General features: G+C 40.7%; 6 protein-coding genes, 1 non-coding gene and 1 pseudogene across 63 annotated transcripts; 2 read left to right on the forward strand and 6 right to left on the reverse strand.

Moving 5' to 3' along the window:
- Positions 1-2,148: 2,148 nt before the first annotated feature.
- Positions 2,149-35,617, reverse strand: LOC143381337 (cytochrome P450 2C18-like). Of its 5 annotated transcripts, none has more exons than XM_076834893.1 (9): positions 35,450-35,617; positions 31,684-31,846; positions 31,376-31,523; positions 27,421-27,553; positions 20,254-20,430; positions 12,098-12,239; positions 9,748-9,935; positions 4,116-4,257; positions 2,149-2,330 (listed from the first exon to the last, which is right to left on the reverse strand). In XM_076834893.1, exons 1-9 carry the CDS (start codon positions 35,615-35,617, stop codon positions 2,149-2,151), a joined length of 1,443 nt encoding a protein of 480 aa, XP_076691008.1. The 5 variants fall into 5 exon arrangements, with proteins under 5 accessions (XP_076691008.1, XP_076691007.1, XP_076691006.1 ...); XM_076834892.1 differs by having other exon boundaries at positions 12,098-12,233; positions 27,421-27,581; positions 31,374-31,523; XM_076834891.1 differs by having other exon boundaries at positions 27,421-27,581; positions 31,374-31,523.
- Positions 35,618-54,010: 18,393 nt separating this feature from the next.
- LOC143380969 (cytochrome P450 2C21-like) lies at positions 54,011-70,577 on the reverse strand. Of its 4 annotated transcripts, none has more exons than XM_076834165.1 (9): positions 70,410-70,577; positions 68,935-69,097; positions 66,869-67,018; positions 63,890-64,050; positions 62,102-62,275; positions 60,849-60,990; positions 58,610-58,797; positions 55,280-55,421; positions 54,011-54,192 (listed from the first exon to the last, which is right to left on the reverse strand). In XM_076834165.1, exons 1-9 carry the CDS (start codon positions 70,575-70,577, stop codon positions 54,011-54,013), a joined length of 1,470 nt encoding a protein of 489 aa, XP_076690280.1. The 4 variants fall into 4 exon arrangements, with proteins under 4 accessions (XP_076690280.1, XP_076690281.1, XP_076690282.1 ...); XM_076834166.1 differs by having other exon boundaries at positions 63,890-64,019; positions 66,868-67,018; XM_076834167.1 differs by lacking the exon at positions 66,869-67,018.
- A 1,583-nt stretch (positions 70,578-72,160) lies between these two features.
- On the forward strand, positions 72,161-76,076 carry LOC143381069 (large ribosomal subunit protein eL30 pseudogene; annotated as a pseudogene).
- A 15,071-nt stretch (positions 76,077-91,147) lies between these two features.
- Positions 91,148-136,287, reverse strand: Pdlim1 (PDZ and LIM domain 1). Its single transcript, XM_076834330.1, has 7 exons — positions 135,999-136,287; positions 120,368-120,519; positions 118,518-118,602; positions 113,796-113,995; positions 98,106-98,257; positions 92,021-92,138; positions 91,148-91,651 (listed from the first exon to the last, which is right to left on the reverse strand). Exons 1-7 carry the CDS (start codon positions 136,092-136,094, stop codon positions 91,465-91,467), a joined length of 990 nt encoding a protein of 329 aa, XP_076690445.1. The 5' UTR covers positions 136,095-136,287; the 3' UTR covers positions 91,148-91,464.
- Positions 136,288-153,322: 17,035 nt separating this feature from the next.
- Sorbs1 (sorbin and SH3 domain containing 1) lies at positions 153,323-386,815 on the reverse strand. Of its 50 annotated transcripts, none has more exons than XM_076834708.1 (34): positions 386,735-386,815; positions 321,395-321,483; positions 272,086-272,140; positions 267,003-267,068; positions 263,749-263,844; positions 261,323-261,442; positions 251,880-251,906; positions 251,655-251,767; positions 245,485-245,862; positions 241,619-241,763; positions 237,474-237,503; positions 232,091-232,263; positions 230,531-230,594; positions 228,581-228,655; positions 228,197-228,259; positions 219,117-219,164; positions 218,867-218,996; positions 216,906-217,020; positions 211,238-211,321; positions 207,077-207,142; positions 206,410-206,511; positions 202,486-202,535; positions 193,004-193,176; positions 190,308-190,393; positions 186,361-186,528; positions 181,991-182,037; positions 178,431-178,545; positions 178,147-178,272; positions 176,267-176,461; positions 174,038-174,808; positions 163,230-163,289; positions 162,472-162,662; positions 159,457-159,569; positions 153,323-156,693 (listed from the first exon to the last, which is right to left on the reverse strand). In XM_076834708.1, the coding sequence occupies exons 3-34, from the start codon at positions 272,093-272,095 to the stop codon at positions 156,626-156,628; spliced, it is 4,068 nt and encodes a 1,355-aa protein (XP_076690823.1). In that variant the 5' UTR covers positions 272,096-272,140; positions 321,395-321,483; positions 386,735-386,815; the 3' UTR covers positions 153,323-156,625. The 50 variants fall into 50 exon arrangements, with proteins under 50 accessions (XP_076690823.1, XP_076690839.1, XP_076690832.1 ...); XM_076834724.1 differs by having other exon boundaries at positions 245,830-245,862; positions 261,314-261,442; XM_076834717.1 differs by having other exon boundaries at positions 162,472-162,530; positions 261,314-261,442.
- Trnaa-agc (transfer RNA alanine (anticodon AGC)) lies at positions 277,578-277,650 on the forward strand. Its single transcript has one exon. It is a non-coding gene; the product is annotated as a tRNA-Ala (tRNA).
- Positions 386,816-420,624: 33,809 nt separating the features above from the next.
- Aldh18a1 (aldehyde dehydrogenase 18 family member A1) lies at positions 420,625-461,539 on the reverse strand. The gene is made up of 18 exons (XM_076834199.2): positions 461,376-461,539; positions 458,486-458,599; positions 450,066-450,280; positions 446,057-446,206; positions 445,862-445,966; positions 442,249-442,401; positions 441,756-441,846; positions 439,057-439,181; positions 437,571-437,715; positions 436,843-436,916; positions 435,210-435,303; positions 432,298-432,518; positions 430,104-430,241; positions 427,680-427,875; positions 427,472-427,593; positions 425,115-425,301; positions 424,113-424,208; positions 420,625-421,598 (listed from the first exon to the last, which is right to left on the reverse strand). The coding sequence occupies exons 2-18, from the start codon at positions 458,568-458,570 to the stop codon at positions 421,417-421,419; spliced, it is 2,379 nt and encodes a 792-aa protein (XP_076690314.1). The 5' UTR covers positions 458,571-458,599; positions 461,376-461,539; the 3' UTR covers positions 420,625-421,416.
- Positions 461,540-470,247: 8,708 nt separating this feature from the next.
- On the reverse strand, positions 470,248-497,797 carry Tctn3 (tectonic family member 3). The gene is made up of 14 exons (XM_076834567.1): positions 497,497-497,797; positions 497,187-497,310; positions 496,774-496,892; positions 492,906-493,033; positions 492,552-492,660; positions 492,347-492,462; positions 491,953-491,988; positions 491,436-491,516; positions 490,377-490,502; positions 489,040-489,147; positions 488,497-488,591; positions 488,065-488,218; positions 484,276-484,413; positions 470,248-470,856 (listed from the first exon to the last, which is right to left on the reverse strand). Exons 1-14 carry the CDS (start codon positions 497,750-497,752, stop codon positions 470,620-470,622), a joined length of 1,827 nt encoding a protein of 608 aa, XP_076690682.1. The 5' UTR covers positions 497,753-497,797; the 3' UTR covers positions 470,248-470,619.
- Between the last annotated feature and the right edge of the window lie 28,652 nt (positions 497,798-526,449).

A 526,449-nucleotide genomic window follows, 5' to 3' on the forward strand; every position in this document is an offset into this window, starting at 1 on the left:
CATGTGAGCCAATTCCTTTAATAAATTCCTTGTCTTCTATTTACCATGCATCTATAATTAGTGTTGCTGAAATCTCAGTCTTTGTTCCTGATGCCAATCTAATAATGAGGACATGATTTAGAGAAAAAGGAAAAAGAAGGTTTATTGCATCGTGATCCAAAAAAGAAGCCCAGGGCACTCCTATCCCAGTGGTTGATTCTGCCCATCAACAGGACATGGGAGCATTTAAAGAGGTGACTCAAAGACTACATTCCATGTGCTCTCTGCTGGCGTTGTAATTCACTTTTTAATTCGGGAGACAGTCATTTCTGAGATGTTCTGGTACCATCCCCAAAGTCTGGATTACTTTATTCCTTTGGTGGGTGTGTACCCAGGAACAGATAACTCTGTTTCCCCTGAGATTAGGGAAAGGGAGAGATTAAGGAGCAGGGAGAGAAGAAGAGAAAGAAACATGTCCATTTCAACAATAAGTTGCAGAGGCAGAGCAGCAAGGATTATATTCAAAGCACAAAGTGGACCATGGTTACACTATCACTTTGATTCTCATTCTATCTATCTATCTATCTATCTATCTATCTATCTATCTATCTATCATCTAATCATCTATCTATCTCTCCTCCTAATACAGGAAATCAATTTCCTGATATTTTGTTATCAATTAGTTGAATGTTGGCTGAATTTAGGTTTCTAGGTTTAAAACAATTTCTCTGAGAATCCTCAAGGCAGCCTGGTGCAGTGGAGCACAGCCTATAATCCCAGTCCCTTGGGAGGTTAAGGCAGGAGGACCACGAGTTCGAAGCCAGCTTCAGCAACTTACTGATGCCCTAGGCAACTCAGCAAGACCCTATCTCTAAATAAAACATTAAAAAGGGCTGTGGATGTGGCTCAGTGTTTAAGCACCCCTAAGTTCAATACCAGGTACCTCCCCCAAAAAATTCTCAAGGCCTATTTCTAGTAATTTCTAGTGTACTGTGCTGCTTTTGAGAAATTGCATTCCTTCCTGAATCTTGATCCTTGTTATGAAGTCTGTTTTCTTTTTCTTTGAAATCTGAAAATATGTTCTCTCCATTAAATATTAACATATATTAACTGTATGTCAATTACCTGCCAATAAAGCTATAAAACAAAAAGATTCTGAACCCAATAATAATTAAAATAAACTGATTAGAAACCTTTATTCTAAAGCCAGATGACTCTGAGGTTCATCTGCTTGTGAGCCTGAACAAGATACTTAACAAAGCCTTGTCTGAATCATCTTGTTAGTAATAGGATATAATAATAATTTCATATGCTGAATAATGACTTCATACCCCAAAACACCTATATTTTAATCCTTGAAACTTATTAACCCATGAATGTGTTAAGTTACATGATTAAGGGACATTATGGATATATTTATGTCAAGGATCATAACATGGATAGATTCTACTGTATTATTACAGGTAGTTCAATGCAATCACCAAGGTTTTTGTTTGTTTGTTTGGGGGATGGGGTTGTGGTTTTGTTGTTGTTGTTGTTGATACCAGTGATTGAACCCAAGGGTATTTAACCACTGAGCCACATCTCTAGCACGTTTAAGACAGGATCACTCTTAGATGTTAAGATCTCCCTAAATTGCTGAGGCTGTCTACATTGCAATCATTCCACCTCAGACTGCCCAGCCAATGGGATTACATGCATGGACCACTTAATCACGCTTTATTCAACTAACTTCTTTCCCCATCCACTCACATTGTCACCCCTTCCCAAATTCTGATAACAATTACTTATCACTAAGAGTGTGACTTTTTTTATGTTACACATAAAAGTGAAACATGTGGCTTGATCTTGCTATGCCTGACTTATTTCACTTCACATGATTACCCCCAGGCTTTCATTGGCTTAACAGTGATGCCATAGTAAAAACTCACAAGACTGTAAAAATAGAGAGTGGCTAATGCAAGTGTTACAGTATGTGAATAGGAAGCATGCATTCATGGAAACTTAGGAAACTCTCTCCAGTGGGGTTGGATGTTCACTGAAATTCAAAGAAATAGAGTGGTGAGAAGCAGGTCAGAGAAGACAAGCCTGTAGAGGAGGAGGTGGAAGAACCCCAAAGAGAAGATTTCCAGATGACAGCACAGCAGCAGCCAGACAGACTGCACTTCTTCAGACAGGAATGAAGCAGATTCGGTATGCAGGTGGCACAGAGATAAATCCATTGTAAACTGGAGTGGTATCAAGATCCTTTGGGTCAGCCACAGATTTCAGGCGAAAGTTCTGTAAAATGGTGGTCAAGAATATAAACAGTTCCATGCGGGCCAGACTTTCTCCTGCACAAATCCGTTTTCCTGAAATAGTCAAAAGAGAGGGTAAATATTCTGTGCAGTTTATTTCTGATTGACACATGAAGAATACAGAGTCACTATGTGATGAATGATTGGGTGGATGGATGGATGGATGGAAGGATGGATAGACAAAGAGTAAATATAGGGTTGGGTTGTAGCTTAGTGGTAGAACACTTGCCTAGCATATGTGAGGCACTGGATTTGATCCTCAGTGTGACATCAAATTAAATAAATAAAATAAAGATATTGTGTTCATCTAAAACTAAGTATTTTTAAGAGAGTAAATATAAAGGATGGCTCATTAGACAAATGGATGGAAACATCTGATATCCACCTAATAATTAATTTATCAACACTCTTCAATCCATCAATATTTATTGACTATCAGCTCTACACTAAGAACTTCTTAACCATGTCCAAATTAAGACTGTTCTTTTGACATTTTATGTTTCCATCAATCTTTTCCCAGAAACACATGCTGATTAATTGTATTCCTTGTTCCCAGTCTGAAGTAACATGATCATTCCTCCCATTTGTCACATCTATCTAGTCTCATCAGCCTTAAACATACAATGTAATTTCAAGCTTTATCTCATGCTGATCTTTTGACTAGGATGTGCTTCATACTTCTCTCAAATCCTAGATCATTTTTCTTTTACATTTTTCATTTTTCTTTTACACGCTTTGTGATTCCTGTAGGCTGTAGGTTCCTGTCCTCTTTGGTTTTACTCAGCACTGAAGCATAGTTAGTTTGAATCATTATTCTCTATTTTTCTAGCCTCCTGATATAGGAGTTCCATTAAGGTAGGGCTCAGTTCTTCTCATAATAGTATCTATAGTACCAGACCTAAAAGCAAGCCTGAAGAGTCAAAGAATAAATTCAGGCAATGATATGCCAGAGACTCAGCACACACTTCAGATATGAAGGGTCTGTATTCCAAGGAGGATCTAGATGTAGGGAGATAAAGTGGTCTGGTGTTCTTAAAGGATAATCTGCACTATTCCCAAGATTTGCTGACCCTCATTTACCAGTCATAAGGCTCTGGTATCCTTGATCAAGAGCAAATATCCTAGTGTCTGGTTTTTGTCTCTTAAAATGCCTTTACCTCTCTTCAGTCCTTTTTCTTGGCCTCTTATGAAGCAGCTCTAATGTTCTTTCTTCTATTTGAATGGTAGTCAATTCATGTTATGCTTCACTGTGTGGTATGAGAGAAAAGGCAGGCAGCATTTTCTCCCTCTGCAATTATGAACAGTCAATCCTTTCTTCTCTCCCACAGGATTAGTCATATTGGATTACAACAATCTATCTCTTCATCTGCTTGACTAACTGGGTTGTGGGATGTTTTGGGTGGCCCATTCTGTGCTGTAGATACTTACCATGCCCAGAGATCAGCAGAGGAATGAGAGGGCCCACATGGAAGATACTCACTAAAATTGTGTAGTTAGATATCTTTCAGAGGGCAAATGAGGACAGTGGAGATGAGTTGAATCTTCTAAGAAGAGTTCTGGGAGTACAGTGTTGTATTTTGAGGCATGACTCAATCTACTTTCTCTGTAGCTTTCTGACTTTGGAAGAACGAGGTCAATTTTCCCAACACCCCAGTAATTAGACCCAGTTATGACTTTGTAGCCTGATCTTGGACAGTGCACGGGCACTGGGAGTGTTGCTCCTGACATGTGCAAAGAACATTTCAACCAGCCCCCAAATAAGCATTGTTAAGTTTAAGTGTTCCCAAGTTTTTCTCCCCTGAATGGGAATACAAACCAATGGAAATAAATTTCTATTACCTGCCGAGAAAGGCATGAAGTAGTCACTCTTCTTGAATTTGCCACTCGCATCCAGGAAATGGCCAGGGTCAAACTTCTCTGGATTGGGGAATTCTTTGCTGTCATGTAGCACAGATGTCAGTGATGTAATTATAGTTGTACCCTGCAATGAACAGACACAGATAAACCAAGTTGTAAAGAAGTCATGGAGCTAGAGGAAATTTTGGACTTTACTTAGTCCAAATATTACGATAAGAAACCCTTGTCCAAAAAAGAGCAGTGATAGTTCCAATTAGGCAACCAAGTAATAAATGCATGAGTTTAATTCCAGTGGCTACAACCTTGCTAAAGTGCCTCCAAAGCATTTGAAGTAGTAAGAACTTGAGTACTTAAGTACCAAACCTTCTGTTCTCTTTATCATCAAACTTGGAGTCTAGTGTCTGCCCCTACTCAATACTTATTTTACCACTTCAGTTTTCACACATCTTGTATAGGATTCTGCTTTAAAATGGGTCTTTGTCAGCTCTTGAAATGTCCAGGATATTGTTTATAAGACCTTTCTAGAAAAATAAAATGTACACCAAAAACTAACTGAATATTTATCATTGTCACAAAATTTGATTCTCCATAGAAATGTGAAATGTTGAAGATGACAAATTAATGCTAAAGTTTTTTAATATTCCATTTTTGTTTTAAATAAGAATGTGAAAAATGTTTATTTTTTTCACATTTTTGGTACATTACAATTATACATAATGGTAGGATTTTTTGTTTTACATTCATGCTTGTATGTAATATAACACTATAATTTGGTCAGTATCATTCCCTAATCACCTTCTTCTTTCCTCACCTCCTAACTCCCCCTGGTCCCTTTTGTCTTCTCCACTGATGATTCTTTATGAATTTTTTCTAACTTCTATAGGTAACAGTAAAAATATGTCCCTTGACTTTCTGAGTTTGACTAATTTGCTTAACATATCGCTCTCATCCTGCATTATGCATATAACTATGTCATATCCAGGAAAAGTCCATCTCTTTTCCTGAATATGACATAGTTTCATTTTTTATGGTTGAACAAAACTCCGTTGTATATATACGTATACCACATTTTCTTTATTAATTTATCTGTTGATTGATATTCAAGATGGTTCCATATATAGACTGTAATGAATTATGCTGCTATGATCATGGCCATGGCAATGCATGTATCACATTAGTATGCTCACTTTAAGTCTTTAGGATAAATGCAGAGGAGTGGTATATTGGATCATGTAATGCTTCCTGAAGATACAAATATTTCTTGAAGATAGAAAGATATATTTTCAAAAAAATTGTACTAGAGAAACACATAGGCTTGGCATGATGGCATATACTTGCAGCCTCAACTGCAAAGGAGGCTAAGGCATCAGGATTGCTTTGAACCCAGGACTTTGGAGCCAGCTTGTGAAATATAGAGAAATCTTGACTCAAGAAAAGGAAAGAAAAGGAATGAATTGCATGACCATTATTTCATACCACAAATAATTAACTTGAAATAAATCACCAATTTAAATGTAGGAGCTAAAACTATTAAAATTCTAGAAAAATATAAAGACAAATTATGCAATCTTGTACTAGCAAATATTTTTTACATAGGAAATAAAGCACAAATTATAAAATGAAATATTGAATTGAGTCTGTCAGTTTAGCATAAAGTTAAGAAATTATGCAATAATCTCGGTCTTAGGTATTTACTTAATAGAAAAGTAAATATAGTCCACCTCAACATTTTTACACAAATGTTCATATTACTTATATTTTAAAAGCCAAAAGCAAGAAAGAACCAAAAATTTCCATCTCACTCAGAGTAGAGAATAAATTCATGGTATTCTTTGTAATGGAAGGAATACTATTCAGTAATAAAGGGGAATGAACTACTAATACATGTAAATGAAAATGAATTTAAAACAGGACCTGCTGCATTAAAAAAAGAGAGAGAAAGAGAGATACATTAAAATTAAAAAGAGAGATATATTAAAAAGACACATTAAAGGGAGACCCGTAGAGTCCAGTGAAAGGATTAAGAGGAGGAGGAGTACAGGAAGACAAAAGAAGGTACTGGGGAATGAAATTGATCAAATTATGTTATGTGCATTATGAATTGGCCACAATGAAATGTACTATTATTCTGTTAAATTATTATATGCCAATAAAAAATTTAAAAAAGAAACTTGGACCTATATAAAGAAGAGTGTTAAGAGAAAGAATGAATGAAGGTAAAATGGGCAGAGATGAAAGACTTGATTCTGTCATATTCAATGCATTTTTTTGTTGTTTTCATATTCTGTCATATTGTTCTGTCATATTCTAGTGTATTTCTAGGGTAGTACTCTTTCACACAAGTGACACTTCTTTCACCCTCTTCCCTTTGTATGCAACTGTGATCCGGATTCTGCATTTTGCTCACTAAGAAATAAGAACTCCTCAATAAAAAAGATGAATATTTTTGATGCAGTCATTATCATTGACTCTTCTACATCTCAGAGGAAGTCATCCTTCTCAGAATTGTCTCATCAACCATTTTATAATTGTGTGTGTGTGTGTGTGTGTGTGTGTGTGTGTGTGTGTTGAGGGGGGCAGTTTTACTGTGCCAACATTTCTGATTCACTCCTTAAGTATGAATTGCAATTGCTCCATTGTCAGACTGATTAACATTTTAGAAAGGCATTATGATGTGTGCACTCTAGATATTTATGATACTTCCAATGGGGTAATGTAGGATAATATCATAGAATCAAATACATGGATATTTTTAGAAAAATAAATGAATATTTCATACAAATATAAGGAGAATATAATAAAAGAGAATATAAATGATTCGTCCAAATTTAATTTAATTTTGGCCACTTAGAGAGACAGCACTAAAATGCATTCTTTTGTTTTCAGGGCTTTTGGTGGTATACAATTTCTTTTTAAATATGTACCTACTTGTGGTGCCTACATGTGTAATGACCAAATTAGGGTAAGTAGCATTTTCATCCCCTTATATTTTTCTTTGGTAACATTTGACCTGCTGTCTTCTGATATTTCAAAAAATACATAGTAAATGGCTATAAACAAATTAAATTAATCTAAATTTCTTATTTGCCCTAATCATATTATAAGCACTGAACAGGCATGAGTAGCTAGTAACTACTGTATTGGGCAACAGAGACAGAACATTTCTGTCATTCAGCAAGTTCTTTGAACAGGGCGCAGACCAGTAATTAGTAAATCACAACCCATCCAAATCTAGTCTGTCATCTGTTCATGTATAGCCTTTTATCTAGTAACTTTTAAATTGAAAAATATATGTATTTTGTGATGTGCAAATTCTAAAAATCACTGTCCATCCATATCGGAATACACATTTTTCACTCACTTACATATCATATATGAGGGCTTTTGTGTAACTATGGCAGAGACAAGAAGTGACAAGAGAGACCCTATTGCCGAAAAGACTAAAATATTTACTATCTAGACCATTACAGAAGAAGTTTGCCAAGTTATCTTAGACCATATGTCCACCTTGCTGAGTGGCTCAATCCTGTGATAGCAGAACTTATTTTTATTATTCACATGGGAGTCATTAAAATAAGCTATGCAGCATCGCAACTTCTGATTGTACCATGCAGAAAGGAGTAGCTCATTCCCTTTAGCACTGGGCCCTCTACATTCAACAGAGGCCAAGTATTCTTTGCTGAAAACATAGTGAACTGGAAAAAAAAGATCCCTTGTCTGAAAACTGTCATCACCAGGTCAAGACCCATTACTTCTCTCTAGAAGATCCTCCATTCCTTTTTCTCCAGAAGACGAAAAAAGTATTTCTAACCTACTAAAATCATAATTCTTTTTTGACCATTTAACACAATTTTTAGTTTTACAATATGTAAATTTCATTAGTAATATGTTCCAGCTTTAAGTGAAATGGAGTAGCTTGGAGCATACTGACCAAAAAGTCTAAATAAATATAGAAACTTTATATTAGACTCAGTGGAAAAGCTGCTGAGGTAAAAATCGGTCCAAGAATGCACAGCTGGAGGAACCTCAGAAGTTGGTTGAGAGCTTTGGTCAATTTTCAAGTGTGTTAATCAACAATTCTGAGTCAGGGTAAGAGGTGTTGTAGCATACTGACTATCTAGTGGAGCGGGGGTAGAAATCTTTCTCAAAGAAGATGAACATCATCTGAAACTGCAGCTTTTCTTACATGACTGTACTTAGAAAAATATTACTGTGTCCAAAGACACAACTAAGAGGCCACAAAAACAAGAGGGTGGGGAATAGAAAGGCAATAAAAATAGTAACAAAGTAGGAAATATGATCTCCCTTATCTATGACACCAAGCTTCTCTTTGACACAAATACAACAAAGAAATTTCAAGAAGAAAAATTGGAGAATAATCTGTCAAAAATGTGAATTAAAATGCTCAGAAGTGATATTGGTGAAATTATATTGTTATATCATGTGCAGGCCTGAATATGTAACAACAAATCCCATCAATATGGACAAAAATAATGCAATAATAAAAATATGGGAAGAAACAAAAGTCTTTAACAAACTGAAACAGAAGATTAAGTTCTGCTATGTGTCTGTACATAAAATATGAATATTTAGTGGAGAAAGACCAAAAAATATGACCATCAACACATGATCAATGGATGCAGATAATCCATTTGATAAACTTGTACATTACTGTCAAACATAAATGATATATTATAAGAAAACACCAAACACAAATAAGAAAAAGGGAAACTTCTGCCAAAATGTGCATAAAACATTACACTCAGTAATATGATGTTAAATCGTCACCTCTTGCTAGAGTCCAAAAAATTAAAAGCTTGCTCAACACACCACTTCTATTCAACCCTGTGCTAGAAATTTCAGCCAGTACAATTACATAAGAAGAAAAATTAAGCTCACTAGAATTGGATATAGTAATAAAACCAACACTAACCAGATAGCAAGGAAATGTACATAAGACATTGCAAATGAATCTAAACACAAATTATTATCAATGATTAACAAAGTTAATAAGAATTCTAGATATAAACTCATCAAAATAAAACTGTAACTATATGTTCTTATGCCAAGAACAGCAAAATGGAAAAGGAATTATTTAAATTGTACAATTCATATTAGCTTTCAAAATGTTAATTACTTAATTAAAAATTCTTTCAAAAAGTGTGGAAACCACTCCATTGAAAATAAAACATTATTGAAAAAAATAAACAAAATCCAAATGAGAACATACACAATATGCAATAACTGAAATATTCTACATATCAAGATGTCAATTCTTTCGAAACTGATCTACCGATTTCATATTATGCTGAAAAATATCCCAGGAGAGTGTTTTAGAAAATTAACAGACTGATTCTGAAATTTGTTTGGAATGTAAACAGCTGAGAGTAGACAAAACAAACTGGAAGGAGCAGAAGAAATTGGGAGAGTTCTCCCTGTTGGATGTCAGGAACAGTTAGGGAGCTTCATAACCTAGTCTTGGCCTAGCAGTGAGTCTAGGTGCTGCATGGGTGAGTTTTGTACTTCTCTCATCTTGTTCTGGCAGAGGATTGGGACCATTCTGCTAAGTTGGGAACTTCAAGAGCACTGAAGTGCAATGTGGGAGAAATAATACCTTGGGAATTAAATAGTTTCTGAATTTAATGTCAGAGGTCACTGCATGGGGAAGATTGGTTGGCAGGAGGTCAATGTATCTCTGGATCTCATGCAGGACAGCCTCTGTATAAGGCATACTGCTCTTGTCCTGCATGCAGGGGCTGCGGTGTCTGCCAATCACATGGTCGATCTCTTCCTGGACTTTAGCTGATAAGATACAAATGAGAACTAATGAAAAAGAGAAAAATAGTACAATTCTTAAATATTTTAGGGTTATATGAAACATTAATGAGTATCCAGGAGGTACTAGAAACATGACTTATATGCAATAAACACTTCTGTACATAAGAAATGATCACCATGATACTATCTATATCTACTTATCAATATCTATCAATAAATACTGCTAAACATAGATAAATACATACATACATATACTATTAGTCATATGCATTTAAGACTCTCCTATAAGCTAGGTATTAAAATATATCTACAAACTTATATAAGCCTCACATATTAGCATACATATCAAATATAATTATAAATGAAAAAAGTTTCAAAATATCAAGTCATCACATAACTAATTAAAGAATTATCACTTCAGAAAGAAAAACAGAAAAAAATATTAATTTTATACCAAAATAACATGACATTATAAAATTAAATTCTACTAATGGATCTATATGATTGCATGTCTATGCGTGAACGTGTGTGTTTTTTTGTGTATGAGTGCATGTGTGGTTTTCAGTGGAACCCTTTCCAATCTCTCATTCCTTAAAGATAGCCATTTTGAATCATTCTAGAAATCTTCTGAATATTCCTATTCCTAAATAATTATCTATTTTCGTTTCTTGATTTATCCAATTTTAGAAAATTTCTAATGATTTTCTGGTAAGGAAGATCAAGATCCATTCCTACTCCATGTAAAATACACACCACAAATAAATGTGCACACCCACATGCCTGAAATTCTTACCCTCTCCACTGCTATATATCTTGATCACAATTTTTGATCTTATCAATATACTGTGTTTATACCATTATGACCACATAAATAATGTTTAATGTTTCATTCATTGCATATGTTTAACTTATATTTGAACAACTTATGCCAATTCCTAATTTTCTGGTTATTATCTTATATATAAATGCTTAGATTGATGTTTCAAACTTCTAGAAATAATTTTCTAAATGTTTAAACTTTAGATTCTCTCTTTTATTTTCTTTATCTTTGATTACACCTGCTTTATACTTAATGTGGACAATTGGTTGTTTCCTAGGCCTAGTGTTCAGGACCCTCCCTCACTCCCTTAAACTCCCATCTTTATACATAAATTCTCTTGATTCCTGAAACCCCTGACTGGCTCTGCCTTGATTGCAAATATTTGGATGGAGCATATGCTCAGTATCTTCCTGTGAAAATGAAAAAGGGGAATAAATTTGTACCAAAGATGGATTTAAAAACATGGGGGGGGGTTGTTGTTATTGTTGTTGTTCTTTTGTGTTAATATGGATTTTTCTTTTGGGTGGTGTTTTTTGGTTGGGTTTGGTTGGGTTTGGTTTGTCCTGGGGATTGACCCAGAGGCCCTCTACATCTAAGCCATACCTAAAGCCTTTTGGTTTTATTTTGAGGCAGACTGGCTCAGGCTAGTCTTGACTTCCACTCAGCTTCCTGCTTCAACCTCCCAATAGTTGGAATATAGTCTTGTGCCACCACACCCGGCTCTTACATTTTCTATTAACACACAAAATAATCGATGCTCTTTGGAACTCTGATGCCCTTCTGATTCATTCTTCTTAACATAAGACCTGGTATATTTCTAAAAGTTTATGTGATTTTTTTAAACTTTATTTTGATGTTCTAAAATTGATTACAGGACCCCTTAGTTTCAGTTTTTCTAAAGAGTAAACCTCTATTCCTATGAGAGGAAAACAGTTAACTGCTCAAAGGGGATGCAGAGGGTACCTGCACATAGAGAGACTCCTATTTTCTGCCTCAATTTTCTCTAATTTGTTTGATATATGGTGCTTCTAAATGCTGAACTTTATGGATATTTTTAGGTACACAGATTGGCTTTTCCACAGTATTACAACTTCTTCTTCTGACATACAGGCTACAGTTTGAAACTCTTGGCCAAGTTGGATTCCTTTCTTCTGCCCTCTATGCTTCAGAAAATTGTTGAAGGTTTGTTGCCTGCTTCCTCTATTCCTCTTCTCACACTTTAGAAGAAGTAATTTGCATTTGTACTCTGGTGACACAGCACATTCAATAAGGAAGCTTCTTTAAGAGAAATAAGGTGGAGGACACTAGCAGTGTCTTGCCAAGTTTCTATTGTAAAATTCACCCTGCTCACCATCTGCAGTCATACCTGTGACCTCTGGGTGCTTCAGAAGGAGCAAGAGTCCATATCTCAGAGTAGTGGTTGTTGTCTCTGTTCCAGCTCCAAACAGATCATTAACAATGTTTATTAAGGCTTCAGTGGTAAATTCAGTCTGTGGATTGCCCTTTTCCTATAAATAATTCAATGCATTTATTTCACATTTAATTTATTTATAATAATTTACAATCATACGGTTATAAAATTAGGCCAACAGAGAATCAAAAGACTACAATATATTAAAAGTTACTGTGTGATATGGTAAACTACAGATAAATTGACTAAATGTCTGTTTGCACCTTGTTGCCTAAAGATTCTATTCACCATCCTTTTTGCAACTAGGAAGGACATGCATCATATTTCTTATCAATAAAATACAAGGGAAAGTCTGTTGATGCCATTTCTCTTTCCTTCTTCCTACATTATATATACATAAAATGATAGACCCATAGTGTAGGCCAGACAGAAATCATTTTGAGATTGCAAGATTTAATCATGAAGATAAAAGCTAGTATATTAAGTACAATGTGTTATTTCATTTTCTGTTGCTATAACAGATTGCCAGAAACTGTGTGATTTACAAAGAAAAGAGATTTATTCTGTCCTGGCACCTCTCAACACTGTTTCATTGGGAAAGTTTTGGAGGGGACAAACCACATGCAACACATAACATATGGTGCAGGAAAATGGAAGGCACCTGAGTCTCTGATGTTTCTCGGCTATGGTACTAAACCTAGTCTAGTCCACCACAAGTCTTCCTTATATGTTAGATGACTAAATACAATTTTTAAATTTCTGGTAATTGGTTTTCCTTTATTTGTACATAAAGATGATAATAATTGATACAAATAGGTAAATTACTGCCACATCATGGTAGATAAAATTATATAAATCAAGAACATGCAATTTTCTTCTTCTGATAAAGAATTTACTTGGAATTAGGATTTCACACACACTCATTAGGAACTGGAAAAATATGCAAAAGATAATATGGCAGCACAGTCTAAAATAAACAAAAGAGAATGAATTGGAAAGAGAATATATTTCATATGTGAGGCAACAGATAACTTAGGAAAAAAAATTATAAGAATAAATTCACCAGGAAATTCACCCTGTTCTTAAGAAACAAATTGAAAAAGACACCACAAACACAAAGACAGAGAATTTAGGTATTAACTGTTCATTGAGAATTAAGGGAAAGAGTAGAGATAATGCAGATTCTGAGGATAAGGGGCTGACTCAATAGAGCTCTCATACATTGGAAACTGAGAAATAGAAAGTACTCTATAAGAACAACTAATTTGGATTTTGGACTGAGGGTATTACTTGCCACAGAGTTGACATCAACAAAGGTTAACTTTAAATATTGACTAAAGATTTGAAAATATAAAATAACCCTCACGCATGAATTACATATATAAAATATGTATTTTTATAACCATTCCATAGGTGAGAATTTATTTAATGGGGCTTATATAAGGTCCAGGTGGACTATAGGATGTTCAATAATATGTAAGCAACATTTAGAGAGACAGCTATCTCAACAGGCATATTTCTTGGATAAGGTAATATTGACTTTATCTAGTTTTCTAAGATTGTCCAAACAAAATTTCAAAGAAGACCCAAACAGGAATATATTGTGCAATAGGCAGTGAAACATTTAGTGTCATTAAAATAGAAGTACTGCAATTAGGGAAAATGGAAGAACAAAGGAACCCTCAAAAGAGTAGCAGCTCCCCAAGTATGAATTAAAACATCAGTTCTACAGAGAAAAACTGAGGTCGGAAGACTGTGGGAAATTTTCATTAAGGCAGCAGACAGGTGAATACCAAAAATAGCAGGTGCTACAGTAGAAAGAGAATTAATAAAACAACAGACAGCCATACCATTCAGTGAGTGGTGGCTCAGTAGGGAAGATGAAGCTACTTTCCCATTAGATACATGAATATCTGCTACTAAGTTTAAGAAAAGCAGACATGATTGTCCAACAAAGTCACATTTGAGCAGAAAATAAACTCAGATGACATGAGCCTATACTTAGAAGTACCCCTCCCCAAGGCCAGGCATGGTGCTGCTGCACACCTGTAATCCCAGCAGCTCTGCAGGCTGAGGCAGGAGGGTCAACAGTTCAAAGCCAGCCTCAGTAAAAGCAAGGCACTAAGCAACTCAGTGAGACCTTGTCTCTAACTAAAATACAAAATGTGGCTTAGTGGTCAAGTTCCCCTAAATTCAATCCCAGATGTGTAGAACTAATTTTTAAAAAATCGTGAATATAGCAGGATACAAGATCAACGTACAAAAATCAATTTCTTTCCTGTATTCCAATAATGAATCTTCTGAGAAAGCATTCAGGAAAACAATTCCATTCAAAATAGCCTCAAAATGGCAACATTACTAGGAATGAATCTAACCAAGAAAGTGCAGATATCTACACTGAAAATCATAGAATACCAAAGAAAGAACTAGAAGAGAAAGAAGATGGGAAAATCACCCATGTTTCTGAATAGGCAGAATTAATATTATTATAATGGCGATAATACCAAAATCACCTATAGATTTAATGCAATCCTGATCAAAATACAAATGATACTCTTCACAGAAATAGGAAAATCAGCCCTAAAAATTTATACAGAGAAACCAAAGACCCAGAATATCTAAAGCAATACTGAGGAATAAGAACAATTCTGGAAGCATCTCAATACCTGATCTCAAATTATACTACAGAATTTTAGTAATGAAATAGCATAGTATTGGCAAAAAAACAAAACAAAAAAAAAAAAAAACAGAATAAAAGACACAAGATGTTTTGCCTCACTTTGTGTCCAGGGATGTAGAATCAGCAAACACAGATTGAACCTCTGCAACAATGAGCCAAAATAAGTGTTTCCTCTTCTAGTTGTTCTTGTCAGATCTGGGGTCACAACAAAGAAAAAGTTAACTAAAATTTAAAAATGGTATTGGAAGTGGGGACATTGCTGTGTCTAACCTTTCTGTGTGGTTAATAAATCTTTGGGATTCATTTGATGGGGGAGGAATTTTGAAGTTTAGAGATGCAAGCTGCAAAAGCGTTAGAATGTTGTAAGTGGAGCTTAAAGAGTGATTCTGGTGGGCACTCAGAAAACCAGAAGGCTGACACAACTGTGGACAGTTAAGACTGGGCTTACTTGGTTTCAAACAAGGGGACTCTTAGAAATTGAACTGGAGGGCATTCATGTTATGTTCCAGCATGTTCTACATTTTTCCAGTACCCTGAGACTATCTGTGAGGCTGAATTTAATAGTCCTAAACTAATTAATCTGGCAGAAGAAATTTCAAGGCAATACAGCATTCAGCCTGTGTCGTAGATCTTTCTAGTGACTTTTAGCCAACTGTACTGTGATAACCAGAGGCAGAAATAAAAGCAGAAAGATTTGAAAAATTGATGTTTGGCCATAAAAATCCAAGTAAAACTGGGATACAGAATTTGTGGTTGTTAAAAACATTACAGCTACTAAATAATGTTATTATTTTAAAAAGGGACAATAGGAAAGATGGTTTAAGGGCCTCTCAGGAATTGGCAAGACCACATCCATTTGAGAGGAGACCATGGCAGCACCATGCTTGCATAAAGATGTTTTATGGAATATCTAGAAAGATGTTTCAATGTGCAGAATGATGCAGATAGAGAGATTGCTGTATCCATGGTCACTGGAAGCTTGGCTGCTGCTCCAGATGTTGGCGTATCTTGGTGTCGACCAATAGAGATGCAACATGCCAGAATCTCTGGAACCCTAGGAAGGCAGGTCTTAGACAAGGGTTTATAAACCATGAATGAATACATTAAAAAATCTGAAATAGCCCAAATACCTAATAATGCATCTCCAAGATTTAGAAAATTTAGAACAACATAATCTCAAATATTATAGAAAGAATGAAATAATTAAGATGCAAGCTGAAATTAATAAGAGAACAAAAAAGTACAAAGGATCAATGAAACAAAGACTTGGTTCTTTGAAAGGATCAAACAAGACTGATAAAACAGCCAAACTAAACAAAAGAGAGAAGATATAAATTAACAAAATTAGACATGAAAAAAGAGCTAGTTCCAGAGAATCTCTGAAATCCAGAGGATTATTTTGGACTGCCTTTAAAACTTCTATTCCAATAAATTGGAAAATCTAGATGAAATGGACAAATTTATATCCAGATGCTACCTGCAATAACTGAACCAAGACATAGAAAACTTAATCATACCAATTACAAACAACAAGACTGAAGCAGTGCTAAAAAATTTTCCAGAAAAAAAAAAACAGAACAGATAGGTTCTCATCTGAATTCCATCAGGCCTTTAAAGAAGAACTAGTGTAGCTCTTCCTCATGATTCCATGAAACAGAAAGTGGGAGTGGGAGGGGGGTAAGTCCCACTTAATTTTATGAAATCTATATCACTGTGAACCCCCCCAAAACAGGTAAAAACACATCATGGAAAGAAAACTAGAAACTAATAAATAAACACAAATGAATAATTTTTTAGTAAAATATTGGCAAATCATGTTTGAAAGCACAATAAGATTATACATCTAAAAAAGAACAAATTCTAAAAACCGTACATGATGATCAAATTTGTTTCATTCCAGGGATTCAAGAATGGGAGGATCAATACCTACAAATCAGTAAACATAATGCATTACATCATAATCACATGGCATTCTCAATAAATCCAGGAAAAGCCAGGGGCAAAATCTAGCACCTATTCATGTTAAAAAATGATGAAGAAAGTAAGAATAGTAAGAACTTCCCTGAATATCATAAGGGAAGTTGAAACTCAAGCCATCATATAGTGAATGGGAAAAAAACTGAAAACATTTTTCTCCACACTCAGGAAAAAGACAAGGATGTCCACTGTCACTTCTTCTACTTAAAAAAGTACTTGATATTTTAGTCAGAGCAATTAGGCAGGCGAAAAAAATAAACATGATACAAATAGGAAAGAAAGAAGTCAAATGTCACTGTTTGCAAATGATATGAGTCTGTATTTGGAAAACCCAAAATAACTTCTCCAGAAGATTTCCAGGTTGTTTCAGAAAACCAGTTAAGAAAAGTAGCAGGCTATAAGATCAAAATATTAAAGATCATCAATAACTGTTACATACAGCAATAATGAATCCACTAAAAAACAAATCAGGATCACAGTTTCATTCATAATAGCCTAAAAAAACTCAAATCCTAAAATCTAACTGAAGAGATGAAAAATCTATGATTAAAATTACAGAACAATGAAGAAAGAAACTGAAGACGTCCTAGGAGGGAGGGAAGAAGACTTCCCATGTTCTTGAATAGACAGAGTTACCTACAGAGTTATATGACCATTTAGATAACCATCTATATGGTTATCAAAATGACCTTATTACCACAGCAATCTATAGATTCAATGAAATCCTGATCAAGATAACAATGCCATTCTTCACAGAACTGGAAGAAAAGGTCCTAAAATTCATTTGGAAAAATAAAAGACCCAGAATAACTTAAGCAATATGGAGCAATAAGAGCAATGCCAGAGGCATCACAATACATAATCTCAAATTATATTATAGTGCTCTGGCAACAAAGACTACCTGATTCTTTCATGTAGATTAATGGGAACGAAATCATAAAGATAAACCCACATGGATACAGTGATCTAATCCTTGACAAGGGCGCCAAACAGATACATTGGGGAAAAGTCATATTTGTTCTGTTTTGTTTTGTTTAAAACTGGATGTCCATATGTAAATGAAGAAGACTACATTCCTCTCTCTCATCCTTCTCATCATCAACTCAAAGTAGATCAAAGACCTAGGAATTAGATAAGAAACACAGCAATTTCTGGGGAAAAAAAAACATAAGGGCAACACTCCAACTGATAGATATAAGCATTGGCTTCTACAATAAGACTCCTAAAAATCAAGAAATAAAATCAAAAATAAATAAATGGAAGGGCAACAAAGGAAATAAGTAAGAGTATGAAGAGACAACCAACAAAATGGGAGAGAAAACTTTGCTAGCTATTCTTCTGGTAGAGGATTAATAAGCAGAATACACAAAGACCTCAAAAAACAACACCAAAAAAAAAACCAAAAATAACTTAAATAATAAGTGCATAAATGAACTAAAAAGACACACTTCTCAAAAGAAGAAATATGAACAGTCAACAAGTATATGAAAAAATAGTCAGCAGTGTTAGCAATTAGGGAAATTCAAAACAATGAGATTTCATCTTATTCCAATTAGCATGGTGGTCATCAAGAACACAAACTATAATTCATGCCTGAAATGATGTGGAGGAAAAAAAACCACTTTTACACTGTTGGTGGAGTTGAAAATTAGTACAAGCACTATGTAAATAATTATGAAGGTTCCTCAAATACTAATACTGGGACCACTGTATGACCCAGCTATGCCAACCCTCAGTAATTATCCTGAAGTATTAAATAAGGAAAAGAAAGTTGGGGAAATCACAAAAGATCAATGGTAAATCAGTAGAGAAGAAGAAAGGGAACAGGAAAAATGAGGAGGTGAGAGAAAAGGAGAAATACTGGAAAATAATATTGGCTAAATGACATTGTTATATTATGTGCACGCATGAATTATGTAACAACAAATCCTGAAATTGTGTACTACTACAATGCAGCAATTAAAAATATACGGAAAAAACAATAATTAGAAGGAAAAACACTTTATACTGTTGGTATGATTCTAAATCAGTACAATCACTATAAAAATTAGTCTGAAGATTCCTTAAAAAAGTAAAAATGGAACCACAAAATGACCAAGTTATACCACTCCTGGTTATTTATCCAAAATAATTAAAGTCACATAATCTAGTAACATATGCAGAACAGTTCACAATAGCCAAGTTATGAAACCCACATAGGAATCCTTCAACAGATAGAGAGATTACAACAACATGGTATGTGACATACAGAGAAGTTTTACTTAATCTTAAAAATAAAATGTCATTTCTATGGAAACTGATGGAACTGGAGGAGATCATTCTAAGTGTGATAAACCAGACTCAGAAACAAGGGTCATGGGTTGGGGATATGCCTCAGTTGGTAAAGTGCTTGTCTCACATGCACAATATCCTGGGTTCAATCCCCAGTGCCACACAAAAAAAAAAAAAAGAAAAAGAAAGTCAATGGTCACATGTTTTCTCTCATATGTGGCATCTAAAGAAAAAATAATGTAAAGGGACCACATCAAAATGGAAAAACAACAAGAACAATAGAGAAGGGGAATAGGGAAGGGAGAAAAGGAAGGAAATGGGAATTTGGGGGGAAAGAACTGGCAAATTTGTTCTGTGTGCATATAGAACTATATCACAATATATCCCACTATTATGAATAATTTTAATATATGAATAAAAACCTTTAAAAAAAGATGACCGTGCAGGAATAGTGACTCAAAAAGATAGTGGAGTAGGAAGTTCCAGGTATAAGTTCTTTCAGAGAAAACCCTATTGACCTAATATAAACTCTCTGAAGCAACTGTTTGGGAACTCTGGAATCTAGTTGAAAAAATAGTATCCAGGAAAATATTTGATAAAGAGAAGTTTTCATAAATCTCAGTGTCTTATGTACCAGCTACTATTCCCCATAAAACAGGACCTACTGCAGGCAGCTGTGAGGACAGCGATCTACATTCCTGTTGCACTTCCTTGGTCTTAGAATGGGCAACAGGAATCCTGTCCTATAATATCAGTGATTGATGTTTTGGTCACTTGGTCTTGATCACTGAGGAACCATTACACATGCAGGCCACTGGATAGTTGCCCATTCTCCTGAACCCTGAGTACAAACAATGATTTCAATTTGCATTTTGTGGCTCCAATTTTATATTTCGCAGCTTGTTTATAATCATTCCCTTTTCATCTGAGATGTGGATTTTGTCTTTCCTCGGGTAGATTATTAATATCTATAGAACAGGATCCATGTATTCCAGCTGTTTAACAATTCAATTTTAATTCTTCTATGATAATTCATGCAAAACCATAAAGGCAATATGTGCTTCAAAAGCCTGTCAAGAATGTCTTGCCTGACCACTTAACTATCACTAGTAATTATAGAATTAATCAGTGAATTGCAAAATGCTGATGCAATTAGATAACTGAGTTGTCATTCATGTTCTACCTCTTCCATTTTAATCAGGAAGCAGTCGATGAAGTCCCGAGGATTGTTCATATCCAGGGATTCTTGATGTTCTTTTATTTTCTCAAAAAAATACTGTTTCAAATCAGTAAGATTCTTAAAAAGTTTTTTATGACTTCCTGAGAAAATATTAATGAGAACAGGAAAATTGTTGCAGACCTACAAAATAAAAATAGGTATTAACTAGAAGCAAGTAATAAAGACATACAAATATTATGCCTAGTCCATCATTGAAACTATAGCTTTAAAAACAAATGAGGTCCACCTTAAAAGAGAAGGTTTTACTGTACATATATAATAATTCCCAAGCTTATAGAAAAATTTGATGGAGAGAACTATGACCAGAGGATTAGAAATAATAACCCTTTTCTATTCTTAAACATCATCTTTAGAGATAAGGGTTTCACTGCAACCTGGAATTCCGGGCAGAGCCCACCCACTCATCCCACACCTGCAGCATGGAGTTCAGGGGCAGAGCCACTGCCCACACACACACACAGAGCCACCCCGTGCTGGGGTTCCTTATTCACCAAAGTGTGGCCCCACAGCCCAACATCAGGAAACATACAGGCTTGAGGCTGCCACCACCCCAAAGCTGGGATATTGCCACTTCTATCAAGAGACAACAATAAGGACCTGGTAAGACATCCCTGTGGCCTGGCTGCACCAGAGGTTTCTCTACTAGGGGTGCTAGCAGTTATTCTGTTGCTGAGGTAACGGGGATACTTGCATAGGGTTGCCTATCTCTTGTTTCTCCTACTAACAGCCAACTTCCTATTTATCCTCTCACTAGTCATATAATCTAATACATTCATATTCTCACATCCTACTTCATAAACATCTCATCCAATCCCCAAGTACCCCTTCCACCATCAGAAACTGTAAACCACTATGCAAACCTATTGACTATACGGTTGAAGATAACCAAACTCATCATTTCTATTTATAGTGACAAAACTGTAAATGTAAAAATAGGAGCTAACTGACATATGGCTGCACGTTGGGTACAGTGAGTGCTATAATATTGATCTCTCCCTTAAAAGTGAAGCACTAGTAATCTGTAGGCACACTATAACACAGTAAGGCAGAAGTTGTAATACCTCAGATCTACACTGCAAGAGAGAAAGACACATAGACATCATGAAAAAACAAGGGAGAAAAGTGCCCCAAACAAACCAAGAAACTATAACAACAGAATCCATATATAGTCAAGTAAGTGAAATGTCAGAAAAGGAGTTCGGAATATGCATAATTAAAATGATTTGGGAATTAAAAAATAACCTAAGTGAGCAGATATAGGCAAAAATCAATCACTCCAACAAAGATATAAGAGAACAAATTCAGATGCCCATCAATCACACCAAAAAGAGATAAAAGAGTAAATACAGGTTGAAAGAGATTACTTCAAGAAAGAGATAGAGATACTGAAAAAAAAAAAAAAACACAGAAATTCTCGAAATGAAAGGAACAGTAAGCCAATTAAAAACTTCAATTGATAGCATCACCAACAGACTAGACCACTTGGAAGACAAGACCTCAGATAATGAAGACAAAATATACAATCTTGAAAATAAAGTTGACCTCACAGTGAAGATGGTAAGAAAACACCAACAGAATATCCGAGAATTATGGGATACTAACAAAAGACCAAATTTAAGATTTATTGGGATAAAGGAAGATTCAGACATTCAAACCAAAGGAATGCACAATCTCTTCAATGAATTAATATCAGAAAATTTCTCAAGCATGAAGAATGAATTGGAAAATCAAATACAAGAGGCCTATAGGACACCAAATGTACAAAATTACAACATATCTACACCAAGACACATTATAATGAAAATGCCTAGCATACAGAATAAGGATAGAATTTTAAAGGCCACAAGAGCAAAAATCAGATTACCTATAAGAGAAGATCAATTCGAATCTCTGCAGATTTTTCAACCCAGACTCTAAAAACTAGAAGATCCTGGAAAAATATATACCAAGCTCTAAAAGATAATGGAAGCCAACCAAGAATCTTATATGCAGCAAAATTAAGCTTCAAATTTGAAGATGAAATAAAAACCTTCCATGATAAATAAAAGCTAAAAGAACTTACAGCAAGAAAGCCTGCACTAGAGAGCATTCTTGGCAAAATATTCAATGAGAAGAAAATGAAAAACAACAATGAAAATCTGCAAAGGGAAGGACTACAATAAAAGAAAAGTCAACCAAATGAGAAACCAAGTAAAGCTAAATACCAAAAATAAACAAAAATGACCAAAAATACAAATAATATCTCAACAATAACCTAAATGGCTTAAACTCACCAATCAAGAGACATAGGCTGGTAGATTAGATACAAAAAAAAAAAAAAAAAAAAAAAAACATGCTGCCTTCAAGAGACTCATCTCATAGGAAAAGATACCCACAGACTGAAGGTAAAAGGTTGGGATAAAATATACCATTCACATGGCCTATGTAGGCAAGCAGGGGTTTTCATCCTCATATAAAATAAAGCAGACTTCAAGCCAAGGTTAATCAAAAGGGATAAAAATGAACATTTCATATGCATTTCATACTTTAAGGGAACCATACATCAACAGGACATACAGTTATAAATATATATGCCCTAAACAATGAAAACTACAAAACGCTAAAGAAAAAAAATTAAAGAAGACCTTAGAAGATGGAAAGATATACCTTGTTCTTTGATAGGCAGAATTAATATTGTCAAAATGACTATACTACCAAAAGCACTATACAGATTCAATGCAATCCCAATCAAAATCCCAATGGCATAACTTATAAAAATAGAGAAAGCAATCATGAAATTCATCTGAAAGAATAAGAGACCCAGAATAGCCAAAGCAATCCTTAGCAAGAAGAATGAAGCTGGTGGCATTACTATTCCTAATAGTAACTAAAATAGCATGGTAATGGCACCAAAATAGACCTGTAGACCAATGGTACAGAATAGAAAAAACAGAGTCTAACCCACATAACTTCAGTTATCTTATATTAGACAAAGGCATCAAAAACATACAATGAAGAAAAGATAGCCTCTTCAACAAATGTTGCTGAAAATCCACATGTAACAAAATGAAATTAAACCTCTCTAACCATGCACAAAACTCAAAGTGAATCAAGAACCTAAGAATTAAACCAGAGACCTTGCACCTAAAGGAAGAAAAAGTAGGCTCAAATCTCCATCATATTGGTTTAGGCCCCAACTTTCTTAATAAAACTCCTGTAGCACAAGAATAAAAACCAAGAATCAATAAATGGGAATTGATTCAAACTAAAAAGCTTCTTCTCAGCAAAAGAAACAATCAGTGAGGTGAATAGAGAGCCTATAGAATGGGAACAAATCTTTATCACAAGCACATCAAATAGAGCACTAATCTCTAGGATATATAAAGCACTCAAAATCCTTAACACCATTAAAAAAAATAACCCAATCAATAAATGGGCCAAGAAACTGAACAGACACTTCTTGAAAGAGGATATACAATCAATTAACAAACACATGAAAACATGTTCAACATCTCTAGCAATTAGAGAAATGCACATCAAAACTACTCTAAGATTTCATCTCACTCTACTCAGAATGGCAGCTATCAAGAATATAAACAACAATAAGTGTTGGCAAGGATGTGGAGAAAAAGGCACACTCATACATTGCTGGTGGGACTGCAAATTGGTGCAGCCAATATGGAGAGCAGTATGGAGATTCCTTGGAAAACTAGGAATGGAACCACCATTTGACCCAGCTATCCCTCTCCTTGGTTTACACCCAAAGGACTTAAAAACAGTATACTATAGGGACAAAGCCATATGAATATTTGTAGCAACACAATTCACAGTAGCTAAATTATGGAACCAACCTAGATGCCCTTCAGTAGATGAATGAATAGGGAAACTTTGGTATAAACACACAGTGGAACATTACTCAGCATTAAAAGAGAATAAAATCATGGCATTTGCAGGTAAATGGATGAAGTTGGAGAATATAATGCTAAGTAAAGCAAGCCAATCCCAAAAAACCAAAGGCCAAATGTTTTCTTTGATATGAGAATGCTGACTCATAATGGCGATGGGGCAGGTAGCATGGGAGGAATGGAGGAACTTTGGATAGGGCAAAGGGGAGGGAGAGAAAGGGAGGAGGCAAGGGGGTAGAAATGAGTTAGACATAATTACCCTAAGTACATGTATAAGACACAAATGGTCTGAAAATATTCTGTGTACAATCAGTTTCTTGAAAAATTGTGCTCTATATGTGTAATATGAAATAAATTGCATTCTGCCATCATGTATAACAAATCAGAATAAATTTTTTAAAAATAAGTTTACATATTCTCCCCCTTTTAAAACCAAATTTTTCCTACAATCTGGCCATAGAGATTGGCATGAATTACCATGATTGATGTGTTGTAGATGAGAACAGAGCTTAAGGGAGTGGGGTAACCGGAGAAAGAATAGAATGCATGGTAATTTTGAATTGTGCTCAGTAAGGGTAGAGGGAAGAGAACAGGAGGAGGAAAAGGGGAAGTGGTGGGGACTGAATTAGACCATATTATTTTCCATGGTTTATAATCATTGTTCTCAGCTTTTCCTTATGTGAAGCAGCCTCATAAATAGAGTACTTACTATAAAATAGGAAAGATATGGAAAATACGATGAAATGCATTTGGGCATTCTATAGATGAAGGTACTGTGCACAAGAGTAGTTAGGAGGTTTCTAAAGATCTCACAATTGACTTTTATAAAGAATGCAGAACCTCTCAGCTAAGCAGAAGGTAAATCTGTTTGTACAGGGTCGTACACCCTGAAATGCAATTATTTAGTTTGTCTAACACTACTACCTTGTCAGGGGGGGATGCCATATGAAGCACTGTTGTGGTTTAGATGAGGGGTGTCCCCCAAGAGTTCCTACATGAGAAAATTCAACAGGGTTTAGAAGTGAAAATATTTATAAGAGCCTTAACATAATCAGTGTATTCATTCACTGATAGGGATCAACTTGGTGGTAACTCTAGGCAGGTAGTGGATGGAGGAACTGGGTCACTGCCAGAGGGTCTTTGGGGTGTATATTGTGTTTATGGTGAATGGGGTCTCTGTTTCCTTGTCCAATGTCCTGAGCTTCTTTTCTCAACCACACCCTTCTCAAGCCCCAAAGAATGGAGCCAGTCATCTATGGACTGAGACATCTAAAATCGTGAGCTCCGAAGAAACTACCATCTCTAAATTGTTCTTTTCAGAGCTTTTGGTCACTGGTGTGAAAAAGCTGACAAAAAAAAAAAAAAAGAATCAAAAAATCTCTACCCAGTTCAGTTTCCTTACAGCATTTATGCTCCTATTCGCCCTCATGAATATCCTTAAATGAAGGTATTGTGTGTGGGGGGGGGGGGTGATTTTTTAATCAGTTCTTTTTAGTTAAACATGACATTAGTATTCATTTTGACATACTTATAAAAGCGTGGAATAAAATTTATTCTATTCCATCCCCAGCACTTCTACTCCTCACTTCCTCCTCCACTGTTTTCTTTCCTCTACTATTCTGATCTTTCTACTGTTTACGTATAGTTTCTTTTAGATTAGTGTCTTGTATGTGTACATGATGGTGAGATTCACTGTGGTATATTTATATTGCATTTATAGGAATGTTAGGACAGATTCATCTCATCGTCTTTCACTATCCCTTCCATCCTCCCTTCCTTTCATTCTCTTTTGTCTACTCCACTGATCTTTCTTCTATTCTTTTTTTTATCTTCCTCTCCGTCTTTTGGATTAGCCTCTGTATATCAGAGAAAACATTTATCCTTTGGTTCTGTGGGACTGGCTTATTTCACTTAGTTTGATATTCTCCAGATCCATTCATTTACCAGAAAGTGCCATAATGACATTCTTCTTTATGCTGAGTAATGTTCCACTATTTATATAAATCACATTTTCTTTAATCATGTATCTGTTGAAGAGCACCTGGGTTGTCTCCACAGATTAGCTATTGTGAATTGTGCTGTAATAAACATTGAAGTGGCTGCATCACTGTAATATGCTGATTTAAAATACTTTAGAGGTATATATTGACGAGTGAGATAATTGAGTCAAATGGTTGTTCCATTCATAGTTTTCTGAGTAATCTCTATACTGCTTTCCAGAGTAATTGCACCAATTTCCAGTCCCATCAACGATGTGTGAATATACATTTCCCCCACATCCTCACCAACATTTATTGTTATTTGTATTCTTGATCATTGCCATTCTGCCTGCAATGAGATGAAATCTCAGTGTAGTTTAAATTTGCCTTTCTCTAAATGCTAGGGATATTAAACATTTTTCCATATATTTGTTGACCATTCATATTTCTTTCTTTCAGAAGTGTCTGTTTAGTTCCTTTGCCCATTTATTGATTGGGTTATTTGGCATTTTGGTGTTGATTTTTATAAGTTCTTTGTATATCCTGGATATCAATGCCCTATCTAAAGAGCAGATGGCAAAGATTTTTATTTTCTTATTTGCACTTTAGGAGTCTTGTTAATGAAGTTAGTTCCTGAACTAACATGTTGTAGTGTGAGCCAACATCTTCTTCTAGCAGGTGCATTTTCTGGTCTAATTCCTAAGTCTTTGATCCACTTTGAGTTGAGTTTTGTGCAAGGTGAGCGATAGGGATTCAATTTCATTCCACCACATATAGATTTCTAGTTTCCCTGACACCATTTGTTAAAAAAAAGTAATTTTTTTCTCCAACATATGTTTTTTGAAAACTTTGTCAAATATCAGATTAACTGTATTTCTTCCAATTAAAGTGATGAAATTTCTAAGTGGTGACTGGAGTGCAGCCCTTGTGAGTGATGAGTCCTCCCTGGGGCCTGATAACCTTAATCTTGCTCAAATGCAGTTACCAAAGTCCTTTATAAAGATTAGGCTTTGGGGGATACTGGGAAACGAACTGGCCAGAGAGCCAGTGGGCTTGCCTGTTATCTCTACATGTGGGCATTTATTTTCCTGTGTATAAAGTAAAGGACTCAAGTCATATTTTCCTGATACTCTGGGTCAGACTGTTGTTTCTAGACTCACTTTACTGCTTGGAGCACTAGAAATTTTTACTTGTCAGAATAAAGATCATATAATTTCTCAAGGAAAGGAGGTGGGATTTTGTCTTACCTGGATCCATGGGGAACTCAGAATCTGCACATTTTCATCTACTTTCCTCATAAACTTTAGAAAATGCTGATCTTTATAATTAAAGCGATTATTGAAAATAACGGAGCAGATCACATTGCAGGGAGCACAGCCCAGGAGAAAAGTAGGATCACAGGGTGAGGCTGAAGAATGGAAACATGAAGAATTAACATTAAAGTATACATACAAATGTGTTTCTCTATGAAATAACAGGGAAAGGTAATTGTAGAAAAGCTAAGCAATATCTGTCTATGAATTCCTTTGATATGAAAAATATTCACCATGCTAAAAATCATCCACTTTTACCTCACACTCGAATTGACTTTTACCTGGTAGCCAGTTTAATAATGGTTTTCCTAATGCTCCAATCAATTCCACTGCCTTTTTAAGCCATCCTAACCCAAAGTGGCACTTATTTTGGAAAACATTTTAAAAGATCACTTAAAAACACCTGTTTATTCAATTTCAGTGCAGAATCATATTTGTCATCAAACCTGTAGATAATTAGGAATTATGTAGAAAGGGAAAGAAGTTAGGGACATTGCTTTTATATCACTGAAAGATTCATGTGTAAAAACTGCAGAGTTAAAGACTAATAGATAGTAACTGTACAAATTTGTATATTTGTGGGGAAAAAATGGATATAAGCAGAAAACCTTCATATTTTAAGAAGAAGAAAGGCAAACATACATAAAAAATTTCTCAATAAAGGTGAGAAAATTTTATTTTAAAGTAAATTCAAGGTGACGCAAAGGTTAAATTTATAAATGTAATCTGTTTATTTCTTCATTAGAGAGAGCGTAAGAGAGAAACACTAAAAGAAAATTTGGCCCTTTAGGAAATATAGCCCATCGTCTTTAAATGCCTCAAAATTTAATCTATTTGGCAATACTGCCCCCCTGTGAACTTCTGGAACATTTCTCTGAGTCATATAGCCACCAGCATAATATATTTTAGTAAATTTGAATGCTGGACATCACTTTAGTCAATGCTGCAATTTTATAGGTAAAGAAATTAACATATGACAAGATTTTCATTTTTTTTAGGAATCTATAAAAATGAAATGACAATTAGGTGATCAGTACATATCATTTGTTAAGAAAAAAAGTATCCAAACTCACAACTATATTTTTAGTTACAGTTTACTTGATAAAACAGGTAAGTTTTAGGGCTGGGGTTGTGGCTGAGTAGTAGAGCACTTGCCTAGCACATGTGAGGCACTGGGTTCGATCCTCAGCAACACATAGAAGTAAATTAAATAAAGTTATTGTGTCCATCTACAACTAAAAATATCCAAAAAACAGGTAAATTTTAGATTTAATTAATTTACTTGATAAAAAAATTAACCAAGGAAGCAAAAGACATATACAATGATAATTACAAAACACTGATGAAAGTAATTGAAGATGATACCAAAAAATGAAGATACCTCCCATGCTCAGAAACTGGAAGATTAACATTGTTAAAAGGATCATGTTATCCAAATTAATTTGCAGGCTTAATTCAATTCCCATGAGATAATATCAAAGATATTCTTCATAGAACTAGAAAAAAACATACCTAAAATCCATGTAGAAGTACAAAAAGAAAAATCTAAATAGTCAATACAATGTTGAGCAAAGGGGAAAAGCTGGAGGCAGGAGGATTCCTGATTTCAAGCCAAACTATAGAGCCACAGTAAGCAAAAGAGCATGGTACTGGCATAAAAACAGACAAAAAGAACAATAGGAGAGAATGGAGATCTTGGGGCGATGAGGGATGTAGTAGTGGGGAACCAAGCATCCACAGTCCACTGATTCTCAACAAAATTCCAAAACTTATGGTGGAGAAAAAAGAGCCTCTTCAATAAATGGAGCATGAAGAAGATTCCAACTTGACCCTTATTTCTCACCTGTACAAACTTCAACTCAAAATGGCTCAGAGACCTTCCTGTAAGAACTGAAACCCTAAACGAACTAGAAGAAAACATAGGGGAAACACCTCAAGATGGATACAGTGATGATTTTTTTCTAGATGGCCCTAAAAGCAAAAACAGGCAAGTAGATTACTTCAAAATGAAAAGCTCATACACAACAGTCAATAGAGTGAAGAGATAGTCTACAGAATGAGAGATAATATTTGCCACTTATTTGTGTCAAAAAGGATTAAAATCTACAATACATAAGGAACAAAAAAAAAAAACCAACAAATCCTAAGTAATACAGTTAAAATGGGCAAATGATCTTAATAGGCACTTCTCAAAAGAAGAAATAAAACTGAGCAATAAATATATTTTTAAATGCCATTTTAATGAACCATTAGGCAAATGCAAATCAAAACTACCATAAGGAATTATTTTGTCACAATTAGAATGGCTGTTGTCAAAACACAAAAACAAAAATAAGAAACCCAAATTACCACCACCAACAACAACAAATAACAAATTTTGGAGAGGTATGCAGAAGAAGGACACCCTATACCTCTTGGTGGGAATGTACATTAAGACACTCATGCTAAGGAAAACAGGATGCAATTTTCTCAAACATAAAGACATCTTCCATATGATTCAGGAGTCCTGCTTCTGATACCCAAATAAAAGAAATGAAATCAATATACAACATAGATTCCTGAAATGTTCAGGATAACTATGACACTATTCATAATAATTAAGATATCATATTAAATTATGTGCTTATCCACAGAATAGTGGATAAAGATGCTCTGTAACATAAACAATGTATTTAAATTCAGTCATAAAGAAGAATGAAATCTTGTATTTTTAATGCAAGAGAGACAGAACTGGGGACCTATGGTAAGTAAGAGGTCAGAAACAGTAAAGTATTGCAAGGTCTCTCTCATGTGTGGAAGCTAAAATTAATGTGAACCTGAAGGTAAAATTGCGATTACTGCAAATGGGGAACAGTGTGCGCTAGCAGTGAGGAGGATAGAGAGAAGGAGAGGATGGCTTTTAACTGTTCATGCTGTACGCTTGTGTATGAGTACCACAGGGACCTCATTAATATGGACTGATTAAATGTCAGTAAAAAATACAATAGGATAATTTAGAAATAAACAAATGAAAAAAAATGATGCAAAGAAAGCATAGAGTATTGGGTAAAAGCAAAGCTTTTGAGTTATCTTCTCCTCCACCAGACTCTATACATATTCTAGGGTTCTAAGCTTTCATAACAAATGTTTACATTATCTATGGAGTTAGAGGGTAATTAGGGAAGCCAGGGAATTTCTAGGTGTGTGTCATTCATTGGTAACGTCTGATTCTTAGTCTTTCCTTTTTTGTTAATTTGGAAGACAAATGTAAAAACACAGCAATCTGGATGCAAGATGAAAATCAAAGATACGGAAAAAAACATCATAGGTCAGTAGAAGTAAGTATATTTGACACTTTCCAGGAGATACGCAAATCAATGAAAAACCAGAGATTAGTATAGTTCCTAGGTACTGTCCTGGGAAGAAACCCTGAGAGAAGACAGACAACAAAAGTGACTGGACAACCACAGTCCAATTAAGTGAAAGTACACATCACTTGCTTCAGCTCCACAGAGTCTAAGGTGGATATATCCATGGTGTCCAATGGACAATGGTGAAGGCCATGGAATGGGAAATTCACAAATGTGCTACGGGGAAACCCTGCTCTTTAACTCTTGAAGAAAAAGGAACTCTACACCTTGTGTCTTCATGATGCAATGATTTGAAAACAGAAATAAAACTTGTCAGCATAGGATTGTATTATCTTTTATGCCCACCATGCATGTCCAGTCATGCCTGTGATTTGGGCAGCACAGATACACAAACTCTGGCTCTCTGCTTCGAATCATACCTCTTCCACATAAGGACTAAAAGGACCCATAACTAAAGATCTGGATGTTGCTGAAATGTATTCACGAGACACAGAAAAGAGCAGCGTGTTAAGGACGATGAAACAATGAATCACTCACACTCGGTTTTCCTCAACTCCTCCACAAGGCAACGGGCTTCCTCTTGAACTCGGTCCTCAATGCTCCTCTTCCCCATCCCAAAATTCCTCAGGGTCATGAGGGAGAAGCGCCTCATCACTTTCCATCTGCTTCCAGTACTAAAAATGATTCCTAAATGAGGGAGAGCAGAATCTAGGAGGATATCCCAGGCAACATACAGAAAATTGATGAGTGAGCCACAGAGATGGTCAACCTCAACCTGGCTTTCTCTTTTTCATTCTTCTCCTCCCCATGACCATTGCTCAGCCACCTCACATGCATGCACACTTACCAAGTCCTTTAGTAACTCTATCACCCACAGGGAAACTGCCTCTTCCAGAAAATACTTCCCCATGATCAATCAGGGCTTCCTTCACAGCTTCATATCCATGCAACACCACAGTGGGTCTCAAACCCAAATACACAGTGAACACAGGGCCATAGATTTTTGACAACTGGAAATAGGAAAGAAAATGCAAACATTAGCTGAAGAAGATCAGCATTTGAACTACATGTTTGGAATGATTCAGACTGTTACAGATTATTCTTATATTTGTTATACTTTATTGTGCCATATTTGTTATACTTTATTGTGCCACAAGAATCTTCAAATATTTCTTAATTTTGCTCACAAATGTGATGTCAACTATGGCTGTCATTATGGATGGTCTATGGTCTGCCATGCCTGAGTCAGACAATTGATATCTACACTACAATTAATCTTCACATCAATGCATTTAGGGAAATAATGTGTCCTATTTTACATGAAAGGAAATGAAGTCAGACATTTGCAGTGCACCATAACTAGTAAACTTAAGACTCAAATTTGAATCTTTACTTGTTCAATTTCTGAAGTTTGAACAATTCGTCAGTCCCCGTTGTTTATCCACTTTGGCACCAAAATGCAGCTGATTTCTTCTGGGTCATTAGCAGTGCTTGTATTATAGAGATTTTGATTGAGTAAGCCCATGATAATTATGTATTGGAAGTCTATATTTTAAAAAGTGCCCCCAGATGATCTTAACACTCATAGGTTGAGGCCACAGGTATCACTAACACAGCAAGAGCGTGAGTACCAGGGAGGCAGCATCAGGCCATTCAGCATAGCAATTTCTCTTACCCAGCAGCAATTCATAGAGTACAGACTGAAGCTTTGTGCAAAATGCACAAGGATTCTGTTGCCATCCAGTGGACCATGATTGCTTAATTCATTCCTTCTTTCCCTTATGCTATTTCTCAACCTATGGTTTTCTTTTTATTAATGGCTTAATAAAAGATAACCTTAATAAAAAGATAAACTTAATAAAAAATAACCTTTTTCTTAATAAAGATAACCTGCCTCTGCTCCAATCTGTTGCTAAGGTAACCTCTCCCAAGAACTGCCACTCCCTATAGGGAGTCATAGAGTTGTTAATTAATGTGTCCTGGGCTGCTCCATCCAGTCCTTCCCTGTCCATCTACTTCTCACCTTTTGACCATCCCACTGAGCATCTCCCCCCCACCCCGCACCCCCCTAGTCACATACACAAGAAGGGGAAGAGAGCCGGAGAACAAAGGAAGCCCAGGACATATAAAAAGGCAAAACACCCCTCACTTCTTGGAAGACCAGGATACCAGCTATGGCCCCCTTCTCCCTCCCAGAAGAAGTCTATGTTTCTTCTTTTTAAATAAACCCTGCTTTATGTGCTTGCCTCTAATGTTATACTTCAACATATGGGGGAGCAGAACTGGTCACCGGCAGTATCATTTGTACCCTTGAACAAACATCTCGCCTTTTCTCTCACATCCCAGCCCCCAGTAACCACCATTCTACTCTTACTCTGAGTTTGAGGTGTATGCTTTGTTTTCTAAGACTCCACATATAAGTGAAATCATGTAGTGAAGGTCTTTCTGTGTGGCTACTTCCCTCCTCATAAAGTTCTCCAGGTTCATTCCATGTTGGGGTAAGTAGCACCACTTCCGCTACAGGAATTTACAATTTGTCAGAACTCCTCAGTGGTTCCTACCCTACACTAGAAGAACAGACGCTGAGAACTACTACCACAAATGAGCTCCTAGCCACATTGTCTGGCAGTTGGATAAGTGAGGAATGCAAAGATGTTTGGGTTAACAATGCCCAAACCTTGACTCTGATGCCCTTGTCCAGTGTCCAGTGAGAGCAACTGAACCAAAGTCACTCATGTGAAGTTGGGGTGACACAAAATACCATGCAGACACGGACCTTTTTATAAGCTTCAGGATGGCTTACCCAGCTCCTGGCCTCAGGGTCCCACAGAGGGGCAAGAGAAAGTCACGAGAGGCTGAAGGGAGAGAGAGAGAGAGAGAGAGAGAGAGAGCGAGAGAGCGCTATTCTGGAGCTGGCTTTTCTTGGGGGACACTGTTTCTTAGAACATTCTATCCAAAAAAGGGAAAGGGGTAGGATTACAAAGGAATAGGTAAGTGTAACTCAACCCCACCCACCGGGTAATACTTACTCCTAGGGCCAGGCCTCATTATCTGAACGGACATAAAGCCCAAGTTATTGCAGGAAGCAATAATTGTTTGGTATCTCTTACTCAGGACTTAAGGGCATGTATTTCCAGAGTAGCTCCTGACACTTGACCCCTGGGTTACAAAGCAAAAAATAAATATAAAAAATAAAAATCCATCCCTACCAACAATTTAGACCCTCATTGGAAAAAGGCCCTTTACTTCTCATTAATATTTTTCCTTTTATTCTCCTCCATGTTCACCCCATTTAAAATATATTGTTTGTTTTATGTTTTAAAATTCAAGAACTCAAAAAAACTTAATAACCCAATCAGCAAATGAGCAAAAAAACTGACTGGCTACTTCACAGAAGAAATACGAATGCTCAACAAATATATGAAAAAATGTTCAACAGCTCCAGCAATTAGAGAAATGCAGATTAAAACTACACTGATATTCCATTTCTCTCCAGTCAGAATGGCAAATAATTAGAATACAAGTAACAATAAATGTTGGTGAGGAAGTGGAGGAAAAGGTTCACTCTTACATTGCTGGTGATACTACAAATTGGTGCATCCACTCTGAAAAGCAGTTTTTTTTTTTTAGAAAACCTGGAATGGAACCACCATTTAACTCAGTTATCACACTCCTCAGTTTATCCCCAAAGCACTTAAAATCAGCATACTACAGTGACACAGCCATATCAATATGTAGAGCAGCTCAACTCACAATAGTCAACCTATGGCCTTTGGTTATTCTGGGATTGGCTTACTTCACTTAGCATGATATTCTCCAACTCTATTTACCCATAAATGCCATAATTTTATTCTTCTTTAAGGCTGGGTAACATTACATTTTGTACACCCAGAGAAATGAAAAGTTGGGCTCTATTTGTGTAAAAACTAAAATTAAATTAATTTTTAAAAAGGATATATGTATAAAACAGAAAGGGGAAGCCATCTCCATTGAAGTGCAAGTCCAAAACCTCTGACACCTTGATGAAACAGACAAAATATCTTCTTCCCAAATTTACAATCCCCCTCCAAAGGGCTCCACAGATAAGAAAGTGTGTGAAATTCTAGAGAATAATGATACAAAACTGATTATTAAAATGTTTAGTAAACTAGAGGAAGACCTAAGGAATGAATTAAGAGAGAAAACTAAGGGGCTGAACGACCATTTCAATAAAGAAATAGAGATATTGAAAAGAAGCTAATCAGAACTCCTGGAAATGAGAGACACACTTAAATGAATAAAAATTCACTCAAAAGCATCATGAACAAATTAAAATGTGCAGAAAATAGAAAATCACAGCAAATTACTATGAAACAATGAAGGGCAAGTGTTCTTCAGACTTTTGACATTAATAGTGCCTTCCAAATATTAAATGTAAGCATTTCCTTTAACCCTGAAGCATTGTTTCATTACACTGTCTCTATCAGTGAAAAATGGAAAATTAATACCCAAAGAGAGTATTTTCTGCACAACAATCTCTTTTAATAATTTGCCTTGTGCATATATTTAATTAAAAATTAAGGATTAATTTATTTATCCTTTACAAGTCACTGGAGAAGCATCAACATACTTACATTGGTTAAGGATTTGCTGATGTTTTTATTATCTATCTGCAGGATATTCCCAAGAATTGGGAGAGGCATGGGTCCTGGTGGGAGTTTCCCTCTCCCAGATCTCTGTCTCCATAATGAGAGGAGAAGCAAACAGGAGAGACACAGCACCAAGGCTACAACTGGATCCATTGAAGCCTTGTCCTTTTACTGAGACAGCTGTGAGCTTACAATCAAAGTAAAGTTTTTATAGTGCTCCCTATTAATCAGCATGTGTTCTATTGACATAAAGTGCTGAGCCAATGAACTGGGTAAGTTCTAATTCCTTCTAAGTGTACACTGGTCACCTGATATGGGTTGAAGCAAACTGTTTACTCTTATCTTCTTTCGAAACTTCTATCTATGACAGCCTAGTTCTGCCACTCTGGAACAGATCAGAGGAATAGGCATTTTAAAAACAGGCAAGAAAATAAACACACAATCACACAGTGCCTGGTGGTTCCAATGTGCCTCTACAATTAAGAAAAGAATATTTGATACAAAACATTGCTCAACATGCTGGATTCTCAGACTAATTGACTGTTTAGAAATTCATGACTTGGGGGAAATAAGGGTATCTCTGACTTCTATATAAAAATATTGAACATGAAATATTTCATCAAACAATAAGATAATTTGGCTTTGAAAATCAAGTCTTTTTAGTATTTTTAAATGCTGACCTAACATCACAAGTGCCTAAGCATAAGCTAGGTAATACAACTTAAACATTTTGAAATACCGAACATACATCATCAGGTAACTAAGTAAATGTACATAGCATTTGCTATTTAACACCCCAAGCCCCTAAATCCTGGGGAGCACAGGGCAGAGATTTTTTTTTTTTTTGACAAATGAGGAAATAGAGACTCTGTGAGCATGGGAGACCTTCATTCACACACCTCACAGGGATCAAAACTGGAATTTGAATGAGCTCTAATGCCCAGATGGTGTCCTATGGCTTTCATCAGAGCTGCCTCCAAAGCCACCCTAGAAAAGTAAAGCAAACACCTCTCTGACTCTGTTCATAGACCAACAAGCTTCCCCTCAAATCAGTACCCATTATTTCACTGCAAGGAAAACTGGGTCATAGATTCTACAAAAGGAAGAGGCACAGAAGGGCTTCTCCCCTCGCTATCAGTACAGAGGTGAAACTTAGTCAGCAGAACCAAGGAAGACACAATCTCAGAGAATTGAAGGGAGAGGCTTGAGAAACTATGGCTCCACCAATCTCTCACCTCTTCCAGATGGGACTGCTTCTGTTGCTTGTGTTCTTGTGGATTTAAGAATCCACAAGACTTGGATTCTTAAAAAAAAAAAAAAAAAAAAAAAGATTTTGTACTGAATCTTTGGTGATATTTCACCTTGCTATGTCACCAATACCCTCTTACTAATCATAAATTAAGGTACTAGGCCAGTGGATCTCTGAAATTACTTCTGTCTCTGTTTGCAATTCTGTTTATAAATTTTAACATGCATTAATTCTACATATTAGCCTGGTTGAGGTAATATCTCATTAAATCCAACTTCCCTTTATTGCTCTTATTCCTTCCCACTATAACCCAGCCTTTAGTAATCACTACTGTAAATTCAAATTGACCCTTTTTTAGATTCAACATATCATGGAACTTGTTTTTCTATGTCTGGCTTATTTCACTTAAAATAATGGCTTGCAGTTCCATCCATTTTGCTGTAATCATGGAATTTCACTCTTCTTTAACAATGAATAGTATCCCATTGTGTACATATACCACATTGTCTCTATCCACTCATTTGTTTATGGGCACCTAAATTGATTCTATATCCTAGCTATTGTGAATAGTGCCACAATAAACATGAACATGCAAGCATTTCTTCGGTATGCTAATATCATTTCCTCTGGCTACATATGTTCAGAAAAGTGATACCCATTGTTACCCTTTGATTATGAGGTGTTCTTCCTCTAAAAGATCCTAGATGGCAAATATTTTATCCCAACCTGTATGCTGACTCTTCACTCTACTGATTATTTACTCTGTTATGTAGGATCATTTTAATTTTATGTAATACATTTGTGCATTTTTGCTTTTGTTTTCTGTGCTTTGGGATCATATGCAAAAAAAAAATCTCTTTATGAATTTCATGCAAAATTTCCCCTATATCTTCTTCCAGCAGTTTTAGAGCTTCCTGCCTTACTTTCATGTCTTTGACACAAAACACTTTGAGTTGATTCTGTGTAGATGAGAGATAGAGTCAACTTTCAGTCCTTTGCATGTGGCTTTATAATTATCACAACTGTATTAAAAGGGTGACCTTCTCCAATATATGGTTTTGGCTTTTTTTTTTTTTTCAGAACCATTTTCCACAGATGCATGAGTTCACTTCCGGGACCTTTATGTTTTTCCGTCGGATAATGTGTCTGTTTTTATGCCAGCACCATGCTAGTGTGCTCACTCTGCCTCTGTCATGTGTCTGGAAACTAGGAATCAGGATGCCTTCAGTTTTTTTCTTTTTGTTCAAGATGATATTGGCTCTTTGGGGCTTTTTTTATGCTTCCTTATAAATTTTCGGTCTATTTTTTTCCATTCACACAAAGAATTCCATTGGTCTTTTCATGAGGATCATATATGATCTGTAAATTTATTTGAATTTTATAACCCTACAAACAGTACTAATTTTCCAGTGCATGAAAATGAGACAGGGGTCTTTACATTTTTGCATGTGTATGTGTGTGTGTGTGTGTGTGTGTGTCTTTAATTTCTTTCTTTTAATTTTTGTAAAGATGTGCAGATCTTTCACTTCCTTGGTCAAATTCTTTTCTAGATATTTAATTTTGTTGTAGGTTTTATGAATGGTATTCCTTTCATGATTTTTTCTCATAACTTATATTATTAGTTACAAAAATTCCACTGATCTTAATATTGAATTGTATCCTGCAAATTTTTTAATCAATTCTAGTCGCTTTTTGGAGGAGTCTTTAAATTTTTCTATTTTTAGATTCATATGATCTGAAAACATGGAAAATTTAAAGTCTCTCCTTCCTGTTTACAGCTTTTATTTCTCTCTATAGTTTATTGCTCTGGCTAAAACTTCTATTTCTATATTTAATAAGAGCAGTGAGAGTGGATTCCTTTGTCTTGTTCTAGATTTAGGGGAAATGCTTTATGGTTTTCCCCATTTATTTTCATGTTGAATGTGTTTTTGCCATATATTGTCTTAATTATGTTAAGGTACAATCCTTCAATAGCGATTTTATTCAGGATTTTTTTATTTTGTTTGTTTTGTTTAAGTTGTTGATAGACCTTATTTTATTTATTTATATGTGGTGCTGAGAATCGAACCTAGAACCTCACACTTGCCAGGCAAGTGTGCTACAACTGAGACACAGCCACAGACCCTGTTCAGGGTTTTTATCATGCAGCGATGTTGAATTTTGTGAAATATATTTTATCCTTCATTGTTTTGATGTGATTATTACATTTATTGATTTGTCTATGTGAAGCCATCTATGCATCCTTTGGAAAAAATCCATCTTCATCATGGTAATGATCTTTTGGATATAGTGTTGGATTTTATTTGCTAGTATATTTTGATAATTTTTCCTGTATATCACACATATTTATCACAGATATAGTTTATTTGCTGTGTTCTTCTGTGGCTTTTGTACCAAAATGATGCTGGACTTGAAGAATAAGTTTGAGTTTCCTCTCTTACAATTGTTTGGAACTTTTTACTAAACACAATGTTGTTAGTTCTGTGAGTTTAGTAAAACTTAGCAATGAAGCCATTCTACCTTGGACCTTTATTTGTTGAGAAATATTTGATTACAGGTTCAATTTCACTATCCATTGAAGTATGTTTGTGTCTTTATGCCTTCATGTATGTCAATTTGTGTAGTTTATGTGTCCATAAACTTATCTATTTCTTCTAAGTTTCCCCTATTTTAAGACATAGTCTCTCGAAAATTTTCTAATATTCTATTTTACTTTTGTAGTATCAGTTGTAATATGTCTTGTATTATTTATGATTTTACTTATTTTTTTCCTTTCTTTTTTCCTTAATCAAGCTAAATATTTGTTGAGTTTGTCCATCTTTTCAAAAACTTTGTTTCATCTTTTTAGGATCTGCTATTTGTTATTTTATTTATTCTTTCTATTAGTTTTAGTTCTCTTTACTACATCCTTGAGATGCATCTCTAGGTTATTTGTTTGATTCTTTAATCTTTTGATGCAGGCAAATATTGCTAATCCTCCTTAATGTTACACTTTCATTTTACCATAACTTTTGATTTGTTATGTGATTCTTTTTTTTCTATAAAAAGAGAAAAGTTCAGGCAAATCCTCTGTAGGAGGAAAGTTGAAACACACTCATCTCAATAGAATAAAGTTCATGATGCAAAGAGATCAATCAGATGTTCTTTAATTTAAATAAGCCAGTGTGTTTCTCTCAGCAATTAGAGTCTGGTTGGTTTGGACTTCATATCTCTGTGAGTAAGAAACAAGTTAGTTTCTGCATGCTCTGAAAAAAAAAAAGAGTTCATTGTGTCCTGGGTTTGTGCAAATTCTAAAGAATAAAAATCAAATTTTGTGACCCCCATTTTAACCAGTATGATGTTGGTCTTCTAGAATGAGTTTGAAACAGAGTAGACTCCCTATCAGTTGTTTGACCAAAAAGAAAAAAAACACACACGTGGTTATTTATTCTGTAGAGTTTGATAGAATTCTATAGTCAAGTGATTCTATCCTGAACTTTTATTTGTTGGGAAATATTTATTGCTTCAATCTCACTGCCAATTATTGATCTGTTTGTGGATTTCATGGCTCATAGTTCAATCTGGTTAGGTAATATGTGTTCAGAAATTTAACCATTTCTATTGTGTTTTCCCTTTATCATCTTATGCTTTTTTATAATGAGCTTTCTGTTTTGTGATATAAATCATAATGTATGTTTTTCATCTATGATTTGATTTGTTCATATCTTCTCTCTTTATTCTTAGTCTGGCTAAGTGTTTGTTGATTTTATCATTAAAATTTTTCATTGACCTTTTTGGAATTTGTAAACCCCTACTTCATTTATATCTACTCTGATCTTTGTTATTTCTTTACTTCTATTAATTTGGGGTGGGTTTAGTGCCCTTTTGCTTTACTGGGTGCCTGAGATGCATCATTGGGTTATATATTTGAAACTGATTTCTTTATGTAGACATTCATTGCTATCACCTTACTTCTTGGCACTGCTTTTGCTATCTCCCATAATTTTGATATTGTATGTGATTGTATCTATAAAAAGAGAATGGGTAAGGCAGGAGGTTCATAGAAGTTAAGAAGAAGAGGAGAGAAATTCATCTCATAGAGAATGAAGCTAATTTATTTTATCAAAAATAAAAAAAGTATTTTTTCCTCATTTCTCAAGGGCTGAGTCACATAGCAAATTACTGCTTCACCTTCACATGGACTAAGTTCATCAAGGCCTGAGTTAAGGCAAATTCTAAAGGTTAAAAAATCAAACTTTTCTGACCCCCTTTTAAGCAATAAATGTTGTAATTACTGTCATGACTGTTTTGAAAGTCAAAGATTAGTATAATCAGGCAGTACTACAACATAAGGCACCTTCATAAACACTGAAATTGTTTGAGCTATATTTCTACTTTGAGGAAACTCTATGACAATAGGGCATATGGTTTACAGTTTCTCCTCTACCAGGTGCAGTGTGTATGCTCTTGACCAAGGCATTTGATCTCTGAGGGTCAGCTTCCCAATTCTAAAATGGGAATAATTCCACTTTCAATAAAGGTAATTTAAGAAAATCAAAAGTGATATAATATGTGAGAAATTGCATGTTAATTTTGAGAATACCTGTACTCATGAGCATTAAACATTATATAACTGGGGTCTTCATAGCAATTTTCCTTACTAAATCGATTATAAAAAACAATGCTTACCAATTTAAAACAAATACAATGATATCTTTACAGGACTCATGTTTATATAGCATTACCATTAGTGATCTAGTAGTGTACATCAATCCAATGATATGCAAATAAAGTCTCATATTTCAATTTACATAATGTTTCTTCTGTCCTGGGAGACTGGTATAATCCCTGCCTCCCATCTGCCTCTAAAGTGCAGGCCTGTCTTCGTGTCTATAATATCATTGGTTGTGGTTCAATATTTTTCATTCCATTACATCTAACAAGCACATAATACACAGCAACAAAACAAGTAGCAACTGGAAATGGTGAGAGTTTGGCAGAGCCCCAGATTCTCAAGCCTCCCTCTTCAATTCTCTGAGATTGTGTCTTCCTTGGTTCTGCTAAGTTTCACCTCTGTATTGACAGAGAGGGGAGAAACCCTTCTGTGCCTCTTCCTTTTGTAGAATCTATGACCCAGTTTTCCTTGCAGTGAAATAATGGGTACTATTTGAGGGGAAGCTTGTTGGTCTACGAACAGAGTCAGTGAGGTGTTTGCTTTACTTTTCTAGGGTGACTTTGGAGGCAGCTCTGATGAAAGCCATAGCACACCATTATGGGCATTGGAGCTCATTCAAATTCCAGTTCTGATCCCTGTGAGGTGTGTGAATGAAGGTCTCCCATGCTCACAGAGTCTCTATTTCCTCATTTGTAAAAAAAAAAAAAAAATCTCTGCCCTGTGCTCCCCAGGATTTAGGGGTTTGAGGTGCTAAATAGCAAATGCTATGTACATTTACTTAGTTACATGATGATGTATGTTTGGTATTTCAAAATGTTAAGTTGTATTACCTAGCTTATGCTTAGGCACTTGTGATGTTAGGTCAGCATTTAAAAATACTAAAAAGACTTGATTTTCAAAGCCAAATTATCTTATTGTTTGATGAAATATTTCATGTTCAATATTTTTCTATAGAAGTCAGAGATACCCTTATTTCCCCCCAAGTCATGAATTTCCAAACAGTCAATCATTCTGAGAATCCAGCATGTTGAGCAGTGTTTTGGATAAAATGCACTTTTATTAATCGTAGCGGCACTTTGGAACCACCAGGCATTGTGTGATTGTGTGTTCATTTTATTGCCTGTTTTTAAAATGCCTATTCCTCTGATCTGTTCCAGAGTGGCTAAACTAGATTGTCATGGATAGAAGTTTGCAAAGGAGAGCAAATCTAGACAACAATATATTTTTGTTCCTACCAGGTTACCAATGCACAATCAGAAGGGATTGGAACTCATCTAGTTGGTTGATTCAGTACTTCATGTCAATAGGACATATTCTGAACTAGCAGGGAACACCACAAAAGTTGTACAGTGATTGCAAGGTCACAACTGTCTCAGTAAAAGGAGAAGGCTTCAATGGATCCAGTTGTGGTCCTGGTGATCAGCCTCTTTCTATACTCTTCTCCTCTTACTATGGAGACAAAGATCTGGGAGCTGGAAACTCTCACCAGGACCCATGCCTCTCCCAATTCTTGGAAATATACTGCAGATCGATGCAAATCCTTAACTAATACAAGTATGTCAATGCTCATGTCTTGTAAAGGTTAATAAATTGACAGTGACCTGTAAAGGGTAAATAAATTAATCCTTAATTTTTAATTAAATATATGCACAAAGAAAATTATCAAAACATATTGTTGCACAGCAAATACTCTAGGTGAATTTTGACATTTCTATTGCATTTTATAGTTTTCCATTGTTAAAGGTAGTATAATAAAACAATGCATCAGGGATAAAGGAAACACTTAAGTTTTATATTATGACAGCAATATTAAAATGTCAAAAGTCTGGAGTACCCCTGCTCTTCATTGTTTCATGGTCATTTGCTGTGATTTTCTATGTTCTGCACATTCTAATATGTTTGTGATGATTTGGGTGAATTTTTATTTGTTTCAGTGTGTCTTTCATTTCCAGGAGTTCTGACTAACTTCTTCTCAATATCTCTATTTCTTTGTTGAAATAGTCTTTCAACACCTTAGTTTTCTTTCTTATTTCATTTTTTAGGTCTTCTTTTCATTTATTGAACATTTTAATAATCAGGTTTTAATAATCAGGTTTAATAATCAGAGTCTTATGGGCATCCTGTATTTGAATTTTCATTTAATTCTTAAGATTTGTATTTTTTTCTGATATTATTTCAGTGGAAAGATAGTAAAGGGGATCCAGAAATTTTGGGCTAGTAGTGGTACTTCTAGAAGTTGTTTCTGAACAGATTCTTAAGAAGTCCCACTGCCAGGGTGCCGCAGTCTGGCTGGGCACTTTAGGATATTTAAAGGCAAAAACCACATCTGGGTTAATGTAGCTGAAGCAAGCAGGGACAGAAGCTGAATTGGCAGATAGTGAGACAGTGCAATGGGTACATTAGTATTTCCCATGAGAATTTCCAGGTTGGCAGAGCAGCAAGCAAGCAGAAGGGAAGTGGGTCAAAATGACCCTAGTTCACTACAATTTAGAGAATGGTTACTAATGTCCAATCGATCTCTGACAAGGTACATTGCCAAAGAAAAATGGGAAACAAAGAGAACAATTTTACATTGTATAAGAATTGCTATTTTGTGTTTCTGAGTATGTTAAGCTAAGTAACTATTAATGGGTAGAGAGGTGGGGCTTTCCCATGAGAAAAGTATTTCTTATATGATATGGAGCCTCAGGGTAAATGGAGTCTGCTTGGTCATTGCCCATATAGCCTGACCCGTAACAGTTAGCACTTGTTTTATTTATTATTTTCCAAATCTAGTGAAATTAATTCTCTTTATTACATTATTGTAATGGCTGGGATCTCCAGAACAGTTTTGAACAGAAGTGGTATGTTGAACTTATTTTTTTTTTTTTGTATCTAGTAGGGGGTGAAGTTTAACATCACACTATTGAGTATAATGTTTTATGTATATTTTGGCAGATGTTCTTTATTAGATGAGGAATGTTTGCTTTGTCTTGTTTTTGTTTGGTATTTTCTTAAAATATGTAATTTTGTTTGTCACAGGGTACAATTTTATCAAATGGATTCTCTGCATCTGTTGATCATATATTGTCATATGCTTTGGTCTCCCTTTTTCATACATATTATTAAGTACACACATAGCAGGAGTTGATCTTCTACAGGTTGTTAAGGACATCTGTATTTATATTTGTGATAGATTATTTTCCAGTTTTGCTTCTTTAAACTTCCTTGTCATATTTCTGATACCAAAGAAATTTGGGCTCATAAGTGAGGGAGCTCATATTACCTCCTTTTGGACTACTTTTATTGCCTTTCTATCCTCTTTCTCCTCTTTTTGTGGCCTCTTAGTTGTGTATTTGAAATGCCTAATAATATTTGCCTAAGTAAAGTTATATAAAAAATACTGCCACTTCAGGAGGTGTTCATCTTCTTCCAGGAAAGAGGTATTCTCTCCACTTCTAGGTAGTGAGAATGCTTTATCACCTCCAGCCTGGACTCAGATTTTTTCACAACAGCTTGCTTGCTGTTCTGCCAACCTGGACTGCAGCCACCAACCAAACTCTGATGTTCCCTCGTTGTGCAATCTTAGAACCATTTGAAAAGAAGAGCCCCCACCCACATTTCTAAAATAGGAGAGACAAATATTGGGAAAATGTAAAATATTCAGTTGATTTTTGCTATATTTTTATTATCCCAGAAAGGTCTTATAAACAATATCCTGGACATTTCAAAAGCCAACAGAGGCCCATTTTAAAGTAGAATCCTATACAAGATGTATGAAAACTGAAGTGATAGAATATTGAGTAGGGGCAGACACAAGCATCCAAGCTTGATGATAAGGAGAACAAAAGGTGTGGTGTACAGGTACTCACTACATCAAAAGCTATTGGGGGCATTTTAGCAAAGTTGTAGCCACTGGCATTAAACTCATGCATTTTATTACTTTTACCTGGAAATACACTGCTCTTCTTTGAACAAGGGTTTCTTATCTATAGATCATAATGTTTGGACTAAGTAAATTCCAGCATTTCCCCTGACTCCATGAATTCTTTAAAAACTTGGTTTATCCATGTCTGTTTATTGCAGGGCACAACCATAATAACATCATTGACATCTGTGCTGCATGATAGCAAAGAATTCCCCAACCCTGAGAAGTTTGACCCTGGCCATTTCCTGGATAAGAGTGGCAAATTCAAAAAAAGTAAGTACTTCATACCTTTCTCAACGGGTAATAGAAATTTATGTCCATTGGTACTTCAGGGGTCAAGACATCTTCACGGGATCAGTTAAAGTTGCACAGTGCTGATTTAGTGGCTGGTAGAAATGATCTTTATACACAATCAGAGCAACACTCCCAGTGCCCATGCACTGTGCAAGACCACGCTACAACATTGTTACTGGGTCTGATTACTAGGGGTTAGGGAAAATTGACCTAGTTCTTCCAAAGTAAGAAAGTTACAGAGAGGGAAGATTGAGTCAGGCCACAAAATACAACACTGCCCTCCCAGAACTCTTCTTAGAAGATTAGATTCATCTACACTGTCCTCATCTGTCCTGTGAAATGTATCTAACCCCACAGCTTTGTTGAGTGTCTTCCAGGTAGTGCCTCTGCTGAGCTCTGGACATTGTAAGTATCCACAGCACAGAATGGGCCACCAAAAGAGTCCCACACCCCAGTTAGCCAAGCAGATGAATAAACAGATTGTTGTAATCCAATATGACTAATCCTGTGGGAGAGAGAAGAAAGGATTGACTGTTCATGATGGCAGAGGGAGAAAATATCTCCTGCCTGTTCTCTCATACCAAACGGTGAGGCACAAAATGGATTGAGTGGCATTCAAATAGAAGAAAGGACATTTGAGCTGCCTCATAAGAGGCAAAGAAACAGGACTGAAGACAGGCAGGCATTTTAACATAGACAATGAACCATAGGAACAGAATATTTGCACTTGGTCAAGAATTCCAGAGCCTCTGACTGGTAGATGAAGGTCAGAAAACCTTGGGAGGGGGCACATTAATCTTTAAGGACACTGAAGCACCTTGATCTTCCTACATCTAGATCTTCCTTGGGATATGGGGCCTTCCACACCTAAAGTGTGTGCTGAGTCTCTGGCATACAGTTGCCTAAATTTATTCTTTGGCTCTTTAGACTTGCTTTTAGGTCAGGCACTATAGATACTAATATGACAAAATCTAAGCTCTGCCATAATGGAATTCATGTTTTAGCAGACTAGAAAAATAAAGAATAATGATTCAAATAATCTGTGCTTCATTGCTGATTGAAGCCAAAGAGAGTGAGAATCTATAGCCTGGAAGAATCACAAAGAGTGTAACAGAAAAAAGACATTTGATCTAGGATCTGAGAGAAGTATGAAGTGCATCCTAGTCAAAAGGAACAGCATAAGATAAAGCTTGAAACTGCATTGTATGTTTAAGGCTGATGGAACTAAACAGATCTGATGAATGGAAGAAAAGATCGTGGCACATCAGACTGGGAACAGGGAATGCAAGTAATGAACGTTTGTTTCTGGGAGAAGATTGATGGAAACATGAAGTGTCAAAACAATGATTTTAATGTGAACACGGTTAATAAAGTTCTTGGAAGAAAGCTGATGTTCAATAAATATTGGTTGAATGAAAAGTGCTGGAAAAATAGTAGGTGGGTATCCAAGGTGTTCATCCTTAGGTCTGTCTAATCATCCAGCCTTTTTATTTGCTACCCATCTGCAGTCATTCATCCAATCATTCATCAAATAGTTATTCAACATTCTTCTTGTTCTAGTTAGAAATATACTCTTCAAGGAATATTTTCCTTCTCTCTCTCTTTCTCTCTCTTTGTTATTTTCAGGAAAATGGAGGTGTGCAGGAGAAGGTCTGGCCCGCATAGAGATGTTTTTATTCCTGACCACCATTTTACAAAATTTTCACCTGAAATCTCTGGTTGACACAAAGGATCTTGATATCATCCCAGTTGTGAACGAATGTATTTCTGTGCCTCCCTCATACCAGATCTGCTTTGTTCCTGTCTGAAGTAGAGCAGTGGGTCTATCATTCTGCTGTGGTGTCACCACTAACCCACCCCCTTCCTCTATCAGGCATGCCTTCTCTGACCTCTACTCATCACATATTTATTTGAAGTCCAGTAAACATCCAATCCCCATTGGACAAACTTCCATTTTCAAAAAAAAATAAATGCTTCCTCTTCATATAATGTAATATTTGCATTAGACACTATTTACTTTAATTTGCTTGTGAGTTATCACTGTGATTTCTCTGTTAAAGCAAGATAAATCTGGGAGAAATTACATGAAGTGAAATAAGTCAGGCACAGCAAGATAAAAACCACATGATTTCACTTGTATATGTAATACTTTTTTTAAAAAATTTACTTTTTATGTGTAGATGGACACAACACAATGCCTTTATTTTATTTTTTTTAATGTGGTGCTGAGGATCGAGCCTGGGTCCCGACCGTGCTAGGCGAGCACTCAACTACTGAGCCACAATCCCAGCCCCTATATGTAATATTAAAAAGTCAAACTTTTAGAGTAATGATAAGCAATGGTTACCAGAACTTGGGAAGGGATGACAGTGAGAGTGGATGGGGAAAGAGAAGTCAGTTAAAGGTACAAAGATTGGGGTAGACAAGAGGAGTGAGTTCTAATAATCTAATAAAGAACACGGTGATTACATGTAACAATTATGGGCTGCATATTTTAAAATTACTAAAAGAAGAGATATTAAATGTCCTCCCCACAAAGAAAGGGCAAGTATTTGAGAAAATGGCCACATTAATTAGCCTGATTTAATCCTCCTTCCATGTATACATGTACCACAGTATCACAATTATCCCATAAATACGTATGGGAACTACATGACAACTAAAAAACATAAGAAATAGAGTAAAATTAGAAGTGCAAATGAAAATTACATTGTATTCCTTTTTAATCCTCTTAATTGGTAAATGAAAATATATTAATTGTCTATAAAAGTGTAGAACAACAGGCAGCCTTAAATCCTGATGGAAGGTCGATTTCTCAATGCTGCCAACTCTAAAATTTATAATCTTCCCTTCACCACCACCTTCCCATCATTTGACTTCTGATTCCCCTCACCCTGCTTTTGGCACTCTGCTCCTTTTCTTTCTTGCTTTCTTTTTTTCTTTTTCTTTTTTTTTTCTTTTTTACTAGTCATCATTACTACCCTAACAAATTACACAAATATAACAACTAACTCAATACAAATTAGAAATCTTAAAGTTTCGGGGTTCAAAGATTTAATGTTATCTCCCCTGGGATAAGAAGATTCTGTCAGCTGGGATGGTTCCTTTTGGAGACTCCAAGGCAGAATCCATTTTTTTTTTATCTTATTCAACTTGCAGAGGCTGCAAGGATCCCCTGGATTGTAAGTCCTTTCTCATGTCAATCCAACCTCAGTCATCATATCTGCTCCTTCCTCATATCCTGTCATCTTTCTTTTATAAAGATCTTGGGATTACATTTATTAGATCCACCTGGATCATTCAGTAGAATCTATCCGTCTCATGATCCTTTTTAATCCTCTTAATTGGTAAACGAAAATAATCACCTCTGCAATGTCAGTTTTATCTTATTGTGGGAGGCCATCCTCCCACGTGATTTGAGTTACCTCCCTGGCTGGGTGAGAGGCGCTTAAATACAGTTGTGTCTGAGCCTTCCCCACCCTTTCCCAGGTCTGAGGGCTTGTCTGTGCAGAGGTGTGCCTGGCCACTGACCTGAAGACCCAATCGTCGTCCTTGACTTGGGATGCTGCCCCCCTTAACCTTCATTGGATGGGATTTTCCCTGGAATTTTTTGTTCCCCAATAAAAGCTGGAGCTAGGAGAAGCCGTCTCAGAGCTGATATTAAAGGTAATGAGAGTCTGTTTCCTTAATGTAAAACTCACTAGCAATTTCTTATGAACCAAACCTTCTTTCATGAAGCCCGTGCTGGACACATGGCAGAGCTTATAAAGTTAAAAAAAATCATGGGTTTCAAGGATCATATATTCACCCTATGACATTATTATTATATCCAATTACTACCCAAATGACTGAGACAAGACTTTGTTAAGTATCTTGTTCAAAATCACATAGGCAGAGACAGGAGGTGAGCCCGAACCAACTAGCTAGAAAATATAGATTTCTAATCAATTGCTTTTAACTTTTATTGGGCTCTTTATCTTAAAGGGTAATTGGAAGATAATTGATATACATTTAATATTTGTTAATGTTAAATAAAGAAAGAAGATATTTCCAGATTTCAAAAGGAAAAAAAAAAAAAGCATGTTTCTTATGAAGGATCAAGATTCAGGAGGAAATACAACTTTCCAAAAGGTATACAGCACACTAGAATTCACTAAAGATAAGGCTTAAGGACTATAAGAAAAGCTAATTACAATCCAGAAACCTATGTCCAGATAACTCTTAGCTAAATAATGACATATCATAAAAATGATTTCCTGTTTTTCAGAGATAACCAAAATGATGATAGATAGATAATAGAAAGGCACTTATTACAGGAACTGTCTCTTTCAAATGACTATGGAAACTGAGAAGTCCCACAGTAGACCATATGCAGTCTGGAGAACCAAGGATACAGGAGCTGTAACTCAGTCCAAATCCAAAGGCTTGAGCACTGACAGAGCTGATGGAGTGATATTCCGTCTGAGGTCAAACACCTATGAAACTGAGGACAACTGATGCAAGTCTAAAAATCCATGTCCTGGAGTTCTATTGTCCAAGGGCAGGAGAAGGTGTCCCTGCTCAAGATGAGAAGGTCAACAGGAATTTGCCTTTCCTCTGCTTTTTTGTTGTCTCCAAATCCTCAGCCTACAGGATGGTGCCCATGCATGTTGGTAGAGGGGAAATTTTCCTTATTAAGCCCACTGGTTCAAATGGTCATTCCTTCTGAAAACACCCTCACAGATATACCCAGAAAGCATGCCTTATCAGGTACCTGGGTTTCCCTTAATCCAGCCAAGTGGACACCCAGAATTAACCATGACATCTCCCATGCACCCTTTTTGGGTGGGTGGGGGGATGTGTTCTGCCAAAAAGAGCAAAATAAGACAAAAGAGAAGCTGAATACACACAAAGGAAGTCCAAGAAGAAGACCAAGGGGAAAACCTCAGACAACAAAAAGGCTGGGCTCATAAGAGGAGAGCTGAGCTCCAGGCCTCCAGAGCAATAAGAGCCCTCAGAAGCTTGGAGAGCTTTCTATTATTATTTTTTAAGTCACATGATTTTTTATGCTTTCATAGTACATTGATATTGGGGTTCACTTTGACATAATCATGCATGGAATGTAATTTGTTCCACGTCAGTTCCCAGTACTTCCCCCTTCCCTCCCATCTTCCCTCCCCAGTTCCCCTTCTTCTACTCTACAGGTCTTCCTCCTATTAGTTCATAGTTTTTATTCTTAATTAGTGCTTTATAGATATACATAAACATGAAATTCACTGTGACATATTCTTATATTTACAGGCCATAATTTGCTCAGTTTCATTCAGTTCCTCCCTTTTCCCATCCCTCCTCCTCTTTCTCCCTTAAATCCCTTCCTCTGCTCCACTGCTCTCCAAAAGATAAAACTGGTAGATGATGTATCAGTAGACTACATAATGGATTTGATTGTGTCACTGTTGATTTTCACAATTCAGAGGGTTTAGAGTTGAATTGATGATAATTATCTAGACTCTTCTAGTGAAATAAACAAATGAAAGAAAAGGCCTTTTCTACATCTAGGGAAAATTATTTCTTAAGTTGTAAAAGAAAAAGAAGAGAAATCACCATAAACATCAGAGCAGGAATCAGGGGAAGAAAATATTAATTATAACTTAAAGGGACCTCAAATTCCAAGGAAGTTTTTTTTAATGAGCTTAATACTCCCTCCCTCTCTCCCCATCCCCCTCCCTCACTCCCTCTCATACAGACATGCCTACTACCTCAACTCAACCTCTCACACATCTACATGTGCACATACTATGCACACACACATGCTTTTATTGCCCCATTATGCAGAACTGTGTTCTCCATGAAATCACATGTGTCTCCTTCCATGTTCACATTTCCTTTCGTGGTGGTAATGGGAGAATCCTCATGAGGAACATGGTATTCAGCTGGAGTAGAATATTCATGCCTAGAGCACTAGAGCATGGTGAGGGTTCAGTGTGACTGGAGAACAGAAACTCTTTTTTAGGAGATTCTGGGGACTGAACTCAGGGGCACTCAACCACTGAACCACATCCCCAGCCCTAGTTTCTATTTTATTTAGAGACATGGTTTCACTGAGTTCTTTGGTGCCTCACATTTGCTGAGGCTGGCTTTGAGCTCACTATCCTCCTGCCTCAGCCTCACCAACCTCTGGCATTACAGGTGTGTACTACCGCACATAACCCAGAAACTCCATCTTTGAAAGAAGGGTCAGAGGTCTGAGTCTTCCCTTAGCTGATGAGATCCATGTTGGCTGGGAGCAAACTGGGGATGCAAGTACTCTTCATGGGAGTCTGTTGTACTGCAGTATTTCCATTCTGTATTCTTATCCATGAAAACAATAATTAAACATAAGTCTCTTTGATCACCAGATTTTTTAAAAAATGTTTGAAAGTGGTACTGAATTAGAAAATTATTAATTTCACAATCAAATTTATAAATATACAGATATAGAAAATTTGGGTTGATCTGATGAACAAAAATCTTCAAAAACTGAAACTACAGAAGATGTCTATGCCTCATATCAGATATAACATGATCACATGTTTGTCTGGAGTTCTTAAATTATTGCTTCACATTGAACATCAAATAATGTCATGATAATCTGAGGCTCGGGATGACTTTCTTTTGTGTAGTCAAGAGTATGTGTTTAAGAAGCATGTTTAGGAGTGGATCAATGTAGTCAGTGATTACAATTATTTAAACCAGAACTCTGGTGTTAAGACTCTTGAACTTTAGGCCTACACTTAATATTAGATATTGACTTTCATACTAACCTTCAGGATTCAACTGAAGTCAAGATATTTATCTTTCCTATTTGATGTTCTCTAAACTCCATTTTTTTCTTGTATCCCTGAGAATCTGGCAAAAATTCCTTTCAAGTTCTAAATTTTCTATGTGACATTTTATAGTCAACATTTCCAGCTTTTACATCCTGATTTCGAATCCACAATCACTTCCAGGATAAAATCACATAAAATATCAGATTTCCCCATTTAGCTATTCCAATCGCTCTGTTATCTTATTCCTACAAAGCTTTACATTTGTCATAAAAAATGTTAATTTACATATGCGTGTATATGTTTGTATGCATGTGTATGTGTAGTCACTGAGGGAACAAGACATGGACAGAAATACAGAAACATAGATAAAGACATTATTTCTAGAAATTTCTGATCATTGCAATGAAATATTGTTTTCAGATGATAGAATTTTCTACTTCAAAAAATTCATGAAAGGAAACCAAAAATTACTAAATCTACCAAAGGATTAGATCCTCATGATTTACAACAACATAGTCCTTAGTTACATGCATAATAGGAAAGTAAACACTTATATAATATTTAATGCACTATGTTTCACCATCTCTGAAGTAAAAGCTCATATACACTATTGTGCCACCATTTACTATCTTGGAAACCATCCTGATGAAGTACAGGAATAAAAGTATAAGTGCACATAGCATTTTTATGTTAACAGTTCAAAAATAATCTAAATATCACATAACTATATAGTTTTGAATAGGGAAATAATTTTGGCAATTATGGAATATCCAAATAATGTAACATTATTAGTTACATTTATTTATACTGCCTATAAAAATATCTATAACAGTATATAAATGTCATCTCCAAATCATAGCTACCTTAAACATATACACACACATATATAAGTATTTCTCTGTGTGTTCAAATATCACCATATATACATATTCCCTTCTCATTTGCCTTAATTTGTCTTATGTCTATTTGTCCATGTGCATGAGAGGGTAGTGTTTAACCACTAGAGGGAAAAAGAAAAGGTATCCTTGGACAAACTGGCAAATTCAGATTTTACTTCATGTTGTTTGTTCCCTCTGACTGGAATGATCTTTCCATGTTTCCTCCCTATATGCATACACATACATATACCTGTACATACATGAATAAACATGTTCACCACACACATGTACATGTACACACATAATTGTAATTTAATAACCATAGAAAAAAGACAAAAAGCATATAGAACAAACTGTCAAGAAATCATTCCCCTAGAGAGTTACATAGAAGTGAGAGATGCATAAATTCTGTATTTTCTTTTAAAATATTTTTTAAATCATAGGATAATTTCTGATTGTTAATTTTTACTAAAATAAACTAATTTATAAGTTTCTTTCTGTTTGGTATACACTGAAGATGCACTGTAGCTTATGATCTCAGGACTGTATTACAACAAGAATTTTATTAGATTTTCAACAGTGAGGTTTCTCTTATGCAGGAAGTTTGAACTGAATTTTGAAGGGTGGGGAAAATTAGAAGACACAGAGCTCATGGATGATATTCCTCCTGTTAGGTTGTACAAAATGATTGACACACCAGCCAGAAAAAAAAAAAAAAAACTTGTTCAGATGAGGCTGTAAGGTTTCTTTCAGAAATTTGGTAACCTTTCCTTTCTTCAGACTGGAATGAAACAGAGTTCATAGGAGGGTGGTATAGAGCCTATCCCAATTGTACTTGGGGTGGTGTCAATGTCTTTTGGATCAATCAGAGGTTTCAAGGTAAAATGCTGTAAAATGCTGGTCAGGATTAAAAATAGTTCCATGCGGGCCAGGCCCTCTCCAACACAAACTCTTTTTCCTAAAAATGACACACAAATCAATTAATCATTTAATTCTATCTCTGAGTTATCACATGAGGAGGCTTAAATAATACAGAATTAATGAATATATTAATCAATGAATAATTAATGCTTGGCTTCTATTCATCCACAAACCTGGTTTCTCTTCTTCCCTTTCTTCCTTTCCTTATGTCTATCTGTTTCCTGGAAACTAGCTTCTAGGGACAGTATTAATCCAGGACCCAATTCCTTAGAATTCATACAACTGGGTGTTAAAGAGCTAGAGTACTTAGTGCTTCAGTCCCACCCTCCCACTTCCTACTTCTAGCAAGGACTGTATTTATTCATCTACCAATACATGCATTTGCAGTTTAGGCATCCACTGATCTTGGCTAAATGTCTATCTAGTTTCCAGGGACACCCTCCTTCCCTTCACCTTCCAACCTGGGATGGAAACATCTTCTTGCTGATGCTAGTCCCTAATAGCACACTTGACCACTTCCCTTGTCCTGTGCACGCCTCCGAAAACAGCCTCCTCATTAGACCCTTCAACTAACATTTTTTGAGTGTTTGCCACCTGTTTTCTAAAAAGACCCTTACAAATTAAGACAAAATACCCAAATGTTATTTCCTCAAAAAAAATTCCCTTACCCTCTAAATGCTCTTCCCCTGCCTCAGAAAGACCAGTCAGGAGTTCATCTCACCATGCTCTCACAGCAGCCTCTAGCACAGCATTGGGCACACTACAGCTTCATTGCCTGTGAATTAGTCTTCCTCTCTCTTGGAGGGAAGATTCTTATTCACTTTCGTATCCCTGGATCTCAGTGTGGGATTGCTACACATAAGGTGCTCAGTAATGTTATTGATTAAACTGACTTCTCAAGGTAACTGAGAAAATTCTTGGTAGAACTGGACTTCTAGGAGCTCTTCAGAATCTCTGCAGGGTCAGGAAGCAGAATCAATGGGCAGAGCCTCCAACCCAATAGAAAAACCTAACAACCTGAACATGCCTCTGGCCTCATAGAAATGGCAATTCGTGCAGGCCAGAGAAGTCTCCCTTCTCCTCACTTGACCCCTGATGCACACATGAAAACAGAGCTTGCTTGCCTGCTGAGAAAGCCATGAAGTGGTCACTCTTCTTAAAGTTGCCACTTTCATCCAGAAAGTGGCCAGGGTCAAACTTCCGTGGGTTGGGAAACTCTTTTTCATCATACAGAAGAGAGGTCAGAGACACCATTATTTCTGTGCCCTTTCAGAAAGAGAAACACATGAATTAGTTTATAAATGAATCATGGAACTTGAAAACAATTAGAAATCCCTCACCTAATCTTCTTATAGATCTTGTAGATGAGGGAGGGGAGTGGGAGGCACAAAAAGGAGAATTTATTTGCTTCAAGTCACATAACAAATGAACAGCCAAGCCAAACAGGTCTTAACCATGTAATGCCCGGTCCAGGGCCCTGTTCACTGCCTGTAAGGCCATTCTCAGCAAGTTGTAGTCTGACACAGCATTTCCTGTGCAGAAAGAAAATCAAGGAAACTCCCTGAAGTACATTGCTCTGGACAAATAAATTGCAATATTGTCTAACAGAGCTGATGTCACTGAAAATCCCGCTTATTTTCTTGAGAACTGACTTGAAGTCTTCTTTGAACCTCAGTGCTAAGGTCTGTAAACAAGTCAGGATGGCACCTGGTATATTGACAGAGAATTGTTAGAGTCTGTAAACAAGTCTGCATGGCGCCTGGCAAAATGCCAGAGGGAGTGGTTTGTGAAGTAACAAAAGCGAGCCATTAAGTGTGGAGATTCCTGATTGGTTGACTGCTGTATCTAGTTTATGCTAATTAAGATAAGCTGTGCAAAATGTATAAATACCTCTGTTATCCTACAATAAACGGCTTCCATTCCTGCTGCATCAACGTATACAAGTTGTTCGTCCACCCCCCCAGCACCTCAGTAGCTTGAATGTCCATATTCTTGAAAAACATTTAATTTCCCATCAAGATGAGAAACTGGTAAGGATGCTGTGATGGTTTAGATATGAGGCACCACAAAAAGTTCATGTGTAAGGCAATGCAAGAAAGTATAGAGGTGAAATGAGTGGGTTATGAGAACATTAACCTAATCAGTACATGGATTAACTGGGTGGTGACTATAGGCAGGTAAAGTATGGCTGAAGGAGGTGGGTCATTGGGGAAATGCCACTGGAATATATATATTTTTCCTTGATCTGCTGATCTTAATCTCACTCTCTGCTTCCTTTCAAGTCCTGAGCTGCCCTCCTCCAATCCACCCGTCTGCCTTGATGTTCTGCCTTACCTTGGGTACAGAGCAATAAAGTCAACCATATAGAGACTGAGACCTCTGAAACCATAAGTCCCCAAATAAACTTTTCCTCCTCTAAAATTGTTCTTGTTGGGTCTTTTGGTCATGGCAACAAAACAGCTGAGTAAAACAGATGTTCTCCTGTTGCTATGTTGATTTAACTGAATTGCAACATATTCTTTTAGAAAGGAGAGAGAATTTCCAACTTCTAGATTCAGTTTATTTTTCAAAGTCAATGGAATCTTTGCCTCTATCTAATCAAGCTATGTTACCACATGTAAGTTGTCTAACATTTCAGTACTACATTTCCATCACTAGTAAAATGCCAACAACCCACCATAGTTTATTGTAATTGTAAAATGGTAAAATAGGATAATATGTGAAAGACATTAGGGAGGACATTGAACTTAGTGTCCTGCTAATGGAAGTGAGGACTCTGCCACTGAGCTACACCCTCAGCCCAAAAACTTTTTACATACATATTGCCACATGTGAAAGTGCTCAGGAAGAAAGATTTTATTACCATTATGATAATGATAAGTTTTCACAATATTTTGGTATCTAAATGTAACCCATAATTAAAGAAAAAAATGTCAATAAAAACAGACCCCATGATATCCTAGAATTATCACACAAGAACTTCTAAATAGATGGATATTATGAATGTGCCCAAGTATTTAAAGAATAATTATAAAGGAATAAATAGTAGCTATTATATCCCTATATAAAAGTAGATATGCTATTAAATTCTATAAGGAAACAACAGTAAGTAAATAAATCACAAAATTACAGATTAACAGTTAATATAAAGACATTTTCAGGCAGACAAAACTATATAATTCTTTATTTTCAGCATTTAGAATTCAAAAAATGTTATTCAACATATTGCCATAAGCCAAGCAAAATCAGGCCTATTATTAAATTGCTAAATTTAATAACATGGCAGCCATCTATGACCTGGATGAACACAGCATCACTGGAACAGAAGATAATTTTCAGTGGGTTGATGAATAAATGATCAATTGGGAAATGTTTACGTGGCTAGACCCAGCCACTTTTTCTGGGAATTTTGAATTTGAGGAAATGGTTGAGAAAAGTTTGAGCAAAAGGGATTAGAGCTTAAGGATAGATCTTTTTTAAGATGTAAGAGATGTGAATAGATAGAAAGGAGCCAGAGGGAGGGAAAATATGAAGATTAAGCAAGAAGGGGCTGGGGATACAGCTCAGTTGGTACAGTGCTTGCCTCGCATGCACAAGTTCAATCCCCAGCACCACAAAAAGAAAAAAAAAAGAAGAGGCAAGAGGAAATTATTATTTAAGGAAGATCTTTGAAAAAGTGAGGAGAAAGGGGCTCCTCAGCAGTTTAGAAGGGTTTACTTTAGATAAAAGGGGACTTGTTTCACAGTGACAGACATGAAAGAGAATTGTGTGGATGCAGCTAAGTGTGTGTATCTAGGGGAAGGGGTTGAGGGACTTCCTCCCAGTGCTCTGATTTCCTCTGTCAGGTGGAAGACCAAGTCACCTGGAATAAAGGAGCTGGTAGAGAGTCGGGGTGTTGAGGAAAGTTCAAGGTTAAAAGAGTCATTGTGGCACCTGGTGACCCAAGATGAGTAAAGTTATAAAACAGGGTTTCTGAGTACCTTTGAGACACATTCAGAATTGGTGAAAATTATACCCATGTATTGTGGGTTCTTGATTGTAAGACCAACTTGCTGGGTTGCAGAGTCTTCTCTGGCAGACTGGGTTCAATAGTTCAAGTCGGGGAGGAGGAAGGAGATTATTGGATCAGGCTCTTTATAAGTAAGTGCATCAGAAAGCAGGGAGAGAGGGAGGGAGACGGGAATGTAAGACATGGGTTAATTGGCAAGAGTAACAAAACAGACCTGGGAGAGCAAGGAAGCAGATTGCACTAACAACCAGGCAGAGGGTGGAGCTATCAGTATACTGAGGTTGCTACCGTTATTCTATTTAGAAAATGTGTCAACAAACGAGAAAGAAAGGAGCACATGGTCAGAGGGTGAGATGCCTGAGTTCCCTTAGAAGTTTAGGCAATTCACATTGGGATCATCGACAGCCAGGTTCCTAAGGAGAAGCATAGATTAATTATCTCTTACCTTTGGAAAAAAGTATTCTCTGAACTTAACGTCCTGAGTCACTGTATGAGGCAGGTTGACGGGAAGGAGGTTAATGTATCTCTGGATCTCATGCAGCACAGCATCCGTGTAGGGCATGCGGCTCCTGTCCTGCATGCAGGGGCTGCGGTCTCTTCCAATCACTCGTTCAATCTCTTCCTGGACTTTAACTGGAGAGGAAGAAATGATAATTTATATGAAATGACAAAGATGTGAAATAACTTTTATTTGATTTCTTAATCATTGAGGTGGAAGATAGGGAAATTATGGATCATTACCTCCATAAGGGAAAAATAGAAGTTTTAACTTCCTGGGCAAGTTAGATGTCAATTAATTACCTAAATATATACACATATAAAACATAATTGTCCAACAAAGTTCAGTTTTCAAACCAGATTCTCTATTTTGTGTAGACTCAAAGATCTGGAATCTTAAAAAGTCATTAAAAACCATGTAGTTTACCACTTTGTGTGTACCAGTTTTTATTATAAATATTATTGTAAATTCCAAGAGGTTAAGAAGTACTCAGTGCAGTAAGTGCTTAATAAAGAGAAGAACAGAATAAGATATTTGGTTGATTAAGCACAAGGGAACAGGAAGAAAATTAACATTTATTTAGAATGTAATATATGACAGACATACTGCACAATTCATTACAGTATAATTCCTCAAAATAGCACTGTGTGTTAGGTATTATTTTGTTTAGTCTAGAAAGAAACCTGGCCAGAGAAGTAAGTGTATTTCCTAAAGACACCCAGGTAATATGTGGTCTTTCCCATATCATCCCTGTGAAACAGATGAGAGACCAGGAACATGGACATGTAGTAAGGAGTCTGAGGCAGCTGCTCACAAGTATAATCAGAACGTTAAGCCACCACTATTAGAGTCTAAAACCCATTTTCCAGAGTATCAATGCCATGTTACCACTTTGGTCAGGTTACACATTTATCTACCACCTGGAGAATGCAACTTTGTAATGGAGCATGTGAAAATTCTGCACTTTAGTAGCTGTAAAGAAGAAAAAAGGAATTTCAGACAAGGAATTTCACTTTCTTGATTTAGGGGGTGAAGTTTTATCTAGAAGAAAGGAGTCATATATATTGGTCAGGAACTACTTACAAAATCAGAATGGCATAGAATGGCACAGTAAGAGTTGTGATGGGAAGAAAGTAAAGGAAAATATATACAAATACGATGCAAAAGAAATCCAAATGGAAGTGATGGGGAAACATGACACAACAACATCTTGTGAAGTACAAACAAGATTTAAAGGTGTGTAAAATAATACATACTGTTTCTGCTCATACTCAGCACAGGTTTTGCAAAAGCTCATGAGAGAGTATATGTCATGTAAAAGAAACACAGGAGCACCACATCTCACAATGCACACTAGTAAAGGAATCTTAAGATTATGCTTCTATTTTCCCTATAAACAATGGGAGGGTAGAAGGACCTAAAACAAAGTGCTGATATCATGGAGGTAAGTCTCATGAGGTTTATTTCTACTGAATGTGTTGCAATGCATGAGATCAAAGTCATGATATAGCAATGAAGGAAATGTCCTCCTACATGAGGATACAACACAAAAGAGGTGGGAAAATGAGAAAGTTGCATTTGCAAGATAAGTTATGTTTGTGGGGAAATTTTTATTTTTCTAAAAAAGCAAAGAAAGGGTTTTTTAAATTGGGGTACAATTATTTTTTAGTTGGAGAGTCAGCCTTTCTGATTGAGAAATATTGTAAGCTTCTTGAGCAAATCCCTACATTGTTAATGCATTTGAGTATAAATATCTTTTGACAAAGGTATATTTATCTGGACATGGAAGACATATCAAAAGAGATTTTTGCAGAGAAAGAAAGAGGCTATCTCTTCGGTTTGGGAGTTGGAGTTTTATCTAGAACGAAGGGGTCATATAAAGTGGTCAGAAACTACTTATAGGATGTCCAGATCCTTTGACAAATGTTACTGCATCTGTCCCAAACCAAATCAAGGATTCTGCACCATAGCAAGAATCCATGGCCCTTCTGATCTGTGTTGTTCAAACATTTCATTCTTTTTCCAGTGATCTAATTTGAATTGAATTCATCCAGTGGTAGGTAAAAGTACAAATGATGAAAGTATTTCTAGTACATTATCTATGCAGGTAAACAGTGGAACAGTTATCAGTGTTGTCTGCCAACACCTACCTGGACTTCATTCTGCCTGTCACCTGTGCTCATACCTGAGACCTCAGGATGCTTCAACAAGAGCAAGAGTCCATATTTCATTGTGGTACTTGTTGTCTCTGTTCCTGCACTAAACAGATCCCAGATGGTGATGATCAGGTTGTCCATGGTAAAGTCAGACTGTTTGTTATGTTTTTCCTAGAAATGATGTGTGAGAGTTTCTTGGTAAATAAAATATCTTCCAGGTAAAATAAAATAATTCAATATAACATAAGTATTTGGTAAATTAAGGCAGACATTAATGCTATAGCTAAAGGTGAAGTGAGAAGAATATTAGAATTCCTTTAAACTGTTAAAATAAAACCAGTTACAAACCTCTAAGTCCTCACTTTCCAACCCACTAGAGTAAATCAATTGCCCCGTAATGTCTTGCAAACATAATTTTTATTATGTCATCCACTGCTACTCCCTGTCAGTTCTAGCATCCACTGTCTGTTTCATCATGTCGAAATCTACCCTTCAGACCTCCAGTGGTACACGCTCCCCAACTTCATCACTATTCTCAATTTCATCAGTCATCATACCCACCACCATTCCTCAGTTAAAGTCAAGTTAAATTAACCTCCTCAAAATTTACACACGCTTAACCACTCAATTATCATTCCTTAGAACTATTTTACCCTCCCTGTTAATCTAAGCCAGAGTTTCCTCAAAACTGTGAAGTCTCCTGCAATCTCTCCAAAGGTAAGCCTCCCCAGATTTCTATCTATTCCTGTGTTCAACTAATTGTTAGGCCTTCCATTCATGGATGGTTTCTTGTTTGTTTGTTTTGTTTTGTTTTTTGGTACTGGGGATTAAACCCAATGGTGTTTTACCACTGAGGTGCACCAAAAGCCTTTTTTATTTTTCAGTTTGAGACAGGATCTTGATAAATTGCTGAGGGCCTCACTAAGATGCTGAGGCTGCCTTGAACTTGTGAGCCTCCTGCCTCAGCCTCCCAAACTGCTGGAATTTCAGGCATGCACCACTACCCCTGGCTCATGGAGGTTATTTTATGAACAGTGACATTATCTTCAGTCTTGAACATGTGACTGTATATGTGTATCAATTCATCCCCAAATAAAGAACAGCCTTTATCATGGTAAATACAAATCCTTTCATGTCATTTCACCACTGAGAATTTTAAAATATCGCAAGACACTCAATGATTTGCATTAACAGAAGGTTGCACAAGTAATGGAAAAACAAAGCTCATCTTTGAGTGACATTACCCACAAGCATGAGATATAAAGACAGAGTCACATTATACCTTTTCCATTTTAATCAGGAAATAGTCAATAAAGTCTTGAGGGTTATTGATGTCCAGAGATTCTTGATGCTCTTTTACTTTCTCCACAATAAACTTTTTTTGGTTAGCAATGTTTTTAAAAAGCTCATTATGACTTCCTGGGAAATAATGTAAACTAGGGAAAAAATTATAGAGCTGAAAGAGGAAAAAAAATCCTTCATTAACTCAAGAAACATTTATAAGCCCTTATTAGATGTCACCCACTTTGCTACGTGCTGAGTACAAATGAGTAAGACCCACTTCCTGCACTAAAACATACATGGAATTTAAAGGAGAGGACACAAATAAAATGTCTGTGGTTATCAAATGTACAGAAAATTAGATTCCAGATGTAGCTCACTGGTTGTTTTGCCAAAGCTACTTTCAGAAATACTTAATACCTCTGGGTGCTAAATGAAGGGGTAGGCTACTTGTTCTCTGAGATTTTTCCCAGATAGAGGACATGATGACCTTATGAATCCACACAGAATTTCAGTTGCTAATGACTGTTCAACACAATCTACTAGAATTTTTTGACAGTGTACCATACCATAGGAAGAAATACATTTTACATCATCAAGCTCTATACTTATAGATTTTTTTAAAAAAGTTTCTCAAATGAATTTTCTAAAATGAATGACTCTAATACTGTATTTTTCTTTCTGTTCTACTTTACTTCATATTATAAATTTCATCTGAACCATTAAACTAACCTCGTATCTTACAAACACGTTACAAATAATAGCTTTATATACATCACTTTAGCCATTTTGAAATAGGGCCGAGGGATGAGGTAGGTATGGGCAATAAATTAGCTAGAAAATTATTTTGTAACTGAAGGAAAACCTAAATCAACACTCTAGCTCCACATACTTATAATCAACTTTAAAAATTATGAATTCTGGAGGTGATATCATTCATCTCCCACTATCCGATGGTTCTGAAACTGAAGCCACTTAACAGGTTAAAACTGTTCTGTGAAAGTTGCCTTTTGCTCTTCTCCCCTGTTCAGTGTCTTAATGATTGAATGATTGACTAATGGGGAATTGTAACAGCAATAATGGCTATATCATTTTGTCATATTTCACCCTGTCTTGAAAACTGTCCCCTTGGAAAGTTGTTCTTTGTCTATTCCCTTGCCCAGCATTATAATTTCTAAACAAAACCATCTTTAAGTGACTGACTGAACTGCTGGAGGCAACTATTGCAAGAAAAAAGAATAAGAAAAATATAGGTTCCAAGACCTTTAATCAGTTCTCTTTCTTTAGTTTTTCAGAATCTGGAACATCTGGTGGTCTTCAGATAACATCAGTGTATGGGCTAAAGATTTGCTAATCCAGCTCTTTAAATAAAAGTGGAATATCATTTAACTTGCAGGAAAATAAAGTGTCTGCCTAAAGAATTCTAAGGACTGGCCTAGGAGATGCAAGTTGGTTATTATCACAAAGATGTTCCAGTAAAAGAGAAAGGAAAACACTCCCAAGGGAGGGAGATGGTTAATGAACCTGCATGTGTGACTCGGCATGTAGCCTTCAAGTCTGTGATCCCCTCTCCTGCTCAGGAAAGTCTTTTTGCACCAGAGTTCTCTATGATGAACTTCATTTTTAAGGTATCACAGCCTCCCACCTCCATCTTCTCAGGGTGGTATCCCTTGAATAAATCAGATTTCCTTCCCATCAACTCTTATCTCCCAAGTATTGACTTTTAAGCAGAGAGCAGATGGACTTGAGTCCAATGATAATTTCACATTTAAATAGAACTGGATCTTACCTGTATCCAGGGAGTGCTTACAAGTCGGAAGTTTTCATGAAAATAGTGAATCAAGGTATGAAATTTCTCATCACCATAGTCAAAACGATTCTGGAAAATGACAGAGGCGATCACATTGCAGGGAACACAGGTCAGAAGGAAGGTAGGATCACATGGAGATCCTAAAAACAATGGAAATTAGAAGTTAGTACACAATTCTCATATAAATCTTAAAAGTATTATTTAAAATAACTTGGAAGGGTGAACTTCCTAGATAGGCCATCATTACTACAAACTCCACATGCCTAAAAATCAATTCATTGTTTTTCCCCAAACAAAAGTGACTAATAAGCTCCAGATTGTTTGTTAATTTCTATTCCCAGGTATCTGACTCCTTTCATTATTTTCCAAATGTTCTAACTCACAAAAAGGAAAATGCATGAAAATCATTTCATGTAGACACTTTCTCATGCTGCCTGTAGAAAACTGAGCAACAAATAATAGAGTAAAGAATAATAAGAAAGAGGAGAGAGTAAGCAGGGCTGGGGTTGTGACTCAGTGGTAGAGCGCTTGATCCTCAGCACCACATGAAATAAATAAATAAAACAAGGTATTGTGTCCATCTACAACTAAAAAGAAAAAAAAATATTAAGTTTAAAAAAAAGAATAAGGGAACTTGAAATTGTATTTAACACAACACTCCTTGGAAATCCAGGTATAATTTTCTTATAGAAGAGAGAGTAATAAGAAATAAATGCAGTCACACTCAGATATTTGAAAAAAATCCACTATAATTTTGAAAGCAGGTTTCCTACATAATAAAGAATATAACTTAACAGACACCAGAATGGCAATATGTAAATCAATGGTTGTGCAACTGATGTGATTCTGCAATCTGTATATGGGGTAAAAATGGGAGCTCATATCCCACTTGAATCAAAGTGTGAAATATGATATATCAAGAACTATGTAATGTTTTGAACAACCTACAATAAAAATTAATTAAAAAAAAAGAATATAACTTCTTCTTTTTTTCTTTTTTTGTACTAAGGAATTAAGCCAGGGGTGCTTAACCACTGAGCCACATCCCCAGCACTTTTTATTTTTTATTTTGAGACAGGGTCTCACTAAGTTGCATAGGGCCTTGCTAAATTGCTGAGGCTGACCTTGAACTTCCAGTCCTCCTGTCTCAGCCTTCTGAGCCACTGGGATTACAGACATGCACTACCATACCCAGCAATCTCCATTTTTTTTTAAATGTTTGATAGTCCATAGCTATTAAGTTTTATTCCTTTGTCTTCCTCTTCTACCCACATCTAGACAAGCGGATTAAAAATCCCAAATGCTCACTCCATTGGCACAAGCAGGAAGTTTAATCCATGCAAGCCCTGCCCTGAACAGGGACCCCATCCTGGCCACAGCTCCAAAACACCATGAAACCCTCAAGCCAATATCACTTACCTTCTTTCTCACACCATTTTCAGAACTGCTTGGGAATCACTGTCTTCCCAGAAAGCACCATGACATAATAATAAAACTTTCATATCCTATCAGCCTGTGTCACAGCATTAGTCTGCACCCTGCCTCTGTGCAGTGACAACACAGCCCTATACCTCCAGAAGGAAACAATTAGCTCAATAGAAAAGTAGAAGTTTCAAGGACACACTGTTTTTTCTCAATCTATAGAAGACATTTCCAACAGTTAGCATCATCCAATGTTGAAATGGGTGTCCCCAAGAGTCTGAGGTCCCCATTAGTAGGTGGAATGAGGCAGAATGCCAGTGACCATAGGTCTGAAAGCTGAGAAAAGGTCATGGTCACCATAGGAAAGTGGAACCCATCAATGTAAATTCTATTTGAAATACAAAGTAAGTCCAGGCATGGTGGTACCCGCCTGTAAATCTCAGCTACTCCAGAGGCTGAAGAAGGAGAATCACAAGTTCAAGGCCAGCTCATGCAACTTAAGGAGACACAATCTCAAAATAAAAGAGTAAAATGGGCTAGGGAATGTAGCTCAGTGATAAAGCACCCCTGCACTAAAAGACAAGAAAGGAAATCCAAATGAAGTACAAAAAAAGTCACTTCCTATTTAATATATATTATAAGCCAAATTACTTTGCTAATTCTATTTCCAAAATTTTATTCTAAGGAAATAGTCAAACATCAACAATGTTTTGTATAAATTTCAGTTTTTGGATTAATAGCACCAAAGACCAGCAATAACTCATCTGACCAAAAGTAGAAGACTGGCTAATTAAATTATGGTACATCGGAAATAAGAGAATCCAGTTAATGTTCTTGAGAGTACTTTAAAATCAAACATATGAGACTATCAACTCGATATATTATATCTAAAAATAAGTTTACAGAACAATATGCACAGTATATGCCCCCTATTCTCATTCCTTTCCTTCCTGCATAATAGGTATCAAACAATGTTCACTGGCACTCTTAATCCATTTCCAAAAATTTATTCTAAGAATGAAACTAGATTTATATAAATAAACACAACAGCGATTCACCATAGGAATAAAGTATTATTAATTTAATAATATGCTTTAAAATATTTAAATAATAAGGTTCCAAAACAATGCATGTTCTCATCTTCTTCCTCTGGACATAGTTAATCACATTTTCCAGTTTATCTCACAAGTGTGACCCTGTTTGTTACTAAGATAGAGCCCATGGAATAGGAGAGAAATTTTCTGTGACACCTCCATGCCTGACCTAAATGTTATTTACTGTTTTCCTTGGTCTTTTCTCCTTTCACTATCAAAGAGATGAATCTTGCTTGACATCGAAAGCCAAAGGGTAATGATATTAAAGACCTGTCAACCTGTCCTAAAAGTGGCTATGCCCCTCACCACTCCACTTCTTACTGTCACCTGCAAAAAGTAAATTTCTGGTTTACTTGATACTCCAAATCCTTATCTAAAATTCTACTTGTAATAGCAATTAGTCTACCTTATTACTGTTAATTATACAAATAATTATACACACCGTTGGTTTTTTTTAATTCATCTATCAGACACAAGGCTTCCTCTTTAATTCGGTCTTCAATGGTTTTCTTCCCCATCCCCATATTCCGCAAAACCGTGAGGGAGAAACGCCGAGTTTGCTTCCATATGTCACCATTGCTGAAAACAATTCCTATCAAAACACAAAGAAAAAGAGCACAGATGAATATACTCCATGGTCCTGAGTTCTACCCGAGTACTCATCTCACTCATCCCAGGAAATGACAGTGACACATAACCAGGAATGTAAATATAGTGGTGGCAGCTTCAGAAATTCCCATGAAGCCCCACCTCACCTGCCACCTTTCTTCACCTAACCTAGCATTTTACTGTCAGGACACTTGATCTTATATATTATTAAGCTCTTCTTCACCCATCAGCTCCTCAAAATCTCAGAACAATTCTGTGAATCAGTGTTCTGTCCCCATTATACTGGAAAGAATGTTGATGATTATGGGAATAAAATGCTTGCTGTTATGATCACACAGTTAATAAATCATAGTGAGTCCAAAACATAGGATTCTTCAGGCATGACTCTTATGACTGTAAGTGAATTTTAGGAGAATCATCAAGAGGTGGCAATTCTCAAGAGAATGTGAGACAACTCTTCTGCATTTTAAGGAATCTCCTGATAATCTATTCCTCACATAAAGGAAATAGTCATGGACAGATAGCTCTTCGAATCTTAATATCCACTTTTACTTGTTTAATCTCTTCCACGTAATGTGGTCTTAGCATCAGTAAGTTCAAAATCAGACTTCCAAATTCAAGACAAGATACAGAGGAGAAGGGGAAGGGGGACAAAATTATAGGCAATTTTCATAGGAAACTCTTAGCACACAATGTAGAGAAGAAAAGGATCATTTATCTGTGTGTTCCAGAACCCAGTGATCCACCAGAAAGATGAATAATTTAAAGTCAGCTCCCAAACTGGACAAGTCAACTATAGACAGTCCCCAATTTAACAGTGTTTTAATCTCTGAATTTTTTTTTACTTTATAATAGTGCAAAATGGACACATATTCAATAGAAATCACACTTAAAATTTTGAATCTTTAATTTTTTCTCAGGCTAGTGACATGCAGTGCTGATCCTTGGTAACACCAGTCGGCCAGGGCTCCCAGTCAGCCTTGCAATCATGGAGGTAGATGGCTGATGCTAGACCATGATGTTAGTGTACAAAATGTATTTTGACTTAGAATATTTTCAGCTTAGATGGGTTTATAGGGATATAACCACATCATAAATCAAGGAGCATCTGTACTTAATTTTTAAAAAAGCTTTTATAATCTCGATCCAATGTATAATTCCTATGCATTTGTCCTTGATCCTTTTATCAGAGTATATCTGTGCTTTATGCTTTGTATTCTATTGGATTTGAATACTTCTTAGGTTTTTTAGAAGAATAAAAGATTAACAACAGATCTGGAAATAGTCCAAATCCACAATGATTCCATGAATATTAACCAGGCTTCAAACAGAGCCTCATAGATCCATGCTTCAGTCCAAGAAGCAAAATATTTGGTGAATAGAATGCTATAGTCATTACCTCCCCTGTTCTCTTTCAGTCGCTTGCTCGTAATATCAACTGGCCATAATTAAATTAAAAGTGTCTTAAGCACAAATTCATAGAGCATTAGTGTCAGATGGTTTACTTTCACTGAATTTAATGTTTCATGAGGACATTATGTCACATTCATAGATTTTGGAAATTAATTAACAACACCTTAGAGAAAATTTATTTATTAGAAATTATTAGAGGTCAGGAAGGAGCAGAGGAGGGTGGATAAAAGAAGGGTGATTTCATCAGTCCAGATTGTATGCATATTTTGAAATACCACACCAAACCCCATTAATATGTATAATTAATGTAGGTTGATTGAAAATTTAATAAAACTTTAAAACAATTTATTCATAGGCTTCATTTAGAATTATGAAATGTGTGTTTCATAAATTTTTTTCAAGTGCTTCTAATTTCTTAATTTCTTCAGCTGTTTGGATTCTTGCAACTTATCAACCCAAGGACATTCCGCCAAAAAACAATCATACCTAATCCTTGGAAAATGTGGTCTATCACTGGGTAACTTCCTCTGCCAGAAAACTCCTCTGCCCGATCAATTAGAGCTTCCTTTACAGCTTCATATCCATATAATACCACAGTGGGCTTCATGCCAAAGTGCACAGTAAACACAGGGCCATAATTTTTTGCTAGCTGGAAAAGAAGCAGGAGATGCAGAAAAGTGAGAATTTCAATACTTAAATGTAAAGAACTGAAAGAAATATTTTTATTTGTACAGTCTCATTAGTACCATTATAAAGGAATTATGAAGGAATTCAACTTTTAGAACCATTAATTTAATAAAAAAATACATTTAAATGGTACTTATCATGATATTATTAGTAAGATTGCTATTGTTATTATTCAGCTCCAATTATGTGACAGAGACTATATTATGCATCTGTTTATACGACTTAATAAACTTTTCCTGCCAAACCTAGAATTGCATCAATTTCAACCTTCCTGATTAAACTTATAATAAAACGATTTATTTCTCCTCCTGATTAAAAAAGTTCCTCCAAATTGCCCCATGTATACATGTTTACACTGCTAATCATCCTTGTTATTCATTCTCAATATCATCCTTTTAGCACCAAAGATCTGTACATTTTACTAATACAGGAAAACTTGGCAAACTTGTCATAGTATCTGCCTACTCTCCAGACTGCAAATTCTATAATGTTACTCTTTTAAAATTTTCATTTACCATTAAAAATCCTCTATATTTATCTACAATGGTACCTAATGCAAAGTAGTCATTAATTATTGCTGAATGTATGATATACTCAGGTAACCCATGCAAAATCATTATTATTTACATCTTAAGGAAATGGAGCTCAAAGCTCAGAAAAATCTTAAAACCTGCCTAAAGCCGTGAATTAACAAATGGGTAAACCAGATGCTGACACAATCTTGATCCAGAACCCAAGGCACAGGAAGAAGGAGCTTCTAGGGCAGTGCTACAGCAACTGAGCTATCTCTGGGGAAAGATAGGTTTCAGATAATTCCTTTGGAGAGGTACCACTATGTAAAGTTGGAGCAGAAAGTTATTGATTTCTTAAGTTGGTAAATGTAATAGGAATTTTCAAAATTCCTGAGCCCTTGGTCACTTCCTTGACTTCAAGTTAATATGTGCTTCAGGAGAATTTATTGTTGGAGCCATGTAAGTCAGTAGATTTTGCTAAAACTGAAAACAGTTTTGTTTCTATTAGAGCTCACCAAAGAATAAATACTAAAATAGAGACCTAGGTCACAATAAAGATAGAGAATTCCTGCTTTTGACAATTTCAACAGTCACCTCATAGATCCTATTTTCCTCTAGTTATATATATTCAAAAAATCATATCCAGGTAGTCAGTGGATACTTCCCTTTAAAACATGGCACCCAGGACCATATTTTATTTAGCTCTAGGGCTATGTTATTGACTCGTTGCAAACACCTGAAAGAAAAATCAATCATACTTACAATGCTTAAGGATCTGTCAACATTCTTAATATCTAACTGTAGAATATTTCCAATGATTGGAAGAGGAGTGGGCCCAGGTGGGAGCTTCCCTTTGGCATGCCTTCGATTCCACAGAGAAAAAAGAATCAAACAAGACAGACAAACCACCAAGACAACCAAGAGAGCCATTGGTAAGCTGCGTAAATGCAACTGGAAGCTTAGACTCCAGTGATTCTATAAATATAGTGGGCTCTTGTCACCAAACTTGTGTGTCCTTTGCACTTTCGGTACATGTTGTTTATCTTCAGTACACTTGGGCCTGCTGGTAGAAATGAGAACAAACATAAGATTCTAAGTACTGATAAATTCCCGTTTAAACTGTCATTCCAACTAAAACAAAGTTGAAAACTATCAGATTTTCAAAGGGTTGGCTTCAGCCTATGAAACTGACAAAAGATTTATAAGAATATCCCACCAGGCACAGTGGGATACACCTATTATCTCAGATAATTCAGAGGCTGAGGCAAGAGGATTACAAGTTCTAGGTCCACCTGGGCAACTTAGCAAGACCCTGTCTCAAAATAAACTTTAAAGGGGAAGGGCCTGGAGCTCAGAGGGCTGGGCTCAATCCCCAGTACCACAAGGCAAAAAAAAAAAAAAAAAAAAATGATATCCCTTCTGTTAAAGTCATCCTCATACAAGCAGAAGAAACAAACATTCTCTCAGTGACTTTTACCAGAGGATACCAGGGTAAAATAGACAATTGATGGGAATCTACCCTGTAATGGAAAGAAACTGCCTGAACACAACAGAGGAAAGCCCCCTGGCTGTACCCCTCCTCGGCTTCCTTGAATATCCATTCCCGTCAAGGTCCTGTAGTCCTAGCCTGCATTGCCTGCTCTTCCCTGGGGAAGAAATAGACTCCAGTTATTCAACCCTGCAAATATTTAAAAGTGTCTAGAAACTTGCAGATATGAAAAAATCTTTAAGACTCACAGAATTTCTTTAAATATTTTTTTCATTAACATGCATTTTTTTGGAAATGTTAAGGATCCAGTATATTTCAAAGCATGTATAGTGTGCACTTTCCCCTCAATGCTCACTATAGACCAAATGAAACAAAGAGTAAAAGCGGATTCTGTATATCTAAAATGAAATTCAAAATAACAATAATGAAAACTACGAAGTTATGAACTTTGGGCAATATTCTAGAAGTTTCTATACTGTTAGCAAACATCAATCATCTATTAATCCAAAATATGTTTTTGAAAGGTTTGAGTAGCTTGATTTCACAGCACTGCTACTTCAATATATAATAAGCATATAATCAACACCATAAAATTAAAGTGGCTTTCAGTGGGTCTTCTGTGCCAGATATTTTCCATCTGATTAGATCATTTAATCTTCAAAAATCACTTTGTGTCCCCATGCAGTGGTATGTACCTATAATCCCAGCTACTCCAGAGGCTGATGCAAGAGGATTGCTAGTCTAAGGCCAACCTAGGCAATTTAGCAAGATATCCTGACTTAAAATAAATATTTTTTCAAATGTTGAGTCTGCAGTTTAGTGGTAGAGTGCTTGCCAGGATCAAAGAAGCCTTTGGTTCAATCCCCAGTACCAAACAAACAAGTCATATTGTAATAGCAATGTTTTGGCCAAGATACACAAAGAATGATCATTTAATTTGAACTAGGAGGATTGCTGACGCATCATATCTGCCAATTATAATTTAAGAAGCAGCCCAAAGAGGAAGAAGACCCCAGAATTGGCCATGAACACACAGAGCCCCATACAGGACACCAAGAATTGCTCGGTCATCTTCTACATTGCTGATGGTGAGCTCTGCTCAGTCCTACATCAGGAAGGGGCAATCTCAGAGAAAGGTAACAGGGAATCCCTGAGAGTCAAGACCTTGCCCCCTAGCTTCAGTACCTTAAAAAAAAAAAAAAAAAAGGCTAATAAGCAGTCACCAGGTGTGTAAGCTTACAGAGGGAAGTGGGGACCTCACTACATCAAAATGCCGTCCTCTAGAAAGACCATCATGTCCATATTTCACAGATAAAAACATGATATAGATTAGATCAGGAGCTAAATGAAATAAAATCAAAATGCCACTCTTCATACCACTTCTGTAAAGGAAATATTTTAACACGTATTTTTATATATTTTTGAGTTACAGTGTGATGTTTTGATTCATGTATACATTGAGTAGTGATCAACTCAGCGTATCTATACCTTAAAGTTATATCATCTCTTTATGGCAAGCATGTTCAAATTTTCTCTAACAATATTGAGATGCATAATGCTTTATTGTTAATTATATTCACCTTTCTCTGCTGTAGAACACCCGAACTTATTCCTCCTACCAGACTAAAACATTGTACACAACGACTGACTTCTCCCCATGCTCCTTTCCTTTTATTCTCCCCAGTCCCTGGAAACTACTATGGACTTCATTTTTGCAGGGGAGGGGTACTGGGGATTGAACTCATCTGTGCTTGACCACTGAGCCACATCCCCAGTCCTATTTTGGATTTTATTTAGGGACAGGTTCTCACTGAGTTGCTTAGTGCTTCATTTTTGCTAAGGCTAGCTTTGAACTTGGGATTCTCCTTCCTCAGCCTCCAGAGCCACTGGGATTACGAATGTGCACCACTGCACCTGGTTCTAATTGACTTCTACGAGCTCAGTTTTTTAGATTTCACTTACAAGTGAGATCATCCTGTGTTTGCCTTTCTGTGCCTGACTTATTTCACTTAACATTCCTTCAGGTTCATCCATGCTGTTGAAAATGGCAAAATTCCATGCTTTTATGGTTGAATAGTGTTCATATATATATATATATTTTTTTCTTTATGCATGCATCCATTGATGGATGTTGATTCCATACCCTGGCTCTTGTAAATAGTACTGCTATAAACATGAGAGTGCAGATATCTTTTTGACATGTTGTTTGTGTTTCCTTTGGGGATATACCCAATAGTGAAATGACTGGATCCTGTCATCCATTTTCAGTTTATTGAAGAACCTCCATACTGCTTTCCACATGGCTGTACTAATTTACATTTCTACCAACAGTGTTCTAACAGTTCTTCTTTCTCCACATCTTTACTAGTATTTGCTATTTTTTCCCTTTTTGATAATGACATTTTTAACTGGGGTGAGGTGTAGTTTTCATTTATATTTGCCTGATGATTAATGATACTGAGGTTTTTCTTCAAATATCTGGTGGTAACTTATATATCTTCTTTTGAGAAATGTCTATTCAAATATTTAGCCCACTTTTTAATTGAGTTGTTTTTTTTTGGTTTGTTTTTGTTTTGTTTTGTTTTTGCTATTTTTTGAGTTCTTTATTCTGGATTTCAACCACTTGTCAGATGTATAGCTTACAAATATCATCTACTGCTCTGTTGATTGTTTCCTCTGCTACACAGAAGCTTTTTACTTCAATGTAATCCATTTGTAAGTTTTTATTTTTGTTGCCTGTGCACTTAGGGTCATCCAAAATTCTTTGCCCAGGACTATGTCCTAAAGCAATTGCCCTGTTTTATTTATTAGATTAGAAAATTTAAGGGCTTACATGTGAGTCTTTTTTTCTTTCTTCTTTCTTTCTTTTTTTTTTTTTTTTTTTTTAACCAGGGATTGACCCAAGGGCACTTAACCACTAAGCCACATCTTCAGCCCTTTATTTTATTTTATTTGTTCTTTTTAGTTATACATGACAGTAGTCCCCAGTCCTTTTTATTTTTTATTTTGAGAGTCTTGCTAGGTTGCTTAGGGCCTCGCTAAGTTGCTGAAGCATGGCTTTGAATTTACAGCCTCCTAAGCCACTGGCATTAAAGGTGTGCACCACTGCACCTGCCTATATTTAAGTCTTTAAGCCATTCTGAGTTGCTATGTGTAACTGGTGACATAGAGGGTCTAGATTCATTTGTTTGCATGTGGATATCTAGTTTTCCTAATTTAGAAACAGTCTTCTGCAATACTACTATTAGATTTTTAAATAAAGTATATAGAATTTTTAAAGTGGTCTTTGTGTCTTGTTGTTGTTTGTTTTTTGTTTGTCTGTTTGTTTTTGTTTTTGTTTTTTGTGGTGGTGCTGGGGATTGAACCCAGGGCATTGTGCATGTAAGGCAAGCACTCTATAAACTTAGGTATAGCCCCAGCCCTAAAGCAGGATTTTAAGGTATTTAAAAACAAAATAAATTGCTTTTCCAAATTAAAAAAAAAAAATCTTTTTTTTGTAGAGTCTGTGAAACTCATGAAGGACTTTGTAATTATTTTATAATCAACCCATCACATATGAGAAAAATGAAAATTATAACCAAGACAATTCACTTCCACTGCTAAGGCAAAGTAAAACTCCCATGCTTATTTTATAACTTGTGAACTCTACATTGGAAAGAATTTCAATTCAAAGACATTTCACAAGTATTAGTTAATTATTATGTACCAACAATCTCTTAGAATCTTAATCCTTATGAAATTAAACAGTTGCCAGATCAATAATTTCCCTATGAACAAATAAAAATGAGAGTTCAAAGAAGTTTGTCTTTTGTAATCTTTGAAACTTTGGAATGACAAAATTCAAAAACATCCAAGAAAATGCGGTTACTAGCTGTTCAACACCATATACTGTCCCAGCACATGTCTGGTTCTGGAAAAAGAGCAGATTTTAAAACAATCACTTATCTATATGTATCTATCAATATAAATACATATACCCATAAAATTATGTATGATTATTATATTAGAGTTATGGTAGAATAAATAGTATATCTATATTACATATATTCTTTACACACACACAAGTCACTGTCTTAAAATCTGTCCCTTTGCCTAAAGAGCTAGCATCCTGGCTCTGCCTAAGTGACATTTCTATGTATGCATCTACATACCTTGTGAGGGTTTAAAAGAACATTTAATTATAAAAAAGTATACTCATGGGGCTGAAGTCATAAATTAGCAGTAGAGCACTTGCCTTGCATGTGTGTGGCACGGGTTCGATTCTCAGCACCACATATAAATAAGTATGTAAAATAAAGGTTCATCAACAACTAAAAAATATTTTTTTTACAAAAATTATACTTGTGATTTAATTTTAAGTAAAAGAGAAAATAGAAAACACTATGTAAAATATATTCTCCTTCCTAAAGATTATATATATAAGTGCACAAAAACATACTGGAAGATTACACATTAAGATTACACATTAATATAACTAGTTATATTTGAATTATATTTGATTACCACTACTAATGTTTTATTTTTGGTTATTTAAATTTCCCATAGCCTTTCTAGCTCTCCAGCCATCTTTGATGGCTGCGCTTGGTTGGGGGCTATCCTTCACCTCAGACAGGAAGATGGTAGCCGAAGAGCAGATTAAAAAAAAAGTCTCTAAAATTAATTAACTTTAGGCTCCAGCTAGTTTTGAAAGGTGGAAAGTATGTGCTGTTGTGTTGAAGACAATCAGTGTTGTCATTCTCACCAACTGTGCAGTTTTAAGGAAATTTGAAAGAGAGTGCTATGCCATGTTGGCCAAAACAGGCATCCATCACTACAGTGGCAATGCTATTGAACTGGGCACAGCATGGGAAAAATACTACAGAGGATGCACACTGTCTGTCATTGATCCAGGTGATTTGGATATCCTTAGAAGTGTGCCAGAACAAACTGGTAAAAAGTAAATCTGCAACATTTTTCTTTAATCAAACTCGTCAGAGCTTGTTTAAAATTCTTTTTCTCCTTTGGTGATTCTAATTTGCTTTTGGAACATGAGAAAAGGTAATTGAGGGCAAACATACAAGTCCACAGTAAGCAACAAGGTCAAGAGTAATTCCCATGGAAGGGGTAAGCCAATGGTGAGGAGGGTGAAGCATTCACTAAGTTAGTTCATGAAATACAAGAGGAAATTTCCTGTCACAATTTGCCCACGATGAGGGTGGTGACCTCAGACTCCCTCACTCGTGCTGTGCTTTTTAAGGATTCAAAGAAAGAAATGCAACATGTTGGCTGGGGCTCTGAGGGACCCCTCCAACTCAGCCTCAGTATTAACTAGTTATATTAAGGCAAATAACTAGAGACCTATTGGCCTATACTCACCGGAATACAAAGTGCCTTTGAAAGAACCTTCCCTGGAAGACTTTAAGAAGCTCAAAGTTCTTCAGCACCTAGAGATGCATATCTATGTGTTATGGGATGAATCATTGTGTCTCCCTAAAACTCATATGTTGAAACCTTAACTCCAAAATAGCAGTATTTGTAAGGCACTGGGAATAATTAGGTTTAGATGTTGTCATGAGGGTACAACTCATAAGATGAGTGACCTTTAAAAAAAAAGTGTTATTATTATTCAGTCTTTAACAAATTGGGCTTACCATCTCTCAAAAAGCAGTTAGGCATATTTGTGTGGTCTACTTTTAATCTATTCTGTTCTGTTGATCTACATACCTATTATTAACACTTCTGCCTTGAAAACTGAGGCAATATTAGATTTCCCCTTACTAATTTTTCAAAATGTTTTAGATATCCTAGTTCCTTTTACTCTCAGATAAATTTTGGAATAATCTTTTCTGTATCTACGAGATTTTGACAGGTATTCCATTAAACCTGCATATCACTTTAGGAGGAATTGACATTTTCTTTGTGGGGTTGTCCAATCCATGAACATGATATGTCCTCCATTATTTAGATTTTTAATTACCATGACCATTTTGTACTTTTCAGCATCCTCAAAGAATCTTAACTCAGCCTGGGCTGTAAGTTTCTTTTATCTCTAGAGAGGGGGAAAGAGAGGGTGGGGTTAGATTAGGAAAGGATTGATGACTGGAGACTTCTAATGCTGCTCTGGTGGTAGGGAATAGGATATTTTGAGATCTGGTTGTTGGTAATCGGATGACAATGATGTTGCTGTGAATCTTGAAAACATTTTGGTTACTTTGGCATCTCTAGCCTAGAAGGGGGAGGAGAGAAGGATTAGGTAATTTAAGAATAACCAACCACATATCAACAGTCTCAGACAAACAGTCCTTGAATAATTAACACATCTACATGTAGAATTGAGCAGAAATTTGACCCAAAGATTAAGGTACAGATTGTTCAGTTTCGTCACTTCCAGAACTGGTGATTTTAAAAGACAACTAAAAGACGTGAAGCTAGAGAGCTTATTTGGATTTTCCCCCAGTTACAAATTGACAACAAAGCATTTAGAATTTACTTCAAAAATCAGTGGCAGTGTTTGCAAGAATTTTTTCCAATTTTACAGAAGTTCTATTGTGAATAAAATGTTATCAAACAACATCACATGCTACACAGAGAAAGTTTTCATGAAAGGAAGAGTCAATTGATGCACCAAACTTCACTGTTGTTTTAAGAAATTTCCACAGCGATCCTAATCTTCGGTAATAATCAGCAGCCATCAACTTTTAAAGAAAACCCTTTGCCAACAAAAAAGATTATGATTTGCCAAAGGTTCAGGGGTTCGTTAGAAGTTTTTAGCAGTAAATTATTTTTTCCACACTTTTTTTTAATGGTACATTAGACCCTTAGAATAAGGACTTGATCTCCTACTTCTACATGTATATAACCAGTTTTCCCAGCACCATTTGTTAAAAAAGGCTCTCTTTTCTCCAAAGTATACTTTTGGCACCTGTGTCAAGGATCCAGATGACTATATGTGTGGGTTTATCTCTGCATCTTCTATTTTTACCATTGTTCTATATATCTGTTTTTATGCCAGTACCATGCAGTTTGGGTTACTATAGCTCTGTAGTATAATTTGAGTCAGGTATTGTGATATGTCTAGCATTACCCTTTTTGGCCTAGAATTGGTTTTGGCTATTTTGGATCTTTCATTCTTTCAAATTAACTTTGGACATTTTTATCTAGTTCTATGGAGAATGTCATTGGAATTTTACAATAAATCTGTATATTGCTTTTGGTAGCATGGCAATTTTAACAATATTGATTCTGCATAGCCATGAACATGGGAAGACTTTCCTGTTGTGTCTTCTTCAATTTCCCTCAGTGTTCTGTAGTTTTCTCTGTAGAGGTCTTTCACTTCCTTGTTTAGGTTTATTTATAAGGTTTTGTTTGTTTGTTTTTTAGTGTTTTTGAGGCTATTGTGAATGGGAGTGTTCTGATTTCTTTCTCGGCAAATTCATTTTTGGTATATTAGAAAGCTATTGAATTTTGTATGTTGATTTTGTAACCTACTACTTTCCTGAACTTGTTTATTAGTTCTAGAAGTCTATCTCATGGAATAATTTGAAAAAAAGTGGCATTAGTTCTTCTTTAAAGGTTTGGTTTAATTCAGTTGAGAACCTGTCAGGTCCTGAGCTTTTCTTTACTGGGAGGTTTTGTGTTACTGTTTGTGTCTCACTACTAATTATTGGTCTGTTTAGGTTTCTGATGTCCTCTTGATTCAGTGTTGGCAGGTTGTATGTGTCTAGAAATGTATCTGTTTCTTCTAGGTTTTCCAATTCATTGGAGTATAAGTTTTCAAAACATTGCCTAATGATCCTCTGGATTTCTGTGATGCTCTAATTTTATTAATTTGGATTTTCTCTTTCTTTTGTTTAGTTTGGCTAAGGGCTTATCAATCTTATTTGTCATTTCAAAAAATCAATTGTTTCACTGATCCTTTGTATTGATTCTTTTATTCTCAATTTTATTGATTTTGGCTCTGATTAATTATTTCCTTCCTTCTACTGTTTTTGGAATTGATTCTTCTTTTTCAAGAATGCTGAGATGCATTATTAGGTTGTTTATTTGGGATTATTCTGACTTTTTATGTAGTTACTCATAAATTTAAACTTCTTTCTTAGTATGTATGACCTTTATAGTGTTCCAAATATTCTGGTATGTTGTACCTCTATCCTCATTTGAGTCTAAGAATTTTGTAATTTCTCCCCTGATTTCTTCTAACACCCATTCATCATTCAAGGTTATTGTTCAGTCTCCATGTGTTCATATAGTTTCTTCGGGTTTTTTGGTATTGAGTACTAATTTCATTCCATTATGATCTGGTAGGATGCAAAGAATTATATCAACATTGTTGTACTTGCCAAGAGTTGCTTTGTGGTCTATAATTAAGTATTCTTAATTAAAACATGTACATTTTTAGGTATAATGCTATTGCACACTTAATATATTGACTCCAATATAGGGCAAATATAACTTTAATGTGCTTTGGAAAAAAAATGTTCATGTGACTCACTTTACTTCAGAGGTCTTAAACTGAATCCACAACGTTTCTGAAGTATGCCCATAGTAGAAAATCATTTTTAAAAACAATAAAGCATGCACTGTAATGCTATCTTTGAGATTGATGTTAACTTGTAAAAGCTCTGAATAAATAAAAATAATATCATATTACTAGAAAATTAACATGTATTCTTCAATCACCGTTCCCTCAAACCTGAATTAATGGTTTCATTCTGTCTCATTTACAAATGGTCTTCCAAATGCCCATTCACACAGCTGCATGATTACACTATTCTGGAACTGAACACTTTCAGCAAGGAGAAAAAAAATCATGAAAAGAGACCACTCTTAAATAAAGCATTATACACGCTAATTACAGCAATCAGCTCAGATCGGCTGTATGCAAATCCTTGAGGTCATTAAGCACTGGTATAGGAAAGAACATGAGAATTCAGAATCATAAAACCCTTTTATACACTGAACTATTAATAACTATGTGCAGGATTAGAGAGAATACAGAGAAAGAGAAAGAAATGCTGTCCAGATAGTTGAAGATTACAGGTAAGAAAAAATTGTACATATTGCTCCAGAAGAAAAACTAAACAAACAAATGAATAGAAGTTACTAAAAGCGAGTTTGTTTTTCACATTTCCAGAATAAGAAATATATATGTTCAGTGAGCATAGGAAAAAAATTTCTTTATCTATTACTAATAATAAAAAGTGAAACAGAAGAGTGAATAGCCTTTTATTTACCAATTTAAGAAAAATTTTTATTATTATCAAATCTTATGTTGATCTAAGACTTTGAATATTGCTGAGAAGATAATCAGTAGTATTGTTTAGATAGTGATTTAATAAATTATTTTTAAAACTTAGAATTTTATATGGCATTGATTTTGCAATGACATCTTAAGGGACTTTTGTCAAATTATCAATAATTTTTATGTATAAAGACATAGCTGCATGAATACTTTTAATAACTCTGTTTTTAAGGTAGTAAAAATTATGTAAATGTCTAATATAAGGTTTTTGGATAAAGGAATTATAAGATTCAAAATTTGGCATTAAAAACAACATTGTAAATGAACACTAATTATGTATAATTTAAGATGATTTTATGTTTTGATGATATCATATTTATAAAATATGTATACCTATATGTATAGAAAACAGTTTAGAAGGCTATATACTAGATATTAACAGCAGTTATCTATTGACAGTAAGTAGACTTTTAGGAGATTCTCATGTATACTTCTTAAGTTTTATAACAATGGGTAACTTGGCAAAAATTAGGTTAGGTGTTCTAATATTGAAATTAATCTTAGTTTCTTATTTGGATATTACTTTATAAACTTTTGACTATAATTTTTTGAATCAATATAAACTATTCCATATAATTTAATGTCATATCCAAAACATAAAACAGACAAGTTAAGAGAACTCTTAACCCCTTCTTGAGGAAAGGTGTTAAAACACTTTTATACCTCATATTGCTACCCTATAAATAAGCTAATGTCTCTTAATTGTCTTTTAAAAATATAGCTTAGTTTACTTCTCAGTGTAGAGAGTAACATAAAAGTTTTATAAAATATTTATATAATTATAAAAGATTAAATGATAGAATTAAATTTACAATTATTTTGTTATTATTTTATAAGTTTGTGAGAGACCATTTTATAAAACTTTAGTTTGGAGAGCATCAGCTTAGTAAAATGTTCTCTTAAACCTTATACTTTGAAGACTTACATATTTAGGAGATAGAGATAAAATTGATATATAAAATTTAGCAATAATTATCAGTTACATTGATGTTTTCAAGTCAATCAAGTTTACCTGTGAAAGAAAACCTTGAAATTTGGAATTTAAGGTGGTATTTAAAAATAATAGTTTTGTCTAATCAAAATGTACAAATCTTAATTTCTTTAAAGTTAGCTCTTTTTTAGATAGTAAAACTTACCAGGCATAAGAAATTAATCTATATTGTTTACATTTGCATATTAATATTTGATCTTGGGGAAAAGTGTTAAATATTTTTAATTGATTTTCCACATATTCATAAACAACTTAGTTACATACAAATTTGTTCTTTACATACCTAAACATTCTTTATCACTTACTTAGACCTTCCTGTATGTAACCATACAAAGATTTTCCCATTCAGAAAAATCTTTTTCTTCCTACCATTAAAGTCTCCAAATATAAAGATTTTTTTTACCCAGAAACATTTTCTTTCTGCCTTCTAGAATTCTCCAATTTTTCTTCCCTCTCGGTAGAAGCATTTCTTTCTTCCCTTCTAGAATTTTTCAGTCTTTCTTTCTCATCTGTAGAATCTTTTTGTTTGTTTGTTTGTTTGTTTGTTTACATTTTGGAACAAACCCTTTAAATCTCTGAATCTAGACAAATTATTATATTTTAATAAGAGAAAATATTTCAATTGAGATGTAGTCAATACTTTTGAACAGTTTCGTGTAACAATGTTTAAGAAGATAGAATTATACCTGTTGGGACTTAATTCTTAGTAACCTCATTTTTAGAAATTTTAAACCCTTTGTTTTTTTATTTACCAATTTATGAAAACACCAATAATGTGTATTACCCCATAAAATTTAAGGAGTTAAGTTTATTTGATGTTATGTCTAATGGTTAACATCTTAACTTTGTAAGTCAATAAGTATCTCCTGTAATGAATATTTATATAATTAATGTCATTTACCCTAAATTTAATAGTCAGGGCATCAGGTAAATGTAAATAATTATATTAGTTATCATTTTTCTGTTGAAGAAAACTGTTAGAAGTAAATAGATATAAGTGTTAGTTATTATAGAAATTAGAAAATATATAGATCATTTAAGCAGCTAGAAAAAGTAGTATTAATAATATTGAAGATATTGTTTATTTTTATGCAATTACCCAATTTGAATTAAATCTTTTCAAATCACATGAATTAAAAATATTTATTTTTAAATTGTGAGTGCACTCACTTATTTTAACTTTGATATCATGTAATGCAGTTATAATGTAAATATAATCACTGTGTATACACATTTATAAATCAGAAAAATAAAAATCTGGAAATTATAAGAATGTTGTGAAATAAAATATTTCAGATTGTCGGCTTTGTCTTCATAATTGTCAGATTAACTTTTAATAATATCCCTAAAAAAAACAAAAAAAAATAATGTATTAGAAATAAGTAGAACATCTCTTGTTAATGTTACAATCCTTTTTGCAACTCTTCCTTAGCAGTATAGCTATTAAGAAAATTCCTCAGAGAAACCTGTTGGTGGGACTGTGAATTATCTTTTATCAACCTGTGAAAGATTAAGTACAGACAGCTGTTGCCAAAAATGCAGGAGTTTTTTCACAGGCAGTTCCTACAGACTCAGTCTCAGGTGCAGTTAATTTCAATCAAATTTATTTTATTGATGCTCATCACACTTCAGGCACACATCCTAAATTCTAAGTCCTAATTGAGTCTACACCCAAGGGTCTCAGATGCTCACCTGTGATGTGTCTTAAATCCAGGTTGCTGGAACTTGACCTGGGCCAAAGGAGTCTGGTACAGGGGGCACAACAGTGACAGAGGCCTCCATCTGTCTATCTGGGTCCTGTTAGTCCTATCGCCCCACCACCACCCCAGAAGTCTGGGTTTTTAAATTCTAGTTCGGTTGTGCTTGCAGCTGATAACTGGGTGAGCTCTGGGATCTACACCCAAGTGTAAGGTCTTACATCACTAACTTAAGTCTATCTAAGTTCTGCAGTTTATTTAACTTTTGCAGTTTACATTACATCATGACCATAATGCTTACCATCCTTATCTAACACACACACTAATTAATATAATCCACAGTCAATAATCCTATAATATTTTCTGGTACTCATATCAGTCAACCCCTGACTCTCCATCAAGCATTGAGCGAAGGGGGAGTCATACATCAACAGAATAAATTACAGCAGGTATTAAAGAGCATTCATGTATGGAAGAATAGTTTTGTGATACGGAATGATCAACAATCCTAATCCAATAGTGCAATATCAGTGGTGTACATATCTGATACAAGCAAGTTCTTGGAGAGAAGGTAAGGTTTGGTTTCCAAGCAATCTGTGTGCCAAAGGTGAAAAGACCCTTTTAGTCAGGAATATCCTGTGCAATTCCTGCAGGGCAGTTGTTCCAGAAGGAACAGGGATGGTACAAAGATAATTAAATATAGGTTCCTTACAAGGGAGAAGGTAATAGCAGATAAGAAAAAAGCATCAATAAATGATCCATCCATCCATTTTGGATATATAACAGTGTACATATAAATTATGTCTAAGCAAATGGCAAAAAAAAACTTAAGGGGTACATATCCAAATCAAATCTGCCAGATAAATCCACACCAAGTTACATAAATCACACAGATTAGTGGGAAAATTAGGAATAAGTCTACCTAGTATCATTCTTGTAGAGACCAACAACTTAGATTATACCAATGAACAAAGAAGGTAGTCTTATGGATTGCAGGGCAATGTGTGCAACAAAGCACATTTCTGGGACATCTCCTATATATCGTCCTTCCGGCGAGAGGCATCTTTTGAAGATTAAGGATCAGTAGGTGGGTGCAGATGTTTTCCTGCAAAGGAAAGAGAAATTCTCAAAGCAAATATAGTGATGAAGAAACCTACAAAGAGGTTATGGATTTCAATGAGGCAGTGCCATGGGTTCCAATGTCTCAAAAGGTATATCTACCAATATGACTACTTTGTCCAGATTATGAATGAATGAGTCCAACCTCTTAAATTGTGCCTGAATGTCAGTATTAGTGGCTTCTAGGGCTTTCTGGTTGTGTTGTAAGATGTCATCCATTTCTGTTATGGACTTCATAATGTTGTTCACAAGTTTATATTCAGCATAATCATCTGGAGTAAACATCTTGCTATCACCTAAAGTATAATTAATTTGGCATGAGATGTTAATATGGCAGAGCAGTGGCTCGAGTTAAAGATGACTTCCAGTAGTCCAGGTATGTATGTCTCATAGGTGACAGGAGAACACAAGTTAGTAACGTATGTAGCTTTACTATAGGTATCAGTCAAAGTGGAGGTTTTTCAATGCACAGTTAAATTGTGACAAAACAAATGGCATAAAACATCACCCAATGGGAAAGTGCCCAGATTAAATCCTAATTTACACAACATACATGAGCCAGGGATAAAAGAGGGTAATAATGTATCTGTAGCTATAAGGAAATGTAACATGGTATCAATAACAATAAACTGAAGTAAAATGTATTCTAGAGAAGTGAATACAGCATGTATGAAGTCTGGGTGCCTTGCTATTGGGACAAACGCTAGCGGAAGCCATGTCCAGCTTCCTCCCAGTGTCATTATTCCCAGTGTCTTTTCCCACGTGTCTGCAACAGCAAAGCCAAATGGGAAATACTACGTAAAACAGAATGAGAGCAACTAGAAGATTACGGATTTCCGTATGGATTTTGGAAAGGGTTCCACCTGCGAAAGCAATAGGTGTGTAGCTATAATAAGTTGAGTACAGTCTCCCAAAGGGTACAGTCTTCATGCCTCTCATGTGGGTTGTGTTTAAGGATAAAGTTTGATCTGTCAACCAAAGTCACAACCTGGTCAAGATCATGCACTGCACTGTCCGTTTTTGCAAAACGCTACTGTATTTCTTGGCTAGAAGCTTCAATAGCCTCCTTGTTCTGTTGCAAAATGTTGTTAAGATCTGCAATAGATTTTGTATGCTATCCAAGGCCTCTTATTTCTTGAAGGAAATCGGGTTAAACAAGGTTCCATTGCCAAAGGTATGGTTTGATTGAAAGGTGAGGGTGAAGATTTCAGAGTAAAAGCCACCATTAAATACAGCATCAAACTTCATAGCATTAGTGGTATAGTGGCATCCAGCTGGTAGGTATAGGGTCTCCTTGTAGTTGCCACTGTGATACCTGTAAATAGCATAGAACATGTGAGAAAAGCACAGTTCCCTAAGTCATTAAAGGCATTAGGGAAGGAAACAGTTGCTAAGGTGGAGGAGAGGACTTTTGTCGTAGGGTCACTGGCAGATATAAGGTGTCTAGGTCAGCTGGTCTACATCATCCTCAGAAATATACCAGGCAAGGTTCTTATATTGTAACCAAAAGAATTTATCTCTAGGTATTACCCAATCATTATCAAGCTTCTGCGGGACCACATGTGTGCAGTCTGTAATAATGACTGAGTCCAACGGGATGTGTATGAGGTGCATCACAGATTGAGTCCTCTGCTGGATTTAGAATGTATATGTAGTTGTTAGTTTCATATCCAATTCCAGTGAGGAATAAATCTTTCATATCTGCAAAAGCTAAGTCCATAAGTTTCCAAATGTAAACATTCATTTTTCGATTTCAGCACCTTTAACATCTTAAGCACCTGTTTGTTCAGTTCTTGTTGTGAAGTCCAGCTGGATTTGAACTGTTTTTCCAACAAAAGTTGTTCTTCAGATGATTTATAGGTGAGGACCATAGCTGCATGCAGAGAACTAGAAACTGCAGGAATGGACTGAGTTTGTGCATCAGAGGCCTGTTTGAGGAAAGAGATTTGGACACGAAGTTCTTCAGTCATAGCTCCAGCAATCAAAGCTCCAATAGCTGAGCCAACAAGGAAGGCCCCAGTGGCCACTAGCTGCAGGGGTCTACGTCCATAGTGTCTCCCTTTGGAAGAAAACTGAAGCAAAAGCAAATAATGTGATTGAATCCTTTCTGAGAGTCCCACGAGGCTCACTGTAACCTTGAATGGTGAAATTTGAGGTTTAATCAGCATTCTCATAGGAACAGAGAGTCGGGAAATAAAAGGTGGGGCTTTTGTTGTAACCGGTTCATAGAATGGTGGAAACAGAACTGCTCTCTTATAATGTGCAATAAAGAATTTATATGTCGAACTGTATCCACCTCCTATCCACCTTTATCAATAATAGAAGGTGCCTTATTATTATGTTTAATATAACAATCTTCAAAGGTTAGGGGGGCCACAAATACCTTATTAAAGTCTAAGTCTGTGTTTAACATGGAGGAAGAATCGTACAATGGTTGATGTGCGGTAAGATCCACCACGCCTCATGTTTTGACTCTGGGTAGGGGCAAAAGCATATAGAAGTAATAAGGTAGTGTCCCGTGTCTATATGCAGTGCTATGCAGAGTTGTTGAAAAAAGCAGGCCAGTGAAGTGCCACCAAATTAATGATCTATCATCAGCTTCTTTAAGTCTATATCTGACTTCAGTGAGGTCAGAAGTAACATAAGCCCAGTATCTCAGATTTTCCTCATGAATTGGGTGGGGGTTCATAATAAAAAATGGTAGTGGTAAGTTGTAAAATGCTCTTTTGGCCACCTTCTATGGCATAAGTGTGGTTCAAAACCTGAGGTACAACATCATATGGTGTTGGGTAATTATGCACAGTTGATGAAGTGTAACTACCCAATATATGACATATACTGAAAATAGGAAAGGTAAATGAACAAGCTCCAGCCATAGTGATATTTTGTACCATCAAGACAGAAACATCAGCAGGGTCAATAACTAACATATGATCCATAAAACCATACTCTACATTAGTCAATCCAGAATCGAATATGTTAGACATTACCATTAAAGAAGCATCAGTTCCACCCTATTCCCAAAGAGGGAAATAGTTCTGTCTGCCAGGGTGGCATAAAAAAGAGTCACCTATCCAAAAGGTAGAGAGAATTCCCAGAGAGGTTTCCCTGTAATAGTTAATGAGAATTCCAGTCATACCTGCCTTTGTTATAGGACATCTTTTTTGATGGGTCAAATGTGATGTCAAAGAATTTGGTATGCATTTCTCCAGACTCAGAGACATTAGCATAAGTGTGCCAGTAGAAAGAAATGTTACCTAGGCCAATATTTACCAAGGAAGTTAAACATAATGTCATTGTTTGCTGCTTTCATAGTTCACATCACATTCCTCTGATTAAAATCACTGAACCTATATGTTGAGTCAGTGGGCATATATGCACACAGCAGACCAATGTAAGCTGAATTAATATGAAAGATGTTAAGTCTGGTGGAATTGTTAATGAATAGCTTCTCTTGATGATAGCTTCTCTTGCAGAGAAACCTGTTTTGTTAGCAGACCATTTATTTAAATCCTTCTGTTGTCTTTGAATTATCAGAGATGATTGTGGTACCAGCTCTGTGATAGGCAGAGGAAATCTGTAAGATTGAGTTCCCAAGGCTGATATCTTTGTCAAACATCCACAGATGGAAAAGATACATTACAAACTTTTTTTATTTCTCTAAGTATTAAATATACCATAGTGAGGCTGATTAGGGAAATCTCCCACACAAAGCACCGAGTGACTCCGGAGTTCAGGGTGTGACTCAAAAAGTTTATCTGGTCACTCTCACCCAAGGGCTCGGGTAAGGCAGGTATGTTTTTTCTGAATCTATATATGTGGTCTGAGTTCTTGGTCCAATAAAAGGTAGGGTGGTCAGTTAATGGAGCAGTGGGAGTGGAAGAAGTGTTGACTATGACTTCTGTCTCATAATCATTCATACTCAAAGAAGTCATCATAAGGGTCAGTAAGCATGGTCTTAGTAAATAGTCAAAAAATGCAGCGGTAAATTTAAAATTCATAGCATGATTACATGTAAATGTCTGTTCATTATCCTCAGATTCCTGTATTCTTGTTATGGTAACATTATTTCCTAGGTGAGATACCTTGACAATTTGATATGCAGGTGCCGATTTCCTGAAAAACATAGGGAAAATAGCAGAGCTGGATCGTACTTGCCTGACTATTTCCATGACATGGCAATGCAGCGGGTTCTCATCATAGATTGATGTTATCTACTGCAGTAGCTTCCCATCAGAGGAGGGGTGACGATTGTTTGGTGGCTTGATAGAAGGGTTCTCAAAAGGAAGAATAGATGCTCTTGTCCAATGCCCTGGAATATGAATATTTTGCCCAAAAGTGTCTAGTATTAAGTGTGTTATTCTGAAGCCAGGGGAGATGGTCCCAATATTTAGGTACCTTTCATAAGTCTACGTGTTCTGCACGCTTGGGAGTATCCGATGATAACTTGAAGTCATCAAACTGAGCATCACTTCCCTCTGGTTCATAAGACTTGATTGCAGTGGGTGTTGGGTCATCTGTAATCATCATCACCCATAGCACAGTCCCAAGTCTAAGCCACAAGGAAAACAGAACATGGCCATATGATGCATGCTGCAATCATGTCAAATGAATTAAGCAAAGTCATCAATGGTCTCAAGGAGGATTCTCACCAGAAGTAGGCATTCTGGGGGATTAAATTTGGAAAGGATGACCACTAAGTCCAGAAACTGTGACCATAAATGAAGGGGGACCCTGCTCATAGGGTTAATTTAGCATCAAAGTTTCCAGCAGGCAAAATGTGTAGCTGGTAAAAAGATGAGTTTCCCAACTAGAGTTGGTATTTCTGCATTCACAAAACGTGTAGTAGCCTGTCAGCAAGATGGCACCATAAACAATCACGAAGGAGGAAACAAAGATAATCAGAAGTCTATAGATATAACAAAGATTCATACCTTTAGCTGTTACTTAATGTATATAGGGGGAGGCATTAAATAAAAGATCACCTTGGTACCTGTGACGTAGGTATTGAGGTTTATCCCAAGGTCAGCTGTCATAGAGGAGAAAAGTCTTTGAAATCCTCTTTCTGGGCAGTCATCCAGACAGAATTCCCAGGTCCTGGAGCAACAATGTCTTGCACTTGTAAACAATGCTGTCTGTCCTAGAACAAACCATACATTTATCAGTCATTTAAGGAAGTTCTGTAGAATCTTTGAGAGGTGGTAGTATAAGTCGGGGGCCAGGGGTCAAGGAATGATATCAAAGGGAGACTGTCTATGTAATCTCAGTCAAGAATTAAGTTCATAAATTGCTATTAGTAGGGTGCAATGTAATGGCAAATCAGTGTAAGAGGACAATTTCATTTTTAGAAGTCCACTGAAGCATTCAATATAACCTGAGGCTATTGGGTCACAAGGGAGACGGACGTCCCATAATATGTCCAATGCATCTGCTAGTTTCTGCACAATTGGTCCAGTGGAATGGGAACCTTGATCAGAGGAAATGAGCTTAGGTGGTCCATATTGTGAACCCCAAGTCCATAAGGTCAACATGGTTGTGGCCTGATCTGATCGCAAGACATAAAGCCACCTTGCCTTTTACAAGCTTAGAAACAGATGTGGTTTCAAGTGAGGACTTGTTAACGGCAAAAGATGGAGAGTAAGAATGGGAGCTTAGACATCAAGTGACTTTTTTTTACCTCGGGATTTTGTGGCACTAGAACTGTTGTCCATTCTTGATTCAGATCTGTGGTCTCAAATCCTAGCATTGCTAACCAAAATCATTATTAGTATTAATCTAATTAGTTCCTGGTATAGTTTGGATCTGAAATGTATCTTTGGGTCTTAAATATAGTCTTTGGGCTCATGTGTTAAAGATCTGGTCCCTACCCACAGTGCCAATAGGTGGTGGAGGAGGTGGGGCCTACCAGGAGGTCTTACATCCCCGAGGGAACACGCTCTTCAAGGGGACAGTAGGATCCTGGACTTCTCCTCTTCTTTTGCTTCCCTGCCCTGACATGAACAGTTCTGCCACATGCTCCCCACCATGACGTGCCGCCATGCTACAGGTAAGCAACAGAACCAGGTGACAGTGGAATGAAACCTCTAAAACTGTGAACAAAAATAAACCTTCCTCTTCATGAGTTGATTGGCTCAGGTATTTAAGAGACCCATCGTCAGTAAAGGTCACCAACCATCACCCTTTAAGTCAATGAAGGGCAGGAACTATCAATACTGTTAAGAGCCAACCGAGCTGCTCTTTGGAGGGAGGGGGTTGGCTGGAGTGCCCTGCCCACTTCTCTCAGCAAACATTTCATCTCGGCTTCAGGAGGGATGAGGGCACCACTGTTAGAGCCAACAGCTTCATCGGGGATTAGTCACCGGGAGATAACCTAGGATGACCTCAGATCTTACTCTAGACCTCTGAACAGCCAGAGTTCTCAGTCTCTCTTGGGATGGGGACATACTGGCCATTTCCCCGAGCTCTTGATGAGACTGCTGCCCATGTTCCCAAAGTTGCTTCCCTTCACAAAGGACAGTGGTTGTGATGGCAACAACCAGCCTGGACATGGATTTACTGAGGAATATTTTAAGGACAACCGGTAAAACTCCCCATCCATGATTTGGGAATCATTCCTTTCCTCAGATAAGCCCTAGAACAGCCAGACATAAAGAAAACATTATTTCATTAAAACAGACTAAGTATCTTATATTACCATCAAAAAAACACATAAGTTGAAGCAAGCTTCGAAGACACACAAGTGCATAGCTTCAGATGCCACGTTCCCCACACCTGGGGGAAAGACTGCCAAATCTGAGAAGTAGGAAACCCAGAACAAGAGGAGAGGCCTTAGAAATCTCATCAGGCAGTGAACAAGATACACGACTGAACGATCAGAGACGGCACGCTGTCTTACAGTCTACAAATTTATTTGTTGAGTAAAAACAAAATTAATGTCAAACATGTTAAATTTGGATTGGTTCAAACTTGACTGATGTCTGTCTGCAGCGGAGAAGAGCCGAGGTGAGGGAGATGCACAGTGATGCCGGCGAGGGGACAATGACAAAACACTCTTCCACAGCAGGCGTCCCACAGCCAGAGTGAGTCAGCCAGCCGTGAAGCGGGGACTCGGCGCTGAAGGAGCAGGGGCAGAACCGGGTCAAGTAAGCACAGAGCTCTGAGCAGGAAGGGGTCCAGAACACTCAGAGGACAGGGTGTGGCGAGGCTGGCTGGAGGTCAGCTGTGGGCGCACGTCTGCTGCGTCACTTGGGGAACACGGTGACCACGTCGTATCCCTCGGGGGGTATGACGCGCTCCCGGGCGTGCTTTTCACAGTAGATTTGATCCTCTACGAAGAAATGGCCCTTCTGCTTCAGGTTCGTGCCACAGTCGGTGCACACGTAGCACTCGGGGTGGCGGTGGTGGTCCCGCAGCTTCACAAACACTCCGCTGTGGAGGCAGGGAGGGAGGGAGGAGAGGGCTCCATTAGTTACAAGCACCTGCAGGTGACACCAGGGCTCTGCACCATCCTACCTGAGCTGGGCTTGGGGCTTCTGATTCCCCGGGGCCAGACATTAATCTGGAAGTCCAGTCCACCTCAACAGAGGGCAGCCCTGCTTTTTTACACATTCAGTACCTAAGGGCTCCACAGCACAGGACAACCTGGGCCACCTGGACCTGGACCTGCTCCATTTTATCCAGGTAGGAGTTGTCTCATTTACACCCAAAACAGGTGTTGCATATCCCATAAGGTTTCCTCATTTTCACGGTTTACCCAACCTGCAAGGCCTCGGTGGACTGCAGGGAGTAGGTACTTACACAATGCCAGTGCCACATTTGTCACACATGGGCAACTTCTGAGCATTTCCAATCGATGCGGCCACTTTGGTGACTGGAGCTTTAACACTTCTGAATCCTGAGGGTTTGTTGGGATCCCCTGAAATGACAAAAGCACTTACATTGGCTGGGAAGTGCAGAGCTGCCTAAGTCTCACTCGGCTCTCTCAGAGCCGCTTAGGCACTGGGGTTGGATGTGACTCTGCTGTGTCGTCCCAGGAAAGTTACTTAACTTCTCAGATCTCCTATTTTCCTTTTCTATAAAATGTTCATTTTCTCCTTCACTGCCATACAAAGAGACTTTTAAAAATACTTGAAACCCATCTACAGTGGCAGGCACCTGGGCACACAAATTACATTGCGAATTAAATACATGCAAACACTGATACAGGAACTTACGAACACCTTTTGTGGATATAATAAATAAGTCAATAAAAGCAATATCTGATAACCAAAATACAGTGTATTTAGATGTGGAAAGAGGGCCTATGTTGCTCAGTGGTAGAATGCTTGCCTAGCACTGTGCAAAAGCGCTTAGTCTGATTCCCAGCACTGCAAAAACAAAAACAAAAAAACCCTTCTAGATGCAGAAAAAAATACCTCCCCCTTCCCCCCCCCCCACACAAAATCATTCCAGTACAGCATGCTACAAGCAGCCAGAGGAAAATCATCTACTACATCTTCTGCAGTCAGCTTGGTGCATATGAAATAAGCACCCAGTTGCTAGATGCTCAAATGCCTACAGCTCATCTCATCATATCTCAGGGAACAGAGCCCTCTATCATGGCAGCTTTGCAGAGTAATAAGCTGTTACTATCACTACTGTTGCTATATACTCAGCTGGCTGGGCTTTCCCATCACTTATTTTTTTTTTTTACTACGATGTGTTCTGGCAGTACCATTATATTCGTCAGCTATTTCCACAGTTTTCTAGACTGCAAACAACTTGAATACCAGAACTTTGTTTTGTATATTTTTTAGTTCCCCACAGAGCCTAGCATGGGGCTTAGCAAACTATCCACAAATAACATGGAAATGAATTGTGAAATGCCATGACAGATGCGATGCAGAACGATACAGTCTTGGCCCTGCATGCTTTGACTAAAGAAGCTAGAGATGCCTCCACACCAGTGGTGGTTCTGAACAGGCACCTATGAGCATCCCAGGCCCCGAGAGAAGCTCCAGAAAATTCATAGATGCATCCTACCCCAAACAAGCTCAATTAGCATCCACAGGTGCAGAAAATACTACCATATACCTGCTATTTTAGGCAAAAGCAACTGTTTTCAAACTTTACTGCATATCAGATTCACCAGGTGTGTTTGTTGAGCCACAGATTGCTGGGTCCCTACCACCAGATTCTGTAGGCCCAGAATGGGGCCTGAGAATTTACATTTCCAATAAGTTCGTAGATGCTGCTGCCGGTTCAGGAACCACTGGACCCAGACCCAAGAGCCACTGGACAAGGGCAGAGGGATAGCTGTCTGGGGGAAGGAGGTGGGAGAGGACCTTCCCATAACCACAACCATGCTAGGCAGTCCTAGGGCTGACAGATAAGGATGCTGCCTCTTCTCTCTACCTACTCAGAAAATGAGTCCCCATATGCTGACCAGTGCTTCTGAACCAAGAATTGAGATATGTTCAAAAAAAGGGTGTTCAGAATGCCTCTGGCTGGTGTGATCACCTGCATATTTTGCCCACAGCTATCCTGCCCCTCCATTCCATGCTTCCCTCTAGTCACTAGTTCTCTGCTGGGAGTGATTTTGTCCCCTAGGTAACAGTTTTGGTTTTCCTAACTGGAGCAGGAAAGCTACTCTCACCCTGGGGCGGGGGGAGAGTCCACGCGGAGGATGGAGCAGCACAGCAACTTGTCCAGTCCTGCAGCGCCACCTGCTGGCTCCGGGGTTTTTTTCCTCTCACTTATACAGCCAACACTGAAATTCAAAGAAATCTCTCTTCTTCCTTACTTCTCAACTAGTTTGCTACTGGACCCCAGGCAACCACAAATATTTCCAAATTTCTCTTTTTCCAGTGAGAACTTCATATCAAATACTTGTAGGGAAAAAACTGAAAATGATCTAAATAAAACACTTTGTTTTTCTATCCACTTCACAGCACAACAATCTTCCATGGCTCCACACTGCCTACAGAATCAAGCTCCTGATCCTTAACCTAGCACTGGTGGTCCTCTGTAAGACTCCAGACATCTAAGGATCCTCCTGGAATCCAGAGTACCAGTCAAAATGAGCCTGCATAAGCATGTGGCCAGCTTACTCCTCTAAGGAAGCTCTGGCCACCACTGTGCTATCAGCCCATGACACCTGGGCATGTTAAGTCTCCCTCCCATAGACAGATGACCAAAGGTGGTATAGACCTACACAATGGAATAGAATTCTGCCTTAAAAAGGAAGGAATTTCTGACACATGCTACAACACAGATGAACTCTGAGGACGTTAATACCAAGTGAAATGGGCCAGCCACAATAAGCCAAACTGTGTGATCCCATTCATGAGGGGTATTTGGAACTGTTAGATTCAGAGACAGCGAGTGGAGGAGGCCAGGGGCTGGGGAAGCAGGGAAAGGGGAGTTATTCTTGATTGAGTACCAAGTTTCAGTTCTGCAAGATGAAGAGTTCTGTGGATGGACGGTGGTGACCATAGCATGACATGAATGCACTTAAAGCCACTGAACTGAACACTTAAACAGAATTATGATGGTAAACTTTACGTTATATATAATCCATCAAAATGAAAAACCATAAAGGCTCCTTTGGCCTGCAGATTTCTGCATTTCTCCAGAGCAAGATGAAGAGGGAGGAACCCAAGGCCCTATTCTCCTGGTACAGCAGGTGAATTTCATCCAAAAGGAGTCTCCCAAGGTTTATCACTTGAGCACCTTGCTGACTGTGCATGGGGCACTTTGCAAGACTCATTTTACCCTCACTTTTTAACAACCCCTTGAGGTCCTTGTTATCAGCCTTACTGGAAGAAGAAACTAGGGCTGAGAGAGACCAGCAACTTGCTGGAGGCCTCATAGCAGCTCAGGCAGATCCCGATGCCAGTGCTTTCTGCCCCCACAGCACTGCTCTTTGAACCAGAGACCTTTCCAAATGACAGTAATCCTCATCAGGTGCTTTAGCCATGTACCCGCCACTGCCCTGGGCTTTGACCATTTCATTCCAAGTAAAAATAGGTATTTGATTTCCCTCCCCCAGGGCCTTCTGCATGTGACAGATGTTTGGACTGGAATTTATCCTGTTGCATTCAGTGAAAAACTAAAGTACACATTCAGAGACAGGAAAATCTACAAGATCTGTTATTTCCTTCTTCCTTTTTAGCTAGATCTTGATTTTCTTTGGGGCAAGAAGGCATATAGCCTAAGGGATACAGATGTAATTCTCAGACTCTTGTGCAACTACGTGTGGCCATGTGACTAGGTCTTGATCAATATAATGTAAATGAAACAGTAGCGGGACTTATGGGAAAGAGAAAGCTGGCTCATCTGAAAGGGGATTACCCAATCACCCCTGTCCCCTTCCTTCCTCCCTGGTGCCTGGAAATGAGCATGATGGATGGAATACCAGCTGCCAATTAGGACCACGAAGTAGCCAGGAAACCATGGAAACCAAGGGTTTGGTTGATGGAGCACAGGATGGAAGGAGCCCAGACCCTAACGAGCATGGAGCTGAGGACCTCCTGCTCAGGTCCTTCTCTATGAGCCCAGGTGAACTCTGCATCCTCTGGTTATGTCCTAGTTTGGGCTGGGCTGACTGACTTCACCCCTCTTGATTCACATCCACCTAGAGGAAAATAAACCGTGCTTCTCATGTTTTGACAAACCTGTCACCCTCAAGGGCTGGAGCCCAAGTCCAAGTCTTTCGTCAGTCAGGCCCTAATACTGGAACTAATACAAAGTCTGGCTCATTTCTTCCCAGCTGCACAAGTTCTCCAAGCAAAGAAGGAGACTGCTGGTAGAACAATATCTTTTAGCATAAAAGAAACATTTTCCTAATTTTCTGTGGGTATACATTACCACTCTCTAAAGAACTCATACCGTGGGGGAGGAAGCCCAGGTGCTGGGTGTGTCTCAGCCGGGAAGCTTCAGCACAAAGGGCCTCCCCAGAAGAAACTGAAACTCTAACAGAAGGGGTTGAGGGGGAGGTTCCCCTTACTCAGGGCACTCAGCTCTGACCCTCCCCAGAGGCCCTGCACAGACAAGTCAGCCCTTGGCAGCCTGGCAGAAGCAGGTTCCCCCAGGAGATTCCCCAAGCACCCCTTCCAGGAGTACCGACTTTGTTCACATGCGGATAGTCTGAGAAGAGGACAAGGGCTTTCAACATCTTAAAAGCCAGAGCTGGAGATGGAGTTCAGTGGTACAGCACTTGCCAGGTATGAATGAGGCCCTGGGTACTGCAAAAAAAATAAAGTGCATGCCAAGCAATGTGGTCTAAGCCAGTGAGATGGCTGACCAGGAACAGGGACAGAGGTTGTAGAGGGCCAGGCATCAAAAGGACCAGGTGTTGTGGTTTGGATCTGAGCTGTCCCCTAAAAGCTCATGCTTAAGACAATGTAAGATCATTTCAGACTTGAAATGATCGGGTTATGGGACCCTCAGCCTAATCAGTGCATTAATCCCCTGATAGGGATTAACTGGGTGGTAACTGTAAGCAGGTAGGGGTGGCTGGAGGAGGTAGGTCCCTGGGTATATGCCCTTGGGGTTTATATTTTGTCTATGGTGAGGGAAGCTGTCTCTCTCTGCTTCCTGATACCATGGCCTAAGCTGCTTTCTTCCATCAAACTCTTGCCCCATGACATTCTGCCTCCCCTCGGGCACAGAGCAATGGAGTCAGCTGTCCTTGGATGGAGACCTCTGAAACTGTGAGGCCCAAATTCCTCCTCTAAAATCATTCTTGCCAGGTCTTTTGATCACAGAAGCAAAAAAAAAAAAAGTGACTAAAATACCAGTAAAGACCAAAAATGAGAATCCAAGAGGTGCTATCTGGGAGCAGGGGAGACAGGAGCTGCCAACATACAGGCCACATGAATGGGAAGGGGAAAAAGATCCCCTGCTGGGCATAGTGATGCATGCCTGCAATCACAGCTATTTGGGAAGCAAAGGCAGGTGGATTCCAAGTTCAAGGCCAGTCTGGGCAACTTAGCAAGATCCTGTCTCAAATTTTTAAGAAAGCTGGGGTATAACTCACTGGTACAGCACTGGCTTGCCAAGTGCCAGGCTCTGGGTATATGTGTGCCCCGGCACCACAGCAGGGGGAAAAAGCATCCCTTCCTTAGCACATCCCCTTGTCACCAATTTCTCACAATATGCTGGTTATTAAATGAAGATGTTATTTCTGCTCTCTGCTTGAACATCACTATAATAAATACACAGGAGATGTATACAATATGAATTGTCTCCGGAGCCCTGCAGAACCACCCCAGGTGGCCCTGGGCGCCTCAGGCACCAGATCTCACCATGGACAAGCTAAAGCTGACTGGCAGCCTCCTAATGAAGTCTCCAACACCATCATAATCACCAGCATCTGCTCTGTGCTGATCATAGTGAGAGGTGTTTTGCACAGCTTATGAGACCTGAGCCTGGAACAGTTCGGAGACCAGCCTAAGGTCACAGGGTGAGAATGTGGCCATACGGGGGACTCTCAGGCCTTCAAGAAGTCATGCACCTAAAACAAAAACAAACCCATGGCTCCAAAGGGAAAATGGGCCCCTCTCCCTACCTCCCCTTTCTCTCCCCCTTAATGAGCTTTCAGCGCTTTAAAAGCCAAGCTGAAGATGGAGTTCAGTGGTACAGTACTTGCCAGGTATGCATGAGGCCCTGGGCATTGCAAAAAAATAAGGTCCATGCCAAGCAATGTGGTCCACACCAAGTCCACGCAGGAGCACGTGCCTACAATTCCAGCTACCTGAGAGGCTGAGGAGGATTATTAGCTCAAGCCTCCAAGCACACTGTGCCTTCTACCTACTCCAGCTGCACTCACCTGGGTTATCAATGACCAAACCTCACACCAGGCCTTGAACAAGAGCCTCTGACCATAGGTAAGGCTGATTACCTTTTTCCTCTGATTCTAGGATTTCCTGCAAAACCAGGAATGACGTGGACTGTTTCGGGGGCTCATTTAACTCCTGTTTCTCCTGAAGCATCTTGTAAACTTCAGATTCTTTGCTGATGGCAAGGCCGCCTGAAGGCTGAGGATGGTCTAAGCTGTAAAGAATGTTTGGAAATTTATTAGGACATATCAGAAGTGAGCAACGACTTCACCAGACACTCCCCGCCCCCAAACAGACACGCCTGATTCAATGGATGGGTAGAAATTATCCCATCTCCCAGCCCAGCTGTAGACCTTCTGCCAATACCACGGGGTGTCCTCGTAGTCAAAGCTGCCTATGGCTTCAATGCAGCAAGAGGCTATTTTTCCTAATGGTTTTAGTAATTCAATTACATTTTGGCTTAATCCAATGGAAGGGGAATGCTTTACTTCTTTTTAAATTACATAAACATTATGTCAAGGGAAAACTTGGAGGAAGGAATGTGTTGACCACAATCTGACCACTAAAATCTCAGCTGAGTCCCCCGAGGAGGGACCACATACATTCCTCTCATAAGCAGAAATCACTGTTCTTTACTCCCGCGGACCTCACAGGCTTTCCCTGTCTCCACCAGCTCCAGCCTCACGTATCACACCGTAACAGTATCTGTCCTGCCTAGTTCACAGGGATGAGGGCGACCATGCAATGAGCACGTTCTTTGCAAACTGTGAAGAGTTTGAGCCCAGGGACTAGGCAAGCCAGGCCTTGCCTCCCGTGCCTTCCTCCTGTCCCTCTGGGTGCCTCAGAACAGGATGAGACAGGCACTGTTGTGAGCGCTCCCCTCGCTCCTCCACCAAAAACACACACACACACACACACACACACACACACACACACACACACACACACACACACCCGCCTCTCTACCCCTGCTCCTTTTTCCAGTGGGAGGAGACCTGTGCTGCCAGGTTTCAAGGAAAGAAGGTAAACAGGAGACTCCAGAGAGTTCTACAGGATGGATTCCTGCAGAGTCTATCCTGAATCTGACCCTCCTCACCGCCCCAGCTCTCCAAGTGTCCAAGCCACACCATGACTTGACTGACCAGCTGCCTAATTTGTCCCTCTGAGGCCAATCTCAGCTGCAGGACAGGCTTGGTTTCAACCAGAGGCCAGTAGGATATTTTAAATAAATGAATCAGACTCCATCATGACATGGTTCTATGTGATCTCATCTGACTTTAAACCAATTACTTATTTTAATAACAAAATACAGGTTTAAGGGGTTGGGGTTGTGGCTCAGTGGTACAGTTCTTGCCTAGCATGTGTGAGGCACTGGGTTCGATCCTCAGCACCACATAAAAATAAACAAAGGCATTCTGTCCATTTACAACTACAAAAAAAAAAAAAAAACAAACAATGATACTTGTCTATTTAAAAAAAATACAAGTTTAATCAAATTCAACTTTTAGAGTAAATGTTCACTACAGAAATAGGAAAAAGGCCCTAAAAGATGTAGCCCGGCTTCCCATTCCAAATGCAGCTCCTGACCCAGCCTCTAGCAGAGCAGCCCTGGGCAGTGCCTAGGCCGGCCAGCTTGTCTTGCACTGCTCTGTCTGGAATGTCTCCCCAGACACCCCCAGAGCATTCAGGATTCCTTCAGATGCACTCCTCAGAGAGGGCTTCCTGACCCAAATTACAACCATCCACCCCACCCCACCACTGTCTACCCGCCACTTATTTCTCACTGTGTATTGTACCTGCATCTCTTTATTCTGTAGTGTCTGTCTCCCCCTAGAAGGTAAGCAGGGACTTGGCCTGTTTTATTGCCCAGGACTTGCTGGACACCTGCCCCAGGGCCAGAGCTCAGCAGGTATCAGGTAAGTGACCAACAATGCCACAGGGCCTGGTGCCTGTCCCCCTCTCTTTCCCCTGGTCCTGAAGGTTCATGGGGGCTCTCCAGGACAGCGGTCCCCAGCTCCTGCCCCATATTACCTCCTTCTCACTTCAGCTGCTTCTTCAGAAGATGACAAAGGGACATGTGGCCAGTAGAACAAAAAGCAAATAAACACCAGATGGATCGGTGGCGGTATAAGTTATTGACGCAAATGGACAGACGTGTACATAAATACCCGTAGTTCCTAAGTAATAATGCTGCAAGCTCTCCAGCCCGCTAGGCAGCCTCCCAGCTTTAAGAATGTGTGCAGGTGCCAATAATTATACAAATTATGTTTATTCACTCACTTCCCACCCACCCATTGTGTAATTAGCTCACACTGGATTTTAAAAAGAAAATCAGGGTCTATGTTCCCATGTAATTTTCCTCCCAGTTACTTCTCCTTCTCTCTCCCCACTTCTCTCTCTCTCTCTCTCCCCTCCTTCTCTCCCTCCTGCTCTCTCTCTTCTCTGACAATCTGTGGGGCAGCCTGGGGAGCCTCTGGGGACACGTTAAGTCCTCAGTTCTGCCAGGGGCCATGACTCACACCTGCAATCCCACCTACTCAGGAGGGAGGCTGAGGTAGGAGAACCACAAGTTCAAGGTCAGCCTCATCAGCTGAGTGTTACAAACTTTAAAAAGGCTGTGGATGTGGTAAAGTGCCACTGGGTTCAAATCCCAGTACTGAAAGGAAAAAGAAAAAGGCCTAGTCGCAGCTGAATGCTGTGTCAGTCGCAGCCATGAAGCCGCAGGTGCTTCCCTAGGACTCCAGTCCTGTTCTGGCAACAGAGAACCAGGCCCCCAAGGAGTGACGCAAGCTCTGCTGCTGCCAGAGAAGGTCAGCATTTAAGCAGAAACGCTGGTCAGCTGGTCACTGCGGAAGGGAAAGCAGCCATCCTGGCTCTCCTGCCCAGGGCAGCTGGTCCCTGCCTTTGTCTCTCCTCCATCTGCAGGAAGTGTGGGAGCCTCCCACGGCAGGCCCGTGGGCCACCCTGACCACTTGCTCCTACCAAGGGTCTTCCTCCCTTGGGCTTACCGATTCAGCCCCATTCCCCGAGTGACATGCCCGACTTTTTAGCTTGGAACTTGCCCTATGGCCAGAGCATTCCATTATTTTTGACGAATCTTTTTTCTATTACTCTTGGAACTATTTTAAAATCAAGAGCAGACCAAGGAATGTTCTTGGGAAGAATTTCTCCTCTTCTTTGGTGTATGTTATGTCTGGAAGCCTCCAAGGAAACATTAAAATGAAAAAAACCCAAACCACAAGGCCATCACATATTCTTCCAGCAAACAACCTTATAAAAATAGTTCTCTAATTAAAAAAAAAATACTATCTTTCCTCGTTGGTTTATCATTTCCTCCATTTTTTTTTTTTTTTTGAGAGAGAGAGAGAATTTTTTAATATTCATTTTTTAGTTTTCGGCAGACACAACATCTTTGTCTGTATGTGGTGCTGAGGATCAAACCCGGGCCGCACACATGCCAGGCGAGCGTGCTACCGCTTGAGCCACATCCCCAGCCCCATTTCCTCCATTTTGATTGTCAAAAACTATAACTTAACTAAATATATTTAAGTATGATTTAAATAATACCCTCCTCCCTCAGATAAGACACAGAATATTTTCTTCTTGGGGATTTACTGATCCCACTATAAACTGAAGAGAAAAAGCACATTCACAGACAAAGTATGACCAATGTTTTCACCATCTTTTCAGTCTTGTAGTGTCCACAGTAGTGCAAGCTACCCATGTCCACGTGTCTGTCCACAACATCCATAAACCCCATGCTTCCTGTGTGTCATGGGTCTAGGGACAGAAGAGGGCAAGGTCACTGGTGGTACTTTCAGACAACATGTGGACATTCCCTTTAGGGTCTATGAGACAAGCAATGCTGATGCCAATGACCATCTCATAACAGTTCCCGGACCCTGGGAGGACGTGTGGGCCTCCGCGTCGGGGAATACCCAGAAAGCCCTGCCTGAAGAGCACCCAGCTCCAGCAGTCATTATATAAGGGGACTTGTGCAGGAGAGCACTCCAGACACATCCTGAGGAACTGGGTTGGCAGGGAGGCAGCCATGGAGGGCTCAGTTCTCAGAGGCCAAGATAACCCCCCCCCAAAAAAAAAAATACTATTTACTCATTTATTCCCAAGTAATAACATCACTGCTGGACAATTTACAAAGCACTTTCAGTATCCATTACCTTACCTGAAACACTGATATGCCTGATTCACACATAGTAATAGCCTAAGACCCAAACTCTTAACATTAGGCATTCTGGAATTAACATGATAACACAATGTTTTAAAAATAATTAGAACAAAATATGCATAAGAAATGCAACCAGCCTCAGCAATTGATCAAGGCCCTAAACCACTTAGTGAGACCCTATCTCAAAATAAAATATAAAAAAGGTTAGGGATGTGGCTCAGTGGTTAAGTGCCTCTGGGTTCAATTCCTAATATCAAAAGAAAAAAAAAATAAATGGAACCCAAAAGTCCCATTTGTGTATATAAAAACAAGAGAGGAAGAAAATTCTTTCTTTGATGCTGAGATTTGGCTATACCCAAAGTGTGTCCCCCAAGAGTTCGTGTGTCATAGGCTTGGTCCTCAGTATGATAATGTTAGAAGCAGACTTTTAAGAGGTCGAACCTAGTAGGGAGCACTGCCCTCAGGTCAACATAGTCTTATGGAACTCAATTTAGGTGAGTTGTGATAAAAGAATGAACCTGTACCTTCTCCACTCTCTGGCTACCTATCTTGCCAGGGGATCTCTCCCTCTTGCCCACATTCTCACCATTATGTTATCTGCCATAAGGTCCTCCCCAGAGCCAAGTCAATCCCAGCACATGCCCTTGAATCTCCAAAGCTGAGGCACAAACCTTTTTTTCTTATAAAGTCTCTAGGCTCAGATACTTTGTTACAGCAATGGAAAACAGACTAATCCATATGGTTTCACAAAATATAATCCACATGACTGAGTCTCAAAGAGAAAAACATTTTCGGGTGAACACTGGTGGGACACATTTTTCTAAACCTACTCTTTTATAGCTTTGATAATAAAATATAGGAGTTTAATCTAACTCAACTCCTTTGGAGTAACTATACATTACATAAAGTTTCCTAGTCCTTGTTTCTCCGAGTCATGCTTGGAGCTGCTGTGCACCAGTTTCCTAAATGCTCAGTATTTTCTAAACCACTATTTCAGGACCTGAACTCAGTGATAGTGTAGCCAGGCTGCCCAGCCTGATGAGGTGATCTTTAGAACATCAGAAGAAACTCCCTTTGAGCTAGCTCACCTCCAGAGGAGGATTTTGGAGGCTGAGTTTAGTCTATGATTTGCAGGCCTGCCTCAGCAAAAGAGCAGCTGGAGCCAGAAGAAAGTCAAAAGATCAAGGACCAAAAAAGCAGCCCATAGCTCTGGACATGGATTTCATTTCAGCCCAGCAACCTTGAAATGAAAGTCAACTCCCTCAAAATAATGAAGTTAACAGAGTGGTGACAAAAAGGGCTTTTTTGTTTTCACATGAGCCCTCACCTGTGGCATCAGCTTCGTAATCTGTATATAAGTCCTAACTAAAACAAGAACGCTCTCAACAAAAAAATTCATTTCAAATATTAAAATATAAGCAGGTAAAAAAGATGGAACATATATATATCATGACAACATTAATCAAGAGAAAGCAGGAGTGGCTCAGTTACTATCTGATTAAGTGGACATCTGAATAAATACATGCACCAGATACAGAAAAGGACATTACACACCCACAAACAGGCCAACCCACTGAGAAGCTAACCACCTTACAATGACAGAGCTTCAAAATATGGAAACATGGATAGAACTAAAAGGAGAACTGGACCAATTCAGAATCATAGCTCCAGAATTCAATACTGCTGTCTCAACAACCAACAGAACTGAGCAGACGTCAGCAAGGACACGGACAAACTCAGTACCATCAGCCAACAGGATCTCATGGGCATTTGAAATCCATTCCCAACAAAAGCAGAATGAAGTCTTTCCAAGGGTCCGCAAACAGACACCAAGACCACATTCTGGGCCATAAAACAAACCTCGACCAATGTTAAAAAACTGAAATTACACCAAGGGTGTTCTCCGACCACAATGAACTCAAACCAGAAACTGAAAGCAGGAAAATCTCTATAAACACTTGAAAATTAAACAGACCTCTAAATAATACATGGGTCAAAAAGGAAGTCTGAAGGAAATCATAAATAAATCAAACTGAATGAAAATGAAAAATAAAACAGTAAACCTGCAGTGCATAGCTGGGGGAGGAGTGGAGAAGGAAACCAATAGCACTAAATAGGGGAAGTCCAATCAGTCTCCGAAGTCATTAAGTCATCCAAGTCATCAATAATCATCATAATAAATAACCTATAATGATAAATAAATTTATAAATAACAAATGATAATAAATAAACTCTAACATTCAGGACCAAGAAAAAGAAGAGCAAAAACTCTAATACCATCAGAGCACACGGAAGGAAAGGAGGTAAAGGCAAGAGCATAAATCAATGAGAGAAAAAAGAAAAAAAATGATAGAGGGAAATATATTCCTTGGAAAGATCAAAAAAACTGGCAAAGTGCTAGCTAAACTGAAGAAGGAAAAAAGGGTGACATGGCATATGTTACCAATATTGGGAATGAAACAGGACATCACGACAAACCCTATAGACACAAAAGAATAGTAAGGCGTACCCTGAACAGACCACCCACACTTAATTTTGGCAATTCAGAAGAAGTGAACCAATTTCTTGAAAACCGCAAACTACCACAACACTCACCCAATGTGAAAACAATAGTTTGAATAACCATATAACCATTAAGGAATTAAGGAAATAACTCTGAAACAGAGTAATCTTTAAATTTCCCAAAAAAAGAAATGGTCTAACTAGAAAATTATACCAAACTTTTAAAGATTAACAATTAATAATAACCAATTTTACACCAACTCTTCTTCTATTTCCCAACTTACTGTATGAAGTATTACGCTGACAAAAATCCAGATGACAACTGTCCTTAAAAAAAAGGAAACCATAGTCAAGTATCCCTCATAAATATAGCCATAAAATTCAACAATATATAAAAAGAATTACATACCATGATCAAGTGGAGTTAATTTCAGGAATTTAAGTCTAGCTTAAAAATCGGTCGGTGCAATCCACCATATTAACAGGCATAAGTAAATAAATAAATGGATCTTATACAGCATAGAAATATTATTTTATACATATCATAGAAAAACTATTTGATAAGATTTAACATCTATTTAAGACAAAAACTCTCAGCAAAACAAATAGAAAAAACTCCATAGCTTGATTAAAAAAACATGTACAGAAATCTATATGTAGCACCATACTTAATGATGAATGTCTTCCCCACAGACTGAGAACAAGACACTGTCACTCAGCATAGTACTATAAGTAGTAGTCATGGAGAAGGCAAGAAAAGGAAACAGAAGGCTTAGATATCAGAGAGAAGATATAAAACTATCTCTACTGGCATACCACATGATTCTCAAGATAGAAAATTACGTGGAATCTACCAAAAACTCTCACAATTAACAAGCTCCCAAGAATGCATCAAAATAAACATACAGGACACAAGATAAACAGAAAAGTCACATGCATGTCTTTATACTGGCAATGAACACATGGACACTGAAATTAAAAATACAATGCCATTTACAACTGCTCAAAAAGTAGATTTACCCTCCTCTACATAGTTGTAAATCTAACAAAACATGTATGAGACTTGCAAAAACTGAAAATACCACAATAATGATGAAAGACATTAAAGAGGATCTAAATAAGTAACATAGGACCATGTTCACGAATTGGAAGACAAGACAAAACTAGAGATGTCAGTTCTCCCCAAATTGATATATAGGATTACTTCGATTTGCCTTTAAAAATCCCATAAGATTTTATAAGATTAAATAGGATTATTCTAAAACTTATGAGCAGGATGTGGTGGTACTTGCCTGTAAACCCAGCTACTCCTCAGGGGGGGAGGCTGCAGAGGAGGATCACAAGTTCAAGGCCAACTTAACAAAACTGGATCTCAAAATTTAAAATAAAATAAAAAGAGCTAGGGATTGCCAGGCGCAGTGGCACACACCTATAATCCCAGCAACTTGGGTGGCTAAAGTAGGAGGTTTGCAAGTTCAAAGCCAGCCTCAGCAATTTAGGGAGGCCCTGTCTCAAAACAAAAAATAAAAAAGACTGGGGATGTGGTTCAGTGATTCAGTGCCCCTAGGTTCAATCTCTATGCCAAAAGGGAAAGACAGCAGGGAGTTCAGTGGTAGACAGCCCCTGGGTTCAATCCCCAGTACTATACGCCAAGATAAAAATTAAACTTAAAAATAAAAATAAAATATATATGAAAAGGAAAAGAACAAGAGTATTTAAAACAATTCTGAAAAGTAAAAATAAAAAGGGAGGAATCAGTCTACCTAATTTCAAGACTTAGTTTATAGCTATAGCAATCAAGACTGTGGTACTGACAAGGGACAAATAGATCAGTGGAGCAACATGGAGAATACAGAAATAGAAACATATAAATGTGACCAACTGTTTTATTTTAATAAAGATGCAAAAGAAGTTTAATGGAGAAAGTACAGCCTTTTGGAAAATGATCCAAGAATAACTATTTGCTGAATCTCATACACCATAAAAAAATTTACTCAAAATGCCTCAAGACTTAAATGTAAAAAGTAAAAGTATGTATTGTTTAGAAAAAAAAAAAAAATAGATGAAAATTTTCAGGCTCTAGGACCAGACAAAGAGTTCTTGACACCAAAAGCATGATCCATAAAAGGACAAACTGATAAAGTGAACTTCCTGAAAAGAAACAACGTGCTTTGTGAAAGATCCTGCACAGAGCTTCAAGGACAAGCTTCAGACTGGGAACAGATGTCTGCAAGCCACCTATCAACCAAGGACTAGAGAACATACCGATGGTAAAGCAGCCCAGGAGAAGACGTTCAATACCACTGACCTCAAAAAGATGCGATCAAAACTGCAATGACATATTACTACACTTCAGAATAGCTAATATGAAAAAAAAAATAGTAGTAACAGCAAATGCGGGGGGGGGGGGGGGACGTGAAAAAACCGGATCATTCCTACATTGCTGGTGTAAATGTAAGATGGTACAGACACAGCAGAACAGCTTGACAGCCTCCTTATGAACCAGCAATTGCACTTCTAGACAATTATCCCAGAAAAATTAAAATGAATGTTTGCACAAAAACGTTTACAGGAACATTTAATTTTATTTATAATAACCAAAAACTAGGCACCACCTATACGTCTTCTAAAAGGTGAATGGGTAAGCAAAGTGTGGGACATGTCTAAAACAGAATATTCAGCAATGTAAAGGAAGAAGCTAGGATGAAACAAACAGGCATAAAATCAAAATGAAAATAGAGAACTTGTTCAAAACTACAGACAATTGGCCTTAACAATCACAAAACGCCACCCTTCAGCAGTGGTCTCTTGTCCTTTCATTATTACGATTGACGTCACTGGTTTGTGGCGATGCCTACTCTTTTGTTTCTGATTTTTGCTATTTCAGTGTTCTCTTTTTTTCTTGGTCTAGCAAAGGTTTGCCCGTTCTATTAGTTTTTGAAAAAAGTCAATTCTTAGTTCTGTGGATTTTCTCTACTAAATCTATTCTCTATTTCAGCTCTAATCTTTAATATTTTCATCATTCCACTTGGGGTTTAATTTGTTCTTTTCCAGCTCCTTAAAGTGTAAAGTTAGGTTTTTGTTCTTCTGTTTTTTTAGTGTAGGCATTTACCACCATAAATGTCCCTCTTGCTACTGCTTTTAATGCCTCCCATTAAGTTGTTTTTTTTTTAATATTTATTTTTTAGTTGTAATTGGACACAATATCTCTATTTTATTTATTTACTTGTATGTGGTGCTGAGGATCAGACCCAGGGACTGGCACAAGCTAGGTGAGCCACAACCCTGGCCCCTCCATTAAGTTTTGATACATTGTTTTTTTTTGTTGTTGTTCTCATTTGTCTCAAGATATTTTCCAGTTTCTCTTGTGATTCTTATGCTATTGGTTATTCAACTATGTTCAATTTCCACATATTTGTGATATTTCTAGATTTATTTTTGGTATTGGTTTCTAGTTTCTCATTTCTTCCTTTGTGGCTGAAAAAGATGTTTGGTTCTACTTCAGTCTTAAGTTCTTTAAGACTTATTTTGGCCTAACCAGTGGTCCATCATAGGAGAATCTTCCACATCCACTGCAGAAGGGAGTAATTGTAAATGACATTGTATTTTTAATGTCAGTGTCCATGTGTTCAATGCCAGAACAAAGAAATGCACTGATTTTTTTATGCATATCTTGTATTCTGTATGTTTACTTTGGGATATTCTTGCTGAATCCATTTACTAGTTCTAAGAGTTGTAGGGGAAATTTCCTTGTATGGCAATCATGTCATATATAAACAGAGACAATTTTAAATAGTCTTCCTTTCTGATCTGTATGTCTTTTGTTTCCTTTTCTTGACTCATTACATTGACTCTAACTTACAGCTGTATGCTGAATAAGAGGGGTAAGCGCACATCCTTGCCCTGTTCTCCATCTTTTGAGGAGACCAATCAATTTCTTCCCATTAAGTAGGATCTCAAAGAGATATTTGCACAGCTATGTTCACAATGGCCAAGGGGTGACAGCAATCTAAATATCCATCAACAGATGAATGGATAAACAAGAAAGAGATACCATTCAACCTTTAAAAAGAGGAAATCAGCCACAGTAGCAACATGGATGAACTTGAGATCGTTATGCTAAGTGAAATAATCCAGTCACAAGTAAAGACAAATACTGCAGGTTTCCACTTATATGAGGTATCTAAAGTCATCGACTTCTTAGAAACAGAAAGCAGAATGGTGGTTTCCAGGGGCCTGGGGGGAAGGAGGGAGGGAGGAGTCCTTCACTGGGTATTCAGTTTCAGTTTTTCAAGATGAGTAAGTTCTAGATATCCGCTGCACCATGTGCATGTCATCAACACTACTGTACTATACACTTAAAAAAGGGCTAAGATAGTAAATTGTATGTCATGTGGTTTTTACCACAAGAACAGAAAAAAAAAAAAGGGACTTCGATACATATAAAAACCTGAACAAATCTCCAGAGAATTACACATAATAATAATAAAAAAAAATCTCAGAAGGTTACATACTTTATGATTCCATTAATATAACATTCCTGAATAACAGAATTATAGAAACGAAGAGCAGATTGCCAGGGGTTGAGCAGGCTGTGGGGAGTGGAGGGAAGTGGGTGTGGCTACAAGAGGCAACAGGAGAAACCCTTGGGGAGATGGAAATGTTCTATCTTTTCACTGTCAACATTCTGGTTTTGATACTATTGTGCTATAGTTTTCAAGATGTTATTATCAAGGAAACCAGGTAAAGGCCATAAGAGATCTTTTTGTATTGTTTCCTACAACTGCCTTATGAATCTATAATTATCTCAGATGAAAAGTTTAATTAAAGAAACCATTTCCCCAAGTGGTAGATGTTAAGTGCTAACTGGAAATGACGTTGAGAGTTTAGTATTTTTTTTTTTTTTAAGGTAGGGGTTGATGAGGTAGGATCAAATACTCCTTCATATCTCACATCCTGAGAAATGAGAACCCTAGGTATGAGTTGTCCCAACCTGGTCATCCCAGTGTTCCCAAAAGGAAAAAAAAAAAAAAAAATGAAGTTCTGGGGAAACCCCCCATATTGAATTTTGGAAGGGAAACCTAGCCTGAATGCTCCCTGTGCATTCAATGGCCGAGTTGTTGGCATTGTGATTAGAAACCAGAGGAGTAATTACAGGCACCAAGATGTGGAGGAGGAACACCCAGACACCCAAGACAATTCTCTGTGGGCTACAGGCAAGGGTTATCTAGAGGGACCAACAGCCACCGTGGTGCTGGAAGTCTCCTGCTCCAGCCCGACATGAGTCAGGGTTAATATAATCCCTGTGATATCATCTGAGTAGAGAACAACGCATCCCTTTATTTCTACTCTACCTGCTTAGAAATCAAGCTCATGAATGTGGAGGGAGTAGTTGAGAAAACAATTTAGAAGAGCTAATATTGTGGGATTACTGAGTTAATTATGGGAGAGCAACCAATTATTTCATGAAGAGACACCCCGCCCCCATTCCATCATCAGGAAGCTGATTAACTCTACTGGATACCCAAACTTACACCTCAGTGCTGGAATAGAAAGAAGTCATAAGTCATCCCCAAACCTCCTCCATAACATTTACCTACCTACTTCCACCTTTGGGGATCCCCTAATACTCAGAAGTGCTGGGGATGAAGCTCCCTATGGGCAGTGAAATCAGAAATAAGTAGCTTTCACTGAGCACTTACCTGCCAGAAGCCAGACACCATGCTAAGTACTTTTTGCACATTTCATTGCATTCTCTAAACAATCCTGTGTGAGGTAGCTAGTATGAGCCTACCTAACAGATCAACAGACAGGGTCTCAGAGAAGTTATATGGTTCGCCCAAAGCCAGGCAGCTGAGAAGAGACAGAGCTGGCATTCAAGGCTTAGGCCCCTCTATCTACTAATGAACCCCAGGCTCCGAATTACCAGATTTTGACCAGAGCCCCTAAAGGCAACTGAAAGGGGGCAGAGGGAAGGGCTAGCTGTCTACCAAACTAAGCAACCATACCTGGTACAGAGTAGGCTAGGTGCTCAATAAGTGACTGTTAAGCTTAACTGCCTAGAGAAAATGGCTGCTGAGGACATCCCCTCAGCTATGTGTGGAGGAAGGAGGGGTGGCAGAGGAACCCCCAGCATGCCCTTCCAGTTGGCAATGCTGATGATATTCTGGCCAGACTAGGACGCAGCTGTGCAAAGACCTACAAGACAGCCAGCCACACACACACACCAGGATGCTTGGAAATGCATGGGACAAAGAAGCCCCAGGGAATGGGTGATGACCTCAGATGCAAACTATGTAGTGAGCCAATTCTGGAACCTCAGCGAATTTCACAGACTAAACAGTGGGGGCGAGCAAGCGCTTGGGACTTGTGCTGACTGAGCCGGCAAGGTTACCCTGTGGCTGCTGGGTTGGCAGAATCATTCTTTGCAGAGAATTTAGACCAGCAGGCCGAGATCCCTACCAGGGCAGCACTGCTGGGCCGACGTGGGCAGCTCCTTTGCTTTGAGCGGCTGGTATCATTTCTGGATTCAGACTCAAAGAGTTGAGAACGGAGCAGAAGCTAAGCCTCCTTTGCTGGGAAAATCTGCAAGGAGACTTTTGATAAAGTCTCAGAGGCTGCAGCAGCCAGAGATGGTGACAGGAGGGGACAGTTTCAAACTTAATTGTTTCAGACAGGGGTGGAGGGAGCAAGCAGGGAGCATGAGAGAAGAAGAAAGAAGACATTAATGAAGGAAAAATAGTCAAGGCCACACTGAAAATATTTTTTAGGCACATATTTCTCCCAGCACATAGCAGCTCTTTCAATTAAGGATGTGTCATTTCCTGGGTTATTAAATCCAGATCATGGAACATTCCACTCTGGGACAGTAAAAAGGGGTCACGTTCTCAGTCTCCCCCAGCACCAAAGCAGTGGCATGTGGGGGGTACAGCCCTCCCTGTTTCCACCGCGCCTCACTATACTGATTAGAAGCTTTCCTTCAGGGTATGTCCATAGAAAGCTGGGGAACATGGCATGGCAATCTTTCTCAGGTACCCCAAGTGTCCGGTGTTCACCCTGAAGGGCATCCTCAACTCAAGCAGGTAAGGCTTTGCTGGCACCAGAATGTGGAGGGAGAACAAGCAGTAGTGGCCATGTTGCCTTGGTTACTACATCAAATACCAGGGTCCATCAATGTGTTCTAAAGTTAAAGTCACACAGCCAAAAACTCTGCAATATGGGCTGGGGTGGTGGCTCAGCGGTAGAGCAGTTGCCTAGCAAGTGTGAGGCACTGGGTTCGATCCTCAGCACCACATAGAATGAATAAATAAATAAATAAAATAAAGGTATTGAGTCCAACAACTGAAAAAATATTTTTTAAAAAAGAAAAAGAAATCCTAAGACCCAGGCAAGGTGTGAACTTTAAAAAAAACAACTCTACAATATAAAATACTGAGAGACTAATAATCATAGTGTCCCCTCAGTGTCAGGCACAAGGACCTACCTACATGCAGTGGGTGCCTCCACTGAGGGTAAAAAGGAGACGACATGCACAGTATGGCCAATATACCCTCAGGAGTCTGGGACCTCTAGGACCTTAACCTCACCATCCCACACTTGAAGAGCTTGGTTTCCAGTTTCACTATCCTAGAAGCAGATTAGTAATAAAGATGAACAGGGGAAAATGTAATGGCAAAGTGGGCTTCAGAATTAATACAAAAATTGAGGATTCCAGGTGGCAAAGATACTCAGAACTCTGACAAGTCTGGACCATACCATATTTTCCAACAAAATTTGAATGTCACCCACATTTAAAAATGAGGAGATTTCAGATAAAAAAGAGGCTTTTCACAACTTGTGTTTTAATAAAATTAATCAACAGAAATGGGAATCCTCAGCTTGCAGGCAGTGCCTGACTGGACCCAAAGAGTGGTGGTCTGTCTGGGCAGGGTGCACACTGTCCAGCTGCCATTATTCGCTTTTCCCCTTGGTTTGCACTTGGAGCTATACCCTTAGCTCTCTCCTCTTTCCTTTGGCATTTGAGTGGCACCTCCTAACCTATTCTAGCCCCTTTCCACCCACAGAAAACTGGTCCCATCTCTTACACTCCATCCTCACACCCAGTTCCTTTGCAATAGATTGTGGTGTTCCCAGATGCATCCTCAGAGTTTGTAATGAAACAGAGATGGGCCCTACTGCTGGGAAGATCCAGGAGACTGTAGACTCAAAGACAGCTGTCAAATGACCTGTGACAGCAGGAGACAATCCCAAGCAGGATGCTTCCTTCCACAGCCCCTTCCATCTATAGCCCCATCTCTTTCCTGGCTACATGTGCCTTTGCCCCCAGATCAAAACCTATTCCTGTGGACAAGCCAGGAATGGCATACCTTTAATCATAGCTACTCTGGAGGCTGTGGGAGGAGGATTGGAAGTTCAAGGCCAGCCTGGGAAACTTAGTAAAAGCCTCTCTCAAAATAAAAATTTTAAAAAGGGCTGGAGGTGTAGCTCAGCAGTACAGTGGAAAGCTCACCTGGCATACACAAGACCCAGGTTCAGTCACTACTAATACTAAAAAATAAAACATTCTGTAGACAACATTTATATCCTCAGACTTCTGTTCATGCTTTCTGGTCCACTATTCCCACAGTGGGAAAATGCCAACACTGCTTCCCACAACTCATGCTCTTTTCCCTTGCTCAGATCAGGTGGGGACACAAGCAGAAATGACACTAGATTCTCTCAAGTAATTCCCCAGCTCAAAATACTGAGGGATTTCTCAGCCAGGTGCAGGGCTAAGGACTTTGATCAGCAGGTGGTGATGATAAGCACAGCAATCAGGACCAGAATACAAACTGGTCTCAATGATGACAAGATTTGTTTGTCCAGACACACATTTTACTTGTTATTTATTTTTATAACAACTCTACACAGCAGGAGGTACTTTTCCCTTTTTTTGAACACAGAGATTCTCTCCCTAGAGTAGTAGTTCAGCCTTCTCTCCCCTGTCTAGATGAACCTGGTGCTGGTGTAAAAAGCTTCTTCCAGGTCAGACCTGGAGAGGAATGAGAGCCTGGGGCCTACTTACGGTCTGCCATTCGTCTCCTCCCCGCTGGCTGCAGTCTTGGACTCCACAGCGTTGTTGAAGCTGGAGATGTTTTCAGAAGAGTAGAGGCCAGCCGGGTTGTTGTACTGGTTTTTAATGATCCTGGGGCCAGTGCTGGAGGCAGGTGAGGCAGTAAAGGGGACTGCACTTCGGTTGTGGGCACTTCCTATGTGCAGGACCTCCTGCGGGCAGGAAGCAGAGGCAAAATCAAGGTGGGTGTCCAAAATGCACTCCTTAATGGGCAGTGCAAGGTGAGGGCCAGGGAGAGGTGTCAGCTGAGCCACAAGGGCCCTGGTTCAAACTTTAGCTGAAGAACTCTGACAGACCCATTGAGATGCTTAGGCGTTGACTGAGGAAGAGGCCCAGATGGGCACCTGTCCCAATTCACACCCTCTGAATCAACTCTGCTTTCTGATTCTTCTCTGAGGCCCAGTCAAACCTGACTTCTGGGTACCTCTGGGGAGGACGCCTCATGCTTTGGGCTGTCCGGATCCAAATCAGAGCTGAAGCACCTTTTAAAGGCACATTCCAGAAGGATTAAGGAATCAAGAGGAGAGGACCATGCAGTGGCTAAGGTCAGTAAGGCAGGAGATGACAGAAGGTAGAGGTCAAATCCCCAGCCCTGAAGAGGCACCATCAGCAAAATAAGTGAGTTACAGAGCCACAGGGGAAGCGGACTAGGCAGGATGGTCTCAGCCCCACAGAAGGGAGCAAAGAGGAGAAGGAACTTTTGTTCCTTGTTGGAGAAAGACAGGCTAAGGAGACAGAAGGTTAAGGGCTACCTGTTACAGGGGCGGCACCTGGTACCTGGCAGAGCTGCAGAAAGAACTGTGAGTTCCTGGTGTTCTCATTCCCTTCTCTTTGTAATTTGAGAACGCACCCTTCACCCCCTACAGCACTGCAGGAAGTCCCTGCTGGGGTGGGAGGAGGTTAATTACAACTACAACCTATAGAGCTTCTTTAGAAACACCCCAAACCACTTTTTAAACTAACGTTCCTTAAAAAAAAAAAAAAAAAAAAAAAAAAAAAAAAAAAAATTACAGGTTTTCTGATAACTCAGTTAGCAAGGTCCTTTCTACCCAAATGTTCTGGGTCAACCCAATGCATGCTCTGTGGCGCCTGATAAACTGAACTGTGCCGTATATTCTGAGTTCCCAAGAAAATCTTCCTGATCTCTGGTCTCTTTCTTAAAACACCCAATCCTAGAACAGCAGCTACCAAAAGATGTCCCAACCCTCTGTCGCTTTGCCTTCCATACTCCCTAACCACTGCCCCCACATTCTCTTTTGTAAATCTCACTGTTGGAGCTGGGAATCAGGCTCTGTGTTAGAGCACTTGCCTAGCACGTGAAGGCTCTGGATTCCATCCCCAGCCCTGTCCCCACCCCACTCCAAAAAAATGTGTTCAATATTTTCTTAGAAAACATTACACATAAAAACTAACAGCTTGCCAGTAGTGGTAGCACATGCCTGTAATCCCAGAGACTCAGAAGATTGAGGCAGGAGGATCTCAAGTTTAAGGCGAGCCTCAGCAACTTAGTGAAACATTGTCTCAAAAATAAAAAAATTAAAAAAGAATGGAGGCCATTTTCTGCTTTGAAAATGAGCCATGCCAGGGTTCCACCAATTGACCCTGCCACTAAATACTGAATAAAGAAAAGCATGCTGGAAAAAAAAGAAAGAAAAAGGAAAGGAGATGTAGGTCAGTGGTAAAACAGTCCTACATCTCCAGTCCCCAGTACCCATCTGCTAATACCCATCCGCCCCCCACCAAAAAAAAAAAAAAATCTAACAGCTTCATTCATTGTGTATCTAATTTAAAATCCAAGATAACATAAAAATATTTTATGATTAAAATTCCTTTTTCACTATTCAGATGGTCCGAATTCATGAGATTTTACTGTATAAATTAAGTTCACCTTGTCCATATCAGACAAAAGCTAAGTTTGCAAAGATAATCACAAGTAGAGACAAACAAGTTAAGGAAAAAAATTCAGCAGTAATCAAGGGATGGTTAAGTAATTTTATGGCACAACTACTCAAAGGAATCACATGAAGTCATTAAAACTGGTTGTGGAGACAGCAACAGATGAGCGGCCTGGGACTCTCGCCCACCTGGACTACAGCACTGTGGACAGATGCATGACCGCATCCAGCATGTCATCCTTCCTCCTCTGTCTAACAGCAAGCTCTGGGAACAGCGCAGGATGCTGAGCACCAAAGAAAGCCCTGTCTTGGCTCAATGTTTTGCAGCCACTTCATGTTGGAAGATGGGCAAGTTACACCTCTCCGAGACCATTTCTCATCTTTAAAATGACAACAAAGCCCTCACAAGGACTTGGTGCCACATATTAGCGTATCAGGCACAGTGCCTGGCACATGGCACGTGTCCAAACAGGGTCCTGTTCCCTTCACCTCGGATAGAAATGTATTTGCAATTAGAATGGAAGTTGTGGAAAATTCGGGTTGGAAATTCTGACTTTTGCTTTATAAAGAATCTTTGAAGAATGTATCTGGTTTGTACATAAAAGGAATATCTCTACCCCCATGTGAATACTGGTCTTTCCAGAAGACAGGCGGATTTAGGGCTTGCCTTTTGGAAGAGATGATGTAATTGTTTGGGCTTTGTATTTATCAGTCTCCAAGGAAACTCAATAATGAGGAAATACAAACTAGGTGTGTAACTATGCTGACCTCAGATAAGCTGGGGTGTTGGTTGGCTTTACATGAACTAACAGATCTCTGTATTGTAGATGAACTCTGCTCCTACTCATTTATTCTTTAGCTCAGCATGGCTAGAGTGGAAGATTTTGGGAAAATGAGAGGTGGGAAGTTTTTTTGTACAAATAAAGAATTACTGGAATCACGAGGAAAATATACTCAAGTTGGATACTTAAATAGTTTAAAACTTTTTGTTAATTTGAAGAGAATTACCCTCCAAATATTAATATAAATAACCAGATCATATGTTTAAGTTCAAGTACAATTCAAATAAAGAGTTTAACTGAAATGTAAATGATTATTTATGTTAAAGCTAGGATTTCAGATATATCAAATCAAAACAAAATTATTCCTTATATGTCATAAAAATATCTGAAACTTAACATATTAAAATTTAACATTTATATTAAATTTAATGAAGTGGCTGAGAAATTAACTGTGGCAGGTTTTAAATTAGTTTATACAACAGCCAGTTTATAGACTGTCATTTATGAGGTTTCCTAACAGGGCTTGAATAGAACAAAATGTGTTTGTGGAAGTTTTGAAATGGGAGATGCAAAATGATCCTTAAAGTAATGGGATTTTTTTAAGTATTTTTATTCTATGAATTGAAAAAAAATTTTAATATTTCTGAAATTTTAATGAGAGCCATTTGGGGAAATACAATACACATTCAACTATTCAGCTTATACACACTAATGTACCATGTGAATTCAATTTTGTACAATTTTTGTTTTATGTATCAAAGATATCTAGCTGCATGTTATCCTTTGATGATATCTCCATTTGCCATAAAAACTAGTGAGCTGTGTATGGTGGTGCACGCCTATAATACCAGCTACTTGGAATGTGAAAGCCAGTGGATCACAAGTACGAGGCCACTTTCAGAAGCTTAGTGAGACTCTGTCTCAATATAAAAAATAAAAAAAGGCTAGAGATATAGCTTAGTGGTAGAACACACCTGGGTTCACTCACTAGTACCAAAAAAATTTTTAAAATAAGAAAATTTTAAAAAGCTAACTAGTGTCCCGAACTTAGAAAAAAAAATTAAATTTCAAATCTCAAACTGGTGTTAAGTGTATAATAATCACAACACCTTCTAAAATTTACAAATGTTATTATCAACTTACTTATTCATTTATCATTAATTATTCATTCATTTACTCAATAGACACATACTTTGTTACAAATATCATGTTAGGTATAAGAAATTTTACAAATTTAGATACTCTAAACATTCTTCTATTTGATTCCCTTACTTCAAAGTAGAGTACCCATTCATTATGGATATTTTAGAATATGCAAATAAGGAAGAAATAAAATCACCTACAAGCTAACTGCTGAGAGACTGATCTACTAACAATGGGATCTCAGGACAACCTACAGCCCTATGAAATTCTATTTGCCTGTCAAATTGTGCAGTGATTTCCTATTTCATTTTCAATAATAACTGTGACTTTGTTTTAGTAATTTTAAAGTCTCACTAGAAGTTTTACTGTAAGGGAAAATAGAGATCTCCATCCCAGGATTCACAGGAGGATACAGGGCAGAGAAGCAGGGTTTACTATACAATTCTCCCTTACTTCTTCCAGGTTCTGCCTCAGGACCTAAACTTACTTTCATCCTTAGGCTGATCTGTTGGTATCTCAAATCCTTAATGAGCTGAGTGACCACCTTGACTTCGAGGTGGTCCTGCCTTACCCACAGGAAGGCTCCACCATTTCCCTAATCACTCTCCTACCCCTGGCTTCCAGCTCAGGCTGAGGTCCCTGCCCTGGGGGTTTCCAGCCCTTTCCTCCCACAGTTCCTTTACGGGAAGAAGTGGACAAGAGCCAGATCCCAGCAGTGACAGTGGAGAGCTCTCCAGGCCATTCTATCCCCAGGCCCCAAGGGCAGGGGAAAAAAAATGGAATATGCTGATAATCTTCAAAAGCCGGAAAGTGGCTAGGAGCAAGAGGAACAGCAAAAATGAGCAAGAGCTTACTTGGGGTTCAGAAGCTAGATTCATCTTGTAGGGATGGCGTTTCCCTTCCTCAGTCACTAGAGGAGACCAGACTTTATGTTCCGATCTGCAACAGATGAACAAAACTGTCATTTCATCCATGCTGAGTAAATAACAGTCTGCCCTCCACATCCGCGGGTCCCACATTCTCACACTGAATCAACTCCACATAGACAGTAAATGAAAAAATAAAATTGCATTTGGACTGAATATGTAGACCTTTTCTTTTGTGATTTTTTCCCTAAATAATAAGGTATAACAACTATTCACATAGTGTTTACATTGTATTAGTTGTTATCGATAATCTAGAGATGATTTAAAGTAGATGATTGTACCGGTTATATACACATACTATATAACATAAAAGACTTGAGCATCCATAGATTTTGGTATTTCCAGGGGTCTTTGAACCAATTCCCCATGGAAACTGAGGGAACACTATATGCTAAAAACAGATTACAAAAATCCTCCCACCCCACCTGAACTTGTACCCTCTGACTTCACATCCTGACATTAGCCACCCTCTATTCGTTACCCCGTGATCTTCTAAAAGCCCTAATCTGATGGCTAATCCCCATGTAAGGCCCTGAGCGACTTCCCAAGCTGCCCTGATTTCTTCCAGCCTCAGCTGCCCTCACACATTCTGGGTGGCTGACACCAGTCATGAGGCTCCATGTTCCTACGTATGCCTCATGCTGCCCATCTCTGCTCAGGACAGAGCAGGCTTCTCCTCTATCTTGACACAGTGTTCCTGGCCCAGACCAAATCACCAACTTATTCATGAAGCTTGTTTGACCTCAATCAAAGTAATGCCTTCCTTTTTAGAGCTTGCAAAGGATTTTCTTCCTACCAAACACACAGCAGCAATCTTAGCCTAGTCTCGGTTTTCATTAGTGTGGGGTTTTTTCCCTCTCTTGCAGGTGGAGAACGTTTATACTTATGTTTGTATCTGTCACAGTACCTAGCACAGTGCCAGGCACACCCAAGTCATGCTTATTCAGTTGGTAAATGAATCAAGGGATGCACAAGTGGCTTGAGTGAGGGCTTGAAGGAGATTTGAACTTAGAAATGAGGTAAATGTACTCTTGTGGGGACATGATAAAATAGTACGCCTCCCACGAGGTAGGACTCTGAAGTATACAAAACACTTTTGACACACTTGCCTGTTTGGTCTTCCTGCCAATCCTGTGGCCCAAGGTAGAAGAAAGCAATAAACATACTTTACAGATGAGAACCTGATGGAGAGCTCTGGAACTAAGGTTAGTGAGACATTAATGGGTAGGTCACAGATCAAAAGGGAGGATCTGAACTGGATCCAACAGGAAATAGCCATTGAAGGTTGTCAGATTGCTCCTGAAATCTTACCTTTGTAGGAACCCTTCTAAGACTAAATGGAAGAAGAATGGAAATTCTACACTAATTACAGCTCCCAAGGAGCTCTCCTTGTTCATCGGTTCAGCCCCAGTTCTCCTTTCTTCACATGCACTGAAAGTTTTGCTCAGCACTTTGTCTAAGGTGTTGAAGTCCTTCTCTGCTGTGGTAATCTCCTGGTGCAAAACCCACGGCTCAGTATAGGGAGGCGGCAGCAGCGCCCTAAATGGATTCGCAATGGTGGTGGTGGGGGGGATCTTCATTTCATTACACCTAACAATATTGAACTGATTGCATTTATTCAGAATTTTGGTTACTTGTGTTGGATCAGGAGAAAATGCAGCCATCTTAGAGAAAGAAGCCCATGCTAGGAGAAGCAGCACTGTAAAAACAAGAGGGAAATGAGCAACCTGAAATTCCCATTCTACAGATCCTTTGAACAAATGTGTCCCCGGTCTCACCTGACTACCGTAAGCGTCATATTGTCTGTGCAGCCCTTGATTTTGTTCTGAGCTTCCAGGTGCGTCATATTGCTGGTATTTTCCCCATCGATGGCTGTAATCACATCTCCGATACATAAATTAGCTAGAGCAGCCTTGCTTCCAGGAGTGACCTGGCAATGAAGGGGAGGACAGGCTAGTTACTATTTGTCTCCAAGGAGACCTCTGAGTAAGTGACCACCAGATTAAATATTCACTGATATGGGTCAAAGCATTTAAAAATGAAAAGACACCTGACACCACAAGTTTAAGTAATATTTTATATTTATTCAATATGTTATCATTTACAGATTCCTTTTCTATACAGATCCTAATAATGACCTGTGAGAAAGGAATACCAATATCAGTCCTTCATTCCAGAGACCTGGAAACTGAGGCTTAGAAAGATCCGTGACCTATGCAGGATCACCCAACTAGTATATTACTATATTACTAGTCATCCAACTAGTCTATTACAGACCCAATGAAACAGACCCAGTGTTCTTCCCACTGAACCTTGTTACTTCCTTAAAGTCAGTCACCAATTAGGGTTTTAAAAACACACTGACACAGAGAACATTATGTACAGTAACATCTTATTTCTATAAAAATCGTAATATATGTTAACACAGACGAAAACTGGATACTACAACTTTTACAGTTGTACATTTACATATATATTTGTCTTTTTACAATGAATTTGAATTATGTTTGTAATTTTAAAAAAATAAGAATGATTTTTTAAATATAGTGGTGTGGGTTTATTTCACTCCCATTCAAGAAATTACCTATGATCAGGGTCCTCCTGGATAGGTGGATGGTTTTCTGCAAGATGATGATTCTAAACCAGTGGTTCCTAGTTTATAGACCACCAACACTTGAGGGGAGCCGGTCAATGACTGCAATAGGTACTCAAATCCATATGCCTATTGAGCATTACATGTGGACTGAATAAACATCACATGTCCCACAGACGTAAATTATTTTTCAAGTGAATACAGATGCTGTCATGATGGATGAAGTGCAAACTCATTTTGAGTAGTACTAATGCTACAACGTTCCATTACTGGGCATTAGGTATTTTCTAAACTAAGATACACTAAGAATGTTAACCATCATCACTCCAGAGTCAGCCCATGACTTTTTTTTTCTTTTAACATCAAAAGACCTTCCTGGATAGGAATCCATGCCCCCCTCCCCAAGCAGGGCACTGCTAACATCCCCAGACTTTCAGTGCCCACAGCTGTGGCTCCGCCACCCCTTGAAGAAGGCTGTTGGCTCCTGAGAGTTAAGGGAGAAGATCTTGTAAAGATCTGTGAACACAGATGTCTCCATAAGATTCAACCACAGCGAAGAGGTCCTCCCAGGCAGCAAGACAGGACACAGCCCTAAACCTCAGTGTTTGCCTCAGTTTTCTGCAGTCATGGTTTGCCAATCAGCCCTCACCAAACCGAAAATGCTACCCTTATGGAGTACACCTGGTGGGTGCCACTGCCACAGCCCACTCCCTCCTAAGCATCCTGGCCCCCCAAAATGAGGGGTGGTGAGTTGATCCTAGAGTTCCCTTCCGGTTTGAACGTGCTATGACTTTATCAGGCAAAACCCTACTGGAATGTGGCAGGATGTGGACAACACTGCAGAAATCTTGACCTGCTAACCTTCCTCTCTGGCTTTCCCGTCATCTGTTTACCAGAGCTCTGGCTCTCTGGAAAAATGAAAGCCCATGATCCAGGGTTCAGATCTTCCCGGGCAGCCACTGGCCGAGATGTTCTACGTGGACAAGCGCAGGCTACTCGTTTCCGTCAACATTGGGCAGTTGAACTTGAGTCACCCGGAGCAGCCAGTAAACAAAGTCCTCTCATTTTCTGATCCCTCTTCCTGAGAAGGCTGAGCTGGTATGACTTCATAAATATTCCGCATTTTCTAATGGGCAATGTGGGCTCATTTTTTCAATAGCCCTCCCTCAATATCACTTTATTTAGGATCATCAATAGTTCTGGACTAGGAAACCCCATCCCCAAGAAGAGCCCCCAGAATCAACAAGCATAATGCCCGATCAAACTCATTTATCACAACTAAACCTAGCAGCATTGAAGAGCAATTTCTAAGAATAAAATGAAAATCTTGAGTGAGGTCCCTAAAGTCACCCTCCCCACTCTCATGCCACTTGCCCACAAAGCTACAGGTCGCCACAGGGACCTTCCTGAGTTCTTCTGTCTGAGGACCTTAACACATGCTTTTACTCTGCCTGACTTCTCACCCTTCAAGTCTCAGCTTAAATGTCCCTTCTCAGAGAGTCTTTCCTGACCTCTAATCTACACTAAATCCCTCACCATTCACTTAACAACACTCCATTTTTTGGGCATCTGTCACATTATTTTTGCAAATCTGTTACGTAGATTTATTTGCTTAACATCTAGTCTCCTTACCTACAAAACAGAAAGGTATGTGAGGGCAGAATTGGGTCTACCTTCTGTATCATGGTATCCCCAGCTTTGGCACAGTGACTGGCACAGAGTAAGTGCTCAACAAATTAATTTATCTAATGTATCTAGTGTTGAAGACATAATCAGCCTATTTCATTTTGTCCACTAAAATGAATATTTCAAAGTAATAATCAGAAATATCTTTATTTCAAAAATCAAATAATCATATCCCTCAATATTGCTATCCTGGACTAGATCCACTTACAAAACTCAAATAATGACACTTGGGAGAAGGGGAACAGATAATTGAGAAGAGAAAACATAAATTTCTTTTTTACTTTATGATCTTCAATTGTTAAGAAGTCTGGACTTTTCAGCATTTGGTCCTAAGGGTCTTATGGGAGTGGCATTTCTGCTGAGAACATCCCAACAGGTTCTGGACAAGCCAGAACCAGTCTTATGAGCCCTGAATCTGAGTAATCATTTCAGTTTGATTTCTTTTCTTTCTTTCTTTCTTTTTTTTTTTTTTTTTTTTTTTTTAATCAAACTAGTAAGAAGCCAAAAGAAATCTTGGAAAATTACATGACAATATCATCAGACGGTCAGATGGGACTCTGATGTAATCACCCCCAAACAGATTAAGGTCACATTCTTTCATGAGTTATATACTTTGGGGGGAGAAACACTATATTAAAACAAGTTCCAGAACTTGTCTTTTACAGAGCCTTCTCATATCCAATCTTCTATTTGAGATAATAATAATGATAAGCTTACCACAAACATTAGATAACGTTATAGGTGACAAAGGCATGACTGCTTCAAGTTGAAACCAGATGCCTTCACTCCAAATTCCATTCTTTACTGCTTTAGCAGAATGACGCAAGCAGAGACTCCAAACACAAATATCAGAGCCAAAGAGAAATCCAGAATTAAGAAGATTCTTGTGCCTTCTTCACAAGAAACTGGAGTATCACAAACCCCGGCTGTGGTGAGTGACTCCCTGGCATAGGACATTAAGCTGGGGTCCAGGAACCCCACCCTCATAAAATACACAAATAACATGGCACTGCAGAGAGCTGCAGGAGAGAAGGCCCCTTATACGTTGGCTAGCTCCAGCCTGGACCAGTGGATCCTTGCCGCACACTGACTCTCCATCACCATAATCGTAACAGTGGCCATCAGTTAATGAGTGTTTATTATGCGCACCGTCCAAGCATTCAGCAAGGGTTAACTTACAATGCTCCCCTGATGCTATCAGGCAGGCAGTATTATTTGTATCATCACAGATGAGGAAATGGAGGGGCGGGTTAAGAAGTTTGCCTGAGGTGACTCAGCTGGGGCAGGCCACAGCAGGCTTCAGGGTCCACTACCCCGACACTGTCCATCCTAATTTCCCCTGGCTGCCCAACTCCATCCAACCAGCTCATAATGGTGTCAGCTTCAACTCTGAAAAAAGAAATCCTATACTCCCTTCCAAAGAAACAGTCTCATTAGTTCAAAGGACCTCCCCCAAACCCCTTCTTCAGCTCTCTTCCCCAAAGGCCACACAACTAGATCACAGGATTCTCACTGCATGAGAGTAAATGGGTTTAGGTGAAGCAATTCCCACTAAGGAACAATCTGCTGTTTTCCAAAGTATCCCACCCCACCCACCCCCACTGTTGGCCCTCGCCTTTGCAGCCAGCTCCGCCCTGGGCAGATGCTGCTTGCTTGGAGTTCATGATGTGTCTTCAAAACTTGTGAGCTAATGCCGGGGTCCTGACGGCATAAGAAAGCTTTCAAAGTCGTTGATTTCACTTCTAAATGGTGTAAAATGGGTCTATGATATAGCTTTCTTCAACCCACCTCTAACTTATTAATTAATGTTGGTAAATTTTATAAATTTAAATGATATTGCTATTATACACAACTGGATGAATACCTACTAATCATGATAAAGAAGATAAACACCCCTCCTCAGTGATGTCATATTTCTATTTCCCCCATCTTCTGTTCTCTCCTCTCTTTCATTCATTCGCTCTTCAGACATGCTTTTGTATGTTCTGAAAGAACAGCAGAGCCTGTTGGTTAGGATGCAGCTTCTGGAGGATGCAACTTGTAAACTAAGCCAAGGTTCCCTGGGCAGGACATCTTACTTCTTTGTGCCTTGCTCTTTTCATCTAAGCAACAGGATGAAAACAGTTCTGAAGGCAGTTGTGAGGAACAGGACAACTCAGACAGACCACCTGCCCAGAGCTCTAGAAACACGAGCTATTGTTTGTAGGTTCCAGGAGCCACACAAGACACTGGAATACATCCATGAAAAGGACAGCGTCTGCTATCAAGGAGCTCACAATCTTCTGGGGGAGACAGGCATATGGCATACATGGTACCAGAAGCAACAAGGCGATGGAACGCTAATGGTGGAATCAGAGAAGACTCCCTGGAAGAGGTGCTGCTTAAAACTGCAAAACCACAAGAGCGGGCAGGAAAGAGCATGCCAGGAACAGCATGTGGACCGATATGGGGGAAACACAGGAAGCAAAGGGAGAGGAAGGGGATGAGGCTGGAGATGTAAACTCAGATCAGGCTGCTGGAGCCTGTTCTTTGCACGCTAAAAAGGCTGGGAACTCTTGGGCAGGCGGGTGGGGGTGTGGCCAACAAAGGACTTTAGACATAGCATCTGACATGCCCACTTACTGCAAAGATACAACCACTGAACCTTAGTTCAAACTGCTGAGACGAAGGTGGCTGCATGTAACAAATATTCTCTAATGACAGTTCAAAATGCACTAGTTCAAGGGTCACTCAGCCTTTAGGCCAGGCATTCCCTCAGTGGACATTTTAGACCATAGTCCTACCTAAAACCCCTGTTCTATGAACAATTAGATAGAATTCCTTTTCTCTAGACTCAGGATTGAAAGCTGGAGGGTGCATGAAATGAATCCATCCCACAATCGTGGTTTTGGCTTTAATTTAAATTACTTACTAATATTTATATATAGGTAAATTTCACACAAACCTGTAGGTTCTGAGCCTTTTGGGGAAAAATCAGAAAATCTGGCAATTCTGGGCTTAGATTCCCATATGGCAATAGTCACATTAACTGAGGAGCCTCTGCCCCTCTAGATGAGGCACACACTCTCCACTTAGCCACAAGCCACACTATGCTCTACTACCCAAAACAGAAACCAGCAAACAGCTGCCATTTATTGTCATTCTTGTAGCTACTAATTTTCTTACTGCCTCACCCTCTAGTCAAAACTCATTTATGTTGCTTCCTGACCCCTACATACAAATTAGTTTGGGAACATGGGCTCAGTTAAAAGTTATATAAAGCACAAATATGTGTACACTTTATAACTAACGGGAGTACAGCTCACTGGGACAAGCATATGTTAAGTATTCAGAAGACCCTTAGTTCAATCCCAGCACAAAAAAGAAACTTTTTCCCCCAACTGAACTATCAAAAGCACCCAGTTTTTGTTTGTTTTGTTTTCTCAAAAGTATTCTTCTGGCCTGGATGATAAATCGTGTTGCTTGTGGCCTTGTTGATAGATATGAGAATTTTAACCAAATATTTGTCAAACAGTTTAAACGTTCTGATACTAAGCTTTTTTCCCCCGTCTCCCCGAGGTGGGGGGGTACTGTATATTCCAAAAGTTCTGACTTCTACCTGTGGTCAGGACAACAGATCAATTTCCTGAGTGTTCATGAAAAACTGTTAACCTTGCCCCTGGAAGCTGGCATGTGACCTTAGAAATCGATCCAGCTGAGCAAGAACTCAGGAGAACTGTGACATTTGCAAGAATGAAGCAATGTTCCCAAACAGGATGGCCATCAGATCCCCCAAAAGGGAGGTGCTTAAAGGTCTAGATAGCATTCCACCCCTCTCAGATCTACTGAGGCTCTATACAGAAGGGCCTGAGGGGAATATATTGATATATATTTAACCTTTATAACATTGACATTATATATTATATATACATTATACACTCAAATATATAATCAATAAATTAAAATGTGTGTGTATATACACATGCCTGCTAAGCTCATGCTCCACCACTGAACTACATACGCAGCTCTAACCTGTATTTTTAAGGCTTCCCAGAGAGTCTAATGCTCAACAGGTTTAGAAACATCAAGAGATATGTTGAATAGCATTTCCTCTTAAAATTTCTCACTGAAGTTAAGTTACAGGTAGACCAAAAAAATAAATAAATAAATAAATTTTAGAACCTAAAATCTCAGCTCCTCCAAAAACCAACTTCAGGGGTTTATGCTTACACTTTAAAGTACACAGAAAGATATACCCCTATAATCCTGGCTACTCTGGAGGCTCAGGCAGGAGAATCGCAAATTGGAGGCCAGTCTGGGCAGCTTAGCAAGACTCCATTTCAAGATAAAATAAAAAGGGCTGGGGATGAAGCTCCAATGATAAAGTGGCCCTGGGTTCAATCCCCATAACTAGAGGGGGAAAAAAAGGAGGTGGGGAGGGGAAAAAGGGGAGGTTCATTAAAATAATATTTCTCTATATCTTACCAAAACATAGTTAAGAAAAAGAAAATCCCTAGGATGTTGGTCATCCTCCCTGAAGGTGCCATGCAAACGGAGCACCGTAGAAGCACTTTCAATCCAGATGTCTACATAACCCAACATGGTTCCCATTTGCCTTGGCCAGAATACTCACAGCTACATGTACTGTGCAATTACAGAAACCAACTGATTTAAAGTTCCTGGCATACTTGTCTTTCCTAATCTTTTATTAAGTTATATGTGTGTTCTTGTGTTTTGAATATTATAAATATGTTTTTACTGTTATAAATTACCTCAAATTCATACAGCAAATAGGAGAGAAAGATGACATAAATGATGATAGATATAATTCAGCATTACACTAAACACACCTGGGATAAAGAAATGTGAAATTCAAGTTCAATCTCAATGCCACGAGCCTTTAGGCCTTTAGCCTGTTGGATCTAATGATTGTGTCACAGTATTTAGATATAAATTTAACATATTCTAACCTGGGAGATAATGTAGGACCAAGCCCTGGGGTATAGAATTTTAGATTAGAACTTGAAACTCTCTTCCCACAGATTTTCCTGACTTTCTGAGCCCAGTCTGTGGCCAAGACTTTGAAGCCACATTATAGCCAAAGATGTTGCAGGAGTTATATAGAATGATCTGAAAACAAGACTGTTTCAAAATGCTCTCTGGTCTATCACCATTTTCTCAGGGACTTGAGGCAACTGAGTAGGAGAGGTGCTTTCTGAGGAGCTGGGCCTTAATCTAGTTGCACCTCAGAGTACAAAGTGAAGCTGTTCCTGCTCATTGGTAGCAGTTCAAAGACACCGTGCTTTCAGTCTCCAAGACCAGCCAGCACTTCTTAAATAGGAGTAGAAAATAGCAAGCAGCAAAAGAGAATACCCTAATTTTTCAAGAAATTGTTGAGTTCTTCCAAAGTCTCCCAACAGTTCCTAAGAATTCCACATATTTTGAAACGGCTCTAACAACCACTACCATAACCCAAAGCCTAAACACTCACTATACCTTGAGCAAATTACTCTGTTTCTTCACTGATTAAAAGAACTTCATAAAGGTATCAATCTCACTGGGCTCCTAGAAGGGTTAAATGCAATGACATTTGTAAAGAGTTTAGAACAATGACTGACACATGATAGGCACTGAGTACATAGTTAAATGCTCAATAGTAGCCACCATTAAATTTTCTTTATCAGTACACCGCATCCTGACACCTTCTACATGTTAGCCATAGTGCTAGTCTCTCTCTATACATCATCTTAATCTTCACTAAAACCTCTGAAGACAAGTCCTATTATACTCATTTACAAATGAGGACAGTTTTCAGGAGCTAACCTGCCCAAGGACACCCAAGAAAATGAAAAAGACAAGATGAGGTTTTGAACCAACCACATTCAGCTGAAACCCCAAGTGCATTTCCCTGAACATCGAGATGCCTTTAAGATTTATTGTAGTAAAAATAAGACAAAAAGCACAAAACAAGGAAGTCTAAATAATTCACTATGACATTGCAATCTGGCTTTAAATCGATGATTTAAATGTTTAAATACACACAATCGATGTATATGAAAAAGAGAGCTGGGAAATTTTGCAGCCACGGTTAAATGTCCCCTGGGGCATAAGAGTGGGGGAGGCCCATACCTTCTGCTTTCTGTTCTATATTATGTGATCTTTCATTAACAAGCACAACGAGAGTTTCTACATGAACCTTTTGAAATATAACATAAGTATAGACAAGGACATAAGTTGTAATCATACAAGTGAGTAAATTTTCAAAGAGAGCACATCCATGGAAATAGAACCAAAGAAACAGGCCTCCTAGCAAAGATATGCCCTGATCCTGACTCCTAATACTGTAGGTTAATTTTGCCCAATTAACTTGCTCTAACTTGAATCACATAATGTTTATTCTTTTGTCTGTCATCCTTTTTTTAACATCCTGTGAGTGCGTCTCATATTCATGACATTGCGCACAGCTGAAATTCCTTCACGCCAATTATTGTGGTGTTTTACGTAATTATGCCACTTATTTGTCCATTTTGTTGTTGTCAGACATTTGAATTTGTTTCAAATCATAAATAGTGCTGCTTGGAAAATTATCAAACATGTCCTTTGGTGTGTTCATGTGGACCCACTTCTATTGAGCATTTAACTAGGAGAATTGCTGGTTTATGGAGTATGGGTATGCTCAGTTCTAGAAGCAGGAGTATTTTTTATTGTTTTAAAGAAACAGATGCAAATAGTTGCAGCAGTGTCCAAATTTAATCTATCTTTATGCATTCTGGAGAACTTTATCCAACATGCATCATATTTATGGTCTTGTTATCTTCTGTGTCTTATTTGATTTGATATGATACAGACTAATTATATTGGAAAACATTAGTCCCCATGTCATTGGTCAGAAACTCGCCTCCTAAAAGACCACTGTGTTCTTCAGAAAATTGTTTCTCCTGTTTATGGCAGTACCAAGGGGGCAATGTGCTATACACGGGAAAGCACACCACAGACCTTGATAATAAAAGAGCATTCCGGCTCACCCACAAAGAAGCTATTAACAGTATCAACAATCACATGGAGTGACTGTAAAGGGATGATATTTTTTGTGTTAGGTTTCCCCAGACATACTGCATTTTGAACTTGACATGGCTGCCACAGGTGGATCTGTTCACTACCTGGTCATATTCATTTGCCACAAAAATTGCCTCCAAATCTCTCCTAACTACCCAAACAGGACCTTCTCTAACCAGTCCTTCAATATCTCTGCTCTTCTGTTCTCTACTACTCAGATGAGCTTGAAATATCAGAATTAATGTAAATTCTCCCAGGTGGGACCATGGCTTCTGGTTTTTTAGGAGAGCCAGGGAGTGGAGGTACTGCTGTCTGGGATGCTCTGAGCTGAGCCTCATGGCAGTTTCAGAGCCAACGAGCCAACCCAAATGGGTGCAAGAAGCCTTGGAGTAAGGAACCCAGGAGGGCCCTACCCCACATGTTGATGCCTGCAACACCATAAGCACTCTCGGAATTGTGTGCTGGATAATATTGTTAGCAATGGAATACTAACAGCTATGGGTTATCACAAGGCAGGACATAGTGGTTAAAGGTGACCAGGGAGTCAGTTGGCCAGGCTTCACAACCCAGCTTTGCAGTGTACAGACTCTGGATCCTATGTCCCTTTGTCACACATGGAAGACACTGCAAGTGCACACTGAGCACAGTAGGCCTTGAAGAACATGTTAGCAGTTATTCAAATATTATTCTGACATGGATACTAAGACTATAAGCTTTGATGTCAGATTGTTCAGCCACTCACTGCTGTATGACACAGGCCAAGTGCTTAATGTTTCCATGCCTGTTTCCTGATCTGTCTTAATGGTACCAATCACTGAAAAAATATATTAAGCTCTTAGAATAGTGTTTGGCATATAAAAATTCCATACATGTTTTAACCATAATTTCTGGAAGCAGATCAAATATTTTTCACACAAGTCTTTTCAGTGTCAGTGGATTCTCTGGTGATGGACAGAACACAAGTTCATCTGAAAATGTTCCTAAATTCATAGATTTTTCTCAGTCAACTCATGGTTAAAGGTACAACTAATATTATGAGAGGAGGGGACACTTCTAACAATTTTTTAAAGAATGGGCTCCCATATTCGAAGGATACAAAACCACGGAGTTTGCTTGCTTCTAATTTAATTTTATCTTTATGGGGAATTACACCCAGAGAAGGCACAAGACTTGCACAGGATCACCAAATGAGATACCCAGGACCAGAATTTAGCTTACATTCCTGTCTTGGATGTGTTACCAGGACACCATTCTGGTGGCTTTCTCTAGGCTTTTCCCCAAGACCTACTAGAAGTCAAATCATCTTTTAAAAGTTAATTTTTCTGAAAGGGGCAAGGTGGTGCATGCCTAAAATCCCAGCCACTCAGGAGGCGGAGGCAGGAAGATTGCAAGTTTGAAGCCAAACTAGATAACTTATAGATAGATTCAAAAATAAAAATAAAAAGGGCTGAGGGTAGAGCTCAGCAGCAGAGCACTTGCCTAGCACGCATGAGGCCCTGGGTACTGCAAAAAAAAAAAAAAAAAAAAAAATTGCTGCAGTCTAGCTGGGCACAAAATCACGAGCCACTTAAGCAGGAACAAACTTTATTTCCAAAACTCCCTCGAATGCCACGCACACACACTACACCAACAGGTAATCCCTCCTCCTCCGGAAATCCCTCCTAAGGCACTTCCCCAACCAATGGGAACTCTCCAAGAGTCCCAGGGAGAGCTCCAAACTAGCAGGCAGGCCGAGGTGGACAGCAGGGGTCTAATCTCCAATTGAATGCACATCTTAACATAATCATTATCATCTCAATGGCTTGCTGGCGTCACCTTTCAACCAAAAATGCCATGTCATTCCTACTTGGCTATGGCTCTCAGCAAAAAATTACTTTTCTGACATGGCCCTTTTTGTTCATTTTTAATTATTCACTATGCTTTTTTTTTTTTTAAACAAGGAAGTTAAAAAGTAGTTCAGTGGATGAAAATTATGCAAATTCAAACAAACTACCTAACCCGTAATTTCCCTAGCCCAGGAAAATATGAGCCCATGGTTGGATGATGCTCTCCTCTCAGTCATCTGCCAAACTACAATACTCAAAAGGCATTCTTCCCTCTCTTCTCCTCAAAAATGAACCAGAAAGGTTGGAGTTCTGGAAGTTGGGGAGCAGAGGATATCTGGTCAACGGGTTCTAACATGGCTTGTTAAATTCCATGCCAATGAGCTCAAGCATTCACTTCTGTGCCTTCCTCTTAGATTCATCCCCTTTCTCCTCACTCCTCAGGTGAGCTGTGATCAGCTGCATCATCTAATATCCCCCAAGTGATCAATTCCACAGAATGAGACAGTGCAGCACAGGGGCCATTAACACATAGTGAGCTTTCTTTTGTGTGTGGACACTTCTTGCTTTTCATAACCTAACACATAATCCCTGTTCTTTCAACCTTTAGGACATGATATAAAATCTACTTGAATCTGGAAATAATACTCTTAAAAATCAGAAAAGACCTTCTGACTACACCTAGCCATTCTTAAACATCCCTTGGGATCCTCAAACAGCACAAGCACTTGCCATGAAAACACAGGCTCTTAGCAAAGGGTTCCCCAAGACTCAAGAGCCCAGTCCTCCAACTAAGAGCATCCCCTTATTTCTGGCCCCACCTCTTCCTGTCTTTTGTCAGTTGCTAGGAGAGAAAAACAGTCAACATAAGCTTAGCAGCAATTTGGGCCTGGGTGTGGATTCTCTGAAGGTTTCCCTTGAAAGCAACTAAAGAAAACAAGAAATTACATGGGGGCGGGGAATTAGCGAGATGGACAACTATAGGGTTAGAACAGGAACTGGGCCCCCCCCCCAAAAAAAAAAAAATTTTAGGGAACAGTGTCAAATAAATGGCTGGATCAATAGGGAGTCCAAGGCAGGAGCCGTAAATGAGACACCAGTTAAAAGAAGCCAGTTCATGTCCATTTAAAGCTGGAAATCTATATTGTGATTTTAAGTTTCTCACAATATAGATGAAAACACTTAAGATGCAAAAAGAAGCCATACACACACACACACACACACACACACACACACACACACACGTGTTCTTTATTAAGTCTGTTAAGAATAGGCAAAATAAATTCAGGAGTTCTATTTAGGTGGTAAAACAATGAAGAAATACAGAAAGGGAATGATTTTCCTAAGTCAGGATAGGGCTATAATACTGAGCCTCTGGGTGTTACCAATGTTCTATTTCTTGACCTGGGTGAGGACAGGTGTTCACTTTATAATCATTTGTGATGCATTTATATTTCATCACTTTCTATTTCACAATTAAAAAATAAATTAGAAAAAGAAAATATCTTAAATGTATAGGATCACAGACCTATATTCAGAAGCTTTAGCAGTTTAACAAAGACGAAGCTAATAGCAGAATAATGCATTCAAGAGAAAGCAAATAAAGTTATTTAAATAAAAAGTACTCCTGTCCCAGCCTCATTTTATAGTTTGCTTTGGTGTGGAGACTCCAAGTCTACATATATAAAACCATACTAGCAAACTATATCTGCCCAGAATAATAAAAGTAGCACAGCGACCTACCAGAAGATTTGTAGAGCTCTTTGTCAACACTCACACCTCTCACCATTACTCATGTTTACTGAGCACTCTCGAATACATTAACTCCTAGAAGCCAAGCACTGGTCCTATCCCCAATGCAGGGAAGGTAGCCTTGGATAGAAGGCTCACCCTGGGCACAGCTCACTAAGAACCAGACCCCAGACCAGCACAAGAACTTAGATAACCACCCCATAGCCCCTTTATGACAATCACTTTCCTATCCTAAGAAGAGACTCACATTTTTTCCATGTGGAAATAAGATGAAGAGAAGAGTAAATAACTGATAAGAATGTCACCTTCTGAGTTACTTTCACTTTTCAATTAAAGCCCCAGTGAGAGACATTATCAAGATTAGTTTCCCTCATCAGACCATGAACACCTTGAGAACAGAGCTGTGTCCTCTCATTTCTGAGGAGTTGCAGAGTTTCTAGCATATGGTGTGTGCTCATACCATAAATAAATATTTAACGTATAAAGGTACTAACCAATAAATTAAGTGTGATGTTTTCCACCCTGTACCATCATTCCTACACAGTGCCACTTACATTTTTATTAAGGTTTCTCCTCCTCCCCCAAACTCCCAGGGCTAAGGATTGAATCCAATCCTTGAGCAAGCTAAGCAAGTATCCTACCACTGAGCTACACCCTGCCCTTTTTTGTTTTGAGACAGGGTCTAAGTTGCCTGGGCTGGTTTCAAATTTGTGACCCTCCCACCCTTTTAACAGATTGCCGATATATACTCCACTACTTTAAAAAAAAAAAAAAAATCATGTCATATATAAATCTCAAAAGTGGGGAAGGCTGACAGGTTAATTATAGATACAAAGAGCAGGGAGAAATGGACTATGAGGTAAGTGAGTCTAAATGTGCAGAGGCAAAGCCCTCCTGTGACAGGCATTTATTAATAAGCCTGTGAGGCTATATGGAGCACATCAGTTCTATGCCAGGCCTGGGGCACAATTCCTGTGCTTGAAGAATGCAGCTGGAGACTGGGAAGACAGTGTGTGCCTCTGAAAATAATCAAAGAGATCTCTGTGGGACCAGGTGGGCAGTTGGAAAGTACAGCCTTGAAACAGGTTGCTTGCTCCTTTTGGAGTAGGATGATGAGAAATCTCTTCACTGGGTCAGGCCCACCTAGAAGGAAGTGCGGGCAGGCTTGAGGCTGGCAGAGAAGCCAAGAGGTGGCCCCAGTTCTCCTCCTGCACGCACTCCCCACCAAATGCCTTCAGTTACTGGAGGCAGGGTCTTAAGTCAAAAAAAGACCCGACCCACAAGGATCTTTTATTTCCACTTCACCTTCCTCCACCTCCAAAAGAAAAAGGAGGGATATTTAGGAGACTGGGAAGACAAGTTTAAGGTCAGTTTCAGCAACTAGATAGCCGGGGAATGCAATGTGCTGCCTCAAGGCGGAGCATGGCCACAGGAAGTGCTTTTCTGCTCTTTTTTTCTCTCAACCAGGAGATAGTTATTAGTCAGGCTCAGGAGGCACACCTGTAATCCCAACTACTTGGGAGGCTGAGGCCAGAGGATCACAAATTCCATGTCAGCCTGGGTAGTTTAGCAAGGCTCTGTATCAAAATTAAAAAAAAAAAAATGGATTGGGGGTGTAGCTCAGTGATAAAGCAATAGAATTCAATCCCCAGAACCAAAAGAAACAAACGGAATTTTATTGAGCCCACCCCCACCCCCGCCTGGCTGCCTGCACTAAATGTGGCGACTCTCAGTAGGACATCAACCTTGTGTTTGGCCCAGATTACATGTCCAAAGCCTGAGTGTCCAAACACTGACTCTGGATCTCCCTGGGGGTTCCACTTCCTTTAAGGGTCATGGGTCTGGTAGTCTAGAACGTGGACCCTTCCAGGGATGCGGCTACTCTTAAATTATCAAGCAGCAGCACCACCACCACCACCCACCAAGTGAGGACCCTGCCCCGGTACCCACTCACCACCTGGATAATCTGGGAATGCCAAGCAGAAAGATGGGAGAGAAGAACAATAAACAGTGTTTATTTGGGTTTATTTCCAAAATCCCGCCTTTCCCCTAAAAGGCTTTAGGGAGGTGAGACCCGGCCACGGATCAAGTCCAAAGAGTGAAAAGTTTCGGTTGCTGCTTTTTAAATTAATCCCATTCGTCCTGCAGTGGGCTTTCCTCCATTCCACCTCACTTTCCAGGACTTTCCTGTAGCTTCCAATCAGCTTTTCTCCACTCTGCGACTGTGAAACACGGGAAAGAGCTCTCGCCCCCGACACGGGATCTGCGGAGACCCTCAGCCCCAAGCGGGTGGACAAAGCGCGCCGCGCCGCGCTGCGCTTCCGGGGCGAAGGAAGAAAACTGCGCTGAGCTCCAGCGCTCGCAGACAGCGAAGGGGCGGCGGACGCAGCAAGAGCTCTCAGCGCACGGCGCACCTGGACGCACCCCGCGCGGTCCTCCACAGTGCCCGCGGGGCCCCCGCCTCCGCAGGTCCCCTCCGCACCGCGCCCCGCTCCCACGCGCGTCCCAAGTTACCCTTACCCTGGAAATGGCGAGAGGCTGCTCAAAGTCCTTGCCGCCCACAAGGCGAAAGCCCCATGGTCCGGATCCCTGGAGGACTATCTGCTGGGTGGTCATGGCGCGGCAGCGGCGGGCGATGACCCCAGGGGACAGACGGTCAGGACGCGACTCCCGCTGCAGCTGTCGGAGAAAGCGCGCGGCGAGGGCCGGGGAGCCGGGCGGGCTGAACAGGGCGGGAGCGAGGGCGGGGGCGGCTCCGCCCAGCCGCGACGCCGCCGCCCCTCGCCCGTCCTCCCGCCGGGCCCGTGGCCGCTCCTCTCCCGGCTCGCTGCAGAAGAGCGGGTCCTGGAGCCGCGCCGCCGAAGCCGGAGGCAGGTGGGGGCGCCGCGGCTCTCAACTGCCCCGCCCCGGAGCGCCGCACCACCTCCTCTCGCCCTACCCTCGGCTGCACCGCCGCTCCCCGCCCGGCGGCGAGCGCCAGGTGAGAAGCAGGCGGGTACTGACAGCCGACCCGCTTTGCAAAATTGAGAAGGGCTGTGTAAAGGCAGTCCTCTAAAGTCACCTCCATTTTCACGTTGGCCTTTTGGAAACGATAAAGATGTTCAAAAGGTGCTTTCGAATGATCTCATTTGATGCAGTGAGGCAGCTAGGACATTTAATTCCATTTTACAGATGAAGTAACTGAGTCTGCTTCAGGTTAGAACATTCGCCAGAGGATACACAGCTGGTCCGGAATGGATGTGGACCACCGCCAGGACCCCGCACTTAACGCCACTGTGGAACTTTTCTAATGCTAATGAGACCATCACATGGGGTTATAATTGAGTTTCCAGGCCTTTCTCCTGGCTGGAGTTCGGCATAGGCTCCGACCTTCCCAACAGTTCAGACCTAAGTCTGGGCCCGCTAAGTGCCCAGAAGGGAACTGAGTACCAAGGAGCTTCCTAACCCAGATTTACAATTACCTCCCGCCGAACAAATCAGACTGTGTCTCACGCTGTCCACTACCTCCCCATCTCACTCTGAGTAAAATGCCTATAGGGCCGCCTCCAGATTGGCCCCAACTCCCTTTGACCTCATCTCCTACTGTTCTCCCCTGGATGGCTACACTGGCCTCCCTTCCCCTCAGGGCCTTGCCTCAGGGTGTGGGTATGAAACATTCTCCTCCCAACATCCCCAGGCTTTGTTCAAATGTCATCTGAGGCCATCTGGGAGCCATTTAAAATGTCTGCTTAGAATGCCCTGTTACATTTCCTTTGTATTGTCCCAGGCTGGTGTGTTTTACTTTTTTATTTGTTCCACCCACACCCCTAAGCCTTACTTCTGTGAGGGCAGGGATTTGTGTATAGGTTGATCACTGCTGTATCCCAGTGCCTCGAATAGTACCTGGCACATAGTACTTGATAGATGTAATACTTTGACCCTCTTTAGGACCACTGACCTCTTCTGGGGCCCATTTTCCTGGCACCCATTCATTCTGTCACCTGCATACATGTGTGGTGAGTTTGTTAAGTGTGGTCCCCTTAGGGTCCTGGCCTTCCTTCTGAGGAGACTTAACCATAAAGGGATCTTCTTATCTGGTTGTGTTACAATACAAATGCTTGTGTTTGGGAATGAATTACTCACTTTTAGAAATCAAAACAGATTTACATATTTAAATAGATATATAAATATTCCTCTCAACCCTTTACATTCTGAATGATTGATTGATTGATGATTGATTGGTATTTATTTATTTTGGTGCTGGAGATTGAACCCAGGGCCACACACATACTAGGCAAGCACACTACTGTTACACTACCACCACTGAGTTACATCTCCAGCCCTTTGATATTCTTTCTTGAATCAGAAAAAAAGAACAGTTTTGACCAGTCATCTGTTTTTATGAACACCAAAAATACATCCCCTTAGATTATGATTCTGTTGATGAGAAAACTCATTTGTGTTTTTAAGAACCTGGAAATTTAAGAGGAATGACCAAAGTAGTCTTGATTGGTTTGTGTCCTAGTCGGAAAAAACCCCAAGGGCAGGGACTATCTGTTATTCACCCCAGGTGTCCTGCTAGCATGAACCTGATCAATATTGTCTATAGTGTTTATTTCATACAATATTACATGTGGTTATAGAGCACTAGTACGTTAGAAAAATGTCTGTGAGGACTGAGTCCTCAATGCCTAGTTGTTAAATGTTCTGTTATAATCTGACTACAAAGCAAGAGCTATAAAATAGCCGATCCTTTGACCCAATCATTGCTTGTCTGGGCACTGATTCCAAGGACATAATTTAAAAGAAGAAAAAAAAAACTATATGTACGCAGATATTTATAGCTGCATTATTTATAATGACCAAAAAAAAAAAAAAAAAAAAAACAGGAACAGATTCAACCAGAAACAGAAACATGGCTAAATATGGTATGGCCATATGAGGGAATAGTATGCAGCATGAAAATGTAACCATGAAGTCTTTGAGGAGTCAGGGAAGTGTGTTTTTAAAGTATGTTAAAAGAGGTCTGGAGGTATAATTTAAAGCACTTGCCCAGAATACACAAGGCCCTAGGTTCCATACCTTGCACTGCCCCCCCCAAAAAAAGTTTAAAATATATAGAAAATTATTCATATATCATGTGTAAAAATAAAAGCTATATATTAATAATTATATATTAATAAAAATTAAGAGAAAGTACAAAAACTTTGTATTAGGAGATGGAATTAGGAAGGAATTTTTAAACTAATTTCCTGTAATTATATGGCCAAATTTTCAAAACAAAAATCAATAAAATGGTCTCAGCTCCTTTGATGGAGAATAATTGCTAATCTTTCTCAAAATAGGGACCTTATCATCCATCTTTTTGATCTCCCTTTCCCTCTCCAGACTCTGAGTTGGGGACACAGAATATGCTCAGAAAACACCCGGTGCAGAATTAATAGCTCTTGCCCTAAAACTCAAGCAGTTTTACCTTAAACATTGTTATTTATTTACTCAAGCTTTCAGTTCCCTCAGACCCAGAGTCCTGAACTGCTCAGTACTAGTTGATGGCCTCAAGCAACCTCCTGAACTTCAGTTTTCCTAATTGTTGTTATAATGCACATTTCATAAAGTTTGTTAACCTAAACAGCCTCATCAAACCTCTGAATATTGGGGAAGAGAGTAGGGAGAATGCAGGAGAAATGGAGGCAAGGGGCAGAAATGGCCAGAGAGGTAGCGTTCCAGGAGGTAAGGGGGGACGTTGGATCTCTTTAGTTTTACTGATTGGGTGGGAAGCAATTGCTGTTGGGGGCTCCCCCAGTCTGGCCTCTGCAGAACTGGCAACTCCCACATCTGGGGTGCAATTGCCAGGACTGTCCAGAGCTTTTGTGTGGAGGCTGCTTCCTAGAACAACAACTTCACTTTCTAAAGGCAGTGAGTGCAGAGTTATGCTAGGCTTGACATGGTCATTCACTATCCAGGACAGGATCTGGACTTGCCCAGGTAACTCAGCCAAGACCACACTGGTTGTGACCTAGCTAGGACAGACTACAAAGCTCCCATTCCTGGAGATTGCTGCCAAGTCCCCACCTGTGGAGGTGAAGCCTCCAGGAGGTAAAAGAGGACATGTGACTTGGAAGGAGGCATCTATTCTGAGTTCTGAGTCAAGTTGGGCTCTGCCCAGCTAACCAAAGTTCTGCTGGTCTCACTACACCTGAGTGCAGAGTGCTAGGAGGCTCCCAGGTCCCAAAATCTGCACAACTACTCACAGTTCAAGTGACACCTGAGCAACTTTCTTCTTTTTTCTGTAAAAAGAACCAAGTCTGAGCCTCACAAAACATATTTTTGCCTGCCTGATCCTATCCCATGCATGCCAATTTTTTTTTAATATTTATTTTTCAGTTTTCGGCGGACACAACATCTTTATATGTGGTGCTGAGGATCGAACCCAGGCCGCATGCATGCCAGGCAAGCGCGCTACCACTTGAGCCACATCCCCAGCCCCATGCATGTCAATTCTATCCCAGGGTCTGCCTGTCTTTTGCTGGGGCCCACGTGCTACTTGTTCCAGCACTGATCCAGACTAGCTGGCTCCAGGACTAGCAGGAAGAGATACCCACAACCTGCCAGAGACGAAGCAGGAATTGGGCTCCCATTTTGTCTTTTCTCCTGCTTCCTTATCCAGCCCCAAGAAAAATCATGAAGTGGCCACTCAAGATTGGACGCCTCTCAGATTTCAGCTGCATAGAGCATGCTCCATGCATTTCTGGCCATAAGACACCTGGGCATCAGACCTAGTTGGCATTCCCTCAAGGCTGGTGAGGGCATGATAACCTGTCAGGTCAGAAGCTAGTCCTGCACCTAGTAGAGAAAGAATTGAGGGACAAGTCCAAGGTCCCCAACGATGTCGCCCATCTGCCCCTTGGCTCCCATCCCACCTAAACAGGTGACTCCAGTACTCTCAAGGGCAGAGAAAGGCATGAGCTGTTGCCATTTCTTAAGTATTCCTGAACATATCAAAAGGAAAAGATGAAATTCCATAATAGTGTCATAGATAAAGTTATTCATATTGAATGTTTATAGGGAAAAAGACCAAAAAACAATGTAATAATAGTGCTGCTCACAGGGTAATTAATGAATTGATTTTAAAGATGGGACCTGAATTTGAATTTCTGAATTTATATTTCTGTGGTTTTATATACATCTAAATACACTTCAAAAGTCTAAATTTGAGACTTTAACTCACATGGCATTATCCCCTTTCTCTCCCAAGCAAGGAGAGATGATTTGGAGTCAGGGTTATTCAAAAGGCCCTAACTCAATATGCAGATAATAAATATTGTCCTCATTCACTAAACAGTGTCTGTGAGTTAGAGTTTGTACGAGGTACTTTACACATCCTTGCACTTTATTGAAATAAGAGTCCAGTGAAGTATCACCAAGGAGGCAACTGAGGTGCTGCTGGGATTTCCCTTGTCCCAACTGCTAGGAACAGCCTCTGTACCTAATCCTTTCTGCATCTGTCTCTCTGCTGCCACAGCAGCCTTGCCCCAGGGCACACCTTCCTCCAGTGGCCTGTATAGGGTAACTGATCCAGGTGGGGAGAAGACTGGCCCTTTGGGCCTAACATGGTACAACTCTGATGGGACATTTAGCTCCAGAGCTCCCTGTGAAATAGGTCAAGGCAGTTGGGACAACACAGCAGCTCTTTATATCCCTCTCCCCAGTCCATCCTCCTGGCTGCTCCCAGATATAGAGTCCAAGGACCTTCCTTAATAAAACAGCCGGCACAATAAACTGCCCCTGGGACCAGGGAACGCAGCCTGCAACAGGACCAGAGGGGCTAAGAGACTTCCCTAAAATTACTCAGAAACCAGGAAACCAGCAAAATCTGTGGAGAGGCAGGGGAAGAGCTGTGAGATCTGGAGGGAGAGAAGAGCAGAAAGTTATTCAGAGATTCCTGGGATCCCAGAAGACCCGTCAGGCCCACAATTCACGGAGGCCCAAAGGGCCAGATCCCTGGTCCACTGGCAGAGACACAGCCCAAGTGTCAGCAACTCAACCAGAGTAGGTCCCTTTGCAGATGGCCTTTAGGGCTTCCTCCTTGGAGGAGGTGGAATTTGAGATAAACTTTCAAAGGATGACAGAAAGGCCATACCAAGCAGCAGGGGAAGAATGAGCAAGGAGTAGGAAAGGCAGGGAATTCTGGTAGACTAATATTATTGAATAATGGTTGGGCTGGAAAATTTGGTGGGAGGGCAATGAATGCCAGTGTTCTGGTGTGGAATGCAGTGGGAGCAGGCAGAGGCTTCCCCTTCGTCCCATCTCATTCCACCATCCTCCTCCCTCCCTCCCTCCCCCTCTCTCTGTCTCTTGACTCCATCCTCCCCTGACAAATCCATTTCCTCTCAGTGTTGGCCTGGTCTGGCCATAGCTGATACTGAAGCTCACTATTTATAGCATTTGAGGACAGACAGAGTGGCAGGACTTGTTCCCATGACGCCAGGGCTCCTCAAGGATGGCTTCCTCTCTGCTGGGTCCCCACCCCCATTGAGTCCATCTTCTCTCCTATTATCTCCCAAACTCTGCCTCATTGTGCTCATCCTTGGGTAGCACCAGGATGCTGCTCAGTGGGAATAGAGCCAGAGGCCTGCTGACTGTGGCAATGCTGACCCAGGCCCATTAGGTCACATGCCAGGCTGGGAGAGGGCTGAGCCATCCTCTCCTACCTCCAGACCTAGCCACCTTGCCCCTGACTTCAACTTTCATCCAATGGCCACCTGGGGTTATTTAATCTCAATAGGTAAGAAGAAGGGATACAAATCACAGAGATCTGAAATAGAAAAGGATAGTAAACATTATGATGGGGAAATGACAGTGAAGACATCTACCGTCCATGCCAAACTGTGGCTCCTATTTACAAGTCATTTAGACCACTAGGCTAGGGCTGTTTCCTCCTTGTCTGTTGGTCAGCAACTATTTATTGAATACTTCTCATTTGCTAAGCACCACTCTATGCATTAGAAAATCATCAGCAAAGAAAACAAAAATTCCCTCCTTCATGGAGCTTACATTTTAGTGTATTAGACAAATAGATAAGCACACTTTTTGTGTAGGTATGTTTACATAGGAGCATAGGTATTCAGGAAGGAATGTGCATGTATATGTGTATTCCCATGCATATGGTTCTGCCCAAAAGGCCTAGAAGAAAAGATACTCTAGAGCATCAAGTATATACAGTGCCCAGATGTTAGCTTGTAAGTAAGAAGGAACTAGAACTCCCTAGAGAAACCCAAGCCTGCAGCAGGATAGGAACAAGGTATGCCTGGACTGGTTGGCTGTTTAAAATCAAGAAAGTGCTCCAAAAAGGTGATGAGGGGCTAGGGGTGGAGCACAATGAAAGAAAGGGAGGGAGGAAGATAAGGAAAAACAATTAGAAGCATGTTAAAGGAAACAGAAACCTACTTAAAGAGGCTCCCACTGGCCAGTTGTGGGATAAGTTGAGCACTAAAATCATCTGGAATTATAATCTGTTGGGGAAAATAGAAACAAGAATTCACAAGTCCACACAGGTATGTACATGGGTGGGTTGGTGGATGAATGAGAAGAGTTCTTGCTTACAGGAGAATTCTGAATGCTCACTGATAAATGCAGGAGGAATGCAGGAGTTTCAAAAATGTTTTGCAGGCTGGGGGCATGGCTCAGTGATAGAGCGCTTGCCTAACACATGTGAGGCACTGGGTTTGATCCTCAGCACCACATAAAAATAAATAAATAAGGTATTGTACTCATCTTCAACTAAAAAAAATTAAAGTGTTTTGCAATCATCATGGTAAAGATTCATTCAGGCACAAATCATTATTGGATGCAAAATCTAGGATGAGAATATGATGAGGACAGGATACTTTTATACTATTAAGGTATCTCTCTACAGACTGCTTACTGAGTGCAAAGAAAAAATAACAACAATTATTTCTTAGTCTGTTTGAGGTACTATAACCAAAATTCACAGATTGGCCAGCTTATAAAATAGAAACTTGTCTCTCACAGTTCATGAGGCCGTGAGGTCTGGGCACTGGCAGATTTAGAGCCTAGTGAAGGCCCACTTTTTCATTTATGGCACCTTCTTGCTGCAGCATCCCTTGGTGAAAAGGGAAAAAAGCTTCCTTGGGGCTTTTTTATAAAAGCATTAATCCCATTGTAAGGGTGGAGCCCTTGTGAGCTAATCACTTTCCAAAGCAGGTGCCCACTTCTTGGGAGTTAGGTTTCAGGATATGAATTTGGGGTAGCAGGGGGATACAAACGTTCTGCCTTAGCTGTTCCTGCTGCCAAAACAGGATATCTGAGAGCTCATGTATAAAGAAGAGAAATTTATTGCTCACGGTTCTGGAAGCTGGGAAGTTCAGGGTAAGTTTCCAACAGGTTGTATGACTGGTGAGGGTTGCTCTCTGTGCCTTGTTGCTGTGCCCTCTGGAGGGAAGGAATGCCATGTCCTCACATGGCAGAAGGGCAAGAGAACCAAACTTTGTGTGAAGCCTCTCTTATTTTTAAGATCCTTAATCCCACGAGGAAAGAGTCCTTTGTGGCCTAATCACCTCTTAAAGGCCTCATCTCTTAATATCATCACATTGGCAATTAAGTTCCAACGCCTGAACTTGGGAGGGGACATACTCAAATCATGGCACAGGCCATAATGCATACATGGAAAAACCCAGCACCTTCCTAGGGGATTCAAAATTAACATTACCAGTGAGGGGCAGAAACATTGTGTGACTCAAATATGACACCTTGAGAGTGATACAACTTTTTTTTCAGTGGGGGGCATAACTGGGGATTGAACTCAGTGAGGCTTTCCTCTGAGCTACATCCCTAGTCCTTTTTATTTTGAGACAGGGTCTCACTAAGTTGCTGAGGCTGGCCTGAAACTTGTGATCCTCCTATCTCATTGTCCCCAGTCACTGGGATGACAGGCGTGCACCACCATGACTGGTATAACTCAACAAAACATATATAACATTCCTGCCAGGAATGCATAAATTGAATCCAGTCATAAGGAAACTTCATTCAAACCCTATTAAATAAATCTGAATGGGCACAGGGAGGACCGTATTCTTCAAAAAACTCATTATCATAAGACAAAGAAAAGCTTTGAAAATGTTTCCAATTAAAGAGACAGCTAATCCATATATAATACTAATGTTAGACTCAATCCTGTATTAGAAGGGAAATGCTGTAAAGGACATTGTTGGGTCAATTGACAGAACTGATACAGAGGGTAGATTTAGGAATTATAATAAACCTTAAATTTACTGGTCAATAACTGGATTGTGGTCATGTGAGAGAATATCACTATCCTTTTGATAGTGATATTTAGGGATAAAGTATTTAGAGATAAAGGGCCACAATGTATGTGACTAATTCTCAAATGGTTCAGAAAAAAATTATATGAGTAGAGTGTGTATATAAGGGTCGGGGAGGAGACAAGGAGCAAGTGAGATAAAATGTGAAGGATAAAAATGATCACGGTGGTGCATTCCTGTAATCCCAGTGATTCGAGAGGCTGATAAAGGAGGATCACTGCTTAAGCAATTTAAACCCTGTGAATCAGGTAAAGGATACGTGGGTATTCCTTATGTCATCTTTCTTCTAGCAAATGTTCTGTAATCTTGAATTTATTTCCAAGTAAAAAAATTTTTTTAAAAAAATATGGTATCCTAGTGCTATGCTTTTTGGAGAAAAATAAAGCAGAGTTTCAAATGTCAATCATAAAAGTGGCCAGGGAAGCCTTCTCCAGGAAAGTGAGTTAAGATCTGAGCAAGGTGCATGAGTGATCTATGAACCCATCTGGGCCGCGGGATTCCAGGCAGGGAAACAGCAAGTTCAGAGATGGACACCAGCTCGGCATGGTCACTGGCAAGGAGACCAGGGGAGCCTCAGTGAGTGGGCTGGAGCTGAGTGAGTGAGGGGAAAAGTAAAAGAAGATGAAGTTGGAGAAGTAACAGGAGCCTGACTGGGCAGCACGTGGTGGGGGCATTTGAGAACTAGGAGAAGGAGGGAAGGCCAGGAGGGCCTTGGGCAGCCGATTAACACCATGTGATGTATGTCTCCTCTGTGGAAAACAGAAGGGAGAGGAAGCAAGTGGCAGAAGCAGGGAAGCAGGGAGCAGGCTGCATAATAATCCAGGTAAGGGATGATCACTAGCTGGGACCCAGGGTGGGGGGAGAAGAGTCTGAGCAGGGCTTGGATTCTGGCTGTATTTCAAAGCATTTGCTGATGGCTAGGAGGAGGGTCACAGGAAGGGTGTTGAGATGATTTGGATTCGGGGGCCTGAACAGCAGTTACAAGGCAAAATTGCCTTTAACTGAACAGAGGGAGGCTGTAGAAGAAAACGATCCTGATAATGATATGTTGGGGAGTTTAGTTTTAGAGATATGTAGGTTTCAGGCACCCATTAGCTATTTCAGTGGAGATGGGGAACAAACAGTTATAGACAGGAGCCAGAGACCCAGGCAAGACAGAGCATCCAGGGAGATTTAAAGACACCAGAGTGGATAAGGGAAGCAGGAAGTGGCTAGAGCGGGGTCCAAAGATCGAACCTGGGAAATGAGGAATGACAAAGGAGACTGAGAGTTGCGATTAGAACCAAGAGAGGGTGGCATCCAAGAAGATGCGTGAAGGGGTCATCGGGTGTATTGAGGCTGCTGAAAGTCCAGGCAGTCAATAATGAAGACTCCACCATGGGATTTAATGCCCCGAAGGTCATGGCAGGTCCTGAAGAGAATCCTGATTGGAGTGGGATCAAGAGAAAAACAGGAGTGGGGGAGGAGCAGGCAGCCAGGGGACGGGAGCTCTTCTAGGAGTTCTGCAGCGACCAAGGTCAGTGAGTCAGTAGCTGGAGGAGAAGCAGGACCCAGAGAGGTTTATCTTTAACTAAAGAGGGGAGCCAGGCCATCTCCGCAGGGTCATGGCAAGGGGGCTGTAATTGTGCGGGAGTCTGTCATTGTTTCCAGATAAGCGGGTACTATTGTTACTCCTCTCTCTGGCCTGACCCTGCTCTGGGTTGACCCTTTCATGGCCCCTGGATTAAAGCTTAACTTCCCATCTATCACGTGCTTTCATGTAGCTCTTTTTCAAAGCTCTTTTCTCGTTCCAGATTCCTCCCTTGCCTTTGTCTCCTCTGGCCTTTCTCTCCCGTAATTTGCTGATGGTGATGTTCAGCTCTTCACCAACTGCTCCCACTCACCCCTCTTGAGCATGGCTGCCCTCCTCGGATCTCAGTGCCTTATGTTCAAGAGTCCCTGGTTAAATCTTTGGAAAGTTTCAAAAATACTCAAAAACCATTCACCTACAAATGAACTCCCAAGTGGAATGTGACCTGGGCACCTCTAAACCCCACATTTTGTGAATAGGAAGCATTTTATGATAGGGAATTTCAGGAGGTTGAGGGAAGGTATAAGGTGATAGATTCTCAGAAACAAAGAGAAAAGGACAAACCCAAGGTGAAGTGCAAGGAAAAACTGACAGGTCTTGTCAAACCTGGGTGACTAATATGTGAGTGTCAAAATACTTAAATACAGCATTCCATTTGATCTAGCATTGCTACTCCTAAGACTTTATCTAGATTTTTTTTAAAAAATGTAACCATTCAGAGTACTAAGAGTATGTAAAAGCTGGTTCACTATGGAATGTTCCATGACAGTGTTTTACAAAACACCCCAAATGTCAATAATTGAGGACTGCTAAATATACTATGGCACATTTAAACTATGAAATGTCATGTAATCATCAAAATAATGCAGAGATCAGTACATTTTGTCAAAACATGTTTACGATAGAGTAAGTGAAAAAATCAGGCTGTCCACATACAGTCCCCCTCTCCTCCTCTTCCTCTCTCTCCTATAAAGGATATATCACCATAGTAGTGAATAGGCATGTTTTCTGTTTGTTTTACTTCTTAGAGTTTAGATAATAACTTTGTACATTTAATTAAAAAATTGAAAGAGGTAATTGGTTAAGGGGTGACATATAAAAGGAGGGGAATAGATAAGACTGCCCAGGTAACAGATTAGAGAAGTTCCAGAGCATCCATGTTTCAGGGCTGAGAAGATAATCAGAAGCCAGGAAATGGATAAAGAAAATGTGGTACATATACACAATGGAAATATTACTCCACCTTCAAGAAGAATTATATTATGGCATTTGCAGGTAAATGGATGGAACTAGAGAATATTATGGTAGGTGAAATAAGCCAATCCCAAGAAACTAAAAGCCAAATGTTTTGTGAGAAGCTGATGCTCATCTATAGTGAGGGGGGCGGGTAGGGAAGAATGAAGGAATTTGGGATTGTGCAGAAAGGAGTGAGGAGAAGGTTGGGGCTATGGGGATAGGAAGGACAGTAGAACAAGACAGACACTATTACCCTATATACATGTGTGATTACACTACTGGTGTGACTCTGCACTGTGTATAGCTAGAGGAATGACATGCTGTGTTCCATTTGTATACAGTGTGTCAAAAAGTGTTCTACTGTCATATATACAAATTAGGACAAATTTAAAAAAAATTTTTTTAAAGAAAGAAGCCAGGAAAGAACTCAAAGAAACAGCAAGGAGAAAAGCAGTAAGCTCTCACAGAAGTCAAAGGAAAGGAGAATCCCAGCTTATGAGGCTCATGGCTGGTTGGTTACTCCAAAGTCATCTCTCCAACCACTCTGCCTTATCCACCTCCACGAAGCAGTTTCTTGGCAGCTGGGAGTTACCACATGGTCCCCTCTAGCCAATGAGATGCTGGGGTGCTTTGGAAAAGACTTTTGTCCCCTTATGAGGAAAGCATGCAAAGAGGAAACCTCTGTCCCATGTGGCTCCCTGCCTCCTGCCTCCATGTGCAGTTGTAGAAGAATGCCATGCTCAGAGCTGCTATGGTAGCCAGAATGTCATTGTGAAAAGCCAACAGAATCAGAAAAACCAAGCAGAGTCCTAGCTTCTTTTCTGAGAGATAATGAGACACATTAGTGTCACACAAGCTGTCATGTGTTGAGCCGTTTGTTAGCGTAGCTGAAATCATTTTTTACCTGATAAAGAAAATAGGAGTGCAAAGTTCTTGGTGATCTTTGAGATTTTGGGACCTATAGCAACACATAGGTAAGCCAAAGTGCAGGTGGCAAAGGTGAGGAAGCAGACGCACAGGGCTGAGCAACCCTCACAAGCCTCTTGTGTAGGGTCAAGATGACAAGGAATCAGCATGAAGATTTCTTCTGTTCCAATGCCATTGTCTTGGTTCTGGCATAACAGTGAATAAGAAGGGATATGGACCTTCCACTGAGATTTCAATGTTGAAACCTATGGTAGATGGTCATCAAACGTTATTCCACGAGGTCATGCTTGTATGTTGTCATCTTTTGGTAAACTTTAGATAATCCAGAGTTATATGCTGGTCTATGAATTTTTCCAGCTGTCTGTCCCATGGAGGCAGCCGAGTATGATCAATGGAGACGACACTGGCTTTGAAGTCAGACTGAATCCACATACTTGTGGGTATATCCTTGGGCTGAATTCCTGAGTCTGATTTGTCACCTGTACATGTAGATAAGAATGGTTACCTCACAGAGTTGGTATGAGAAGTAGATCGTGCATGGAAAAGTGTGGGTACACAGTGGGCATTGGAATGACTGCAGAGCTCAGTGATGGAACTGCAAGTTGCCTTCCAAATGTCCTTCTTCCTCCTTCCTAACTGAACCTCATTTTGATCAGCCATCTTCCCCACTTACCCCACTTACAAGTTTAAGTGGAATTTCTAATGTCTCACCACATAGTAAGGATCAAAGACCGTATTTGAACTCAAATCAGACTCTCAGCCCATGGCCCTGTCTAATAATTCCTTTGAGGAGGAATTAACACACTGACCCAACCCAGCAAGACACCTGGGATGCACAAGTCCTAAGCTGTGGTCTGCTTCTCGACAAGTGGTCCAGGAGTAAGACAGCACTCACAAAGGTTCTTTGTGACCTCACCTCAGAATTCACATAGCATCACTTCTGCCATATTCTATCCACAGACCAGATAAAATGGGGGAAAGGGACCACACAAGAGTGTGAATACTAGAAAGTGAGGGTCGCCAGAGACATTCCTGGAACCTGAAGCATCTTATGATGATTATGAAAATAGTCTTGATATTGTGAATCTCTGGGCTTGACTGCAAACCGTGCTTTGAGTTCCTTGGTCTACGTAATTTAGGCCACTACTGCAGGTGATTCTCAGATCCACTTCCCCTTTTCAGATTTGTCTATCAAAAAAAATTTAGAAACAAGCAAGTCAGAAGGAGCCAGACACCCTCAGTCAACCTGGTTATTTTACATCTGACAATGACAGAGTAGGGCCCCCGGAAGAGCAGCAGACTCATGCACCAGGACAGACGCAAAGTGTCGGGGAGTCATCCAGAACTTTTGCATCATGGCTTTTTGTGTTCTCGGGTTTATCTTAAATTTTCATGAATACAGTAGCCATCCTGTTATCTGTGGATTTGCTTTCTGTTGTTTCAGTTCCCGTGGTAAGAAGTGTGAGTACAAGATATCTAGAGAGATGACCTTTATATCTATCACATTTATTACAGTACATTGTTATAATTGTTGTTATATTAGTTATTATTTAATCTCTTATTATACCTAATTTATAAATTAAGCTTTCTATTTCTACAGGGAAAAAAACAGTAGACATAGAGATCAGAGCTATCTGTGGTTTGGGGCATCCTCTGTCTTAGAATGTGTCCCTCACAGAGTAAGGGATGACCACTGTATTTTCAATCTGAAACTTTTCTCTCTAATTTATCTATGAATTACCTGAATCAAGAGATGATTTCTTTCATTTGCCCTAAAAGCCACTGGCTAAGTGTTCCTGAGCCAGGATTCATTTCTACACGCTAAGGTTTGGCAAAGCCACCCATGTACAACTCATCCAAACATTTTTATTTCCTCCAGAAGAGTTCTGATATTTTTAGCATGTGATGCAGTCCTGCGGTGCCCTCATGGTCACTGTTGGCCCCCTCCACAGGATGGACGTCATCCTCCACTGTGTTCTTCTCAAGACCTTGACTGAGGGGCCTTCTGCACACAGCCTGCATTCGGCTACACTGAAGTTCATGTTGGGACAGCACAATGGTGTTTCATTTTCTCAAGTTTGCTGTAATAACTCTCCAAGTCCAGTGCTTCCTACTCCCCTCTTTTTATACTAGTCACCCCTCCCTGGATTTTCATTCTGTGAAGTTTGGGTAGAGCTGCCAATCCCACTTCACCTCCTTTGACTAAAGTGATGAGTGCAGGGAAGCAAAAAAACTCAGGTTGGACCTGCCAGGGTCTGGTATTGTGTTCAGGGAATGCCACATAGGAAAGCCTCTTGCCTCTAGAATCAAGTCAGAGAACTGAAAGAAATGAGGCCAGAGCCGCCTGCGGCCGTGTTTCCCATCGCTGTACTCAGTAGGTGAAAATGTAGCCAAACAAGACCAACAGAGCCAAGAATAAGATAAATACAGATGAAGAAAGTTGGAGTCTCTGGACTCGCTCCTGCCTGAGGCGAGTTCCAACTCCTTTTGGTATGTCTCAACGAATGCCTGAGTGTCAGCCTTCTACCACTTAATCATGGAAAAGGCCCCACTACAATCCACTCTTTGGGCCATAATTATATTAGGAGGAATCTGCTCCCTGAAGGAGCAAGTGTTGAGAGAAAATATCAGAAGGCTGAGAAAGCAGCAAAGGATCTGGAAAGAGGATTGTGGAGGGGCTGACCAGAGCCAGAAAAACAAAGAGCAGCATTTCACAGAAGCTGACAGTGGAGTAGTTTTAATTGGGTGGTGGGAAACACTCCTGTGGACTTGGCAGGAGAATAAATTGGTACTTTTAGGAAGGCAATTTGACAGTTTCTTAGGATTTGAAACGTCCCTGCTCTCTGAGCCAACCACTCTACACAAAGCAGCATTGTATATTGTGGTAAAAAGCTGGCAATAACCTAACACATTTGCATCATCAATAAGGGACTAAGTTAAATACATTTTGGAACTATGTCCAAGATCTATTAAGGGGAAATTTTGTATAAGACCATGTAAAGCATTTATTTAGAGATGTGTGTTTGGTATATGCAAAAAGGCAAGCTCAGAGGATCGTGGCAGACAGTCGGCAGCAATCTATGCAAGAGGAGGAATATAATTACAAAACTCTCACTATCTATTTATTAGCCCAATTCAGTTGGAAGTTAATTTGTTATGTTTCTGCTGCCATAAGAACATGGTTTGTTTCCTTCTTTTGCTGTTTGTAGAACATATTGAGTCCTAGGTCTTCTGGCCTCAGGGATTCATTCATTCATTTATTTGACCAGAAAAGGAACAAGTGTCTTAGTGCAAAACAAAATCACTACCCTCAGATCTTACAGGATTTTTAAAAAAATTTTATTTTATTCATTTTAGTTGTTGATGGACCTTTATTTTTTATTTTCATGTGGTGCTGAGAATCGAACCTAGTGCCTCCCACATTCAAGGCAAGCGCTCTACCACTGAGCCACAACCCCAGCCCCCAGGGATTTTTTGGTGAAGACAAATATTAGATGGTGGTAAGTGTTATAAAGGAACATAGAACAAGAAAAGGAGGATAGAATGCTGGAGGTGCGGACAAGAGGCTCCAGTTGTATACAAAGTTGTCAGAGAAAGCCTTATTGACAAGGGAACATAAAGACCTAAAGGAAGGAAGGAAGCCAAGTGGCTGTTAAGTAAGGGATCTCCCAGGCACAAGGAAAAGCAAGCACAAAGCCCTGGAACTGACGTATGCTTGACAGGTTTGAGACCTTCAGGAGAGCTGAGGGCTGGAACAAACCATGGGAAACTAGCAGATGGGGTCAGGGACAGTGGGGGGCGGGGCGGTATGCCTAGGAACTTGAGCCTGCTGATCCACTCTGAGAGGAGAGATCTTCAGAGGGTTTTTGGATCACCTGTAGAATGATCCCACCCTGGTTGCTCTGTCGAGGGTAGAAGCCCGGAAAACAGACAGAAAGTTAAGGCAATGCTCTAGTTGAGAGAAAATGACTTGAAGTATAATGGTAGAAATGGCTAAGTTCTAACTGTAGTTTGAAGGTACGCTGATGGATTTGCTGAAAGCGATGAGGGCAGGATGGAAAGGTTAGCAGTGCCTGTGACCAGGGCCCAGGAAGACAAGCCCTCTCCCAGGCCTGTCTGAGGCTCAAGTCCAGCACTTAGGACTAGTGCTGTGAGTTGGACAAGGTGGGAAAGGAAGGACAGTGTCAGAGGGAGAGGGTGGAGGTTTGGGTTTTCTCTTAGGGAGAGCCCTATGTGCAACAGAACCCACCCTGGAATAAGGTGGAGGTGGTCATGGCCCGGGATGGTAGGGAGACCATGCCTTCACACACTCGGTTTGGGGAAAAAACCAAGAAACCCACTATAGTAAGAAATGATTCATGAACCAGATTTAATTTGATTTTGAAAAACTAAATACTATGTTTTCCCATGTCTTGAGGAGTGAATCAAGATCCATTATGCATATTTTATCATGTTTCCCTTTGCTTTAAAAGACATAGGTACATTATTTTTGTTATCAGAATAACATACTTTAGGAAGAAAGGTGAAATAGTCAATAGCAATAAATTTAGAGAAGGCCATGGAGTTACTGAGAAAAAAGTAAGGTAAGAAATCATGTCCTCCAGTAGGGTGGAAGCCAGGTGGCCATTAATTAAAAACAGACAGGACTGAGGGTGTGGCTCAGCGGTAGAGCCCTTGCCTAGCACTTGCAGGGGAGGGGGGCAGTGGACATGAGGACAGGAGTGTGAGAGAGAAGCAGGGAATAGAAACTTGACAAAGGCAGGAACCAACGAATGGCAAGAACAAACATATTCCACACAATTCTGAATAAAGTTTATTAAATAATATGTACAGCAAAGGTAGTAATTTAGCACATCTATCAAATCAATCCACTGCAATAAAGAAAAATAAATGAACATAAAAATCTGTGTCTGCATAGTACATGCTCTCAGGTGTCATTTAAATGGCAATACTTCAAATTAATCGGTTATATATAATGTCAGTTATTTTTCTTTCAGAATATAATATTTTTTGTAGTAACCTGTTCTAGCAATAGGACTTAATACTACTGCAGATAAATAGACTGCAAAACAAAACAAAAAAAAATTGAGATTATAGTTACCTTCTCTTCCCAAAAGAATGACTTTATTATAAATTTTAACAGTTTGCAATGGCTATTTTTGTGCTAAAAGTCTGCAGGTGAGTTATTTGGAATTCCTTCATTTAAATAAAAATGGAAAAACTTCATGACTTCCTTATTGTCCTCCCCATTCATTCAAATTTTTAAAATTATTTTCTATACAGGTAGGTACATGGCCTATACAAAGTTAAATATACATATTTACAGTCCCACTTTTCACGCATGTGATTTTTTTTCTTTTACTGATCCCAGAGAGACTGCAAAAGATAAGTAGTTTGGGGCTTGCCTTTACCTGGAAGCACTGCTAATATATCAAAATGTGTTGCGAGGCATGCCGCCAGTTAGTCTCACTTGCTATTAATAAACCTGTATAAACATTTCAGCATAAAAATAGGTACTTTATATTACTAAATGTTTGAAGACAAAAGGGTAATGGGAAACTTTCGCTCCCTTGTTTTCTCATACATAGGAAACTGAAGTGATGCGAATTTGAACATATGATTTTATTGAAGTCGGGCACAGTAGTGAGGCATTTGGGAATTTCTGGAGATATACAAATGCGTGAGGCTGGCATCATATGCAAATGTAGCTTTACAAATTGGTTTTATTTTCTAGCTGTATTTAAAGAGGTGTTCAAAATTACCTACTTAATCAAGAAGCACCCCTCAAAAAACTCTTAATAAGATTGTGTTGTTAATGGTTTGCATCTAAGGAAGAACAGGAGGCGCATGAGCCAATACGGGATTACATTCCAAAGTGGGTGAAATGCAGTGCGCAAGTGCACGTGCTTTTGCATCCTTACTATAGCCCCCAGAGAGAGGCAAAAAATAGTGCCCTCCCTGGTGAAGCATACCTTCCACAAACAATAGGTTTTACTCTCATTGGGTCCTAAAGAAAATCCAGAACGCTTTCTACCCAGAAACCCCCCTCCCCTACAGTTCCACAACCTTTTCCCTTGGGGTAAAGGCTCTGCTCTGTCCTAGTTAAAAACAAATGTCTCTGGAAAGAGGTAACACCCTCTTCTCATCAGTCATTTACACTTTAGTGTGAATGAGGCAGTGGTTGTTTCTTTCCTGCAAGCCTCCTTTAGAGGACAGGGAGAAAGTGAGGGTATTGAGGCTGACTGGTGGGCCCTAGGAGGCTGGTGGGATTCTAAGAAGGGTATCTAGGAGAGCAACTGGGGAAGAGATACTAAAGACAAATTTTGCCTACTTTTTTTTTTTTTTTTAAGACTCCAGACTTGGGGACAATAATCTTGGTGTATTTCTGAGATAGATGCAGAGAACCAGGCATTCTAGTACATACCCTTGCCACTTAGACTTGCTACTCCTATTTGTGACCTTGGAAATGTATTTTTGGGGAGTATGCAAGTTTGGAGACTCTGGAAAAAGTTCCAAGTATTTCTAGCCATAAGCTACCATCAGACAAAGGTTCTCCCAGCATCCTAGCTATTCAACAGAGAGCTAATGGAGACAGAAATATGACAATGCTTTCTAGGATCCCTCCAGGAGAAATACATCTCTTCCTCTCGCACCCTTCTTAGCACATATCACAGTCTCTCTTAAGTTCCTTTCTCTGTATCTATCTCCCCAATTGCTTCTGAGTTCCTGGTGGGCAAGGAATGGGGCACTTCTATCTTTGTGTCACTAAGAGATCTAACAGAAGCTAAAAAATTCCCTTAATACAACATGGACAGAGTTGCGACTAAGCACCCCTAAACAAATGTCCTTGTCAGGACATCTGGAGGGCTTCATACTCAGATCCAGTACCCTTAAAGGACAGAGCTCCTGGTTGTCTGAGTAGTGACAGAATCACTGCTTCACACTGAGGCTTCTGCATCTACGCCTTTATCAAGAACAGAAGCCTCACTGGGTGCATGAGGATTCCAAACTGTGGGTGACTACGCTATGAGTGGTCTTTGAACTTGTACCAGGAGATAAAACTGGCCTTCTAGGCCTGGAGCAGTCTTATGTATGTTTCAGCAGTCAGCATATGTCACATGTGTTAAATGAATCATTACATCCCACTTTGGATTAAGCCTACCAATCCCAAACTGTCCCAGCCAAATACAAGCCAGAAAGGTTAGCAATGGTGCTCTGATAAATACAGCTGCCGCTGCAGATGCCTAGTGATGACTGTTTATAGCAGCCACTGATATGGGAAAAGAACACACTGCAAATGACCCCTGGGGCTGCAGGGCTTCTCGACTTAATCACTTAGAAATATAAATGTAATCTATCTGCTTGGCCATCTGCTCCCCAATTCTCAGGACAAACCTCATGAGCTTTTTCATCTGGAAGAAGGACAGTCGATGGCAAAGTTGCACAGCAGGCTGATGGCACAAGGTACCTGTTTTGCCTCTACTTCCTCAACTGTACCTCTGCAGGTCCAGGGAGGATTTGGTTTGGGGCCAACTGGGGGCCACCACCATTGTCAAGAGACAGCTCAGCAGCCCAGACTGACCTCTAGAGCACTGGGGCTCAGCTGGCCCCAGGGCAGCCAGGGATGGAAGCTGGGGTAGTCAGTGGATGCTCAGGCTTGGAACCTTTGGAACCTGGCTGGAAACCTATTTGCCTGGGGCCCCCTTAGGCTCAAGAACCCCTTCATGATGGAATTTAAGATTGGGGCAGCAGGGAGCATCTGTGGCTAACTCTGCTCCTGGACTGTGTTCCAGGTCAGATTATCCAAGAGGCAGAAGGGAGTTTGAAGGCTGGAGCAGCTTCCAGAAGCAGCTAAGTGAATGCAGAGTTGCCTCAATTCTTTCTGTTCAGCACACAGTTCAGCCCTGATATATATAATAAGTTTAGACAGGTTTGGGTTTTTTTAAACACAACATTTCTCTGTTCCTGTCTTTTACTTCTTACTTTATCCACTGCATTGATTTTCATAGTGATTTGACATTTAAATAAAGAGACTGGTTCATGAATTATGCTTCATCCTCCAATAAAAATAATCTCTGTGGTTTTCAGTCTTCTTATAGATATAAAGGTTTTACATAGTTGCCTGGGAAAGTACCAAACTGCCTTGTCCTTCTTGAAGTACCTGCAAAACAAACATACACAAAATGAGAAGATCCACTCACTGTGTTCAGAGAGAGCACTGTAGAGATTTCTGGTTGAATGTCACTTTTAAAATCCGGCAGCTTCTAAAGCACTGTATGATTTCCAAACCCAGTTCCCCTATCTTATCTCATTTTGGCTGCAAAATGATGCTAGCTGTTAAGAAAGGTAGGCATGTCTACTATTCCTATTTTTCAGATGAAGAAACCCAGACTCAAAGAGTTCAAATAACACTTGAGGACCCTTAGCTTAGTAAGTGCCAGAGGCGGAATCTGCATTCATGTCTCCTGACTCCCAGCCATTTCTCTTCCTGACATTTCTTCTTTTGGAGAAATCAGCATAAGACAAGACACGACAAGACAACTGGGATTTAGAATTTCTGAACTGCAGGATTTCTAACAGCCCACTGACTACGACGATGACTACACATCAAAAAGAAATTCCTCTCAAACCCTGTGACCTGGCTCCCTGTCACCTTGTTAGGGTCCCACTGAACCAGGAGCATTGAGTCCTCTGGGAACAAAGCCCTTCCTGGGTTGCTCCTAATCTGGATTTGCTGGTCCCTCATCAAGCCCCTCCCCTGGGAGTCCCTCTACAGCAGGGGTGGTTGATATAGGTTGTGTCATCATTTTCCTCTCATTAGAAAGCATCACAGTTTAACACTGCACCCTTTTGTCAGCTGGCTTGGATTTGGCTCCAGAATCCTGCTGAACACAGCACCTCAAGCAGCCACGATGAATGAATTGGGATCATTGCCAAGTGAAGCTTCTAAACTAAAAGAATATGTCAAGGCTAATGACCCACGAAACATCTAGTTGCACCCCTAGGGAGGCTGGTCAGGAAGGGTAAAAAGAACTGAGATGGTAAGAACCAGAGCTGATAACCACTCACTTATACTTGTACTCATATACTGGTTAGCACCTTTCCTTATGGATGAGAAAAAAATGAGTTCTGACAGGCTACTGCTTGTATTCTGAATACTAGGCTACTTTTCAAAGTGATTGAAGCATGTGAGAAAGATATCCAAAGTATTTCCTTTCCCCAGTGACTGGGGATGCCTCCATTGGAGAATAGGTGCCTTTATATTAAAATACTCAGCCAGGCTCAGTAGTGCATGCCTGTAATCCCAGTGACTTGGGAGGTTGAGGCAGGAGGATTGTAAATTCAAAGACAGCCTCAGCAACTCAGCAAGAGCCTGTCTCAAAACAAAAAACAAGAAGGGACAAGGATTTGGCCCAGTGGTTAAGCACCCCTGGGTTCAATTTACAGCACCAAAATTAAAATTAAAAAAAAAAAAGGAAATAACTCATGAAGGAGTTTAAGAGCTAATATACACTAGAGCTGCACTCCCTAAGATAACAGCCAGAGTGGCAACTGAGCAGCTGAAATGTGGCTAGGTGGAAATCTGCTGAGCTGTGATTGGAAAACATACACTGGGTTCTAAACTGAGCACTTGGTATGAAAACAAGTAAAATATCTTAGTAGTCATCTTTATATTGGTTACATGTTCAAATTATAATATTTTGAATGTATTTGGTTTATAAAATATATTGGGATTAATTTGGTTGGTTTCATTTGACTTTTTTCAATGTGGCTTCTAGAAAATTTGGTATTTCCTGCACAGCTTGCCTGGTGTTTCTGTTGGACTCAGTGCATCAAGCTGGCCACTGACTTCTCAGATCTTACTTTCTCCTGAATAGAATGACTTAAGGTATTGAGGGCTTTGGCCTTCCTGGGGTCTCAGAAAGATGGGGTCACTTTCTAAAAAGCTAATGTGGCCAAGGCAAATCTTCCTGACTTCCCATTGATGCTGAGGTCTTACTGTTCTCACCACTCCAGCCTTGACATTGCTATAGCAAAGCTTTTCCAGAGAGATCAGGGAAAAGTTGGTCTTTAGAGAGAAGAGGAAAATTAAGGCACAGAGTAAGTCAGTGGCTCCTAGCATTATATTCAGGTAAGCAGCAGTAAGAATGTGGGTCTGAGGAGAGTTTGGGTGGTCTGAGTTCCCATCATTTGCTACCTGGGTGAACTGGGGTAGTAACTTAACCTCTTTGGCCCTCACTTTTTGAATCTGTTAAATGAAGAAAATTCTTGTTTACAGGGCCGTTTGTTGATATATCATTAATAAAAGCACATCAAGCACAGCTTCTGGCTTGTAACAGAATTTAAGCAATGTTGATCTTTTCTTCCCTTCTCAGATAGGCAAATTCTTTGCTGTTGTCAAAACACAGGGAATGGAACCTAGAGTCTCCCACATGCTAGACCAACTAGGTCAATGCTCTAACATGGAGCTACACCTGCTATAACTAAGCAGGTTGCTTTGATCAAAGTTATTAGAAACCTAGAGTAGATTAAGAAGATCTGTGTAAAACCCACACATAAGCTTGAATTTCTCATGGTAGACAAGTCAAAATTTTCTTATTTTGCTTCATAAAGAGCTTTAAAAATAAAATTTCCAAATGAAAATAGACATGCACAACAGAAATATAAAGGAGACCCAATTAATAACAGTAATGAACTTGACAATTCCCTTCCCATGTGTCAGAATTTGGCATGCTTGGTTTCAGATCCAACATTAGTAACATCCACACAGTCTTAAGAGTAAAGAGACCAGTGGCCAGCATCCCATTGGTGGGGCAGGAGCTGAGCAGGCCCTTCTTTCTGTGCAGAGAAGACAGCTTCCTGCATGGCTCGTCCCTCCTAGTTCTTTCTTCAACTAGGAAGAAAAACTTGATGGAATTCTTACCAACAAACCACCCATCATCGCATTTCTCCATGACATCAACAATATCTCCGTCCCGGAGTTCCAACTCATCATCATTCTGTGGTACATAGCTATATAATGCTTGGTAGCTAAATCTATAAATGAAAGGAAAAAATCAATAAAAAGTGACTCAAATATCACTAGGATTAAATGACAAGCTTTTAAACCCCATTTCTATCAAATCAACATTTAAGTAACATTTCCTGATCATCAGTAGGGATTAATTGACTATTTCTCTAATAATGGCATTTGGAGAAATGCATTCTACATAGAAATTAGTAACTGAAACTGACAGGGAGAGGAACTCCTGATAAGCAAGTCATGATCAGGCCTCTTATTTACTTTAATTCTATCACCACAGCCAAGCTTTTCTGTCTAGAGCCCCTTCCACCTCCTACCCTGGTCTTTAAAGTAAAACAAGGCTTTTTCTTAAACTGGGATAATATACATAGACTATCATGGAAAATCAGAAGTTACTTAACCCCAGAGACATTATATTCTGGCTATTGGAGAACATAAGGCCATTGTAAAAACAAATACATGATAGTAGATTGGCAGGAAAATATTTTTTAAAAAGTATATTCCCATTGCCTCACTGATCAGCAAAACTGCCTTGAGTACTCCCCACTTTCTTCCTTTTTTTTCCAGTGTTGAGGATGGAAACTGGGGCTTTACACATGCTAGGCAAGTGTTCTACCAGTAAGCTATATCCCCAGCCACCTTTGAGTACTTTAAAATGGATGTAATTTTTCTGCAACTCCTGAGACCTTTGGCTTTTTTTCTTACCAGTAATGTTTGGGGGTAAGAGTGTTATTTACTTGCTAGTCAACCTGAAGGCATTTGGACGGTACTGTTCTGTCACACAGTAACAGTGGATTGCTGGTGGTGAAATATGACATCTGCTTTGGTATTTTATTTATTTCTTCAACAAATACTTCAGGGGCACCTACTGTGCACCAGCCTCACACTTCTGTTTACTTACTATTTTGAAACATAATAGTAGCAGTAAAACTTGTAAATAAGTCAATCATCTACTATTTCTAGTAGAGGACAGTGGATTCCAGTGTGTGGGCAAGACAGACTACAGACAAGTATGCAGAATCAGTTCCCAGAGATAAGAGGTTCATGCTGTTCTGTGAAGGCGAAAGGGACAATTTCACTTAACATATTTCTCCAAGTATATCGATACTTTGGTACTTGAATGTGGCTGCCAGAATGAAGGTCTCTAATGAGGAGTTAAGAGATGCAGATAGATTTCTAGCTGATAAATTAACCAATTTTTTCGTGTTTCTGTACTTGTCTGCTATTTCCTACCTAACTTGGATTCTTATGTCTGCCTGTCCAAATCTCTTAATTTCCACCATGGCCGCTTTGGGATATAACTCCTGATGTCTACTTTCTGTTTTCAGATGGTAGAGACTGGCTGGGGAAAAGTCAGCACCCTTGCTGCCCAGGCTCCCAACTCAACTTAAATTTTGATGGGCCTCACAGAGCTCGGGTCCTTGTCCCTCAAGCCCTCGCTCCATCGCCCCTGCCAATTCTGGTGCCCTACTCTCTACCAAGCACTCCTTATTCCTCCTGCACTTCCTCAGATGAAAGCTTGCTGTGAGGATTCCTTGATCTTTCCTCAGATTTGAGACTATGTCTCTGTTCACCTTCTGCTCTGTTCGTGTGCAAGGGTCCTTTCTCCCAGCCATGCTGAGTCCCTTCCTTGGGTTCTTGCTTTACTTATATCTTCTCACATCTGTCAATTCTGTCAGCTCCTTCTCCTCCAGTATAAAGATGCTTCAGTCTCTGCCATATCCCTGTTTCCTTAATCTATAAGCCCCATCTCCCCCACCGCCACACACACACTTCTATTCACCATCAAATTCATTCATCAGCACTTTCTAATGGACCACAGGCTGGCAACTCCCTACTAACCTAGCTATATTAGAGGTCATGAGTAGTTTTTCATTTACCAATGGGAACACCTGGTGGACATTTGTCATAACCTACTCCTGGCCTTTTGGGGCCAGGTGGCACTGCTGGCCAGCTACTGCCTGCTCTGGTCTGTGAAAATGAGTACTCCTAGACCCTCACCTGTATCTCCTGCTGCCCCTTCTCAGTCCCCTTTTCTGGCTACTTCCTTTTACCCTGGTATCTCCATGGGTAATCTTCCACACTTAAGAGGATTACAAAGAGCCCACTCCTTCTCCACTGCATTAGTATCTTCTCATTAGCATCTTTGTCTCTTGACTCTAAAACCTACCCCCCAGAGTGATCTACCCCAAACAAAATATGATCAGTATGTTCCTTAATACAGTAATCTTCTGACACTTTCTAGTGCTGGTAGAATAAAATCCAAACTTATTTACACTACTGAAATCTACTATCTGACGTCACCCCACTTCTTGAGCTTAATCCCCATTTCCTCTGAGTCACACACTGCAGTCACACAGACCTTCTTGAAGTTCTCCGAGCCCCACCCACTCAATGCCTTTGCCTATCCGGTGCTCTCAGCTGGGAAGACATTTTCATCCCTATTCTAGTTTTCTCAATCCAGTTATCTCTCCATGTTTGGTTCAACTCACCCTTGCTCTGTGAACAGAATTTTCCCCTATGTGCATAAAACAAGAGATACTCAATATATTTTTTAAACTAATAAATGAATGAGTCAATAAAACCTATTCATTCATTTATGCTCAGAATTAACTGTTCTTTACATTCCCTACAACATTAGAATCGAGACAGGTGAGCCCAACCCTCATTTGCCCTTGTCCGGCAAGTCTACCTCTCTCTGTGATCTCTTTTATAATCCTACAACCTGTTTTCACAGTGCTTGATAGGAAACATGGCCTTTACTAGAAATTTGCAGAGGACCAGGGAGTGATTTGCTCATACCACCCACCCCCCCGTCCCCCGGCCATGGCTGTTCTCACAGTCCGTCAATGATCCACTCTCGAAGGCCTAAGTCCACCAAGAACATGAGCACCAAAGGTTCCCAAGTGTACTTACAAATCTGGTGAGGTTTGACTCCTGTCTGGGGTGACTCTTCGCTGCTGGGCTTGAGGTTGCTGAGAAATGATTAAAGATGATTTATTGTCAGAAGGGGATACCTTGTGATGAAAGTCAAGGGGATGAGAGACAGTGCTGCAGTAATGAACAGATTTCTCGGCAATGTTTATGATCTCATTGCAAACTGCTTCCTGGGAGGTGGCCCCGAGATATCCAGAAACCCCCATAAAACAGTCAATGTGGGGACAAAAAAAAAAAAGAAAGAGAGGAAGAGATGTAACATTCCAGACGTAGCACATAAGTCCAGGGAAAAAAACAGAGTTGAAGATCCAGGTTAAAAAAATAGATTTCCAGTAGTGGAGTGCAGGAGGGATCCAGGCGTAAGCATGGAAAAACAGGTAAGATACAGAAGAATTTGGGATTTAGTATGAATATTAAAAAAAAAGAGGCAGAAGCATAAAAGCCTGTAATTAGTGAGCAACTGTTACAAATGGAATAATCTCAGGGAAGAAATACAAGTATGTATCCCCAGTCATGCACTAAATACATTAATTTAATCCCACATGTAGGCAGAGTGGAAAAATATTCTTTAAATTCCTCTGCTTTTTTGAGGGAAAGAGGGTGGCCTAGCTACTGGCAGTATGATAGCCATTGTCTTCTAAATAATGGCTCTGTGAGTTAACCAGGCATTACCTCAGACTCTAGTCAGTAAGGATTCTCTTTAGAAAAGCTACGGTCTAATTCAACAGGCATCTTACCACATAGCTCTTTTCAGATTCTGTGAGATCAGGTCCTGCTCTCAATGAATGATGAGAAGGCTGTGATCACCAAGCAAATCATAAGGGAGACATTTTAGCAGATGTCACATTGGCGAGGAGTCAAAATAAAAGTGTGAGCAAATACACGTACCACACCATTACACTCAGATGACACCGGACACTCGCAGCCTATGGCCACTGAGTTTCCATGACAACACGGTGGATGCACAGGAGAAAATGCAAATGTACAGAGTTAGAAGCAAGCATCCAGGCAATGGAATGGGAAATCCGAAACATGGCTGCAGTGTGGTGACAGGGAACAACACAGGGTCCCCAGGTGGGCAGGAGAGAGACAGGAAAGGCTGTCTTCAGAAACAGACTCGTCTCCCATGCATACTGGTCCCCTTGCCCTCAGCTAACAAACATCTTGGGAATGGCTGCTGTACCACAGCCAGTTTCAATTTTTTGTTAAGTAGGATCCTCTGACAGCAGGTCCACAAAACTATCAGGTCTGCCATGAATGGGTACTTAAAAAAACTGAAAAAGAATAATACTTGTCAAACACTCCTGGGTATTATCTGAAGTGTCAAACAAGACCATTCCCCTGGAAAAATCTGCATATGACATACTCCAGTGAAGTATGAAGCAAGTTCAGATATCTCCTAGGCCAGAGTTTACTTCCAGAAATAGGATTGTGTGTCCTGACACAGACGTAGAGATGAAACAGTCACTCATCATTCACCAGTACTACATGTTGATATGGTAACAGGTGCAATTCAGGCCACACAGACCCACCTTTTAATCAGGGCTCCCATTATGGAGGCCAGGCCTTCTTTGAAAGACTATTTGGAATCACTTCCCTCAAAGAGGATTGAATTGCAAGCTCTAAGAAGTCTTTCTGAACAGATATTGAAAAGCCATCTTTGGAGAAATTCTCCATGTAAGCTGCAATAATTGCAACAAGCCACAGCAACTCCAGCACCTTGTAGAAGGGCACTTAGACATTTTTTTGTGTAGGATCCACTTGTTTCATAGAGGCCAAGAGAAAGCGGGGACCTCTTCTGAGGTCATATAGCGAGTGAGTGCAGACTTGTCTCATGGCTCATCTACTGTCTGCTTGGTCTCTTCCACCCTCAGACCATCTCCACCTTAGCGATTATACTCTCTGACATAATTGTTAATGTGTCCCACACAATCCCTGGGGATAGGCAGGTGAGGGCTGATCATCCCCTCTTCTTTAAAAACCCTAAAAACTGATGCTCAGAGAGGTTTTTGTGCATTCCTCAATGTCATTCAGCTGGAGAGAGTTGAGGCTGATTGTTTGCTCTTTCCACGCACGAAACCACCCCCTCCTGTTCATCTCCACTGCAAATGTCCTCATCCTTTAGCACACCCGGCGCCACCAATTTCCATCTCTCATCCTCTTGAGAAGCCTCTTCAAGTTTTCTAAACCCCTTCCAAACCTCAATCGCTCAAACCAGTGCCCTTAGATTCTGGCAGGAGTGAAGGAAAAGACAGAACTAAGAGGCCATTCCATGCTCTCTACATTGTCTCAGAACCTGCAGGCCTTTGCCAGGTGCCCGAGATTGACCTTGTACAGTTCTACTTACTTCCCACCTCGCTTCTGGATCAAGACTTCCATGTAACAAAAGAGAGAAATGGACATTTCCAAGTACTTGCTCTGTGGGCTTTCAGAAGAATGAAACTAACTTTGGGGCACCTCAAGTGGGTGACAGTGACAATCAGGTTTAGACCTGATGAAAGGACAAGTTTCTAAAAGTAAGTGCTGTCCAACAACCAAAGTGGCTGCCTAAGAGGAAGTGAGTTGCCTGCCATAGCAGCTGTGGGAACTGAGACCTCCACTGACTATTACTAGTCAGGATACTACAGAGCAGGGCTCTAGCGTGGGCAGGTATCACCTGGGATGCTGCGTAGTGCAAATTCTTGGTGCTTATGGCATATGTTATGAGACAGCATTTCTATTGGTGGTGGTTCTCAGCCTAACTTTGGGAGGCAAGGTTGTAGAAGACTTCAACTACCTCACGCTGAGATTATCTAACTAGAGTACGGCAAGACTGGTCTGGGTCATACCTCATGAGAACTTTTGTTCTCATTAAAAAAAAAAAAAAATTCCACACTCTAGCTGGTGGCCTGATGACCTCAGGTCAAAGCAATACAAAGACAGGATGTGAACAATCTCATGGCATGATCTCCACAGCTTACAAAAGCTCCCCAGCATCCTTCAATCAACCTAACGCCAAAGCTGTGCCAGGAACTGATCACCTAGCAAACAATTTGGTGCTTAAAAGAAGATTAGTGAATCGAAAATGGTACAAAAGACCTGATATTTTATAAGATTATAGAGACATATAGACATATAGATTCATTACCTCATCTAACTTTGGTACTAACCCTTTGACTTAGGGAGAGAAGAAGAGAAAATTTTAAGGCTCAGTGCAGATTGAAGACTTCAAAAGGTGACAAAACTACCGAGCATAAGAGCTGAGCCCCCTGGAATCTCATCCCATTCATCATCTCCCTCTTGGGTCATGATGGGATTGCTGGTGTGACCCTGAGAGCAGCACTCAATTTCTACCTCTTCTGGAAATAGGCTGAATAATTTCTCTTCTTGAATGTTTTTTGGTGCTCAAAGGAACCTTCTGTAAAAAGGAATAGTGTACAATAAAAGATAGCATCCAATCATTAACCTAAGGATCCACAGTACCTGAGGGATATTGATCGCTCAATTAATACCTTCTTTGGTCTCAGGCCACACTCAAAGCAGAAGATAAACATCATCATAGCCTCCACGTCTGGACAGGACAAACTTAACCCCATTTCTGAGAGGTAGGGATGATCAAGTTCCTCACTTAGTGTTTGTTGAGTAAATGAAGGAAGAAGGCAAGATAAACATTTACTCTATTAGCTCAGAGACAAGTTCTTCCTATTTAGATTTAAATAAAACATCTCAAGTAGCTGGAATGTAAACCTGAATTTTTTAGTGGGGAGGGAAGTATAGCATGGGGTGGACCATCAGTGGAGATAGAACCCATTGAACATGTACCACAGAGAGCAGCTTTCACTTGGAAGGCTGTTTACCCGTGGGGTTTCTCCCCCTCTAGGTATATGTTTTCTCATTTACTGTTCCTATTTTCTTATCACTTAACAGCTCTCACTCTAAGCCTGTGCTGTCCAGTGTGGTGACCATTAGCCACACGTGGCTGTTGAGCACTTGGGTTATGGCAAATAAAGAGTGAAATGTGTTTTAAGTATAAAAACACAAACTAGACTTCAGAAGCTGAGTACAAAATAAAGAATGAAAGTATGTCATTAAATAGCTTCTTGAATATTTGGGTTAAATAAAATCTATTATTAAAACTAATTTTACCTGTTCCATTTTACTATGGCTACTAGAAATTTTCAATTATGTATGTGGCTCAAATCACCCTTCTTTGGATGGTGCGGTTCTGAACCCTCTCAAGGTTCTCAGCATTTGACCTTATTTGAGCCTAAGAGTAGACACAGGTTCTCACCAGGACCTCATCCAGGGCTAAGAATAAAGGGAGTGTTAGCTCATGCTATGTACATTTTGGACTCTGGAGATACATTCCTATTTTCATGTGTTTGGAAAAACAGCAACTAGTCTAACACACTGCGCTCCATCTTCCTCCCATCAGTGCTAAGCAGGTGAGGGCTGCTCATACCAAAACCGCTTTCTTTTGTATTTGCACCCAGTTGCCCCTTCTGCCCCCAAGCATTTGTTTTAGTCTCCCCAAGTGACCTTGCACGTGACCTTGCTCTGTTGCCCTGTTGTCCTATTCTCAGTTCCCAGAAGTCCATCAGATATCTGATCTCGGCCTCCCTGGGGCTGTTAATCCCCTCTGGATCCACAAAACACCTGGTGCTACTGAGGAGTTACTAATCATCCTCTTCCAGCTTTGAGTGGGTGCCAAGCCTTGAAGCTCAAAATAAATTACACAGAGACTAAAGAGCAGCAGGAAGGCCTGAGATGTGGACGGGATAGACACTCACTGTCTCCATGGCCCCAGATCCTTTCCAGAAATACCACGGGTCTCTGCAGCTCTCCTAACATCTTTCAGAGATGCCATTCCATCTTGAAAGTCATGCCCCTGCCTTCTCAAACTGCACCCCATCTTTCTCATGACCTACACTGGCCTTCCCGTGGGACCATGAGAAAATCTGGCTTCCATACTAGTCTCTGACACCAACTAGCTAGCTTTTGAGCAAAATGCTTAATTCTTTAGACTTCCAAGTTCTGAAATAAACAAGAGGGTTGGGCATGATTTACATAGATGTCTTTTTGGTTCTTAACAGCCTTTGAATTAATAACCAGGATGAGTAGGGCTGGCTTGGCTTAAGGGAGGCAGCCCTCCACTCACTGCCTAGAAGACTAGATGGGGATGGAGAGCTCACTTCTGAGGGGTTGCCCAGGGATAGCGATAGAAATTTTGCAGTTCCTGGAACAACATGGGCATATTCTGCCAGCCAGGTGGGAAGACCTGAATGACTCAGCTCCTAGGTTCCAGGAAACCTCCAAAGTGGCCTCAAAATAGCCTGTGACTCCACCGAATTCTCCTATTGAGTTGACTAAGGAAAAAATTACACCTTAACTATAAGACTATTAACCAAGAGTTGTTTAAGCTGTTGGTTTAAGCCCTCACCTGCTTAAACATCTACGTTTAACCTCCTTGTAGATCACTCCAGGGACAACACATTATCTTTGTTGTAACTTGAATCTGATTACAACACCAAACTTGAATGCTCAGCCAGTGCTCACTGTTCTCCTGGTAGACGGTAGTCTCCAATTTCTGTTATAAAATAGGGCAGTAATGGCAGCTGTGTGTTAAAGTGGGCAGAAGCCAAGCAGAGCACAGTGGTACCTGTAATCCCAGGGATTTGGGAGGCTGAGGCTGGATAAGTCTAAGTTCAAGGCCAACCTGGGCAACTTAGTGAGACTCTATCTCAAAATTAAAAAAAAAAAAGAAATGTGTGTGTGTGGGGGGGCGGGGGTGCACCTGGAGATGTGGCTTAGTGGTAAAGTACCCCTAGGTTCAATTCCCAGTACCTCCCAGCCCCAAAGTATGAAGAACCTAAAACCTTTCCTTATGCCTTTGTCCTCAACATGGGAGAGAATTAGGAGAAGCATTAATGTGTGGAGTGCAAATTCTCAGTTTTCCAAATTCTTAATTTATGTAACCCAGAGTAAAATGAGTCTCCCATCTTCCACTTTCTTTCTTTCCCCTCTTCCTCCTCCCTCAAGGATGAGATAAGGAGGTTAAAGTAAACACCTTGGGTCTCCTTTCCTTGCTTCCTCAGCATCCTACCACAGGGGCTGTGCCAGATGCTTTTATCTCCGTTGGGTCTCAGAATTCTCAGAGCGACTTGCGAAATCCATCAATATTTACATTTTACAAACAAGAAAACAAATAGCTGACAGATCGGGTTGGAAATATGAAGAACCAGGCTTCTAACACCCTTTTATCTGACTCAAAATTTCATGTGTTCCTCTACTCCTTGATCTTCCAGGGTGCTCTGCCAGAGGGTGGTTTCAGGACAGATGGAGAGTTGTGCTGATGGACCTTGACTGGTCCAGTACTGGACAGCAGCATTTGGGTTTCTCCTAACAGTTTGAGGGATGGAGCTGCAATGTCAGGTCTTGGTTCCCCACCCTTGAATGCTGGCAGAACACCTGCTGATGTTTTGTAAGAACTGTAGCCAGGGCTTCTCCCCATCCCACAAGCTGTTCACACTCTGGTTTGTTTAGAGATTTCCCTTCTGAGTGAGTCAAAGGAAAATGCCTCCCACTTTTGAGCATCTTAATATTTCTAATTTCCTTTATGTTCTTGTAGGATGCATCACAAGTTTCCCCTCAATTCTCCAAGCAGGCCTTTGTCTTTGTTCATATCTTTCTGGAAACTAAGCTCGCTTTCACATCCTGAGGGATGTTCCCTCTGAAGTCACCAAAGACCTCTTTTGGTCTTCAGCTGAATGGCTTCCCTCCTCTCCTTTCCCTAGGTTGGTGCAATAGTCTGCTCTTGCATGTCTCAAACAGAAGCTTTGAGGACATGAGCATTCCTGAAATTTTTCATTTTATACTTCATGCCCTCAGATTTTATTGTTTGATTGGCTTCTTTCCCTTTAGGAATCAATTTTATAACAAAAAGTTTTGTAACTCAGGCCTCTGTTTTCTCATCTCATTGTGAATGTTGAATGGGTTGGGAGCTCTTAACCCGGTGGTCCATGGACAAGTTGGGCGTTCCCAGGTGGACTCAGGTGGGAGCCCCTGGGAACTTTCCACAGAACTGTGTGTGCCAGCCTCCTCCCCACTACACTGGCCTGGAATCCTCAGAGGTTCTAAGATGCAGAAAAAATTACAAATCACTGAGACAGATGATCTTCAAAGATTTTTTTTTTCCAACTCAGAATTCCTATGAGGCTTGCTTATGAACTGCAGAAACTCTCAAAAACCAAGGCTAGCTATTTGTCAGCAATGGTGCTTCTGTTGTGGGGAACCTTGGTAAATATTTGATATGCTTGTAATGGAGACTTCCAAGATGATCTTCCCCTTTGCTTTCTTGACTGATGGTTCTAAACCCTGTTGGCCAAAATTATTGGCCAACAAAATCCAAGAACTTGGTTGATGATTCTGAACTCCTGGGTATTGTATATGTGTTGTTTAATTTTTTTGTTTGTTTGTTTTGTTTTTATCCAATTAACTAAGTTGCTTTACCTATAATTTCAACCACACAGGAGGCTGAAGACAGGAGGATAGTAAGCCTCAGCAATTTAGCAAGTCCCTCAAAAACTTACTGAGACTCTGTTTCTCAAAAAATAAATTAATTAATTAAAAGGGCTGGGGATGTAACTCAGTGGTAAAGTACCCCTAGGTTCAATCCCCAATACCAAACAAAACCACAGTACTCTCTCTTCCTGAGAGTCTGCAGGTTTATAATAAACCCCTAACTTGGAATTTTGTATGTGTTCTTTTCTCATTTCAATTGAAATTCATATAGAATTTTCACTAAGTCACAAAATAGCAAAGCCAAAAGGAACTTCAGTTCTCTCAGCTGAATCTTTTGTTTATGAACAAGGAAATTGCCAGGAAGAGAAATGACTCATTCAAAGACACTCAGCAGGCTAATAGCAGAGCTGGAGTGACCCTGATGTTCAATCCAGTGCTCTTCCCAACCCATCTTAGAGACCCTTGCACTTCATTTACCAGCTTCTGCTGTCCTGAAAACATGAGCAGCCAGCCCAGTGTGAAACAGTAAGGAGTGAAGTCAAACCATCTTACTGGAGGAGTTTATGAATCTGCAGCGTTGGGGTGAGCAGCACAGCAGTAACTGTGTGGCAAAGGTCCCCAGGACCACAAGGAAGATGGCTTGAGCATGCACTGTGGGGAGGCGCTGCTGGTGAACATCAGAGGTGCCAGTGCCCTCAAAGCTCTGGTCCCAGGCTCTCTCCCAGATGGCCCCTGTACTTCCCTACACCAGGAACACACACTCTCCACGCACAACTTTTCATTCCTATGTCTGGGCCTTTGCTCGGGCATTTGCCTTGATGACACCCTTGTGCTGTACCTATGGGGAAACTGCCTACTCTCTAGGATCAGATCAAATGTTCTTTTTCTCATGAAGTCTTTCCAGACAACCCTCTTGCCCCTCCTGCTGCTTAAAATCTCTCCCCATCTTGATTTTTCAGAGTGTACTGTCTGGGACTCTCTTTCTTGTTCACATTATGATTATTTGTGCACAGATTTTACTCTTTGAGGCCACATCATAAACTCTTTTAGTTGTGGTCCGCCAAGTTTTGTTTTTTCTTTCAATCAACGGATATTTTTACTGAGCACCTTCTAGATATCAGGAGCCACAGTCCCTGACTTTTGGGCTTTAATACTGTATAGGGACACAAACAAACAAAGGGGTAAGTATAAGAGTTGAAGAGTGCTCACATAGGTCAGTGCAGGGGCTGGGTCAGTGCAGGGGCTGGGGCAGTACAAAGTCAGAGCCCTGGGACCAGTCGCGCAGGTGTTGAGGGAGGTCATCAGGAACAGCTTCCAGGAAGAAATCACATCTAAATGAAACATGAAGGATAGGTGGGAAGGATCTAGGCAAACAGGCTGGAGGCTTAGAAAGATGAGGCTTGTCATCTCAATGGCCAGATTACATGGGGCCTTCTGAGGCCAGGAAGGAGGAGGAACTTCTCTGAGAGCAATGAGAAAGCCCTGATGATGTTCATCCCTCTCAATCTCTGGAAGCACTTAGCACAGTGCCTGGAACACACTAGAAGCTTAAAATAAAGAGCAAATATGATGATATTTCAGACTATCTTTTCCTTTAAGTCTCTCAGGCAAAATTTTCTTGATTTATTAGTCAGATACTCAACCTAGGTCCCCAATATTTAGAATAGAACGGAACTTGTGGTTTAGCAAGGTGAATAGTGGCCAGCAATTTTCTTGACTCACAACCTGGTCTGGATGCATTTATCCAAACAAGTGACACAGCCTGAGGTCACATCATCCTCATGGGAACAGTTGTCAGGTAAACCTTTTCCATCTTTAGCTTGTCTGCCACACAAAGACAGCCCAAGGGGCAGGAGTCCCTTGTGAAGGACCCCATTTCCAGGGTTGCCACAGGACAGAAGGTGAGACAGAAGGTGAGAGAGAGCTGCTGAGAGAGGTGTGTGTGGGCAGCTGCTCTTCCCACAGAGTGCAAGCCCAGGGCCTACACTCAGGCACACCCACAGAGAGGGGCTGGGCCAGAACAGGAGAAAGGTGAGAGAAAGTGGTACTCTTGGGGTCTGAAGGACCATCAGGGAAAGAAAACCAATTTTCAATAAGCCTGGCTCTCCATCAGCATAATCTCCAATCCTATCCATTAGGAAGCAGGAAGTGAATACCCCGAACCTCACCGGAGCTCCGGCACTGTGCGCACTTCCTGTACACACTGCATCCTGGAATTGGGCCGTCATGATGACTCAGTACTGATGACAGGAGCGTCCAGGCACCTTAGATTAACATGCATGTTGCTCCTGTGTCTAAGACATTTATTTCTCTTCAAATGGCCACCTCACCACCCCTCAACGAGGCACACATTTTTCTTTTTTGTACACACATTCCGGGACACCTGTTCAGGGATCAGGACAAACCTCTGCCTGGTACTGTTTTTATCCCACATTCCCTCGCTGGGGGATGGGGAAACCATATGTGGCAAAGGCAGTGGGTACCTTTAGCACCTGCCAGGCATCCAAGTTACATTCACCACTTCATACTACCACGGAGGGACTATTTCCATTCCTGCTTTTAACATGGGAAAAGTGTAGCTTTGGTGAATGGCAGGTAAGTAAGTGGCTTGATAGCAAGAGGCTAAGCTGATTCTTATAAACTATCCCACCATGTGCTTTCCCTCAGTGATTCCTACTCCCCCACACCCAGGCCTGTGGGCACACATGCATCAGGCCAGGTCTGGCCTAGTGTATCTCAGGTATCTGTGCTCCTGCTACTGTCCTGTTAACCTGGCTGTGCCCACGAGTCTCACTGAACACAGGCTCCTCAAGAGCAGGGATTAATGACACCTGGACCCTTCCTAGAAGCTGGCACCAGCAGGCCTTGAATTAATGCTCTCCACAAAACTTCAAAGGGAAACTGCGATGCAGGTCTGAGGGTTGAGCAGTTTACTGTGGGCATCGCATACAACAGATATCTATATAAGTGATTACATCTTCAGGAAGCCATCCAGTTCTAAAGAGGTTCTAGAACGTTCTCAGTTCTAGAAGCAGTTATAGATCCTCCAAGATGGTAACTCTACAGCTTCCCTTGACAAAGTGACAGCCATGTTCCCAGGCTTTGTGCTTAGCACTCACATGCATTATTTCAAGGAATCTTCTCAACCACTCTATGAGGTAGGTGTTACCTTCCTTTTACAAAGGAGGAAACTGAGTCTCCGAGAGGGTAAGTGATTCCTATCTTTACATGGTAACAGGGAGCTGGTACTCAAACATGGTTACTTTGGAGAAGTTACCCAAGGTCTTTGACTTCCTGGGTAGGAAATGACATAGCCAAAATTAGAATTGTAATCAGTCTGGTTGCCAAGTTCATTTCCCATCAAGAAATTGTCAGCCCTCAAAACATCCTAAGGCCACTTTGGTGTCTAAACTCTGAAATCCTTGTGGTTGACTCAGAGAGATAATGAGAAAGTTACTAAAGAACCTTGTATGTCCCCTCAGGGACCCCAAGCCCAGCAAGGGGGCCCTGCATGATCCTCCCCAGAACCAAAATGCCTTTGTTCTTGTGAACAAGGCCGTGTGCTCCCACACAGACACAAGACAGGACGGAGACCTGACAAAACCGAGCACTAGCAGCGCACCATGGGTTATGGAAACAAAGTGCAGCTCACAAAAACCAAACCGCAACATACCACACCGAAGCCTGGTGTTCTCAGCTGTTAGTCAGAGCAAACCAAGGACAAGCTCCAAAGAACGAATGAGACCTGAGGAAGGCCCTCCTTCTTACAGGCTTTCATACCAGGCCAGTGGGTGCCCTGTGCGAGGGTACTTCTGAATCACCTCAAGAGGCCAGAGTACCACCTGACCTTTCCCTCCAACAGTGCCCAGCCCTGACACCATGACTGGTGTCACCTGTATTCCCTTGGCCATCTCTTTGCTCCTAAGGCAAGCAAATGGGTCTCACGGACATCTACGTGGCCTTAGTCGATGGGCCAAGGGTGTGATGTGCAGCCCACCCTGCCAAGCAAGATGCCAAGGGCACCCCCATCATGCTGCAGGCCTACCTGGCTCATACCACTCTGAGCAGCTTTCCTCTCAGCCTCGCCACCTCTACGCAGCTCTGTCTGCCCAGCCTCCCTTCCTGGAAAAGGGCTACCCAGAGGCTTGCTGGGCCGGCTCTCCTCAGGGGTGTTGAGATCTGAGAGTCTCTGTTCAGTACTCAGGTACCTGACCACATCTGAAGGTTTCAAGCAGCTCTTCTTAGAGATCTTGGGTCCACCAGGGCATCTCTCACCTGCCTGGCTCTCTGCTCTCCTTTCATATTGTCCGTTCTCTTCTCTCCAGGGCTGCCTCTTGCTCTGGCTGCTAAAGGCACCGCTAAGCTCCGAGATGACCCTATCAGAGCCCCCAAGCAGTGGCTGGGAGAAGCTATCTTGGCGGATGCCTGATGGTGACATGTAGATACCACCATCTCCATTGATGTGAAGGGGGGCCTGGGCACTGGCGACCAGTGAGTAGGCTTTGTTGGGAGGAGGCAGGGCCAGAGGGGGACCCACTGAGTGTGGAGTGGAGCGATCCAGCCAACTTGACTGGGGGAGGCTGAGAGGCAGGGAGGGACGGGCCCTCACCGACAAGGCGAGGTGGTCTGTGTCATAGATAGAAGCCTCCGGCAGAGGAGGCAAGGGTGGAGTCAGGGCCAGAGACCGCCTGCTCGGGACCCCTACAGTCAGAGAGATCCACTCGGAGGTGATGGCGTGCATCTCGGGGGATAGGGCCCGGCGGGGGTGGGGCAGAGATGAGGGGGCTGGCATGATGAGCTTGCTGTGACTGGGATACTTGAAAAGAAAAGGAGAGAGAAGAAAACAAAAGAAAGAAGCAAAAGGTACAAATGTCAGCATAAAGAGAATGGAGGAAAATAATCACTAGGTACATAAAGAGGAATGAGATGGAGAGGATGAGCAGGACACTCTGGTGCCCCAAAAGGAAATCACCTGGTGAGATTTGAGAGAAACTGGGGTGCAGGATGTGAGTGTGCAGAGCTGTGTGTAGGTGGGGTGGAAGGGAGAGGCAAGTGGCAGAGACGGGAGAGGTTCCCATCAGACAGTTTCGGGTGGCACCAGCCTGCTCTGCAGAACTGGATTAAAACACATACACTGGAAGCTACCCCATCCCAGCCGCCCCGTCATCTGCAACCAGAGCTCTGACCCAGAACTGTGGGAAAAGGTGGCCCACCCCTGTCCTGGCTCTTCCTTGGGTTTTTCTTCTCCCTAGGGGGCTCAGCAGAGTCTTTCTGAAAGGAGCATGGGTAGTGGGGTCATTTTGTTTTATGGTCACTTTTGACTACAGCCAAGTGAAAAACCCGGCTGAGTTCTCCACATTCTCACAGAGCAGAACACTCTGCTTCAGTCTCACACTGTCCCATAGGAGATGGCAGGATGCGCATCTCACTGTGCAGGAAGCCCATCTGATGCCTTGTACCGTAAGCCCTCAGCTGGGGCCAGTGACAAGTAAGTGACAGAGGAGGAAATGTTTGGAGGACTAGAGGAAAAAGAGGCACCATTGTAGCATCAGCCAGGTCCCCCAGTCCTCCGGCCATCATCCCTACAACTTACACAGGTATGGTCAGTTTGTTCCACAGGACGTCACTCCCATATGCCTCTCTTGAACTCAAAGTTATGACTTTTTTTTTCTTGCTTTGGAAAGAGGACATGGGTTTGGAATACCTCATATTGTTAAACAAGTATGTTCATAATTAATGTTCAGAACAGCAAACATCTTACTGTGCCCATCTTACTTCCTCCCAGGCCGGTGTAGACCAACAACCTGGTGCCAGTGAATTCTTGCATTACTGCAGATCTGGTTTACATGTCTGAGGATGAGACAAACTTTGCCTCTCTCAAACTTTGTCTTCTGCAAGCCAATCTTGACTGACAGGAAAACAGAGAACCACCCTAGGCCACGGGATTAATGACCTACCAGGTATGGTTCCCATACCACCAGCTTCAACCAGGATAGACCAACTGATAAAGTCTCTCATTTTCCCTACTCACCTTATCCCCACAGAATTATCTTTAGCCCTTCTTTTTCCCCTGAGATAATATTTCTCCTACCAAGTGCTGGGGAAATGGCACTTATATGCACAAAACCGAACTCCATTCTGCAGTCTACATTGTCACAGACAGTTCGCAATCACAGTGCCTGAGAGCCCTCCTGCAGGGGCCATGTGCCATTGGCACTGTAGAGCACAGAAACACGTGTTGAGAAGGAAGCCCAGTGACGAGAAGAGTAGATACCTGTGGGCTCGCAGTGGCACTGCGACTTGGGGAGGAGGAGTAAGGCAGGTCGATGTAATCCACGGGGTTTTTCACCAGCGGCCGTTTGATCACATCCACGTAGGTAATGGGAAAGATGCCTTGTCGGGATGTCCCTGGAATCCTCCCTTCATACCAGTTCTCATCCACTTGTCGAAGCAGTGTGATCCTCTCACCCTACAAGACACAGAAAGATGAGGGTCCTAGCCACGCCTCACCACATCTGAGGCCCCTGCCTGTACTGTCCTGCATCATTTATACGTCCGTTGCTCAGGAGAAATGGCCCCTGTTGGACCTGATGGAGTTAACGTCACTGGCTAGGGATGCCAACAGCAGTGGAGCTACTTGATTGCTAGGAAGTTAAACTAGATCTTCAAGTCTTTACCAAAGTAAAAGGAGATCAGATTTATGCCCCCAAGCTGGAAGGCAAACATGGTGTTTTTGACTCATTTGAAGCAAAATGAACAGGAACTTGATTTTTCTCTCCCTTTTTATAAATTTATTTTCCATGTATTATTGCAGAAAAATTATCACACAAATAAATACCAAGAAGAAAACAATCATCACCCATTATACCAGAAGTTGGGGAGTAATTGTTATTAATATTTTGTTTTATATGATTCACCAGATTTAACTCTATGCATGTGAAGTAGACTTGTCCATATTTTTTCCCATGAAAATCGAATTTTCACTGTATTTCCCTTTTTCTATTTGCGTTTTTTATACTTAACTATACACAGTGAACTTCCTTGTTTCTAAAGAAACATAATTCTATATTTTTAATAGTGTTGCACACCCTGATGGATCAATTCAGGGTCTTCTTTTGTATACATAAGACAGTTTAATTACTGACACCCTACTATGGGCAAATAAGTTGCTTCTAGAGTTTTTCCTGTATAAGTTTTTAACTGTATAAGACAGTTCATCTGTTTATGAGCCATCTGCACAGTTCCCTATATCCCCAAGAAAATTTGTAACTTTAATAACTTTAGCAATCAGAATTTTGAAATGTAGGAGTATTTCAATTTCTGGGAAAGAGAGTTCTTTGCACAGAATAATTATGTTCATAATAAGCATGTTGAGCTCCTTGAAGGCAACTAATGGCATCTCCTATTTACTGAGCCCTGACCAGATGCTACATGTCTCACTGGTGGTTTCACAAATGTTGTTTCATTTAAGCCCCTTACAACCACTCCCAGAGAGGGCTGTTTATCTTCTTCTTTTTTCTTTGTTCCACAAGGCAACAAACTGCACAGCTGATAACCTGTGAATTTTGGCTTCAAAGCTTTTCAAACCCTTCTGGTACCAGTGGACTTCTTTTCCCCACTAGGCCTGTTTACATATCATAAATCTCATCACCAACATAGTGTTCAACACAGCATTAGGCGCCAACTAGATGTTAAACAGTTTATTAAAAAAAAGTCTAGGGGCTGGGGATGTGGCTCAAGTGGTGGCGCGCTCGCCTGGCATGCGTGCAGCCCGGGTTCGATTCTCAGCACCACGTACAAAGAAAGATGTTGTGTCCGCCGATAACTAAAAAATAAATATTAAAAAATTCTCTCTCTCTCTCTCTCTCTCTCTCTCTCTCTCTCACTCTCTCTTTAAAAAAAAAAAGTCTAAAGTTCTAGAAATACTGTTAGTGAACTCAATGTGGTTAAATCCTGACAAGAGTATATTTTAAAAATACCTCATCTCAGAAAATTCTCTGTCTTTAGTGCCATTTTTGATCAGCATGCATCTCTTTAGGGTACAGACTGGCACACCACAGCAATGTCACAATGTCACATTCCAATGTCACATTCCTGTCTTAGATGGAAACATGTAAGACAGTCTCAACACGTGGGCCGGGATGGATGGCTTACCTTTCTGAAGGACATTTCTACTTGTGTATCACCATTGAAGTTAAACTTGGCAATAGCTTCTCCATATTCCAGAACCTGCACAGGCGTCAACTTTTTGGGCTGAGCCTTCTCAGCAGGAGGAAGAAGCTGAGAAAGGAAAAGAGGCAAAAGAGAAAGGGGCAGGGGGAGAAGGAAGAAGGGAAGCAAGAGTAGGAGGAGGGGACAAAACACAGGGACACTGTAAGCAAATGGTGATTCTCATGACTGGGCTTTTCTTTAGGAAGACAAGAGAGGGGCTGTTGTACCTCAATGTAGGTGCGTGGGAAGATTCCCACCCGTCCGTGGTGTTCACCTTCGTACCAGTTCTGGTCAATCTGCTTATAAATGTAAACAATGTCTCCCTTCTGCAGAGGAAGCTCCCTGCCAACAGAGGTTAGGTCATTTTAGCAGAGTTTCAAACGTGCGAGATTAAGACACTTCAGTTTGTTAGCAAAAAGAGACTTCAAGAAGAGCCAAAGGGGACACATTACAGAAGAGGGGGCTCCATATTTGGAAGTGAGAAATGCCCTATTCAGGAAATTATGTCACACTGGGCGTTTTTCCAGTCTTGTGGGGGATGCGTGTTAACATTCAAACTGACTCGCACTTGAAAGTGCTGGGGGGGGGGGGGCTTATTAGTTTGCTGTGGTTTTCTTCATGCATTTCTTTGTGAGCGCTGTCTAAAAGTTTAGAATACTGACAGCACCACATTGCAATGCAGCCGGAAGTCTTAACTGATGTTTATTCCATTATTCCAAAAGTGTCTCCTCCTGAATCTCCTTGCCACCTCCACTGCCCTCTCCTCCTAGCAAGGCATGCCCATGTGGCTTTAAGTCATCCTCAATTCATTTATCACATACTGATACCCTTCTATCATTTCATTTATTTAGTCGTCTAGCCACCCACTCGTTTCACCATCCATCTCTCTATCATACCGTAGAAACGCTCTGAAGTTAGGTAGATCTGGGTTTAAATCCCTGTCTATGATTTACCAGCTTTGGGACTCTAGAAGATCTACTTAATCTTCCTGAGTCACAGTTCCTTTATCTGATGATAACGGCTCACTCAGAGTTGAAGAATGCAGACACAAACTGCAAATGAAACACCATGCACAGCGCCTGCTCTAAAGCTAACATCCATTAAATGTTCATTCCCTGTCTTTTCAACATGAGAAAAGAGATCTTGGAAAGAAAAGTGGATTTACTGCAAGCACTCTTGATGCAATTTTCCACTTTTCCATATCCATCCCTTTGCTTGACTCTATGATAATGATAGTCACATCCAACCAGGGCTTCTTTTTAAATACAATGAGACAAAAAGTAAAATTCTGAACAAAATGAAAACTTAAGAGGATAACAAAAATTGTAATGTGATATTCTTTGAAATGATAAAAAAATTAAGATCTTTTTTCATGTGCATCAAACCAACAGGAAGAAAGGTCTCTGTAACATGGAAGGGGTGTGACTGTTTTGCAGTGTGCCCAGAAGTCCCACAGTAAGTGAGAGCTAAACAACAGGCACATTGGGAAAACTTTACATAAAGTCGGCTCTGTGCTGAATAAAAGCACAAGGCAGCCTCTGTGGGTCTTGCAGTGGAGAGAGAGGATCCTGACCCTGAAGAGGCATGTGAAGGGAGTTTGGTGCATTTGCTTCTGTGAGGAGTAAGGCCTCTGGCTACATTTTTGCCCCAGCCCTCCTTAGGGTATCCTGAATTCCCACTCCTTTTAATCCCAAGTGCGGGCACCAAGATGCGACAAGATCCTTAGCATATCAGCCCTGCTGGAGGTGTGCAAGCTCTGAAATCTGCTACCCTGAGTGTCTTGCAGCTATGAAGGCAGTGTAAGGGCTGAAATGGCCCCACTTTTAAGCAAAGGAGGAGGTCAGCTCGTATGAGATGTGGCCAAGGTGAGATCTGTAGCTGTGGCCAGAGAAGATACACCACAGCATCCGGGGGCTGCCATTCTTCCTGAACTACGGATCACTCCTGCAGTTCTCAAAGAACCAGGTGGCCAGGTCTGGTGGTAAGAAGGTTTGGGAAACAGTAACATGATACCAGTCTGGAATGTCATTGCGTACATGAGCACAACACAGGTGCTGAGAAATCCAGAGGGGAAAGAAATCTGGTTAATTTTGCTGATCCAGTGTTCCCTCAGCACACCTTTTTGAATAAGACATTATAGAGAAAAATAAAACCAAGGGATTGGAGAGCTTAAAAAATAAGACTTTCCATGGACTTGGCTCATCCTTTTTTTTTTTTTCCCCCTAAGTCCTATCGACATTTTTTGGAGGTGGCATGTGATAAAAACACTGAGTCAGGAAAAGGGAGCCAGCTTTCCAGCATTGGCAATGTTTTAAATGGTGGCAATTTCCATGGATCTCAGCCTTCTCACCTCTCTCACCTCTTCTATTTCATAGGTTGCTCAAAGACAAAAAATGTTTTAAATTATGCTATATGCATTTATGAATATTTCATAATGAATTCCACTTTTATATAAAATCATAATGGAAAGTGTATTCATATTGTGTGTGTGTGTGTGTGTGTGTGTGTGTGTGTGTTGGGTACAGTGTGAATATTAACTTCTGCTATACTGTGCAAAATGTTTTACAAGTATTATTGTGACATCTTTTTATCCTCATCTTACAGAGGAGGAAACTAAGGGTGGCAGGGATGGATAAATGTATAGTCAAAGAGAGGTAAATGGCATAGTCAGGATTTGAACTCAGGACTTCCTGACCCCAAAACCCATTATCTTTGTAATACATTACACAGCCATGTTTCAGCAGATGGGCTAAAGAACTAAAAAATACACCAGGCTCGTGCTTAGGCACTAGAGACTGTGGCCTGGTCATTGGTTTTGCGTTGGAGGATATCAGAACCACGGCTGAGCAGCCTCCACACAGAGTTTACTATCGTCCACAGAAGAGACTCTCCCTCTCATCACCAGGGAGAGGCCTCCCATCGGCAGGGCAGGGGTTGCTTCTGGAAATGATATTTTTGGCTGCCAATGAAAAGTCATGGCCTGTTTCAATCTATAATCAAATATAAAGCTGAAAGTTTCCTTTTGGAACCCAGTCTTTGGTAGCATTTCCCAAATGGTTTTCCATGGAAAACAGAAAAGTTTCCTGTTCTCCTATATTTAGAAAGCACTAGACTAAATAAGTTTAATTAAGTTTCTTCCTTGAAAGATTTCTAGTTATTAATATGCTAATAGAAAAATCATCTTCTCAGGTGGGGAGAGGTCTAAATCCAGCACACAGTGGGGCCTTCACTCATTTCTGTAACAGGACCTTCTTTTGAGAAACATCTTACGGGGCCAGTACTCTGAGAAGCACACTCAGATGTGTCTCCTATGGGTCCCCATAGGCCTTTATTTTGGGGGGATGTTATTGTAAAACTACTAAAGTTTGACTCCTAGAGGCTAGTTCTGGTTCCTTCCATAGTAGGACTGGGGTCAGCTCAAGCTACCACTTCATCAAACAAAGAGAGCTCCTATAGAAGAGGAGGCCAGGTAGCACAGTGCAGAGCCCAGCTCTGGTGCCAGGTCACCTGGGTTGTAATCCTGACTCTATCACTTACCTTCACCTTACAGGACTTCGGCTTCCTCATTCATTCAGTGGGGATAATAGTACCCATCCACAGGGTTTAGTCCCCATTCATATGGGTGAATGAGTTAACATACGCAGTGTATTTTAAGCAGAGCCTGGCATGTAAATTACTATTTAAAAAAATAATTGTTAATCATTTCTCCAACTCTATTCTATAAGTGAACTTCTGTGTTTCCAAGAGGCAGCTAAGAAGACAAATAAATAGAATCAGTGGCACTTACTTTAGTGTCTGCGCTTTAAAGTCAAATTTGGCTCTGGCAGGTCTCATCTAAACATAAGAAACAATAGCAAGTTAAAATAATTATTCACGTGCAATAAAAAGGATGCATTTTCATATGTTTCTAGAAAGCAAAGCAGAAAATTTTTGCCTAACCAGTTCATTCTGGTATAGAAATGTGAGCCAAATTCCCGTGTCTGACCTTGGCAGAACACTAGATGAACACTGAGTCCACTGTATCCTGCATGAGAATGCCCCTAAAGAGGGTCAGATTTAGGGAAGAGATGGTTTGAAAAGCCTCCAAAGCTTAAGTACTGGACCCCAAAACATGCTGATTGTGGCTATGGGGGGAAAATATTGTCAGCGAGAAATCCCAAGACATTCCTTTTTTGCATTTTTACTCCAGGGAATATTTCTATTTGCCTAACTTAAATTATGATCTGCAAGGGGATGAAGCTCTGATTCACTTCTTATGGCATCTTCAACTCTGTATTTCTCATGGTCTGTGAGATCATCCAGAAACCAGCCAGAGCAAGCCCTGAGCTCATCCCTCCCTCTGCAGACTTCCGCTTCTGCTGGGGTAGCGCTCTCCTCCCAGAGGACCATGCCTGGAAGTGAGCCCCAGCCCCTTCTCCACTTTCTCATCAAGTTTGTCAGTAAGTCACGCCTGCCCGCCCTTGGTCCACAAGCCCCTTGCTCAGATCTGACCTCTGCTTCCCACTGGCACAAAGCTTCCTTTGACTTCACCTTCCCTTCCCTCTAATCTACTGTCACCCAGGAGCACAAATAGCATTCCTCGAATTCTTCCCCATGACTTTCTTGCTTTGATGTTGGCTTTGGCTCTCAAACTGTCCCTCAGATCACATCTCAATTCTTGACTTGGGTTGAGACCTTTGGGTCACTCCTCCCCACTCTCACCTAACTGCTTTTATCTCTATTACACGCTTCCTGTTTCCGTCTGGCAAATCTATCTGCAACATCTCTACTAAGCCCCTGTATCTGCCTGTAATTTCTTCAGCTCCAATTCTAGCAAGAATTTCATCTTTATTATCATTCTTATTTGTATATCTTTCTTCCTCATCTTTAAAAGTAGTTATTTCTTTTTTTTTTTTTTTTAAAGATGATGGGGAATAGAAATCATGTATGTGAACAAGCTATTTCTGGCTTCCAGTGCAATTCTGTGTTCCAGCCTTGAGCAGCTCTAACCTCTCTAAACTTGCCAACTGGCATGTCCTACTGATCTAGGGGAGCAATGTGATGAAAGTGAAAGTGCATGTCCTCTTCAATATTAGAAGGTGTGAAAAGAGCAAAAGGAAAAAAAGAAATACGGAACAGGAGGTGGGAAAAGAAATAGTATGTATGTATGTATGTATGTATGTATGTATGTATGTATGTATGTATGCATTTATGCAGCACTAGGGATTGAACACAGGGGTGCTCTAACGCTCCACTATATTCTTGGCTCTTTTTATATTTTTTATTTTGAGACGGGGTCTGGCAAAGTTGCCGATGCTTGTCTGGAACTTGTAATCCTCCAACTTCTGCCCCTCAAGTAGCTGGGATTATAGATGTGTGCCTTCATGCCTTGTCAAGAAAATGGCATTTAAAAGCGTCATCAAGCTTAGTTTTTTGTTGTTTTGTTTTGTTTTAGGTGGGGGGCCAGTGGTACCAAAGATTGAACTCAGAGCCACATCCCAGCCCTATTTTGTATATTATTTAGAGACAGGTCTCACTGAGTTGCTTAGAGCCTTGCTTTTGCTGAGGCTGGCTTTGAACTCTCAATTCCCCTGCCTCAGCCTCTGTAGCCGCTGGAATTATAGGCATATGCTAACACATCTGGCTTTAGTTTGGGATTTTAATACTTCACTGATATGCCCATAATTTTATGTACCTTGAGGCAGGGCCTTGCAGAGATCTTCTTAAGGGTGATGAATTCTCCACAGGAATGTTTAATTCTGAATTTTCATGTTGATGTTTCTATCTATCTATACACATTCATTATTATAGGCCAACTGAATAACCACCCCATAATCAAGTTAATGCTACACAATTTTAATGCCTATGTTTGTGCCTATAGCCTATGTTGGTGCCTATAGGTAACCAAACAGTATAATTTAACATCTGTGCATCAATAAGAAAAGAATGGATGTGGGATTAATGATAAATGACAAGGTCATAAGAAAACCCAATGACCAAATCTGTAAGGATAAAAATTTCAGTGATTCCAGAAGAAAAAGGTGGGGGAAGGGGAGGTCCCCGTGTCACCCAGTTGTAGAGCTGTGAAAATATTAAAAACAAAAATTATACCAAAGCAGCATGTAATCATGTTTGAATGGTAAATAAGTTTTGTCAAAATGATATCACGGAAAAATAAAATTAATAAAGTTGTACAGGTGTGTGATCCATAATTTAATCTATAAATTGGATTAGGTTAATAATGAGGGCTGGTGACATTTTTTTTTTCATTAAAGGGAATTCATATGTTATTTAAGGTTGAGAAACACTGATGCCACTGAACTCCTAAGAAGTGTATGGGAGTCACTATGGCTACACAAAGCAGCAGCTTCCTCTTTACTCTCCTATAGCTCCGGAGACCACACCCATCTTAATCTCTCTGGTTCTCACAGCATTGTGTAACTTACTACAAGGAAAGATAACTGTGTATGAGGGAGGCTCTTTCACACCCAGCTCCCCAGGAACACAGACTAAGTCCTGTTCTGCCTCCAGCGGGTTCTTACACAGAATTACTCCCACCCAAGATCTACTGAGTAAGAACAAAGTGCATCCACAAAAAACACGCCACGCCTGGGACTTGTTGGGTTCTACTTTCTCCTGTCTATCAGTCACCTTCCAAGGAGGTGATTCTCAAAATGTGGCTCCTAAATGGACGTCATCAATATTTCCTAAGAACTTGCAAATTCTCGGACCCCACCCGAGAATCAGAAACTCTGCAGATGAGGCCCAGGAATCCTGTATTTTATCAAGTTTCCAGGGGGTTCAGATGCATAAATTTGAGAACTATTGCTCTGGTAGGTAGGTGGGGCCCCTGAGGGAGAATGCCTGCCTCTGTCCATAATCATCTACCTGAGCTGTACTTCATTTACATGTGTCACAGGGGTATCTTTGCATGTTCCCATTTGCATCCTCATCCACAGGCAGGAAGGCCTGCACATGAGGGTCAACCCGTCACCAGAGCCTTCAGAACAGGGCTGTTCCAAGGGGGATCCAGAAGACTCAGGGCTAAGGGACTTCCCTTCCCAGGCAATTGAGTAACATTTTCTTCTTCTCCACACTTTAAAGTCTCCTTCCCCTCCCCAACTTTCCTTCTTTAAATCTGATTGCCAGATGCCTTCAATTTCTTTAAAAAAAAAAAAAAAGACATCTGTCACTCAAAAGACAGAAAAGATAAAAGCATTAATATTAATCTACTATACTGATAGATTATAAAACTACATATTGCGGATCCCATTCCCCCACCCTCCACCCCAAGTCCCAGACACAAATGCTTTCCCCAAACAAGACTATCTTCAGCAGGACTACTTAAGGGTTAAGTGGCACAACATAATCTCTTACGCAAGAGGCAGCATTTGGCCAGCACAAGAATTCCAACATACTGACCTTGGTGCAGGAGGCCAAGACCCAGATAAAGTCACTTCAAAGTTTTGTTCTTTGTTCCTATGATAATATTAAGTTTTTGTAATCTTAGAAATGTCAAAATTAAGAGAACAAATAAAACGTCTCTCAGAGAGCTCTCTGACTCTCCATGGGTTTATCCTAACTGCAAAAATCTTCACATTTTAAAAGTCTTCAGTGAGGTGCCACAGCGCCACTGAACAGGCCTTACAATTAATACATCTGCACACAAGCTGCAGTATTGTTCTCTGAGATTTTCATAGTAATGTTACTAAATTGGGGGGGGGGCTTTTGTAAATGGCACAGTATTGCTAACTTTTGTGATATAAGTTGCATTAACCATCTCTTTAAAGAAGACACTTGCAATTGTTCACACCATAGCTACCAACGTACGTGGCCTCAGGTACACGGTCTCCAAGCAATATACACAGGCAACACAGAATCATGATACAATGCAGCATGGAGAGGACTGGACTTATGAAGGCAGCCGAGGCTCTAAGCATGCATTAGGGGTGTGCGTCAGCGGATCCCGGTCCCACAGCCAGGCATGCTTGAGCATACAGAGCACAGAACGTAATGGGGCTCATGTCCATTCACCAGCCACAAGAGCCAAAGCAAGGCTAAGGGAAGCCAGGATGACAGATGCTGTTTGGAGAACTAAATTGACCTACATAGGGCAATGCTGAAGGGAGGCAAATATTGCTTTGGGTCAAGCAGCAGTTTGAGGCAACCAAAACAGACCTCTGACCCAGATTTCCTTTTTGCAGTATCGTCTATATTGAGGAGGTCCCCAAAGCGCTCATTAGTGATAAACTGATGGTGCGTCGGGATGACGCCCGTGTGGCGTCGAGCTGCAATATCGGCCTCTTCTTGCTCGCGCTTAAGTCGTCTCTGGTCCGCTAAAAGTTTCTGCCATGAAATTGCATAAAATAGGCAGTGAATCATCTGGTCCAGGGCATTAGAAAACTGCCAACGAAAGCAACTAAGGAAGAAGGTGTTGCATGAACCATGAGGAGACTTTAAGGGTCAGATGGCTACAACTACTATGTTCCCATAGTAACCACCCTTCACATTCAGCAGGAAGGAGAGCGCACTGCCTAGGAGAAACCTGGGGAGAGCTGGGATCCAGGGAGGATGGATTCCATAAGATCACACTCTCAGCCAAGTCTCCTGCCTTCTGGCAGCAAAGGCCAGGTGACCCAGGGGGCACATCCAGGGCACTGCAAGGATGCTGGGCAGCCATCAGGAAAAGTCAGGCCCACCATCCTTTGGAGTTAGATGTTCATGGGTGCACTCCAGGATCCAGTTTATTTCTATTTTTAAAGACCTTTTAAAATAATCAAACAATGTTGTTTTTTTACCATCTCACTTGGGCACATCCCACAGTAGTTCCCAAGGCAGAACCAGGGCTGGCTGATGACTCCTGTGCACGTTAGGCCTATTAAATCTGCCATAGGATTTCACTACCTTGTAACCAGGTTATTCTGCTGCTTCCTCTTTTGGTTACTCCTATATGTTCTCCACAGAGTGGCACTGCCCACTTCATAAAATATGGCACCCCTTCTAAGCCAGCCCACTCCTCTCTGGGCACAATTTTTAGGAGCCCTTAGAATATGTATTAAAGGCTATGTGATTGACAGCCCCAGTTTTTTTTTTTTTTTTAAGAAAAGTCTAACTCTTTCTTTTTTGTAGTTGTAGATGGACAGCATGCCTTTATTTTTATGTGATGCTGAGACTTGAACCCAGTGCCTCACACATGCTAGGCAGGAGCTCTGCCACTGAGCTACAGCCCCAGTCCCCCAGTTACATTTCTTATAGAACTATTTCTTCATTAGATTAAAATAAAGCTGAGTTTAAGAGAATGATGTAGACTGTAAATATCAAAAATAAGCTAAGAATAATGGTACCTGGGGTTAAAAGAAACAATTTTTTTTCTATACTAGGAAAATAGTCATCTCTTTCTATTTTTTGTTTGTTTTTCAGTCCTGGAGATTGAACCCAGAAATGTTCCACCACTGAGAACGTCCCTAGCTCTTTTTAATTTTTTTATTTAAGAAACAGTATCATAGCCAGGCGTAGTCACACATGCCTGTAATCCCAGCAGCTTGGGAGGCTGAGGCAGGAGAATTGAGAGTTCAAAGCCAGCCTCAGCCACGGAGAGGTGCTAAATAACTCAGTGAGACCCTATCTCTAAATAAAATACAAAATAGGGATGGGGATGTAGATCTATGGTCGAGTGCCCCTGAGTTCAATCCCCAGTACGCTCCCCCCCCCCCAAAAAAAAAAAAGAAGAAGAAGAAGAAGAAAGGGTATATCAATCACAAAGTTGCCCAAGCTGGCCTCAAACTGGAAATCTTCCTATCTCAGCCTCCCTAGTTGCTGGGATTACATGAGTGCACTCCAGGACCCAGTTTATTTCTATTTTTAAAGACCTTTTAAAATAATCAAGCAATGTTGCTTTTTACCAAATGCCCTCATTGTCTATTGAAATGGCCCAACAGAAAAGACTTTTAATTGTGTCTCCTAAAGCACAACAATCTTACATTTCTAGGATTAATGTCCCTTGTAGGAAAGCATTAATTAGATTGGATAATTCTCAGCATGCTCAATAAAACATTAGTTTTCTTCCAGCAGGCGATTAAATACCTCATATGATATCTAGCTCCAAAGGATGGTGGGCCTGACTTTTCTACCAGGTCTACAAATAACAACTCATCAAACAGCTGTGGCATTTCCAGTATTCAGTAAATGGCTATAAAGATTAAATGAGAAAAGAAAGTGCTTTGCAAAGCACAGTACCATGAAACGAGCACTGGCCCAGGAAACTGGAGCCTTGATTCCTAGTTCTGCCTCTGGTATAAGGTAACTTGCCAGGTGGCCCTGGGTAAGCCACACCTTGCTGTGGTCCTCTCCTGAACAAAACAAGGGAGTTGGCTACGTGACCATACTGACGATTCCGGGATGGATATTTTCTGCACTGCCATTATCATCAATGTTAATACTAAAGCATTTGCATGAAGTGGTGTAGACTGACACCCCCACAGCTGTGAGGTGTCAGTTGTTCCTGCAGTGGGCATAGATTCGTGCTTGAGGCTGTCACACACCCTTGTCAAAACCTCTAGTACTGTGCCTCTGGTACTGTGGACAACGTTAAATAATATCAGAGGAAGCGAACATCAGATAGAGTGAAGCTCTCACTCAACCCAGAGCTTAAATGTGACCTCAGTAGATCTATCAGACCTGTGGTTTAACCACAGAAGCCAAAAAAACATGGGTAAAGACACAAACCATTCCAGGGTCTGTGGGTCAGCATCATTCAGGAAGCAAGCTGCTCACATTCTGTAAGCAACTTATAGTGTAATAACTGTTAAATCAAGTAAGTAAAATATACCCCCCATGTGTAGCAGGAACAAATTCTACCACAAAACCTCCCGCATTGTATACTAGAGTCCCATTACTAGAATGGAATGTCATCTTTCCTCATCGTAGGTCCAGACCTATGCTTATCTTGTATCTCAGGGGCAGGAAATACTTAACAAAGAGCCATAGAAATCAATCTGTTGTGCATCCTGATGAACACTCATCGTTAGTGAGTTTTGCATTTCCTTATTATAAACAATTCTTTACATCAAATACTTCCCCTTGTCTCCTCCCAGGGGCTGGTACTGAATGCCTAGAGGATGGGGAGAGGAATGGTAGTTTCTTTTTGTCTTTAGTCTCACCATCTGGTAGCAATGATTATGATCATACCTTTCTCCTCAAAGGCAAACTTACCCTAAATCCTTAAGGAACTCCACCTAAACACTAGAGCTGCTCAAGACAGCAACAGAAAAAAGGGAAGGGAGAGAGTTGTAAACACACAAACACCCCCACCCCCCGCCCGCCACTATTTCAAACACATCTTGCATCTTTTAACTCATTACAGAAAGTAGGTATTGACCCCTTTTCCTGAGAATGTAAAGCCCACAAAGTGTGCAACATAATGCTTTATCATGGCAGAGGCTTAGGATTTTGCCCATTGGGCTGATACACAGGACTACCTCCCGCTACATCCCCCTACATCCCGGGAAGAATGGCCTCTTTCCTACTACTGCACAGAGATTTCAGTCACTCCAAGTAAATATCCACACACTGAAGTTCTTGGCTGGGGCTTACTAGAACTTCTTGGGGCATCTTCCCCGCCCCCCCCCCCCCCCGAGTTAAAGGCAACTTCTGCAAAGTTGATTTGATTTTCATTATTTTTTTCATGTTCCTCTTTTTCCTACTGCATCCTTTCCAATTTGAACAGTGCTTTGTGACAACAGAGGGATAGGCAGAGCGAGAAACGTGGGTGGACTTCCTCTGAGAACATCAAGGCAAGCATTGGGAGGAGGGCAGAAGAGTGAACTCCAGCTCCCAGCTCAGGAGGCACTGAGAGAAGCTGTGAGCAGAGGCTGCTCTGTGCCTCCCATGCAGCAGTGCTAGCTGGACCAGGTACTTTTAACTGAGTGCCCGTGGGGAAACTGATCCCACTTTTTGGAAAAGCAGGTTAAAGAGGACTGATGGAACCTATAAAAAGTCATTTGCAAAAACCCCAATCTTTGCTTCCATCCACTGGACCACATTTCCTCTCATAGGTGTCTAGAATGCTACTTCCTTCATGATTTTCTCTGCACAAGTGCTAGGAGATTTAAAAAGATGAGATTTACCTCTTTATCATCATGACGCCTTCGAATAAATTCTTCTGTAGATTCCAAGTAATCAGCTGGTATAAAATGTCTCGGTGATTCAGAATCTTCAAAACAACAAAGTCGTGTTAAAAAACAGGCAAATGTTTAGTGTGAAACCAGGTCAAGAAAAGATTTCACCTTTCTTTTATTATAAACAAAAGTCCTCATTGATTCACGATCAATAACCAAATTCTGAAGGAAAAAACCTAAACCCACCTCTCCCTCGTGCTTTTTAGGTTTACTTGCAAGCTAGTTTAATTTGAAGAAAACTAACCAGAAGGCAAACGGTGAACAAAAGGAGAAGGCATTCTTTGGGTCTCCCTACAAAGAGGCATCGTGCAGGCTCTACGGGGACAAACCGTATACACTTACACACACAGGGCCACGGAGAGAGGCTGCCTCTCCAAAAACCACAGGTGGGCTGGGATTGGTGCAAACAGCAAGGGGCTTAAGAGTTCAAATGGGCACATTTCTCAGATGAGCTAATCGGCCAATTTTTCTTTCGAAACACGATTTGGTGGTTAGTCTAAATGACATGGGAGATCTGTTTTTAAAGAAGTGCAGCCACTACAAGCCATGGTTAATTGCCAAGCAAAACAAACAGAAGCAAAGGACAGAGAAGGAAATGAGCACCAGGGACACACGGGAGGAAGGGGCAGAGCAAGCCATGTGGAGACAGGGAGGTAAGACTGGTCAAACACATAAAATGCCACCTCCACGGGATGGTGCCAGTTCACTTTGTGGGTTGTTGTTCCTGTCCAGGCCGTGGTCTGAGTATGGCACAGAGTTCCCGTTATTAATGGCCCTCGGGCCGTCCTCCAGGATCATGGGTCTCTCCTGAGGGGGCTCTGAGCTGCGGCTAAGCCTGGCCATGGCGTGTCGGGAAGACAGGCGGGTGGGAACCAAGGGCTTCCCCCCAGAGGAGGGCTGATCCTGATGGGGCTGACCAGGGAGGTCTGGCTTCTGGCCCACCGGGGAAGGCTGTCTAGGATGGTGCTGAAGGGGTTTTTTCAACCGAAAAGGGAGGGGGCTCATCAGGTAGATGTTTCTGAGCAGGGTGCTCCTGTCCCCTCTGGACTCCGGGCGCCAGTCAGCCTGCCTGGAGGACTGCTGCTGCTCATGCTTCCGGATGGTGGTGAAGCGGGTGTACGAGGCGGGGCAAGTGCCCTTGCACTTGTTGAGACGATGTTTGGGGAAATCTCCATGAACACTGCCCTCTCTGCTGTCATTGGAGACATTTGAACAGCGGTCTATCTCATCTGAGCAGGTGGAGAGGGGCTCAGAAGGCACGAGGCCCCTGAAGCCCAAGGTGTGGTCTGCCATATTGCTACATGTCGGGGAGGCATAGACCCCACTGGAGTTCATTCCGTCCACCTCCCTGGGACGGAGCTTGGTTGACTCCAGGAGGGACTCAGCTGAGCGGGCTGAGATCAGTCCACTCCTGGACAGCACAGGCGTCGGGGACTTGCTCAGCCTGCCAGACAGGTCCAGGGACGGCATGGACCGAGACCGCTGAATGAGCTGCTCAAAAGCAGTGATGCGGGAGGAGACAGTATGCTTGGGGATGTGCTCTGAGCCCTCTTGGCTGGACCCCAGCTCGCCCCTGGATAACGCTAGGCCGCTTTTTTCAAAGTGGGAAGCAAGATCCCGTACACTGGAGGAGGAGATGGATCCCAGGGAGAGGCCAGCTCGGTTGATCTGGTGCATGTCCCGATAGAACATGGTGAAGTGCAGCCCAGCCTTTTTGGAGAGAGGGCAGGGCTTCCTGGCACTGGTGCTGTACTCCTGGAGGCTCATGGTGCTGCTGGACTTGCTGTCATAATCCCGCCGGGAGCGCATGAGCAGGTTCTCGATGCTTCCCCCTACCTGGAGGGGGAGGCCTCTTTTGGAATCATTCAAAGAAACACAAAGGTTCTCACAGCTCTGCGCCTTCTCTGAGGGCAACAGGATACTCTTCTGTTCCTGCAAAAGAGCGCTGGGAGCAGAGAGCCTGGGTTTGAATTTGGAAGGAAGGATCTCTGAAATGCAGGCTTTCGCAGCTGACAGGGGCTTCTTGTGCTTACACCCAGGGCCTAAAGCACTGCTAGTGTTAAATGTTCGGCTATGAACTGAAGATGAAGAAATCATGTGAGCATTCCCACCTTTACGATCCACTGGTAAGCATGCAGAATAAAATAAACAGACCCATTAGGTTAAAGCTGAAAGCTGCTACAAAAGAAAAAAAGAAAAAAAAAAAAAACCACAAACAAACCAAAAGAAGGAGGTAACATGCTCGTTTGTCATATGGGCTTTTAAAAAATTTCCAGTCGATGTCCGGAAGCAAAATAATCTGTGCTGCAAAGCAGGTGCAAAGATGCAACGAAAGAAATGGCCACCCTGCCAGTTAGGAAAGGCTGAAGCTCAGCTAATTTCTAAGAAAAGGGGATTAGAACAAAAAGGACAGAAATGCTTCAGAGAGAGCAAGGTCAGGGTTCAGAGGGAGGGAAACCATTAATACCAGAAAGAAAAATGGCCGGCGAGAAAACAGGGGAGGGGATACAAGAGGGCTCCGAGGCCTGGATATGGATCTGTAGAGGGCAGAGTTGGTTCCAGTTACAGGAGGTTCGCCTGCTGCCAACACTCAGGGAACAGGTATGAAGGGGAGACAGACCTGCGGACATCACCCTGTTAATTACCTTTAGTGGAAGCTGAGCTGGAGGGTCTCTTGAGCCCACTCAGGCCCTGAAGAGGGATGTCACCACCTTCCAAGACACTTTTATAAATCTGCCTCTCATTCTCCAAGCTAGTAAGGTCCCCAGGAGCCCCATCTGATTCCCTCTTCACTGCATGGAAGTTGGAAGAATATATACTACGAAAAAGGTAATTGTAAAAGAAAGAAGGTGGGGGGAGGAGATAAGAACAGGAGTTAGCATTTGTAACATTTTTCTCAAAAGCAAATTACCAGCTCAGGGCAAGAGACACAATTCCCGGCATCCTTATCAAGCACTGTGCTTTCTAAAGAGCATCAGGATTTAGACACAGATGTCTACAGACAAAGACAGGTCCGTGGGGCTTAGACACTCAGGAATCTTGTTCAAATAACAAAGCCCTCCAACTGAGATGACTGTGTTTGTGCTTTAAAAGAATAACTCTGCAAAACACTGTGGAGGAAAGGTGACGGGTGGGGGGCCAGGAGAAGGACGGAGGAGGGCTGAGGATGGAAGGCTGGGAGAGGATGGGAGAAAAAGTAGGAGAGAGGGCTGGGGACCCAGTGCTACACACAAGATCCTACGGTTAAGGACATTAGTGGAGGGGCATGGCCCAACATGTGGCCAGCAAATGTCAGCTACCAAAAGTCCGTTACTTGGATTATTATTTTTTAGGTTATTCTGCATGAGCACATGGGTTGATGGAACATTAAAATCAGCAGTGAAAGGAGGAGAGGCCAGCTATCTTGGGTACCTAGGAAAATCAGTGACCACGAAAAATGATACACTGGGATTCTATATGCTAATATTTGCTCTTGTTATTACAGGCAGGTGCTTTCTTCTTCTTCTTCTTCCCTCCAAGAGACAGGGCCTCACTATGTTGCACAGGCTAACTCTGAACTCCTGCCTAAGCTTCCCAATAGCTGGAACTATAGGCACAATACAACCACACCCTGCTTCGTAGCCTAATTTTGTACTCAAAGTTTTTGCCCAGAACCTTATGATATGCACTATGTGCGTAAGTCATTGGCCATTTATATCCTTCATTTATTTTCATCTTGTTAAACTCCAGGTATTTTTCATGATACCACAAATTATTTTTGGAATGAGGTGGGCACAAAAATATAAAAATACATTCTTGCTGATACCCTCCTTTTTCCTAATCATCTCACTTTTTCTATGGCCTCACTAACTGAAACATTGCCACTGACCCATGTATACACACACACACACACACACACACACACACACACACACCCCACTCACTCTTATTGAGGAAACAAATGGCTTCCACCAGGTTGGGTTTTTTGTTTGTTTGTTTTTGTTTTTGTTTTATGGTTACCAGGGCACTTAACAATTGAGCCACATCCCCATCCCTTTTTATATTTTATTTAGAGACAGGGCCTTACTGAATTGCTTAGGGCCTCACTAAATTGCTGAGGCCAGCTTTGAACTTGTGATCCTCCTGTCTCAGCTTCCAGAGCTGCTCAGATTACAGGCGAGTGCCTCTGCTCCCAGCACCACCAGGCTGCTTATAACCCTACTGAGATTAGATGCCTATTATCTTTATGGATTTTTCAGTTCTGAAGACTCACAGTTTGATGGAATTCTTTTATTCCAATATTTTATTATGAATTTTATCAAATACCTAGAAAAACTAAAGGTTCAAGAATTATAAGAGTGAACACGGGTATTCTCCTGTTTAGATTCTCCAGGGAACACAAGCTGAATTTGCTCTGTCACCTATCTATCCATCCATCTTTCCTCTGTCTACCCATTAATGATGAGATTTTCCACATTCCATAAAGCTAGCCCTTCCTTCTGTGTATAACCCCAGTCTCCAAGTCCCGTAATCACAGATAACAATGGCAATTAATCTACATGACACCTGGTGAGATGCCCTATGTGGGAGGCACGGTGCTAAGTGCCTAGTGATCATTTTCTCTCTAATCCTCACACACAAGCCTACTTCTGCCATTTTTTTTTTTTTTTCAGATGAAGAAATGAAGCACTGAGAGATTGGGTAACTGTCACCGCAGGCAGGTTAGCGGGATGGCAGAGCTGGAACCTGAACCACACTGTTAGGTGCATTATATTTTTAGTTGCTGTTTTAGATGGATGTCTCCCCACCACTGAGGAGGCAGTGGCTTACACACTGCAGGAGCCAGAGGGAGGTCAAGGCAGCTCAAGCTCCACTATGTCACTACCATCCAGTGTCACCGGTCAGGTATACACCCCCAGGACAAGCAGCATCAGAACACAAGAGTCTGAAAGCGGCAGAGACTGTCTGGAAGAGTAATGTCCCCACCCTGGAATGGCTCAGGACCCCTGAGCAACACCAGTGCTTCCAGCACTGAAAATGTCCCTCCCAACTGCTGCCTCTACCTTCCCTCCTGCCCACACTGGTTAAGAGCTGCTCAAACCCAATTTCAAGGGAACACCAAGTGGGTCAGGCATCAGGGCTCCCCCAGGTCCCTCCTCATTCTCCCTGGCCTGGGTGAAGGATTAAATGCTTTCTCCTTCTCTTCAGCCACGATAGAAGATTACAGATATTCTAAGAGAAAAGGAAATTGACTCTCAGGGCTGAAAACATGCAAATGCAGTAAGTCTACAGAGCATCTCACTGGGAGAAACCTTGGAGAGGGACAGGATGGGACCAGGCTCTTTCCCGGACTGTGTCCTTATTTGCAGGAGCCAATCTGGTCTATAGATTCCATGAGTAGACTCAATAAATATTTGTTGAATGAATAAAATTTCACATTTTCTGAAACTAAAACTGGCATATGTGATCTGATTAAGGATACGTCCTGATGTATGAAATTATGAATTGAGAAATTCTTTTCCAAGTATAAGAATGGTATTAAATTGACTTTAGGGATAATGTCTCCTGACATCAGCGACCTGAAACCATCACCATAGAGAAAAGAGTTGTGCTGCAGGGAATTAGGACAAGCCAGGCTCAGGCTGGTTGTCCTTAGTGGTGCTTCTCACCCTGCCTACAGGCAGCACTCCTACAGAAAAAGGCACATTTTCCCAGGCTCAGGGACCAGGTCTGGGGCCAAGGGGCTGCCAGCCTTGCAGCCTTGCAGCCTTGCAGCCTCTGGCCTACCTGATTCTGTCTGCAGGGGAAGCTCACAGATGTCCATCCTCCACCCCAAGGTTCTGAGAAGAACCTCAATTCCTGCTAGAGTGCTGAGGAACACTGAAGGTGACCTGCAAGGTGGCAGTGGCACTATATTCTAATTTCTAAAAATGCAAGGCCAGTTAAACTAGACTTAACTTTGAATTTACCTAGTTAAAACTGAACCTGACCCTTTTCTAAATTTTCTATTTCCAGCCCACTCCCTTATTTTCTGTTGTATTTTCTGATTTTGTCCTTTGGTTTGACACTGTTTCCCCTTTTATGAATAACCTCAGCTACAAAATGATTCAAGTGTAGCTGTCCTTTACCCCTGCCAACCAATAGATGTGGTATCTGAGGTATATTTTGTGAGAGGACACAGCCTAAAGCCTTTTATACATCCTTCACCACTGAAGACTGACTTTGATAGCAGCTTCTGTCCTACTGCCCCTGCGGTCTTTTGAATCACCTCAGCCTTGGTCAGAACTTCCAAACCACCTTCCTGACCTCCTGTTAACTTCATTCTGTCATGACTCAGCCACAGCCGACTGTTGAATCTTACACCTCTCCCTACCTTACCAGACATCAGAACTCACCCCGGCCCAGCCCACTCTCTGGCTGCATTCCACCCCATATCACCATTTCTTCCTGCTTCCCACAGAACCACAAACCAGCACTCAGGAAACCTCTCAGAATGGAGTTGCTTACAGCCAATTGTTTTCTTTCTGATATCAAAGCTGACAAAACAATACTTTTTCCAGATGTGTAGCATTTTGCAACTAAGGCAGGCTTATTTAGAAAACTGTCTATAAGAGCTCTGGAACAATGTTTTTAAGTGTATCATCTCCATCAGCTCAAGTGAGGACCAGAGTGGTGAAGGCATTTGCCCAAGTCACAGAGTTGCTGGGTCCTCATTATATCTAGGTAGATCAGAGAAGATGAGAGAAGCAACCTGGGACTCAAAGCTTGATTGGACTCAAAGGTACAATAAGGATTAGCAGTTACTGTTGTTAAGTCTAAAAAACAAAAACAAACAAACAAATAAAAAGAGGTTGAGAAGTTCAGCTCTCAGCAGCTCAAGTTGAGCCAGATCTGGGTTCAGACACTGCAAGCCAAGAGGAGACAGGCAGAGAATTCAGCCTCTGGCTAACATGCGGAACTGGCTGCTGGGTTTCAAGAGGATTCAGCAAAAACACAGCTACTGCAAGAATAAAGTGATTATCCTAGGCCAACTTTTCCAACTGTGCTAATAGGCAGGCTCTGGAGGCAGTGGCCCAGGTCTTGGAAGGCCAGATTCCAGTCTGACTCCAACAAGGAAGGTGGAGCAGCTAAGCCAAGCTCCTGTTGTCTAGAAACTTGAAAGCAGGCTGTTTCTCTCGGCTTTTGATGTCATTCATCTGCAACACTAACAGGTATGGGGAGATTGCCCAAGACCTCGCCTGTAAATCTGTTATCTATACAGACCTTTCTTTTGGAAACAGACACATATTCAACTGCTTTCTAGACACCGCCACCGGATTTTCCCAGGAATCTTAAGACTGACACATCCCAAGCCAAATCCAGCTCTGTTCTGCCACTTCCCATTAACTAAGCCAGAAAACCACACGAATCAATTCCCTTCTCCCTCCCTTTGCCACACAAATCTAATCAATAACCAGGCCCTGCTTTCTCTGGGTTCTTGACACAGCCAACAGTAATCTCCTCACTCTACCTCCTGGTTAGCATCTCACCATCCCTCACCTATAACCCTGCGACACACACACCATCACCACTCCAGCCTGACTCCCTCCAATCATCTCTGCATATCACTGCTAGTGATATTTCTAGAAAATATTTCCTGCTGTCACACTACTTATTGATCCATTCAACAAATATTTACTGAGCACATCCTCTGTTTCCATCACTCTCCTAGGTAGAGGACATTCAGTAGGAGCTCACATTCACTGTTCAAAATAATTTGGTGATTTCAGGAAGGAAAAAACAAAAAGTAACTGTGGTTAACTATAGGGGAGAGGGGTATCTAGACAATCCACTCCAAGTTTCAAGTTATAGCCTTTTGTAATGCATGACACAATTATTTTTATATTTATAATATAATGTCACATTTTCTTGACCTTTCCTCCTCCACAAAACAAGGGGTGCTCATTTCTTCTTGGGTCTCATCATTGCATCTATCTATCACACTGACTTCACAGTCTGTTTCCCATGTTACACCTGAACCCCTCAGAAGCAATTTATTTTATTAGTCTTTGCATGCTGGTACCTAGTGTGCACTGGTGGAATAAGTGATTCTGAAAGTAAATGCCTACATGCACACGGATTTCTGATATACTTTCAGGTACCAGGGGAATCTCTAATACATCATATAGTTCTTCAGGTTATGTCTCTTCTTAAGTCAGATTAAGGGGACTCTGGTATCCTGTATATCTAGGAAACAGTGACTTGTTCTTGAGTGCCACCATCTGGCCAAATAGAGTAAAGCTCTCTTGGTTAGGCAAAGAAGACATCAGGGCTAATCAATACTGAAATATCAAGCAATGATGAAAATGAGTAGTTCCCACTAATTGATACATCTGACAATGCTAGATAAATGAAAGAAAAATCAGACATTACTGTGATGGTAACCATAAGAATATTTTTTTAGGGCTAGGACTGGTCATTATATCAGGATCAGGACTATGGCTGATTTTCTTCTTCTCTTCCTTTCATACCATGTGATATATAATCAATTCTAATTAACAAAATTCTAAACTGTAGTCTGTCCAAGACACAAAAGTAAGTTTCAAAAGCATCACTTCCTCAATTGCCACAAAGCTGGGAACCTGAGCCATCTGGAATTGCGTTCTTCATTCCTTGGGTTAGATAAAGTTTGAGTACATCATCCCTAGCCATCCAGAAAAAGGGAACAGAATCAGTGTGCAAGTTGCCTCAGTGCCAATCAAGCTGGATTTGGGTTGAGATTTGCAGACCTGTCCATCTATCCAGCAAGCATTTATTGCACACTTCTCTTTGTGTCAGGCTGGTTCTCACCAATAACAAATATGGAAAAGTGTGCTGGGTGCTGTGGCACATGCCTATAATACCTGTGACTCTGGAGCTTCAGGAGGACAGAAAGTTTGAGACCTGCCTCAGTAACTTAGCAAAGCCCTGTTTCAAAATAAAAAATAAATAAATAAAAAGGACAGGATAGAGTGACAAACGCTATGGGGTTCAAGCCCCAAACAAAAGACAGAGGGGAAAAGAAAAAAAGAAAAAATCTTATGCATTTAAAGAAACCAGGAGAAAAGCAAGCCTGATACTGAAAATTCCTCAAACAGTAGAAGAATGAGGAAGAAACTATCTATTACTGTCAAGTATTTCACAAGAGCTGACTATAGCTGGAAAACAGAGGTCTTTAGAAACCTATTTCAATTATTCAAAATAAGTTGATAAATTAACACATCAAATATCTTTATGGATGCTCAGAATGCCTGAAAACAATTTGCTCTGTTAAAAACTGTAATAGTCCCCTTCAGTCCTACACAGAGTTGCTTAAATTATGTGACGGCTCAAAAAACAAAGAACCTTGCTATGTCTTCTGCTAGTTTATTTCCAAACTGGAGTCAGTAATGATGCAGGTGAGACTTTACTGCTGACACGGGTTCCCTATCCCAGAACTTCACTGTTCCTACTATGGATAGAGTGCTCCTTGTTCCCGCTGAGGAACTGTGGGCATTACACTACCTCAACATGCCATTTCCTCACCTATGCAATGGGGATTTTGATCCTGGAATGTTGAGAGGAATAAACAAGGTAAGGTAGATAAAATGTTAAGCATAAGGCCTGGTACATGGTAAATGTTCAATAAGTGTTAATTTATATATATATATATTTTTAGTTTAAGACGGGTGTTCCTCACTCTGGCAGCCTGTGGTAGCTACTTTTCCTTCTAAACACTTTTAATGATTATTGTCTACTTCATTCATTTGCCTTCTCATTTGCAAACATGTGTGTGTGTGTGTGTGTGTGTGTGTGCATGTGTGTTTCCCCAAACTATTAAAGGACCTGTTATCGTTGGGACCTTTATTGTCCTCTGAAAACCTCACGCTTTGAAAAGCATGGTCCTCAATACAGGAAGGTTCAGAGGAGGGACTTTTAGTCAATGATTAGATCATGGGGCTATAAAACCTCATCAGTGGATTAATCCACTTGGTGGATTGGTAAATAAACTGGGTACTAACTATAGGCAGGTGGGGCACTGGGGCTGGGGGTGTCTTTTCCTTCCCTCTTTCTGCTTCCAGGCTGCCATAAACTGAGGTTTCCTCCTCCATGACCCTCCACCATGATGTCCTGCCTCATTGCCTCAGGCCCACGACAAAGGAGTTGATTGACCTTGGACTGAACCTTTAAAACCAAGAACCCAAAATAAACTTTTCCTCCTCTAAGTTATTCTCATTAGGTATTTTGGTCACAGCAACAAAATGTTGACTAACTTAGGACAACATCTTCATTCCTATTAATAGGAATATAGCCTAGAGCCTTATCCCAGAAGAGTTAAGGAATCTACTCATCTGATCACTGAGCTCAGAAGCAGCCTTCTCTTCCTTGTGCCCTTGAGAGAGATAGGGGTGAAGAGGCAGAAGGGGAGACCAGGCAGCAGGGTTAACACTGGGCAAGCCTGAACCCGTGAGGGCAGGGAGAGGCCTGGTTGAAGATTCCAATCAGGCGCTGTGCAGTCAGCAAGGCCAAAGTGACAAGCTAGTAACAGAGGGGCAGCCTTGGGGGTCCTAGGAGAATCTGTGGAGAGCTGTGGCCTAGAGGAAGCCCTTTACCCTCAGGTCACCAAAGGTCATCTGGTGGCCTTCACCTCTGGAAGCACATCTCCTGGGATCTAGGGGACCTGTGAATTGTCATCCTTACAGCTGAAGGCAGAGCTTCGTTGGAAGTTCTTCAACAAATTAAGCCTCAGAACCTAGAGCAGAGGGAGAAAGGGGAGGCGGTCCCAATGCCATGTCTCAGCCCGGACACTTCTGTGTCATACTGGTAGTTTGGTCACTACCCCACAGTGGGTACAAGAGAGTATACCCTGCCTTCTGAAGCCAAGGTGGGAACTCTCCACGAAGGCAAGTAATTTTCCTTCCAGCTGCTGTCTTAATATACCTTCTCAATTTTTTCTTATACTCTGGGATATATTAATCGTGAAGCACACATATTTATAGAAGAAAAATTAACATAATGGATCCAAGTTATTCTTGTTAGAGCTTTTGAGCACTATTCTAAAAGGATTAAAGTTTTTCCATCTTCCCACTGAAATACCCAAGTCCCAGCCAACTTTCAAATGAAACTCCTCTTGCCTAGTACCTGCATTGGCATGGTAGGCAGGACACACTCAAATGACTATAATACTTATTTTAAAAAAGTCTATAAACAGCAATTTTGCTCATTGTGGCTTTACCAACCCAAATGGAACAGGTAACAGTTGTGCTGTGCTGTTCCTTCTTATCATATTCCAAAGAACAGTCTGCAGATATAATGGTGTAAAGACAAGGAAATGCTCCTACTAGAACCAGTTCCTTTCCCCAATTTATTGGGTATGTCAGGCACCAATGGAGATGGAGGGCCTTGTCCTTAAGGCCCTTATGCATCATTAACTCTTATATTTATAAAATATAATTCAGGTATATGGCAGCAGAAACAAGGGCCACACAAGGTACTATCATGAGATTGGACATAGGAGGCTCAGTTAGTAGCTATTAACAATCTAGAATGTTTGCCATTTACCATCTATCTAATGGAGAGGGGGTAAAAGCACTAAAAACCCTCAGCTGGACTGATAACTTCATAACTGAGGTCAGAAGAGGACAATCTGGTAGAGGACTCATAATGGTTTGGGGGAGATGGACAGGAGACTGATGGTTACCCCGTGAAGAACTGAGTAGAGGATGCAGAGTTCTAAGAATCTACTGGGGGGGTCCCACATAATGTGAGACTCAAGTTTAAGTTGGCCCCCTCCTGGCTCCAAGTTCCTCATGGAAGATCTAGACTGAGGACCCAACCTCACGAGCTATGCCACCAGGATCACTCCCTTGCAGCCACATACCCCTTCCCAAGAATTTATAAAGGAGAACGGATTCTAAACAAAGACAAACAACTTCACATTCTATAGGTTAAGACTGCAACATGAAGAAAAGCTTATTAAAGGTAGTATGAGTCATCACGAAATTAATTAGGAAGAGAAGGAGAAAACAAAAGAATAACTTGAACGCTACAATTAGATCTCTACTGGCCACCAAACTGTACATCATTTGAAGCCATTAGATGGACACAAATATAACACACTGGGTCCAAAACACGAGGAGTGACTACTTACTATCCAGGAGGCTCTGGGGAGATGTCCAGAGAGGGGCTGACTGCTGAGCTCTGCAAATGCAAAAAAAATAGAAGAAGAACCTGTAGATGATTTATTTTGACTCAAGAGATTTCAAGCTAAGGGAAAAAGAGAGAAGCCATTTTCCTTTCCTCATTTAGACAAAAATCTCTAGGAGCCAAGGGGCCTGGACGCAAAGGTTTCTGGTGCTGGTGAAGGGTGGTGCTCTTCTTGGAGAGGAAGCTTTCAGGGCACAGGGGTTCTCCATGCTCTGGACTTTTCCTTCCAGTTGATACAGCCACAGCTCTCTGGGTGAGTCAGGAGATGGCCTCCTGACATAATTGTCTTCAGTTGCAGGTCCACCAGGCAATGGTCCTCCTCTGGGCCAATATGCAACAGCACACCCTTCACCAGCGTTTCCCCAGCCCTCAGACTCCCCTGCTGTGCTCTCTGCAGATCCCTTCATGCACCCAAGGTACCACATCCAGAGAGAGGGTAATGCAACACTTTAGATACAGAATGCACACACAAAAAAATGCATTTTGAAAGACCACACTGTATTCAGATAATTTGTTTATGGCTGCAGATTGAAAAGTGTGGAAATGGGGAGAAACGTAATTTCACAAAAACCTACTAATGACCATTTCAGGGAATGCTTTATGAAACTCTAGGCCACCACACAAAAGAAGAAAATCACCAAGAGCCACATGCAGAGAGAAAGCAACATAAGTGTGTAGGTTAGGGTCTCTTTTGTTGTCTTGGAGAGAAAAATGTGAAGGGCTCAATATATTTATTTTCCAATAAATCAATGTAAAAAATAATACTCCTATTTCTAATAATAACCATTTTAAAGAAAACAAGCTATCTGGAGAAGAGACATTTAGGGACAGGAGAGAAAGAGAAAGAAAAGGGAGAGACTGTGGAAGAGGGAAAGGAGACAGTACAGAGTAGGAGGCCTTCTTGGAGGTTCACTCCCCACCCTCCTGCCTGCCAAAACACCCACCTTTCATCTTTGAGGGCAGCTCTGTCCAGGATGAGGGCATCATTCTTCAGAGAAAGCACCAACTCTTACCTCCACATTCATCCTCCAGCCCTCTGGCTACCCTGGCCTCACTGACCTTCCTCTCTCCATCTTGAATCTCCTACCTCTCGGCATCTGTTCCATTCTGCTCTTCCACCTTGGAAGACCTTGCCCTGGTCTCCATCGCTGTGACATCCTCAGGGAACATCCCACTCCCTTCCTCCCTTCTATGATCACATCTTCTCAATCAGTGCTGCACTTCCGCCGGATTCCCTCATCGTTGTCAAATATCTAACTCCCACCAACTACTCAGCCAGCGCCCTTCAAAGTCTTGACTAATTTCTTAGTTATCAGTTCCACTGACCTCTCCTGGGAGTCCATGTTTTGGGACTCTCTGAAGCACTTGGGTCATTCTCGTACTTCCTTTACAGGTGTCTGTCTCTCTCTCTTCTCCTAGTTCTTTGTCCCTCACACCAATTAGGTAAAATGTCCCACTGCAATTTCCTGGGTGATCTCTCTCCCATCTCCCAGCCCTCTGTGTTGGTGCCACCACTCTAAGGACTCTCATCACTGCCCGCCTGGACTACGGCCACAACTTACTCACCTCTGAGACTCCAGTGTCCTCTCCCTCAATTCATCCTCTCTAGAGCAATGCCATTAGTCTCCCTAAAATACTTCCAGAAGTACATCACTGATTGGAGGGCAAAACCCCTCATCTCCTTAGCCATATCCTCCGCACCTCTACAATCCAGGGTCAAGACTCTTTCCCAAACCTACTTCTTACTATTTTTACCCTAAAATTCTCATTCCAAAAGATCTTGTCCTATCCCTTAATTATTGTGCTTCTGTGATCTTTCCAAAGCTTTCCCAGTGCTTCTAATGGACATCCTCTATTTGCCATGTGCTTAAGTTCCACTCACCCTTCCGGATCTTGGCTAACTCCTCTGAGAAGTCTTCCTCGATTTCCCATAAGACTTCTCTCTAATGGCCCTCAGAGCCCATGCCGTTCATTTAACTCTTAGCAGACACCACTGTCTTTTACTTACGAACGTAACTGAACTGTCAAGTTCCTGAAGGCAAAGGCTCTCTTCTTGTGTCGGAGTAGGACTCCACCAGCAATGTCCCACACATATTCACACCAATAACAGGCATTAGTCAACTGAACCAGTGTAAAGATGATTCACAGAGGCACCAGACACTTCTTTAAGTTCTGGGGGCTGGAAACACGCTCTGCCCTCAGGAAGGCAGCAGTTAGATCAGGGGCTCTCTAGCTGCCTCCCATCCTTGCATGGCTTACGGAAGCTCACGTTATTTTGGACTACTTTGAAAAGTGCCTCCTGATTCATTCTTGTCCAACCTATCACAGACCTCCCATCCTGCATCCTAGCCCACATCAGGACTTACCTGACACCACAGTTCTTATTCCAGAACTTGCTAGGGTCTGCACCCCACTCTGGAAGTTTCAACCCAAAAGTAACTACACCAGGTTCTTCCTTGCCCAGCTTCCCCCACTCTCAGTCACCCATCTGCCTCAATCGTGTGCATGGTGACTCACTTCTTATATCTCTTTCAAGTTTTAAGGGAGGGCCTGGGCCTAACTCCTGGCTATGCTGCTTCCTCATCCTTCTGTGTCTCTAACTGCCCTGCCTACCCTGCAGCTCACTGACTTTGGACACTGGATGCTCTTACCAGGGGTTGAACCCACAGTGGTTACTACCATAATCCCTGGATTACTCCACCCTTTTTCTGGTTTGAGTTTCCAACATCCACATCACTGTTCACACCCCTTGTGTTGGTAGTCCAACCCTGTTTGTCCTAGTTCTGCTTCCATATAACATGAATCTGCCATAGTCCAGGGACCTTTCTGGCCTCTTTGGCAGTGTCCATATTCCTTTTAACTTTCTCTAAAGTTAGCTTTTCCTCTAAGACTTGCCTTAATTTTGCCAGGGAGTCCTGGGGACAGTTCTGCATAAATTTGGTTTGTCCTCAGAAACCCATTTACCTTGAACTGGCTCTCTTTCCCCTACTTTTATTTTTTTTTATTTATTTACTTCTTTTGGGGACCAGAGATTGAACACAGGGGTACTAACCACTGAGCAACATCCCCAGCCATTTTTCTTTCTTTCTTTCTTTTTTTTTTTTTTTTTTTAATTTTTTAGACAGGTTCTCACTAAGTTGCTAAGGCTGGCTTTGAACTTCTGTTCCTCCTGCCTCAGTCTCCCAAGTCACTGGGTTTACAGGCATGCACCACCACACCTGGCTCTCTCCCCTACCTTTTAATAAATGACATTTTGACAAAGCTTCCTTTAAAAATATTGATGCATGTTCAGTCTCCAATACTTGTTTATGGCTAGGCTGTCTGACTTCTGAAGTGCACTTTTTCATTGAAACTTTATGAGCTTTAAAATAGAAATACTACAGCTTTGACAGGGACTTAAACAGAAAAGGCACTCAAATGACTTCTGCTATGTTTTTGAAAATGACCTCTGAGGTTGGTATCTCCCAGGGCAACAAAAAAAGACAAGGAACTTGCCTGAAAAAAATAACTCCCTGAAAATTCAGAGAAGTTTAACAGAGGCAAAGGAAAGGAACTTAAAGGGGTCACCCTCTAAAAAGCAAAGAAAAAGAACGGTAAGGCTGTGGCGAGGTGCGGGGGCAAGTTTAAATCACCAGCCACTCTGCACATATTTGAAAAATGCCCCTTAAGGGAGATGCCAAGCTCAAAAGGAATCCAAACAAAAATTGGCAGTGGGGTGGGGTCTCAAACAGGAGTCAGAAAGCCATGCAGCTTAAAATAACCAGCATCACCGTCTGTCACCTCAACTACATCAGAAACCATAGAACAGAGAAGAAAACAAAGCAGAGTTTGAAAAGGAACCGACAGCATGAGAAAAACCGGGAAATACCTGTGGCGGGTCTGCACTGGGTGTTCTATTTATCGTCTCCATTTTTTCTAAATCTGCCTCTAACTCTGTTTGGCAGAGGTTGAGATCTTTTTCTAGATTAGTCTGGTTCAAGAAAGAAAAGATGGGAAAGAATGTTTTAGTTTAGACGAAAGGGGACAGAATGGAAGGTTAAGTTTGAAAATGAAGTTTTTAGTGTTATACTTTAATAAGGCCCAGATGGCATGAGTTAATCATAAGAGCTCATTAGAAATTAAAGACATGAAAACAGAGAATGCAATATTAGGCATGTACAACAGAAATCCTGAAGTATCAGAGCTTCAAAAGTCTATTCTACTTGCTAACGAGAACTACCAATACCACAAAAAAAAAAACCCTACCTTTAAGAAAAAGCCTACTTTCTATCTTTTCAGACTAAGTGACTGTGGCACATACCGTAGGTCAGAAGAATAAGTAATTGTTTTTAAAAAACCTCTAAACATTAGTATATGTCTTAAAGACTTTGTTAAATAGTTTTATCACCAAGTTAAAAAAAAAAAGAGTTACCAAGTTAAACAAAACAAAAAAAGAAAAAAAATGATTTAAGAAAAGAAAACAAACCCACAACACTCACACTAACCAAGGCTAGAGAGCACACACACAGTCCACGGAGGAGGCACAGCGGAATTACCTTTCTATCCTCTCTAGGAAGGATAGAGCAGTCTCCAGGAGTATAATCCCATATCTTTTTGGGAGGCTGACGGGAAGCAGAGGAGGAAATGAAGAAATGAGCATAAAGACATAAAGACAAACATGGAGGCTGGCTCAAACAAGGAGGGGCACACTAGGAAAACTGTACCAACATAGAAAGGCCAACTCAAAGCAAAGGGCTGGGGACTCTGAGGACTCGAGGCTGCCTGCCCCAGGGAGGACCTGGAATCACTAACTAGGAAGTGTGTTTCTAACGACTGTGTCTCTAGAGCAAATCAGCATTACCTTATAAGTATTGAAAACTTACAAAAAGGAAAGGGAAAAACCAAAAAAGCATCAACACAAATATGAACCAAATCAGAAACTTTCAAATCCCCCTTTGTTCTTTCCCAACTAACAATGGATATTATACATTTTTGAAACATTCTTCCCTACTGTAAAAAAAAAAAAAATCATTATATGTTAACAAATATGTGAATCTAGATGTTTGACTAATGGAGGGTAAACTGAACTATATGTGCTTCCTGTAGTTTGTAGCAATAAAACCCACACACAAAACAGGCAGAAATGGTACACTAGACAAATTCATAGTGGTGGTTTTTAATTCTCCTTTTATAGTTTAACTAGACTTTAAAGATACTATTGTCAGTAAAGACACAGCTTCCATCCCCTTAGAGAACAGAGTTTAAACTTAGAATTTAAACAGTAGACCGGTAAGGTTATTTTTGTTTTCTACTTAACCCTTCATGTTAGAATTAAAAGCTGCATCCCTAAGATGGAAATCTTCTGGGTGGTTGTTATAGATTTAACAATGGAAGGGTCTGGAGCACAGGATAGTCAGAAGTTCCAAAGCAACATCCCCAGCCCATTTTTCTTCCTTTCTTTCTTTCTTTCTTTCTTTGTTTTTTGTTTGTTTGTTTGTTTGTTTTTGAGACAGGGTCTCATTAAGTTGCTAAGGCTGGCTTTGAACTTCTATTCCTCCTGCCTCAGCCTCCCTGTAACTCTGGGGCTTCCCTCTGCCCCATGGACTTTCTTGTTCTTGCCTACTTGAAATCTCTTAGACAAGGACCTCTGAGGAGATGAGAAACATCTCATTACTGAGCTCCCACAATTTTATGCAACTTTCATTATAAACAATCTTTGGAAACATTCCAACTGATTTGTGTTGAGAAATGTGGCCTTGAGTTGTGGATGAAAATCATGTCAATTTCTGTAGAAGTTTAGAGGAGAAAGGAGAAGGAAAAGCTGATATTCAGGTTCTCTGTAATGAATCTGCAAAAAAAAAAAAGTGATCCAAAGTACATTCACCACTGATGGCAACAGATCAGTAATGTCATCTCTGTAAATGTATATTCTGCATTTTGTAAAGTTAAATGATATTAACAATAGTGTTTATCTTTAGCACTTAATACATTTGGATTGTTTATCTGGGAAGTAGACTTTTTATAGTTACATGTTACCCCTACTTATTTCTTGATCATAAAAAAAAAACAGTAAACAAAAAACCAAGATAGTATTTACAAATTAAACTGGTTTTAAATAGCCATCCCCAAAATGGTCCCTGTAATCTTGAATTATTTGCTGCTATGTGACAACTTGTTGAGCTAAAAGTTGTTATAGTTCAAATCTTGCTAAATTCATTTTAAGTGGATTTAAGTGAAGTAGTTGAGGAAGAGTTCAAGGTAAAAGTCTAGTGCCAAATTTCTGGTGGGCTTGACTTAGGGGAAGTGAACTCATGCTGGTGCAAACAACAATTAAAAAAAAAAAAGGTAGGAATGGTAATTTATGTGATTTGGTAGGAAATTCTCTTTCATCTGCTTCTGAATGTTTAGAAAAATTTTCAAAGTAACTTCCAAGATTTACACCATTTTATGTCTCTTACTCCTTTGTGGTCCATAGTGGGTGAGGCAGAAAGACAAAGAAAAAATTTCTCCCTGTCATATTCTCTTCCCAAATATGTTGGTTCAACTTGATAATAAGCCCACTCTTAGGTGCTTCAAGCCACAAGGAACTGTTTATCTCAATGCTGTTCCTCAGGATATGGGCATTGATTAGGTTATTTTGGCAAGTCTTCAAAAGTGCTATTATCTCTTAAAGTAAGACCTACACAGAAAGGAGCAGTCCCATTAGGATTAGGAGGTCGGTGGAAGGAATGTGTATGGCTTCAGAGAAGAGGCCATTTTCAAAAGTATCTCTAAGTCTAAATAATGAAGGGTGTTTAAAGCAATAGGATAGGAATTCAAGTTATAGGAAGGTCCCAATAAACAAATGGACTGTGTTCTCAGTATTGGTTTGAGATGGTTGTACAGTTCTCAGATCAGTTTCCCCTAGAGTCCGTGTGAACTTACCAAGCTATTCCTAGCTTATTGAATGTATGCTGGGAAAGCAATATTGTCTATTGCCAACAAATATTGTGTGTAATGATAGATTGCTTACAATGATTTAGAAACACAAACCAATCACAATTAACTAGGGAAAAAAAAAGTCACGATTTTTTCCTAAAAGCTAACATTTCAGATAAAAACTAGTTCGATTATTTGACAGAGAAGATGGCTAGAAATTTTTGGCTTCTGAAAGGAGTTTCAAAAACAATCAATGGAATCTTTAATAAACATAATGTAAATAGTTTTTGCTTTCCTGAATCAAAGTAGCATATTATTGTTACATATATCAATCGTGGTGTTTTTTAGGGGGAAGAGGAAGAACTATCTGAGTATAAAAAGAAGCTTTTTTGTGCAATCATTGAGCAGGTTTTAAGAAAAAGAAGAAAAGGAAAAGGGTCAGGATACTGTTATACATTTGAATGTGGAAAAGATTTCTTGAGTAGACTTGATGTTTAAATGGTGGCAGAGAAAAAAGGGAGAGAGAGAAGAAATGAGGTATCCCCTCCTCAAAGCTTTGGGGAGGGGAGAGGAAAGGAGGGGCAGTTTAGGCTGGATGCTTCCCTCTCCACTGTTCCTAGGTGGCCCTCTTCATGGAGGATGGCTAAGCAGCCACTGGGGGGGACCAGAAGAACAGAACACCTGTTCCTATAAGTAGGATGTTGCAAGCCAGGTGCTCCCAACTCATGAATCTGAACTTCTTAAGAAAGCTCAGGATTGCTAAATCAAATTGTCAATCTTAGAGTACCAGTTTAACTTCTTTCTATTAAGAAAGACACAACAGAATTTAATCTTTTACTGATCGATTAAGTTAATTCCTGGCTGCAAATAAAACTATCATCCCAACCCACCTTTATTCAAAAGCTGGATTCAAGGCTTAAATTTCATACAAAACCTAATAAAATGTTTTCTTATGCTATCTCCTCCACCCACAAATTCTTTTTGAATTTGTAATAATTAAGGTTTTATAGTAAGTAGAGTTTTAAAGGCAATGTCTAGTCATCTCGAGTAGATGGATGAGCTCGATTATCCCTTCTGTCTGAAATTCCTTTGTGTGCAGGGCTAAGAAAATCCTTCTTTAAGTATCAAGGTCAATTTGTACAAAAGCCAATTCAGAGTTGTCACAGAGGAAGCTGCAAGATATTAGTCTGAACCCTGCATTTGCTAGAATTTCTAACCTCGATTCCAAATGTTGGAAAATATTATTCTAACTTATAAAAATATTTTCTTAAAAGTTGCCTATCATGGGGCTGCATTTATAGCTACACCACAGAGGAAAAAAGTAATTTTTTTTTTTTATGGTCCATTCAGGCACTTGCCTCACCTAGGTGCTTTGAAAAATGTTACTTGAGGCAGCAATCATGCTGGCCGTCCTGTCATGTAACACATTTCCCTGTTTGTCTTCAGCATGCCACACAGACTTTAGGCAAGGCAGTGAACCAATGGCAGAAAGAACGCCATCCACAAAGCTTGTGATAGTTGGTGTCAATGGGGAGGTCCCAGAAGAAGCAATGGTTTAGTTGTGCTCTTTGGGATATTCTGGTAAGATATTCTCCCAGAGCTCACTGTCCTCTCTTGGTGAAGTAAAGTAAGGAAAACTTACAGGTTGTAATAAGACAAGACAATCCCACTATTGACAACCTACTTGACTGCTCCCCACTTTCTGAATTCCTCACACATGGATCTGATCCTTTAGCAGCAACAATGCATCAACAGCATTATTTAAAAAGGTGTAGAACCACTGAAGCTATTAAACTTACCGGTTTCCCAAACTCCAACTCCGAAAAGAATTTATACCAAGGCTCATTCTTTAAATCTATCTCTTCTGGGCTTATATCCCGACTCTATAGGGGTTGGTGATAGGGAAATGGAAGAAAGAGAAGGATAACATTATGCAAAGATTACATAGGAACAGGCCAGTAGAGATGCAGTGGTTTCCAGGGATTTCCAGCAGCTGCATTCAACAGCAGCAATGGTCCATTTTTTACTGACATCAGCAAAATCGGGGAGCTAAAACAGGAGGGAGAGGACCTGTTTATGAAAACAGGGAAATTGAGGGAGGGAGCAGCATGTGACTCATTCTCAGTCCTACGGCAGAGGCAAATGGACTAGAGATGGCGAACTCTGCACCACACTGCAGCTCCTCACAAGAAATCTGAATGTGGGCACAGCAATATTCCTCAATAATTCTCGATACTGTGGGAGAAAAAGAAAGCCCCTATTTCCTCTTGCAAAGAACTATTAGTTATGAACAAATAAATTGGTGAGCACACCAAACATTGAGCATTTATGCCAGTTGAGTAGAGCAAACAGTTTTTACGGGCTAGTACAGTTTTAGTGCTTATTTGTAAGGTTGCCTTGAGGTTTTCAAAATAAACAAAAATACTGACACTTTATAAAAGCCAATTGGTTAATACTGCATCTTTAATGGCACATGAACAGGTGAGAAACCATGTCCTGTACACAGCAAAGTGGAAGATGACATAAGTAAGAACAGAGAACACAAGTGGAAAAACATTTTAAACAAGCATCTGTGGGAGATGAGTACAGACAGAATATACTTTGTGTTCTAACAAAAAAATGTTAAAGAACTAGAAAAAAATTAAGTGAGGGAAAAGCCAGACAAGACAGATAACAGAACAGGGGGAAGAAAACTTCTGGGTTATGTTATAAAAAATAAGATTTCTCATTTCATATAACTCTAAAATGTATCACATAGACTGGTAATCTGATTTTTTGGCTTTAATGTTTAATCAAATATGTACAAAGTGCTGGTACCTTACTCAGGGGAGTAACATAAACTTCTGAAAATAATCAATTGGAAAATGAATATCTAGAAAGAATCAGATTTCCTCCTTCATACACTGGAGATGTGTTCACACCAGACAAAAGTGTTTGAGGTTCATGGCTGAATTAAACTCATTTATGTATGTTTTCCAAAAAAAAAACTTTGATAATCATAAATAAGAGTACGATGATTTTCTACAGTTGGAAATATAAAATGTACGTATTTTCTACAGCGGCTGAAACACCATTCAAGAAACTTAACTACCTCCAGGCTATGAGCTGAAGAGAGCTATCATGCACCATGGACAGGTCTTCAACTACCATCACAAAGCAGTGCTTCCTGGATGTGCTTTCCTCAACAAATCAGTTATCAGCCCTTTTGCAGCTTGTAGAAAAGGCTGCAAACTGTCTTGGTGATCTTTACCAGCCCCTTCTTCCCAGATCCCTAGGAGAATCTGCACCATTACTGCACTTCCATTTATAGGTAAAGGAAGATATGAATATATGGCACAACACCTTTTTTTAAATGAAATTAAACAAAGTTGAAATCACAGGGAAATAAATACTGAAGCACAAGTTCTGATCCTTGTATACAGATAAACCTCCTCCTGTTGTCTGTAGGGACCCAGGGCTCCAGTCTTGAAGGGGAAGGCCAGCCCTGCCTGTAGTAAATGGATGCTGTATATATTTAGTGAAATGAGGCATAGTGCCTAAAAAGACACAACTGTTATTTAGGAATAACAGTTTAGACATTGAGACATGTTAGATCCTAATATAATGGGGTTTTATGAGACCTATTTAGTGTTTATTATTTTTACAAATCCTACTTTATAAACTGCTCTCTGGGAGGTTAAGATTTTTTTGTTTTTTAATAAAATGTACCAATTCTTTCAGGAAACTGCCTGAAAGTTTTGGTATTCACAGTCCTGAAAGAATTAACCCATTATATTCCTCAATATTGTCTGCTGATTGCCGTATAGATGAGGTTAATGCTGGGTTGAGAACAGAATCAGAAGGCAGGTCAGACAACTTGGGTCCTGATCCTGCAGTTCCAAACCTCTGTCCTGAGGTGCTGCCCAGAGATAGAGGTACAAAGGTGATACCATATAGCGCAACCACCTGCATTTTTCAAGTATAACTCAGCTGTAGATCCAAGTAAGGAACATATCAGTAGAAAATATCCTTTAGGGTACAGAGAAGGAACCTTGTCCTATCAGACAGAGCACACTCCATAATGCCAGGCTATGTTCTTTGCTGGCTATTTTTTCCCAGCTTGATAAAATTCTTGGAAAGGACGAGTGGCTTGCCAGGAAAATGCCAACTATTCAAAGATAGATTTGCTGCTTGAACAGGAGCCAGAGACCAGCTTAAAATTTTAATTAAATAAATCATCTGGACATGATATGTTCATTTGCACAGCCCTTGATAATATTTAGAGTTCTGTGTCTATATTATCCCATTTGACCATCTTGCTCAGTATTTCACTAAAGCTGACAGGCTACATAATATTTCTATTTACAGATGAAAACACTGAAGTTCAAGAAGGTCAAATGATTGGCCCAAAGACACAGCAGAGCCAGAACTGGAGCCCAGAACTTACATCTTCCAATTTCTGGTCCAGCATTCTGTTTTCTATACTACATTCTACATCTCATACAGATCCATAGAGTTTGCAGATAAGACCAAGCAGGGCTAGTAACTAACTTGAAATGCCAAAATAAGGGTGAACTGGGAAGAAATCAAGCTGGGGAAATCCCCTTGTTTTATGCTTCAAATATGCCATGTCTGTAACTATTATTTGAAATATATGTCCTTGTATTTTATACCTGTGACAGCAGGGACCACAACATTTAACCCAAAGTTTAGCATGTAAGAATTGTTCTATGTATTTGTTAAATTAAGCTCGTGCTCTGTAAGGGACTTCAGAGGAAAGTATAAAGGAACAAAGCCTGAAAAGGGTCATTTGTGACAAAGCAGGGACCAATGAGTAGATTTCCAATTCCAAGTCCAGAAGGGAAGAAATGGACTTTTATTATGATAAGAGAAGGGCCAAGTATACTTAGACCTTCATGAGTCTATCAAATAGGTGAAGAGGTCACCAAGGTTGTAAATCCATGGGGGATTTTGAAGGTAGCAGTGTTTCACAGGTCTTGGGTGGTGTGGGTACTCCAGGGCAAGATAAGCTGTGGCTGATAAAGTCTACCACTCAGCACTCTTGCTGTCAATGTATCACTAAGCCTTGAGATCATCATTTAAACTGCTAGTTAAACAAACATGAGACTTTTCATGGGGTAAAAATGAGAATGCACATCTGAAAACAAGTCTAGATCTTACATCTGTCACTAGTTTGTATACCTACTGGCAATTAACAACAACAAGAACAAAAAGTGTATGTTGGGGGCTCAAATTATGGTAAGCCAAATACTGGATACCAAAAGGCAAAACTCACACACTGAAACTCACATTCCAGCTTCTCTGTTCATGTGATAAAAATAACAGGAAAAAAAAATATAACCATAAAGGACTAATTCAAATATCATGAAGGGCTGACTGTCAAATGAGTAAGATTCAATTGAAATTCCTCTCTAAATGGAAACCTTCTCTTGGGAAGAATCCAGCAATACTAGGTGAAAGGTGCTGGAATTAAATGACTGGACAGGCAGTTCCTCCCTGGTCTGCCGTTGGTGCCCACACGCCCTGGTGTACCAGTCTCAGGCCTGGTGCAACAGAGTTCTTTGGGTCTCACCAGTCCCCAGAGGGCCTCTAGAGGGCACCGTGTACCACTTTTCAAGACTAGTTAAAAAAAAAATCAACAGACTCCCTCTCAGATGTGGAAGCTGGAGAGGAAAACGAAAAAGAAGTGGGGAGGGAGGGCGGGGAATTCATGAAAATCAAAGGGAGATCAGTTGAAGAAAGGGACCAGAGTGTGGAAAGAGGAAAGGGAGCGGGAAGTAAGGGCTGGAGAGTGATACTGGCCAAATCTTATTGTTACATTGTGTCCATGTAGGAATAAGTAACAATAGATTCCATCATTGCATACAACTATGATGCACAATAAAAAAGGTGGAAAGAAAACAAATCAATAATAAAACAAAACCAAAAAAAAAAAAAAAACAATGTAAATGAGCCCAAGAACCGTGGTATGGGAGATACGTGTACCACTGTGATATCAACGAAGGAAACAAAATTATGTTGTTGTTTTTCCTGGTTCTGAATAGTGATTAAATTACTAATCAGAGGAAGTGGAAACAAAGAAGAAATTAAGAAAAAAGGGTACACCTTCAGTAAGAGCAATGACAGCCTCTAAATGGTCACTTGGCAAATGACCAAAGGCCTGCAAAGTCCCTGAAATCTTTTAAATGTGTGATTATGTGACTGTGGTTCACTACGTTATTACACACTACATTACGATAACATTAAGTGTTAGGAATATACCTGAAGAGCATGCTTTTCTGGGTGGAAGGGTACTTTCTGTGTTTATTATGAACGAGGCACCTTCTAACAGGCAGAGAACCTTCTATGAAGAGGGGAACCAGAGGCAAGATCCTCTGCTTGTCTCTACATCTCCTGCTTAAAATACCTGCAGTGCATGGTAAATGCTGAAGAATGACAACTCTAAAAGCACTTCTGTGAACTGTTGACCTTTTTTCCTAATTAAAATTACTTATCCCTCTGTGCTTTTGAAGATGTCACATTTTTATTGCAGTAAAAGTCAACCTGACTGTTCCTTAAAAACATGTAGAGCAGGAGGAGAGGTAGAGGGAAATCATTTGAACCTGCATTTCAGGGGGCCTGCTTATGGTATGGTAACAGTATTTAATAAAAACCAATCTCCAGCATAATCATTCCATCCTGTTGCCACAGCCAGAGGGCTGCAATGTTTATGGAGCTTTGGAGAATCCCTTTAACCACACAGAATTTCGAACCAGCTTTTTTTAATAAAGGATGAATAAAAGGAAGCATGATTGGCAGATATGAAACTAGTCAGCTTATAAAAATTCTTCCCATTTCACAGAAGAGGCCATTTTTCCAGGGTGGTCTGGAAACAGATCATTTTCTCAATCATAATTGCTTTGCGATGTGAACTTTAGAACCAGTTTGCATATGAAATTAGTCCTCACTATTGCAGTTACCAATAAAGGAAGACCTAAAAGATATATATATTCTAATAGCCTGGGGCTTTTGCCTCTAGTTATAACATCTTATCAATTATTTGGCTTTTAATGATATACTGGTAAATCCTACAAAATTTATCCTTGTTCACATAAAAGTCACTTTTTTAAAAACCCTGACTTATTCCAGTTAATGATAAGCCTGATACATTAATGATTAGACATTTTTTTAAAAGACAGCAGCAAAATCAATCTGTATGTTAGTAGAAAAATTTAAATTAGTTAAAACCATGCACAAAATGGAGCAACGGAGCCACAATAAGAGGATTCTTTAAAAGGAGACTCTCAGGACTTATTTTATGAACACCTACAACAATGGAAAGGGTAAAAATAATTCATTTTTTTCATTGTCTTCTAAACAAAGAAAGTCTATCTCAAGGGGGAATGAATATAACCCAGCTGAACAAAGCATCTGGATTAAAGAACATGGGCAGAGAGAGAGACAAAAGAACTTTAACATGCACATTACCATCTTTTCGTTGGTCAGAACAGAAGACTTGCCCGGCTGATATTCGTAAATGCTTTTGGGCTCTGCACGATATTTCCTCGTATCCACTTTCTTATCTGGGGGCTCCCAGTCGTTTCTGCAGACAGAAAATCCTATTTCAGCTATTGTCATGAAAACTGGCATCAGCTTCCAACACAGTCTGACTTTGGTTGGCTACAGTCTGATCAAGGAATTTTTATATCCAAAGCATAAAATTAGAGTAAGGGTGAATAATTCAGTTGTGCTGGTTCATTTCTCAAAACAACCAGTTAAATCTCTGTGTTGGATTCACAAAGGGTGTGAGCCATCCTGTGCTAAAAATGAGGCACAATCAATTGGAGAGAAGAGAAGGAGAGAGGAAAAAGAAATGGTAAAGCTGACCTGGAAAAACCTTTCACCTCGCTCTGCTCTCATGAGTTTATCATTCCCCAAACATGCCTGCATCTCCCACTCATGCCAGTGCAGAGAGAGAACATAGGTCCTGGAGCTACTTGACTATGGCTCAAATACTTTTGATAAGACCTGGTAACTAGATGATCTTAGCCAAGTACTTTACCTCTTGGAACCTCAGTTTCCTCATCTGAAAAATAGGGGTCGTTGTAAGGGTTCAATGAGACAGTACATGTAAATCAGAAAGCAAAGTGCCAAACCTACAGGAATTACTAGATAAACATTACCTGTTACTATGACTATGTTCTTCCCTAATCCATACCCCACCCTACTACCTGCTAATCTCAGTCTTTGGTGCATATTCTTAACCTGGTATCCAGTGATGGGTTTCAGAAGATACACAAATCCTTGGAAACTGTGTGCAAGATTTTTATGCAGGTGTATTACTACTTTGCGATGTGGTTGCATTTTGTTTTTCGTGTAAGGCTGAAAACTTCTTGATGGCAGGACAACATCTATAACATCTGATATAATATGCATAAAATGTAGCCAGTAAGTGCCTGATGAATGCATCTCTAAAGGATTTATGGACATATCTAGCCTACCTTTCAAATTGATTACCTAACTCCTCAGGTGGATGCCACTTAGGTATGTGTGGGGCTCTGTTTGTGAGGATGGAAAGGTAAGCCTAAGTGAGACTGGATGTGCATTTGAGGGAAAAATCATTTGAATTGACCAGAGCCTTTTTTACGTGGAGACTGGTAGAAGTTTGGGCTGGAAGCTGCATGGGACATATGTCCAGATGGCATGAAATGGTTGCTCCACAGAGCACTTTTAGAGATAAGAACTAAATAAAAGAAAACGGGGGCCAGGTGTGGAGACACACTGTAATTCCAGATACTTGGGAAGCTGAGGCAGGATGATTGTAAGTTTGAAGCCAGCCTCTGCAACATAGTGAGATCCTTTCTCAAATAATAAAAAGGGCTGGAGATGTGGCTCAGTGAAAGAGCATCCTTGGGTTCAATTCCCCACACTGGGGGAAAAAATCGGATTATTTAGCACAGGCATTAAGGGATGACTGATGTCACCTCTTAATAACTCTAAACCTTACATCTTGATGATACATGACACACAAATAAATAGACATTAAAAGTGTGGCTTCATTTTATTCTCTGCTGTGAATATATAAACAAGGTTAATATGAACATAGAATATGAAAACCTGTGACAAATCTTGCAATAAGACTTTTCTTATAAAAAGGTGATGATAATTATAGTTGACATTAATTAAGTCCACACAACAAGCCAGGCACTACTAGGAATATTTATGTGCACTATCTCAGTTTAATCCTTGCAACATTGAGCACAAAGCAGTCAAGGTTTTTATCCCCATTTTACAGATAAGGGCATTGAGACTCAGAATAAGTCACTGCTGATAGGTAACAGCAGGGGATTCAAATTAAATCCATCCTAAGAAAGGAGGCTCCTGGGTCTCAGGAAGTGCTGACAAGGCACTTGGCTGGTCATGGTGAACACTCAGGAGGCACCACTTACCGTTCTGGGCTTGACTTTAGTGAGGAAGAGCGGGTAGGGAGGGGTAGCGTGGCTGACCTCTTAACTACCTTCTCACCATCAATGTAGTTCATCTCACTTTTTGAGCGAGGCACGGAAAGGGGAGACTTTGCTAGAGAAAGCAAGTGCATACAGACGACTTTACAAACCAATGAAAACGAAAACCAGAAGATGTCTTCCCTCATCCACCATCCCCCTTCTCCCCCCGCAACCAGGAAACTCAGTCACTTACTGTCTTCAGAAAAGGAGTATCGGGGAGAGTACAAATCAGAATCATCATCTAGGGAACAAAAAAAGAAATGATCAGGACAAATGGGCTACTAAGGAACTGGACTGCACATTCCCCACTGCCACAGCCTGCACCGAATCCAGCCATACCAGGGAACCCAGCGGAGAAAGGAGTCAAGCACCGGAAGCTACACCACAGCAGACCACACTGAGGAGAGGAAGGTTTGCAGAGGCCACCCTACCCCGGAGGACCTGCAGTCCCGACAGGACGTGAACAATGCTTGGCAGATGACCGCTGCCTACCACTGGGAAATGCATGGGGACAAATAGCCAAAGGTGCTCTTCAAGAGACACCTCCTGCCAAAGCTGGAATACAGACTCCCGAGTCTGGCCAAGTGGGAATCGGGGGCTGAGATGCATCCGAGTGCTCCTGCTCAGTCACTGGTTCTGCCTGCCAAGTGCCATGGGGTCCTGACAGGTCTTCTTCAGGAGCCTTCAGACTGCTATTGCATGGGAAGGGGAGGCCTGGAAGGTGTGGTTGCTGGCTCCCCACCTCAGCTTTGAAAGGTTTCACATTCTAAACTTCCATATATAACATCACTAACAGAGGTTCTGCAGCAAAGAGTTGACCAATATCCATATCATAATTTGTTTTGGTTCCACCTCAACCTCATTCCACGAGATTTCTCTCCTTCCTTGGGGCACAACACACCCATGGTTACATGGCCTGCTCTGCAAAGGAACTGCCTGAGCTAAGTGTCTAAACAGTGACTCCGGAACAAATCAAACCCATAAGAGTGTCTGTGGTGCGAGATGGCTTTCTAAGGGTGTGGCACACTTCACTAAATAAGCTTAACACTAGGGCTCTAAAATGTGCTGAATAGAGATGAGATCTGAACCCATTAAATGGCTGTATTTTTTAAACTTAAAAATCAGACCACAGGGACATTATTTTCTGGAGGATACAGGGGATTGAATCCAGAGGTGCTTAACCACTGATTCACATCCCCAGCCCTTTTTTGTATTTTATTTAGAGAGAGGATCGCGCTGAGTTGCTAAGTGCCTCACTAAGTTGCTGAGGCTGGCTTTGAACTTGTGATCCTCCTGCCTCAACTTCCCAAATTGCTGGGATTACAGGTGTGCACCACCATGCCTGGCCCAGACCACAGGCACATTTTTGGGAACAGATTTCTAAATTGGATCTGTCCTGAAAATGCAGGTTATTTAGTCACTACATCCATGATGATATTTCCAAAGCATTACTCCAAAGAGTTGCTCTCAAACAGTCATCCCTATTTTCTAATATCTTGCTAATCTGAATTCAGAATTTATGCATATGGAACGAAGACCCAATTTCTTCCCTCAAAATTCATAACTTTAGCGAAGGACATGACCTAATCAGCAAAGGCAAGCCAATCTAATGTGCTATGTTAATGACAAAGTGTTAATAAAGTCCTTGTTTCTACAAAAATCATTTTAAGTTTCAGAGCAGAAACTATCAGAATTTTTTATGAAATGTAAATAAAGCTAGCATTGCTATTATTTTGAGTCAAGCAATATTGAAAGACAGTTTCTCTAACCATCTTGTGCCCTCCCTTTTCCTTATTTATATCTGTCCCAGGTCCTCAGTCAAAATAATAGACAAGAATCAGGTACCAAGGCATATTTTCACCTCTTTCCACCCTTTTATCTTTAAGGATAAGAATCAACGTCAAGGTTGAACAGGGCTTCAGCTTCTTTACCAACACAACCAAGCCATTCACTATTATAAATTGAGTGCACAAGTTTATTTGTTCACTTCTAAAAATAGGGCAGGGGAAGGATAAAATGTATTTTTGGAGAGACCATACTGAAGAATTTTGTGTTCCCAGTTTTTTCATTTTTTTTTGTGTGTGTGTGTGTGTTTTTTAATAGGACTTCTGCCATGACATCAAACAGAACGAAAAATCAGCTTGGCTCACAAGGACTTGATTAGGAAAAACAGTGCCTGTCCAAAACAAAAATTAGCTTAGTGAGAAACCAAAACATTACTCTTTCAAGTCTGGCCTAGTGTTTTTAGCTCAAAACCTTGTGCCTCTCTGAATCACAGAAAAATTAGAATCCATCATTAGATGGTGAGGTGAAAGTTAATTTATAATTATTACCTGGTTCATAAGGCTGGAAACAATTCTTGGGGGGAGGGATGACATTTAAATACTGAAAAATGATTTTTTAAGCCTGAGCTTTTTTAAGAAAAATGTTTTTCTCTAGATTCTTCTAATGTGGAATTCTAGGAGGCTTATTAGAAGACAATGAGAAGAGCCAGGTGAACACCTGAATTCCCAGCAACTCAGGAGGCTGAGGCAGGAGGCCAGCCTTAGCAACTTAGGGAGACCATATCTCAAAATAAAAGGGCTGGAGATGTAGCTCAGTGATAGAGCACCCCTGGTTCAATTCCAAGTATTGGGGGCGGGGTGGGGAGGGGACACAGAAGTTGAACTCCTTTGAACCATAGATGAAAACTAAGTCAAAATAGTTATTTATCGAAATGTAAGAGCTTAATAAATATAAAACTGTCAGAAGAAAAGTATAATAGAGTAAATCTTTTATAATAGTAAACCTTGTGTGAAGAGAAGCCCTCTAAGAGATAACACCAAAAACACAAACAACAGAAAGAACAAGGTTAGATAAAACAGACATCATCAAAATTAATGTTTGATGTTTGTCTTGAAAATCTAATAGAAAAAAAAACTTACCCCAACTTAGGAATAAAAATAATAATAGTAGCTCCCAGTATTGTCCAGTAATAGCTGAAAATTGACTAATATCCTCTCATTTAAACTTTGTAAAAACTCCAGTAGGAAATAAACACATCATATTTCAAACAAGGGCAACAAGGTCCAAGCAGGGTAGAAAAACTTGCACAATGAGAAAAATACAGAGGAGGAATGGATTCAAGGTCTCTCTTCCTCATGTCACCTATTAGCTTGTTGTTAGCATGTTGCTTCATTCTACATTTCACACCTTCATGTGCCCTGATCCTGGGGAAGATGACGACCTCGACTGTTTCAGTATTGCTTTTGTTGTGGAAGAAGCAAAGGAAAGTGCTGTCCTGAAACTCAAGTACACCATTGGCCAGACCAATCTCCAGCCCTCGAAGCCTCTGCTCCACTTTTCCACATCACCCCATCCTGAGTGATGCTTGAGCAACATTTCTGAGTTACCCCACCACACCCTTAGTCTTTTTGCTGCTGATCTCTGGGGACAATGGTAACACTGAGTCTTTTAGTTGTAGGTGAATACAACACTTTTATTTTGCTTATTTATTATGTGGTGCTGAGGATCAACCCAGTGCTTTATACACGCGAGGCAAGTGCTCTACCACTAAGCTACAACCCCAGCCCCCGAGTCATCCTTGCTATAGCGTCTTCCACGTGCTGGTTTTTCAAACCTTCTCTAGTGAGTCTGCACTGGGAAAGACAGGTAGACAGTTAGAAAGACCAAGGAATGGGAAAAGTATAACAAGTATCTGTCTGCACTCTGTGTTAGAGCTAACCCAGGGGTGGGAGAGTACTGTGTGTGTGTGTGTGTGTGTGTGTGTGTGTGTGTATAACCATATCTAAAACCCACAAAGTGAAGTGTTTCCCGAGTTGTCGATGACCTAGTGTTAGAAAGCCTGCCTCATTTTCTTCAAAATTCTTGAAAACAATGCCACAGTGAAGTCCGCTGAGCTGGAATCTTATAATCGCTGCTCATTGTGGAGCCATATTTTATCTGTGCCCCTCTTGCTCTAAGCAGAAGTCATCAAACTTTGGCAGCAACACTCACAACTTCCTACACCGCTGATTCCAGGAAGCCTGCACACCATGCAGGATCACGCGGGGTGAACAACTCACTTCAGGGACCTGAAGGTCCCCTGCTGGGCTCTGATGTTCATGCACCAATGATTCTCCCCGGGGATTTGGCAGTCTGCTCTTGGTAGCACAATTTAGGGACAGTTACCCTCCTAAAACTGCCAGGAGCCACATAATTGCCTTTTCAACCACACTGACTTTAAATGAGCTCCTAAATGACTTTTTCCCCCCCTGGGTTTTTGTTCATTTGTTTTTGTTGAATTTATTAAAGTCTTAAAGACAACGGGAGAAAGTACTGGTTGAAACTGATGTTCTATAAACATAATGTAACTGACCAAAATGGGCTGATGGAAAAAAAGCAGCATTTGTATAACTACTGCCTATGTCATTACATTTCTATTTTATATACCTATTAGGTCTTTAAACCTAAAATTGCCTTTCTAGTATGAATGGCTCATCTTTAACACAGTAATTTTCCATTAGTCAACATGATTCTTTCTCAGACTTTACCCCACATACTTAGGAAGAGCAAGGATTAAAGGGTAAAGATAGACGCGTACAAACACCCCTCAGACAAAAGCAGTTAAGGAAAAAAGGAACGTACACGGAGTTGGATACAGAGTCTGTGATATGAAAGGAAGAATAAGCAAAGGAGGCAAGAAGGTTCAAAGAAGCCAGGACGTCTGGGAGCTTGGGGAGAGATTCGCCAAGTTGTCTATGATTTGATTAAAGGCAATCAAATTTGAAGGGGTAAGAAAAGGGACAGCACAGGGTGCAGAGTAGCTGCAGAAGACATATTCAGAAAAAAAAAAAAAAGACATAATTCTAGGAAGATAGGAGGTAAAGCAGGAAAGGAGTTAGAGGTGAAAGTCTGGGAGGCCCCGTTGAGTTAGAAAAAGACTCACCTCACCGTTCTCACCTCCTATCAGATCCTTGGGTCCTGAAGTTAGAAAGGGAATAACTCCTTCACTTCTAAACTATTCTGCAGGCCAAAGACTTCTGCACTTGCTAGGCAAAAACCTTCAGAGCAGCTCTTGTAAGGAGATCAAAGGTGACCACTGAGGGCAGCTCCGCCCCTCTTCTGGGCAGTACTAGCCAGAGTTTGGGGCAGGAGGCACAAATCCTGGCCAACCATACTCCCAATAGAACGATTTGCTTGAATACAAGCAAAATAAGGCTATTATTGGAAATCCTGCAAGGCCAGTAGAGGATTATTTTAACTCAGCATCCCCAAGTACTGATGTGCCTAAGAAAACCAGCCTCCTTAAATCCTCACTTAGTGCAATCTTGTCTAGGAATAAGGAAAAGGCACAACGAGAGAGAACGCTATGACACCACCACTAGGAGAGCCTGTTTCTGAGTCACAGCACCAGGACATTGCAGTGGCCACCACCAGCCTGAAGTGCTGTGAGAGGTATCCACAAGCCAGGGGGAAGGCTACTCTCTGGGACTTCACCTCTGATGACAGATTTAACCCTGTCACTGGAGTGGGTCAACTGTTCCTCAGAAGCTGTGCACCACAACATAACCTAACCATTACTTGGTTTTGGTAAAGATTCCCAGGTATTCTTATTTCTTCTGTTACTGACATCAAATGTACCAAGTGAGCAAACATCATTTGCCATCTTCAGGGTAGAAAGTCTAACTCTTTTGAATCTGCATTCCTCACTCTAATTAATCCTGCCTGCATCTAAATTTCTACAACTGCATCTAGGCAAGTATCTTCATCCCTTTTGCATTCTGGGGAAGAGTGGTGCTCCTCCATTGCAGTGGTTCTCAATGCTGGCTGATTGTCCCAAATACCTGGGCAGCTTTCCTAAACATATCTCCCAGACACCATCCCAGGAGACACCGGCTCAGGATCCTGAGGCAGCTCTGACTTGGGGGAAGCTGGATACCTGCAGTGAGGCATCAGAGAGCTCCTGGTAAGGAGGGGACATTAAAGTGGGTAGAGGAGTGCAGCAAAGTCAGTAAAAGCCCATGTTTAGGGGCCTCTTAAACCTTCCTAGGTTTGGATCTTGGCTCTGCCACTTACTATGTGCATATATTAGTTAACCTCTCTGAGTCTCATGGGGTCATGGGGGGGATGAGATAACAATAGTGAGTCACTCAGCATAGAGCCTAATACTGCATAGCATAAGAACTCAGTAAGTGACAGTCCCATGGTCATCACAGTGGTGGTCATGTTATTACCCTTAACAGGATTAGAGTATGAGGTATGGAGGTACTGGCCACCACACTGTTGACCCTAAGATCAGGAGATTGGGGAAGGGGAAAGGGCTGCATTTGTGAAGCTGCTTCTCCACAGCTCCTCCTTCTCTTACCTGCTTCATGAAGCAAAGTGTAAGCACATGCAACACACAGCAGCCTCAAAGATTGTAAAATGATTGAAGGGACGGTTCCTTGCTGGGATTGACAGTGGTTTGTTTTTTAAAGTATATCTTAAACCTCATTGATCAAGATATAATCATTCTGTTTATCTTCTAAAAGTCTGGCCAGACATTCACTTGTTCACTGTTAACTGGGGGGAAAGAAAGTTGCTAAGCTAGCATACAAACTCACATGGCCCCTTGGTATTTAGGAGAGTCGGTCTTGAGCTTTTAGAAACGTCTTTTTATATTACATCAACAACTAAAATTTAGACAGAGGCAACAACCCTCAGGCTAGGCTCTGGTAGGTTTATTACAGATAATCTTAGTTTCAAATTCTGAATTAAAACAATACCAGCAACAAGTTTTTCCCTAAGAGACCAGTTCTGGACCATCAAGCGCTCACATTCTTCAGTAAAGCTGTTTCTTTCTTAAGGCATGTTAAAATCTCTGGGCAGACCCTCCATTAAGTGCTAACTGTCTTTAATGCCTTTCTTTGAAAAGCATAAATCTTTCCTATGTCAAGAAGGAAGTGCACAGAGCCCAGGGCCACCTATTGGGAGCAGCACCACGGACAGGGCTGAGGCACTCTGATGGAACCCACAGACAACATCTAAGCCACCAGCCATAGATCCAGAAATCCAGAGGATCTTAGTCCAACAGTTTTTAAAAAATGATCTAGTTTAAACATTTTCCTCATTTGTAAAACGTCTTTATCTAATGGAACACATCAGTGATCTGTGCCTGAATATGTCATCTAGGCAGAGATGGGGGAGTGAGATAGCATCTATCCTATTTTAGAAAGGTCTCCAGGGAAGATGACTTCTTAGAAACTTGTGTTAAAGTCTAATCATCTTTGTTATTTGGATTTCTTAATGTTCAACCTAATTCTTTTACTTTTTACTCTTTAAAGCCATTTTTCCCTTTTTTGGTCTTTGAAAATAAAAAGTATAATAAGGTTCATATCTAAATATATGTGGCAAGTTGTCATGTTATTTCTTACTATTTATGCCTTGAAGAAAGAAAGAAAAAGAAAACCCCCGCTTTCCTCTTGTGCCAGATTTGATGTACACCAAAAGGCAAATGTTAACATAAATCAGGGTTGAAGGGCGCGGTGGCTGATGACATGGGAGCTCTGGGGTGAGGCCATGACATCCTGTCCCAAGGCTGAGGAAGCCATGGGCACTGTCTGTGATAGGCCTAATCAGTCCTCCAGGCCAACAGGAGACACTGTTCTCTCCACAGGACTTCTCCAAGGGGCCCTCCTCCACCTGTGCCCATGGGACACTGTGCCCTCAGCATGCTCTGCACTTGTCACCTTACCTACAGGGAGCCCCATCTCATAAGTGGGTTGGGCTCACAAGTATAAATAAAGCACAAATTAAAAACTGTAATTGGTCACAATTATTTTAAACAACGCCCCCCCTTGCCCAACTCAGTCAATTGTTTCTTCAGCAATGCTTTCAGCTAGAATCAGAACTCCCAAGACAGAAAGACTAACTTATCTATGCCAAATAGTGAGGAGGTTACTGATCAAAATTTTAAGTCATCAGCTTTGAGTTCTGGGGTTTACTCAATAGACTTTTCCTTCAAAATAGGCCCCAGGCATGATATGATATTTCATGTCCCAATATGTCATCTCATATATGATAAGTGATCAGTAAGAGTCCGTCCAGTGAATGACCAGATGAATGACTTTACAAATGGTGAGAAGGGCTGGGCTGATCAGAGCAGAGCAGCATTGAGATGGTAGCACCAGAGTTCTAAAATAAGCACTCCGGTTCCACGGTGCAAAGCTTTCACTCATTATATTCTCCAGGCATTACTGAGGACCTGTTGTGTGCCAACAAGATTTCTGCAGCCTCCAGACACATGCTCTTGCAACTGCCCCTACAATGGGCACAGTGTGCTAAGTTCCCCTTTCCAACTCTCTGCCAGGGCACTTGATGTATTCATGGCATTATCATTGGTTGCCAGTATAGTGCATGGCACAGAGCAAGTGCTCTGAACAACTAGAATGAAGTTCAGAGCATGAAACCCTGTATCTCCTCCTAGAAGAGCATTTAACAAAGTTTCCTCTTCCAGACTCTGTCCCTCCTTTTTCCAGGACACTCATCCAAAGATCAGATCATGCCAGCTACTATGATAACTCTTCAGATGTTGCCCCTAACTCACCTTTTAGAAGCTTCTTTGACAAGAGGACTTTTTGCCCAAGTAGGAACACTCCCTGAGCCACCAATGTGGCTGTGCTCCCCAGCAAGACAAATTCCTAGCAGCTTTTGTGAAATGTTTTCCAGCTTGGCCCAAATCCTTATATTTAAGAGATCTCATCTCTTACCATGACTGAATCTTATATTTCAAAACCACATCAAGAACTCCCTACCACTCCCTACCAAAGAGAATCACCCTGAGGTCAATGGCAAGAGGAGCCCAGTGACAAGTTAGTTGAATGTATAGGAACCTGGTGATGTGTCTGTTTTTGTGAGCCAGCAGGTCCACCTCCTGCCCGTCCACCACAATGACTCAGCTTCACCAAATCACTGCCCAGCCACTAGCACCAGATGACCACCCCCGACACCAGGTCCTGAGAAGTTGGTATAGGCAGCTTTTCCCAGAGCCCCACATGTTCCAAACATTATAACTGAGCTATGATGGCTACTCATTAATCATGCAAACCCTAAGGGAATAGAATTAAAGTACCATCTGGATATACTCTGGTTATATAGTCAGCGAGGAATGAGACAATACCACAAAACACAAGGTTAGAGGGAAGCAAATGAATGGGAGACAGCCCTAAGCCACCAGGAAAAACCCCAAGGTGAAAAAAAAAAAAAAATAACAGCACCAGTACAAAGAGAGGCACACGGTTTTCCTTGAATTACCTTCAGATTTAGGACTAGGAGTAGATGCAGGAAACTGGTAGGTAGGAGTGTAAGGATTGTCCTCTGTAGCAGAGAAAAGCAGTGGATTTTGAAACTATCCACCATGAAGTGGAGGCACTGACAAATTCCCACTTGAATAACTGATTACCTAGTTTAGTGTTATTAAAGCACACCAGCATCACACTTAAAAATAGATTAATGAATTAGAAAGGACTTAGTTATTTTAATACAGCATATCATGCAAATGAGTGAAATAAAATTTTCACCAACCAAAAAAAATGACTATAAAAACAAAATCTAAAAGCCAAATCTTATGCCTAAAATAGAACTCTAAGAACTAATTAAAGGCTAAAACAACAGATACGCCATCTAAATTTATGGTACCTTCAGAATTTTGCTGGATTTCAGGAAGTTCAGGGAATTTGTACGTAGGGAAATAAGGGTTTTCTTCAGGAGTGTCTAGGCAGAGGAGCAGGTTTGGGAGAGAGAATAGAGGAAGATACAAATGGAGAGAATGAACGAGGAGGAATCCACATACAATTTAGGCTCCTTGAATTCTGGAACATGGTAAACTTCACTAGTCACATGAAAGAAATTCAAACTGCTTTAAAAATCCAGTCCTTTTGCCTGAATTATTAAGACACATCAAAAGACACAATAACATTACTTCCCTTGGTCAAAGAATTACATCAAAACAGGCTTCAGTGTGCAAAAAGCACTTAGCGCAAAGCTTCAAGCTCTCACTCTTTATGGGCAAGAGATATTAAGTATGATAATGAGCAGTATGCAATGGAAACACTATCCTAGAATGATTTTTTTTTTTAAAGCGTGTATGGTGGACATTAGAATCAAGGCAAACAAGTGGAGTCTCAATTTTTCAAATACCCCTGTCTACCATTAGGACAGGTAGTTGTGTTATAACCTGTAATTTAGTTGAGTTAATAACTACATGAGAACACCAACACTGCCTGTGAGGCAAAACTACTTTGCACATATGCAAGCACTTGTCCCTGCATTTAGCCTTCCATAGCTGGGTCTGAATATGTGAGAGAGTCACAGATGGCCAGAGGCAGTGGAGAGTAACTTTAGGAAGTGACCAGTGGAAATGACCCCCATCTGATCACAGAGACCCAGCATTTAGCATGGCCACTATGAATAAGCTCATCCACCCAACCACAGCCGATTTAGTCTTGATTCAGAAAAGCTAAGTACTGTTTCTAAATATTTAGAAACACTTTGAAAAGGGGCATACCTGGTTCATTTTGAACCCAACAAGAACTTACTAACAGTAATGTTAATTGACATCTACAGCTAATTATAGAACTTGGATATTTGTAGCTTACACAGGAATACTGACTAGAACACTCTTTCTTTGCCTTCATGTACCATCCATGCCAGGCGGTCAGACTGGATTTGGGAACAGGGGAGGACAGGATGCTCTGCCCACAGGAGGACAGGAGGACTGGTACCCTTCCCATGGTGCAGCTACATCCCTGCCCATTAGTTGATTGGTGGCACAGGCGGCAATGGGAGCTGGTGGGATTGTGACCTGCCCGAGCAATGGCCTGGGGTTCTCCCACCATGCTGGGTCACTGGCTGACAGCCCAGTGGGCCTGTAATTGGGAAGCACCTCTTTCAGCTTGAGCAGGCTCTGGTGTGTCAGCTCTTGACTGATTCTCAGGGCTATCTGCCAAGTTCTGGCTGGCAGCTAGGGGTGCTTATTTTTCACATTAACATGACCTTAGAGGTGCACTATGCATCACTGTACCTTCACAAGGCCAAACACTTTCTCATGTGGACCCTGCAACATCCCTCAGAGGAAGGAAGGCAGGATAAACACAGAGAGGCACATGACTGGCCCAAGGTCACGTGAGTGTTTAGGGGACTGAAACTAGGTGAGAACAGTTTGAACAGTTTTCTTAACTCAGTTCTTAACTCAGATTTCTCAACTTTCTCTACCCATGAGGCAGTCACGGGCTGACACAGGACATACCTAAAGCTGGAAGCAGGTGAGAGATGGAGTTGCTCGAATCTTAGGCAGATAGGTGCTGGAGCTCAGGCAGAGTGCTAGGCTCAGCCTGCTGCATTCCACACAGTTGGGAGGGAGGACTTGTGAGCTGACCTCAAATTATAAAGCTGAGGTGGGCACACAGGTGCACCCTCCCTCCTGTGCTCTCAAGGAGCATGGCTGGGTTCAGGCAGATCAGTACCTAATGGAATCCAACTGCAGGACCCAATCTCCTGGAGTCTAAGCAAACTAAGTTTAGGATGATGCCCAAGAGTCAATATGGGGGCACACAGCACAGCACAGCTTCTACAAATGAAAACCAGTACCTCTGTTTAGTTTGTGGATCTGCTTAAACATGGTCTTGTACCAGTCTTTTGATCTCTCAGTATTCTGGAGAAAAACAAAGGCAAAGAGTAAGATAAAATGGAAATTGCACATTTCAGAACTTTTATGATTACAAAATCAAAATCAGACAGGAAGTGATATCTTAAGTCAAAACTATTGAAAAAAGAACCAACTAAGAGATTCAGACAGACATGAATAAGCTCATCCACCCAACCACAGCAGATTTAGTCTTGATTCAGAAAAGCTAAGTACTGAGCATCTCAATATTTAGAAACATTTTGAAGAGTCAGAAACATTTTGCAGAATGATAGTTGGCCAAAAGAATGCAGATTTTGATAAAGGTATGCAAAACTTAAAATGTGTCCATTCTTAATTTTTAAAAAATTTGTTTTATTTATTTTTTTAATTTGATTTATTTCCAAACACAAACTTTGGGAACCTGAAGTAAATCCTAGAAATCTGATGCAAAGAACACTTGCTTATTATGCTATGGCATAATAATCCATTCCAGATTATTCTGCAGAAATGCAAATAAAGTACCTTGCATAGGGGCAGATTCAGAATGAATACACTAACACATAACACATTATAGCATTCAATGCCAGACTTTTCACCCTCAGCACAAAGCTGGGTTTTGTTTGTTTGTTTGTTTATTGTAGCTATAGATGTTTTTGGTAATAGTTCTCTTTCTAAATTACTTACTACTTAAGACAAGGGCAGTATTCTTTTGAGGCTTAGCCCATGGCTATGTCTACCTACTTTCTCCAAAAGAAAGCAAAAAGAAACTAGTCCCTTTTCCAATTGGAAATCACAGGGAAGCATTGTAGTCAGTGGCCTAGTGAACACATGGAGAGTAACGGGATTCACCTGAATCCAATTTCAAAAGGCAGGTTTCCCTGGATTCCTTAGGCTGACAGGAGGACTAGCATGCCTGACCAGTGGACAGGGCTGCTACTAGACCCACCTTCTCCTGGAGGCCTTGGTGGGCTGAATCCTTCCAGTGGCTATATCAGAGTTTCCTCTTCCATTTGTATGTGTGGGGGGTAGTTCCTACCCAGGGGGATCTTTTTTCCTGAACCCCAAAACCGGGGCTCTGGACCTCACACTCTCCAGGGTGCCCTAACCCTGGAGCAAGAATTTCTGAACCGACTCCATGGAATAATAATAAAGGAAGACTGCCTGTGGCATTCACCCCTGGAACACTCACTCACAAGCCCAAAGCCTCTCTGAGGGTCTGCTGCAGAGAAATTTCTTCAACTTTGTCCCACTCAGACATTCCTCCTTTTCATTTGACCACAAAACCCTTTCTTTTTCCATGAAACTTATAAACATCCCACACCACTTTGGGAAAAGTTGCTGAACACCAAGTTTGGAACACAGCTTATCGTGGGTCTGGCACTTGGGGTCTGGTGCCAGTGTGAGCACCCTCCCCTCCAGGCCTGTGTAACCCATAGACGGGTTCACATGCAATCAGGGCTGTGCTTTTATCACAGTTTAGTTAAGCTGAAGCCTATGAAGGACTTTTAGGTCAATACTCATACCCGAAGTGGGATGCCCACTTCATCCATGGACACATTGCTTAGGTCTTGTGCACTCTTCACCACCCGCCTACTGTCATCCTTTGCTCTTTTTTCAGCAGCCCTGACAGGCGAGGTGGGTTTTTCCTGGGCTGGTGCAGAGTCCTGCTCACCCACACTTCTTTCTGAGACAGGATCTGAAAATAAAAAGCAATCATTAGCTGAAGCTCTTCTGGTAGCTCCAAAGCAAAAACTCACAAACCATCCAGCTAAAACAAAGTGTGTTTGCTAATTCCCAACTGGAACTAGTTCCACTTAGGGCAGGGGTCAGCAAACTATGGCTCATGGGCCAGTCATCTGTTTTTCTAAGTAAAATTTTATTGGAATACAGTCAGATGAGTTCATTTACATATTATTTATGGTACTTTAACACTACCACTGCTGAGTTGAATAGCTATGGCTTCAAAGTCTAAAATATTTATTATTTGGTCCTTTAAAAAAAAGTTTGCCAACAGTGTATTTTGCAGAGGTTTGCACATTATGCTCTGGACATCCAAGTAGTTCTGACTAGTCCAGAAATTAAGGGAGCAGATAGGACTATAAGGAGGTGGCTAAACATTACTGGAAACTTCTTATTTCATCTTGGGGTAGTCACTTTTTTGTGCCTTAGTTTTCTCATCCAAAAAATGATGATAACACTTCCATTGGCAACCTCACAGCCAGGTTGTAAGAGAACTTATCAAGATAATTTAAACCACAGAACTCAGAGAGCTGTAAACTGCTAGATGTTCATTATGATTTATTTAATTTGGTTCAAGACTGGAAATTATGGAGAGCTAATAAACATGCCAGGTCCTGTGTACAGATTTATACAATTATTTATGATAGTCTTTATTCCAAGTCCTGTCATTCACTTATTAGAGAGGCACTGACTAAGCACCTGCCAGGTGCTGTGCATAATGGACTGACAGTGAATATCTCAGAATCTTGGCCCACAGGGAGCTTATACTCTAATGGGCAGAAAAAGCAAGCGCAGCAGTGAAAAGGCAGGATGATGAGGTCTGATACAGGAGCCAGCATCCAACTTGGCTAACAAGAAGCCAAGCAGATAAATAGGAAGCGGAAGGTGTTCCTGCCCAGGTGAACGACATAAGCAAATGCATGGGTGCCTCTGAACTACTATGAGCTGATTATGTGCCATGAATTGCATGAAACTCTTTATTTTATCTGCCCAACAACCCTGAAAAGAAACTATTATCATCCCTCCATTTTTTAAAATCGTTAAGGGCACCAAAGCACAGAGAAGTTTAAGTATCCTACCTGAAGTGACACAGCCAGCACGTGGCTAAGCTGGGATTTGACCTAGTATCTACCTAGCAGTCCTCTCTGAACCATATCTTGTTTTGTATCCCTCCAAAATGGCACTAAGTTTTCCAGTCTGGGAGCCTAGCCTAACCCAAACTGAGACATTAGGAAAGGAAACTGGGTTGGGGAAGGGAGGGAAAGATGGCTGCTTCCATTTTCAGAATATATTTGAGAAGACGTGAGATACTCAGGCAGAACTGCCCTAGAGACTCCTTGGAGAAACACAGGAAGCCCAGGTGAGATGCCCTGTAGGAATGCAATTTTAGAGCAAACAGCACAAGGCTAATATCAAGGAGATGGCATAGTTGAGTGTGGAAGGAATTGAGAGCATAGCCAAAGAGCTGAAGTTTTGCACTGAGGGATGCAAAGGTACAGGAGGAAAAGCAAAAGAATCCTCAAATGGATGTGGGAGTCATCAGAAGAACAGGAGATAAACCTGAAAACACAGCAAGGTGCCATGAAACCAGAGAAGACAGAATTCCAAGATGTGGGTTGTTAAACACCAAAAAAAAAAAAAAAAAAAGGAACTCATAAATTGAAGCAGAGGAGGAGGAGGCATTAGATTAGGCAAGAGGAAAGTCACAGGAACACTCTGGGGTAGCCATTTCAGGAGGACAGTAGGGGTAGGTGCCACACTGCAGAGAAAGGAACAAGTGTATGAGCAGGCCGTAGGGAGGGAATTCAGCATGGAGGAAGGAATGAGCCAGATGGTAATTGGAGAGGTCAAAAGACTGGAAGCAAAAAGGTGTAAACCAGGGGACCCTGAAGTCCTGTGGATACAGTCCATAAGGTGAGAATGAAGGACATGCAGATCTGCCTGGCAAGCAGTAAGTGCTCAGGAATATCTGCTCCTTGATTGACAGAGAGGTGCCAAGTGCTGTCTGGCGGCTACCCCATGGTGAAATGGAAGGACCTAATGGTCCCTGCAAAGTAGTGAAAGTCAGAGGTATCTGGGTGGAGGGGAGGCTGGAAAAGTAGGGGAACGGTGAAATCAACATGCTCAGGTTGAGGATTTTCAGTCAATCAACAGGATCAGTCTGCCATGATTTCAAGTGGACCTCTGAAACTCTTGCTGCATTTGTAAAGGAAAAATGATTCCTAAATATTCTGTGTGAGAAGAATCAGTTTAGTGAGTGCTTCAGAAAACCTGATCCATGGTACCATCACCGTATTAAGGCCATGGGAAGAGTTCTCATGCTCCCAGGAAATTCCAACATGGGGACAAGGGGTTAGCAGGAAGCCTGGAAGTGCAGGGGGATTTCGAGTCACCCAAGTCTACCCTTAACATGGCTCTCTGAGAGTTCCCCTCCTTCCTGGAAAGGGCTTCCCTGAGTGAGATCAAGAGGGCACAGGAGAATTGATTCCAAGCTCTGTTTTACCCAGGGCTTAGTTCTACCTGAGGAGGGCTAAACTACCTGGAGGGCTAAACTGCAAAAGTGGTACTTTTAAAAAATAAAATGAAAATCCAAAATGACAAGTGTCCCATGCAGGGGACAGGGCCATTTTGACATCCCTGTTGCAATGAGGGCTTGCTGTTACTTCTCACTAAGCAAACACTAATTCTTCACAAGATATCGTGGGGCATTTCCTTCTCATTTTATACTGTGCTTTAACAAGGAAGGTCTTGGGCCCCAAATAATGATGATATTGACAGTCTCAGATGGGGCCTCTATTTATGGGAGGTGGGATAGATTTTCTTCCTACTCAAAAGTTTTGTGACTGAAGATGACAACAATGCTCACATTTCCCTAGGGGAAGGAGGGTGGCTTCCATGTCCTGTGTCAACCTCACTATCCCAGTCACAATCATATTTTCCTTTCTCCCCAAGGGGGGCCTGAGCCATGTAGATTCTACTCACATTTGACTCTTCCTGAGCCCACAGGGGCTCAATAAGACTCTGATAAAACAGAAGACTGGTGACCCTGAGTCCCGTCCCCACAGGTGAGGAGCAGAACCTTATTTTCTCTAAGGCACAGGGTCTACAGAGTGCCAGCGCTGCTGGCCCCCCTCTTTCAGGAGCTCCTAAACAAAATGGCATTTGTTTTTTAAAAAGGAACTAACATTTAGTGAGCACTTGCTTTAGGCCCCAGTCTATCAAACATCGTTAATGAATCTGTCCCAAAGTTCAAGGAGGGAGATAGCATCAGGTTTGTTTAGCACCGAGGAACCAGGCTGAGCCTGCCAGCATGGTGGAGAAACCCTTTCTGGTTGTGAGGCATTCTCCCTATTGCTGTCACATCAGCTCCTCTAGGCAGGGACAAAGATTGTCACCCCCACTTCCCACATGAGGAAACTTCAGCTCAAAGAGGTGAAGTCCCTTACCCAAATACAAACAGCCCTAAGAAGGGACCAAATTTGAGTCTCCTAACATGGCTGGATGCCCTTTTCATCTATTCCTTCAAACTCCCACAGTAGGAAGAAGCTCACAGGAGCCACATTTTTTCTCCCCGCAAAGCCACTATGTTCTCTGCAATCCAGGCTGGAGCCAGCGGAATGAAGTGGCAGCAAAAGGAGGGGAAGTGAAGGGCACCTTGAGCTCAACCACAGCCTGTCCTGGCCCCGTGGCCAAGCCCTGATAAAGCTGAGAGGGTGTGAGAACCCCACGTCCTCCCCACCCAGCTCTGCACAAGTCACAAGGACAGCAGTGGGATAAAGTCACACAGAAATCATGCAGCAGCTGCTCAGAAAATGGTGGCTTCCATTATCCACCAGATCAAGGGTTCTTAACTCTGGAGTTCATGAGTACTTAAAAATCCATGGAACTCACATGCACATGCTTGCATGCGTGGCTTTTTCTGGAAAATGAATCTGTTGCCTTCGTTAGGTTCTCTCAAGGAGTGGCCATGACCAAAGAAAGGTGAAAAATCATCACATGACTCCATTAGCAGCCCATAGGCTGCACAGTTTTCTTGATGCACCTCCAGAGCCTGCCTCCTACCTCTGCTCTACTCAAGGCAGGCCCTCAATAGAATGAATAATGCATCAATGGCAGTGCCCACTGATAACAGTAAGCCCTTTGCAAGTGCCAAAGCTCAATGCTCAGCTGTTTTATAAGTGGAATCTCCTTTGATCCTCACAACAACCTGGGAGATACTTCTTTCTCCATTCACAGAGGAGAGACATCAGATAATGGACCTGTGGTGACACCATGAGTAAGCGGTAGAACCAGGATTCAAAGCAGAATGGCTATAGGAATCCAGCAGGAAATGACTAAGCACTCCTATTCCTGGGTTTCCTCCAAATTTCAGCCTACAAGTTTGCTCCTTCCCTACCCAACACTGTCCCATCCTGCACAGTTTCTCAGGAAGTGATCCCTGATTATCTGATTATATCTGCTGTCACTCTCCATTACAGGCTTTAATAATCCACTTGCCACCCAGTGTGGTCACCAGAGGGCAGCATCAGTACCACTGAGGAGCTGGTGAAAAATGCAAATTCTCACACATACCCATTAAATCTGAACTTTTGCAGGCAAAGTGCAGAAGACTGAGTTTTGACAATCTCTCCAGATGATTCTTAAAATCAGTTTAAGTTCAAAAAGCGGTTTCAGACCCTGCTGGTCAGGTGGTTCTTACTTGGACCCATCACGCTTGGGTCCACTATTGGCATTTGGCTTTGCAACCCAAACAGTACAAGACCTGCCCACATTTCCTAAACCCTGACCTGTCACATCTAAGAGAAAGAGAGAACAACCAAAAGGTGGCCTCTTCAGAGACCTGCCATGAACACTGTCATCTGAAGCAGAACCCCTTATGCTACCTACCCAGAACATCCTGTTCTTACCATCAAGCTACTCATTGCAGTTCCATGGGACATGTTTACTAGTTTGATTCACTTTTCTGTCTGCCAAGCCTGCAAGCTCCAGGGGGCAGAATCTAAGCCTGTTGTTATCATCCCTGAAACAAAGATTCCAGCAACGAATATAGTCCCCAACTCCTAGGGTCACTCAGAAGATTGTGCTGATCCAACATTGGGTGGTGACTGAAAGATGGCTTTAACAGGCACAGTGGTTAATATGTAAATAAATATATTTGTCACCTACCTGAAAGGCTACTGAGTCGTTTTTGCTGTTCTGTGATAAAAGAAAAGAATGCACAGTGTAAGTGAGATTTATACAGTACATGGTAAGACCAAGAGATCCTGGTATAACTAGTTAGGATCCCAAACTCAGCACCCTCATTGTCCTTTAGATGCTAAAATACACAGGTCAGCTGAAGACAGGGGAGTTGACATGGATTTTATTATACAGGCATGATGTCTCCCAACTCCTCACTCTCCAGATTTGCACCAGAATTCAAGACGGTCCATTTTCTAGCAGTTTACATCTTGTCTCAAGATGATCTCAGCCAGGTGTGGTGGCACATGCCTATAATCCCAGCTACTCAGGAGGCTGAAGCTGATTCCAAGTTCAAGGCCAATCTGGGCAACTTAATGAGATCCTGTCTCAAAATAAAATAAAAGGGACTGGGGGTACAGCTCAGTGATAGAGTACTTGCCCAGGATGCATAAGGTTTGATCCCCAATAGTGGGGTCGGGGAGATAATCTTATCATTAAAGGGGACCCTTTCACTCCCTCTGGTTTCAAGTGCCCAGGACCTTATCTGATCCTAGCCTTGGTAGTTTTTGAAGGAAAGGTGATTAGAATCATAACCATGGAAGCTGTCATCTCCCAAGAGCTTGCTCAAAGCCAGACCCTGGTTTTAAGAGTTTTCAGGCATAACATTTGCAATCTTGGCAACAACCTCAGCTGTTAGGCACAACCATTTTTCTCACTGTACATCTGAGCCACTGTAGCAAGGAGGCTGGTCCAGAGTATGGGAGAAATTCTAAGAAAAATCAGCATTGGCCAAGAGAGTTCAGATAAGGGGCCCAAACTACACCAAAAATCATCTGGATCTAGAAGCTAGACTTTCAACTCCCAGTCCAGGTTCTCTGCATCACTAATCACTCTCCTTAATATTGAAGGTCTATTGATTTCTCAGCCACTGGGGTGACAATGTGGAGGGGAGGTCAACATCTCATTTGGAAAGTCCTGAGTGTACTTGCTATGTGATAAGCACAAAAGTGACCTTTACCTTCCATGACTGCTAAATATAAAGCAGCCACACAGTTAAAAATAGAACACTTGCCAGCCCATGGGTGCTGTCATCATGCCCTGTGGCCACATTTCCATCTATCCTCCCACTAGAATCAGTTTGGGTAAGAAATGAAGAAAGCAGCATGCGAGCTCTTGGCCAGTGCAAGTAGCAGCCATTCACCTTCAACATGTGGATGGGGTTCACACCAGCTGGACAAGCAGAAGCCCAGTGGCGCTCTAGACCCAGCTCTGCCAGCAACCTGTCAGGTGACAATGGCCAATTACGTCGCCTCTCAGCCTATTTCCTCACTTGTGACATCAAGGTACTCTGTGTTATCTAAAGGGATGTATGATTATCCAACTTCATTCCACAAGTCACTGGTAGGGTCCTTCCCAGCCAGGAGAAACCAATGTATACAATTTAAAATACTATGTTGTTCCCATTGCTGAGGTGTGAAATGGCCTTTCTTTTATTTTATGTCACACATACTAGTGGATGTTTTTCAGGGCTGTTATTTAGCAAAATTAGAAGTTAGCAACTCTAGGGGAATCCCTAGACAATTTCCTATGTCCACAGATGCAACTGGGAACCTCCGAAATCCTGATCTCCAGCATGGTCCACATCCAGTACTGCTGGGATGCCCACCAAGCTTTCTGAAAATGTAGAATCTTATCCTCTCACCTCTTCCCAAAAGCTCCTGAATCTGAATCATCAAATTAACAAAATTCATCAGATTAACAAGACTGAGCAGCCCTGAGCAAGGGAACCCATATACCTCTTCAGTCCTAAAAGTATCTGGATTCAAATCTTCCTTCCCGGCCTCATGGTAAGTGACTTACCCTTAAATACATGAGGTATGCAAACTCAGGAAAAAGGGGAAAAGGGATGCTTGCTCATAACCATCAGTGCCAAGCCAGAGGATCGGTGTCCCCTGTTTGTTCTTAATAGGGAGGTTGGCTTGAAGAAACAAGATTATTATCGTACCATGCCCTGTGACAATCTAGGCAGGGGGGGAAAACAAGAGGAAATTTTCAGGATGACTAAAGCAGAAGTCCAGAACTGGAGTAAAGTTATCATTCCCTTGGGACACTCTGCAATAGTTAAGAAATTGTTTTCATGGGTGAGGCAAAGCAGAGCTATTAGGTTGGGTAAATTCCCAAACAGTGCCAAGAACACTTGACCTAAACCCTATTTATGATGAGGGACACAGGGCCAAGCTGGCCAGGCTCTTCCATTCCTTTCAACTCTTCCTGTCCTACCTACTTAGTGAATGCATGGTTTTGTTCTTTATGGGAAGGTGCCATTGAATTCCAAAAAACTAACGTCATTACTGCATCTTTTTTTCTGAAGGAGATATGTCTCAGACTGCACATTTCTGATGTTTAAACCCAAGGGCAGATCTTGGCCAAAAGAGAAAGGCAAGAACTAAAAGTATTTGGGTGAACAAGAGGAATTCACTTGTTCAAGGAAGAGACAAAGAGGAACTACAGGCATTTCTGTGCCCAAAGATGTCTCACTGGGTATCACTGGAGGGACTTGGCAGGAGCAGCTGACATTATACTTGGCACTTCCCAAAAACCATGTTGCCTGGGGAATAAATCCCATTTTTAAAGAAACTGCCTTTCCTTCTGGGAATTAACTTGCTTCTACTTGACTAGATTTAAAAAAAAAATGACTCATAAAGAAGTTCATAGAGAACTAAAATTTCACTTTGTCCTGCATTATGGACACTTTCTGGGTAGAGAGCTACTGCCAGTAAGGGCATGGCACACTTGGGAGAATGGGCTTATACAAAGCTTAGTGTGGGGGCTGGGACCCTTATTTTTCCTGAAAAACACAGATCCATGGGTGAAAATTGATATGGGAGCCACACAGTGCAGATAAATAAATAAATAAATAAATTGCCCCACTAAAATAATTATTTAAGATCTGAGTAGGAATATTTGAAGTGAGAGAAAATGTTACATATATCTACTTTCCAAGTTAGAAACAGGAAACAGAAACCTCTATTTAGTATGGAAAACAATTAAAAATAGACTCCAGTTCCATTTTCATCCAAGTTAGAGGAAGGGGGTGGGAAAGGGAGGAAACTATGAAGTAGGCGAAGAAGGAGTCAAGAAAAGGAAGCTTTGGATCTGAGCTTTGAGCTCTGAACAGAACAAGTAAACCTCCACTGCTCTTTGAAATTCATACTAAAAAGGCTTTTCTGCACTGGGAGTCAGCCTGAAAACTTTCCATTTCATGCTGCAAAGAACTTTTGTGAAAGGGAAAGCTTATTCCTCTCTATGGAATTCCCAAAAAAGGAAAACTTGGGATTTAGAATCATCCTCTGGAATTTCAAAGCAGAAGGGTCAATATATATCATTACTATCTCAAAGCTCTTTGAGTTTTGCCAATCCCAAGCCCCTTCAGAGACACAGCAGAACCAACCAAAGCAGCCAGAGAAACTATAGAAACTGAACCTGAAAACCCTCCGCAGTGCTGCCTGGGCCACATGGAGTAAGGTAAGCAGCCACACAAACCTCAGTCCCCGAGGGTTTCACCGAATGACAATCTCATGCAATCACTGCTGTGAGAAGGGGGCCAGAGAGTCACTATTAAAACGTTTTGTGTTAGATGCATAAAAACATGTTTCATATTTTAGAAAATTCTACCCAGCATATTTGCTTGTTAAATTTAGTACTCAACATTTTGCTTTCTAGAAATCTATCTTGTCAAAGAACTAAATCATTTCTGACACGACTTAAAAAGTGGTTATCATCATACCTACATTTTCTAAGTAAAGCCTCATTAGAAATCACGTGATGAAGAATTAAGAGACACAAACGTTCCTTTTGAGGGGGGTTGCAACTGTCTGAAGAAAACCAGGAGCACCTGAGGTGCGGAGAAGGCACCTGCACTAGCCTGGCTTACATATGCAAATATGTGACATCACCTCTGTCAGCCTACTGGGATGGATCTTACAGGTCGTGTGGGAAAATGAGGCAGAAGCCCAGAATAAGGTCTGTGAAAATCTCTGTGCAGTGATAGAAGTCTTGCTCCAGATACCACGGGATAGCCATGCTGACTGCAATGAGTTAGTAGGGGTGCACTATGAGGCTCCCCTTACCTCGATTGTGCTGCAAGAGCACAATGGTGGGGTTGACGATGGTTGTCGAGGGATAGGCGGATGATGGCTTGCTGGCTGGTGTAGAGGCTTGGGAATCAGCTCCAGTATTGGAAGAAGCAACTTCATTTAGTAGAGGACTGGAACCCTGAAAAGAAAATGAATATTGTCATTATTGTCACTATTGCTTTTTTTAAAAGGGAGAAATGTAAAGTTTTACAAAGACCTTAATTTTATAAAAAGAAATGGAATCAGTGAGACATATCATCATTAAATCCAGTTAGAAGCCTCGTCTGGGATGCGTATTCTCTTTGCTGGTATTAGTAAGGGAAGAGAAAGGGAAGGGGAGTGTTGCTGACAGTCTCAGCAGCATCAGTCATTATTTTCACCTGGTAAGAGTTGTGGGTCAATCCAGTTACTGAAAAAGCAAATTCAAATTCAAGGTAGAGTGACATGCAAAACCCATGCAATTCCAAATGCGATCCAAGAATGAGAGCTGGCTTAATTGGGAAGAATCAGGGAGGTTTAGTACACTGTGTAGAGAAACGTGACACGAGCTGAGGACAAGAAATCATTGACGTAAGAACAGGAAAGAGTTAAGAAACGGTTCTCTGGGAAAGCTGCAGGTGGCATCAGAATCACTGAGCAATTTTACTAAAACTGGCTTCTGAGATCTGAATATTATCCTATCCTGCTGTGACATTTTTCCACTCTAACATTAGAATGACAAAAATCCCTGAAGTAAAGACTTGAGAGAATCCTGACTTTAAAAATTTTGAGATCTCTACCAGAAATACTAATAAAATTATTAATGCCAACATTACAATCTATGAGGGGATAATGCCAATCTTTAAAAAAAAAAAAGTAGGACCCTCAAATGTAGTGACGATATTCAGACAGTTTCCTTCCTTATATCTATACATTTTGCAAAGTTTCTATTTTAAAATTAACCAACCTTAAAACTAAGATGACATTCTTAAATGTATTAAGAACAAGATTTGATTGTTACTTTTATACATGGACTTTTGTTGTTGTTTTGCTGTACTGGGGATTGAACTCATGAACTCAGATATACTGGGAAAACATTCTACCACTGAGCTAAGCCCCTGGCCCTGATTGTTACTTTTAAAGCAATTACCATGCTCAGAGATCAACTACTGTGTGTGTACCTATGGGACAAGGGTCCCAGCTCTTCCCCCTGCCACAATCCAGAACAATGCCCTGCAAATAACAGGTGCTCAGTGAATGCCAAGTGAATTACAGAAGCCAACACCCACTACCAAGTGTGTGACTGAGCTAATGTTTGTGTCAAGAGGACATATGCTTATCAGAAGAGAAAAATGTGTGTATCAGCACCCAGGACAGCTCCTGGCACCCAGTAGGGGCTTTGCACACACTGTCTCAGTCAGTCTCTCCCTCCTGAAAATTTCCTATGTAGCCAATGAGTGGCAGCTCAATTTTCTGTGTGAATAAAATTTTTTTCCAAGACCAAAGAAGCACACAGTATGATCTTGTACACAAGTGCCTCATGTTGACTCCTCCATTTATAAAGTAGAAAATAACTACACTTATCCAAATTTATCTCCACAGTGATTTAATAAAGATAAATGACTTAGAAATGCTGCCAGAGTGTACCCAAGGAACACAAAATATCAGGCCCAGAGCTCTTTAAAGTGTGAAAGCCTAATGTGATGTCTTCATGGGTAGATTGTGCAAGCATTTTGTAGATTTTGATCCATGTCTTATTTCTGAAACATCACAAAACGGCTATTGACTAAAATAAACTAAATGAATTAAACTAACTTTTATTTCTCCCTCTTATTTACAAATGGCTGCAAATGATCAACTCATGGCTTGGACACCATCCTCAAAGGTCCTTCCTCTACTTGACAACTCCTATTCAGAGGAGGAATTCCAGTAATTTCCTTCTTCACCTCTTACTCTGTTACCTGGGGCCAAATCAAAAGTTCTCAGGCCAACTCCTGGGAAGTCTACTTTAGGCTGATTTGTCAGGTTTGAGATACTGAGGACACTGTTCCAACTAATCTGCCCTGGCACACCTAAAACAAACGCAATATGAAAACCTAGAGCTACACAAATGATAAATTATAAGGCACAAAACAAAGCTACTTACAATGGTATATGAGTGCACTAAAAATAAGGCTCACTTTACTTGCTACTCTAGAGAAAGATATTCTGCACCAAAGGAAGGTGCCTACATGCCCCCAAACCAGAAGTTTTAAATTCACCCAGAAGTTCAGCCTGAGAGCCAGGGGGAGGGAGTAATTCATCACTTTCCTCCCAGAGGGCTGAGCTGCAAAGCTCAAAGCCAGAAATATATTCAAGCCCACAGGTCACACCAGGCCTGGGCCTGGCCTAGCTCCACTGTGCTGCATCTGGAGAGTCAAGAACAGCCTCCCACCCAGGATGTAACAATTCCCAGCTTTGGTGCTTCTGCTGCCTTATTATAATTTCTCTAATAAGTCAAACAAGAAGTTTCCTTCCTGCTTTCTGCCTGACTGGCTCCAGCTTAACATGCTACCTGGGCCAATTTGATATGCACATCTCTTCAAGGGGATATTTGATGAGTTCCATCAACCAAACATGTGACTCACCAGTTCACTGCATCTCAAAATATGGTGTGTGGACTCCCAATATCAAAAACCCTGGGGTGCTTGTGACCAAGTGAGAGTCCTGAGCTTCTCCCTAGGCCCACAAGATCAGAAACTACGAGTACAAACTAGACCTCCCTGGCCCTCACATGATCCCACCCAAACTAACTTTGAGAACCGATGCACTGATACCCCAAAAATCCCATTAGGAGCAGAGCAAGCAGACTGACTTTTTCACAGGTGTACCTATGGTAGCTAGCAGAATGCCTAGAACACGGTAGGAGCTCAAAGATTAATTATTCATTAACTGGTTACTGGCGCCTCATTTGCTAGGGCAAGTCCTCAGCAATGTAACTAACACTAATTGGGTACTTCCTCTGTGCCAAGGACCATAATAGGAGGAACTTTTACTGCTTGATCCCACTGAACCCCACAGCACCATAAGTAGACCCATGTATCTTCATATTACAACTCACGCTGAGATTCTTTCATTCTCTCCATTCCCAGGCTCCTGAGAAAAAACAAGACCCAAGAACTTTGGCTCAGTTTTTTCTTTTCTCCCCTAAAACAGTTGGGCTTTCCCACCTCCCCCTTCTGGAAGGGACTTGAGGTGTCAAGGACATTTAACTTTCTGTGAACACTGGTGCATCCCTAGGGCCTTCCTCATAGGGGTCCCAGGAATCGTCTAATTTTGAGAAAGTTCTAATACTTGTTCAAGTCTTCCATTTCCTCAATTAAATCCAACTCTCTCCTTTTTTTTTTTTTTTTTTTAATCCCAGTCTCTGCCCATTCTGTTATGAAAGCGTATTTGCTTACTCACAAGCCCAACCAGAGTGAACCTCCTTGCTCCTTGCTCCCTGGGACCCTGCCCTGTAGCCCCACACCTGCCCTTGGCTGGTCCCCACGGTTCTGCAGCTTTCCTGGCTCTCAACACTACATCTGCCTGGCCCAGGAAGAGCCAAGCAAAGAAAGGCCACAGATGTTTCCTCAGAGGGAGGACAAAGTTCCTTCAGGAAGACGTGCATTCCCAACAGGACAGAGAAGAGGAGACACTTGAGAGCCCCGTGAAGAGCCCCAGGCGACCCAGGTCACACACAGGAAGCATGCACTCTAGGGACAGCCATCAGGGGTCCAGTCACCACGCAGGCGCAGCCGCAGCCAATGCTTTCTTCAGAATTTAGTAGCTGGGTGAGAAAGGGGGCTCACGGCCGGAGCAGACATTAGGAAGGCGACGGGAGGCAAGAGCAGCAAGCTTACGGTACTGGAGGCGGCTCCCGTGAGGCTGGGCTCCGAGGCTCTGCGGAGGTCCTCCGGAGCGGGAGGGACCAGCGGAGGTGGTGGTGACAAGGATGGTGGTGTCTGGCTAACAGGGGGGAGCGGGCCGCGAGCACTGGCTGGCTGGCTGTGCTGGGGCCGCCTCTGCAGATGAGGGGGGATGAAATCATCTAGAGTCGGGAAGGTCAGAGGTGACGCGGCCGGGGCGGTGGCCGGGGCAGCGGTCGCCGGGGCAGCGGAGCCGAGCGGCCCCAGGGACGCTGGAGGTCTGGCAGTGCCTTCTTGCCCTCTGTCAGTATTAACCAGGTAGAGAGGGACAACTATTACCTCGGGCTGGGCTGGGCTGGAGGAAGTGGCATCCTGTAGGAAATAAGGGGGTCGTTATGTCAAGGGGTCCGGCAGGGAGGAAGGAATTCCATATTTAAACAGTCGAGAGTGGCCATGCAGTGATGTACCCTGAGAAATATTTAATCGGTGCCCTTTCCTCAGAGTACATGAGACAGTTGGTGCTAGCCAGCTGGCCTCCTGATACTCCATGACACAGAGGGAGGCCCGTCCAAGTTGACTTTCCATCCATCTATTTTTGAATCCTTTTAACACTTTATGAGAGAGAAAGAGACAGAACAACAGAACAGGCAGCAGGCTGTGTTTAATCCCACAAAACCACTGTCCAGCCTGAAAGCTTAGGAGCAGATACAATTTCACTGGCACCTTGTCATAAAATAGAAACACTCCGTTATCCCACCAGATTATCAGTCTACGGAGTCCACAATCCAGCATACTTACATATTTACAAAAAGAGAGGGAGACAGAGAGAGATCTGTGCTGAGATGTTTAGAGAGAAGGATTTGGGGTTCAAGCTGCAGCAATATTAATAAGGAAAAGGAGGATGGAGCAGCCCAGAGAACAAATGCACTGCTCACATCAGTTTCAAGAGACAGTGAAGAAGACACACAAACATTCCTAAGTTCTTGCCTTGGCTGGATAACACGGCTGCAAAAGGTAGGGTTCTCTGCTCTTCTGGTTTTCGGGATCAGAGGTAACCTGGGGGCCTAGCACAGATGGTCTCACTGCATCTGAGAACGAAGCCCGAGTCCTCATGGAAGGACTCTCGCCACGATTACCGGCATCTTTATGGATGTCAAAGAACAGCTTGGGAGGGTCAGGAGAAGGAGCAGGGGGTGGTTCTCCTGTGCCGGCTGTGTGGGGCACAAGGCTGGGGGCTGGTGCTCGGGTGCCTGCAGCCTCCAAGGGAGTGTCTTTGGCTGGGTCACGTGCAACAGGAGAGTTTTCCAATGCCGCCCGGCAAATGTTATTGGATAAACTGGGTACATATAAGCTGCTGACCTTTTTATTCCCGACAGCCTCATGATGTGGGTTAGAGCTCACATTCTTACTATAAACTAACCTGGTGGCTGCATAGTGGTGCTGGGGTCGGGATGAAGCACTGGGGAATGTGGAACCCAGAAGCAAAGGACCAGGACACGCCACATCTTTGGGAACCAATCTAGCTGTCAGAGGGCCAGAGACAGGCTGGGGAGGTGAGGGGTTCTGCTGGCTTGGGGTGCTGGGTGGGACGTAAGGCTTTGGTGAGCTCATATAGAGGGAATCCTTGTAGGTACTGCGGATGGTGAGGGGCTGCCATGCAAAGCGGTTCTCTTGAGGGAGAGGAGGACGTGAGGGAGAGAGAACCTTTGGTGGTATTTTCAAGGCATGATAAAAACACAGGGAAAAAAGAAAGAGGAGGGGAGATGGAAAGGATGACCATTAGAAACAACAGCATAACGTGACCTGAAGACAAAAATCCCAGGACATGTTTTTAGACAACTTCAGGTTAGTCTCCTCCTCATGCCCACAGTTCTCCTCTGGACAAAGCCAAGGACTGGCTCATACTCACCTGGAATGCTGGCCTGGCTCACATCCAGAGAGGCTGAGCTCAGCACACAACAGGCTAAACACACTCAACACCAGTCCTTGGTTGGCTGCATCTTTGTCAACCTCCTGACTCAAGGAGGGTTGCCCAAGGAACCAAATGTCAATGGAGGAAGCCCTACAGCCCACTTCTGTCTCTAGCCTCCCCTTCTTTAGACTTTTCTCTTGAAGCCTTTATCTTTAAAAGTTTATGTTTGTTAGACACTTGTGTCTTTTATTCTTTTCCCTTAGCAAAAGGAGAATTGGAAGAACAGTCCTTATTTGTGTTCCCAGGAGGCAGATGTCTTCATTGAGGCATCAGGAGTTGGTCCTCCATTCCCTAAGGATAACAAATTAAAGCCCACCAAGAAGAGAATGCCGAGGACTGTGAATCCACATGGGCTCTTTTCTTAGAGGAAACAATCTAATGGAACTAATCATTATAAGGAAGGGACTGAGAGTGTAACTCTGTGGTAGAACACTTGTTTAGCATGCACAAAGCCCTGGGTTCAATCCCCAGCAACACACACACACACACACACACACACACACACACGCACCCCACACACACATACACACACCCCAGAAGAAGGAAAATGAACATGAGATTCAAAGCACATAGTCTCCCTTTTGTGATGTGCACAGAAAAGGACACCAAAGTAATTGGCCTATGGGACGGAATTATGTCTGGTTTGTCAAATTCAAGCCCTAGTCAGCCCACTATAATGCATAATCCTAGAGGTGAGGGATCAACCTCAGAATCATGGCTTAAGCCCAGGTCTCTGGATATAGTTTCAGAGACACAGAGATTTAGTTCACATCCCATCCCTCTCCACTCAACACCACTCCTCTCTAAGTCTCAGGGAACAGATGGCCAGGAAGCAGGGTGATTCTCCAGACTAACATTCCAACCTGTGACTCAATGGGGAACAAGGCCATGAGAAGAAGAAAGCTCATGTCCCTAGACTATCTTCAGTGGTCCCCATCTTTACAAATATTCCAGCACTAGAAGAAAACCATCCTCCAAACTGCACAGGTGAGGGATATTTAGAGCTTGGCCAATATCTGATAAATGAGTTGTGACTCAAAACTAGGAGAATACAAGGGCATGGGTCTATTTTGGGTCCGTTTTAAATTTTATTTTTACATTTTATAGAGTACATGGAAGGGGAAGGGATGCTAGAAAGGGTGAATGGGTGAGAAATCTTTTAAAATTTTTGAGTTTAGATTTGAATATGAACTCCAAAAGAGTAAACAGCCAATCCCGTAAACTCAATTTTCAAATTAAAAATAATCTGGGCCTAGAAGCACCTATTTGAATATTCTTAGCTAACTCAATGCCTGTTGTGTCCACCGTGTACTCATGCCAGTGGTAGGGGAGTTGGCTATTGATGTCAGCTGAAAATATAAAATGAACAGCTCCTCTCTGGTATACAGCAAGAGCAAAAACTTTTGGATGAATTCACTTGGCTCAGTGAACTTGGATGGGAGGTTGGAGCATGTCTACAGACCAGATGATGCTCTCCAGAAACAAAGTATTGGACTAGCATGCACCAAAGGAACTGCTGGGTGAGCTGGGGAAGGTTGTCAGGAAGTAAGCAAGAGACCATTTGGGTTTGGGTTCAGATTTACTTTTAATTTGAGCTCAAGTGTCTCACATGTGATTTCTTCTCTTCCAAAGATAGAAATTACTTTTTCAATGAGTTTTCACTTAATTCAGCTGTGACCATAAATGGTGCCAAAGCTGCATTACATCAGGCATGAGCCCTTCAGGGTTGTGACCCTGTAGAGGATGCTTCCCAAAGTGTGGACAATGCACTCAGAGCCAAAGGACTTCCTGTCCTAGAGCTTCTTTTAACCCTAAAGAAGGAGGGTAAGAGACACAGTGACTTTACTCAAAGGAACTACTTTTCATTTTACTGTAAACATTGTAGGAATCACATAGGCAGTTTGCATTCCTGCCCAAGTGGCTACTAATGAAATTCCACTTATTTTTTACAAGGCAGGTCAGTAGAAAAAAAAAAAATGAGGCTTCTTGAAAACTTTGGTATGTTTATAGTTTTTATAGTTCCCCAAACTGCTGATCCCCACCTCCACTGGGAACCACCATGATGAGGATGTCACTGAGGGGGACCCTTGCTTCCCTGTTCCTGGATCTGGAGGAGGAGTGCAGCAAATGCAGGCTGGCAGGACACAGGATTCCTATCTGTGGTCTTCTAGGCTCAACTCCACTCTCATGCTGCTGATGCAGGCCCACAGAGGTGTGAGGATTCTCTTCACTAGAAGGAAATCCAAGCCTGGGAAGTGCCCAGCCTAGCCCACCTTAAGTTTCTTGAATCCAGTGCATACTTATATCTCTGGCAATGGCTATGGAGTCAAGAAATTATTCATAAAAAAACCTAAAAAGTTATGCATGACCTAAGTGAACAATTTTATACTGAATATGCAGAATAAAGCCTCTATATCAGCCTTTACCATCAGCATTCCCCATGTTCTTTTTAAGAAGTCCTAGTGACCAATAATAAAATACACTAATTGTGGAGCTACCATAGAATACTCAACCTTATGAACTCCTTGAAGGCAATGTTTAACAGAGTGATCTGAATATAACAGAGGTGTGCAATAAAGCCGTCTAAAATAAATGTATTTTAAAGGAACTTCTCTTTATTTCCCATGTTTTTAAAAATGATTGCTTAAGAAGATGTATTTACAAAGTCAAAATAAATGACTGAGTTACCCTTTGGTCTAAGAACTGATGGAAAATGATGATGTGCTTCCAGATTTCCTCTGAATTATCAGTACTGTCTTCTAATACAGACAGAGCTGACTGTATCCATTCTTTTTTGGTACCAGGGATTGAACCCAAAAATACTTAACCACTGAGCCACATCCCCAGCCCTTTTTTATATTTTTTATTCTGAGACAGGGTCTCACTAAGTTGCTTAGGGCCTCACCAAATTGCTGAGACTGGCTTCAAACCTGTGATCCCCCTGCCTCAGCCTCCCAAGCTGCTGGGATGTATGCCACCACGCTCAGCTGGTTGACTGTATCCATTCTAAAGGGAGCTGAGAATGAAGCATGTCTGCCATAGGCACCAGATGTATATACTCATTCTCTTTTCAGAAATGGGAAAACCAGGGCAAGTCATTTACCAGACAACTGACCTCCCAAGTCCCTGTATCTAATGAGGACTTCAGGAGGCCAGGCACACCTGCAGCTCCTAGGTTCTAACCAGGGACCCTGAATGACAGGCTCTACTTGAGAGTCACATTATAACAAGTAACAGAAAGCTTCATGGTGCTGCTCAGTACCTAAGGTAGACAAGTGATCAACAGTAGGCCCAGGCTGACAGAGGTCTGCAGACAAGGAGGAGGATATCACCTCTGATTTGGCTTCATTACAGGGGCTAGGGCAATTTTACATCCTCTGGCAGAGGTCAGAGGATCACCAGAGAAAGGAGAGGGAGGGAACTAGCAAGGACCTATGGAAGTCCCAGGCTCCTTCTGAGCTCTGGGGGCATCTTCAGAGGGAAAATGCAGTATCTTTTGAGCAGTGGCACTTCCTTTAAGAGAAAAGACTACTCCATCTATGGAAGTGGCTCCTGTATGTAAAACCATTCTTCACAGATCACCTGAATTACAAGTCATCCTTTTCATCAAAATGGCAAAGTATCAATAGAATGGGAAAGAGGAAAGACAGGGAAAACCACATAGGTGCAATGACCTAAAAAAAATTATCCCAACTCCGAGTTGTACTCTTTGGGGTTTCCTGTTGTAGGGTAGAGCTTTTGCGTCTGACCACAGCTAGCTGATCTGAATCTTAAGAACACAGTTGGTGGAATTCTTATGGCCCCAACTCTAGAGAATGAAATAAACACAAGAGGTATTCTTCTCTTGACTATTACACTCGAAAGATAATTTAAAAACAAGCACAGACCTTTTTCCTTCTTATTCAAGGCTGAATGGATTCCATCTTTCAGGACATTTTCACATACATATCAAACTTAGAAAATATCAGACCCGTTTCCAATACCCTAGTTCAGAACAACCTTATCCCAATAACTCTGCTCCTCTTGGCCCCAAATCTCCTAACTCTGGTGTTTGCAGAGCTTTTCCAGAATTGGCTAAAGACTTGAACCCTATTCCATGGTCCAGCTGGACAAGCAGAAAGTCACACACACGAGGCTACAAGACTGGAGAACCACTGGCTAGCTCCCGCCCTTCCCGAGGGCACGTGCCTACCTGGGGCTTGTCGGCAGGAAGGCTGGGGTGCACACTTCTGTAGCCCTTGGCAGCAAGTGAAGAGGGCTGGGCGTTCCCATTGGCATCGGCACTGGAAGAGAGCCTCCACTCATCTGACAGATGGGGGAGAAACAAACTGTCACTCAGGGTACACTCCCAGTTCCCCTCTAGTTCAGGGGTCCCTGGTGAAAGGCAGAGACAGTAGGGGTACAAGAGAAAGCATACCTGCTGAAGAATTCTCTGGCTCCAGACCTATGTGTGGGGCAGAAAGGATGAAAGCAAGAAGAAAAGAGGAAAAACAGAAATGGTTACATTTGCGGGAAACAAGCATGAGCTACATAGAAGGGCAAAAATCCAGCACCCCATTGTCCGACACAAAGTGCCCTCAGTCACGATGGCCTGATTACCATAGGAACCCACTCTAAACCATGATGTGCTCACAGGCGCTGACCTTTGAAAACACAAGGCTCACATTCACAGGAATGAAGAAACAATTGTTCCTTGACATTCTTATTTTACAGACAGAAAGGCAACAGAATTCTCTACTGTCCAGTTACTAATTCTCACTCCCCTTCCTCAGGCCTGCTGTGGGCACAGAATGACCACCCCTCACTAGAAGATTGGGCTGACTGACAGGCTCTGCCCAGGAAATGGCCAGGCTCATTTTCCAGGGGTGGTATTGCTGGGTAGAACATGATTTACGCCCAGAGGTAGCTACTGTGAGAGAACCTTTTCTCTGTCCCTGCCTGCTTTTCTTTGGATTAAATAAGCCACATTAACATTTAAAACCCAATCACCTTTCCTGAGTGTTCATCCTGCTATAAGGTACCACTGTAGCCTTTCAGCCTTCCCAGTCACTGCCTGATGCATTTCAGAATCCATAAACCTCTCTCAGGTTGAGCCACCCACTCCACAAGGCAATAGTATGCAGTGACTATATGTTCAGCTGGGATATGGGCTGGACCCCATATCCTGGCTCTGCCACCTATGGGTTCTGTGACTCTGAGCAAGTTGTGAGACTCAATTTGCCCCTCCAAACAATGGGGATAATGATATGCCCACTTCAATAATCAAATAAAGCACATGAAATGCTTAGCACAGCACCTGGTGAAACTCAGTGAATGTTTGCTATTTATCATCACCTTCTGCATCACTTCTTGTCTTCTGATGCTCTATCTTCCAGCTAGCCCAGGGCTCTATAAACCCTTTCTCTAAAGGGCTGGATAATAAACTTTTTAGGTTTTGTGGGTCATATGGTCTCAGTCACAGCTACAGTTTGAGCATCTCTGATCTCAAAATCTGAAATGCTCCAAAATCTGAAATTTCTTGAATGCCAACGTGATGCCACAAGTGGAAAATTCATATGATGGGATGCAGTCAAAACACAGGAGCACTAAAAAATAGTGTATAAAATCCCCTTCAGGCTGTATGTATATGGCATATTGGAAACACACATGAATTTCATGTTTAGACTTGGGTCCTGTCCCATCCCTAAGATAGCTCATTATTCGTATGCAAATACTCCAGAATGTGAAATTCGAAATACTTCTGGTCCCAAGCATTTCATATAAAGGACTCAATCTGTACCTGACTCTGCTATCAAAGCATAGCACAAGGAGAACTACAGACACCCATGAATGAACGAGCATGGCTGTGACCCAATACACCACTGTTTATGGACAATAAAATTTGAATTTCATGCAATTATCAATGTGGCATACAATATCATTCTTCTTTTGAATTTTCTTTCAACCATTTAAAAATGTAAACACCATTCTTAACTCATAGGCTACAAAAACATGTGTGGGCTGGATTTTATTCATGGTCACAGTTTGCCCACCCCTAATCGAGACAATCCTTTAACTTCCCTCTTCTCCCTGGCTGCATCTTTATGTGTCCCTATGTAGAGATAAAGAGGGGACTAATACTGTAGCTCTCACAGCCCAAGCTTCCATTTCCATGTGGGTCCCTTAGTGACCAGAGATAGACTTTCCAGACATGAAGTGGAGAGATACAAACATTTACTGAATACCTTTTAAGTGCCAGACACTGTGATACTTTTACACTTATTTACTATTTAATTTAGTGTACATGCCAACTCTGGAAGGTAGATAATCCCCCTACTTTGTAGATGAGATAACAAAGACTAGACAAATGATTTGCCCAAAGCTTCACAGTCTCACATAGGAAGGGACAAAGCAGTCGGCACAGGTCTCCAGAATTCAAGTGCAGTATCCTGCCCCCACCCACAGACACCAACCTCACCATGAGACACAAAAAAGCAGCTACATCCCAGGATCTCTGGATCCTTAGCAACCCTATGAGGAGCACCTGAAGTAAGGATTATGTTTTATATATGAGGTAGTAAGGAGTGTGTTTTATATATGGTGTCAGAGCAAGACAAGGCAAGGGTAAAGGTTTTAAGTGATTTGTATCCATTAACAGCAGAGATCTACCTGCATCAGAAGCACGGGGAAGATTTGTTAAAATATCAGATTACTAGGACCCATTTCCAGCCTTTCTGATTTAAATGGGTGAGAGAGGTAAGACCCAAGAATTTGCATTTTTAACAAGTTCCCAGGGATGATGAGGCTGGTGGTCCACAGCCTACAAGAACCAATGATACAAGGTTCACTCAAAACTATCCTGAAATCTACCTTTTTCTCTCTGCCCTCAAAATGACTTGGTTGTATACTCTTTATATGTACATTTTATTGTTTGTTTGGTACTAGGGATTGAACCCAGGGACATTCTACTTCTGAGCAACATTCCCAGTCCTTTTTATTTTTAGACAGAGCCTTACTAAGTTGCTGATGCAGGCCTTGAACTTGCAATCCTTCTGCCTCAGCCTCCTGAATAGCTGAGATTGTAGGTGTGTGCCACCATACCGGGCTTAATTATATTTCACAAATTGCCTGTTACATTTCTGCCACCCCCTGTGGATTCATAGCTATTTGTCTTCTCTGCCTCGACCACAAAGTCAGGAAATTTACAGGACTTGTGTTTTGCTCACATTATGATAACATACTGGCTTCTGTGACTGGGATAAATTTGTTAAGCACACCAAATTTCACTTTCCTCATGTACAAAACATAATCCTTAATTCAGGTGCTCCTCATAGGGTTGCTAAGGATCCAGAGATCAGATATGTGAATGTGAAGGGTTCACATTTAACATTTACTGGTGCCACCAGCTAGGGTGCTTGGCCCAAAGAAATTCTTCTATTTGGCAGGCCCGCCAACATAAGTGACAATGGCTCTCTATCCTTCCTCACTTTATCATTTTTACCATCCCAACTTCTTTCTAAATTGTTTTTTCTTTCTTTCTTTCTTTTCTTCTGCTGGGGATGGAACCCAGGGTCCTGAGCATGTTAAGCAAGTACTCTGCCACTGAGCTACATCCCCAGGCCTAAATCACTATATCCTTATCTACTTTTGTCAGGTCATTTTTTTAATATATTAGGTTTATCTATACGCTAAGTATCAACAGGTTCTGGTTGAGGGGCTACTCAATGAAGGATGTAAATTTTGTATATGGGTTTGGGAATATAATATTTCACCCACTTTTTGGTTCCCAGTTGGGTTGGTTCTATTCAAGTGACACTCTCAAACAGATTTGTCATGGAAAGTTAAAAATGATTGTCCATCCAAACCTCTAGGTATCACAAAAGCCCTGTTTTATTCACTGTACATCCTTGCAGCAGATGACAAGCCTCACCTGTGAAATAGACACAGACTCTCTCTTGAGTCATGAGGACTAAATGAAAGTACAGGGCATGAAGCATGTGCTTTATAAAATTAGAATCCAAAGTATAAGGGGAAGAAAATCTACATAGAGTTACTGATCTCTGCCATTTGATAAATAGCTTCATGAACATAATATCTTTGGGGATCCTACCCTTTTTTCCTTCTCATTCCAAATCTTTGAAACTGCTCTTCTAACCCTGGCCTCAAATAGCAGTTCCCAGGACTTCTTAAGTGATTCTCTCTCCTTTGTTGAAGGAGAGGAGCATTTGTGATGTTTTATTTTCCCTCACCTGTTACCTCGTCTTGCAGAAAGCAGCCCAGAGCCAATTGTGCCTGAGTGCAGCAGGATGAAATTTTCCATACATAATCATCAATTATTAACTCCTCATTAAAGAAAGTGTCAAAATGCTGTTTTCAATAAATGTTACCTCAGAGCTCCCTAGGTAGTACAGAGGCTTCGGAGTTAGGTCCTAGATAAGATTTGAAACATAATTTATTTTGCCTTATCTTTTCTTTCACTGGTCTTTATTTACAATCTTTTCTGGTCTGTGGCTATGAGCCTCCTGATATTTTCTTTTATCTTATTCTGTGCTAATTTCATTTTGAAGAGTGTGTGTGTGTGTGTGTGTGTGTGTGTATGCCCACGTGTAATTTTTTTTTTTTTTTTTGGATTATCAGTTCTTGGAATCCTAGGATAATTTTACTGAGACCGTTTTGATGTATTCTTGTCGAATACTCAAGAGGTAGATGACAGGTGTTAAGTATGGGTCTAAGGATATTTCTTGACTTATTTTCTTTTATTCATGATGTACAATAGAGAATTTAATTCACCCCAAAAAGAGGTTCAGGCTTTGCCCTCTGCTTCTGAGAGGTCATCTTACACTAAGCCTCTGGAATCTCACAACTGAGGAACATCTTTGTTTATCTAAGGGCTTTGAGCCACACCAGTAATGTGATTTGGGGCGGGGCCTTGGAGTCAACAGCAGCTCCACCTTCTAATGAGGTGGGGACTGAGATCTGCCAGGTGGGCAGTGGAGTATGCCAGTGTGAACTCTGGACACAAAGGCCTGGGTGAACTTTCTGATTGGCAATATCCCGCAGCATACTGTCATACATTGATGCTGGGACATAACCTGTAACTGCCCCACACTCTACACTATACATTTCTCTTGACTGATTTTAATTTCTGCCCTATCCCTGTAACAAACTGTAACTGTGAGTATAATAGTTGCAGTGAGTTACCCGAGTCCTTCTAGCATTTTCACTGAACCTGATGGTCATTTGGGGAATTCCTTGAATTTGCAGTTGGGTGTCAGAAGTGAGGGTGCTCTCTCATGGAAACTTTCCCCTCCAATTCTGTTGGCTTAATTCTCACACTTTTACTCATAAAAACCCACTCTGGTTTAATGGGGGTGGGGTTACCTTTAACTGCTTCAATGTCCATTTTCTTATGATATTTTTCTGCTACTGCCTATCTGGAGAGCAAATGTGAGAGTCAAATCAGTGGAAATGAGCTGATTGTTAGATCCCAAAATCTTCATGTCCAAAACGAATTTTGTAGTGAAGAATCAGGCAGTAGGATTGGGGCCAACTGACATAGAATTTACAAATGCTAAGAGCTGAACTGGACCTTAGCATTTGAGTCAGAACTGACCTATCAAGCCAAAAGATCTTCAAGCTACACCAGACAGGAGCCTGGCATTGCACCCAACACCACCCCAAGCTCCCTACCTCCCTTGAACAAAAACCCTACAACCTGGGACATGGGTGGAGTCACTCTGAACTGACAGGCCCAATGCACAGATCTGTCCAGGCAATGAGTTCAGGAAGGAAGGATAAGGTAATGAAGCTTCTCCCAGGGGCATGGAGTCAGTACTAGAATTACAACCATTCTTTTTAGATGGTTCTGATCCAAAAACCAATGTCCATGATCAGAGATGAGGAAACTGGCCAGGAAGCCTTGGTGAGAGATCTGGAATCCAACTACCACTCAAAAACAGGAATCTAAAGAGTGGGCTTAAACTGAGCATCTACGAGGGCTCTACCTGTCCTCTGACTCCACCTCAGAGGATATCTCCAAGCTTGGAAGCAGAGGATATCTCCATGCTTGGAAAAGATGACTCCCAAATTCAAACCTTGTACTCCCAAATTTCCATATTCCCATTAGAAATGTTCTCTTAGAAGCCCTTTCCTTGCCAGGAAATTCAACATGTCTAAAAACGAATTTCAACATTCCCTTCAACTCCTTCACAAATCCCTCATTTCCATGAGAGCCACACCTGCCCTAGAAAACCAAGGAAGATACCCCCTAGCTAGCACCAAGTCCTATCTCTCCTTGAACCCTGTTTTTATTACCCTCCTGAGTACACTTTTACTCTGCTCTTCATCCCTGCTGCCAACACTTGGCCCAGGCCCTCATAGCCTCAAAATGAAATTATTTCAATTCCTCAACAGTCTCCTGACCTACGGTAACTAGAACGGTTACCATTAAAGAACAATTTGCCATGGGCTGGGCACTGTGCTGAATGCTTGATATGAAACAGCTCATTGAATCCCAACAACTCTATTATGATCATCCTCACTTCACAGATGAGAAAACCGGAGCCCTCTAAGGTTGACTGATTGGCTCATATCACAAAGATAGTAAGCAGCAGAGTTGAGCTTGACCAAGGGCTCCAGGTTCCAGGGCTATCCCACCTCTCCCAGGATGAGGGAGTTGGAGCAAGAACTGATAATAGGCTGTACCTCTAAAATGTGGCTCCTTGGGGGGACACTTCAAGACTGGAGCTTGTAGCTCAAGCAAATATTCAGCGACTTAGAGACCTTGGGATGTAAGAAGGTGGTAAATCCAGGGAGCAAAGCAAATAGGAGGCAGAGAGCAGCTGGGGGACATATACTGGCCTTGGTGATAAGGGAGGGAGCTGGATGCCATCTGACATCAGGTATCCAAAGGCACTGGGTGTAGGAAGCAGGCCCAATCCTTGGCAAGAGCCGTTCACTGCCTCACACTTGGTCTCCCGGTCCAGGCTGGACATGGCTGTCTGCAAATACTGATTAAGTGTTTTCATGAGGCCAGTCAAGACCCAGGGGCTCCCAGGCTCCAAGACAGACTGGTGTGAGCTGGCAAGTTATCACACTGAGGTTCAAAAGGAGGGAGTAGGCAGGAATGAGAGGAGGGCAGGGAGCCATGAGGACACAGCCAAAATCCAGAGCCTGCAGGATGCCAGCCCCTGCACAGTATGGTATGAGGACGAGATCCCCATTCTTAAATGTCCCATCTCTACGGTCATATCCTCTTTTAACCTCACTCCCCAGCATCTGCGCATTCCAGCCTGCTTTGTACTTTTAATAAGGATGTGTGGTTTTTTGGTTTCCTCTACTCAAATCCAGCTTGTTCCTTTCCATACAAACTGCCTAAGAGTACAATCTTAAATTTATACCCAGTCAATAGATTCTATTTGTGCTGGGTTAATTTCCGAATTCTCCAAGGTCATGGTGAATTTTGGAACTAGAAAGGCTTGGAAAGCATCTTGCCCAAGTTCCTTATATTTTATATGGGCTTCAAAATCACTGTGAATTACCCACAGCCAGAAAGCAGGGTAGCTGGCCACAAGCCCCACCTGACGCTTCTGTTGAAACAAACTGTCTTTTATCCTTGCTAAGCACCCAGAATTACTCTTTCCTTTTTTTCTCTCTTCTCTCTTCTTTCTATTTCTAATCACAATTCCCATGATGTGCTTAGGATCTGGCACACACATGATGCTGAATGAACATATGCTCATTTGGATTCAGTGATCTCAACTTATCAGGCGAAAAATACTAAGATGAATTTGTCGTAAGGTGCACATGACTGATAGCTCTGTCTCAATTCTTCCAAGTAGCATTTTAAAATAATTTGGTGGAATCTTTTTTCACCAAAATTAGTTGATATAAATTCATAAGCTTCAGAATGTTCTAGGACAAGAAAGCACTTCCTAAACCCCTACAGTCCAAACACAGTTCTGTAGCACAAGCCTGCGCTTGGTGGAGAGAAGCATTTGTGCTTTACATTGGTGCCATACTGCAACCACTAGAGGGAGCTCAAGGCTCCCTCTCCTCTACCACCTCCACTCAAGGACTGAGGATGGGGCAGGTTAAGATCATTCTGCAGGACCTGGGCTGCAGGATGGCTTTTCTCTTTGGATCCCTTGGTACTCTCTTACCCACATGCCCTCCAGCTTGGGAGCTGCATCTTCCTATTCAGGCCCAGAGAGGATGATTTGAACCTTGAAAAGAAATATTTTTGCCTCTTCTTCTTGCCCCTACATTTCCTAGAGAAGAGAGTAGCAAACTGCAATGGGTCAGGAATTAGATGTCAGCACAGGATCCAAAAGCCACTATCACTTTTTAGTGCCGTTCCCTGGGCCTATAGAGAAAGAAGACCTCCACAGGTACCAACATTACTATTAAGGGGCTTGTGCTCCAACCCTGGCCTGGCCTATCTTTAAGTATCTGCCTCAGCACCTGTTATAGGTGGCTAGAACAGGAAGAAAGTCAGTTTTCAGGACACTGGGCACTACCATTTCCATCCTGCATAATTCCACCTTATCACAACACGTGCCTCCTATTGTATCAAAAGGGCTTGCATCTCCTACTTCCTTTCCTCTCTGGTTCCAAAGGAGTGGTGGTCAGTTCCTCATTTCAATTTCTCCTTATGTCATTCAAGAAAAAAAAAAAAAAACTTCCACCCCCTAGCAGCAGCTCTCAAATGTAGGTCCCTGGGCCAGCAGCATCAGCATGAGCTAAGAACTTGTCATTTCACACAGATAAGCAAGAATCTAAAACTCTGAACTAGGGCCCAGCAACCTGTGCTTTAACCCCAGGTAATTCTGAGAGCATGAGAACCACAGCCCTACAGAGTAGAGAGGGGCTGCCCCACCCCAAACTTACTGCCCATGGAACCACAAAGTCAGCATTTGCTGATCCCAGAACACTTGGGCTGTGAAAAGCCCTGATCAGAGGCGCCCAATTAATCCTAATCTAATAACAGCAGCTAACAACTAACGGTTTATTCCATGCCATCAGGCCTGGTGTGAAGCACTTCACATCCTTCTTGTCCATCCTTCCTGTGTGGCAGGTATAGCAATCCACCACATGCCACAGACAAGATCATTAGGGATGAAAGAAAAGAGTAACTTGGCCAAGGTTGCACAGCCACCAGGTGGCAGAGGTAGGATGTGATCGCAGATCAGCAGGATTAGGAAGTCCCAGGTCTAAACCTCAACACCATGAAACAGACACTCAGGTTTCCCATGTTGTAAATCAAGGTGGGCAGGGGACTTCACACAGGCTTCTTTGGTCTCCCTTGGCTCCTAGTCTGCACTAGTCTTTGAATTGCTCTCCTGATCCTGCTCCCTTGGCTGCCCGGGCCCACTCTAGGCCTGAGCCCTGTTGCCTCTGTTTTCCAGGGAGTGAGGTCATTTAGCCACCTGTACTTCCCAGTCTCCCCTGGCTCCTTCTATGGCCCAGCCATTCCCAATCAGGTCACAGTCAACTTTTCAGAAGCGGGGATGAGCTCAGAGAGGCCTAACCTATGGCCTGTCTTAGCATGTGCTCCCCAAGCCCTAAGCCACCTCTGTCCACGTGATTGCAATCTACAGGGCACTGGTCCATGTAACAGGGCAATTTATTCAGTCAAAGCTATGATAAAGTGGAGATTACTGTTGTGATTTCACACAAAACACACAACTACCTGTCAATCCAGGGCTTGGACCAATAGCATCACAGAAGGGACAAGGAGTTGACTGTCCCAGGAACCACTGAAAAACTCAGGAGGTGGTTGATGAATTCACACTCCCTGAGAAAAAGCAGGATGACCTCTTGCCCTTCCCATGGGACTCTGCACATCTGACCCCAATCTTACAGGGAGCACACCTGGCTTACTTTCATGTTGTGGGGTTTCCTGAGGGCTCACAGGGCTACTGCTTGGGATTTCCCTGTAGGATGATGAGGCCCGGAGAGTCACTGCTCCTTTCCCAGTGCAGATTTTTGTAGGATCCATGTCTAAAAAGAAAATAGCCAAAAGTGAACATTAAATCCAAGACTCCAGGAGAATTAAAATAACAGTCAGTTAGCAAATTGTTACAACCAGGGAATGAAATGAACCTGGTTAAAGCTATGCAAAGTCTCAAACATTTGTGGCTAATGAAATTAATCTGAGTTGGTAGAGAGGGACAAATCACATTCTTAGGGGGTTATGGCTCATCATGAGATTAGGGGGAAATGGAGGCAGTCAGCTCTGAGTAAGGGTATGAGTTACCATATCAGCTCAAAACATTTTGAAATGAAAGCAGGTTTATTCCTTTTATTAAGTGAAGTTTAGGATGGTGAATGGATTTCTAGCCAATTAGTAAGGCACAGTTCAAAAAAGCATTTATGAAAGATCTCTCAAGCTTCCAGAGCACCCTTCTTACAAAAGAGCAAGCTGGCAACATAGAGAAATTCAGGAGATGTTCTCAGGAGAATCACTGCTCTCTGAAGTTCTCCAACAGGAAAAAAGGAAGAACAAGTCTCTTCAAATCTCTAAGTCAAGACTCTGAAATGAGTCTGGAGGACACACGGCTCATGGGTGGGGACCTCTATTCCAAACACAAAGAAGAACACTCACAGTAAAGGAGATGACTAGAGACTCAGCCCCCCCCAGTGGACAGTATCCTCAGAACCTCTGCTGAGTCTCCACAGGGTCTTCAACCTCCCCTTACAGTTTCATGAGGGCCTAATAACAGACCCAGGACACCTCGTTTCTTTGAGAAGGATTTCAAAATACAGTAGTCACCCTAACCCAAGGAGGCAAGACCCTCAGTGAACATCTGAAGCCATGGATAGCCCTGACCCCTAGATATGCTGTTTATTTATATATATACACATATACATACACACACACACACACTCATGGCTATGATAAAGCCCCATAGATTAAACTCAGGAAGAGATTAACAATAACTAATAATGAAATGGAGCAATTGTAAACTTATAATTTAATAAAACTTATTTAAAACTTGTGAATTGTTTATCTCTGGAATTTTCCATTTAATACCTTTACACCATGGTTGATCACAGGTGACTGAAACCACAGAAAGTGAAACTGCAGTTCAGGGGGACCAATGTAAGCTTCAAAAGATCTGGATGCCTATCCTCCAGGAAAATCAGTAATGAGGAGACAGGAAACGGGTGCAGATCATGCAATTCTAGAAGGCACATGTGCCAAATGTTTCTTTTTGTGCAGCTGAGCTAAGCTAAACTCCATGCTTATTTTTTTTTCCTCCAAATTGCTCACAGCCTCTATCACTGACCTAAAATCGCCGTGCTTAGGATTATAGGCTAAAGCTCAGGGTGCGCATTTGCACAGGAAGTGGGCTCACTGTCCGACTCATCCTCATTCCTATGCAAGGATAGAGAAGCAATTCTTCTTTTCTCCTTGCTTTCCATTCCAACAGCCCTTTCCCAACAACTCAGAATGGTCACCGGTACTATAGAAGAGGACAGATCTGCCCTCTGTGTCCACTGAAAGTAAAGCACAGAAGCCACAATGCATGGCGGAGCAGGAGGTGGCCTTGGAGAGGCTCTGACCTTTCTACCTGTCAAGAGGGTAAGTGACTGATGTCACAAAACTATTAGGAAAAATGTTTATGGTCATTTCAAAAAACCGAGGGGCAAACTGGCAAATCCAGCCAGAACTGCCCAACTTCTGGAAGTGCTACAGGATAAGATGCAGCCTCGGCCTCACTTGTCCCACTTGGTACAGAAGGAAGCTGTGAGTCAGAGCTGACATCTGAACTGACATTTTAACTGTGCCTTGCCTCCTCCCCACCCAACAGGCAGGAAATAACTGCAGGTAAAGCTAGGGAGGGGCAGGGTGCTCTGGAAAACAGCCCAGAGCATCACCAAAGCAAGTTAAGGTTTGGCATCTACAGCAGCTGCTTCCAAGTCGGCCCAAGTCAGAGGCTCCCTGTATGAGGCCAGGTTAATTCTCCAGGAAAGTAGATTTTTTTTACTGAAGCACAGGAAGTTGTAAACCTCTAGGGAGAGCTGACAAATCCACCAAATGCCCTGCCCCCAACTGACCCTTCTCCTAATGGAGGGAAGGCAAGGCCATTGTTTGCAGTTTTCCTCCTTGTTGACTCCAAGAAACACACACACACACACACACACACACACACACACACACGAAGAAAGGAAACAAACAGGAAGAGAGGGAGAACGCCTCATGAACATGCAAGGATTAAGCCTCAAAGTATGTGTTAGAAGAAGAAAGGAGCCATGCGTGATCTAACAATTAGAAAGAAAGGGACCAACCCAAGACGAGATACCTGGAGGGAGCACCAGGCCTGAAGCGTTTTTCACTGTCTTCACAGGAATTATTTTAACAGCAGAAATAGAGCGTGTGCGTAAAGGGTCGGCAGTTGCTGAAAACACAAAAGGGTAAATGGTGCATCCAGAAGGAACATTTGGGAAACACTCAGGCAGTTGAGGAACTGAGCAGGGACAATAGGAGGAAGTCGCCTACACAAGAAGAACAATACAAAGAGCAGTAGATGCAGTAATCAAAAATAACCTGCTTTCTCTCTCTAGAGTTCTGGGCCAAGTCACAGAAGCCTGCCTCCAGCCATCACCCAAATACAGTTGGTCAGTGTTTACCAGTGCCTCCTGCCACACCGGGAGCTTGCCAAGGCTCTGGACAAAGAGTTGTACAGAGACACAGATGGCCTGGCAAATGGAGGAAGGGGAGTGCAATCAGGGTCCAGGGGCCCCTTGAGAGATTGCCGGGTGGTCTGCTCTGTAGCAAGGGCTCTGGGGAGAGGGCTGTGGACCAAAGGCTCCAGAGAAGTCGAGCAAAGAAAGGAATAAGTTTGTGAGTCGCCTGGTCACTTCAATCACCATAACTGCTTCCCCAAATCATAACTTGTGGGGTCCTGGGCTCACTCTAACAATCATTACCCTCTGGCCCCAAGCAAATCGGAACCCCCATCTGTTTGGAAACAGATGGTCTTGCTTAAACCTACCCTTCACTGGGAGAGAGTTGCCAAATATCCAAGTGCATGCTGAAGACTAGGCAGACTCAGGCACAACCCAAGGTCCCAATGCCCAGCTGAGCTAAAGCAGAGTAGGATCACAATCTGGGATGCAAGGAGGGCTGTGGATCTCGAGGCCAGTGTACTTTCACTTATTTATGTGCAGTGTCTCTGGGCTCCCTGCCTGCCCAGGCTCTGATCTCAATGGTGAGCACATCCCCAAGCCTCTGGCGAGGCTTTATTTATGGCAGCAAATAAAGAAAGGTCAGAGCTCTTGTGCTCTGATGCCAAAGTTGCTCCAACAAATGATGCCCAGAGGTCTCAGGGCCCCAGAGTCGCAGAATAACAAAGGGGTAGTACTGCTTGGGTATAAGATTGTCACTGCTGAATCAAACATCATGCTGGTGAAACCAAGAACAGGAGTGGGGGGGAGGCACCTTGGCAGTGGACAGTGTACCTCCCAACCCATCACCTGACACTTCATATGCCATATGGCCACCAATAACTAAGTTAATAATGACAATTCTGCACACAGTAAGATACAAATGAACTTTCACAGCCATCCTATTGACTATGCCTTATGACCACCTGGGAGATTGGCTGGGTGAGAGATTAGTTACTATTTTCAGAGGAAGAAGCCAACCACTCAGTTCTCAAGTGCAGAGGCTGAGACTGGAGCTCAGCTATCCTGGTTCCTGGTTCTGTGACCTCCAGAGGCTCCCCTGACAAAACACCTGCCTCTTTGTTTCCAGTTAAAGATGAGTCTGACTAAGGAGAGAGTAGAACCCATCTCCACCTTCCACCCTCCTCCCACCTCCTTAAGTCACTTGTTTAAATGAATTCACAGGGACAGAGCAGACAGACCCACAGATTTTAAAAAGTAATGAGATCCCCACCCCCACCATGCTCCTCACTGGATGCTTAACACTCCCCAGCAGCCACTCCACATGTATTGCCCCCAATGTCCCCTAAGTGCAGCTGCACCAAGATTGTTCAAGACCCCAAGAACACAATAGACACAGTCCCACACCAAGAGTGGGCAGGCAGGGAGGCAGGGAAAACAGGACAACAGCAGGGCACGAGAGCCCACCTCCAAACCATCTGGGCCCAGAGTCCCCAACTCCTCCTGCTCTCTCTGCCTTCTCTCCCTCATGGCTTCCCTCTGGGTTCATACCTGGTCTTGTCTCAGAAGGAAATCTTGGCTGCACCAGATGGGAATTACAAAGGCCAAACACGACACACTCTCTGGCATTATTCTTTGGGAGATCTTGCCTTTTGGCTTAAATGGCCCAAACCAGATCCGCCCCCCTCCTCCCCTTTGATTCCATAAAATGTAGCTGAATGAGCAGTCAGAGAATCACTGGAGCCCAGGAAGGGAAGCAGGAATAAACACTACAGGTCATCAAAGTCCCTCATTTAGAGAGAAGAGAATTCACACTCTTAAAGATAAAAGACCGCCCAAGACATCTCTGTTTGTGAAGGGAGAACTAGTCCTTGAACCGTTTCCCATTACTCCAACTTAAGTTCCCTGTCACCCTATACTGCAAAAGTGGTGTCAGGAACCAGATGTAGTAGCACACGCCTGTAATCCCAGAGATTTGGAAGGTTGAGGCAGGAGAATAAGAAGTTTGAGGATAGCCTCAGCAACTTAGTGAGACCCTGTCTCAAAATAAAAAATAAAAAGGGCTGGGGATGGAGCTTAGTGGTTAAGTGCTCTGGGTTCATTCCCTGATAGCAAAGGGGGAGGGGGCGTGCCAGGAATTCACTGCTAGGCTGTTTAGACAGACACATTAAAGAATTCAAGGTAAAAGTCTCTGAGCAAATAGGGCCTCAAAGGTCATCTTATCCATTATTCACTTCACATTTAAATCTCTTTTCTAAAAAGAGTTTTTAATGTTTTACTAGTGTGTTATATATAATAGTGGGGTTCATTTAGACATATTGATATGTGCTTATTAAATAATTTGTTCCGATTCAATCCCCAGTACTTCTCCTTTCCCTCCCCTTGCCCATGATTCTCAACCTCAGTATTTAAAAACTAAAAATATGAGGTCTCAGGATATAGCTAAGTGGTAGAGGGCTTGCCTAGCACACAAGGGGCCCTTGGTTCTATCTTAAGCAGAACAAAAAAAAAAAAATCTGAAAATATGACAGAATGTGCAGGAAACTAATTGCACTGAAATAATTTCTTTTAATGATCTAGGCTCTTGCCTCCCAGGCTGTGAAAGTGTCCCTATTTACCAGCAAAGGTGAAATGTAAGATTTCAGGGTGATGAATGCCAAATGCATAAGGCATGCCAGATGCCTTGGTCTATATATTTGACCCATTCTTCATAGCATCCTTGTGAACTAGGGGCAGTTTTCAATACACCATCTCAGAGCCTTCGACCAGTGAGAATCAAGAACCCATGTCATTATAGGGAACTGGTCCCTAGTTCACCGCTTGATTGGCCAGTGAAGTTACCCCCAGGGAAGTGGGCCCAACCCACATACCACACACCTTCTAGAAATGCTTTTCAGTACCACCCCAGGCTTCTCTTCAGGAGCCTTACCTTTGTCTTGCCCATTGCTGCCAGGTGCCAAGCCATTCACAACAGCTTTAGAAGTACCATCATATTCTGAAAGAAAGAAAAAGAACATGAGATTTGTGACCATATCACCCAGCATTTACTGAGTCCCATGTGGTACAAGGTGCTGGGGAAAGAGTCAAGAGACAGCAGAGGGGTCCTGTCCCTAAGTCCCTGATACAGCTCTATCCACCATCACATGTCCCATCAGTTTTCTCAGGGTTGAGATAGACCCCCTAGGGCTTCCTGGGAGACCTCCAAGAATGTTGTGTGGCCTGAACCAGGCAGGATACAAAATCTATGTAGAGATGGGAAGTATGTTGTGGGTGATATGTGTAAATTCTCTTACTTTTCTTTTTCTTTTTGTTTTTTTGTCATGTTGTTGTTGTGTTTTAATTTTTGTTTTTGGTATATTTGGTCCTAAGGATTGAACTCAGGGGTGCTTCAACACTAAGTTACAGCCTCAGCCCTTTTTATTTTGAGGCAGGGTCTCACTAAGTTACCCTGGTTGGGGGCTGGGGTTGTGGCTCAAGTGGTAGAGTGCTTGCCTAGCAAGTGTGAGGCACTGGGGTTCAATCCTCAGCACCTCATAAAAATAAAATAAAGATATTATGTCCACCTAAAACTAAAATAAATATTTTTTTTAAAAAAAGGTTGCCCAGGTTGACCTTATGATCTTCCTGCCTCAGCCTTCCCATCAGGCATATGCCACCATGTCCGACTATGGCTTCTTTTCTGACATTTAAAAAAATCCTTTGGGGCTGGGATTGTGGCTCAGTGGTAGAGCACTTGTCTAGCATGTGTGAGGCATTGGGTTCGATTCTCAGCACCACATATAAACAAATAAAGGTCCATTAATAACTAATAAAAATATTAAAAAATAAAATTAAATTAAAATTAAAAAAATAAAAAAATCTAACTCCTCTAAAATGGAACCTCCTATCTGACAAGGTCTGTCTACTTGCTCAAAGGCCAGCTCAACGATACCAAGCCATGCACCCACAGTGCACCATGTCAGACAATCGGATGGAATCCTCGGGCTCCCTGACATCTTCCCTCACCCGTCCCATGTCAAGCTTGTCAAAGTCATGCCATCCTTTCCATAGTTTGCCTTTAGACACTTCCCCTCCTCATCACCCCAGTTCAGGTCCTATGCTACTGTCCCAGAGATTCCATGATCTCCTGACATCCTTCCTGCCTTCTTTCTTTCCCTTCTCTACTCCAACCCTTATCTGCATCCGGAGAGCACTTTCTAGACTCTGACCTAACCACCACCTTGCATTAAGGAGCCCGGGGGTGCAGGACAGATGGAAACAAAATGGGATTCTGCAACATGATTCTCTTGGCTGTTTTCCTTTAAATGTACTATATTTGACCTCAGATTTGAAAATTAAAATTGGGGAGTTTAGCCCGAGAATTCACTCATGTAGAATATTATTTCCACTGGAAAATATGTGTATTCCAAGTTCCCAAAAGTACAGAAATGATCGTTTGGGATATATAAAGTTTTAGTAAGTAGGGTGACCTGCATCTAGGCAATACAAGGTTATATTCAAATTAACAAACCAACATTCTTTATTAAAAACCAACCACCCAGCCCACAAGCCTCAGGGGCCACCAGGCCAAGGACAGAGCATATCCAAAGGACAGAGCATAAGCAAATTGCCCTGAATTGAAGTCCCCCGAACCACCTGTACAAGCCCTTCCCTGCTGTATTTCACTCCTCTCCCTGCCTACTCCGCTGATCTAAACTGAGTGTATTGGAGACTTTCAGACTTCTAGTCCCTGGTTCCTTTGAGGTACTGGCTAGGAATGTGGTTTCCTTACCTTGGGGAAAGCCTATGCATCCTAAAGGCTCACCTGGAATGTCACACCTCCTGTGTGTCAGCTGTGACTTTCATTAGTTCTGCTCAGCTGCAGACAACACTGAGACCTTCCCTGCCCACCAGAAGCCTTGTTTATTTTTAAACCCAGTTCTTTATCCCAAAATAGATACATAGTGGCAGGGCAGGGAAAATAGGCAGGGGTGCTTGGAGGAGTGTAGCCCCAACAGCAAAGAGCCAACCAAGCTACAAACATAATCATAACTATAATTCTTTAAGCATCTATTTGCCTGGGTTTGAGGATCTAGGTTCAGCATCCACAATCAGCATTTCACTTTATCCTTTAGACCCAGCCCTTTTCAGTTAAGAGTTGGAAACTTCTATAGATAAGAATACTGATGCACCCAGAGAATGTCAGGTCTACCCAAGATCATTAAGCTGGGATTTGAACAGTCCCAGATCATAGCTCATCTTCTTCCTCCCTAACTAAAATAATTTGGTTTCCTGATTTATTTTATATCACATTTCCCCAAATGCTGGGCTTGAAGCCCAGTCCCAAACTCCAGTAACACATTTGGCTAAGATTTCCACCCTACCAAGGTTCTTAACAATCAGCTTCCTGGGAGGTTGGACACCTGATAAACTACACAAACAGGCTAGCCTGGCTACAGCCTGCACCACACATGAGCAGGGACCCTGGCCCTCTCCACCAGTGCCCTGGACTTCGTCAATGCCAGCCCCAAGGCTGCATCTTGTTCCTCACCCACATACGCCTGCAGATAAAGGGTCATTCCCTTGGATGCCAAATCTCCCTTGAGCTCTCATTTCTGAATAGGTAGAAAAATAGCTTTGGTGAGAAGGCAGAAACCTAAGTACAGAAAACATCACAAGTTCCATCACTCAACCATCTTTATCCCTTTCTATGTACCTTCCCTGGTTCCCCTTGATCACAGCTGTTTGGGATTGTTGGCTTTGCCTTGGGCCTCCTCAGGCTTGCAGAGAGTGGCCATGAGCTACCACCAAACCCAGGCACATGTTCTTCCTTTCCCTTTTTCTCTCTTGATTAAACATAATAATCAACCTAGAAGAAACTTTGAAAAAGGGTTTAAAAAGCAATAAAGCCAAACTGAGTGCCAAAGTACACACCTGTCAGCCTAGTTACTCAGGAAGCTAAGGCAGGTAGAATATAAGGTTAGCCTCTGCAACTTAGGGAGACCCTGTCTCAAAATAAAATAAAATAAAAAGGGCTGGAAATGTAGCTCACTGGTAGAGTGACTCTGGGTATCCCTAGTATCTGACACCCCCCAACCCCTACAACCCACCCCCAAAGCAACAAACTCAAGCCTCTGCAGCAGCATGTCCAACAGGCTGCATTTGCCTCCACATCACTCCATACTAGTTAAGTGAGCCCAGTTATTAGCCCCTGGGGGCTCGATTTCCCCATCTACATAAGAGAGGCAGTAAGCCAGGCCCACATTTGGTTTCCAGGAAGATGAAGCAAGATCATGCAGGTAAAGGACTTCTGTCAGATCCTGGCAGCTCAGTCCAAAGGTCAACTGAAAAGAACACGTCTTTCATGCTGCTCTTTCTCTCAAAGATGCAAACAAATGTTTTCCTGGCAGTTAGGGTCTTCCCCCTGATCACTGTTAACAGTAGCCCACTATCCCATCAGACAAATATACATGGTGCATTTTCTCATTCCTTACCTTTATGGAGGTGATGTTTTGTTTCTTTCAAATTAAGATAGAAAGTCCTAAGACTGAGATTATAGGGTCACAGGACACAGGGCTTCCTAGGAAATGCCTCCTTTTAGCCCCTCTGTCAGTGAGACCCTGGAGAAGTCCCTTGGGCACTGCCACATCTCACCCTCCCTCCAGGTCCTCCCTTCCGCCTCCTCCTCCTCCCCTAATAGATGTCTGTAGCAGGATGCCAGTTTAGGCGAATCCTGAGATTGGAAGAGTAAGACACTTTAGACCGTAGAGCAAAACTTTTGCAGGAGGGGAAGCTTATTTTAAATGACAATAAATGCAGATGAACAACAAAAAAATGAGTTACATACAGTACCTGAGTCCAATTGAGGGGGAAAGGTACACAGTGTCTTCATACACAGCAAACACACTCAGGAATGGGGGACAAGTCAAGTTCTTCTCTTTGCAGGGAAAAATTCTGGACTGCTAACAGCATGAATCCCAAGGATAGAGCACTAGCCATGTCTGGGCATGGTGCTCAGTATTTGAAGAGCATTGCTTCACTAAATCCTCTCAAAAATCCCAATATATTTGTGTTTTACCATGGCCATTTTATAGAATGCAAAGAAGCATCTACCACAGGCCCACAGACACCCCGAAAATACATGATGGATGAGGTGGGGGTGTGGCCCTGAGCTTTTCCCCTAGGCCACACCTCACACTGTCCTGCACAGTTCAGGACTTGGCCAAAAGAGCTCGGATGCCAATGAACAAAAAGAGGCTGATTTTTAGTCTACAGAGATAAAATCCTTGAAATAATGCAAGATTAGGGGACCCCTTGAATGAGATATTCACCCAGTTACCCTGCCATCCCCACCTGCAGGTCCTGGGAGGCTCCAGAATATGCTCCAGAGCCATAGTAGGACCAAATTTCTGATGGAACCTTCTCTGCCTCCAATTCTAGGCTGGAACCCTGGCAATTCTTGGCTGCACAATCAACAGGAATCTCTTTCCTTCTCTGTCTTGCTTAACCCTGTGCTTTCCATACTAGCCCAGGACTAAAAATACTCAAAATTAGTCATTTGTTTAGTTCTTGATTTTTTACTATCAACAGCACCCAAAAGGGTGCACATTGTTGTGCCAGCGGAAGTTTCAGATTAGCTCTCACTCTGGGGTAAATATGGTCAATCTGGGTACTTCTGCTGCGATCTCTCAGATTAAGAAATGCCACTGAGGTGTACATGTATGTCAACATTTATCAGATTATATACTTAAAATATCTGTACTGTGTTGTCTGCCGATGTCTCACTAAAAAGAAAAGGGGCTGTTGTAAAGATCAGAACATAGTGCATGCAAAGTACACAGTACAGTTCTGACACCAGAGATACTCAAAAAATATTAACAATGTATGTGGTGATTTATGATAAGAGTGTGGGTGCTTACTCACATTTTGAAAAATAAAAATGCTGTGGGGCCCTCAGAGTATATGGGAAATCTGGGTAAACTGCCCGGTTTTGTAGACTTCACAAAAGAAAGGCAGAGTTTTAAATGACTTACCAGAGCTCATGGTGGTGGCAGGACAAGGCTTCTGCAACTGGGGCTCTGAAATGCTCTGCAGAAAAACAAACACCACACAATGACTGGATGAAGGCAGGTTCAAGATAAATCCCTATGGCTAGCATTAAAAATGCAAGCACTGTAGCCCTTGATGAAACAGAGCTGAACCAGGAGTCGCGGGGCCAAGCTCGTCAGGCTCACAGCTGGCCACATACTTTGTGACCTTGGGCACATCATTCAACCCGCAATGAAATGTATCCGTTTTAATTGTATGATTAAAGTTTTAACAAATAGACGTCTTAAAATCACCACTCAAATATATAGATAGCATTTCCATCATCTCCAAAAAGTTCCCTGTGCTTCTCTACAATGGGTATTATCATCCCAATACCCTAGGAACCATGGCTCTGCTTTCTGTCCTCATTAACTTCTCTCAATGGTGTTTTATAGTTTTTTGAAACACAGGTATGGTGTGTATTATGAATAGTGAGTTCTAACTGAACACATGTGTTTAGGTCACACAGTCAGGAAAGTGAGTCCTCAGGGTATGCAGAACCTTGACACTGAAAGTGTTGTCCCAAGACCATCAGTACTGGTATTAGCTGGGAGCTTATTAAAAATGCAGAAACCCAGACTCCACTTTTTCTACATAACTGAATCAGAATCTGCATTCTAACCAGAATACAAGCAAGTCCCTTTGCACTAGAAAATATACCAGAAAAGACAGAGAGAAAAATCCTTGATTCACAAATTATGTAATAGGAATGTCAAAATAGGGTAAAGGGTCCACATGAGGAGACATGCTTAGTTTCCCTTTTTAACAAGCTGGATTTGGGCACTGGTTTCCCTTCTCAGTTGCTTTGCTTACTATTCTTACACTGACAGAGTAGAATTGTGGAGGTGAAAAGAAAAATCATTCTAAGTCCTTCTCTGTAAGCCAAACCAGCACTAACTTTGCCTGTCACTCGAATACACGTGAGATTATTCATGACCTTCAACATCCCCTTAAATTGTTCTCTAAGCTGTGGAAACATTTGTTTTCAGTCAAAGAGCACAAACTTGCTGTGTTCAGTACATACTCCCATTTTCTCATCCTACCTTTACAATATCTCAGATTGCGTCCCAGGACCCAAAGGGCTATTTGTGATTATCAGCAAATGTTTTTTTATTGTCACAATCATTTCATTATGTTAAGGCTTTACTCAATTTTAAAGCATATTGAATGTTTGATTTAACTGTGAAACTATCTTAACAGAAACTATTTCTATTCCTTTGCAGTTCTATCTTTAAATGCATAAATAACATTTACACAGTTATAAACATATTTGAACAGCTTTGTGTTTTATTTATCTTTATTTATTTATTTATTTCTTGTAGTACTGGGGATGGAATGAGGGTCTCACACATTAGAAAAGCACTCTACCATTGAGCCACATCCCCAGCTCCTTCATTTTTTTTTTTTAGAGAGAGAGAGAGAGAGAGAATTTTTTAATATTTATTTTTTTAGATTTTGGTGGACACAACATCTTTATTTTATTTTTATGTGGTGTTGAGGATGGAAACCAGCACCCCGCGCATGCCAGGCGAGCACGCTACCGCTTGAGCCACATCCCCAGCCCCTCCTTCATTTTTAAAAACAGCTATTTCATGAACATTTTTCTGGGTTTCTACACAGTCAGTATATTCATCACTTTTATGGCTGTATACTATTTCACTGTAATAGTACTCCACAGTCCATTTACCAATTTCCTCTGCACAGTCTCATTTAATTCATCTTAATTTAAAAGTGAGTACAAAGCACACAGCCACTTAGGCTGAGGAAGAAATGAATAGAGATAATGGAGCTATCACACGAACCAAGCAAAAAAAGAGGCCTCAACTCGCACTGAAGAGTAGTCACTGTCACTTGGCGGTATCCTTTTGTACATTTTATGCTTCTTAGTACAGAAACTATTAACTTCTAAGTGTCAGCCCCACTCTTACTTATAAACTGATCTAAAGTAGACACGGTCAGGGATATTATTCAAACATTTAACCATCACTTTGCCACAGCTGTCCACCAACCGGAGTAGACTTCAGTTGTTGAGAGCCACAGCGGAAGAGGCCCCAGCAAACTTCCAGCTGCCAGCTGATTGGCTCCTCTGCGGTGATACTCATTGGGCTGTTTCCCTGCCCTTTCAGACCACGGAACTGCTCATTGGGGGACCCTTTTGGCTCCGCCCATGCAACCCAGCCAATTGGCCTCGAGAGCAGAAGGAGTGGGGGATTGAGAGGCTTGTGAGAAGCTGGTGGTGGCAGTTGGGCTCTGAGGGAATTCCTGAAGAGCTCGTGTGGTGCGGCATGTGTGTGTGTGTGTGTGTGTGTGTGTGTGTGTGTTCTAAAAATAAAGTTCGTTCCTGCTTGATAAGTGGCTCGTGAATTGTGCCCAGCCAGACTGCGGCATTCAGTTGCAGCCCTCTCTGGGAGGACTCTCCTTGAGGCTGGTGTTAACCATTCAGTGGCTGGATGGAGAGAGGTAGAAGGACAGAAGCAGAGTGGACCCAGGATAGTATGAAATAAACCATTTCAATACTTCAAGAGCTCGTGTGACTCTAGCAGGCATGAATGACAACATATGGGTGAGTACCAGGTCTTCACTTTTAAGGTAGTGGGTTCTGATGCATGCTCTCACTTGGTGACAGTTTGAAACTACACAGGTGACATAAAGAAGTAGGGGGGCAATTTAAAACACAATCAAAACTGCAGCAAGGGTGGCAGTGGCAGCATGCCAAGGACGATGCCCAGGGTCCAAGCCTCACTAAGGTGACAACAGCAGCTACATCCTACTCAGACTCTTCCGGGGCCTGACTGTGGCTCTGACCCAGCCTCCTTGAATTGCTGCACAGTTCTGATTACAGTTTTCCAGGCTTCAATAACCCCATGAATCTGTAACCAGAATGTTGCCAATAAAACCCTTTTTAGCTGTAGCCCACAAGAATTGGGTTCTGGTTATTTGCAATCTAAGAACCTTGACCAGTACCAGAGAGAAAGGAGGAGTCCCAAAGGATTCACCTAATAGGAAACTATTCCTTTCTTCCAAAGTGAGGCCAGCCAGATCTGAATCCCGGGACCCAGCAATGGCTTTGTCTCTACAACCCGAAGAGCTCACAGTCCGGGCAGCGAGCTGCATCAGGAGGCTGCACAAATTGAACCTGACCAGAACCCTGGAACCTCTGAGGGTCCCATCTAGCCCTGCTGTTTCTTTAGAGGCAGTGCCACCTATTACAATCAGATGCAGACTCGAGAGCTTATTTTACATAAAAACCTTTCACACCTAACATTTCTTTAAAAACCAAGCTGTAAAGAGCTTATTTGGTTGAGTGTGTGGTGCAAATCTTTGGAATGTCTCCTACGAGTACCCTCCAAAGGAATCAGGCACCTTGGGGTAAAAGCCAAAGGGAAGAAAAGGGTCATCTAGTGACAAAACCAGACACTGGCAGGTAGACAGTTTTTCCCAGTGGGAAACCTAAGCAATGTCACAGTGTGAGTGGGCCAGCAAGAGCTGAGCAGCCATCCCATGCCCTGGGCTGTGGGCCCTACCTGACTTTGTCAAAGCATCCTAGCATCAACACAACATTCCACTGAAAGAACAAGATGTGAAATATCTACAATTGTTAAGAAAGCATCCGGATAATTAATGGTCCTGCAAAGTCCCTCTCTAAGATGTTTTGATAACAAAGAATGAATAATTGCTAAAAAGCAAAAACTATACTCATGCTTCCAGCCGAAAAAGGATCAAATTACTGAACATGGATTATTTAATAGGGAATGAAAGGAGGTCCTTATAAGGCTAGTTTGGGGAATGTGACTAAGGAGAAACTGAATTTATACAGCAGAGTTTCTTGGAGGAGAAGGAGTCCTCGGTTAACCTGTCACACGGTCCTTCCAGCTTCTCCTATACACTATGGTGTTTGGCCTCCATAGCTCCTTCCTGTCCCTGATACTAGTTTGTAAATTTCCAGAAGGGAATGACTGTGTCTGTCCTCAGCACTGAGTATGCAGTGGGTGCTCAACCACTGACTTTGTTTTACTTCTATTTAGCCTTGAGAACCTAACTTTGGAGTCTTACTTGCAGAAGAGTCAAGACCCTCCTTACTGCGTAAGAGGGAGGCAGGTCCCCGCTCAGACAAAACCTCAGTTAGACTCTGTCTTTGAAATCCAGTCTGGGACTTGATTTTATATATTTTCAGCTATTTCCAATGGCTTGTGAAGAATAGAGACAGCTCACAAAGCCCCAGAATAACGCTCAGCCTTATTTCTTTGTACTTTGCTGATCTACCAGCTCAAGAGCCACATTTCTCCAATTTTTCGACAGCTCCTTCTCTTCTCAAGCTCTATTAATGTCACTTCTCTTCAAATGTACTCTCTACAGTATTAGAATGGGTGCAGAAGTCTCTTCAGAAAGCCAGAAAGGATAAACACTGAGTCGCTGACACTTCCTTTCAAGAGGAAGAAACTAGGATAAACTTGACCCTGACATTAACTTTGGTCTGGAATCCCAGGAATGGCTGGGGGCTCAGAACACCACAACCTGAAGGTTTCTATGAAAAGACCAATGTTTCTGGAGAGGGAGCAATAGGAAAACACAACAGAAAGGCCATCCCCCACATCCTCCCATCTCCTCTGGGAGTCTCTCCAACTTGGTTTCCGTTCTAACCAATTATCTGAAATGGCCTTCACAAAGGTTTCCAGTGCACACACATGGCCAAGTCCAACCGTTTCTGCACTAGTCAGACCTCACTGAAATACCCACTGCAATTAACTCCTTCCTCCTCCCCCCAAGACACTTTCTGGTACTGATTCAAGTGTCACCGTGAGCTAATTTACATTGGGGCATGAGGAGCCGCCTTTTAGAGCAAGGATCTCTGTATTTCTTCTAGGAGTTTAAGAGTCTGAGAGGGTCATGAGCTGGTTCTAATTCCTTCCCAAGTACATGCTCACTTCCTTGAGGGTTTCACCTGTACTACTAAACCAAGAAGGATCCACGCAGTTTCCTTTACCCTTTCCTAGAGTTTTCCAACTACACTGGAAGGACTCCATGAGCTCTGTCCCATAGGCCATGAAGTGGGCACCTACCCACCCACTCCCCACCCTCTATATCAACTCTGGGCAATTGTGCTTTTATCAATTTCATTCATTTATACCTCATGAGTTTTCCCTGCGTAAACACATTCTGTGGCAACTAGTTTTAAAAAGGAAAAAATGATCATAAACCAAACATTTAATCTACCTTCTTATTATCTGGGTGCAGAAACTGAGATTCAGAAAAACAGTCTCCCTTCTTTAATAGGTCCTGCTTTTTGGTCCTTCTACACACTTCCCTCCTACCCCTCTTTTATTTCCTCGACCAGCCTCAACCTTGTAACCAGTAATGAACACCAGATGACAATCAGCCCTCCACACTTAATAGACCAAATGTGTCACTGCCTCCTTAGAATCTTTCAATGGTGGGCTGTGGTTGTGGCTCAGCGGTAGAGCACTCACCTAGCATGTGGGAGGCCCTGGGTTCGATCCTCAGCACCACATAAAAATATATAAACAAAGGTATTGTGTCCATCTATAACTAAAAAAATAAATTTTTTTTAAAGTCTTTCAGTGGTACCCACAAGACGATATGAAACCCAGATAACCAGCTATAAAGCCCAGCTGAGTCCATTGTTCACTTTTCCCATTCTCTCTGCCCTGCCTCTGCCGCCACATCCCCAGTGCCCACCAGACAGTGAACACCTGGTAGGCAGAGATGGCTTTATTCACCCCTGCACCCTAATATCTGGTATGGTGTCTCATTCAGAGCAAGCTCCCCCTGATGCTAGTGAAGCTCTGTCCCTCCAGAGTATCTGTGTGAGGAGGAGATCAAGATGGCTTAATAGATAAGGTCACTTTCCTGAATGCTCCATGGCAGCAAACCAAAAAAGCAGATGGGCAGCTTCTCGACAGGGTGGGTTAAAAAAAAAAAAAAAAGTGGGGCGGGGAACTTTACTAGGAATTAACACTGGACATTTGAAGCAGATCAGGGACTCAGGGGGTTGAATATAATAAAATAAGGAAGAAATCCCCAGCTCCACCATTACAGCTGCCACTAGAGGCACCAGCCAGAACAGTCCCTCCATAAGCAAATTGAAGGGACAAGGGAATTAAAGGAACCTGCATTTTTTTAGGAGGACTGAGGTGTGTCTGGGTACAAAGAGATAAGAGATCAAAAACACTGCCCAACTAAACTGAAAGGTGTGCTGCACAATATCCCTGTGTGGGGAAGAAGCACACCTCTCCCGACTGCCCACATAGGAACAGAGGAGGGAACCATTTTGCAGCTGGGGTGCGGGGCCTGGCAGATGGGTGAGCCAATTCCTGGCAAACCCAAGTTTGGCCCAAAATCAGGCCTGGAAAACTCACACTGCTCAACAGAGAGTGTGCCGAAGTGACCAGGAGAAAAATCAAACATGGAGAGGGGTTTACACAGGGTAATACAGGTCATGGAAACCCACACACACACACACACACCAATCTGGCCACTTGCAGGACTGACGGCCTGGCTGGGAATTTGTAGGAATTCAAAGAACTGGGGCAGGAGAGATTGAATTTGGAGACTGAACCCAAGAGACCAGGAAACAGGCAGGTAACAGAGGGGACTAAGAATTGGCTCCTCCATTGTGAAATCCAGGGGAAATCCCGGGGTTCAGTCTTTCAGTATGGACCAGCTACTGCTAGGCCCTGGATGTGCACTGATTTAAAATCTTTAGACCAATTACCATTCAATGACAAGAACATGGAGCCCACTTAAGCCTAAAACCCACCTCCAAGAGCTCCCCCAATGGGATTTACTCTTAACACTCCAGCAACCCCACCCAGAGGGTAGAAGAGTCATCACATTCCAGCTCACCCCACCTAATATTGCTGAAAAGGGAAGCTGAGAATCTTTTGAACTCCAACAGAAACAATTCTTTAACTTTTCAATGAGATTTTTTTTTTTAATTTTTTTCTTTTTTCTTTCCTCTAATTGTGACCTAAAGTGCTTCATGGACATTTAAACATATTCATATTTGGGGTTTTTTCCCCTCGTTTCTAGCACTTTTGAAGCTGGTTATTTTTCATGGATCAGTTTTTTGAGGACTAGAATGTTTTATTAGTATATTTTCTTTTGTGTTTTTTAAAATTTTTTAATTTTCATTTTATATATTTTTCTCCTACTTATCTGTTTCCATTGACTCTCTATCTTTTCTATTAATAGCCAAATCTCTATTGTTCTCTCTTTCACTCTTCCTTTTTTACTTCTATTTCCTCTCCTCCTCCCCCCTCATAATTATTACATCCTACATCACTCCAGTTCTCTCCCTGTTCACCATTCTCATTGTAAACCCTTTTGCAAACTTACTGTTTTTACTGCAGGCAATAACTGATCACATAATTTCTGCTTATTGTGACAATTAACAATGCTGATGCCATAGCAGGAACTATTTGGTTTAATGCTGTATATTGTTTGCATCAGTTGTTGTTATTATTTGTCTCCCCCTAAATGGTGAGGTACTAGAAACCATCAAGGATTCTATAAGTTCACAGGGTAGAAACTCTACTGCCTCAAATCCATACTGTTAGATGGGTAGACACATAAATAACATGACAAGTCAATGGAACAAATCACCTTAAACAAATCAAGATACTTCAACAACAGAATCCATCAATACCACCATGGAAGAAATATCAGAGAAAGAGTTTAGAATGTTCATAGTTAAACTGAACTGCAAGGTAAAGATGTAAGGAGTGAAATCAGAGAGAAAATACAGGAAGTGAAAGATCACTTCAACAAAGAGATAGAAATTCTGAAAAAAAAATCAAGCAAAAACCCTCAAAATGAAAGGATTAATAAACAAAATTAAAAACTCAATGGAAAGCATCACTAGCAGACTAGACCATTTGAAACACAGTTTCGGCAATGAAGACAAAATATATAATCCTGAAAACAAAGGTGATCATGGAAAAAAGATGTTAAAAGACCATGAACAGAACTTCCAAGAAATACAGGATAATGTGAAAATACCAAATATAAGATTTATCAGGATAGACGAAGGCTTGGAGATACAAACCAAAGGAATGCATAATCCTCTCAATGAAATAATATCAGAAAATTTCCAAAACCTGAGGAATGAAATGGAAAATCAAATATAGGAGGCTTACAGGACCCTGAATATACAAAATTACAACAGACCCACACCAAAGCACATTATTATAAAAATGTCTAACATACAGAATAAGGACAGAATTTTAAAGGCTGCCAGAGAAAAATGACAGGTCATTAGAGGGAAATCAATCTGGATCTCAGTTGATCTCTCAACCTAGACCCTCAAATCTAGGAGTTCTTGGAATAATACAATCTCTGAAAGAAAATGGATGCCAGCTAAGAATACTATACCCAGCAAAGTTAAGCTTCAGAATTGATGATGAAATATAAGCCTTCCATGATAAACAAAAGTTGAAAGAATTCACAACTAGAAAGCCTGCACTACAAAACATATCAATAAAATATTTCATGAAGAAAAAATAAAAAATAAAAGTGAAAACCAGAAAATGGAGGAACTATACTAGAAGAATAGTTAAAGGAGAAACTAACTCAAATTAAAAACCAGAAATAAACAAAAATAATGGGGAATAAAAATCATTTGTCAACAATAACATTTAATGTAAATGGCCTAAACTCATCAATCAAAAGATATAGACTGGTAGGCTGGATTAAAAAACAAGACCCAACAATATTCTGTCTCTAAGAGACTCACTTCAGAGGCAAAGACATCCACAGACTGAAGGTAAAAGGATGTGAAAAAAACATATCATTCACATGGATCTTGTAACAAGCAGGGGTTTCTATCCTCACAGCAGATGAAGTGGATTTCAAGCCAAAGCTAATGAGAAGGAATAAAGAAGGTCATTTCAAGCTGCTTAAGGGAACTATACATCAACAAGATATAACAACTGTAAATATTTATGCCCCAAACAATGGAGCATCTACATACATCAAACAAATCCTTCTCAATTTCAAGAACCAAATAGACCACAGCACAATAATACTGGGTGACTTCAACATGCCTCTTTCATCGCTACATATATTTCAAACAAAAACTAAATAAAGAAGCTATAGAACTAAAAAAAAAAATTCATAATTTTGACTTAACAGACATATATAAAATATTTACTCCACCAATGACTGAATACACTTTCTTCTCAGCAGCACATGGATCCTTCTCTAAAATAGACCATATCTTAAGTCACAAGCGACTCTTAGCAAATACAAAACAAAAAAATAGAGATAATACCTTGCATTCTATCAGATCATAAGGGAATGAAGTTAGAAATCAATGACAAAATAAAAAATAGAAGCTACTCTAACACCTGGAGACTAAATAATATACTATTGAATGACCAATGGCTAGCAGAAGAAATCAAGATTATCTGAGCACACTTCTCCTCTTCCCTTGCCAACACCCTCCATCCCACACCTAACAAAGCATCCTACTCTTGACAATTATTCCATTCTCCTGGCCCATGCATCCTTGCACCCACTATTTTGTTCCATCATCTCATCCATGGACCACTACCATGGCCTAATAAGCCTCAAATTGCCCTATATTCCATGTACCACCATGTTCTGACTTCAGCAACAAAGAGTTCCTGGGTCAAATTTCAATGAGGAAAAAAAAATCCATGGGCCCTGGAAGTTCAGAGGGGTTGGCTAGGCAGTGAAACTCTTAGGAAAAAATAATGTTATCTACAAACAAAGGCTTGATGATACAATTCAAATAGCATTCTTTTTTGGCAGGGGATGGGGTAATAGGGATTGAACCCAGGGGTGTTTTTATCATTGAGCTATGCCCCAAAACCTTTTTAAAACTTTTTATCAGACCTCACTGATTTGCTGAGATTGGCTTTGAACTTGCAATTCTCTTGCCTCAGCCTCCTAAATTACTGGAATTACGGCGTACACTACTGCACCCAGTCTCAAATAGCATTTCTTTGGCTTACTTACTTAGGGCAGTGCTTAGCAGACCAATATGATCAGATTCAACTGCTATCTTTGAAGCCATCACAAGGCTATAGAATAAGAGAAGTCCCATTTAAATGTAATATAATCAGATGACCCTTCTGCTAGCAATTTGGAATAAGTGTGATCAGAGTACAGAAAAAAATAGGGAATAAATTTTGCATAAGAGAGAATCAAGGGATGAATAAATAAGAAAATTCCCAAATGTTCAAGAAAATATTTCCTAAAATCTTCTCAACTATCACACTTTGGGAAATAATGATCTAAAAATTCAAGTCAAAATTCCTTAACATGACATAAAGCCCTGTAAAGGAAATTGTATAGATCCTTCTGGATTTAGTGGTCTAGATGAAACCCTCAAGGAAATCAGCATGTAGTTGGGAAGGAATGAGGACCAGCTCATGGCCCTCTCTGGCCCCTTAACTCCTAGAAGAAATACAGAGGCCCCTGTTCTAAAAGGAAGCTCCAAGACCTCATTCCAATTCCTTTTCCATTCTTATCTCCCTTACTCCATAAGGCCTAAACTCCATGTGTCTCAGACTTGCCATTCCTCACCACCCCCCCTGAACTTCAAGGCCAGTCCTGAAAGCCAGATACACTAGACCAACAAAAACTAAAGATTTTTTTTCTTATTTTGTTTGGCCCTATTAGAAGCCATGGAGATGAGGAACTCATTTTAATAAGACCCATTTATGATCACAGAATTCAGAAATCCCATGCCCAAGCTTCCACTAAAACCATCACACTCTCATTCCAGGCCCACATCAGAGAAGGTTAGATGCAAAACTAGAACTAGTAAATCTGCAACTACTTTTTACCTATAATACTTAAGTGAAACCTTTAAATAAACATACAGTATTGATTTCTGCCAATGAAACTGCCAATAAGCAAAGAATAGTTGCAAGTCATAAAAATGCAATGTTGAATATGCCTCAAAGAATACAGTTCAGGAGATAATTCATAACCATATATTACACTGTCTATTAAAATGCATGCTTGCAGCAAACCTAAAAGAAATGGTTAATATCCTTATTTCACAGTACACTTACACTAAGTTCACAGAAAAAAAATTAAAAGGATTAAGAAATAACTCCCAGAAGAGAAAAATGTGAACAACAAACAAATCTATGAGAAAATGTTCACTTAACCTCACTAGTTTTTAAAAAGTATTAAAATAATGATTAATCATTTATTCTACTTCTTAACATTAGTCCACAAATTTTAAAAAAATAAACACTCATGGTTGGCAAATGCAGAGACTGCTTTGTTTTCATACACAGCCAATGATACTGTAAATTGCTACCACTATTTTCAGCAATACGCAGCAAAGAACTGAGACCTCATTCTCCTTGTGCTTTAAGGGAATCTAGCCTAAAGAAAGAACTTCATGTAACACTAAAATTATGCCTGAGATGTTTTCCACAGCTTTATTTAAAATAGTGAAAAAATGAAAACATTCTAGTGTTTAGTTACAGGGGGACCAATTACTTGTCCACATAGTCCCTGGGTGGACTATTGAACAGTTATGAGAATAATGCTTCTGTATACCACACAACATGGGGAAAGGCTCTTATCAAAATATCAGATGAATACAGCAGGGTATAGATCTGTGTAGAATTTGTTATTATAATTATGTTAAAGCAAATACATGCGAATATTTGAAAGAAAATATGTCCAAATTCTAATAGTAACTATAGTATCAGGAGTTATAGGTAACTTTTTTCTTTATAACTATATAACATGTGTGTGTGTGTGTGTATTTGTGTGTGTGTATAGTTATATATAGCTATAGCTATATAGTTATATGGTTAAGTATCATCTATCTGAAATGCTTGAGAACAGAAGTTATTTTGGATTTCAGACTTTTTCAGATTTTAGAATATTTGCATGTAAATAATGCAAGCTCTTGGGGATGGGACACAAGATGAGCATGAAATTCATCTATGTTTTACATATGCCTTATATGCATAGCATAAAGATAACTTTATAGGTTATTTTTAGTGTGCCTGCATCTTGAGTGCAATCTGTCACAGGAAGTCAGGTGTGGAATTTTCTACTGTGGTATCCAACTCAAAAAGTTTGGGAATTTAGAGCACTTCAAATTTTGGACTTTCAAATTAGGGATGTTCAAATAGTAGTGCATTTATTTATTTTTTTAATGAAAAGTTGTTGTTGTTTCTAGTCCCTATTTGGTATCAGATACACGATTGTTTAATCTTTAGAAATTTCAAGAGAATATTCTAAGAGACCAGCTAAAACAAATTCCACTAACAATCTTGTCGTTTAGAATGATAGCTCCACATGATGCATTCTTCCCCAGGACTAATAGCAACTATTCCAAATGTAAATTTGAAACTTCACTGAAAGTATACTAGACCTGCCCAAAAGTCAACATGAAACACTGAAAACATTAACTTTTCCAACATTAATCAAGTGATTGCTTATGTTTAATGAAGACAAACTACTCCCAGGCAGTTCCTTATGAGGACAAGGAGGGGAATGACTAAAATGTTCAGCCAATTTTCCAAAAGAGGCAACTGCACCAAAACATTTTATTTTAGAAGAGTCAGGAGGGGCTGCCAGGTGACAATACACATAGTACCTTCGTTGCTCCTAAACCTGTGCCCTGTCAATTCCCTGTTCCTCACCCAATTCCACGGAATTCCAGAGCCCTGAGCTCTGGCTCAAGTTCTTAATATGTACAACCCTGGGCACACAAAGTTTCTGAAACATGTACTCTTACCCAAGACCATCCTCTAAATGTGAAAACTGGCCCATTTGTGTTTCCCAAATATGGTCATGTCTACAGAACCAAAACAAGACTGTCTAATTGTGGTATCCACTTAAACAATCCAGATCATTCCCAAATGTATGAGATAAAAGCAAAACATTTTAACTGTTTAAATCGTAAATACATAAACTCAAAATAAAAGCAAGCCTGGATAGAGATGCCATGTTTCTTCTGAAGTGATGATATACAATGTCTACCTTTCAAGAAAGTATGAACGAGAAAATATTTTGAATTCTGAGGAGCGTCAAGGTTGGGCCTTAGGCCACACTGTAGATAAATGAGACTAAGAAGGTACTGTGTATGAGTAGAAAAAAAAATCTAAACGGGCTTTGAAAAGGGGCCTGTTAGAACTTGAGAAAGGGAAAAAAAGGCTGGGTTTGGCATGGCAGGAGAGGTGTCCTTCTCACCCAACCCACACATGGTTCCCACTCCACTTTTCTTTTAAGCCATAAAATTCTGAAGGCTACACATTCACCACATCCTATATTATACAGACATCTGCAATCCAGGCCTATTCCAGCTCAGGAATGAGGGGACAGAGGCTCCATTCAGTAAAATGACTGAGTCTTTTGCGTACATAACTTAAATACTTCAATTCATAACACTGACTTATTCAAAAATTGCTTGTTTTCCCTAAGTTTTGTCACTTTACTGAAAGTATACCAAACCTTCCCAAAAGTCAACATGAAACACTGAAAACATTAACTTTTCCAAGAAAACCTCTTTTCTCAGTGATATTTATTTAACAGCTAAGGTGAAATGCATAATACCCACAAACTCAGAATCAGTTAATTCCTGACCTCAGGCTGTGGAGGTCAAGGATCCTTAACGTCTAACTGTAATGAACCTGACACTCAGCTCCTACTACTCACACAGTATTACAGTAACTACTTTTTTCTAATCTCTTCTCTCTTTTTTTGCACTAACTTTAGGCAATATTTTTGACATATCAGGTATAAAATATGCATCCAAGCATTTGAGAATATAATGCAAATTTCCAAAATGGGTTTTCTTCAAACTAAGATGAAACCACTAATATATTCCAATATAGTACCTAGCTCACAGCAAATAATTAATGAAAGATTTTTTTTCTAAATCTGTTGTCTCACAAGTAAGACTGCCTGAATATAGGTTGGCATCTAAAATATACTTACATACTATTATATAAAAATTAATGTATTTGTAATCCCAGTATCTCAGGAGGCTGAGACAGGAGGATCACAAGTTCAACACCAGCCTCAGCAAAACAGCAAGGCCCTAAGGAACTTAGTGAGACCCTGTCTCAAAATAAAAACTAAAAAGGGCTGGGGGATGTAGTTCAGTGGTAAAGCACCCATGAGTTAAATTCCAAGTTCAAAAATCATATATAATATATGAATATATACATATATATTAATGTATGTTATACACACACACACACACACACACACACATGTCTATACTGCAGGCACAGAAGAACCCTGACTCAGCTGGCATCTAGTCTATACTTCTGACTGCAGTTGCTACATGTGCCTTGTGACAGCTGGAAAACAAATCAGGGTCAGAAGAATAAGATTTGCATCCAAACTTGGCCAGAGCCGTGCAAATTAGAAGTGCCTCGCTTGTCAGCTTTAGTTGACTCACTTATAAAATGGTATTAATAATGCCTAATTTAATAAATTGTTCTTAAAATTAAATTTAAAATTTTATGTGAAACATTATAGATTGTGTTGTAAACGGAACATATTCTAACAAACAAGGAATTAGTATAATCTTTTTTAGTCTTTTGTATTATATAAACAAATTATATAATCACTCTTTATCTGCTTATAAAGCTGATGTTACCAGTACTTACTGGTACCAAAAAATCTGACTTTTCAAACTACAGTAGGATTCAAGCACCAAGAAATTGGTCTCCAGTTCCTTCCTATGCAAAATTGGGGGATGAAAGCAACTCTTGGTAAACACATCATGTATTTTAAAACATCAGAGTTATTCTCTCTTAAGGTCTCAAGAAGCCAAACCATCATATAAACTACTGCTTTTGCAAGCAAAGGCTCTGTGCTCACGCTACAGAACAGACAGGTGAACCGTCTCTTCATTTCCTAAAAGATGACTGAGAATCAACCACTTTACATTATGTCATTTCTGATCCTCAGAATATCTACTAAGGTTTCTACACCTGTTGTGCAAATGGAGAAACAGTGCCTCTGTAAAAATTACAAGACTCAGTGAAGAGTATTGTAGGAGCAAGAGGGAAAACTAGAATATAGATCCTGGTTCTGGCTCCACCATGTCCAAAAAAAATGGTCCTTGCATGAGATATCATGTTCCTGCACAAAGACTCTTTGGAGAATACAACAACCTACAACTCCTATCATCTTAGGAGTTTTTATCCAATTGTGGTAATAAGATAATCACATTTATCAATGAATATAAGAGACAGTACCTACCTTGGAAGACCTTATATCCTAGTTGGGGAGAGACACTGATACCCTGGAAACCATACAAATAGAAGAGTGTCTCTGGGCTGCCCTTCGCTGTAGGGAGATGCTGAATGTGAGAATGCAAGACTTCAGAATTTCCTGGAGAATGGAATGACCTGGACACATGCCGACCAAAGCACTCTTTTCTGCATGCTTAATATAACCCTGTAGTTCTTGTGATCTCAACTCCTTTATATAGCGTGTTCCTTAGGAGAAGTTAATACTGAATAAGATCTCACACAGTATTTTCCAGCAGACTCTAGGAAGAAGGATATCCACCAACACCCCCACCACAAATACCTTTAAATAAAAGTAGAGAAACTTGAAAGTATACATAATTTGGTAAGTGTTTTGGTTTTTGCAACACTGGGTCCTGAGCACCGGGCCTCATGCATGGCAGGCCAGCGCTCCACAACTGAGCTGTACCCCCAGCCCTAGAATAAATATAACTTGGATTTGAGTTGCTACTCTATATGATCTGTAGTCAACCTTGCTAAGCCTCAGTTTCTCATCTATAAAAGAGGAATGACGGTAACCATCAATTACATAGTGCCACCACAAGAATTAAAGGAGATCAGGCACACCCTGTGCCTACAACAGTGTTAAGTGTTTTCATAGCAATTGTCAGCATGTTTATCAGCAATAGTATCCAAGGAGGTTCAAACTACTTTCTCCATGGCTGATTTCTCTAAAGAGGTTCTTTATCATCGCAGGAAAACTAATCTTTTCAGGCAATTAAAAGAGCAGTCTCCGGAACTGGGGTGTAGCTCAGTGGTATAGTGTGTGCTTAGCATGCACAAGGCCCTGAGTTCAATCTCCATCAATCCTACTACTATCAGTACTACTACTGCTATACTACTACTACTACTACTACTAATACTACTAATAATAATAATAATAAAAAAAATAATAATAAAAGAACAGCCTCAGTCAGCTCTCCTTTCAAGAAATGTCAACATCTGCTTCCCTTATGAGGTCATATGGCCTGCCTTTCCCCAACAGCACAATCCCCTGCTGTTAAGTTAACTTCCTGTAAGAAGCAAAGTAACTAGTCTATGCTTTCTCCCAAGAGTTCATTCTCATGAATGTTACTGACTAGGTATCACTTGATTTACAGACAAACTTACTGTCTTCCATGTCTTCTGGCACTAACAAGCTGCTCTCACAAGCACCTAAGCTAGAGTTCTCACACGACAGTGTCTAGCACATAGCACAGAACAGAACAGCCTAGTGGATGGAAAGGTGCACTGCAGAGTATATAGAAATAATGGTATACCCAAACTGACCCTGAACACGAGGCAAAGACATTCTGTCAAGCCAGAGCTCCAGGTAAGTTTGGCAGTGGAGAAGTTTCCTAAGTCGAGATTTTAACTTGGCTGAAGCATACAGAGTACTACAAAAAGCTGGGGGATCCGGGACAGGCAGGGTATGTGGGTGGCTGTGCCCTGAAGCCAGGCCACAGGAAAGGCCACCAATACCCAGAACTTTTTTTATCACACACACACACACACACACACACACACACACAATCCTTCAACCACATTACTCTCTGCCCAGGAGAGATGCTCCCAGCAACTTGGATGTGAAAAGCTCCAAATAAGCCTTGATTACAGCAACCACAGGTGACAATTTCTACATTTGTCTTTTCTTGCTTATTTGGAGCAAAAACTGCTGCTCAGAGAGACTTTGATCCTCTGTGCGCACTCCCTAAATCTCATGCTGCCACTTCTGCCTACAGTGCAGCTTTTTTTTTTTTTTTCTGCTCAATTGCCTTAGTGGCTGACAAGATAAAATTACCAGAAAATAAAAGGTGTCAAAAATCCTTTAGAACCCAGAGGCTCACAAACTAAATAGAAAAACTACACTATCAACTGCTAAAATACAATAAAATGGGACAGAGTTAGAGATATTTAAAAGACCATTTCTAAACTAATAAATGTTAAAGAGAATGGTTTTCGGCCCAAATGACCCTGTCTTCACATTCACAGCCCATAGAAATACAACAGTAGGTGCTGGGAGAGAAGCACTGCGTCTGTTCCAGTCAGCGTATCAGCAGGGGCGCAGGTTGAGGGCTTCGTTAAGAGAATAATTAAATGCTTCATACCAATTCTAACCAGTCAAGAGTTCTAGTGACTCTGCCACTGATGGAAACCTCAAGGTCCCCATGTGGGACAAAACAGGGACAAAACAACACTGACTTCTCTGACATGAGGATTGACAGGGCCATTTGCCCGTGCAACACAGTGCTTGGCACACAGGAAGAACACCCTCAACAGGCCATATATTGACATTATTTCCCACTTGTCCCATTCTAACCCTGAAGTTGGAGTAGAGTCAGAGGTGGGTGGAAACCTTGGTTAATAACAGACTCTGGTTAGTCACTCTTTTACTATAATAACACTTTACTGGGTTCTCCATGAAGGAGACAAGGACACTGCCAGCAATGAAGGCTTTTTTGCTTTAGGCAGAGAACATTCAACACAAACGTTGCAGTGACCCCACCCAGGACCCCAAACTGTACAGAAGTTTACAGGTTACAAGACAGCAGTGCTCTTGGCCTTCAGTGACACAGGCTGATCGTTGAGTTTATTAGGAAAGGAAAAGAAGAAAAGAAAGCCAAGCAATATGGTCTGTCTTTAAGAAGGTTTCATGTGGCCAAAGGATTTACAGCATCACAGAATTTGTTTCCAAATGATATGAGCCCTAAAGTCTTTATCAATCCACTGAGATGAGAAAAAGCAGGCACACATCTTCCCTAAAACATAAAGAATGCCCACCCTGCCGAGCAAGCCCTCCCCACAGAGTGGGGCAGCCAAATCAGCAGCAGATGTTCTTCCTACTTTTTAGACGCTGAACTCCCCAAAGATGTGTTCAACTATAGGATGTTTCTTAAGTCACAAGAGCATTAAAATGCCATTCTGAGTTGTTTCTAAAATTTCATCATGGCATCTCCCTCTCCTCTAAAAAACAAACAAAAAATGTCAAGATGAAGATTTGCAACCTCAAGTTTCATTACATTTATATATAAGTCCAAATGCCTCTAAAAAAAAATGCTTTAGCAAGTATAAACTTAGGGAATAAAAGGCTTTTTCCTTTCCGTAGATAAATAAACAAACCATTCACTTAAAGCAAGTCCACAAAAACGCTTCTGAACTCGTTAATTCATTCAATCAAAGTTTGTTAAAAGTGAGGCATTGCAAAATGGATCTCACCGTTTAAGTGCACCGTGTATCTTGCAATCTGGAAATCAAACTACCATAAAGTCTAACAGAGGGGCATTTTTAAAAGACTGTAGATGTGGGCAAGGATAAAGATCCCATACAAGAATCCCCATTCCCCCTTTTTAAAAGTCTGCAACAAAAATCCTTCAGAAAAAAATGTAACTTTAGAACTCTTGGGTTGGTTCCCAATCTGCTTAAAGGGAGCTTTAGTATTTGTGGAGTTTGGTGAATATATCACACTTCTGGAGGAAATCCAGCTTAAGAAGCATATAATTGTAGACTTTTCCCAGATCTGTTTAATAATAAAAGTACAAAAATAAATTTTTCTTCTGTAAAAATGTAAAGTCTAAGTAAACACATTAGATCACAAGGGGAAAAAAGCTAAAATATATTATTAAAACTTACTAAACACAGAAATGAAAGATACTTGAACTCTCAGAATGGTAATGAAGCATTTCAAATTCCCATCTGCTAATATCACAGCTCTAAGAACTAACCAGCAAGCTCAAATGCAGAGCATCAGGTGCAGCCAGGCCTTGGGTAGCATGAAATCCAGGATGACAATGAAAGTTTGCCAAGGGTTGCTAAACTGTCCCCCCAGTGAAGAAGAACAGAAAATCCCAGTGACTCCAAAAGTTGCATGTATGTGTGACTTGAAATATATTCCTAGTTTACGGATAAAGTCCAAAGTTGTGCCAAAGTCCAAAAAGACAGAAAAAGAGAAGCAGGTGGGCACAGGAACATGCCCTAGATGCTGACCACCTGAAAGCTGACTGGAAAGGCCCTTTCCTGGAGTCCCCCAGCCGTCAGCATTTACTTATTTAACAAGAATAAGTGCTGAATCCTTCTAAGTCCTTCGAACAAGGGAAACCCTTCCTTGGTCACTCAGTTCAGCAACCTCATTAAATTCAGAGTGAAGCCAGCTGCCAGGAAGGCAAAGGGCAACCCAGCAGTGGCTCTGGAAATTCCTAGCTAAAAAAAATAAACTGAGTGCCTGGGTCATGGGAACTCATACATCACAGTGTTGGAAGGAGAGTTTTAGGCAACTGTCAGAAAGATAAGAAAATCATCCTAGAGTGGTGCTCTTCCAATCTGAAGACACTTTGCAGGGCTGGGACTGCCCAGAAGCTGAATGACCCAGTGCTGCCTGACCAAGAAATAAAGTGGTTTCTCTGCAGGACACGTCAGATTCACATTCCAGTCCCCCTCACCCCTTGCCTTCAGGGAGGGTTACCAGATGGAGGGAGATAAGGCAGAGGGACAAGGAGTCCCCAAGACTACCAAAACAGTAACTACTTCGATGGGAGGGAAAAAGGTCACAAGAATCATTCAAATTATATAGATACAACTACATATAAAATTATTCACTAAATAGAGGTTTAAATGTTTTATTGAAATCATTTCATTCTGTTATCACTGAAATCTACACAAATGACATTTAGGAGTTGTATTTAAACACAGATATGTGAAATCATTTTTAAATTCAAAAAAAAAAATTTAAGATGAGCAAAGTGATTGTTTTTCCCATGCCCTGATTTTTTTGTTCCTTAAAGATAATCATGACTTTCATATCTTTAGAGAGAGTACCGTACCGCCAGACTCAAATTATCTTTGGCTTTGATTTCATTCCTTGAAAAGCCAAAATTGCTATTTCATATAAGTATGTGGCTAGAAGCCCCTAAGAAAACCATCATTGTCTTTTCCAGAGAATTGGATATTGATGTTACTTTTACTCCAAAATAAATTATATCCATTTATTGAATTAAATATTAGTTATGGTTCTTGATGTAAATGGGATTCTTTTATTCCTTCTCCTCCAAATTTGTTAATTTTTTCCAAATGTATTATTTTATAAATTCCCAAATGGTTTAAGCAATGATTTTTCTCAAGTGTAAGTTTTCTTCTTATGGATACTGAAAAAATATTTTAAATTGCTACTTGCATTGCTGTTCTTAGTCAATGATGATGAATTACAGAATTCAGAAAAAAATAGCAGGAACAATTTTTAATTATTCTCACATATATCTTCCACTAAATTTTTAACTTGTACTTCAAAAATAGATTATATTGTACAAATTGAAAACACTGTTCACAGTGCCTTGAAGTCTCAAATCTCATTCATATATTGGTAAAAAAAAATAACAATAATATTAATAAACCCCCAAATAAATCAGCTTCATTCCGAAATTTTCATTGTAAAATTGAATTCTCTGCATTTAAAAAGATTTTCAATTCAGATAACAATTTAATCTTTTCAAAATGCTCCTATTTTATCAGAGGCTATACATTGATTTCCTTAAGGAAGCACTTAATTAAAACACATACTATAGGTTCTGCTCCCAGATTTGTTGGTTCAGAAGGTCCAAGGTGCCCTGGAATATTCTTTTCTTGCAGACAAAGTTTTTTTGTTTTTTTTGTTTTTTGTTTTTTTTGCAGCGCTAGGGTTTGAATCCAAGACCCTGCACATGATAGGCAATAGGCAAGTGCTCTACCACTGAAATACAACTCCAGCCCCACATAGACTAGAAATATCAGTCAATATGACCAACTTTTTAAAAAAAATATTTTTAGTTATAGATGGACGCAATACCTTTATTTTGTTGTGGCTCACACGTGTCAGGCAAACACTCTACCACTGAGCCCCAGCCTCAGCCCATTACAACCAACTTCTTATAGCACCAAGCATTAAATGCACGGGCTCAACCCCAACCCATCACACAAAGCTGGAAATGTTTATGAATTTGTTCCGTCAATTTAAATATAATTTATAATTCATACTGATTGTGTCAGAATTTCATTTAAGCAGGGAGACAGTTTTTCCCTTTCTTCCTGCAAAATGTTCACAGTGAATAAAACAATGTGTGAATGCAATTCCACTTGCAGCGCCTGCCAGTCACGACTGCTGTTCCATCTGCACATAGTCTGGCATGTGGTTTCCAAATGAAAAAATTTACTAGACGCATACTCATCTATTAACTTAAATATGCTGAAGCTGAATGTTTGGAAAAGCAAAGAATTCAAATGGAATAGACCCTAAACTTAACACCATTTCATATCATAATCCATAAGATAACTAAAATCTTAAAAATGTTGATGCCATCTAATGAGCAAATGTTTACTTTTTAATTAGACAGGTTTTGATTTCTAATACTCCATTCTTACTTTATCCTATCATATTATTTTAAGGGGAAAGTTGTGTTTTTACCAAATATAGTCCTACTAACTATTTGGCAAAAGAAAATAATTCCTTATAAAAATACAATTAGAAAACCCATTAAAATTTAAAAATTCAGCCAGGCACGATGGTGCTCGCCTGTAATCTCAGTGGTTCAGGAGTCTAATGCAGGAGGATAGCAAGTTCAAAGCCAGCCTCAGCAAAAATGAGGTGCTAAGCAACTCACTGAGACCCTGTCTCTAAATAAAATACAAAATAGGCCTGGGGATATGTCTCAGTGGTCAAGTGCCCCTGAATTCAACCCCTGGTGCCTCCAAAAAATTAAAAAATTCAAAGTGGTTGTTCAAGGATATTTAACATTTTTTATCTCAAGAGTAAAGCCTTAAAAAGAGGTTGTTTTTAAAAGCATTTTTGAAACTACTAAAGAAATGCAAGCACACAACTAAACATTTGAAAATTAAAAAAAAAAAAGATCACTAATGGCACTACTCTAACATAACCTCATATGTTTTTGCTGAATTTTCTTATAATCTTTCTTTGTATTATCTGGTTATGATCATAGTGTATGTATAGTATTACTTCATAAGTATTTCCCCAGGGCTATACAAGTTTGAAATAAGGTTTTAATTCTGCAGCTTTTCTATTTTTTTAAAAAAAAAAAAAAAAAGTGTTCCAGGCTTTAGAAATCTCTAAGACCAACTTTCCACAAATACCACTCCTGGTCTGATGAACCTGCTCCAGACAGAGATAACTAATTTCAAGGTAACCTGAAATATATGACACCACTCTGCAACATGTCAACTTCTTTTCTTTGGGGTGGAGATGGTACCCTCTCCAATTGTGCTTCCCATTTCTTTTCAAGTTCCTTTAATCCCAATAACTTTTTTAGATAGGTACCGTGACCAAAAATTTAGAAAAGAAGTAGTGACTGGGTGTCTTCATTAGGTCACACTACCAGTGAGTGATAAAATTGTGAGGTAAAACTCAACCTATATGACCTTCAACCAACACTCTTAAGTCCTTCCTCATACTACAGAGCTGTACCTTGCATTACATTTCCCTTTCTTCTACTCTCCTCTTATTTTAAAATAATCTTTCCATTGCATCCACTTTTATGGTGATTCAGAGAATGTACTTAACAAATCATTCAATGAATTTACCCAGCGCTAATGGAGGGCCTGCTTGGTGCACACACTGAGCTCCACAGTATCACTGCGCTGAGAGGCTTAAAATCCAAGGCACAGAGGCTGCTTAACAGCTAGATAGTGATTTTTGTTTTTAAAGCCATGTGATGCCTGGACATTGTCCATTCCCAAATGCTGAAAGAGTGACAGTAAACAGAAGCTTGTACTGATGCCTCTGAGCAGCTATAAATGACCCCTGCCATCCAAGAAATAAACTAATCCTAGTTAGGGATTCTTCACATCGGTCACTTTGAGCCTTTCCCGGCATAAATTCCAAAGCTGGAATTTGGGGGCTTAACAAATGGAGGCACTGTAAGTAAGGCTTCAGTTTAAAATGAAATGAAGTTTGGGAAATTTTGGAAAGAAATTTATAAAACCTTTCCATAGTTTCACCAGCACCCCCTACACACACCGTCCTAGTCCCAAGCAGCTGTTTGAGTCCAGCTGTTTACTCCCCTGACTTGGCGTTTGTCAGCTCAAGTGGCAGAGATTTCCCAAGTTCCAGTAAACACTCGGCTCTTTTTAGCCCTGGCAGAAGTGCTGAAGGAGGCTGGCAAGGGGCTTCTGGCGGAGCTTGTGCCACAGTCTTACTGGAGAGGTGATATTCTGCAGAGCCTAGCAAAGCAGTGATGGGCAATCGAGGTAGGAGAACCAGCAGGAAATGGGCCCACCTAGGTGACCCTCGGTCATAAATGGCCCCTTCTCCTTCCATCACTAACCACTGGCAATTTTGCATGTCTTTTAATGATAGAGGTCTTTTGCATCTCTCTATTCACATCTTCATCTTCCCTCAGAAACACCATGATTAAAAATGTAGGCTCAAATCCAAATATCAGTTCCACCATTTATTAGCTCTGCAGCCTTGGGCAAATTACCTCAGTTCTTTTCTTCTATGAAATGGGATAAACACAGCCTCCATCTCCTGTAGCAGTTACAAGGCATGGTTGGGATGATACAGGTAAAACACAAACATAGAAGCATCTGGCATGGAGCTGATCGTGGGCAATCGCCTGAGAAATGATGATTGTTAAGGCACTTGCTTTAGCCCATTCTTTGTCCCATGTATGTGACACTTTCTATGCACTTATTTGGCCCCAAATCAAGCAACACTCTGTAGGTGTCCCAGTACTCTGTGCATTCTGCATTCGGGCCCTTTCTCTGCTCATCATCATACTCTATATACACATACTGAGGAGTGGGCAGTTATCTAGCCATGAGGGCCTTTGAAATTCCCAGGAATAAGAAACTCACTCTTACTTGGAGCTGTCTTATACCTTACATAGTGGAAAGTATTCAAAATAAAACATTGCTGAGTGGGTTTAATTATAAAGGACCTTAGAAATGTCTACTTTGACATCTTCGCTACAGTCCAAGCGGGAAAGGAAAAGCTTGCCCACAAGCTTCAGAGTGAATGTGGGACCTGGTCAGGACCAAAACAAGGGCTTCCACCTGCCAATCCCGGGCTATTTCTACCAAAGGACGCAGCCCTGAGTCAAGACACAGCAAACTGGCTTCATCTTTCCATGGAGCAGACGGTAGGGAGAATGTCATGTTTAAGAGGAGCAAAATTCTTTATTCAATGCAAATATTCTTTCTGAATTATAATACGGTGTCTTAGTATAATGAAGGGACAATAAATATGTTGCTTATTTGATTTTATATAAAAAGGCAAGTGATCCTAGGAAATAGAACATCACATTGGGAATTTCTTCTAGATACATCCACAAGGAATTAACAGAATGTTCAAGATAATGAAATATACTGTTTAATCAGGAAGTTCAACTTTTAAAGAATGAGAAATATCATGAAACGAAATGAAATATGCTAGCATTCTTCATAATTCTTCTCTTCCAAAAGGTTAAAGGTATCTGGGGAATACCACTGTGGTCATTCATGACAATTCCAGGTTGTACCACATATCCTAAACTCGCAAGACAGCCCGGGTTCAAATTTTCCATCTCTTTGTAGCATTAACAAAATCCTCCCTAAACTCAAAATTTTCATAAATTTGTAACTGAATGAATCAAGTCAGTAAGCATAAAAATAAAAATAACTTAAGACATATAACATTCTGAAAAACCACAAAAGGCAGACTCACAGGCTTATCACAGAAGCCTGTGCACATGACACAGAACTGATTATGTCTCAGCCACACATGTGACGTGTACTTGCAAGAGCCTCCACTGTGAAGCCAATGCGACAGCAGAGGCAGCTTGAACAACAATGTCAATTCTGTAGCCAGAATCTTGAATTCCCCATATTCATGAGAAAGAAGCAAATGGTGAGAAAGGTGCATATCACAGATTTCTCCTTTAAAAAGAAAAAAGAAAAAAACCTTTCTCACGTCTATTCTGAGGTCAGAAAACACTGAATTCAAACTCCTACACTTTCTATATTATCATCAGAGCAAACCATCTCAAACTGACTTTTTAAAGTCAAAAATAGTCAAATATCACATGGAAATATCACATCATTCAAACTAAGGTACAGTATGATGAAGGAACTTGGGACCTTGATCTTGGAAGACAGCCTCAAATATGGTTTCAAGAAAATCATCTTCTTTATAATGATAGTTTTCAATCAGTTGTAGGGTAGAAAAAGGGGTTGGGGGATTTACAGTTATATAACTCTGTTGAGTAGAATTTCTCATTTTCTAAACATTCCTATTAAAATTTACCATAGAATAATTTTTGAGTTGTCTGAGGCAGGTTGTGGAGGGGGAAAAAATATCTGACATTTAAGACCATTTAAAAACATCTCTCTTATAAAAAGAGCCGGAGGTGTGGCAAGTTTGGGCCTTGCTCAAGCCTGGGGAGAGTCTTCAGCAGTTTAGGGTAGGGAGCTGGCCCAGCCTCAAAGCTGCAAGGCCCAGGCTGGCTCTCCACGCACCCTGAGGCGCCACTGGGCAGAGGCCACATCACTGTTCCTATCTGGGGCCTCAGCCCTCTATTTGCCCTTCAAGGTTCCCTGCTGCCTGAGGAAACATGTGAAATTTTTCCATGAAGGACCTGCTGGGAGGAAGCAACAGGAAATAAAGGCTTACTACAGGGACACCCCGCTAACCAAGAGGTGGGGGTCCATCTGAGAATCAGTTTTCCAAGCAACTTGTTATTTTTACCAGATGTTCTCAAAGGCAGGTCTTGTGCTCAGTGTTTGAGAGGTGTTTTTATTTTTGGCATAGAAAGTACTTAATCCTAAGAAGTATCGTAACCGAGCATTAAAGGCCAATCCAAATTCAAATTGACACAGGGGAAAGAAATCCTTACAGGAACATGATTTTTAAATTTTATTAGGACTTAAGAGAAATTAAGAATTCATATACATACTCTGAAATTTCCTGGAGGAAGTAAGAAATCATTCCTTAGGAAATTCAGCCTTGACCATCTTCAAACAAAGGTCTTAGGCTAAAGAGACTTTGCTGGACCCACATTGCCCAGATATAAAATCTGATGCCAGAGGCACCCTCAGAGATCTCATCAGGACGGCTTCTGCCAACTTCTTGTCCACCCACCATCCCATCTCCATTTGGCTAAGGCACTCATGAATTGAGCACCCTTTCATTCTACTCCCACTGCCAAGCCCTCTCAGGCTATGCCACATGTCTGAAAAATTTTCCCTCTCTTCCAGTCCTAAGCTATGGCTCCCGTCTCCTCGAAAAAGATATTCTAGGATGGGCAGATCCCAGAAAAGGATGGATAACAGATTTCCACATCACCAACCAACCCACCAAGCCATGGAATTGCACGGTTACAATCTTTATCTCTTCCCTGTTTAGGTAATCTGCATACTTTTGTTGTTAATTAACACATTTACCTACGGTAGCTATTCTCCTGTCTGCTGATTGCCTGGTGTAACATATCTAGCTCAGAACAGGAGATTCTAGAAAGCGGTGTTTTCAGCCTCATCATCAAGAAAGACTGAGGAAGAGAGGGCTCTCAGCCTCAGGAATGTGCTGTAGAAAGCATAGGGCTACCGGTCGGGTAGCAGTGTCTAGCCTCCTTGTGTCTCCGCTTTGGTGCAAAGGTAATGAGTTTTCCCTCTTAGAGCTTTCTTTCCTCTTCTGCAAAGTGTGCAATAACAACACCCACCCCCCCGTGGGGTTATGATGATGACTGAATGTGGTCTACGCAAAACCCAACATACAGAGAGGAACTGAGTCCTGCGTCACTAGGGATGCTTTTCCCAAGCCCCACCCACACCTCCTAAAAATAGTTCCTTTATTAAAACCTCCTTAAATTACCTGACTTGAATGTGCCATATGTTTCCTGTCAGGCATCCAAAATGCTCAGTAAGTGACATTTTCCTTCTTTCCTACTTCACCCCTAATGTACCATTTTCTATTCCCCCCCCCAAAAAATTTTATATTTTGCTGTTTTTTAAAGAATATAACTCTTTACTCTTCAATGTTTGGTTACTTCCATACAGTTTCAATAAGTTTGGCTTACTTATAACTTGACTTGTACTTAAAGTTTCTGAATTTCTCACAGATTTACAAGGTCATAAAATCTCCAAGCTCAAAGCTCTCTTAGATGCCCTTAGATTAGCTGGGCCAGCATTTCCCAAGTATGTTCCACAAAACCCTATTCCCAGAAAAATCTGCCGGTGGGAGGCAGAAAATGTGTTCCAGAGTCTAGCAAGTTTGCAACTTCCACAGAGATTCAAAGACCCTCAATAACATGCTTCGGTATCTGAAAAGTCTTGCCATAAAGAATTCTGTTTACACTGGGCTCACTAGTGCATGCCTGTAGTCCCAACTACTGGGGAGGCTAACAGGATCACTTGAGCTCAAGAGTTCAAGACCAGCCTGGGCAACGTAGAGAGGCCTTGTCTCAGACACACACAATCCTATTTAAATTACTAACGCAGCATTTCCTGGACTTATTTGGCCATAGAAGTTCTCACTCATCCATACCCACAGGGTATCCACTAAGAACCTGCAGAAAAGATTTCTACAAAAATACCCTTGGAAAGAGAGAGAAAGAAGGAAAAACTCACTTTCTCAAGGTCAGTCCGATTATAAATTTTGAATCTGGCTTGAACCCCCAGGTCTCTGGGGACCCCCAGACCCCTTCTCTTATCAGAAGTTCTCAAACTTCAGCACACAGTAGAATCACCTGCAGCGCTAGTTAAAAAGCCTAAAGCTGAGCCCACCCTAAGTCTTTCTAATTCAATGGGTTTGATGTGCATTTCTAGTAGTTCCCAGGTGACAAGTCAGGAAGCACACTCCAAGAAGCACTGAACTAGACCCATCTTCAGCAGGACAGAGGATGGATCGCACATTGCCCTAAGAAGTGAAGACCTGGTGGGGAAGCTGAGGCCCAATTGTGAAAATGCCGAAATGACAACAGGTTCAATCAACAACAGTTCTGCATACAACACTGTATCTAACATCAGTCAAATGGTCCAGAGTCCAATGAAGCACAGAGCTGACCAGTGGGAACTCAGCTAGAACTTAAAGGATAGGGAGGCCTGAGGAAGAAAATGAGGAATGGGAAGAGCTTTCCAAGTAGAAACAATGGCTCCTATTATCCAGGTTTCTGTTTACAGAATCCCAGCCTTTGGAGTTAGCAGGGACCTGGCTGCACTTTGGAGAGCTCTCTGGTTCTCACATTTGCATATGGGTGTGCTGGCTATTTCAAAAATCCATTGTAAAATCCTTAGTGCTAAATAGAATAGCTACTCCCCAGATAAACGATTTAGAGCTGGCAAAGGTCTTCTGCTCCCTTTCCACCTGTAGCTTTCCTTTTCCAGCTGATCTCCTTGGCCTGGTGACCCAGAGACCATCTCTAACATGAACTAAAGAACCAGGCTAGCTGGCCACTGCAAACCAACTGGCTCATGCTTTTCTTGGGAAGAGAGGGGTAAAAAGAGTCAAAATGGTCTCCTGTTAAGTGTCATTTTATGGAATGTTAATGAAATTAAGTCATTTCTAGATGTTCTCTCAGTGCCCCACCCTACTCCCTCATAACCACCACCACCAAGAGTTTATGTGGGAAAAGGATTTCATGAGTGGGCTGTGTGTGGCAAAATTCCTGAAAGAAATAACCAAGTCTTCGGTCACCAAAGATCACCACTTTGGGGATTCAGACTAACTCAAGCCAAAATCCCCTGTGTTGGTGTTGGCTAGCTGTTTGACCTGAGGCAAGTCACTTAAGTTTCTGGGACTTTGGTTCTCCATATACTACAGTTGGACCCACCTCAGAGGACCTTCTGAGGATGACAGAATAGAATGGAAGTTCTCTATGATCATTCAGGGGCTACCACAAATCATGCCCCCAATTCCAATTTTGTAATGCTGTTACTAGCGACTGCTTTCAAAGAAATAGTGAAGACTTCAGGGAGTAGGAGACGGTAAACCTCCCTCGACTTCCCTCACTTGCAGGTATCCACTAAACATTCAGTTAACTCAAATAAAGTGGGACCCCAGCGACAACAATTGAGATGTAAACTGCCCTCACATTTAAAGAAGAGAAAGCAAATGGTAAATCACAGGGCATGAGTCAGAAGAGTGGACATGAAGAGCACCCCAAGGTTAATTAAGGTGGAACAGAGTCCAGGGGGCGGTGGTGGGGCAGGGGAAGAGGAAAACAGGAGATGGAAGAGAAGAACAGATGGTCCGTGAGCACCTGTTCCATGCCATAAGCTGTCAGTCGTTCATTATTCTCTCCTGTCATTCTCAGAAAGCCCACTAAGGTAGATCCATCTAGAACCAATCGCTGGAAACTTCAGTGACGTACCTAAGATCAAACAGCTAGCAAATAACAACAAAAGGGATTTGGGCTCCAGTTTGGATCCAGAGAGTGGTGATATTCACTATACAAGAATTAAGATCATGTAAGGCCCTGGAACTTCTGTTTGACTAAATCAGAGTATGTATACTTTCCAAGCTAAGGTTCAATTTATACCTGAAAGCCTGGTGACATCATTCAGTAAATAAGGAATCCTACACATGGGCTGTATAGTTGCCTACATGTAAATATTTAAGTATTGTAAAGTTCTAAATTAGTTATGTATAAGGAAAAGTTGGATAATTTGTCAAAAATGACCACCATTAACAATACATTTTATGCACTAAAAGGAGTTTGAACCCTTGAGTATAATGATCTAAAACACCATCTTCTCTTTTCTCCTCTAGAAAATAGTAGAGATTCCTCTTTTCTCCTCCATGCTAGGAAATGGAAGCCAGGCAGATAACATGGGATCTGAGTAAATCAAGGAGACAGATACAACCCACAGACTCAAAAACTGTGTTATGGCTGCTAAACGCCACTGACAGTGGTTCAAAAACATGTAGAGATAATTTCATGTTAGGATGAATGTTTTTACATCATATCAAATAGTCACACTGGTAAGTATAAACCTGTCAACTGGTCCAGCACTGCATGTTTTATATAGACCAGTCGTTTTGTCTTGGTGTTTTTTGGTACTAGAGATTGAACCCAGAGTCGGTTTACCATTGAGTTCCATCCCCAGTCCTTTTTATTTTTTTATTTAAAAAATAAATAAATATCTCACTAAATTACCCAAGGTCTCACTAAGTTGCTAAGGCTGGCTTTGAACTTATAATCTTCCTGCCTCAGCTGCCAAATAACTCAGATTATGGGTATGTGCCCCTGTGCCCAACTAAACTAGTTTTTTTAATCATAACATACATAATAAATATAACCTTACAAATGAGGGAACTGAGGCACAGAGAGATTAAATAACTAGCCAAGACCATATAATTAAACAGTAAAAGGAGAAACTAGGATCTAAATCCAGGACCCTGGGCTCTAGAGTTCTGCTATGAGATACATTATTATTCCTGAAACAGATGCACAAGATTATTCATTTTTACCATAATTTTATGGGCAAAAGATAAAAACAGCCAAAAGGCCATTAATAGGCAATTACATATTATGACACAAATACTCAATTGAAAACTAGCTAGCTGTAAGAGAGTATGTAGAAGCTCAATGTGCAATGTGAAATGATCTCCAGGATTACAAATAATCAAAAAAAGCAAAGTTCAAAATACTGTGGATAGTATGACGTCATTTGTGTGCAGAAGATAAACACATATTCCTAAATGCTAAGAGAAGTCTCCAGGATAGTATACAAGAAAATAGTACCCAGGATTGTTTCTAAAGTCAGACCCAGATATGGGAGATTTACTTTTCACTGCAAATGTTTTCCTAATTTTTAAATTTTGCTCATGATAATGTTTCATCAATCTACTTGAAGCAAATTTAAAAACAAATTAAAAATGTTTTCTAATCTAATTCACAGTGGAATGGGTAGGTAGAATAAATATGATCAGGAATAATCCCTCTATGAAAAAAATCCTCTATTCTTCCCACAGAAAGAAGTTAAAAAAAATTCCCTGCAATTTTTCATCGTAGACATTCTGAACATTTATAACAAAAAAATTAATTATAAAAATTTAAAAAAATATGCTACCCACTTTCTTCAAATAAGACAGTTGTTTATTTTAAATGAAGTGAACAGACAGCAGGAAAGACTTCCCTGTGTAGATTTCAGGAAGAGGCGCATCAATATTTGTGCATGGGGTGTGTATGAGAAAATGCCAGAAATCTAAAAAAATAAAGATGGCAGGTAATAAAGAAACACAACCACCATGTGGCTAAAATAGAAATGGGTATGTCACCTCCATGCTACTAAAGAGAGGCTCTCATGTCCTACAAAACATGCACGGCATCTTGCCTTGCCAAATTTAAACAGGGATATTATTTTTAAGCTACTATAATTAGTTCCCATTTGTCTATGAATCAGCCGTTATGAGGCAATAGTATCTAAGCCCCATCAGATGAAACATGAAGCCACATCATGTCTGTTTATTATTTTGAAAAGGAATAGAGGGTGCCAAGTTTCCTGCAACACCCAATTCAAACACTGAAATTTGGAGGACAGAATGTCCTGTTGTCCACGTTTGAAGATAGGAATATATTTTCATCTAATACATCAGCCCCAGGTTTAGCTGGCAACAGGAAGGAATTGAATTCCAGAGCTCAAAAATAGGACTTAAGTACCAAAGCACCTTTCATTGCTCATATATGATAATATTTATATTTTAACCCCTCACACTGCAGTATTTTTAAAAAGTACACGTTTGTGAACACAAAATCCTCTAAAGATATCTGCCTATGTGATAAGAGATCGGCAAGTATTCTAAAACCATTTTTACAATTCCCTAATTCAGTTTCTCACAAGCAATGATGAGTTTCAACCCTAAATATAAAAGTCGGGGAGAAGGAAACTTCCTGTTTAGCCTGGGCTTCCCTGAAAGGAAACAGTTCCTCTAAGGGACTCTGAAATCAGGTATCGACATGCAATAGACTCTTTTGGTTTCCAAAGGAAGTCCAGCCAGAGAGCAGACTGTCAGAATCTGGAAGAGGTTTAGACTGGCTATCTTAAGAAGTCCCTGAGACCCCACCGAGGGCACAAACTCAAAGCCATAATTGGCAGAGAATGTCAGCAGCAGTAGGACAGGGTGGCAGCACAGGCGAACGAGGGCAGCAGGGGAGGTAGTCCAGAAGAGAGGGACACACTCCTAACCTGCCTCCAGATGCGTGGGATTAAAGGGTGAATATTTTCATGCATGCCCACCTATGCCCACAAATGCACCTGCAGCTACTTTTACAGCAAGTACCAGAGCTCTGGTCCCAGTTCCCACATTCACTAGCCACATTCCCTTCAGCAAACCACTTTAACCCATCAGAATGTCATTCCCCCCCCCCCAAATGTAAAAACAGCAACAACAAATAGGGGACGGGGAGTTGGGGAGGGATACCTGTCTGGTGTCAAACCTCTCAGGAATTCTAAAAAGAGCCAAAATAAAATACATGTTTTCTCAGTTTTGAAGTCTTAGCAAACACTGATAGAACATCCTCATGCCAGGTATGAAGTGCTTTATAATTTATCCTTTTAGCCATCCTCTGACAAAGGTACTATTATCATCCCTATTTCACAGATAAGAAAACTAAGGCCCAGAGAGGGTCACTAACTTGCCAGGCTTATAGAACTAGTAGGTGGCATCTGAACCTCAGCAATTCAACTCCAGAGTAGAGGCCACCATGCATTATGTTATGCGGCCTCTCATCATCATCATTATATTAATATTGTACTATGACTACTCATTTTAATTCCAATTTCATAAACGAGGGAAATGAGGCTCACAGGCAGTAAGTAGCAGACAGCCAGGATTTAAAACCGAGTCTACGTAACTCCCAACCTGCACTCAAAACTCTAAGTTCATAAACTTCAGTCTAAAAATATTTACTCTGCATCTCTACATCTACTGGGCTCCAGGCTCTGTGTTTTAAAATACTTTTTTTTCGGGGGTGGGGGTAGATAAGGTGGCAGTTGTTTCCCCAGGAGCTGAAGGGGTTTTGCATCAACCCCAGGGCACAGTCCCAGGCTCAAACAGCAGGTGCCCAGCGATAGCTGATGCCAATAAGGGTGATGATGACAGAAATACTTTACGTGCTGGGCTACAGTTCCAAAGGGAATTAGACTACTCAATCTGAAGGGGAATAAGCCCTACAGGTCAGAATGCTAACCTTCTAAAGCAATGTGAGCAGGTGTGGCCAACAGGACATTTCTGGTACTCAGTTCATTCCTACCAACCTTTCAACTCCTGAGGTAATTAAGGTGACCAACTCGACCTGGCTCTTCCTGGACTGTCCCAGCAGAGACACCTCTCAGGACACCCCTTAGACAGTTACCCCGACAGGGCAAGCACTAGGTTTGCTGCTCTGACCTCCCTCCACAGTGGTTCCAGCCAGTGCCTTGCAAATAAAAGGCATGCAATCTGTCTTAGTTGATTAGGTGGATGGAGCCAAATCTTATTATTTTCCAACTACACTCACTTGCACTCTGTAAGTGTTGCCAAGCAGCAGTCTCTGCACTGCTGAAAGGACTATGTGAGAATCATTTTAATTAGCACTTTCATTGTTTGTATGCAAATGTACATTCCTAAAGTGGGTTCTTTAAAAAGCTTCCCTTAAATCAAACATCCCTCACTGTTTTTCTCCTTAAATCCTTTTCCATAGAGAATAAAGAGATAAATTTCAATCCAGCCCGGGTCTTAATGATCCTGAATCTGTAATGATGGAATTGAGGTGCTTTTCTCCACAGGAAAGGCAAGTCTCAAATGAGGAAATGGGAGGCACTTACAGGCACCAGAGCAATGCTCCTCTTTGGATTTAGTCATCCCAAAATAGAATGAGTGACTCTCAGAGAGCCCCACACAGAGCTGTAGAACCACAGACTACAGACCTGAGGGTCTTCAGAGTCATCAAGGACTTTCTATTCCACACTCCCCTCTTCCTTCCCCAAATGTTCTATTTCCCAGCAGGTGGCTGTTCTCTCTGCCAGCCCATCCCTGACCTGTTCTTCCCTTTGGTCTCTGACCTAGGGGCTGGGTGGCCTTGGCCTTGTGCCTGGTTCAGGGAGGGGCCTCAATGCTCCAGACATTTAACCTTAGCAGAGATACGGGTGATTCCAGCTGAGCCCTGCCCTGGGTGGGAGTCCTGAAGAGATGGTCTCTTGGGGAATAAGGACGGTGGTGGGGGTGGGGGGCGGGTTCTGGGTGATAAGCAAGGCTCAGTCCTGTCATGCACCAGTACCTTGGTCCTGCATGGTTATGCCAGGCTACCCAGAAAGCCAGTCATAAAAGTAGACAGAACCGGATGGTGTAAAGCAAAGTTCTTGGAAAGGCAAGAGGTTATCTGAACTTGAAGAAAAACTCTGTGGTCCAATGAGGGTGGGGAAGTCAGGAGCCTGGAAAGTTCTTTAAAAGGCTGCAAAGCATTCCGAGCATTGGAATGTTCTGTTTGCATGTCTGGGCCACAAGAAGGAAAACAGAGTCAAAGATGAACAAAGGACAATAACATTTATTGGCCAGAAGACTGTTCAAAAGGCTAAGGTCTGGGATGTGTTGAAACATGTGAGAAATGTAAAAACCCTTTGGGGGGACAGGGTTTGGGGGTTTTATTTTGTTGCTATTGTCTTAAGGGTATGATCAGAGCAAGAGGAAAAGCAGGTAGCAGGCCTGGGGTGGATAATACTATAAGAGAAACCAGTACACACTGCTCCCACCTCCTCCATCCAAGAGAATGATTTCTCTGGAAAGGGCAACTCTGATAAAAGGGGACTGAAACAGAAGACAGGTGCAGAGTTAGAAGGAACGCCATTGCAGCTTTGAGTCCTGTCGAGTTTTCAGGCTCAAGTGAAGCACACGGATGGACAGTTAAAGGAACATATGACTGTCACTGATGGGTGGCTGTCGGTAATCCTCCAAAACCTGCTGAGCAGAGGAATGGTGGGGAAAGATGAGGAGTTAATTAACAAAAGAAAGGCTCCAGAAGCATCCACCAGTTTGCTTGGCATCAGGATTCTAAAAAGAATCTTGAAGAATTAAACAGTTGAATGTCTAAAAAAAAAAAAACAAAAAAACACAGTGATTGGCACAAAATAACAAGTTCACCACAAACAAATACCAACTCAATCAGTTCCCTTGTTTAAGTTTTATTTATTAAACCAGTAGTTCAGATGTGTGTAGCTTCACTTGAGCCAGACATTGACAGAGTCCCCTTGAGATCCCTGTGAATATGATGAAAGAATACAGGCAACTAAGCTCATGTATACACAGGTCATTAAACCACCATCCCCAAAGCATCACCATCCAGCTGCACGCAATGGACGTCTCCCTGTGTGTACATTTTGGTCAACAACTTGTGCCTAGAGGAGACAAAATGAGGGAGGGATCACCACTTTGTTAGATGCCAAGAGCTGGATTTTAAAAGTTCTTCATAGGCCACAAAATCCAATAAGATGATTTTTTTTTCTAAAACTGTAATATTATAAGGAAAATGATTTTTTAAAATATTCTTAGGCCTAATATCATTGTAACAATATAAAATTTAAGATGAATACATAGAAAACCTACAGGCTGTAGGGGAAAACTAGGGGGAGGGGGGAGTACTTTGGTTGACCACAGGCTTTGCATAAACCAATAACCTGAACAGCCTCCTGAAGAGGCTACTGGAAACAGTGGTACCGTCCTGGCTGTGTTAGGGTCCTTATCATGATCCTTAGAAATCTTCAGGATGGGATCCCAATAGAGCCCTGGTACCCTGCCCTCCATAGAGCCCCTCTAACTCTGCCATCCCTAACCAGTTCCCAGGCGCACATGCCTAGAGGAGAGTGAGGGGCTGAGGCCTGAGGGAGGCCAGCCCCTAGAAGCCACCCTTCAAGTCCAGCTCAGCAGTGTGATGGCTGACAGCAAAGAAATGCCTACATGTCAAGACCCTGAGCACTCAAAGCTGCTTCTGTCTCAGGACTGTCACCGTCACAATGAGGGGAAGAAAACCTCAGGAGCACTTTAAGCTTGGCAGTACCCTTCCCACCCACTGACCTGTGACTGACAAGCCCGGACCTCGGCATGGAAACACCTGGTGGGAACCCTTCTTAGCTCATCAGTCAGACAAGCATCTTAGGAGTTATTTTTTTTTTTTCCAAGGAAGGGGGTGTCCCTGAAGGAAATAAGTAGATGCCAAGCAGAGAATACAACAAATCAAAATACTTCCTGACACAGTTCAAATCCTTGGCTGATACACTTCCAGCTCCGTGCCTGGAACTAAAGACCAGCCCAGGGAGGATCAGAGGCTCCCCTGGGGCTGGAAGCCAAGGAGGTCCAAAGTGGCTTCAGAAATCCCTAAAACCAGACACTGGACTTGTTCCAAGCAGCAGGATTTCTGAGCTAAAGGGGACATTGTACGTCATATAGTTCCTTCCTACTTTGGGAGGAGGAAAAAAAAAAAAAGTGAGAGGAACACAAATTTGTTCAGGGGAAACCGTGTTGTGGAGCTCCTTAACACAGGAAAGCACTTGAACACTGCTCTCCAGAGTATTTTTTCCACAGTGGGCAGTTTTAGCCATGGACTACTTGATCAGTTAACAGAAGAACCCAAAAGTTCACACCAGTCACCACCTCCCCAGTGCTCAGCCCCAGACTGACCCTGAGCACTCAGGATCAAGGGTGATGGGGAAAGGGTTCAGATGATCCGCTGTGACCTGGAACCAACCTCACGAAACTGTGTCACCTGTGGACAGGTGGTAAAGGGAAGAGCCACACCCCACCCTCAATCATGCTGAGACTTTAACTCTAAACAACACATTCTAAAGGCAAGTGTTACCCAAAAGTTCAGAAAGAAGTTTCGGGGATTTCGACACACCCCCAACTAGTGTGCCTCTCTAAGGATAGGATGTGGAAACCAACAGATTCAGATTTTTGTTTTCCCTACTGACAAAATGGTTCAGACAGGGGCTTCCCTTTTCAATGCTCTAACAATTCTGCCTTCCCTGAGAAGGAAATTTCCATTGTGCACTACTAGTCTTTAACACATGCTAATTTGAGGCAATTTGGAGACAGGAGTAGCAGTGACAGTGCCAGAAAGGGACAGGCTAAAGCAAAAGGCACCGACTATTTGAAACCACAAACACTGAATGTACAATTCCTCTATTTACTTAGAAACCGTTGCTGATGCTCACCCTATCCAAAGATAAACTAGGACAAACCCGGAAAGGGAAGGGGAAACAGTGAGGTAAGGCTGCTGGAACCCTGGCACCACGCAGAGAAAAGCTCTCGCAGCGTCTGGACAAGGTTTTCCTCCCTGTGAGAAAAATTTGATAACATAACACTAAGAACGGTGACATCAGGCTGTCACTGGGCACTAAGCCAAGGCAGAGGGCTGCCACCTCACAACACACTTCGAAGACACTTGGAGGCCACTGTGGCGTAGTGGAAAGAACATGGCATTGGGAGTCAGAGGAGGTGAATTTGAGTCCTTTCTCTGCCTGGAACAAACTGTGACATCAGATTAGACACAGCAGTCTGTGAACTATAAAATGAATGAGTGAGACTAGCTGATCTGGTAATTCTTTTCAGATCCTGACATTCTGTTATGCTAGCAATACTGCAGCAGAGCAGTTATCCTTCCATTGAGCAAGTACTGGCTCAACCTTCTGTGTGCCAGGTGCTCTGCCAGGTACCAGGGAGTACTTGTGCACTCAAGGAACCTTCTAGCCCACAAATGCCAGAGACCCATAAACAAGCCTCTACAGCATAGGATTTGTGTGTGGACACAGTGAAGGGTCCAAGAGCAGAGAAAACAATAGGAAACAACTTCCCAGGAGAGATGCCCAGGCCAGCATTTGAAGGAAGAGGCAATTAGGCCAAAGAGAGGGAGAAAGAAATAGCATGTATGAAAACACTCAAAAATGGCCCAATAGGGTACGCATGGTGGGCAGCATGCCAAGAGATAAAGGGCTTCTGAGCCATGCTGAGTCACTGCCCAGCATCCCTGAGGCCCCTCACTTCTGATGGTCACTTCAACAAGTCCCTACATGGCCACACTCTCAGGGTCAGAAAGGGTTCTTACACCAAGGCCACTTATGTCAACACCCAGCAAACATCCAACCCCTGTCTCCAGCCCTCTCCTTTTGTCTCATCTGTCTCCACCTGTTGCCTTGCCCAGCCAGGCTGCACCTGCTGACCTGGAGGGTTTCTCTCAGGCACCCAGAAAACCTCGCCTTCAGCTCTTGTTCAGCTCCTGGGCCCCACCCATGTCAGCTGTTCCAAATAGTTTCCATCTTCCTCAAAGCCACAACCACATCCCACCCACCCCACTCTCCTATTCAGTAGATGCTTCCCACCCCCGCTGTTCATGAGAATGACCATCCAGCACAAGTCCCATAGCAACCCTGCTGCCCACCTGTCCCAAGTTCCTTCCTAAATGGCCCTAAGCCACGGCTATCTGTTCACAAGTAAAAAAGAAAATAAAAGGAAAGGCTTTACTAAGAAACAGAAATTATAGTCATACATCAATGGGAGCTGTTGCCCACATATGTGCTGGGCTCTAAGATCAGCACCCTTGGGGAGGATAAGATATTTGGATGTATTCCACATGCCAAAAAGCATTATGCAAATACTACTAGATACTCTATAAATATTGGCTGAATCAACAAGTAAATGAGTCAATGAATTAGATGTTGAAGAGGCAATGTAGACAGATGTAAATACACAGTACCATCAGGTACGTGAACCAGGAATTCAGCCTACAATTCTGCATGCAGATCCCTTCTAAAACACAATGGCAAGGCATTTGCAAGCCTGCTCTTTGGCCCCTCCTTTGCTCCTACACATACAACCCATTTAATGCCAACCAAGCAGTACTGAGTCATTTTAGTGCATTTATTTTGGAAACGATTTCCTAAAACAAACACAATATACTTGGTATAAAATATATACACAACAGCTTGACTACAAGCATGTGAAATACTGTACTATATGTATGCATATAAATACATTCTTCCATGTTTTAAGTGCCATCATAAGCTCTCAGCCCATGACTGTTGACATAGGCCCACTGTAAATCACCCTCAGTAGCCCTCATTTGCCAACCTCTGTTCAGCATGTTCTATATCATGTTATGTTACCCTCTCTGCCATTTTTCTTTTTTTGTCCTGATTAATGATTTGTCTTACCATGGCCAAGAGATAGTATGCAACTGGCTCTGAACCAACCATGAAGTAATAAAGAAAAAGTATCACCCAGGATTGCAAAAATTCAAGTATTAGGGTGACTGAAGTCTCATAAGCCCCAGTGAATGTAGGTCAGCATATAGCCCTGTAAAGGTCTATACAGAGTGTCACAAAGATATATAACCTTCTGCCCAGTTCACCTTTGCACCATTTACCATAGAATTTTCTCCCAGTACAGCTAGTTTAGCATTATGCCATGATCTGGTTGGCACATGACCCACTATATTCAGTATTTCTCAGTGTTTACTATAGGCAGCATGAGGAATGAATGATGGCATTCACTGGGACTCCGCTTCTCTGCCCTGCAGAAGCTGTTGCATAGCCAGAGCGCCAAATTTCCCATAACTCATTCCCGGCACTGAGTGAGGGCTGCATGTGAATCAACAGGGGAATTCTAGACTGTGAAGAGTCTCATTTAATATCAGAAACCACAAAAACCCAGAGAGCGTTGGCTGTTCTAGGGTAGGTGGAAGTCAGGGCCTGGCGGGTGACCAAGGTGAGAATTCCAGCCTTCTCATGCTCTCTCCAGGTCACACCAAGAGTCTGTTGAGTTCTCACCCCAAAACCAAGAAATTAAAAATGAAAAGACTGATATGCTATCTCTATCCTGGCTAGTATTTCATTTTCAGAGATTTATAAGAATGATTCTGCTCCAATGGCATTCCTTATAGAAATAGAAAAGGCAATCATGAAATTCATCTAGAAAAATAAGAGACCCAAAATAGCCAAAGCAATCCTTAGCAAGAAAAATGAAGTTGGTGGCATTACTAATCCAGACCTAAAACTATAATACAAAGCAATAGTAACTAAAATAGCATGGTATTGGCACCAAAATAGACCTGTAGACCAATGGTACAGAACGAAGGATACAGAGTCTAACCCACATAACTTCAGTTATCTTATATTAGACAAAGGTGCCAAAAATGTACATTGGAGAAAAGATAGCCTCTTCAACAAATGGTGCTGAGAAAACTGAAAATCCGCATGTAACAAAATGAAATTAAACCTCTTTATCTCTCTTCATGTACAAAATTCAACTAAAAGTGGATCAAGGACCTAGGAATTAAACCAGAGACCTTACACCTAATGGAAGAAAAAATAGGCCCAAATTTCCATCATGTCAGATTAGGCCCCAACTTTCTTAATAAAACTCCTGTAGCGTAAGAATTAAACCAAGAACCAATAAATGGGATGGATTCAAACTAAAAAGCTTCTTCTCAGCAAAAGAAACAATCTGTGAGGTGAATAGAGAGCCTACAGAATGAGAGCAAATCTTTACCACAAGCACATCAGACAGAGCATTAATCTCTAGGATATATAAAGCACTCAAAAACCTTAACACCAAAAAAACAAATAACCCAATCAATAAATGGGCCAAGGAACTAAACAGACACTTCTTGGAAGAGGATATACAATCAATCAACAAACATATGATAAAATGTTCAACATCTTAGAAATTAGAAAAATGCAAATCAAAACTACTCTTAAGATTTCATCTCACTTCAGTCAGAATGGCAGCTACTAAGAATATAAACAAGAATAAGTGTTGGTGAGGATGTGGGGGGAAAGGCACACTCGTACATTGCTGGTGGGACTGCAAATTGGTGCAGCCAATATGGAAAGCAGTATGGAGATTCCTTGGAAAACTGGGAATGGAACCATCATTTGACCCAGCTATTCCACTCCTCGGTTCATACCTAAAGGACCTAAAATCAGCATACTACAAGGACACAGCCAATGTTTGTAGCAGCACAATTCACAATAGCTAAATTATGGAACCAACCTACATGCCCTTTAGTAGATGAATGGATAGGGAAACTTTGGTATATACACACAATGGAACATTACTCAGCATTAAAAGAGAATAAAATCATGGCATTTGCAGGTAAATGGATGAAGTTGGAGAATATAACACCAAGTGAAGCAAGCCAATCCCCAAAAAACCAAAAGCTGAATGTTTTCTTTGATATGAGGCTGCAGATGCATAATGGCGATTGGGGGTGGTAGCATGGGAGGAATGGAGGAACTTTAGATAGGGCAAGGGGGAGGGAGGGGAAAGGTAGGGGCAGGGGGATAGAAATGATGGTGGAATGAGTTAGACATCATTTCCCTAAGTACATGTATAAGACATGAATAGTATGAAAACACTTTGTGTACAATCAATGTCTTGAAAAATTATACTCTATATGTGTAATATGAAATGAATTGCATTCTGCCATCATGTATAACAAATCAGAATTTAAAATAATAATTCTGGGACAGAAAGTGCAGTATCGGAAGAAATAGAAACGCGTCTCATGACAACTCATAAAATAGGAATGATTTGGATTAAGTTTCCATGGTTATTCAAGTTTCAGGTTGAGTTGTTGGCTTTTCCTTGTTAAGTTTCTTTTCTATAATCTGCTGGACACTTCGGAAGTCATAGGGCCCTCCCAAAAACAGACAACTCTTTGTCTCATTAAAACATTGGTGGCAGCAATGGGTACAAGGTACAGTTGGATAGGAGAAGTAACCTCCAATGGTCAAGAGCACAGTAGGATAACTATTTAACAGCTAACTGATAACAATTAGTTGATTATTTCAAAATACCTGGTAGAGAAGATTTCAATGTTCCCCAAACAAAAGATAAATATCTGAAGGGATAAATATGCCAACTACCTGGATCTGATTACTACTAGATTTTTACTAATCATTAGATTATGTATACATCCATCAAAAGGTCACACTATACCCCATAAATGTGTACAATTATGATGTGTCAATTAAAATTAAAATATATTTTAAAAAGTGGGTAACTTCTGTTCTCCGGTTTTATATTTCTGCCTACTAATTATAAAAAGTGGGGGAGTGGGATAAACAATGTTCAACTTTTTCAAGTTCAATAGTTCATTTCTATTGGAAAGGAAAAAAACTGGAAATATTTAAGAGCAAACAGAATTAGCAAATTTGTACAAATGCTTCCAACATGGTAATTTTATGAGTAAATCACATTATACAAAGTATATTATATGTTTCAAAACTAATATGACTTGATATTTGTAAAGAATACTAGAAACAACAACAAAAAACAACTATTGCTTTCTTTTCTTCCCCTGGGTTAGAAATGCACAAATATATTTAAGGAACAAAACATATTTGTTTCATCCTACTGCCCCTACTATTTTGCTCCCTAATATTTTAAATTTAGTTTCACTATTTTAAAAGGAGGACACCAAATGTTTTGTTGAACCTCAAACCCCTTCATTTTTCAAGATAAGATTTTAAACAGAAGCAGTAAGTCAGGGGTTAGGTCTAAATAGGTAGCAAGTGGGTGGCACTGTAGTGAACTGGAACACGCATGCTGGTCCACTGCTGCCCACCATCCCACGTGGGAATATGGCCCAAATAATGCCAGACATTCTAGTTTTTCAAGAGTAGCTAGAAATCAAATTGTGTGAAATTTTCTGATTTTTACAATTCTGGCACCTACTTCAAAAACTTATAAATACTAGTGTCTTTGGGCAGTTAGTTTGCAACTGGCATGGAAGACCACATGTTGTATATATGACAAACTCAGGGAACAAAAAAAAAATCTAGAGACATGAACTCTGTTGGAAAATAAACACTAGTCTCTCAATCTGTGTGTTTCTACACACACACACACACAACCAGCTTTTCTCTTAACCAGAGAAGGGGGTTGAAGAGGGAATAAAGGAACCTGAGAAAAAAATGAAATAAAAAACTGTTAGAAAACAATAATGGTAAAGGTGCCTCTGATTCCTTTTTAAATGAAAGCAATCACCAACTTATATAAGATCATATTTCCAGCATCTGAGTCCATATTGGGACAATTCTGGAAGCTACAAATTCATGGAAGTCAGAATTCCTTAAGCATAGTTATATACTTTAATCTTTCTCTGTGTAATCAGAAGAGTCATCTTAGAGTGGGTGCCTGCCACAGAGAGCTCTCCAGAAGAGCTACATTTAGAATGGTATGTGTGACTAAGCATGATAGCTGAGTAGGGGAGTGTCACCTCCTAAAAATGAAAAAGAGTTACATATGCAAATCTTGTATGTGCACATATACCTTAAAGGGGTTCCTGACCCCTCCCCCCATTCAAGAACTAAATTAGCTGATTACAATCATGAAGTTCCAAAAATGCTAAGTCAACATGCACAAATAATAGTCTTTTTTTTTCAAGCATGCCTCTGAAGAAACCAGTTTTTATTTAATCATGCTGTAATCAGCAGACCAGAGACATTCTCTATGAGTGGAGAAAACACTGAGTCATCTCTGTTGATAAGGAGACTGCAGGATGGGTCTGTAGAACAATCAGGATGATTTTGTCCTATGACATGCGGTAATCATTGGAGATGACGTCAATCTCCTTGTTTCAGTGATAACTCCAAGCACCATATAATGTTTACTTCCCCAAACACGTAGGGACAAAAAATATATTGCACTCTGTTTATTCACAATAGCCACTAGATGGAAAAGGAGAAAACATCTCGTTTTTACACATGACCAGCAAATGTGACACAACTTCCTGCTTGATAAAACAGTGCAAAATCACATGTGTACATTTCGTAGAATTACCACCACCTAGGAATGTCACTGTTGCACAAGATGGATTTCACCTCTCTGTAGTTCACAACAACACCTTATAAACCTCTGGTTTATAACATAAGTCCAGAAAGACATTTCTAGACAATGACCACTGCAGAAGCTACCCTCAAACAGCACCCACTCTCAACAGCAGGGTGGTGCTCAGCATCATAGTTTCTAAACAGTGAATTGTACTGTTCACTTTCAGATAAGTGACAACTTGTGCTAACTCCATTTTGAGCATTTTCTTACAGTAACTGAGATTCTTAAGACAAGGAAAATGAGCCTGGGTTGCTTTTGAATTTGCCTGAACTCTGGGGTCAGAAACTATCAACCACAATGGATACCAAATCTCATATTCTATTCCACAATGTCATAAGACTTTGCTCTAATAGGCCACAGCAAGATGCTCAGTTGAAATAGCTTAATTTGTAGGTCAGCTCATGGCAACTAAACCTCATTTAAAATTCTTATTTGCCTAAAGCAGCTAAAGAAAATATTGACCAGAAACAGCTTTAAATCCTTTTAGAAATACGGGGGGAAAGAAAGAAAGAAAGAATTTGGTCTAATGGACATATTCCCATATATAAAAAATTTTGAAATTCAACTTAAAGAATCCTAGTCCTAAAATGCTAAAGAACATGAAAATGCAGATCCAATAAAGACAAGGGGACATTGTGAACAGGCCATGGCCTTAATCAAAAGACACATCAAACAAGAGCAGAAACAGACCAAGGGGTAAAGGAACTTAAATTTGTTTCTAAATTGTCAATTAAGAGTAAAAGGGATACTATTCTTATCCTTTTTATAAGATGATATGTAAGCAATGCAAAAAATTGTAAAGTCCAAAGAGGTACACAGTGAGAGGTCAGTCTCCTTCTTATACCACTGCCCTCCCGACTGGCTGCTCATCTTGGGTATCTCCTTAGTGCTGGACCAAAGCCCTGGCCTTTGTTTTGTCTGCCTATTTGTTTTAACTTACAGAGGAAACCACCATTTTTTAAATGCCCCATTTAAAAGCACGGAAAGATCCTATCCTTTTATTCCTGAAATTACTTACTGAGGAAAGAAGCAGGGAGCAGAAATATTCCCCCTAGTAAGCTTCATTTTTAAAAATTGAATTTAGGTTCTACTCTAGGAGAAAAAAAGACAAATGTAAACCAGGGTTGATGTCAATCATCACGAATACCATTCCCCTGAAACCTTCATGTGCCATAAACCACTGGTTACAGAGAACACTACAAAATGGATGCTCATGTTCCTGAAATTAGATGCTCCAGAAGTTCCATTCAGAGTATTTTCACTGAAATCCAGGGGTCTTAAAACACATGTAAAAGCAAGTTAGGGGCTGCCCATTGTGCAAGGGATTTAAAACAGCCCACAAATGCTACTTATCACCCTGCCCTTAAAGCCTGTACTGGTTTCCCATTCTGTTGTCAACATTTCCACAAAAGGCCTGAGTAGACCAACCAGGTGGGATGGGTGGAGCCAAATACTTACCAAGAAGGAACTCTTGAGGATGCCCTGGGTGTGGGAAGCTAAACTGAAAGGCACCCAGAGGCAGAGAGCAGGAGGTAGGCAGGCTTTGGTGCGGGTGATGGTAGGAATGTCTATGGGGGCTGGGAAGCAAGGCTAAAGAAACTCACCAGAAAGCTTGAAATGGGAAAACTGAGGAGCCCAAAGAGAACAGGGAAGAAGCTCAGTGAGAGGGCTTGTCTAGAAATGAGCAAAACCAACAAGGAGCAGCTGAATCCGAAGTCAGAATCTCAGAAATAGATGAAAATGTGCATAACTCTCAGACAGAGGTGTTGGGGTTATGGGAGATACCTGAGCCTTACATCTACTACAACCATCATGGCACATGTTGGCTGCTTTTTATCCTACAACATTGATCCTTGATATTTTGAAGATATTTTAAAGATCTTCTAAATTGTAGTCCTGCAAGGCATGATACTGGTTTGGCCTCCATAGAAGTTTATCACATCTAACCTTTGGTGCACACGTTTTTCATTTGAGTGAACCTTCAGTTAATGAACTTTTAGATGATGTAATTATAGGATTTTTAAAAATCTGAAATGTCTGAACAATGAATTAAACTTAGTCATCAAAACAGCTTGTTGAAGTTCCAGCCCATATAAAGAACAATGCCGTTTACAGGTTATTGGCAAAGGATGCTAGTCTTTCTGCTTGCCAGCCAAAGGCACAGCCATGTGCCAACTGCACAAATGCAGTTTATAATTCAGTAATGTGACCAGATTTAGAACTATGCAACTGTAAAACCAGTTTTCTTGATTTGGAGGCTGTCACAGTATTTCAAATTTTTATATAAGGTGAGGTTTTAATTACTGCATTTACATCACATTATCTCATTTGTATAATTCATATTTGCATAAAATGGAATCGTAGCATATATATTAATTAGTATGTGACTTCATTTATTTCTTTATAGGGATTTTATCTGAAAATCCACCCTTTGCCTTCCTTCTTTGTCAAAAACCTACACATCTCCTTTCTCTCCCTAAATGATCTCACCCAAACTCATAGTTTTAATTACCATCTATATGCTGATGACTCTCAAAGGAACATTTTACAGGCCCAGCCAACTCTACATCTCTACAAGAACACAAATGGACTTCTCAAAATTAACAAGGCTCACTGGGTGTGGTGGCGCACGCCTGTAATCCCAGTGACTTGAGAGGCTGAGGCAGGAGGATTACAAGTTCAAAGCCAGCTTCAGTAATTTAGTGGGACCCTAGGCAACTCAGAAAGACTTCGTCTTAAAATAAAAAATAAAAAGGGCTGGGGATGTGGCTCAATGGTACCAGTTCAAACCCCAGTACCAAATAATAAGTTAAAAAATAATTATATGGCTTAAATAGAACTCTTGAATCCCTCTTTGTTTCCCATCTCAGCAAATGGCAACATCATCTACCCAGTCAAATGCTGTGCTCATCCTTGACCCTTCTTTTTGCTCATATCCCACTGAGGAGGCTCTTGTCTTCAAGATATACCCTGAGCGTGACCACTTCACATCATTCTGTCATCACTACACCCTTATCCCCTGCCTGGACCACTGCAAGGGTCTCCTAGAGGTTACACTGATTCTCCTCTTGTCCTCAAAATCTATTCTCTGCTCAGAATCCAGAGGAATGATTTTGAAACACAGAAGACCATACAGGCTCTTGCACTTAAACTTCTCCAATGGAATCCAATCACTCTCTGGGTAAAATCCTCACTCCTTATCATGGCCTGTGCAATATGGGCCCCATTTACAAGTGATTTCATCTCTTTATCCCTCCCTACAACCACCTCTAGCCCAAGTCCAGCCAAACTGCCTGCATTCCTGTTCCTCTAGCATGACAAATGCATCCTACCTTAAAATGCTTTCTTTTCTCTTGCTGTTTCCTTTGCCTAAAAACTTGTCCCCAGATTCCTTTACCTCTGCTGGTCTCTGCACAAGATGGCTCAGCCAAACGCGCCCTTTCTCTCGCTCATGCCTGTACACACACACACACACACACACACACACACACACACACAGAAGCCTTTTTGGACTATTCTTTCAAAAAGAATCCCTTCAGTCCCTCACCTTGTTTTATTTTTTCTTAGTATTTATTACTACCTGAAAATACATTTTCTATTTAGTTATTTGTTTACTTCATTCATAAACCATAGTGAGTACCCATCAGGTTCAAGGTGTTCTTAAAGCGCTGGAGATACAGCAGCGACTGAGACGAGCAAACACCTCAGGCCTCACGGAGCTCACGTTCTTGTTTGTCAGCCTCACTCAAACCTAAGCCTCAGGGAAGCATGGACACACTGTTCCTCATGTGGTGAACAAATCCCCAGTGCTCAGAGCAGTGCTTTGGCACAGAGTAGGCACTGACACGTCTGCTGAATGAGAGGTCCTGCCACCTGCAGCCATCTGCTTCCCTGGGACTCCAACTACAAAGCTCTTCCTGCCTATCAGATATAGGGTTCAGGTAGGACCTAGAATGTCCACCTCGCTCACCTTATACACCTAGACAGAGCAGTACGGACAGTTAGCCTCTGTGGCTGAGTTGGGCTCCTAAATGGGGCCTGTCTGTCCTAACTGCCTTTACTTCTCTGCTCCAACCGCAGGTCCCTGCAAGCTCCCCAGGTGACCGTGCCACTGGGATTTGTCTCACTGGATCACAAGAGCACCCAATCCACATGGTGGAAGCTGATTAAATGTTGACAGGCCCACTCCCCTTTCCAACAAGGGGCTGGAGCCAAGATGCAGGGGTCACTGCTCACAGGACCTTCAGCATCGACCAGCTATCACGCCCCCAAGTATCCTCATGTCAGCACTGAACACAATGCTAAGGACATATTTTTGTCTCTTTCAACTACCTCGGGAACAAGATATTTACCAGGTGTGATGAGTAATTAAGTTTTTTCCAAAGGACATTTATTAACTGTGAAATGATCTGATCTCAAATAAAAACGAAGGTCACTGTGTAATATAGTTAATTCATCTTTCAAGACAACAGCAGCTACAGTGGTAGAAACAAAAAAAAGGAAAAGAAAGAAAACATAAATCTCTTGAACCACTCTGGAGATCTAAGAAAACAGGTGTGTAAAATTCACATTACCAGCATATACATCTATGAGAATAATGTTCACATTTTAATGCACTGGTTAACTAAGAGGTGCCTGGCTTTCCCCTCTCTCACAGGATTAGTGGGTAAAGACGTCTATGAACATTATAAAAGCAAAGGGAAGAAGCCCCTGGCTGGGAGTTGGCTAAAATGGGATTCCAGCTTGAAAAAGTGTGTTAATAAAATTAATAAAGTGTGGAAGGAAAAAAAAGAATTGTCCTTCTCTACATCTCAGAGCCAAATAGTGTGGCCTTATACTTGCCCAGCACTTCACTCCCTTGGAAGCATTTCCAAATTCATTATCTCTTTTAGTCTTCAAAGCAAACAACCCTGCAATGTAAACAGGGCAGGATACGTTTCTCTCAGGGACCCTAAGAGGTCAAAAAAATTCACCTAAGTAATTCACCACAGTAAAAATGGTAAAATCCAGAAATATATAGACCCAGACTAGTGTCCTTTCTCCTCTAAGAGGAAGGTTGGCAGAGTTCTCTTCAAATCACATTCTGCAGTTGACTAAAAATATTTCCCTTTACTACAGCAGAAGGAACACACACACACACACACACACACACACACACACACACATATTCACCAGTGGCTTAAGGTGGTGGGAAGATGCATTGGTCCTGGAGCTCTGGGCAGAAAGGGGGTTTCACAAACTCTTCCAATGGATGCCAACTCCTGTAACGACAAATATACAAAATACCTGGTGTGAATCACAAAGACACTATGGTCTTACCCCAAGGGGACCCATCTAAACACCAATTGCCAGGCACCCCATGTAGGTTCAAAGTCCCCATCCTCCTCTTCCAGGCCAACTCCCTTCCCCACCCTGACTTTCCACAGTAGAACAAGAATCTTCAGTTCATCCACAGAAATAGTCTCCCAAGGAATGACAGGAACTTTGGCAAAAAGGAGCTTAAGAGATCATCTTCAACAGGAATCATAAACTAGTGGATCACGTCTAGCCTACAGAAGTGTTAAATGTCATCTGCAGGGTATGTTCAGAAAGTATGTCACAGACTTCCAGCACAGAGAACAAGGAAGAGGAAGAGAAGGAGGGAAAAGAGGAGAAAGAGGAAGAAGAAAATGATGATCTGTCAATATGACCCATATTTGTGTCTGTCAACAATCAGCTGGTGCTAAACAGCAGGTGCCCTTCACAGGCAGGCTTGGCTGCTCCTTACTGTCTTCTCGACATATACAGAGGAACTGTGGCAGTCATTTATAACTGATTTTGCATTATTGTTTTGGTAATGCTGAAATATTTTTATCTACTTGTGATTCTATGGCTACTAGAAAAAAAATATGTATATATATAAGATAAACAAATCCATGCACATACTTGTGTGTCTCTTAGCTGTAAGAGAAGTATTAACGTCAAGGAAACAGTTGCTTCTACTAATAAGTCTCTACTAAAAACAGATACACCTAAAATGTATAAAACTAAAATGTTTTGCATTCCTTTACATGTCACCAAAGAATATAAGAGTAAATTTTAGCCAGTTCCCTACGAGTTTATTTTTTTAATATGAAAAATTTCACTGCTTTAAATACAAATTGGGGGGAACTACCCACAAATGCCATTATTTCAAAAGTGCTCAGTTAATGTCTCAAACTATCTAGAACACTATGCTAGAAAAATCTCCCTTAATAAGTACCTTAAATATAAGACTATAAATAAGCTCAGGTATAACCTACTGGCACTGTAATAAGTGAGCCACTTACTCAACTTCAAGTTGGTAGGAATTAATTATATCACTCTGTCAAAGAATTCACTAATTCATTAACTCAACAAATATTTACTGAACCCTGTAATTACCAGACAGCGTGTGAGGTAACGTAAATTCGCAAGTGAGGAAGACCCCTACATTGCTCTGTCTGAATTAAAGACACATCCAGACACTCCAAACAAATTACAAAACAATCAGAGAACATGATGATCTGGGCATGCATGTGTGTCATGGGAGCCCTGAGCAGAAGCACCTAATGCAGAGATGAAGAGATATTCCGTAGCATAGAGGACATCCTAAAATTGGATAGGACGGCCCAGGTATGAAGGAGATGGTAGAGGGAAGGTGGGGATCCCAGGCCATGCGATGATATAGGCAAAAGCAAGGAGGTGTGAGCAGCCCCTCCAATTTCATCTTGTCCAGATCTTTTATTACCTTGTGGGGCTTATGCCCCTTGCCTTATGCCACATCACCCAACATCTACTGGGCTTTGATACACAGCCCTGATGCGCACTCAGAGCATGTCTTGTGTGTTCATATCAAGAATTCAACCAATTCAGCCCTGCTCCCTGGCAAGGTCTATTTATAATTCACTTGGGACAACCGATGTTGTCCCAGAATTTGTAGGGTCCAAGCAACATGGTGGTAGAAATCCTGAACCTTTTATGAGATCTCTGAGAAGTCAGTAAATAAAGATTTTTTTTTTCTTGTACTAGTCATTGGTCCTGCCTATCTCCACCCCAGGACCTGGATTTCCACGGCCAGAAGCTACTATGCATTCAAGCCCCAGAATGAATGTTCCTGAGAAAATGTCTCAGAATATCCACCCATCAAAATCCTGTGTGTGGCTGGGAATATGGCTTGGTGGTAGAGCATCGGCACAACATTCACAAGGCCCTGAGTTCAAACCCTAGCAACACACACTCACGTCCACAGAAAAATCCCCAAGTGGAGTTCTCTTCATGTATAAGAAAGAGTTGAGCCACCAGCCCTGATCCCCACTGAGATGGAGTCAAAAAAAAGCAATTTGGATAAAGTAGCCTGGAAAGGGGCTTGAAGAGGAGTAAAAGCCCCTTCATGGTTGGGGTTCAGGTTCACAGTTTGAGGGCAGTATAAAGAAACAAGGAGGTAGAGAGAAGAGCTTCCCTGGATGCGTAACTGGTGGGCCAGTTCCCAAATCTGGCCAAAAATTAAAACCACCTGGAAAACTTAAAAAAAAAAAAAAAACCCTCCTAAGACCCAAAGGCATTAAAACAGACTCTGGTTTAGAGGCCCCAGAATGGGTCAAAAGTCTCCCACAGGTGATTTTGATGCCCACTTGGAAAAGAGTATATTTCACCCAGAGGCCTCAGAAACTCCAGAACAATGTCTCTGAGGTCATTAATTAACCATCCTCCAGGAAAGATCCAACAATTCAGGCTGAGGGCAGCTGCATATTCTTAGTATGTTTACCCACTCTGTATTGCATTATGACAACCATTGCTTCTTTTTATTTCAAATAAATTAAAAACAGAATGGCAACTGGGTAAGTGGAGGGGACCTTTGTGTTCACAGCAGTGCCTCCTATACTCAGCCTCAGTGCCTCCAGACAAGGGGGCTGTGCAGTCTCAGCAGTAGATCAGTGCCTTCACATACCTGTGCAGGCTCCTCTGGCAGAACAAAGGACCTGAGGATGTCTGGTCATCACAGGGCCTTCGAGGAACAGTTCTAAGGTGCAAGCACTCTGATCAGATCCTTCCGGCCATCAAAGGGCAGGACACTGAAGGTCAATGCAATGTGTGGAAAGCTGCCAGGTCAGCTGAACACTCTCTTTCCAGATTTCCACTTTGTGGTCATGTAACAGCCTGAGCAGTCCCACGCCAAGAATGGCAAAGTAAATGCCACGTACCACAAAGATGACAGACAGGAGTAAGTTGGTTCTCTGAATGGACCAGCCTAGAGAGATCTCTTCCCAGACATCACCAGGTACTACCAGGCGACCTTCAGTCAGCCAGCCCCATTGAAACCCAAAGCTGGTCAAGGTCAACCTTCCCCATCACAAGGCCCACAGTATCCATGCTATCCTTCAACAGAAGACAGACACATTTGGATATCTCCTCCAGCCCAAGGAACCTCCAGCTGAGCCATAATGCAAATTGGAAGAGTTTGGGAAGGGAAGGAAATCTAGGGGAAGCTCAAGACAGTAATTTGCCTCCTTCTCTGGCCCTCATTTTTAAAGTGGACTGTTCATTTTTTCTGTTGTTCCATTACCCTGGCCTAAAATAAGACATTTCCCTGGCCCAATGTGCCAAAAGTCATCACAAGTGTTGTTTCAGACCCTGCCAAAGACCTTGAACCCTCACCTCTCTCATCTTCATCCTCTTCTCTATCCCACCCCAAGGATGTAGAGCAATACTGGCTGTTGTGAAAGTCACCTCTTGCCACCCTCATTCCTACCAAACATCAATCCTGACCACGTAACCCGCTCTGGATCAACAGGAACTCCCTCCCGTGTTCAATGTGCACCCAGCAACCATGCATCTCTTTTACACGGCACAGGCAACTTCTATTTTTTTCCATTACTTTTCCACCAACCTAAAGATGGAGAAGGATCCAGCTCTTATTTGTTTTGCCTTTTTGTTGTTGTTGTTTTGAAATTAGGGAGTCTTTGTTTGACTATAGATCACTGTATCCCAAAATTGTACCTTGAAACTCTTTAGTTTCCTTTAAAACATACCCCAAACTTCATGCCACCCAACACAGACTTGGCTCCTCTCATTTTTTTTTTTTTCCTGAATTCAGGACCCAAGTTGCTTCCTGATCTCACAACAGACTCTCTCCTTCTCCTTCCACAAGTTCTAACTCTTCTACCAACAAACCCAGAGAGTCTAGAAGAGAAAATCCCCAGCTGGCCTTGAGGCTCACCAACTGGGAAGGAAACAGATCAGAGTAACTATTTCATTTTTAAAATCATACCACACTAGTTATCTGAGATGACTCCCTAGTATGTGAAATGAATCCCAGCATGCACAGGCATTCTTTTGAATTTGGAAGGAATGTCCTTATTTGCAGGACAAATCCCACTGGGGCTGAAATCAGTGACAACATCCTCAGGCTCTGAACCCCACCGAAGCTCCGTGGTACTCTCCGCTGAGGTGGCTCCGCTTCCCAAACACCTCTTACCTCTGGTCCCTGGGCCCAGCTGTCCTCCCACCACAACCACTGGCAAAGGAAAGTGAATCTTCAGGAGCTTTTTAAAGCTCTCCCACCTACTCCATAGATAAAGCAGGAGGAGGGAGAATAAATGTTTCCAAGTTCCCTGAATGACACAAAGCTCATAAAGTACAACAAAATTAGTTGAAAAATAGCAAAATGATTTTAGCTTCCCTTTAAAAAAAATAATAAAGCACGCCTACTTTAAATGATTCACAGTGACTTCATACTTTCTCTTACACTAAGATATACATTCTTCCTCCCCAAGCTGACGGCTCTGTGCAGCACCTCCATCCTAAGACAGTGTAGGGCCAGATCTCACAGGGCCTTGTTCTGTATGATTCGGTTCCCCAGAGAACATTTTGACAAAGTCAGAGTATGCTCTGTAGAAACTACCTCTTTCTATTTGCTGGTCTCTCTGCTTGACAATAAAAAAAAATAAAAAACTCTTCCTGACTCTTGCCATGGCTAGAGCATTTTCACCATTGAGAGCTCAGATCAAATATCACCTCTCAACTGAGCCCAGCACTGACAACCTAACCTGCTTACCAGCAAGAGTCACTTTCCTAGGAGAACCTATCACAATCCATTACTATCTTATTAAACCATATATGGGTACAGGGTGGGGGGCAGGAATCTTGCCCGATTTATTCATTGCTGAAACCCCAGCACTACAAAAGTTTCTGGTGCATAGCCAGGTGTGCTGATATATGCCTATTATCCCAGTGATCAGGAGGCTGCAGCAGAAGGATCACAAGTTCAAAGCCAGCCTCAGCAACTTGGTGAGGCATTTAGCAACTCAGAGAAACCCTGTCTTTAAACGAAATATAAAAAAGAGTTGGGGATGTGGCTAGTGGTTAAGCACCTGTAGGTTCAATTCCTGGTACCAAACAAAAAGTTCCTAGCACATGACTCAATATAATTGTCAATGAGTGGTGGGATGGGGTGGAGGATAAGTAGGTGAAGGTGGGCACAAAATCAAGAGCCCCCCAAGGATTCCCCAAAGCATGACTTCATCATGGTCTCTGGAATGGGTCTCCTGGTATCTCTGGCTTCAATTCCTCTCAATCCTGCTGCTACTCAGATTTTTAGCTCCCCCCCTCTATACCTCTAGCTCACCCCAGTGCTCACCCCTAGATATTCAATTCCCAAGTTGGAATTCTCCTTCCTATTTTGCATACATTCAAGCATTTCAATTTGAAAACTTTAGATATTCACAGGGGTATCTGACCTTCTATGACCTCAAGACTCAAGGATCTGACCCAAGCTCATCCCTCAAGCCACATCACTAATATACCAGCTCACTCTCCTCCATCATCACCAGTGAGCTCAGGGCTTGGCTCTGTGGACCACACAGGTCTACATCTTTGCTCAGCCCTCTCCTGCCTAAAGCCTCCTTCTGCTGCCTCACTACCTGTTAGCTCCCTTTCAACCCCATAATCCCCTCCCCACCAGGTTGGGCCTGGTGCCCTTCCTCTCTGCTCCGTAATCATGACTCTTACCCCAACATTATGAAATTATCTTTCATCTGTCTGTTTCCCTCAACTGACTATCCCTTGATAGCCAATATGCCATCTAACTCATCCCTGCTGGCCAAAGTCTGTGCTCAATTAACACAATGAACTCAACTGAATTCCATACCTTGTTTTCTACTCACAATTTCCATTTTCCACCATGGCTCCATGAAGAACCCTAACATTCAGCACTTGTGAAAGAAAATATTCTGTTGGTAAGCTTTGTTTATCAAAGCACACTGATAAGAAGCAACTGGAGTGGCAGCTTTAATATCATCATCATCATAACATCATCATACTGAAGACCTGAATTGTGAGAGGCACAGCTATGGTACAAAGACTATTAGTTCTGGTTTAAGTATAGACACAGCCTCTCTTTAGCTGTAGAATCACAGGCATGTCACTATCCCTCTCTGGTCCCAAGTCTCTTTCTCTGTATGATGAAAGGGCCAATCAGACACAAAAGGGGATATACTGTATGACTGCATGTTCATGAAATGTACAGCATAGAGAATTCCATACACACAGAAAGTAAATTAGTAACTGCCAGAAGGCAGGGAAAAGAGGGAATGGGGAGTGAATGCTAACTGATATGGGGCTTCTTTCTGTGGTGATGAAAATGTTCTGGAATTGAATAGTGGTGATGGCTGCACAACTTTGTGAATATACTAGAAAATGCTGATTGTCTAGTTGAAAATAGTTAAAATGGTGAAATTTGTGTTATGTAAACTTTATCTGAATGAAAGAAAGAGCTAGACTAGAGTGGAACTTGAAAACTGGAGGCTAATCAGACCACACCAGGCCTAGGTCGTGTTCTTTAGAACTCAATAGTTTTCAGTGTATTTGCATAAATGATTTAAAAGCCAAAGATTTTCTTGATTGTGGCAATGATTGCACAAATGTGTATAATCCTGTGCATGATAAAACTGCATAGGACTACAAATGTGCACATACTGTAAGGGTAAAATTTCTAAACTGTTTCTAAGCCGCAAAGCCTGAGTTAAAGTGTAAAAGACCGGGCATTGTAAAGCTTCGAGGCTTGGGTTAAAAAGTAAAAGACCAAGTATTGTTAAGTTCCCCTGCTATCCCCAAAACTTGAAATCCCTGTAGCTGTTAGGACAATACCCGAACTGCCCAGTAAATATTCTCACTGACTCCCTGGTTGTCTAATAACTGGGGTTCTGTGTAGCCTGGCACGTAGGCATTGCAGGTCCCAAACCAATCAGTTTGAATGTGTACCCCGCTTAGGAGTGACCAATCACCCCTGCCCAATCTGTTCCCGCCAATGAATGTACTAATCATGTCTCAGAGTTGTTGTTCAATTTTCCTGTGCCTCATGATGATTTGTTCTGATGTATGCAAAGCCCCCGCCCTCCCCAAAAAGTGTACTTAAGCACTGCTTGACCTCTGCTCAGGGCTCTGGGCTGCTCTCCCTTCTTGAGCGAGCCTGCCTGGAGCCTCAGCGCGCTGAATTGGATCCTCAATAAATCCCCTCTGCCAATTGCATAAAGTCAGTCTCTTGGTGGTCTCTTCCTCCGACGCTTCGTCGGACCCTTACAATACAAATGAGTAAATATAAAATCCAGTGAAATGTGAATAAGGACTACACATTTTAGCAATGTCAACTTCCTGGTTTTGATGCTGTGGTGTAGTTATGTCAAATGTTACCACTAGGGGAAGCAGGGTGAAGGGTACTCAAGACCTCTTTGTACCCTTACTTTGTAACTTCCCATAAGTATATAATTTTTTCTAACTTTTAAAAAATTTATCTAGACAAATATTTTTTTAAGGTGGATTCTCCTTAAGATTAGCAAGATCTGCCAGGCATGGTGGCTCACATCTGTAATCCCAGCAGCTAAGGAGGATGAGGCAGTAGGATTGCAAGTTCAAAGCCAGTCTCAGCAACTTACTGAAGCCCTGAGCAACTTAGTGAGGCCCTGAATCAAAATAAAATATATTTTTTAAAAAAAGGTTGGGGATGTGGTTTGGTGGTTAAGTGCCCCTGGGTTCAACCCCAAGTACCAAAAAAAAAAAAAAAAAAAAAAATTTAGCAAGATCTGGTAACACTGGGCCTCAAGGATAGCACTTGAGATGGGTGGTAGCTACTCCCTGTAGATTGTCACGGCACTTAGTTTTCTAACACCCGAGGCCTAATGTCAATTGCTATTTGTTATGGTAGCATGCACGGATTTTTCCCTTAGAGAAGAGAAATATTTCTCTATCAACAACAGGGAAAAGAAAGACCAAGATTATCTTATGTTTCCAAAAAAAATAAATAAATACATTTTAAAAGGCAGCCCACAACATTTTTGTGAAAAAGAACATTCCTCTCAGTTTCTTCTGTGATCTCTCACCCTCCCTCCCCTGTTACCTGCCTGACTTCTGGGGCATTTAAGGTTTGGACCCCTGGGCTATAACCCTTTAGGACCAAATTTCTTATTGTCAGTCAGTAAATAAATTTTAAAATCAAACCACTGGAAAAGAACACAGCTTAAGTACACAGTATCCTATTCTCCCCTAAATATTTTGATTCCTTCATCTCACCTTTCCTGAGACAGGATCCTTCCCTCAGCCACTAAAAGGTAATCCCCACCCCTTACACATGATCCCTTTCAAATAAACAGGATTCCTTTTCTCCACTTGAAACTGCAGCTCTATTTAGTAGGGTAGGAAAAGGGCCCCTAGGGTACGCATTCCCCCATCTTTCCTACCAGTCCACCAGCACCACACCATCCCTGCCCCAAAGAACATGCTTGGAATGCAGCTATCCCTAAAAGGGGGATGGGGGCAGGACATAATCACAGAGAACCCATGTAAATTCCCAGTGAATGTTTCTGGTTCAGCCATTTCCAATCAGGGAGCACAGAGGGATCACCTAGGACTCCAGCCAGAGCAATATTAATATCCTCTTCCTCCGGTGACACCCATGCAGACTACCTGGTACTGATCCATCCTGAGGTGTTTTAATCAATGAACTGGAAAACTGTGACCCCTTGATACCTGGACAGCCAGGTAGACACACCTCTCTAGTCAAGAGAGGTTAGAACTGTAATTTCCTATAGGATGGCCACTAGCTGATGTGACCATGAAGCCCCTGAAATGTGGCTAGTGTGATTGAGATGTACTGATAGATAACAGAACCACTGAATTTTGAAGACATGGCACAAAAAAAATAGGGGGGGGGAGATATTTCATTGATATTTTTATATCGATCACATATGGTAATAATTCTATTTTTGATATACTGGATTAATGAAAACATGTTAAAATGAATTTTGCATGTTTCTTTCTACTTTTTAATGTGGCTTCTAGAGGATCTTAAATTACACATGTAATTTGTATCATATTTCTATTGCATAGCCAGGCTCAAAAGACATTCATCATTCTTGTGTAGGCATTACTGTCATTGTGGAAAAGGTGACAATACAGGCCAAGCTGGTCTCCACCTACCCACTGTGTGATGCTGAACAAGTTTTCGGTCTCTCTGATGCTCAGTTTCCACCCCTCTACATGGGCATGATAATATCTAGCCCATGGGGCTGCCAGTGAGAGCAAATAAAAGAATGTAGGTAGAAACACCTACCATGCATCCTCTCACAGGTGCTACTCAACACCTGCATGCTGCCACTTTTCTTCCTTTCTGACTTTCTTAAGGATGCAAAATTTGAACCCATAATTTCTTGGTATCAAATTTACTAACAATAATACCCAGATCTATACAGTGCTCATAGGTGGCTAAGTGGTTTTCCATCTACAAGGTAATAGAAATCACCAGGGACGCTCACCCCACTCCAAGATTCTTATCCCTTTGGTGTGGGTTCCTGCACTTGCCTTACTCACAAGTACTTCACAGCATCTCATGGCTGTGGTCTGGGAGTCACCGTGAGAAACACTAACACAGCTAAGGAACCATGAATAACATCATCAGGATCACCTCAGGCGTTCCCAGACCACAAAAAAACAGGCCAGCCGGAACAAGGAGATGTGGCCCATGCAGAGCCCAGGAATGGATCACAGGCCTTCCCCTAGCAGAAGGTAGACTTCCTGGGATCTTTTAAACCTACATAGACTAGGAAAGACCTTCTGTCCTAGACATTGTTTCAAACACCAGAAGGCAGCCAACCCTTCCTGCCCTCACACAAGTCCCCTTAACATAGCCAAAAAATATGGATATGGGGTCCGGGATGTGGCTCAGTGGCACAGCACTTGCCTAGCATGTCTGAGGCTCTAGGTTCAATCCTAGTGCTGAAGAAATAAGAAATGGGCAATTTCAAGGCAACCAATATGTTGGCAGTTGGCCTAAAGAGGCTGGGCTGCTTGGCACTCTCACCAGCAACACATGAGAAGGTTCAGGGCAAGTCTTCTTCCTACCCTTGCTGTGAGCCAGTGGTGCCAAGTCTCCATGGAATTTTCTGGATGTCACTCTTCTGCAGAAGCACTACTCCTGCTCCCCAGGAGACAACAGAAAGGGTTCTGTGCAGAGACCCAGCAGCTTGGGCCTTCAGCCTCTCAAAGGAATCACCCCTTGGATGAAGGTCGGATAGGCCGTGTGCCCTGGTCAGGTGGACAGCAGGAGGCAGGTGGACAGAAGAAAGCACTCTTTTTATCTATGCTGAACAATCACTGTTCCTTCCCATGATTCAAAAACTCTCTGTAGGCTAAAGCACTCCCATCTCAAGCCAGTACAAAAGAGCAATTTCTTAGAGAACAAAAATTAAAGTGTCCTTCCCCAAGAACATTTCTGTCAGAAAAAAAAATGTGGTCTAGAAACTCAAGCTTTTCTTCCTTTTAGAGCAAATTCTTTTCTATGTATGGGGGGAAAGAATATGAGTGACTTCCCCCTACTAAATCCAAACTGCCTGGAATTATTTTTGAAAATAGGAAAAGCAAATAAGTACTAACTCTGAGAATTCTGACGTTTCTGTATTTTTAATGTAGGTCTCCTGGGGTTTGTTCAGAAGGCAGCGATGCAAACTACATGCTGATTCCAGCACATCGGCTCTGGGCCCCCACACAGAACACTGCCCCCAATCACCAGCCTTCTGGTGTCAGCTTCTTATATTCTACTGTCCCACCATCAGCCTCTGAGTCCCAGAGAGAGCCTCTGCGGGAACCAGGACCTAACCAGGTCTTTAAATAGCCTAGTCTCCATGTGGTAGCCACACAAGCAAGCAGTTCAGCCCAAACTTCAGGTCATTCTAAAATGTTATTACATGTCTTGTGCACGTCAGGGGAGGGAGCTAAATTCTTAGTGCACAGGAAAACATCTTTAAAGTCCCTTCTCCTTCTCTACCTCTTGGTGCCCCACGGATGGCAGCTGCTCCTCCCAGGACTCTCCTCAGCTCTCTTCTCCCCTTCCCACCCACTAGCTCATCCACTCTCCCTCCCTCCCCCTTTCCTTTAGCCTGCATTTGTTTTTCTCTCCCACAGATGCTAGGTCTTTTCAGATACATAAGCACAGCCCCTCCTATACACATTCACACATACTCAAACCTGACCGAGCCCAGGGTCTAGTCCTTCATTCTCCACCTCCATGCTCTGCCTCTACGTGAACAAGGCCAGAAACAGAGTCAACCAAGACAAAATTCTCCTTAGCAGATGGAGTAGCTGGGAAATCTGAGTAATAGACAGTAGAATTCACTTGAGCAGAGAGAAGAGGAGGAAGTCCATGAGCACTCACAGTGGCACACACAAGGGGTGGGAGGCGAGCACTGAAAGCTAATGGCACCACTCAGACCCACTGGGCCCAGTATTAGAAAGAAAGATGCTTAGCATAACCAGGTTAGATCTCTGCTGGACATTAATAAACTACACCACCTTGGCTTCCAAAGCCCCCATAACACACTGCCTGGATGTATACACTTCCACCTTAACTGGGACAAGTCATATACGGAGAGGAGTATGTGCTAGATCTTGGTCTACATCAGAGAGCTCCTAGAACTACAAGAAGTTAGCAATGATCCCAGTGCACGAAATGTAGGCCTCACACCACTAAAAACTTTAGAGGCAGCTCTAATGAATGGGTTCACTCCTTCATTTACCACGAACCAAGGGATGTTAGTAGCAATAAAGAAGAAGACAGAGAAACTGATGAAGATAACCCAGCCTGTACTTTCAGGAAGCAAGCTGGCAGTATGAGAGCCATATAAGGTAAAAAGAACAGCATCTGGTAGTAAAGGGAGCTAAGAGAAGAGATAAAGGACAGCCACATGGCACAGTAGAAAGAATGTTGTCACCCCCAGAAAAAGAAAGAATGCTACCCTAAATCCTGGCCCTGCTATGGATTTGCTGTGGGGCCTTGGGAAAGTTCTTGCTCCTCTCTGAACCTATTTCCATTTCTGCAAAATTAGAGGCTTTTCCAGCACTGACATTCCATAGCTCCATGATTTTAGAAATACCTACTGTTGGGATCATAGATGGGTGAGAGAAAGGGGCAGTCAGAAGTAGGAATACAAACTATTCCAAAATCTAAATGATTACTGACACTGATTATAGGTCCAAGAAAATATTCACTGCAGCTGCAAAGTGCAGTTGTCACTCTTGGGCAGGGATCATAAGCCAGCTTCTGGACTCCTTTATCTTGATGGCATTACGTTCACACTACTTCACGCAGGCCATTTGCTTATGGGTCACACTGATGACACATTAAAAGCAGTGAGTTCTGCCCACGGTGGTGAGAACCTCAGAAGGTTGCAGTTCATTCTCCCTGGTTTGCAGGCAAGCAGGCAGGCTGAGTCTGACAGACGCCCAATGTCACAAGGCTTTGCAATGGCAGAGCCAAGAGAGAAGCCCAGATTGTCTGACTCCCCACCTAACACTAAATGCCAATTAGGTCACTGTATTGGGATTCTTGCAAGGCGTGAACACATAGAAACTGCCACATAAACTTGCCTAACTCATCCAAGTAGATGGGGGAGGATTCCGAAAAGGGAAGCCCAAAGCAGCTTTTCCTTTCTCTGCCACCTTAACAAGCAAGTTGATCACCAGCCAGGGAGTTGATATCACCTGCTTTCCTGTCACATGTACAAATTCCTGTCTCTAAGCCACACAGGGGGTGGCTCATACTCTAGAACTGAAGATCTTAACCTGAGACCCAGCTGGAGTCACATGCAAAGATTTCAGCGTGTGTATGTATCCACAGGCAAACCTATTAGCATCTCAATGCCTAGGTTTTTTCATCTGTAGAAAAGGAATAACAATAGTACCTATATCTCACAGGGTTATGAAAGGAATAAAAGAGGTGGTAATACATGTAAGTACATAGCATAATTCCTGTAACACAAATGTTACTTATCACTATCGTTTTTCTGGGGAAAGAGTCAAAGCTTTTATCAGATTCTCAGAGTAGTTCATGATCCAATTAAAATTACAAATCCCTACTCTGCACCCTATCCCTGGCATGGATCTGAGGCAGTCCTATGGGCCTGGAAGCAACTCCTCTAGATTTTTTACCTCTTCAAAAGACAGGCCCTTGAGGTTCTCCATACCCGCTACTCCTACAGGGCAGAAGAAAAAGAACTCTAATGAACTGCACTGAGGCAGTACAGGGTTGTATCTGTGGCTGAGAAATACTTCCCTGAGCCACTGAAGATTCAGTCTATCAGTGGGAAATTAGAGAGACCCAAATCTCAAGTTCAGTTCCCACATACTCAGGAGCAACCCACTCCTACCTGGACAGGCAAGGGTGTGGGAGGGGAAGCCATTGGCACCCTGGCCAGCCCCTCCATTCCAGAAGTCACACTACCTTTCCTGATGAAGAACTGTGAAGAGTTGACTAAACACAGAGGTATACAAAGAGAGGATGGGTTGGGATAAAGATGATTCAAGCAGAGATCTTGGTCTGGAAAGAGCTGATTAAGGAGGGAAAGGATTAAAAGGAAAAGGAACACAGGTGTAAAAGGAAGCACTTAAAATCTTGGCTTTTTAATCCTGGCTGCTTTCTGACCTCAATATCTTTGAAATATTACTCAATATCTCTGAGCCTCAGTTTCCCTATGAATAAATGAGGAGGAGATCATTAACAGCTGTGTCAGAGAGATGTTGTGAGGATGAAATAAGATAATCAGCATAGCCATTTAACACAGTATCTATCTAGCACATGGTAAGTGCTCACTTGATTAATGCCAACTATTATTACCACGGTGGTGATCATGCAGATGCTGAAGGATGAAGCAAAGGCTTGCAAAGTCACAAAGACAAAATATTATTGGATTCTAGGTTGTTTAGACACTGATACATTAAAAACAAAATCAAGGCAGGTTTGCAGGGAGAAACACTAGCATCAGAAGGAATATGGGACTTTGGGTCCAAAATACAGCTCTAACCACAGAACTTTAAACTTGGTCTCCTGGGCCTAGGAAACTCCACACAGGCAGCAATGGAGATGGAAGACATAGATGAATGTCTATCGGAAGGGCCAACTCAAACATCATGACTTTACTCCCAGTAGGAGCATCAACTTCATAAAGTAACCCAGATAACTCTAATAGGCACTTAAGGCTACCTGTGGCGAGGTGCAGTGGTGCCCACCTATAATCCCAGCAACTTTGGAGTCTAAGACAGGAGGATGGTGAGGTCAAGGCCAGTCTAGAGCAACCTAGCAAAACCCTGTCTTAAGATAAAGTAAAACAGGCTGGAAGTGGAGCTCAGTGGCAAAGCATCCCTGAGTTCAATCCCCAGTACTGCCCAAAGAAAAAAAGACTGTTTTTGATGAACCAACAATAGAGGAATATATTATTACTTTATAAACACAATGTTGAGGTACATGAAATCTTTCAAAGCAAGGGATATTTAGAAGAAAAATAAATAAGTATAAAAATAGCAACACAAAAAGGACATCTTTGATGGCAAAAAAAAGGTTGGAGACATAGTTCCCATGACAGCCCTGGCTCCCAATGTCCCTAAGCTCCCATCTGTTAGCCCTCCTGTATTCTCCACCTCGTTATCCCTTTGACAGACTGAGAATGAATCTAAAAGCAACCATGCTCTTTTCCAAATAATTTTCTCTAATATAAAATACGTGTTCATCATAGAAATCTGAGGACACAAAGGAAGTGTCAGAAGAATCTCACAAATACATTCATCAGGGTTAACATGATGGCTTACTGTTGCCAATTCTCCACCCCCCGACTTTCCTCCCTAATTCATTTTTAAAGAATTAGTATCTAAAGACAGCAATGATTTCTGATGATTGAGTAAAAGCCACAAGAGTCAAGAAAAGATTAGAACTGGCTGGCAAAAAAGGAGACAATGCAAATACAGGTGCACACATGCACACACCCACACACACGCACACACATACATGTTGAGGGTCTTTCCTCTCAGAGACCTCGTAAACTTTCAATACAGGATGGTCACTGTGGCTGCTCCGAACTAAGTTTAACTTAGAGGATCAAAAAAGAACCCCACCCACTGAAACAATGCTCTTTGAGTATCAAAAAGTCTAGCATTTCAAACAAGTACTTTTAAAAACATTTTTAAAAACCCCAAAACTATGATGTGTTTCTTGGCACGAATCTGGGTCAATTCCTGGTAGCGTTTCAGGATAGAATTTCAAAAGATACTTTAATTATTCCTCATGTCACTGATACCATCCTATCAGACTCAAATAAATCAAAATCATAATAAAAAATAAAAATAACTGTACCTCTCTGGAAACACACTCAGGGCAAAAAAACACAAGTTTATACCAGCTCCTTTTACTGTTGCCCCATCATTTCTAATACCGCTTATGCCAAAGAAATGGGAAGAAAAAATTTGCTGACCAGTTTCAACAAACTGTTCCTCAGGGATTTTTCCAAAGGAAGTCACAGGATGTTAGGGCAAGCAGAAGAGAAATCCTAGGGCAGGTGGAAGAACATGTAATAACTGAATATTAGGCTCATTCTTACCAAGACTCAAATACACACTTAGAAGATGATACCTGTTGCTGATATTTACAAAACTGGTCCCCTCCCCAGCTATATCTACACAGAGGGTGGGAACGTGGGACAGGCTGCAGGCACTTAGTAGTGAGGGATGGATAGGCTCTGGGATCACAAGTGAGCCACCACCCTAAGAGCCTCCACCCTAAGCCTGCTCTTAACTATTATGCCATCCCTTCATCCAAAAGAGCCAGAACCTTCTTGGCATGAAATATGACCTCCTCCTGGGAGATCTCAATTACTAAAATGTATAGGTAATTTAGCATTTGATTTCAGAATTTCATTTTAAAGTTACCGTAAGTATTCTTGACTCGATTTTCTTCTAAAAAATTTGAAACTCAACACCCACATATGTGGAGATATAAAAACAAAATGGGACACAAAGAAATAAAAGGGCACCTACACCCAAACAGCTGGTGGCCCAGACTATTCTCATGATCATTTGACACTTATAGAATAAAGGCTAACTACGGTACTTTTCAATATTGCCTAAAGCTCCAGGACACTGTTTCCTAAAACTGATTCCTGCAATGTTCCTAACTAATGAGTACACAATCCTAAAAGTTCACAGTCAGACTAACAAGGGACACACTGCTGAAAATTCAAATCAGACTTAACCTAGGCCAGAAAAGTCCACTGGGAACATTTCCTGCATGTAGACAGCAGAGTGCAGGCTACTACTTTATCACTCGTGCCAGAACAACAGGAAGGGTGATTTGTTAACTCGTTGGTCAAAATGCAACTTCAAGGATGCTCTTATTTTTCTTAAGTGGATAAAATCCCACACAAGTTATCAGTGCAGCAGGAAAGAACTTTCCAGGAAAAGCCATCTGACATTGGATGGAGTGGCTTCAGAGAAAAAGCTTCTCACTGCCAGAGGGAAGGATACAGCAGAGCCGCACAAACCCTGTGGCTGCCAAGTGCCCTTCCAGCTTCAAGATTCAGGGTCTTCAAGTTTCTCCCATTGCGTTCCCTCATTCCTCATTAATGAGGAAGACAGTGAGAGCCTGAAGTCCCACTGAAGTGTTTCTTCTCCAGAACTCAGAAGGGCCATAAATAGACAGGCAAGAGGCAGGAGGTGGAAGTCACAAGCCTAGAGGAAACAGGATAAGCCTGGAGGAATGGCCTATGGAAATGAACAAAGAATTCAGGGTGGGGTGGGGGCAGAGAGTGGGGGCCAGGGCTCGGAACAAAGTGAAACTCTACACTCCATCACGGTCCTCAAGTCTTAAGAGATTGGACTGCAGTAGCCCTTCTGGAAAGGTGGCACTTTTAAGACTACGTACAAATCCAAGCTGGGTCCCCAGGAGTCCACAAATCCTGGATGCCCTCAGTTAAATACAAACATAAGCCTTTTATTGTTTGTTTGGTTGGTTGGTTGTTTCCCCGCCCCCACCCTCAATACTGGGGATTGAACCAGGAGTAATCTACCAGAGCTTCATCCTCAGCTGCCGCCACCGCTGCCATCATCATCATCATCATCTTCTTCTTCATCATTTTACTTTAAGACGGATCTCAACTAAATTTTGAGGCTGGTCTCAAACTTGTGATTCTCCTGCCTCAACCTCCCAAGATGCTGGGATTATAGAAACGAACCATCATGCCCAGAGAGAAGACAGAGGTTGTCTTTTTGAGTGTCCTGGAGCTGAGAGCTCAATGAAGATGCCTTCTAGGGTCCCCAAGGTAACCAGAGTTCAGAAAACACTTAACCAGGGTGCAGGATTTTCTCTACACTCTACTTTTATGATAAAAACCAAGGCTTATAAAAATAAGTTGACATATGTAATTTGGTCCAAAAAAACAACCTTTAGGAGATGCCCTAAACTAATGCAGATTAGATAGGCCCTTGGTTCTGTTTGGTCTGTGGAGCTGGTAACAACACTACAGCCCAACTCAAACCTACAACTAAAGAGTTTTGGACCAGACTTTGAAAGTAATACTGGCAAGATCCCAAAAGGCCAAAGCTGTGCATGCTGCTCCACATAAGGAAACCTTGTTTGCCTGGGATAAGATGCAACACCCATGCCTTTATAGAACCCATGCCTTTGTAGAAGTCAGACAGGATTTTTCTTCCTCCAAAAACAAAGGGCTGGGGTACATGGGGAAGAAGAGGAGGAGGAAGAGAACTGAATCCTCATCCTACATCCTACATGGTCAGAGGTCTATAAACAATGACCAAAAAGTAGCAAAACATGCAAGTTATTCTAAAACATGGAATTAAATACCAAAAGAATCGGTTACAATTTTAAAGTAGATGCAACTGGAAAAGCAGAAGTTAAAGTTGAAGGGATGGGAGATGGCAGTCCTGTAGATGGATTTGGTTCCTGAAACTAAATGTTTGTATAATTTTGGGATAAAAACTTTTAAAAACAATAAGAAAGGAAGGGAAAAGGCCAACATATCCCAAAGGCACATATTTCCAAACTTCAGCCATAAAAAATAAGAAACATTTAAGTAAATGAAATTTTAAACTGTTTTTCCATATTTTCTAACCAGAGCATTATTATTTAGAAACTATTTTCCCAATTAAAGTAACATTTTCCATTGTTAAAAATAAATTGGAAAATTATACCCCTTCCACAAAAAGAATAAAAGAGGAAAATAATCATAAAATCATCACTCAGAGTAAACCACTGGATGACTTGGAGGTATTTCCTCTTCTACATCCATGTACATGTGTATTCATATATCAATACAGATGATTTTCTTAAATGCTTTGAACTTTATCCAATGACAATAAAATTTTGCTTTGTTATGGTGGGAAATACTTTGAAGAGTATTAAATAGGCCTTTTCTTCTTACATCAGTAGTCAACGTCAATTACTCATTCTGTAATAGGTACGTCAAGTCATTGTATTATGACTATAAGGTATGTTTACCAAGAAAAAAAAAAAAACATTTTCAGCAAAGTGATGGTGTGATGGTGTGACTTTCTCAGAATTCTTAGACACAAATTACAACAATGAGAGGAGGCCCTTACTGCAAATTGGTTTCCCTCCCAACTGTGCCATTTTCCGACTCTCTCTGCTCTGAGCCTTCACCCGTGCACTTTGTCTCTCCCTGGGCAAGTCTCCATTTGCTTTCTCATCCCCCATACCCTTCTGCTCCTCCACAAGCACCCTGAGAGCTTTCCTTTCAATTATACCCCAGCTTCCTGTTTTAGGCTCCTCTCTCCCTGGGTACCTTTGTCCTACCATTCTAACCTGATGCCATATGGTACTGATATCATATTCTTATTGCTTTTGACATTTGCAGAATAAATTGGATGTTCCTTGTCTTTAAGTTTAAAATTAGAATACAAAGCTTTTCACGTGTTCTTTCTAAGCCCATGTTGCTGCCTTGTTTTTTACTTGGCTTTGTTGTTGCTGTTGTTGTTATTTAATATCAAAGGCAGCTATATCCCCCAGGTCTAGGGCCTGAGTGAGAGACTCTCAGAAAAAAAGAAGAGCCCTAACACCTGCGGGGCGGGGGGAGCCCCGTAGACCTGGAAGATGCTCTGCATGGGGAGGCAGGGAAGATGAAGAGGCCAGGGTCAGGGCCACTTGAGCCAACTCTCTCCCCTCCTGAGGACCAGCCCAGCATCATCCCATGTGGAGCAGTCAATAGCTCCAGAAGGCAACCCCAAACATCAGGGCACCCAACTAAAGAACCACCTATTCCTCATCCTTCTGAGAAGGGTCTGCCTCTTTTTTCTGATCATCTCAAATGCCCGGGTCTCTTTTCACAAGAGTTTCTTTTTAAATTAGGTCACCCCATCCTATACATATAGGATTTTTTCATAACCCAGCTGCTGGACACATCTTACAAGAGCTTTTTTGGTCCTGATGATTCTTTGAAGCATTTGCACTCTCTCCCAGCTCTGAGAGATCTGTGCACTTCACATGGCTGGCTACCTTCCCAAACTCCAAAGTGTCTCATCAAAAATATCGACTAGGACAGGCCTAGGCACAATCCTAGGTCAGCCACAGAAGGCCTCCCACCCGGAGGATATAAATCTGACCTGGAAACTCAGCCAGCAGTGAAGCCTTATCATTCAGGCTCCATGTCCCATGTCAGCCACAGGCTGACGTCCCAGAGAAATCGGCACACATGGTGCTATGTCTACAGCTCGACCCTGGGTCCACGTCACTAAAAGATCACAATTCTTTTGGCATGGCTCGACTCCAGGAACTTACGCTGGAGGACCTTGCGGCACTCTTATTGGAACCCCTCCCCTGCCATCCCCTTGTGAAGACACATGAAAAGAAAAGAAGAAATGAAAGAGGTTGTTCAACGGTCCCCAAGTATTTCCTCAAGAAAGTCAGTTCAGAGAAACAAACCAATGAATTTCCAAATAGTAAGTTTTCTACAAATGATGGCAGCAACTGGGAAAGGGGGCGGAGGGCAGTTCCTGAAGAGCACTGAGAGGAGATGAGCTTTTTTACACAGTGGCAAACGTTCCTTTTGGACTTACTTCAAGCCTGTGTGTGGGCTGATTCTCTGAAATAAACAAATTTTCTTGTATAACCAAGGTTATAGGGTGATGATTGAGGGTGAGGATTTTGGTGGAAAGAAATCACCCACGGGTCACCTTTGCCTTAATGGGGTGGGGGGGGTCAGTTCCTCTGCCTCCACAGGGTGTTGGCTTGAGTGAAACCTGACCAGGGATGTGGGGCCAGGGCAAAGGGCACATGTGACCCCACATGGATGGGCATACGCCACAGTTAAGTTCAACTGCACCCTGAACTGGTACCGCTTTTAAGAACACTTGCAATGCCCTGCTCTATCCAGCTAAAGGCAGGAATGCCAATCCTGGCTTCAGTCAGTACCCATATAAGCCGCAGAGGGAGGCACAGTGTCCTGAACAGCAGTTGGCCAAACATGCTGGAGGGAGGTGCAGCTGCTGAGCCTCTCATGTTTACCAGGAAGAAAGAGTGTTGATTTTACAGATTTCTGATCATGTTTTCACAGCCAGTGTGATGCCCAACCCATTTTAAAGTGCAATCTGAACAACACCGCTTTCCTTATCACTCTCCTTGGACTTACATTGTTCCGTCCACCTTGGCCCCTAGAAGCCCTTTCCTCTCTGCTGGTCACAGCTCGGCACAGCCCAGCACAAGAGCAGAGGGAAGCCAGGATCTTTGCCATGGCAGTGCAGGGCAAGGAGAAGAAAATTAAATTCAGATGTGGGACACCTGGACTAGGAACCTGATACCAATGAGCTTCACGTGCTCCGTGGGCCAGAAAGGAGCATTAAGAAAGGGCTCTTGCAACTCCAGCCATCTTTGGTCCCATGTTCTCACTTTAAAATGAGCTGCCCAAATGTGGTAGGCTATGAAAATTCAAAAGGACTAGAATGATTAAGAAGTTCCTTTGGACTGAGGGCAAAAAATAGGCAAAGTAAGTGGCATTCTTACTGGACAGACCTGGCATGCCACCACAGAGCGAACCAGGCTAGAAAGAGCCATTTACAAAATATGCTGAGAGTCTGCCCAGGCCCTTTTGAATATTGAGCTCTTGGATTATTTCCTAATTTTTTTCAACACAATCTTGAACATTGACTATTATGTAGGAAAAGAAACATTTGAGGGGGGAGGACCACATCCTTAGAAGAACACTGTCTGAAGGAAGAATCTTTCTCTCTCTCACCCAATAGCCATGGCTGAAGCCTCCCTCACTCTCTCAAAGCCAGCAGCCTCTGCCACCCACTGATGAAGTGCAGTAGTTGTTTGACCAGCTCCCTTCCTGGTGCTGGTCTACTTCTGGTTAAAAGTCAGTTTCAGTAAGGACCTGGACTTGCCTGGGGTACCTTTGAAAGAATCACTGATGGCACTGATACTCAAAGGCTAGTACCTAAAATGTCCTTCCACCTAAGAGATATAGTGGAGATCAAGCAGGTTACAAATCCTTGGTTTTAAGACCTGTGCAGGAAGTCAAATGGAGGTCAATCCATTCTAGAAATATCACGGTGAACCAAGGGATCCATCATCATTGGTGAAATATGTGTATGCCTAGCACCAGGTAGAACTCACTCTATCAGAACCAGCAGCCTTGGCCACCCACTCAGGCAGTGGGGTAGTTGTTTGACCAGCTCCCTTCCTGGTGCTGTTCTACTTTTGGTTAAAGCTTCCATAACTTCCATGATGCTTACAGCACAATTTCAGAGATAAAAATCAGCCTAATGGAAGCTAAATAGTCAGTCATACAAAGCAAAGTAATGAAAGCACGTTATCGTTCACCAAGAACTGTGAGAATGAGCTAAAAAGTGTGAGCTACAAAGGTCACTTTGACTTCAGAATCATACTGAGCCTGGAGGCAGAAGTAGAGTTTGTACAAGGAAACTATTGATGGGGGACACTTCAGGTTTTAAAAGACCACTTTAGATGCCAAAATGGACACCCTGAGGCTGGCTGACCAAGAAAGCAACCATTAAGCAAACTCCTTCCCCTTCTAGACCAAGACTTTGTATCTCTTAGGTGTGGGATACAGAATCTCAAGTGCAAACTCTAAGGAAGACAGATGTCCAAGCAGGAGCTGTCTGTGGTTGGAGCAAAAGTGATAGCTACCACACATTGGCAGATAGAAGAGCAAGTGAAATTCTCTTGGTGACCTGCCTAAGTGTTGTTTTTCAGACCCCTGCCTCAGAATCCCCGCGATCTCTCCAGACCTGAGAAATCAAAATCCTTTAGAGTATGGCGATGTAAATCACAACCTTTAGTAAGCCACTCAATATGATTCCATAAGTGTAAGAATCGCTGCTAGCCTGTTCTAGCCAGTCTTCTGAAATGAAGATGATTAAGGAAAAGACTGGGTATCTCAATTAGGAAAGAGATTCAAGCAGAAACCACACATGGCTTGGGAGGCGGAGGAGAGAGGCTGAAGCAATTAGGAGGAAATCTCTCAGGATAAGACAAAAATATGATGATCAGCCGCCCTTCCACACAGGGAAACTCTCCCTCACTACAGCTAAGGAATATTACAGGAAAGGTGATTACTTTATGGAAGCCAGAGAGGACTGGAGTTTGGATGAATCTGGATCAGCTATAAGAACGAAGGAGTTCACAGGTGAGGGTGGGTCTGTCCAAGTTCAGCCTGAAGCACCTAGTAAGAGGAGCCTTCTGCCCCTCAGACCACAGCCAAGGAAAGTGGTGACTGCCAAGGGCCATTCCAAGTCCTCAGGGATCCATGAGAGCAGCAAAACTGCCACCACTCCACTCTAACCTGGGATCACCAATGCCCACTTAGTTCTGTAACTGATATCTGACATCTACACTCCCCAGACTCTAAGGGTCAATGGGTTTCACCTGTCCCTCTCAAGGTTGTGGCTAGACTGGGAGGCTCCACCTCCAGGTGACGTATGCCAGTGTTTCTTCTTCACCAGCTCAGCAACATCAGCAGCACCTGGGTACATAGAAATACAAATCCTTTGGCCCCACCCAGACCTATTAACCAGAAATTCTGGAGGAGGGGACTAGAACTTGTGTCTTCACAAGACTTCCAGGTGATCGTGATGCAGCTAAAATTTGAAAACCAGTGTGATAAATGAGCAAAAGCAACACCCTTTGCCCAGGACTACAGAAATGCTTTCAAATATTATTTTAGAGATTCCTCTCCTAGTCCTAAAGCTCTATGATTCATTTGAATCTCAGAGTATTGCTGAGATGGATCAACCAACATTTTTACCCCATTTTTCAGATAAGGAGATTGGGGCTCTGAGAGATGAAATGACTGGAATAGATTACCCCCACCTAGAGCCCACTTACTGACAAGCCACACCACCATTGGAGACTTAATTACTTCAAGTAATTAAAAGTTACCAGCCCACGCCAATTTCTTTTCTCCACAGCCCACAGGGATGCAGCTGGCAGCAGGAATGAAATTCACTTTTTTTTTTTTTTAATCTGGTCCATTGTTGCTTACCTCAAGTGACTATTTTTAAGACCACCTTCCATTAATCGTGGGTGTTGAACTGAAAAGGTGATTTAAAACCACCAAGAGACAGATCTACTCAGCCTCGATACTGACCTGACACAGAATTAAGACAAGAAGCCTCAAATGATAAACGGGCCAAGTGCCAAAAGTTCATTCATAATTGGAGGGCTGGAACTCACATTGCATTTTTCCATGGACATGACCTGGAGCCAGTGGCTGTATCCCCAAGACAAGCCACAAACACCTATCCATGAGAAGGGGAAGCAGAAGGACATGTTTGGGTTCAAATCCCAGCTTCCTACTCATTAACCAGCTCGAGACCAATCCAAGGCACTTAGCCTGTCTGAGCCTCGATTTCTTCACCCAGAAATCACTATACCTTGAAGGATTGTTGAGAAGATTAAATGACAATGTACATAGTGTCCGGCACACAGCAGATACCCAACAAATGGTCACAGTTTACACAGCTTAACTCCTGAAGTAGCAGCCACACTTTATCTTTGCTCTGGAAAGTATGATTTTTTTTTAATAGCATACATTTGAAATTATTGACTGTAGAACTAACTGCCTCCAAAAAGACCAAGGAAAGGAGGCAGGGTGGTGGGCTCAGCCGTAGTACAAGAGGTCAGGTCCTGCCATCAAGCTCTCCCTCCCCTTTGGCTTTCCTTCAGTTCTGAGCTCAACTGCCACTTCTTTGGGAACCTTCGTTGGACTCCCAGAGTGAATTAAATCTCTCTAGTATATGCCAAGTACCTTCTTTTCATAGCCTGACACTGATTCTAAAGGTACCCTTATTTGCTTAATGTTTATTTTCCCTACACCCCACGAGCTCCATGAAGTTGAGTCCCAGCTCTGTTTTAGTTCAATGTGTTTTTCTCTGGCACTCTGCCCTGTGCCTGGGACACAGTAGGCACTCAAATACTTGTAGAATGAATCATACCAAAGCAGCTGGGCAGGGATGGGTAAGGGGAAGAGGAGTTCACATGCAGCTGGTTGCACATATGTGCAAATGACATACAAGTTAGAGATCTGTGAGGGCTACCTGACGAAACACACAACTCTCTTTTCCTTCAATAAAACCAATCTGCCTCTGCTGTATCACCAAACCAAAATGGCTGATTATTATTATTAATTATCATTAAGCCCACAGGAATTCTCTTCCAATGGGTGCATATCCCCCTAAGCCTTGATCTGCTCACAGGACACATGCTGAATGATGTGAAGATGGTACAGGAATCCAGACAGGCTTGGATTTGCTGCAGCTTTCCCTGTGCAATATCAAAGAGGAGGGACAACTCCAGCCATAAAATAGCAGGAACTCTGCAGCAAGCATGGAAATGAATGCTTCCGGCTGCAAGTTACTGAGTGTCTACATGTACTAGGAACAGTCCTGGGTGACCCTTAAAACCTAATGAGGTAGGCACGGTCACTATATTACAGATGAGGAAAGTGAGTCAGGGAGGTTAGGAACATGCTCATGATCACATAGCTAATAGGTAGCAGAGTCAGAACTACAGCCCAATTCTCAGGTTGCAAAGTCTATGCACTTAGCCATATTCAGCTATTTATGCCCAAATTGGGCAAAAGTATCTCCAGACTCCATGAAGGAGCCAGAGGACTCTGGAAAGTGAATGCAACGAGGTATAAAACACACTGTACAAAGTAAATACAATTCTAGCTCTGCTTCTTCCACTAACACATGACCCAGCATAAGTCAATTCACTGCCCCAGACTCCAGAGAAGCTTCCTCCCCAGTAAGATAAGAATAGACCATGGCCATTAGAGAGGAAACTCAGTGCTGTTGGGCCCAGAAACAAATCTGCCAGTCAAATCAAGAAACCACATATGCCTGACCCAGGACCCAGCTATGTTTCTGCTTAGCTCTTTCTCACCCAAACTAGAGGTTAGAGGTCCTTTGATTTCTCAAAATAACAGAGGCCACCAACTTGTCTAGTAGCCACCTGAAACTGAGTTGGGATGAGCAAAAGATAAACAACAAAAGACAGGAGACCGTATACATCTATTTAGATAAATCCAAATCTTCCTTTGTGCAGCAAAAAATCGAAAAAAAAAATTAGCTTATGTTGGGGAAGAAGCAGGAATCTGTCCCTAAGTCCCCCTTGGGTCCATCAGCAATCTTCCATGCAGCACAAGCCCCTCTGGGATGTGTTCAAACATATGTCCAAGACCAACAGCAGGGGCAGCCTAAGGCTAAGGCTATCCATCCAAGTAACAGAGTCTCCCTAGCTTCAGCCCCTGCACTGCTGTACAGAGAGATCTGGAATTTACAGTCTCTTCTACAAAGCCTTACAAGGTCAAAAATGTTCAAGTTGTATAATTCCTATGATGAAAAGGCTGTGGAATAGCACAGGCTAAATGGCCAATACAAATGACACTTCAGAAGCCAAAACTCAATAGCCAAAATGCGGAGTCAGCAATGGGCAGAGCCACAGTCAAGGAGACTGGTGCTGGCTGGGCTTCAGCAGCACACAGGCCAAGGCCGCCACCAGCTCCTATGAATATCCCTGCTGCTAGGCCCCACCAAGGGTGGGCTCAATTATCTCCAGCACCCTTACCCTGTTGAAGCAGCACCAAAATAGGAGTCACGAAAGAGATTACATCTGTATCTGGATGACCCCAAGCCTTCATATTCTGCAAAACCCACACTAATTTGACACGTGTGGCAAGGCATAGAGAAAAAATGGCCAAAACATTGTGTAAAATGTTCCTCAAAATAAAACAGGGACTATAATGAAGAGCAGAAGGGGAGAACTGGAAGAAGGATCTTTCTTCATCATAAGCCTAGATGCACTAAATCTAGCAATACATATAAAATCTATTTCAGGGGCAGGAGAGTAGGAAGAAAGAAGAAAAACAAATAAAGGGAGTAAGAAAAATAAAGACAATAGAATGGTATAAAGAGAAAACCTGATGTCAAGTTACCCCAACCTGAAGTTTCATGGCCTTGGTCATACTCTCCGTGCTCCCCGCCTCTTAAAACGGGAGTTCTGCAATTCTTCCCTAAACATTAAGGATCAAAGACAAAACAAAACCTACCAAACCCATCAGACGAAATCATCGCCCAATCTCCTGATAAAGAAAAAAAGTGGCAAATGTGAAGTGGACCCACAGCAACATAAAATATCAAATACAGAATTTAAAGACATTTCCAGCTTCTGTTAAAAAAAAAAAAAAAGAAAAGAAAAACCTAGGTGCCTGAATATACCACCTCGGCAAACAATCCCCTTCAGATTAAATGATATGATAGATGGATATTTATGAAATAAAAATTTCAATGATTTAAAAACAAAGGCAGTGTTATGCTTGCACACTGAAAAGGCATGAAAAAACTACTAAGACTTGGCAATAAATAGAGGAGTTTAAAAGAATGCAGAGAGGCCAAGAATAAATCTAATCTATTAGATAAAAAGCTAGGGATCTCCAAATTAGGGAAAAGGCAGCTAAACTAAAAACAAATAAAATAGACTTTCACTCTGAAAAATGTGTCAAAATAGACATTTCTACAAAAAAGATATTTAAAGTGCTTTTTATACATTAACTTGAGTATTCTGGATGCCATCTACCCTACTGTTGAAATATATCTAAAAACAAAGCACAGTTAAAATGGTTCCCATTCGATCCACACCCTGAAATTGAAGTGATTACTGGGGGTGGGGGGGTTGTTATCCTGCACCAAACAATGAGACAGACAGTATTTCTTAAACACTGACTCTTTGCCAGACCTCTAAGCTCTCAAGATGCCCGCTTTGCCTGACCCTTTGTCTCCCCAGTCCCCAAACAGCAGTGGTGGGTCAAGAATGGAGAAAAAGGGAAGGTCTCACCATGCCTTCAGACACAGGTGACATTGAGCAGCAGGCAGAGGTGATCGGTGTAGAGCGCTAATGCTCAGCGTCATGGAGAAACACATCAACCCCAATTTAGAAACAACTTTCTCCTCTTAAGATGCTGATGGACATAGACTGGCTATGTCTCCCATCGTCTGTTGTCAGGCAGCTTCTGAACCAGTCTCCCCACCCTCCAAACCTTCCTGCTTGAGGACAGAAGTTTCTCCCCTAATTTTATCCTGTTTCTATCACCAGTAAGACTGCATCTGGGGGTCATAGAAAAATCAAAATGGGGATATCCCAGAAAAAGGATGAAGTCATCTCACTAACTCAAGAAGGCAAGTTTTGAAGGCATCCTAAAGCTCAGAGCAGGCCCCCATGTGCTTATAGGCTGGAGAGGTAAGTCGGGTGAGTAAAGCTTGGACATGGTCCTAAGACCCAACCCAGAGATGCCCCTTTCCTTCTTTGTCTTCTACCTCTTATTGATTATTCCTCTTTTGTCTTTCCACTCAATCAACACATATTTCTTAAGGTCTTAAACATATGCTTGTTTCCCAGCTCAACACCACCTTCCTCAACATAATGCCATCCAATCGTACACATCACCTGACATTTCATGAATTCCACCCTTCAGGAATTTTGCAGAAAGCCTTTGGTAAAAAATGATCTCTGAAGAGAAAAATTTCTCTAAATGTTATTTTATGTTATCGGACCACAAACCTCACCAGTGCCCCACACTTCACCAACTTCATATCATTATTCAGAATCATTTATACCTGTGCAAAGTACTGATAATGAATGCAGAGCCAGAGTTCTTTCCGCATGACCACCTGCAGGACATACAGGAGCTGATTTACAAGGCTGGCACTAACAGTACAAAAATAACAGCAGCCAGGAGAAAGTAGGCACCTGTTTATAGGTCAAGCATTGAACGGCTGCTTACATACGTGAAAGGTTCGATTAACCCTTAAAACACCTGTGAGGCAAATGTTATCATCCCAATTTAATAAGAAAGAAAGTCAAACTCAAAGACTTTGCCCACAAACATATGGTGAGTTAAGAGGCAGTGTCAAAAGCAGGACCCACAACTGTCCAACAACTACACTTCTTCCCCCTGATGGAGTGGGGAGCAGTGAGGCAGAATTTTGGAAGGTCTGGAAGCCATCCCAGTTCTGGGTGCCCTCCGTTTTGCATGCAGATATCACAGGTGGAAATGAATGAATGCTGGGGTGGGAAACCTGCATGCCAGAAATAAACGTGAACATTTTCTCTACAACTCCTATACGATCACTTACTTCCCAAAACACTACCTCACAATTTTGCACTTGAATTTTTAAAATATTATTTCTTTATTTTACTCTATTTATTTATTTATTTATTGGGGTCATACAGGAATCAGGGTCTTCTGCATGCTAGGCAAGTGTTCTACCACTGAGCTATATCCTTAGCCCTTTTTATTTACATTTTGAGACAAGGTCTTGCTATGTAACACAGACTGGGCTTAAACTTGTCATCCTCCTGCATCAGCCTCCCAAATAGCTGGGATTATAGGCAAGAGCCAATGAACTCAGAGTACTTGAACATTTTTAAGGGATTCATCTTTGCTGTATGAAAGATTTCTGCACAGGGAAGCAAGATCTGATCCAATCGGGCTGGGTTGCAAAGGAATTAACACACACCATTTATTAAGGTTGCATTCTAAGATTTGTTTCCAACTTTCAGGTTGAAAACTGAATCCCAGACTCTTCCCAGAGCTAGGCTATCAGAGAATTATTAGCTTCTCTACTGCATCCTCAGCTATCACTTATGCCCAGCCTCAGGGGTGAGACTAGGCCTGGTGGCACACACCTGTTATTCCAGCAGCTCCAGAGGGTGAGGCAGGAGTTCAAAGCCAACCTCAGCAATTTAGCAAGGCACTAAGCATCTCAGTGAGACCTTGTCTCTAATAAAATACAAAATAGGGCTAGGGGTGTGGCTCAGCAGTCGAGTGCCCCTGAGTTCAATCCCTAGTACCTCCCCGCAAAAATGCCAGGAGTGCATGAGACATAGCTCCAAACTCCAAGACCCTGCAGGGATACAGCCAAGCTCTGCAACCCTGAGTTCCTGAGGACTGGGGCACACATGTGTGGTGTTTGGAAAAATAATTACAACAGGCAATAGACTCTCCTTGGGAAAACCAGAGAAAATACAACCACATCTATCAACAGTCCTACCACCGTATTATTTTGGGACATTTCAATGCAGGTTTTTGTTTATTTTGTTTTCATAAACATTTATCACGTGGTTATGATCACATCTTATACACAACTAGATTTTTTTCTTCCTCCAACTCTTATTTCTGCTTGATTACAAAGGATCACCTGTTCTATGGCACCATTTGAACATCCCCTTGCCCAGGTGAAATAGACCCCTTCAGCTTCAATGCCACCACAACCCTCAGAACATATTGGAGTCAAGCCTCTCTAAAACTTTGCTAATTAGCTTACACATCAGGCTCTCATTATAAAACACAGCACTTCCAGAGCGGTCTGATTGTAAACTTTGGTTATTTTTCACATTCTCGGCAGAAGTCAATACAAAAATAATCACCAGGGGCGGTACTAGAGTGGCAGCACCAAGACTGACTTGTTTTCAGCCATCTTTCCACTTCTTGATGTGGTTCCAATTTTTCTGGTAGACAACATATAATTTCTCTCATACATATTTTAGCTGATTATAAAAGTTTCTTTAACTATTATTGATTAACTGCAAAAATCACACAAAGAAAAAAGGGGTCTAAGGGCATGGGATGTGGGCCAACACACCAATTTTAAAGTAGAAAAGCAAGTGCTCCTGGATCTCCACCAATAAATGGGCTCTGACAACTATAAAGCGATAATGATTCCTGGTACAATTATACAACAAATGGTTTGGGGATATTTTAAAAATAATATGAATGTTGGGAAAAGGCAGTCTGGGTATACAAGGACCACTGGAAATACAATCAATTTTCTCATGTGGTGGTTACCAAGTTGGTAGATCAGATGAGATGCAGGAGATATCATGCATCTGGACTTCAACAAATCATCAAAAACATCCTACCATGGCTTACTTACAGATAAGTTAGAAAAAACAGAGTGAAGCAATTTGAACTACCATCTACCTAAGCTATCTGACCACTACCCTAACTGAATGTCCATCACTCCCCACTTTGGGCCACCACTGTACTTATACACACCCTCCTGTGCACTTATTAAACCTCACTGAGCCACCTGTCTGCCTTCCTACTAGACCAGGGATCAGAAAACTATGGCCTTACCTGACCGGTTTTTGTCAAGTTTTATTAGAACATCCATTTACCTGCTGTCTGTGACTACCTTGGTACTACAGTGGCAGAGCTGCTACATGAGTATGTATGGTCTGTAAAGCTGAAAATATTTACCCATTGAGCCACTTACAGAAAAAGTCTGCCTCCCTTTGTATGAACTGATCTTTTCTTTTTAAGCCAGAAAGCTGTCTTATGTCCTCTGCATGTCCTCAGCACCCCCACAGTGCCTGGCACACAATGAACACACATCTGGGAAGTAAATGCATACACTGGTTCATTAGTGTCTTGATGACAAGCTAGAGAAAGATTACTGACAGCATGACATAGGATTGAATTCTTAGCCACACCCTGTCCAATGTCTTTTTTTTTTTAATCACATGTTTTTATTTGTAAAAACTGAAAAGATAGTTTATTCCATTAGGTAGTTGGAGATATAAACTGAGATAGATCACAAAATAGTGACAAGACATGAAAATAATTAAACTTTCAGTTTTGTGTTGGTTGATTCCACCAACACAATTACTTGGATGCTCTGTGATACTACATTCGGTGTCCAATGTCTTTTTAAGAATGATGTGACTAAGAAAAGAGAACAGGAGGAAGGTTTATCAAACCCTCAGGTGGCACAAAATGGAAAGATTTAATGCTATAGAGGATAGAATCAAGACTGAAATTATCCTGAGGGCTTAGCACTCTGGGACAATAACAAAGCTATCCCTGGGATACAGACTGGGGGCTGTTCTCAACTTCCTCAAGTCTAGGAGACCTGCCCATAACCATTCATGTGAAACACAGCAGGGCACTGTCACTGACCACAAGGTGCATCAGAGCCCACAGTGCCAAGATTAATGCAATCTTCAACAGCATCAAAAGTAGGACAGGCCAAGCCCAGTGGCACACACCTGTAATCCCAGCTACTTGGGAAGCTGAGATAGGAGGATCGCAAGTTCAAGGAAAGCCTGGCAACTTCTTATTAAAGAATCTATCTCAAAACAATTTTAGAAAAGGGCTGCACAATGTAGCTTAGTGGTAGAGTCCCTAACTAGTACAAGAGACCTTAGGTTCAAACCCTGGGTACTACAAAAAAAAAAAAAAAAAAAAGAGCAAGATAGTGTTCAGTTCTTGAAAAAACAATGATATTCCCTGCCACAGTTAGCCATAAGTGAAGGTTTCAACTCAAGATACCCTACTTTTGTAAAAAAAAAAAAAAATTTTTACACACACACACACACACACACACACACACACACACACATATATATATATATGAGGAATGTGCCATCTTACCCAGTTTAAATGTATTTTTAATGAACTCTCATCATATGATATAAAACACACCCAAAGAATTATAGTGAAAAGTCTGTTCCACCTACTGCTGGTAACCCAATGATAAACTCAAGACAACCAACACAACCCATTTCTTATATATCCTTCCAGTGAGGAGATATATAAATATAATATAGGTTATATATATATATATATATGTATGTATATATAAAACATCTGTTATAATAATAAATATATATAAAAATATAATAATAAATATATAGATAAAATATCCAGTGAGGTTATATATACATATATATGTATGTAAGTGTGCATATTTTATATACACACACACATACATATATACATAAAACATCTGCTTTTCTCTCCCTTTTTTGATCAAACTGTAGCACACTATATGTACAGTTTCATACTCTGCTTTTTCACTAAAAAATACATCCCACAGAGTCCCATGCCAGTACTCAAAGAGCTGCCTCACTCTTTCTGTGGCTGCACAGTTCTCAACTGCATGGAGGTTCTGTATTGATGGACATTTAAGTTATTCCAGCCTTCTATCACACATGATGCTGTAAGAAATACACATACACTGAGCAAGCTGGTGCACACCTATAAGCCCAGCTACCAGAAGACTAAGGCAGGAGGATCTCTAAGTTCAAGGCCAGTCTCAGCAACTGAGCAAAAACCTTGTCTCAAAATGAAAAAGATTAAAAGGCAAGGAATGATATATCTCAGTGGTAGAGTGTCCCTGGATTAAATTCCCAGTTCCTGCCCCCACCATACACACAGAATACACACAAACCTTTTCTCACATATACAAATATACCTATAGGAAAATTTCTAAGGAGTAGAATTACAGTGATATAAAGTGGATGCATATAATTTGATGGATATTATCAAAGTGGACACCTCCTTTTAAAAAAGAATACTGGACAAAAGAAGAGGCTGGAAATTATGTTCCAGAAGGAAGAGCTAATGAGGCTTAGTGTGGAGAAAGTGGCTGGGAAGAAAAGTGAGCACCATCATCTTCAAACACCACCGGCTAGGACAAGTGAGTTCAGTCCTCTGTCACTCACCATGTGCATGGCACAGCCTTGGGGCTTCCATACATCATCCATTGACTGTCACAACAGCCCAGGGATGGGCATTCTTATCCTCATTATGTAGATAAAAATTCTAAGGCCAGAATCCTCTTGCCAAAGGCCACAGACCCAGGAAGAAGGAGAGCCTGACTCAAACCAAGTCACGTAAGACGTGAACCTAAACCACCACCTGTGCTCCTTCCTCTCCCACTGTCCTTGTTCTTCCTCCCAGGCTGAGTCCTGTGGCCAGAACCACACTCTCAGACCTGGTGGCCTCTGCAATCACCTGGGTAGTTTCCACTGCAGGGGCCCCGCTCCTAGATTCTCATCTAACTTTTTGGGAGACAGCAGGCATAGCTTTGGCAGCCCTACTCTCAGGTGAATCCAGTTGAGATAAGCCACAGTCACAGGTCTTGAACTAGTGCAGGCAGGCATCACATATACCTGAGAGTACTTGGGAAACTGATTTTGGGGCCCCAACCCCTGAGTTTCAGAGTCATCAGGTCTAGGGTAGGACTGAATAATTTGCATTTCTAACAAGTTCCCAGGTGATGCTGATGCTACTGGCCCCGGGACCAGGCGTTGAGAAAGAACTACTCTTTAGAAGATAGAGCTACTATGCTTAATAATTAGCAATTATCATTTTACAGGGCATGTTATCCCAGTGAACTTGTACTGCTGTGGAAGGTTCACTGGGATAATGTGCTCTATAAAACAAAATGAAAACAAGTGTCTCTTCTATGTTGTTACAGGTTATACATACTACCAAAACCTTCATTTTTCTTTCTTTATTATAAATTTCTTTGGTTTGTGCTCTGGTCTTCTAACACAAAGTTCAATCTTTTTTCCACCATACTGACACCAAAATCTAAATTCCAAAAGAATAAGAACCTTGCCTATCTTTTTTACCCTTTTCCCTCCAGAACCTAAAACATTGTTGGTGCTCAATGAATAGGATTGAATAAAGAAATTAATTGTGGGGTGCAAAAATAGTGAGACACAGATCCTAAAGAAGAAAATGGTAATAAGATAGGCTGATTTTAGCTCATATCAAGAATTCCAACAATGAGATATCTTCAAAAATAAAATGAACAGCCTCAGTGAATACAGAGCTCCCTTTCCTTGGAGAGAAACAAGCAGAGACCAAATAACCAAGTGACAGAAATGCCATAAAGCAATCTCAGCTAGTCAGAAGGCTTAAACTTGAGGATCTCAAGTTCAAGGTCAGCCTCAGCAACTTAGCAGGCCCTCTTTCAAAATTTTTTTAAAAACAAGGGGATGGGGATGTAGCTCAGCAGTAAATTGCCTCTGAGGGCTGGGGATATATAGCTCAGTTGGTAGAGTGCTTGCATTACATGGACACGGCCCTGGGTTCAATCCCCAGCACCACAAAACAAAGAAGAAGAAAAAAGAGAGAGAGAGAGATAAATTGCCCCTAAGTTAAATACCCAGTACCTCTACCCCCCGACACACACACACACACAAAGAGTGTACAGTTGCCCTCTATCACTTCTAACATCTTTTGAGAAGCTAAATTTAATTCATGTGTACTCCAGCAGAGAGGTATTCTATAAATCCTTCTTGACTCAATAGCTTCACTATATAAATTTATGACAATTACTACACTTCTATGCCTCAGTTTTCCTAAACAACAACAAAAAAGGAAGATATCTGTCAATCAGTGTCTTGGGATTATCTAACCAAGTGCCTAGCAAATAACAAATAACTAACAGATGTACCAAAGTACTTAACATGCATACAACGTCTGCCTTTCCCCCATCTCTGCCATTCTGCGCTGCAACCAATCCTGCATCTAATTGATATTTCCATGAAAATTAAACTTCAGAAAGAACCAAGGGCAAATTCAAAACCACACTGATCCACCCTTTGAATTCCATGCCTTCAGGGTTTAATTATTGGCCTATCATTTTGGGGAAAAAAAAAAAAAAGCCACATACTCAACACCCACTGAAGCAAAAAACTGTGTGAGACCTGTGGGGCACAGGATTCGCTCTGCCTTCCTGGTGCCCACCTGCTGCCACCACTTTCTTCATTTAAAGAGAGCTTTGAATTTCCCCACCTGCATAATGTCGAGGACTTCATCAAAATTTGATAGTGCAGAATTCTGTGTTTCTTACAGATTGATTTCAACAAGAAAAGTCATATCACAGATGTAGAGAAAGTTTTTTTGTTTATTTGTTTGTTTTTTTAATTTTGGTTCCAAGGACTGAACCCAGGGGCACTTTACCACTGAGCACATCCCGAAATTGCTGAGGCTGGCTTTGAACTTGTGATCCTCCCAAGATGCTGGGATTACAGGCATGTAACCACCATGCCAAGCTGGAAAGTCCTTGATTTTTTTAAGCTCAGTATATACTAGGTGTCAAAGTTTTTATCTTCATGATGGGTCAGAACACACAGCCATGCCTGGTCCAACCCCTGCCCAAGAACTATTTCATTCATACTTGAATTATCTGAAAGAGATCAGCCTGAATAATTGTGGGGCAAAAGCTTCTAAACCTAACAACACTGTTAAATTTTAGAGACTACAAGGAGATTTTAAGGAAAGAATAAAAAAATGGGAAATCTTACTGGAAGCTGTATGAAGTTTTTTTTTTTTTTTTTTTTTTTTTTTTGTTGTTGTTGTTGTCTGTCTGTTTTTACTTTATACACTAAAACCTGTGATTTTGGCCACAATACCAAAAAATGAAAACATACATATCAGCTAATGAAACATTGGAACCGCTCTTGAGTACCCTACAAAGATGGCAGGGTGGGAACCAAAGTAGGAATTCTGATTCTTGTCAAAGAGAAACTGAAACTTTTGGCCCTGATGTGAGACAATGCAAATGACCTCATCAGAATGCAGGAGGCCAACAGAGAATGACTCAGAAAAGGGAAACCAGGCAAACACTCCAAAACCAGAGATGAAAAGTTGAGATGGATGTTTGTTGAAATGATTCAGCTCATAAACAGACTTTGATATTCACATTCGGGTGCATGTTAACAAGGTTTTTCTTCCTTAAGGCATATCAGGACCAGCCTGCAGAATAGCTCATAAGCATACACTGTCAAAATTCAGACACTAAACTTAGAGCAGCTTGCTGAAGGCATCATTGCAAGGATATCAACAACAAGAAAGCGAAACTTCTCCAGTTCCTGTGGACATGTGGCTGTGGAGATGAAGGAATGAAAGACCGGAGGTTGGGCTGGGGATGTGGCTCAAGCGGTGGCGCGCTCGCCTGGCATGCGTGCGGCCGGGGTTCGATCCTCAGCACCACATACAAACAAAGATGTTGTGTCCGCCGAGAACTAAAAAATAAATATTAAAAAATTCTCTCTCTCTCTTTCTCCCTCTCCCACTCTCTCTTTAAAAAAAAAAAAAGAAAGAAAGAAAGACCGGAGGTTGAAATCATGTAGCTCAGGGGTCCCAAAACTAGAGACTCGCCTAGAGTGCCTGTTAAATGCAGAATCCCAGACCCCACTCCTGAAGAGGTTGACTGAGTGAATCGAGAGGAAGTGCCACCCTCTAGGACTAGATTTCAACCATCAGCTCTTGCCATTCTAAGGTAATTTGTTCCTTTTGAGAAAAACTGAACAGCTCCAATAGGTTACTTATATTAGAGAGAAAAATAAAGCCCAAGGTGGCGAAATGACTTGCCCAAGTCCAACTCCTTGTCAATTGCTATGGCTTAGACATGGTTTGAGGATGTCCCCCAAAGGCTCATGTGTTGAAGCTTGTTTCCAGTGTGGTATGATGAGGTTGTGGAGCCTTTAAGGGGTGGGACCTGGTGGAAAGTAATTAAGTCATGGGGACTCCACCCTCACACATGGATGACAAGTCCCAAAGGAGTGAGTTCCCCTGAGAGATCGAGCGGTTATAAGGAGCCAGAGGGCCTCTCCCCAACTCTTCCTGTCCCTTCCTCACTTGCTGTCACCAGTGTGATGCCATCCACCATAAGTCCCTCCCTGGAGCTAAGTAGACACCAGTACCATGCTCTTGAACCTCCACAACTGTGAGCTAAATAAACCTCTTTTCTTTATAAAGCACCCAGCCTCAATTTCTCTGTCAAAACAAAAAGAATTCCTAGTCTGGTTCCCACCATCTTTGGGAACCTCAAGAGAGGTTTCCCATGTTTCATTAGCTGCTGTGTAGGTTCCCATTTTGGGGGTACTATATCTGGAAATACAGATTTGATGTACAAAGTAAGTAAGAGCATTATATAGCCACCTGGGAGACACCCCCAGTTTTTTATCCTTTCCCCTTATTTTGTTATAGTTACAAAAAAAAAAAAATGACTAAGACACCAAGGTTTGGTCTATAAGGAAGAAACCTGGAAGTAAAATGCCTGAGAGTGAAATCCAAATTGTTGAAGGAAATGGTTAACCCCCAGGGTAACAGGCAGCAAGCAAGTACCTTAAATAGCTCACCAAAGAAAGAACCTGCAAGGGGGCCCCAGGAGAAAGACTGATAGGCAAATATCAATAACTGAGGGGCCCTGTGTTCCCACAGAACTCTGTCCACACCCCAGGCACACTGTCATATGCACTATTTCCTCCTCACCTCCACTGTGAACGCTGCAGGGAATGGACTAGATGCCATCCATCTCTGTGTCACCACTATCGCATGGCATGACTTCAAGAGCATTGTGACTGCAGGAATGGATCTGTTGCCATCCTCTGCCTAGGATGCCTTCCCAGACACTGCTCCACCCAACACACCTCCCACCCATCCCAGCTCCAGGTCAGGTGTCACCTCCACCCACCAGCACAACCAGGTGTTCCCTCCTGGGGGAACCCTGCACATACTGTTGGCATTTACCACTCAGCTTTGCAATCATCTTGTTTATCTACAAGACTGCTCCTGGAGAGCAATGATTTCTGACTTTGAAACCTCAGCACCAAGCTCAGCTTGCCATGTATATGCTGTTCAATTAATGTTTAGAAGGTGTTCAATAAATGGGAAATGGACAGGAAGAATGAAAGGGAGGAACTAATTTTTACCACCTTACTAGAAACTCAAAACTCTATAAAGTTGTAGATGCGCTTCCCTGGAGGTGGAGGAGGTGTATCATTTCCTTTGTTTGTATTTGAAAAGTCAAGTCATCATCTCTCCAGAGGGACTCTGATCAGAGCTGTGTTAGCCGCACTGGGAAAGGGCCTCACCTGCTGATGCTCCTACACACCCACCTGTGGTCCACTCTCAAAACGAATGTTTGACTCTCTGCCCTCAGCTCCTCCAGAGCTTCTCAAGCCCCGGGCCCTCCCACGGGCCCTCCCACAGTCGCCATGGTCTGTACCTTCTGTTCTGAGCACAGGGTGCCAACCTCTTCCCACCTTGTACTCATTAGGTCACTATAAGCCTCCATAGAAGTCTCCCTTACAATACTCCCCAAGGCCTAAGCAAAGGGAGGGACTCCAATCAACCAGAGCCAGAGAGCTGCATTTTGGGCAAAGATGATTCACCTGGAGGTGAGGTCAAAGCCAGACTTTGGCCCTCAGCTGTCTCTGCAGCACCAGTGCACACTGAGCGAAGAACAGCTCAGAGCCAGGGAGAGCTCGCTGCACTAAGGTTACAATATGGAGGTGCCAAGTCTGTGGTTCATACCCGGACATGCCTCACCTTTGCAAAGTTTATAGAGCTGGCAAGGCTGGCTCCACCACTCACCTCTCTGATCTCCCTGCCCACCAAGCTGCCAATCAGGACCTTGTTTTACATGCTCAGAAACTATCCTGAAAAGTTGAGCCATTTGCCAAGGTCACACAGCTTGAAAGCGGCAGAACTGGGGCTCACAGAGAGGAATTCAGATGCTTCGTCTAGCACCTCTTATTGCTGCCACACTGCCCACACTAATCACTCATCTCCTTAATCACACGTGGTTTTCTTACCCTTTATCAGAACCTTCCATTTTTAAGGTCAACAACCCTTTAAGCTTTTGAGTTTGTCCTACTTGCATTTTAGCTGCTATATAACAAACCAGATTTCCTGATTCTTCCTTGTGTTTATTATGCTCAGGATATTTTTCCTAATGCCCTGAGGATTATTCCCATAGGAAACATTTGGAACTCATGTGACCCTGAAACCCCTTTCCCTGAGAGTCTTCCTTCAGGCCCAGAACAAGGATGGCAGCCACTGATAAGCCATGGCGTGGGGTGGAGAAGCAGCACCACCAGAGTCAGGCAGGCTGCCTGCTGGCTCCAGCATGTCAAGCTGTGCAGACCACCTCAGTCCACCCCCGTTCCTAGCCTCAGTTTCCCTATCCATAAAGTATGGGTAATAAATCCAACTTTAAAGGTTGTTGCCGGGATTTAAGGTACTGTATGCACAATAACCAACACATCGGCTGATGGGGGACCCCCCAAAACAGGAGCTGATGCTACTATTTCAACTGCCTTCAGGCCCAGCCAACTTGGAGGTGGGGAAAGCACAATATATTTTTCTCTGAGAATTATTCCCCTAGAAATTACTCAGGAAGGCCTCCTGCTACGAATTATTGCCGCCCTGAAAGAGAAGTACGAAATGGAAGGGGCTGCTTTGACCCCTTAGGAAGGCCAAAGATGATTGCTTTCCTAGGGCTAAAATGGCCTCTGGAACACCTCACTTCCCTCTGTCCCGACCCCCACACCCCAAGGGTGTGTTATCTAAGACAAGTCACTAAACCCCACTGAGCCTCATTTCCTCAGCTGCACAACAGAGATAACCTCACCAACAACCCCGACCGTTCAGGATGACACAGGGCTGTGAGCTCTGGGTGGGTTGTGTAAACCGCCCTGCACTGGGCCCTGGTGGTAGCCTTCCCCACCTCTGGTTCTCTCTCCTTCCTTCCTCGCAGAACCTCTCCTTTGTTCAGGTACTTTCTGCCCCTCTTCCACCTGGCTCCAGAAGGGCAATGCCCTTCCAGTCAACCGTGACTGGATCAGGAAAGACACGATTTAAATCCAGCCAATAAGGCATGATGGGAAAAGTGCTGGGGTGCTTCCAGAAGCTTCCTGACTCCTGAGAGAGCATGCCAGAATCAATCTATATCCTTCTTCCCCTGGATGTTATGTCTGGCTGAGATGTTTGGAAATGCTGCAGCCATCTTATTCCCAGCCTGCAAGAAAATTAACACCAATGGTGGCAGAGATGGAAAGAATCTGGGGACTTGCTGCCATCCCTGAGTCACTTGAAACAACTCTAAAGCTCACCCTCCTCTGGATCCAGACTCACCGCATCACACACAACCCCAGGGAGCACAATTCACACTGCAGTCACATGACAACACTCTTGTATGAGAGGCAATGAATCTCCCAACAGTTAGCCCATCTCACTTGGGGTCAGCTACTTACAGCTGAAAATATCCATATATACCCGCATAACTTAGGGAAAATGTTAAAAATACAAATTCTTGCCTCCCACTAGAGAGAATCGTACATGTTTAAAGAGCACTGACTGTAAAGGATTCCTGTGCTCCCCAAAGTTTAAGAACATGTGATTTATGCCATGTAGAGACACCCAGTGCAGTGCTAGGCACACAGTCGGTTACCCACAGCATCAGTCCAAAAGGACTGGTATTATCAGAGCAATACTGTCTCACTCCCTACTTCCTGAAAAAACCTACTGCAGGAAGGTTAGATGAGGGCAACAGAGGGAGGAGTGTGAATTGCTAAACAAATCTCACCTTGTCCCCAGAAGGCTGCTTCTGCACAGTTTTAGGAAATAACTAACATGCGGCCAAAAGTTCTACCCATGACAACCAAACAGCTCTGCCGCTGGAACCATCACCAGGACCCCCTCGCAGTGCTGACCCCAACTTGTAGCTCAGAGGCTACGCATCTGGTCATCCCCATTCTCCCTGTGGCCCTTTTAAAAGGTCATTTTCCTGGCCTGGCTAGTTCTTATCCTGGACTGATCATCCCTGCGGCACCAGGAAACTGCAAGGGAAGCTGGAGCTATTAGAAGATGAAAGAAGGATCTGCTAAGCCACCAGGCTGATTCTCAAAAGCATTGTTTTTGGAATGTCAGAAGTGCAAGGGTCCTCAGGGGTCATAGCCATCCCCTTGTTCCAAAGGGGAAACTAAGACCAGAGAAGGGGGTGGGGCCCAGGGGTCCCATTCATGCAGCTCTTTCCTTTTGGAAGTAGCAGAATCACGAGGAGGATTCGCTACTATGGCAATGCTAATGGGTAGAAGCAGGGACAGAGATTGCTTGGTTGGATAAAAGGAAACTAAAGGGAGGAGCAGGCATGAATTTAGAGTCCTTGCAGGACACAGTCACATAGACAAATTGTGAAGGCCAAGAACAGCAAAGAACTTGTTCTATTTGGTGTTAATATGCTTGAGTCTAGGTTCATTTAATTAATTTGGGCTTTTCTCCTCCATTCAATAAATACTGCATGGCTAATTAAATGCAGAACACTACTCCAGAGGTTGCAGGGAGACTGGAGGGGGCTAGATCTGAAGATAATGTGAAGGACCCAAGTCTAACCATAAAGAGTAAAGCAAATACTTACAACAGAAAATCAAAACAAGGTTCCGTCCTCAAAAGACCTTCTCAACCCTCCCCACTCCACAGTGGTCAGGCACCCTTTGCTTTGTGCTTTCTCAAGCAGCCCAGGCATAAAGATTATCACGCAGCTGCCATGTTGCAGTGCACTTACTGTTCACCCCTTGGTCTCTCTCTGATCCCAAGAGTGCAGCTTGTCAACAATCTGGTTCCTTTTTAAATATCTAGCACGGATCCTGGCACACGGTCCACTCAATGAATGCTGGCTGATGACATGGACAGAGAGACGGATGGACACATAAATGATAGATAAGTGGATGGCTGGAGATGCCAAGTAATTGTCACCACTGAATCAGGAAAGCCCTCCTGAAAGGCGTGTGGCATCTGAGATAGACCTTAAAGGATTTAAGCAACTGGAGAGGCAGGGAGGGCCCACTTCATCCAAAGTGCCTAGTACCATGTTAGGCACATATCTGGTGTCAAATAAATGCTTCCTGGATGAGTCTACTACAGAACTGACTTTTCCTAAGAAGGAAGCTGCCTTCACTTGTCACAGCCTTTCACTTCTCTTTAGGTAAACAGAAACAATCTCTACATAGCAATTAAATTGGTGAGGTAAGGAGAAGGCGACTGCCCAAGTTCAAGGCCAGCCTAGGCAAATTGGAAGGTGGGGATTCAGGGGAGACAGTGCTCACAGAAGAACGAAGACACTCCTCCCTGATATGGAGAGTTTCCAGGATAGATTGTTTAGTGACAAAAACACTGAATGTCACATTTACCCCTTCTGTATTTTATCTGCATATGGAAATCTCAGAGGAATGTACAGGAAACTAACCAAAGTGCTCACCTATCTGTTGGATAATATAGAATTTATCACCTAAACTGGGGCACTTTTGAGAGAGAAAGAGGGTGTTATTGATCATCCACCAGGACAAAAAACAAAATAGTGAACTGTCTGAGCCAACTGAGTGAATGTTCCGCCACCTAATAGGAGGGACCGCTGAGGGTCAGGGGGGCGGGCACAGTGGAAACGGGAAGGAAAATGTTCAGTGTATACGCTTACAGTGTTCTGATTTCCAAACCATGTGTGTAATCAACTATTTTCAAATGGAATGATCTTTTAATGGGAAGGAAAAAGCAAAAGCCTTCCAACTGTCCTAGACAAGGAGGTTCACTTGAAAGAAACCACTGAATGGTCACCGTGAAGAGCATGTCTAGATATAAGATGAAATCACCACTCATCGCACAACCCTTTTGCAAGAGCAAGAAAACATCCCTGAGAGAAGGGAGCTGTACATGGCCTAAAAAGGCTGGGAGTCTATGCAGGGCTGGCTGAGATGGGGAACATCGGGAATATAAACAGCGTGAGACAGACATAAAGCAGTTCAGGTTTTTACACAATCACGGCAACAAAGTGAGATTGATTCAGGACTGAATTAAGCTCTTTATATTGTTTCTACTTAAAAAGGGAATGTATTGACTACAGTCCTCCTCACAGATTTATCTTTCCTGACATCAAGCACATTCATAACCTATTTTAAATTCCAAGGAACAATGCCGGGTTTAGGCAAGTGAACAGCGGCGGGTTTCACCAGGCATTTTGGGAGGAGGGGCAGAAGCTTCTCTGGCTTTTAATTGTTCAGGAAACAGACACAATGTCGTGTGGTTTTTTTTTTTTTTTAATCAGTCATAACTTCCACTTAGAAATTGCTTGTCCAGGATGCCTGCACTTTAGATGGGTCTATGTTTGGAGGAGCCAATGTGGAGCCATTTCAGAGACCATGTGTGGTATCACTTTGGTCTTTAGTCTGTTTCATAACCACCTCCTTCTTTTGGATGCCATGACAGATCCTTAGGCTCTGGCCTGAACTACCTGAACTAAAGGGTGTCTCATCACCTGCCTCCAGGCTCCACCAAGCATTGTGGGTGCTGACCTCCCTAAGGCCAGCCTGACCACATCCCACTGGGAGAGCTTCATGGACTCCATACCTCTCCTGAACTGCAGGATCACATAAATTATCATACAAACAGAGATACTGGAAAGTGACAGGGATATTATTGATGATAAAACTGGGAGAACTAGCAAAACCATCCCGGGAAACAGGAACATGAGGTCATCCTACTATGGGATAAACCCAATCCTCTTAACAAAGGCTGAATTAGAGACTGCACCAACTGGCCCCAAACTACCTTTCCCATCTTTGCATCCTGCCCCTATCACACAGTCCGATCACAATGGACTGTAGCTGTCTAGCTTGGCTTGGGCTACTGCTATCTCTAAGGGCTATGCCTACATCTAAGTTTGCTCTGCCATTCTTCCCCTGCCTGCACCCACTGCCAGTCTATAATGCTCACCTCACCCACCCAGTAAGGTCTAAAGCCTAACCCTTCCTTCCAAACACAAATCATTCATTACTTCATTCATCCACTGATGAATCTGACTGCTGATTAACATGTAAGGCATGTGATGAACAAGGCTCAAAAACTTCCACCTTTCGTGGAACTTGAGTGTGTATGTGTGCGCACAGGCACCACTGTGATAAACTAGTCCCAAGGCTGGACATAGAGTGTTGTCCTAGAGTGTCTACACAGTTATGATTTTGCATAGACATGCCCCCCACCCTACAAGGCTACAAGCTCCTTGAGGGCAAAGTCCAAGAGACCCCTTTGTACCCCTGTGGAACTTAACCACACTCCCTTAGAGAGAGCAGCCACTCAACAAACAATCGCTAAGCAAAGAATTAATATTAAAGTTTATTTATTTAGTCTGAAGAGAGTTTTCCAACAATTCGTTCTGGGTTCTCACAATCTGTATGGGACCAAAAGGGAACTAGAATTTCCACTGACCTTCGAGAAATACCCCAGGTCCTACAATTGTGACTCTCCTTTGACTCTGATTCAGTACCGTGATCCTTCTCCTAAGGTTAAGTGACTCACCTAAGGTCACAGGGCTGGTTAGTGACTGAGCCACTGGAGAGGTCAAAAAGTGGCATAGAAGGCGTCGGAATTTAATGACTGGATAGACAAGCACAGGAGTCCCTAGAGAAAAGGGTGTTGGAAGAGGGAGGTGACACTGTTGGCTGGAGTGGCCAGAGAGCTTTGTGAGGCCTGGGGATGGGTCCCAGGTGATGGAAAGGAAGTGGCCAGCAGGGTAAAGGTAAAGCCTTAGGCCTGAGCAGAAGCTCAGCAAAAGAGGGCAAGCTGAACACCAGGGGTTCAAAGGGAACACGTTCTGAGATGAGGACACATGACACATCTTCTCATATCTGATCTGGAAGAGGGAGACAAGTAAAGCAGTGTGCACCTCCCTCGGGACGACCTGCTCAGGAACAGAGCTGACTCAACCACAGACAAGGCTCAGAGAAAACAGCTCGGAGAAGCCCAAGGAAAAGCTAAGGGTCCTGGGGACGCCCCAGACTTGTTTACAGTTCTGTTAGTGGATGGGGCCATTAGAGTTAAACAGTAACTAGTAACAGATGAATTTGGCAATTAGTCTACTTGTAGCTGAGTGTCTGCAACACATGTATCCCTTTCTCAGACATTTCTGAGGATGAGTAGTCATGGTATTAATTCAATAAAGGAAAAAGACACAATTAGCCTAATCTGATCTTATTTAGTTACACACACTGAAGTAGCCCAAACAATTCCCAGGAGGCAGGATTGCACCCCACCCGTCACCTGCTATCCCTCCTATAGTCCTGGGAGACTATAGCCCTCATACCTTGCTGGAATTTTTCTCCCAGCCTCAACCCACTACCCCAGGCTTTCTTGGCTCAGTCAGTGAGGAACCCAAACTGCAAATAACCATTAAGGTATAACAGAAGTCTCTGAAGCTAAAGAAACAACTCAAGTTCTTCAAATGGGCTCTTCCATTTGCCCTATGTTCTACATAGTAAAAATACAACCAGGTCCCCAAAGAGCCTGATTTCTTAACCTCAGCACACAACATATTGTGTGGGGTAATGCTCTGTTGTGTGGTGTTGCTTTGTGCAAAAGATGTTTAGAAGCATTCTTGGCCTCTATACACTAGATGCCAATAGCACCTCCTAAACTGTAAAAACCAAAAATGTCTCCAGACACTGCTAAGTGTTCCCTGGGTATAAAATTGTCCTGTGTCAGGAAACATTACGAAATGGTAATCTCCCTAAATGTGCTATTCCATGTACCCTCAAATGCTCAAATACCTGGTGCTCTTAGTCCAACAAAATCGTTTGGGGACTAAAGGTAGAGCTTTGGATTGGCAGACCTGGTGCTGTAAGTTGGATTTTGAATATTCGCCAAAGGCTCATGTGTTGAAGACTTGTTCCCCAGTCTGTAACCCTAATGGAAGGTTGTGGAGCCTTTAGCAGGTAGGTCCTAATGAAAAGAAGTCAGGCCATTGAGGGCATGCCCATGAAGCGGACATTAGGACTCCATCCCCTCCTTTCTCTCCTGCTTCCTGGTAGCCATGAGGTGGGCAGCTTCCTCTGTCATGTGCGTCCACCATGACATGCTGCCTCACTATAGGCCCAAAGGCAACAAGGATGAGCAACCACGGACTTCTGAAACTGTGTGCTAAAATAAACATTTCCTCCTTGTAAGTTGATTATTTCATGTATTTTTGTCACAGTGACAGAATGGTGACTAACACACCCAGGTTGGAGTCTTGGCTCTGTACCTTACTAATTTTGTGACTGTAGGTAGGTCACAGTCTTTAATTAGTTCCTTCATCTGCAAAATGGGGGCAATAAAACAGACTTACCTTGTGGGGAGGCCCTGGAAGTGACATAAAAATGACACATAAAGATTTCCCAGTATAGTGAGGGTTCTATAAATGATAGCAATTGTTTATAGACTTGGAAAGTTCCTTTTAGCCAAGCCTAGCGTTTAGTCTTCTATTTCTGTGGCTTCTGATCTTCTTCCTCCTTCCTAGGCCCTTTCCACCTGTTGAATGCCTTTGGTCTTAGCCTTTGGTCTTAACCTTTGGTCTTAAGGAATCCTTCCTGCTGGTTCAAAGGCATGAGATTATAGGGGAGGAAGCACACACGTGCACGTGCACACATCCACAGAGAACCTTTCAGATCCAATCCTGCCCAGACCAACTCTCCAGACAAAGGTTCCCATTGTTGTCTAAAAACAAACTTTCCACAGGGAGCCTTAAAACAGCCACAAGGACCCAAGTGTCCAGAGTCTTCTAGTTCTCATCCACATTCTGCCTTTGACCTTAGCACATCCCTTCTCCTTTCTGGGCCTCGGTTTCCTAACCTGTAAGTGACACCTGGTGAGCTCTGAGTGCCAGCATCAGCGGTTTCTAAAGTGTCATACCCTATGAGGAGGCTGCAGCACAGGTGGCAGTTGGATCAAAGTTTTAGGAAGTGCTTAACTTGGAAACAAGGGTCACAAAGATAAATCATTCTCTTTTTCCTCCCTACATTTTCCAGACAACCAGCAATGGTGACAGAGGTGGGTATTGCCATTGGAGTAGGAGATCTGAATAAAATGAGATCCCACCCCATCATTAAGACCTTGGGCAGATAGGCTCAGCCCTCCAATCCCTAACATGCTATATCCCTAACAGGATAATAAAGGCAGGAAAGGTGGAAATGCTATGAAACAAAGACCAGGAAAGTACCTGGTACAGAGCTGGTATACACACTGAGTATTCAAAAAAACATGCTTTTCTTCCTGGAACCCCTACTGTAAATGTTGTGCTATAAGTTGAAGTCATTCTCTCCTCTGGAAACTCCTTCCTTCCATCCTTCAAGGCCCTGTCCAAATCTTCCTTCTACCAGGAACCCTTGTCTGTACAAACTTTTGAAAGGTCTGAGACCTTAAATTTCCCAAATACTGACTCTGAGAGAGGGGCAGGGTAGGGGATTCATTAACCACCATGGTTCCCTATCCTAAGGATTTCCTTTCAGTGAATTCAAGATTTAACCCTTTCCCTGCTCTGCCCACAAAAGGAGCATTTATCTCAATATCAGAATAAGCTTAGGTTTTTATATTACTCATGTGTCAAAAGAGTCTCAAAAGCACCCTGGCGTGCAAGATGAATCACGTCCACTCCCTTGGCTCCCCTTTCCACCAACTCCACCTCCAACCTGGTCACTAGAGCACCACCCCACCCCCAGGTTCCTGCCCACTCCATAACCAAAAGGACCATGCTATTTCTTTTCTCACCTTGGTGGGGCTGCCCCACAATCCTCCAGCCCAGACCCTTCCCCTTGCCTGAGCCCTAGCACTGTAATGATTCTACAAGTCTGAGATGAGCCTACACCATAAACCCAGCAACTCCCACTGACAAGGAAATGGAGATCACAAGAGGAAGAAATTGGCCCCAGGCCTCTCCATTTGTTCTCTGAAAAAGAACAGGGTTGAAATCAGAACAGGGTTTTCTGGGCTTTTGACACACCGCTCTGCCCACATCCTCTTTCCTCACCAGTTGATCCCCCGACACACACACACCCAACACACACATAGCAGGTATTTCCATTCTCTGTATCTCTTCCCTTGCCTGATCTCCCTCATCCTTCCATCAGCAAGACTAGTAACCCTTCAATAATAAAGGACTCCAGAGGGTTCCATCCTCCCAAGCCCACTGCCTGGTCTCCATCACCTCATGCTCAATTGCTGGGGCTGAACTCCCTGGAAGCCAATCGTACCTACCAAGGCCCACTTACTCTTCCTTCAACGTGCTTTTTTCATGCCATTCTACTGTCCAACAATCTGTCATGGCTCCTCTGATCCCATGGATCAAACCTCTCCTGCCCAACACACCTGACCCCCAGAAATCAGCCAAGTTGTGGCCAAGCTGAGTTCACCCTGTCCCCTATGTCTGATGATCTTCTCTCTGCTCTTTCTCCAGGCCTTTGCCTACATCATTCCCTCCTTTGGGAAGTCTTCCCTTCTTTTCCCCTTTCCCCTCTCCTATTGGTCCTTCAAGACTCTAAGACTCTTCCACAAGGAAACTTCCCCTGACCCTCCCCCCTCCTGTGCACAGTGCTCTCTGAGTCCTCTGCACACAGTCACTATGGCACACTCAAGGACCGAAGCCTATTGGCCTCCTGGCCTTATAACTGACACTGCACCACCTGAGCTGTATGAGCCTCACTAAACCACAAAATGATCACACACCAACACGGCCATGTTCCTTATACCACCCACCTCAGACTGGCATTCATCTTACAAATATTATCTGAGTATTCCATTGGCCAGAAAGTTCTTGTTCTTGATTTTGAAACTCTCCTTACTTTTTAAGACACAGCTCAAATACCACCTGCCCTGTGAATTCTTTCCCAACGCGGCCCCCCAGGAGTCATCTCTCTGCCTTAGAACCTCCTACTTGTTCTCAAGAACACATCCTACCCGTCCATGCTCCCTGAGATCCAGATCTTCTGTTCCCTACCCAGGGGTGGCTCTCCCACAATATCTGATACCAAGAGGATACTCAGTGAATGGCTTTCACAATTAACTGAAACAAAATCTGTTCAGTTCTCAGGCCAGTCTGGGTTCCTGGGTGGCCTCAAGCTCCGTACATCCAAATGACCTTTTACTGTTCTTCCACAATTGGATCTGGGCCCAGACTGAGTCAAATGACCTCTTATCATTCTTCCAAAATTAGGCTTTCCTCTTTAATTACACCTTATCTAGCCACACTCTATGTGGATCCTAATTACATAATTACTTCAATTCCAGGACTTAAAAACACACACACAAAAAGAAGGGCTTGTGCATGACTACACAGATAAGTAAAAACCCCAAAATGCATATTTACACATGCCATATGCTATTTCCCTATTCATATACAACACTGTAACCCAGAAAATACAGGCCAAGGTGAAGTCTAAATCACATTAAGATAAAACTCCCAGTGGACAGGAGTAGAGCAAGGAGAACTTCATGAAGAAGTCTCAAGTTGTTCTTAGAAAGAGCAACACCCCCCACCCCAATACCCACTTCTGCGATGAAGAGAGGGATATGCGTAATCTTGGGCATGTTCAATTTTTAAAGCATGATGAGGCCTGATCCCTCCTAACCAAAGTCTCCACCCTCTTCTGAATTCCAGGTATTCTCTGTGCTGTGCCTCTCCTAGGGCGTGTTTGCACAATTCTCTCTCCCACTAGACCAACCTGCCCAGTTTTACCCATCTGGGATTCCCAACTCTCAATCCCTCCTAATCCCCGGTAGAGGGCACCTAGCAGATCTTCCTCCTGCTTTATATTCCAGCCTTATAAAGTATTTGCCCAATGCACAAAGCCTTCCATGCCACCCTGCCTTTGCCTAAGCCAATCCCTCTGTCCGCTATCAGAAATGTCCTTCTCTGGCCCATTTCCACCCCCGCCCCATATGTTCCATGCCACCCTTGCCCCACACAGTGCTCACCACATTTTTCCTACCCTCTCTCTCCTCAGAGCAGCAGTTACCAAATTTCTTAATCACGCTTTCCTGCTCATTAAATAGCTTTGAGCATATTTACCAATGAGTTAATTATAAAATCTGTACTACTATAAATAGAAAGCTATGCTTTTCTTTTAAAGAATAAACAGAACTTCAATTGATCATTTTTTCCCTACACATTATTGGATGTTTGAGAACTCTGGGAGGAAGGACAGCAGGGCATTTTATTCTGTTTGTAGTTCTAGAATCTAGTACAGAACCAAAAATTTAACAAGTGAATAAATGAATTAATAGTGGAGCCAGGCACCTGCTAGGATATAATGGTGATGAGAAATAGGCCTGGCCACTCTCAGGAAAGAGCCTACAGACTGTGGGCTTGGCAGACAGACAAGCATAAAAGCAGTCAGACAAACACTGTGAAGAATATTCTGTCCAGTACCACCGAACCATGGGAAAAGCCCTCACACAGGAGGGTTCAACTTGATCTAGAAGTCAGAGGAGGTTACTCTAAGCACATGATGCTCCAGGTGAGATCTGACAATGAGCAGAGTTAAAGTGAAAGAAGGAAAGAGCACTCCAGGCTAAGGAACCTGCACACTAAAGTCCTGAGGCTCAAGGAGAACAGTAAACACTCGCAGAGGCCAATAAAACCAGATGAATGCTTGGCAGTATGTATAAACGTGGCTGTATAATCAACGTGATTCTGCAATCTGTACACAGGGGAATAATAAGAATTCATACCCCATTTGAAACAAATGTATGATACATGATATGTTAAGATCAATGTAATGTTTTGAGCAACCAATAAATTTCTGATGCTAAAAAAAAAAAAACAGATGAATGCGCAAACAAGGCAAAGAAGGATGATAGGCTCTCTTTCTCTCTTTTACTTCCCTCTACTTATCGAAAGAGACGACCTCCAACTATGAACTTCTGAAGGGGTTAAGCAGAGTGGCAAGTTCTTGGGTGCCCAGCCAGCCCTAGGACTGAACCCCAACCCATCCCTTCAGAGGAATCTAAGAGACCAAGAAGACACTCCTGAAAACCACGCAGGTTGCCATAGGCACCACCACCAATTAAAGGCTGCTGGGCAGTTCAATTTTTTGAACAGCATGTTAAATATTTTACATCTTCTAACAGCATTCTGTCTTCCTGGCCTACAGTTAAAATATATATATATATATATATATAAAATCTCCTTTACTCCTCAAATTAAGGACTCAAAATAAATGCCAATCTACAAGACATGAAGGTCTGCACCCTGCCATCAAGAGCATCTTCAGGATTTCCTCTTGCCTGGTTGTGTGTTCCTCAAAGGAGCCACCTGGGGAATTCAGAACCACAGGCCACAAAAAAACCTTCTCTGCTGGAGCCCCTTTGATCCCAGGAAGGGAAAATTACTCACAATGATGCATCTTCAGGTGAGTATTTAAATAGCCTATGACTTTAATAATTAAAGATAACACCAAGAATGTGGACGTTGGGCAGGCTGGCGGGTGTGGGGCCTCCTGCAGCAGCTGTCTTGGTGAGGAGCCGTATCTTCTATCAGTGCACAGGCATGACTAATATTTCCCAGTTCCTAGGGGACCTTGTCCCTCGCACCTGCCAGTGTTGGCTCAGTCACGTACCATGTCCAACAAGGAGGCCCCAGGAGGCAAACACAAAATAGTTCAAAAAACCTAAAAATGAGTAGGCCCAGGTTCATGAGCCTGGCAACCTGATTTTTAGCAGACTCCATCAAACCCTGATGAAGTCCTAAGCTCTCCCAATTTCCTCTAGCTATTCTCATTTCTGTCCCTGTTGGGAATTTGTTTTCTCCAGAGCCTCTATTCATTCTGTCTCCTTAAAAGCAGTTCTTATGCTGGCCTTGGTGTCTCTACCCAGATTCCCACTGGCCAGGCTACTGGGGCAGAGACTCAGATCTCCCAGCTCTGGTTCCAGCCTTTCTTACCTCATCCCTGGCTGCAAGATCCTGCCAGTCTCCTGTCACAGCCTGCTGTGTGACTGTCTAGAAAGCAAGGCCAAGCACAGGGGAGTCCATAACACCTGTGCTGCAGCCACCTTGGAAAAACTCTCTAATATCAACACACCAGGAAACTGTCCCCATTTTCCAAGTCCATTTATCATAAGTAACTACAACCCCTGATCAACATTCTGTGCTCACAGGATGTGAGTACACACTGGATCTGCCCTGACTGAAAACAAACTCCAAGAAGAGCAACCTGCAAATGAATCATCTACTTACATATCAGTCAAGGAAACTGCTCTTGTGCACAGCCACCAGGATCCACACAGACTCCAAGCAATAAAAGAAACTGTTTGGATTTCATAAGGTATGTCCTAGTGACCTTTCATACTGGGAAACCAAGCTCAAAGGTTAGTCTACAGGCTGATGTCAATAATCAATGCATAAATGAGTAATGAGCTTTCACACTGACCTGAAAGCAGAAGGGCAATTCCAGGATCTACTTAGCACCCATTCCTGTTACAGCTACTATGTACAACCTAGAACACTCCAGTGACGAAGGAAAGCCGGGGCTCAGGTGGAAATGGATTGGCAGAGCCAGTTACAGGTTAAGCTTTAAGAACCTAGTATTTCTGATCCTTGGTACTCAGACAGAACCTGCACTCCTATGTCATGTGGAAAATGCGGATTGCCAGAAGCAATCTCCTCACAGGTCAGTTCTGGGTCAGTCATTTCTAGACACCTGACCTCATATACCTCATTGGCCTCTACTACTTGACCTGTGTGCCCACTTGGACGAGGCAGGATGCCACATCCATTATGCACGCCTAAAGTACCCGCACTGCCTACACTTCCCCACACACACCTTGTCACTCTAAATAAAATCTTCCTGCTTCGTCACCTCAAGTGCACTGTTGAATGCCTGTTCGGGAAAATGAGAGTCCTGCTCTCTTGGTGTTAATGAGGAAACAAACTTCGGGAGGGCAGGCCCCCTGTCTAACTCCCTTACCAACACCTGTTTAATGACTGAGATGAGACTGTGGCTGCTAAGGCACTTCTTGAGGTAAAGCTCCACATGCAGGGCTCTCTGCCAATCAAAGAGGCCCCTCCCACACCTGGAGCTAACACCAGAGCTTCCCTATCTCCTCATCTAGCAAAACACAGTAGTACCCCTAGAATACTGTGCTCTTTTGGATGAGCCTGCTGGCAAGATGTAGCAATGGTGGGAAGGACATCTCCACGGAAAGACACCTCAAAGAAAAGACCAGGCCCCCAACTGCTTAACGGCTCAAATGCCTGGCTTCTGTCCCTATTCACTCGGCACTGCTCTGATGCCCCTCTCTGCTCCCTGTGGGACATGGCAAATATCTGTAACACCAACTGTCCAAGATGGAGACAGTGAGGGGAGAAGGCATGCTGGGAGACAGGAGAAAGGGCCAGCCAAGGTAGAGGCAAACCAGGAAGAAAGAGGCAGCAAAAGGATCTTTGTTCAGAGTACCAGTGACCAGTTAAGGGACTCAGAGGGCCTTTTGAATGCTGGCATTTTTACATCAGCTCACATGACCAAAGCAGCCCCTAGCTTAGAAACATTCAGCTTTGTCCCTCTCCAGGTGGCCAGTGAGCTTGACAAACACAGCCCCGCCTGCCAACATTCTTTTTCCACTCCAGAGTCTCCCGTTTGAAACGCTCCTTGGCTCTACTAGTAACTTCTGTCCCCATCTCATTCTCAATAATGATGACCAGCACTTGCTAAGTGACTACCTATATGGTGGGCACAGTTCTCAGACTTGCATCACTGGATCATCTAATCCTCACTAACTACTGTGAGGTAGGGACTGTGATTTTCTCCATTTTTTTAGGTGAGGTACAGAGCAGAGTCCTCTAGGACTCATGTGGGACCTAGGCAGTAGCAGGCAGCCTGAGGACAGAGACCACACTCCTAGGCACTCTACGCCCCTAAATCACTTCACCAAGAGAAGAGCCACCCTCAAAGAGAAGAGATCTGTCCCCAGCTCAGTCCCATCCAGCCTCGTGACCTTGAGCAAATGCCTTTCTGTTCCCTAGCTGACTCCACTGTGTAGATGAAGGAAACACGAAGATAACTACAACTTAGTTCTCATCAGGAGCACACAGTCTAGAGAGTAAGAGGTGAAACGTTCAGAGGTCTTGCTCTGTACAAACCAAACAATCAACTTAGCATGACACATGCCATAACAGACATTTGAGAATGAGATGAAACCATGAAACACAGCACTGGCTGCCTGAGAAGAGACACCTGCAAGGATCCTAGCACTTTGCCTTGCACACAGCAGGTGCTCCGTGCAGAGAACTGAAGCTGTCCCTGACCAGCACCTCATTTGAAGGCTGAGGACACAAAAGACCCAGCCAGGCAGTTAATTGTGCTACAGGTAGCACCTGGAGCCCACCACTCATAAGACCAACAGTCCAGGATGCTGTCTCATGGTGCTTCTCCTCCAATACTCATGGAGACAACAGGCAGGATTCACTGCCTGTGATGATGTCAATCTCAGAATAAACAATGAATTTAGTTTTATAAGAATATATGTTTAGGAATCTCTTGAAATCTGATGACTGCGCACATATCTTCTTAGAAACATGCATCCAGTCATTAACAAAAATCTCTTGGGAATGTAACCTATATCAGGCACAGGTTTAAGGACTTGGATAAAGAGATGAAGTAAGCTTCTGATAAAATCAGAGGGTTGAACACCATGAACACCCTTCTGTCTCCAACAATCCCACTAAAAGGAAAGTAGAGGAATTTATTTCTTAATGGAAAGGAGACACCAGCACACAACATATGTCAACAGAACTCTGGGAGACAGAGAGGCAACCACCATGCAGTAGCTGTGTTAGGTTCCTGCTTTGTCCATTCTCTACGTGAAGCCAAAAGAAAACCACTCAACAAGTGGCCAACTCATGGCACAGAGCATGAAGAAGGCTCAGGAACTGGAGGCACCAAGGACTCTCAGGGGAGAAGCAGAAAGGGGCCAGACAGGGGAGAGCTGGCTGAAAGTTAGTGCAAGGAGCAATCAGACCCAGATTCCTCCTGCAGTCTACTCAGTCCAGGGACTTCACTCCTCCAAAGTCCACTGTTCAGGCAAGTAACACCAGAGGCTCAGGATTCAGACAGAGTGAAGACAGTCAGGAGAGAGGGTAGTAACTTTCAAGAGACAGAAGGATAGAGTGAAAAGCTGCAGAGCAAACAGGATAACATGCAGCTGGATCCCCATCAAGGCTCCCAGAATGCACACAAGTCATGCTCCTACCCTCCCACCCCAACCCCAGGCAAGACTCTCTCCTTGAAAGCCCCAGAGAAAAGATCTACAGGCACTGACACCTAGGTTTCACCAGCAGAAGAAACAGGGGCTCTCTTATCCTACAAGAAAATTATAAGCCCCTCCTGTGTCACAAGGATGCCCAATGACCATTTTAGTGTCCACCTTTAAGATATAAACAGACAGTGTAGGATCAGCATGCACGGAAGCATGGCTTCAGTGGGAAATACAGCAACCAAAGCAAGCACAAAGAGGTTTGGAGGAAACAGACAACGCAGGGAAGAGCAGAATACAACCAACACAACAACAATAACTAACAAGGAAATAGGTTGTACCCATAAAACAAGAATAGAATGCTATTTAAAAAGGAAAGGGGTGTTGTGGACATGGCCCAGTGGTAGAGCACTTGCCCAGTGTGTCCAATATTGTTCCACCCTGAGTCCAATCCCCAGCACCACCACAACAAAACAAAGTAACAGTGGGAGGCAGGGGAGGGGAGACATTTAGAGAATTAAGTAGCACTTAGAAAGTAAAACAGAGACTGATGCTTTACTTCATGTAGAAACATGAAAGCAAAAGTAAGAAATTGAAAAGGGGCTTAAGATAAAGCTGAAGATACCCTCCAAAAAGAAAAACCAAAATATAATAAAATGGAAAACAAGGAAGTAAAATATTTTAGAGTTATACACTCAATCCAGAAAGTAGAATATTTAGCTAATAAGAATTCTAAAGACAAAACACAGAAAATAAAGAAAAGGAAATTACTAAATACAAATATTTAAGAATATTTCCCCAAACTGAAGAATGTTTTCAGATCAAAAGGACATAAAAAGACCAGCTCAATAATTTTTAAATCAAGGAAGATTGAACACAGAGAAAGCAAGAAGATCCTAAAAATTACCCATTAATGATGAAAAATCTGAATGGCATCCAAAATTTTTACATCAATATGGAACTTAGAAGACAATAAAACAGTGCCTTCAAAATTCTAAGAGAAAATGTATTTCAACTCAAAATTCTAGATGAGTCAAACCAACAATCAAGTACAAATGTAGAGTAGGAACATTTCAAATGTGGCAATCTGGAATGAAGGACTTCCACAGACCCTTTCTCAGAAACTCCTGGGAAAATAAATCAACAAAGAAGAAACTGAGAATCCCATCCAGAGTGAGGCAAGGGAATTCCCAGCAAGAGTCATGCCACATGGGGCTGGGGTTGTGGGTCAATGGTACAGCACTTGCTTAGCATGTGTGAGGCACTGGGTTCAATCCTCAGCACCACATATAAATTTTTTAAAAAGTAAAAAAAAAAAAAAAATGTTGTCCATCTACAACTAAATTTAAAAAAAAAAATCCTTAAAAAAAAAAAAAAAGAGTCATGTCACAGGCCTAGAGGCCAATGGTCAGGAACAGGAGAGGGCTGCAGCCTCTAGAAGGGAAGTCTAAGGAGCGGGCAGGGGGCAGGAAATTAACAAAATGAAAATAAATATATGTTATAAAACAGAGATGTTTTAAAATACTGTCAGAGACTCGGGGTATTAATAATCAGTATTAATAAAACTAATTTGGAAAAATGAAGCCATTATTAACTCAAAATACGCAGATCTATAATCTCAGTAACTGTGGAGTCTGAGGACGATCACAAGTTTGAGGCCAGCCTCAGCAATTTAGCAAGGCCATAAGTAACTTAGTGAAACCCTAATTCAAAATAATTTTTTTTTTTAAATGAAAGGGCTGTGGATGTAGCTCAGTGGTAAAGAACCCCTGGATTAAATTTCCAGTACCAAAAAAAAAAAAAAAAAAAAGTATCATTATAGAATATTATATGGCTCAGCCATTGACACTATTTGCATGGTCAAAATAATGTACGTATGGAATATGAATGTAATCGAAAACTGTGATGTGACCATACTGAAAGGATGAAGAGAAAGGAAGGGAAGTAAGTGTATGTGATGGGGGTGAGTGGGGGGGGGGGGATGTGAGTGCGTGTGTTTGCATGGTGGGGGGGGGGGTCTTGTAAATATGATAGTAAACAGTAGACTAATGGCCCCTCAAAGATGTCCATATCCTAAGCCCCAAACCTAGGAACATGGTTAGTTATGTGACAAAGGAGAATTAAGTTTGCAGATAGAGTTAAAGTTGCTAATCACTGATCTTAAAATAGGAATGCAGGGCTGCAGATGTAGCTCAGGGCAGAGCACTTGCATAGCATATGAAAGGACCTGGTTCAACCCCCAGTCTCACCGACACACACAGAGTCTTTATTAAAATAGGGAGATCATCCTAGATTATTCAAAGTCAAAAGTGGAAGAGGCAACAAATCTTACTATTATATATAATTAATAAAATAAAAGTGGGAGGGGGGAGAGAGTCAGATGAAGATGTGAATATGGAAGAAGCTCAGAGTGGTGCCATTAGAGGACTCCACCAGCCTTCCCTGGAGTTGAAGATAGAAGAAGATGGCCCTGACCTAAGAATGCAGGCAGCCTCTAAGACATGGCACACATCAGGAAACAGAGTTCCCAAAAGAAAACGCAGCCCTGCTCATACCTTGAGTTTAGCCCAATGAGTCCCTTTCCAGACTCCTAATCTACAGAGCTATAATATAAATCTAGGTTGCTTCAAGTTACTAAGTTGGTGGTGCTTTTTTCCTACAGCAATAGAAAATCACATTCAGTGACTGGGGAACAGGTCTCCAAGAAAAGGCCGCCGTACCTAGCCTGCCTTCTTTGCAAGCCTTTACATTTTTCTTGTAGTGGTATTTGACTTTTAAAATAATGTAGATAGGTAGATTGATCAATCTTTGAGACAAATTAAAATTCAAAAAGGAATGGAAATATTCTCTCTTCTCCAAGATCTCACAATATGAGGGAAGAAACACACAAGGGAAGCAGAAAGGTGAACTAAGTAGGAAATGCACATCTTCCAGATGTGCAGGGAGCCTTATAGGAGTAGTAGGAATCAGCCCTGAAAGGGAGAGAAAAGCATCTAGTGAGGGACAGATCCTAGCAAGGGGCCTGGCCTCTGGGGACATAGAAGAGCCAGCAGGTAAGGCTGGGAGGTGGTTTTCAACCACAGCAGGTCTGAAGCGTTCCTGACTACCTGGCATTTGCACCTGAGGCTTGGGGTCTGTGCATACTTGAAGAGGGCCCAGGATAAACACATTATCCTCAACCATCAATTGTGTTCAACAGTAAAGCAGCTTAAGTATTTTTATACTAAAAGTAACTAGATAGACTAAGACTAGCACAAATAAAGTTGAATATAAAACTCACATGGATTTTTAATACAAAAACTGGAGACTTCTAGGTGTCTCCTTCTTACAAGGCCCACTTTAGATCCTAAATTGCTTGCTGATTGCTGAACATTAAGACTCAATCTTCTCCGTAATTAATCAGAGTCAGAAGAAATTTATGAGGCTGTACAACATATATCAAAACATTTGGAATTTCATGCCAGCAACCTGTTGGTGGCTGCCCATCCTCCCAAGGTAGGCACAAGATATCCCTTGGATCCTACCCAAATAATCTTTAAGATGACAAACATCTCATTCATTTCTAAAAGGGGTGAGTATCCTGATATAGCCCGGGGAAATGAAGAAAATCCATCATGGTAAATTCTTCCTTGCTCTCTTGGCTATGCCTGCCAGCCTCACAGACAGCACCAGCAGTACCCACACCCCTTATAGGACAGGCCTTATTAAAGAAGATATTAAAGACACTCCTTCCATGGAAGAAAGTCAAGAAACAGAGCACATCTCTTGGGAGAGGGTGTCCCTTGTGGTTTACAATACAAGGGTGGAAACTCTTTCTATTGTTATAGCTGTTTTTGTTTTAAAAACAAGAACCACATGACAGAGACCTGGGATTTTTTTTTTTCCACAAAGAGCCACTACTGACCACAGAAGAGGAGGGGGGTAAAAAAATCAATGGAAGGCCACACAGGAATAAAAAGCAATTTAATTGGGTTTGGTTTGTTTGTTTTGTGTGTAAAACACATCCACATTCAAGAAGTCTGAACTGGTTTTAAATTAAGAACAGAGAACATGAAATTTTAATGACACAATAAATATATTAAAGCACAGTACAAAGCTATCCTATTGATAGTAAAGGCAGGATAAGGGAGGAGGGCAAGGAGAAAGATACAACAGGAGAGAAAAATAAATGGATAAAGGAGGGAAACACAGAAAAGAAGGATGGGGCAGCCAAATCCAGGGCCACACAACATGCTGTCCACACACAAACGCAGGAGCAGATAAAGGATCCACAGAGACACTTCCGAAGGCCCAAGGAGCCGGCCGAAGGAAGTTACACTGCTCCTGGCCAGCTGCTAGCTTGGAACATAGACTTCAAAGTATCATCACCTTTGATTCCTGCCTTTGAACAGTGAATGCTCTGGTCAGCCACTGTTCACAGCTCTTTAATTGCTCACTGAAACATCCTGAGGCTTAGCTCAGGTCACAGGACAGAGCTCCCCCAGATGAGCTACCATTCAGTAAACCAGTCTCTCTTCTGAAAAGGGGATACAAGAAATGCTCTCTCATAAAACATGACAATTGTATAAACATACAATGAAATTCACAGGAGAAAACTATGGAAAATATTTTAGTTTTGTATTATTAAAAAAAAAAAAAACAAAACAAACTGGGACCTCAGCAGAACATTTGCCAGCATCACCACCAGCTCACCTGATTCCCCACATGTTCAAGTTCCATGGGCCCCAGGGGAGCTAAAGCCTTGACACTAAGCAGGCTCCACCACTCTACAATCCCATCTCAACAGGAGAGCTCTCAAGGGGACTCTCCAAGTCAGGCTCAATCAAGGCTGGCCTCTCTGTCCCCCTCAATCCACACCCTCCCTTGTCTAAGCCAAGCTGCTCCTTTCCTCACTGCAAGGGCACAGAAATGCTCTGCTCTTTCAAGGTTGGCAGTGCCTTCCCTTTCAAGCTCCATTCCTTTCTCCTCCTCCCAGCTTGGCTTCTGTGTCTTTTCCTTGCCAATGAACTTGTCCACAACCTCCTACCTTCTCTTGTCTGTTTCTCCTCCGGCCTCCCCCTTCTTCCTGGGTTCCTACTTCCTCCTCACTTTCCCCCCTCCCCTTCCTAGACTCCTCTCTCTCAGAGGAGGAGAGGGATTAACAGATATATCTAGAATAGGGGACCAAGAACCTACCCCCCTGGGTTCCTGCTCCAGATCTGCATCTCGCTAGCTGAGTGACTTTAGACCAATAGCCAAGCCTCCCAATTTCTCAAAGTCCTTAGGGGGGGGGCTAAATGGGTCAATCACAGAGGTCTCTTCCAACTCTCATATCCTTAATGTCTGAATGTTCGTTCACCTGTGCAATCAAAAATAAAATAGTGAATTGAACATACATGGGCATGTTTTGTGTGCTGACTTCATTTCCTTTGGATACATACCCAGAAGTGGTACAGCTGATCGTACGGGAGAGAATGAATTAAACACATTCCCTTTCCTAACACTCCCAATTACAATAGCCTCCAAAAGTAAATAAATAAATACCTAACAATAAACCCAACTAAGAAAACGAAAAACCTCTACAATAAAGATAACAACACAGGGGCTGGAGTTGTGGCTCAGTGGCAAAGCACTTGCCTAGCATGTGTGCAGCACTGGGTTTGATCCTCGGCACTACGTATAAATAAATGAATAAAATAAAGGTTCATCAATATCTAAAAATAAAAATAAGAAAAAAAAGAAAAGAACAACACAAAAAGAAAGAAATTGAAGACAGGGCCAGAAGGAGGAAAGACTTCCCAAATTCGTGGATGGGGAAAGTTAATATAGTTGAGATGGCTATTTTACCCAAAGTGATCTATAGATTAAATGAAACCCCCATTAAAATACCAATGACTTTACTCACAGAACTAGAAGAACAATCCTAAAATTATATGGAAATACAAAAGACCCTGAACAGCCAAAGCTATCCTGAGCATAAAGAGAAGTGCTGGAGGCAAAATACCTGATTTCAAAGCATACTACAGAGCCATAGTAACAAGAACCTGGTATTGGCATAAAAACACACTTGTAGACCAATGGAACAGAACAGAGGACCCAGAAATAAATCCACATATCTACAGTTGGTTCTCAACAAAGATCACAACAACATACATTGAAGGAAAGCCTCTTAAACAAAGGTTGCTGAGAAAACTGAATATCCACATGCAAAAGATTGAAACTAAACCCCTATCTCCCTTGTATAAAAGTCAACTCAAAATGGATCAAAGACCTTAATGTAAGACCTGAAACTTTGACACTACTAGAAGAAAACATAGGGGAAACATACCAAGATATTGTCAGAAGCAATGATTTCCCGAATAGGACCCTAATAGCTTAGGTAATAAAAGCAAGAATTGACAAATAGGATTACATTAAATTAAAAAGCTTCTGCACTGTAAAGGAAACAATCAACAGTGAAAAGACAACCCACAGGATGGGAGAAAATCTTTGCTAGTTACTCATCTGACAGAGGAATAATATCCAGAATATATGATAAACTCAAAGAACAAATAATTCAATCAAAAAAATTTGAATAGACGTTTCCCAAAAGAAGTACAAATGGCCAATAAATACATGGAAAAATGCTCAAATCAGGAAAATGCAAATCAAAAATTACTTCAGGATTCTATCTTACCTCAATTAGAATGGCTATTACCAAAAAAAATTTAAAAAACAGCAAATGCTGGTGAGGATCTGGAAGAAAAACAACCCTTGCTCACTATTGGTGAGAATGTAAATTAGTATAGACATGATGGAAAATAGCATAGGGATTCCTCAAAAAATTAAAAATATAACTACCATTCGATCAACTGTACCATTTCTGGGTATACATCCAAAGGAAATGAAGTCAGCACACAAAACATGCCCATATTTATTGCAGCATTGCTCCCCATAACTAAGATATAGAATCAGCTTAGGTGCCCACTGACAGATGAATGAATAAAGAAAATATGGTATGCATAACAATGGAGTGTTACTTAGCCATAAAGATGAAGGAAGTCATGTCATCCATTTGAAAACACATGGATAAAGAACATTATGTTAAGCAAAATAAGTAAGACACAGATTAAAAGTATCCCATGTTAAAAAAAAAAAAATCCAAAAGCAAAGAGGGACTATTAGGAAAAGGGAAGGGGGAGAGAGGGGAGGGTAGAAGAGAGGGTAGACATGATCAAGAGACAATATTGTGTGTGTGGAAATGTCACAGTGAAATCTACTAATCTGTACAATTAATATATGTTAACAAATTTTTAAAAAGGAAAGAAACTCCCTTTCCTTCACAATCTGTTATCCTACCTTCACCTTCCCCAGACAATCTCCCATGCTGAGGTCTATGCCTCTGACTCTGGGCCGTTCTGGCTCTGAATTATTTACATACAGTAAACCTCACAACTCACACTAAGCAAGGAAAAGGTGAATCTGAATCCAACAATGGCCTGTGTCCTAGAATGCTTCTTCCAAGCCATTGCTCAATACTGTGAATCTAGCATCAGGTTAGCAAAAAAGAAGGAATCTAAAAATGCCATCACAAACTGTACTTGTAAATCTAAGGAGAGTAATGCTATCAGGAACCCTGGAAAATTGTTTGTTCTAAAGTCTTCTACTTTATCAACAAGGACACTGATCTAGGAAGCAGAAACTACTAGCCCAAAGTCCAAAGAAGATGGGTGGCCAAGACCAAAGCTAACTGTCCTACCTCTGGTCCAGAGCTCCACCAGCTTTTTGAGACCATCCATTCCTTTTTCCCACAGGCAGGTTAAATCCTAAATTACTAATGAGTGCCCTCTACAGCAAATCTACTTCCACATCCAGGGAAGGGTCCAGAGCTAAGTTGGGATGACCAAATGATTACCAACCCTACACAATAGAAGCTTTCTTTCCTGTGCCTGCCTTTTCATTCTCTGCAAAGAAAACCCAGACTCTGCTATCTGTATTGAACTCTATTTTGGAGAGGAGAAAGAGGAGAGAGCTGAACAGTTCTTTGTTCTGCAAGAAACATTTGTTCATCCTTTCCCAAACTCCAACCCACCCCCAATATTAGCAAGCTCTTTTAAAAGTTTACATACACTCTCCAACTGCCACAAATGAAAGCAGGTAAGAGGAGGATGGGCGTTGTATGGAAGATGACAATGCCCTCCCACATCTTCACTCCACTGGGGAGAGAGCACTTCATTTCAGTCATTCTAATTCCCTGGTGGGAAATCACCAGAACCAGTGATCACAGGGTCCTTCAGCTGAGTAAAGTGCTCTCCGGAAAACTAACCTTTTCCTAAGCATCTACTCCAACACTGCCCAGGGCAGAGAAGATAACAGACCAGCTATTCCCTCCTTTCCCCTCAGGCCAAGAGGGAGACCTCAGGGCTCAGCTGGCAAGGAGCTATTTAAGGCAGCATCAAGAGGGTGGGGCAGATAAATGCTGTTAGCATCCTCCTACTTGACCCTCCCCCTCACAGCACACACACAGTCATCTACCTTATGAGTCTCTATAGTCTGAAGCTATGTAGTCTCCAAACATCTACCTTATGTTTTCTATTATTAATGCTGCCATCCCCCCTCTGCTGTCCACCCCACTTTTAATCTACCACCCCCTTCAATCACCACCAAGCTTCCTTTCCAGCCACAGAATTGAATCTAAATAGAGCCCAAAACACAAGGAGAGTGGAGACAGACAAGACATTCCTAGTCTTCACCTAAAAAAGGAAAAAAAAGGCACTCAGGGATGGGGTAGGGAGATGGAGTCAGAGGCCAGATATGCTAGAAAGGTTCCATGAGTCTCTAAATGAACCTCCCTCCTACTGACAGTGAAATCAATTCGAGCAATTTCAGCGGGTCGGCCCTGTGACAACAGGAACATCCCAGCACTCACACAAAAATCCAAAGCCTTAGCCAGAACATGCTGGGAAAACCAAGGGACTGGATAAAATGAGCCACGCTCAGTGGGATCCCTTCTGCTTTTATGTAGCCATGTAATAGCGTAATAAATTCTGTCTGCCCGAAGAAAGCGTGCACTGGTGAATTTCAAAGCCATCTTACGACAGCGGAGGCATGGGGATGCAGAATTCGACAGTACATTCCCCCATGAAAGGAACATAATGACTTTATGCCTCTTTTCCATTCTGTCTTGAATGTCACTACCGCTCATCAAGGAAGCCAGGTCTGAAAGAAGCAAGGTGGGAATGCCCCGGGAATTCAGAGAAAGGGATTGCTTTCCGTCCTTCTCAGTGATGAGATGCCTAGCAAGATGCTGTCAGCCACTCCGGGAGATGAAGGAGCATGGGAGGGATGGGCAGGCACGGTGTCCCCGCACGCGCACACTCGCGCGCATACACACACACACACACACACACACACACACACACAAACCCCGACCGCCGGTTCAGGCGGGTTCGGGCCAGACGCCTTGTCCTTGCACCCCTCAGGCCGTCCTCTGCTCGAGGGGATGCTGATGAATGAACACACCTGAGATGCCTCCATCCTGCCGCTCGCTCCCTCCTCCTTCCTCTGGCTGCTGCAGAGGAGCCCTTCGGTAGTTTCACTTTACAACACAAACCCACCCGGGCTTTCAAGTCTCCCCCACCCACCCATGTTGCAGCCCAGCCCGAGGCGGGAGGACATTCTCTTCTGGCAGTGGCCATGATCGCACTACCCCCTACCCACCAAAAAAAAAAAAAAAAAAAAAAAAGAGGAAGAAGAAAGAAACCTGGAATCCCCCCCAGGTCCCCTGCATGCTAGGGAACTTTCCCTAAAGGACTGGAGATCTACCGAGCAAGCATGACAGACCGTTTGGTCGCAGGGGACCACAGCAGTCCCCGTGACCATGGGAGGATGTTCTGGAGGAGGGGGATCCCCCAAGTCCCTCCAACAGCTGGCCCTTTAAAAAGCACCTCCTTGGAGCGCGGAACAAAGGCGCCGCCCGTGGGGGCCGGGCAGGCGCACACCCCCTTCTCCGCCGCCACGGAGCGGGCGACCGCGGCCCGGCTGGCCAGCGGCGCAGGCTTACCTTGCGGGTCGCCGGCGGGCGGGCTGCTCGCGTCCTGCCCCACTCACACTACACGCTGCAGTTGGCCCGGCTCTGTTTTTCTGGGACTCGGCGCTGACTTCACCGACATTCCGCGGCTGGCCAATGGGCTGCGGCGCCCTGCCCCTCATTAGCATGCCTCTGGAACCGTCCACTCTGGCAGCGCCCAGGGGGCGTGGCCTGGCCCGGCCGTGACAGGAAGGGGCGTGTGCGCCAATGGGAGGCGAGGTAGCGCCGGCCGCCCCGCCCGCGGCATTGTGAGCCCCGCGCGGGCCCGCGGGTCCCCGCTGATAAGGCGCACGCTCGCTCGCACCGAGTAACCCTTTCAGTCCGGAGCCAACTTTGCCTCCTTCCAGTCTTTCACAGGGATCGCCCTCCGGGAGCTGGAGGAACCTCAGTCATAAAATAACAGCTAATGTGTTTTGACTACATATAAATTACTTTACCCCTAGACTCCAGTTTGCTCATCTGGAAAATGGTACAGTAGTTCCGATTTTAAAGAATGAAGATTAATATAGTTTAAGGTTGTAAAGCATTTAGATTAAGTCCTCCACATCGTGCTCCATCAATGTTTGTTGCTATCATTATTATACTTTGTACCAGCCAAGGTACTTAATTTTTCCTAGATATTTTCTCATTTGATCCTTATAACCTTATATGAGAAGTCCCATTACTAATCCCTATTTTCAAAGCAGGAAAAACTGAGGAATGTTTAAATGGTTTGCCCCAGGTCACACAGCAAGCAATATAATCAGGATTTGAACTCGGGCTCTGAGCTGTCCTATATTCACATATAGCCCTGGGGTGACTGGTAAGGTCTCTATCCTTAGGAAGCTTCCATTTAAGTGAGGAAGAGGGACAAAAGAAAGAGATCATCTGCAATGTGAAAGCAGAGTGAATAAAATAAAACACAGTCGTGTGCAAGTGGAGGGAAGGTCACTCTGAGTATTAGATTATGTTCAGAACTAATCACTGTGCTTGGCATCCATTGACCTTCTCCATTTCCCTTCAGAATTATAGAAAAAGAAAACAGAGAGGGGAACCAGAGAAGAAAAACTGTTTGCTCAAGGTCACAGAGCCAACAAGTAGCTGGTCTGGAACTTGCTTCCTCCATGCTAAACTTTCCACATCCCTGGAAGTCCCTTTAAGTAGGGCAGTCACCCCTCAGGCTGCCTTTGACAAGACTCTTCAGCTGCAGCATGTTCCCACTAACAGGCTGTGTGTGGTGGGGTGACCTGTTGACTTGCTGACTGCACAAGCTGAGGGGAAACCCATCTGCAAAAGTTCTTAGATGTCAGGGAACAGTGGACAAGTCTTTGCTGAGCACTTGCTGTCCTCGGGTATGAAAGCAAAAAATGAAAAAGATCAGATGACTCCTAGCTATGTGGGAACTTACTCTATAAGCAACCAGACAAGACAATAGAACCCTGAGCCCCTGTCTCCCCCAACCCATGCATTCTCCTGCTTTGCAAAGAACACTTCCCATCTTCTATTAACGTACAGCACGATTTAAGTGAAACAGTTTTTTCTAGGCTATAAAGTAAAAACGGCAAATATTTATTGGGCACATCTAGTCTACTACGCACTGTACTGTGCTTGTGCTAAGAGCTTCACGTGTACTAACTCACACGGCAGAACAACCTCAGGAAGAAACACTATCATTATTGTGAGTTGGAAAATAAGAATAGAGAGATTAAAAGTCAGCAAATTCAGGGCAACATTGTTTAAAATAGTAAAAGGAAAAAAATAGAAAGAAACAAAAATCTTTTTCAAAAAATCCAAACGTTCAATTAGAATGTGTTTGTTAGAGAACTAACAGTATAACTACTTGACAAAATGCCATACAGCCATAAAAAAAAAATGAAAAAGTATATTTGACACTTTTTTTTGAGATGGGGGTCTTACCATGTTGCCCAGGTCAAGCAGGAATTCTTGGGTTCATATAACCCTCCTGCCTCAGCCTTTTAAGTATCTGGAATTACAGGCATACACCACCATGCCTGGCTATTGACACTTATCAGCACACAAAGATGCTCAAAATAAACTATTGAATGAAAAAGTAGTTTGAAAACTGGTTTCATTCAACCCCATTAGAACTTTTCACATGGACTTGTGAGTAGTTATTTTTGCTTATCTTTATTGTTCTGATTTTTCCCTTTCATAAACATCTATCAAATTGTTTCATGAAAAGAAAATGAAATCATTTTAAAATGAAAAATCCAGATTCTATCCAGGGAGATTGAATGTACAATCAAGGCCATCTCTGTAAGTGGGAAGTTATCTCAAGGAATGTGAAGTCCAAAGTCTTCAAGTCATCCCTCTGGTGGTTCCAGGTTGTGTAACTATGACATTTCTCATAGTAAAGCAAAACATTATCATTAGAGTGAGAAAAACACTGAAAGGAAGGAAGGGAAGGGAAGAGGGGAAAACAGGAAGAAAGAAAATTCCTACTATCCTTCAAGACTCATCTGAAATGTCTCCCCCAAGCAGTGTTCAAAAATGGCCTAATAACACTTTAATGCTAAACGCCATTCCAGAATCATCAGGTGTAATTATAACAGTTCATTCCTAGCTCCATTCATTCACTGATTCCTCTGGGAGCAGGCCTCTTGCTATGCACTGGAGATATGATGGTGAGAGCAAGACCAGGTTCCCTACTTTGCACAGGGAAGCATTGAGGAAGCCGAGGCCAGGGCTGTTTGTGTGAGGCAGGGTCCGCTCCCTGGTCAGGCAGCCTGTGCTGAGAAAGGGTTCCACACTTGGTTTAATGCCCTGCTCTCCTCATCTTGGAATTCATTTTTTTTAAAAAAGGGGGTCCTGCATTTTTATTTTCCAGAGGTCCTGTAAACTTTGTAGGCCATCGTAGTGTACAAGTGACAGCCTAGAGTAAAGTGTGGGGGCACTCCACTCTCCATCTCAATCACTTCTCTTTTACCACACAGACTCATTCGTGGTTCCCCAGGGAAATGGGAGGGCTCCTGCTTCCTGGCCCTACAGCGCTCCATTTCCTCCTTTCTCGTGGAACTTACCATATTTGGCATGAACTCGTGTATATTTCTGTGTAGTCTTTTTCCTCATTCCCTCTCCACTCCAGGTTGTAAATTCTATAAGGTTGTGGCTTGTGTCTGCTCATCTCAAGTGTTTAGTACTGTGCTTTCACACACTAGTAAAACTGTGCTTAAATGTAATTTAATCTTATTAGTAACTCCTCATTTTCTCTTCATGTGCATCAGATTATTCCCAGCAGTCTTTCCACTGTTAGAGAAAAATAAAAATATGAAGCAGGAGAGTCGTGCACACAAACCCGTATCGTAAACATGCATTAAGCAGCATCCCTCAAGCAGGTCATATGTGTGAGGAATTTGGAGAGGAGGGAGCAGGATTTTGAGGTGGATACCTGAGTCCTCAGCCTTTCCTCCATCTTCAGGGTCATGCAGGTTGGGATGGGGGAAATAAACTAGCCTATCTAGAGATGGCAGCAGTACAGTGGTTGAGGCTGCTAACTCCAGAGGAGCAAGACAGCTGGCAGAATCCTGGCTCCAGTGGCCAGTGGGGAACTCTTGACAAGCTTCATTCAGATGCAACATGGGGGAACACAACCCCACTAAGGTCCATTGCAAACCACAGATGAGACGGTACAGTGTAAAGTACTTACTTTCTGATACATGAGCCCTCAATAAGTGGATACTATTATCATTACAAGGAGGCAACATTGAGAAACATACTTACTTAAAATGCTCCAGTTTTGGTAACTTGTTTCCCCAATTACCCAACGCTGGACCATAGGTATTTTCAGGGACACCATGCTGCACAATGCCAAGAGAGAAGAAAATTGAATGAGAGAAAGGTTTAGCTGCCGTGTAACTAAAAACCCCAGGAATGATTTATACCTAATTTATTTCATAGCATTTTAAAGAAAGTGAAGCAAGTAGTGAAAAGAACAAAACTCCCTGAAAGAACTGATTTTCTTGTATCTTACTGATTACGGGGGAAAAAAAGTTAACCTACACACACATGCCTGAGGGCAAAGAGCTGTTTTGAAATTGGAATGATAAATCCAAGATTTCCAGCTGCTTCAGGGAAGCTTGATGAGATGGGTAGAGAGTAGTCAAGAGAAGTCTGTGGGACCAGGTAGAAAACAAGAGGAGCAGTGGGAATCACCATGCTGGGACAAATATAAATCAGTAACCCCAAGACTCTGGTTACCAGGCCTCTGTTTATCTATCTAAAAATACTTGCTCCTGCCAGTAGTGGTGGTGCACACTTGTAATCCCAGCAACTGTGAAGGCTGAGGCAGGAGGTTTTCAAGTTCAAAGCCAGCCTCAGCTACTTAGAAAGGCTCTAAGCATCTAAGAATAAAAAAATAAAAAAGGACTGTGGATGTGCCTCAGTAGGTAAAGTACTCCTGGGTTCAATCCCCAGTACCAAAACAAAACAAAACAAAAAAACTTGCTCTGACATGTCTGGTATTGTTCCTTAGATGAAATCATAAGTACATAATAGACCCTCCAAGGGCTGGGAATACAGCTCAGTTGGTGGAGTGCTTGCTTCACATGCACAAGGCCCTGGGTTCAATCCCCAGTACCACAAAAAAATAAATAATAATAATAATAATCTACCCTCCAATAATTGTATTTCACCAACTGTGCAAAGTTTGGCTTGGAGTTTATTTTATGCTATCAGATAATCAAAATAAAGACATTTAATATGCTAACCTAAGGGGAACTTCGGGAGAAATTAGAAGTACAGAATGCATCCGTGGAAAAATCTGCCCTAAGTTGGGGGTTGGGGAAAGGGACAAGGGGAGGGGGCAGTCTGGAAGGAGCTGCTGAGGTCTGCTTTTTCTGACTAAGTATTATGGTTTGGATATGAAGTGACCCCCACCTCCCAAAAAAAGCTCATGTGATAGACTATTCAGGGATGTTCAGAAGTGAAATGATTAGATTATGAGAGCTGTAACCTCATCAGTGGATTAATAATTTGAGCAGATTACTGGGTGGTAACTGTAGGAAGGTAGGGCATGACTGGAAGTCACGGGGGCATGTCTTTGGGGATTATATTTTGTCCCTATTTCTATTGAGCCACATCCTCAGCCCCATTTTGTATTTTATTTAGAGACAGGGTCTCACTAAGTTGCTTAGCGCCTTGCATTTTGCTGAGGCTGGCTTTGAACTCACGATTGTCCTGCCTCAGCCTCCTGAGCTGCTGGGATTACAGACATGCGCTACTATGTGGTTCTCTCTCTTTTTCCTTCCTGGCTGTCATGAATTCCTCTGCCACGCCCTTCCACCATGATGTTCTGCCTCACCTTGGGCCCAGAGTAGTGGAGTCTGACCATGGAATGAGACCTCTAGTACCTTGAGTTCTCTAAGTTTTTCTTCTCAAGTATTTTGGTCACAGCGAGGCAAAGATGACTGACACACTGGGACAGGGGAGTCGTGGGTTAGAAAGTGCTGAGTTTACTTTAGAAGACTTACTACTCTAAAGTAAGTTAGTTAATGAAGTGTTTATTTTTAGAGTTGTTGGATGCAGCTGACAGCTTTAAGAGAGGCATTCTGGATAAGGCTTGAGAGGCAAGGGGAGGAACCCAGGAGAGAGGAATAAAAAGCAAGAGAGAAGGGAAAAGGGAGGCACAGGGAAGTGGGGAGAGCACGAGAGAATATGAGAGAGCAAGAGAGGCCATTCTGAATAGACACGGAAGAACACGACTTCCGAAATGGACAACTAGCCTGACTGAACCTTAACAAGGTTAAAAAATCAACAACAATGATGTTAAAAGAATAACCGACATTCTGGAAGCACTTGGAAGCTTGTCAGAGGGGGCAGGAAGAGTTCACTGATGGAACTCATTGCAGAGGATCAAACTGATTCACGTGGGTGCTCTGGGGTGGTTAATTACACTTCTTCAGCATTTACCAAGGGAAGGGCAGAAGGGGAAATGGCTGGGGCACCCGTGGAGTTTCAATCCCTTGGCATTACCTTAGCAGGTCTGTCCTGTCTCTGAACTTGCTTGCCCTGTCCCAACTCAGCAGTCTAAAGCTTCAGTTACCTCAACCCACCGGCTTGGACGGCAGTACAGTGACCCTCCCTAGTCACTTGGCCATGTCGCTTAGGGACCTCTCCACCTGCTTCTCCAGCTGTCTGAACTGAGTGATTCATCCAGGCACACACAGGCTCCCTCTAAGAGGAGGCCTGAAAAATTCACCAGTTTTCAGGGGTGTGAGGAGCCCTCTTTAAGTTGGCAATCGTAACAATGCTTGCATGACCCACCTTTTTATCCGGCTCTGTCTATAAGAAGGAAATAATCTTGGCTGGGAGAGCATGTTGTATAGCCAAGGGAATAAAGGGCAACTGTATTCTGTACAAGGGACAACTGGACAAAGATACCTATTTCTATATCCTCCCTATGCCAAAAGAACCAAGGACTTCATTTGACCTTGAAGTGGAAGTAGAGCATGACTAGAGAGCAAGCTAGAACTAGGTCCCCAGAAACTGTTTCAACCCAGGCTGCCATCTCCAGAGAAGGGTTATCCATGATGAATCCTTCATCAGCAGGAGAGAAATGATCTCTGAGGGGTCAGTGGTGGCCCCTTTGCTTGGACTCAGTGTGATCCCTGATCCATACATTAAATAATGTTGCTCCAAACTGGTATTCAAACCCAGGCTTTGGGTGGCTGCTGGGTGGATGAGGCCCACTCTTTGGTTCCAGAGGACACTGTATCTGGATTAGGGTTTCGAACACCCAAAATGTTCATGGAAGGCGGGAAGCAGAGCCAGACAGGTAGTCCTGGGGTTGTAGAAAGAGAATCTCAAGCCATTCATTAGCCACTCGGCTTCAGATTCTCTACTCTGAGCTGCAGAACCAAAAAAATGAGGAAAGTCCCACCTTTGTGATGCTCAATGTTGTAGGAAAGATATAAATACATATTGGTCACAAGATAACATGGTAGACACACCCGTCAATAATCCAAGAGTTTCATAAGGTTGTTCAACCCCATCACCTATCATTCCAGAACATTTTCATCACCACAAAAAGAAGCCCTGCACCTACCTGCAAGGAGTTGTTTTCCATTTCTCTTCTTTTCCCAGTCCCTAGCAACCCCTAAGATACTTCTTGTCTATAGAATACCTATTCTGAGCTTCTCAAATAAATGCTATCATATACAGCTTTTGTGTCTGCCTCCTTTCATTTATCATAATTTTTTAAAATATTTTTTTTAGTTGTAGATGGACACCATACCTTTATTTATTTATTTTTATGTGATGCTAAGAATCAATCAAGAACTATGTAATGTTTTGAACAACCAACAATAAAAATTAATTAAAAAAAAAAAAAGAATCAAATCCAGTGCCTCACACATGCCAGGCGAATGCTCTACCACTGAGCCACAATCCCAGCCCCTAGCATGATGTTTTAATGGGGAATGTGTCCTTATGTTTCTTCTTTTATGGCTGAATGATATTCCATCATATGGAGGACTACAATTTGTTTATCCTTTCATCCCTTGGTTATTGCCACTATTGGGTTATTATAAACAATACTGCTAGAAACCTTCACATACCAATTGTTTTTTCAATTTTTTTTAGTTGTAGATGGACAAATACCTTTATTTTGTTTATTTATTTTTATGTGGTGCTGAGGATCAAAACTCAGTGCCTCACACTCGTGAAGCAAGCGCTCTACTGCTGAGCTACAACCCCAGCCCTTCATGTATCACTTTTTAATGAACATATGTTTTCAGTTCTCTTGGGTACTTACCTCAGAGTAGAATTGCTGGGTCATATGGTTACTCTATGTTTAACTTTTTAAGGAACTGCCAAATTGTTCTCCAAAGCAGCTGCACCACTTGATATTGATGCCAGGGACATATGAGGGTTGCAATTTCTCCACATCCTCACAAATACTTGTTACTGTCCATCATTTTTATTATAGCCATCTTAGTGGGGATGAAGGGGTATCTCATTATGCTTTTGATTTGTGTTTCCCTAATGACAAATGATGTTGGGCATCTTTTTATGTCCTTATTGGTCATTCATACATCTTCCTTGGAGAAATGTCTATTCACATATTTTGATTTTTTAAATTGGATTATTTGTCTTTTCATTGTTGTGTTGGATGAGTCTCAGTGGAGGGTATATATCAGGGACTGGGGGTAGAGGGAATGAGTAGAGGGGTGTTGACTAGAGAAACCTTCCTGGAGGAGATAATATCTGACCTCAGGCCAGGATGGCTTGGAAAAGCAGATTAGTTATTCCTTTATGCAACAACTACTTACCTGATTTTCATTCTTTCTGGCCTTGGGATTGGTAAATATTGATCCAGTCTTTTCTCTGGAGGAAAGAATTAATTGTATCAGTTTATCCATAGGTAAACTGGGGTGGCTCCACCCTGAGACTTCTTTATTAGTTTATGCCTTGGATCTCAGCCTGTACCCTCAGTTTTCTGGTTACCCTTGGATTTAACCTGATGCTCTGCTGAGTAAATCTGTGTGGTTGTTTATCCCTAGTAGTTGCCCTGGAGCTAGCTGATTGGCTAGGCCTGCAGGTTCTGCAAGATACTCTATCCAGGATCAGACGTGGTGTTTCCAGATCCCTTCCCCACTTTCCTGAGTTAAACTGTTCATTCCAATCAGGTCTCCCAAGGACTGAGTTGGCTTCCAAACACAGAGGGCATCAGTGGCCCTCCCGGGCAACACCAAGACAGTGGAAAAGACCTGCGTTGATAGTCTACACCAGTATATTACAATTTTTTTACAAGTAGGTTATGAAACAGCATGTATTTCATGGTTTTATTTTTAAAATAATTCTGCATGGAGAGAAATTTGGCAAGTAGAAATAAAATTTAATAGAGATGTCAAATATTTTCTTTTTACTTATCAATAATTCGTAAAATTTTCATGATTATATCTTGCTAGTATATTGAAGGGAAGACAAACTTAGTACCAAAAAAAAAAAAAGACAAAATTTTAAAAACATCACTCTGTCGTTTGTTTTATAAATGTAAATTTATAATATGATGCTTTTGATATTTGTGGTCTTGGAAAGTTCATAGTCATGTTAGTTGCTAATTACATCACCTGGTACAGAGGGTGGTTTATAAACATAGGTTATTTATTTACAAAACAGATAATCCTCCCTTCTTCCACACATTGGCCAGCCAGGCCTCTCAGTCTTAACCACCAAATCTTGGCATTTACCAGCCTCTGGGAGCGTGAAACCCTGGGTGAGAGAGTTCTCTTGGCCTGGCCTACAGAAGCTTAGACAAGAATTGCCACAGAAGCATCAAAACAATAGAATGTGATGTCGTGGGCATCCCAGGGGGAAATGATGTTAGATTGAAATGCATTTTTGCATCATTGATTTTCCCTGCTGATTGAGCCCTGTTTATCTCATTTGGCAGATCAGCCTCAAAGTGCATGAACTATTTGTGCCTCATTAGTTTCTAATAGATTGATTCTGCTAGGATTGCGAATTGGCCATCTTGAATTGCAGCCTGCAGAAGCCAGTTCTGGCTCAGCCTCAGGGGCACAGGAACAGAACCACAGCAACCCCTGCAGCCACCACCATGGGAGAGAGATGGGACAGCTGTCGTCCTAAGGCTACAAGGACAATAGTGCCTTAACTCTTTTCTGGAACCAAGCAGGATAAAATATGGACTTGTAACGAAGCAAAGGAGGGTCATCTCTGCTCTCTTTTCTTTGTCTGTCATGTATTCTTGATATCTTTCTCCTCTTTTCCCCAGTCTTCCTTTCACTTTCTCACCTTAGCCCTCTCTTCAACAGTGAGAAAAATAAAGAGAATATCCCTATTGTTTTATTTTTGGTACCAGGGATTGAACCTAGGAGCACTTAACCACTGAGTCACATCCCCAGGCCATTCCCCCTACCCTTAAAAAAATTTTTTTTAAATTTTGAAACAGGGTCTCACTAAGTTGCTTAGGGCCTCCTGCAGTTGCTGAGGCTGGCTTTGAACTCACAGTCCTCCTGCCTCAGCCTCCCAAGTCACTGCGTAAAGAGAACAATTTTAAAATTAAAAAAAATAAGAAAGGTTGAAGACTACTATATAAAACAGTGAATGCTTAATCATTTTCAATGTAATGAACATAAAGAAAGCAGAATATAAAACTGAAAATAATATAATGACATTGTTTTAGAAAAAGCATAAAAAAGAAAGATTTAAGGAAAAAAGCAAGTTAAAGGCAGATAGCAGTAGCTTTGAGTGATGGAAATATGGATGATATTAATTTTTTTCTTTAAACATTTCTGTTATTTTCAAAATTGGCTAAAATGATTAAAAGCATACTTATCATCAGATTTTTATTTTTCTTTCAGTACTGAGATTGAACCCAGGGCCTGGCACATGCTCAACAAGTGCTCTAACACAGAGTTACATCCCCAGTCTTTTAAATTTTATTTTGAGACAGGATCTTGCTAAGTTATGGAGACTAACCTCAAACTTATGATCCTCCTGCCTCAGCCTCCCAAGTAGCTAGAATTACAGACAAGCACCACTGTACCAGCTCCTCAGAAAATGTTAATATAAACCTATAAAGTATTAAAATAGTACATGTACAAGTCATAAAAGGAATCCATTCCTTTCTTTAAGCAAAGTGTATTAGCTTCTGCCAGTTAAAATAACAGAAATCTAACTTGTGCTAATTCAAATTTAAAAATGGAAATGTATTCACTTGGTCAATAAAATGCCAAGGATAAACCTGTTTCTATCATCATTGGATGCAGGTACCCAAGAATCATCTTCAGGTCTCTCTCTTCTCACCTTTGACTACTTTTCTCTAGGTGTCGGCTACTTCCTCGTCTACTGCAGCCCAGACCATCTTTATTACCTGAAGGGGAACGTAGTGGTCCCAGATCTACACCTTGCCACTTCTGAGAACCCAGAGCTTCAGTAAGATAAATACTGGGAAAAGACTTCAACTAGACTGGTCAGGATTATTGAGACCATGATCAGTCATTCATAGAATATGTGACTAGGGGAGTGGCTGACCTGGCTCACAAGTCACGGTGGGGAGTGGAGATGAAGGAGGGAAGGGATGAAGCACAAAATCACCCAAACAAAAAAGTTCCTAAGACACAGAAGTTTCCCTGCAGAGTCACATGATCTAGTTAAAAAGTTGGTGAGCACAGAAAGGGTTAAAAAATAAGTCAATACAAGGGATACACAATAAACTCACCCCAATAAAATAAAAGATAGCACAATGCAGAAACATAATTAATTACAAAACAATAGCATAGACAGGAAATCCTGGACCAGAAAAATTCAGGGCCAGAGTGATCTGAGGAAATTTCATAGAAGAGAAGAGATGGGAGCTGTGTCCAGAAAGATGGTAAGGTCTGGAGAACAGAAAGAAATGGGAATATCCGTCCAAAATAAGGGAATGGCCTAGGCATAGTCATTGTGAGGATCAAGTGCAAGATGTATGAGAACAGAAAAAAAAAATGTAAGTAGTTTTAATCAAGGGTTAGATATGTTAATTAGGGTTAGACTGCAGTAGCCTTGAAAGCTGATATGGTTTTGAATTTTATGGGTAGCCTAGAAGAGTCACCAAATGTGTCTAAATAGGGAGTGGCACATAAGGACAACCTGTCTGGTGACAGTAGCAGGAGGAACTGGAGCTCAGAAAGATTAGGCAAAGCACCCAGTTGAAAGGTCACTGCAATAGTTCAAGTTTGACATAATAAGAGCTAGAGCTAGGAAGGTGATCAGGAAGAATAGAAAGGAAGAGCCATTTGATTATCAACTCATTCATTCAGTCAACAAATATCTGTCAATCACTGAGAGCAAGCACTGTGCTAGATCTGGGCACCAGATTCACAGGGGAAGGAGTGGCAAGACTTGCCTTCTGCTGGAACACAAGTTCTGAGGCAGAAAGGGACCAAAGATGACCCTCTAGATGACCAGTGGTGTTTCCATTAAAAGAAATAAGGAATCCGGAGGAAGATCAAGTTTGGTAGGTAAGATCACATAATTCTGAATTTAGTTTGATGGTACAATAGGACAGGCAGATGGAACTGTCTAGCAGTCAGGGGCAGATGGAGGACTTGAATGGGGAAGGAAGATTGAGGCGAGGATGTGGGCATTTTTGCAAGGAGAGTCTTCAAAACCATGGGAGCTTTAGGACTTGAGCAAGCCTTCCCGAGCTTCAGTCCAAGCTCATGCAGGGACAGAAATGAAGATCTCTTTGCCTGCGTGCTCTGCGTCAAGGGCAACATAAACCCATGCAGCCCAGCAACTCAGGAGGCTGAGGTAGGAGGATCACAGCTTGAGGTCAGTCTGAGCAACTCAGCAAGACCCTGTCTCAAAATAATAATAATAATAATAATAATAATAAAATAATAAATAAATAAACCCATACAATCCTGCTGCCTCTTTCCTGTGATTTCTGACACAATGGTCCCATTAGCAACACACAAGCTGAGATGATTTTGCTGAGATGATTTTTCAAAATCATCAAAAATGAATTTGAGAGTTTAAACACTCCCAAGCCACTCCCGTTTTGCCTCTGACTTGAATGGGTGCTCTTCCCTTCCTCTGAGCTACGAAAGGGTGTACTGCAGCCAGATGGTAAACTGTGGACAGAAATAAACCCTGCTCACGTGTAGCAAGAATATTTATATCCAATCCCATAATATCACTGCAGGCATAATTATAGTCAATCTTGTAATTGCATTGTGGGTATCATGCACCAAACCCAATCCAATGTGTTGCAGAGACCAATGAGAGAGGGCAACTGGGACAGGGAGCTGTAGGGCCAGTTGCTGCCCCTGCTTGATCCTCAAGGTGGAAACAGGGTGAGTTTATTTACAGATTATCCAGGGGTTCTGCCAATGGAGGCAGGCAAGGAGGTGATAATTTCACAGATTATGCAGCTGTAACTTCTGTTTCAATAGTATTGCATGCTTTTATTCATCCTTTTAAAATTATAAAATCAATGCTTATTCATTGCACAAGATGTAAGAGATATGAAAAATAATTCATAAGCCCACATGTATATTTTTATATTTTTGTTATAGTATTTTACTTCGTATGTACCTATGTTTTGTATCATACTATAAACAATGTTCTATATCTTGTTTATTTCACTTATCCTTGTGAGTACTTCTTTGTATTGTTAAGATATATTCCCAAACATTATTTTAAAACTTTTTATTGTGGAATACTCATATAATGGAATGCTATATAGCAGTTAAAATGAGCTTCATGAATCAACATGAATAATTGTTAATATAAGATTAATAAAAAGATAATATGCAGAGTTGGATGTATAATTCAATTTATTTGGGGACTTAAAATACATAAGAATATTATATATGTGTGTGAAATTTTATATATAATGGATAGAAGGAATTCTCCCTGGGGAAGGAGGAAAAAGGTTGAAATTAAGGTGGAGTATACTTGGGCTTTAATTGTTCTGTAATTTGTTATTTGTTTTAAAAAATGATCTAATACAAATCACGAATGGTGACTCACACTTGTAATCCCAGCAATTTGGGAGGCTGAGGCAGAAGGATCACAGTCTGAGGCTAATCTCTGCAGTTTAGTGAGACCCTGTCTTAAAATTGAAAAAGGGTTGGGGGTAGGGTTCAGTGGTAGAAGGCTTCTGGGTTCAATTCCCAGTGCCACAAAAATGAAATAAAAATGATCTAAAACAAATATAGCAAAGTCTGAAGACTTATTAAATCTGATAAAAAAGAATGGGTTTATTATATTCTGTTTTTCTGCATAGTTAAAACATTATAGAATACATTAGTATTTTTCCAGTTTTCAGAAAAGTAGAGCAGAGTACAGAGAGCTTCTTCTCAACCCCCTCCCATGCTGTTTCCTCTCTCATTAACATCTTGCAGTCCTGTGGTAAATTTGTTACATTGATGAGCCAGTATTGATACATTAACTAAAGTCCATAGTTTTCATTAGTCGTTCTGTTTCATACACTCTATGGGTTTTGACAAGTGTAAAATGACATGCATCCACCATAACCGTGTCTTACACAATAGTTTCACTGCCCTTAAAATCCTCGTGCTCCGCCTATTCATCCCTTCCTCCACCCAAACACATGGCAACTGCTAATCTTTCTCCTCTATACTCTTGCCTTTTCTAGAATGTCATGATAGTTGGAATCATACAGTGTGTAACCATTTCAGATATGCTTCTGAATACCATTTTTAAATAAGAAAGTTAAAGCCAACTATAATGAAAAAGCAAAAAATCAATTATTTATTTTGAAATAATCACTATTAACCATGCAAATAAATTATCTCCTTTTTTGCACATAAATGGGATCATAGTATGTAAAACATTATGCTATCTTGTTTTCTCCTTCACAACATAGTATGAAACCCACATGATCCCAGAATCTGGTTTTTTTTCAATATTTTTTAGTTGTTGAAGGACCTTTATTTTATTTGCTCATATATATGTGGTGCTAGGAATTGAACCCAGGGCCTCACATGTATGAGGCAAGTGCTCTACCTCTGAGCTACAATTCCAAGCCCAGATTCTTTTTTTTTAAGATAAGCAAGGATGTTTCATGGCATGAAATAATGAATTAGTGAATTAACAAACATCTTACTGTTGGACATTAAGGTTGTTTCACCTGAAGCAGGAATTATTTCTAGATTTGAAGATCTCCTTTTGAACTAGAAAAGGACTTTGATGTTTCTAGAAAATTGAGAATATAGGGCTGTAAGTAGCCTTCCCCATCTGTGTCGCCTGGACAACATGATTGGCATTACCCTGAGTTCCCTGCGGTAGAGGGCACCATTTACTGTACACCATTCCCTTGCCTTGCTCATTACCAAGTAGAAGCTGGTACTTGATGAACATGGGTTGAATGGATCTGAAGTACCCTGAAACATAAGTTATTTTGGAATCATTGCTAAAAAAATTTCCGGATGGAGGCTGAGGATATAGTTCAGTTTGTAGAGTGTTGCCTCACATGCACAAGACCCTGGGTTTGATCCCCAGCACCACGGGGAAAAAAAAAATTCCAATATCATGCTAAGCAAAGTAAGCCAATCCCAAAAAACCAAAGGCCAAATGTTCTGATAAGTGGATGTTGATCCATAATTGCCGGGGTGGGGGAGATGCAGAAAAATGGACAAACTTTTATTGGGCAAAGGGGAAGGAGGGGAGAGAGGGGACATGGGGAAAGATGGTGGAATGAGATGGATATCATTACCCTAGGTATGACTGCAAATATGGTGCAACGCTACATTGTGTACAACCAGAGAAATCAAAAGTTGTGCTGCAATTGTGTACAATGAATCAAAATGCATCCTGCTGCCACCTATACCTAATTAAAATAAGTAAATTAATTAATTAAAAAAATTTTAGAACCTCTGGTGCAGACTCCTTAAGAGCTGCTATGACTCCCTATGAATCAAGAAAGAGATAAGGGTGGTGAGAGGTGGCCTTGCTTTGAGGCCTCAAGTCATTGGTACCATAAAAAACTGGGATGCCTGTTCACGTGAGAACTGAGGGCCGTGGATATGTCTGCCCAGAGAATCTGGAAGGTGGGAAAATGAGAACTGAGCACTGCTGCTCTGGGGCTTGACAGCCTTGAGGGACTGAACTTTTTTCCAGTCAGTTGAAACGTGGGAAATGCTATGGCACTTCTGGTTGGAATCCAATTCAGCCATTCTCTATCTGACTTTGAGTGAATGGTTAAGCCATGATGGTTTCACCACCTAAAGGAGAATATAAGGGCATCACCTCAAAGAATTGTTACAAAGTTAGATGAAATCATATATATGCAAAGTGCTAAACGAAATAGCTGGCACATAGAGTTTTGTAAATGTTAGCAACAAAAATGATAATAAAGCTTAGCATCTTTTTGTAGGTGTGTGAGTGTGGAATAGGAGATTGAATCCCGGGCTTTGCACATTCTAGGCAAGTGCTTGAACACTCAGACATATTCCCAGCTATTTTTTAAAATTAGTTTAATTTTGAGATAAGGTATTGCTAAATTTCCCAGGCTGGCCTCAAACTTGAGATCCTTCTGCCTTAACCTCCCAAGTTGCTGAGATTATAGTCATGTTTCGCCACACCTGGCAGCATCTGTACCTTAAAAAAAAAAAAAAAAAGGCAAGGTAGGGATGAGTATGTAACTCAGTGTCAAAGCACCTTCCTAGCATTTGCAAAGCACTGGGTCCAATTCCTAGCACCATGAGAACAAACAATTAAACAAAAACAAAAACAAGGTAATCAATCTCCAAGAACATAAGATAGCCAAGCCAAGAAGTTCAGGATGATTCTTACACAAATACTTTTCACCTAGAGAAAGGCTCAGCATATTTCACAATGCCAGGTATTACCTGGATTCATTACCTGGGGAAGCTGTAGGAGCAGGAAATAGAAACGCCTCATTAGGTAACTTAAAATGAATTTGAGCAATTTTATTGATTTTTGCAAGCTATCTGCCAATCTAGATGTATGTTTCCTGTGTTTGTGTTTGTTCTCATGTGTAACCATCTCTAGCTCTTGTGTTGGGTTGCAAAACCGGGCCACTACAAAAGGATTTTCAAATAGATACATGGCCTTTGAAGTCACGGAGTTCTACTTCTCACCCAATGAGATTTTTATCCATTCTATCTCTGCTTGTTCTAATCTAATCCAGGAACCATCTGAGATTCCTCTCTTTCTTTCAGTCATCCCCAAGCAAACCTTGATTCTATCTTCAGAACAGACCTTAGGTTGCTCTTACTGCCATCACCACTGGTATTCTCCTAGACAAGCCTCCTTCATCCTTCACCTAGTCTACTAGCCTCTAACACACCTATGGCTCTCCTTCCCCAGGAACCAGGGTGCTGCCACATATACCTAAAAATGTAAATCAGATCATGACTCTCCCTGTCTTGGGCTAAGTTACCAGAAGCAAACCCTGACAGGAGGATTCCTAAGAGAGTTTTTTCCTTTAAAAAAGAAAAAGAAAGAAAGAAAGAAAGAAAGCCCCAGGAGACATGGGGAAGGGAAAGAGGGGAGGCTGGTCAGGGAAGGAGAAGATACCATGCAAGGAAGAAGCCTGGAAGCCTGAATTTCAGGCATAATCTCAGCCTGGGCCAGTTTTTCTCTAGGAAGCTGGAGGTTGCAAATTGTATCCAGAACCTTCTTCCTTCAAAAGACAAGGGGTTGGGCTTGTATAATCTCACTGGACAAGCTGAATCCTTGGCTAAGGAGGCTTTGGGAGAAGATTTCTATGTAGACAGGTAAAGAGCTTCAGTGGCTAAAGGGCTACCCTTGAAACAAGGTCACAGGTGCTTAGAACTACCAGCACTCAGAAATAGGACTGTCACATCAAAACCACCAAGAGACCCAAGAGAACCTCAGTGGAACACCAACCAACATGGTCCATTTCACTTCCTTCCCTCATTTCCTGCTTTAGTTTTTAGTTCATTTCCTTGATGACAAATGTCATGGATTATAAGTCACTTACAAAATCATTTATCTCTATGCATGTTTGTCTCCCCCCCCCCAAAGAAAATGAAATTCTCCAGGGGGGTAGTGAGATGTTTGTCTCAATGCCTTGTGTACTCTAGTCCCTAGAATGGAGATAACACATTGTGGATCCTCTACAAACATTTGTAAGGGTGAAAAAAATGAATGATGGAGCTTTGGATTGAATACTGTCAGTAATGGGGAGCTTCTCAAGCATGTAGCAGCTCATCCCATTTTTGGAAAGCCTTAGCTAAAAGTTTGTCCTAAACCAGAAGTGTAATCCCCTGCCAAAACATTGGCTTCAGCTGCTCTCCCTGCTGGAATGAGTGGGAAGATGTATTCTTCTTCCATGTCAGTCCCTTGGATATCCAGTATCACACCATTTTTCAGCAGGTCAATCAACCCCAGTTCCTCCAGCCTATCATAAAGGGAGCTGGTAGTGTGTCAAACAGCTTTGGAATAGTCTCAGACAAGTGAATAAAATCTATGAGGAAAATGTTCTGACATGGATTTTAGGCTCATTGGAATCTGTAAATTTGGTAGTCTGACAAAATTCTTTTTACCAACACATGAGAGGCATAGCAATCCCTCTGACACCACCCTGAATACGCCCAACCTTGGAAGGTAAACTAGGTTGAATCTGATAAGAATCTGGAGGAATGAAACTGAAGACTACCAGTCAGAGCTCCAGAGCCAACAGACCCAGATTTGAATCCCAGCTCCACTTATTATTGGATGACTAATCTGGGGCAAAATGCTGATTTCTCTAAACCCCGGCTTCTTGATCTGTACAATGGGGTAAATAAGAATGTCCACATTACAGAGTCACTGCAAAGGTTAAATTAAACGAAGAAATGATGTAAACCACTTTGCAGAGTTCCTAACACATCTTTAAGCACCCAGAGCTTCCCCAGACTTTATCCCTGACTGTGGTTCCTTGTTCCCCTGGAAGCTACTTTTCTCAAATTGTAGTGTTAATCCAGCTGCAGCTCAGACACCTCCATCCTCCTTCAGTAATGATAAGGCTTCCTGGTGATTTCCTGCCTTTTATTTATTCCATTTTCTCATCCTCATTCTCTACCTTCAGAATTCTCCCTCTCTAGTCCACTCTGTGCTGCTCCCCTGTGTAGTCACCACACCTCCATTCTCCCTTTCTCTTTTACTTGTCCTCACTCACTTCTTTCTTGCTTAATGTATGGCCATCTTTACTTGGAAACTCTAGTCAGTAAGAGTTTTTTAAAACATATTTCTTCCCTTCTGTCTTGTCTCCTACCTTGGCTCCAGATAGGTGAGAGGAAATAGTCAACATGGTAACAGTAAAAATCAGTCAATGCTAGTTCTCTTACAGCATAGGCATCGTAACCTACAGCCATTTTCCATTCTCCTTGCACAAACTAAGAGGTAAAAAAGAAGGTTCAGAGGGGAGCCATCATCAAAGAGGAAGTTCACGAGAATGGGGATCTTTTCCTCTGGCCTCCTATCGATTCTTCCTATTGTGTTAGTAGAGTTTCATTGCAATGGAAGCTGTCTGTCCTGTTCCTGACTTTAATGGAAATGCCATTAATATTTTACCATTAATTTTTTTTCTAGGTTTTGAGACAACAGCTCTCCAATTGGAGGGAGCTCTCTTCTACGTCTAGCTGGCTGTTTGTGTGTATGTGTGTGTATGTGTGTGTGTGTGTGTGTGTGTATGTTGTGTTTATTAGACTTGAGTTTCTAGGCAGGAGACAGAGCATTGAAGATCAGGAAAACAGGATAATAAGTAGGCTGGCTTGGGCAGTATCCTGGGAGTATCAGAAGACAGGATTGAGGCCACGTGGGCAGGCTGGGGGATGATGGAGCATCCTGACCAGAGAGGCTTGTCATGGTGCTGAGAGTTACTCTTCACACTTAGCTCTGAAACTGAGATATTGCAGTTCAGTTTTAGTGGGCCCAAAAGTGTAGTCCTGACAAAACTGAGCTCAGTTACAGTTCTTGTTTTTTTTTTTTCTTTAGTTAATTTGCATAAGCAACTCTGAATTTTCAAGAAATTATTGGTAAAAATTGGAGCAGATAACTGAAACTTCATCCCCCTTTCATGTGAAAGCTTCTTTGGAGGTGAAGCTGACGCTGGATTTCCATTCCAATCAGCTGTTGTGAAAGCCACTTCTTGTTCTTGCTGTGGGCAAATCAGGCCTCTTTTTTTCCTTGATGGAAATTCAGGAAGGAAACCAAATAATTCCCAACAGAGACAAGAGTGGACCACAGAACCATCCAAAAGGGCTTTTAAAGATTTAAATCTTGCATGTGAGACTGTTGGCAATTGAGGTTGGTTGTTTACACTGTCAGCTTGATAGGAGGCTGGCGGGGATGTGGTTCTACCATTTTGACAGAAAAATATCTTTGAGGCAGAAGAGGTTGTAAGAGAAACATTGATGAGGTGGACGTAACACCAGAAAACTTCAGTGAATATGTTTGTGACAAGCATCTGAAACAAAGTACTGAATACTTATATATAGGCATTTTCCAATTAAAAAAAAAAAACCCTATACCTGCTACAGGCTTGATGAAGAGAAGGAACATCCTGACATCAAAGCTACTGTGTTAGTTTTTTTATTACTCAAATGCCAAAATAATCAATTTATAAAGAGAAAAGGTTTATGTTGGCTCACAGTTTGGGAGGTTTCAGTCCATGATGGGTTAAACCCACTGTTTTCAGGCCTCTGGTGGGGAGGGGAGGGGAGGACAGTGCATCCTGCAGCAGGTGCAGTAGGACCTCATGGCTGAGATGCAGAGGAAAAAGGCACCCTCCCAGGCCTACCCCTCCACCCCATAGGCCCTTCTTAGAGTTCCTACCACCTCCCAATGATACCAAGCAGAGGACCAAAACTTTAACACATGGGTGGCCTTAGGGGGACATTCCAAATCAAACCATAGCAGTGTGGCATCTACTGATTGCTATTCTATAATATGGGTATTTTGATTAGTGTTGACCAAGATTGATGGCAAGTCAGCTCACCTGGCCCCAGATAATCAGCAGCTGTCTGTGCTTGACTTCTCTGTTCCACTCTTAACTGGAGAGGGGTAAGGAAAATAAGTGTTCGGTAGCCTATCCTAAAGGGAAAATTCAAAATGAACTGGTAGTGTGTCAGACAGCTTTGGAATAGTCTCAGACACGTGAATAAAATCTACGAGGCAAAGTTGAAGGCCCTGGCACAGCTCAGCTTTGAAAAGAGAAAGTGAAGGCTAGGACAGTGACTGTTTCCTGTACAGTAAATGCGATTGTCTGCACATTCCAGAATCCTTTCTGTGCTCAGCCAGTGGTGGTGGACTGGAGAAGCTGTAGACAGCCTAATGAGAAAAGGGCTCCTGTTTCTTCTCCACCCACAGGTGTCTGTAGCACACTCCCTGTCTAGTCTCTGTTTTCATCTCTGTAAAATTAAAAAGTTGGACCACTTTGGGAACTCCCTGCCAAGACTTCTTTTAAGGATACACAAAAGAAGAAGCATTTGGATTTTTCAAACTATCCCAAAGACACAGTGCTTTAAAATTATTACATAATAAATGCATTTATTTAGTGAACAGAATCTTTTGAACATGGGGCTCAAGAGGAAAAAGAATAATAAAAGAGATGTTCAGTGATGAGAGTTTAGGAACAAGACTAGTTACTCTAAAGCTGGGATGGTTTCTGCAGCTTCTTAGAGTTCTTAACCCCCAGTACCAAACATATATAGATGTAGAAAGAACATGCAATAAACTCTCATGGACCCATCACCCAGCCCCAAGAATCATCCCTCATGGCCAATCTAGCTCTTCTCACCAACCTACACCTACACCTTCATTGGTAGCATTGTATTTCCATCAGGATATTAGCCACCATTGATGATCATTGTCTAGATCCAGTATTTCATTAAGAGTCGCCAAATGTTTTTTTTTTTTTTTTAAAAAGGAATTGCTAAATGTTGACAAGCTATCTTTATTTCCTTTTCATTTATTGGAAATGTTTCTATAAGGAAAAAAAGAATTCCTTCCTCATCTGGTTTCTCTGATACACAGCTGGATAAAGATGGGCAGAATAAATGCTGCTTCTTTCTCTTTATTAACAGTTTCAAAATAATATACTGATTCCCTAGCATCCTTCAAAATATGACACAGGAAGTTATTTATTTATTTTATTGTGATTAATTTTTTTTTTTGAGGAGTTGGGGATTAAACCCAGGGCCTTGTCCATGTGAGGCAAGCGCTCTACCACTGAGCTACATCAAGAACCTGGAGGTGGGCTGGGGTCACAGTACAGTGGTAGAGCGCTTCCCGAGCATGTGTGAGGCATTGGGTTTGATTCCCAGCACTGCAGACAAATAAATAAAGGTCCACTGACAACTATAAAATATTTTTAAAAAAATAACCTGAAGATTTTTGTTTTCTGTTTTCAATTTCATTGTGAACTCATGGGTTTGAATGCATATAATGAGTTTGAGTTTAATGAGGTTCTAATCCTTATTGATTATCCCAGCACTGGCCAGAGGGACCTCAGGATTGTCTTACTCTGCTCGTGAGCCCTTTGACCCAACTCCAGTAGTGTCTGGAAGTTTCTTACGGTCTATGAACTCAACTTTTGAGATGATCTTTAAGGTCCTCCTTAGCCCTGACTGAAGACCAGCCAATAGGAGTCCCTGCTCTTGGCCTCACACATTGTGCACAGTGAAACACAAGGTTTTCTTCTGTTTTGTTTTTTGTTTATTTGGTTTTTTTCATTTTCTTGGGGATTGAACCCAGGGGTACTTAACTACTGAGCCACATCCCCAGCCTATTTTATTTTTTATTTTGAGACAGAGTCATGCTAAGTTGCTTAGGGCCTTGTAAGTTGTTGCTGAGGCTGGCTTTGAACTTATGATCCTCCTGCCTCAGCTTCTTGAACTGCTGGAATTACAGGTGTGTACCACTGCACCTGGCTAGAGCTTTTTTTTTTTAATTTTTGCAGTGTCAGGGAGGTATGATAAAGCTGTGAGAATAAGTCTGGAAGGTTCTATTGGCTATGTCCCATTCATATGGGAGAAACCAGCCTCTGGCAGGAGGAAACAGAGACCTCACATAAGAAGGAGAGGCACAGTGACATGGGGGATCCCAGAATCCCTCATTCCAGCCACTTGTTCTTGCTATGATTTGGTTATGTTAAGGCACACATCTCCTTTTCTTTTTTTCTGTTTGCAGTACCGGGAATGGAACCATGATCACTCCATGACTGGACTACGTCCTCAGCTCTTTTTAAAAATTAGAGACAGGGTCTCAGTAAGTTGCCCAGGTGGGCCTCAAACTGGTTATCCTCCTGCCTCAGCCATGAGGCTGAGATTATAGGCATGTGTCACCATGCCTGGCATACATCTTCATTTCCCTTCCCCCCCCCCAGTGTTTCTCTCTCTCTCTCTCTCTCTCTCTCTCTCTCTATATATATATATATATATATATATATATATATATATATATTGCCCTTGGGTTTTATGATACAGCTCTGTGCCTGTGTATACACTATCCTTTTCTTCTTAAGCAAGATGGAAGGGGTTTATGTTACCTGTAACTCAAAGAGTCTTAACTAAGACTGCTGCTTTCATGATGGGCGTGTCTAGAAGGACCTGGTAAAAGGCGCCTCCCTCACTGTGCAGAGGAAGAGAGAGGATGAGTGTGGTATTATTGAGGCTTCTGCTTTGGATCATGAATCCTCAACCCTGAGGAGAAACTGAAGCTTCTAGATATGGATGGACCAACCCAGGATGGGAGGAACTTAAGACATGCCAAAGAAGACTTGAATCTGTCTGCCAAAAGTCATTCTATTTATACTTTGACCAAACCAGGAGACTACATTCTCACTCCCAAACAATACCAAAAGGCAGCAGGGAACGGCACAGGGGAGAGTCCTGTGTTTGCAGATAGCTCACAGTGAAGTTTCACCTGCTCCCCAGGCTCCCAGCTTGCAGATGAGCCTCAAGTTTACACCAGAGAGTATACAAGATCGCTATTTGGATACCACACACCACTTTGCCAGTTTCCGTCCTCTTCAATTATTTACCGCTTAATTGCCTGCATTGAAACAGAATCTGGAAACACAGAGTGATATGTGGGCTTGTTTGCAAGCTAGAGAAGAAGAACTCAAGTCCAATGAAATACCTGGAGCAGAAACATGTCATGGCTCTCTGGCATTCTCTTGCCTTGGGAAGGCGGTGAGCACAGGGCCGGGAACCATCAGCACAGAGAGACAGAGTCACTCCTGGGCTGGAAGAGTCTTGCAACTCTCGGCCACAGTCTCTTTTCAGGTCTGTCAGGACTTTCTCCTCAGTGGTTATGTCACTGAGAGCCCTGCATCTTGGTTTCATCTGCAAAAGACAGACTGCAAAGGGGACAGGAAGGGAAAATAAGCTTCTCTTTAGATTTAAAAGATCACTATCATAAATTTTACTTTCATCATGTACTTAACATAGGAAGAAATATTAGTAGCTATGAAAATAAGAAAAACCTTTAAAAATAGTGAAGTAGAAAAATTAGGCAACTTAGAAAAGTATAATGGCAGAAATAAAACTTGTGCTCTTGCTGTTCAGTAGGAATCACTCATAATATTTTTGAAATATTTTCTGCCAATCTTTTTCTAATCAACTGTATATAATTAGGAAGTATTATATTGTTTTGTAGCCTAATTTTTTCCTATTAAATATTTTGGAGTGAGCTTCTTCCACCATGTCAATAAATATTTTTCAAAAGAACATACATATTTTTTTTTTTTTTTTTTGGCATTGGCTGGAACTCAGGGTCTCATGGCTGTTAGGCAAGCCCTCTACTACTGAGCTACATCCCCAGGCCCCTGCCTTTTTTTTAAAAAAAAAAAAAATTATTTTGAGATGGGGTCTCACTGCATTGCTCAGGTTGGCCTCAAATTGTAATCCTCCTGCCTCAGATTCTGAGTAGCTGGGATAATGAGCAGGCACCACCACACATGGCAAAAAACATTTTTTTATGGCTAATTATTTTCAGGTAGTTAACAATAAATATGTACATGTTTATAACTCAATGGATTTAGTTTCATTTTACATTAAAATCTGGGGAGCCAGATGCAGTGGCGCTCGCCTGTAATCCCAGCAGTTTGGGAGGCAGAGGCAGGAGGATTGTGAGTTCAAAGCCAGCCTTAGCAACAATGAGGAGTTAAGCAACTCAGTGAGACCCTGTCTCTAAATCAAATACAAAATAGGGTTGAAGATGTGGCTCAGTGGTTGAGTGCCCCTGGGTTCAATCCCAGTATTAAAAAAAAAAAAAAAAACCTGGGGAGATAGGAAGGATGCTGATAACAACACACAGTCACATAGTGAGGACCAGGGAGAAACCTAGATCAGTTTTCTCTACCATGACAACTTCAGGCAGTACAATGACCCCACACTTACTGGGTGAGGTGAGAGTGAGGTGTATGAGATCACTCAGGTAAGGGTACAAGAGTGGGGAGCAGATCCTAGGGAATGTGTGACTCTAATCATTGAATTTTTTAGCACCTGCTGTTATGCTATCGCAGTGTGTTAGGGCCTAGGAATCACAGACCAACTGCCACTTTTCCTATTTGTATTTCCTTCTAGTCTTTTTTTCCTAAGCGTAGATTTTCCCATTCACATAATTAAAATATATAATATGAATATTTTTTTTCATTTACACAAACTCAGTCTTTTTTATTTTTTATTTTTTTTAGTTTTAGGTGGACACAATATCTTTATTTTTTTTTTTTTAATTTTTTCATGTGGTGCTGAGGATTGAACTCCGTGCCTCACGTGTGCTAGGCGAGTGCTCTGCCACTTGAGTCACAACCCCAGCCCCCACAAACTCAGTCTTTAGGTTTGATTTGTATGAGCTTAGGACCAAGGAAAAGGAAGTGTGTATCCACAGAAAATGAAGATTTATCCCATTTACTAGTTAGGGTCCTATTTACAATGCCTTTGAAGTCAATGACTTTGAAATTTGCAAGGAAAATGGTGCACTTCTTACAAATGGATTTCAGGGTGAACTAGAAAGGAGGAGGCTGACATACCATGTGGAAAAAGGACAATGCCTCTTTTTGCCTAATAAGGAACTAGGGAGAGGAGACCAGAGGTAAGTAAAGGCATGTCGTGGAAAGTCAGAGAAGCCTCCACACCTGCTCATTATATCAAGTGTCTAGAGACTCTCTGAATAATTAAGGTGCAGTCGGCTCCCTCCAGGGGTAGGTGTGGAGGAGAGTTTCCAGACAGGCAGCTCCTCTTGCAAAATGGGAGCAGACCAAGGATCTGATTACTTGAAAAGGGGTCCAGTTAGTAGCTATGGCAACCTCCTTCTCCAGCCTGATGACTTGCTTCTGGGCTAAAGTCTGAGAAGCTCCTACTATAGCCCTGTGGTAGTTAAGAGCTTTGAAGCCAACTGTCCCGAATTTGAATCCAGATTCCTCCAACACTTCCTAACTGCGGGGTGCTGGGTGAGTCAGTCAGCCTCTCTGATCCTCAGTTTGTATATCTGTAAAATAGAGGTGACAATTTCCTCACCTAGATTATTGCAGCATCATATATAACATTCTGACTATGATGTCTGATACATAGTATACATGTCTTAAAAGAGTGCTTTCATCTCATTCCTAGGAAGAGATGCATGGATTTTAAATCAAAGACCAGTGTCCAAAATTAAGGAAAATCTATTCCTTGGAAGCATACACAATAGTAGCTAACAGGTTGACCACAAACTGAAGATTATGCTGACTGCTTTACAGATAATGTCAAAAGTCTCTTTGATGAATAAGTATTATCCAAGTTCAGAGAAGTTAAGATAATTTCCTTAGTTTCATAGCAAGTATGTGTTGGAATCAAGGTCCAAATCCTAGTCCACCTGTGTTCTTATCCTCCTGGTTAATGGGTCTCTAGAAGTTATTTGACTGTGCTTACTTCACTACCAGGTGAGCAGTCTGAGGACAGGTGTAGGGTAGTTCCTGGACCCCAGACTTCCTTAGGTCCATGGAGCCAGACTGCCCTCTAGTGTTAGAAGGATCTTGGGGCAGTTGGGGTTGAGGCTCAGCGGTAGAGCACTCACCTAGCATGTTTGAGGCCCTGGGTTCGATCCTCAGAACCACATAAAAACAAACAAACAAACAAATAAAGGTATTGTGCCCAACTACAACTAAAAAATAAATATTAAAAAAAGAGAAGGGTCCTGGGGCCAGATGGAGTAAAAGGTGTGGTGAAGCCTCCTTGCTCGCAGCAATGGAAACACAGCTGCTAGTCTGGTACCTTTCTATTGGCTAAATGGTTTCTCTAGGAATGGGGGGCCAAATAGGCAAGAAGGATTGCAAGTTAAGATGTGGAATCATCTGGGGTTGGAGCAGCAATCTCAGGTTAAGGTTTGAACCATCGGGTGGGAGGAATGTCTCATTCCCAACACCTGGCACGTAGTGAGTGCTCACAGAACAATGAATGAAGCTTCAAATCTCATTCTCACTTCAGTTAGAGTTCTGCTAATTTAAGTGGGGTGCCCTTGAAAGCAGTTATAAAGTTATTCATTGATTTTTGCTAGAAGCACTAGTAGAAAAGACATTGTAATATTTAACCCATCTTCCACTACAAGAGACTCCTCAGGCACTTTTACAACTAGGTGAGAACAATGCCACTCCTCAGCTCTTAAGTAATGAGACATACAATCATTTTAGGCTGTCAGTCTCACACCGGTGTCTCTAATGATCCACCAATATCAGAGCAGGTCCCTCCATCTCCATCACTCTGACCAAGTGGTGTGTTCAGTAGGTACTCAATGAACATCTGTATGCACTTCTCTTCATCCAACAGGGAGTATAAAGAAAGTCAGGCATAGCAGGTATGATTACCTGTGACTAACACTAGTGGCACTTCTTCCAAGAGCTATGTGTCCCATCTATTGCCTGATTCTTTCCTGATAGAAACCCTTAAGGTAGATATTAGCTATCTTTGCTCCAAATAAGGATATGAGACTTATTTAGGTTAAAGTGATTGTGCTAAGTTCACACAATTTACAGATGGCAACACATGTGGTACAATTCCCAAGTGCTCATTTTTTTCTACCTTGTCACTCTAAGTTTTAGAATAACAGTGTTACCAGAAGGAGGCCTGAGGAGATCCTGGAGAGGAAGGAGAACCCAACTCAGGTCTCAGGGTCCATATGTGATGGAAAAGAATTTCAGCTCATGCATTTGGAAACTCAGAAAAACTTGTTTAGGAAAGAAAATACACATTCAAGGGAGGATTTGAGGTATCCAAACAGAGAGAGACATTTTTTGGGTAAAGCAAGGAATATACAGTAAAGGGAGAATGCAGGCCATCTTGAGGGTGAGAGACACTTTGGGGGTTCTCAAGTTCTGTTTTGAAAGGAAACGTGGTGAGGGTGGGCATAGGAAGGCAGATGAGGATGAGGTCAGTCTAGTCATTCTCAGGATCCTCTGGCTAAGTGGTCTCCATTATCTGACTGGTAGGTAACATTGGAAAGTCCCCCAAATTACAGATTCCTTAAAATATAGCATCTTGCTTTGCTCAACCTATCTATTGACTGGTGGGAATTAACAGTGACAAGATAAAAAAAAATCATAAGTAGCTTATTTTAGGTAACTCTAAGAGTTAAAGACTTTCCAGAAATTTGGGAGTGACAAACCTAGAAATGTATGCAGAACTTTAAATTAAAATAATATTTCCTTGCCCTTTCTACCTGTGTGTGTGTGTGTGTGTGTGTGTGTGTGTGTGTGTGTGTATGTGTGTGTTACAGGGGATTGAACTCATAGCCCTTGGGATGCTAGGCAAGCACTATACTCCTGAGCTAGACCCCAAGTCTCCCTTTTTACCTATCTTCTATTTCTTCTATCTAACCTCAACAGGACTTACTTTCTAAAAAGCAAGGGCCTCCAAGACAATTATTCCTGACTCAATCTGCTTTGACTGCCATAACAAAATACCATAGATTGGTTGCATGTGCAACATAAATGAATTTCTCATGATTTGGACACTGGGAAGTTCAAGATCAAGGTGCCAGCCTCCATGATTCCTGTTGAGGTCTCACTTCCTGGCTTGCAGAAGGCAATCTTGTCTTTTTTTTGGTGGGGGAGGGTACCAGGTATTGAACCCAGGGGTACTCAACCACTGAGCCACATCCTCAGCCCTATTTTTAATTTTATGTAGAGGCAGGGTCTCATTAAGTTGCTTAGAGCCTTGCTGTTGCTGAGACTGACTTTGAACTCTCAATCCTCCTGCCTCGGCCTCCTGAGCCATTGTGCTTGGCATCTTGTCTTCTTGCTGTGTCCTCACATGGGACAGTGGGTGGGGGTAAATTCTGGTGTCTAATCTCATAAGAGCACTAATTTCTTCATGAGGGCCTCACCCTTGTGACCACATCTGAACCTAATTACTTCCCAAATGTCCCATCTCCAAATATTATCACACTGGGACCTAGGGCTTCAACATATTAATTTTAGGGGAACATAACATTCAGTTCATAGCAACCCCCATCAAGCCATTGGTTTAAAGACAGGTGGCTTTTCTCACACTTTGGTGATTTTGCTTTCTCTAGTCTGATCTCTTGCTGAGCCTCAGGTTGTGCCCTGTCTTAGGACAGGTCTACAGCTTGCTCTTTCTTTTCCAGGTCTTCCCAGGAATTTTGCCTTTTCTCTATCTCTTAGACAGCAATTCAGTTTGTTGCTACAAAACCTATATGACAAGACCCAGGCATAAACTCAAGGGAACAAAGCCGACTTCCAAGAAAATACACACTACAAAATCATCTCAGAGGTAACAATGGCAAACACAGCTGGTGGTTCACCCAATGCTTATCCTCTCTTCTTCCTTATAAGAGGTTCCTGATTTTTGTTAGGGCAAGAATGTGCCCAGCTACAAAGCTATATTTTGTAGCCTCCTTTGCAGTAAGAGTTGCCCATATGGCCAATGAAACAGTTATTGATGAGATTTAAGTGGCAATCACTGGTTGGGGCTTCTGGAAAAACTCTTTAAATGGGAATGTGTTGGGCTGTGCCTACTTCTCACCTCAGCCCTTCTTCCTGCCTGGAACATGGATAGAGCACAGGTGCAGAGGAGCAGCCGATATGTCATTGGAGCGTGCATGGTAAGAATGTTAGGAACTAAAGTTAGAGATTCTGGGTTTCTATTCTCAATAGAGAGCTGCTTGCCTTTTCATTATGAAAGAAAAATAAAACTCTCATATGACTTGCAGTGGTTGTAGTGGAGGGACAAACCACATAAGGGGCTTGTTAAAAATTTTGGTTCTTTGCCCCACCCTTAGAAATTTTGGCACAGCAGGTCTAGATCTGCAGTTTCAGCTAGCTTGGATTTTCTGTGGCCTGCAGCTCAACCTGATGTCTCCATTTACTACAGCCATTGATTCAGGCCAGTTTAACAAGAGTGGAGCTTGGGGTTTTTGTTTGATGGTGGTGAGAAGAAGCAGTTTTCTGACCTCACCCATCACCTAAGCCACAATGTGAACAGGCTGATGCTGGCAGACAGGAGAGCTGTGGTTCTCAAAGGATGGACCCTGGAGCAATGGCAGCGACGGCAGCAGTACCTGGGAACTTATTAGATGTGAAGATTCTCAGCCCTATCCTAGAGAGGCTGAACCAGGAATCTGTTTTAATAAGCTCTGCAGGTGATTCTGATGATTCTGAAGTTACAGAGATCCACTTAGAGCCAGAGCCCCCAGGAAAAGATGTCTGAACTGTACCTCTGGACTTCCTGAGTTTGGGATACAAATTTTTATTTTCTGGTGCTGGGCTCAAACCCAGGGCTTGGCACATACTACTCAGCTACATTGTTACCCAGGATTGAACCCAGGGGTGCTTAATCACTGGGTCACATCCCCAGCTCTTTTAAATTTTTGTCGTTGTTGTTGTTTTGAGACAGGGACTTGCTAAGTTGGTCAGATTGACCTGGAACTGACAATCCTGCTGCTGGGATGACAAGCATGTGCCACAGTGTCTGGCTCATCTAGTTTTTGTTAAAACTAGTCTAAACTGGGGTTTCTGTTTCTTGGATGTGAAAAGATTCCCCACTGTTGCTGCTGTTGAGATCCTCTGTGTAACAGAGCAGAGAATACTACCCAGAAATATTTTGTTCCATGTACACTTGAGAGGCAGTTGAGTAATAACAAATAAACAACATTTGTCTCAGAGTCAGAAAGGAGACTTAACAGATTAAAAATCTTAGCCAGACAAGATTTCCATATGATTTAGCCAAATATACCAAACCTTTGTATTTGCTTGGAGATTTAAATGAATTTCCAACTCAGAAGAGCACACCCATACTCTGCTCTAGTGCTCACATCTAAATCTGGACATTCACAATCTCTTGCTTTGCTCCCATCCGCTAAGTACAAGTAGCTCTGTTCCTCTTCAGCTACCAAGGGTCACTTCTCTTCATTCAGGCAGTGGATGTCAGTCATCTGGACTCACCATCTCTTTCTCAGGCTCAAAATAAGGTCCCTGCTGCCTCACACCCTTCTCAATAGCAGCTACAACATACTCAGGTACTTCAGTGTGTGATTGGACTCCATGTTCTGCTCCTCACTGCTCATGTGAAGGGTGAGGCTGGCCTTCTGGTGACGAGATGCAGCTGAGATGGGAAAAATCTGCTTCATAATTAACAGAAGAAACTTCTGGTTTCTTGTGGAGAACAGAACCAAGCACACAGCTGGGCTCCAGAAGAATCAAAGCAAGTGACCATCTCTCTCTTATTGAGTACTTGCTTTGTGCCTGTGCTGTATCAAGTTTTTACAGTGCCAACTATGAAATAGAGGTTCTTACTATTTCCATGAAGAAATGGAGACTTACAAAAGTAACTTGCTCAAAGTCACCCAGGTCATAAGTACCAGAGCAGGGACTTGAACCTAGGTATATATATATATATATATATATATATATATATATATATATATATATATATATATATATATATATATATATATATTATCCAGGGTGTTCTAAGATGGAAGGAATAGAAACCCAACTCAAATTTGTTTAAGCAAAAAAGGGAAATTATTGAATTGAGTTCAGGGGTGGATTTTAGGCACAGGTGGAGGCAAGTGAGCAAACTTTATGCTCTCACTCCCTTTCCTGTGTTGGATGTTTTTCCCTCCTAGTGCTAGGGATTGAACCAAGCACCTCATGCTTGCTAGGCAAGTGCTCTACCACTCACTACATCCCCAGCCATTTTATGTGCATGAGACAAGGTCTTGCTATATTGCCCAGCCTGGCCTTGTTTCAGTCCTCCTGTTTCAGTCCTCAGTAGCTATGATTATAGGCGTGCACACCTGCTCCAGATTGTCTGGACACTTCTTATGTAGGCTCTCTTTACATGGCAAGAAGGATAGACATTATCAACTTTGGACCTCCTTGAAACTTAAAAGGTTTATATCCCCAGGGGAAAAGAGTCCCCCCCCCCCAATAATAACAGTAAAAAAATTCCATCAGCCTGTTGTTTGGCCAAATTTTAATCAAATGCCCAGCCCTGCAGTAATGGTAAGCAACAGAGTACTGACTCATCAGGCCCGAGTCATGTGCCCAAAACTAAAAATGGTGGAAGCCAGGTGTGGTAGCAAAAACCTGTAATCCCAGCAGTTTGGGAGGCTGAGGAAGGAGGATGGCAAGTTCAAGGCCAGTCCTAGAAATTTAGCAAGACCCTGTCTCAAAATAAAATATAAAAAAGGGCTGGGGATATTGCTCAGTGGTTAGGGCCCCTGGATTCAATCCCTGGTACTCAAAGAATAATAATATAATAAAATAATAAATAAAAATGGTGGAAAGATCAAAAATGGTGGAAAGATCTGGAGCCACACAGACTGGGCAGATTACTGCAAAATAGTAGATGGTTCCATAAAATAAGAGCTAGAGGGCAGACAACTCCTTGCTACTCATTGCCCTCTTTGTATAGGGCCATCCTGTGTCACTGAGATACTTTTAGATTCAAGTAACAGAAAACCTAAACCTCAGAAAGTGACTTGAAGAATGAGAACATTAACCTTACATATCCCAGAGGATTCCCTCCCCTTGGTGGGTGAGGTAGGAGCTTCGGGATTGGTTGGTTCCACAGTATGTGTTGTCAGGAGTTGGTGGCCAGGACAAGGAAGTAGTGGGGAGAATCATGAGAGATCAGGGGTGGATTTCCCAGGCACAGGTGGAAGCAAGTGAGATGTCAGATTAAAAAGCCCCTCTTATAGGACAAGCCAGTAACCACTAGCAGACTGCCTGAGTGGGGGCACTCACAAGACCATGGCGGCCTCCTGGTCCCTCTTAAGTGTTGCTTCAGTTTTGGTAGAAAAGGGAGAATGCTGGTGGCCCATGGTCTCTGTAGAAATTGGCCAAGGGGTGAGGTTTCTGTCAGGTAACTGTCTCTTTTCTGGGCTAAAGCCCACTCTCATCCCATGAGAAACAGACTCCAGTGCCAACACTACTGCTCAGGACAGACCTTCCTGTTTACCTATGGCCTTCTGCCCTAAACTGGCGTATTTGCTGCTCCCAGGCCTGCTAGTTCAAGCCCCACCTCTGGACCTGCTTGCACCAGCCCGCTGCCTGGACGCCCTGCCCACTTGCTACTTCTAGGACTTCCTCAGAGCCCAGATTCTTCTCACTGGAGTCCTCCCCAAGGGCTCTCTTGAGCAGCGTTCTATTTTAGAGTCTGGGGCATCTGTTGTCTGCTTGGAAGCTGATTGTGGTATTTGCAATAGTTTCAGGAGGACTTTGTTTATTGCCTTTTCAGGCTAGCTATGCCAGAATTCCCCCTTCATGGGACAGGGCAGGCAGGGTGACTTGCCAGACCATGTAAGGGTCTGAACAAGAGGTAGTTTGGAGCCAGCCTGGGAACATGTTCCACACGACACCGTAATTCTTATGCTCATAAAGCATCCTCAGAGGATAAGCAGTGGCCTTACAGCCAGTGCTTATTTCTTCGGGTTCCCAACCCCCTTGAGACAAGAAATCTTTCAAGTGCAGACTGCTGGGCACCAGGGACCCTAAGGACAGGAGGTAGAGGGAGGAATTAGAGTTGTCAGGTGACCTAGAAGCAGGCAAACTTAGTTACCTCCATAGTGAACTAAGGATGTCAGCTGGGACCACGGCTGGCTGAGAGGCTGCTGTGGGATGTGATACAGCAAAAGCATGCCCATGCTTTACACAGCCACCGACTTCAGACCATCACCACCCAGCCTCTGAGCTCTTGAGGCTTGCTCTCTGCTTTCCTACCCTCTCTCCTGGGGGCTTGCCTGTGCAGCTGCCCTGGACACTGCCAAGACAGTTGGCCTGTCTCCTCAACCAACTTCCAGAGAACAGAGCATGCCTAAGAGCAGGGGCAAGAAGGTCACACGGGAGGAAAAGAGAAGAAGAGAGTGAGGACAAATAAGGGAGAAAATTTTAATCATGCACCCAGGCTTTTCATAAGAACTTTATTTTTCAAAAAGAGGGAAGAATCCAAAGTATTAAAATAATCCTCTAATCTTTGTTTGGGGGCGAAGGACAGGATGACAAAATTAGTCATATAAAAATTTCGAGCATAACTGGTGCAGATACTCCTTCTGCTTGGTGGAAACATCCTGAAATTTGTATTTCCTGTCTGCCACTCAGGTTCCACTGTATCGTAGGCTCTGTGCACCTCCAGTACAGGGACAGGCTGCAGGTGTCTGCAATGCTCACTTACCTATTCCACAAATGCACACAAAAGGCCAGTTTTCCGAGTCCATTTTAATCTTGTTTCTGATGAGAATGCTTTAAAGAAGAGCTGCCCCTTTTCTAAAATTCCAAGTCTTTCTTTTTGAAGATGACTATGTGTGGGAGAAATGCAAGGAAGTGTGGAAAAATGGATTAGGGATGATGGCGCTAGTACCAACCACATACCAAGGGAGACCTTACCTCACTGAGGTGATAAAAAGCAACCAGGGTTTCTCCTTGCTGTTCACAGGGGGAAACTGCACCTCTGCTTCTATCACTGAAGGGAGCTGGACGAGGCAGAGCCAAGTCCTTATCTGTAGCAGTTATTTCCTTAGTGAAGGAGTGGGATGGAAACAAACATTAGCCAAGACCGAGAGTCCCAACTGAGCCCAGAAGCATCTAGGTGCACTTTCCAATGGCAGATCCTTCTAGGGAATGGGAGACAGGATCCGGCTTCTCCGTAGAGATTCTTAAGGCTGGAGGAACTGTGATGACTTCTTGGACGTTCCTGGTTTCCTGGATCTTTTCAGTTGGTGTTTCTCTGGGGAACAGGGAGGTTCTCGTGAAGATACTTCAAACTGCCATGCTCTGAGAAGTCTGAGACCACATGGTCTTGCCCTCGAAGAAGCCACTTAGTAGTAAGGAGTCCTTCAAGGCCTACTGGTCCTCGGGCATGGATTCGTGACGTGCTGATTCCCACTTCAGCTCCTGCAAAAAAGCATGGATAAAGGAGTGCCTTTTCCCAGCCTCCGCTTCCTGTCAACACCAGACCCACATTACTTAATTCTCCTCACCGGGCACCCTCTCTCTATCTGCCAACTCCTGACTCATCCTTCCCAGGCCAGCTGCAGTCCCACCGCTCCATCAGAATGTTCTGTAGTCACTATGGATCACGGTGCACCACCCCCCCTTCTTATGATACACCCTGAGTTCCTCTCTTGATCTCTATGGCATTTTGAACATTTAAAAGTGTCTCCACTGTCAGTTTAGCATCTGAATTATCTATCTATCCATATTTGGAGATCTGGGGCATGTTCTGAGTGTACAACAATGTTTAGTATGGAGGTTTCATCTCTCCAAATATTCTTTAAATCCTAAAAAGTAAGGGATAGGTTTTTAGTAGCTCTCCCATCTAACAGTACATTCATTAGACAGTTTCTGAGCACATAAAAAGTTATTGTTCATTTCCCTTCCTTCCTATTCCTAACTTAGAGCAGGAGAACACCAGAGGTTTTCCTGGGTCTGGCTTGGTTTTCTGCACTGTATTCAGTGGAGAAAGGGTTCCCTCATTCATTGCAACTTTACTGGCCATGTATTACATACCAGACCTTGTGCTGGGCCCTGGAGATAAAGTGGTGAATAACAAATACAAGGTTCTGTTTTTGTGAAGCTGATGTTCTAGTGGGCAAGGCCGTAAAAAAGCAGCTCAGTAAATAATCTTACATGAAGCTCAAGTGCAGCAAGGGATGCTATGACAAAGACTTAATGGCAGGACTGGGGACATGCTGTGTAAGGTGGTCAGGGAAAACCTCCACAGGGAGGTGCCTGAACCATGAAGAGCTGGCTGGGGAGCAGTAGGTGAGAGGTGCTACAGGCAGAGAGAGGAGCAAGTGCAGAGATCTGAGGAGGTGTGCTTGGATGAGGCAAAGAGAGTGGGTCAGGACTCAGGTTCTGGGCCTTTGGGCATGTTATCTAACTTGTCTCTCATGCTGCAGTTCTTTTTCATTTGGAAAAGCAGGGACACAACAGATACCCTTTTGCAGTTCTAAGTGAGATAAGGCCTGCAATACACTCAGCATGGTGTCAGACCTGTAGTAAGCACTCAGTAAACAACTGTCACCAGCACTGAGGCAGTTCACAGAAATTTAACTCAACTGGAGTTTGGAATTTTACTCCTCTCCCACCCTGGATTTTACTTGAATGCTGGGGAACTCAGCCCTTAAGAGTATGCAGCTATTCCTTTGTCAAGAACATGGGGTACAAGTTCAGGGTAAGTGATGTGATAATTAAATCAAAACCCCAACATGATAGAAATGGGAACTAAAAATAATGAATCTAATGACTAAAAATAACTAAGTAAAATTCCCTTTAATAACATTTAACAATTGACTGAGAACTAATTTTCCAGGCAGGTCATTTATTTTAAAAGTTCAGGGGCATTAAAATGTTTGGGTTTTTAATTTTTTTGCCGGGGTGGGGTGGGGTGGTGGTGCACTGGGGACTGAACCCAGGGGCACTTTACCACTGAGCTACATTCCCACTCCATTTTCACTTTTTATTTAGAGACAGATTCTTGCTAAGTTGATTCAGGTCTTGCCAAATTGCTGAGCTGATCTTGAATTTATAACCCTCCTGCCTCAGCTTCCCAAGCTACTGGGATTATAGGCATGCACCAGGCAAAACATTTTAAGTGGCTGAAATAATTCTCAAATATCCAGAAAATGTGTCATAAATGTCTCAGTGTAGTTCTGTATCATGGTGTTCCTGAAAACCAGAGACCATCCCAGTAACCCACACACTAAAGGACTGGAGAGTTTATAAATAATGGAACTAGAGAGAGGGTGTCTTTCTAAAGATTTTCATTTCAGATTCTGCTGGGGACTGAAGCCAGGGCCTGTGCATGCTAAGCATGTGCTTTACCACTAAGCCCCAACCTGTCTTGTTTTGATATTTGTTATTTGTGGACTGAATGAATGAGTGGGCCTGGTACTTAGGCTCAGTGCAGGTACCAGCACCTTCTCTTGCCCTGTTTTGTGGTTCCTATTTCTTAGGCAACCTGGCTGTGTCACTCTGAAATGATAAGTCTGCTATGGGGTATTCTCGAGGGACCGTGGCTTGCTCATCTATCATGGCCTATGCAAAGACAGGCTACGTCTGCCTGTACTGCAATGGAAGCACCAAGTTTTGGACTCACACATATTTAGGTCTAGATCTGAATATTAGCAAGTTATTCCAATTTTTTGACTCTTGGTTTCCCCATCTATGAAAAAGAAATATAAGGACCTACCTTTTCTTAACATGTGAAATGCCAAAGCAGAAGATATCTATCAACTCAGGGTGGGTGGCCTGTATGATTCTCTTCACCCCACCACTAATCTGTCTCTATTATCTTGCTCATGATTGTGACAGTAAAGGGGACGTGTCTCCCCTACCTCACCAGGATCTCTGGATCATACAGTGATTCACAAGTGACTCCTTTCTCCCATGACCTGTCTTTCTTACCTAGTCCAAAACGGTAGCCATCAGAGAAGCGGGTGCTGGCATTCCAGAATACACAGGCACTATCTACATGCTGGAGGAAGAACTCTGCTGTGTTTTCTGCAGGGTAAACAAAGAGAAACTGATTTAGGATGGCCCAAAGAGAACATCCCTAGTGACAGATCTGGGCAGGGTCCAGGTTCCCAGGTGTTTTCTTCACATATTGAACATGCAGGCTTGTGAAGGTTCTGAAGAGAACAATGGAAAGTCAGCACCATCGGCCAGTGTTGTGCAGACTGGGCTAAATCCAGATCTCCCAAGCAGCTCTGCCTCGGTGCTGCCATAGTCTGTCCCTATTCACAGGTTCCACAGCCAGACTGCCTAGCTCCAAACCATAAGTCTACACCCACTAGCTGCGTGACCTGGAACGGGTGTCTGAACAACTCTGCACCTGAATAAAAAGGGAAAGACATCACCTGGCTCACAAGGTCTTGATAAGATGAACTGAGTTTACACCTGCACGCACTCATTCCAATGCTTAGCTATCATTACTGGCAGTGTGGTTATGATCCCCAATAAACTAGCTATGAATTGCTCAGGGAGTCATACAACTCCCTTCATCACTGGGCCTCCAGGCCCAGCACCTAGAAGTATTTCTCAATGTTATTTGTGGACTGAATGAATGAGTGGGCCCGGATTTCTTCTTCAGCTGCAAAATGGGTTTCTGTTAACTACCTGGTAGGATGGTTGCATGGATTTAACAACAATGCCTCTGAAACAGGGTAAGCAGTCTTTAAACTGGAGCTGATCATCTCTGCCCTGCCCCCTGCCAACTGGGCCACTGTGACAAAGCAACAAGCTAACAGATGTGAAAGCACTCAGCGCACCCCAAATGCAGCCTGTACAAGGATTATTATTAGTCTGTGGATTGTTTTCCTGTAGAGCCAGGGATGAGAGGAGCAGGACCACCTGGAGATCAAAGGGGATAAAGCAGACACCATATGCCTGAAGCACCCACACACTGACCATTCTCTGTGACGATGACATCCGTGTGGGAGCTGCCATACTTGTGGATGTGGTCAATGGCTTCCTGGACGCTGTCCACCACTTCAATGCACAATTCCAGGTCCCCATACTCTGTTCGAAGTGACTTCACTTCTGAAGGGCTAAAGGTCAGATAGGAGGCAAACTTGGGCCCTGCATGAATTTTCACCTGGAATAGAGCAAGTGCAGGGACTACAATGTAAAAACAATAAAAATAAGCAAGCAATAAGATCAAATAGCAGGATGAGTCTGTGCAACATCACAGAGCCTGGAAAAATCACAGCCCAAGCAGCAATGGGGCCTGGATGACAGAAGTGGCTCTGCCTTCCCGCCCTGCAAGCTCTGCTTTCAGAAGGCCTGACTGGCCACTTGCCAGCAAAGGGCCCTTGAGAAAGGTTGGAGCAGGGATTTAAGTAGGGAACATTTAAGTGTTAAGAGTGTGCAAGGCACTGAATGGGTTATGGACACAAGCCCTTAACTTCTGACATTTTACTAAATTGAGCACTTAACTATAATAATTCTTCCCTGCAATGTGGGAACTAGGCCTGGAACTTGTATGGAGAGAGGGAGGCATCATATACACATTTCCATTCACTGCACCCTGGAGAAGCCTGGGTGGGTGGCTTTGCTTTAGAGGTAAGCAGCACTCAGGTTCTGTTGGTACTGCAAACTATGTATGGTTACCTGTTGTATTTCTTTCTTTCTTTTTTTTTTTTTTTGGTACCAGGGATTGAACTCAGGGGCAGCACTCAACTACTGAGCCACATGCCCAGCCCTATTTTATATTTTATTTAGAGACAGGGTCTCACTGAGTGGCTTAGCACCTAGCTCTCGCTGAGGCTGGCTTTGGACTTGTGATCCTCCTGCCTCAGCCTCCCGAGCGCCTGGGATTACAGACATGAGCCACTGCGCCCAGCTTCCCTATTGGATTTCTGACTGGGTCAGTCTCGGCCCCAGGTTCTGGCACTAATTCTGCTCTTGCTTAGTAGAATGTAAGGCTCCGAGGCTGGTCACTAAGTCTGATCCCACTTAGGCCTTGTTCTCGGAGACCACCTGGGACAGGGTACATACTCTGACTCTCCAGGGCCAGGCTCTTGCCTTGGCCTCTGTTATAATAGTAGTATCTGTCTTGTTCTCACTGCTCCTGAGGTCTTGCCATGGTTTCCTATCTGGGACCCCATGTCCTCCAGGACTGGGTCAAACCATGTTCATCAGGGACAGGAGCCTTGAGCTTGAGCAAGTCACCCCACTGGGTTTGTTGCCTGCATATAAAGGTGCTGCAGGAAGTATACACATGGACTCATCTGGGTTTGAGGAGATTCAAGACAATCCTCATTTTTGATGACTTAAGGTATCAAGGATCTGTCCACATAAGGACCAGGAGGATTTAGTCCTGGCCAAAGGAGTGTTTCCTGTGGTCTATCCAAATCACTGTGGTGCTTGGCATCCATAGGCATCCAATCAAGCAGTCCACTAATGTAAAGTAAGCACTGTAACACGACTATCATGTGATCTAACTCCCCTTTACTCTATAGGGTGCATTTTCATTTTCAAAACAATCCTTTCAGGTTCTAACTGGGACCATGCCACGTTTATAAACAGATTGGAATCTTCCTTTTCAGCAAATGGAAGGAAGAGACACATGTCAGGGTCAAAGCCACCGAGGCCAGCAGGCACCTTCCCTCCGGCTACGCAAGTTTATGCAATTCTGAAAGAGCACCATGACACTGGCTATCAAAGCTGAAATGCATCCATGCAGGAAATTTAACAGATTGTCCATTTCGCCTTGAGAATTTCCATTACTTTGCAATCATGAATTTAGGACACAGTATAAATTTATATTTGAAAATTACTGGATTTGGTTTGTTTCTAACCTTAACAACAAGATAGGAACATAATCCAGAGAGGACACTATACAAACTGTTGACTCCAAATATCATTATTGGTAACTGAAGACATTTGGGTGTGTGAATATATACAAAGTTTTGGTTTGAAAACATTTCTGTATGACCTTTTCAAATCAAATCCAAAAAAGAACATAAACAAACTTTAAACTTTGCCATTGAATAAAAGGTCGCTAAAAAGTGTCTACTCAGCATACTACCATGTGGTCTAGAACACAGCACTTTGTAATATAGCTACCTGTGCAGAGGTCTGGTCTACCCACTGGGCTGCAGGAGGGCAGGGTTGTTTTACTCACCCTTGTACTTAGCATAGCACTTTAGACACAGCACTGATTCAAAAGCACTGTTTCCTAAATTGACTTAAATGGTATGGCAGTTGGTCCTGGTCTGGCCCATGAACGGGAGGTAACGTACTAGTCCTGTGGGTCTGTTTACCTGTTCCACTCTTAACATGTCAATGATCTGGTCAAATAACGGTGTTCTCAGCAAATCCCGGTGGATTAACAAAGTCTCCAAAGCATTACAGGCGGCTGGATATTCACATTTAGAGTCTCTGACTGCAAGAGGAGTAAAGAATTACTTCTAATTAACGTGATCCACAACTATCGCACCCTCACCACACATGAGACCCCATCCGGCTCACCCAGTCTTGAGACCTTATCCACACTGGCCTCTGAATCCACATACAGGTGGCAGATCCCTTCACTGTGTCCCATCACTGGTATCCCCTTGGCAGCTTTCTGAATGTCTCTGACGAGCTGGGAAGAGCCACGTGGAATGATCAGATCTATCAATTTGTCTAGGCGGCAAAGATCTTCAACTTCTTCTCTGGTATTCACCTGAAGGTAAGATAAAGACAGACATCGTCTAGCCACACAAAATATTAGAATAGCAGCCCCCCACCCCCGGATTTTAAAAAATATTTCTTAGTTGTAGTTGGACACAATACCTTTATTTTATTTATTTTTATGTGGTGCTGAGGGTTGAACTCAGGGCTTTGCACGTGCTAGGTGAGCTCTCTACCGCTAAGCCACAATCCCAGCCTAGCAGCTTCCCTTTCTATACATAAATGTCTGCATACCCTGAGAACCAAACCAGGTGCTGGGAAAACTTACTCTGAAAAGAAGCTTAAATATCTGATCATGGAAACTGAAATACTGTCCAGCAAAAACTACAAACCTGGAGCTACATTCTCTGTTACAAAGCACACAGCACACAATCTCTGCCTTACAGAGCTCAGAGTCTCATAGGGAAAGCAGGACTAGGCCACAACAGCCATAATACAGAGTGGATAATTTTTTAGATGCCAGAGGAGGTTCTATGCTATCTGTGGAAGTTCAAGGTGGTACAGAGGGTGTCAGGCTAGGAGGGTCATTAAAGGAAGTGGCTGCTCTGAGGAAATGCTGTGTCTTGCTGGGGAGCCACAGGTCTCTGGGACTTCTGCAGATAACCTTTCTGCTGGCATGCTGACTGGACTCATTATAAAGAGCTTGTGTCAAGACACTGAGATTAATGGGCATTTTGCTTTCTCTTCTTGATTTTTAACCCCATCCAACTGATCACGTTACAACAAAAACATAAATGTATATGTGCCAGAATACTCCCAGCAACTTTATTCTGCATAGCCCCCAACTGGAAAGCACCCAGATATTCATCAACAGAAGAAAGGACGCACTGTAGTATGTGCACGTAAATGGAATACACAGCTATGAGGAGGGGAAACTGCTGCTTAGTGCAATGATGTGGATGAAAGTCAAGGAGATAATGATGAACAAAAGACACAGAACATAAAAGAGCATTTTAGATGACTCCATTTTTATGAAGTTCAAGAATAGATAAAAGTAATTAAATGTGACAGAAGTTAAAAAAAAAAAAGTGGTTACCTTGTGCTGAGAGTGAGGCACAGTAATTGGGAATCTCAGAAGACAGCCTTCTGAGATGTTGGGGAGTGTGCTACATCTGGAGGCCATGTATGTGTACATGTATGGATCAAGTCACAGAGTTGTTCATAACAGGATCTATATATTACTGCGTGTATGTTACACATCAACAGGAAAAGAGGGAGGGAATCAATCTACATCAGGATGTGCTGGAGTTGGGAACTGTGTTCTTTCCACCTATCTATTTGCCGTAAGACAAACCCAGATTCTCATTCTTGAGCACGCAATGCAGCAGGTCTGCAGACATTCTCCCAGTGGCCAACAGAACCCAGGGATATTGGAACAAGGGGGTCTTGATGGATAGAGGGAGGGATCTGGAGGTGGTCTCAGTCCAAATTTTTTTTTCATATATATATATATTTTTAGTGATAAATAGACACAATACCTTTATGTATTTATTTATTTTTATGTGGTGCTAAGGATCAAACCCAGTGCCTCACACATGCTAGGCAAGTACTCTATACCACCGAGCCACAACCCAATCCCCAAATTTACTCTTTCATAGACTGGGTGCTCTGTGTCAATTCCTTTACTTCTGAGTCTGCTTTTTTCCAATCTAGAAAACAGGCCTAATAATGAATGGTAATTTCCTTATAGGGTTGTGGTGAGGATTAAAAGAGATAATAGATGAAAAGTACCTTACACACAGTAGGTACTCAATGAATTATAGCAATTACTGTCAAACTTCATTTGATATCCGAGGAGAGGGAGACAATGGTTGGTTAAAATGATGATGATAGTGATAATAGCATGATCTCATTCTTACATGCTGCATGACAGTTTATGCCATATGTATCTCATCTGACTTACACTACAGCAATGAGAAGAACCTGGGCCTCACACTCTAGGACTGGTATTCTCCATGAGCCAAACAAAGAGAGCTAATTGACATTCTTGGAAACCAGGAGTGCCAGGACAAAATATGATGGGAGTGGCCTTCCCAAGCCACTGGCAGTCTACCTGGTCCATCCAGCCACTGTAATGGCCAAATGTCTGCAAGCTCATAGCACCTGCTGCCACTCTGATCAAGCCTCCTATAGAAGTGTCTTGCCCCCAGGGGGCCCAAGCTTTGCTTCAAACTCCCACCAATCTTATACGCCCCACCTGGATCATTTCCAGGGACCTACCAGCTGTACGGCCTCTTTGACTCCATGGATTGAGAGGGCCTCCTGCGTCAGGAGGTGGAGAATCCGGTTGCTGTGTGCAGCCTCCTTCCCTCCTTTGAGTAATAAGCCATTACCACTTGCAATAGCCAAGGCTGCCACCTGCAGACCAAAGGGGAGAGCAGGGGATCAAAGGGAAAAAAAACAAGAGTGATAGTAATGTTAACATATTTTGGAGCACTTCATTTCAGAGCTATGCTCTCATTTTCACATCTGAGCCAATTAAATACCTGTTTTATGTCACTTTATACCTAAGTCCAGAGAGCCCGGTGACTCTCCAAGTTCGTGTAATTTATAAAAGGCAGGGCTAGGAGCCATCCTGAGATGGTGACTTCAGAGTCAAATCACCTGGATCTTAGGAACCAAATGATAAGGCTTCCCCAGCACCAACAGCAATGCACCCTGAGTTCAGAGGCTACTCAGCCCGCCTCCCAACTCTGGCTACTGTGAAGAACTGTGTGCTCAGCTGGCTCTGCAGGGAAGTGCTTGCTCCACTTGACTCAAGCTGAGGTTGGGCAGCACCTCAGCTCTGGAATTGTTCTGAGAGTTCTAAATGGCTCAAGCTAGGAACCTCAGAGAAGTCTAGAGCTCCTGCCAACCTCAGACAGCAACAGCAGAGACTGCTGAGCACATACAGTTTGGGGTCTGGGTAGGAAGGTAGGGCATCCAGGAGGAGGGTAGCTTCTTTATTAAAGCAGAGTTGATGACACCGACCTGATCATCCTAAGCCTGAAGCTTAATATTCTGAATTCTCATGGAATGAATGAAAATCTTCCAGCTTTTGTAGGGAAAGCAGGAAGGCACTTTACTAAAAAACTTGTCTGACAATGTTAATTTCCAGATTAGGGGTTCTTTTTTTTAATATTTATTTTTTAGTTATAGGTGAACACAATATCTTCTCTTTATTTTTATGTGATGCTGAGGATCAAACCCAGTGCTCACGCATGGTAGGCCAGAGCTCTACCTCTGAGCCACAACCCCAGCCCCAGATTAGGGGTTCATAAACCATTTTTATTTGCTTATGTTGCTCATAGGTCCTTAATAAAGTTATATAAACTTTCTCTAGATAAATGCACTGACATGAGGCATTCTGCATATAATTTTTAGGATTCATCGAGTTTGTGTTACCATACAGGTTAAGATCCCAGGTGGGGAGCCTCAGCTGAGAGGAAAGCTTACTTTTTATAAGAAACTAGCTGTGTAGAAGAGAAGAAGCAGAGACACTTGGTGAACACAGTTCACAAAGACTTGGGACCCATTTCCAATATCACAGGTGAGTTATGAGGTCTCCACTGAGCTTTTTGGAAAGATAGCGATGTGAACAGAGGGGTGGTATCTTCCATGACTTGGAGGACTCTGATGAGCGAATTAGATACCAGTTTGAGGTCATGTCAGGGAGTACCCTCCACAGAGTATCTGGATCCCCCTGGTCCCTAATATTTTATACATATAGGTATTGGTTTTTTTGTCTTAAATTAGAATTTTCCTTGGAGACTTTGGGGGTAGGGTGAAAAAAGAGCTGGTATCATACTGCTGACCATCCAGTGGGGAAACATTTCAGATTTCTGGGAGAATTAAAATCAAGTGAGGCTGCTCTCTAATGCCACCTTGTGTTTCCCAGCATGGCCACTTTCTGAACTTTCCTTAAAGACTTATATTTCAGTTTCCATTAACTACTGGAAGTTCTTTTTCTAGGAGGTATACCCACAGGAAGACATGTGTGTCACTGATGACGAGGGCCTTCAGATGGGCAAGGCCAGCTATTAGAAGAATAGATCATAGCAGGCTAGCAGGAGCCTTCGGTCAGAGAACAAAGTGCCCCATGAGCTAACATCTTTGGAAATTCCTCTCGCATTGTTATACAGTGGGTTGCTCTGGGCTCCAGTAACAGCTGTACTGTTACAAGTGCCACAGGAATATGAGCTTTTATAAGGTCTGGTTTCCTCAACTGTAAAATGAACCTATGAATACCTACTTTGGGGTTACCAGAATAATCAAGGACATAAATCTTGGACATCTCAAAAGTTATCTTTTTGGGTGGGGACCCCCCCCCACCTTCCACACACACACAAATTACCTTTGGGATACTTGTCTCCAGTACTTAAAACACGTGCTTCCTCCAACCCCCACCCCTATTGGCAAGGCCTTTGTCACACACCTGGGGTAGACAGTCGGGGCGAGATTCAAAGATCACCAGTAGAACACCAATTGGGACTGTCACTTGCTCTAGCTCCAGGTTTTTGGCAATTCGGGTCCTGCGTAAAACACGTCCCACACTGTCCTGCGAGGAAGCTGCGATCTGCCGTAGTCCGATGGCCAGGCTGTTCAGTTTAGACGTGGAGAGGCTTAGACGCTTTAGCAGAGGGGCTGCAAGTCTCCCTGAAAAGGTGTCAGGGATATGCGATGAAGTAGCAGATCTGCAGGCTGCAGCTACCAACTGACATTTCTTGAGTTTTACTGAACATGTGAAATTGATCATGTCTGTTCTTGTGCAATGTCATATGTGTGGCATGCAGTTAATATGGCTTCTCCAGGGGGCAGTGTGGCAGTACATATCATCATGTAAAGGTGCATGCATCCATATTCTTTGTGCCAGCAATCCTAGTTTCAGAAATTTGTCATTTGTGTGAGCAAGCCTACGTGTGATAAGGATATGTACAATATCCTTTTATAATAGGAAGAAAGTGCATTCTACCTAAAAATGCAAACAACAGGCTACAATGCAGTTACCATAAATAATAAACATGTGCTAACTGACATGAAAAGTTATCTAGGGTACAGTTTGTGAAAAAGGCAAACTGTAACAGCATGTATGATACACTCCTTTTTGTTTTGTTGGTACAAGGGATTGAACAAATGCATCCCCAGCTGAAACACTCCTATTTATCAAACAGTGCATCTCTACGTGTGCACAGAGAGATGCCCAGAAGGCAGCAAGAACTGTGATGATCCCTATTTTATCTTTCTGTATTTTAGTTTTCTATAATGAGTGAATTATTTTTATAACCAGAAACAATGAAGATATTTTCTTCTAAAATAAAGTTAAAATTATGGTAGGTTCATACACAGAATTTTCTTTAAATACAATAGTATATATAGTGTGACTCATTCTCTCTCACTCACATATACACACGTTTATATGCTTGGGAAAACCATTTGGAATCACATATAACAAATTAATTACTGTGGTTAATGTTTGTTTATGAAAAATTTTCCTTTCTCTTTAATAGTCACACACACCAAGGTGAAAATAATAAAATATTTCTACTTTGGAGAGGAGGAACCAACCTTAAGAAAAAAATTAAACCATTCTACAAATCAATTATACTGTGAATAGCAATCAATCAATTTTCTTTACTTTCTTTTACTTTTTTACATGTGATTAAAAACAAGTTTTAATTACAGTACACGTTAAACATTACATTCTAGGTTTTTTGCTTCACAATGCCAGTATGTTTTCCATGTTGTAAAAATTATCATTTTAGTCAATACCAAATATTCCATTGAGTTGACACAGTTTAATGCACTGAATGAAGCCTACGCTATTAGACACTTGGGGTATTTCCAGTTTTTCAGTGTAATAAATAATCCTTCTCTAAGAATCTTTACATACAGAGCTGTTCTCTCCTCTAGAAATATTTTCTTAGGATCAATTCCATAAATTAGGATTACTGAGTCAAAGGGGATTACCATGCTCATGTATACTCAGGACTCTGTTCTTTTTTAAAAAATTTATTGGGGGTGCTGGGGATTAAACCTAGGGATACTCTACCACTGAGCTACTATCTGCTACTTCCTAGTCCTTTTGTAGTCTCTATTTTGTGACAGGGTCTTGCTACATTGCCCAGGCTGGAAATGATCCTTGTCTCTCAGCCTCCCTAGTTGCTAGGATTGCAGGTGTGTACCTGTGTGTGTTTCCAGAGATATTATTGGGGTCAGAAGCCCAAGACCACCAAGAAGCTGTGTGTTCCTAAGCAACAGCTTTAACCTTTGTGGGTCTTAACTATTTTACTAGTTAAAGTTAAAAGATTTGGGCATTATCAAAGATTTCTTCCATTTCTTAAAATCAATTCTGTGACTTTCCAATAATATGAACATTTGAAAAACTACAAGTAATCTCTAGAAGAAATTCTGAAACAATGCTTTGAAAGTGTTGTAAAGAAAGGACAGGGAGGCTGAGAAGCCCTGCAAAGTTTCTTTGATGGGAACACCATTCATCTGGATGTTTAGGTGAAGATTCATTTATTCAAGAGAAAAGGAAATTTAAGACCCCATAAAGTCAACTCCCATTATTTTAAAGCAGAAAAGATCAGAAGAAAAAGGAGAGGAAGAGCAAGGATCTCCCAGGCTCTACATATTTAGCTGTCTGTGACACGAGCACAGCCATCTTGCTTGCTCAGGGCCATTCTGGATGGCACCTGGTGCCAACTCTGTGAACTTCACACTGGTTAATGAACTAAGAGACAACCCATCGCTCATCAGAGTCTGAACCAACTATTTCTATGACTCTCTTATTTGCACAGTCCATCTGTGTTGGAATCCCAGGTCCGTTAGTGGCCATATGGCTTTGAGAAAGTGTCAGCTTCTTTGAGCTTTGATTCCTTCTCTATAAAATGGAGATGACAAAGAGCAGCTCCTTCAGACATACTATGTTGTGAAGAATAAAGGCAATTCTGTTGGTCAAACCCTTAGCACAGCACCTGCTAATATACAAAGGCCTCAATAACCGCTGGTAGGTATTAGCTGAACATCTAAAGCACAGGGTTTCTCATTCTCCTTATCCGGGCCTGAAATCGCCATAAAAGCCACAGCTCATGTGATCTATGGAAAACAGGAAAAGTCTTTTTGGGGACTGAAATACATGGGGAAGAGGGAGAAATACTAAGAGTAGTTTGAAAAAAAAACCTAACCAGTACTAGCCATACAACCTCCATAAAATGATGCACAATATGTAATTGCTTCTATAACAATTTTACTTTTAGGCACACCTAAGAGTTACTGGTAAAACAAAGAACAGCAATAAGGAGAATGAATACCTGCCTCCCGCTCCCCTCACGCATGTCTCCTTACCCTCTGCCTCCTCCAGGTCTTTTTTGTTGGCCAACAGGATCTCATCCCGCTGGTCTGTCAACAGATCTGCCAGATGATGGATAATTTCTGCTCTCTAGAAGAAAGGCAAATGTAAGAAACCCAATAGATATGTTAATCCAAGAAGAACATACACCAGTTTTTAAATCTACTCTTCTAGGAATGTCTGTCTTGTCCTAAAGCCAGGGTCAGCACTGGCTGAAATCCTCCTTCCCACCACCCATTTCCCAACACTGCTCCCCTCATTTTTCCAACCTTCCCTCACTCTCCTTTACCTTTTTTTTTTTTTTTTTGGAGTGTGTGGTACTGGGAATTGAACCCAGGGCCTTGTGCATGCAAGGCAAGCACTCTACCAACTGAACTATATCCCCAGCCCTTACTTCCCCTTTACTTCCCTGCTTTTACCACTACTCATGACTAAATTAGTGAGTCATGGCCCAGTGTTGGAGGAGGTTGCAGGATGAATTATACAATTTATCCATGAGAAAGGGGCAGGAACTCTGATGATACATCTTTTTTTTTCTTTATTTATTTTTTTTAATGTGGTGCTAAAGATGGAATCCAGTGCCTCCCATGTGCTAGGCAAGTGCTCTACCACTGAGCCGTAACCCCAGTCCTGATGATACATCTTTACAGATTTAATTTCACTAGATAGTTTACTTCCTAGGTAATTTTTCATATCTGGCTTTTTTCTTTTCTTTTTTGGTACTAGGATTGAACAGAGGCATTTAACCAAGCCCCTGCCCCTTTTTGTTTATTTTCAGACAGGGTCTTGCTAAGTTGCTTAGGGCCTCACTGAGTTGCTGGAGCTAGTCTGGAACATGTGATCCTCTTGCCTCAGCCTCCTGACCCACTGGGATTATAGGCGTGCACCACCATGCTGGCTTTTCTTTCTTGTCAGTTATTTGATGTAATAAGTTGAAGGGGAAAAACTCCAGTCCTAGGTGCTTGAAGAGACTCCTATCTTTGCCTACCAGACTGGGAAATGTGGCAAATGTGGTGATCACTGAGAGTTGAGAGAAGTAGTTTGAGAGAGAAGCTAGGCTCCTCCTTTGCTTTCTGTTTTGTACTTGTAATTATTTTAAATTCTCCTTTCTCAGGTCAACATGTTTCCCAGAAGAAACTTACATATATCACTCTCAAAACCATCCTCAATAATATAGTCCTAGGGAGCCGGCCCTGGGCTTGTCTCTGACTGCCTTGCCATGTCCAGCCTCAGTGTGCTACTGAGATGCATTCAGGCCTGATTCATTGTAGATGGCAGGGCACCAACTATGGAGCAGGCTCAAGCTTCCATCTCCTAGGTAAGGTTGGTGATTGGCAATGGGTATGGAGAACTTTCCTACATTTTCCTGCCTATTATGTGACCATCCCCATGTCATCATTTTCATGCTTTCAATCAAAACATCATAATGATGTAAAGCTACCCTAGGCCTCAGCCAACAAAACACAAAAGAGAAAATAAATTTAAAGAAAAAAAGGCAGAGTGAATCTGAATCAGATTCCAATTTGGAAAACTGCATGGACAGGGAGGTCAGCAAGCTTGACTGTTGTGCAAAGAGTACAGCAAGACTCACTCTGAAAAACTAACAAAACCATCAGCTGAGGATACTACCTGCTCAGGTTCTAGCGTGGCCAACGTCCTTCCTCCAGATCGAGCCATTTCGCCCTGCTGCTCAACAGTCGGGCCTGTAAGAACACGTGCAAACATCAGATTGTGGTCAGCTTGGTTCTTACTTTCCCAGCTCAGGCTCATCACATGCAGAAGGAAAGCCTGGTGTCCTGGTGTGCTTGCTTCACATGTGGGATCACCACGACCAATAAAAGGGCAAAGGAATATGCCAAAGTAACTCTGGATAGACACAGGAACTTGCCTATATTTCTGGGGTAGCAACATGCTTTAGGTATTCTAGAGTTCCTTCCAATTCCATTTTGGCTTTTTATTTTCTCAGGTGTTTGTATTTGTAAGTGCAGATTATAAGGTAATTCTACCCAATGTGAACACTGGAGAGCACATGCCATTCTTATGCTTGTTACTACCTGACATCCACTGCATTCATGTTTCTTGAAAAAATGGAAGTGTATATTCTTTAACGTAGTGATTTTTGAGAGAACAGGAAGCCAACTAGGCAGGATGCACAGAATTTTACCAAAAAAAACCAGGAAAACCCAATTTTGCAAAAAGTGTTTAAAACAGCAGCAGATTTCATAATATTAGCACACCGATTATATGATTTTGTGATCTGTAGTCCTAGAGTGATAGACTACACTTCAGTCCCATCTCAGCTGGGGTGTCACTAGCTACAATCTACCAGCTTCGGGACCTTATAAAGAACTACTTACCTGCAGGCTTTACTTCTGAAAAAAAAGTGCCAACTTTCTTTCCTTCCACGATGTCTGTGATGACATGTCCAGACACCTTTGGGTGGGTTCCATTGGCAATAACAACAGAAGTGCCACCTTGCAAAGCCCAGAGGGCTGCTTTCACCTAATGGGACAGGTTAGATCCAAAGATAAGATTCAGAACTACCACATTCATTTTAAGCTTATAAAAATATATCAAACACAATTTGACACTGAGCAACTTAAGTAAACGCAGAAATGTTTTCAATAGCTCAGAACCTCTGGAAACACATGCTACCCATGTTCTCTCCCCAGCCCAGTCCTGGCACATGTTGTCTGAAGAAGTAGTAACCTATTCTTTGTTTTAAGCACATTCTGTCTTTGTGACTCTCTGGTAGTGGACTGGTAATTTCTGGGTTTTAACTTCTTATGCCTCAGCTTAGCAACAGCTCAGTGCACAGCCAGCAATTTGACCAGAGTTAGTTTTTGCAAACAGATTCTTGTCCTTATCTCTGTCATTGCTACATATGATGCTGTGCCTTTATGGCATAACTTCTTAGAACAGTTAATGGGAGAGAAAAATTTTGAAAAATAACATTAAAAAATATTTGAGATGATAATAGTAGAAGATTTATGAATTGGGACAATTATATGGGCCTTGCCTTCAAGGAGTTTACAATATGAACACACTGTTTATATAATCTTTTGTTTTATTATTTTTTAGTTATAGGTGAACACAATATCTTTTTTATTTTATGTGGTGCTAAGGATTGAACCCAGTGCCTCATGCATGCTAGGCATGTGCTCTACCTCTGAGCCACAACCCCAGCCCAATGTTTATATAATCTTAATAAAAAAAGATGCATATAGACATGATTAAACATAGGTATACAACACTCATTATCTATTTATCCATATTCAGATAAATGAAAAAAAAATTTTTTTGTAGTACTGGGTAATGAACCCAAGGGCACTCTTTCACTGAGTCACGTCCTCAGCCCTTTTTAAGAAATTTTTTTATTTTGAGGCAGGGTCTTGCTAAGCTGTTGATGTTGGCTTCAAACTTGTGCTCCTCCTGCCTCAGCTTCCTAAGTTGCTGGGATATAAGTGTGAGCCACAGCTCCCAGCAATAAATGCGTATTTATGTGTATGTGTCTGGTATCTGAACCATTAACCTTCAAATAATTTTAAAATTATAAAGAAAAAATACTGTTTTGGCTTTACAATTGCTGTTGACAGCTGGGCATGATGGTGCACACCTGCTATAATCCCAGAGGCTTGGGAGGCAGAGGCAGGAGGATCATGAGTTCAAAGCCAGTCTTATCAAAAAGCAAGGCGCCAAAAACCTCAGTGAGACCCTGTCTCTAAATAAAATACAGAATAGGGCTGGGAATGTAGCTTAGTGGTGGAGTGTCCCTGGGTTCCATCCCTGGTACCCAAAACAAAAAAACAATTGCTATACAGAGTGTTAAGGCCCGATTCTTACCTTGGCTTCCATGCCGCCCATCCCTACTCTAGACTTGGTTCCAAATGTCACAGACTGCTGGTCTCCAGGATAAAATATATCAATGAGCTTTGCATCATCTGACCCTGGGGGGCTGTCAAAGAGGCCTAAAAAGTGGACAAGAGTCAATAATACTACTTTGATGGAAGTGTGTGTCCCCCAGCACCAGCTATTAGTCTGGAAAACTACTGTGCTTTCTTGTACCCTTGGCACACAATTTATTGGCCCTGCTCAGACTCCACTAGGAAGTGTCTTCACCTCTGCCATCACTATTTTTATCATGCTATACCTCAAGGACGCAACTGAAAAAGAAGAGAGGCTCCTTCAGAAACAGTGTGGCAGCTATATACTATTTAACATGACTGTTTCCAAGCAGGAAGAAATGTGAAACAGGAACTCATTAACTCTGATCGTACCCTCTGAAATAGGCACTAATTATCCTCCCCATTTATGATGAGTAGTTTCTGAGGTTGGATTGAGTCAGCAAGCGAGCTCATGACTCTCAGCATTCACTCTGGATTTATCACCATAAAACATATGTCCCCATATGTAGTTGAGTAAGGTGACATAAACTAGTTATGTGAAAGGTTACACACATACAATACAGGTTAAAAACTCCCACAATTTGAAAAAGAGTACTAGCCTTGGAAGGAAAAAAAAAGGTGGGGAGAAAACAAAGTCAACTCAGAACCAGGGGGACATGGGTAGGAAGGCAGTGCCCATGGCTGAGGGCAAAAGAGACTTCAGGTGGTGACATTTGGACTCTAAATCACTGCTTTTTCTGTGTCATGGTATACCTCTCCCCTTGTTTATCCCAGATCTTTAATACAACCCTGTTATATATACAACCTTTCTGGGGGAGTGAGGAAATCAGTGTCCAGCATAGAACAAAGCAGTGTAAAGCAAGAGCAGCAAATACACGAAAAGGAAAAGTAAGCCTGCACAGCCTGCTAGCTCAGCTGCCATCCAACAGCTCTTAGGATCCCAAGCTGGGTTCTTCCAAAAACTACAGTGTTATGAGATAACAGGCTAGGACCGAGAGGCTGGCTGTTAAGTTTCATGTAACAGTATGGGAAAGACTGGACAGTTCTAAGACAAATGAACCAGGCACGGAGGAGCTCCTACGGTTCTGGAATTGTGCCCACTCCTTTCTCTCCCTTGCAGCAGCCTCTTGACCTCACCAACAGCATATTTAAAATTCTGACATTATTTTAAGAATCAACATTTGATGGACAATTAACAGTAACTCTGGAGGTGTTTGAAGCTGCATCAGAACAGTTTACTACAGTCGAGTTCAAACTGGTTCATAATGACCTCATAAACTCTCATCCTTTACCTTTGCAGGTAGTAAAGGAGAGAAGGGTGAATGATTTTCCAACAGTATAGACTTACACTGGAAACCGACCTTAGCCAAACACTTGCAATATGGCTTGGGTATACTATTTAACTGATTCGAACTTAATTTTTTATTTTATTTTTTTTAGCTACACATGACAGTAGAATGTATTTTGGCATATTATAAACACATGAAGCATAACTTATTCTAATTAGGATCCTATTCTTGTGGTTTGTACATCATGTGGCGTTACCCAGGTTGTACATTCAAATACAAGGCTAGGAAAGTTATGTCTGATATTAATTCATAATCGTTAAGGCGTGGATGTCCCCCAAAGCTCATGTGTTGAAGGCTTGGACCCTAATGCAGCATTGTGAAGAGGTGGGGCCTCTGGGAAATGACAGGCTCATGAGAATTCTGACCTCATGAATGGATGAGTCCACTTATGAACTGATAACTTAATGAGCTATTAGAAGATGGCAAAAATGTTAGGAGGTGGGCCTAGTTATAGAAAGTTGGTAACTGCATGCACTTGAAAGGTATCTCTCATCTCTGGCCCCTTCTTTCCTCACTCTGGTTCCTCATCAGAATGAAGTGAATAGCTTTGTTCCACCAATGTTCCCCACCATGTTGTTCTCCCTTGCCACAGGCCTAAAAGCAATAGAGGCAATCAAACATGGACTGAATTCTCTGAGACTATGAACCAAAATAAATCTTTCCTTCTTTAAGTTGATTTTCTCTGGAATTTTGTCACAGTGATGGAAAGTGAATTAACATGATATTACAACATGAATGAACCTTGAAAACATTATGCTCAGTGAAAGAAGCCACTCACAAAGGACACACAGTGTATGATTCCATTTATATAGAGTGTTAATAACAGATAAATTCGGAGACAGAAAGTAGACTGGAGTTTGTCTAGGGCTTGAGAGTGGAAGGAAGTGGTGGGGAGGTGGGGTTGACTGCAGATGGGTGTGAGGTTTCTTGTCGGGGTGATGAATATATTCTACAATTGATTGTGGTGATGACTGCACAACTATGTGAATATAATGAAGGTGTTAAACTGCAAAATTTAAACAGGTGAATTGTTTGGTATGTGAATTACATTTCTATAAAGCTGTTGTAAAAAAGGGAAACTGAAAGCACCTGGAAATAGTATTTCAGCATTCAAACTGTATCTCCCAAACTTGCCCACCCTCTTTTGAGTCATAAAATCCCTTTGTTAGACCATATGGCTCAGAAAATAATGGCCCATAGTAAAAATAAAAAGATCAGAAGGACTCCAACAAGGAGGAAAACTCATTGCTCCCACATGCAGATAAAAGACAATGGCATCGCTGTGTACCTTCTACATCTGAAAGAACAATCAACAGGTCAGTTTTCATTTCCACAGCCAGGCGGGCGGCCAGGCTATCATTATCTTTAACACTAATAACCTAGAATGCAAGGAGGAAAGTCATGAGTGAGTAAGCCATGCAGTCCAAAAAGAAATTCACAAAAGCATCCAGCAAGGCTCTAGCAGGCAAAACCAATGACCCCAAATACACAGGTGACAGCTCTTGCAGGCCCCTTTGTCTGCAAAACACAATACCTACTGGTGACCCCTTTTCCACACATGCAGACTTCTAGCCACAGAATACAGAAGCCATGCTCACAGTACCATCTAAGTCTCTACAGCACCTCACCCTGGCTTTTGCAGCTATTGCTCTGCGATGCCAGCTTCTCTCCCACTTCTGCCATCTTGCTCAAGCCAAACTGGTAGTGTTAGTCCATGCAGCATAGCATGCATTAGTGTCTTCAGCATGCTCAACCCTTAGGAATACTCTACCCACATTTACCCCCTGGAGATCACTGTTGGGTTCAGCTGGGGGGACAACAGCATCATTTGTGTTGACAATGGGGACGATGTTCATCCGGAGGAGCTCATGAAGGGTCCCATTGAGGTTCCGGCGTTTCTGCTCATCATGGAAATCCAAGTTGGTCACTAAAATCTAAGGATTAAACAGATTAAAGGGATTAAGTACATTTTTAAAAAATGCAGCAGGGAAGAGCATGATGAACTTCCCAGGAATGGCATTTAAAAAGATACTAAGAGTTGGGGACACCATACAGATTAGAATGAAACACACACCTCACCTCAGGGTGCGCAGTCGATATTTTAGAGAGCGAAAGAAGTTACAATCACCTGAAAGATTTAAGGATGCTACCAAATCTCATCCATTTACAAAATTAGGAACATTTATGAATCTACGAGGATATAGGATGGGTAATGATTTTCCATTAAATTTTGAAATATCTCTGTGTCCTAGCATCTTATTTAGGGCCTGGCCACAGCAGTCATTTACCTAATTGGTGAATGAGTAAATGAATCGTTTACCCAGCTCTGAAAAATATATTAGACCAAATAGAACAGGATACGTTGCTCTAAGTGAGAACATTACAGGAGTTAAGAAAGTCTGTGTTTGAGTATGTGGGATTAGTTTGAGAGGTTTATGGAAATGAGTCTTCAGTTACAAGATGACAGAAGAGGGGTTGGGGTTGTGGCTCAGTGGTAGAGCGCCTGCCTGGCACATGTGAGGCACTGGGTTAGATCCTCAGCACCACATAAAAGTAAATAATAAGATAAAAATATTGTGTCCATCTACAACTAAAAAAATATTTTAAAAAATGATGACAGAGAAGCGAGACACAACTTAGTGCAGGGAATAGGGTCAGTGCAGGGGACAGGGTCGGCGTAAGGCACTCACAGGTTGAGTGGAAAGCTGGAATCAAGGGTATCAGGGAATGTTTATCAGGAGAGAAAGGTGAATGAGGAAGACAGCAAGAATCCAAATAGTAGCAAATCCTGAGGCTCAAGAATAAATGTTTTAATACAATCCCTCTAATATTTAAGGGAGAGGGCCCTTGCTACATAGGGCAGGATGAAGTAGGAAAGGTTGAAGGCAGACAGCAAGGAGGGAACAGAAATGGTCAGATGGCCCCAGGGCCTGGCATGATAACTGAGAAGAATTCAACAAAGCAGCAGCTCAATGACAAGTAAAGTGTAGGCGATAAGGAAGTTCATAACTCACTTGAATCAAATGTATGAAAGATGAAACAAAATAAAATTTAAAAAAAAAAGAATGAGTGGTATGTGACTAAGGGAAACAATTTACTCATTTACTTGACAAAAATTTGCTAAGCACCTCTGAAATGCCAGGCCTTGCACTAGTGACGAAGCTAGGTACACACACCTGTAACCCAAGCAACTCAGGAGGATGAGGCAGGAGGACCGAAAGTCTGAGGCCAGCCTCAGCAAGTTAGTGAGAAATAAAAAAAGGCTAGGGATGAAGCTTAGTATGGAGCAACTGCCTAGTGTGTGTGAGGCCCGGGAGTCAACCCTCTCACCACTGGGGATAGTGGGGGTGGGGTGGGGTGAGATTGCTTGGAGGATAGAATGCAGCAGTATTTATAAGGAAAGATCATAAATTCCTTTTCAGAAAAGTTTAGTTATGTAGGAAACAGAACTGGGTCAAAGCTGAACATATACATTCTAGACATTTTGGTGAAAAATCAACAACAAAAAATAAACATGTGTGAGAGGAGGTCTAAGGGTCCAGGGAAAATACCTATCAAACAGTTTCACAGACAGGGGCTAGGGATCTGACTGCAAAGGTAGAAGAAGGCCCAACAGGAACAATCTGTGCTTTTCAACCAGGGCAATCATTGAGGTGTACCCTGGTTTTATTTCTACAAAGAAAAAATAAGTCATTGCAATCGCACTTGCTTAAGCCTTAACCTGGGAAATAACTTGCTGCATATTTTCAAAGCCACTAATAATGGTCTTTAATATAGGATTAATAAAGAAAATAAGAAACCACAGGATAAGGTGCAAAGGGCAACAATTGCTAAGACTGTGTGGTGGAGGGGTGGGCAAAGCATGAGTGAGGCGGCCCAGGAACTAGTGCTTAGAAACTGAAGGGAGTAGAGTTCCACCTCAATATTAATGCCATAACTGATACTCAGTGACTTTCAAGGCTGTCATTTTAAACAAAGCAAGACAAAAACAAATTCTTTCATCAATTTTGGGAAAAAAGAAAATAGCTCAAAGTATAGCTCCTGGACCTATTTCCTCTCCTACTTGGGGAGCTGTGCAGGAGGACCATTTGAGCACATAAATTTGAAACCAGCCAGACAAAATAGCAAGACCCCTTTTCAAAGAAACAAAAGCCAGAAAACTAAAACTGTCATTAGACTGGGGAGAACATGGCCACAACCTTCTGTTTCAAGTCACTTACTCAAGGACACACTGGCGTAACATCAGAACATGGACGACAACTATGAAAATGATGGAGAATCAGAAAAAGCAATAGGAAATAAAGAAGCAAAACAAAACAATGCATATATAATAATACCAACTGTATAAAATAACATTCCTATAAATGGATCATAGGCGCATAGGAGTTTTAAAATAATTTGGGGATTAAGATTCCCCCCCCATTGTATTGTGAAGAAACTACTGCTAAATGTTTCTCTTTAGTGTGTAGCTGTAAAGTTGATTAAAGGTAAAACTGAAAAAAAATCAGGTAATTTAGGTAAAATTTTCTGAAATAATGTAGAAAAAAGTAGTAGTATTATTACTATTTAAATATTATTAATAAATAACTAAACATCCCATGAGGACTAGAACCATGTCTGATTTGTTCATAACAGTATTCCCAATGCATATTAGAGTGCTTGGTGTACCATAGGTGCTCAATATTTGATGTACAAATGACAAACCAATGATCAGCATTTATTTACCTTCAATGCCTAACAGCTATCTATTATAAAAGGCAACCAGTCTTATTTTTCTCTCACATGTGGAAGATAGAGAGAAAAATGAAAAAGGGACCTTATGAAAAGAGAAGGGAGGACAATAGGGTATAGGACAGTCAGGCGGAGGGAGAAGAGGAGGATTGTGGGAATAAAATTGGTCCAATTATATTACATGCCAGTACAAATATGTCACAAATGAATCCCGCTATTAAGTACAATTATTATGCATCAATAAAGAATCAAGAAAAAAGCCAAGTAGTCACAAAGAGAATCCATCTGAAGTAAAAGAGGCCAATGTAGGTATCCCAACTTTCCTGTGTTCGGAAATATTTGCATTTGTAGTAGCTCTAGATAATAAGAAAACTAACACTTATTGAGAATGTATTATGTTCCAGGCACTAAATACTTTTATATATGTTTTTCAATGATTCCTTCCAAACACCCTCAAGTATATACTGATGTTACCCTCATTTTTCAGAAAAGGAAATTAAGGCACAGACATAAAGACTTTGTCTAGAAGTGCCAAGCAGCAGGTGGGAGCAAGTGAAGCTCACACTACCATGACAACTGGCTTCAGAGCCCTGCTCATAAGCCCCTTGCTTTGTAAGAATTACCCTCACAGTCCCACACCCCTGGGGAAGCCCAGCCTCTTACCTGGGCAGCACAGATGCTGTATTGGGTAAACATGGCCTCATACAAGGCCATCAGCCCACTCTGACCCGCAGCTGCACAGGCTCGTGCCTCTAAGACTGGAATTGCCTGTAACATATGATTTAGACAAGGTGTGACTGGGAATGAGGGAAGAAGACCTGAGGACTCAGGTTACTAGGTTGGGGAAGCAGCGCTCACCATCTCTTTCAGCTGGTTCTGCCCTGAGTGGAGGGCCTGCCGCACACTTTGAGACAAAAGGATCTCATGGCGTAAGCGCTGCTTGCCAAAGGCTACGGCTCCACTGGTTACCAATATCATCTCTCGGCCCTGATTCTGCAGCACTGATACCTGGCATTGAGGACAGAAAAAACACAAGTCACTGTACTTTCTCCTTTCTTTTCTTTTTTTTTTTTTTTCCCCTCAGGACCAATTTTCTTTTCTTTTTCTTTTTAGATATATGCACATTTTATTTATTTTTTGTTGTTGTTGTTGTTTTTTGTTGTTGTTGTTTTTATTGGTTATTCAAAACATTACAAAGCTCATGACATATCATCTTCCATACATTTGATTCAAGTGGGTTATGAACTCCCATTTTTTGGGAGGGTGGATGAGAGTGGATCCCAATGCACTGGCCTGGCTCTGGAAAAACCACACAAGTTGCTTGCTAAAATCAGATTCCTACATGCTGCTTTGAATTTCTGGTTAGTATATGGCAGACAGAAATGACAGATTCATTATGAGGGGATTCTGGTATGTATCCAGGTTTGGCATCTACAGGACCTGAGATCTGCAGAAGGCCTACTTACTGCAGGAGATAAGGCTCAGAACAGAAGTCTGGAGCGAGTGACTGCAATGTAGAACCTTCTCAGATTCCAAGGCTAGACCTGGAGAGATGAGATGATGCTTGGAGCACATTTGATCTCTGTGGGTCACCCCTGCATAGGCCAACAGCAGATGCTCACCCTACTCTGCAATTGGCCTAGAACCAGTTGTGGCCTCTTTGTGTCCTACCTAGGATAGAACCACATGAAAGACAAAAAAACTCAAGAGGCAACAGAGTCAATTCTTCTACTTCGAACTTGTCCATCACTCCTAATGCTCCAACCTTCTTGCCTGTTTCAGGAACTCACTGAGCGCTGGAACAAATCATGATCTAAAATATTTCATATTTAATCCAAGCGGTAACAATGGTATTATCCACGTTCATGTTCCAACACTCAGTTTTAATAATTACCTCCCATGACCAATTTCCTACTCTCCAATAACGACTCTATACTCCCACCACTGTATTAATAAAAATCCCAGGCCCTACACGTTATTTCTGTAAATGTCTTTGTAGTAGTCATCAAAAGACAGGGAATGCATATAAAACTATTACCACCATCTAAAACATTTTAATGAATTCCTTCATATCAAATAGTCAGTGTTCGCATTTCCCCAACTTTTTTTTTTTTTTTTAGCTTGCTCAAACTAAAATGCAAATTAAGCCCATACATTGCAGGAAGGTAAAATGCCTCTTGACTTACTCAGTTCAGAGGTTCCCCTCTGTCATTTTCTCCCTTTCACAGCTTTTTATTAAACTGAGTTGCTCACGCTTTAGGACTTCCCAGCCTATATTTTCCTAGTTGTGTCCATATGGTATTGTTTAACACTGAGCTCTGAGCTGGCCTGTAATCCCAGTGCCTTGGAAGGCTGGGAATCCTAAGTTGGAGCCAGCTTCAACAACTTAGACCCTGTCTCAAAATAAAAATAAAAAGGGCTGGGTCGTGGCTCAGTGGCAAAGTGCCCCTGGGTTCAATTCCTAGTATCAAAAGCAAAAAAATTAAAAAATAAATATAAAAATTTGAGCTGCAGCTCTTGTAGACTGCTGTTAGGTATAGACCCTATCCTCCTTTTTCAGTTAATTCTCTTTAGACTGAGGTGTACATAGACATCAAGGGGATATACATAAGGCCTGGGTGTCTCTCTTTTTAGCAGCTGTTACTGATCATTGCCAAGATCTTTTATTTCATTCAGGTTTGCAAAATGCTGATATTATAATCCAATCATTTCTTTTTCATTCATGGGTTGGAATATTTTCATAAAAGGAAACTCTTTCATCAGGTATTTGGTTACCTTGAGGTAGTTTGTTGGTGAAAAGTAGGACAAATGTGTGACTTTCCCTGAACTTACCTATTTTCAAAATATTCAGTAAGTTCTCTAGCACCCTCTAAAGATGACCAATAAATTTTTAAAATATAAACTTTTAAAAAATATTTTATTCTATTATATAAATTACCATTTTTGAAGTTCAAACTATCCCCTCTTTGGCCAATGGAAGCCACCTTAAGTTGGCTCCTGAGTCCATCTAATATGATTGGATGTTTTGGACTAAAGAATTGACTCTCCATACCAGGCACTGTCTTGATTGCTGGAGTACGTCCATAAGGTCCTAGGTGACCCTAAAAGGGGAACTGATAGTCTAAGTGAACCTTCATCATTTTCTTCAAGTTTCTGCTCAAAATCTTCAATCTGCTTTTGAGACCAAACCCAAATTCCCCTACTTACTCCAGAGCCCTGCCTATTGGAATGACTGACCTATATTTTCCATTCCCCTTGAAGAACCCACCATTCATACTTCTAAGCTCACCTCTTCCCTGTCCCTCTCTGTCTTCCACCTGGAATCCACTTTTAGAGAGTTTCTCTTCCCCAGAACCACGAGGCTGTAAAACCCCAGGGACACCAGTCACACTGTGCATTCAGCAGTGTGGAACTTTTCCCCTTCATTGGTACAAACTCGACCAGCCATCAAGGCTCACGCTGAGTGCCTTGTAAGAAGCCCCAACAACAACCACACTCTCAATTGACTTTCCCATCTCTGGACCTGTCACTCACTGTTATTCAGGTTCACTCATTTGGATATTTACTGCCTTGAACTACTATGGAACTGTTTGGGGAGTCCCGGTTCTGGCTTCCCTGGGCAGGGATATAACAGAGCCTCAATGTAGTTCCTTGTTATGACTTGAATGTTCCCCCCCACAAAGCATATGCTGTGGAAACTCTATGCAACAGTGTTGGGAGTCACAAAATGTTCCAACACCACGAACGGATTAATGCAATTATTAAAGGGCTTGAAGCGGCATGTTCTATTTCTTGCTCTCTTTGCCCTTCCACCATAAAATAGTGCAGCAAGAAGCCCTCCCAGATGTTGTCCCCTGACCTTAGGACTTCCCAGCCTCCAGGACCACTGGCCAAATAAATTTGTGTATTATAAATGATCTGATCTGTGGTATTTTGTTTATCAGCATAAAATGGACTAAGATATTTGTTGATAAATATTTGTTAAAATGAACTGATCTGATGAACTCAATCCAGGTGGCACTTTTGATAACTTCCTGGTACAGCAAATATAAGAAAATTCCATCAAGTTTTAGGTTGGAAGTTTCCTAATACCAATTCCACAGTTTCCTAATAACAATTCCTCAGGAAAGATTTTGTTGTTGTTGTTTTGTATTGGGGCACTTAACCACTGAGCCATATCCCTGGCCCTTTTTTATGTTTTAGAGACAGGGTTTCACTGAGTTGCTTAGGACCTTGCTAAGTTGCTGAGGCTGGCTTTGAACTAGTAATCCTCCTACCTCAGCCTCCCAAGCCACTGAGATTATAGGTGTGTGCCACAGTGCCCAGCAGGAAAGATGTTTTTTAAAAAGTGAAAATATGATTTTGGAGCACAGAGAGGCATTGCAGCTAGAGAAGAGGTCTACCTTATCTCTGGGATGTCTGGATGACTGGTTTTTACCTCAAACTAGCAAAACAAAAACAAACAAAAAAAAGGAAGTTTTCAGTATTTATTTATACATGTCCACCGGGATTCTCAACCCTGAATATATATCAGAGTCACTTGGGAAACTTTAAAAACAGATGCATGCGCTCCACTCGAGATACTTATCAAAGGGTTGGGAGTAAAACCCAGGCTCCTCAGATGATTCTAACACATAACCAGGATTAAGAATCTCTCTCACACAGAGCTCCTTCTCTAAGGAGCCTGAAGGATGAAATGCATAACATCAACTCTATCCCTTGACTTCTCCTTTCTTGCCCTGGAATGCTATCTCCTGCTGGCATCTATACCGCCAGGAAAGAGAGTTTTGAGACAAGTCGTTATAGTGGAACCAACAACTTTAAGACCCTATTTTGGTTCAGCAGAATTTTCCACCTTGGCAATTACCTGCTCAACAATAGACGCAAGGCGCCCCAGTGCCAGGCCACACTCATCCCCTCGGGTCACCACGGCACTGCCGAGTTTCACCACGATTCTCTTGGCATGCTTCAGCTCACTGCGGTGGGCAAAAGACTTGCCATGGGTACGACTGAGGGGTACAGTGATAAAGGGGATGTTGCTCCAATAACGAACATGTCTGATGGCTGAAGGCTGGACACGATCTGCAGCCCCCGAACAAAGTTCAATGTAAGACAAAAAGAAAGACACAGAATAATTTTTCAAGAAAAAGATGCATGTAGTATTAACCAGTTGAGCCACTAAAAAGTAGCTTTATCATTACTGAGTGAAACAGTATGCCAAAAATGTATCTAGCATGTTTTTAGTGTAGTGCTGTATGGAGTTTACACTCAGTACACAGGTCACAGGCAAACACTGCTGATGACTAGTACAAATGAAACAATCTTCCTGAAGAAACATTGGTAGAACACAACAAAAGCCTTAAGAAGGTTCAATCTTCTGATCTAGCAATTCCATGTTCATAAACTTATTCTAAGGAATAAGTCAGAGATGCGAACACAAAGAGTTGTGTCAGAAGCTGTTCATCAGAATGGATAGGAAAAACCAGAAGCAGAGTAAATGTCTAAAGAAAAGGGGAGAAAGATGAACATTTTTAGAATTTTTGAAAAGTGCTCATGATATATGGGTTTCATGTATATGTTTAAATGTACAGAAAAGGTCAAATAAAATAAGTCAAAGTATTAACATTTTATTTCTGGTGGGATTATGGGAGATTTAAATTTTCTTCCTTCATCCTTTCTTACATATTTTAAATTTATGAAATAAAAATGCATTGCTTTCATAATCAGAAAAATATGTGCTTCTGAAGAAACCACACCATTATAAAAAGAGGGAGAGTCTGAATATCAAAAGACATTAAAGATTTGGTAATCAGTATGAATAATAAAAAAAAATCATAACTAATCCACCTACAATTTTCTCTCTGACATGACAGCATGAATCCTGATGCCTGTAACAATGATAAAAGAAGCACTGCTTCTTTAGCAAAGTTGTAGTCAGATAATTTCTTTCTCTGTCCCATTGGACATCTGCTCCTAAACAATCTTATTCTGGTTCTTTTTCTTGTAACACTGTAAAAGGTTGCTAAAAGATATCTGCATAAAGCCAAAAGTAGAAAAGAGAAAAGTTGAATGTCAGGCAAAAACTCCTTCCCTATTTCTCATGGGCCCAACTCCTGTTTGTCAGCTGGGCACAGCGCCACCAGTTAAAAGACTCTTTCTTCTCAGTTATATATAAGCATGTAACTAAATTCTGGCTAATGAGATACGTGGGACTTCTAGGAACTTCCCTTTATTCATCCTGCTGCTTGGAACATAGGTATGAAGGTTGGATCACAAACATCCATTTGGGACCACAAGAGAACATTATAACTGTGAAGCAATCAGGGGAAAGAAGCACATCCCCAATGACTCCACAAAGCTGCTCTGGCAACCCTGGACAGCCTTCCTCCTTAGGGCTGCCAGCCTCCCCTCAGGAAAAATGACAGAGACATGCACTTCTATCCTGCTGGAGCTGTTCTGTGAGTTTCACGTGGCACACACCTAATTTAACTGGCCAAAAGGAGTGCTTAGGCAGGAAAGCAGGGCCTGGGCAGGAGAGGAGATGCTGACAGTAGATGGGGACCCACAGCAAACAGATCTTCCCTCAGTGGAACTCCCTGACAGCAAGAGAGAACAAGATAGGCAACATGGGTTCTCTCTTGGCAGGACTAAACTTTAGGCGATTCCTTACAAAGAGTAAAGTTCTCTACATATTATTATAGGCAACAAATAAATATTTGAATGAATTACTTAAAAAAAATTGTCCCAAGCCACTGTTTGGACCATTGTTCCATTACAGAGTAATTACCCTCACTTGATTCAGCCATTATTTACAGACAAATTTCTCTGCCTCTGCCTCCACTAAAAGTGCTTCCCTAACCATATCCTCGCTTCCACCCTCGTTCTCTAGGCTGTAACAATGGTAGTAAAGCAGGCAGAAGCGCATTCTCACAGCCTAGAAAATTCTTGTGTTTTCTTCTCCCTTTCCACACAAATCGAATAAAGAGCACTGTCAACAAAGTAGTAAAGAATCCTTTCTTTCTTCCCTTAAATAATGATTTTTTAAAAAATTTTTTAGTTGTTGATGGATCTTTATTCATTTATTTATATGTGGTGCTGAGAATTGAACCCAGTGCCTCACACATGTGAGGCAAGCGCTCTACCAGTGAGCCACAACCTCAGCCCGCAAATGATGAATTTTTTAAAGTAACTATTTCAGGTTTGTGGGGATTCCAGAAAGACAATCTGACTTTTTCCCCAGTAGGCTTGCAGGTGAGTTTCTGGCACAAGCTGCTTGCTTTGTAGGGATCCTCTGGGATAGAACCAGGGCTCTGGCACCCTTGATGGAGCCACGATGTACTATGGTTTCCTGCTGGGGTGTCCCTGGGACCAAAGGACCAGTGTGTTTTTAGGGTACCTTTTTCTTAAAATTAGGTTATCAATATAGGTACCTGTCTTAGTCTGAAGGAATATTATTCTAAGGGAGGGGAAAGATCAAACAATCTATCTATCTATCTATCGAGGCATAAAAGTTGTACACATAATGGTTTGGCCTCAGCAACCTGATAGAAAGAAGGGTGATGAAGGAAGAGACTTCATTTCCTTGGATCTGAATCTGGGATCAAGACCTAGGATCATCAATATGGTGTTTGCAGAGCTCAGAGCTCCATCAAGTATGTGTCCTTATGGTAACTATCAGTTCTAAGCCTATTGGTTATTTATCTCTCCTGACCACTGCAGGGCTGTTGTGTCCTAAAAGGGTATAAACATGGGTGGGGAGGCTCCTAAAGCACCTTAGGTGCACAAGTGTGGCCAGCAGGTCAGCCAGGGTGATCAAATGGCAGAAACCAATCAGAATCTAGCAGACAGGCTAGCACAAAGGAGACTTCTGACCCACAGCCTCTATCGACAGAGGAGGTTGGCACAGCTTGGTGCCAGGCAATCAAGGGTCATTCTGGCTACAGCAACTGGGTTACAGTAGATTGAGGATGACAAGGTTCAAGAAGGGGTCACAATTATCAGCAAGGTTTCAAACAGATAAAAACTCAGCAAGTCCAGGGAGTCTTAGCATCAAGAAGAGCTTCATGTGACCCAGGGCCTCTTGAGTTTCCTGTTGAACACTGTTTACCTTCCATGATTGACTACCTTTTGGGGGACATTAAAAAAAAATGTTCTACAGCATATTATAGTTTTTAAGGCTCACACTGAGGCCTGAGAAGGACTTGGTTAGGAAAATTCATGGCTTCTGGATGAAATCATCCTTTCTCATCTTTTAAGGAAACTTTAAGCTCTAAGTTCCAAAGAAAATCTGTTTCCCTAGTTGATCTGAAGGGATAGTGAGCGTGGGTGAGGGTGTGTGTGTATATACTTTCATGTGGCATGGTGTGGTGGGAGGATAGGTATCCAAATTCTTCAGAGGTATCAAGGATTATACTCCAAGGGACAAGAAGCCCCTAATTCTTCATCATCAGAGCCCTCATGTTTAGCAACTGGTGAGGTTGTCTTCCAGGCCTTAGTTAGGAAACCTGCCATGATTGCTCTCTTCCTGGCCTGCCTTCTGGATTCTTCTGCATGTATCTTTTCACTTTGCCTTTCTTATTTCTCCAGTGCTTGTCTGCTTATCATGCTCAGTGAACAAAGGACTTCAGGGTCCAGAAAAATCTGGATAGAAAGGTCCAGAAATCTAGGGACAAGATCAAAAAGTGCCTCAGATGTGTGGATAAAGAAAACGTGGTCTATATACACAACAAAGCTTTACTCAGCCATAAAGGAGGATGAAATATGTCATTTACTAGTAAATGGGTAGAACTGGAGAACACGATAAGTGAAATAAGCCAGATTCACAAAGTCCCGGGTCAAATATTTTCTCTCAAATGGAAGCTAGAGAGTGGTTGGATTGGAGAGGGAGAGAGATAAAGTGAGAGAGGGAGAGAAAGAGAAAGAAAAGAAATAAAAAAAGAATCTCATGAAAATAGAATGGAGACCAACAGAGTGGAGAAAGGGGATCAGGAGGAAAGGAGGAGGAGAGGGCATGGGGAAGTACTGGAAAATGAAATCTGCCAAATTATGCTATGTCCATGTATGAATATAGAACAATAAATATTGCTTATATATATATGCATACATATGATTATAATGTACTAATTAATAATAAGAGAAGGGAGATTATTAGAGTAGAACAAGTAGATCAGAGGGAGGGAGAAGAAATATACTAGGGAAAGAGATTGATCAAATTATGATATGTGCATGTATAAATATGGCATATTGAGTCCCACTAATATGTATTATTATAAGACACCAATAAAAAATTGTAAAAGTGTCTCCTTCTATAAATGAGGCTAATAAGATGAATAATATCATCAACAAAAATACTGAAATCAACATTTACTATAAACCATGAACTGTGCTAAGCAGTCACAGTTCATGGTTTATACACAGGTAGAGGCCGTAAAAAGGACACACGTAGGCTCTGTAGCCAGAATGTCTGAGTTGGAATCACAGCCCCTCTGCTTACTTGTTGCTACTTTACCTTTCTCATTAGGTTGTTATGGGGGGTGAAATGAGTTCATGCATAAACAGGGATCTAATACTTTCACAGTAATATTAATATAGCTATATGATAATATTAATCTATAGCTAATATTAATACAGCTGCATTATAAGAAAGTATTAGATATTATCATTACATCTCACAGAATTCTTATACATTATTAGTTGTTCTTATTCCCATTTTATAAAAAAGGAAATGGAGGCCTGGAGAAATTGAGTAACTTATCAATATTACCAGATTATAAAAGTGGCCACAATGCTTTGTAGATTCTCACACCAACAGGTGGAATCTACTTTCCCACTCCTTGAGTCTAGGCTGGCCCTGTGACTTGTTCTGCTCAGTATAAATTCTGAGCTTAAGTCTCAAGAGGCTTTGTAGCATCCATACATGATGTTCTTGGGAACCCACACACATGAAGATGATGGACAGCTTGCTGGAGGTGGGAAACAACATGGAACAGAGGTGACCTGTCATCCCCGTGGGAGCCTCCCAAGACCCTAGCAATCAGTCCTGAGCCATTCTAAGAGCCGGCACAGTCACTGATAACTGAGCCCAGTCAAAAATGCTAACCCACAGAATTGTGACCTAAATAGCCAGCTGTTGTTTTAAGTCACTAAATTACTTAATTTGTATGCACTGCAGACTGTTTTCACATGTGGGAAGCCTGCTCTAGTGTTTTAAACTTTTAACCTTTATATTCCTCTTCATATGAATGGGAGACTGAGATTTTCTAGATGATACTGAGCAAGTCATCTTGCAGTGAGGCTTGGAGATGGACTACTCATCAGGTTGGATGATATCAAAGAGGCAGCCATCTCAAAACATCAAACACAGACCTCAAACAAGTGATGCTAGAACTGGATATCCGCAGGCTAAAAAATGAACCTTGATCTTAAACTTCACACCTGATACAAAAATTAACTCAAGTGGATCACAAACTTAAATATAGAATATGAAACTATAAAGTTTTTAGAAAAAGCAGATGAGAAAATTTTCAGAACCTAGGCCTATATATGAGTGTTCTTAGACTTACTTGACCCCAATAGTATAATCCATAAATTGAAAAACTGAACCTCATCAAAATAAACTTTCTTCTGTGAAAGACCCTGTTAAGAAAATGAAATGATAAGCTAATAAACTGGGACAAAATATTTTTAAACCACATATGTGACAAAAGACTAGTTCCTAGGGGCTGGGGTTGTGATTCAGAGGTAGCGTGCTCGCCTAGCATGCATGAGATACTGGGTTTGATCCTCAGCACTACTTAAAAAAATAAAGTCAATAAAGTTCATCAACAACTAAAAAAAATTTTTTTTAAAAAAAGACTAGTACCTAGAAGATACAAAAAAATTCTCAAAATTCAATTGGAGAAAACCAAAAAAATCCATTTACAAATGAGCAAGACATGAAAAAATATTTCACTGAAGAAGACACAGAGAAGGTAAATGATCATGTGAAAAGATATCCACCACTAGTCATTAGGGAAAGCAAGTTAAAACTAACATCATCCATCCATCAAAATGGCTAAAATAAAAGTGACAATATCAAATGCTGATGAAATGTAGATTTGGGTTTACGTTTTATCTACATTTGATATTGTCACTTTGATGTTAGTGGATCCCTCATATATTACTAGTGGGAATGTAACAATGTAACCATTGTTCAATTACTCTGCAAAAACAGTTTGGCAGTTTGGGGTAAAACTAAACATCCAACTACCATCACACCCAAAAAGTGCAGACTTTTGGGCATTTATCCCAGAGAAATGAAAACTATGTTCACACAAAATCCTGTACACAAATTTTCAAAGCAGCCTTATTCAAAATGGTGCCCCCTCCCCCATAAATAAAAATCTAGATGTCCTTTAATGGGTGAATGGTTACAGTGTGATACATTGATAATATTAAAAACTAATTAGACCAAATTAAAGAAAAAGATATTCATTGTTAAAAATATTAAAAGGAAAAGAGTCAAAAACAGCATGCACAATCACATTTAAAACAGTGTGTGTCTATAAATAGATAAATAGTTTGGAACTTAATATTCCTAAATATTAATAATGGATATTTCCATAATGCGAATATATGGTTGGCAAAAAAATTATAATTTTAAATGCTTTGTACTTTCTAAATTTTTTGTAATTAACATAACACTTAATCATCAGAATTTAAGATGTTGTCATTTTTAAGAAACTATACCATGGAATAATCTACAGCCAGTAGAGATTAACTTATACAAGATATTTTATTGATATGGGAAAATACCTTTTATCTAACTATAAAAAGCAGACTGCCAAATATTATTTTTGGATCAATTGCATTCAAAAAAAAGTTAAATATGTGTGTGGGTGGGGAGAGAGAAAGTAAAAATGTATTATAAAAACCTTCCCAGAACTGGCTGTATAGCTCAGTGGTTTGCCTAGCACTTGTGAGGTCTTGGGTTGATTTCCAGCATGGCACAGAAGAAAAAACAGAAACTTTACCAAAATGTTAACTATGGTTCTCTTAGGGCAGTGGCATTATGAATTCTTTTTCCTTGAGCTTTTTTATGTTTTCCATATTAAAAAGCAATACTTCAAAAAGAAAAAGTGGCTGTGTCTCCCTCTACAGATAGTCCCTGTCCTCCCTTGAGTGCATATTCCTTGCTTTACCCCAAAAGTGCCTCTCTTTTGAGATTGCCCCAGTTCTTCCTTGAATGTGTTTCTCTAGTTTCCTAAATAAACCTATGTCTTTGAAAAAAAAAGAATAAATAAAAAATGAAAAAAAACAGTACTGCTATTTTTTAAATTATAAATTAAATGAAAAAATATGCTTTAACAATAAAATAAATGTAGTAAAAACTTTGTTAAATAAAAATTACAGGGGCTGGGGCTCAGTGGTAGAGTGCTTGCCTAGCATATGTGAGGCACTGGGTTCAATCCTCAGTACCACATAAAAATAAATAAATAAACAAAATAAAGGTATTGTGTCCATCTACAACTAAAAAAAAAAAATTACAGAAGACATTATTTTGGATTAAGCTCCTGCATCGGACTACAACAAACCAGACTAAAAATCAAAATGGAGTCACCGATACTAAAGCTCCGCATCCTGACTCTCCACGAAATCAGGAAAAGACAGCCAAATTTCCCAAACAGACCAGTGTCATTGTTACTGAAAGCTTGGTTCTTGTCCTTCATGCTAATCCAATAATGAGAACACAGTTTTAAGAAAAAGGAAAAAAAGTTTTATTGCTTTGCTGGCAAAGGAGAAACACAGGGGACTCCCGTCCCAGAGTCTGTGATTCTTCCTGTTAGGAGGAACAGGGAGCAGAACTTTTTAAAGAAGTGATTCAAAGGCTACTCTTCATCTGTTCTCTGTTGAAGCTGTAATTCATTTGTAAATTTGGGATACAGTCATTTCTGAGATCTTCTGGTACCATGCCCAAAGTCTGGATTACTTCATTCCTATAGTGGGTATGGTACTCAAGGACATATCAATCTACACGGGATGGGGAAGAAAGGTAATCCCATTTCTCCTGAGATTAGAGAGGAGCAGGGAAAGAGGAAGAGAAAGAAACATATCCATTTAAAAAATAAATTGCAATGGCAGAGCAGCAAGAGCTACATTCATAGCATAAAGTGACCATAAAGCAGTTTCCTCTGATTAAATCAGTAACAAAGTCAATTGAAATTAAAACAACAACAACAAAAACAATACAAACTTGTATGAAAAGCACTTTGACCACCATACCCCCACATACTCATCAGTAATACATACGAGATCTGGAGACAGCTATGGACTTGACCCAGGGCAGGAGATGGTTGAAGGACTGGGACCCAGAGCGGTAAACTTGACTCAACATGCTGAGAGATGGTTTGAGAGATGAAGTATCTGTAGAATGCAATTTTAAAAAGTAAATCATGAAAAATACTACACAATTCATTTTATTTTCCTCCATTTTCCCATAATCTTTGAGTAAAAATTTGACCCTTATGTTCTAAACTCCTCTGCATTAGAGTAACTCCTATCTCTTCTGTATTAGAGAAAAGAAAAGAAAGAAGAGACAAATGGCTCCCTCTCAAGCCCTAGCCCTTCTTTTTCTAATGCCATCTTAGTTTTCATAGAAGCAAACAGCAATTTATGGCTATGAATATTTTGAGTGATGAAAAAGCTTTAAGGTACAATGTTTACATATTGATACTAGATCTTCATTACAATCCTTACACTGTTGGGGGGAGGGGGTCTCCAATAGATGAACAAATCCAGCATCCTAGAACAGATCTCTCCTGCTATCACCTCCCAACCAAAGATGGAAATTCACATATTTGAAATGTCAGCTTAATTCTTGTCCTCCACAAAAGATATGAAAGGCCAGAGGCTGCAGCCACATTTTTCTTCCTGTTTCCCACAGGAATCTAAAGCAACACCACATCCCTGGAAGGGAATGGGGGAGCAATGCTTACAACTGGCTAACATTTAAAATGACTGAGCATATCTCATGAGGATGAATGAGGACATGACTAGAAATTTCAGCATGGAGGACAGGGTGGTTATGGGCATTTTCCTACTCTGGTCAAACTTGGAGGCTTCAAACAGTTTAATTCTAAAAACAAAATAAAAGCAACAACAACAAAAAAACAAACGGGGAACTCCTTCCTACATTCACAAGGTAAAGAAGCCATTCATTATCGCAGCAGCACTTGTTATGTTATGGGGACACTGCTGTTTTCATAAGATAAGAAAAACCCTTTCTTTGCTGGTAGGCTCCCCTTTAACTTGTTCTCTATAGATTGGGAGGTGTATTCCAAATAAATGTGCCTCAGAAAACCAGAAGTTAGTCTCATAGTGAAGAAAAATAAGGAATGGCACACATTGCTCTACAATTTATACTGTACAAAGGCACAGAAGTGGGCGAGAGATGTGCAGGACACATCTGCTATAAAACACATGGCATCTGATAGGCAACTGAAAATGTTAAGTGATCTCTATTGACTTCTGTTTCTGTAAAATCCTTAAGTATGATATGAACCCATGATATATTTGTCTCTATATAAATTCCTTTAATAATGTTTACTAAATAAATATTTATGTGTGAATTCTCCAAAATACTTATGAAGAGCCAAAGGGTAAAAAAAAAAAAAAATCAATGGTGACACCAAATTCCAGGTCTACCTCTTCATGAAAACTTCCCCAGCAACTCTAGCCTTCCATGTTGGATTTAATCCTCCAGATTGGCTTTTCCCAATTCACCACTGACAGCCAGGTAAACAGGACAGGGAACATGCACTTTGAAGGTGAACAGATTTGGGCTCAAGCTCTGTGCTTGCAAGCTGGTGCCTTCTGGAGGGTACTTAATCTTAAGCCTCAATTTCTTCGTTGCTAAATGAGGGACAGTAATAGTTACAATGAGATAATACATGGAAAGTACTTGATCATAATCTGACCAATACATATCAGTCTTCCTTCTCCTGTCTTTTAGGCACTAACATGTCTCTCAAACTTTTCTTCTTTTATTTTCTTCAGGACCCATCACAGGCACAAAGAAGTCAATAGTCACTGATGGATATGAGACACACATATTTGCAGACTGTTTACCCTTCTTTTATCAAAGGTACCTGCAATCTCTGAAAGGTCCATTAATTTACCTGTTGAGGACTGACCTAGAAACCAGGCCACCTGGCCTGTTCCCCTGTACCACTTGTCTCCTACTGAGTTCCCTGATTGCAATGGACTGTTCATCCTGCTAGAATTTATCACTCCCCAAAAAGCAGAAAGCTGATCCTTGGGAGCAAAGGGTGTGTGTGTGTGTGTGTGTGTGTGTGTCCGACTGTGCACACTGTGTCTAGACTCAATGTCGTCAGGTGCAAAAGTTTCCACGTTTTGCCTCCGGACATTTCTCAAGAACCTCTCTACATATTCTAAACAGAAAGCCCTTATCTTACTGATGTAGACAGAAAACTGAACTTCAGTCCCAACAAACTTCACCCAAGAAACACATGCTCAGTACATGGCTCACCATTACACAAAGACAAAGGCCCAAAGATAAATCTCACCACCTCAGAGGGCAGAAGATAATGAAAGGGGAAGAGGTAAGGTACGTGGGGTGGGGGTGGGGAATTCAGGTGTGACCTAATGTGCTAGAAAGAAAAATCAAACACCGTATGGCAATTGCAAAAGGCTCTTTTGAGCTAATCCCAGGCTCCAGAGACGTTCCCGAATGCCCAGGTGGGCCCACTGCGAACTGCAGACACAGGCCCCTGCCTGTTACAAACCTATTATACCACAATCGTAGCCAGGTGCAGTGGAAACTGCTTCCGAACTCTGGGGCTGAGAAGAAGCTTGCAGATTCTTCTAGCCCATTACTCGTGCGATTACCCGGAGGTTGGGGGGCCCGGAGCCATCAGTAAACCTAAGGTCGCCGCCCCCCAGCATATGGAAGCGTGCGCGAGCCCTGCAGCGCGCTCAGGGCGGCCCAGCTACCCGGCTCTCTCTCAGTCTGCGCCCGCCTGCACCGGCCCGCCGACCCCCGCCAGGCCTGGCCCCGTCCCCGCCAGGCCCGCGGCCTCATCCCCGCTGGGTGGCCCTCACACTCCTCCCGCCTTGGCCGGGCGCGCACCCGCCTCCGCAGAGACCACGGTGCCTGCAGTCCCCGCAGGACAAAGCTTACCTGCTTGGCCAAAGCCGCCAGGCCCGCACTCCCCTGGGTCTGATGCTGCCCCACGCTCCTACTCCTTTTTCTTCCGTCTGCGCCCCGCACGATAACGTTACGTCAGCAGGTCAGCAGCGTTGGAGTAAACCCGGGCCGTGGGGCCTCCGCTGTTGACGTAGGGTGACAGGCCACCCTGGAGCTGCGCTGCGGTAACCGCGCAGGCGCCTTCCGAGAATCCGGCAGGCGCTCCACGTGGCGGATCCCGCCCCGGACCCAGCCTCAGGCCCTGGCAGACGCGGGCGGTGGTGGGCGGGGCTCCGGCGCCGGAAAACCTCCACGTCCTCCGAGAGGGATGGGTCCCCCACCTGTCAAGAGCAGCCCCAGCCCGCCCTTCCAGAGGTAGCAAAGGTGCTTAGCATCCTCAGCTGCTGGTAAATTTCGTAAGGTGTGTCTGTCAGTGTTGATCATTTATATCCCACTCTTACCTCGGAAATAGTTCGGATTGATTTACAGAGGCGGTCATACAAAGTTTGGCTGTTTAAATGGGTAAATTTTGGCACTACAATCAAACGATTTGCCACCTGAGTATCTGGAAGTTTTCCTATTAATGTCAACCTAACTCTTTCAGCAAAGGTAGAGGTAAGAATATTGCCTTTTAAAATAGAGTAATCTCTGATGATTGTAATTATTCCAAAGATGAATGCAAACCTTAGAGTAGAGGGCTTCTCTCCTCTTTTCCTACCTTCTGTGTGTTTTCTTCAGAGAACATCCCTGCATAGTTGAGGGGGCCGGGTGTTTGATTGGAGGTTGATGCCTTGTGTTTTTATAGTCCTGACAATAAGACTGAGTCTGTTTACATCTTTTTCTCATTCATTAAACATTGGCTACTTCTGTCACCTCAATTCAATTCCCCAAATTTCATATGTTGGAAATTTAATCCTCCACGCGGCAGTATTGGGAGGTGAAACCTAATGGGAGATCTTAGGTTAGAAGGGGATCTGAACTCATAAATTGGTTAAAGGCATTATAGGTAAGTTTTGCAGGAGTGAGTTTACCCTCTTCTGATCTTCAACCATGTTATGGCACCCTGACTTGTCTTTCTGCATTCTGCCATGTGAGGACAAATAAGAAGTTCTTCACCAGATGTCAGGGCTTTGACTTTGGACTTTCCTGCCACTAGAGCTGTGAGAATAAATTTCCATTTTACAAAATAAAATTCCCAGTCTTTGGCATTCTTTTACAGCTGCACAAAATGGACTGACAACTACTTTATTTGCCAGGCATTCCCCTAGGTGTTGAAGAAAACATTGTCCCCTCCTTAGATGGGTTCACTTGTCTTATGGGAGAGACAAATATATGAGCAAATCATTCCAGCACAATATGATGAACACTAGAGAAGTGGGTGCCCAGAGATTCAGGTATAGCTTTTAGAAGATTTGTCATTTGAACTGTGCTTTGAAGGACCAGAAGTAAATAGTTCACACAGAGAGAAAAGGGGAACATGAATATAAGGAAGAGGGAAAGGAATATGCAGGAGTGCTCTTTGAAAAGAGGCTGCCTGTGGGATGGGACAGAAGAGGCCTGGCAGGGAGCCCACCTTGCAAATGGGTTTTCAGAGCCAAGTTAAAGATTCTGAAATTTTTTGATCCTCAAAGACAGAGTACCAAAACTTTCAAAGTCCTGGAATGATATGATAAGATTTTTTGTGTCAGAAATCAGTAAAAGGGTGGAAGCTAGGAAGTTAGTTAACCTATTGATAAGGCCAGGGAAGAAATGATGGCTGGATAAAAGGCCCCAGTCAGTGGGTGTGGGAGCAAAAAAGAGGAAGAACTGACAACACTTACTACTTGAAGGGGGAGAGTGAGCAGAGGAGTACTTGGGAAGCTGATGATGCTGTGATGCAGTGAGTCAGAAAATAGATGAAGCAGTTCTTTGGGGTAAGGGGTTGGCATAGTCAGCCCCCCCCCCCAAGAATAGGAGCCCTTAGGAGTTAGAGATGAACACTTTTCAGGAAAAATATGACAGTCTAGCTAGCTCTCAGTCTTCCTGGATTAATAGCCATACCAGAAAATTAGGAGTTAAAAGGTGAGCCAGTCTTCAAGGCTATAGGGGTGAGATTACATGCCAGGAGGTGGGAAGCTGGAAAGCCAGCTCCACTTCTGAGACTGTGGTCTGCAGAAATGCCAGCTAATGCCAGACAGAGTGTGCTATTCCGAAAATATTAACGTCAGAGAGTTTACCAGATGATAAGGGACAACTTCGAGTGTTAAGGGGCAAATGCATGCATAGAGTAGTCACCAGGTAATCACAGTTACCTTTACATTATTAACACACTAAAACACACATCACTAGGTAGAGAATTGAGATGGTAATGAGGGCTGGGCATGGTGGCACATGTCTGTAATCCCAGCAGCTCTGAAGGCTGAGGTGGGAGAATCCCAAATTCAAGGCCAGCCTCAGTAACAGCAAGGCACTGGGCAACTCAGTGAGACCCTGGCTCTAAATAAAATATAAAATAGGGCTGTGGATGTGGCCCAGTATTTCAGTGCCCCTGAGTTCAATCCCTGGTATCAAAAAACCCAACCAACCAAACAAAAAACCCCATCGTAATGTGACATGTATTACACAAAGAAGCATGACGGAGAACAGTGCAGGATGACTGAAATCCCACCAGAACCTGTGATGACAACAAGAGGCCAGGTTCTGCCCATCCCAGAGATGCCACAAAAGCTATTCCCTTTTATTCTTTGCTTGGGTCAGTATGGGATTCCTGTCCCCTGGGTGCTGCCTACCTTCTGGTGGGAGCAGAAGTCTCAGATAAAGCCTTCTCTGTGCTTCAAATTCTTTCTGGACCCAATGCTCATTTCTACAACTCTGGATCCAAGAACCTGAGTTTGGTAACAGGATGAGAGCATGGGACATATTAAATTTTGAGCATTTTGGGTTTGAAGTAGGGTAAAAAAAAGTTAAAGAAGTAAAACTGTCCTCATGTAATTTATATCTGTTACCTTGGCTTTTCTTTTAAGATTCTCATCGTGTAATTTGGGCAAATTAGGTAACTGTGGGTATAGCTAGAGCTAAGGGAATAGGATTTTCTCCATGTTAGAAGGCTTGTTCTGGTTCTTTTCTTAACCCACACAGCATTTTATGGTAATTACTTGTCTGCCTTCCCTGCTAGAATTGTGAGTCCCTAGGAACAAGGAAGTATATTCCTGGAACATAAGAGATATTCAATATTTGATGAGTGAATAAATTTAATTTGTTTTGGTTTAATTTTTTCAAATAGGAAAGTGGTCTTGGACATAAGGCCCTGGGTTTGATCTCCAGCACTGAAAAAAGAAAGAAGGGCTAATAACACCATCTTTGTCTGTCTCATACAGTTGTTAAAGAGTGTCAAATATAAAAATCCTTAATGCTCCACAGACATTTTCTATTTTAATTATTACTGATATTTCCATTACTATTTTACTACTTGTATTAAAGAAATGGGATATGTGGCTGTGGATTGGGAAAAATCAAATATCAGACACATGAGCTAGTTTGTCTCATCACAGAAGTCAAGAGAGTAATTCAACTATGGTATCTTTCCTGCATATAATAAAAAGACAGATTCTTTCTGACTGGAGGGATTTAACTTTTGTCTCAGCAAATAGAAATAGGGCTAGACATGGCCAGAAAGTCACATAGGAAGTGGGACATTAAGGACTGGGCTATAAGAAGGCAGGATTGAGGGATGATTCTTTAGATGCTGTCTTTAAGTTCTGTTAGGCTTCAATTCTCTTTATGTAAATTTTTAAATTTATATATGACAGCAGAATGCAAATTCTTATTACATATATAGAGCACAATTTTTCATATCTCTGGTTGTATACATAGTATATTCACACCAATGGGCTTCAGTTCTCTTAGCCTCACGTTAATTGTAAAGAACAGAAACCCATTCCAACAAGGCAATTTATTAGAAGTAACTGATAGTCTCCAAGATGGTAAACTTGGGTCTCACAGGGGCAAGGACAAGGATTTGGAAAATTAGGAAAAAAAATATATATATATCCTCCATTCTCAGTCTCTTGATTACATTTCTCTTTGTACATCTGCTTTTTCTTCCTTTTTTTCCCACATTTTTTATTGGTGCATTATAGTTGTACATATTGATGGCATTTGTTATTACATATTCGTACATGCACACAATATAATCATATAACTTGGCCAATATCGTTCCCAAGTCCTTTTCTTTTAATAAACTCTCCATTAATGAACATTTGGTAGAAAATGGCTTCTCCAGTCCTAGACATCTCTTCCAGTTAGTGTCCAATCCTGGCAAACTTCTAGTCTTGGTCTCAGTTGAAAATTCCTGGAAGAGAAAATCTTCCTGGCTTAGTGTGGTTCAGGACTCCATTCTTGGGCAAATCTTCAATGGTAAGAATAGGAAGGTTGTACATGGGACATGAACACAAAGGTTGGGTTTTATGATTTAGATATGAAATGTCCTCCAAAAACTCATGTGTGAGACAATGCAAACATTTTCAGAGATGAAACGATTAGATTATGAGATGTGTAACCTTATCAGTGGATTAATCCACTGATATGAATTAACTGGGTCATAACTGTAGGCAGGTAGGGTGTGGCTGGAGGAAGTAGATAACTTGGGGTGTGTCTTTGGGGTATATATTTTGCCCTTGGTGAGCAGAGTTGTCTCTCTGTTTTCTAGCTGCCATGTTTTCAGCTGCTTTACTCCACCACACTCTTCTGCCTTGATGTTCTGCTTCATCTTGGGCCCAGAGATATGAAGTCAGCCAACCATGCAGTGAGACCTCTGAAACTGTGAGCCAAAATAAATTTTTCCTCCTTTAAGTTGTTATAATCAGGTCTTGGGATCACAACGACAAAAGAGCTGACTGAAACACTGAGCCCATTAGCAGGCAGAGGTCTAAGTAATAGAAATGCTCAGAGAAAGGGTGGACATATTCATGAGTTGGTTGTGATGGGACATTTAAATGAAACAAGTTTCAGCCACACTATGCAACATCATTTTATAATTTTCACAAACTAGGCTGTACATTGGAAGCACTAGGAGAGTTTAAAAAAAATTCAGATTTTTGGAGTCCTCACTTTGCAAGCCCCTTCTTCCACCCAGTGAATGAGAATCTCTTAGGGGTAGGACCCAAGAATCAGCATTTTTATAAGAATCCCAGTAGATTATACTGCGACAGGCATTTGGGAACCACTCCTAGACAGGCCTAGAATGCCAAACAAATATATCAATAGAAGAGGGAAGTTACTCATAAATGCAGAACATTCCTACAGATCACATACACAAGTTCTTTTAACAGAGCAATGCCTGTTTTCTTCAAAAATAGTTTTATTTTTTCTATCTATAAAAATATGAGATATTACCTTTTTTAAAAGCTTCATTTCGACATGTAGCCTTTCAGAGTTTTTGTATGCCATGCACACAAAATATTTTTTTGTCTTACCAAAACAGAAACAGAGTATATGCACTATTTTTCAGTCTGTTCCATTCAAGTAAAAGTAGATCATAAATGTTTCCCTATTGCAGTAAAGGCAAGTCTACACAATTTTCAATGACAATTTCCAATCTATAAATGAACTACAACTAGCCCTGTATTATTGAACATTTTTTTTCTCCTTGGGTAATGTTTAATAACTGGAATTGTTGGATCAAAGTTTATAAATATTTTAAGGATTTTGATACACATTATCAAATAGCTACCTGCCCTTCTCCTGAAATTTCTATGAATTTACAGTCCCACTAGAAATATTTGAGAGTACCTGTCTTCCCGCACCTGCAGTGAACTGGCTGTGATTTGAATTTTATTTTATCCAAATTGTACATACCCCTTTACAGTAAAACTTATTTTTAAATTGAATACATGATTATAATAAAGACCTTTCATGCAGTAGGTTAAATGGTTCATAACTTACCTGTTTAGATAAAGGGGAGGAATTAAGAAGATTGCATTTTCTATAGTTTTCAAAATGTCGAAAAACTAGGTGTAGAACCTAATGTGTACCAACTACTCAAATGAAAAAGGGAATCATTGTGAAGTTCTGTTACAAGGACAGTAGAGATAAAATGGCCATAAAATCTTATCTAAGGCATGTTCAACAGCCTTGGATTTGGCAAATAGTTAATTAGCAGAGCAAGTGCTTATTTCTGGCATAAGATCTCTGTATGCTACAGATTAAAATGGCACAGTGGCTGGGTGCAGTGGTGCACATCTGTAATCCCAGTGATTTAGGAGGCTGAGGCAGGAGGATCACAAGTTTGAGACCAACCTCAGCAATTTAGCAAGACCCTATCTCATAATAAAAATTTAAAAGGAGGTATAGATCATCGATAGAGCAGTTGCCTAGCATATATAAGCTGGGCTCAATTCCCAGCATTGCCAAAACCAAACCAAAACAAAACAAAAGACACAGTGATTATAATGAGATATCTCTTCACACATATTAGGATAGCTTAAATTAAAAAGTAACAAATATGTTTTCTAGAATGTGGAGAAATTTGAGTCCTCATGCACTGCTGGTGGGACTGTGAAATATTATAGTCACTTTGGAAAGTAGTCTGGCAGTTCCTCAGCAAGTTAAAGAGAGTTTCATTTGACCCACCAATTCCAGTATTTATATACCCCAGAAAATGAAAAGACTATAAGTCTTTTAAGACTATATCACTTTTAAGACTATAAGTCTTCTTAAAAGACTATAAGTCTTTTAAGTCTTTATAAGACTATAAAGACTATTGTCACATTAAGTTATTTCCCTTAAAGACCAAACCTGGAGAACCTAACTATTCTACCAGCTTTGTGATCAATTTTACTAAGGCCTCCTTGCCAAATTAAATGACATATCTGTTGGGGATCACACAGTGGACACTGGTGCAAACTGTGCCTTTGGCTTCCCAGTTCCTATATTCCCTGTGAAGAATCAGCCTGTAGAAGCATTTCCTCTGGCTTAGTGATCACTGCCACAAGAACTTTGCCTTTCTTCCATGGAAAATGATTACTTTCCAGGGACTTTGGAGTGCAGCAAAATGATAAACCAGTCAGAGATGGTGTTTACATTTAGCATTTTTCTTCTCATGAAGCAGGATTTAGTATAACAAAGCATTTGCTTTATTAAAAGGCAATTTTAGTTTCAGAGCATTAATATTAAAAGTTTCCCAGTCCTTTCTGCCTGGTTTTCAAGTCCCCATGTAATAAGCTCCCAGACATTTTTGTCTACTCAATGTTTCTACTATAATCACTTTAGTCCCTTGACCTGGTCCATAGGGCCTGGGCCTTCACTCAGATTTTTATAGGTTCTTGGAATCACCTCCTCCCTTCCACTCATTCTTCCAGTCCTACCCATCCCACCACATTAGTGCCAATCTCACCACCTCCTCAAAGCTTTCCCCTTACTAATCTAGGCCACACTGATATTTGCTTCTTGGAACAAATGTGTCTCATGTTAAGTCTTTCCCCACCAAATTGTCAGGTCATAGAGTTATCTGTACTGTTATACCACAGTTTCACTAGATTTATTCTATAATATCCTATTCATTTTTCTTTTTTTTGGGGGGGGGTCTGGGTATGGAACTCAAGGGTTCTTTACCACTGAACTACATCCCCATCCATTTCCATTCTCTATTTTGAGGCAGGGTCTAAATTTCATAGGCTGGCCTTGAACTTAGTATCTTCCTGCCTTAGCCTCCGGAGTAACTGGGAAACTGGGATTACAGACATACACCATTACGCCCAGCATTGCATCCTATCCTTTATATTCAATTCCTTACACTAAAAGACTTAATGTTTAAAATAATTAGATTTAATGAGGTAGCTTCCATAAAATTTTTACTTTAATTACAAGAATAGCAGAGTCTACTACAGGCCTAAGCCTTTTTATGCTATCAAGTTCTCTATTATATTTCTAAACCAATTCCTCTCCACTCAGAAATAATAATAGGATATTACCTTTTCAGGAGTTTTATCTGCAAGCCAGAATCTCTGGTTTGGCCAGGCAGTCAGGGCTCTTTGTAAGGTACCTTATGCTTACAAAAATAGATTCCATGCTGAACCCACCACTACTGTCACTGGCATAAAATTGGGGTCTTCAGAGAATATCTCCCAGGAAAAGATTCCAAATCCCTTCATTCATATGCTATTGTGCTAATTTTTAATTTTTTTTTACTTGTAGATGGATATAATACCTTTTGTTTATTTTTTTATGTGGTGCTAGGAATCAAACCCAGTGCCTCATGCATACTAGGCAAACACTCTACTACTGAGCCACATCCCTGGACCACGATTATGCTCATTTCTGAAAGTTTTCTTTTCTTTCATAAACCTCATACACACAAAAGCAATCATCATGAAGCTCATCCCAGGGCTGTTAGCTTCTGTGCTGCTAGACTTAGTGCAACAAAGTTCTTGGTTTTATTTCTCCTCACCACAGTGAAGGGAAGGAAAGAGCAGAAATGAATGGTAAGGTCATTTGCCAGTGAAAAGGGAAGCTGGCATTCCAACATGCACTTTGGAAACCAAACAGAAAGAATTGCTTTCTCCACTCATCCCTGGGTAAAGGGTGTGGCCAGACTTTGGCAGAGGAGCCAGACAAATGCACAGCCAGCAGTTTTCTGGCCTGAATAGTCAGATCCTCTGAAGTCCAGACGGTAGCCATTCCTGAGTTCACTCTAGGTGACAGTAGGAGTGCATTTCTCTTCCTGTTTGGCCTGACTGTGCCTGCACGCAGATGGATGAAGATCTTGCAAACCTGTAGTCAGGCAAAACACAGTGGAAAGGGTTGAAGGAGGACCATTTGTCTCTCCAGCTTGACAAGTAGAGAAGAAAATATTTTTATCAGATGATGAAGGAAATATTTTTATTGCTTTTCTAAAATACCATCTATACAACAATTCCATCATTTAGGAATAGAGTATTATCCCAAACACTCTTCTCTAGTAATGAGTAGGTAGGAATTTATTTAGCCAAGATAAGTAGGCTGCCTCAGAGCTTCCCATAGGGAAGACTGAAAATCTGATTATTATTATCATTTTTTGGTACCATGGATTGAACTCAGGGGTATTCCACCACTGAGCCACATCCTAGCCCTATTTTGTAATTTATTTAGAAACAGGGTCTCACTGAGTTGTTCTTTGCATTGCTGAGGCTGGCTTTGAACTTGTGATCCTCCTTTCTCAGCCTCCTGAGCCACTGGGATTACAGGCATGTGCCACCACACGTGGCCTGATTATTCTTTTTCTTCACGTAGTCTCTAGGTTGAAAATCCCTAGTAGAAAGAGGCACAGGATAAGGATGGGAGACACTGAGCACTTTTGAGCGTCTACCCCTCTGCTGAATGCCACTTTGAAGGGAAAGAAAAAGTCAAATGGCAATTTCCAGTCCATTCTAGGTTGGCCCCTTGGAGGCTCTGGCTTCTGGGTAATGTCCACAAAGTTCACAAGAGTTGTCAAATGTACATCTGTTCCTTGATGGGAATCCTATAGGAAGAAAGTCAATGACAGTTTAGTATTCAATAGCCATTCACAAAGTCCTCCAACTTGGCTCTTATAATTTTCCCTAAAGACAGATCCCAAACAAATGCTGTAAGCAAGATTCACCTTTTTCTCACATTGGTTGTATGTAATTCTCTTTTTTTGTGAGACACAAGGAAATAAATTTCATAGAAATAGTCCATGACACTAGAACTATGAACAGTTATACCTACATAAAGACTGACTCTAGCTGACTCCATTTAGGAGCTGCCTGATATCAGAGAGGCCAGATGATAATTCTACAGCTGTTACGTGCTAAGCAGCTCTACCCTATCAGGGCCCAGAAGGTTGCAGGCTCTGAAAAAGCACACATATGCAAGTGGAAAGAGTATAAAAAGGTGAAATTTCATATTAGAAAGAAGGTAAAATTTTAAGGAAAAAGCAAAGAGATCAGTAATATAGATAAAAAACAAAACAAAACCCATCAGGTTCACACTCTTGGGTTCAAAAGAAAGAATCTTCCCAATCACACACCAGTTCAACTCAAATAAGATGGATATTCCCAGGGGAAAGGATGTTGTCAGGCTGATGTAAATATCTGATCTAACAGACATAGCTTTTGGTTGATTATGGCTGCAGCTGATGATGTCAAACATTGGTATCATGTCTACCTAAAATGAATTCATTTTTTTCTCACTCTGTGCTTACCAAGCAAACTTCTGATTATAATTTGACAGAAATAATTACCTTGTGGAACCTAAAATGAAGAGTTTGCCATTTATTTTCCATAACTGTGATGTACTTTTCATCCACTGTTGTCTCTGAAAACAGTAAGCACCATGCTCTAGAAATATGATTTTACTTGGAATCACCTTTGTAGGGACTTCATTTATTTATTTTTGTTTGTTTTAAAATGGGTGTAGAGTCAGAGCTGTGATAATCTTACATGTCATATTGATTCCTTGTTCATTTGTTTTTAAACACTGAGGGTCACTAGAAACTTGGCATAGAGCTAATGTAATTTCTGAGATGTTCAACCACACACATTTCAAGGACAACCAGTGGGAGGATGTTGCCAAGGGAATCCTGATATCAACCAAGTATCAAAAATTGGCTGAGACTAACCAAAGAAAATTAGATGTTTTAGGTAGTAAAGAATAAGTAATAAACATTTTTTGGATTTTAACTTACAAAAGGATTTAGGGTTGGGACATTTAATATTTCCCCAGGAACTTTACAATGAGAAGAAGATACACATTCAAATTTTGGAACAAATATGACATTGAACCATGATAAGAGTGTTACTTTATTTCACTGTAGAATACTTGATGAACTACGGTGGTTAAGAAATACTTTGAGAAGGGGAATAGAACATGGAAAGAATTTACAGTTTGGGTTCAGTGTTGTCTAGGATTTGACTGATTTCATGTTCTATTCAGACTCATTTCAGAATTTTCAGGAGGAGGGTGATCTTTTTTTTTTTTTTTTTGGTGATGGGGATTGAACCCATGGCCTTGTGCATGCAAGGCAAGCAGTCTACCAACTGAGCTATATCCCCCCAGCCTAGGAAGGTGAATTTTTATTTGGCTACAGAAGAATACTCTGCAGAGCTATAATTGGAATTGGGATAGAGGCCTGATGATGGAGGAGTGCCGTATTGCATTAAGAAGCCCACTGCTACATACCCAAGGCATATCCATGTACCTAGTATTTATAAGTAACAAAACTGTTATGTTAATCTCTACTTTTCTGACTCCTTTAAAAATATTTAAAAATTAAATTGACACATAATAATTGTACTTATTATAGAGTATATGTTTCTATGCACATGTGTAATGCATAATGATCACATCAGAGTAAATGGCATATCTACCACCTCAAGCATTTGCAGTTTATCTTAGGAATGTTCAAAATCTTCTGTTTTAAAATGTACAATAATTGTTGTATCTAACTCCTTATTTTAATCAGTTTCAGAATGAGGCAGGGGAAAGAGTGTCTTTATCCTCCTCAATTTCCCAACTCAGGGAATTTCTGAAGACTTGAGGCCAGCCTATACTCAGAACTGACTATAAGATAATGACAATCCCAAGAAGCAAAGTAGGCCCAGGTCTACTCAAATATATAGTATCAAGTCCACAGTGGTGTTTTGATGGCTAGAAACTTCACATAACAAAAATGTTTGAACAAAGTTGTTCTTTCAGATTTACCCAGAATATATGCTCATCACATGTTACTACTAGAACTGGTTTTAAGACAGCAGTATAGACACATGTCTTTTCCCTCTGTACCTCAAAACTACTTTAATCCAAGGAGAGGCAGATGCAAAAGTTCCACCTTCACTGAAATGGGGAGTCAAGACAACATAGGAAAACAGAAACAAGAAGGAGGCAAGGTTTCACAGGGGGAATGAAGGCCACCCAAAAGTCCTCAGAGACCAGACTCATGTGGCTCTTACACCCCTTAATGACTCCATAAGAGATAACAGGGAAGCAGGGATGAGCTGAAGGATATCTCCTCCATGCAGTCAGGCAAACTATCCTTTGCCCACCTCAACAAGAGACTGGACAATTTAAGCAGAGAAATTCTGGACTTAGGGATACTAGGCATAGAGGACAGAATGAGGTATGGAACTAAAAATAGGAGAATTATCATGAATCATAAAGCCTCTTTCCTTATCTAGCTCCAAAGTATTGATAGATTGTTTTAGACTAGAGAGATTTCTTTGGAACAAATTAATAGTTCCAGCAAAGACACAAGGATACTAACATTTAGTAGTCTCACAACCCCAAAACAACTGTACTCACACCTAATTGCCTTACAATGAAGGCCAATTAGTAAGCCTCATCCATGATAACTACTAAGTTTTCAAACAGCTCAACAAGTTGCTTGCTCTTACCTTGGATAAACAGCTAGAGTTGACAAATGTGGGGAAACCCGCCTTTCACATTAAAGAGGAAAAACTATAAAATGAACAGAATAAAAAAAGGAAACAGAGACAATGAAAGATGAAGATGCAAAATTGTCAGTATCTTCAAAGATATGTAAGAAAAAGATATACTTTTTATTATAGAAAGAGTTCAGAATGGATAGATAGCTCAGTGAGAGAGTGCTTGCCTAACATGCTTAAAGCCCTGCTTCATCTCTGCACCAAAAAGAAAAAAGTCAGTAAAAATGTTAATCAGAAAATGTTAATCAGTAAACTGTGAATCTGTTAACACAAGTAAGTTAACAGGAAAAATGTTTTCTAGGAAGAGCAAAAAGATAATAGAAAAGGAAAACTATTTGGAGAATCAGTCTAGTGTCCCTATAACCCATTTATAAGAGTTCCAAAAACAACAGAGCAAGTAGTAAGAAAGAAATTATTAAACATTTAATAATAACTACAATCTTGCAGAACTGAGTTCCCAGAATAAAAAAAAAACCCCACACATTATTCAATGTAATGATGAAGAAAAGACCTACCCCCAGGCTTATACTGTGGAAGTTTCAGACTAACAGGAATAAAAAGAACTTAAAATGGCTTCTAAGCTGTTCTGTATAGTATTAGAACTAAAAGATAGTGGAAGAATGTCTTCAAAATTCCAAGTAAAACCAATCTAGAATTTTGTATCTAACCCAATAATCAGTTAGGCATCATGATAAGGGTTGAATAAAATAATTTTTAGACATATAAACTCATGAAAAAATGTACTTTCCATGAATCCTTGTTCAAAGAAGCTATCAGAATTGGAACTCTACCAAAATAAGACAGTAAGCTAAAAAGAGGGGGAAAAAGTAGCACCCAGTAAACTGTGAATCTGTTAATACAAGTAAGAAATCAGAATAATCCCAAGATGGCAGTAAAGAGAAGTTCCATGACATTTCTTGGGCAGCAACGAGTCCACATTACAACAGGTTATGAAGGGAATATATGGGAAAAGGTGGAAAAGATATATTATATGGCAAGTTCACCTGTTTTGAAAACTGCATTGAGAGAAATTTACAGAGCTGCTGTTGGGAGAGTACAAGAAGTGTTAGCTATTAGCTTAAAGAAAGCTAAGAATAAAATATGAGCTAAGTATAATATCAGGAAAAATAGAAGGTTTCACAAAAATTGAATTATTTGGCTTAGCATGAACATTCACTAATCATAATAATGAAACACTGAATATTGGTATAATAAAATATTTAATGTAACTAGATTGGGAGAGTGGTGGGGGAGTAGGAGGAAAGTAACAGATGCTTCAGGAATTAACTAAGTACATATATTGTTTAGAAATTAAGGTAAATACCAGAATAAACAGGAAAAAGACTTAAATGGGTATAGTAAATTCTAGAGAGCAGGATGGTAAGGGGTGACATGGCACTTTATTTTTAAGAGATTCTCTAGTCTGGCTTTTTGTTGTTGTTTTACTTGTAAGGAGACTTTTATATTCCTTCACTATTGAGTCATTGTTAAATGGCCATTTGGGAGTGAATTTTCATTCCCAGGTACTTTGCAGGCAAAAAAAAAAAAAAAAAAGGAAGAAAGCCTCAGGCATACCCACCAAAAATGGAAGGCTGAACATACAAGATTTACTACAAAAAGCAAAATTACATTTGAGGAGAATCAACAGGGTATCACATTTAAGAATAAAAGAACTAGATGAAATGCCCCAGGTAACAACTTATTCATCATCTTTGATTCCTTCCCTCTTGACCCCCATATCCCAAGAAATCAAATCCCACCTGTGGCACCCCTACATCTTTTGAGTTCTAACTATGGCCTTCACAGTTCCACTTGGGTCCAGGTCATCCCTCTTGATGAATTTCCACAGCAGTGTTCTAAAGCCTCCCCCTCAGTACTGCCTCCCAGCTTCCAGGGATGATGTCTGTCTCATTCATTGCTCTAGCTCCAGGAATGCATGGTTCTTGGTTGAAAATAGGCACTCAAGAAAGATTTTTAAAAAAATGGTGGAAATATTTTTGAAGGTGGGGGACTAATGTAAAATAACAAAGAGATTTAAAAACCACAAGATAAAACAAGAACAAAACCCCCACAAGATAAAAATCATGTGTCATGGCTATTTAAAAGTAAGCAATTAAGTGCATGCCTGTAATACCCGTGGCTTAGGAGGCTGAGGTGGGAGGATCGCAAGTTCAAAGCCTGTCTCAGCAATTTAGCAATTTAATGAGATCCTGTCTTTTGGGGCTGGGGATGTGGCTCAAGTGGTAGCACGCCCGTCTGGCATGTGTGCGGCCCGGGTTCGATCCTCAGCACCACATACAAACAAAGATGATGTGTCTACCAAAAACTAAGAAATAAAATATTAAAAAAAATGAGATCCTGTCTCAAAATAAAAAATAAAAAGGGCTGGGCATGTGGCTCAGTGGCTAAGCAACCTTGGATTCAATCTCTGGTATCAAAAAAAAAAAAAGACAAAAATTACAGATCTATTTGATCCCTTAACCCTTCCCACCACAGGATCCTTAAAAGTTCTGCCTAATTAATTAATTAACTCATATACTTACTTATTAATAAGTATTTTAAATGAAATGTTTATTTTTCATTTAAGTAAAGTGTATTGGATGGGAAGAGCAGGGAGAGGTGGTTAGAGAGAGAATGGATTATGGGATCCAAAATACAGTTTGATAAGCAGGATAAGTTCTGGTATTCTAAAGCACAGGAGGGTGATTGTACTTAACAATTTACTGTATTTTTCAAAATAGCCAGAAGAGAGGATTTTGAATGTGTACTGAAATATCATTCTGAACTCTATAAATCTGTACAATTACTGTGTGTCAATTACAACTAAAAATAAATTGCCTCCATAATTGTGAAGGTTTGGAACAAATGCAGCTGAGTAGATGGTTCAAGGAACTGAATTACACTTAACAGGTCACTGGATAATACTGATGGTCATCAACCCATTTTAGAATTTGAGTTTTAATACTACACACAATACAAAATTTTGAGTTGCGTTCTGAAGTTGAGTTGCGTTCTGAAGTCTAAAGTTTTTCTATTTGCATTTTTAAACTTACACGTACAGACAAAACTAGAGAAATCACTATTCAGTGTATGAGCACTACAAAAACAACTCTCAAAGTCTGCTTGCCTCATTCCTTTTATCAGACAGACAAAAGACACATAGGCAAGTCAGCACATTTCTTTTACTATGGATCCAGTTCTGTTACATATGGTTGACTTAATTTATTTCTATTTTAAGCTATAATATTTTATGATGTTTATTTCAGAAATTACTACCAAGAATTCTGTTTTAATTCTTTGTGATATTTGACAGATTTATTTGCTACAATTCAGTTTTCAATGCAGCAAAATCTTTTGTACCCAAATACGATTTACTTTGTAATAACATGAAGAATTTGGATTAGGTTTTATTTGACATTGGTAAAAAGAAGTACACCCCACATACTATATTACACCTTTGAAATCACAACTTTTAAACAAGTACATGTCATTTCCTCTATGACAAATCATTACAAATGAAAACCATTATTATTAAGCAAAAAGCCACAGATTCTCTTAGATTTAAGTTTTCATAACTACATTGAGATTATGAACTAGAATAAACATATCTTTGGCTCGAGTGTGCAACTTATTACTAAGCTGTAAGAGTTCTTTATTCTATGTAAAAGAACACTGCCATGTATGTGTATTGCAAATGTTTTCCACTAGTCAGTGGCTATATTTTTCTTAAACATTTTTGTTCATTTTAATATTTTTATTGAGGTATAATTTATAAACAATAAAATGTATACCTTAAGTGTTTAAAAGTTCAGTGAGATGAGATAATTTAAAAAAAATATTTTTTGTAGTTGTAGATGGAGAGCATCGCTTTATTTTATTACTTATTTTTTGCCATGCTAAAGATTAAACCCAATGCCTTACACATTAGGCAAGTGCTCTGCCACTGAGCTATAGCCCTGGCCCAAGATCTGATATATGTCCGCCATCTCAGAATTCCTTGGTGCCCTCTTCCAGTACAATCCCTATTCCTCTTCTTGAAGCAACTACTTTCTGGCTTTTATCACTAAAAATGACGTTTGCTTTTTGTTATACTTCACATATATGGAATTTCACATTGTATTTCTGTGTGGTGGGGAGGGGGAATTCTTTCACTGAAACAAAATATTTTTGGGATTCCCTCCATGTTGTTTTGTGTACCAGTTATTCATTCTGTATTAATTCATTTGTGTCAATGTACTATAAGTTGCCCATTTTTCTAATGATGGATATCTTGGTTTATTTCCATTTTTGTGTTAGTACGACTAAGGCTGCCATGAACTTTCTTGGGCAACTATTTTTTGGGGGGACAAACGTTTTGTTTTCATTTGGGTAAAAAACTAAAATTGTCGAATCATAGACAAGATCAAGTGGTTGTTTTTTGTTTCTTACCACAATGCTCTACATTCTTGGAATTTGTTCCATATTAGCTATTCTAGTGAGTATGATGTAGAATTCATCACCTAATGACTAATGATATTGAATACCTTTATTTGTTGGATATTGGTTTATCTTTTCCTGTGAAATATCTTTTCAAATTTTTGTACCATCATAGTATTTTTGATCCTTACATTATTTACTTGTAGTTTTTTTTACAATCTAGATATGAGTCTTGTCAGATAATATTTTGAGAAATGTTTTCTCCCAAATTAGCCTGACTTTTCACTTCTTTCATAATGGTATCTTTTGTTGAGCATATATTTTTTTTACACTCTATATAATTAATGATTTTTGTTACTTGTCTATGAAATACTTGCTTACTTAAAAAAAGGAGACTTTGTAAATTTAAAGTTTTATGATTTCAAATATTACGTGTTGATCTATGATCCAGGCATAAGTACTTTTGGCATATGGAGTGAGATAGGAATTGGAGTTTGTTTTCTCCCCATATGTTCCCCCAGTAGTTCTAGTTTTATCCAGTTATTCAAGTACTGACTGCTCAATTTTTTTCCTTTTCACATGGATTGATTTGTGGATCTACTTTTGGATTCTTTAGTCTGTTCCATGATCTATTTGTCTATTGTTAAACTAGAGTACATCATCTGAGAATTAGAGTAAGTTTTGAAGTCTTGAAACACAGTATTCTAAGTCCTTTGCATTTCCATGTAAATTCTGGAATCAGATTGTCAAATTCTACAAAAATGCCTGCTGGAATTTATTGGGTTTTCATTTCATCTATACACCCATCTAAGGACCGACTTCTTATGTTGAATCTTCTCCATTAATCACTTATTTAGATCCCTTTAATTTCTCTCACAAATGTTTTATAGCAAAGATGTCTTGCATTCTTTTTTTGCTTAATTGTTCCTGGTTTATGTTTTGTCATGCTATTGTAAATGAATAAATTCTTTTTTAGAATAACATCTGGTTAGTTTTAGCCATTTCCTTGTGACTTTAAGAAAGTGTAATTTTGCGGCTGGGGTTGTAGCTCAGTGGTAGCATGCTTGCCTAGCACATGTGAGCACAATTTTTCATATCTTTGTATATGTGAGGCACTGGGTTCGATCCTCAGTACCACACAATAAGAAAATAAAATAAAGGTATTGTATCCATCTACAACTAAAAAATAAAAATAAAAAAGAAAGTATAATTTTAAGAGCAAACTATCTTGTAAAGAGGTAAAGAATATAGATAAGTAAAAATAAGAAATACAAATGTTGCATTTCCATCGTTAATACCATTATTAATATCTGTATCTATATATACAGTTACCTACATTTACATTTTAACTATATGAAATTAAACCATTCAGGATATTCTGTAATCTGCTTTTGGAGAAAATCAGCCTTTACCTTTTCATGTCAATAACATGTTTTTTTCTGTCTAAAATATAGTCCACTCATCCAAAATACATGTATGAAGACACACATGGGTGTCAACCTACTTTATATACAAACAGAGATATGAGAAATTGTGGTATATTTGTGTAATAAGAATTGTAATGCAAAAAACCAACAAAGTACATGTATAAAAGCATGAATTGGCATGAACATACTTTATATACAAAGATATGAAAAATTGTGCTCTGTATGTGTAATAAGAATTGTAATGCATTCTGCTGTCGTGTATTTAAAAAAATAAAATCAATTAAAAAAAAAAAGAAAAAAAAATACAGTCCACATTCAGGTTTCCCTAAGTATCCCAAAATGTGCTTTAAATCATCCAAGTCAGACTCCAGTTGGAAACATGAACATCTCATTTGTTATATCTATAAGTCTCTTTTAATCTAATACAGATATGATAATTTTTATTAGAATCATTAGATTTATTTAAATATAAATAATTTTGTAAAGGCCCATGTAAAGAAAATTTTTCTTCAAATAAGCACATTATTTTAAAGAAGTTACCTGACTTCTGGCATTAACCCAATGATTTTAGGAGAACTACTGATTTAAGGAAAGTTAAATTAAGAAGAATAATCTCTAGAAAATAATTATAATATTCTTCCAGGGAAGGTTACATATTCTTCTCCATTTTTTTCCTTAGGGACAAACATGTTTAAGAGAGAAGCCAATAAAAACTTTAAATTTCCTCACTTATTTTAAAGATATCAATGAAGTTATCAAGATTTTCAAATGAGTCATAGAGAATAAATTAAAGAATGAATGATTTCAAGTGGTTATATATTTAACATATGGAACACTGAGCAAACTTTAAAAAACTCTTTAAAAACAACGCATTGATCTAGGTGAGTTTCTTTTCTACAGGTTATTAAAAAAAAAGAATCATGGAGGGGCTGGGGTTGTAGTTCAGTGGTAGAGTGCTTGCCTCACATGTGTGAGGCACAGGGTTCAATCCTCAGCACCACAGAAAAATAAATAAATAAAATAAAAAGAATCATGGAAAGGGGCAAAGTACTTTAAAAAGAGAGAGAGAGAGAGAGAAAGAGAGAGAGAGAGAAAGAGAGAGAATTTTTTAATATTTATTTTTTAGTTTTCGGTATGTGGTGCTGAGGATCGAACCCGGGCCGCACGCATGCCAGGTGAGCGCGCTACCGCTTGAGCCACATCCCCAGCCCGTACTTTTATGATCTAATAATTCACGAAGAGATAAAGGCAAACAGTGACTGATGCTGGAAAAGGAAAAGCTTTAGTGACAAAAATTTTACTGACTTCCATGGTGATGAAATCCCCAGAAAGGAGAAACAGAATGCTTTCTTACCAAGCCAGCTACTTCCTAATCCTTTCTCTAGTAGCAATTATTTCTAATATCTGATGTTGAAATATTCTTAATATTCTTAAATTATTTTGTCTTATGTTCCTTATCTGCCTTAGTATACTGCCTATTTAATTATGTGATTGAGTTAGAGGTTCTGAGAGTGGCTTCAGGACATAGATAAATCCCTTGAAGGGAGTGTTTTGTGTGTGTTTTTCTAGTAAGTCATTAACTGTCAGTGGATTCTCAATGGGGTCTATAAAATTAAAAACCATTAAAACTGACAGGTAGCTAGGTCAGCAGTTTCTCTGGCATATGCTATTTGACTGAAGTATACAACACAGCCAACTTTCAATTACAATGAATAAAAGACACTTATTAAATAAAACAATATAATTATCTTTGCAATCTGGTCAGCAATGAATTCTCTGAAAGTGTTTTTTAAATTGCAAATTGTGACCCAGTAGGGAGTTGTGTCTAGCATTTGGGAAAAAACAAACAAACAAACAAGGCAATAAGCTAGGATAGAACAGAAAATATCAGAGAGTACACTGTATACAGTAAAGGTATTGTTTTATAAAATGCTACTTCAATTTTATATTTATGTGTGCTATAATCTAGGTCATGATGTAAAACACATTTCTTACTCTGGGTAACAGTCAACAAAAATTAAGAACTGCTGCTCTTATACTTGCTTTTCCTGTTTTGTCTCAAACCTTTATATACCATTTCTATGGAAGCTTGGAATAAAAAAGGTTATAATGATAAAAATAATAATGATTATATGATAATCAGTATATACTGAGTATTCACTGTGTGTCAGGAACTATGTGAAATTTATAATCTCAATCTGTAAAACCAAATGAATATTATCAATTTTTCTCTATTTTTTAAGAAAAGAATACAGATTTAAAGAATATACCTTAATTTATACTTTAATTTATATCTAGGTCTGATTCAAAAGCCCATGCTTACCACATCAACTTCAGGCAGTAGGTCTTCTAGAAAATCTAAAAAGCAGATGATTCACTTAATGATAAACATAAATTGAATATTATAATTTTAGATGGGTTTGAAGCCTTGGTTCTATGATGCTATACTATTCTTTATACTCATTTGTTTTGGTTTAAATTGCTACGAAATATTCTATAAAACTAGCTAATTTTAAAAAAATATTTTTTAGTTGTTGGACCTTTATTTTATTTATTTATATGTGGTGCTGAGAATCAAACCCAGTGCCTCGCCCATACGAGGCAAGCACTCTTCCACTGAGCCACAACTCCAGCCCCAAAACTAGTTATTTTTTAAATTAAAAAAGTTTAAATGCAGACATGAGACTGAAGTATTTTATCAATCTCCAAATTTAAAGATCTCTTTAAAGACCTACATTATATAAAATTATAAGTATTAGAGTACCCTATAATTAAAGCTACTTATTTTTATGAGAATTTGAACCTTATAAGAAACACACAAAATTACTATCTCTCAGATAGTAAGTGTTCAATAAATATCTAGCTTTTATTTTATCATATAAAAAGACAGGGAAACCTATACAGTTTTTGCTTAAAATTTCCCCTACTTTACAGTTTGCCCTTAGGAACTCCCCCCAAATCGCTAGTTCATGTGTTATACAAAAAAGGAATTTAAAGTGTTTTTATAGCCACATCTGTATGTGAAAAATCATTTACAAATGATTTATCCAGCAGCTTGATTTCAAGGTTCATAAGGCCCAATGCCTAGTAGCCCAAGCAGATAACCTGAATGGGAGGTGGAAGGGCAAGAGTAGTAGGCATGTGAGTTGTGTGCATCAAGGACAGTGGGGTACACTATCTAAAAGAAATCAGACATTATGATTCAGTGAGAGAAGATTTTATGCTATGCAGGAATATATTAGGGTCTGTTGTCAGATTTTCAAGGAAAGTCAGAAATCTGGATGTCTGGGTAAAATTTCCTGATTTTTACATATTGGCACAAATTAAAATAACAACAACAAAAACCACTTTGTGAGCCAAACAAAACAAGTCTACCAGGTAAATACAGCCTTAAGCTGCCAGTTTCCAACTTTGCTTTACTTTTAGGCCATCACTTCAGGTACATAAGATGACTGATACAGTCTAGGTGAGACTATTACCAACTATAAGCTTCCAAAGGGTAGCCAGTGGGGTGGGGAGAAGAATCTCAGAATACATATACTTTGCAAGTATAACTCCTTGTTATCTTAGAAGCTTTGACACAAGGATGGCAGCTGAGAAAAAATTCCACAGGAAGTTCTGAAAGACAAGACTATGTGGATAGGGAAATGATTTAAAGTGAAGGATAAATAATCATAAATGCATAAGGAAAAGTGAGTATGTTTATGAAATTTCAGGAGAAGATTTCCTTTCAGGATTGAAGAAGCAAAAGAAAATCTTCCTAGATAGATGATAAAGTTATCTTTATTATAGAAGAAATGCTTGCATGTAATTAACTTTTTTGATGTAACACTGTTGTTTCATAACTCCTTATACTTTTAGAGGGGCATGGCATGGAGATGAACTTCTCAAATTAGACCATAAAGGTAAAAATTTTTAAAGCAAATTTTTTTTTTTTTTTTTAGTTGTAGATAGACACAGTATCTTTATTTTTGTTGGTTTATTTTTATGTGGTGCTGAGGATCAAACCCAGGGCCTCACACGTGCGAGGCAAGTGCTCTACCACTGAGCTACAACCCTAGCCCTAAAGTTAAAAATTTTTATATAAGCAAAATTACCTTTGCAAATTCCTTAAATCACCTTTAAATTCCTTTAGTACATACCACACCAGCTCTTGATAAATTGAAGACAACTTACTTCATCGTTAGAATAGGTAAGGTTTCCTCAGTTACGCATGATTAAAGCACAGTTATAATTCTCAACTGTTACCCCCCGCTGGCCGGGCAGATTGAATGACTGTAAAGTGTGGTTTTATAGAGAAAGAAAAATAACTTGTTACCTCTGTTAACTACTTGAAAAATATACTGGTTAAAATATCTAGATAAGAAAGTGGTTATTCTCTGGGGACAGGAATTAAAAAAAAAAATGGGAAAAAATAGATTTGTTACAAAATGTTAATTTGAGTAACCAGGCAGGGAGGATAGATTTGAAAATTAATTGTGTCAGTTCATTCTAAATAAACATTGTTTGGTAACATAAATTGACTCTCAGAAGTTAAAAAAAAAAAAAAAAAAAAAAAAAGATCTCGTCATCAAATGGCTACCAAGCCAAACTAAACTTTGCAAAGTATGTGGTTCCGTATGAGTCATGACTTACCCTTATGGTTTTGCAGTGGTATAGGAATCGGGCTCCTGACACTTGAGCTTGTGGATTGGACTGAAGGCCTACATATGCCCACAACACCTGGATCTCCAAAGAAACAGGTATGAAACAGCAGGAAGTACAGTTCATAATCTGTGGAGGGTAAAGAAGCAAATGCCTGAATGACCTGATGGCTACCTAGTCAGTCACCATTCATTAAGTAGCCACTGTTTCTTTTTAAAAATATTTTCTTAGTTGTTGATGGACCTTTATTTAATTTATTTATATGTGGTGCTGAGAATCAAACCCAGTGCTTAACATAAATAGGCAAGTGCTCTACTACTAGGCTACAACCCCAGCCCCAAGTAGCCACTATTTCTTAAGCATTATAAATAATACAAAAAACAGTATGGCTTAGAGGAACTACAAAAAAGTTCATCATAGACAATAATATTGTTCTTGATCTTAAAAAATTATCTTTGAAAATGGAAATAACTAAGATATTAATAAAATGTGCAATGGTTAGAAGAAATGTTCAGTAAGTGATGCATAGTTAGTGTTGTGAAATGTCAGAAGAAAGCCATTTCTGGCTGGGGATGGCTTTGTGGAACCAAGATGAGTAACATGAAACCAGAAGAAATAGACCAATTTGGGTAGAAAGGGGGCATATAAAAAGGTTTGTTCAACTACATAGAACATTCTTCAGGATAGACCATGTGTTAGGACACAAAATAAGTCTCTACAAATTAAAAATATATCAAAATCATATCATGTATCTTCTCTGACTACAATGGAATAAACCTAGAAATCAACAAGAGGAACTTTAGAAACTGTATTATTAGAAGATACATGTATCAACATGCTCTTGAACAAAAAAGGAACCACTAAAGATATTAAAGGGGAATTTAAAAATTTATTGAAAAACATGAAGATGGAAATAAAAAAAACCAGAATTTATGGGATAGAGTAAAAGCAGTGCTAAGAGGAAACTTTATAGCAATAAGTGTCTACAAAAAAAAAAAAAAAAAGTAGAAAGATTTTAAAAAACAATCTCATGATACAACTTAAGGAACTAGAAATATAATAACAAACCAAACCCCAAATTACTAGAAGGAAAGATAAAACAAAGATCAGAAAAGAAATTTAAAAAAAATGTAGACCAAAAAAACCCAATATGAATGATCAACAAAATGAAAAGTTGTGTTTTTTGATTGAAAAGATTATAAAAAAAAAACTTGGTAAGCCTTTCACTAGGCTAACCAAAAGAGAGTAGGGGGAAGGAGGGAGGGAGGTAAGGAAGGAGGGAGGTAAGGAGGTAGGGAGGTAGAGAGAGGAAGAGGGAGAGGGAGAGCGAGAGGGAGGGGGGGAGAGAGAGAGAGGGAGAGGGAGAGGGAGGGGGGAGAGGGGGAGAGAGAGAGAGAGAGAGAGAGAGAGAGAGAGAGAGAGAGAGAAAGAGAGAGAGAGATATGCCAAATAAATAGAATTAGAGACAAAAAAGAAAACAAGTTACAACTTGGGGGATTGGGGTTGTGGCTCAGTGGTAGAGGGCTTGCTTAGCATGTGTGAGGCACTAGGTTTGAGTCTCAGTACCACATATAATAAATAAAATAAAGGTCCATTGACAACTAAAAAAAAATATTTTAAAAAAATTACAAAAACTGATTCAAATGATCATCATTAGAGACTATTATGAACAACTATACATCAACAAATTGGAAAGCCTAAAAGAAATGGATATACTTCTGGACACATATAACCAACCAAAACTGAACCATGATGATACAGAAAACATGAACAGGCCAACAATGAAGAAAGAGATTGAATCAGTAATTAATATGTCTCCTAACAAAGACATGACCTTACTCCTGAATTCTATCAATGTTTTAAAGGAGAACTCACATTAATTCTTTTTAAATTATTCCAAAAAATGGAAGGGAAGGGAACCCTTCTAAACTCACCCAATATTACCCTAATGTCAAAACCAGAAAACACACACACACACACAAAAATAATAATAATAAAAGAAAATCATAGACCAACATCCCTGGTAAACATAGATGCAAAAATTCTAAAAAAAAAGTTATTAGTAAACTGAACCCAATAGCAAATCAAAAGGACTATATCCATGATTAAATGGGATTTATCCTAGAGAGGCAAGGATGGTTCAATATATGAGAGATGATAAATGTAAAATATCACATCAACATGTATGAAGAAATTAAGGGGGAATTTAAGACAAAACACATATGACCATCTTGATAGATGCAGAAAAAAATTTGATAAAATTCAACACTCTATTATGATAAAAACTCTCAATGAATTAGATGTAGATGGAAAGAACCTCAACATGATAAAGGCTATATTTGACAAACCATAGCCAACATCATAATGTACAGGAAAAAGTCAAAAGCATTTTCTCTAAATCTGGATTAAAACAAGGTTGTCTACTTTTACTACTGCTATTCAATATAGTACCGAAAGTGTTAGCCAGAATAATTTGAAACAAACACAAAAAAGGACTATATATAAGGGGTCTGGGGTTATGGCTCAGTGGTAGAGGACTTGCCTAGCATGTATAAAGCACTGGGTTTGATCCCCAGAACCACATAAAAATAAACAAATAAAATAAAGGTATGTGTCCATCTAGAATAATAATAAAAAAAGAACTACATATAAGAATAGAGAAAGTAAAATTATCCTTGTTTGCAGACACATGAGTTTGTAAATAGAAAACCTAACGACTCCAGCAAAAGACTGTTAGAACTGGTAAACAAATTCAGTAAAGTTGCAATATACAAAATATTCAAAATCAACAAAGAAAATATTTATATGTCAATAACAAACTTGCTGAGATGAAGTCAAGAAAACAATTCCATTCATAGTTTCTACAAAAAAGTTAAAGCTCCTAGGGATAAATTCAACCAAGGAAGCAAATGACTTTTACAATAAAAACTATAAAACATTCATGAAGGAAATTACAAATGACTCACAAAAATGAAAAGACTTCCCACATTCATAGATTGGAAAAATTAATGCTGTTAAAATGTTCATGTAATTGAAAGTGATTTACAGATTTGATGTAGCCTCTATCAAAATACCAAAGGGCCAGGACAGGTAGTGCATGCCTGAAATCCTAGCAACTAGGGTGGCTGAGGCATGAGGATTGCAAGTTCAAGGGTAGCCTCAGCAACCTAGTGAGGTCTTAAAGTAAATTAGGGAGAGACCCTGTCTCAAAATAAAAAATGGGCTGGGGTAAAGTGGTAAAGTGTTCTGGGTTTAATCCCTAGTACCAAAAAAAAAAAAAAAAGACAGAAAACAAAACAACAACCAAACTCCCACAAAAACAAAAACCAAACAAAAATAGTGAGGTTCTTCACAGAGATTAAAAAAAAAAATCCTAAAATTACTATGGAGTACAAAACACCCCAAATAGACAAAGAAACTTGAACAAAAAGAACAAAGCTGGAAGTGTCACCACACCTAATTTCAAGATATACTACAGGGTTATGGTAAGCAAGACTAGTGTGGTACTAGTATAAAAACTGACACATAGATAAATAGAAGAGAATAGAGCATCAGAAATAAATCCATCTTTCTACGCCTTCAAACTTTTTTTCTAAATAAAGTAAATAAGTTAGGTGTAAACCTAACTTGAAATAATGACTTCAAATAAGCATACTTTTTTACATTCTTCCTGTATGACAAACACATTATCTGTAGAAACAAGGATGATTTTTAACCCTACTTTCCATAACGTATAAATTTGGAAAACTAATCACTATCAGAAAATGTATTTCTCCTTACTGAAACACTGCAATTCCTTTTGAGGATCCTGGTCCACCCTCCTTTCTGAGCTGGGTCAGCATTACCAAAGATGGCAACATGCTCTGGTGTAGGCCTTCCATGCAGGGTCTGATAAATGTCCTGCTGCAAGCGGCTGCAATTTGTTTCCATCAGCCTGTAATTAAACATGATGGAGGCCAATGCTAACATATAACCATATTAGTATATGAATTCAAACATTAGAAATAATATTATGAAATAGATTAGAGGAAATAATACTTGGTAGGCATTAAGAATTCTTATCAGAAAAAATACAATATTATTTAATTTAAAGACTATTTCTAACCGCATTCTTCTGAACTGTCACTTAAAGTATTAATAAGTTACCACACCAACATATTCCCTACAAGCAGAGACAAAATTGTGGGAAATGTTACAGAAGCAAAGTATCACCTGAACTTGCATCCAGATATTGCATTCACTCCAAACTGTACTTCATATCTCTTAATAGAGCAAGTTCCATATCCCTGGCTTTGCAAGAGGGTTATCTGAGGTGAAAAAGTTATGGTCAAGGAGAGCATAACAGAAAATAGAAATTGATAGAGGCAGGATTGGAAAATGTATACTTCCATTATTCCCATAATAATATTTGAATTTTATTACTATCAGGACATAAGTTACAAATTTGTGCTTTTTTTTCCTGTAGTAATTAAAAACCACATAGTTATTCTTTTTTCCAAAAATAGTTAACCACATTATTGGTATATATGTAATTAAAATGAGCAAAAACTAATGCAATTCTCATCTTCAGACAGCCTAACAGAAATTTAAAAACTTTTGGAACCACTGACATTTGGGAACACAGTGTATTAATCATTGAGTAAAAAAGATCCTGAATACTTAAAATTGAAGGCACCTTGAGAATTGGAAAATCCAAAAGATCAGCAGCTGCAGCATTTCTCGTTAAGCTGCGACACCCAACTCCAAAAAGGATACCGAGTGACTTGTATCACCAGTTTGAACCAAGAGTGGCTTCCCAACAATATAGCCTGGATTCCCACTTCTAGGACCAGTAACAGAAGTAGACATGCGCTGTTGAAAGGCCTGCAGGAGGAGTGAAGAAAAGTCACTTATTGTGAAAAGCATGCTTTTCTACCTTCCACTGCCTAGCTTCAAATCTTTCCTTAAGGTAATGCAATAAATGAGCTGCACTGAACAATCTGGCTTCTTTCCACAGTATAGTATTTTGCAATTTATATTCTAGCTTCTCCTTTATTTATTTTTCACTAAAATAAATTAAGTGATCCAAATATTGAAATTTACTATAAATTAATTTTACCAAGGATTACAACCAAGGACCTACCAAGGTTTCCTTAATTCCATTTCTTAAAAATTACTATTATCATCATTATTACTTTTGGGCACTGGGAATTAAACCAAGGGGTGCTTAATCACTGAGCAATCTCCCCAGCTCTTTTTATTTTTTACTTTGAAACAGGGTCTCCCTAAATTGCTTAGGGCCTCGTTAGGTTGCCTAGGCTGGCTTTGAACTTGCCATGCTCATACCTTAGCCTTCCAAGCCATTAGGATTACAGGTGTGCACATTGCACCTGGCACCATTATTGTTTAGGGACTTAATTATCCTATCTGTACTCAGAGGAATTTAAATGTGGTTTTAAAATACATTTCAATGAACTACAGACGTTCCAGGGACGAACTGTGAGAGACACAGGACTTGGTTGTCATAGGGTGAAGAACTCTGCCAAGTTCAAAGAGAGGAGAGAAGTAGAAGAAAGCCAAAATACTAGAAACTTAGCCAGGTGTGGTGGTGCACACCTATAATCCCAGCGGCTTGGGATCAGGGGTTCAAAGCTAGCTCCAGCAACTTGGAGAGGCCCTAAACAACTCAGTAAGACCCTGTCTCTGAATACAATACAAAAAAGGGTTAGGGATGTGGCTCAGTGATTAAGTGCCCCTAGGTTCAATCCTCAGTACCAAAAAAAAAAAAAAAAAAAAAGACTAGAAACTTAAATTTAATGGAAATAAAATGATGAAATGTTCAGCAATACAAGAAAAGCTAGTTAAAATAATTTCTGAGGGATGCTGAGTTCATGATTCAAAATGACTATTTAAAACAGAGTTTTGACCTAAGTACTTCTTTGCTGGGTTTCAGACAGAGAATCAGAGAAAATGTTAATAAATATGTTGAATACCATCTCCTATACTTAAATTAAGAAATATGTAATCTCAAGGCCTCAATTAACAGAAGCAGGGGATTATTTCTAACCTGATAATTCTACCCCCCACAGTCCTCTATAGAGAAGGGCTCTAACCCTGAAGTGAATGATGAATTCTTGCTGTAAGGAAACATCTGGCTCAATGGTCAGGTTGGTTTGTCCAAAACTGACAGAAACTTTCTGGATTCCAAAGGTCCCATTGGTTTCTATATCATAGATGACCTGGAACGTAAAAGAATCAATTAATAAAATAGTTATTGGGCTGATTATGTTTGGGATAGAAGATTTTCTATGTATAATCAAACTGAATAAGTGACTGAAAAAGTAATCTTAAACATGTCAAAAACAAATACCATGAAAAAATAAGAGGGTTTTTATTAGTTACATTTGTATATAAAGAGAGACTGTATAGAACTTTTTGAAAGAGTTCATGGAAAGGGTGAGTTTAAGAAAAATAAGTTTTGATTTGGGCCAAGAACTAGAAACAGAGGCAGAGGTGAATACTGAACAAAAACTAAGTTTCTTGATTTCCACAATGTCTGACAATAAATAAGAATTTAGTAGGAAGCCAGGCACAGTAGCTGGTGTCTGCAATCACAGCAACTCAGGGAGGATCCTGAGTTCATGTCTAGTCTAGAAAATATAGCAAGACTCCAATATGTCAAAATACATTTTACTGTCATGTATATCTAAAAAGAACAAATAAAAAAAATTTTAAAGACAGCTGGGAATAAAAGTCTCAAGTAATTAAAGGTAACCTTAAATTTCTGAGCACATTCTTCATAATGATCCTGTAAGATAATTATTACTTCTTTAGGTTAGATTCATTAGAAGAGAGAATAGAGGAACAGAAACTGATTAATCTATTTCAGACTTTCAGATGACTCTACCTGTGTCAACAGAAGAAAATGTGATCAGGCAGTAAAAGCCAGTAACAGACTGCATCTGGGCAAAGGAAGAGTAGTCAGAAATAATTTCAATGTTGTGAACCTGAAATACTGGAGGATTGTGGCAATGGACATGACTGAATAATGGTAGGGAGGAAGCCATATGCTCATCTCTTAAAATTCAGGCAGGGTCAGTCTAGCAATTAATCCAAGATGAGGCACCTCTGGCAATGCTGGTCAACATGCATCATCAGTACAGCATCCCTACCTGGGAAACAGCATTCTGACAAGTGTTTCCAACCAACAGCGGAGGACTGGCCTGTGAGGCAAGTGTTACAGGAACCTGGAACTAGCAAGAGAAAGAGCAAAAGCAACTAAAATCGAAAGCTCCATTTTTTTTTCTTCTAGCTACGTATGATGCTAAAATGAGAGTTTCCCATCCCTTTGACTATCCCTTTTCTCTCTCCTTCTACTGCCAGCTTATAACTTAAGTTCAAGTCACTCTAAATCAGCGCATTTCAAAAAATATTTCCAAAACACTAATTTTATGAGATATAAAATAAGAATAAAAGTTTTAGAAATACTCTATCAGACACTCCCTCAAAGATTAATTGAGGCCCTCTTACCTGTTAAAAAAAAAACTCTAAAAAGCCCATCCCAAGCCCACGTGATTGTGATACATCAAGGTTACATTTTCTTCTGCCATTATAATCTTGACTGAAATTGCCTTATATGTAAAGGAGCCAAATATAATTTTTCCTTTTTCCTGTTGAATGGCATCATACCTTCATATTCTCCAGATCAGTCAAAACTGTTGGAATCTACAAAGTAAACAGTGAAATCAAAAGTGTGCACATATAGACCTTGTAGTTTCATATTACCACCAACAGACTTTGTTTGAGGGGTTGGGGAGATCAACATATTAGAATGATTTGCTTACTCTCTTCCATTTGACTCTAACTTACACTAAAATGCCAGGGAATATAGGATAGACTACAATACTTAGCTACCCTGACAGAGCTCTATTGGATAGCAAGAGGTTTAGTGAAAACCTCTTCTTATCTTCTCAAGCGAATCCCACTAGCCAGGAGGGTGACAATGTTTTATTATGTATATCCCTATTTTCTTTCATATTTCTTCAAATGATGGTGACAAGAGTGCAGAGAGAAGGACACCCACCTTTAAGACTGTGAAGTTATAGTAAGAGGCAGCATCCAGTGCTGGATCAAATGTACAGCTACTTGTCAGGTTTTTGAAGAAACGAGTACAGGTTGTACTTTTACTTTCTAGGAAACCTTAGAACACAAAGAATTAAGGCAATGGAAAATGATCAATCCCATTTTAAATTGAGCCAATAAGGCTGGTATTTCTACCCTAAACTCACCTGCAGGATTTCTGTCAGCACAGAGTTTCCCAGTTCCCACTCCTGCAGGCTGCCTCAGCAAACTTATTATAGACCACTTGGGGAAGTAAGTTAGAATGGGGTCCCCAGCCTGAACAAAAATATGGGAGACATTTATTCACAGTGAAATTGAATTGAATTATAGCAGAAAAGAAAAAGTAGAAACAAAAGTTAATTTAGTGGCTTGTTTATATTTACATGGTTGGCACTGTCCTCCAAAAAAAGTCTACAATGGTTTACTTGTTGCAGGGAGGTATCATAAAGATACCTTGCCAATAGTCTTATGATGAGAGGAAATAAAAGACCAAACAATTCCATCCCTATCCCCAGACTCACTCTGTAAAAAAGTGGTGGCAACTGAGTTTGCAATGCTGAAGGGAAAGATTCGCCTCCAAACTCTACAGCCAGGGCCTGGAAGTTGGTTGCGTTGACCTTTTGGAGCTTCTGGGAATAGTTTAATTTTGCTATAATGTTTTTAAAAAGAAAAGAAGTTTAGTTAAGATAAAAACAAATATTTTAAAATATATGGCATGCCAGATAACTAATTTTTTTTCTTAATATTTATTTTTTAGTTGTAGTTGTACATAATACCTTTATTTTACTTATTAATTTTTATGTGGTGCTGAGGATTGAACCTAGGGCCTTGCCCATGCTAGGGAAGTGCTCTACTGCTGAGCCATAACCCCAGCCCCCAAATAACTAATTTTAAAAAATATTTTTACTGAAGTATAATACGCATACATTTATGTGTATAAATGCACTAAAGTATAAACTCAAAAGAATTTTTACCAATTCATATACTGGTATTACTACCACCCAGATCAAGTTATAGAACATTTTTCTAGAAGGTTCCAAATCAATCCTCCACCTTCAGAGATAATAATAATTCAAATTTCTATTGCCTCATAACTTATTTGTAACCTGTAATTGGATTACTGTTTTCATATTAAGATCTAAGTTAAGAATATGGTCAATAAATGTCAATTCCAAGTCTTTAAACTCCAAGAATGTGCATGATTAGCAACTTGTGACAAAAAAGGGAAGCTCAATAATGCTCCTTATTTGGTCTGTTTCAGATGAGTGAAGCAACAAAGTAGTACTGTTTCCATAGGAACATGGCAAACTCAGAGGCAATATCTGATCTTTTCTCCCCACTCTGTTTCCTTGAAACTTCAACTGACTAGTTCTAATGAAAATGTTTCCACGTCTCAAGCATATAATTTGTTGGTTTTATTCCTTTCACCTTATATTTCCTACATTCAAGATTTCAGATACTCTAAAAAGGTATTTTCTGCAACAATGATATAATTTCTATTATAGCAACGTATAAACTTATCTAAGCTTCTGTAGCCATCTCTTTACAGCACTTAAGAACCAGGACAGAGATGTAGGGAAAAGGCCCTGGTGCTGTTCTCTGCTCAGAGGGCAGCAGATGATAGATGATTACCACTCCTGTTAACTTGAGAAAAGAACATAGCAAAAACATGTTCAAGTTTGTTTCATTCTTCATATAAATATGATCATTTGAACAGAATCAAAAAGGTAACAAGAACAGAGTCACTGAAAGCTAATAAGGATTCCACATTAAATAATTTTGACCTTTATCCTCTGCAATCACAACATCTCAGTTATTTGAATTTTCAGCTTTCCGATACAGCATGAAATAAACATAGCTCTTAATTCCAGGGACTACTGATAATATATACATTTCCTGGATTCTTACTATTCAGAGTGATTTGCATGATTACTGTCACCTGGGAGTTTGTCAGAAATGCAAACTCTCAGGCATTCAAACCTAGAGTCAGAATCTGCATGCTGACAAGATCTGCAGGTGATGCATATGCACATTAGAATTTGAAAAGCCCTGTTCTGAAACAGGTGACAAACATGCCACTGGTCTGGAGACCACCTTCCACCTCTGATCAGACCAGAAATCTTCCAGGGCCTGAAGCCTCCAAACTCTGAAGCTTCAAGAAGCTGTTTATCATTTCCTTCAGAACTCATGCCCTGAAAACCACATAGAAGTATTTACCTCAAATAAAATAGTTATTTCTATCCTTGTAAATAAAAGATAAAATAACAAGAAAAACTAAGAAAGAAGATGAGTTGAGATGGTAAATAACCATCTCACTATTTTTTTCATGGCTTAAATCAGTAAGAGAAAAAGTAACATTTTCTCTCTAACTTCAGTGTACAGATATTGGCCGAAGGGATGATAAACAAGGATAATGCAAACAAGAAACATAGGCTATAGAGGATACATAAAGATTTTGCTAAAAAGGTCTGCCTCCATACATGATATACTATACCTAAGAGAGTTTAAAGGTACAATTTCAAATGAGGAAGGAAGCCTATACACCATCTGACCCAATCTCATTAGGAAATCTGGACACTCAGAGGTAAATGAGCTGTAAAGGGTCACACAGCCAGCAGTCGGAGCCAGAGTATACCAGAGTATCTCCTTATTCCTGGTCAGGGGTTTTCCCCACTTTGTCATGCTATACAGACTTGGACCAAGAGCATCCTTTATTGATCATTATCAGAAGATTCAGACTGTAGGCAAATAATGATGTGGTTCATACTTTCCAGGTTCTGACATGATATTTATATAAATTGACAGCAAACAAAAAACTCCTCTGAGTTCCAAGGGAATGACTTTATGAGTGCTTCAGGACTTTGGAACATGGGATCACTTCCAACTGCAATGAGCAAGAAAAGATTCTTGCAAGGAGTAGGGATTTTAAAATGCAAAGAAAAAGGGGAATACTTGAGTCAAGGAGAAAAGTAAACAAACTTGGGGAGAATGCAAGGCATATCTTGAGGACATTAAGTAGATGAGTTTGGCCAAAACAGAGGATCAAAGAGAGTGATGGAGAAAATCCTGGAAAGGAGAATTGGCTTAACTATTAGAAAATCACACTGTCAGGTTAAAGAAATTGGACATTATTCTCTAGGTAATGGAAAGTCATTGGAGTTTTTTGAATAAAGAAACATCATAATGTAGTATTATGGAACTAATAATCTAGCAAAGTGATTCTCTATGGCTGTGTAAGTTTGCTAGGTGTATATATGTGAAGAAGGTAGGCAAATAATGAAGACCAAGAGAAGCTTTTGCCTTTTTCATACTAAACATGAATCCATTTCCCAGTCTCATTCAGGGAAAGTACATTGATATAATGATCCCCTATTACTATTGGAAGCAGCCATATTTTTCAAGCTTTGTTGGTGAAAGAAAGTTCAGAACCTCTGGTACAGAAGCTATATGTAGGATGCTATGGGAGACAGAAGGAGAGAGTAAAAGTAGAGAGCACCAGTTGGATGCTATGGCAATAGTCCTAAAATATGATCATAAGGCTGGAGTTAGAAGGCAGCAGAAAGTTTAGAAAGGACAACCTAAGTGGCCATAGGTCTCCTGATAACTGCTTTCAAATCCAAGTACTCTCAAACCAAAAACTTGTCATTTTCTGAGACAAGTATAGTTTTGGGAATTTCTTTTCTAAAATTCAGATAAAATCAGGATGAGCTGACTATAGTTTCAAATCTTTTAGAAATGATAAAACCATCACTAAAAAATTTTTAAGACCATTAAAAAACCCCAATGATACCACTTTGTATCTTTATTTATTGCACTCTACGGTTATATAGCACTTTCACATCCATTAACAGTGATATAAATTTTTCACCTTATAGTTGAAGAAACAAACTTAGAAGTAAGGGATTTGTTCAAGTTTGTGCAAGTGGTAAGAAAATAGCAGTTATTAGTTTCTATCTAATGCTCTTTCCCCTACACTGCTGCTTCATGAAATAAAAACAGGGTTGGCAAAGACTCATTAAAAACATTCATGCAAGTATTATTCAGTGCTTATGATATGTCAGAATCTGGGAATTCAGTGAGTGATTTGGTGGAGATTGAGTAAGTGGGGGGATATAGTCTATCTGTGATTATGAGCTACAAGCCTTAAAATTAAATTCATTGAAATTAAAGTTCCACATGCATTATCTGATCCATAGTCAATAGTGCTTAAGAAGTTTCAAATATTCTCTCAAAAGAGAGGGGGGCAGAGGAATGGGTAGAAGGAGAGGGAAAGTGATAGAGATTCAAAGCATAAAAATAATAGTTTAAAAAAGAAATGGGAAAGCCAAAAACATAGTCACTTCTCAAAAAATGTTAGGTAATAAGAACAGCCAACATGTTTTTACTCACAGTTGTTCAGGAGGACACAAAACTGTCTAATTCCATTTGAATCGGTAAAAACTCTTGAAGGAAACGGGGAATTACTCCTGAAGATAAGAGAATTATCTACACATACCCAGCTTGAAGACCTGTGAGGAAAGAGGATGAGAATATTTAGGAGGGGAGAGGCAGGTGTAAAGAAGAGTGCCCCGCAGATACTTTTGCATCTCAGGTGCCAAAGAGAGAATCCTTGGGCTACCACAGTACAACACCAAAGTCCTCCTAGTCTTAGCTGTTCTAGAGAGTTAGAAAAGGAAGGTCACTCCCGGAAAAAAACAAGGTAACATTCCAGGAGTGCAAAATAGGGTTAGGAGGCACGAAGTCTAACTCTTTCCACTTGCAAATATTACCCAATTGGGGGCTCAATCCCCTTTAGGATTCACCTTACGCTGCCTGGAAGGCAGAAGGAGAAAACGGTCCTCGGATGGAGAAGATAGCAGTCCCTGTCGCAGCAGCAATTTAGATCGCAGGCACCAGGAGTCAAGTCACAGATACAGATCGGTAAGACTATCAAAGTGCAACAAAAAGAGAGAAAGTGGCATAAGGATGCCCAAACTCGTCCAGGTGCTAAACCCCCGCTCCCCCCTCCCCGCTCCCCGTTTCCTACAGCGCTTTCCGCTTTGTGACAATTGTGTTAGTAGAATTTTAGATCTGATAAGTCATTAGTTTCCATCCCATAATCCTTCCCCTCACCTGGGAAGAGGTCCATGGTCCTATTCCCAGGCATCGAGGGGGTCACAGGAGTAGGGCCCACGGTAAAAATCCCAGGCACATCCTGGGGAGTTGCAGTCTCCACCGAAGAGGACTGGGGGGTCCCGCCCTGCGTCACCGGCCCCAGGACTGCAGGTGTGGGTACTGCCCCCGTTGGGAAAAAAGAGGGCTGATGCTGGGCGCCCTCAGGGAGCATCAGGACGAACACAGGCAGCAACAAGAGCTGCAGGGTACACATAGGTCAGTCGAGGCGCTGGAGCGTCTAACTCAGGGCTCCACGGTCTTCAGACGCGAAGCTGAATGGGCGGAGTCACACAGCGTCCTACGTAATCCGTAAGCGCCCGGTCATTGGCTAATGGCGATCGTGGGGAGTTCTTCAGCCAATAGGAGACAGGGTTGTTACGGCTCTTTCAGCAGCCTTCAGTCTGCGCCCTCCTCCTTTGGCCCTGCTGGGCGCTGCTTCCGTCGCCTGGCAACCGCCAGGGGCGCAGGAACTCTTTGCAGGTTCTCTCCGCTAGATGACAGCAGAAGTCCAGCAGACGGATCGCAGAGCCGGGTTCTCTGCGGACTTACAGTCCTGGAAGAGGGAGCCCTTCCTGGCCAGAGAGAAATCTGTCCAGAAGAAGGAACTAGAATCGCATATCTTTTCCACCCCGGATTCCTACGGTGAGAAACCCTTTTATGGCAGGACGGGAAGGGAATTACACTGAAAATCACACACCTACCCGCTACCCCCTTTTGTGAATCTTCTATAAATATAGTATTGAGGGAGAAACATATTAGAAATAATGCTCATTCAGCTCCTTAAATTTTAACGTTGAGAATAGTTTTTAAACTTCAAAAATTGCATCATGTTATTAAAAGTGAACTGCATTTTTGTTGCTAGAAAAAGTGGTTCCAGAAGGGAGATTAAGAATAAGAAAACAGAATAGTGGAAAATGTGAGGAATAGGGAGAGAAAGAGTTAAAAATGGAGAAATAGGTGTTCTAGAGGATGAGAAAATAAGATGGAATGGAATGAGAATAGCCATGGAGAAAATTTTTTTTTTTTTTTTTTTTTTTTTTTTTTTTGCCATTATCAACACCACTTTTTGTGACACTTTTTAGAATGTTTTTGTTTTTTTCAGAAGTGACATGCCTCTTCCCTTTCTCTAGAACAGTGCTGTCCAATCGAATTTTCTGTGATGTTGGAAATATTCCATATATGTACTGTTCAATGTAGTAACCACAGGCTATTTGTGGCTGTTGTGTACTAGAAATGTGTCTTGTGTAACCGAGGAGCTGAATTTTTATTTTAATTAATTATTTCAAAGTTTAAAAATCACAGATGATTAATAGATATTGTATTGGACAATAGGACTCTAAATTATAAAAATTTGCTCCTGCTAAACCCAGTGTTTTCCTGACTCCACAAGTCTGACATCTGGATTATTTCAATTTTTTGGTTTGGGGATATAAGTTAAAATCTGTTAAGAGTTTTTTGATTCTAGTACACTTAAATTCTAGCCAGTTCCTCTCTTTCCAAGTGAATCACTTAGGCAGATAAGTTTTCAGATACCTGAACTTGCCTCATTCTCTGACAATATCTTGATTTTTCTAATGTTTTGAAGTCAGTGATAAATGTAACTCTGTGTTATTAATGTTCTCAAACATATTTTTATATCATTGAGTGATGGACTACCATGAGAGATATGCATATTAAAATAGGAATGTTTTTCTCTTGTTTGATCATGTATCCCTTTGCCTAAAATGGCACATAGAACAAATTAGATGTAAGTGAAATAATTTTTTGTTAAACTCTTTGGATTTAATTCTAATAAACCTAGTTTATTTTAATTGAGTTTCTTTCTATAAAATTTCTATTGAACATTTCTTTGGAGACTATTTTAGATTTCAGCTTAGAATTTATAATGCCATTCTCAATCAGTGTTGTTATTCCAGAATTTATTGATATTGGCAGAAGAGTCTGTTTATTGAAGCAATTTCAGGGTTGAGTAATAAGGAGATAATATTTCAGGGCCATTTGAATTTCTTTGCTTTATTTTCAAATTTTAGCTCTAATTTTTTTAAAGTTAATTTTTCTTTTTCTTTCTTATTATAGCCAAGCAAAAAGATTGTATTATTGTTGATAGGTGTTTGTAGAAATCTCATAATGCAGAATTTCAATTATTCTAATAATTGAGATCTAATAATAAAGTCTAAAATATAATTTTAAAGGAGAATGAAATTTATTCACATATGTCATACAGATGCCATTTTAACATGGGGACCAAGTCTTAAATTAAGATAGTTTAATATGACATCATCTCAGAAGCAGAGGTTTCCAAATTAGATCATATGATACCAGCAGCTGTTTGTGTTTGGGATTAAAAGATTTCAATGTGTTTGGAAAATTAGCCAGGATATTGGATCAAGATGTCAGAGCGAGAACAAGCCTTTCCCCACTTCTCCCCTTTTTCCCAAATCTCTAAAAATTGCATATAAGTCAGATGTTTACATAGACTTATGTGTATACATGCATACACTTTGATTTTGAGAAACATGAAGTGGTGTTTCAATGGATCAGACTTCTATAAAATAATATTTTGATCTTGGTGTAAGCAAAGATTTCCTAAACTGAATAGAAAAATCCCTGATGATAAAGGAAAGGCTTAATAAATCATACCTTATTAAAACTGAGAATTTCTCTTAATAAAAATACAATTTTAGAAGAGTAAAATGGCAAGCTGCTCAATATGTACATGTATAAACATATATATGTATGATTTTATGTGTGGTATATATAAATTCTAGAATTTGTATTCAAAATATATAAAGAATCCATGGGCAACCCAACAAAAAATTGGTCAAAGACTTGATATCTGCTATAGTTTGGATCTGTAATGTTTCCAAAGGCACATTTATTAAAGACCTGGTCCAAAGCCTGTGTTGCTGTTGTGAGATGGTGGAACCTTTAAGAGGTGAGACCAAGTGGGAAGAAGTTAGGTCATTGCAGGGTGTGCTCTTGTAGGGGATATTGGGACTGTGCCCCTTCCTATCTTTCTCTTTGCTTCCTGGCTACTGTGAGATGTAGCTTTCTCTGCCAGATGCTCCTGTCATTATGTACTGCCTTGCCACAAGCCCAATGGCTGTGGGACCAAGTAACCATAAACTCTAACCTACAAAACTGTGAGCTAAAATAAGCCTTTTCTTCTTAAAAGTTGACTATCTCAGGTAAGTGGTTAATAGGAACAGAAAGGTGGATAGCACAATATCCAAATGACTAATAAACACGTAAGAGCAGCTTGCTATCATTATTAATCAGGAAAATTCAAATGAAGACAACATTAAGTTAAAATTACATGACTTTCTGAGTAGTTCAAATTTTTAAAGACTTTTTTTTTTTGGTACCTGGGATTGAACCCAGGGGCGCTTAAACATTGAGCTACATACCCAGCCCATTTTTATATTTTATTTAGAGACAGGATCTTACTGAGTTGCTTAGTACCTCACTAAATTGCTGAGTCTGGCTTTGAACTGAAGATCCTCCTGCCTTAGCCTCTTGGGTGGTTGGGATTGTAGGAGTGCACCACTGGGCCCAGCCAAGACTGACAGTGCCAAGTTTCAGTCAGGATATATGGTTATTGATTTTTCATTTGCTGTCAATGGTAGTGTAAATTGATGTGACCATCTACTGTTGGACTTTATATAACAAAGCTAAATATATGCGTATCTTATGACCAGTAAAGTATACGTTTTTATGTATAAATATTTACCAAAATGCTTGTATGAGAATATTGATGACACAGAATTATTTAAAGAGCTCCAAACTGAAATCAGTACAATTATCCATCAACAGCAAAATGTGTATTTATTATGGTATACCCATGCAATAGAATAATAGAATAATATATTGAATAGAATAATATATTGAAAATAAAATGAATGAAGTACTGCCACATGCTGGTTTGGGCTAATCTAACAAATATAATGCTGATCTAAAGAAGCAAGATACAAAAAGAACATATTGTATGATTTCATTTAAATAATGTTCAAAAAAAGGCTGTCCTAACTGCTAATAACTGCTTTGTTATTAGCAGTTAGGACAGTGGTTATGTTTGAGAGTTCTAAGAAGGAGTGCAATGGAGGTTTCTGAGCTGGTAATAATATGTCATGTCTTGAGATGGATTAGGATTACATGGCATTCTCACTTTGTAAAAAGTCATTGAGGTAAATATACATTTGACTTGTGCATTACTCTGTATTCATATTTATGCTTCAAAACAGTTTACTTTAGGGGCTGGAGTTGTGGCTCAGTGGTAGAGCACTTGCCTAGCACATGTGAGGCACTGGGTTTGATCCTCAGCACCACATAAAAATCAATAAATAAAATAAAAGTATTGTGTTATCTACAACTAAAAAAAATAGAATTTTACTTTAAAAGGGAATATGTTTTTCCCAATTTAATCTCATTGAAAATTAAGCTTGATGATATCAAATATCGATGACATAGAAAAATGAGTATACTGCTTGTGGGAATATAAGTTAGTAGAGCCTTTTTGGAGGACAATATTTCAGTATCTATTAAAATTTAATAGGCATATACCTCTTTTCTCAGGATTTAACTTCCTGGTATCCATTCCAGAAGTGCAGAATGGGCAAATAAAAGCATTTGAAAGAACTTAAGTGTCAATCACTAGCAGAATGGATGTAAAAACTGTGTTTCATTCACTATGGAATACTGTGCAGCAATAAGATTGAATTGAATTGAATTGAATTATTTAATTTATTTCATTAAATACAATTCAATAAGATTGAATTGTATTTAATGAAATAAAACATCTCCAAGATAATTATGAAAAAATTGTAGAATAATACAGAGAGCGTAGTATCATTTATATTATAAATAAGAAGGTGCATTTTGACTCTTTTAAGTTAGCATCCAATAAGAAGTTAAATAAAGCGAGTATTGTTTTGTATTTGGATTTTTAAAAAAGAATCAAGGAAAACTTCATTAGAAATCCTACTCTGGTAGCAAAAGAACAACATTTAAAATATCTCACTCAATACAATAATTACAAATTGAGGGTCCTCCCTGCTTTTTCAAAAGATAAGCTATAAATATTTGTTGAGTCATTTTCAACAACTGAAATATTTTTAATTGAAGTTTTTTTTACTTTGTAATTATGTATTTATAGGAAATAATTCAGAGTGATCTTGTGTACTATTGAAGCAAACACCTTGCAAAACTACTGTACCATATTACAACCAGAACATTGGCATTGGTACATTCTACTCATCATCACAATTCCTCAGTTTTACTTGTATGTGTGTGTTTATTTGGTTATTCTAATGCTTGTGTAGTTTCATGTACTTACTATCCTAATAGAGATATACTGCAGTTCTATCTCAACAAAGATCCCTCCTGTTGTCCTTTCAAAACCACACCTGCCTTTCTTCTGCACTCCTCCCCATGATGCAGTTTTAACTATCACTAATATAATTTATTTTATGTTTATTTTAATAAATTTATTTAATTTTAAATGATTTTAATTTAATTATTAAAATAATAAAATAAATTATATTAAATTTAAAATGATTATTTTGATGATTAAAATCTATTTATAAATTTATAAAAATTTCTCACGATCTTCCAGGCTGGTTATTATTTTAATTACTTTGACTTTTTATCCTTGAGTAAGGCTAGAGCAGGTCTTCTTTGTTCCAGATTGGGAGTATTATTTTAATTACTTTGTCTTTTTATCCTTGAGTAAGGCTAGAGCAGGTCTTCTTTGTTCCAGATTGGGAGATAGGAGTAATTTTTATTGTTGTTTTAATCAAGGAAGAAGTATTTATAACTCAGTTTGCTTTAGAAATTGTAATCCCAACTTCTAAAATATGAATTTCATCCCAGCCCTTTTTTATTTGACACAGGATCTTGCTAAATTGCTGTAATTCCAGAACTTCATCCTAGTTAGGGTTAGATATGAATGGTGAGTTTGTTCTTTTGGTGGGGGGGGTTTACCAGGGATTGAACTCAGGGGCACTTGGCCACTGATCCATATCCCCATCCCTATTTTGTATTTTTATTTTAGAGACAGGGTCTCACTGAGTTGCTTAGTGCCTTGCCATAGGCTGAGGCTGGCTTTGAACTTGCAATCCTCCTGTCTGAGCTTCCCCAGCCACTGGGATTACAAGCGCACGCCACCACATCTGGCAGTTTGTTCTCTTTTGCTATACAATAAATTACTCAAAAGTTAGTGGCTTCAAACAACAAACATTTTTCATAATCTGTTGGGTCAGTTGGTGTACTTTCTGGATTGGACTGGCTTGGCAGGACTGGGTGGTCTAAAATGGCCTTACACTGGTGATTGGCAAGCTGGTTGATCTTGGTGTAGAGTTGGAAGACCTCAGTTGGAATGGCCAAATTAGCTAAAATATAACAATTTATTAAAATTTTTGGTTATGTTGAATTGACAAAAATTAGCTGATAATTGTTCCCTTTAGACTGACTTCTTTGTCCTTTCAATGGCACCCTTTAAATTTTGAAAGCATCCTACCTATCATGTTTTTTTCCCCACTTTGAACACTTTTTCTTTAATAATCAATATAGTTTTACAAAATATATTTAAATTATAATGATGCCAACTTAAAACAAAATTAATTTGTAATGTAGTTTAATTTTATTGGTGAGGTTCTTTCTTTTTTAAAAAACATTTTTAGTTGCAAGTGGATTTAATAACTTTATTTTATTTATTTCTTTTCTAAGTAGTGCTGAGAATCAAACTCATTTCCTCACATATGCTAGGCAAGCGCTCTACCACTGAGCCACGACCCCAGCTTTGGTGAGGTAATTATGTCTATAATCCATTAATTAGTCCTTTATATTTCATCAGGGCTTTGGCAAAGCCTTTAATAAATTGTTAGATTATAGCTAATTGGCCATTCCAACAGAGGTCTTCCACCTCTACACTAAGATCAACTAGCTTGCCAATATGGTTCATATTTTGAAAAATACATAGATAATACTCATACAGGAATTGTATAGTAACTGTATATCTTCAGTTTATTTTTATTATGACTGACTGTAGTGCTGAATCCTAATTTTTAAAAGACTTTGGTTAAATATGAGCAATTTTAACAGCCACATCTTAATAATTGAAGTTCCAAAATACATTTAAGAATTTGAGAAAAATACTTATATTTATTTGCAACATATATAATTAAGAATTATTAGAGAAATAGTATGCTCATAAATTTAGGTGGAATATCTTTGTAAAATATTTTTAATTTTATAGTATTTTATTTTATTTTTGAGTTAGAGCTTAAACCCAGGGGACTTTTACCACTGAGCCACATCCCAGCCCTTTTTTATTTGCTTAATGCCTAAGTTGCTGAGGCTGGCTTGGAATTTGTGATTCTCCCAAGTCACTGAAATTATAGGCATGCATCTTGATTTTACAGTACTTACCCTCTAGTCTGGGTTATTGTTTGACACTATTTATAAAAGACCACAAGTTATTTAAATCTTCAAAAAACCCTCTCAAAATCTATTCACATGATTATTTTAGATTTATTTATATATTCAAACTAGAAATTTGAATTACTAGAGTAATTCAAGTGTAGACTAATTTAAGATTATGAATCTTAAATTAGGGAGCTTAAATTAGGGAGCTTATATAGGGAGCTCCCCTATATTTGCAGGATTTTCCTCCAAGAACCCCATCAGAGTCTGGGGAGGACAGAGGGAATCTAGAGAAAATCCTCCATCATCCCTTCTCTTGGTGCAAACTGAGGAATGGGAATAGCAGTCTTTGCAAAATTCTCCCAAATCTGTCTCCATTACAGAGAATAAATATGATCTGCATCCAGACCTTTCCCCTTACTCTGGCCTAAATTAAACTTAAAAAGCCTTGGTCTGTCAGGGGAGAGTCTTCAAGACCACATAGACTGAGGTAAGAACAGTGTGGATATGATACCTGCTGCCACTGGGGAAAGAGAATGGCTTGGGTTAGCTCTACTTTGGAGCAGGAGCAGAAAGGAAAAACAAACAAACAAAAAACAACAAGTCTATTATCTATCTATCTTAATTTGGAGCATAAGTCCAAATTTTTGTATAGATCAAAATTTGTTATTTTACTTTTTTACAGTCTATAAAATGTTACCATTATCCCAGAAATGAAATATAAATTTTTCTTAAATACATAACAAAAGTTAAAGGTTGAAAACTTAATTTACTAGTTGTTTTCCTTATTCTAATCAGTAAGACATTCCCAAATTTAAAAATTAATAAAATTTACTAGCCTCAAAATGACATATTATTTAATATTAAATAATCAAATTATTAAAATATTATTAATTTTAGAATAACAAAACCAACATCAATTATATTAAAGAAGGGCAGTGCTATTTAAACTCTTCTTTTTAGCTTGTAAACAGGGTCATAAACTAATTTTGAAATGAAACACATTTCTTTCACGTCTCAAGTTTTAGAATATTATCAGCCACTCTTTATTTTGCAGGCAGATTGTCTTATAAGCTTACCGTCTTATTTATTATACCATGCATTGCCAATTTACAGTTTAGCCTTAAAGAAGCTAGTTTTTTTCCTGAGTATAAGATTACATTGAGAAATAAGACTGAATAGTTTAAAACACCGTAATTTATGATGCCTTATATGTTATACCAAATAGAATTCATCTTGAAACAAATTAAGTTGGCAACCTCTTAACCTTTACACAAATTCCTTCCTTCATTTATTTATTTGTGCATTACATTACTTCCAGCTGGGATATGTTTATCATTTATTTATTTATTTATTAAACAGAAGTTTCAAAAATTATCTTATTTTTTATAATATATAATCTTTGTAAAAATACAACATGGTAGCAATGGCAGTTTAAATAAGATTAGCTAGAACATAAAAAAAAAGAATATATTCAAGTTTACTTTCTTATAGCTTGTAAGCGTGTGACATTTTCACTACCACTTTAGAGTTTCAGTAAGCTTTGGGACAGGTTCTTTTTTTAAAATATTTTTTTAGTTGTACTTGGACTCAATATCTTTATTTATTTTTATGTGGTGCTGACGACTGAACCCAGTGCCTCACGTGCAAGGTGGGCGCTCTACTACTGAGCTACAGCCCCAGTCCCTGGGACTGATTCTTAAAAGGAAGAAGGGAAAGAGATGAAAAGAATCATTAAGTTTTCATTGGAGAGTGTTCTAGAATCTGAAGATAATATAATTTGTATATTCATGTCAATGTTGTAATTATGAAATTTATGAGCTTTTTAAAATCAAAGGTTGTACAAAAAACACCCTCGCCACCTCACTAATGAGAATTGAACCCAGAGTTGCTTCATCACAGAGTTATATCCCGAACATTTTTTTATTTTTTATTTTGAGACAGGGTACTTCTAAGTTGCCCAGGTGGCCTCAAACTTTCATCCTCCTGCCTCAGCCTCCCGATTAGCTGGGATTATAGGTAGGCACCTCTACACGTGATGTACACTGATTTTTATTACATCTTTTTGATGTCTCCTGGGACTCTACAGTGAATGTATTTTTTTTATTATTAGCTACACATCAGTAACTGTATTTATTTTTTATGCACATCACTTAAGCAAGAGTCCTTTTAGATAAGTGAGTCATCCCTTTGTCTACTTCTCCTTTTTATATTGTATTTACATCATGTATTTTGTGGTTCTGTTGTTAAGCATTTATGTTATTTTCTAGATGTATCAACTCTTTTAGAATTAAGAAATATCTATGTTATCTGTTAATATTCCTCATTATAAATCCAATTTTGTCTGATCTTCATATAGCCATTCTAGTTTTCTTGTAGCCATCATTTGCATGGTAGTAAACCTATTTATATATTTTAATCTAAAGTATATTTCCTTATGACAATATATATGTAAATCTTGTTTGCTTTATACAGTCTGTTAGTCAAATTGCATTACTATACCAAAACACCAGAGGTAATCAACTTAAAAAGAGGAGAGGTTTATTTTGGCTCATAATTTTTGGAGATTTTAGTGCATAGTTAGTTGGGCCTGCTGTTTTGGCCCTGTGGTAACGCATACATCATGACAGGAACTTGTGGCAGAGAAAGCTGCTTACCTCATGGCAGATGGAAAGCAAAAGGAGATTTGAGACTAGCATCCTACAGTCCTCTTTGAACATGTGCCATCAATGACCCAAGATCTCCCACTAGCTTCTACCTCTTTAAGTTTCTGCTACCCACCCAATAGTGCCAAGCTAGACACCAAGCACATGGGCCTCTGGGGGACACTCAAGATTGTCTTTCAAATCAAGTGTTTATTTTGTTTATATTGAAAGCAATTATTTGTATTTTGGATTTATCTATCTTGCTATTTGTTTTATTCCTGTGTTCCCCTTTAATTGCCATCTTTAGTGTTATATCAGTATTTTAATTCACTTGTTGAGGTATAATTTACATACCATAAATTGTACCTTTAAAGTGTACAATTCAAATGGGTGTGGTGGCATGTACCTGTAATCATAGGTACCTGGGAGACTGAGGCAGGAGGATTACAAGTTTGAGGATAGCCTGGGCAATATAGTGAGATCCCACCTCAATAAATAAATAAATAAACTGTGCAGGTCAGTGTTTTTAAATATATTCACAGAATTTTGAAACCATCATGACTATTTTCAGAATATTTTAATCACTCCAAATCAAAATCTTGTATCTGTAGGCAGCCTTTCCCTCTTCCCTTTCCCCAGTTCCCTGACAACCATTGATTTTTTTTAAAGTATTTGTTTAAAGTTTATTTTTCAGTGGTTACTCAAGGAATTATGATATACGTCTTTAAATCTCAAAATCTGCTTAGGACTAATGCTGATTTACTTGTGATAAAATACAGCAACTTTGTTTCACAATAACTCTGTTTTCTCCCCTTGCTTTTGTGTTGGAAGAAGTAGACCTCAGGATTCCTAATTGTTTTTGCTGTGCATGCTGAAATTGCAAAGCTTATCCATCTCCTGACACTAAGCTGTTTCTATAGCTAGTCAATCAACTAAGTTGGTCAAAGTGTAATAGGACTACTCACTGCCTGGGGAGAGAAAAGGAAACTGGCTTTGTTACTTACTCAAAATAAGTTGGGCCTTTGCCTTTGGTTCCTCTTCTATAAAGCAATCCATTGTATGTGCAAACATTGACCCTACGGGATTTAGACATTAGGTGAACCAGTAAAAATATGCTGATGCATATCTTTCTTGCTGTGCTGTGAGCAATTAAGTCTTGAGCTTATGGCCCACAAACTGAGTCTTTAAGCTATTTCCATGAGTCAGTAAAAGGATAAGTAAGTTTCAAGTAAGCTAAAATTTCAAACCCTTCACTTTCTCTTTCTTTTAAAAAATTGACTACCTACCTAGATATGGTTCACTTTCTGTTTAACTTACTTGGGATTCATTAAAGTTCTTGGATTTGCAAGTTAATTTTTAAAAATAAAAATTTGTAAGGTTTTTGCCCCTATTTCATTCAACTTTGTTCTGTTACTTTTTCTCTCCCTTGCTGAAATTTCCCTTACGTATATGTTAGAGCACTTTACCTTGTCTCATAGATCCCTGAGGCTCTGTTCATTTTTCTGCAATCTCTTTCTCTCTGTCCTTTGAATTGGATACATTATATGGATGTATTATTAACTCCTGATGCTTTGTTCTCATACATTCAATCTAGTTTTGTGCCCATGTAGTGGATTTTTCAAAGCAGTTGTTTTGCTTTACTTCTCTAGAATTCTGATTTGGTTTCTCTATTGATATTTCCTATTTGGTGACTCATTATCATGTGTTTCCTTAAGTTAACTTATTGAAATAACTGCTAAATCCAATATCTGGTCCCATTTAGAGTGAATTTTATACTGACTTTCTCCTTCCCCCTTCCTCTGAATATAGGTAGCATGATCCTGTTTCTTTTTATGTTTAATGATTTTTTATATTGGATATTGGATAAATGAGATATATCATAGTATATCATATGTATCTGGATTCTTTCTTGTTTTTCTGAAGATTATTTGTTTATTTTTTCATTTTTTTAGCAACTGCCTGAGATTAAACTACATACCCTGTATTCTCTGTGGTATGCAGCCACTGATAACCCATGATCAGGTTTAAATTATTATTTTTTAGCCAAGCTTCCTGCAGGTTGCCCTCAAGTCTGCTTTAGGTTAGTGCTCAGTGCTATGGCTTGGATGTAGTTTGTCTTTGCCAAAACTCATGTTGAAATTTGGTTGCCAATATAGTGGTGTTGGGAGGTGAGGCTCCAGGTGGATTGTCTTTCTTGTCAAACTGGATTTGCTTTCTCAGGATGGATTAGTTCTCACAAGAGCATGTTTTTATTAAATGTCTGGTCCCTTTTGTTCTTTCCTCTCTTTCACATGGGCTCATTCACCTCTCTCACATGCACTCTTGCCATGTGATGCCATCCACCATGTTATGATACAGCATGAATCCATTGCTGATGTGGTAGCCTAATCTTGAACTTCCTTACCTCCAGAACCATGAGCCAAATAAATCTCTTTTCTTTATAAATTACTCAGTCTCATATTTTCTATTATAGCAACAGAAAACAGACTACAAGATCTGACAGTGTTGTAGGCAGAAAAAAAAAATCCTGGAGACAATAGGGCTTCCACCCTGTGTTGATCCATCTGTGTATGTGTGTTAGAAATTTCTTTCAGGGTTGCAGCCAGTTCTAAAGTCTCTGGCTTTCTTTTTGCTAGCCTCTTTTAAGGGTCTCTGCTACACAAAGCATAGTAAGCATAATTTTTCAGTCAGCCAGAAATGTGAAGAGTTTATATCAACTCAGACAGCCCCATTAAATTTCTGGCTGGTCTACACTTGACCCAACTGGTACTGCAAAGCTGTTTTCCTCATTCATATCTGAGTCTGCCACATTCAGATGACAAAGGTGGTTTTCTCCTCTTACCTTGAATTGAGCTTGTCAGGAAAGCTGCTGTTTTCATGGCCATCCCTGTACTGGCAGAACTACCATTCTTGCCAATTGTGTGTGTCCTTGGGGTGGGGAGGAAATGAAAGACATCCAGGAAAGCAGATCACACAGTTCACATTGTTCTTACCCAAAGTTTTGGAGGTTTTTCAAAAATAAATGCTTTTCAATTTATTGCCTTCTTTTGCTCAGTTTCCTCAGTGTTCTGAAATGGTTATGTTTGACAATAGGAATTTACCTCCCTTTACATCCTTTTACCTTATTTATAATATAATTTTCTTAAATATATCCTTTACATATATTTAGGTCCACAATGAAAAGTTGTGAAATTTTTGCTTTATTCATCAAACAATATTTAGAAAACTTGAGAGGGAAAGGAAAATCTACTATATTTTAATTCAAATTTTTGCTGTTTTTCCTTATGTTCTAAAAATCCTTACTTAAAGTTTCTTTTCTATTTAGAGAAATCCTGTAGTCATTGTTTTATTGTAGAGTTGCTGCTAATAGAGTCTCTGGATTTTCCTTCATCTGTGAATGTTTTCTTTTCCTCCTCATTTCTCAAAAATATTTTTTCTGGACATAGGATTCTATGTTGATAGTTCTTTTCTTTTAGCAGTTGAGAAATGATGTGTCGCTTCCTTCTTGCCTCTGTGGTTTCTCATGAGAAATCTGCTGTAATTTTAATTGTTTTCCTCTTATAGGAAACGGATTATCTCCACTTTCAAAATATTTTCTTGTTTGCTTTTAATTTTTTAAAGTTTTATTATTGGTTTTATTATTGGTATATCCTCCTAAGAGGATTTATCTTGTTCAGAGTTTCTTCAGTTTCTTCTGTCTCTAAGTTTGAGTTACCAGTGTCATTCCTGATCACCGGGTCCTGAGTGACAGAAATGTTTTTTGGAATTGATAAGTTTTACTACATTCATCATTTGTAGGTTTCTAATTTATGGGTAGTTCTAAGGTACAAGCTTAGAATAGGGGTCCTCCACCTGGTTTTGAAGGTGGTACCACTTTTCTGGATGCATGAACTTTTGGATTCTGTCTGGTCACTGGCTCACTGCTACTTCTGGTTTAGAGTTTATAATCCAGGGGTCTTCCAAGAATCTGAAGTTTCTTCATCAATGTTTCTTCAGTAAATTATGCACCACTTAAGGTTCACAGGTGGAGGAGATGACAATTTGTCCTATTTGGTGCTCAATCTGAATACTCTGTGAAGTTGTGAGATTCCTTTGGCAAAACATGGAGCTCTACCATTTGTAGATGGGATTACATTTGGTATTCAGAGTGTTTCCTGATCTTTGGATTTTAGTCAGAGTTTTGATACGTTGAATTTTCTGATTTATTTGAGCAAAAGAAAGGGAGAGACTCATTTAATCAAGAGAAACTCTTTTATTAACAAGTCTAGATAACCTCCAAAACATAGGGCCTCCTTTCATATTTATTCTCTAGAAATTCTTCTCTATATCTGAGGATGGCAGTAAAAATTTAAACTTGAGATGATCTAAAAGGTCATTATCTCCTGTTTGGAAGTTATCTAAGAATTCCCTTTGGATAATTTATGTGCAATTCATATTTTATAATCATAAAGATTTAAAAAATATTACCTATTTCTTCATGGACAGAATCCTCTTACTCCTCAGTCAGCCAGAAGAATTCAAAACATGTTATAGGGAGAATATAATCTCTCTACCCACTCTCTCACCATTTGTTGGTTAGATTGATATATAATTCCATTAAGTGAATATATTTTCTTCTTATTATTTTAACTTAGAAATGGTATCTGTTGGTGTTATGTTTCTCATGGCTATTTATAATTAATTGTGAAGTAAAATAATTTGTGTATAGTTTTAAAAAATTTAAGATACAATAGGCAAATGGTAGAAGAATTTATTTTGATAGAGGTTCTTTTAGTGTCATCCTAAATATAATGCTGAAATTAAATCATTTACTAGTATGATTGCAGTATAATGCCAACACCCAAATTAATCCTGAGTTTTCATATTTGAAGTGACAGGTATATAACATCAGAGTACTCACATAAATATTCTGTGCAAATTAAATTATTTAAGTATATTTTTCCATCAGAAAACTTAAATCCTAATATAAGTTAATTATAGTTTTAGGTATTGTGATTCAGAGAAATCTTTAGTAAGTTTTCGAATATAAAAATACTAGCTTTGTAAGGCTATCTAAATACTGAATTTATTTCATATTACTTGAGCACTCAAGTCTTCTCTGTCTTTCTCTGTTTTAGAACATTATCAAATATTTTAGGTTTTAAATGGAGTTCCTGTCAGTAATATTCAGAGAAGCACACTATGTGTCACTATGAACCAAGAAAATTATGTATATGGAAAATGGCTTATTACTTCATAGAGCTTTTTAGAAACTCATTTCCTTTGACCTTACTGGGAGCAGAGTGTACGCAAAAACTTTCTTTCCTAAGCTGTTATATCTGTGATGATTCTTACCAAAGTTCAAGGGGGCAATATCTGTTTCCTCAAGATGGTGTGATAATGAGGTGTGGCAGCATTCCTGATGTGAAGCAAAGACATAACAGCTCAAAGCCTATTAAAATATAGTAGACTTACATTAAGGAAAAGGGCAAAACCTTTTCCTTCCTACTCTTTTAAATCTTCCTGCTCCTGCCTGCTACAGAGACTTGAAACAATAGTGAGCAATAAGAATGGCAGCTTTATCCTCACTCTAATGAAGTTTCTTATTTTGTTTCCTTAATGATTTTAAATCTCCACCTTCTTCTATTCTGTTTTGAATGAGTAAGAACCAGGAAATGCTTTTTTTCCTAGTGCTGGTGCATTTAAAATAATCAATTTTCCCTTCCCCAGATTTCCTTTTTGAAAACCTTTGGCCAGCCAAATGAGTAACTATACTAGTAGAGATCTTAAGGCAATATCAGTCAGATAACCCTAAAGGAAATATTGCCTGTTATTTAATGAATTTCTCTGGATTAGTGTATCCTGATTCCTGATTTGTAATAAGGCATAAGCAGTTAAATCTTCATTTAGGAACAATAAATAATTTTATTAATTCACTGGATTTTGTTTATTGCACACAGAAGATATTTTATCAGTGTTTCTTCCTATAATCTAACAGTACCTCCTCCATTTAATGTAATTTTTTCATGAATAGGGAAGTGAAAAGAGAAAGGACAAAGAATTATGATCTTGGGTATAGTTACCGGATTATCAGAAATGTTGAAGCATATAAGGACAAAAGAGGAAGTGGTTGAAAGAGTAAAGCAGACTGCAAAATAAAAGGAAATAACTTAGAAACAAACATGACTGTTAGAAACTGACATATAATTAGAATGTAGGGGGGTTTTTTGGTGGAGACTTAGTGGTAAGAAAGTAATTGCAAGTAAATGTTATTTATACCTATTCTCATTTTTTAAAAAGTTACATAGTAGTAAATATTTATGTAAATGTCTTTTTAATTGAAAATCACAATGTAATGAAACTGGCATTTCTCTCCTGAATATATTTAACAATGGGATTGCTTCTTACCTGTCTAGACAGTGAGGGTATACTAACACCTTATACTTGAATAACTTCTGTAATTACATAGTATTTCCACATGCTTTTGATTTTCACAATAACTTCCTTAGGCCAATAGGACTTTGTCCTATAATAAGAGTGAGAAAACAGCCTCAGATACTAGGAACTTAAGAAAATGGCATCATTAATACTTACCAGAACCAGAAACTAGAACTCAAGTCTCCTCTCGTTTAGGATTTTTCTTTAAACTGCTTAAATTCTCAGGTAACTTTTCTAAGGTCTTTTTCCAGTTACATTGGTTTGGTTAATATACAAATATATCATTTTTTATAGCCAAACAGCCCTGTTTGTGATTTTAAATATTGAAACTTGGAAAGTCTAAGGACAAATGTGCTGGATATTCTCTGTTCAATCTTCATCCTTCTCTCCCCTGCTCAATGTCCTGGGAGGCTGGCCAGAGAGAACTGCATCAAGGGGTTACTGGTTAGGTTCAGCGGGAGATTAGAGGGCTGGAACAAGAGTGAGGTCTGGTATTTATTCCTTTACAATAGGCCATGGGCTGGCAGTGGCTATATTCCCATGTAACCTGTTTCCTATGCATGGTGGTGGAAGGACCTCCCTTTGAAGACACCTGCCACTCTCTATTTGAGGACTTTTCCTGGCTATTGAAACATGGTTACATCATGTATGGGGCAGGCCAGAGGTGTTGGACAGTTTGGGAATTGATGGATAAATACTCCCACTACTGTTTCCCTAAATCTGAATATCTAGGAGCTATATTATACACCATCTTTCAGAGGTTCTTGTCAAGACTGAGCCACAGCTATTGTAAGACAGCTGTGTCCTACAGCCACAGCTTACTTACTCTGTAGATTCCAGGAACCTCTTCCTCCCCTTGGATCTTCAGGCCAGGCGTAGTCATGGATACACACTGTTGCTAGCCCCAGAGTGATTCACCATCCCTTGTATGCACAGCTGCAAGACAGACTGGGCAATATAGCCTTTATGCTATGTGTCTAAACACTGGATCTTCTTTGGTTAGGAAGATGAGACTAAGTGGAAGGAACATCTTATAGGCTCTGCCACAAAGTCACAGTTCAAATACTAAAATTTATGATATATATTATAAGATAATTATATACTTGAAAGCAACACTGTTTGGCTATCATGATTACAATGCAGTTGTCACCATAATATTAACAAAAGCATTTGGGTTGCTTCTCTGGATGATTGCTGTTTAAGATGAGCTCGTTTTGCCCTGGTTGTGCTCTTCTCGGAGGCAAAGTTCTTGCATTCGCTGTAGTTTAGATCTGATGACATACTCACCTCATAATTCTTACTTACAACAAAGTTATTCCTCCCCATGATCTGCTTCATTTCTCATCTCAAGCATTGCTGTGACAATATTTACACTTAGTTCTAGCAAAAATAAAATTTTTCTTTTTATGCATCAAAAAATTGGAAGGACTGCTGAGAGGGATTTGCACTTTCAAGGACAGTGGTTGAGAATTCCTGGTTTAGGTATTCTAGAAGATACAAATGAGTAATAAACAGCCCTTTCCCTATGGAATTTTAAGTCTGGTATTAATGGAGGACGGGTGAGGAATGAAGGGAAATTTAGGCTAAGAAGAAGTTACAACACAAATGTGAGTGGCAGGTGTTAATTATTGTGGGTTCCCAATCCTATCCTGGCTCCTTGTTGAAATTACAAATTTCTCTCAGTCAATAAGGTAACAGAAAAGATTATTTGAGGGTCAAGAAAAAGCAGAAATTCGGGGCACTGAGAAGGAGATGAAGGTTGATGGGCCCATGGGTAGTGGGGCCCCTTGTTTGTTCTGCAGTCTTATCTTGGTGGGTATGACCACAAAAAGGAGAGCTGTATGGTATCTTGGGAATGCTCATTCTAAGCAAAGGACTTCCAGGCCCTACCAGGGCAAGCGCTCCCCTTGTCCCTACTTAGCATTGGAACAGAAAGGTTGCGCAGTGATAATATCAGAAGAGATTAGAAAGCCTCCCCCGTTTTCTGATATTTGTACTTTTCCTCAATTCTGGCATAAGTCAGGGAGATAAGGGGACTCCAACATGACTGAACCTGAATTTCTTGATAGCCTAGAGGGACAGAGACTTGAGATGGATTTTAACTGATAGAAAATAAAGATAGCAAAATTTCTTGGACACCTAGAAATGGTGGATTAAGGTAGAACCTGTTCCATGCATAAATAACTGGGACAGAAAGGCAGAATATGACATGGGCTTTAGTGAGAGCTAAACAATAAAGTATATCTTTGCTAAATCATGATTTTTTTTTTTGCTTTTGGGGAACATTCCATTCTCTTTTCCATAAACTTTTTTCTGGTTTTGGCCGAGGCAAGAACTGAAGGGCAGTTAATTAGAGAAGGAGGAAGGAATGTTTTTTTCTCTTTCTCTTCTAGCTTTCTTCCATTTCATAGTGAAAAAGCACAGCAACAAATAATAATACAACAAATAATAATACTTCCTTCTATTCTCTCTAGTTACACGTTGCACTTGGGCATACTCTGTATAATCCATGTTGCCCATCCTCTGGATTGTAGAGGCAGAAGAAACATGGCCTGGTCCTTCATGGCACATGACACAGGTTCTTTTGCTCTTACCTTCTCCAATTCATTGACTCCTTCGTCGACCAGCAGCTTTCCCTTAGTTATTCCATAGACGGCATAATAGAGACCTTTAGGCAATTTCTGTTGTTTTCTGGAAAAAAATTAGGCTTAGAGACATTTTCTACGTAAAGTTTTTGTTTCCTTGATTCTAAAACACTTAATGAAAACATATTTTGAATGTTTTGGACTTCAGAATGTCTTATAATCCATGTCTAAAGAAATCTATCCATTTCCAGAGAATCTTAAATTATGCTCTTTGTAATTGGTCTGTACACAAGCATGTTTAGTATTTCACGAAAAATATTTTTCCAACCTTGGTAGTCTAATGATCAGAATTTTTTTCTGGTCATGTCCTATGCCTTTCTGGATTTCCAAATCTGAGGGCTCAGCTTAGATTACATACCATCCTTTCCCAAGATGGGAGAAGTGCCAATGTTAGTAAAGAATGACAGTAGGCAAACCCAGGACCAAAACAGAGATGAAGGAAGCCAATACTGGGGCTAAGCATGCAGGAATGGGCACCTTTTGCAAGCAAAACCTTTTGCAAACTCCCACATTGGGAGTTACTTGTCAAAGGTTTAGATGGCATCACTTTCCTGCACCAAAGTCAGAAGCAGTGGGCAGTCAGATGGGAGCCAAGGAGTCGTGTATAGTCAGGGTCAAGAAAGGCAAGATTGGTCAGGGACACGCATAACCATGTGAGTGAGAAGGATAATTCCTATTCATTCTCATGTCCAACCAAGACTCACTATACGTAGGCTTGACATAATCATGATGAGTGGTTAGCTAGAAAAGTAAGATCTGATTTATTATTTTTTTAATATTTATTTTTTAAAAGTAGTTGGAACAATACCTTTATTTTGTTTGTTTATTTTTATGTGGTGTTGAGCATCAAACCCAGAGCCTCTCACAGGCTAGATGAGCACTCTACCACTGAGCCACAATCCCAGCCCCTGATTTATTATTCTTAATGACAATTTCAGGGAGGTCACACAGCCAATAAAGATCAGGTATTTATTAAGTACACATGTATTTAACAGGTACATATGTAAAACACTGAGATAGGTGCTATGGGATATGAGAGGGCATGGGTGAGGAGGAGAGAAAAAGAATTTACACTCTAATTCAAGAATTTTAAGTTACTCTCTGGATTGTATAAATGTCACATATTACTTATGAGAAGTGAGCAATGCAAGGCATTAGTTGAGTGCCAAATGGCTTGATACTTGAGAGTAGCTAAATATGCTTTTAGAATTTGAAGGAGGGAGGTTTAGTTAGTATATTTGAAAAGATTTAAGATTTGAACCAGTCCTTGAAGGATAAATTGAGAGAACCATGTAAGCTAGGTAATAAGAGGTCTGAAAGTCTATAGGCTAAATCTTAAGAACCAGAAAATTATATTATCTTTTCCTGCTCCCCTGTTTCTTCAGGCTCTACTGGTAACCAGTGCACAAAGGGCCTAATATACAGAAGAACAGAGGGCATTGTTTCAATGGTTTGTCACTTTATGGTTTGTCACCTTTGCTGAAAAGGTGGAGACATTAACTGTAACATACAAGTTTCCTGCTACAGACTGGCCTGGGATTGCGGGCTGCTATTGTCTTCAAAATCTGGGTGTGTGAACCGTGCTGTTAAGGTCATTGGCATAAGACTCCAGGGACCATGTATTCTTCAAAAATTTCCACTACTTCCTAGGACCAGCACTGTTCAGAAATAGCAGACAGCTCTCTATGCCCTTCAGAATCTTGATTACTTTAAAAGGACAATCCCAGAGACAATTAGGGTCAGCTTAGTGGGTTTTTCTCCTTCTCAGAACTACTTTAAAATCTCTGGCAATGTTCCCTTATAAGGGTGGCCCTGTCTATAGAAGCCTAGGCCTTTTCCTTCCTTTTGTTATTTTTTTTTTCGAGTGTTGGAACCAACAGTCTGTAGTCCTTCCTGCCCTCCCCTGGCCCCACAATTTCTGACTTCTCCATAGTGCTACTCATTTGGAAACTTTTTGAGTCAGTAGAGAATCAACTCAGAGACTTGTTTTTTTCTTTTTTTCTTGACCAGTGGGAATATTGCATGTCATGGTGAAAAGATTTGAATGCTACTATCATACAGAGTATAACAAGGCTATTTGGGTGTGTTGGCACACAGCCCAAGTTAACTTTGCTTTGCTGAATATGGTTACAGTGAATTCTGTTTAAACAAGAAATATGTCCATTTAGCAGTTTAACGAAGATGTATTTCAACAAAGGGTTTCAATACAACAGCCACATTTAAACATCTATACAAAGTTAAATTTAATGTATTTTTAAAAATAAACATTTCATTTTAGAATAGTTTCCAGTTTATAGAAACGTTGTTGTTCCAGAGCAAGGGACTGCCATGGCAACCAAGACAGTCCTCATATCACTGCCAGAAAGATTGCAGACATGTCACTTTGAAGTCACAGGCATGGCTTTTTTTCAAGGGAAAAAGAGGATCATCTCAGAGAGGAGACAGTGTACCCCTCCTGTCCTCCAGTTTTATGGGGGATCCCAGGGAAGTTTCCAGAGACCTGCCCAGGTCCACCTCTTGACTTTTGACTGATAGCAGGATTGCTTCAGACTTTCACGTCCCCACTGCATATGGTAAAGATCCAAGGCAACTCTGGGTTACTTTGGCTGCACTGACCAGTTCTAACTGGAACATTTAATGGCTGGGGGAGTTATCCTTATCTCCCAGAGTTCTGAAAACTAGTCAGTGTAAAGGTCACGAAAGTCCCCTACTTCAGGATAACTTTTTTTCTTCTTATTAGGCTTTTGGACCTGCATTTCTCCTGCAGATAATAGATTGTTTGCTGAGGAATATAACATATCTAATTGATTTAAGCCAGGCGGGGTTGCAGGTATATTGCCTTTTATAAAAAAGTATATGGGGTCAACACAGTGGATCTAGTTTATAGAATTATCCCCTTAACCTCATGTTCTCATGCTCACCTTTGTTTGTTACTTATCATTGTGACAGTTGTATAGAAAGTTCTCACATACTTTATTCCCATTCCTCCTATTGTTAATACTTAAATTAATATATTTGGTAAAAATCAATAGACCAATATTGATACATCTTTATTAACTACAGTCCATACTTTCTTGAGATTTCCTTACTTTTAACCTCATGTCCTTTTCTTTTCCAACATACCACATTACATTTAATCCTCATAATATCCTGAGGTTCCTTTTGGCTGTGGAAATTTCTCAGACTTTATTTTTGATGACCTGGATAATGTTGAGAAATATCAGTCAGAATATTTTATAGAATGTCCTTCAATTGAGATTTATCTGATCTCTCTCTCTCCCCTCCCTTCCTCAACAGATATTGAACCGAGAGGCTCTTAGCCATTGATCCACATCTCCAGCCCTTTTTATAGTTTATTTTGCAACAGGGTCTTGCTAAGTTTAGAGCCTTGCTAAGTTGCTGAGGCTGGCTCTGAACCTATCTTTCTCATGATTAAACCAAGTATGATGTATTTTTTTGGAGAAAGACCTCAGAGGTAAAGTGTCATTTTTATTACATTATACCACAGGTATGCATTATCAATTGATTTATCATGCTGATGTTGATCTTGGTCACCTTGTTGAGGTAGTATTTGTCAGGTTTTTCCACTATAAAGTCACTCTTTCTTATTCCCTTTCTATATTGTACTTCTTAGGAAGGAAGTTAGGACATGTGGGCTGCACTTAAGGAGTGGGGAGTTGTGCTTCATCTCCTAGAGGGTAGAGTATCTACACAAATTACTTGGAATTCTTCTGTACAAGAATTTATTATCTTCCATGAATTTATTTATTTAATAATTAGCCTATTTAATAAATTATTAGTCTATATCTGTATAGATTCATAGTTTTTTTATACTCTGGGTTATGATTGAATACTACTTTATTTTGTTGTTCAAATTGTTCCATGTTTGGCTATTGGAAGGTTTTACAGTTGGTTTCTGTATCACTTTGACATATACCATCTTTTTTATTGTTGTTGTTTGTTTTGTTTTGCTTTTTAAATATTTATTTTTAAGAAGTAGTTGAACACAATACCTTTATTTTATTTATTTTTATGTGGTGTTGAGGATTGAACCCAGGGCCTCGCACATGCTATATGAGCACTCTATTGCTGAGCCACAACCCTAACACATCTTTGTAAGTTTTTTTTTAATCACTTCCTGGAATTACAAGATAACCCCAGGTTCTTCTTGTACATTTATTGGTCCAGTTCTAGAATCAGCTATTTCCTTTTGTTGGAGAATGATTTTTAGAAAGGAAGACTTGTGATATCTTTATTGCTACCGAGGTATCTTTGCTTTCAGATACTTTGAGCTGACAGATCAAAGAAATATATTTGTACTGTAAACTTTTTATGTACTCATATGTATGCTTATCCATATGTATCTATATTAAGCTGAATATGAATTCATACAGATTTTCTTACTCTAATTCATTACCACATGGATTATTTGGATCATTCTAGCCACTTCCCCTTACTTGTCTGTAACCTTCTATTCCAACAGTGAGAAACCTGACTCCTACTGTTTGTCTTCCATTAATTGTTTGACACCAGTATACATGTATAGTGGTTTCAGAATCATGAACCTTGATAAATAACTTTACCAAGTTGAGCAATGTGCTTTTATTAGTCTTTCATCTTACAGACTGCACTCACCTCCAAAGTGACTTAAGTCAGTGCCTTTCCCTAACACTTGAGTGAGGTTGTTTCATACATGTGTAACACAATTAGATTCTTTTGTCACAATGTACATTTCATTTTGGAGTCTCTTTACCTCTTGACTAATTTTTTTTTAAACTTTGTATACATTAAGGGTCATTCATTATGCTGTGAAGTTCTGTGGGTTTTAACAAATGAATATAATCATGTATCCATCATTACAGTATTATACCAAATATTTTTGTTACTTTTTAAAAAAATCTTGTTAGGTGTGAGGCCATGGGTTCAATCTGCAGTATTAACAACAACAAAAAAAAAAAAAAAAGAAAAGAAAAAAGAAAAAATTATCTATTTAATCCTCTCCTACCCTCATGAATCTCTGGTCACTGTTGATATGTTTATTGTGTCTACTTAATAGCTTTTCAAAATATTTTAAAAATATTTGGAGCTTTTATAAATTGATTATACTTTCACAGGTAAAAGTACTTTCTTTGGAACAGAGGGAGGGAAAAGCAAGAGACACAAAAACAAAGTATGGAGTTTTCTTTACTCTGAAATTAGGTCTAGATCTAGTACATAAGTGAAGAGCAAGGGAGCTCACACTTGCTGTGTGCCAGCTGTGTGTCAGGGCCTCTGTTGGGAGTTCTTACATATTTATTATCTCCCCACACACAGTGGCTCTGTGAGGTAAATTTTAAAAAATCTTTACAGCTAAAGAACTTGAGGTTCAGAAGGACTTACTACCTTGTGTAAAATCATAGTAATGACTTGAATCCAAATCTCCCTAACTCTAAAGCCCTTGCACTGCATTAAAACTATCTTGGCCCTTAAAAAAAAAAAAAAAGAAAAAAAAAAAGAAAAGCTGTAGGTGACTACTACCCCCAATTGAATGTAATACCAGTCTCAGAGGATGGGAATGGACATTTGCATTTTTGGGGTAAGCATTTCCAGTGATTATAATGCACAGCCAGGCTGAGAACTATGGCTCTACCATAAGAGAGAGTGCTTCTCTTTTTACTGTCCAAGGAAAGGACAGACATTTTATGAACCAATGTGCATTCTAAATACCCTGAAGAGCAGTTTTATATCCACCTCATCCCTATTTCCTACCCCCTACAGCAGTCCTTATCATCTCTGAATACCTGTCAGCAGGCAGGCAGAGTGAGGGAATAAGTTAGGGATGATAAAGAAGTAGAGATTAAATTGAATTAATTTAATCAGTGCTTCTCTTTGGAATAATGTGTATTTAGTGTTGACATACTATCAAAACACAGTGTCCCTATAGTGTCAAAATTGGATACAATTTTTCAAAGTATGTTGGCAAATTTGTTTTGTTGAGTATTCATATACCTATACCAAATGGTATATAGGAAGTATAAGAAGATAGAGGTTGGGTCTATTGCTGGTGGGAAATAATTATGAATTCCTGAAATTAGATTGGTTAATTGTCATTTTACATATAACATTTCTCCCAAGATTCTAGAAGTGCTGAGATTTAAAAACCTACCTTTAAATTCTTTTAACCTTGAAACTGATCATGCTGTTTAAAAAATATAAACAGGACATAACATTTTAATATGTGTCAAATATTATAAAGAACATTTATTTATTCAGGTCATAAAAGCTGAATGGATGAATTTGGGGAATTGGCAAAGCATGTCATTTTGTACAGTAGTTATCAGTTACTTTGGCATTTGTGATAACATGAAAACATTTTTATCTACATCCTTTCATGAGTTTCAACTTATCTATTTATTTACTTTTGAAGTGGGTTCTCAGGACGTCATGTTTTCCAGGCTGGCCTGCAACTCACAATCCTTCTATCTCAGCCTCCCTAGCTGGGATAATAGGCCTGGGGCCAGGCACCTAGTTAGACTTTTGTTTTAATTAAGAAATCGAAAAAATTTGGTGGCCAGAGTGCCTGTCTGCGCCACTTCATCTAACCAAATGCCCTCCTGTTAGAAATAATGAGATGCTGCAAGAAATCAAACACATGCTAGAAAGTAGGTGGGCAAAATCTTTACTTCTATCAGAATTTGGCTAGCAAGCATGCCTGGGCGGGCAGTCCGCCTGCTTATTTCTCTAACTCAAGGTGGGGATGCCCTTCACTCTGTTTGGAGGAGCTCAGGTTATAATCTATGGGATTGGCTGATTTTAGAATTGGGGAAGGACTACTGTAATTAGACCCAATTAAGGCCAAATATTTTATTTTGAAAATGGACTACCAGACTCTTTATTTCTCACACTCTCTCCCCTGGCCCCCAGTGATAGAAAGACTGTCATCACTACTCAGTCTGTGTGGTCCCTTGCTTGTTCACCATTGGGTTTATGGAATGTTCCTTAAACTGTCAAGTCATGCTATGCCATATTAAACACTGGACACAGTATATGATCCTTCCTGATGTTAGGTTTCACAAAGAGATCTAAGGAAATTTTAATGTTGTTGCTTGGTTATTACACTACAGACAAACTGCATGCACAGTGAATATAATTTCTTGCTTATACTGATGCAAGGATTTCCTAGCTTTGATCAGTTTGTTGCTCAATTACTTTCATTTTTCTCACAAATTATCTCCTTCATCTGTTTGCTCCTAAAATGAAATATTAGCTTATTTTGTGATGATCAGATTACAGTTTTTTTTTAAACTGAAACATACCATTCATCAATCCTAAATCAGTTTTGCATATAACTACTCAGTAAATAATTGAATTTCTAAAATTCCTGTAATTATTCCCCTATAAAGGCCATATCATCAAATCATCTCCTACTTTTTCTCTAAAATTATTTTTTTAACCTTTTACTGCAGAAAAATTCAAACATGTAAATTAAAATAATAAAACAAACTCCCATGTACTTATCACCCAAATTCAGCTGTTATTAATTTATCCATAATCTGGTTAAATCTATACCTCAACCACTTCTCCTTTTGTGAAGCTAATTCAGATTTCATCTATATATGTTTCAGTATATATATATATCTCCAAAAGATAGGACTTTTTAAAAAAAATTATAGCCCTAATAACATTATCACACCTTAAAAATGAAGTTTTTGATTTTATAAAATATCTTGTCAGCATTTAAATTTCTTTGATTTTCTTCAAATTTCTTTTAAGCTGGTTTGAATCCAAATTTCAAGGTTGGGATATTGAATTTAGTTGGTATCTTCTTGAATCTCTTTTTAACTTATAGGTTCCTCATTCTAAGTTTTCTTCCCTACAGTTTATTTGCTCAGTAAGTTAAGTTGATGTGTCTTCTACAGTTGAGATTTACTGATTGTGTTTCTATACTGTCTTTTAACATATTCATCTCTGCCCTATATTATTTCCTTCAAACTGGTAGTTAGGTTTAGAAACTTTCTTTCTGTTTTTTTTTTTTTTTTTCAAAACAACTTCAGAGGGTATTTGTATGCTTCCATAAGAAAGCACATAATAAATATTTGGACCTCCTTTGTGATATGAACAGTCATTGGTGATTATTACTTAGATTTAGTACTTTATTAGGTGTTTGCAAAATGACAGTCCTCAAATTTACTAATTTTATTCTTTTATTATCTGGAATACTTTAAAGTGAACCATTTAGTTCTTGCAGTACAGTTGGGGCAGCCAAGGCAGGTGGAATGTTGGTATTTCTCCACCTCATATTTACTTACTTTGAGAATAAAGAATTGGTTGCAAAGGTGAACAGTGATTTCTACATAGTATTATATTAACATGTGGGTATCAAGGTATCTGATGTGTTCCAAACTATTGCTTATTATTTTAATTTTGGCTTATGTATTTACTACTTTGCCTAGTGGGGATCACTTGAGGTTGGTTCTTGAGTCCTTTTGATATGTTTGACCCTAGTTGTTTTAAATAGTGTCCCTTTGTATCTTGTATAACAAAATGTTTCAGTCTCATCTTATATATTTCCTGCTTCAGACTTGGAATCAGTCATTTTCCCAAAGAGCCCTGGTTCATTTTAGTGGGAAACAGTAGCAAGAAATCACAGTCTTGGTGCTAGAGTAGATAGTAATTATTCAGTAAAAACCTATAGGGGATGAGGGAATGAACCATGTAGATGTTTGAGAGAACAGTATTCCAGGCAGAAGGAATAGCAGGTACAAAGGGTTCAAAGCTGGAGCAATAGGAAGGAAAGTCAGACAGGGCCTAGTAGGATTTTGAATTTTCTTATAGTGAGTTGTAGCCATTGGAGGGTTTCAAGCAAAGGAGTAGCATAATCTTTTGTTTCATTTTGTTTTATCTGAATCATTATGGATGCTGAATCAAGAATAGACTGAAGTGTTAAGAGCAGAATGTGAAAGACCAGTAAAAAGCGATGAGATGATGAGGCCTGAATCAATATGGTAGCAGTAGAGGTAATGAGAAGAAGTCAGGTTCTGGATATATTTTGAAGGTAGAAACAACAGAATTCGCTAAAGGATTAGACTTGGGTTGTGAGAAAAAAGGATTCAAATCAACTCCAAGGTTTATGGCCTAAGATATAAATGAATTTATAAAATATCATGACAATACAAGTGGCATCTCTCTGTGGGTCAGTGAAGTGTTTGTGTGCATGTGGGGGTGGGCAAATATTCACAGAGAACTATGCAGTTTAATCTACATAGTTGAAGCGACCAGGTAGGCAAGAAAAGTGCATTCTGAGCACGAGGGAACCATAGCTTATATACATGCAGAGTTCTGAAAAGATAATAGGTTCTAGAGTTGTAGTTTTGGGAGTACAGAAGCCTATGGTAGGAAATGGTTCAAGAGAGTAGAGAGACTCCTTACATATTCCATGGTAAGAATTTGAATTTTTAAAATACATGACAAGGAGAATAGGATTTTTAAAAAGTCTGGGAATGACATTATCAGATATTCATGTTAGAAATATCACCTGGGTGTATACAACTAGAAAAATGAAAAGATATACTCCATTTATGTGTGATGTATCAAAATGCATTTTAATGCCATATATAACTAATTAGAACAAATTAAAAAAAAAACAAGGATCATCTGGGTAGTTGTGTGGAAAATAGTTTAAAGGAAATAAGATTGACAACCTAAACCTATTGATACTACTGAAAGGTAACTAGGGAACAAGTCTGAAGCATGTAGTGTTGTGGATAAACACAAGTGTACTGAAGTCAGACTAACTTGGGTTTGAA

This window comes from Callospermophilus lateralis, chromosome 15 (genome assembly GCF_048772815.1).
Source record: "Callospermophilus lateralis isolate mCalLat2 chromosome 15, mCalLat2.hap1, whole genome shotgun sequence".
Lineage (NCBI taxonomy): Eukaryota > Metazoa > Chordata > Mammalia > Rodentia > Sciuridae > Callospermophilus > Callospermophilus lateralis.

Bases quoted from the DNA above. Each gene is read 5' to 3' on its own strand.
- LOC143381337 (XM_076834891.1), bottom strand. From the start codon at position 35,617: ATGGATCCAGTTGTAGCCTTGGTGCTGTGTCTCTCCTGTTTGCTTCTC. The intron at 31,847-35,449 runs GTAAGTATGTTG...TCCTATTTCCAG, and splicing joins TCAGCAAATCCTTAACCAAT to TTGTCAAAAATCTATGGCCC. The intron at 27,582-31,373 runs GTGAGTGATTCA...TCCATTCTTCAG, and splicing joins GGAGTTGAGGAAAACCGAGT to CCTCACCCTGTGATCCTACT.
- LOC143380969 (XM_076834165.1), bottom strand. From the start codon at position 70,577: ATGGCTCTCTTGGTTGTCTTGGTGGTTTGTCTGTCTTGTTTGATTCTT. The intron at 69,098-70,409 runs GTAAGTATGATT...CTTCTTTTCCAG, and splicing joins TTGACAGATCCTTAAGCATT to CTAGCAAAAAATTATGGCCC. The intron at 67,019-68,934 runs GTATGATTGTTT...GTGTTTTGATAG, and splicing joins CCACATTTTCCAAGGATTAG to GAATTGTTTTCAGCAATGGT.
- Pdlim1 (XM_076834330.1), bottom strand. From the start codon at position 136,094: ATGACCACCCAGCAGATAGTCCTCCAGGGATCCGGACCATGGGGCTTT. The intron at 120,520-135,998 runs GTAAGGGTAACT...CTTCATTGCCAG, and splicing joins AGCCTCTCGCCATTTCCAGG to GTCACTCCTGGAAGCAAGGC. The intron at 113,996-118,517 runs GTAAGCTCTTGC...TCCTGCCCGCAG, and splicing joins ATCTAGCTTCTGAACCCCAA to GAGGTCCTGCACATAGGAAG.
- Sorbs1 (XM_076834706.1), bottom strand. The intron at 251,907-261,313 runs GTGTGCTCCCTG...CCCCACACATAG, and splicing joins ACAACATGAAAGTAAGCCAG to GTCTGGAGCCAGAGAATTCT. The intron at 162,663-163,229 runs GTAAGATGCCTG...GCCACCTCCCAG, and splicing joins AATCTGAAAAGAGCTATGTG to GAAGCAGTTTGCAATGAGAT.
- Aldh18a1 (XM_076834199.2), bottom strand. From the start codon at position 458,570: ATGTTGAGTCAAGTTTACCGCTCTGGGTCCCAGTCCTTCAACCATCTC. The intron at 437,716-439,056 runs GTAAGAATCGGG...CTGTCCCATTAG, and splicing joins TGGGCGGCATGGAAGCCAAG to GTGAAAGCAGCCCTCTGGGC. The intron at 425,302-427,471 runs GTAAACAGACCC...GCTCTATTCCAG, and splicing joins ACATGTTAAGAGTGGAACAG to GTGAAAATTCATGCAGGGCC.
- Tctn3 (XM_076834567.1), bottom strand. From the start codon at position 497,752: ATGTGTACCCTGCAGCTCTTGTTGCTGCCTGTGTTCGTCCTGATGCTC. The intron at 491,989-492,346 runs GTGGGTGTCCTT...TTTACTTTGTAG, and splicing joins ATAACTTCACAGTCTTAAAG to ATTCCAACAGTTTTGACTGA. The intron at 490,503-491,435 runs GTAGGGATGCTG...TTTACGTTCCAG, and splicing joins GTCAGAATGCTGTTTCCCAG to GTCATCTATGATATAGAAAC.